General features: G+C 41.5%; 41 protein-coding genes, 5 long non-coding RNA genes, 3 other non-coding genes and 1 pseudogene across 74 annotated transcripts; 34 read left to right on the top strand and 16 right to left on the bottom strand.

The window, feature by feature from the left end:
- The first annotated feature begins 5905 nt into the window (after positions 1-5905).
- Positions 5906-50114, top strand: LOC136349303 (glutamate receptor ionotropic, kainate 2). 3 transcript variants are annotated; one of them, XM_066300763.1, is made up of 18 exons: positions 5906-6027; positions 19668-19829; positions 23360-23446; positions 23500-23664; positions 23730-23905; positions 24043-24096; positions 25864-26028; positions 26084-26239; positions 30028-30231; positions 33328-33531; positions 33581-33685; positions 35472-35745; positions 35800-35939; positions 47425-47622; positions 47675-48065; positions 48640-48787; positions 48835-48940; positions 49173-50114. In XM_066300763.1, exons 1-18 carry the CDS (start codon positions 5931-5933, stop codon positions 49236-49238), a joined length of 2898 nt encoding a protein of 965 aa, XP_066156860.1. In that variant the 5' UTR covers positions 5906-5930; the 3' UTR covers positions 49239-50114. The 3 variants fall into 3 exon arrangements, with proteins under 3 accessions (XP_066156860.1, XP_066156862.1, XP_066156861.1); XM_066300765.1 differs by lacking the exons at positions 35472-35745; positions 35800-35939 and adding an exon at positions 35108-35365; XM_066300764.1 differs by lacking the exons at positions 5906-6027; positions 19668-19829; positions 23360-23446; ... (1 more) ...; positions 23730-23905; positions 24043-24096 and adding an exon at positions 35108-35365 and having other exon boundaries at positions 24148-26028.
- A 5078-nt stretch (positions 50115-55192) lies between these two features.
- On the top strand, positions 55193-58626 carry LOC136349213 (uncharacterized). Its single transcript, XM_066300613.1, has 12 exons — positions 55193-55551; positions 55603-55864; positions 55915-56053; positions 56100-56201; positions 56245-56527; positions 56579-56758; positions 56822-57046; positions 57094-57344; positions 57402-57662; positions 57717-57881; positions 57936-58179; positions 58269-58626. Exons 1-11 carry the CDS (start codon positions 55193-55195, stop codon positions 58049-58051), a joined length of 2343 nt encoding a protein of 780 aa, XP_066156710.1. The 3' UTR covers positions 58052-58179; positions 58269-58626.
- A 164-nt stretch (positions 58627-58790) lies between these two features.
- Positions 58791-60681, top strand: LOC136349307 (uncharacterized; annotated as a pseudogene).
- Positions 60682-60692: 11 nt separating this feature from the next.
- On the bottom strand, positions 60693-61964 carry LOC136349310 (pupal cuticle protein 20-like). The gene is made up of 4 exons (XM_066300773.1): positions 61894-61964; positions 61714-61841; positions 61416-61655; positions 60693-60927 (listed from the first exon to the last, which is right to left on the bottom strand). Exons 1-4 carry the CDS (start codon positions 61900-61902, stop codon positions 60837-60839), a joined length of 468 nt encoding a protein of 155 aa, XP_066156870.1. The 5' UTR covers positions 61903-61964; the 3' UTR covers positions 60693-60836.
- A 5843-nt stretch (positions 61965-67807) lies between these two features.
- Positions 67808-68496, top strand: LOC136349309 (endocuticle structural glycoprotein SgAbd-2-like). Its single transcript, XM_066300772.1, has 2 exons — positions 67808-68070; positions 68124-68496. Exons 1-2 carry the CDS (start codon positions 67854-67856, stop codon positions 68390-68392), a joined length of 486 nt encoding a protein of 161 aa, XP_066156869.1. The 5' UTR covers positions 67808-67853; the 3' UTR covers positions 68393-68496.
- A 3211-nt stretch (positions 68497-71707) lies between these two features.
- LOC136349313 (pupal cuticle protein 20-like) lies at positions 71708-73397 on the top strand. The gene is made up of 4 exons (XM_066300777.1): positions 71708-71843; positions 72130-72499; positions 72555-72935; positions 72991-73397. Exons 1-4 carry the CDS (start codon positions 71835-71837, stop codon positions 73158-73160), a joined length of 930 nt encoding a protein of 309 aa, XP_066156874.1. The 5' UTR covers positions 71708-71834; the 3' UTR covers positions 73161-73397.
- A 1336-nt stretch (positions 73398-74733) lies between these two features.
- Positions 74734-75429, top strand: LOC136349314 (endocuticle structural glycoprotein SgAbd-2-like). Its single transcript, XM_066300778.1, has 2 exons — positions 74734-75022; positions 75078-75429. The coding sequence occupies exons 1-2, from the start codon at positions 74748-74750 to the stop codon at positions 75427-75429; spliced, it is 627 nt and encodes a 208-aa protein (XP_066156875.1). The 5' UTR covers positions 74734-74747.
- Positions 75430-76422: 993 nt separating this feature from the next.
- Positions 76423-78175, top strand: LOC136349215 (pupal cuticle protein 27-like). The gene is made up of 3 exons (XM_066300614.1): positions 76423-76683; positions 77539-77741; positions 77803-78175. Exons 1-3 carry the CDS (start codon positions 76423-76425, stop codon positions 78173-78175), a joined length of 837 nt encoding a protein of 278 aa, XP_066156711.1.
- Positions 78176-81154: 2979 nt separating this feature from the next.
- On the top strand, positions 81155-82602 carry LOC136349219 (endocuticle structural glycoprotein SgAbd-2-like). The gene is made up of 5 exons (XM_066300618.1): positions 81155-81233; positions 81725-81860; positions 81915-82108; positions 82163-82379; positions 82432-82602. Exons 1-5 carry the CDS (start codon positions 81225-81227, stop codon positions 82536-82538), a joined length of 663 nt encoding a protein of 220 aa, XP_066156715.1. The 5' UTR covers positions 81155-81224; the 3' UTR covers positions 82539-82602.
- Positions 82603-83371: 769 nt separating this feature from the next.
- LOC136349210 (pupal cuticle protein 20-like) lies at positions 83372-86694 on the bottom strand. The gene is made up of 4 exons (XM_066300610.1): positions 86566-86694; positions 84478-84613; positions 84265-84427; positions 83372-84215 (listed from the first exon to the last, which is right to left on the bottom strand). The coding sequence occupies exons 1-4, from the start codon at positions 86572-86574 to the stop codon at positions 83774-83776; spliced, it is 750 nt and encodes a 249-aa protein (XP_066156707.1). The 5' UTR covers positions 86575-86694; the 3' UTR covers positions 83372-83773.
- A 1999-nt stretch (positions 86695-88693) lies between these two features.
- On the top strand, positions 88694-91595 carry LOC136349426 (nuclear pore complex protein DDB_G0274915-like). Of its 2 annotated transcripts, XM_066300962.1 has the most exons (3): positions 88694-88952; positions 89097-91107; positions 91138-91595. In XM_066300962.1, the coding sequence occupies exons 1-3, from the start codon at positions 88941-88943 to the stop codon at positions 91488-91490; spliced, it is 2376 nt and encodes a 791-aa protein (XP_066157059.1). In that variant the 5' UTR covers positions 88694-88940; the 3' UTR covers positions 91491-91595. The 2 variants fall into 2 exon arrangements, with proteins under 2 accessions (XP_066157059.1, XP_066157058.1); XM_066300961.1 differs by having other exon boundaries at positions 88695-88952; positions 89097-91595.
- A 1258-nt stretch (positions 91596-92853) lies between these two features.
- Positions 92854-116495, bottom strand: LOC136349428 (uncharacterized). 2 transcript variants are annotated; one of them, XM_066300964.1, is made up of 6 exons: positions 116358-116495; positions 111481-111839; positions 102701-102829; positions 100023-100181; positions 94625-94820; positions 92854-94259 (listed from the first exon to the last, which is right to left on the bottom strand). In XM_066300964.1, exons 2-6 carry the CDS (start codon positions 111789-111791, stop codon positions 94077-94079), a joined length of 978 nt encoding a protein of 325 aa, XP_066157061.1. In that variant the 5' UTR covers positions 111792-111839; positions 116358-116495; the 3' UTR covers positions 92854-94076. The 2 variants fall into 2 exon arrangements, with proteins under 2 accessions (XP_066157061.1, XP_066157062.1); XM_066300965.1 differs by having other exon boundaries at positions 111481-111835; positions 116358-116487.
- Positions 102972-122709, top strand: LOC136349429 (uncharacterized). The gene is made up of 2 exons (XR_010733793.1): positions 102972-103135; positions 113549-122709. It is a non-coding gene; the product is annotated as an uncharacterized lncRNA (long non-coding RNA).
- Ube4A (Ubiquitination factor E4A) lies at positions 118061-122012 on the bottom strand. The gene is made up of 14 exons (XM_066300963.1): positions 121839-122012; positions 121368-121779; positions 121028-121311; positions 120797-120979; positions 120581-120742; positions 120258-120473; positions 120090-120196; positions 119549-120032; positions 119346-119491; positions 119146-119295; positions 118848-119091; positions 118626-118797; positions 118367-118562; positions 118061-118310 (listed from the first exon to the last, which is right to left on the bottom strand). The coding sequence occupies exons 1-14, from the start codon at positions 122010-122012 to the stop codon at positions 118169-118171; spliced, it is 3072 nt and encodes a 1023-aa protein (XP_066157060.1). The 3' UTR covers positions 118061-118168.
- A 901-nt stretch (positions 122710-123610) lies between the features above and the next one.
- Positions 123611-133501, top strand: fw (furrowed). Its single transcript, XM_066300967.1, has 17 exons — positions 123611-123882; positions 126708-126884; positions 127240-127668; positions 128552-128683; positions 128742-128900; positions 129716-129865; positions 130006-130182; positions 130236-130352; positions 130407-130588; positions 130646-130880; positions 131039-131212; positions 131310-131729; positions 131812-131991; positions 132052-132225; positions 132449-132625; positions 132683-132791; positions 132843-133501. Exons 1-17 carry the CDS (start codon positions 123795-123797, stop codon positions 133105-133107), a joined length of 3345 nt encoding a protein of 1114 aa, XP_066157064.1. The 5' UTR covers positions 123611-123794; the 3' UTR covers positions 133108-133501.
- Positions 133502-134113: 612 nt separating this feature from the next.
- On the bottom strand, positions 134114-135129 carry sqh (Myosin regulatory light chain sqh). The gene is made up of 3 exons (XM_066300972.1): positions 134974-135129; positions 134650-134841; positions 134114-134596 (listed from the first exon to the last, which is right to left on the bottom strand). Exons 2-3 carry the CDS (start codon positions 134837-134839, stop codon positions 134262-134264), a joined length of 525 nt encoding a protein of 174 aa, XP_066157069.1. The 5' UTR covers positions 134840-134841; positions 134974-135129; the 3' UTR covers positions 134114-134261.
- A 547-nt stretch (positions 135130-135676) lies between these two features.
- On the top strand, positions 135677-279530 carry LOC136349431 (protein bric-a-brac 1-like). Of its 4 annotated transcripts, none has more exons than XM_066300968.1 (10): positions 135677-136009; positions 139654-139723; positions 139794-139854; positions 150419-150523; positions 158662-159459; positions 258887-258944; positions 274719-274985; positions 275046-275197; positions 275685-276111; positions 276212-279530. In XM_066300968.1, the coding sequence occupies exons 4-10, from the start codon at positions 150521-150523 to the stop codon at positions 276406-276408; spliced, it is 1902 nt and encodes a 633-aa protein (XP_066157065.1). In that variant the 5' UTR covers positions 135677-136009; positions 139654-139723; positions 139794-139854; positions 150419-150520; the 3' UTR covers positions 276409-279530. The 4 variants fall into 4 exon arrangements, with proteins under 4 accessions (XP_066157065.1, XP_066157067.1, XP_066157066.1 ...); XM_066300970.1 differs by having other exon boundaries at positions 274722-274985; XM_066300969.1 differs by having other exon boundaries at positions 135679-136009; positions 275049-275197.
- Positions 149009-149080, top strand: TRNAE-UUC (transfer RNA glutamic acid (anticodon UUC)). The gene has a single exon. It is a non-coding gene; the product is annotated as a tRNA-Glu (tRNA).
- A 1126-nt stretch (positions 279531-280656) lies between the features above and the next one.
- On the top strand, positions 280657-284768 carry mRpS31 (mitochondrial ribosomal protein S31). Its single transcript, XM_066301005.1, has 6 exons — positions 280657-280785; positions 280833-281131; positions 281183-281315; positions 281369-281536; positions 284188-284405; positions 284456-284768. The coding sequence occupies exons 1-6, from the start codon at positions 280766-280768 to the stop codon at positions 284725-284727; spliced, it is 1110 nt and encodes a 369-aa protein (XP_066157102.1). The 5' UTR covers positions 280657-280765; the 3' UTR covers positions 284728-284768.
- hook lies at positions 281553-284158 on the top strand. Its single transcript, XM_066301001.1, has one exon. It carries the CDS (start codon positions 282192-282194, stop codon positions 284028-284030), a length of 1839 nt encoding a protein of 612 aa, XP_066157098.1. The 5' UTR covers positions 281553-282191; the 3' UTR covers positions 284031-284158.
- Positions 284769-284955: 187 nt separating the features above from the next.
- On the top strand, positions 284956-288430 carry LOC136349450 (uncharacterized). Its single transcript, XM_066301003.1, has 4 exons — positions 284956-285681; positions 286180-286330; positions 286383-286705; positions 286755-288430. The coding sequence occupies exons 1-4, from the start codon at positions 285174-285176 to the stop codon at positions 287408-287410; spliced, it is 1638 nt and encodes a 545-aa protein (XP_066157100.1). The 5' UTR covers positions 284956-285173; the 3' UTR covers positions 287411-288430.
- A 239-nt stretch (positions 288431-288669) lies between these two features.
- Mtpbeta (mitochondrial trifunctional protein beta subunit) lies at positions 288670-290877 on the bottom strand. The gene is made up of 2 exons (XM_066301004.1): positions 290393-290877; positions 288670-290013 (listed from the first exon to the last, which is right to left on the bottom strand). The coding sequence occupies exons 1-2, from the start codon at positions 290690-290692 to the stop codon at positions 288901-288903; spliced, it is 1413 nt and encodes a 470-aa protein (XP_066157101.1). The 5' UTR covers positions 290693-290877; the 3' UTR covers positions 288670-288900.
- A 12038-nt stretch (positions 290878-302915) lies between these two features.
- LOC136349224 (protein lin-32-like) lies at positions 302916-304747 on the top strand. Of its 2 annotated transcripts, none has more exons than XM_066300628.1 (3): positions 302916-304151; positions 304205-304367; positions 304419-304747. In XM_066300628.1, the coding sequence occupies exons 1-3, from the start codon at positions 303935-303937 to the stop codon at positions 304552-304554; spliced, it is 516 nt and encodes a 171-aa protein (XP_066156725.1). In that variant the 5' UTR covers positions 302916-303934; the 3' UTR covers positions 304555-304747. The 2 variants fall into 2 exon arrangements, with proteins under 2 accessions (XP_066156725.1, XP_066156724.1); XM_066300627.1 differs by having other exon boundaries at positions 302917-304177; positions 304231-304367.
- An 8331-nt stretch (positions 304748-313078) lies between these two features.
- On the bottom strand, positions 313079-313150 carry TRNAH-GUG (transfer RNA histidin (anticodon GUG)). Its single transcript has one exon. It is a non-coding gene; the product is annotated as a tRNA-His (tRNA).
- A 7501-nt stretch (positions 313151-320651) lies between these two features.
- Positions 320652-322223, top strand: LOC136349217 (basic helix-loop-helix transcription factor amos-like). 2 transcript variants are annotated; one of them, XM_066300616.1, is made up of 2 exons: positions 320652-321009; positions 321200-322223. In XM_066300616.1, exons 1-2 carry the CDS (start codon positions 320963-320965, stop codon positions 321711-321713), a joined length of 561 nt encoding a protein of 186 aa, XP_066156713.1. In that variant the 5' UTR covers positions 320652-320962; the 3' UTR covers positions 321714-322223. The 2 variants fall into 2 exon arrangements, with proteins under 2 accessions (XP_066156713.1, XP_066156714.1); XM_066300617.1 differs by having other exon boundaries at positions 320653-320994.
- Positions 322224-322758: 535 nt separating this feature from the next.
- On the top strand, positions 322759-323603 carry Arf102F (ADP-ribosylation factor 2). Its single transcript, XM_066300761.1, has one exon. It carries the CDS (start codon positions 322961-322963, stop codon positions 323501-323503), a length of 543 nt encoding a protein of 180 aa, XP_066156858.1. The 5' UTR covers positions 322759-322960; the 3' UTR covers positions 323504-323603.
- Positions 323596-325349, bottom strand: Cdk9 (Cyclin-dependent kinase 9). The gene is made up of 3 exons (XM_066300759.1): positions 324450-325349; positions 324253-324391; positions 323596-324203 (listed from the first exon to the last, which is right to left on the bottom strand). Exons 1-3 carry the CDS (start codon positions 325058-325060, stop codon positions 323775-323777), a joined length of 1179 nt encoding a protein of 392 aa, XP_066156856.1. The 5' UTR covers positions 325061-325349; the 3' UTR covers positions 323596-323774.
- Positions 325350-325484: 135 nt separating this feature from the next.
- Positions 325485-327522, top strand: Usp39 (ubiquitin specific protease 39). 4 transcript variants are annotated; one of them, XM_066300753.1, is made up of 7 exons: positions 325485-325676; positions 325738-325843; positions 325903-326154; positions 326205-326380; positions 326436-326948; positions 327002-327192; positions 327248-327522. In XM_066300753.1, exons 2-7 carry the CDS (start codon positions 325750-325752, stop codon positions 327492-327494), a joined length of 1473 nt encoding a protein of 490 aa, XP_066156850.1. In that variant the 5' UTR covers positions 325485-325676; positions 325738-325749; the 3' UTR covers positions 327495-327522. The 4 variants fall into 4 exon arrangements, with proteins under 4 accessions (XP_066156850.1, XP_066156849.1, XP_066156848.1 ...); XM_066300751.1 differs by having other exon boundaries at positions 325487-325676; positions 325897-326154; XM_066300752.1 differs by having other exon boundaries at positions 325486-325843.
- Positions 327496-329083, bottom strand: LOC136349298 (thioredoxin-related transmembrane protein 1). The gene is made up of 6 exons (XM_066300760.1): positions 328713-329083; positions 328495-328656; positions 328264-328438; positions 328106-328207; positions 327951-328049; positions 327496-327899 (listed from the first exon to the last, which is right to left on the bottom strand). The coding sequence occupies exons 1-6, from the start codon at positions 328835-328837 to the stop codon at positions 327753-327755; spliced, it is 810 nt and encodes a 269-aa protein (XP_066156857.1). The 5' UTR covers positions 328838-329083; the 3' UTR covers positions 327496-327752.
- Positions 329084-329205: 122 nt separating this feature from the next.
- Positions 329206-332586, top strand: LeuRS-m (Leucyl-tRNA synthetase, mitochondrial). 2 transcript variants are annotated; one of them, XM_066300740.1, is made up of 12 exons: positions 329206-329430; positions 329483-329698; positions 329745-330064; positions 330111-330293; positions 330348-330577; positions 330642-330976; positions 331027-331213; positions 331266-331439; positions 331498-331689; positions 331741-331973; positions 332021-332251; positions 332305-332586. In XM_066300740.1, exons 1-12 carry the CDS (start codon positions 329338-329340, stop codon positions 332539-332541), a joined length of 2631 nt encoding a protein of 876 aa, XP_066156837.1. In that variant the 5' UTR covers positions 329206-329337; the 3' UTR covers positions 332542-332586. The 2 variants fall into 2 exon arrangements, with proteins under 2 accessions (XP_066156837.1, XP_066156838.1); XM_066300741.1 differs by having other exon boundaries at positions 329283-329430; positions 329476-329690.
- A 343-nt stretch (positions 332587-332929) lies between these two features.
- LOC136349288 (facilitated trehalose transporter Tret1-like) lies at positions 332930-338297 on the top strand. Of its 5 annotated transcripts, none has more exons than XM_066300743.1 (4): positions 332936-333265; positions 333832-334053; positions 336644-336926; positions 336986-338297. In XM_066300743.1, exons 2-4 carry the CDS (start codon positions 333996-333998, stop codon positions 338112-338114), a joined length of 1470 nt encoding a protein of 489 aa, XP_066156840.1. In that variant the 5' UTR covers positions 332936-333265; positions 333832-333995; the 3' UTR covers positions 338115-338297. The 5 variants fall into 5 exon arrangements, with proteins under 5 accessions (XP_066156839.1, XP_066156840.1, XP_066156843.1 ...); XM_066300744.1 differs by having other exon boundaries at positions 333231-333371; XM_066300745.1 differs by lacking the exon at positions 332936-333265 and adding an exon at positions 333468-333774.
- Positions 338298-339456: 1159 nt separating this feature from the next.
- On the top strand, positions 339457-341873 carry LOC136349293 (facilitated trehalose transporter Tret1-like). The gene is made up of 2 exons (XM_066300755.1): positions 339457-339679; positions 340405-341873. The coding sequence occupies exons 1-2, from the start codon at positions 339604-339606 to the stop codon at positions 341742-341744; spliced, it is 1416 nt and encodes a 471-aa protein (XP_066156852.1). The 5' UTR covers positions 339457-339603; the 3' UTR covers positions 341745-341873.
- A 525-nt stretch (positions 341874-342398) lies between these two features.
- LOC136349294 (facilitated trehalose transporter Tret1-like) lies at positions 342399-345329 on the bottom strand. The gene is made up of 3 exons (XM_066300756.1): positions 344957-345329; positions 344134-344897; positions 342399-344084 (listed from the first exon to the last, which is right to left on the bottom strand). Exons 2-3 carry the CDS (start codon positions 344210-344212, stop codon positions 342757-342759), a joined length of 1407 nt encoding a protein of 468 aa, XP_066156853.1. The 5' UTR covers positions 344213-344897; positions 344957-345329; the 3' UTR covers positions 342399-342756.
- Positions 345330-364108: 18779 nt separating this feature from the next.
- On the top strand, positions 364109-379642 carry Ddr (discoidin domain-containing receptor 2). 2 transcript variants are annotated; one of them, XM_066300775.1, is made up of 17 exons: positions 364109-364428; positions 369793-369898; positions 370123-370229; positions 370401-370525; positions 370887-371034; positions 371749-371925; positions 373674-373813; positions 373866-374167; positions 374222-374408; positions 374778-374871; positions 375530-375608; positions 375662-375832; positions 375945-376121; positions 376172-376264; positions 378504-378633; positions 378683-378832; positions 378884-379642. In XM_066300775.1, exons 1-17 carry the CDS (start codon positions 364341-364343, stop codon positions 379040-379042), a joined length of 2433 nt encoding a protein of 810 aa, XP_066156872.1. In that variant the 5' UTR covers positions 364109-364340; the 3' UTR covers positions 379043-379642. The 2 variants fall into 2 exon arrangements, with proteins under 2 accessions (XP_066156872.1, XP_066156871.1); XM_066300774.1 differs by having other exon boundaries at positions 364111-364428; positions 369790-369898.
- Positions 379643-403569: 23927 nt separating this feature from the next.
- LOC136349286 (discoidin domain-containing receptor 2-like) lies at positions 403570-450477 on the top strand. 2 transcript variants are annotated; one of them, XM_066300738.1, is made up of 16 exons: positions 403570-403693; positions 412796-412895; positions 427799-427901; positions 431572-431803; positions 436553-436700; positions 439337-439638; positions 440160-440367; positions 443007-443111; positions 445588-446159; positions 446928-447065; positions 447465-447635; positions 447696-447823; positions 449775-449867; positions 449924-450065; positions 450121-450270; positions 450328-450477. In XM_066300738.1, exons 2-16 carry the CDS (start codon positions 412814-412816, stop codon positions 450475-450477), a joined length of 2724 nt encoding a protein of 907 aa, XP_066156835.1. In that variant the 5' UTR covers positions 403570-403693; positions 412796-412813. The 2 variants fall into 2 exon arrangements, with proteins under 2 accessions (XP_066156835.1, XP_066156834.1); XM_066300737.1 differs by having other exon boundaries at positions 450121-450477.
- Positions 450478-450485: 8 nt separating this feature from the next.
- On the bottom strand, positions 450486-452117 carry LOC136349302 (uncharacterized). Its single transcript, XR_010733783.1, has 4 exons — positions 451808-452117; positions 451429-451593; positions 450904-451346; positions 450486-450629 (listed from the first exon to the last, which is right to left on the bottom strand). It is a non-coding gene; the product is annotated as an uncharacterized lncRNA (long non-coding RNA).
- Positions 452118-452351: 234 nt separating this feature from the next.
- On the top strand, positions 452352-457639 carry LOC136349282 (tonsoku-like protein). 2 transcript variants are annotated; one of them, XM_066300734.1, is made up of 13 exons: positions 452353-452546; positions 452643-452894; positions 452950-453112; positions 453166-453413; positions 453466-453639; positions 453696-453899; positions 454074-454636; positions 454690-454849; positions 454907-455036; positions 455340-456173; positions 456223-456413; positions 456468-457149; positions 457211-457639. In XM_066300734.1, the coding sequence occupies exons 1-13, from the start codon at positions 452534-452536 to the stop codon at positions 457512-457514; spliced, it is 3918 nt and encodes a 1305-aa protein (XP_066156831.1). In that variant the 5' UTR covers positions 452353-452533; the 3' UTR covers positions 457515-457639. The 2 variants fall into 2 exon arrangements, with proteins under 2 accessions (XP_066156830.1, XP_066156831.1); XM_066300733.1 differs by having other exon boundaries at positions 452352-452546; positions 456223-457149.
- Positions 457640-457859: 220 nt separating this feature from the next.
- Positions 457860-466504, bottom strand: Atg13 (Autophagy-related 13). 2 transcript variants are annotated; one of them, XM_066300758.1, is made up of 5 exons: positions 465737-466504; positions 465335-465629; positions 465027-465276; positions 460507-460792; positions 457860-459334 (listed from the first exon to the last, which is right to left on the bottom strand). In XM_066300758.1, the coding sequence occupies exons 1-5, from the start codon at positions 465896-465898 to the stop codon at positions 459122-459124; spliced, it is 1206 nt and encodes a 401-aa protein (XP_066156855.1). In that variant the 5' UTR covers positions 465899-466504; the 3' UTR covers positions 457860-459121. The 2 variants fall into 2 exon arrangements, with proteins under 2 accessions (XP_066156855.1, XP_066156854.1); XM_066300757.1 differs by having other exon boundaries at positions 460498-460792.
- LOC136349300 (uncharacterized) lies at positions 461996-463020 on the bottom strand. The gene is made up of 2 exons (XR_010733780.1): positions 462791-463020; positions 461996-462434 (listed from the first exon to the last, which is right to left on the bottom strand). It is a non-coding gene; the product is annotated as an uncharacterized lncRNA (long non-coding RNA).
- On the top strand, positions 462923-464784 carry LOC136349301 (uncharacterized). Of its 2 annotated transcripts, XR_010733782.1 has the most exons (4): positions 462923-463036; positions 463109-463448; positions 464369-464550; positions 464603-464784. It is a non-coding gene; the product is annotated as an uncharacterized lncRNA (long non-coding RNA). The 2 variants fall into 2 exon arrangements; XR_010733781.1 differs by lacking the exon at positions 462923-463036 and having other exon boundaries at positions 463193-463448; positions 463927-464550.
- A 193-nt stretch (positions 466505-466697) lies between the features above and the next one.
- On the top strand, positions 466698-490996 carry LOC136349285 (RNA-binding protein 12). Its single transcript, XM_066300736.1, has 4 exons — positions 466698-466830; positions 480628-480803; positions 487722-488165; positions 488217-490996. The coding sequence occupies exons 2-4, from the start codon at positions 480661-480663 to the stop codon at positions 490561-490563; spliced, it is 2934 nt and encodes a 977-aa protein (XP_066156833.1). The 5' UTR covers positions 466698-466830; positions 480628-480660; the 3' UTR covers positions 490564-490996.
- On the top strand, positions 471474-475961 carry Sf3b3 (splicing factor 3b subunit 3). Its single transcript, XM_066300735.1, has 2 exons — positions 471474-472084; positions 472175-475961. The coding sequence occupies exon 2, from the start codon at positions 472224-472226 to the stop codon at positions 475872-475874; it is 3651 nt and encodes a 1216-aa protein (XP_066156832.1). The 5' UTR covers positions 471474-472084; positions 472175-472223; the 3' UTR covers positions 475875-475961.
- On the bottom strand, positions 485193-485878 carry LOC136349372 (uncharacterized). The gene is made up of 2 exons (XR_010733791.1): positions 485411-485878; positions 485193-485354 (listed from the first exon to the last, which is right to left on the bottom strand). It is a non-coding gene; the product is annotated as an uncharacterized lncRNA (long non-coding RNA).
- A 57-nt stretch (positions 490997-491053) lies between the features above and the next one.
- On the bottom strand, positions 491054-493259 carry pll (serine/threonine-protein kinase pelle). Its single transcript, XM_066300754.1, has 4 exons — positions 492868-493259; positions 492363-492815; positions 492081-492239; positions 491054-492022 (listed from the first exon to the last, which is right to left on the bottom strand). The coding sequence occupies exons 1-4, from the start codon at positions 493088-493090 to the stop codon at positions 491385-491387; spliced, it is 1473 nt and encodes a 490-aa protein (XP_066156851.1). The 5' UTR covers positions 493091-493259; the 3' UTR covers positions 491054-491384.
- A 108-nt stretch (positions 493260-493367) lies between these two features.
- LOC136349289 (BUD13 homolog) lies at positions 493368-495443 on the top strand. Its single transcript, XM_066300747.1, has 3 exons — positions 493368-493794; positions 493854-495154; positions 495212-495443. The coding sequence occupies exons 1-3, from the start codon at positions 493691-493693 to the stop codon at positions 495382-495384; spliced, it is 1578 nt and encodes a 525-aa protein (XP_066156844.1). The 5' UTR covers positions 493368-493690; the 3' UTR covers positions 495385-495443.
- Positions 495444-495791: 348 nt separating this feature from the next.
- On the top strand, positions 495792-499412 carry LOC136349220 (zinc finger protein ZFP2-like). 4 transcript variants are annotated; one of them, XM_066300621.1, is made up of 12 exons: positions 495792-495992; positions 496045-496332; positions 496386-496721; positions 496789-497121; positions 497178-497389; positions 497443-497643; positions 497694-497823; positions 497965-498119; positions 498182-498242; positions 498296-498656; positions 498709-498887; positions 498939-499412. In XM_066300621.1, the coding sequence occupies exons 2-12, from the start codon at positions 496252-496254 to the stop codon at positions 499110-499112; spliced, it is 2223 nt and encodes a 740-aa protein (XP_066156718.1). In that variant the 5' UTR covers positions 495792-495992; positions 496045-496251; the 3' UTR covers positions 499113-499412. The 4 variants fall into 4 exon arrangements, with proteins under 4 accessions (XP_066156718.1, XP_066156720.1, XP_066156717.1 ...); XM_066300623.1 differs by having other exon boundaries at positions 496050-496332; XM_066300620.1 differs by having other exon boundaries at positions 496067-496332.
- Positions 499413-499505: 93 nt separating this feature from the next.
- On the top strand, positions 499506-500812 carry LOC136349222 (enkurin). Its single transcript, XM_066300625.1, has 3 exons — positions 499506-499906; positions 499957-500147; positions 500206-500812. The coding sequence occupies exons 1-3, from the start codon at positions 499529-499531 to the stop codon at positions 500552-500554; spliced, it is 918 nt and encodes a 305-aa protein (XP_066156722.1). The 5' UTR covers positions 499506-499528; the 3' UTR covers positions 500555-500812.
- Positions 500813-502116: 1304 nt separating this feature from the next.
- On the top strand, positions 502117-502189 carry TRNAA-AGC (transfer RNA alanine (anticodon AGC)). Its single transcript has one exon. It is a non-coding gene; the product is annotated as a tRNA-Ala (tRNA).
- A 158-nt stretch (positions 502190-502347) lies between these two features.
- On the bottom strand, positions 502348-503305 carry LOC136349223 (THUMP domain-containing protein 1 homolog). Its single transcript, XM_066300626.1, has 2 exons — positions 502526-503305; positions 502348-502461 (listed from the first exon to the last, which is right to left on the bottom strand). Exons 1-2 carry the CDS (start codon positions 503144-503146, stop codon positions 502456-502458), a joined length of 627 nt encoding a protein of 208 aa, XP_066156723.1. The 5' UTR covers positions 503147-503305; the 3' UTR covers positions 502348-502455.
- A 10834-nt stretch (positions 503306-514139) lies between these two features.
- Positions 514140-516969, top strand: LOC136349332 (fork head domain-containing protein crocodile-like). The gene has a single exon (XM_066300806.1). It carries the CDS (start codon positions 514946-514948, stop codon positions 516017-516019), a length of 1074 nt encoding a protein of 357 aa, XP_066156903.1. The 5' UTR covers positions 514140-514945; the 3' UTR covers positions 516020-516969.
- Positions 516970-536041: the final 19072 nt, after the last annotated feature.

Below are 536041 nucleotides of genomic sequence, written 5' to 3' on the forward strand. Positions count from 1 at the left end.
CTTGATCCCGTCTGCTAAACGCTGCAATGACAATATTTGCACTAAAAGCACGATGGCACTGGATGATGCAAGGAGTGAATGGTGTGCTCGAGTGGTGAGGCACGAAAACGTGACGTTATTTCTTTTTCGGATCAATATTGGCGCGAAGGATAAATGACCGAAAGTACCAAGTTAAAATTACCACACAAACACTAAATCGCCAACACACCGACTACGTCTCATGTTTATTTAGTCAAAAAGCGGGATAAGAGTCCAATTTATGGTAATTTCGTGCGATAGCTCGAGGAATTTTACGAGGCTTTCGCGACTATTATTACCGTGTAAATCTCATTAAAACTTTATTGTCATGCTTCACTTTATTGTCGCTGGCAAATAGAGGATAACCAGGCCGAAAAGTACGAAGTTTTCTCCGTATTTCCGGAAAATTTCATTGATATAACTTTTCAAATTAGAAATCTATGTGTTTTCAACAAAAAAAGTGCTTATTTTTAGTTCAAGCTTTGTTCTGGGAAAGACGACTTGGCGAGGTGTATAACTTTCGATCGCTACCTTCAAGGCAAACATCGTAATTTTTATGTGAATCTGTCTACTTTTCGCCATATCTCCAGAGAATTTTATTGATATAGCTTGATCGAGTAAAAAACCATAGATTTTCAAGCTGACTCTATACATTTTAGCTTCGATACTCTTTCCGGGAAAGAGGCGTAATTTCTGGCCCTTTCCATTTACGCCAGTGACATTTCTTTAATCAGAAAGTGCACATTTTTTTCTATACTTCCTGACCATCTCGTGCTGAGGATCGAAAGGGGGACTCTGCCATGCCGGCACGATAGTTATTTCGAAAATTTTAGCAGTAATTAAGCTTGTTGCCGCCTCTGCTGCTGATCGCGATACAAAAACCCTCGACAAGGGGCGGAATCCTCAATTGCTCTCTTCTTTCACTTAAGCTTAAGTTTCTATTAAACCGCGTAATCCCTGGATTATGAAGGCTGATCACGTTCTTTGCCCCGAGCGATAGAATTAGCAATGCGTCATGGGCATTTGTTTGCGAACTCCTGCCCTTCATCGATCTGAATTGGTAAAATGTTTGCGGATGTGTATTACATAATTAGGATCATTGTGAGCTTAATTCTATCAACATTGCTGCTTGAGTCAATGGAAAATTATCTGCGAGGACAAGGGTACATACAGAGACTACTTCCGACGTTTAAAGGATCAATACTAATGCGATTGTGCATTATTTAGTTGGTGATTTTGAACACTTTCTGTTACATTCCGATCGCTCTCATTGGAAAACTAACAATGCCCCAGGCTCAACTGATTCAATTTAAAGATAAATCGATTACGTCCATTTTTTCGGACAAAAGCGCAATTTGTCGGAGAGCGAACCTTTACTATATAGTTTTTATGGTGCATTTGCCATGGTCACTTTTAGCTCATTTAACGCATGTTAATGCGCTTTCCGCAAAACTCACGCAATATAACAGGACAAATGTTATATATGATATTAGAAAACTCCCGACCCTGGTCGCTTTATAGATTAATTCAACTTTAGTTCAAAACACTCATTTCCGGCCCATAAAATCGTCTGATATTATCTAAAGGTCTCGATTAGGAACTAAGGAACCCATTACCCTACGTACCCAGTTTCCAGACTCTGCAATCAAAGAATGGGATTCGAAACATGCATTTCCAGGGATTTAATGTTTGTCGCAAGATAGGGAAATCATAGTCGCGCGACATGCAAATTCCTCTCGTAAACACTAATGGACGCGGCACTCCACTTTTATGTTTCCTTTATTTGCTTGATTATAAAGGCGGCATAACAATCCTGCTCTACATGAAACAGAGATCTAATGGGCCCAGGTATAATCAGATGAATTTTTCAGGGCGTCGTGCAATTTTTCTCAAGGGCGATTTTTTTTTCGAAGGGATATTAAAAAATTAAATTGAACATTTGCCCGGAAAGTTATGAACCCAATTTGTTTGTCTGAGAGTTTATGAGGGCACGTTTTTTAATATAAAAGTTAAGGGAGAACTTAATTTGGAGTCCCTTAACTTCAGTTTCTGATTTTTTTATCCTAAGCAAATAATGGATCAGTTCAAGGGAGTAGATTTTCTAAGTGGTGCAATCTAGAGGGATGGTTTTGAGATTTAATAACCAGCAGCCCACAATTTCCATATTCTGATAAGATGCGCAAATTTAATTTTTTTCACGGTTGCTTAGCGAGAGTTTCGGGTAATTACATTAAAACTAAAAGTCTTATTTGTTGAAGTTGCATGGAAGCTATTTAAAAATTGAAGCTTTCGAATAGGTAATCTTGAAGGGCTCCCAGCTTGTCATAATAACCATCTCTGTAACACGTCATCTCTTAAAAATATGAGGTTATTACGGAAGTTCGTTTCGGAGTTCCCTGCCAGAGATGCGCTTGGAGATTCTCAGGTTTTCAGACACATTTTCAGTCGTTTCAGGCCGGTGGCGGAAAATATTCAAAATGTTTCATTTCTCTAATGGGATTTCTCCACCAATTAATTTTGGGCTCAATAATGTCGCATATATTGTGTATAACCGCTGAATTTTCCGGCTTAATTGAGATAGAAGCAGTGACGTAGTGGAGCCTCATATCGTAGCAAGGCGTAGCGTTTTTCGGTATTTAAACAGGAAAAAAATAATGTTTAAAAATTGCAATTTCACAAGTGGATTTTCCGCACCGATGGAATTTGGCGGCTTAAAAGACCTTTTGCATCGATGAATATTGAAATCAATATCAATTTTTTCTCATATGCTGTGTATAAGCAACAAAATTCTGAGATTCGTTCAAGCGCAGACTGTAACGTGCGGGAGCATCGAGTTGGGGTGAAACAAACTTTTTCCACTAAGGTTTACCGTTATAGAGCTTTGATCTGGAAATGGTACGACTCTTCTCGATTTTATCCGACAAAAAATCAGTGAAATCTGCAACTTCAAGTTTACATTTCTAGAGGTCTATTAGTGGAATTCATTTTTTATTTCTCAACTAACGAACCATCAGAACATGAATGGAATAAAACGACAAGAAGATGAGAATCTTAAGAAAGCGTAATTAATTCAGCAGCTTTTCATATTTAAACTAGCCGTGTAGTTCACGTCGGATCTCTAGGATATTCAGCAGCATTTAAATACATTAGCATATTACTTGCAATGCTTCTAAGTTATATTTTATGCGTTTATTCACTCCGGAAGTCGTCTATTGACCCTAGATAAGACAATATTCGTCATAAAGTAAATCGAAATCGCAGGGTGAATTTATTCCGGATCATTTACTGTGCCCGCATATGGGCATGTAAGAGAAACTACGGGCATGTAAACTGGCGTGTAATCCTGGTCGGTGCTTCCGTCTTCTGTAACGACCTCCGAATCAATTTAAATCCGCTCTCAAGGAGATATTGTGTGATTTGTTGCGATTTCCCTGGATTTTCCCGGATGGGGAAGCACATTTAAAGGGAGACTTTCCCATCAATCAACGCAATCGTCTGCGACTAAGCGAGCATTAAAACTTTCGACTTAATTAGCGAAATGAAGAATACCCGTAATCCGTTACCGATCTTTGAAAAATTATTAGAAATCGTCGTTTTAAACGGGTGATTTATTACTCCAATAAACGAGGTCTTGCAAAATTCCAGTAAATTTCCAGTGAAACACATCGGGCGGCTCCCAGTCGCTCTTCGCCTCGAGACGCGGCACTAAAGGAAATGGTGAAGATTTCACTGGCGTCGCCCACTGCCATGCCTCTACTCTCCCGACTTCGATTCTCAGAAGCTACCGTCGCTGCCATTTTCAAACCCTCCAAAGCACGGAAATAACGAGAGTCCCAAAAAATCGAGAGATGCGGCAACTTGCCAGATGACCCGTTGGTTATTGAGCCGGATCCACGAAGAGCTGGAAAACAACCTCATTTGGCGCTGGTCGGAACTGCCCCCAACACATCATTTCCCTCTGCAGAGTATCTACACCAAGTCTATTATCGCGACGGTCACCAAGGGCGGTGCGAAAAAGCTGACTGACTGTAAAAGCTTTCAGGAATTTACAAGTTCTGATAACATCGTCAGTTGTGGAAATTTGCGCCAGTGGCGAACTTGATGAAAAAGTGCATACGACAGAAATCTGCGACTCGAGCTTTGACAAATTTGGGGAATTGGAGAAGGTGTTGAGCCCTATCGGTGCGTTCGAAAAGAGGGTACTTGCAGGTTCTGTTGAAACGCGCTAGAAGAGTGGCCGAATTTCAAAGTTATTTTTGCAAAATTGAGATTTCTCTCTGCGCCACCGCAAACAGAAAATTTTACTCTTTCATTCCATAACTTGGGTGGAAAATTAATTAGCAGTCTCCGGGGAGGGCTCGTAAGTTCGTTACTTTACTTGAAACTTTAAGCAGTTTTCGTGTCATTGCTTTATCGCCATGTCTCACTGCTTGTTGGATTGCAGTTTTAATGACGAAGTTTCCGAGTAAATTTCTATTAAATTGCTTTTATTCCTCCTAAAGGATGATAATCGCGAAATGACATGCGACTCATACCGTCGAGGGTTGTAATCAAAAGGAGCTCGCAATCGTACCCCGAATGATTACATGAAAATAAAATGTCTAAAAATTGACAACACCTGAGGATGTTGAAATTGGGAAATTTTACTGTGGGGGTGAAAGCACGGTTCGGTCTGTGAATAGCAAGCGAAACATTTGCATAGGACGCGAAGTGTGGCTGGAGCTGGGAAGGAATTCCTGAGAATACTGGTAACGCAAGACAGACGTCTGATGCCACAAGTGCATTTGAAAAATTATAAATTCTTACCTAAAACTCACAGCTGAGTAACTACTTCACCGTCGAGTCACCAATTAATCTTGTCATGTCTGGTCGTAAAATTTCTGGAATTAAGTAAGAGGTACGGACGTGGCGTGCAAGGAGTTTTGAATAATGCCGTTGACTCGATGAAGAATTTTGCGGTTGCAATTGCATATGAAAAACTACATGAATCATTTCAATTGTAGTTCATAGGGTACTACATTGGTGCAAGTCCTGACTGCATACATATCTCAATTATGAAAATGTGAGTGTGGAAACGGTCTGGAAACGTTGAATGTTTACGACACTTTCCGGAAGTCTATTCATATGGAGGTGGAAAAATAACGGTAATGGCTGAAATAACAATTGACGGCAGAAGTTACCTCGTTTTCCCGAATCGATTCTTAACAGCTCGAGAGTGCATCGATACCATCCTTGGCCCTACAGTCCAGCCGTTTGTCGACCGAAACTTTCGCCCCGTGCATGGTAATGGTCGGCATTGGGACAGCCTGGTCCACCAAACGAAGGAATTGTCGCCCCGCCGGGGCCAGCGCAATTGCCAGATTTGAATCCAAGCGACCATGTTCGAGACATGTTTCGCACAAAGAGCTTTGCCTTCCGATTCCGGGAACTGTCATCGGAAGAATGGGGAGAATATCACGAGCGGAAATCGACAATACCATTCGGGGCATTGACCAGAGAATTAAGTCTGTAATTAGTGACCCTGCGGGCCACATTTTATGTTATATCAGACTGCTCCTTTCACGGTTCCCGAGGACGTTTGGTTAAGGCAAAAAGAGGTCGCTCCTAGTCATATTTACAACTCGTGAATTAATTACTATGATTCAGGAATCGATCGAGGAAAGCTCCGTTCTATTGCGCGTTAAAAACTTCCCAACACAACAAATGCATAACTTTGCTTTCCAATTGATTTGAGAAGAACTTCAATTTCCTTATAAAAACATGCTTAGATATTTCCGATCTGTGTATTTCAGGGTTAAAGAGCTTACAGTTCGTCCTACATTTGATGGAAAAATTGATCGAATCGGGCAAGACATGTAGCCATGGCGTTCGAGGGATTCTGGATCATATTGTCGATGCACTAAAGAAACCTGATGCCGTACCTGCGCTCGAGAATTCAAAACTCCCACAGGCGATACTCAGCTCAGCAACTGGCTCATGGTCGAAGGCCCCCGTCTGGCTCTGCGTCAGGTAAAAAAACTCGCTCAAGTAATCCAGCTTCAGGGATTTGTCCGGAAAATCCACAATCCTCAAAGATGTGTTTGCCTCGAAGCCTGTTGCTTCTCATCCATACAACACGCCCCATTACAATGCATCTCTTGTGGCCGGACTTTACCACTAAAGGGAGTTATTGAGGGCAAGGCGCTCCGTCGGAGGGTTGTCGCAGGCTCCATGGCACATCCCAATAGGTCCCCATGGAAAGTCGGGCGTTTGTAATGGAGATGCAATTAATGCCGTCATAATGTGTGTATTGTTGCCGTAAATCTCATAACCACTGATGTGAGTTTTAAGCGGAATTAACGTGCTTTTAAAACTGCATAAAACACGCTAATGGCTTTAAAACTTTGGCTCGTAGTCGGCGGAATTAATTCGAAATGGGGGGGACAAAGGAGGCACGTCGAGCTGGACAATTATCCAGGGGGATGTAACGAACCATTCTATAAACTGGCACAAAAGTTTGGAGTTTAGAATTATCTATTATTCGGTGGGGTCAACTCGGGGAGTTTTCACATAATATTTTCTTCAGAATAATGTCACAATTTCGTCATGCCCCATCTCTCCAAGGCATTAAACTTGCCCATTAAACCGGTCCCGAAGGAAGAACTTTAATGGGCAATAAAACAAGGCGATGAGACAAACCACGGACACCAGTTGTCCGCGAAGTTAGCGAATTCGGCCGCAACGGATATGAACACATATATCACAGATTAGTTCTGAACTTCCGGGTTATCTGGATGAATGTCGCGGCTGGAAAGTGGAGGGTTTCCACCGGCAATCGAAGCGCGTGATTAATTTGACCGAAAAAATTCCGGCCTATCCAGGGCCGCGGCCCCGGATTCAAATTTGGGGCGAGCGAAAAAAAATCTTCGTTCTCCCTTATTCTCCATGATTCTCCCTCGATTTTATTAGGGCCCATTAATGCGGGCTTATCTTCTCTTATGTTAAACGTCTGCCATTACCCACGGCAGCGGTAATATCCCGCTTAATCGCTACATTAGATAGAAAGCAGAATTATTTAAGTTGGCTCTTGTATTGATTGCTTCATCGCTCTAATATTCAATCAAACACTATCAAATTAGAATCTCAAATTCGATTGTTCCGAACTATCGAGCATGCACCACGAAATGCGGCATATACAAGACGATGCGTCCCTTGAAGGAAGGATAATGCTCCATTATCGCCTCGTCAGCATTACCAGTAATTGTCCCTGCAGCTCATTAAAATCCTGCGATTATTCAGAGGCATAGACCGAGTGGACACGTGTGTGTTAGCTACCAAGGGGGTTTTTGTCCAAACGGCTATTTGCCTGACCCGCCCAACGAAGCAAACCAAATCGGCCACCGGCGAAATCCGGCTTAAAAGCCATAAAGAAGCTTTTATGTCCTGCGGAATGGCCGGACGAGACGTTTTCAATTCTCACTTCAACTAGGGAATTAACGGTCAAAAGCGGCCGCTACAAGTAATGCTGACCTAACCGTATTTGATTTGCAACGGCCATTTCCTGGACGATTTCCACTGGAGGCTTTGAAATTTTCCCCGAGTTTAATTGTGGATTTCTTAGGCGATGTTTCAAATGTAATCTACACTCAAACAGTGCATTATCGGGAAGCTCCATTAGGCGAAAGCGCCACGTGCAATCTGTATGTCAATATTTAGACCTACCAATCCCGGGAGTTATTGGAAATCGGAAAATGCAAAGCAGCGATGGGGGATTGCGAGTTCTTTAATTTCGGAAAAGTTCCAATTGAAAATGTGGGGATTTTCGCCAGTTCCCTCGTAGCCCCCGCACCCCCACGAAGACCGCCCTTGTGGGAGATGATTTTTTCGATCCGCGTGAGGTACTTCGTATGGTCCACTAGAGGGAAAAGTGACTCCCGGAGAGCCCTCCCGCATCAAAAAGGCCCTAGAGGGAGCACATTTTTCAGCAGAATATCAATCGCAGTTCCTCGTCCCTGCGCAGCCAATTTGGTCCAGATTTTCCGCAAGTTTTGATAGTAAATTCCCGGATATCTCTCCTATCAGGAAGGAATACAAATTTACCCTAAAAGCTGTTTTTCACCTCCCAAAACGTTTCTCTCACTGATTTCGCCTGTATCTGAAATTGATCGAAGGCCGATATCTCTGCATGTAGAACAGATTTGTCTGGTTTCAATGTATGTGAAATACACGCGGGGGTGTCGAAATGGGGCGAATTTCAGAGAAAATCATGCTTGATGCTGTAGCTGATAAATGCAAATGAAAGCTGCACAAGTCAGAGTACACACCATGAGCAAACCGGATCAAAGTCCTACTGTATCCAATATCCATTTCAATATTTGGCCGCAATCAAATCAGGCGGACATGTGCAAATATTCTCCCCTGTAATACTGTACATGCAGGTTGATTAATGCGAAATCCGCGGTATTCCTAAATCGAAAATGTTAGTATGTTTAAAACGGTCGAAGTTGGTAAAAAGATCTTTTCCAGAGGTAATAGAGGATTGTATATTGCGAATATCAACTGCGATTCACTTCGGGGCAAATAGAAATGCAAAGCAGTGTAGGTAAAGCGTGGAAGAGAGGAAACTCAGTTTTTATTATTGCATCGGGTTTTGCTAAACGTGTTTTGAATGTGGTGAGTGTGCTGTTCTGATAAAATTTCATAGAGAGCTCCCCGGGCCTCGTGAAAAAACACAGCAACGATTTTTGCTGCACTTTTTCTCCCATTTCCACGGTTCGACATAATCTTCGATTCTGGCACCACCGGTTGCCAGAGGACTCCTCACTCTTCCCTGCGTCGTCACGAGTCCCTGCAGATTCTCACTCGCGCCCAACGGAATACCAGACCGGGAGAACGGTCCCCGGAGTGCCCTGCCCGACGCTTAGAGAACGAAGATGCGAAATATTACATCAGGTTTCCGTTGAGGTTGACGCACCTGACTCAGCGACTGAACTAACCTGTCTCAGCGAAGTCTTCTGCACCCCGTTCACAGCGGGAAGCATCGAATGTTTCGGAACGGGGACCGACCTCGAGGTCCACCTCAACAGTACTGTCAGATCTCCTTCCATCGAGCCATATCTTCAAGTTCGAAAGTAGAGTGTATGCTGTGCGACGTAGGAATGAGGATGACCCGTAAAAATGGTTTTATTTAAACAATTTTCGGAGGTTCACGTTTCCATGTGAGAACGCAAAAACCGATCAAATTTTCAGCCATATTCATCAGCCTGAGTTATCAGAAATTTGAGATTTTTCTTTTGCTATAAAAATTGCAATGAAATATCAACAATGCGACTGCAAAATATCGTTTATTGGTGTGCGGTGCGCCTGGGAAGAGCTTTTGGATTAATCGAACACGCCCAGACGCAGAATGCAGCGAAATTTCCATCAATTCGGCGACTTCGAGAGGGGCTGCGAACAATGGGTCCATAAGAGCCTGGTCGGTCATCCAGGGAAATCGCCACTAGACTAAAACCGTTGGGTAAACACTTTCTTTGGGCATTTCCAAGAAGAGCAAACAGGCAGAAGGACAGGTACCGGGCGATTACGACGAACTACGAAACGTCAAGATCGTCGCCTTCGAATTATGGCCCTGAGGGATAGGTTCGTCCCGTCGTGGACGCTAGCCCATCGGCGTTTTGCTAAGTAGAGAGAGCCCATTGGGATTCGAACCATTTATCGCTGGATAAGAAGTTTCGGACTAAATTCCTACCGCCCCCATCTTGTGTTACCCCTCACCTGAAATCATCGTCAAAATCGACCGCGCTGGTGCAGAGAACGGATACGTTGGAATCTGGAATGGGGTACCAACGTGTTTAGTGACGGATCTAGATTCTGTTTAGGTGTGCATGATAGTCGGGCAAGAGTAAGAAGAAGACGGCATCCTCAGTTTGCAATACCATGTCCATCGTATCGTTGCGGTAGTGCCTTGGAGGGCTATCGCATATGACAGCAGGTCACCTTTATTTTTCGTTAGAGGCAGTAAAACTGGATATCCAAGAACTCCTGGAACCTCGTCTTACCTGGAAACTCTCATTAATCCAGTTTGCCAGCAAGATTACGCACGAAAACACGTGATTAGGATGACCATGGACTTTTCCCAACAAAATGCAATCGATTCGCTACCTTGACCACCTCGACCTCCAAATCTCTCAACGATTGAACGTGTATGGGATATTGTAGGTAAAGTTTGCATAGTTTATCTTATCCCTTACAAACCCTAACGGCGCTATATCATGCTGTCCAGTTAGCCTGAAATGAGATCCCCCAAGGGGATATCAATCACCTCATTAGATCCATACCGAGACGTGTACAGGAATGCGTAAGACACCGCAAAGGACCCACAAATTATTAACTTCTATTTGATTTTTTACGATTAAAACTGTTCAGTTTTTCAATCGAGTATTTGTTTTAATGTCGGAAACGTGCACACCAAAAACTATTTACTATTTTTACGGGGTGTTCTCTTTTCTATGTCACGTAGTATAATCTGAGGAGGCTAAATCTGGCGAATCGGTCGGACGTGGAGACAGTTCGAAATCTCTTCGGTTTTGACCATGGCGATGACGCAGGTGTGGACTGGTGCGTTGTCTCGATGAAACGAGACTTTCCTTTTCGCCAAACGCAGTGGCTTTTTCCTAATTTTTTCGCTCAAACGCTAAAGCAACTTTCCATGAGATTCTCCGTTTATTGTTTTTCCTTTCGGGAGATAGTCAATGAGAATGTTCCCACGTGAATCCCAGAAAATAGGTGCCGTTACCTCTCGCACAGATGGACCAGTTGTCGCCTTCCCTGGAACCGACCCTCCCCTCTGAGTCCATTGTTTTCCCTGCTGTTTAGCCTTAAGTGCAAAATGATGGGCCAAGTTTCGTCCATAATTATAAATCGACACAAAAACTCGGCTTTATTGTTGCGAAACTTTGCCAAACACTCCCTTGAAACACTCTCTTCTCGCAGTTTTGTTCAAATTGGCGAGTGATCGCACTGTTCATCTTGCACACAGATTCCTTGTGTCCAATTCAGCGGTCAACGCGCGATGTCCAGTACTTTTCGAAAGGCTTATCAGGTCTGCTAACTCGCACAACTTTAGCCGATGATCTTCCAGCTGAGTTTTGTGCATTTTCACAGCAATATCTCGAGTTGTCAGATCTGGAGCGTCATTGGGTCGACCACTGCGAGGTTCGGCTGGGCAGCCGGTACGACCGCGTTTAAACTCCACTATCACCCAATACCTTAGAGTTGTTAAGGAAGGACGCGACTCGTCTGAAGTAGAATTTAACTCCGCTTTGGTGTTAGATGGACTAAGATCTTTTAAATGGAAGTATTGAATCACGTATAGATGACCAATTTTTTCCATTTACTCGGTTCCAAACAAGCGCAAATCAACGTAGCACTCTGGAACTTTATATATACACTTTTTAGGGTGAGGTTTTTGAGATATAGGCAAGTTTCTAACAAAAAGATGGCCATCTATGTGCCAAGTCGTGAATTTTGGAATTCTCTTTGTACATTAAATGCTTACTGAAATTTGCGAAATTTTCCCTCAGAAACTACTCCCGTTCGTGGGGGATCCCCGCCGCGAGCTTCAAATCTTCTCCCCCTCAAACTCATCCAAACTGCCGCCGAAATTCCGTTTCTCAGAATGTCCCAGGGAACATAACGGCACTTTCTAAGGAATAATCTGTTCCTTGAAATGTTCCAATCCGCACTCCTCGGTTTCGGGGTGGTATTTGGTTCTCCGAGGGCGAAGACACCGTCATTTGAGTGTGAAGAGACCGAGATACCTCCACTGAATACTGCTCGCGGGAAAGTCCCGAAGCGTCTTGCCGATCTCCAGGTTCGACAGGGCAGGACCGGAATGGTTGCGGATTCCTGGTCGTTGGAAAGCTCTATGTGGAGAATTGGCGAGGGTGAGGCGTTTCCCATTGCAACCTCTCCCATATTCCGCCCTTAAGGAGCTCATGATTATTATTTACAACTCAGATGTTGCCTTGTCAAGAATGTTGCCGTTTTGAAGTGACGGTGATGGGCGATGGTGGTGCAGGGAAAACGGGAAGTAAATCGACGCCCAGGGGCGGTAATAACACTATGAAATATTTATGCGATTTGCCGGAGCTTCTCGTTTTACCCCGAGTTTGGATTGAATTGAAGAGAGAATAAAGGGACTTTGATGTATTTACATAAAACACCCCTCCAAATTTAAGTGCTTCCAATTAATCGAACATAAGCCGAAGAATGCAGCCGTTGCCCGGAATATTTCAATTTGCTTTCGGTTAGTTCTAGGGCAATTAAAAGTGAGAATTAATTGCTTTTTTCAGTTCACTTGTTTCCGGATTATATCCACTTGCACCGCGATAAATTGGCAACTAGCTGTCGGGACGGCACTTATTTTCACTTTGAATTTATGAGGTCAATTTCAACCTAGAAACTCGGTCAAAGATAAGGGGGGGAGAGGGCCGAACCCTTCTGGTAGTTTGATCGGTAATGCCCGTCCGCAATTGGGCGGGCTGCTTCCTGCCAGAATGAAAACATGTCGACTGAAACCATAATAGGATTTATCCTTCGTGAAAATACACAGGACTGCTCATGCGCTGGGCGGTCGCCCAGTTCAATGGAACATTCCATGTTAAGAATTCAGGAAGGGAGAGGGTCTGTGTGGGACTTAAGACGCCGAAAGACCTGGTTAGCTCGTCTGTAGGGGGATTTTGGACGGGGAGAGATTTGGCATCGATGTTTCTGCGTTTTATTTCAGATTCAATTAACCGTTCCCTTCATTTTCACGACATTTTAATCGAATTTTAAATAATACATCTTGCAAAGCGACGAGGGCGGTGAATTTTCTAATTGCCTCCATTGACGTTCGCGTTTTAATTGAAGGATAAGGATATTTTAAACACCGAATGATTTTTTTCAAAGTCGTAAATAATTCAGTGTGTTTTCAAGGAAGGACTAACGAGCCGTTTAACCAGAGCACCAGCCAAGAAAGTTGAAATCCTGCAAGACAATGCTTTCAACTTCCTCCCGAGGAAAACTGGAAAAACCCCGAAGTTTCCTAGTTAAACTAGCACAAAGATGGCGACATCACGTCCGTCTGGAAACTTTTTATGCCCCAAGAATTGCTTTTAATAAACCACAATTCTTTTCTTTAGTTCTCTATTTTTTCACATCAAAAGCCCCATTGTTCTCCTGTCCCAAACACGTCAAAGGTGAAATCCAATAACACACCACTTCGAATTCAGTGAAGAGTCTTGACCTTCTTCCACCAAAGGTGTCGCCACTAATTTCCAGGTCCAATTTAAGACAATGGCTGCATATCCGGCGATGTAAATCACTACCGAACGGGGAAAAATAATCCCCCGATTCTTTTTCACCACGTCATCCATTTTGCACGTTTGAAATTTATGCGAAGTTTATTTAAAAAGTCTCATTATTCTCGCGCAACGCAGAGGCTACAAATTAATTACTGCAAATGAGCACTCGGGAAAATTTATTAGCCGGAATGCCTAGGGAATAAATTTTTAAATAAATATGTCCGCTTTTGTTGTTGGCGAAAACACGCACGGGGTAAGTGTTTTTATTTACGGGAAAATTAACAATTTTCCATCTCTGTTTCATGTTCATGTCAGCTCCAACGAGCAGAGACTCGCGCTCTGCGTCATGTTCCAGATTTTCATTCGGTTTTGATGAAGAAAGGCGGGAAATTCGTCGGAATATTAATTTTATATTAACTGATATTCTCTGAAAAAGACTTAAATATCTTTTCTAGCGACGAATGTCTGCACTCGATTTGCATTCTTGGTGTTATACGCGGTGGAGTTCGTAATAAATGGGCTGACCGAGTGATGTTCATCAATTATCAGCGCTCAAAGCCTGATATAAGCTGTCTGCGATCTCCAATTTGGAAGATAAAAATTCTTGAGTATGTTCGAGTCCGTTTGACGTACTCTAATCCTGAGGAGTACTCTTACTCCGATCTCTCAGGGTCCCTTCTCCGAGACTCTCAAAATAATAAATATATCTAACTCGCAATTTTAGTACAAGAAAGGCCTTCATAGACCGTTGTCGCCGCTCGGAATGAGTCTGCCAAATCCTCCAATTTGTGAAATAGAAACATACATGTTGAATCGAATTCCAAGGAAGGTTAATAAATTCATTTCAATTTCATCACCGGAAGTTTTATAAGAATCCACGTACTCGGCTCATATTTTTATCCATTGAGAGATAGTTCCAAATGGCCATCGTGGCCTTCAGTTGGCCCCCAATATTTCCACATTTTAGATATAAATTTTTTGCCAATTTTGTTCGAAAACTCCTCGCCTTCATCTCTCTAAAGGTCGACGCGAATTCTACTGTAAAGTTTTGGATGATAGCGAAATCGATTTGAAGCTCGTAATGTGAGGTTACAAGTAGTCTCTGCCATGTAAATTCAGTTCAATTTCTCTGAAAATCACGGGAATCTGAACAAATTTAAATTTTATTTCAAAACTCTTCGCCATCATCGCTCTAGATGAATAAAAATAATTCGTCGCAGTGCGTTGATTTCTAGTGTTTAATCAATAACTGCGCTGCTCAAATTTACAATTAGACGCGATATTAAGGTATTTTTGGGGGGAATTCAACGAATTTTTTCCCATTGAAAAGGGGGAACGTATTAGGTGTATATCAACGCATTTTATGTGAAGTTTCACGTTTCGCCGACAAATTTGATTTCAAATACAGACATAAAAACTTCGGAATTTTAGAATTTTTTCCCTCTGCGCGAATAAAACGAAATTATTGGAGGGAACTTCCCTATTGTTTTTGCGAGTCATATAACCAGCCTTATTTACAAGACTTATCGTGCGCATGCAGGACAATTCAGGATCGCCAACCAAATTGCTTTTTGTTCTCAATTTTCGGATTGAAGCCTAATTTATTCACCACCGTTTTATTTATCCTTGTTTTTTGCCGCGACTGAATGGGAAATTGACATTGGAATCAATTGCCGGATAATTGTGCTTGTTTATGTGTGATCGATGGCCTCCTCGGAATTCGCTATTGTGTCGACTTGAATGCGAAGCAAATCCGCAAAAATGACCGTAAATCATAAACTGCAACCAATAATTAACTTGTCACCGAAATCCGACAAATGAATTACGACCCGCAGGCGGAATAGAGACGCTAGAAGTCGTTTTTACAGATTCACGTATAAAAGGCATTTATCTTAGTCCAGGGCATTTCGGAGCGTCCATTTTTCATTTTTATCTCGTGCTCTGTACAAGCCAATATGGTACATCAGTCAATGGTTAAAGTCGTCAGAGATATAGACAAAATTGGGATTTAATTTTGTCCCTTTGAACCCGTCCTGCGAAGCTCCTCGAACGTTGTATTATCAGGCACATATGTTTTTCTGATACGTCCCTAGATTTCCATCTATATTGCTTCGAAGTTAGATCGAGGGAATAACAGGGCAATTTCGGGGACCCATAACACATAGGAGAATTTATTTGAGTGATGGCGAAGCCCAGAGCTGAAAAACAAAATTTCCCCCGTTAACAACAGGACGAAAAAGCAGTAAAGTAAACGGTGGCTCAATTAACGGTTAAGTAACACCCTTCCCGTGTTTCCCATTTATTATCTATCGCAGAAAGGGCAAAAAGAGAGACTGAGGGAGTAGAATTGCTGGAAAAAAGCTTCAAAGAAATTCGAGACAAATGATGATTCTGTTGCGGGATTTTAAAGAGAACATATTGTGGGACGTCCTTTTCTTATCAAGAAAAGTTTTCTTTCGAAAAGCTTTCGAGAGCTTTGGAAATTAAGTTTCCTACTACGGGAGGTGTCTCTGTGTTACATGACAATGGCCTCCGAGGAATATTCCAAAGCCTCTACTTATGTGGTCGTTTTTTTCCACACCTCAAATAGCACGAATATCTGTGTAATGGTCCCGAACTCGCACGACTGTGACCTGAATCTCGAATGGTCTTAAATGGGACAATTTGCAGCAAATACCCTGGAAACCTGGAATTATCGCCAGTGCTACTCCTGGCTGACTTCCGATCCAACTACGTGCCCTAATGCCATCACTCTTTGCTTGACTCACATCAGTTACTCAATTAAATTAAGTGTTGAACATATTTCCTTTAGAAAAGCAGACTTGTATTGATCCTCTAACAAATTGAGAGACAAGGGAATATTTAGTGAGAATTGACTCTGTCACGCGATACGACAGGAAATTGCGTTTACGTATCTTGATGGCGGAAGGGTCATATATTATAAAGTCCCTTTGAGTTGTTGCGGGAAAATGGCTTTTCCCTAGCGCGTGCGGGGGTGTTTCAAGCAGTGTTCCGATGAGCTTGAGAGTGCCGATAAATAATACGAAAGAATGGGGTTGATTTAAAATTCATTTATGAAACTTTTACAAACGGGCTCATATTGTTATAGGATTCAGTGCTTTTGTGGCTAGTTGCGCTGGTCCGAAATTAACGTTCTGGATTCATCAGTGTTTGTGGGTTTTTCAGCAGACAAAACCACTTTTCTGGCATAGTTGTTGACTAAAACTTTTGAAAAAACCGGCAGATTTTATTTGTATTTTCAGAAGTTAACTGCCTTTGATAACAGGTGATTATGGCTCGAAATGAGCTTTGAAGACTCATCAATTATACGTGAGCGCGAGGCCTCTACTCTCGAATGAGGCTCTATCACAAAAAATTATGTAGTTTTCACATAATAAATAAGGGGTCGTAGAGCATAAAACTCATTGGCGCAGGCGGGTTCTTGCCAAAGTTGCTGCTGCTTAAATATCCTAGGAATGGTTAAGCTTTGGCTCGCTCCCAAGTGAGGCCCTTCGACGTCCTTATTTCTGTGTCATCCATGCTGCAATTTTCTGTATGCGCAGAGTGTTTCTGAATAAGTGCGAAAGACGTTAAGTGGTGATTGTTCAGGTATTTTTGTAAAAAGGTTCACGTAAACGTAGGTCCGAACACGTTTCCTTCCCAAAATACAGGGTGCCCGGGCTTTTCCGCAGCCGGATTTTAACCGTATACTCTATACATAAAAACGATATTAGTTCGCTACATAAAATACATTCGATAAACGTTTTATTAGGGAAATACAGGGCGTTCATGTTTTTTCAATTCATCTTTTGCAGTTCTCAAAATTTTTTAGATGTTCAACTCAAATTTCGGGCACAAGTTAATAACGTGATTAAACGAATGTCCTTTATGCTGTTCCGTGATGGCGAGGAACTGGAGAAACGCAAAGTATCAGCAAGAACGGGCACGTTGTGGAGGACTCATTGCTTGGCCTCCCCGATCACCCGATCTAATACTGCTAGATTTTTATGTTTGGTGGTTTTTGAAGGGAAATGTGCACTCCACTCCTGGAAAGCGTCGAGAAGCACTTCTAAGGCGAATAATAAGAAATTTCGCTTTCAGAAGAACTGCCCAGAATCTGAAATGTTGATGGAAAAATGAATAGGAGATGTAGCAATTGTTCATTGCATTCGATGTGTTGATGGTATTGTTTCTAAGATATAAGATATACACGGGATTATCGATCATTAAACTCATTGGCGCGGAAGGTCTATGTAGGGAGTTACAGTTCAAAAAGTTTACTATTTATAACTTGGAAATGTGAGTTTTGTCCCGCTTTCAGGTGGAGTTCTTGCCCTTCTAAAGCAAGTTTTGCTGAAAATATGGAACTTTATTTTCATCTAAAATTCGAAATACCCCTCTGCACAATGCATTAACTAATTATTTACGTACAAAAGTACACCAGAGTGCACAATTGCATTAATTTCAGGCCTGTCACTGGCAAACTAACGAAAACAGCTGGAATCAAGTTAGAAACTTCGTACAGGAAAACACAGGTGTAACAATAAACGTTTTGATATATCGTGAATTAATTACATCTCGTTGACTGGGGCTTTTTTGCCAGTAGAAGGGCGTAGCTGAAGAGAAACTTATCCCTTGAGCTGTTTTCCTTGTATTTAGTTTTGCAATATTCCAAATGTACATTTAGGGCCGTGCTTCACGCTGTGTTTAGCGTGGTTTTGCTGAAATATTTGGGTGCGGTTTTGTCGGCAAATCGGGCCGCATGTGCGGGTCCACAAACCGTTAATATTTTGCATCAGTTGCTGTCTATGGCCCTAATTAGATTGCATGTTTCGCAAATCTATTACGGTCCATCAAAAATCTTTTAAGTGCAGATTTCCATTTCAATTAAAATTTTCAGTATGCGATAATGCCAAAATACATATTTCAGCAAATTCACAATTGCCTTACCCTGAAATATTTTGCAACCGCATTAAATTGTAAACATTGGACTCGGTCTCATGTTTATTTAGTGAAAGAGGAGGATAAGAATCCAATTTATGGTAATTTCGTGCGATAGAAACAAGTGTTTTATGGAGCTCTTGGGAGTGTAGTTGAGTGCAAATTGGTTTAGTTTTCCTTCCAGAGGAGACTTTCATTTTAATCGACGTGGGATTAGGCTGGAGCCACTTTTTAAGCTGTTTTCAGATCAATTAGGATCCTGCGCCAGCTCTCCATTAGCAAGAAACGACGCCTCTAAGCCGGAGATGATGAAAACAGATCACGTTAAACATTATGGGTTACACAAATTCATCCATGAATACTCATTTCGGCAAAATAAGTTCGCGGTAATCGGACCTTAAAACTAGTTTTATGCACACTCCTTTAGACGTGAAGATCTATTAGCTTGAAAGCTAAAACTTTCCTTTGCAGGGTGCACGCTTTATCCCCTCGTCTAGGAAGTGTTAAGTTCATGATCCGGGGGAATCTGATAAAAGTTCGGCAAATTTCCGCTTGCTTTTAAAAGCACCAGGCTTAGTGGCATAGAAGATTGCGTTAAACTTGCTATTTAGTTAGGTAAAACAGGAAAAAGCCCGGTATTGAAAGGAGTTTGAGGTTCAAGGAGCCCGCGATCTATTCAGAGGAAATGTTGATTTAGAGGATGGCTGAATCTAGGAATTGTCTCAAATATTTTTTAGAAGTCGCCATTCTGTCGGGAACAAGTAAATTTTGCACGTTTCGATTTACATTGTTTACATATAAGTTACCAACAATTCAGTCCGATGTGGGTCAAGAGTCGTCGAATAATCCGAGGGTCTTTGGATTTTTCAGGTTTCACTATGGCCCTGTTTCTTCGCCTATCGAGCTGCGAAGTTTGCCGTTTATGTCCAGTCTAGCCGAGGTTGTGGCGTCTCAATTACGTCTGTGCAGTAGGTCTATGTCAAAAGTTAAAAAATTTTAAAGCTTCCAACGCCTTGCAAACGCCCGTTCTCGAAAAAGAGGCTCCATCACGCCCGTGCGTTTGCGTCAATCAAATGGAAATTTTCATTATTCGTTCCGAACATAGGAGAGACCCTTGAGCCGGAAGTTTATTGGCGCAGACTGTCCATTTGGAAAGTTACAAATTTCTAAAATTACGCATACTAATTACATTTCAGAAAAATGAGTTTTGTCGCGCTGTTAAATGAGGGTCCGCAGCTTCACTGCTTTTAAATTAAATTAACTGCAAATTTTACCATTTGTTCACAATACCCTAGAGACTATTGAGCCTAAAAATCATTAACGCAGAGCGTCTCCTCCAGCTCAATTATAATAATTAACGCCCATCCCTCTCTTTGCTTTCAGGGGCCATTTTCACAGAAGACCAGAAGAACAGCAGCGCAGAACTGGCCTTCAAGTACGCAGTTTACAACATCAACAAAGAAAGGGAAATACTGCCTAATACGACCCTGGTATACGACATTCAGTATGTGCCTAGGGATGACAGTTTCCGGACCTCGAAAAAAGGTAAAGGAGATTTTTCGTTCGTCCACTCGTAGGGCAGAAATCCTTCCATTGGCTTTCACTGCTCGATGACCCTTTCGGCTCCGACTCCATTACTTTCAATTCTGCCTGGCCGATGGGGAAAGTTAGGGTTTACCCACTTGATCAAATCAATTGCAGAATGGTTCATTAAATAACTATAATGCAAAATACAAATTTGGCTCGATCTGCCTCGTTAAGTTATTGCTCGGATGAAATATCAGAGAGGAAAACTTTAATGGATAACCTCCCTCTGCTGGGAAACGCCCACAATATGTTTACATATTCCCCTGTTTGCGAGCGGATAATTTACAGGAGATTCGCATTTACGAGGAAAAACTCATGAAAAAGTCGAAATAGTGTTGGAAAGCTCTATGCTTTTAATTTAAAATTTATTGCCCCCGACGCTGCCGAAATGGTTATGCGCAATCATCGGAACAGGTTTTGGTCGTTTCAAACTTGTAGTTGAATCCCCGCTAATGGCGACCTCAAACAGTCAAACAATGGAAAGGATAAGTCCCTTACAAAGAAGAACATCGATTGGATTTGAGTGCTCGATGACCCTTTAAATCTACCCCCATTATTTCAGGGCCGTTTCGAAGGGCGGAAAGGGAAAGTTTGGGTTTCGCAGCTCCGGCGGATTGAAAATATTGATACGTTTAAATCGAACCGTTTTAGTTTTAAATTCTGAAAGCAGTTAACCGCGTTCCTGGAGGGAGATTTTCGAGGAATCAGTATCCTTTTTCTGGATCTTTCAAGTGGCGAAATTCGATTGCGAGACGATAAATCATCGGATCCCCCTGGATGGCGGAAGTGTCACTAGAAACTTCTCGGATTGAGGCCTGCAATTTGGGTCACTCCTGCTAATTTCGTGTGTCGCATCTTAGACAATGCGACATCAATCATTTTTATTAATATATCCACAAGAAGAAAAAAGGGGACAGAAGGGGATCGTATAAGATTGAGTGCCTGGACGGCTGCAGCGCTCGCAGGGGCTCAGATATAGGAGATAATGGAGATAAGTTTATGGTAAAAGGCCTTGACTCGTTTGCTGTTATTAAAAGATGCTAATGGAAAATGTATGAAATTACGCCCTGTGGCGGTCACGCTTCTCTCTCAAATCAGTCATATTTTCTTTTCATCTCAATGCGCTTCGTTTTATTGAGGGCAACTCGGAAATGGTTAGAGGCGGTAACTTTCAATCGAGAGTTAAAATCGCACATTTTTTACCTAATCAGAACTTCGATTCGGGTCTGAAAGGGAGATTCGTCTCAGTTTGGAATTTTTGCGACAATTAATACAACACTCACTCCGTACCTCAGAAACTATTTGAGGTTTTGTCGTCCGGTTACATGCACGATTGTACAGCTCATTAAGGCAATTAGTTTCACCTGCTTTCCGAGGCAATTGCCTCATGCGTTCCTGAGATAACTGCGCTTAAACTTGTGTTGAATATAAGCTTAAATTCTCCATTTTAACGTGCAACTTAAACAACCGTAAACCGGGAAAAACAAAACAGCAATTCCATCATTCCGGCTTACAAAAGGATTCTTTGCCCATATTTCTAATTTAATATTTAATTTATTTCCGGGGATGAGAAACAAGGCAAATCGGGCCCAAGAGCGCGGCGCACATGAATTTTCTTTTCGTTCGCCTCTTGTTTTATTGCAAATAGAAAAACGAGGTTTTAATGGAAAAAGTCGGAGTTTTACACCCACGGGCCGCATGAGGCTTTACGGCACGGATGTGCAATTAGCAAATAGTGAAAATGACGCGGGAAAACTGAGCGAAAAGGGGGAACGTTCTAGGAGTATACGGGGCGTCCGGGTGTTTTGTGGCAGGGTTTCAGCGACCTGTTCCACGCATAAAAACAACATTAATTTGCTATATTGAATTGTACTCGAGAAACGCTTCGTCGAGGAACAACGCGGCGTTGAAGTTCTGCATATTTTTTTGATTTTTTTAGATGTTCTATTTAGCCCAAATGCTGAGCGTGAGATGTCCTTTAAAGTTCACGTGATTAAGTGATACCAGATGATCGTAAAAATCTACAAGGTGATTTTTTTTGGGGGTAATGAGCCGTTTTATCGCCGGAAACTTTGTTATGGTGCACCTACAGTATTTCGTTTTGCAATTTTAAATTTCCCGCGCAAATCCGAAATTTTCATGTGTTTCGGTCATTTTAGCGTCCTTCACCGTTCTTCAGTTCTTGATAGAATGGCGAAGAAACACGCGCGACTTTTCCCATCAGAGCAAGTTTGGGCGATTTCCGACACTCTACTGACGCTACATTTTCTGATGCACCACTGCGGTACAAAGCGGCCTAAGGACATTTATTGATGATCTACGAGCAAAGCGCTTTTTAACGGAAGAGAAATAAAAAAAAATTAATAGACAAGAGGACAGCAGTAACGTCAAATACAGGACAACTTAAACAGCGATCGTTTATTCGATAACAAAATAATTTGAATTAAAATCGAATAAATGTTATTACAGAAATTATTCGGAACGATCGCTTTTACGTTTTAGACGTGAAATGGAACGTTGCCGCAAAGACCGATAAACATTTTTTAAATCCTGAACAGTTATGCTAAGCGCAGATGTTCTTATTCGCCTTATACGTTCTCCTTGGGAGTTTATAGGAGAGTATATACCGCCCATCTTCCTTCGTAAATCGCCAAACATATAAATCCAGAGGTGTCGGATCGGGCGATCGAGGAGGCCAAGCGATAGGTTCTTCGCGAACTGCCCGTCTAGTTTGCGTTTAGCCAGTTCCTCATCGCCAGGGAATAATTTAAAAGACATCTGCATAATTACGCCATTAATTTGTGGTCGTAGTTTGAGCGAAATACCTAAAAAACACTGTGGGAGCTATAAAAGACAAATTGGAAAAAAAATCAAACTTCGATAACCTGAATTTCCCTAACGAAACATTCCTCGAGTATAGCTTATACCAATATTATTTTTATGCATAGAATACGTGGTTAAAATTGCGCTACGAAAAACCGCACACTCTGTATAGCAAAAGTTCCACATCTTTGGAAAGTCGAATCTGCCCCGACTTGTTGCGAATTATCACCGGTAATTAGCCCCAATCCCCGACATAACCAACAGCAAAAAATTACAAGTTAAAGCCCTTGAAGGGCCGCTAAGCCCAAAAATTTTACGGGCAATTAACTTGACAGGCAAAATAACCCGGATTTGCACTCGAAAAGCCTCCCTAAACCCGAAACCTGCTGATTATTATGGGGGCTCATAATTAGGGCTTAATAAGGGCCTCGATTGAACCTTATCAACATGTAAATAAATCGAACTAGAAAATGGCCTTTTTCCGCTCCTTGATAAATCGAAATGTACTGATGATGTAACCGCAAATGCGTATTTTATGACCCAAAGGCAGTTTAACCATTGCCTGAACGAAATGAGGTATCATTCACCTATTAGCTGTAAGTGCTCTTTTTACTCGCCCTTTTTCTAGCAAATTCCAAGTCATTCCATATAAAATCATGTTTCAGCGTGCAGACAAATGGAGTTTGGGGTGCAGGCCATTTTCGGACCTACAGATCCAGTTCTAGGGGCCCACATTCAGAGCATCTGCGAAGGTATTTTGACTCTTACCGATACTTCCAATGGTCCTGGAAAATTATCATTTCAGCCCTGGAAGTGCCTCATCTGGAGGCTCGGATCGACTTCGAACCCACCTCGAAGAAACTGAGCATCAACCTTCACCCCAGCCAGGAGAACATGAATCGAGCCTTCAAGGACCTCATGTCCTTCCTCAACTGGACCAAAGTCGCCATCATTTACGAAGAAGACTATGGTAATTGAAATCTTTTAATTCCGTGATGTTAGGGCTTTTTTCGTTTTATCTCTCCTTTCGTGTAGGTTTATTTAAGCTCCAGGATCTGGTAAAAGCGCCTGGGGCCGCTAAAACTGAAATGTACATCAGACAGGCAAGCCCTGCCAGCTACAGGCAGGTACTGAGGGAGGTGCGACAAAAGGAGATTTACAAGCTGATTGTGGATACGAATCCCAGGAAAATCCAGCAATTTTTCAGAGCTGTGAGTGGGAATTTCTAACAGTTTACTGGTCATAAAAGTGCTTTTATAGTTGGTTTTATGGTGGTGTTAAAGGAGATAGTAGTTGCCATAACTGAGAGAGTCTGCCAGGGTTGTTAAAGTAGAGCTTTGTGTTGCAGGTGTTGCAGCTGCAGATGAATGATTATAGATACCACTACATGTTCACGACATTCGTAAGTAAAAGACCTCCTCGTGAGCATCGGAGAATGGTCAGAGGCCTGTAGAAACGTGTGGCGAAATTGCGGTCATGCCGATTTGGTCGGAAATAGGGGTTTGCTGAGCTTGGTGCAATGGGCGCGGCTGCAAAGAAGTTCCACGTCAAATTAGTAATATCTTCGCTTACCCCATCACGGAAAAAACCATCGACGCCATTTTTTTTTTTTCAAGCTTTTCAACAACGTTTCTTGCCCTTATGGCAAGGAGAAAATCATCCGAGATGAGGCAAAGATGCAATGACCAAATTTTCCAAAAAAAAAATTATTAGAATGTTATTATTTTAAATCTATCAGAACTTCCGATCTGGTTAAACAGCGGGCAGTGGCGTGCCGCGCCAACATTCTGGCTAACAGGAAAAACATTCAACGCGATATAGGCTGTCCCGGATAAGAATGCACTTTACGGGGATCTCGTAAACCGCAAGAGATAGGGAGGCGGTTAAATTGGAGAAAAGTTGCGCCTTTCCGTGTTCTGCAAAATCGTCTTTTCAAGTTTGAAAACTTCCGAGCGGGTCCGAAGTTATTTCGGAAACGGCGACTTTTTGCGATTCCTTCTTCACCGTTCTCTGATTTCGCGTCCAAAAGACCTGTGAATAAATTTGACATTCTCCATTCCACTTTTTACCTCTACGAGAGGGTATTTCAGATTTTTCGAGCCGACGTTTCGGTTTCTCGAAACCATCATCAACTTTGCTTTTTTTTAAGTAAACGTAAAAAAGGCATTTTGCCCTCAGTAAAATCCACGTTTTTTCCTGAACCGAACGATATATCGCGCTTGCGCCATATGAAACGGTTGAGCCCAAAAAATCTAATTCTCCATTTTACGTGTTAACGCAACTTTTATGCGCTTTCGTGAGCCACTTTGAAGATAATTGGTGTGGGCCTGTCCCTTAGTAGGAAAGGAAATAAACCAAAAAAAATCGCTTAAAATCGCTTTCTACGTTCAAACGTTCCGTCAGATTCGATCCGGAATGAAAAGTCCATCGATGCAATATCGGGAGATCGCGGTGGCGAGTTCATGGGACCCTTAACAGATATAAAATCCTTTTTTGATCTTTTGGACTAAACCATTTGATAAATCGCAGGTGTGATGTATCGTCGGATTCAGGAAAAAAGTGCAATTTACTGAGCGCAAGTTAAAATTTGTAAGAATATTCGGTTCTTCTCGAGTAACTTCAGGTCCATTCGGACTTTTTCAAATTTGAAAACGTGAGTTTGTAGAACGCATAGAGACGTAACATTTCTCTACCATAACCACCGTCTCATCTCTTCTGATTTACGAGATCCTTGTAGAGTACGTTCTCATCCGGACCAGCCTGTATTGGCGTTCATCCGTTCTCTTCCTCGTCCGCACACATTAAAACTTTAAGCAGTGGCGTACTGATCCCCGACTTAAAATTTACTGCAAAATGAAACTTTTTCGTGTTTGCCACAGTTTCCTTGATCCCAACGCTAACTTTGGCAGCATTCTACCTTTGACTGCTGCTTTTGCATGTATAAATAATTCCAAGGCATAAACAGGGCTCCGAAAGAACCAAGTTAAGTCTAATAAAGTTGGAGTAGTTGCGCGAGTGCAGCGGCAACTTTCCTAATGTTATTAAAGCAAATATATTGCTACACGCCTTTCTATTTTGATGTAAAGTATCCGATCCCTGTAGAGTGATACGCAGGCTGCAGAAGTTACAAAAGTTTAAGAATATAATTAAATTAGCCCCAATTTTGCAGGACTTGGAGACCTTCGATTTGGAGGATTTCAAGTACAACTCGGTGAACATCACCGCCTTTCGGTTGGTCGACGTGGACCACGATAAAGTGAGGGACATTCTGGCCACAATGGAAAAATTCCAGACTGTTGGGCATGCGATTTTGAACAGGTCTGGAGTGATACAGGTTGGTTGGCGAGGGAAAATTGATTTGGGGGCTGAGAAATTTTTTCCCCCCGTAGGCGGAGCCGGCCCTTATGTACGACTCGGTTTACGTGTTCGCCAAGGGATTAGCAGCGATGGATTCGGGACGTTCTATTAAACCGACGAATTTATCCTGCGACATCGAAAAACCCTGGGATGACGGGATGTCCCTTTACAACTACTTGGATTCGGTGGTAAGTTTCCCTTGTTTTCTCCTGTCTTTCGGCATTAATTCGATTTAGCTCTGCGACTCGGGGGAAGTTGGATTGAATTAATTATTATTGTTTTGTTTATTTGAGCAGACCAACAAAGTCCACATTAACAAAATTAAATTTCTCTAGTTGCAAGGGAGAAATAAAAATAATCGTAACCTTTTAACTCCTCTCGGATGTACAAGCCCAACAGGGGCGATTACTTTTTGTAGCCCTGCAACGCTCTTGAGGCCAGAAACACGGTCGTAAACGTAAAAAAAATGTTCCATCAGGCGAAATCCCTTATCGAAAAACAATTCTCTATTTTTCTTCTAGACAAGCCTTTATTAAATTTCTCCTTAATGCAGCGACGAAGCATAGCGAATCCTTACACACTAAGCAATTAACGTCCATTTCCCTTTCCGGCCGCTTTCTTCCCTTTAATGGGCCCTTCGATTGGTCCGGGCGGCGGCCCTTGCACCGCATATCTTTAAATTATGAAATAGCGGGTCCTAAATGGGGGATCTTACATTTGCATATCTCTCTTTTTGGTTACTTAACCGAGTTTCTGATCCTGTTTCACTTACGTTCATTAAGTGGATGTGGAGGGAAAAAACGTAATCGAACTGAACTGATTCTGTGGACAAGAACGTGCGAAAACGTGGAAAAACAATTCTCTTTTTGTGTACGTACTTTTCAGGTGGGAAAAATTCAGTTTGATCACGATTTTGCTTTTTCAATACTTAAAAAGTCCCAGCACCCTTTTAAGGCAGAGCTTGGGATATAAAAACCAATATTGCCCTTCGGACAGTTTCACTTGCCCTGGCTTCAGATGTTTGGATAAGACAGGAATTTATATTGGACTCCATTGTTTGCCCTGTAATACTGAGTATGCACTTGGGAATATGTGTACCCCGAAAGGGATAGTGTTTATCTTAATTTTTAAAAAGAGAGTCCGAACACTTCAGAAACTCATTTATCACTCTTCTATGTAAATACATCCGACTCGGACAATTTGGAATTCTGCAACTTCTGAACAGACGAATGTGGAGGGATCGTTTCTGGATAAAAGAAGCTTTATGGCAAGCACTGCAGCGGCGGAAAATTTGGGGATTATATGTGTGTTTACACCGGATTACCAGACTCGAGTGTCCAGTCACAGCTCAAAAGCTGGTAACTGTTCTGAGAGTTCAGCATTATTTAAAATTGTGCAACTTCCAGCCCGAAGCATGTAGAGGGATTCTCTCTTGTCAAAACGAGCTTTGCAGTAAGTACTCTAACAGAAGAAAATTTGAGGATTAAATGCAGGCTTACGCCGTAATACCTGGTCCGAGCATTCGGTCACAACTCTAGAGCTGTCAGCCCATTCGAGAATTAAACACAATTTAAAATTCTGCAGTTTACAAATTGACGAACGTACATGAATAGTTCATCGTTAACATAAGCTCCGCGATCAGTACTTCCCCTACAGAATATTTTAGAGTTACGCGTAGGTTTACGCCGGAGAATCAGACCCGAACATCGGCACGCAGCTCAGAAGCTAAAACCCGCTTGAGAATCGATCACGCTTTAAAATTCCAAACTAAGAACTGTGCAGTGACCGTTTTCAGTTAGAGGAAGCTTCATGGGGGAATCACTTGAATCGCAGAAGATTTTATGGTTGCAGCTAGGTTTACATCGCGGCACCAGACGCGGCAACCCGATCGCGAAACTCGCGTAAGAGTGCCTTAAAAATTTCCCAACTTCAAGACTAATGAATGTAGGGGGATCGTTTCTGGTGAGAGAAAGCCCGCGCCTAAATCGCAGAAAATTTGGGGATTTTCAATAGGTTTACACCGGAGCACCACGCTCCGGGCCACAATTCAAAAGTGACGAGCCGTCTTGAGGGCGAAGGCTCGAGTATTGGATTAACACTCGGGAGGCGAAAAACCGGGCATTATTTTCAAATTTCGTAGCTTCCCAACTGAAGGGCGCGGGGTGCTCGTTGGAGGAGCCGCTCAGCTAAAAAAGAATTAATTTGAACTCGAGGAGGCTCTAGGATTGCTCCGAAGTAGCATGCTCGAGCATTTGGTGTCTGCCCCAAGTTTGCGCACCTGCATGAAATTGGATCAAAACTGATATTTCTGTGCCACCCGGGCGATAGCCAACGGCAAAGAAATTGCATGCGATGCCTAGGTTTACACCAGAATATTAAGCTCGAATAACCAGTACCGCGCAGAGCGAAAAAAATTAATAGTTTTCTCGGTGTTGCGAAGTCTTCAGCTCCCTTCTTCTCCTTGTTCATTCCGCTTCCAATATCGACACAACTCACTCTGACGTTTTCGTCAACGTGTCAGACCGGAAAACGCATTCCGAATGCATTTTCCGGGGGAAACTTGCCGGATTTATTATTTCGTTGGCTGTGAACTTGACAAATCGTTCTGGAAGCGACGCCTCCACGGCAAAACGAACTCCTGGGGATTTTTGCATGGAAATCGGGTCCTTCACGGCGGTGCGCCAGCTTTGGAGAGTGTTTTATGGCCGCAGCCATTTAATTTATCACCCGGATACATTTCGGCCAACGGTACTGGGTAAGTGGGCGTGCGGATTGGATTGAGAGTGGCGGAATTGGATTTAGACAGTGTCTTTCATGGGGTATAAAATCCCTATCACTCAAACCCCCTTCGAAACGAAACAAGAGACTTTTCAATTCCGCTTTAACGGACGACGCTGCCGGTACAAGCAGAACTGACGTTCGCCTTTACGTCCTTAATTGCCGGCGTCGCCGTCAGGTGACTATACAGGGCGTTCCGAAAATATTCGAAAAAATTTCAAGGAGCGGCGGGGGACATCAATGCGAACTGTTTTCTCCGACGAATGTACGTCCGAAGAGGCCGTTGGGGCCGAGGAGCGAATGAGGCACTTTAATTCATGTCAGATAACTAAATCCACTCTAACCTGAACTAACCCGAACTAAATCAATTCTTGATTTAGTTGGGCACCGCTTTCTCCCGTTGAACATTTCGGCTTTCAGAGACGTTCGTTGTTGGGAAACGCCGACATTTCTTTATCACGGTTAGATAGTCCAAACGTGCCGATTTTAGGCCCGCAGCGGGTATCATTCGTACTTTGTGATCGTCCAGCTGGGGTGGTGATACTTGTTTTGTTGATTATCGTGTCGAAATTTGTAACGAAAATGGACGTTAAATTCTCATTCTAGGAATTCGCAGATGTGCACCGGTGGACTGGGAGGGGAACTCCTGAAGCCAGTCCCGCGCGCCCGCCTGATCTCGACACATTGGATTTTTCGTTTGAAGATTATTGCAAATCTCTGGTCGGCGAAACGGCTGGGCGGCTTTTAGGGGGGAAGGTCTCTTCGTAAGAATAACGACCAGCTGAGTCACCTCACACATCGCACATCTAGAAGCTGTGGAATTTTCCATAGGGGCCGCCGGGCGATGAACCTACGAAGCAATTTTTGACCGAAGCGAACGGTCAATATTGTGAACAATCACTCTACGAAATCGTTTATTTGTCGACAACGCGACGTCTAAGACGAAGAAAAAAATGGTTACGATATTCGAAATGAGCAAAACCATCTGGTCGAACGGCTCATTTGCGCGCGTACGTCCGCCCCCACTTAAAGTTTGCGGGTATATTTTTGGGACACCAAGTATTGAGGCTGAAATCTATCGGAAATCGGCCATCGAAAACCTCCACTAGCGTACCGGTAATTTCATAAATTCACAGGGTGCGGCAATAGAGGAACAGGTGCTTTCGGTCCAGTTTTAAGTGATCCATTTGCGTTTCAGTCGAACCTCCACGGCTTGACCGGCAACCTGGAGTTTCAGAAGGGCAAACGATCCAACTTCAAGGTGGACCTGCTGAAGCTGAAGAAGGAGGAGGTGCGCAAGGTGGGCACTTGGACCCCCGCCGAGGGTATCAACATCACCGACCCCAATGCCTTCTACGACCAACACGCCCCCAACATAACTCTCATCGTTATGACCAGAGAGGCGAGTATCTAGGCGAGATCGATAGCGAATACAAAAGTCAAAGCAAAGTTGGATTCGGAAGTTTCAGTAGGTAAAAGAGTTCATATTTCATTGCCAATCGGAGACGCAACAGGGACTATCGCAAGTTCCCTTTAAAGCAAACTTTCCTTTGACTGGCCGGGATTTCTGCCCAACTATGCAAATTCGTCGAGGAATTATTTAGTGATATTTTGCTCTGTCAGAAAAAACTTTGAGTTGCGAATATGGAAATTCAGTTAGCAACTTTGGAAGCGTGAATTTTTGTTTATTTACCCACCCAATTACCCTGGAAACTTCCGAATTAATTGAGTAAAACGGCGGTTAAATGGAATTAAAAAGTTGCGAGCTTCGTTTATCTTTGAACTAAGAATGGCAAAGCTAATGTTTGCAGTCGGAAGTTTCCTGGGAGCGATAGCCCAAATTTCCCAGTCATATTTGGACCGAGTTACTTCAAAAACTAATAAAATCCTCGAGAGCGACGAAAGTAAGTAAGCAAACTTCGGGACGGTGAATTACTCAGATGTCCGTAAATTCAGTTTCCAATATAGCTATAGAACTTTGCGGGGCCGTTAGTTTCTTGATTAAGGAGGATTTCTGCGATTGAGTGCATGTTTTTCCTTTCGTGTTTCGGATTTGCTTGCCCGGTTTTTTAAACGTTAAATTTTGTAAAATTAAATCACTCACGTAGTGCTGACGTGTCCAATCTGGAAGATATATCGAACTGGGGTCATATCGCACGTAGGCTGAAACTTCTCGATAGTCACCAGACGCTCGAGCTTGCCGCCCGGGGGTAAACGTACTCATCAATCTCAAATGTGATACTGAAGGGCGCGCCGAAGCGCGTCGTTTGGCCAAAAATGAGCGATTTCCAATTCGCTAATAAAAAAAAAAAAAAAAAAAAAAAACACACACATCGGCCGATTTGCGATTTTTCAATCAAACTTGCGGGGCAAATAAACTGCTCACGAAAACAGTCGGGACGGTCCAGCCGCGCCATGAGGATGTTGCGATGGGGTGTAGGGCGAAGTTTCGTGGCAATGAGGCCGAGTTTAACCGTGGATGACGCATCGGCCCATCGTTTCGCACTTAAGACGAAAGAGCGGTAAAAATAGCGCACTCAAGAGGAGAGTCGGCCCCAGAGAAGGCGACAACTGTCCCATCTGCGGAAAGGGGATCAATTTTTTGAGATGAACGTGGGATAGTTTTCGTCGACTACTTTCCTAGAGGGAAAAAGAGTAAACGGAGAATATTAGAGAAGTTAATTGCAGCGTTTGAGCGAAGAAATTGGGAAAGCCTTTGTTGAGCGATATGCAGGGGTTCCCTCCTTGGAGGTTGGAGGTACCACCCGCGAATTATTGCACGAGAGCGCTTACACGCGAGCACTACTTGTAGTACCTGTCGGTTCAAGGTACCCACGTTGCACTTCCCGTTACGAGAGTCCAACACGGACTAGATACCTGCTTATCAAGGTAAACACGTGGGATCTCCCGAAAGTCTTGGAGTTAGGACAACTCTTTAAACATTAACACGGTTTATTAACTGACTTGTAACACATAACTACGACTAAGACTTAGTTGCAGAAATTTAGAATTGAATGATCGCGATCCGACGAAGAGTTATGATCGTGAATTGGCGATGTAGCGATCCGCCTTCAACTGATGAGTGACAATCGTGATAGGACAGAAGATAATGATAATGCCCAGCTTCTCTCAGCCCTCAAGTGCTGGATGCTGATGGTCAGCAGACATAGGCGTACTCTTAGTCGGAGCGCATTTCACCCGAGGAATACCCATTCCGCCAGGCCTGACGGCCACTGGGCAGAATATCCCGTGACCCTATTATTGCCGTTGTCCCGAATGGGACGCGATGGCATCCCCGCCGCCAAAGGTAATTGTGGGGAATTCCGGTACCCAAGAGTCACCTCCGATGCGCATTTACAACTCGAGTGCCCCGCAATTTAGTTCTTAGCCAAAGTACAAAAGACGAGGAATTTGAACCATAAATTATTTTTTGGGAAAACCAACGGGTCGCGACATCTGGGAGGCGACAAATGTAAGACGTGCAGGGGCGTAACTTGGGGTTTTAACTTGCTCGATGAAGACGTCAAGAGTTGGTTCACTAAGTCTTAACAGCCTTGTTTCGTCGAGACAACGCACCAGTCCCCGTCCCGACGGCCAAAACTTAAAAATTAAACCTTGCTTCAAAGTCCCCTCCATTCGTCAGATTTGGCCCTCTCGGACTTTTCTGTTTTCAAACTTGGAAAGGAAAACGGTGGAGTCCGAGACGGCATTTTGAAAAATTCTAATAATAAACAGAGCGTATCGCTGGGAGAGGTGTCAATCTCAAAGTTGAGAAATAATGAAACAACTCCCAATTTTTTTTCCTCTAAGTTTTGGGTCGGGACCTTCGGGGACTACCCCAGCACCTATTGCGGTGGGTTGAAAACAAGCAATTTTCCACGGCGTTTTCCTCTTCGCTGTATGACACCGACATTTTAGTCTTTCGCTATGAGCGCTCCCTAATGATTGGAAAAGCCCTTCAAATATTTTTTGACCGAGGTAGTCGGTCGAATGGTTTCCGGGCTCTAAAAAATGATTGAAAATTGTGCTATTTCGGCTATTTTTATGACCCGTCTAGGTTCAAATAAACAACCAATTAAAAAATAAAAATTCCTGTATTCAATATCGTAAACAACCCTGACAAGCGAATATAGAGTAACGCTGTTTCGGCAATAAATTTCAATTAAAATTCTAATAATTGTGTCACAGCTATGACAATAAATAAATGAATTTCCCCGCTCGAATGGCATCAATTTAAGCATTAAGCCAAACTCTATCGTAAACACAAGAAAATGCAGCAGGAGTTGTCGCGGAGGAAGTCAATTTATGCTGAACATAAAGACGTTGCACAGACGTCGCAAAAACCCTAAACAACTGAATCCTGGACAATATTTTTCAAGCGCCCTGCAGGAAATGAAAGTTTCCTGCTGCTGACTGAATTTAAGACTGAAGGAAATCGCTTCTGAATCGCTTTCCTTCGTGTCAAATTTCGACTGAAACGTGGATTTTTCTCTCGCAGGAGCGTCCATATGTGATGGTCAAAGATGACCAGAACCTGACGGGAAATGCCCGGTACGAGGGCTTCTGCATCGACCTGCTGAAATGGATCGCCGGACAGGTGGGGTTCCAGTACACCATCAAGCTGGTCCCCGACCACATGTACGGAGTCTACGACCCGGAAACTAAGCAATGGAACGGGATAGTCCAGCAGCTAATGGAAAAGGTTAATTTCCATTTCTTAGTTCCCGTAGGGGTAACTTCATGCTTTCCAGAAGGCAGACCTGGCCGTTGCATCGATGACCATAAATTACGCCAGGGAGAGCGTAATTGACTTCACCAAACCATTTATGAACTTGGGGATCGGCATTCTGTTTAAGGTAACGGGGGAGAGTGTTTTTTTTTTCCTTCGGGGAATCCGATAAATCTTGGTTTTTTGCCCTCCGCCGCCGACCTCATTTCCCTGGAAATGAAGGCTAATGCACAGAACGGCCAGACACGTGTTTATTGCAATAAATTTGCCCACGATCCAGGACGATATTTGCTCCTATCCAAGAGTAATTAAGTTAGCTTTAAATGGCGGTAATTCTAGCTTTTCGAGGATAATCAGGGACATGTTGATATTAAATAGGCTGATGAATTATTGCGACTAACGCTGGTTTGTGCATCAAATAATGGACCTAATATTCCTGAAAATTACTCAAATTGTTTTGCTTATTATGCAAACATAACCGGTGAATTGCATTAATTAATGACATTGAGATTTTTGTTCAAACGTTTGGTGCATGGGGAAAATTACGCCAATCAGATGGGCGCGTTCGCTTTGCTAACGAAAACAGCCGGAAATGGGCGCCAATGCGGTGGTTTTCGCTCTGAGAGTAAAAATTTTGGCCCGACAGGAGCCTGGAAATTTCTGGATCTGATACGTGCCACGTTAACTCAGTCGCGATCGCAACGCTACGCCCATCGAGCTTACACTCATCCTCGGCTGGTATTTTCCAAAAAGGTCCAACGCAAACGTCAATATTAACGTCTTTATCCTCCATTTGGGGAAAGTTGAAATTTTCGTCGAGTTCGATATTGATTTACCGTCCCAGAACCATTGGACCACCTCAAACTAATAGCTATCGCTAGATGCGCACTTAACTCCATTTTAAACAAACTAATCGATTCTCTGGGGGGGCGGTTTCGGCCCCCAAAAACGATTTCAACGATTTCACAACAGGCGCGAATTAATCCGCATAAAGCGAGAACGTTTAATTTTCAACTAAACCGGTCATAAATTGCGTAATACGCTTTGAGCAGTCTCATAACCCTTGGTCTTTATATTTGGCAGAGTTTTATAATTAATATCGCCCTCGGTGGGTGGCACAATTTAAAGTAGCGAAATTTTCAATTTATAACAGCGGCGGCTGTAATTTCATATTAAAACGTGGACGTCGGTTAAAACAATTATTATAAAATTCATCTCCCACATCACCTTGGAGGGAAATTAAAATTCAAAAACTCTCGACCCGCGTCGCTCTGGAATGTCATCTAATTTCAAAGTTTACGAATTATTACCGACATGCTCAAATATTAATTTAACCTATCAATAGTGCCTCAATTAGCACAAACAACAAACATTCAATAGGTCATTTAACATGGATGGCTCGTTTTAAATTGTTGATTATTACCCTTATTAAACAACCCTTGGCCTATGATTGATTGCAAATCGATGTTTACGCTAACAAACTGTCGCCCGGTAGGGATAGGTTACAATTGCGCTTTACATCTCTTCACGCCTGGAAACCCTCTTTTAGATCCCTACAAGCCAGCCTACCAGGCTTTTCAGCTTCATGAACCCCCTGGCCGTGGAGATCTGGATTTACGTGTTAGCAGCCTACCTTCTGGTGTCCTTCACCCTCTTTGTCATGGCCAGGTTCTCTCCCTATGAGTGGAACAACCCCCATCCGTGTCATCAGGACTCGGACGTGGTAGAGAACCAATTTTCGGTCTCCAACAGCTTCTGGTTCATTACTGGCACCTTCTTGAGACAGGGTTCAGGCTTAAACCCCAAGGTTCGGCTTCGAGACGCTCTGAGAATAAATTCCTGCTGATGTCAACGATTTATTCAAATGTGTAGAATATTCTAGAACATTCTAACATATTAACCTCTTTTTGAAGGTGGTCAAACGTGCTCCAGCCCCTCTATTCGCCTTTCTCAACCCCCTAGCTTTCGAAATCTGGATCTACATCACTTTGGCTTACGCCTTGGTCTCCCTGACAATCTGGATTGTCGCCCGTTTCACTCCTGAGGAATGGAAAGAGGTGGAGCTCTGCGACGATTGCCTTCTCAAAAGAGTTGAGCACGAGGACGGGGAGGGATGCTCTCACTCCATGGTTGCTCCCTGCGGGAGTGAAGCTTCCTCTGGCATTGGTTTAAGCGACTGCGATTTAGGTCTGGATACTCAGTAAGTTCGCCCCTGGTTTGATTTAAGGGAGTTTTGATTAGATGAGGATGAGGAGAGACTGCAGTGCTGCAATGAGGAGGTCACGACGCTGGAAATGCTGGAAAATGGTTTTACTTTGGGGAATAGTTTCTGGTTTGCCATTGGGAGTTTGATGCAGCAAGGGTCCGAGTTGAATCCCAAGGTATTCAATAGAGTAGGAGAAAGCTTGAGGGGCTAGAATTTAACAGTAGACGAGGACAAACTCGGTCAGTCTTTAAGCTAGTTCTGTAAGCTACATGGGCATTCCACAGCATTACGTTGAGAGCATCCCTTCCAATGTCTTTAGAATCGCTTGCGGATAGCTCAAAAATATCCGCAACATCATTTTTCAGTTGAACCAACGACGGGTCACTGTCCGTTTCGTGACCAATGGTCCCAGTGTACTTTGTTCGACATGAAGTATTCCGTTTAAACTCCCAAGTCATTGTTCACTCCATGATGCGTGTGTGAAGCAATTAATCGCACATAGATGCAGATCGCCGAATCTTCGATGTTCCATTAAACAGGAGAATTCGCGTGTATCCCATGGACAATTTTATTGATTTTCAACGAAATACGTGTACAGAGCGTCCTCGAAATGACTGTAAAAAGCTCGACTAAAAATTCCTGAACCAAAAATATGGTGCGCTAGGCAAATTTACTTTTATCCAATGTGGGCTCGCTTCGGCCCTATAGGGTGCAGAGAGAGTTTTCCAAATGTAATTTTTTCGAAATGATTGCTTGACGCCTTTATCAGTTTTCACTAATTTTGGAATTAAGCATGAAGTACTGCATTCGTTTGACTTGAGAGAAATGGTTTTTCGATGTACAGAAATATTGAAAATTGCATGCAGTTCATTAATGAAATTTTGTATTTTTGTTGTTCCTGTATAAATGACTTTAATGATTTCTCTGCCACAAGCCGATTCTATGTGTGAAGTATGTTTGCCTCTTGTGAAATTTTCGCCAGGCATATGGTTTCTCTACATAAGAAATTATTTACGATAGCTTACCATACATCATTACTGTTAAGTCGTAGCAAAAACATGAAAAAAAATTAAATTCTAAATAACCACCAACTTACTTTAATTCTTAGAATAAAGGTTCACAGAGCTGACCGTTTTCCTGAATACACAAATAACTTCGCTTCCAAAAATTAATCTGTACTTTGGGCATCGTGTCGGGCGTACTTTTAAATTAATCTGCAACGTTGAAAATTCGTTGCAGTAACTCACATTCCGTAACGATGGAGGTCGCGGACATTTTTGATTTAGGAGCTTTTCATAGGAAAATGTCTAGAGGTACTAAATCGGGCGATCTACCTGGCCAATTCACGGTTTCAATGTCGCCTCCTCCGACGCATCTGCTGGGATATGATTCATTTCAAAAAAATCTACGAACGATTCCACTAAAGAGCGGTGGCGCCACGTTGGGCATAAACAACGTTTCGTCATGAAGTTGCGACGGAAGATTCTCCAATAAATCGACTCAAGACTTATGAAAGGAGAGTAAATTGTTGTCCCCATTCGACCGATCTGGCATTACAATTGGCCCAAGAAATTAAAAAAAGAAGAGCAGAAGCAATGCAATATCAATTCTGGAAAGAAAATTTTCAAAATCGAGACTGTAACGAATGTCCACATGAAGGGTGGATACTTGAAACGCAGAAAAATTCCACGTTAGTTCGTGGAAAAATCTTCAAAACGGTTAGAGTCGTGAATAAATTTCTATTCGAAGCAGAGGCGGGCGCAGTAGGAACCTGAAACACAGAAAAATTTCATATTAGTTCGTGAAGAAATCATCAAAACGGTTAGAATTGTAAATAAATTTCCACTCAAATCAAAGATGCGCACAATGGAAATCTGAAACACAGGAAAATTCCACATAAGTTTGTGAAAGAAATCTTCAAAACGGTTAGAGTTGTGAATAAATTTCCACTCGAAACGAAGTCGCACCCAGTGAGTACCTGAGACACAGAAAAATTCCACATTAATACGTGAAAAAATCATCAAAACGGTTAGAGTGGTGAATAAATTTCCACTCAAAGCAAAGATGATGCGCACAATGGAAACCTGAAACACAGGAAAATTCCACGTTAGTTCGTGAAAAACATCTTCAAAACGATTAGAGTTGTGAATAAATTTCTACTCGAAGCAGAGGCGGACGCAGTGGAAATCTAAAACACAGAAAAATTCCACATTAGTTCGTGACAAAATCTTCAAAACGGTTAGAGTTGTGAATAAATTTTCACTCGAAGCAAAGATGCGCACAATGGAAACCTGAAACAGAAAAAAAATTAAATATTAATTGCTAAGAAAATTTTTTAAAGCGAATTTCGTTTTAATGTCCAATTGAAACAGAGACGTGGACGGTTGAACCTTAAAACGCCAAAACAATTTCAAAAATCTTCAAAACAGCATCAATTCCGGCATCACTTTTCGGCCACGTATAACGATAGTCCTAAGCACTTTCCAGAGAAACGAACACCACAAACAACTTCGACTTTCAGCTAAAATTCTAATTACGTCGTTTTTATCGTCCTGGCAAATCTGAACCGTAAACCACAACAACGACCAGAACTCACCCCCGACCACCGGAAACATGAGGCAGAATCACGTGAGCGTGATCCTCTTCCACTCCTAAAAGGACAGTCAAAACGTCCCCGACCTCCACTCGCTCACCAACGTATGCACTAGCGGCGCACCTCGCTAGTCTTTAGAACGAGAAAAAAACTTGATTATTCCCATTATCACTACAGTGCCTATTACGACCATCTTGTTCATCTCGGTGCTAACATTCGAGTGAATCATCTACGAAGTGATTTTCGGTTCGAAAACATGGAAAAAATGTTCAACCTGCCCTTTGTTAAGGTACAGCTGGTCGGTCTTGGCAACGATACGCGATAGGAAGTAATATGCGATGTTTCCAGATTTAGTAAAATGGGAAAAAAGTTGCGAACTCTTGGTAGCAGCTTCATTATGCAAACATTCCCCGTCGGAATAAAAACTACATTTCCTATTTCAGAGAGAACTTAATCGAAAAATAAGTCAGGGGCGTTACCGGAAAAATATTAATTAAAATTTTTTTTGCGTAATTAAATACGTCATGTTCATAATTAATATACAGTGACTCGCATTAATGGCCGGACACTATGGCATTTTTGGAAGTGTTCGGTTTTTTGCTAACTTACTCTTAACTGACAACATTTATCGCGCCCAATCTTTGGTTACAACAATGTTTCTGGTATACCGGGTGATTCACGGTCGATGGTAGGCTAGACGTTTCTGGAAGACTGACATCGCCATCTGTCTGAAAATTTGCGTAAGTAGACGAACTTGCCCTATCGACGTAAAATATTTTCAGCGGTGCAGCGTTGCCGCTTCTATTAGAAAGTACTAGCATCTCCGATATTTTAAGCGAAACACCCAGTATATTTTTTCATTTTTGGGTTCCGCATTTCATACCAATAACTTCTGCATTTAACTTCCTATACCTGTCTCTAGCAGTTTTCGGAATATTATTTAATTTTCTTATTTTTTGTTCGAAGTCAGGCCTTTAACAAAACCTCTGTTATAACATGATTTGAATTCACGGAGGGAGAAAATTTGGAACATGATCTGTGAAAGGTTCATCAATTTGTTGCATGCAAATAAGAATGTTCTGTCTTGTACAGGGTGGCTCGAAATTAATGGTCTTGCGGGTAGACAGTAAAAGTGTCTAAAGTGTGTTTTTTCAAATGACACCCTCTGTATGTTACTAGCCATGCTGAAAGACAATTAAGTTTCCTTTAAAATGATGTGGTATATCCCCATGCCTAAACCATCACGTTTCGACAATAAAAGCTGTTTTGTCTTTAAATTGAATTATTTGAAGATACTTGCCAAAGGGGGCTCTGGGGCGCCATATTTGTTCAAACAATTGCATATCCGATATACAGTGGTGGTCATAATTACAGCGACTTTTAAAAATTTTAAATAAAATGCATCTTAGGCTAAACCCAACATACGTTTTTATGTTATTTATCTTCCACAATCGTTGATGTTTAACGTGCATCCAGATAAAATATCAACAATTCCCATAAGGAACTATCAAAACATATTTTTTCCATGCCGGACAAAGATAGAGCTGCTCTAGGAATTTTCAAATTTCACTTGATTAACAGACTTGTGTGTTTAAAGACGTTTTGTATTCTAAATTAAATCGACGATTTGCATTATGGGTCGAGGTAAGACAATCTCATTAGAGATCGGGAAAATTATCATTGAGCGGTATAAAGGGCACAAGTCAATTGCATCTCGAATTACTTACAAATTCAGACAAACAGGAAATGAAACAGCTGTAAAAAATTCAGGACGCACGAAGAAAATACAAAAAGAACTGATGAATGGATAATTCGAATGTGTCGGAAAAATCCATTTCTGTCATCCGCTCACATAAAATCACATTCAGAGGAAACGGGCCTAGCTCGCATCAGTTTCAAGACCATGAGAAGAAGATCAGTGGAAAATGGATTATTTGGTGGGCGACCAGCGAAAAAACCATTGCTGTCTGAGAAGAACGTGGAAGCCCGACTTCGGTTTGCGCAGAATCACCAACACCGGACATCTGAACTGTGGAAACTGGTAGTTTTCAGCGATGGGTCCAAAGTTAACTTATCCAAAAGCGATGGCCCACCATACCTTAGACGACCCAAAGGCTTAAGGTTGCAAAAAAAGTTTGTTTTACCAACCATAAAACGTGGAGGAGGTTCGATTATGGTTTGGGGCTGTTTCTCTGGTTTCGGTCCGCTTCACAAAATAGAAGGTCGCATGGATCGTGTACCGAGATATCCTCAGGAATCATTTGCGACCATATCTTGAAGAAGCCATGCCACTAAGGAGCATTTTCCAACGAGATAACGGCCCCAAACATAAGTCGAAGCTTGTTTCGGAACGGTTTAGAGAGGAAGGGATGGAAGTTCTCGCTTGGCCGTCGCAATCTCCCGATCTCAACCCCATAGAAAATTTGCGGGAATATGTGGATAATGAAATTTGGAAAATTACATATTCCAATTTACGGGATTTATTTCGGACACATCAGGAAGCCTGGAGGAGTATTGACAACAATTACATCGACAATTTTTAATAAATTCAACGCCACGAAGATGCGCAGAAGTTATTCAGCAGCGAGGGAATTATGCAAAATGTTAATTATTGAACAGTTCTTTTGTAATTTGTTAAAGCTTTATTACTCTTCATAATTATTTCAGAAAATTTGCTATATTTTTGTCCAGATCGAAATGAATATATTTTTTTATTTTTGTATGAAAATTATTATTGTTTTATTGTTACGCATGTAGTATCAGTATTCAATAGGACATCAAGTTCCAATACTAGACTAGATATGGGATGGTGGTCATATCTACTAAATAAATCACAGTTCAAGAATAAAAGCTGTAAATGTGCGTTTACAAACTAAAGATAGAAAACATAAGAAAAAAAGAGCAAGCGGACCGAGGCCTGTCCCATCTCAGTTCGTCGTATTCGGGACTGCCCGGATGAGCCTCTTCCTTTTTCCCATTCCCTTAAATGCCACCTGTGCTTCTGGGTTTCTTATCCCCGCTTGGGGCACATCTGGGCACCAGACGCCCAGGGGATCATCACTCTAATTGTCCTATAATAATGTCTTTAAGTATGGGACGCGATATTGTGACATAGAAAGAACGGATACGTAAATTTAAGAAGATGTCGATGGTTAACTGAAATACGGTTTTGTGATCCCACATATACTTCTATCACCATCAGCCATCGTAGAATCATATTTCCAAAACCTATTTTGAATTTAGGCCGTTAAGTCTGAATTATTTTAAATGTTAAAAAGTTGCTATAATTTTGACCACTACTGTATAAATACGTTTATGATCTTTTAAATTTAATTATATACAAATATACCATCGAACAAAGAAAACAAGGAATAATTTTGCTACCGCAAAAATATTCGGACGCATACCAGAAACATAATATTTGTAAACAAAATTTATATAAACAAAAAGACATATAAACAAATTAATACTTCGTAGGATTGCCTTTATACTGTATAACCTGGGGCCGTTTCGGCATGTTTTCAATTAATTTTTTAATGTAATCTTCAGGTATGCGTTGCCATTCTCCAACTAATCGTTGTTTTAACTCGTTTTTGGAGTTGAGTGGCTCATCACGGACTTCACGGTTTGAAAATTCCCATAGATTCTCTATGGGGTTAAGATCAGGTGATTGCGCAGGAGGATTTAATACTTTAGGGCATTTACATGATAGGTACTCTTGGACTAAAGGCGACTTACGTTTTGGATCATTATCCTGGTAAAATTTAAAATTGTCGCGCGTACCTCATTTTTCAGCACTTTTTAGTAAAATTCGTTTTAGAAGATCCAAGTGCATAAATTTATTTAAATTTCCTTCAATAAATACTAATTCGCCCTCTCCTGCAGCTGAGATGCAGCCCCAAACCATTATGCTCCCTCCGCCGTGTTTCACAGTGGGCCGGAAATTATTCATTTTTAGCTCTTCATTCTTATTGCGCCACACCATTTTACGACCATCAGATCCAAAAATATTGCATTTTTTTTGCATCAGCAAATATAACGCTTTCCCAGTATGTTTTCTCTTTCACAACTAATTCATGAGCAAAGGCGAGACGTTTCTTGCGGTTTTTTTTTATATATTTAAACTAAAAAATTTAAATTTTTTTAAAAATTTTTTTAAATAAAAAAAATTTTTTAAATTTTTTTAAATTTTTTTAAAATTTTTTTAAATTTTTTTAAATTTTTTTTTAATTAAAAATTTTTTTTTTTACTATTTACAATTTATCACTAACAGACCATTTAGTAAATTAAGTGTGTGAAGGAGGGCTTTGTCAAAGGCCCGAGTCCGGAACAACATTATGAATCCGGCGTTAAAAAATAGTTTGTGTAGTTTGTCTTGGGTTTTCCTGATTTTTCAGACGAACCTTTCTGGCAGGTCGTGCGGCTTGGTTCTTTCCAGTCTTCGTGTAATTGATTAGGTGTTGAGAAGATTGTTGGCCAGGTAGTTGGGGTGGGCGTCCAGTCGGTCATGGCATATCAGCGAGCACCTACATACCATATTTCCTCGCGGACGCTTGGGACGTTGAGGTCCCTGTGGATCGCGTCGTTGCAGACAAACCATGGACTTCTGCTGAGAGAGCGCAGTGTCTTGAAATGGAATCTTTGCAAGATTCCAATGGTCAATTGACTGGCAGTGCCCCACAGCTGGATTCCATAGTGGTTTTAGTATTGTTTTATAAACCAGAATTCTGTTGGAGAGACTCAGTTGTGACTTATGTCCAATAAGCCATCACATTTTCTCGATCTTTAGGTTGAGCTCCGCTCGGTTTGCTTGTACATGTTTTTTCCATGTCTGTCCAGGTGCATACCAAGGTATTTGGCGGAATCGTCTTGAGGTGTTATAGTTCCGTTGAATGTCATTGGTGGGCATGATCCTTTTCGCATTGTATAGTTAACATTTTTCGACTTGAGCTCGTTCACGGCCATTCGCCATTTCATTAGCCAGCTCTGGATATTGTTAAACTCTTTTCGCATTAGAGTAGCAGCTTGAATAGGGCCTTCGTGTGAAGTTAGAAGACGTGTGTCATCAGCGAAGGTTCTGATAAATTTCCCGTTTTCCTTAGGGATTTCCGCAGTGTCTCTCTTGCGATTGACTTCCGATACGTATGGGGCTTTCTTCGGGCTGCTCATCCGTTGCACCTGTCATCTTTTAATAATCGCCGGACTGTGTCAGAATGTACTTTCTTGCCACTGTATTCTAGTAAATCTACTGTTAATTTAGGAGCACTCAGTCCAGGGTTTATTTTAATTCGTTTAATAATTTTACGCTTCTCACGCTCATCAACAAGTTTCGGGCGTTCATTTTGCGGAACTGATTCAATCCGATCTTCTCCAACAAATCTTCTAATCACACCACTAACTGCACTTTTACTCGTACTTAGCAAATCACCGATTTCTCGATACGCTCTGCCTTTAGCGTGATGAAAAATAATCAATTGTCCTATTGTAGGCTTCTTCTTCTCTATTCGTCTAGGGTTTCATTTCTGAGTTGCTACAATTAGGGGCTTACTTAATAATTTAACTAAGAGGATACTCCAAAGACCTCGGATCAGAAAAAGAGAGTGATCCCAGTTTCTCCAGTACCTTAAATGCTACTTTCCGGAGCAATAAACCAGCGGCGTTCCCTGACCAGAGACCTATTTCCGATCCGCCATGTGACAAGCCTCATCTGGACATCATAAACCATCCGTTGTCAGAACCGTTGTCGCCTGTCCTCCGACCCTCTTTCCTGGTTCTGACAAAGAGAGGCTCGACTTTCTTTTACTTCATGCGGCTCTCAACCAAGGATGGGAAAATTCCAGTAATGCTGCGAACCACACGAACTCAGCGACCGTACACATGGGCGTACCATCAGGGTACCTCACTCTTCATTCCCCTAACCTGGCCTAAATTATAGCTGCTTTACAATTAACATTCTCCTATTTGCAGCTCGATTTGGTCAGACGGCAACAATTATACTTATTAATTTATTTATACAAAATATTGCAGCGATCTGACAAACGGATCCTGCACTATCTCAAAAGAGATATTTTTGCCTTTTCGCTTCATAATGTGAATTTTAGTAATAAGTTCGCCTTCAAATCCCCCTTCATACAACTAACAAGAAAATTGAATCTGACGCATCTCTAATCTTCTACGATCCGAATATTAACGTGAGTCGCTGTACATACGCATGTAATAAAAGTAAAGCTCGTATGAGCTTTATGATGTTTTTCCGGTACGTGAAAAAGTTGACAATTTTGAGGGGTGAATAACATGCGCGAACTTATAAATTAAATTCTCTATATACCTATATTCAATACAGGGCGTTTCCTAAGCACGGTGCATAGCTTCGGGAGCGTGTTCTACAGCTAAAATAAAGGCAATTTCGCTTCATAAACTGTATCCCAAAAATGCTTCGTTGCGGCAATACAGGGTGTGAAAATTTCTTTTAAAAAAATGCAATTTTTTAAATATTTCCGAACCAACTCTAGACATTTTAATGAACTTTTGCGGGGTTTGAGAGTTAGCAACGGCGCGTATTTTGCGCTGAAAACAGTGGCTGTTGTGTGACCAGTGGCGTGCGGGCAAGATAATTGCTAGATATTTTAAAGGGAAATGTGGTACGCCACTGTTCTTTTCTAATATTTTGTTCCTTTTTTAATGGCGTGTTCGATTTGAAAGGAAAAAAACCTCTTGACTTTTTTTCGTGGGACGCAGCGTTTTCGAGTAAATAAATAAAAAACATCGTAGCTAAATTTTTTCATTCTTTTATATTATTCGTAAGAGAAGAAGTATGAAGATATGAATTTTTTTGTTGTGTACTTGCCCGTCTGGTAGCGAAATTGTCGACATTTCACTAGTCACCAACACCGTTTATTTATCGGTGCGTGAGACATCAAATTTCAGACAATCAAATTTTCACACCTTTTATCTCCGCAACGAAGCATTTTTGGCATATAGTTTATGTAACGAAATTACTGTTATTTTAGCTGTAGAATCCGCTCCCGAAGGTATGTACCGCACTTAGGAAACGCCCTGTATAGACCTTCGTCGTAAGCATCGTGCCGCAGCCCTTCGCGGACAAATCTTCGCTACCAAATTGTCGAGAGTTCGTAATTTTTATTCGTATGTGATCTTTATAAATAATGATTAAATTCTAGAAGCAAGACGTTTCTTGTAATGTAGTTTGTACAGGGTTGGGGAGAGCATCGAGACCATAGGCTTGATACGTTTTTGAGGGCAATTGCCTCACGCGTTCCGGAGATATTGACGTTGCAAGTTTGAAAAGTGGCCAAAAAACAGGAAAAAAAATTGTTGCAAATTAAATGTAAATCGTATCATTAATAAATATGAATAATTTTTTTTTAACGTTTTTTGTTTAACAGGATTGTTCGCGAACGGGGTGAATAAAATACACAATTTATTTTAGTTTTTTGTTATTTTAATAAGATACCTTCTCCTTCTAGCATCTTGTGTTTAACATTTGTCAGGCCCTAAAGAGTTGCTTGAGGGTTGTGACCTAACAAGCATCATCTGGCGATCCCCTGGGGAAAAAAGTTCTTTCGCCAAATTGTCAGGAATTTGTCATTTTTATGAATAACACGTTTCCGACTTGCACAAGCAATTATTTTAAAGATTTTTAATAAATACGTAAAGATCATTCAATCCCTTGATGCGCCTCCTGAAGGTTTTCTTAGCATTTACTGTTAGATTGGGAATTATTGGGAACTCCACTAACAAGGGGTTTCTTTGGTACTTATACTTCCTTAAATAATAATACAATAAATATTCTACCAAACCACTGGGACGGCACTGTATTTTGGTTTTTTCAATTTTTAATGCTTTTTGAGATTGGCGTCTTCGATTCACATTATTTAGATTAAAACTAGCCGTTTTCATAAGTTGCTTTTGAATACTCCCAAAAGTCAGATGGTTCGAAATTCTGCATTCTCGATATTTGTTACGATAAACCGGGACACTCAAAAATCCATTCTTCCAACATAATCCGTATACTAGAACCATGTCGACCTTCTCGGCGATAGAATAACATTCCATCTGAAAACGCCGAAAATTTTTTTGTCAAGCGTTGTACAGGGTGTTCCAGAATAAGGGGGTCCATGCTTAGCCACAGGTGGTCTTCGATTTGAATAGGAACAACATATACACGAGATTTTAGCGTGCCCCAAATGGAAAAGTCGCGGGGAGTTAGATCTGGAGATCTAGGTGGTCATTGAAGAGGGGCATTATTTCCTCCATTAATTTTTTTCCGTCGGATGGAGGCTCCAAATCAAAATTCAATAAGAGATAAAAAAAAGTTCCGTAACTGACCGGAAATTTCATTTAAAAAAAAATCAACCGTCTGCATGAACGAATAAAAAATTTCTGGTGTATTTAACATTCCACCTTGTAGCTATTGACCACTACTCCTGGTGGTTTTACCATAATAAGCCTAGTGGAATATGCCCTGAGAAGCACAAAGGTTACACACCAAATTTCGTAGCAATCCATCTAGCCGAGATTTTTAGATTTATTTGCAAAAATTCTAAAAATAGTGAGGCTTTAAGAGCTTTTATCTCCAGAACGAGACAATTTCGTATATAAGTGTATCACCACGAATCGATATATTTTTGGCCAAGGAATATGTGATTAAACGTTGACACCCTTATTCTGGGAGACCCTGTATAGTCATTTCAGGGACGCCCCGTATATTGCTTTTATTTTGAATAAATAATTTGAATTTTATTTTTCTGTGGCTATTTGTAGGTGTTCCGTTCATATTCCTTGTTGCACTACCATTGCCTATTCCATAAGCACTGTTGCCATATATGCATGTATTCCGTAAGTTTGATTCCTTACCATTGAGGTTGGTCGAAATCCTAGCTACTCCATTGCACTCTCCACCTACTCCATCGAACTTTTGTACCATTTCAAGGCGTTTTGTGTAGCTTCAAGTGACGATACGACATGTAAAACCTAGTTGACATCAGCAAGAAGGGTATTCCAGATATTTGCGCCGGAAAATACTGACTTTCGTTTAACCTGTTAGGCCACTTCCACGCGTATCGTGGGAGGAATATGGTGGTTTTTCACCCTCATCATCATCTCCTCTTACACGGCGAACCTGGCCGCTTTTCTCACGGTAGAGCGCATGATCACCCCCATTGAAAGTGCGCAGGACTTGGCGGAACAAACTGACATTTCATATGGTACCTTGAAAGGGGGTAGTACTATGACTTTTTTTCGCGTAAGCATGGAATTTCTACTTAACAAGAGGCAGGTAATCATGAATGTTACAGGATTCGAAGATTGGCATCTATCAGAAGATGTGGCGATTCATGGAGAGTAGGAAACCTCCGGTTTTTGTCAAGTCCTACGAGGAGGGAATTCACAGGGTGTTGCAGGGGAACTATGCATTCTTGATGGAGTCCACAATGCTGGATTATGCAGTTCAGAGGGATTGTAATCTGACTCAAATCGGAGGCCTTCTGGACTCTAAAGGATACGGAATAGCCACCCCCAAAGGAAGCCCCTGGAGGGACAAAATATCTTTGGCAATTTTGGAGTTGCAGGAAAAGGGAGTCATCCAAATTTTGTATGATAAGTGGTGGAAGAACACAGGGGATGTGTGCACTAGGGATGATAAAAGCAAAGAGTCCAAGGCGAACGCCCTAGGGGTGGAAAATATCGGTAAGGGAGAGTTTTAACATTTACTACCTCAGGGCAAAAGTTAAATATTCTAAACTATTCCTTTGCAAGAAGCAAATCGTCTAATGAATTAGATCTTTGAGGGAACTTTACTTGTGGAGTTTCACTTGAGTTATTCCGATTTGACAGGTTTTGTTGAATTTTTAAATTATTATGGCCTCGAATGAGCAGAAGTTTTATTAGGAAGTTTTGACAACGGTTACGATTTCATTCGGTGTGAAAATCAATTTTCCCCTTAGGTTGATATATGTAATAACGGTGTTACGGGGAAGTTCTGGCAAGTTTAATCCGTTTTCCGGATTGTTGGACGGTATAGGGTAAAGCAGGAGTGAAACCAGGTTCGGCATTAGGGAATATTCCACATGTGAAAATTCAAGAACCCTTAAATGTTCATCGAACTCGATTAGACGAATTCTACTGAGCGGATATCTCCTATTGCAAGCGAACGTCGGATATTAATGTTGGACCAGGAAACACCTCTCTGCCTGCTCGACGGAATACCTCTTTGGCTTTAAAGGATGACAAAGGCTTTCAGTAGAATGTTCGTTGATTTTAGGGGGTGTTTTCGTGGTCCTGCTCTGCGGCCTGGCCCTCGCCATCATCGTCGCCATCTTGGAGTTCTGTTGGAATAGCAAAAAGAACGCGCAAACGGACCGGCAGTCCTTATGCTCGGAAATGGCCGAAGAACTGAGGTTCGCCATGAGGTGAGTGTTCCAAAAATATTTTCACACAGTCATGTAGTTCTAAACAGGTGTCACGGGTCTCGACAGCGTCCAGCCCTTCGAAGAAGTTGCACGAGATGCAGCCCTGCAACCACTTACGTGCCTGCAGCCCTTGACCTCCCCCATATCAATGGGGTGAGTTTTCAAACATTTATTTACATTTACGTACCAATAGTTTATTTAATAAATCGCTCGATATCCCTTTGTGAATTCAACACGCTGGTTAATCTATAGATAATTAAACTCGTTCTGGGATATCAATTAATTTTCAAAACGATATGGGTGACAGGCAGATATTTCATGTCGCGAAATTGGAATTTGGCTCGTAATTGATGAGATATTAATGTTTCCATTGAAATATTACCAGGAAGGGGTGATTCTGCCCATGCTGGACTTGAAGAAGTCTCCGCTGACTTACGACGTGGATACTTAGCGACGATTGGCCTCTGGTGGATACTCCACCTTCGCGTGTGCCTCCACCACCATCAGAGACTGCTGCGGAGGACCATCCACCTCGCAGAAATCCGCCACTCTGGATTACAAATCGGGTCACTACGGACCTGATGTTAGCATGAAGTGCGCGACCTTGGGACGCTCGTCTTCGATTCGTCGGTTCGTGTCAGTGGGCGGAGCCTCACAATCGAGTAGTAGTGGAGAGGAGGCGTACCGCCAATCAGACGTGTATGCGCTCCAGCAGTGTGACGTTGTAGTGACGAGAGGGGCGGGCGGGAAGATCTTGGTGACAGGGACGGACGTGCCCGATAAGATTTTGTGGAAATTCGACGATATAGGGAACAGTCCGGATGTCGTGGCGCTGCCTGCGAATCGGACGACCACGTTGTGATATTTGTTAGTTTAAGGGTGTAAATAGGCGAATTTTCTATGGTATTTTGACGATGTTAGATAGGCGAATAATAACTCTTTTCCTTTGTAATGGAAACTTCTTGGCAGGGAAAGTGTGCTAACACTCCTGATTGTTTATTTGCAGGTTGATTTATTAGCCAGGCGCGGTGCCAAAGTGTCCTCGGAATACGGCCCATAAATATCTTGGTTATTAAGGGCTTATGCACCAAACTTGCAAAACTATCGACGTTTTCGAGAGATGTGATTGGTTTCCTGTATTTGACCGCAAAGTGTTCTTTAGTATCAGTTTTGATTCGTCCCTTAAAGTATACTAAATGAAGTTTATTATTGTTGATTTTATTCGAGAAATATTTTATAGCTGTTGCCTTCCAACAACAAGAAAAATCGGTTTTAATCACATTAAATCCCTTATTATGATTATTATCATTATATATTTTCAAAATCCCTTTCATCGTTTTTCTTTAATGCCCCAATATTTGCATGGAATACATTCCACTGGGCGGCTTAGCACTACCCCTCCGTGTTATATTATTAAATTATGTAAATACACCTTAAGGTAAGCTACGCACATGTACATCAGGTGGATTTAAATCTCGTTTTATTGATCCTCTGTTCGGTTCGGAAATTGATGGTTTAGATTGAGCAAGCAACGGTGGATCTGACGGCGTATTTGCCTACGCAAGCTGAAATCATCATCGAAGCGTTGTTACTATTTTCGATTATTTGTAACTTAGAAGTATTCCTGGAGATATTGCGAGTTCACGCTTCTAAAAGTGGGCGGGAACGCCGCATAGAGAACCGTCAAATAAGAGTTAAGCCATACCCAGAAGAGAGGGAGATGCTAGTTGTTTTAGGGGCGTGGCTAAGAGTTTTTGAGGCATAAGATATAGAATTAATTAAGCAATAAGAACAGCTAATGCTCAGTTAGAGGTGTGCGATGTTTTAATTTAAAGAAAATAGTGAAACCACGTCTCGTGGAAGTCAAAAATGAAAATGCAATTACGTCTCCAAGAGACCTCCTTACCAAGGAGGGTACGCCGTTGCGTAGCTATTTGCCAGTTAATAAAGTATGCGAACTTTCTTTCATGAGGTGATAGATCGAGGGGCCGAGCTTTATTTCTAAGGGACACGTCCGTCGCAGCCCACAAGTCGCAATTAAAAAATATCTAACACTCGTGACATTATTTCCCATACCTTGAGCTCATTTAACCGAAAGTTCAAGAAGAAAAATCCCGAACTCTAAATGCTAAATTTCATCCCAAAGACATTTAAAACACTCGTTTCCGATTACCAACCAAAATGAAAACTTTTATAGCAGTTAAAGCTCGTGTAGCGTAACTTGCCACCCTTCCTTTACTTTTCCTCCCCTGGAACTATTTACTATTCAACGGGCATAGTTTCATGGCTCCCCAGTCCAAAATGGATGGCTTATGCAAATGGCTCATTTTTCGAAACTTTTTCGCCTCGCAATAGCCGAAGTTATAATCGACTTTGTTACGTGGAGAATGGGAATTCTTTATTGATTTGAATATCACCGGAATGTCCGGCAAATTTAATTTAATATTTGATTGGCCGCCGGCCAATCACTGGACTAACCGACGAAGCCTCACCCTCAAAATGCGCCAGCCAATCGCTCATCGATTTACATACGTCTATGAATTAATCACGAAAAACACTAGTTTTGCACCCCATTTAACGTCGCATGTAGGTCGGCGTCATGACGGCACGTTCCAAGACTAAATTCCCACCCTTGAATTTATTCAGAGCACGCTTCCCGTATAATCAGACCTCAAATAGTCCCTGCACTGCAACGTATCTTGAAAGGTTGTAATAAACGCTCTTTTTTTGTTAGATTCGAGCCTCATAGAGCAGTGGCGCCACTGAGGACATATCAAGACGACAAAGGGATGTTGCGGAATGCTTTCGATGACGATCGGGGTGTGAAATTTCGGGGAGTGAAGACCATTGATGGAAATGGGGTGGAAGATGGAACTTGATAAATTCCGATGTGGCTCTGGGAAAAATTAATCAATAAGGCCCTTATGAGGGAGAGACACCAAGGAACAATGATTAAGAGGGCAGATACCCTTAAAATCTCAAAGGAAATCCGTAAGGGTTGTTGAACTATCTACTAAGAGATTAAAAGTTTCCCGAATAGTCGACTTCAAGAATCTTCATGGAGCAATCACGTCTATTTGAATTTGTGGTTTTTCATGGAGATGGTTCTATTTATTCTTCTACTCTTCTCTTTGGATTTTCAATGCCTAACGAGCCGTTGCCTAAATTCCTAAGGATAAATAGCAAATTTTCTTACACGAATGTGTGTCAGATTTACATATCTGCGAGCGGTAATTCAGTGTGGGCATAAATCAGGCTTTTCTCCTCACGACGACTCTTATTCATGGAGGCCAAGATATATGTTGAGGAATTTTCTCCGGAACGTCCTGTTTTGCATGACTCGTACGAATTTATGCCCGCCCGGTGCATACCTACTTATTCACTTTAATGTTGCGGATTCCTCCTCCAAAGAGGACCAGAGATGAGGAGGAGAGAGGGCCTTTATCTATCTAATATACGATCTGGGTCCGGCGCGCTAACCAGGAAATTCATTTCGGGCCTTAAAAACTGCCAACAAAAAAGGTCGTCCCGCATGTCACCGCTTAATTTAAAGGCTGTTCCCGGGCCAAAAATCGGGATAAGCCGGGAAGATGTTAAAAAAGTAATTTAGTGCCTATTGGACCGTGTCCAGGAACGCGAAAACTAGAGCGAAAGCAGCGGGTTTAACATTTACAGAAGCCGCGAGGACGGTGATAATTCCCCTAAGAAGTTTCAGGAATCAAGTGCCGGAAAATTAGTTTTCAATTAAGCTGCCAGCCCTCAACTTTATTTCCTAGAGTTAAGGGCGTAATCCTTTTATCTGCTCGGGATTTAACGCTCGCGAGAGCAGGATTAGTTTCAGTTTTTGAAAATAATGCCTCTCTGTATATTAATTAATAGCAATCACGAAAAGCGCGATTCGGCAATAAATTACTTAACTCAAAATTAGCCGCACCCCTAGAAACAGCACACCCTCGCACCGCGCAATGTGCATTGCTCCTATTGTCGGGACACGCCCTCCGCACCTGTTTCTCTCCGCCCGCGATGGGCGTGACTTTATAACACTAAACTAGAGTTTATAAGAAAAAAATCTCAATTACTTTAATACCGCAACATTGCCACCAAAACTACAGCCGGGGTAAAAATTAATTCCCCTAAACACTCCCAAGAGATAGAGGCAATTAAACGTGCAGAGTCCCACTGGCCTCGACGTTTATTCGGCACAAAAGGGAGATAGAGCCGACGCTCCGAAATCCGTCGCGCTAGATTAGAGTTAAATAATTGCGCCGCAAAGTGAAAACTCCGGTTTCGTGTTTATCTGTCTCGAAATTGATAGTTCGGCCTTTGAGCCTGCGAAATTTTTCGAAAACCCCCTCGTTATGCGGGGCTAATGGAGCGCGAGACATGCAGGAACTTTTATAAGCCCAAATGAGGCCACAACGAATCGAAAGTTTTTTTCTATCGAAAGAGCGTTAGTTTTATTGGAATACCGCGTTTCTGACAAGGATAATCTTAAGTCACGCCGCTGGAAATTGCGGTCCAATACGAAAAGAACTTAAGGAATAAGTTCGTCCCGCGGGGCTGACGTGAGCGACTCTGAATGGCACCAGGCGCATCTTGGCTCCGCCCACCAAAGTCACGGAATTCACCCAGGAGGCGTGGCCACTTTCACACGTACGCCTTCTTAGCCAATAAAAACCGAAAGAGGTTCTTGTCGACTAAGTAACTCTCGTCCTAACTTACACTAAGACGAATCGATTGCCACACCTGATTGGAAAAACACGCACTTCAAAAACGCGTACCGACGCATTTCGAAAATATATTCTTGAAGACATATCACGAGGCCCTTCTAAGTCGTTAAGCTTAGAGGGAAGAGGTGTTTTCTTATGTTGAACGATACCTCCAAGTTTGAGGCATTCTTCTAGCCACTAGGAAGGCTTCACGGCATATAGAAAAATTTAATAATCTCCATCCCAATGTCGTTTATTTTCATTTTTACCTAACGAACCGTATAGGCGCAAGTAACACATTTAATTTTTTCATTCGCGAGACCCTTTCGTTCAAACTTTTGGCTTATGTGAGCAAATTAGGGTGTAAATAATGCGAAGGCAAATGTTTTCATAGCAAAACACAGGTAATTTAATATTTCTCGTAAAAAGGAAAATTAGAAATTTGAATAAGCAAGCGTTTCCTACTGCTGCTGCTGCTGCCGAGTGTTTCGCCTAATTGGAGTAATTTCCTCTTTTATATTAATTACTACGTGAACGTTTTGTCAGGAGATTTAATTAGAGGGCTCGTTTTCAATTAAAAACTTTCGGCGATTGCTTCGTATCTAGACACCGTTTGATCTCGACGCAACTCGAGCACAACATCTCTAAGACGCCTCCGAAAATAATTCTGGATAAAACTTTCCCAGTTTCCAATACCACAGAACAGCCGATGTAAATGCTCATTTATATTTGTCGTCGCTGAAAGCCGCTTTTAGCATCCAGATTTTCCGCTGCATCTCGAGATATACTTGCCAGAAACTTTGGAAAAACTCAAGTAACTTTAGGAAGTGAACTTTGCAGTGCATAGAAGTTACTGCGAGACGGTTTTTGCTGCTTGTTTGTGAGGCGAATTGGCAATTTCGTATTGCTAGAAACTCTCTGACAATTTGATGTTAGGAAATTGTGCCGGATTTATCCAGAAATAAAAAATTAGCAAAGATTTTATTCTTTAAGAGGTGCCTGCATCAAGTTTTTGAAAACATGATGGGAGTAATAGAATTTTCTGGAAAGTTCAATTTCCTGCCCTCTCGAGACCTTCCTCCGAAGCTCCCCAACATCTATCGATCTTCCTCCCTTTTGATTACGTTCTCAAGACCGCAATCAATACTCATCCCGTCCGGAAGACTCACAGGGGGAGCCTCGAGCGAATCCCCATTCAGCTTAACAAATCTACTCCTCTACAAGATTTGACATGGACTTGGTACTCATTTATTGCTGACGACACAGGCGAACAAAAAATATGTGCAATTTCACCTTACAACCCTCACATTTCACTTCCATATCGCAGCTTCTCATTAGCTCCAAATCTAGAACTTCCTGTCTCAATTTCTCCTGAATGTGCACTAGAACCAACTACAACATATCCTGGACCCACCAGGGTCCCTCCAAAGCCATTTCATGGTTTCCTGTATTTTTCCGTACCCCGTGTTGATGGTGTGGTACCGCGTTCTAGCCACTTTAATGATTATCCAGATCTCCAGTTGGATGGATTTGCGGATGTCTGTTGCCAGAATTGAGGGGCCCATTGGAAGATCATTCCGGCAGGAATTTTGCCATGACCCAATAGTAATTGGAAAAAGGTGTTTTGACACCCATCACTTTTGAGTATTCAGGAGTTTTCATATCAAAATTTGTAGAAATTTCTGTACCGTAAGCCATGGAGCCTGGACGTTTATGCCTCTGCGGTACCGCAGAGCCGACAGATCCCGCAGAGTATCTGGAAATGCTCAAGAAGAAACACTTAATTCGCACCGCTAAGCTACAGGAGCAAGAGATGCAAATGGAGAGAAAAATGGGCGAAATTGATGCTCTTATTGGTCCCAGAGCACGCTCCCATCAATCTCCATGTAACTGTGATATTGATGGTATTCCAAGAATGACTAATGTCCGGCGGAACCAGGAGCCTGTAACCCAGCAATGCAGCTTTTTCCAGAGGATGACAGAAAATATTCGCAGTATTTTAGCCTCGAAATGCCAACGTCCCAGTACATTTCTTGAGGGTACCAGCACTAGCAGGTAATTTCAGAGTCAGCTAGAATCTTTCAGGTATAATCCAGCATATTTTAGCTTCACTCCAGGTACTGAAACTACCACTTCCACAACAACTTTCAGCGAGACTCTGACCAAGAGCTATAGCGACTTTACTGAGAAGAATATGGTGGATTACGATAGCTCTTTGTCAGACCAAGCATCTAGAAGCAGTATCTCCACGTGCGACTTTACAGACTCCAGCACTCTTCAGAATCTCTCTTGCAGTAACAGGGTCACCCAGGCCAATCTCAGGAAAATTCCCAAAACTCAGCAGGTCTCCATATGCCCCAGGATAAAAGTAATGGCACTGAGAATGTGTTTGGTGATCTAATGAAGTGTTTGATACAGCAAAAAGGGAACAAATCTGAGATGGATATTCAGACAGGGGACCCCGTGCAGATCAAGTCAATTCAGATAGGTCAGGAAATTTCTGGGAAAAGCGTCCTCTGCTGCAGCAATACCACCTGTCTTAACGAGCCTGGAACAGGTGTGTTTAGTTTAGAAATTACGGCAATGTCCAGAGTTTATTCTAGGCAGACACTCCGGAGTGCAAGTGGCCAACCACACCAGGGATCCCCCGGGGTTCATTCAATCTCCCAAGAAAATTATCTGCGACGTACAGCAACAGAATAACGGTAATTTTTTACGGTTAGGATTACTCTGAAGTTTTTCCTATAGCTTTCCAGGAAAACTCCAAATTAGCGTGCCAGGCCAGCTGGACTCTAGGTCGGCCTACCTGCAAAGACCGGCAAAACCAATGTGCACTTATCGGCTTCCCTCTTCTGGAAATCAAAGATCGTTCCCCCCCTGGAAAATCCTTTCCAATCTATGAGTGCAACACTTCCCAAGGAGCTCAAAACATTTCCAACTATACAGTTGAGATGCAAAATAACGCAAACCAGAGCAAAAAGGGAAAGCACAGGAGGATCCAAAGCCAAGAGTCCCGGATGCCAGATAAGCAGTACCAAGTCAGCGGAAATATTGAAGCTTTGGCAAATCAAGCTTGTTGCAGCTGTTCCCGACAAAGCGACGCTAATTCTAGCATGGATTTAGAGAAACTCGGCAGGGAACTGAGAATAGAGAATCAGATGTTGAAGTGTGAGTTTGAAGCCACGAAGCTGGAGTTGAAGCGCTGCCTGGAGAAATTGGAAGTGCTGCTGAACCACTGGCTGCAAGCTGAAAAAAAGTGCGAGTAATTTCAGAAAGACTTGCAATAGGCTTGAAAGGAGTACGGGAAAGGTGTTTTTATTTTCAGAGAGATGACTGAGCTGAAGCTGCAACTGTGCTGCGCTTACTCTAACTTTATCGAACTCAACCGAAAGACCCAGAGACTCAAAGACGACATGGCGCAGCTGGATTACTTGTGCCAGGCACTTAGGCATGATCTAATCCAACAGAATATTGATGAGGCTGAGACCATCAAGCGTTTGACTTCTGGAAAGAATTCGGCTCCGAGTAAAGCGAAATCTGAGGAATTCAAGTAAGTCCAAATTCAAAACTAACTTCCTTTCACATGAAGTCTTTTAGATACCATTCGAACTTAGAAGTTATTGCCAGGAAATTGAGCAAAACCCTAAAAGACGTAGATTCGTGCGAAGAGTGTTCTAACCTCCCTGCGGAACTGGTGGGAACTGCAAGATGCATCAAAGAACTCGCTGATATGGTGAGGAAGATGAGAATTGAAGATCCCATCTCTGATATGTGCAATTGTCAGAAACGTCCTTCAAAAGAACCTTCAAATATTTCTCACGAATCTTTGAAGTTTTCATCTCCAGCTGGTGAATCTACAATAAAACAGAAAGAGAAAACTTTGAGGGTCATCTTAGATGTTTTAGAAAGTTTCATCGAAAAGGGCGGAAGTAGCAATTGTGACGTACCTAGAGCAGAATTCAATTTTCATAATGCTAAAAGGGAACCTCCATGCGCCAAATTCAAAACCTCTTCCCTTCAAAGCAAGGGAGTGGTCGGTGGCATAAGGGACGTCTCATTGATTGAGGACTTGACCTTTGGTCCAGGCCCTGGAGAAGACCTTGTGCCAGATGAATCAGACATAAAAGCTGAATCTTTTTCTGACGTAGAATTTTCTAAAGCGAGAAGTAAGTTAAAAAATGAAGAAACAGAGGTGCAGGAAGAAAACAGTGATATTGTAGAAAAAGGGGTGCCCTTCAAGGAGAGAAGGTGTGAAAGTCAGTTTTCTCACGAGGAAGAGAACAAGATGATCTTGGACGAATCACCAATGGAGATGCATATGACCACCACTATTGCTTTGTCCGGATTATTGGAGGTTCTAACTGAAGGTCCCGAGGGCACTATTGGTGATTTTCCAGGTTTATTAACGTATTTGTAGAAAGATTTTATGAGTATTTTAGGCACCACTTTGACATACACTGAAGAGGGGAATATTGAGGTAATCACGGAAATGACCGACCTGGGAGAGGGAGAAATCTCCACATATGGGGCAAAAAATCGAGAACCTTGCCTCTAAGCCCCCCTGGGCAAATCAACTCTATGGGTGTGATCAGTGATGCTTAGCGTTTGGCTTCTGAGACTATAAAAGTGGTATCAACAAGGTTGCCCTCTGAAGGTGCCTTACGCTCTTCTCTCTAAATTTCAGTAAGTTTCCCTGAAATTCCTACGCTCACCCTCAATCATTCCCTCTAAACTTACCATAGAAGATATAGTTGTTTCATCTGTTATTCCAGTTACCTCAGCGGAGAAAATCGAAGGTATGCTGCGATACACCTTATAGAAGGTCAATGGTACCCGCGATTGCGGTTGTCACTCCGAAGCTCGAACGGATCACGTCAATGTTGCGAGAGTAAAGTAAATTTTCCAACTATCCAAAAGGCCTAAATCCACTGTATGTTTTTCCATTAAATCATCAGAGTATCAACATCCAATAGCAAAGAATCCACCACCGAAAGTAAAATTAAAAAGGGTAAAGAACAATTAGATAGACCTGATCCAGACTCTGAATTTGTCATCATAAGCGAGACTACTGACGATGTCATGTACATTCAGTAATTTTTTGGTTCCAAAACAAGTCCTACACTGCCGTACCAAGGTATGTTTGGTTAAAACGGATGTTCCTCAGGACTCTGACTTGGTTGGTAGGTTGCCAGTACACACAGTGCATCCCCGTCGAACACCTGAAGAATATTCACCACGAAGGCTACCCCTCTAGAGTATTAAGGGATGCAGGTAGTATTAAAGGACAAAGGTGGTATTAAGAACTGTGTATGTCAACAATGCATATGTATTGACTGTAAAGGTAAGGGTCCCCTCCTGTGGGTACTGACTTGAATCATTTTGAGTTTCCTCATGAAGGTATTACAGGGGTTGTAATCTCCCAATTTCCAGTAGACGGGGAAGGTACCACAGGAGGTCATGGAACCACCGGTAAATGTTGGAATTGTCAAAGCAAATCCTGCTACAGTAACTGTCCACAGGAAGAGGAGAGTACGTGCAAAATTTGCATTTGTGTGGTTTGCTCTAACATTCGCAATGAGGGTGCGCTCTCAAGGGCTGCGGAAGCGTTTGAAGACCAGGAAATCCACTCGTCGTTTGATGATACAAGTGCGATGGATGCAGATAGAAAACTTGCAGAAGGAGGAATGTCCCTCACTGATCCCCCTCCATTTGAACCTTTGCAGCGGATTAAGTGCAACTGCGCCAAATGTCAATGCATCATCTGCACAGAAATGGAGATTGGTCAGTCCACATCCGTATGTCACGCCTCTTAAATAAACAAAGATTTTGTGGGTGTAACTATAGGTTCAGGCCTAACAGAACACGCCCCTGACCTCGCTATCCCGCCAATAGAAGTCCCGGCAAGGACAACCTGCATATGTGACAGCTGTAACTACATTTTTTGCCACGAGAATGGTAAATACTTGAAATTTCTGGCCTTGGAAATTTTAGGTATTTATATAGCAATGCACCGATGATTGCAGGAAAGACAGCAACGATGAAAGCGGTCTCCACTCAGTATGGTACAGCTGCCAATGTAACAAATTACACGTTCTCCGAATCTAAACGCGGGCAGGCGATAAGAGCCATTGCATCCAGAGCTGATGGAGCCAGACCTGAAGCATTGCAGAGCACTGACATCATGGCCGAGCATGAATCTGAATACAATGACTCTGAATGTCAATGCCAGTCTTGTCTAGACCACAACGTGAAATCTAGGATTGATATGGCATTGATACAGAATATCCATAAGGTTAATAAGGAAAATCGTGAGTGTAAGGGGCTGATTGAGGAGGTCAAGAGGACTCTTCAGAAGATGATTGAGGTCGTGACAGCACAGTTGGCAAGAAGAAGAACTAAGATCTTCGGCGAAGCCCTGGATGTCTCCGTCAGAATTCCCCACCACGGCGACCAATCGGAAGATGTTACATCTGGGAACAGATTAGTCACGAGCAGTCAAGTCTTATATGCCCCTCCTGAGGCCATAGACGGCGGCACCGTAGCTTACGATTTAAAGCAGGCTGCCTTTAACAGAGGGGTGGGGCCCCGTAAAGAAAATATGAAGAAGAACGAACGCAAAAACTTCGGATGCGAGAAATCTGTAGGTGACTGTGAAGGCCCAAGAGTTCAAACTGTGCAAAAGGAGGAGGAAATTTTGCAAAACTTGGTGGATTTTGAGATGACGAACATCACAAGCATTACAGGTAATAGTTTAATCGTAGAGTGGAGTACTTCCAAGAACCGGCAAGTGCATGGGTATGAAATCTTCGTTAATGGGTCTTTGGCAACGAAAGTGGCGAATGCCAGTAGAACTAGAGCAATGATGCCTTCCCTGGATCTTTCCAGGGGCGCCCACATCGTTATTTATCACTGACCACGGGCGAAAGGATGGAATCTCCCGCTAGAGCAATTTACGAGAGAGACTTAACTGGGACTGATGGTGTACCGCCTTATTGACCTGATCGCACCATATTTTTATAAAAATTGACAAATCTACAAAATTTTACTTTTTTTCTGCTGCAAAAAGAGGGAGAGCGAGCTGGTCGCGTGACGTTCCTCTCTTGAAATCATAGTGAATATTCTCTTCGTGAAGGCTATGGGAATAACAAAGACTTTCTTCTCGCATCTGAACAATTTAATGCGAAATCCATCTCTTGCCTTAGTTTTATTACAGGTACAAGGTGCAGTAACTAAATACAGGTTGCAGTCGCAGATATATCGTAAAAGCATCACATAATATCTGCAAAATTCTTAATACTGGAAGGATGAATATAAAGGACTGGATGATAATACTGGCAAAATCAGTATCTGTAGCCTCCGGAACTCCCCTCATCTGCTCCAGGCCTGTACTGGCCATCTTCGTTGGGATGAGCGCGGTTGTACTCAATTGACCTGAAAATGAAGGCAAAATTCAGGTTGCACGGGACTCGTAAAGCGGTGATCTGCAGAAAAGATCCAATTTACTTAAGGATTAAGCGAAGTTCAAAATATTATATGTTCCAAACGTTATAGACCAAACGATTCATCTCTGGATGTTACCAACGTCGACATGGGCTCGTCAAGTACTCAAGTCGTGAACTTAACGTCCTCACCTTTTCCAAAAAGTGTAAGTGTGTAAAAATGGCAATTTGCAAAAGAGATGTAACCTGCATGTGGCCTGGGTCAAATTTAAAAAATCCTAATCTTAAAGGGAAGAATGCAGAAAGTTCATTTCTGGTCATTCTAGGCACTCATGTATGCTCTATATCACAGTGAATTATCGGCTAGATTCGTTAAGTTTCTTCCAAATGTAACACAAAGGTACGTGGTCCTCCTTAGCCACCTCCAAAAGCTCCAAATCCCTCTCTGCAACACTTGCACCGAAAAAGGATTCTTCTTACCTCAAAATGGCCTCAGGGATTGGTGGAGGGGTGGGGATGTGGCTGCCCACAGGCCTGAACCCGTTTTCGTCTGCAGTATACTGCAAGTTGACTCTTTGTCCTTCGGGGGAAGTATAAGAAAACTGACCATTGGCCTTGGTCCCGTCTCCGCGCGCATCACCAGTCTCGTCGGCGTTGATCCCGTTGCCTGTCTCGTAGAGCCAATTGTAGGTACCGTCACCGGGGTTGTTGTTTACGTATCTGAATAACATTATTAAGGGAAATTATCGTTAATCAAAAAAAAATCTGGCAAAAATACCTGACGATAGGAATGTTCCGCCCACTTCCTCCAGAGTAACCACCCCCCGAATAACCTCCCCCTGACCTGGGGGGCAAATAGTTCACTTCCGCCATGGCCAGCCCTACCAGAATAGTACTCACTATTACCTGGAAACATAATGAAAGGGAATTTGTAGCTAGGAACCACTGGAGCACTTACAAATTTCATCTTCAGTGATGTCTAAGGCTTATCTGGCGATGGTACCGGAATCGTAATTTATTTATACCATATCTATCGGTCAATTAAAACACCCTTGCACTTTGCATCTTCATTTCTCCCCTCTTCCTTTATCGAAGATCGACCCAAATGAAGAATGCGATCCACCCATATTTCGAGTTATTCAGGGCGGGTATACCAGGGCTTCTTCATTAGTTCCTCGTAGTTTAACTAGTGATAAAAAAAAAAAGTCGCCGGTGAAGTTTTAATTTAATTAAACCATCATGGGGCAACGTTTCAATTTATTTACCGACGAACAATGGGCTGTAGCATAAATCATCATCAGTCATAATTTAGCCTCCACTGGGTCCATGCTTCTCGCATATGAAACTTGATTATTATTTGCAAATTTTAACCTTTAGGTCAGTGCGCAATCCGTGCTGCCCTAATTGGTAATAATTCATTTGAATCGCATTAAGGTACAACCCCTGGAACTTAGCGAAGCGACCTGGTTCGGTCGCATAATTCGTGTGGTACCAAGAACGGTCGCTTAATTATACACGCATAATCGTACTATGGTGACGCAATAATTAGTTGCGTCGGCAATTAGCGCACCTACCCGATGCAAAGCAATTAAAGTCGGAATTCCATTGATTTGCCTTAACTGTAGATGGGCGAAATTGGATTGCGGATCGTCTTCTGCCGACCTTGAGCTTCCTTAAGGCGGGATAGGGTACCTGTGCGCGCCGAAAAGTACCTCGATCTGCACATCTAGCAGTTCCACGTCGCTCCTTGGCTGAGTTTTGAGGGCCGAAATGTCGAGGATTGAAATTTTGAAAATGGCAAGTTGTGGCAATCGTGAGCTTCACTCGTACGAAGCGAAATTTGAAAAAGCATAATTCAGAAGAGGAGAAAGCTAGAACGCTTCTTTTAGGCTGATTCAAGTACCTATAGATGATTGATCGTTTGTTAATGTGTGTAAGCGACTCCGTTCATTTCTGTCGAAGCCGCAACGAGTGGATCTCGAAAATTCGAAAACTGCCCTGGAAGGTTGGCCCACATTGAAAAAATCGGAACGACCAACACGGAGAATCTGGGAAGGTTCTTTCCCGTTGGGGTAAGGCCGTGTAAGTGCCGAACCACTTCGTAAAATACGAGCTCACTAGGTCGATTTTACTGGAAGAACTGGAACGGAACAACCAGACAGTTCGAGTAATCGAAAGCGCAACTCGAGGCTCGATCCGAACTCGAAAATTTGCAACTTCGAAGAGGAAGATTCTGGAGAACCTCCTTTCCAGCCGACGTAAGCGTCCGTGAGTGCCTAATCAGTTCTTAAAACATGAGATCAATTGATTGGCTCTTCTGGTAGTACTGGACTGGAAGGAACTAGATGCCTTCAGCAACCAAAATGCAACTCGCTGACCCGAATTTGAAAAATTCTAATTTCCAAAAGGACGAATCTGGGGAGCTGCGTTCCATTCGGAGTAAGCCCCCACAGGTGCTTAACCAATTCTGAAAATGCGAGCTCAATTGGTAGATTTGCGAACGTACTGGGCCGCAACAACAATCATCCCCGAAAATAAAAAACGCGAAGAACCTTGTTAGCTTCGTAGCTGTTCTTGATTGACGCTTACTTGTCCTCAGTTAGCCATCTTCATAATCGAACTTAATTACTTCTAATCCACCATCAATTTAATACCATGATCAGCATGATATTTGGAATCGCGGCGATTCAATTAGCCAAACCATCATCATTTAAGAGCGGTCTTGGTGCTTTATATAGTTCAAGGAGACACGCTCTACCTTAAGTCTAATAGATCTTTAATCTAGATCGAAGATCTACTTGCTGATGATAGTTTGCAAATATTTGAACAACTTTTGACCTTATAAAATGTATTTCCGGTGAATAACACAGTTATAGATCACTTCTTGCTGAGCGTGATTTATCGCCTAAAAGAATCTGATATTTCAGGTGTTGCAAGAGCGGTGTATAGCGCTTTAGCCCTCGGAATAACAATTTATATAGAAAACTCATTTGCTCCCTGAATGTAACCCGGTACCTGCCTATTAGAGCCCAAGGTGAAATTTTCCTCATAATGTCAAGGTGCTCACTAGCAGCCGAAGAAAAAATATAATTTCCTTCTCGTAAAGAAGTAGAGGATTCCTATTTCTTCAGGCTAGGACCTCGTTCATATTTTTAACGAGCGATGCATGACGAAAGTGGAGCCTTATATGGGCGATTTATACGCAAAATTGCAATACATAAATGGTAAAAGTACTAGCATATTGTTAGTTACGCTCATGCTGTGCTGAAAGCCGCAGTCCACCCACAGACGTGCGGTAATCGCTTATTTACTCTTCAGAGTTGCGTAAGTGAGGCCTTATTTCTATGACAGGTAATCTTGGTCTTACCTCAGGTTAAAACAAGTTATTGACGCCTCAATTAATATCATAGAAGGGGATTGATCGGCAGATTCCCCAATCATCAAATTCTTCTCCGGATTTGCGCAGAGGGTGAAAATTACTAAAAATTTAAGGATCTACTTCGTTGGTAGCTTGACAAGAAAATATACAACTGACAATATCAGCAGGAGCTTCGTTCGACAATTCCGCCCTGCCAGGCATTTCTCCCTGTCCGAAGAGAATAATCAAAAGAAGAACTAGATGGATGAAAATATTGAGTCTTGTGCGATGCCACATTGTTGATTTCTGTATTTTCAGATCGCAGTCCTGCATGGAAGCCTGCGACAACGGACTGTCGAACTCAATGTGCTTCTAGTTTTTCCTTCATCTAGATCTTCCTACGCAGGGAATCTAAGGAGGAAATGTTGCTCAGACGAACTGGCTCGCCACGGCGTGTCTCTCTATGGCTTCGAACGTGCTCCAATAGAAAACCCCGCAGAAGCACTCCCCAGGGTCTTTTTCTTCAATCCCGGACAAGCCCAATCCAATTCTTCCGCAACATCATCGACCCGCCATCAAAAATCTAGGGAATAAATCTTTATTGGAGATTTGGCCGATCCTCGCAGGTCTTGATCTATGTCCACGTCTTCAAACCTCAAAATGGACTTCCATATCTTCAGGAGTTTCTTCAGCGGATTGCCTCACAACCGCCCGCCGAGCGTGACTAAAAATTCGCTAATGAGGCCGATCACTATCGCTCATCATAAAAATAAATCGAAGATTCAATTAGCGGCGTTTTCGCGTATGAAGAACGAGATGAAGAACTTGACGATTACAGTTGCGAAATGGTCGCATTTCTACATTTGCGACGGCAAGGACGATAAAAGTATCAGTGCCAGAATGTGTGCTCAGCTGAAGGAATTCCTAAATATTGTCTGCGTGCCTTTTTGGGCTTGAAATGATTAATAATCTTCGACTACACATACACAAAAACCGGATAATTTAATAACCATCTTAAACGCAGCCATGATTGATTCAGCGTTTCGCAGAGTCATCATACGTCTAAAGCGCGTTTCGCAAGAACAATATGCAACTTGGAGCCATCATCAGGGTTATATAACGCAGCATTAAATATTAAGTTCGTTTGATGCGAAAATATTTACTAAGTGTAAATTGGGTTCATGAAAAAGGCCATAATAAAGATCACGTTTCAGCTAATGCAAAAAAATTATTGGGCAATATCGATGGTGCGATACCGAAAGGCCACCCATAAGAGATGTTTCCTTCGTTAGATGCATTTGGGTTTAATGTTACGAAGTGCAGTTTGGAATGCAATTAGTGCAGACTGGACAGAGAGTTCGTAGAGATGGAGATGCCCAGAAGTCAGTCGCCATTGCTCACTTTAAATAGTCGATCATGACCCTTGAGGAATCCTCCTTCCTCACGGCGCAAGCACAAGCGCTCGTTGTGAGGCCCATATAAGTTTTTTAGTCAATTTATGTAACGAAGAACTAGATTTAGATCGTGATAGTGGACGAACTCAACTGACCTTTCGGTACTATTAAGGATGGGTCGATTCAACTTCCATAAACCAGGCAATTTACGACTGCCGTTGGGTAATTGAGTTGCGCAATTTCGGAGGAATTATTAAGATTTTTTCCCCCCAGGAACCTTGATGGTACTAGAGCAAACCTCAACGCAATTAGCTTCGCGACATTTACACAAGATTCGCTTTTTTTACGGATCACCGGGCAGTTGCAGAAGCCTCAATGACGCAACCCGACACGAAGATCGGATTTTTCGCTGGAGATTCTGAATCATAAAAGGAGGAATCAAAGAAGAGGAAAAAGTGACGGTAAAAGTGACTGCGACCTTAAGTCGTTTGGTATTTAATTACGACAAAGACGCTGAATGCACATTGTTCAAAGCGGAAAAAATGCGACACAAATAGCTCTGTTGCACCTTCATTCAGATGACGAAGAAGAATAAAGATCCAGTCCTAAATTCCTCCAATAATAACGAAGTTTTATTGCTTTTTCGCTGGGGAAATCCCCGAAAAGCCGGAATGAATCAGATACTCAAACGTTAAGTAAAAATCTATGAATGAAGACCTACAACTGCTCGCTAAATTTGAATATCTTCATTTGCTTTTGTATTGACTGGAGAACTTACTGTAAAATCATCTTTGCATTCTATTTATGACTGTTTCTCTTCTAAAATGGCCAGTCACCTAATCATTTAGTTCATGAAAATCTCCTTAATGAGTCTATTTCTCTATAGAAGAACTAGATGGGTTGATATTGCTTCGGGTTTTTCTTGTGGAGCAACGTAGAAGCTTTGCTTCTTCACAACAATCACAAAATGTTGCTACATATTCACTCTGAATCATCCTATAGTATTTTTATGAAAAAACTCTATTTTCAGAATCAAGAAGTTTCTCTCAGCTCTGTTTCTTCACATGCGCAACAAGACACAGCCAGATCTTCATTAGAAATGTTCTTCTTTGGTTTCTCCGCTTGCGACCGATTTTTGGGGGCGCTAGAATTCCGGAAATCTAGAAGACGCATCAGCACCATGTCTACGTCTTCATGTGTTCGATAGTGGAAGCTTAATGCATTTTTTTCTTCTTCGTGCTTTAATGCAGAACCCAACGTTTTATAATCTAAGAGGAAGATTATTCTGTGCCTGATAATCCCGTGGGAAACAAACAAACTGAAGATCGAGATGAGAATGTTTGCAAGATCTTCAATAAAGAAATTTTCCTTTCGGCTCATGTAAAAACCTTAAAGGTTCTTCCTGTGGTGAACTTGATAAACGTATACCTAAGAAAGGTCGCGTTGCTTCCTGCGACAGGAGCAATGGGAATGTCCCCGAAAAGCATCTGCCAGGTCTTTAGTGAGAAAATCTTGGCGAGAAAAACAGAAGGGTTTTGTGTCTGATTTTTCGTATTTTCACCAAAGAAGGAAGCTGCGCGAGCAGGTGTATTGAGGAGTGTCACTTGCGTCTTCGGAAGCGGATGAATAAAAAATCTATGTCCCTGTATCTTCGTGTTAGAAGAAGCCCTGCATTCTTCAATATCGTCCCTAGATTCCCTCGATGCTCCAAGACATTTTTGGGAGTTTTAATCTGAAAAAAACCGCATCTTTGGGCCCATCCCTCATCATTTCAATTGCCCGAAGAACTGGCCTATATACCGTGACCTTTACTTAAATCGCCTAACGAAAAACGTTACGTGACAACACAAAAGCACGACGATTGAAAATCGCGCTTGAACTTTCCTCGCAGGCACCTACGCCCCTTTGACTGCATACAGGATGTTCCATGTTGCCTGGGCATTCTCTTCTTTACCTTCTCCTGTGCAATCACAAACCACGCCACAGTGTGATAAACGTGAATCAGCAACTAAATAACAGTGAGGTGTTTTTTTGTCCCACCCAGTGTATGCTGCAATGATTGAAACTGCACTTTTATAATGGGGATTACGCAGGAGGGGCCCTGGTATAAAGGCAATCCTTAAGTACCATCGATCTAGTTTGCATTTGGGTTCTCCGTTTTGAAACATGCATCAAGTAAACTTCTTGGTTTTGGCTATCTGCCTGGCACCCGCATGGGGGTTGCCCCAGAGGGCTGAAAGGGGGTTTGCAAGCTCTGGCGAGTATCACCAACCCCAATCAGTGAGTCAAATCCCTATTCTGCACATGGAGCTCAACAACGATGGGGGAGAAAATTATCAATTCGCCTATGAAACTGGCAATAAGATCCAGCAGCAAGAGGCCGGTAAGTACTTGCATTTAAACTAAGCTCAGAGCAATTTATTTACGGCTCTTCAGGAGACTCCACTAAGAGACAGGGCTCCTACACTTACATTGCCCCAGATGGACAGCAGATTTCCATGACGTACGTGGCCGACTCCGAAGGGTTCCGGCCTCAAGGTTCGCACATGCCGGTACCGCCACCAATCCCAGAGGAAATTCGGAAAGCTGTGGAACAGAACCTTGCAGAAGAGGCTCAGGGAATCGTGGATGACGGGCAGTATCGGGAGGGGAATCACGAGAGCCTGCCCGCCCCAAAGCTCCCTTTGAAATACCGATTAAAATAGGGCATCTTTGTGATCATAGTAGTAGTTAAAACTAGGCCACTCTGTATATATTTATAAAATGTATCTACATTATGCGATTTTTTAAATAAATCACCGGTGCTTGGCTTAAGTGTTTATCTCCGGGAAAATCCACATCCTATTCGCACAAGGGTATGCAAAAATATGGAATTATTAATAAACAATTGCGTACCGCTTATGAGTCGCTTATGTGAGTACCTAACTGAGGAACTAATTGATACATGACACCACTTCGGTGTTTTTCTTGTGACGCAAAATATTAATGCAGTTTAAAAGCGAGTTTTTGCGGATTTTGGTACCAAGGTACCGTTGTGGTACTAGGTTCTAAGTCATTGGAAAGTGCACATCATTCAGAGCTGAAGAAATATATCACTCATGTCCCATGCACCATGACGGAGAAGGAAAGATGACTTCGAAACGTATCACCCCCAACCTCACACTGGGCCAACCCTCGATCCTTCGTCGCCGGTCGCTCATTGCCCCCCAGAATCGGCAATTTTCAACGCAATAATGGCGTATTTGGGTGCCCGCACCGGAGCGCACTCGGTACAGCAATATGGCCGACTTTGGCAACGGTTCTCGTTTCATTAGACGTGTGTTAACACGTCGGACAAGCTGAAATGGCATTCGGCAGCCATATTGGCTCACTGAGTGCGTATTCTTTGTGGACGCCCGAATTTACTATAATTCAACTAGATACCCTTCGCGAACGAAAATACCGGGGTAGCGGAAAAAGTAATCGGGCTGTCCGTCATTCGAATCAAAACACCGACAATTATGACATCTTTTGACGTATTACGTGTCAGTTTTATAGATGTAAATTGTTGCCCTAGAACCGGAAACAATTTTTCCAGTTTGAACCCGTTTAGGCGTGTCAAAACCTCTTCTCATAACCTGTCAAATTTCGTGCGAGTAATTGTTGGTTTCAGGCGCAGTTTACGTCATTTACGCGGCATTCCTCGAAATATCTCGAAAACGATAGGAGAGACCCACTTCTGGTTTGCGCCAGATCGCACATGAGTATTGTTTAAATCTAAATGTACTGGAATTCCAAGGCTTTTTCGGGTTACCGCCGATGGTACCACCATTACATTCACCTGTAACTCACCTTTGAAAAGCCACCTATTCATACGCGTACAATGATTTAATGTATGCGGACGATAAATGCCGAAAACAACTGAGCGTTGCCGTGTTGGCCCGCCCACACGTTGCCAAATCGCCTCTTCATATGGGGCACATGCCCATCAGAATAATTGAATTAAATTGCAACGATGATGAATTTATGAGGTTGTCAGACCTTTTCAATGAACAGTAGCAAGTTTGATTTGCGTGTTGTGCAAAACTATAAAGTTTTTCTCTATTAAGACTAAAAACCAATTAGCAATGAAAAGCCGCTTTAGCTGACTAATATCGGCAGGCGAGGTGTTGCAACTTGCATATCGCACCACTAATAGAAGCTATTTACTTTCAACTTTGATGATGATATACAATATCGTTAAGGTTGCAAAAGAGCGCATTTATGGAAATTTGCTTGGGGAAAAGAGGCATAGAGGAAACTGCCCCACAGGTCCTAAGGTAGATAATTTTGATTTACGAGTAAAGATTATTTATAATCCCGCAATATATCAACCGTTGATGATGACAGCTGCAGTGCATACCCAGAAGAGTTACATCACACCTAAATAAAAGGTGCTATAATTGCAGGTAAATTTAAATGCGTCAATTAACCGATGAATTACGACTCTCTGAAAACTCTAATTTTTATATTGTTAAGGCTAATCGTCATTTTTCCATTGATAAACTCGTGAAAGATACACAATGAAGTCCCCTAATGACTTGTGAATATGGGGTCAAAAATGGTCACATTCGAACCCCAAAGGCTGGTGATGGCATTTGATTCGCATTCATAATCGGGCGGTTATTATGAAGAGTGCACGATTTTATTGCGAGAATTTTAGGCATGAAGATGATGGTTCAAGGATGGTTTTAATGTGTTCAAAACAACGAACGAGGTGAAAGAGAACTATTGCAATGAGATTTTCGATGTAGAAGTAAACCTGCATCATGAAAAGACACGTAATTTATGTTATTTCCTAAGAGATTCTTAAGCATTCGCCGGAGAGCGACGATTCGACCTGCATAAGCCATCTGACCTACCTAAATCGCAAAAAATCAATACGAAAACCTCTGCTCACTACTTATCAGCACCATCAAGAGTGCCGTATGTGTAGTACTATCTTGAAAACATTTCATTAGTGGTACTTTGGATGATGTAAACGCAGGCAAACGTCATCTACGGCTTCTCAGAGGGAACGTTTACGCCGTAAACCGGGAGGTCAGGAAGTGGCGTAGGAACTCTCGGTACAGAGCGGCCTGGCAGACATCTGTTCCGTAGTGAAACGAGGAAACACTCGTAAGGAGGAAATTCGAAAATTTCTGTCAAACTGAACGCAGCAAACGCGGGAAACGCCAGGGTAACTGCATGAGAAACAAGAGCAAATTGTGTTTAAAACAGGCACAAACCTGTTTGGGAATTCGCGCCCTGCGCCCTTGATCTCTTAATGCGAAGAAATTGGCTGAGGATGAACGACTGTTGCGTAATCTTGAAAAAGAGCATATTTAGTCTGACACAATCATATGTCAAATCTGTGGACTGTCAACAGCTGCCACTTCACCAAAATTATGACACCAAAATGCGAAGTTGTCAAATAGGGCCTGGATCAGTTATTATATGAGTAGTTGCCGTCTCTGCGTCCAGAGAACGCTGCTGGTGCAGATACCTGTAAATTTTATAGCTGTCTAGTCGCTAACCGAAACTGACCTGAACATGCTCAGATGCTAAAATTACCTAATAATCTCGGTTTTTAAAACGCCTCTCATGACTGACTCGCCTGTCAGTGAGGTTACTTGACAGCTGAGACGCGGCTAACCCGAACTACCCCGATCTGCCACAAGCTGACGTAAAAACTAGGAATTTGGAGACTACGTTTTCATGGATTTGCAAAGAGGATTGGGAGTGTTATTCGCCGATTTTGTTAAGGAAAAACCGGAACTTTTGCACTTAACCTTCGCAAGTGAAGCAATTAGTCGCTAATAACCGAAAATTATAGATAAAACAATTATAAAATTTAGTTAAAAGAAGACTTATTACCCACTTAGCCAACGAAGATCGAATTCGTTTCAGGCCACGCAAGTTTGGAGGTCACGCGCTTCTTCCCATGGAAGATCATGAAGACCGGCTCAAATGGCTAATAATTAGTGCACCATAATACACATCAGAAATGGCCTCGGGCCGATATGATTGCGAATAATGGACGAATCTTCTTCGTTTAGTGGGGGCGGCCATTTTGGGTTATATAAGAGACAATACTCTACGGATAATGCACATATTCGTGTGGGTGCATCTTCATAGTGCATTGCCAAAATGAAGCACGTAAGTTATGTAGATTTAGTCAGAGTGTTTGTGTTGAAATAGTGGCGTGGACGACGTTTCGGTTGGTGTGAACAGAGCGGGTTTCTTCAGGGAATAGTGGGGAGAGGGAGAAGGACGAAATTTGAACACACATTCAAACTAATACCATTACCTGAATTTTCAGACTAACCAGAAAAACTCTAGAACTAAGCGGATTAACATAACACTCCGATTATCGGCCCTTTTCCTTAGTAGAAATGCTTTAATTACTTATTGAAAATTTACCCAATCTCAAATCTCTGCTCAGTTAACTCTCCTACTCGCCCTCTTTGGCTTCTGCGCTTGCGCCCGTCTCGACAACGTCCAGTATCTGCCACCCTCCCAAAGACCCGCCGGAGGCATCCGACCAGGGTCCGGAGGATTCGGCGCGGGAGGTAGCACTGGATTCGGAGGAGGAGGAGGCACCACTGGTTTCGGAGCAGGAGGTGCCACCGGATTCGGAGGAGGAGCAACTGGGAAATCTGGAGGTTTCGGAGGAGGCCAAGGCTTTGGAGGGGGAGCTCCAAGTAGGCCAGGAGCCGGAGGATTTGGCACCGGAGCTGTTACTGGACCCTCCAGTTTCGGAGGAGGCGCTCAAGGTTATGGAGGTGCAGCTGCTGGTGGCTACAACCAAGGAGGTACCTGCCGATCTTCTTACATACTTCCCAGCAATCTAATAAATTTCGCTCTAAGGAGGAAGACCTGGTGCCGGCTCAGAAATTCCGATCATCCGCTACGAAAATGTGAACAATGGCGATGGCACTTATCAGTACCTTTACGAGACTGGTAATGGGATTAACGCACAAGAACAAGGGGATGCCCGAGGGGATGGAACTCAGGCCCAGGGCTCTTTTTCTTATACCGCCCCCGACGGTCAGCAAATCCAAATTCAATATACCGCTGACGAAAACGGGTTCAACCCTCAAGGACCTCATATCCCCACTCCTCCACCAATCCCTGCCGAGATCCAAAGGTCCATTGAGCAGAACTTGGCCGACGAAGCTAGAGGAATAGTAGATGATGGTGCTTACAGGCCTGGAGCCGATGAAGGAGGTTCTGGAGGTTACAGTGGAGGTACTTGTACTATATCATCTACTAATTTCTCGGTAAAATTTCATTTTTCTTTTAGGCGCTGGAGGATTCAAGCCTTCGGGTGGCGGCGCTGGAGGATTCAAGCCTTCGGGTGGCGGCGGAGGAGCTTTCAGGCCTCAAGGAGGAGCTGGAGGTTTCAGGCCTCAGGGAGGAGTCGGAGGACTTGGTTCCGGACAGTCTCCCGCTGGGAGTGGCTATAGATACTAATCTGGCAAAGTAATAATGATTCAGATCTCACTCGTCAGTCTTGCCACTTACACAGTATAGATCAATGAAGTAAAAACGGAAATATTGCCATAGGTTTAGTGCGTGGAGTTGTACGACATATACGTATGACGTACATGTATGGCGTACAAGTATGACGTACAAGTGTTCATGTATATACTTAGCGATATTGTGTATTGCTCTACTGTGAAGTATTAAACTATGTATATTATTATATAACAGTGTGTTTTATTGCGTTGCATTATTAGATAGTTCAAGCAAATGGTGTAGCTTACAGGATATTGAGGTCCTCGGCGCCTTCTCAAGCACTTGATGATTTTATGAATTTTTTTGTACGTTCACAATATTCAAGGACCACTCCCTACGGAAATGCGGGAGCATAAGATGCTCCCTTGAGGTGCTAGAAATGTAGTGAACTGGATTAGAAATTCTTGGCGCCCTTAAAATCACCTATATGGAGTCTGATATTGCCATCCCGTAAGCCACTATTTTTATTATTGATCGTATTAGTAAGTTTTTTTTTTGTATTGGCAGTACTTAGGGTGAACTTGCTGCAAAAGTACCGAAACGTAAAATTGCTTACCTTCGGGGAACAGGATTAAAAGGTTACATCTGTATTGGCAACGTGCCACCTCTGCACTGCACACCGCTGGTTTCCACTACGTCAAAGAGCTGAGTTTTTCCCTTACAAGCAAAAATCAAAACTGTGTTTTTGCCAAAATACTGTAGAGGGACACGTGTCGTACAGAATTTAGAAATTTCGAGATCTCTTCCTTCTAGAGCTTTCAAGCGGGTTGTCTTCGCATGAACATCCCCGCACGCCCCTATCGTTCACACTATTACATTGTTGATTTTTCCTTCACAAGCAAATGTTTAGATATGCTCCTATCAAGATTCAGCAATTTTACGTGCACCTGGAAACCATCACCAATCTTTAAGTCTTCTCCTCGTAGGAGCTTTAGGGTGCCTGCGTTCATAGGACGCCATCGCACGCTCCTGTCTTTCGCTATATCACCAAACAATTTTTTCCGCTTATAACGAAAAATTGGGACTACGTCCCTGTCAAAGCTGAGCACACCTGCGTATGTCTTTCAAGTTGTAGAGATTTTCGAATCTGCTTTCTCGGCATCTCAAAGTGCCATTCTCCGATATCTCCACCTTATGTCTCTCCAACTTACGCCACAAGCGAACGGTCAATCAAAGAAATAGAGGATGCTCCGTACCGGCCAGACAAGGACACATTTCACCACAAATTATCAAGAACAATACCACCCAAATCACTATCTCGAACCCAACATCCTCATACCTCGATGCGTGGCCCATTACTCTGCAAAAAATGGTTCTTCTGCACCGACAGAACAATGGTACCATTAAAATTCGAGAAGATCAAGATCACTCGCAATGACCCTGATCGTCCGGCGGATCCGAATTTTGACATTTAGGAGCATCATCATAGGAGATTGCATTACGGGTACCTGCAGGTGGGGTGTTTTTAGTATATAAACCTCTTAATTGTAATTTGGAACCATATCACTTCTTGTCGTGTTGCGTCAGTCGAATCTAAGCATCATGACAGTACCCAGTTTAGTTATTTTGAACTTAATATTGGGATATACGGCCTGTGCCCGTTTAGACAATCTATACCTTCCTCCAAGTCAAAGAGGAGCAGCTACTTTTGGTGAAGGAACTAGCAGCAGAAATTTTGAAGCATCTAATGCGGGAGATTTTGGAAGATATTCTGGAGGAATTCAAGAATCTGCAGGAGGATTCGGAACATCTTCGGGCAGGAGACCAACTGCCATTCTCAAGTTCAACGCAGACAATAATGGAGATGGACGCTATAGGTAAATCTGACAACGATCTAATAGGCTTCGCAATTCATTTCTAAATTCCCTGCAGATACAACTACGAGACGGCCAACAGCATCTCTGCGGAGGAGCAGGGCGAAGCCCGAGGTGACGGTAGCAAAGTGTATGGTTCCTACTCCTACATTTCCCCCGAAGGGGAGCGAATTTCCATCACTTACACAGCAGATGAAAATGGTTTTGTGCCCCAGGGCAGCCACATCCCTACTCCTCCACCAATTCCAGAAGCCATCCTGAAATCTCTGCAAGAGAACGCCGCTGCAGAGGCCAGAGGGATCTTTGACGATGGTCAGTACCGCGGAGAGGGGTTGAACGAGGGGCGGCAACAAGGGACTGGCGCCTTTGGCAAGAGCAATAATGGAGGTTTCAGTGGGTACCGCTACTAGTAGGGAAATCTCTGTGTAATAAAAGATTAATTTATTATTTTTAATTATTTTTTGTATATTTCTTGCAATGCCATAATAAAGGCCATAAATGTTAAAAATATTATTTTTTGGTGTTGTGGAGGTTTTTGGGATTCTGGTCGACTTAAAAGAGTGGTATTGAATTGTTAGGTTAGTGACGAAAAAGAGGACTTTTAAATAGGCCAATGATCCCAAAGCCCCTTTGTAAATCACCCAATTTGTATTGAACAGCTAAGGTCGTACCAATAACAGTTTCCAAAGGGTGCAAAGGCGAAAGAAATCTCGCCAAAAAAAAATTTTAATTTTAATAAATTTGACTGCGCCATAAGCTAAAATTTTCTCGGTTAATCCCCAATCTTCCCGGGTTTTATATTAAAAGGCAGTGACCTACCAGCAGTAGATAGCGAAGGAAACAAATAGGTATCTGATAGCCTAATATTTGATCATTCATCATGACCTCAATAAAGGAGCGACGCCACTGGAATTTCAGCAGATATATAGTCTCAACTTATCTCTGTAACTGCCTAAATGCAGGGTTTTGTCCCAAAAAGCAGTAAGATACTTAAGCGAAACACCTAAACATACATATAAGTTAAAAATAGCACTGAGATATAGTCTAATTTCAAAAATCGGTCACACCCAAGTACCAGAGGCGAGTACCAACTACAAGGTAGTTCAGTTTTAACAATGCGCAATCGCCATAAAAATGCTGCTACGCCACTGATTTTTCTGCACATTTGTAATCCAAGTGGCCACCAAAAATTCTTAAATTTTAAAGAATTTACGTTAAACAGCGTCGGAACGCCCTTAATTTCATAAGATCATATTTTGTAGAGAAAAAATGTATTTTTCGAAAGTAGAAATTTATCCCCCTTCAATCCTGTAGTACCCCACATCATTCTTAGCATTTTTCATAACCCTTTGATCGTACCCCAATAATTCCCCCCTATACATCCCCTCCTCTAAGCCCTCATCATGGCATTGCCCATCGTCGAAGATGCCTCTAGCGTCAGCGGCAGCATTCTATGCAACAGCTTGAAGAATGGCTTCAGGAATGGAGTGAGGAGTGGAGATGTGGATGCTCTCTGCTATGAAACCGTTCTCATCTGCGGTATAAGTCCACGAAACATGCTGTCCGCCTGGAAAGGTAAAAGAATAGGAACCACGCGCCCCAGTACCACCTGCTCTGGCGTCACCATGCTCTTCTGCAAAGATACTATTGGCGCCCTCGTAGAGGTAACTGAAATGAAAAAATTGTAGGAGTTGTGAGGAAAATATTAGGGGCTTCACCTGTGGAGTCCACCCTCTTCGTTTTAGAATATTTATTTTACAATGGGGGCGATTTTGTATTGGAGTGAGGTGCTTTCTTCGATCGAGCGCCGCAGGAGAGATTCTGCTGGTGAACCCCCTAATGGGTCCCTCGAGGGATTTGCTAAGGTTGCAGCAATGAAGTAGGCAAAAATTGGTACTTAGAAGGATAAATATCTAAAAATTGTTATTTAAGACTTGCAAAGGAACTAACCAAAAACATAATGAAGCGAGCCGGGTAGTTCTGCGTTTGAGAACCCAAAGAAGCATATGGCGATTCTAGCAGGAGCACCACAATTTTTATACCTAAAAGCACCTCATGTGGGCACCATATAGATGATATCGAAAGGTTTTACATGCGTGGACAAAGCTGTTTGTAATAATCTTCATCTTCAATTCCCCATTGTTCCTGAGTGATGGGCATAAACTACCACTAAGGAGAGATGCGTTAATGAGCACCATTCTTTGGGCCATCAGCTCAATAACCTTGCCGAAACAACGAGCTAATACTCAATAGATGTGCGATATTCATCAACCAGATATAAAAATTCAGGAATTTTGATTAAATCAACAAGGAAGATCACCCAAGACATTCAAACATGTGCATCAGCACTGGCATTTTTTTCTTTCCATGGTACCAAGGCGAGACTCAATCGGAATCTGTATATAAACCTCAGTGGTAAAATTTGTTATCACTTCTTCGGTATTACAGCCCAAAACGACATTAAGATGATGGTTTGTTCCTTAACAAATACCTTTAAAGGGTTCATTTTCGTGTTTTAGGTCACAGTGTTGGTCATTTTAGTGGGAGTGGCTGCTGATGCCCGCTTAGATCATTCTTACCTTCCTTCCACTAATGCAGGGTCCAGGTCTGGATCAAACAATCTAGGCTCTCGGTCTTCAAAAGGATTTGACCCACCTCCCTCCGCAAAGCATATTCCGATATTGAAATTTATTGCAGAGAATGAAGGAGAAGGCACTTACAGGTGAGAAAATTTCTCCAAAAAATTTTCCTTCCAGTAGTCGCCAATTCCTCTCTACCACTACATACCATTATGAATCCGCCAATAGCATCTCAGCAGAAGAACGAGGAGACGCTACAGGCGGCACCACTAGAACCCGTGGCTCTTGTTCCTATACTGGACCAGATGGTCAACAGTTTTCCATCATTTGTACAGCAGACGAAAACGGTTTTGTGCCTCAAGGAACCCACATTCCTACTCCTCCCCCAATTCCTGAAGCTATATTGAAAGCGCTGCAAGACAACGCTGAAGCTGAGGCCGGGGGAATTTTCGACGTTGGGCAGTACCAGCGAGAGGGCCCGGAGGATGGGAGGTACAATGGAGAAGGAGAAAACGCCAAGAGGGGAATTGGGGCTGCTGTGGCGGGCTATGCGACCAATGGAGGTTTTGGATACTGAAATGCGCGGATACTTATTGTTTATCTAGTTGCGAGGAAAATTATATTGTGTTGGAGGACACTTCATTATTTTAGCTGTGAATAATTAGTTATGGGTTAAAATGGTAAAATGGGTAAAAATGGCAAGGAAGACATGAATTCAGTATATGGAAGAAACCTTTTTAGAACCTTGAATACGTGTTCGAACCAGTCAACGGACTCTGCTCAAGTTCTGCATAGATAGCAGATATATAAAGGCATTCATCAGCTGAAATGAGACTCTTAAGTGCTGCCCTGTAAAATTTACAGATTCACCGATTCCCTTCGGACATTCAGAATGCATATCTTCTGCTCGTAAAGGCCTGAAACGTGATCCCAGTATTTTTAAACGAATAAACTTATTCTGCTCGTATCTTACAGAGTTAAAAAATGTACATAGATGAAAATTGTTCCCAAAAATAATAGTTCTGGACTCTGCCATTGAGGAGCTACAAATTTCCATCCTTGAGCATCCTCATGGTCTGCTTATAGAGCTCCTGAAGGTAACCCTGGCATTTCCAAGCGAAGCAGCCTGTTATCTTCTAATTTTACAAGAGTGAAACACATAGATAGATGAAAATTCCTCCCAAAAATAATCCTTCAAAACTCCTCCATTCGGGAGTTGCAAATTTTTAAAGTTTCTTCGCCTCTTGAGTATACTTGTGGTGTGCTTGTAAGGTTCTTAAAGATGACCCTAGAATTTGAAAATAAAGCAGACTCTTGTTCTGACATTTTAGAAGGATTGAATATATACTTGGATAAAAATCCTCCCCAAAGATTATCCTTCTTAACTCTCCCGTTGGAGACCTGCGAATCCCTAATTTTCCTTGAATTCTCGAGTGCAGTTGCAGTAGAGAGCCCTTGAAGATAGCCATAGTATCTCTAAACGAAATGGCTCACTAGCCTCATATCTTATTCAGATGAAGGACAAACATGGATAAAACACTTTCTTAAAAACGGGGCTTCGAAACTCTCCCGTTGGAGAGCTGCAGATTTTCAAACTTCTTTTCATCTTCGGGAGTACATAGAACCTGCTCGTGAAATCTTTAAAGGTGACGTTAACGTTTCCGAACAGAGCGACCAGTTCTACCCATATTCCACACGGACCAAGGGCATACATTCCCGAATATTCTCCCGAAATATGGGCACCCTAGACTTCTCCATTTGAGAGCTACGAATTTCCAAATTGAACTTGAAGCGGAACCAGCCGCATTTGATCACTCCTGGTACAAACCTATTAGTACAATAATGCCAATATGTGAGAAAGTAAAACCAGACCGCACTTAACTAGTTTATTTATGTAGTGAAGATTGCGCGAGAATCCGTAGGCGTTAAACATCGGCCAGATCTTCTTTCTTCCATAGCAGTACATGACCATACAACATCCCAAGATTTAATAGACACATATTAGGCAAGAACCTTTAACTGGCTGGGTGAACTTTCAGCATTTAATCCACTTCTCAGTGCTCCTCCAAAGACCAATAAAAACAATTCCTTCCTGTCAGAGAACCGATCCCTCAAAAAAATTAATTGCTGATACATGAACCACCTTGAAGATGTTGGGGAAGGAAGATGATTGATCTCTTTGGTTTGGTATTTCAGATGGTACGAAGGTTACCGATGTAGTAAATTGGTCTACTTTTACACTTGTCCTGAGCGGGGCTACTAGTACTTGATAACTTCCTTAATTTAATCAGAGGCCGAACCAGCATGGTGTGTGTGCATACACAATCAATAATTAAGTAATCGCAGAATGAATTACCGAAAAATCGCATTATTTCTTCACACTCAGATACATAAAACTGTACATATAGATGAATGGTGATGGTGGCTTTTCTCACGTTAATTATACCTTGTTACTTACCAGCAAAAGAAGATCTTCCGTAACACATACATAATTCGTTTTTTTCTCTGAGTTGGGCAATGGTATTCCTGCAGCTCTAGGTCGCGATATATGGGGCTAATTAAGCGAAACACAAACGTCGGAAATGGCTTTAATAACCAGGAAAAAATCTGTGAGGAATCCTCCGATGACGAGCACGAATAACGATGAAAACGTGCGCAAGAAGTGCCACGTTTCTTTCCCATATTAAACATCAGCAGCATTCTTCGCGCTTACAGCATCAGAAAATCATTTCCGAGCCTCAGAAAAGACCGCGTGTATGTGTCATTTCTCGAAGTTTGAATCGGTCGTTTATTCCTGAGCACGACATAAAGGGACACGTGAAAATCGCAACGGGCATTTCAGGGACGTGGCAACACCGCATTTTTGAGCAGCCGTTAGAACATCGTTTCTGAGCTTCACATGAAGAATCAAATATACTCTCCTTTCCACGTCGGTGGAGGCGACATGTTCGGTTGCTCAGAAGATAATTCCCCGTTATTTTCAGTTGGTAAGCAATGACGAAAGCTATTTCTGAGCCTTAATCGGCCACGAGTAATTTTCTGATCCGGGGAATCGCGCACGCTGATTCTCGAATGTTTGAAATATTGAAAAAACGATATTTCTTTTCTAGGAACGATTAGGGCATCAGAAAACAATTTTCTATCGACCGGACAACCTGCACGCAAATGTAAAACATCAGCAAACACTTTCTGATCCGTTGACCTCAGACGAAAAACATTGAGACGTTGGCCTTTTCAGGAATTAATTTTGAATCCTCCCTTATGATTGTGAAAGCGTCCTTACGTTGTGACCAGTCTCGGTACCATTCAATAAATCGATCCAACGTAATCCCATTAATCTAAATCGCCTCTTGCTCTGCGGTGCCATCTCCGACAGCGGCGCCACAGGGTACCGCCGTCCGCACCGTTACGTGCGCTCAATTCTTGAATGGAACCCAACCGCTTTCCCTCTCTTTTCAACTACACACGCATTAACGGTGTTATGTGTATCTACTTTTGCAACGAGAGATGAAGAACCCGCAGGAGCGTGGGTGGGGGGATGAGGGCAGTTGCTCCCGCTGGTATAAAAAGGAATTGCCAAAATTTACAGCATACACACAGTGCAGTGCCCGAGTACCAGCAGCAACATGAACCGAGTAAGATTTTATCGAGGGGTTGGTTGGTTGGGTGCCTGGGTATCGAGGGTTGCTGTTAAATATTAAGGGGCTCCGTTAACTCTTAATGGGCACCATTAAATTTTGGGGGTGGCATTAAATTTCAAAAGGTTCCGTTAAATTCGAAGGGGGGGCCATTATTTTAAAAAAAGGTACCACCAAATATTAACCCTCAATTAAAATTCTTTGTCTCGCAGTTTCATCCGAAAGTGGTTCCGTAATAAGTTCTCGAGTTTTTGATTTCCCGCTTGTATGTCTACGTCTGTCACATGTTGTACCAGTGGTACTCGACCTCTATTAGTCAATTAAGAAATTTAGCGTGTTTAAGCGTATTTGAGGCAATACGAGGTGTTACATATGCGTATCTCAAATACCAAATAATCCACTTTCGATCCCAATTAACAGAGTACCACTTTCCCTTCTGCATTCTATTGGGCGACAAATCATTGATGCACCTATTCAATGTATTTCAGGTCATACTTGCAGTAGCCTTATTTGGCATCGCTTCTTGCGGGAGGTTAGATGGGAGTCAATACCTCCCTCCAAACTCACAAGGAAATAAATACCAAGGAGGAGGAGGAGGAGGAGGAGGATCCCCTCAGTACCAAGGTGAGTCATAACCTCAATGTTGAGGTGAAAAACTGAAATTTTTGACGATTTCAGCGAATGGCGCTGCAGGACAGTACCAAGGAGGAGCTGACAACTACCAAAGATCCCCCAACGCAGACATCCCGATTTTGAAGCTGGACAATCAAAACGAAGGAGATGGCAACTATTTGTACTCTTTCGAAACTGGCAATGGTATTCAGGCTCAGCAGCAGGGCAGTACTCATGAGGGTGCAGGTACTCAGTCCCAGGTACCACATTTATAATTCCCAAAAGCCCCTTAAGCTTCAGTTAAATTTCTTCAGGGATCATACTCCTATACTTCCCCCGAAGGAGAACAGATCCAAATCAGCTACCAGGCTGACGAAAACGGGTTTCAAGCACAAGGTTCCCACATCCCCACCGCCCCTCCAGTACCCGAAGAAATCCAGAAAGCCATTGAGCAGAATTTGGCTGATGAGGCCAGAGGTATTGTGGATGATGGCCAATACAGACCTGAGCATCAAGGAAACGGAGAACAAGGTACCTTCGAAAGCCAAGTGGTCTTAATGGTTAATGATGATTTTTATTTCAGGGGGATACCAGCAAAGGAACCAATACCAAGGGGGCGTTCAGAGCAATCAGTACATCCCTCCCAACGCAGGGCAGAGGCAAGGTGGTAACGGGGGGTACAAGTACTAAATTAAGGGTTGATTGTATTTAGTTTTAAATTTTTAAAGTTTGAGAATAAAATTTGATGTTGTGATGTTAAGGGAGAATTTTATTGCACTGACTTTCTCGTGGAACCAATTATTTCAGGTATCGAGGTTGAGGTTCGTACTCTCTAACAATTTAAAATCAGATTAGGCCTCTTCAGCATTCATTCATCACGGGTTCGACTATGATTTGCAGCTTCGGAAGGTACCAATTTCAACGTCACATTAGCATCTGCTTTGGTACTTAATTTGGCATATTTATGACTCAACAAAACCAAGAAAAAGTACTTCTTCGCACATCCCTTAATAGCTGTTTTCGCGGGTTTTAAGAGATTGATTCATGAGTGATATGGATCCTCTATCGATCACGGATACCTCAATTGGGGTCCTGAAGCCTTGGATCTCTGTTTTCAGACTTCAATTGTCAGACCTTAACAATTGCAAAAATAGGTACCAGAATGATTTTGCACCTCCGAAATGAAAAGAGATTTTGCAGAGCGGTGAGTTGAAAGTTCTAGAGCGCATCCATAAGATTAGTTTGAGATATTTTTGAAGACAATCGCTCCACACGTTCCCGAGATATCGACGTTCAAAACTTGAAAAATTCTTTAAATTCGGTACCTCCCTTATATTCTTTGTAAGAGTTCATCAATGGTTCGGGTTAGTTTGGATTGGTCAGAGTGGAAGGTTTGAAAAGGCCCAGATGTGAGGGAAAGTTGGACCCTCTTATAGTACCTCTTCTAGTACTTCTTTTGGTGATTCTTCAAACAGTGGGCACCACTGGTACGTACGTACTTAAATTAGTCACATTCTAAACATTAGCATCAGTACTTAGAAATGTGCAATTGGTACCTTTTTATAATAACTTTAGTGGCAGATTTATGCTATTTATCAGAACGGAACGCGTGGGTACTACTCAGAAACAGTGAAAAAGTATTGTAAGTTTTTATTGCTCAATTGTGTTTAACATCAGTTAAGTTTAATTAGGAAGTACCTGAACGACTCAATGCAGACGAATAAAAGGAACCTCTCGACGGTTCTTTAGGTCCCATTCGCAGTTGCAGCTAAAACAGCTTCGTACAGGATTTAACAGCCACCAGAGATTAACAATTAAATAAATGTACAAAAAGCATTAAATAAATAATAAATAAACGTTATTTATTTGCATCTAAAACCCCCAACAAATACATAAATATTTACAAGAAACAACTCTATAGAACCCTAATATCTGTACCCTCCATTGGGTGTGAGGGGCTGCTGCTGCTGCCCCTGATTCTGACTGGAAAACCCTTGGGGGGCAGGTTTAATCCCTTGAGGGCCTTGCGAGTACCCCCCAGAGGACTGCTGGTACTGTCCCTCGTCGTGGCCCTCGTGGTACTGCCCATCATCTCCTTCGGGCTGGTACGCCCCTTCTAGAATTGCCCCCGAAGCTTCGGCTTGCCGGATAACTTCCAGGGATTTCAAAATTTCCTGTGGGATTGGCGGGGGGGTGGGCAGATGGGCACCTTGAGCGACATACCCATTTTCGTCTGCTGTGTAGGTGATTTCGAAGTGCTCCCCTTCGGGAGAGGAGAAGCGATAGGAACCTTGCGCCTTGTTCCAGCCGGATTGGGCGGAGCCCTCCTCTTGGGCTGCGATATCATTGCCAGTTTCGTAGGCGTATCTAAATCATTATTAGGTAAGTTTTTAAAACGTTTTACGGCGGTTCGCACCTGTAGGTACCATCCCCTGGGTTTTCGGTATCTAGCCTCAAAATTGGTACATCAGCTAACGGGGATCTTTGAGTGGGATACTGCTGAGAAGGAAACTGTCCACTTGTTTGACCTTGAGGCTGAAACCCTGAAGGTGCCGGGGCTCCGTACTGGCCTTGAGGTGCTGTGATAGAGGGCTTTACAGAAGAGTTAAACGAAAGTGAGTTAGCGTACCTCCTCCTGCAGATGGTCCGGTCTTGGGTGGTTGAAAGCCTTGAGGTTGCCCTTGGTTGCCTTGGGGAGGGAGGTACTGTAGATTGTCCAACCTCGCGGAAGAAACGTAGCCAACGAGGGCTAGTACGGCCAAAACCTACAAGAATAGAATTTTATTGTTAATTAGCTTTGCAACAATTATTTTCTCATCGTTAGCAGACATCAGCAATCCTTGAGTTAATTACTTGATTATTCCATTTTTCTGCACAATTACATTAATCCAAAATATTAATAAGGTTCTGTTAGGTAATAGATGATATAGAGAGGTTCTTGTTACACTGCAGAAATCGCTCATGTCTAACCTTTGGGCATATTAGAAAGCCCCAAGAAGAAGGTACTCGAACCAAAAGTGGTGGTTCTAGGTCATTTTCAGATCTCGATGAATTCGCACAAAACCGCTTATTGTTAGTCGTGAAAAATAGATTATTACATCGGTAGATTATTGCGATTATACGCGTGGGAACCGTGGTTTTGTGCAATTGCTGCTTCGAGTGTGCGAAGAACCTTGCGAAGTACTGCAATGGTACCATGCAATGCATCAGTCAGTGGCACCGCTTTGAAGTAATTCTACTGAGTGTCTAAGTCTTCCGGAACCGTACATCGGGAGTCTCGTTCTCGTTCTCAATTGTTCCAAAGAAGTCGCCAACCCTTGTTTTTACGCCTTGAAGATCGGCACATTCCGAAGATATAGCCGAATCATTTTGACCCCAAATTAGGCTCTTTCTAAGTATGTCTTCTTGCACAACTCTTCAGTAATTGTTAATGCCTCGAGAGGAGGATCATATTTTTTCGAAAAGAAGATTAATTATTGCAGAATTCTCCATCTTCACTTTTGCTCTTGAAGATCGATAATTCACGAAAAAAACAACATAATCTCTCTCTACATACCTTTAAAGAATATTTTCTCTATTCAGAAAAATTGTCTATTATTCTAGCGATCTTCATCTTCGTTTGCGCTCTTGCGCATTGAAAAAAGTGCAGATATAGCGGAATTTTCATGACGAATAAATAGGTCCCAAGTAACTGACTGATTCAGAAGAATCCTATTCCCGTCATACCATAAATTATTGAAGCTTTCTATGCATATCTTCATTTGCGTCACTGAAGATCGACGATTAAGAAGACTACTAAATTAGGCCCGACTTAGTCTCCTATCGGAAGTTTGTCCTGATCTACATTTTATCCCCGAAGGGCAAGCTGAATGCTCCACTATGTAAATATTGAAGAATTAGACGAATTAAAAATAGATGAAAGAGCTGTAAAAATCCTCAAAATATTTCTATATGAATTTCCCGAGGCTCTCTTCGGGAAATCTTCTAGGTCTTTTTCCTAACATTGAGCGAAATTCTCTGTCTTCATTTTCCCTCGTGAAAATCGGCAACGTTCGAAGACAGAGATGAGTTCCTGCGACTCCTAAATAAATTGTTCTTAAGTCGCCCCCCAGGCTTCAAGGATTGTTAAAGGCCCAAGATTCATATGTTCACGACACACTCTTGGTCTTAATTTTCGAGTGTGAAGAATTGTAAACCCTGCAGAAACAGTGGGTCAATTGGCCCCCTGAATTAAAAAGTCCATATCCTGGCTGGCTATATAGGTTTTAAGCATTCGTCCTTACCTATTACTTACATTCTATGAAGATTTTAGGAAGAATTGTGTAAAGCTATTCTATGAAAATTCGGTGAAGAACGTTTTAACATTTATCAACTGCAGGAGCAAAGTTCGACCAGGAGTTATTCAAAATTGTAGAATTGAAGAAACGAAGACATAGAAGGACCGCTTTAACGATCAGTAAGTTTAGAGGAAAAGCCGGATCAAGAATCCCTCAAAATTGAATAATCGAAGCAGTAGAGCAGATTACTTTATGTACAATGTTTTAATGAAGAAGTGCGCATCATTGCCAAGTTTACTCGCAATTTCTCAGAAATGTGTAGACAATAATTCAAGTGACTGACTTCCTTGGTCGCTTCGGGGTAAACTTGGCAAGACCGCTGCCTCACTACACCACTGTTCCTCACTAAAATGAACAAATGACATAACAAATCCACTCACTTTATGCATCGCGCCGCTGATGAACCACAAAGAAAACTGGTGCAAACTTAATTCGTGGGAACAAAGACTGCTGTGTGGCCAAATTGGGGTACTCTTCTTATACGTACGGGTGCCTCCCACCCGTATGGACCAATTACACCGAGAGGTACACAAGACTAATTGGTGCTGGCTGTTATATGAAGAGATGAACTTGAACTTTTTAACTCTTGTAGATGATTTCCTTAATGGCCTAATGGGTACCTACCTGTTGGATAATGTGAAGAACCTTGGGGTGTCAAATTTACCTGAGAACCTTTCATATTAAGATCTCATGATGGGAGAGAAAGCTAAAGAAGACTCAACAATCAAGTTTCTTTTTCTCAATTTTGATGAAGCTCCCGCGGGATGTTCTAGGAATCACGATGATGCAATTGGCCAATATACACTCGTCATCGCCATCAGCAGCAGAAGATCTTAGGCAATAATGCCGATCTTAAAAGCTTCTTCTGCAATATTGCACATACAACCAAATTAATTACTTAATTTGCCATAAAATTGATCGAGCACTATTTATGATTGACTGGGGCTTTTAAGAAATCATGAAAGTATTTAATTATTTCGCTAATTAAGAAATATGTGCGACTGGGTGAGTGAAGAGTTTTACACCTCTCTGACCATGAGATTATAGAAAATAATTTCAGGTAAATGCACAACAATTTTGCCCTGTTTGAACCTGCTATTGTTCTTTCGTTCAGGGTCGGGCTTAGCAAGTCAGGCGCCCTGAGCGAAATTTTTAGTCTCCGCCCCCCACACCCGAGAAAAACCACCAACTGGGAAAACGCGTCACCACTCCAGGTTTGTCGCCCTCACCCCACCCCCCATCACTCCCTTCCCTAAAGCCGGTACTGCTTACGGTGAACCGATCAGCGCATATTTTTCGGTGCTTCTTTCAGGCTTTGTGCAGAATGGTTGACAGTGTAGATGCCCGAATTTTCCCTTCAAATTGGATCTCTCTGGCTGAGACGCAGCTCCCATACCAACCAAATGTTGTTGGCTTCTTCGTAACGTCCCATTCGATCGTCATATACCCGAGGATTTGGATGCAAGGACCAATTTGTACACACACGTTTCCCTCAAAATAAAAAAAAGATGAGAATTTAAAGCTAATGGTCAACTTGCCCAATGCTGCTGGATCGTAATCCCACGTACCCCTAACGGAAGCTCAAGATGTCAAAAGCTCTCTGCAGACTCTGTGTGTCACATCGCTAGGTGCCGTTTTCATCAAGGAAACCTCCCGTTGTTGAGCTCTGCTAGTGCTGTGGTGTTTCAATGTAGATTTCTTCTAGATGCTCTTCCGCATGGAGCCGGTAATTCATTACCTTAGGACTGATACTGCAGACTATCGCAGCATAACTTCTTTCCTAATGTCTTATTCCTACGGTTTTTGCTTGACTTCTTCATGAGGAAGGTTGAATTTTATAGTTTATTAAAACGTTTACGGCTTCAGTATGATTTTTAATTTACTTTTTGCTCGGATGATGATGATGATGAGGCATTCTTATACTAATTATCTGGCACTGTTGTATTGTCGCAGCTGTTTTGACTGAATAAGATTGATTGGCCTCATGGCATTGAGTTTGGGCGTCAACGTTCAATTACTAGAACCTTCCAAATGATCACCCAAATGAATGTCTTTTCAATCATCCTCAAAAGCTCTTTTATTCTGCAGACGGATGTAATATCGTCGATTATTCAACAACAGCAATTCATTCGTCTTCGGTTATTGTCTACTATCTTTTTCAGGCGGTAATTATTTCATAGATTGGTATTTTTTATGACACCATGTCGCTTAATTCAAACGCAGGGCCGGACTCCAGGAAAAATGAGCATTGCGCTCCTAATGGTCGGTTTCCTCCAAGTTTGGTCCTGTCGCAGAGCGAATGGACGTGTTTGTGTAACATTTAGCCCGATAATTGGTGTCCATTAGATGGCCCGCGTTTCGTGAGCTGAATGCAGGAGCAAGTTGATTCGACAGCCTTGGGGAAGTCCCCTATTGGGGCCCTGCCTACGATGGGTAAAATCTAAAATTACCGGCTTTGAGATCATCAACCATAAACAAAAATCCATAAAGCACGGATCTAGCTAATAAAGGTTACTGGAGAGTCACGATTTTTTCTGCAGCATCTCAATTTTTTAACGTGTCTAGTTAACTTCATTAACACTTAAGAGGCATGTTCAATTAGTGTCTATTTTGTTGTAAATATGAGGTTTTTCGTGGCGCCGTGGGTGGGAGGCACCATCATGGTACCTATATAATCTTTATGGTACTCCGGCTCCAGCAGTAGGGTAGTTTTTGTGCATGGTGGCTGAACAACACCCATTTAACCGGGATTAACATGATGAAGCAGGTAAGAGGTTACATTATTGCTAAAACAATGCCATCTTATGTAAATATTTAATGTAACAGCAAAAAGACCTAGTTCCCATCGAGTAATTAAATAATAATTAATTTTTGCTGAATTATGTGTGCAATCGACCAAACTTTCTTTTAGGTACTCCTGGCCTTGGCCCTTATAGCCTACGTGGAATGTGCGAAATTAGACCATTTGACCTACCTACCCCCCGATAACAGGCCCAAAAACACTGGAAACTACGACCAAGGACTTACAGCTCCCATTGGTCAAGCCTCAAGCCCACAACAGACTTCGTTTGGACCCTTTAGCAGGGCCCCGGAAGAAACTCAACCCGCGTTGAGAAACAACTACATTGAACCTGCCAGTGATAACCACCAAAGACCTGCAGAGTTTCGATACTCCGGTCAAGCACCGCAAGGAGCTCCTGGAGGGCCTTCAACAGGCCCGTCCTATCAATCACCACAAGGTCACGCTGGAACTTCCGGAGGATCGGCACCTTTATCGCGTCCTCAGTATGCCAATCAACCCCAACGAAGCTATTCCCAATCTGGACCTTCCGTCGCAGGACTTCAGCAAGGGCCTTCTGCAAACCAGCAGATCCCTATCCTCAAACTAAATTCTCAAAACGATGGTGCTGGTACGTATCATACTGAATACGAGACTGGAAATGGGATCCAATCAGTTGAAAACGGGGAAGATAAGGGTGAAAGTAAGCTGGTTCAGGGTTCCTTCTCTTACACCTCCCCTGAGGGAGAGAAAATTGGCCTCAGTTATACTGCTGATGAAGAGGGATTCCATCCTCAAGGAGATAACCTGCCAACGCCTCCTCCAGTACCTGAAGCTATTTTGAAGAGTATTGAGTACAATAAAGCTCATCCTGAGGATGAGGGAGATGATGGATTGTATAATGAAGATGAAGAGTCTAAGCAGCATTTAGCACTGAAAAACAATAGTTATTCTAGAGGTCAACCAGGAGGTTTTCCTTCTAATGGAGGTCACGGAACCTTTAGTTCTTCAAGTGGAAGTTGTTCGGGATTGGGTGCAAGTTGTAGTAAAGGCGGAGGCAACCAACCTTTCCAATCTTCTGGACCATCATTCCAAGGAGCAGTTCAACCATCTGGGTCTTATAGGTCGTCGTCTGTTTCTTTTGGACCGTCTTCCCAAGGAACCTCTTCAAACGAAGCTACCAACTTTTACAGACCTCCATCCAATGGTCAAGAAGATGACTCAAGCTATCCTTGTAAGACTGGTGGACCTTCGTGTGGTGCTTTTGGACCATCTTCTCAAGCACCAGGAGCTAACCAACCTTCTCAACTTTCCGGATCATCGTCTCAACGCCCTAATCAACCTGGATCTGGTGCCTTTGGTTCAACTTCCCAAGGAACTGCTTCAAGTCAAGCAACTAATTCGTATAAACCTCCATCAGGCTCCTTCAGCCCATCTTCTCAAAGAGATAGCTCAAGTTATCCTTGTAAAACTGGTGAACCTTCATGTGGAGCATTTGGACCATCTCCCCCAGAACCGGCAGCTAGCCAGTCTTTTCTATCTTATAGACCTTCTTCCAATACATTTGGACCATCATCGAAACCTGGCGCTTTAGGATCATCTACCCAAGGAAATGGATCTAAACAATCTTCTCAACCACACGGTGTTTCAGGATCGACCTCTCGTGGAACTACTTCCAGTCAATCTTTCCAATCTTATGAACCATCAAATGGCTTTGGACCGTCTTCGTACACTCCTGGAGCTAGTCAAAAAAGTCCTGCTTGCGCCGGCTCTGCCTCAGGGTGTCGTCCTTCTTATGGACAATCCAAACCTAATGCTTTCGAACCATCACCCCAAGGAAATCAATTTTACAGACCTTCGTCTGGTCCATCCTCCAGTACCCCAGTGCCATCCCATCCCTCAAGGAGTGAACCTCAACAATCTATACCTAGTGTGTTTGGACCATCGTCTCAAACAACTGGTCCGAACCACCGTGCTCAATCTTTCGGACCAATATCTGACACTTTTGGCTCATTATCGCAAGTGGCTGAACCATCCTCCACTGCTTTTGGTCAATCGTCTCACACTTCCGGAGCTGGTCAACCTTCCCAACGTCCGAATGGTGGATGCGCAGGTTTCTCAGGTTGTGGAAACGGCGCCCAATCTTCACCCTCAAAATCTGGTGCATTTGGACCATCACCTCAAAAAGGTAGTCCTTCCCAATCTTATGGGCCCTCATCAGGTGAATTAGGACCGTCCAGCGGACCCCCTTCTCCCACACAGCGTGGATTGTCGGGACAAGCATTAGAATCATTGGCTTCTCAATTTTCATCCACTATTTACCGTGGAGGTCAGGCTGCCTCAAAAGAATCAGGATACCAGTACAAATCTCCCACTCTCCAATTTGGTGTTTCGTCAAGCCCTCAAGGTCCCTCTAATGCTTCGGGTAAAAAAGAGTTTGGAACAGATTTTGCTGGAAGTTTTGTAAAGCCTTCTAGGGTTCCACCAGTGCAGGCTCAAGACAAAAATGGGGGTTATTTGTATTAAATATGAAGACTTTGGTTTTATTAATGTACTGCCATAATATTATACGATTTTGTGTAAATAAATCGAAACTTATGCTACGAATAATAATGTCCTTCTGAGAAACAATTAGAAGATTATTCAAACACGTCTGTAGTCCATAATGATAGGTCAATTATGGGTCTTCATGCCCATATAGAATATGCTTCTTCGAAGGAATTGGCTTCATTTGAAGCAAAAATGTGGGCCACCAGAGCAATTATTTCGAAAATTGATTCTCTAATAGCAGGCTTAGTATTTGATTTATGGCCCGGGGTCAGGTCAGACTTGCCCAACGATCATGAAAGAAGATCATGTCGGTTTTGCATTGGTCAATCAGTCTCAAATTGGAGGTAAATCTGTCTTAAGTGGTCCATTGCATAAGACATATGGCCTAGTGAAGGTATTCGTTTGTTAACAGATTGTTCAACAATGTCCGTAACTACGAGACGTAAATGTACGTAACTTACGAGAATAGATTTGAGCCCCAAGGGCTTTCCATCTAAGGGCAAAAGGGTTTTCCGTTTGAGGAGCTCCCGGATATTAACGATTAGAATGGCTCTGACTGCATACCTACATATAGGCTGAAGGTTGGGTTTCATCAGCGTAATCTATTGATCATCATTATTGGAATAATGGTAAAAAAAAATTAATAAATTGCCCATGTGCTTGAAGCGGTGGGGAGCCATCGAAGGTTGTCTAAAGTGAGCGAATATTACACGTAATTTTTCCTTGGCGAAAACGTTTTATTATTGAGGGCCTATTTGTATGAAAATGTAAAAAATTTAATATACAGATCTAGTGTATTGTTCGTTATTACAGAAAATTATCGTGTGAAAGCCGCTTTGATTAGGCTCCATAATCGCTCTCTAAAGGGTGCTATTCCAACCTTAAGAAGCCTTTTCAAAAACCACATCATCAAATTACATCTTTATTCTGAAAGTATTCCCTAAATATATCTTTATGAACTGTCCACGTTGGTTCTCGTCACTAAGAGCAAATTAGGGAATGTTTGCAGCATATCTTGATTTAAAGGTGAATAGAAATGTTTTAAGTAGCTTGAAAATTGTCGTGGAAACATGAGGAGTGTCGAAATTTTCGATTGTAGAAGAGCATATTTCAATAGTCAGATGTTCGTGCATGGAAACCTTCGAAGTTCCAGCACTAAACTTTTCACTTTTTAAATTTTTACATGTAAATATCGCCCCTTTTACGAACCAAATATTCAGCTTTCAAGTCTAATTCCGTCATAATTCCGCTATAATCACTCAACTGTAACGTTGACGACTTGAAAATACTCTTTATGAAAAGAATTTTAGTTAGGTCAGAGGAACAAATACTCCCAAAATGTACTTCACAAGTTATTTTAATGCATTTATAATAGCGTTTGGTATACAAATTAAATTTATCTGTATTTTACAATATAATACATAAATCTATCAACTTATATGAAAGAAACTCCACTTTATGCTCCGTATATACTAGAAATTGTTACTTTTTCAAACCTTCTTATACGTACAAAAATGGAAATAAAAGTACTGTTTCTTCTGACACATATACCTAGTGATAATAACTTAAGATCTGTAGATAAATAAATAAATTTTTTGTTTAAGACAAATTGGTGCAGCTGCTTCATAGCCAAATCCGTAAAAATCTAGTAATTACTACGTTCTATAATGTCCAAATTTTGTTAGAGTAAGATAATGTAAGTAAAACTGAAGATGTTTCCCCACCTCTAATAATCCTACGTTTTAAAAAAGCTTTTCAAGCTGCATTTACACAAGGTTCTCTTCTACTTTATTCACAATATTAATTAGGACAGCAATTGTTTCCTCTTTTTCTATGTTTATTTAAAGAATAGAAATGCCAATTTGCCTCGACTTTCACTATCAATAAATAGGAACAAACGCCGCAATTATTGTCCAAAAATATCATATTTCAATATTTAGGCAATTGTTATCTCAGTGTCATTCCTCCTCAGTTGTCGCCTATTTATTGCTGACTAGTTGCCCACTTTGACTATAACAAAACCCCCCTCGAAATTACCTTACACATCCTTCGTAATAATTGCAAAGCTCGAGGCAAAAAAACATAATTTTTTTTAATTTTCTTGTGTTGTGTATTTTATTTTTAGGTCACCCAGTATTAATAATTATACAAATAAAAAAAATAAATAAAACGCGCCTTTTCCAGTAAGGCTATTGTACACTAGGTTTGCAAATTTGTAAGTTCTACTCCAATGCTGTAGAGGTCGACGCTGAGAAAAGATCCCTACTTAATATCATTTCACTACTATTCTTATAGGACTGAGGCTTTTGCGCCTTATATTATATGTATATTCGATACTTTGAGGTAAATCCACCTCTACAGCACATGCGTTATATAAAAAAAGTAATCACATGTTAGCACAATATATCCACCATATTTAATTTCAATTACTAAAAAATTATACCGTTTATTTCTCTCACAATACGCTCGAGGGGCTGCGCAGCAGCAGCAACAGCGCTGTAGCGCTGCGCAGCGCGCTGCTACGCAGCTGAGTTCTAGCACCGCGCGCCACCTGTCGACGGTCTAAGATATCACACAGCAATTGTTGCAGCAGCCCTTCTTCTTCTTTATCGTCACAGTCTCGACTTGGACACCATCCCCCTCCGCTTTTATCGTGCTCCTCTGCACGTCCACTTGACCCGGAGATGGGTTCTTGTCACTAGTTCCGTTGGTTTTTTGGGCGGGGCTGGCACCTAAGGCCGTCGCCTAAGAAGAAAAACAAAAATAGATCCCAAATCCGTACGAAGTTTCAAGGCAAAGATGCTAAAACAAATAAAAAAATTGCCAATTAAATATCAACTCTAGGATGAAACATAATTTTAGCCTTTTGAATGAAAATTTCAAATCTCAAAAGAAAAATGGATAAATACGTCAAATTTTGACGTGAACTATCAAGTTTCAACACGAAAACTTCAAGTCTGACGGTAAAATTCGTGAAATACCTCCCTCAGGCCTATACTGAATTTTTCACTTCTTCGTGCAGTAATGTTTTTGTTTTGACTGGAAATCTTCGAGTTTGAAGTCTGAGAAGGTCAGAAATTTCCAAATTCCGACATGAAATCAACTTTTACCTTTTTCGGACTGGCCGCATCGACGTTGTCCGCATGATTGACGTCCAACGACTCGTTGCCAGAGGGCAGCGGTGGCGCTTGACTTCCGGGCGTCGGCGTAATGGGTTTCCCCCCTTTGATTAGTTCAACTATTTGATCGGCCTCCCTCGAGAGGTCGCCACCTGGCCGGAATGGATTGTCCCAGCCACTCTCCGTGCTGCAAAAACCATCATTCAGACCAACGGATGACATGAATTTGAGTGGTATCATACAGCTAAGAGTCGTTAGTTCAAACTGTAGCTAAATTTAGCCCCTAATCAAACAAATAGACGGCTTTAAACGCAGTTAACATACCGTGAAACCGATCTATGTGTTTTGTATGTAGGAATTAGAAAAATGTTATTTCGGCTACGACAGCGGACGTCTGGCAATAAAAGCCGAGACCGAAATAGAACTTTTTGGGTTGAGTGAATTTAAAATTAAAATTTAGGTCAAAAATTTCGGCTTTGGATAAGGTTTCCAGTTCAAATTACAACGAGCTTTACCTGTCCTCTTCTTTGGGCACTTTGACCACGTAATACAGTACTCCTCCATGGGAGGGGTTGTTGGTGATCACTTCAGGCGCTGCCATGGTGCACTACAACACTATCATAATAGTTCCAAATGCGGCGATGCACTAAACACTTTTACGTGCAATTAGTTCTCATATTGTTATGATGGTTCTTGTTATGATGGTTTACTTTCACCTCATTCCAAAATCAGTGAAGACAAATCAGACTTTCAAATATTTGCAGAAATTATGCCATCGAAAGCTCTACGAAAAGCAAATATTTCAGTTGTGAGGTATTGAGCGAGGAGGATGAAAGAGAAAAATCTAACCAACGGGAGGTACCACATGAAGGTTTATTAAACTTTAGATTAAACCTTATCACAGTGTTAAAAACCGGTCTCAAATTAAAAGCGAAAGTGGCAATTCGCGCAATGTGTCATGGCAGACCACCATGTATGGATGGCCTCGATTACGACCATCTTAAGAATGTTTTGTTTACTAGTCTGGCCAGCCTTACGTAAAGATTACAGCACTAGTGCTGTAAACAACACTTAAATTTGAACAGTGGATTTCGTTGCGCGTTTTGATGTAAGGATATTTGACACTTATGTTTGATGTAAATTACTATGTAAATAAGCAGTTCCTCGGTGAAATACGCCCACAGTAAATTCGAATGTTTACAAGTTTGTCTATCTGCAAAGATTCAATTCAAAATTTAAATATATTAGGAAACCGATCGGAATTAATTGGGAGCCATAAACACTTCTATTTAGATAATAGAGAAAACGCAATAATGCGTTTATGGCCTCTTAACATGAATCACCCGTAAACCGACAATGAAAAGTATAAAGTGATCTGCGAAGCCAACGAAGAAAGCAATGCAGATTAAAATTGGATTATGTAAAAGCATCCCTGGAGCTTACTGGCAAATGAGTACGGAGGCATACCATAGGAGGGAATTTTCTTCAATATCTAATTTTTATAATGAGCAGTCGATTTTTCCTCGAAAAACGTTTCAGTGTTCTGCAAATAATTTATCATTTGTGAACAGTAAACTTACGATTTCTTTTCATAATGTGTGCAGGCACGAAATGGCATTTTCGTTTATAGATAATTTCTATTTTTATATCAAGTTCTTGGTGATAACTCGAAAATCGCTAGAGGTGCATGTAGGTACAATGGCGGAAATTTGCTTCTCTTTGGGAGAGTTCCGAAAAATTCAGTCATCTAGAAGGGGTTCGATTAGGAAAAGCGCAATTGAAAACTATTGAAAGCTGCCAGCAGTAGTCCAAATTTTTTCCCTGCGAGTCATCATTATTCATGTTGATGACACAGCGCTGGTCGCGCACAGAGCGATCTTGATCAGCCACCAAGCGCATCAGCGAAACATCCGGTTTAAAGCTGCGCGGGAGCAATTTTTTTTAATTTAGAAATTAGCTAATAAACCTCTTCGTGTGGGAACGTTTACACGGGACACTTTACCACTCCCCGAAAATTGAACTAATTCCGGCTAATTAAAGCCGATGGTTCGCTCTATTAAGCGGCGTGACACTGACGTTATTTTTAGCCCCGGCAACGTCGCATCTCACTCACTACTGTTAAACAAAAACCGCTTTAGGCCTAACTATGGACGCAGCGTCACGGCGTGACTATATGCGGACTGTTAGAGTCACGACCAGCGACACTTTACTACTTTGCTGCGATGACTAACTCTGCTGAATGCTCCTGCTTCGCAAATCCTGCGAGCTTTGCGCATTCCTACTACGCGCTGCTGCTCTAAAAAAAGACACATACTGTGTGTCACAAAAACAGCTAAAACTCAGAGACTCATAGTTCTAGAAACATAAATTTTAAAGGCTTAACCTATATATTTTTGGGTCACCCAGTATGTAACGCTTGATTGGCATTAAAAATAACATGTGATGTAATGCATTCATGACCTTAGGAGTGAGATTATGTTTGCTAATAACATAATAAATTACGTTGTTTCGGGGTACTGTTATGTGGGTTTGGGCAAAAGTTTCTGACCTCTCCTCAGTCACTGGCAGATGTTCGATAGTGAGGATGAAAATCTGGTTACGTGGTATAACCCCTGGATATACACTTAGCTTAATTTGGGGAGAGCACTCGGTAAGCAATTGTGCTCTACTTTCGGTATTGACCAAACAAATTTAGATCCATAACATTTTAAACTCCAAGGGAAAATTCATCACCCCCCGTCAGGGGGGTGCGATAAGCAAGCGGCTCACACGCAAATTTGTAACGTCGAGACAAAGCGAGACGTTTCCATAAAGGAAAGTCTGGATCGGTTCCGGTTCCGCACTTTCCCTAACCACAGACAATACTGGGCCATCGATCCACGAGTGGAAAAGTGGAAACGAAGCTGACTAGGGTGGGGGTGCGGCGGGGAGGGTGCGCGCTGAACTCAGCTGCTGGTGCATGTATGTGTGTGAATGGGGAACTGGGGATTTCGAGTGAGGGTTGGCAACAACCCCGAATTAATAGTAAAAATTGCAGAATCTCGGGAAAACTTCAGGGCAATAAAACCAATTTCCTAGTAGTCGCAGATTTATCCCGACACGAGATGGGAATTTGAAATTGAATTTACGGGCATGCAGGATCGGTTCTCAACCCCTAGGCATATGGGAAATAAATCTCTCAGTTCGGAATTTCCCTGAATTATTATGGGTTGATGTCGTGGTGGTGGATGGTGGTGCACGTGGAGATGTAAAAATCAGGTCTACAGATATGTACAGCCTTCATAGAAAAATTACATCTGTTCTTGTCTATTAGTTCTTCGTAGGGCTTTCATTGGGTCCGAATTTTCTACATATTAGCCGCATCATGGAGAGAAAATGCTTTGATCTTACATAGTTTTTAGTTAGTTTCACTTGGCCCTGTCCTAATTAATATTACACACGATGGGTACGATTTGATCAAGAATTTTGCTGTTGTGCTGACAAACAAATTTCAACATACGTAGACAAAGAAATCTATCGGTTATTCGCTAGTTTTGAAACTAGTTTCAACAGTGGATTTTTCGCAATCTATTTCTTCGTTCTATTCGGTTTCCTGCCGTACCCCCTAGTTCCCTCACACAGTTGACACCCCTGAATAGTCTTGTTATCGGACAGGACGCGCCGGAAAGTGGGAATTTACCTGACCTTTTGTTCGCAGGAAATGGCTATTTGCCTCGTCAAAACTGGAAAATGTAGGTTAATTTCCTTGGAGTCTTGGCGGAGATGGAAGGTGTACAATAACTCAGGGAAATGGGTTTTAGAGTGGAACGAAACGGACGATAGTCGTTTCTTATTGACGCCGCTTTGAGGGTAAAGTTCCATTGCCGGCAAAAAGTCTTCTTCATACAGTACAGTACTTTGTACCTCGAAGAGATTGCTGCTAGTACTGTTTCATTTATTACAACCATTAAGCCGAGTCTGTGCAACATAAGAAGATCTGATGGGAATTCCTTCTTCACATACCGCAATTACGAGTCATTCACGTCTTTTTGCTCTCGTTGCGTAACATAATCTCGGCCTGAAACCAGATGAAAAACACTCCACTTGCAGGAATGTTTAGACTAACATGAGAACTCGCAGACGCCGAATTCCTGGCGGTTTTCCATGACATTCGATACGATGGTCTCAATTTTAGAACTGAAGAGTGAAAGGCAAGAATGCAACTAGGGAAAATTTTTAATTATGCAGAAGCACCCGCGAACGCCTCAGGCAGATCAAACGGAGAGGGTACCAAAGGAGAAAAGTTTCTTTACGATAAACAAATGTCTCAAATTAACCATGATTAAAGCACTTGACCCGAGGTCAGCTAAGTAGGAGAACCGGCGATTAATCCAATTACCGTCATTACTTCGTGTTATTGGAAGACCGTTAAGGTGATCATGTTTAGATTGCCATTAAAAAGGGTCAGTGTCATTGGGTTTGTGGTTATAAGGGAGGGAATAGTTATTAATACAGAGCGAATCTTAGGTAGGAGTTTTACCTCAACGAGGCAAAATTTTTAAGTAACATTTTTTCCAAATCCCAAAAACAACCGAAATATGGCGCATGAAAGTTTTAATAAGTAACAAAACACCTAATTCCCTTTCACTTCCGACACTGGCTGCAAAAACTGTTGAAAATTGTCGCCATTGATTTCATTTACACAAGTTACCGCCTGCATTATTCACGACCCTGTATATGCTGCCAGAGGAGATCTTTTTCTTAGAATCATTTCTGCAACGTTTTCTATCCGTTCGCGCATCTCCGCCACTGCGTTAATTTCAGTCGTAAACACCAAATTTTTAATATAGTCCCCAAAGGCAAAAATCATATGAGTTTAGGTCTGGTGATCTCGCGGGCCATCTTATATAAATTCTTCATATAAGAGCGTTGAAATTTATTTAGTTATATCTTTGTATCCCTATCCGAAAAATGGCATGTAAACCTAGAGAAACCCAATGGAGAACGAACGCATTGTAGAAACTAATAGTTCGGAATACGCGATCACTAATCCAATTCCAAAGCCCATGCAGGCTCTTGTTCATATCTTGTGGGAGTACACATTTTATTTCAACATCGCAGAGAGTTAGAAAAAATAAATTAAAAAAAAAAAACGTTCTTAAAGTATAATAGCCAAAAAACTAAAAAAAAAATTGAAAAAGCTAGAGAAAAGTGCTGATATCATTTTTTCATGAAAATATTCTTTCAAGCAACTTGGGACGAATCAACTGGTTTTTAAGGTGAAAATCTGATGCTATAGGAATCTAGTGGAGATGCTAATGATCTATAGGTTCATCAAGTTGCAATTTTTGCTCTTAACGCCCCGTTTTTGGCCTGAATTTGGGTCATCTTAGCCTTTAATGTTCCTCACCTTTCGGTTCGATTATAAACCACATGATTGACGTCGTTTTTTAACACCGGCGAAGACATGACGAACTCGTGGTCGCTGAATGAAGGCTCATCCGGTAAGTCGACTTCTTGCGGTTTCGATTGTTGGAAAAACGTAACTCGTACTTTCTCTCTTTCGTCTCTGAAATTTTGAGAAAAAAAACTCCGTTACTTTACATTTCATAACTGTTCAGTATTAGACTTAAATTGACCGTAACAGCACTAAATTCTGCAAGTCATAAAAGGCAGTTGAACGAAAAATTTTACCTTTAAATGGTACTAAACCAAGTTAAAACGCAATTCACTTACATCATCTTAGATACACATGCAGAACGATGTGCCTTTGAAGGTCAATAAAACAACAATAACGACCTCAGGTCGCTTTAAATTTTCACGTAATGTACGTAAATCCCATCTCACATTGGTACTGACTTAGGTACAATGGTGCCATGAGTGGTGCCTCTTCATGGCTCGTTTAACCGCGCACTACTATAGTATTTCGTTCAACAGCTTATTGTTGAAGCCCACAACAACAACTAAAAGATAATTTATTCCGAAATGGTTGTTAAATGGATAAAATGTGTTCTGAAGGCAGTTGCGACTGATCTAGTGGTACCCTTGGTAATGGTACCACGATGGTAAGGTTTGAAACTGGAATTCAGATTTATGAAACTTGTTTTCGGTCCGTTGCGGACATTTTTATGAGCATTTTTGGTGGCAAAAAGGGGGAGTTTTCAAAAGGGTTTTTATTGTTTTTTTGGTACCGTTTTCAAGGGGAAAATATGGAGGTTATAGTTCAATAAAATCTTTATTCCACTGCTTCTCCTTCAGTTCCTTCTTTGAACTTCGAACGAAACGATCTTGTGCCTCGTTTAAGTCCTTCAGATAATTTGAAAGTAAAGTACTGAGAATTGAAATTTCAATGCGTTCAGCGATGTTTCAATTCTTCAACTTTCAAGTTTGAAAATTTGGATTTCTAAAAATGGAAAATCTAAAAGAAATTTAATTCTGGGCATTTTGAGAATCTCTTAATTGGGTCTTAAGGCGTGAAAACGAAAGTCTGAAGTTTGAAACGTTGAAGAAAAGTGCTTTAATTCCACTCAAGTGAGCTCGTTTTCAATTTGGTATTCAAGCTTGAAAACACAAGTTTCAAGGTTGCAGTTTCCATCGCTTAAAAAAGCTTTAGTTCTGCTCAGCTTAATGTTCTTCGAATTGCGTTTTAAGGCTTTTAGATTAAAAGGAGCATGAGAATTGATATTCAATAAGTATTTTTAGGATTTAGTCCTGTTTTCTTACAGCATTAGTCCTAGTATCTAGTGATTATTTGAATGAAGATGAGCAATCAATCGACGAAGCGCAGGGAAATCATTAATACACCTTTAAAATCAAATATTTGCTCAATGATAAAGCCGCCTTTACAATTATTCGCAATTTCGTTGAAATTCCATTATTTGGCATTCCCAAATAACTACCCTTGGGCCACAACAAACGAGTACTTTTTCAAGTTCATATGATCATCAGTCCCATTAAGCCTTCTTTAACGCGTTCTTGACGAAGCTTCAGACCGAAGCTCGAAATGTTAAAGACTTGAAGTGCTGTCATTCCACTCTTAAGGGAGCTTCAGTCTCGCCCAACTTTGTCTTGAACAGGCTTCAAATTGAACGGTTTGCCATTTGATATAGCCCGATCCCCAAAAGAAATCAACAAATGGCACTTAATCGCTCCAGGCCTAACCCATGTTAGGCTGTATTTTTAGAATTGGCAACGTGCCCTATTTGATTCAATAATATTGCCTGTTGATACCCACAAGAAGATGGTTTAAATATAGATACGACCCATGTGGGTGGAACCTGTTTTCAGGTAGAGATTTTCTGTCTTCAAATGCTCAGATTAGTTCGAGTTTGCCCTCAGAGGAGACTCTCGTTCTGCGTCTGCATTTATCTCAGAATTAGAAAGAAGATAAAGCGCTTGATTGATTGGCATGTTGCATTTCAGGGACAAGTGGAAACCGACTGAATATATTGATTAACACCTTGAGACAACACTGGTACTTTTCGCATTTTTTTTTTCGCCCTGGGGGGGGTTGAAATTATGCACAAATCCGAAAGAAAAACCTGCAAAAAGCATTAAAGACGTTTTTCTAGACCGCCTGACATTCATCGAACATCAACAACAATCAATACTCCTTACACAGCCCCACTCACCCTTTTGGCGCCCTTATCCCAAAAACCGCACTCTATGCCCCATCTGCACTTGAACCTCACTAAGGCACCTTCTTAAATCCGAAAAGACGGCTCGAACTACACCTTATTCGGCTATAAACTACGCAAACATGCCTTAAACATTATTGCTAATGATGTTTCAGGGCTGTAATGGCAACCATGTTCCGTGTATGAACAGACCACGCCTCTATGAGATAATCATAGTTTTCAAGGTGACGACAGGTAGCGCTAGCAGCGCTTTGTGCTACCTAAAGCTCTCTTTCGCTCAATTGCGTAAAATGGTGGTTGCGCAAGGCTGCCGTCAGATGGCGCGTGGAGTGCAATTTAAAATGGGGCACCAATAAACAAAACGAGTAATCCTCACGAATGAGGTTATGAGTTGTTCCTAGGATTGTTTACGTCTTACAGCGCGCTCTTAGGAAATTGATTGCCGACTTACTCTTTATCACAGCCATTAGTAATGGATATTCCATTCTCCGGAATTGGACTAGGTTCAGGTTCCTCTTGGACCGTGCTCTCGAAGATCAGGGTCTCCACCATTGAGCCTTTGGAGCTGCCAAACGACACTCTATAAAGAAAGAGAAATTGTCAGAAACCTAAGGTTTGCGATGCGGCGCCAGACCAGCACTTAACTCCCTAAAGAATTTAAATTGAGAGAAGTGCGCAGGCTCGAATAAAAAAAACACATCAGTAACGAATTTAATAACTGACCGAATGTCAGTCGTTTCCAGAGTTTTGGAGGAAAATGGGCAATTTTGATTCAAATTTAAATCAACCCACTTCAAATTCAGGTCGAAAATAGCAAAGTTGAAAAACCGTAAACTACGCAATGGTGAAATTGTCTAAAGATAGAAAGCAACGTATGGAACTTCAGGTAAGAAATCCGCCATTGACATGTGTATAAAAGACATAATTTTATATTATTCTACGTAATTCTTATCGTAACTTCAGGTTAGATTTAAACCAATTGTGAGTTTTCCTTGACAACTTCTGAGCTTAAAGGTTGAAGAAGTTCTTCTCTTCTTCCCCATTCAAAGACTTAACGCTGAATATCCTTGCGCAACTGTAGACGGCCTCAAAAACTAATTTGAACCTCACCTATTTCACCTTGACTCGTTGCAAATTGCGTCGCATCTCCGGTAGTAAAACTTTGGTTAAATATCGGATAACCAGTGAATTGGCAATTTCATAAGGCAAATTGACTTTGCTTCTTGATGGTTATACTTAACATTTGCTCGACAAACCTCCTCATGCGTTATTCGGCTCATGATTGTTTAATTTGCTGCGCTTATTGCACTTCTATCCAATTAAGGGGATTATGTAAATGACCAAAGATCTGGTAGTCATTGCAGTCAATGATCTATAAAAATTCCAAGTTCTTCACGCTTGATTACTATGCCTTGCTCGTAGCTGATGCTGACTGAATTAGGTTAGAATTTTGGTAATAAGGAAATTGGTTTTGTGACGAGAAAGGCTTCACTGGATCGTTAATGTTCCGAGGATTCGTCGCAAGAGTGGCTCAAAGCCAATCAGACAATGATTTTCAACCATTGAACCCATCAGGAATCATCCCTGCTGAAACCCCATTACTAATTAATCTTAGTATGTTTTTTCTTCCCATTCAAATCATTCACGTGTCATCCACGTGCCTCAAATCCCGTTTCAGCTGGCTAAAGGGAGTTTCGCACTAATTTTCCGCGCTTCAGCTGTAGCGCGCCAGTGGCGGGTCGATTTTTCGACCTCCTTGGCGGTTTCCTTTTTTGTTTGCGATTTTATTACAATCTCTAGGAATTTTCAATTTTTTCAGCATAATCATTAAATTCCCGAGAAGACGCACGATGGCGCTAGCTGCATCTGTTATTTACTTTTGACACTTATTCGATTTTGACATCAATAATGGTATTTTTTCTCCGCATCGCCGAGATGTTATTGTGTGCATTTATAGTTGACCCGCATGCATAAATAATTTACTTAAAATGTCAAACACCCACGCCGCCTGATTGTGTACAATTCCGCAGGGAATAATAATTGCATTTGCTGCCCGTCTGGCATTTAGCTTTTAATGCTCAATTATACAGGAAGCTTTCACTATTTGGGCCATATCAGTCATATTCATACCGAGTGTCCCAAATCGGCGATTCCACCGCAAAGCGTTAACGTTGGCGTTGGTTGCGTTTAAACAAATGAACATCAAGGAAAATGGTGGTACTTTTGCTGCCGCCCACGTTCAGCTATGAATATGTGGACCACCTCTGTCGAACCCTCAAGCTAATCGAACTTATCGGTTTAGTTCAGTCATACACCATGAGCGTTTAGTAGAGAATATAACACCTTTTTTTCCTTAGGTGCCATACACTAAAGCTTTATTCATTCTTTATAATGAGTGAAGATTCATTGATAGTGGCCGAAGTATGAGTCATTAGTCCTTCAACCAAGTTCACATAATGGTTACATAAGACTTTAAGACCACTTTCCCATCGAGCCTTGACCAGTCTAGGGGGAACCCATACCTGTAGCCATGCTGTGTTGCCGCTTCTCCAAATTTTCATTGTTCCCATTTACTACCCATTTGCCTTTGATTTCCGCGCTGCTATCAGCAGGTAAATTGAGAATGGTCGTTGCGATGTGGCAACTGTGTTGCAATGGTGCGGTCACTTTGGTTGCATAAACGGGAACGATTTTTTGTTGTCGTTTTACGGTCGCCAACGTCGCGGTTTTCTCAAGACGAGACGAAATGGAGAATATACCTCATGGTATCCAATATGTAATAGTTCCATTAATAATGGTACTTTCATGTCGTTAATGTACTGAGAGATCATAACATACCGAGTCCGACAAATAAAAGGGGAAAACGCTTCATGTTGCTACTCTATGGATCGAAGCGGAAGGAAGCCATTTGGAACTTAAAGAAATCATATTTGGACTTTTGGTGGTGAGCTACAATTCGTCCAAAAAAATGAACAGGTTAACCTGATATTGTAGCGATTTGAAGCGTAAACCTAGGAGCTTTGACACTTTTGTAATGAAGTTTCTAGGTTCGTCTATCTGGAAGAAACAATTTTTTTAAACTTGATTATACTTTCAAGGGAGAGATTCCTCTTTTGGACGTTGCCAATCACACTTGCGTAAACCCCTAAGAAAATCTACAGATTGAGTTTACATTTTATGAGGATGAAGAAGAGGCACGGAAGCTTCCCGAACCTTAAACCAACCTTTAAACCTGTCAATTACATTACATATTACATATTTCGAAATCAACCAAGAATTCAATAAACGTGGGTTCCCAGCACTTGTCGGAGGATTGAATGTTTTTCACGGTAGTCGAAGATGTCATTAGTAGTGCCTAATTGGCAGAAAAATGCGGAACCGACTTAATAAAGAACCGTCATAAGGAAGCCATTGTCGTCGGTGCATCGGTGCATTAACCCGTTCTTTTTGTGCCACATTCATTACCAGGTTCAATTCGACCATAGACTATCCACATATAGATAATCTATTTAATGACTATTTTGGCGTCATCTAGCATTGAAACATACATCAGCGCCAGCCATTATCTCCAACGTGAGCGGTAGATGATCAGTTTCTTCATCTAATATCTCTGTCGCTTCTGTGTCGAGATATTTACAGCGGCTGCCATCGTGGCTTATCTTAATCATATTACAAGGAAATAACACTTATTTCGGGTTCCTGCACTATTTTAACTATTACTGTTAACCGTGACCGCATTCCCGAGGTTATCGGTTCGATTAATCTGCGTTTGGTACCACTGAGACGCTGGTTTCTAATTAAAGTTTCCGCTTAGGTATAGCTCATCTCTAATTAAACATTATGCCGAAAAACATGCAAATCCGTTCAAATACTAATTGATTTTAAATTCAAAAATGTTGCAAGCAAGAAGTCTTAATTATTGAACCTCCCATGAAGTCTCATGCAAATTGCAGTCAAACCCACCATGTGTATACTGAGCATAAATCACTTGCTTTTGATTACAATATTGTGTGGCGTATAAGCAAATTTAATTTCGCGGGCCTTTAATTTCGCCAAAAAACAACAAACATGAGGACGGAATGGGAAAACAAGACGCCTCTGGACCGTTCCGAAAATAGCAGTGATACGCCAATGACGCGGGATTAATCGAAAGTGCGCAGTTTATTTTCGGAATTTCGCGATTTCGACCCTGCACTTAACCTTTTGACTAACTCGACGACCCGGCACTGTTTGTTGATTTTGGCGTGCTTGGTAAGACCTAAATACTTATCTAGAGGTATTCAAAATATATTAACTTAGTAACAGGCCGAGCAAAATGTCACAAATTGTAGAAGCTGTGAGGGGAATTTTAAGGGTGCTAGAGCTCCCATGTCCACCCATTAAGTGCCTAAAATGTGAGCTTCATTAATGCTATTTCCTAGCAATACCGGGCTAAACCAGCTCGCCAGCTTTGAAAGAGCAAAAACCTGCTAAAGAACTAGTTCAGAAAGTTACACCCCAAAAAGGGCATTTTAAGGCTGTTAGAGCTCCTACATCTATTGTTCAAGCACCTGAAGCACGAGCTTCGCTAGTTGATCCCCTTGGAAGTACTGAACCAGAGAATTTAGGCATCTCCAAAAGGCGAGAAACTTGCTGAAAGTCATTTAGAAATTCGTACGTAGCAAATGGAATAATCATGGAGGTTCATCCTACAGTCATTATAGCTCTTATGTCTATCCTTCCACTTTCTAAGATATGGGATCACTTCGTTCGTTTCCCCTGGAAGCATGAAAATGGAAGATGGAGCGCGCTTTCCTTGATCGTTTGGAAATTCGCTCCAGCTCTAAGAGAGACGACATACGCCACTGATTCTCGTATACGTGTATCCTATGGTGGTCGCAAGGAGGGATTCGAAATTTTAATACACATCCACCGACGTTCACGTAAATCGAATTATCAACCCAGATCCCATAACATCACAACCTCTTCGAATCGAGTTAACGACGTAACTCAGTTATTTCATTCCTTCGTAGTAACTTAATTGATTCAAATTGCATTAAGGCCAAGTTTCGAAGCAATCAATTTGTAAGGCTTTTATTGAGCTTAATTACCGAGCTGTTAGCGCAATTGCTGCGGAGAACGTAATACAAACCATAAGTGTTTTTCCTTAAAAACGTTGAAATCAAAGGACGATGTCCATCCCGTTGCTTAACGGCCGGAGGACAGTTGCTCGAAACCCATCCCGAAACATCTCCCCTGTTTATTATTCCAAATAACACGCCTTAATGAGATCCAGAAAAAGACTTTTATTGGACTTGAGAAATCCGGTCGATTGTTTACGTCTTCCGATAAGGCTCGTAAACGACCCAACGATTGATCTATGTATACCTGCCTTTAGGAAGTCTTCAAGAAATGAGGAAATTGGCCTGGATTTATCCAGGGAGGGAGTGAAGCGAACCACAGAAAAAATTGCCAAAGCTGGCGTAAATAGTTGGTCTTGCATCTAAGCCCAAACGGCCACGAAAAATGCTGAATTCCTCCTATAAAAGTTTACTCCAGAATTTTGGACTAGGTCCAATATTTCCTTGTGATGGGCACGCTGACGCTACCAGTCACTATTATTAGCCCACGTTACGTCACGTTCTAACCGAAAATTAATTTGTATTGTTCGGAACCATAACCTTTCCTCTAATCATTAGTTTTACTTAAAATCCTCGCGTGGGAAAAGAATAATCATCACTTGCAGTGGGAAGACCATTTCCATACCACCTTCACTTCCTCACTTCATAACATTCATCACAGAGAATTTCAGCTAACGAGGCAGCCTTTAATGAGGCCGCATTAAATGTCCTAATGGTCCTAATTTATTCCAGTTGGAAGGTGCGAAATGTTCCCGAAATATACATCAGAGGCCTATCCAGGAAGTGTCCATTATCATGCAGAAACGTTCTTGTGAAGACATCGTATTATTTATTTGGTTCTAATAGCCATCAATTATTTCTAGCTTAACACTAGAGGGCACCAGAGCTTTACAGTTAGCAATCGCGAGTGGTACCGTCAAGTCAAGTACCCATGGCTGCAGGTACCGCACTTTTACCCATTAAGCAGTTGATCTGTCTGTCCCAGTTATGGTGGAACTATGGGGTTTTGTCATTGACTAAAAATAACTACGAAGGTTGCATTATATAGAGGTAGAACTAATTCGTTCGCGTTTGATGAATAATCGCATCTGATCAACTTCGAAACTCGACATAACAGATCTGAACGAGAATCGCAATATTTGTGTAAACAATGTGTGAAGCGAACGATTCAGGGGAATACAGCATTAACAGCATAATTGAACCAAGTAAAAACCAGTACGTCTGAAACTCGGGTTAACAAGTATCGACAGCGCAACCGGTTCGAACAGGAGTAACTCACCGTGGTCTTTGATGTTCAAGAGCAACTCCTGATTTCCGTAATTGTCATGTCCCAACTTTTACTTATTTAATCTCAATCAAGAGAGCATTTAATAAAGATTTGCCAAGTGGGAACCAGTTTAAACTTGACTTGGTCAGAAGAACGTAACTGAAGCTCCGTAACTGGTGAAAATAGCGGTTCACTGTTATGTTACTGATGGAACCGAGGAAACCTGGAGGTGTCGGGTATTAAAGCACGAAGTTAACTGAAGAAAAACCAGTGAACACTTGACTGAACTGTTCGTAGGAAACTGGAACTAACCGGGACCGCAACCAGGTTAAACAGAATTCTTTCACTATTATGCCCCTGTTTTACCCAGGTTTGCGTATGCGGTTTACCAACTCGGAGCTGGGGGTTCCCAAATTAGATGAAAACAGCACTGACTTTTCGTAAAATAATCAACCTACATCCTGTCGGCTTTCTGTTGATTTTAGGCACGTTTGGGACTTGCACAAGATTCGAGAAAATACCTCAAATCAACCCAATTGTATCCTACCTCGTGTTCTAATCCCAACCAGTCTCATCCTGCGTGCTGCCTGCTTCTATCGCGTGTGGTCAATAGAATATTGGATTTAGGTCAGTTCCTACTGGGTTTGAGAATGTTCTGTCCAGTACCGCGATTTCACGTTGTTAAAACTCGGGAAAAAATTTATTTCAATCTAACTGAGCGGTTTTCTGGTTCAAATCGCGGTTTTCTCTCTCACACTTCCGTGGCCAAACTTGGCGGTATGGACTGACGAATCCTCTTACCGTCGCCAGTTGTGCTTGCTTAACCCCTATCTGGCTTTCGGATAACGTAATCTAAAGGCTGTTAAATCATCCTAGACAGCCTGACTCAATCCCGAGGCCCAGCTGCTCTGTTGCAATCGATAAACCACCCACCATTTTGCTGCAACCCTCTTTAGCTGGGGTGCAACTTCGCCCTGACCTATCTTTCATGTGCTTTGTTTAATTGTAAACTTTGTTGCAAAGCCTCGCTGCGGCTAATTAATTCTATTGCATAATGAACTTCCTATAGCAATTTCCTAATTTTTAAGCCATGCAGGTAATGGCAGGTGCCTCATTAAAATTGCATGTACTTCCCAAATGGTAAACGGAACTGAGTAACTGTACATTTTGTTTCACTCACAAGAACCCATTTCATTTCTTTTTTGGTTCCAGTGACATATTACGTAGTGGGTACTGCACTGCGCATAAGTTCGATCAGATACCACCCAATTAGTTTGTTTGCGCACCAGTGTGTTCCCATCAGTTTTTCCCAGGAAATTCCAGGAATCCAGGAAGACTGGATCGTAAAGGTGTCAGGCGGTTTTAATTTAAAACAGTTCCCGAGATATCTGAGAGAGAGAGAGTGCACTGATTGGCTTCCACAGTGTCTCCATTGAAGTCATTACATCCAATTACATGCCAATTTACAACCCAAACAGCACGCTCAATGGCATTTCTCAGTACGTTAACTGCAACGTAAATAATTCATTTTTCCTCGATTTTCCAGCAGGAACGTCTCGCAGTATATTCAAACAATCGGCCCTTTTTGCTCTTGCGTTATACTTTGGCTAAAAATACGAGGGCTGCATTTTAGTCATAGGCGTATCAATATCAGCTACCTTTAGTATTCAAGAAATGTCCGGTTACAATAATCGTGCTTGCGTGTATAAAGGAGTATTATTTACAGTTAGAAAGTAATAGGTTTTGGTCGTTGTTTTGCATGTGTTTCTTCTAAATTGAATTTGCCACGCTTGTTAGGGAAAAAGGCTCTTCAGAGATAATTAGATTCGGTGTGGCGTTGTAGTTGATAGACGAGAAGAATGACTTTCAAAGGCTGCTTACTCGTAAGAAGCATACAGAGGCTTAGGAGGTCTGGAAATGGCACTTTTCAGCTCTTGCGTTTGAACAGTCCAATTTTTCTCATTTGCTTTTCCGCTGATTCTGTCTAAATCTTCCCGGAGATCCGACAGATTGAAGCTCTATTTCGCGGGGTCAAAGCGCACCTATTGAAGTGTAGAACGGCCTAAAATCCCTTTCATAACACCCTTCCAGGTACCCCAATTTCCCCAGCATTTTCCGATAAATTCTTCGACGAATTGACATTCTCTGTATCCATCCGATCATCCACCATCCATCGTTTCTTGCGAGCAAAAATCTGAATATTTCATGGGAACTATATCCGACCTGCAAGGGGGCCGTCACCGGATCCTTTGCTCTCCTCGCAAATTAGGCAATTAATTAAACCACAAGAACCATCACTATCGCATAATCACCTCTAGTTTTTTTCGGAGATAACCGCAGTTGGTTTAACAGTAATAGTGATTTCTATGGGAACCAAATCCGGCCTGCAATCGGGCCTTTGCCACGGTTTGTTTTTGATTCAATGCACTCGACTAGTTCACTGCCAAGGAACCATTATTGTCAGAAAATAACAGATCTGCATAGTTATTTTTTCGGCGTAGAAATGCAGGCAGCGGTCTCGTTTCTTTGTCGGAACGTTCACCTCAAAGGTTCCCACAATAAAGTCCAAATTTGAGAGTCTGAGCACGTAAATGTGAGACACGGGGTCAAGCAGAAGTTGCCGCTTATTTATGTCGTTGGAAATTGGTGAAGAGGAACTAAATATGTGTGGCGAAATATAAATATTTATAAAAATTTAATGTAAATTGCGTAAGACAGGTAGCGCGATTCGTTCAGTGTAACAAAACGATTTCTTGATAGCTTTCATTTATCCTATAGCTGGATAAACAAAATCTCAATAAACCATTACTATGGGGGAATTTTCCAGGGTTGCCTGATTCTCACCTTTTCAACGACTGGTGTTTCCCATTGACGTTCAACTTGGGTTTCCCCTTGTCCGTACTGGTACTTGTAGGCGTCATGGAACTATAACTCGCAGTTGCTGTCGTGTCACTCACGAAACTGCTCACACTCGTCTCTTTGCTTATGGGAGTAGAGGGGACGGCCCCTTTCCCATTGGTCACGACCGCACTAGAGTGATTCCCATTAGGCATAGAGTGGTGCCCATTGGGTGCTTGATGAGCCAGAGGGAGCTGCATGGGCTGTTTCGGACCTGGTGGAGGTTTCTCCTCCACTGGCAGCATGTAGGAGAGCATGGCGTGGCTTCAGGGAGAGGGAAGCTGCATCCTGGGCTTGGAGGCTTCCTGGAAGAGAGATAATTAGTTGCCAAGGAACATTTGATACTTCGTCGGAAACCTGAGAGATTGCCTCAACTGTTAAGTAGGAAAAGACATTTTGCGAATGTACTTTCTATTCCTAAAGGAATAAAACGTTCATCTATAGTCGAGCAATCTCGGTCATTATCGAAAGGCGCCTACTCTCGTTCGGATACCGAAAAATGCGTTTACAATGGGCCTTAAATCAGGACGTTTCGACTTATTTCATTCGCCAATAATGTTGCGTTTCCAAAAAAATGGTGCTTAGGTACCTGCAGTAAGTGCAGAGGCGTTCGGGATGCATTTTGAAGAAGGAACGATCGGTGGAGGGACCCGTGCGAGTACCGCTAATCCGAAGAAGGAAAAATTTCCAGGTTTTGATGCGCCGTTAATTCATCAGTGTTTTGAGAAACGTGCACTTCGATCCGGGGAAAGCAGGGGCGCACGTCGACTTTCAACGTTTTTTAACAAACGATTTTTCGACGACGTGAAAAATTTAATTTGCTGGGAAAAGCAGTTTTCCAGGCACGAGTCGAGAGCCGGTCTCAAACTTCCTACTTCGGAAGCATTTTACCTGTAACAACCTTGTCTACATCTACCTTTCCCAAACATCCTGATTGCGCCTCCATGACGATCCACGAACTAGGAACTAAAATCGATTTAATAACATTAAACAAAGCGTTCCCAAATCGCGTTAACTTGGGGCTTTGGCTAACAAGATCCCCCTGGAAGCCTACAGGGCGACGACCTCTTCGTGGACAACTCGTCTTTCTATCATCTACCATCTCCACAGCTCGTAAAACACACGTATTAATGGCAGTTCTGATCTGACAACTCGAATAAATTTTAATACGATTTTTCGGGCTAAAATTAGGAGCTTCCTGGATTGCAACAGCCCCGATAGTGTACAATAACGTCTGACCTATTTGTGGTTTAATGGCGAAAATCGATAAATCCATTAGAGGGATAAATGCCTCATTTGGGGTACGTGAAACTAGAGTAGTTCTCGGGTCTTTGCAGGTAGAAGTCTTTAATTTTGCCAGGAAAGCCCTTGGAGGTAGCAGATTTAGATCCTGCACGAAAATTATTTTCCTGCTGCGCCTATCGTTTCGTGATAAGCCAAACAATTTGAGATTGTAAGGAAGGCTTAAGTACGTCTTCCTGTAGAAATTGACAGTTTTAGTTTATAGTCCTGAGATTCTGCAAATTTCTTGAGCATTCCGGGTGATTAAAACGTTTTTTTCAATAATTCTTGCAGGAATCCCATCCTCCCAGCGGTTGCGCCTGTGGCTTCTTATCAGCATGACATTCCTGAAATCCTGAAATTTCCTGTAGATCACTAATGATTCTCGATTCACAATTATTGGTTTGAACTCAGTGCAGGCCACGTTAATGATCCATGAAAAACCAATTTTCTCTCCGAACAAAGCGACGACAAATCCCCAAAGGAACCGAGACATGGCACAATAGCCGATGTATATTAATGTGTATGACACACCAGGCGATTAAATCATTTCGTACATACATGCTCGTGTATGTACATATAGCAATCTCACAAATTAAGGAACCACTTGGCCAAGGCCAAACTATTAGTTAATAATGGGAGGTGTCGTGGTACCCACTCATTTGCGGTTTCGGCAATGTTTGCACAAGATAAAGCAGTATCCGAAAGTAAAGAAAATAAATCGTTCTTTCAGCGGCAATTTGCCCTTCTCCCTGATGCTGACACCCTCCTTTCATCCCATGTAAAACATATTGGACTGCTCCGTAAGAAGATAAAAGAACGGAGTCCCGAGACAGAGGGCTTTTTTCACCCGGCGAAGATTCCATGTGCGTTATCTCCCGAAGGCTGTTTCCAGATAAACACCACTCAAGCTAATTACGCTCACATGTTTAACTTTCGGCCTAAAAGCTCCAAAAATAGCCCTTCGACGTAAGAAAAAAAAAAAAACCACCAGCTGATCCATGCAATCGCCCTCCGACCATCTGACCCAATTTGAGGCAACAATCGATGCCACCATTAGTTCAATTATTAGCACCGACAAGAGTTGAAATAAGAAGAGGAGTCTCCATCAATTTCCATGGATTGACGGGAAATAATGGGCGACGCTCACGTCATCGCACAAAGGCGGCTTTAAAACTGCGTCATATGCGAAGGGCGCGCCCTTAATGACTGAGGGGAAACGCATTGAAGTGAATTGTCATTTTAACCTTTTGTCAGTTGAGATTGAATACTAAAACGTGTCTGGAGCTAAATAGCAGGGCCGCGCCCTATTTGAAATCGAGCCCAAATGAAAGCTGGTTTGGATTTCGTGGCTAAATTTGTTCGTGGTTTTGTCTGTAGTCGGGCCCGAGCTTCGCAAATGAAGATAACTAAAAAGTTTCGCAGTTTTTCCTCTAAATTAGCAAATTTCCGGTTTGGTCTAGTCATTAACAGGGCCGTACCGGAGCTGGTTTTAAAGTGACTGCCGTCAAAATAGACTTAGTCTGTAGGCCGTACACCGGTCTACAGACTAAGTCTAACGGAAGTCTAAAATTTACTGTACAAAATCCTCGAGTTCTGTTAGGGATCTAATTATCGACGGGGCCGGACTAGAACTCGGTTCAAAATTGTAGATGCACAAACGAGAAATCTTTCAACATCCGTGAGATTCTGAATTTGTTCCCTCACAAACTGCGCAAAATTAATCATCTCCAAAGGCATTAGTCGAAGGCCTGAAGCATTCTCTGCAAATTACTCTATTTTGGTTTTAATTTAAAGAAATTTATTACCTTTATCAGCCTAGTTCCAGTTACTCTTTGCAACAGAGTGAAAATAAATTATCATTTTTCAGGTCAAAAGCCATTAGAATCGCATCACTCTCGTGAATATTAGCCCAAACACCGCAGATCTCCGTATGAAGCACCGCATTTTCGTTTTGATTTCGGCATTAACAGGGCCGTAATGGGGCTCGTACCGAATCTATTACCTTCACACGCAAGCAACTGCCTGAGCGCGATTCCCTATTTTGTGGCTCAGAAAAAATTCAACAGTCTCATAAATATTAGATGAAATCTTGAAATGTTCGCCGCAAATCGCATCATTTTCGTTTCAATTTGAGCACTAAGTGCAGGCCGGTAAAAAGTTATTACGACCATCAAAGCAGACTCTTTGCAAAGCGATCAAATCGGCAATTTTTTTTACTCATAAACCATTAGCAACCCATCTTCTCCATCAACATCGGACGAAAGCCTGAAGATTTCTCCACAAATCACCGGATTTTCGCTTTGATCGAGCATTAACAGGCTCGTACTGAGGCTCATTTGTAAGTTATTAACTTCCCAAGTGCACATATCTCAAAAGAACTGGAGGATTATCAATTTTCTAGCTCAGAAATTATTTGAAACTCATCGCTCATGCAAGTACGGCCAAAACCTCTTTTTTTTTCATCTCTAAATCACCTAATTTTTGTTTTGATTCAAACATTCTCGGAGCCCTACTGGAGCTCGATGTAAAGATATTACGATCCCAATGGAGCAGCCGTTTGGAAATTTCTGAAATTCTCGTTTTTCGAACTCAGAAACCTTTAGAAGGTCACCGGGAGGGTGAGTTTGGCGGGCACTTTTAATCCGAACTACCACATCATCGTTCAGACATAACCTTTAGCAGGACCGTTTTGGAGCCCGATTCTGAGACTTTCACCAGACAAGTTGGTGTTTGAAGAAGGGTGAGATTCTCCAATTTTCTAAATTCTCATCGTCCTCGTGAAAATGACTCGAAACCGTGAAAATTTCTCCACAAATCACCTTAAAGTCGGTCTAAAAAATAACGCTAAAGCTCTGAGCTTTCAACAATTTTGTTTCTGCCTTTTCCATCATCCCCTATTAATCGCCCTCCTCTTGATGTGTACGCTCGATGCCTGCTCCCTCAGAAGCGATGCCCGAAGAGAAAAATTGAGTGTTGACGACAGATTAGATACACTGTTTACAATTCAGTTTAAAACGTTTCAAATCCAATATACCGAGGGAGAAGTCTGGAAATGCGGAAATAGTTATACCTTGATGTAAATTGGAGTGTCAGATTCGCGCAGACTGATTACGTTTGGGCCCTTTTATCAAAGGGCCAACGACACCTACTGGATGACTCTTCGTTTCTCTTTCATACTAACACCGGGGAACTTTTTGAATAAATTATAATTCGTATTTTGAGCGTTTTAAATTCATCGAAACCGCCACAACAACAACCTCGAAAGTTGCTTACTATTGATACAATGCCTTGGAAACAAATTCCTTGCTGCGCCACTGCCCTATAAGCAGGGCTAATCCCCTCGCGATAATAATTCAGACCGAGGGTGGAGTCGTTGAAAAGCCCAAACTACCACTATAACAAACAATGGGAAGGGAAAACTCAAACCCATTGCCCTCAAACTCAAACTACATGGAAATAGGGCAGTGACAAGCTCCCTCAAAGATTGAGGCTCTCCGAAACCATTTGCAAGCCTTCCACGGGTCAACCGGGACACCTACCCGACGTTTCGAGCCTCAGGGTCTCTTCAGGATGGCTGTCACTCAAACTGCACCCGGATTATCCAATGGCGGTTCGATCTTCGGGGAAAAACAAACGGCACCAAACAAAACACGACGCACAAGCCCGGTCGATTATGATTATGATCGCAGTCGGCAGGGACTGAAACACGGAATCGCCCATACGCGATGTCGCCGGCAATATGCGCGATTTGCCGGCCCTCCTGAGCCGGAGAAATGAGGAAGTGAGATGGGACGAGGTTGCCAAGTATGGAAGGTTTTCTAGGAACTCTGGGCGCACCAGCTTTTTTCCATGTCGTGCCGCCTGAAGTTCGAAAAACCTGATAATAATAGGCACTTTCTCTTAGTTTGAAATATCTACCATTAAAAGTGTCAGGAAGGAAGTTATTTGTAGCTCGTGTCGCCATCTGTCCCCCGGCAATCGCAGCCATTAAGTTAGAGAATTGCAAAAACTTTCAAAATTATTGTTTGCTTTTTGGATATTCAAAAGTGAAGAAAAAGCAGTCACTTCTCCCTCATTTTTGTGCGTGGGGAGTTTGCGCACCTGACGAATTGGTTATTTTTTTGGTTACTTGGCTAAATAAAAGTACTGTATGGAGAAGTGTGCCACTAGATAATACCACGTCTGTGGTCTGTGTCATTATAATCAATTACAATTATTACTGTAATGCCAAGAGTGATATTGATAAATGTACTTCGTTAACTGTCTTATGCAAGTAATATTACTTACCTTTAAGGAGTTCTATTGACCTTTCACTTCGCGCCAGTTACCATTTCATTGCGGTTCTTTGAAAGTTATAAACGACCCACTCCACGGTCAAATCTGGACGGCCGGGATGCCCCGATCGAACCTAGACGATTGGACCCCCGGCTAGACGGCCACGGCCCTACGCTCTTTGCCTCGTTAATACTGCATATCCCACAGGTGCTTAGCCCATTAGTCAGACCTAACAGATACCTGTATAAAAATGGCTTTTTCTCTCTTCTTAGAACCTCCATTTTGGAGGAGCTTTGCAAGCTGAGTCATCTCTTATAAACATAAATAACGACTTTATAAACAAATTTAAAAGAAGTTAAATGCTTAGAATTGAGTCTTTCTTCATATGTGATGTTCTGCTCGATTCCATTTATGGATACTCTATGACCTTCTCCACACGTTTATGTTCATCGACACGCAACTTTCCATTCCAATTACTTGCTTTCCCCTTCAAAAAATTTTAGGAAAATGATGACTTGAAGTTCTATTATGGCTTTTGTTTGAGGTTCGGTGTAACACAATGTATTAATTAATTTATTTATTTATAACATAATAATTTATTCAGATATTTAAATAGAGCAACAACGAACAATAACAAAAAAAGATAACACTATAACGTATTGAAATTACAACCCGAAAAAAAGGTTTGAGACGAGTATAAGTAATGTATATAAAAAAAATGTCGCTTAAGAGAATATCATTCAATTACTTAGAATAGAATACGTATCGATCGAATGCATATTACATTCCGAGTTTAATTACTTATGAGAGGTAAACTACGACAGGAATAAAATTATGTACCCACATCAGCAACTAACAATGTGATAATCGAAGCAATATGAGAAGTCTTGACATTCAGTTTTTTACATTTAAGAGTTTGTATTACAAGCAAACATTATGATCCTAGTACTGTTCCCTTTTTTTATTTATATAGATTAGATTTACGTTTCTAGTACAATATCTTGCAGAACCACAATTTTCTTAATTTTCTATAAAGAACTACACACATAGATTCAAACTGCGTAGCATTAATAAACTATTTTCTTTCCTGTTTTATCCGCCTGTACCTCTCACTGACCCAGGCCTCAATTTCCTGCTTTAAAGCAGTGTTCGGAATCACCTGATCCATCGATAAAGGGGCGCGGTTGAAGGGGTCAGTTTGGTCGCTTAATAAATGTCTGCTTAGAAAATAAAGATTTTTTTTGTATGTTTGAAGAGTTAATAATTGTCTTGCCTTGCAATGGTAGTTCTATCCACAGTCTGCTTGGAACTCGGCAAAATTACCGGATCATTCATCAGGGTGGACATAATTGGGTCCAAATAAGCGTCTGGGGCCTCGGCCATGGCCTCCTCATTCGCTTTATACTCCTGCGCTTTGCGCGCTACTTTCTCGGCAACCTCTTTCAATTCACCCAAGAGAGGACCACCACCTAAAGAAATTACATTAAAATACATACTTCCAAATCACCGACATTTTATAGGTCATTTCTTACCAACTTTAATCAAGACCTCCTCGGCCAAGGTGAACAGCGAAGGACTGTAAGACCTTCCATCTTGGGAAACTGCCAAACAAAACTCGTCGCTCTCTTTCAAATTAACGTAGATTTTGATTATTTCCAAAACTGTTCTTTTGGGATCAAAGGCGAATTCTTCCAAGTTTTTAGCCTGGAACCACAATACTTTACACACGGAAGAAAAACAAGAATTAAAGCTACTTTGAAATTCTTTCTGTTTGGGCCAACCAAATTCAACAAGAAATAATTAAGCATGGCAGCCACCCGATCCACCATGGTGGAGTGCGTAAAAACCAGCTTTATCTTGGAGGTGAGTTTCTCTAAGGTGGCAATGGTGTCCCTGCCCAGGACGTTATCGAAACGAGCCATCATCCCTATATGTTGCATATAGCCCATGTTTTGCGCCCTCTCTTGTAACCCCAACGACCTCCACTCCCCATTTTCCCTATGTATAACATTTAATTAAACGTACAACAAAATACTTCATTTATAGAATTACAAGGCAGTTTGCATTTCCTTCAGCTTAGCCATGTTAGAGAGGGACTCGTCTAAGAGGAAAATGGCGTCGTTGATGAGGAGATTGATAAAACGCAAGAATAAAGGAGGACGCACTGCTTCCATGTTAGCTTCAGCATCTTCAGCCAAAGCCCTTAATGAATTTAACCATGAAAAATTGCTCAAGGACAGAAAAAACCTTACCTGAAACGATCACTATGCTCCGATATTTCCCATAAATAATCAAAGACTGCATACATGGGTCTGCGGTACTTGAACTTTTGCTCGAACTCCACGCTTTGACCGGTCATTTCGATGCCCACAAAGACGCTCATTAACATTTTTACTATCTATATAAAGAACCTTTACAATGACGAAAAAAAAACACTAAACGGACACATTCTTGCCTGCGATCTGTGAGGATGCTGCGTGAACACCATTTCTCTTTGATATCCCCCAATATCAAGCATCTGTTCGTCTTTATGATGAGGCAGCAGCGACTCCAGCCCTTCGGCTAACCGCGCCCTCACATGGGGGTTCTTCATGTGTTCAGGAGATCCCATAAAGATTAACAAAAATGTCATAATTGGCTCCATTTTATCGTAGCCGCTTTCCTCAAAAGTTCTCAAGCTGTAACGGCGTAAAAATACCAGATAGGACACAATATTCTCTACTAAAAATTCTGGAATGCATTTAAGTGTAAAAGGTATTTTTTGAGATAAAGGGAAGGAAATTTTTCGGTCTTCGAGAGGGGCAAAAGTGCCGCTTTCATTATCAGTGAAGTCGGGATAGACAGCTACTTGCGACAACCAGTAGCAGGTGGCTGCCAAGAAGTCGAACATATCTTTTTGCAGTTTCGGCTCTGCAAGGACGCATTTGAGGGAGAGAAATCTGTTAAAAATCCAGAATTTCAGTGTTACAGTTTTTAGAGAAGAAACTGTGAGTTACTTGGTGTACTCAGCCATTAGACGCTGATTTAAAGCAACTGCGACGTCAGAATTAGGGCCCACCTGTTCAACAGCATCTTTATACGCCTTTTCTAACCGCCCGATTTCCTACAAACGTCGTAAATTTTGACTTTGTCAAACCTTTAAGCCTTTAAGACAATGACTTTACATGATTTAAATTCATGAGTTGATCCACAACAACCCTCAAAGATAAATCAACAGCTTTATGGGCCATAAAGAAACTTTCAGTGATAAAACTGTACTTTTCCACAGTTTTCCTGGTCTCTTCAAGCCCATCATTAGAATCTAGGGGAATGAAACAAGTCTCTGATGAGAGTCCATACATGTGAATGCCTCGATTAGCTGCATCAGCCCCATCATTTACCTGTATTATAACACAATTTTCATATTCCTGTTTTCACAAGTTAATATTTAGCAATAGAATCACAATAAAATTTTATATGACACAGAAAAACTAAGAAGATAACTTACAGTGGGTACTGCAGGATATGTAGGATCTACCTTCAAAATTTTACCATCTTTGTAATTACTACAAAATGGTCGACACAACCTCAACATTATACTGCAAAAATTAAGCATAAACCCGTCTGAAACTTGGGAATTATTCTCATTGGGAAACAGTTGAGGTGGAGCCTAAAATTTCCCAATAAACGCTTTGTTTGCAATGGAAATAACATTAATTACAACCTGATGCATATTCCACAACTTCCCCCTCTCAACATTGTACTTTAAACAGCCTCCAATCCATGTTAAAACTTTATTTTTAACAATATTATTTCGCTTGAGCATGACCAGCAGAAACTGTTGTACATGATCATTAAGCCTGTCTTGACTGGACCACAATAATCCTTCAATGCGAGCATTTCCAGTCTAAAATTCAAGTTAAAGCATGCTTTGAGTATTTGAAGGGTCTCTCACCTGATCCAAAGGAGTTGTAAAATGCTCATAATCCTGCCCAGACTTTTTGGGCAAAACTGACAAATCAAACAAAGCTCCAATAGGGGTATTTGCATATTCTGAGCCTTTATGTAGCTCAAAGGGCACGCAACAATCCATGAAAATCTCAGCTAAATAGTCATTGGAAGTAAATACATTGAAATAGTTGAAAATGCTGTAATCTAAGTTTACTAAGGAGCTTTTGTGAAGCTCTGCTGTAATTTTCCTGTTCATTTGGTCTATGAAAGAAGTGAGGATTATGTCATCTACAATCAGCATTAACTTATATATGAATTGAGAAAGTTTTTCAAAAACAAATTACCATTGTTTTCTTCATCCAACATCCTTCGGGCTGCCTCAACAAAAAACGTATCATACTGAGCCCCTCCCTCTTTTAACAAATCAATCATTTGCTGCTCCAAATCGAGCTCAGGGAAAATGTCTGGTTGAAATATTGCTGTGGCAACATTCTGTATTATTTTGTCCTTCAATGCAAGCCGATGCTCAGCTTGCAAATGCAGATTGGCATGCAATTTTATGTAGGACTTGTACAAGTATTTAATAGGCAGCACCTCGATTGCATGCTGGTTGCGGAGGCCCAGCCTCTTATTTGTTGTGAGCACAGGGTTCTCTTTGCGGCACATAAAGAGCCGCTCGAAGAGTGCCTGATCAATATTTTCCATGTTCAGTGTAGTGGCGTTCAGGTCCTTTTGGGCATCCTCCAAGTACAAGATCTATCAACAACCAAAAATATACAGTGAAATATAGTTTTTTAAAGGGAGAAATGAGTTACCTCCTTAGTTAAGGTGGCTTTTTCATTTAGAGTGAAACTAAAAATTTCCTCTAGTTGATCATTAAGAGAGGGTTCCAAGGGCTCTGCATGCTCAAATCCATCTTGGCTGGCGCCCCGGAACAGCGAAGCAAACGGATTAGCAGAAGACATTCGGCGCGGAAGCTGCGGATCCATTTCAAGGATTTGGCGTGCTGCAAATCACTGGCAAAACTGGATATTAGCAGGGATCAAATGGAATTTGAATTTTCCATGTTTTTTCTGACGCGCACTTGAAAATTATTCGAAGTCACGTTGCTAGCCAGATGTCAAATGTGAGTAATCAGCTGATCGACCCCAGGATAGAGATGTTGTTTAAAAGTATTTGAGTAAAAGTAACCGGTTAAATGAAGTTGGGTAACAGTTATTGGGCCTATTTGAGCTTCTGAATTCAGAAATATTTCGATTGTGAAGGTTGCTTTCAAGATAGCTTTAAGAACTCTGTGTACAACATTTAAAACTCGGCAAAAGCTGGTAAAGCTTCTAGAGACTGTAGGAGACATAATTCCGAGGAGAAAGACTTTTGAAGTATTTAACAGAACTTATAAATAAAATCATATTTAAAGAATGTGATGGAAGGAGTCTTATATTCATGAGCTTATTGCAAATCTCTAGAGCAAAAAATCTTGTAGGTTCAAGTTTCTAGACTAAGACTTTGTGCGTGTAAAATAAATAAGTATCGTTGAATGCTATTTTTTTAAGCGTTTCACTGTTTTTAAGATATTTTAAAATCCGATTTTCCCATTTTTCTTTTTAACTCAAAATACTTTAAATAAAACTTGTGATATTGAAATGTCAAATTTATGTTCGCTTAATAGAGGATTTCCCTTTCTAATCTTTGGTTGTTTCTTTTTGTTTTACACGGCACCGGTTTTACGTGTCCCGTATTTGTATTCCTGGTTGCATATGCCAAGGATATACGCAATTGACAAACAAAAATTGACTCGAGTTTCTTTGAAAAATGAATGAAACAAATGAACAATTGTAGTTCTACTTAAAGACCAATTGGAATTCAGTATTTTGATCATATATTTATTTTTCCAAGATGGCCGCATCTTGAAAGAGGTCTTGTTAATTTTAGCAAAAATTGCCCAAATTCTTCCTAAAAAAAGAGCGTTTATAGCGATAAAAGCGTAAAAAAAAACTTCAGAACAAAAACCCTGAAGTACCCGACGTTTTATTGCAAAATAACGTAAAGAAAAGCTCCGTAAAAATGCTCAAATCTCCCGCGTAAGTCTCAATTTTTCATTCTCTCAGATAGACCGAGAATAAGAACAATCTAAGTTCTCATTCTTATTTTTTCTTGTAAAATACAGAATGTTTCTTTAGGAAAATGCGAATATAAAGAGTTCTGGTTATCATCCCAGTCTAATGGAAATTACCTTCACCATTTTTGCCAGAACATGAGGGACTTCCATCAATTTTCGGTTATAAATTGTGTGCTTATATTTAACATAAGCAAAGAAACCTGGAATATTGCTGAATGGAAAACATGGATTCGGTTCCCTTTAGGGCCAACTGTTCATATATTCTTTTCCTGTTTCGCCATGTTATGTTTTAGTCGCCCCTAAAATATCTTCCAAACCAACCGTCCTCATTGTCCAAGTCCAATTTCAAACGACCCGTTTAACTAATTATTTTCCCCGCACAACAATACCAATTGCGTCACGGAAGAAATCATTTAACCCTCCTTAAAACGGCAAGAACCAGCCTTCCCTCCCGATGGTCGGACTCGGCAACTTTCAATTCTTGAGCGGTCAGACCATCGCGAACCACCATATAACCCGCGTCGAGGACGCCCGCGTGTACCATGAAGAACCATTCGTTTTAACCAGAAACAAGACAGGTGTATTGGAGTTTAGAAAGAACGACTGTTGAGTGTTAAATGTGCGGTTTGCAAGTGAAAGAACCACCGCAACTATGTGGTTACCTTCTTGGAATAATTTTGAGGGCAACTTTGTACTGATACTACTTTGCGTTGCCGCAGTGGATAGAATTAAATGTCAAGGTAGTTTTCAGATATAAAATGCCAAATTTGGTGCATGTTGCTGATTACATCGAGCAAAACATTGTTGTCTTGATTTTGTTTTCTCTTGACCTCTTGACCTCCTCCACCTAAATTGGCAGTATAACATTAATAATGCACTTTGCAGGACCTTGAAAGACGAGTTTATATGCCATTGTATTAATATGAATCTTGTGGCCGCAATGTAATATTTTTATTAAGCATTGGTAATTGTATCGCGGAGACTTCAACAGTCGCGTAGGAGGGTTCACTCACATCCCGAGTCCGAGTGGCCTCCATTTCAGTAATATTTGTTATTTGGCGCTATGAATATTCAAAAGTGTGGGATGTCGAAACTTGTGGTCATACACTGGCGATTTTAGCGCCTAATTTGTAGTCACTTCCCTTCAGCTTTTGTGAAACATATCTATACGGTGGTCCATGTTAATTCATATCACCACGAGGGAAAATGCATAGACATGCTTGGACCGCATAATTGGAAATGTTTTAAATGGCATGGTTTCGTAACCGAAAGGCGACAATATTGGTCGCTTTCGTTAGATATTTTATTGCTCTTGCGTTTCTGGTTAATATTTTTGGCATTTCCATGGGTTGTAAGCTGATTGTCCCAGAATGGGCGTGGATCAAAAAAGCTCTGTTGATTGGAATGGGTTCCGGATCGAGAAAAGGGTCTAAAAAGCAAAGAAATGCAGGACTGATTTCAAAAATCTGGAAAAATTGAGTATTTTTCAAGATTTTTGCACTATGATCAAGCGTGCCCCTTAAGCCCATTTACAGCTGAAACCATTAAACGCACATGGTTCAGATACATGTACGGTCGGGCTTTGCTTTCATGTTAACAAACCCGGAATACCGAGTAAAGCGACCATTTATGAAACATACCCTCAAAACGCAAACCGACATGGATTTTAAGCTAATAAGTGTCTATATACAACATGAAGAACTTCCTTTTAAGCGACTGAACAGACATTTAGGTTGAACAAATATAGACAGTACGGTATAATGTGTTACGTATGTGGAGGCAATCACATTATTACACGGTGTATTCTGTCTATGCTTGATAATTGATTATTATAGTCCTGTTATTCCCGCTAAAAGTAATCTGAGAGTTCTATCTTATATCGTAATTTTCCCCGGACTTCGTGCCATTGATTAGACTTGTACTACTTTTCAACACAAAGGCACCACATTTTTAGCAGCCGCTTGACCTGGTCGCGCAGTTTGACCCTAAAGTCGCCGCTACCAGGCAATGCCAAGTTTAAACGACTTCTAGACGGTAGTTAATCATTTTAATGGTTGTCATTAATTAATAGATATTCGAATTGTTATTATTATTATGGAATTCTTTGGGGTCTGTCAGCCAAAGAACACACTTTTACGCAATCGTTGTTTTTTGTTGGTGTTCTGGTCACGCAAAGACATAGAACCATTTCTAATGGGTGTCGCAAAGGATCGTTGGGCAATCCTCGATTAATATTTGCCGCCATCCAGTCGTGAAAAAGTGCCTTCAACAATGGAATATTTATGCCATATGAACAAGTCGTTACTTCTCAACAGCTGCTACTTCTTCCTTGATGATCAGCTTTCTTCTCCAAGAAAACTAGACCATATTTTTTTTCAAAACGTGGAGAAATTGCCGCACATGATGCATTTAATAATTACCGATAAACACGAAATGAAACAAAAAAAAACACGAGCCAATAAATAAACTTTCTTTCGATACGGCTAAATGCTCTTATTCTAAGCAGTCTCATGAGGTTAGATCTGGCCATCCTGCCGGCCAACGCAGTTAATATTCGATTATACCGAAGGTAATCGCTACGGCAATACCTGTTGTAATGTTTCCTGAAAGTTTCGGCCTTGAGAAAGACACCAGCCTATATTGTTTGTTACAAATACCACGATATAAGGCAGTAAGTTGAGTAAGTAGGTAATACGAGAGGCCGCTCCCAGACAACCTTCAAGTTCGGTTGGATTTAGATTCAATTACCGTCTATAAAAGTTAATTTTCATAAAAATATCGCTATGGAACTATTAAAGTACTCCACGAGGATTACTTATAAAATGCTAATGTTGCATTAGTTCATAAATATCACAACAATGAATTATGTCGCCACAAAAGCGATATCGTGCGAATTTTCGTCACTTTTGTATTTTCGTCCCCAAAGACAAGAGCAGGAAGTCTCCTCATGTTATTGTAGAAATAATGGTCCGGTCTCAAAGTAGTCCATCTTGGGTGACATTGTAACGGTACCATCGGGTACCTACGCAGGCATTTGTTTCTAGTGCAACGTTAATTTGCTCTTCGCCTAGATTAGATGAAATAGTTTTATTACTGATTCAAATTCGATGCAGTCGACATATACATGTGTTGCTACCACAGCCTAACGGGCAGACCTCTATACGTGACCACACAAAAGGAGCAATTATCGCATTTTTAGGCCCGCGATTTGACTTACAGAAAAAGGCTTTAACCCACTTCTGTGGGCTTCGCCGATGACCACAGTGTTCGTTGTTGCGGATAACCGCTGAGCTTAGTCTAGATCAAATTTACTGATCATCACACTTTCCTAAAAGAGTAGGAAAATGGCTCCATCTTCTCGCGTTAATTAATTATTAATCAAGTTAAAGGAGCTTTCTACCGTTAGTGCTTTGCATACAAGTGGATTTTTCTCTAATAACCGGAGAAAGTTCCATGTGAAATTCGTACACACATATATCGGGAAAAATTTCATTCTACTCATATGGAGCACCACGCCATTGTGCCTATTATTATAATAATGTGAGAGGCTTCTGTGGATTTACAGACGTGAAATGCGGGCATCCCCCGGTGCCCCTCAACGCCCGGCTGAGTCTCAGCTCCCCCAATTTGCTCCCAGGAACGGTGGCCACGTATCGTTGCGATGAGGGGTACGAAACTTTTGGAAACACGCAAATGTCGTGCTCACCTGTGGGACAGTGGGCTGGAGAGATGCCCTTTTGCGGTAAGTCGACAAGATTGGAGTTATTTAGGAAATCATTCATTTGAATCGCCAGAATCTCCCAAGAATTGAAAAAAATATGTCGAAAACTCCTGAAGATTGAAGGTACCTACGTGGGGCTTATTCCAATCTTCGGAGTTCAGAGGGTTCAAACTAATTTCCGAATAGGACGATCAAGTGCGTCACAATCGTGTGCCGATATCCTTAATTAGATTTCGAGATTCTGGCGATCAACAATGCAAGCTCTCACGCAGCCTTTCACAATCACCTAATACGAATTCTTCAAGACTCTTCATTATCGTCAAATTCGACACCTTTGCGTACCGAGACCACACAAAACCGCCTTCCCCATTTCCAGGAGTTAACGTGGCCTACCGGAAGCCTGCAAATCAATCAACAACAGTGCGAGGGGGCAGCGCCCTCAACGCCAATGACGGTCAAACCAGCACCGACCACGAATCGAAAAAGTGCTCGGAAACCCAAAAGGAAGCGAGCCCTTGGTGGCAGGTGGACCTCCTCAGGCCCTACCCCGTTAAGGTGGTCCGGGTCACCACCAGAGGATGCTGTGGCCATCAGCCCTTGCAGGAGCTGGAAATCCGGGTGGGGAATAGCAGCACTGATTTACAGAGGAATAGATTGTGCGCTTGGTTCCCTGGTACCATCGACGAGGGCTCGACTAAGACATTTTCCTGCGCCACCCCTTTGATTGGTCAATACGTTTTTTTGCAGCTGGCGGGGGTGGAAGGGTCTCTGTCCCTCTGCGAGGTGGAAGTCTTCACTCCAGATGGTAAGGAGTCAGTTTACGCAATGGGTCATTATTATCTCATCAATTTTATTGGTCGTTCATAAAAGATTTAAGAGAGCCAATTATAATGCTTCCTTCTCTTTGGTCAGCGGAATTAATTTCGTAGTGCTTAGCACACTTTCACTCACGTAATCCGATTGTTTTTGAGCGTCTTTTTACAGCTCTCTGGGAACAGTTTTGAATCACCGGTTCCGCTTAGAATCGATTATTATTGTCAAGAAAGAGTGATTATTTAATGCCGTTTGCGATCTATTTATTTTGCGGCGGAAAATCGCAATTAATGCTGCGAAAATTAATTGATTTTGAAGTCGACCGAGCGGAGGAGGCTCCGCCGAGGTGCCGAATTTGATGGGGCCACCTCACGAACGACGAACACACTCACGGTTTTGTTGCATCAAGGCCGGAACAATCACGGAATAATTATCCATTTATGGGCGTTTAATTTAATCGTCATATTCATTGTTTTTACGCAAGAATATATTGTAGATATTCAGGGTCATCCCTATTAATTATGGCGGTAATTAGCGCGCTAGTACGGATCAGGGACTTCAACCAGTTCCGGAAGCAGACGCATTTTTGCCCAAACTTACACAACCGTCAATTTCGAACCACTTTTCACCGCTTAGAGAGGTGAAAAATGAATCATTCCACTGAAATTAGCCCAATAAACCCGCATCGATAGCTGCAAACGACCCAAAAGGAGGACATTACGTGGACGACTAATTAAGCAAAAAAAAAAAGATCAGTGTCCACCCCGGCTTTGGTCGCCGAGGGTGACTTTTCAACTTTTAAACGAGCGACAACGATCGCTTTTCCCGATCAGAACAACCGAATTTTTGAGCGCCCTTTGGGATGGCCTTTTCAGAGTTCTCGGTGGACAGATGCGCCCCCAAAGACGCCCCCGAAGAGGCCCAGCTGGCCGCCTTCGCGCGCACCTGCTACGAGTTCGGCGTGAGCAGGGGCGGCTCGTTCCAGGAGGCTCGGGCCTATTGTCAAGGTAACTTTTCGACTTTTCGACAAGCCGCTGCAGTGTCTCATTTAAATACGATACGTAGGGCATAATGGGGATCTGGCGCACGACATGAGCCCCGGTCAAACCTCGTTCTTGTACGCGGAGCTCGAGCGGCGCAAACCCACTCTCAAGACTCAGTTGGTGTGGATTGGGGCCCAGAAGGAGCCGGGGCTGATCTCCAGGACCTGGAAATGGGTGAACGGTAAGAACTCGCGCCTTCGCACTTTCTTTTTTCGCCGAACAATGGCGGATAATGAGGTGATTAATTAGGGGGCGTAAATTAATTACAGCGAATTCGCTCCTGTTTTGCTGTGCGACCCGGTACAATTCAACATTCGCTTTCTTTAGTTTTTTTTTCACTATTTTTGCTATGTGCGAGCTTAAGTGCGCCGTGTCCGCTCGCGGGCGCCGTTTTTTCCAAATTGAAAATGTCAGAATCGGGTTTTGGAAAGTGGGTTACCAATTCTGCAATGAAAGGAATACGGTTGCAGCTCGGTTCGATAATGCATTTTAAAGGTAAATAAACTCGAGATAAATACTCTTTGGTAGGTGCTTATGGCGGCACAATCGACAACTCATCCACATTCTATTGGAGCCACCCTGTATGATCTTCCGTTTGTTATTTTTTTTCCGCAAAAATCGGCAACGGAACTAATTTAATTTGTTATCGAGTCGCTCCAATAAATTGCTCTTTTGCCGTTTAACGAAAAACCATAATTCCAATTGTGAAAACATCCATCAAAGTAACGAGCTTTCGCAACGCCATCATCAGCTTAGACAAAACAGATTCTCACAGTGAGCGCGTGTTATTGTGCAATTCAACGTCCATCCTTAATTATTATTCAAAGCTATTAGGCGAGTCTGCATTCAAAACTCTGAAAATCCTCGAAAGCCAGATAATCAATGCGTTAAAACTTTATCACGGACTCAATTACGGTTTTTCCCCCGCGATGAAATTCGTCGCGCTGTTGCCACCGGCTCAGCTTCTTCTCCGCATTACAGGAAGTAAATTTGCAGGTGATTTGGTGCAACGTCCTGCCTGGGGCAAAGACCAACCAAATAACTACAACGGCGAGCAAAACTGCGTGGTCTTGGATGGTGGGCGTGGGTGGTTGTGGAATGACGTAGGCTGCAATCTAGATTACTTACACTGGATTTGTCAGCATGGTAATGACTATTTTTATTATCTTCAAACCTTGATTTCTGTGTTAATTTAAGGAGCGTTTTAACATCCGAAGGCTTTAAAATTGCATATTCGTTAACCAGTCTAGGTTCTGGGAAGTTAATAATTAAGTGTACTTCCACAGTTCCCTCGTCCTGTGGAAGCCCCGACAAACTCATAAACACCACTTTGACGGGCACCGATTTTAGCTTAGGGGCCAGCATAAAGTACAACTGTCCCGAGGGGCATATGCTGGTGGGGGGTAGCAATAGGACCTGCGGACCAGATGGGTTTTGGACCGGAATGGCTCCTACTTGCAAATGTATGCTCCGCAATTACTGACTGTTAAGCATTGTAAATTGTTTCAATATATAGTTGTGGACTGTGGGGCTTTGCCCAACCTTGACCACGGCACAGTCACCCTCAGAGACCTGCGGACCACCCACGGAGCGAAAGCTGTGTATACTTGCCATGAAAACTACACTCTTATTGGTGAGTCTTGAGTGAGAGATTGTGGCATTTTGGCATAAAAATGATCGATTTTAGGACACGAAGTGCGCCATTGCGGCGACGATGCTAAGTGGACCAATTCAACTCCTCAATGCCTTTTCGACTGGTGTCCCGATCCGCCAGACATTCATGGGGGAGTTGTCCATACATCCGGACATAGAGCTGGCGATACTGCCACTTATTCTTGCCAGGCTGGATATGTCATTGTAGGCGAGGGGGTAAGAATACGTAATTCTTTTTTCCACGTCGAAAACTAAGTATCTAATGATTAACAGGTGCTCTCTTGTGGTCTCGGAGGCGATTGGTCCGGCAAAGCTCCTTCGTGCAAATACGTGGATTGTGGAGCACCTCCGTATATAGACTACGGGCGATATGAGTTGCGCAATGGCACCACCACGGTGGAGAGCATTGTTGAGTACTCTTGTGAAGAAGATTATTGGTTGGACGGTCAGAAGGTGCAGAAATGCACTAAGGAGGGCAAGTGGTCGGCTGACACTCCTGTCTGCGAGCGTAAGTTGTTCCCTTGTTTCCGGGGCAAATTAGAGTTTTATATTATCAAAAATTTTCTTCCAGAATCATAAATTTCCTAATGTTTATTCAATTCTTTTGACAACATTTCTTGCTAGTTTGAAACCATTACAACATTTTTTTGTAATTCAAATTTCTAGTGATCACTTGCTATGAGCCTGAAGTGCCCTCCGGGAGTTATGTGGTAGGGACAGACTTCAATGTCCACTCTAATATAGACTACCGTTGTGAGGTGGGGCATGTTTTGAAAGGAGAGGTTACACGTGTGTGTCAAAGGAATGGAGAATGGTCAGGGACGGTTCCAACATGTGAATGTAAGTCATTTTTGCTTAAAAAATGAAGAAAATTGTTTTTTGTCTGTTCGTCGAGCTGGTTTTTTGTTCGCAGATTTACCAATAATTTTCCTTTCAGATATTGACTGTGGCAAAGTTCCAACAATGCTGTACGGCGAGGTGCACTACGCCAACGGCACCACTTACCTAGGAAGTACGCTGCAGTACTTTTGCGCCAAAAACTACAGATTGGTGGGCCCCACCAAAAGGCAATGCCTAGAAGAGGGACAGTGGAGCGGTGCCACTCCAAAATGCGAGGAAATTCGCTGTCCTGAGCCTGTTCTTGCGGAGCACGGCATCCTCTCTGTGACGGGCAACGATAGGATGTATGGAAGGACCTTAATTAGGACTGCTGAGTCTAGTAATGTGGGGGCCACTTCGTATAAAATTGGGGCTCTAGCCAAGTATCGGTGTGAAAGAGGGTATAAGGTGATAGGGGAGCCATTGAGCACGTGCGAGGACACCGGGCAATGGAGCGGGGAAGTCCCCCTATGTGTCTGTAAGTGTCACCACCGTCTATTATTTCATTTTTTGCTTTACTATTATGTGATATTCTAAATTATTCCGATTCTCCGTTTTAGATGTGGATTGTCGCAATCCGGACAAAGTCCTCAATGGGGCTGTTACGTTGCCCTCCAATGCCACCTACTACGGAGCTTTGGCCCTCTATTCGTGCGATCCTAATTTTGAGTTGGATGGAGTCTCTCGCAGATTATGCCTGGAAAATGGCACTTGGAGCTCCGATACTCCTCTATGTAAAGGTAATAAATAAACGTAATTAACTTATGTTTCTAGTAGATGCTAAAGGGCTTTATTTGCAGAAATTCAGTGCAAGAATCCGGACACTTTTGCAAATGTAAACTTTAGAATTAGCACTCATAGCGTTGGAGGAGTGGCACAGTATTTCTGTCCAAGAGGACACACCATGCAGGGCAATTCTACCAGGATTTGCCTGAAAAAGGGAGTTTGGAGCGGGCAGGCACCGTCGTGTCTTCGTAAGTTCCTTCATTAAAATTTCTGAAATTAAAATATAATTATATGACTTTGTTTATTGCTAAAAAGTGGCATATATCAACGAAATAGCAGAGGTAATAAAAGTTATAAATTGTGAAAAAAGAGGACATTTGAGATTAAATTGGGTAATAAACTTGGCAACAGTTTAAAATCTACTCTCGAAATGACTATGTATTGGAAATCTGAAAAATGCACGCTTTTCAGCTGTGGACTGCGCTCATCCAGGCCTTATCGACAACGGCAGGGTGATCGTCATGAACGGTACCACCTATAATAGCGCAATCGAATACCATTGTGTACCCTCTTACGAGCGAATTGGACCTTATTTGCGCAAATGCCTGGACAATGGCCAGTGGTCCGGCGATCAACCAAGATGTGAAAGTACGGTTCCTTTTTTTACTTTGTTTTTTTTTCTATATAATGACGACAATTTTTTAGTGGCAATTGAGGAACCTCATGAGGACTCAAATCTGGGCACCAGCATTGGAATTGGTGCGGGAGTAGTAGTGTTCCTTTTGGTTCTCTTAGGAATCATCTACTTGAAACTGTAGGTTAATGATTTATTATAAGATTATATGTTTAGATGTTTAATTTTTAGACGTAAGCCCGTGGCAGTTAAAAATAAGGAAAATGTGGAAGGAGCCGAGAGGAAAGAGGAGCGGAGTGCGGCTGTGATGAGCTATGCAACTCTGAGCGATCGTAACGGTTTTGGCAATGGTCCTAACATTTACGAGAACATCCACGAAAACATGTACGATGCCCCCTACGAGGAGGGGCGCAGAGATAGCGGGACATACGAGCCCGAGCCGATGGGGCGTACCAACGGCAATATGGTCACTATAAATGGGGTAGCGGTCCGATGACCGCGGCACACGAAAGATTAAATTTGCTGTGATGACTTTATTGTATAAAAATAGTTACATATGTGTGAGACTAGTGGAAGCGATCATTTAACATGGAAAACGAAGGATGAAAAAAAGACAGCCCAAAAAAGCCCTCATTTGCGTTGTTAGAGTAACGTTATTGTAATGAGAATAAACAATTTTTCGTTGCGTCTCTTTCATTAATAATATCTCCAAGAGGGGCTTTGAGTGGGCCCTTTAAGTCATGAAAATGTAATATGCTTCAGGAACCCGATAAGCGGTAAAAGTGCACTGGGCTAGCAATGTAAATTTGAACATAATAGTAATTTATGTATATAAACAGTCTTTAGTCGTATATAGTGTAAAGAAAATAATAAATAGTACACGAAAACAATAGTCACTTTGTTCACGATGGTGGAGGCACTTAACACGTAGCTCTCTCACTCACGCTGAAACTGATTTTAGATCCAATTTGGCATCCTCTTAAATCTGGAAAATCATTTAAGGGGGTCTTTGCTGCCCTCACAATTCAAGTAAATTCGAAATTGTTAGAGTATAGTTACTTATTTACCAAAAAACTCCTTGAGATGTGGTATTAATTCAGGGTGCAACATTTTTAATAAATCAAAAACCTCATATTTATTAAACAATTGACTTCCATTTAGTAAAAGATTCAGGATTTAAACAGCTCAATCCTCCCTCCTACCTTGTCACTTTTTCTGCAGGTCTTCAAAATGGTTACAATCAGTATAATGAATCAACCTTAAGAACCTCGAAAGACACCGATATTTAACGAGCCTATTAACTGAGAATTTACTTATATTCACGAATAATCACAACTAGAATATATGTATACTCCCAATCTTGAAGTTGATGAGTGAACTTAAAGAAAGGAATTTTCTTTAAAAGTTTTCTTCTCTCATCAGCAACAATAGGACACACTTGTCCAGAAACTGCTTTTTTTGTGTAATATCCTCCAATGCAACTTAACAGAATTAAACTCACCATAGATACATAATTTATATTTAAAACGCGTACAAAAACAAGGTTAATATTTTCTGTTCAATAATATAGTCAACTATTTTAAAGGCATTACAATAATAAAAATTATTCAAGACCAGTAAATGCGCTTACAGCTGCCCTTTCTTAAATTTTCATTGTTCATCCTTATCTTTGGCGCCATGTTTCAAAATGCGAGTAAACTCCACATAATCAAACAGACCATTCTTGATGGGGGCTTCCCTGTACATTTCATCCACCTCATCATCAGTGAATCGATCCCCCATAGAAGTCAGCAGCTCTCGTAGCCTCTCCTCATTAATAACCCCCATATTGTCCTCATCAAAACACCCAAAGGCATTCTTGATGACATCCTCAGGGTCTGTGCCTTGCAAACGCTCTCCGAATAAGGTGAGGAACATCGTGAAGTTAATGGGGCCAGGGGCCTCATTCATCATACCATCCAAGTAGTCATCAGCAGGATTTTTGCCTTGAGGAGTACTTGATTAGGGCCTTTTGGGTTTTGAAGGCAAAGGGACTTACCAAGAGAGGCAAGCATATCGTGTAAATCCTCCTTGTCGACGAAACCGTCGTGATTCTGGTCGATCATGTTGAAGGCTTCTTTGAATTCCGCAATTTGGGCTTGGTCAAACATGGCAAAGACATTGGAGGTGGCTCGTTGGGCCCTCTTTTTGGAGGTACCTCTGCGACTTACGGTTTTACGAGAAGACATAGCTGTGATTGGAAATAAACCAAAAAATTCTATTAAATGGAACCAGGTGGGCTTTGCCCTTGTTGATTGATGATGAGTCACAAAGATATGTGTGGTATTTAGATGGATGGTTTCAATGCCTCAATAATACTCACTTGTTTGGAGGCAATAAAACTTCAAAAATAGTCAAAAACACGGATTTTTCTCTGTTCTTGAAAGAAAAAAAATGATAAAATTTTCTCAAAAGATCTCGCTTTATTTACTTGGATGACAGTTAAGTGATGTTTATGACGTGTATCTGGCAGCGCAAGCGCTCCTAAAAAGCTGTCAACCAATCAGATACGTTCCACGAGGCGGGTATTTTTGAATTTTCCCAAAACTTCGTGATTTTCAGTTTATTTTTATAAGCATTTTCAGGAGTTAAGTTCTCAGGATGTTTATAAGGTCCAAGAAACGTATTTGAATAGAGCAAAATGTCTAAATTTGCAAGCATTTGGGCCATAAATCCCATGTAGGTCAATTACAATTTATGGCCATATTTGGGCAAAAACTTTTGCTTTCACACACACATGGTGTTTTATTTGCACTGTTAGAAGATTATTTATTAAAGAATATATTAAAATTTTGCCTTTACATTTAAAAAATGTCAAGAAAAAATATTATTTAAAAACAAATTTTAATTGTGGCTGGCGCCATCTATGAGCGGTGTCTCCATGTTTCTACAGATTCACGTACAAATTCTTGTGGCGTCCTCTCAATTTCAAGAGCCCAACTTGCCTTTTGGTAATTTTGGCGGTTTGTTTTAATTCAAATCTTTGTTTACACAACAAAGTAACGACGACGTCTCTACACGTGGTCTATTTGTAAACACAGGTTCGACTCACAGTTTTTCCAATTTCCGTAACTGTAAAAGTGGAGATTTTGGACGCTTTTCCGGTAGAGTCGAGTAGGCGTCAGAGCTACCAGAGTGACCGGCATCGCGACGCAAGCGCCGTTATTTTCGACGTTCGCCGCGCCGAGACGCGTCTCTTCGCAGAACCACCTGTTTAGAGTCGCCTACACGACGACTTGTTGAATAAAACGACTTAAATTTCGGCCAGTTTTCCACGTTTCCAGCGAGAGAAATCTTTCAGGAGTTTGTCACAGAAGGTGCTAGGAATTGTGAAGAGTGTGATAACCGGAATTGGTCGAGTAAGTGAAATTTTTCTTTGTTTTTGTTGATGACACTTCGTCCACCATGCCCGTGACAGCGACAGACGCCTTAAGACGCCCATGTTTTTCGTGGTTTTGTCAGTGGGTTTTGCCATTATTTCTAGCGTTCCGTTCCTAAAATTGTCGAGTTTCAATTTAACACATTTTTGATATTTTGAGGTTATGAAGGGAGGAAATTGAATACCACTGAAGATTCACAGACATGGTTCTAATGAAAGTTAGACCCCTTAAGACGCTCATGTTTTTTGTTTTCTTCCTTTTAGTGTAATAATTCAATAAAGCAATTTTATTGCTCTTTTAAGAATAATACTTAATAGAGCTAATTGTCAATAATATTCAGGTTGCATACAGACACATACACATACACATTGGGTATTAGGGTGCTTGGAGCTGATCTCGTGATCTGACAGTTATAGTCAGGCCAAGACCTACAATTCAGACCTTTCTACTTCATTCACTAAAGGTTCAGAATTCGATTGTGGTCGGTGCTTGAAATTTTCCAGTAGTTTCATAACTCTTGTTATGAAACGGACAAATTTTAGCAACAACAACTTAGCTAGATTTCTTCGTTAAAAATCGGAATTTATTTCTAAATTTTACGAACAATTTGTTAAAAACTTGCCCTTTCTATGCGGTTTTCAAGTCCATAATTTTGCACTAATTAAGAATTGATTAAAAGTATTTTTTGCAAGACAATACTTTTTCTGCAAGGAATTTTTTCTTCCAAATGCCCTTATTAGCCCTCACAAAGCTTCTTTAGTTTGATTTTCACGTAGATTTGATTTCGTCAGATACAAAATCATGAAACACTAGACCCTAACAACAAAATTAGTTAGCTTGTGGACAAAATGGTGACTGAAATTTTTTTATAAAGCTTATATGAGAAATTTTAACATGCGTTTGCGTTCGCGAGGATTACACCACTTTAGAGTTAGGCTCTCTACCAAATTGATATTCAATAGTTAATAACAAAATAGTCTCTTGAACTAAAAACAACCGGAGAGTTTATATTTTTGACAAGTAAAGGCAATTTCACTAGTAAATTGAGAATCCTTGCAATGCAAAGCAAATCCCAAATGCAATTTACAGGTTGCAGCGCACTTACACTTCACAAGTTTTAGAGGTATTGAAGTTTAGAGGTAGGAAAATGCGAAAAGTAAATAATTCCTCCCGTTAACTATGTACAGGCTGACGCCTTTTCGATAATTTATGGAGTGTGTGCTAAACGGTAATAGATAGATGACGGCATATTTTCGGGTCCGAATTGCAGTTACAACTTTGTTTCACGACTAAGCCAAGTTAATTTGATTCAACTAGCCAATAATACCGTAAAATTTAACTTGAAAATCGGACCTGAGGGTGTGCGGGCAGATTTCAGGTAACTATTGCCATTTTGCTAAAACCCCACAAATTTCACAGAACGGGGCCATCGTATAGACAGCATTTCGTTATATTTAGTGTGTTTCTGGGGAGCTTATTATTAGAGAGAAACCGACGTGAAAATTTGAAATATAAAGCTGTGAAACTGCTCATAAATTACCAGAAAATGCTATCGTTATTGACACAGGTTCTTCAGAACTTAAATAGTAAATACTCCCACAGAGTTTGCCACTAATATATTCCACATGTCTATGCCATGTGATCCGGGGATCCAAATAGACACCGATGAATGCACCCTCTTTTTCCCCGTACCCTCAGGTTGCAAATCTCTCACATGCGATCTTTTTGTTTACCTACTTCCTTAAAGGAAATGACGACTTTATAGCCCCTTTCGCAACTGATTTGAGAGTGTTGACGCCATCCGAACCAGCAAGAAATAAGAAATCAATATTCTCCACAGCTCGAAGAAAAGGAACGTTCCAAGTCCACATTCTCAGTCAGCGATCGCGTCACACTCTTGAGGACACCTCAAGTGTCCAAAGGACATTCGAAATCTCGAATTAGGCACACCCCCAGAAGATCTGCGATGTTATTCACAAGAATATATTCGCATTCACTTTTTCCCAAGCTCAGAAAAGCCTTTACAAGGCAGTTGCCCCGCCGCGTTCGTTCGCACACTAGAATTTGCATTTCCATTGTGAAATTCCAGTTACAAAACGCCCCGTGTCCCCTTAATGTACTTTTTCGCCGTAACCCGCAGATTTGGATCCGGTATGGCCCCTGGAAACTCCACCTGATGATTTTTTTCTCGAACATAACTAGCGATGTTAGTAGATTTTGAAATGCAAAATTAACACCATATCTTACCATCGCCGACAAACTTACCTCGAGCACGGCTCGAAGAAGCGTAGTTGCAGCCTCTTAACGAACTCAATTAGAAGTTGTCCGGGAAGTTAGTTCCAACTCTCACAGGTCGGATTCGATTAAATTTCGGCAATGTCGCGTCGCGTTAACTGTAAATATCGCCTTGTTTAGATTTATATTAATTTGGAAAAGTAAATGAACTTAATCTAGCCGGAAAATAATAATTTAATTTCGCAGTCGTCTCATTAAATTACTTTGTGAACTCCCGGAGTTGAGCAAACACGCTGACAACTTTCGACGGCGGCGGCGACGGGAGCGTCTTCACCCTCCTCCCTGTTTATTTTAGCACATACTCAAAGGCGATTGCTTTATAATATTTTTGGTGGCGGTGCAGGCCCTCCCCCTGGAACCCTCATTTGTGGTTTCAACGTTTTCCTGCGACTATCAATTTGCCTTCGCTGATTGAATCATTGAGGACGACCTGGGGGCCGCCATTTCCTTATGGCCCAGGGCCCCGAGTCGGGCGGAAAAGGGGGCGCGAAATGGCGTAAATATTTGCGTTCAGCGCCACTGTCTAGTCATTTAAAAATATTGTGCCCTCGTCGTAAATAAGGTAATATTATGAAGATGCGAACGCTGGTTACTACGAGATTGAAACAAGAAATTAAAGGTTACTCCGACTTCCTCCTCTGCGAGCCGCAATAGTAACAATAATCACACAACTTTCGCCGTACCCACTTCCATTTATTTTAATGATAACCCCATTCTCCATTGGCGTGCCCTGAGGGGCATAGTGCCAGATAAAAAGCAGAAATATACATCACGTAAATATAATGAATACAAATTGTCAATTTGCCGCCCCCGGGCAGCCGATTTAAACAGGGGCGGCCCGAGGGTGGCCCATCGTGGGGTGAGAATTAGGGAGGGCGGAGGTCACGTGGTGAACTGGATTAAGTCTTTACTCATAGGCGATGGGGTGGTTGTTTTGCCATATTCGTGTTCAATTATACATCCATATAGGCTTTTCGGGAAGGGGAATGAAAGCACCCGTATTTGGGTTATTATATTATTACGGCCAGCTTTTGAAAAATTTATGTTTATGTATGTATATTGCTGTTTCTCCCCAGCTTTTAATCATCCAGATCGGGCGCAATAAAAATTCTATTTCCCCGCCAACTAAAACCGACTTGGAGAACTTTGTTTAATTTTTAATATGCCATTATTTGCCTGCTGATCCGCTCTCTTCTATTTGTTTTACTCCCGCAATCGCTGAAACCCCACATACATATACAATTGTTAATCTTGCGCTCCACTTTTATTAAATATTCCCATTGAGCTGATGGGGCTGTGGAATTAAACATTTCCTGGCCTCTTTGCAGATTTTACATCGAGGATTCAATTGGGACCAGACGAGGAACCAGAATCCGCTTTTTTTGGAAGAATTGTGTGGTAAGTTTTGGCCTCATTTCGGTACCATTTCCACAGCGTGTTTGATCGGTCGCTTCTGCTCTGTTTCCAGGTTGACGGACGTTGAACTCGTTAGGCCTTCAGGGATTCCCCGTGATAGATAACGCTTTGTGGTAAGTTAATGATAACCTCGGTCTTCTGCGTTTAGGCGGTTTCTGGCAGAAAATTTCCAGACATTGCAAAAATTCACTAGGCCGAAAGGCCTCCTTCTAAGCTAAACTGACAATGTTTTCCTGGATAATTTCATAAAAGGTCCCTAAATTGACAAAACGTCAAGAAATTTCCATCGGGCAAATTGGCCCGAATTCCGCAAGTTAACGAGGGTTTTCCGTACAAATCTCTTTACTATAATTTCCAGAAATCTGTTGAAAACAGGACGATCTGCTGAGGCAACTGAAACAGTCCTTAAATCGGGATTACAAAGCGTCCTGCAGAGCCCGTAATGTCGGGTTACTGACCTTTAGGTAAATTCTCCCGACTCCCCAAGAGGGCGAGAGACTTTTCGAAAGCTTCCTTGCATTTGCAAAATTTCAAAAAATCTCCTGACAATCCGGAAGTTGTCCACAGAAAACCGTTCGCGAGAGATATGAATTTCGCTGAACCGTTCTTCGTGAAGTTTTTAACTTCGCGGAGATCCGGTCCGCGAAACTCGAGGAGTACGAGTCGCATTTGGATTCTCGGTTATCTCGGCTCGCAGCGGGCGAGGCGCGAGGCTCCCGAGAGATGCGAGCTGGCTCGTGCGAGTTCACGTATCGCGAAAAATGCATAATGTGGTCGTTCAAGATTTCGAAACGATCCCACGTCCACATACCCAACCTCCATCCTAGCCGCAAAATCCTACCGGAACCCCCCTGATTTTGGCGAATAAATTTCGCAAGTTTCGGCGTGGGTGCAAAATCTGAGGGCTTCGAACACGGCAATGTAGCGGATTTCGTAGGCTAGAAGGGGAATAAAGTTTTGGAAAACTTGTCCTTGTGACGGCGATTTTTCTTTAATTTTCCTTCGGCACATCCCCGATTGCTTCAAGCAGTTTTTCACAAATTTTCGAATTTTTTCAGTGGCTGCGGAAAACCTCTCGGAGTTTAGTCCGACTTCTCGATTTCCCGTCGTACCCGAACCAATCTTAGGTGCTTTCGTTTCCAATCCTCCTCTCACTCATCCTCCTCATCCTCAACTTCCTCCCCATCTTCCTCCCCCTCATCCTCCTCTCCATCTTTCTCTTCATCTTCCTCCCCCTCATCCTCTCTCTCTCTCTCTCCCCCCCCCCTCGCCGTTGCAAATTTAACGGTGACGATTGAAATTTTTGTTAAAATTCGGCTGCGCCTCTCGCCGGAGACTTGCCTACTCTCTAAAGAACTAAATCGCATAGAGTCAGATTGATGATGTCACTAATCTCGCAGCTCAGGGATTCGAAACCGCCCTTGAAATGGGTATAGAGGAGTGTTAGATTTGACTAATCCAGACGTTTGAGCCGGTTTCTATATCAAAACGAAAACATGCAAAGCCAAACACGAACGCAATTAAACTAATAATGTTTTCCATCGGTTTGTAATAGTAAAACCTAAAACAAGAGTGACAAACGTCGACAGACGACCTTATTATATCTAAACAATACCTCGGAACAATACCTAGGAAATATATATTTCCGACTTTTTATTTTGTTTGTTAAAATGTTCTATTATCGGCGGGAAGTAGCTCGCATAATAACGAGCCTCTTTTTATGTTATAATTTACCAAATTAGTAATCTTGTTACAGTTTTATATCGTAATACGCTTAATTCCCGTCATTATGCTGATTAAGCGCTGTTGGCGGATGTGTACATGTAGTGGATCAAACCATAATAATTATTACCCGGCCAACAAACACAAAAATGGTTATTTTCGTCCGGCGATAGCGCTAACCGGAGGCTGAGAAAGTGACCTTAAGTAGCCTCCACCTCTTGTAAATTCAATAAATAAATAGCACCTGAATACTAACGTTGTGGGTGGCCTTATCCGATGTGAGAAGGCAAATAAGGGCGTGGGACCTGTTCGGTTTGGCCCTTTGAAAATTTCTGCTGAGTTGGCTTTAAGTGAAGATGATAAATTTGTTAAATTGCGAAATCGTTCCTTTAAGCCCGATTTCGCAACGGCGCACAATCCATAGCTCTAATTGCAAACTGCGTCCTACATAAATAATAGAATTAATAATTAAACGTTCCCTTTGTATGATGTCTATTAATTTCATGAATATTTATTAAACTATCGTATTCGGTGGCCGAAACGAGCGTTATTTTGGATGTGCAATTCGCTCTTTGGGGGGCCTTAATCAAGCTTCGGCTCGACTAGAACAGAGACGAATTTAACGTCGATCGCGTTGCGACCGAGAGAGAGAGGAGACGAGCGATATTATTAAAATCATCTATTTCCATTCCAAAGTAATTAGAATAATGGCGGGATATTTTTGAAATATGATAGAATGTCGTGTGGTTCTCCACGATGGGCGCGACTTTGATTTATTAAATCGTATTGATCAGACCTAGAAATGCATATTTACGTTTCCCTGACTGTAAATTTCCTCCTGAATATGTCTAACCCCCGACACAACGAATTTAATTAAAAAAGGATCGATCTGGTGACCGTACGGTGACGTCAAATTGGGGCCAATTAGACCCCGCCCTAAATCTAATATATTCTCTAATTCATATAAAAAGGGCGATTCAGGTACAATTTATTGAACAATAAAGCGATCGATCGGTCCTTAATCAGTATTTATGAGCCAGGTCTAAATAGGGAAATGAGACGGGCAAGGCACAGACGGTTTTTCTCCACGAATCGGTCACACTTTCTGCCCAAGACAAATAGGAAATAGATAAAAATTAACACATAAAAGGTACTTAACCGGGAACATTAGAGCGGCAATAAAGCGATAAAACGAACTACTTATCAGCGGATATTAACATACCTATTCTCTATACACTTGACCGGCAAAGTGTGAAAACTGCCGACAAGATTTAGTACGTTTAGATTCACATCGAAATTTTCGGCTCAAATAAACAAACGAACCAACGAACGAAATACTTCCTCTTCTCTTGTACGGCTCTAATGTTAAAACACCCCTCAAAATTAACAAAAGAGAGGCCTCCGATCGATGGCAATTTATATGTCAGGCCATTAATAAAAATGATGAAGTGCACTATTAAACTTTATAAGAACGGAGGCTCTTAATGTTTTTAGATATTTTTATTGTAAAACTACATTAAACAGACCGAAAAAGAAATTATTGATGAGGGCCGGCTCTAATGTGTTTGCTCGCTCTATTTAGATAGAGCATATCAATAGTATGATTAACGAGTGGAGGCAATTAAAATATAATACGTAAGCGCCGATGGGCGGGGGTCGGTGTTTGTTTGCCTGCTGCTTTTTCCTTCGAACCGGGGGGGTTCATGTGTGAAGGTCAGCAAGCCAAAGGGAATTGCTTATTCCAGTTTATAGACTAATAAATTTGTATCCACATAAAGTGTGGGAAATTCAACTGAAAAACTGTCCAAAGCGGCCTTCGCCTTGTCGCCGACAACGCTCCAACCGATAATGGAAAGCGTTCCGAACGTTGTGCGGCATTTGCGGCGGCACTTGCCCGATTTCATCCCCGATTCTTCAATGAGGTAAGATCGGGCGATCTTGCCGGCCGCCCAATTGGGCCCCTTCTTCCGGCCGACTCGACGAAAAAAAAAAATGGGGTTTTTGCAACTTCCCCAGGTAGTCGAAAAACAAACCCTTGGCAGCATTATACTCCACTAAAAATGGAAACTACCCCGTTTCAGGAGTTTCGCGACAGACCTTGATTTGTTACATTACGGAACTTCTCCGCGTTAAATTTTTCGCCCTGTACGTCTTTCGTTTTTCAGCAAATGCTCCCTTTTTTCGATCCATTTTACTCGGGCCAGCGAAAAAAGCAGAAATTCCTCCCTGTTAAATCGGGCCGTTTCAGGTTACCAGCCGTTCATTTGAGTGATTACGGGGTAGCAATAGAAACAGAACAGAAACCTTTTAAAGCTAACCGGGCCTCTGTCGCCCCCCTTTTCCGAGCTCAGAAGCATGCCACAAAGCTTCTGAGACTTTTAGACCCTCCGTGGGGATGGGAGTTTCGGCTGCACGCCACTGAGCTAAATTAGGGGAAGCCACTGCACTTAACTGGAGAGAACTCTTCAACGATCACGTGAAAGCGACTTGAGAAAATGTCGTGCGAAACTACAATTTTGCTAAAAATAGTTTATTCGTTTTTCTCCTTTTGCGGATCTCGGATTTTCATATCGCACTAATTGTACTCGGGCTAGTACAACTCTCCATCAGCACGAAAACAAGCGAAAAAAATGTACTAAAATAAAACGGAAAATGAAGAGGCGATAAGCCCTATATGGGGTGGTCAAAAGGGTTGCATCATCGATGCTGGGGTCAGGCCACTAGGTCTTTCTGCCCGGAGGGCTGCGGACGATGTGTATTTGTGGGGAACTGGGGCTTGATTGTAGGGCAAAGCCCGATTGTACCACCACAGACCAAAGTTTTAAAACACAATAATTAGGCCCAATCGGTCGGGGATTTATACGTGATAATTACACGCAAGACCGTGTTTCTGCAATTATCAGTGAGAATCCTTGTGAATAAAACCGAGGATTTATGGCCCCGTTATTAACTCACAAGGGAGTAATCCGGATCGGCGCAAGCTGGCGTCTCTCTGGCCCAAATCCGATTCAATTTTTGAAGGTCCGGCCAAACGAAGCTTCGCAAATCGCATTACCAGAAAAAAGGGAAAAGGAAAAATGAGCGCCCCCGTTTTTTTAGTGGCGCATTCGATAACTAATTTATTTAAAAATTCGTCCGAATGCAACATACAAACGAAGCGAGGGTTGTTTGGGTTTTGGACTTTTTTTCCCGCATAACGAGTCATATTTTTTCGGCCCGAAACATGATGATGTCCATATGGAACGTTTTTTGTGCCGATCCAGAATCGATGGATGAATTGTCGTTCGTTAGTTTCGAATCTTAAGACCTCCCAAGGCAAGAATTCAATATACATATAGAGAAACATACAATAAAAATAGTGGGTTGTCGGTAATGGCGAGCGCTCACGTTCGGAATTTTCATTGAAATACGTTCACGAAATTGATGTATATATTTTTCCTTAAGCCCAAACTCGATTGTATTGTTCGGGACGAAGGGGACCTCACGAGTCGACCATTGTTCTTTTGCATAATCTTCAGCGCTACTGAAAAACATGTACACAATCTAGGAGGAAATGCGTGATGCTTAACTATCAGCGAAGCTGATGAGCAAAGCCTTCAGTCCCGTTCTTTAAAATGGCGCTTTAAATACCAATTTATAACCAAAGAGACTGGAGGATGATTATTAATAACGAAATTATGGTGTACGCAGCGAACGTCACGCGATGCTCCGGAATGTTCCGGTATCAGCTGAGGCTCCTAAAACCAACACCAGCATCCCTAATCTTTAAAACAAAGTGGAGGGCACATTCACATATACACGCACGTATTGTATTTTTTGTCGACAATAAATTGGGGTAGCAAAAGTAAATAAAGGGGAGTCCTGGATCAATAATTTAAAAACGCCGCTGGTCTCTCACTCATGTACCAAATGAAATTATTACGGGGACGCCATTTTTTCCAACGCAGCTCCTTGGAGATTTAAATATTGAATGGCTCAATTAGGACCATGTGGTGGTAATGTGAGCAGGCCTGGTGGTGGCGGGCCACGCCCAATGGTAAGGCGTCGTGACTCACAGAAGGTTACTGCACCAGGTTGCTTACCAACCGGCACCGGCTACCAAGAATCACACGAGAAATTCTCGCAACGTATTATTTGCGCCTTTTATTGGATTTCGACCGATATTTAATTGCGGAGGGTCTTCGCTGTTTCGGACAGCTAAAGGAAAATATCTCGCAAACGAGTGATCCTATAAAATCACGTGCGTGTTGAGGAAACCCTTCATAACTCGGCAATTGTCGTGGACCGATGTTCCAAAGAAGCGATTTGAGGCTCAGTCGAGAAGGGGTCAGCGTGGAGAATTTATCCGGATCCCTCCGGACTTCGCTGATGTCCTGGAATCTTCTCCCGAGGGGCCATTCCAGGTGCTCTTGAAGAACCGCGTTGATGTCTCGGGAGACCCCCCTGTAATAAAGAAGCCGAAGTCGAGGTCCTTTAAACGATATGATTGTACATATTCGAATCAACGTTCGGGAAAAGAAAGGAAAAAAGGAATCCCCAGTAAGGTCCGCATGCACTCTATAATCTTCGATTGGTAAAACCTTTACGTATTAGCTGGCAGAATCGCTGAATCAGGACCTAACTATTAAGCCCTGTCAATTTTAACTACAAGCTAACTGCTGCAAAAATGTTGGAAGAGGGAATGGATATTGGTTGGGTTTTTAGGTATATTCACGTCGAATTGTTCGTCATCGAGTTTACGACAATTTTTAGCGCAAATTCGCGAGATAATTTAGAAAAATCTTTGTACGTTCCCTGGCATCGTCGTAGACAACAGCGATCTAGAATAGTGGATTATTGCCCTCGACCAGGCACGAGGATCTGCACAATCAGTTCGTAAGTCTCTGTCGATTCGACTTGCTCTCAATAGCCGACAGGACGAACTGACTTATACTTATTTTTTTGCGTTTATGTCACCTGAGAGCAATCCCATGCTTCTTTTTTGTTTATTATATACGCCGGAGCGTGCGCTCTAGACAATTCTTCAAACGGCTTTTGTTTGCGTACGGCCAGCAGAATGTCCCGATTTGACGCTGCGGCACTGTCCGTGGTCCGAGGAATTTTGAAATGTTCTTCGGGTGGATTTGTTCTTTGGGCGAATTTGCTCTGTGCGTGGCATCGCATTTGTTGCTGTCAGCGAACAGTAGCGGCTTGAAATTAATTATATTGTAATAAAATGTTGAGTGTTCCTGTCGCGATCTCCTGTGGAATTGATTCATTGTTAAGTCCGATATTGCATATAAAGTCCCTGACAGATGGGCCTCACTCGGCCCGCTCAATGCGATCACTTATACGCTTTGATTAATGGCGCCCGCTCGATGGGGTTATTATATTCTATATTTCACACCGGGACATTTTTCCTATTTTAATTGAAAAGTTTACAGCGATTCATTTTCGAGTCACGAGGCGCCGGTTAATGCCAGATCTCCAAAGATGAACCGATCATTACCTCTATGGTAATACGTGTCTTTGTTTCAACTGCGCCGTGCAATTGGCTAAGTTGCCTGCCAATTATTGTCTCCGGTCTTCATTGGACAACTAAGAAAAATCCCCTTTAAGTCATGCAACAGCATTTACCATTTGCCCATTGGTAACCACGATTTACCAGCAGAGGAAAAATTCCATGCAAATGACACTGGTTTCGACCATATATGATGCGAAGAATAAAGAATTTTGTTTCTGATGCGATTATTGCGGGGAAGAATAATGGCCGACGATTCCTCGGGGCTACGTTCCCGTCCCGATCGGTCATTTAATTTAAATAATGACATACGATAACACAAAACGAAGAAGAATAGACAAAGGACTGCAGTTTGATGGTCAATTGCTCATAAATGACTCCGCAGTGATTGCACCGAATTATTGATCCTCTCCACTTTATATACGCTTTCGGAAACTTCGTTCTTCCTCTTGTGTATACTTTTGTTGGCCCCAAGAGTCCTCATTTAATGAATTTGCACTAACGCGACTGAAAATAAAGAATCCGAAGTATAGATTTTCCCCCTAGGCTGACCACCCTGTGTATATGCATCAATAATAATTGGCTCAAAAGCGCGGACCGTTAAAAATTTCGATCTAACGTTGACTGCGTCCATCGAAAATGGTAAATTAGAGCCTCGATTGACTTTTCGATATATCAATCGCCGGAATAATGAATAGATTTCGCAGAAAAAAGCTTTCAAATAGGAATAAAAGATTTTCCGAGATGACGGACATCCATTCTGAATATACGCGGGCCCGATACATCAAAAGCTACTCTGTCGCAATTATGTCGGCCGTGGACCCTTTTTAGCTACAGAAAACTCATAATCGAATATTAAAAAATGGCGATTTTCCCCCAAAAAGTGCTGGTGCACGAAGAGCGAAATTATGAAACAGCGGCCACAAGATGACACTTGTGGCTGTTTTGCCACCCTTGAAGGAGGGGTTTTTAAATTTCAATTTACTCCCCTCAGGTGATCATCGGGGCTCAGCTTGACATCCAATAGGCAAATGGCAATGTAACTTAATAATCGGCCCTAAGGGTGAGGAAAGTTTATTGAGGCAGAGAGTTACATGCGGGCCCCGATTATTAATATTATTATAAAACCGTGTACCGGGAATTCATGGTGGCTGCCCTGTACGGGGAACCACTGTGTTGTACGACCAGCCGAGGGGAAACGCTTTGAATACCGGGTGTCACTTTTGACGGACATATTAGAGCAAAACGCTTTTTTACAGGTAATATATTAGTTACGGTCAGGTGGCCGTCGAGGTTGTATTTACCACGAAGAGGCCATAAATCACCGCGAAATTCAGCCTCAATTGCGCCTATTTCGAAAAAAATTGTGGGCTGCAAACTTTAAGAAATGTGTTCAAGTGAGTTAGTCACGATTAGAGCTGCGTAAAATCTGGCATCAGTGATTCATGAGACTGAACTACCCATCAAAATTTATTAGAGATAGAATATGACGAGAACTGCACATGAAAAATAACTTTTCCCTTTTTAAATTGAGATCCTTCATGACCTTCGCCCTATACATACACGAAATGGAGATTTTGCCAAGTGACAATCTCATCAAGCCGCTCTTTTTATGCGTGATGCGGACACTGGTGTCCGCTGCGACGTATCTCGATGAGCCGGGCTGCACGGATTCGCAATTGTGACCGCAAAAATCTCCGTAAGATCTACTGACGTCAGGTCGTATAGGTCCCTACACATGAGTTAGCCAAAGATTAATCGCAGAGCTTCATTATGGCGACTGCTTTTGTGGCTACACGGCCCTGTAATTAGCTTTGCTTCTCTTATTCACACCACAGAGAGAGAAAGTTACGGAAAGCTCGAAGGTGTTGTTTTCTGGCTCGTTTCCCGCTCGACAGAAAATGTTTGTACGACCATTTTAATTTGTGATTGATGTCTGTCCCTGGCAGATGATGAATATTTTATCATAAGCCCACGGCTAACATTAATATTTGAGATAATCGAGGAGTTCACTTATATCGAACGTTAGCATTTCTTAAGTCAAGTCCGATATGGTCTAGTGGCTAGGATACCTGGCTTTCACCCAGGAGGCTCGGGTTCGATTCCCGGTATCGGAAGTGATTTTTTTTTTGTTTAAATTTTCACTGATTTATTTAAAAATTCAATTAGTTAACTGAAAAATTTAGCAAATTTTATTCCTAAATTTTTCTGAACTTTCAAGTTGAAATTCATACGTATTTGCATTGATACGGGGACAAAGACAACTGCCCAAGGGGTCTCTTTTAAATCTTAGATACGATCGACTTAAGCAATAAAAAAACCTGAGCAATCGACTAAACATTCAAGCCTTAAGGCCTCAATTTGCAACCTAAAGGCTTGTTCACACGCACCCAGAAAAATAACCGCGGCAAATTGCGGCATTATCTTCATTGGAATCATTTTGTGGGGACTATTAATTGCCCCCTTTCCCCTTCGCCGAGAGGGGGGTGGCAGGGTTTTCGAGGGAAAAGAGAAGAGAATTTTGCATACATAAAGAGGCACATACGTTCTGTTTTGCATCCGTTCGGGAAAATAAACAGCCGTATATCAATACCCTCGGTAAATTACGCATTAGCATTGGGCTAACCGAGGGAAAAAGAAGTTGGCATAACGGCTATATACATGCACCGCCAATATATCTGCCCGATTTGAATATCGGACTGAATATTTTGAATTAATTAGCGATTCGAAATTATTAGTTGGCGGCCGCTGTATTCCAATGGGCCCTTATAGATTGATGCATACGCAATGGGGCCGATCGTCAGTTTGGGGGCCGACCGTTTAACGTCCGAAGGGCATTACTCTTTAAGTCCGCGATCTAAAGAAATTCGCCAAATTGTAATCACGCCCCACATGTCCCCGTTTCATTTCATTTGTCCTGTTCTTAGTGATTTAAAGTCCGCGTTAAAATGTTTTGTCGTCTAGAAATGCCTTCCCAAGTATTAAATTCCACGTGTCCGTAGATTATTTCCTTTTTTCTGTTCTAACAGATTTTAGCGTCTCGAAACGACCGTTTAACGTCCGAAGGGAGCGACACTTAAGTGGTCACAACTAAGTAAATAAACAAACTGACTGACCGCACACGACACCACCAGAGCAGGACCGAAAAAAAAAAAAAGGGCCACGTTAATTCGCAATTCCGCCGTCGTCCGGCGTTTTATCCGTTTCGAGGGCGATTTATTCCATTTCTTTGAGTTTGTTGAGTGAATTAAGTCCGAGCGTACGTCCGGCGGTACACACGGAATTACTCCAGATAGAAATATGCAATTCGAGAGGTTCGGCCCTTTGATTGGCGCAATGCAATTTCCGGATATGGAATCAGGTCGCCCATTTTACTCTAAAAGCGGCGGAATAGTTATTTTATTAAATTACGAGGCAGCGTTTGATGCTTATCGAGGACCTTTTTTGGGTTTTAGGGTCCGGCGAGGGCTTAGCGAAGGATTTTTAGACGAGGGGACTAGGTATCTTATTGGCTGGCATGCAGGCTAAGAACCTGAGGAACCACTGGTCTTCTTGACATGGTAAGCATCACTTGAACGTTTGTTCTTTTCCTTTTTTTTTTTTTTTTAATGTTTCCGGTGATTTTATTCTTTTTTTTTGTCCGAAGGCGATTTAGGAACCTCTTAAATCAAAAATTTTATCACGGCAGAGCGAGCGGAAAATTATCTAAATTGACACGTAATTGAATCTTTAATCCCTGAGCCTAAACTGCTACGGCCTTAAACCCGGCAAGAGATCAAAATTTATTTAACAAAATTTAATTCCGAAGTTCATGTCAACGGCTAGGGAAATACAAACTGGTTTACAATTTTATTTGAGAGGGATTTATTTAAAACTGCTTAATTTAATCAAATGGCAAATAAAAAATTTAATGATGTCAGGAGGAGGCGGAAAACAGGGGAAAAAAGCAAAATTTAATCCCGAAATTACAGTCAATCCTAGCGGGTTCAGAATAATCGACCAACCATCAATCAACCACCAACACTAACCATTAAATCTCGTTTAACTGTAAATTTATTTAAGAAATTTTTACCCAAAAGTTAACCTCAATTACTACATAATTACACGTAATGGGTCGGTAAGGCGATTTAGTTAAAACTGTTTAACATTAAATTTAATAAATTCTACAAATTTATATATCGCGATTTAACCTCGCGAAATCAATGGATTAATTACAATATAGAATGGAAGTAACTTGATTTAACGCACTTTCGTCCCGAGCCTCGGCATGGGGCATTAATTTAATATTGAATTACGTTAAGTCTCGTTTGGTGCTTCGCCAATTGTGAATTGGTAGTTTTGTAACATAATGCTGTCTTCGGAATCAAAGTGAAGCTATCTTGGCGGACAAAAGAACAATGGTACCACCACCATATGAATGTAATACGCACGTCGACACCAAACTTTCTATGTACAATGTAGTGTAATCTAAACGACAATAATTTAACGGAAATCTTTAAAAGTCTATTATTTAAAAACTTAATTTTGCATACAATGGCCGGTACGTAAACGGAATTCTTTTGTTATGGCTTTAAACAATTTATAGTAGCAACCGTGATATTCGCTTTTTGTTATTTCCCACTTCTTGTTTATTAGCATATACATAAATGTTATTACGACTGAATAACCATCGAGCTGGGTTAACATCAGCCATGTTTTGTTTTGGCCTGAAGTGCCTGAGCAAGAAGCTTAATATAAAATTAGCGTCTCTGCTCTATAGCAAGAAGCAAAGTACTTTAAACGGAAATGTTAATATTGAACAATACGTTCAAGGCACCATTTCTCGGGCCATTCTGAAACAATTGAATTATTTACCAAACGGATTGGCATAGAAGAGCGAACTCTATTCAAATTGCACCTTAAATATTGCATAAATGAAGCGAAATAATTCATAAGTTTGTAGTCTGCCACGTTTAGGGTTATTTACAATGCACAAGGAAATATTTATGATCCCGTCGTTCTTTACGAAGGATTGCTTGTGTTGTCTTGTTCTAAACTTTGATTCTTCCATTAACTATTCAACGCCCCGGGTGTAAAGTAGATCCTTGCTATGAATCTTTGATGTCTCTGTCCTGGATATATGCGTTTTGCAGCCCTGTCCAGGGTACGTAAGACTGAAACCCCCGAAGGGAAACAAATTAGCCGAGTTGAAAGTTATAAATCTGCACCACTTAAAATCGGTCCCTGCTTTATGTCCGGTCTGCCTCAATGTATTTTTCCATTAGCGAAGTTTTTCGTGCCATTGCCAATAGGCACAGGACCGCATTCCCCTCGCATACGTTCGCAATCGGCCGGTTCGGAGCCCAAGACGATCGCGAGCCGCAGCGCCATCTCTCGCGTTTAGCTTCCAAGTGTGCTCAGGTAATTCCCGGGCATCGCTCCTTGACGGGGCCGATTTACGCACTTCAAAACTTCAAAATACAATCCTGTAGCGGACATTAGGCGTAAAGTGGCTGATGCAAAACTTTTGGTAAACTTGGGCCATAAAGAAGGCCCCGGCCAATCGATAAATTAAAATTTTGTTATTAACGATTATAATATATAACTGCGACTGGGAAAGCGTTTTTCTTTAATGAATTCGGCTTTCTCTTTTTGCCGAGCAAGTCCGGCAGACTGAAATATCTCGGTTTTAATTTAATTAAGAAAAGTTATTTCGCTCGCTTTTTTCCTCCCATCAGCTTTTCCTTTTATAATTTTCCGACGATTGTTTGCGCTTTGGCTTCGGAAATGGTGGGGAACCCCGTCGGTGATTTTTCTTATTTTATTTGAATCACACGAGAAATCGATAGTTTGTTTAATCGAAGCACGTGTGCGGAGATCATGAGGTGATAATGGGAAAGAAAACGTAGGAACCGACACGTCGACGCAAGATTTGTATTACTGGTGCAAATCGGCTAACTTACGTTGTCATGAAATATTGCATGAATTGAGTGAGCACTTGCAAGTGTTGTTTGTCGCTCATGTGCGCTGACTTAATCGACCATGGATTACGCAACTGAATTCCTGGACGGTTGGAAATGCGCCTCTGGGCATGTCCGTTTCGGGGCCTTTTGCGAAAATCTATGTCAAAATGGCTCTGTGTCTTAGAAACTAGCAGGGGCATACCACGTCCTAGCGGGATACCCCTTCTGCCCAGTGTACTATCCTTAGCACACTTTCGGTGTTGTAAATTCGCAGTAGGTGGACTGCCACGTTCTAAAGAGATAACTAGAGGGGGATTCTAAGAGACACGGGTGTTAGTGCATTTTGCCAATTCTTCGAATCGTTTCTTAAGGAGACATCTTGAAATTTCGAACTGCAGGTCGTCGAGCGGTTCCGCTGATACTTTCGGGATATTCGGTTGTTGCAGAAATTGCTGAAGGGAACTTACCAGCTACAAAACTGACAACGTGTGCGTTTTCATACGTTAAATTTCAGACGCTTTTCGAGAAGAGCGAAGTTCGGCATCGAAGCGATCCGAGTTTCAGAAATTGAGAGGGACATTAGACCTCGGTTTGCACAGGCTGATTGATGAGCCGATTATCGGGACGATTAGTCCGATGCATTTTTTATGCTGGTTACCCTGGAAAACTCCAATAACTCAGTTTTTTAAATTACTTTGGAGAACGGCGCAAAGTAGACGTCTCCGGGGCGCACAATGAAAAAAGGGCAACTGAAGAAATTGCTTGCAGGCGCTGAATTGGTGCATTGAGAATTTGAAGATCTGATGAATAGAAGTGGAGGTATGGAGGAGGGAGAGAACGAAAAATTAACCGATAACGGTGGCACACAACTACGGGACAGTTTTCGATATGAAAAACGACTAGGTGGAGGAAGAGGCGTGGCCCGAAATGAATCGGCCAGTTTTCGCTGATGGAAAAAAAATGCGAGGAAGAAAAAGCGCTCTCGCGAAATGTATACGCGACTGCTTTTTTTTTCGAAAACGAATCAAAATAACATTTTTTGCATTCGACACAAAAGTCGTATATATCCCGCGCTTTCCATTGCGCGCCACGGCTATAAATCACCAAACAAACTTATTTGAAAAATAAAAATGAATTTTTAGTTCTCGATTTCCATTTAGAATGTCGGCCCGTACATATTGTAATTAAAAATGGGAAATGTTTTCTGTTTTTTATAACGGTATCGGCTCAAAACGGGGAACAAAGAGACGAAAAAACGAGCCCCAGCACACACACACACGTCCGCACAAAAAAGACGACGCAGAAACCGAACTGTACTGGACCATCGGCATTTTTCAATCGGGCTAACATTCATACATGTATATGTGCAAGTAAATTTACCAATATTGATTTTTAATAACATACATAGTTTTTTTTATTCCTTTTCAGAGAGCGGACGAGGGATATGGATGGATGTTGCACGCCGCGCTCCCTGATGCATTTTACTTTATAAACATTTCTCTGTGCAATGTCCATCTGCCTGTGAAAAAAAACCCTCGTTTGTACCGGACTTTAATTTAGAATCTCTGCAATGACCATCGCGAATATGAATTTGCATTTTTATCGAGTTTTGGCACAATAAACAAATCCCTCAACGGATGATGAAATTTACATTTTGCACCACTAAAAAGCAAGACCTGTTTTCTTGCTGCCGTAAGTTCCAGGTGCGCGTCGACGCGATCTTTCGACGTTTTCACGTGCAGTTTTTCTTTCGATAAAGCACCTATTCGAGAATACACATATTTGATGCGAAATACCCGGAGCTGCTTGAGGCTAAGTGGCCAGAGCCTCTCCTTCCCCGTCTCTCCATTTTAAGATCTTATAAATCCACTCAATAATTCACGGCTCTAAACAATATCCAGTCCAAGGATCCTGCTTTAAGGGTTGAGGAAATTAATTATTAAGGGCCCCACTACTAGATTGGATTTAATATTTGATAGTTGCTATGAACGGACTAGAGTATATTTCATCTATTATGAACGACTCACACATATGTTTTCATTTCCAGCAGAGCATATTAGATGTCGCCCAAAACTGCAGTGTTGCGAAAACAATAGTACCGACTGCGCCCAATATGCCAGATTAATCCAGAAGTTAAACTTCTTGCATCCGCAGACATTTCTATAATGCAGATATATATATTAGATCCGGAACTTAATAGGGAAAGCAAATAAAGCATTAGCTCCGGATCCGTACACGTAAAGCTTCCAGCCGGCTGCGCCATCTACAACTAATCTTGACCTAATTGAATTTGCTAGATTGCTTTTGCGATGCATGTGGTGACATCACTCGAGGACCTGCACGGTGAAAGGTGGTAACTGAATGTCATTCCATTACACAAAAAGACCTTGGCGAATTCACACCTTGAGGGTGCCAATTTAGGACCTTCCGACCCCCTTTTTTTACGGCGAGTTAGGAGGTTTTTGAACTCGAGAAAGACAGATTGTGGCGAGTTTACCAGTTCGCTAAACTTATAAAGAACTTACACCCACAAGGACGATGTAAGACGTTTTTAAACTCGTCGGGAATTCGAGTTTTACACGGTTTTTCAAACTTCTTTGAGGCGAGTTGAGAGGCCTCTAAGCTCGGGAGAGGCGAGTTGCGCGAAGCCTGACGGTTTACTGAACTCGTAAAAACTAAGGCGTGACGCATCTAAACTCGTGCAAGGTCCGAGTGTCACGGGACTTCCCAAACATTTTTTGGGGCGAGTTAAAATGTTTCTAAACTCGGGAGTTGCGCCGAATTTAACTGTTTGTTAAATTAAAAAAAAAAAATAATAATAAGACGCAACTTTTTTAAACTCATGGAGGATTCGAGTTTTACAGAGTTTCTCAAACTTTTTTGGCGGCGAGTTGAAAGTTTCTAAACGCGGGAGAGACGAGTTGCGCCCTGTTTAACAATTTCGCAAATTTATTGAAAAAATAAGGCGCGACATTTCCAAGCTCGTGAGAGATTTGAGCTTTAGGGAGTTTTCCAAATTTCCGATAAGGGTTTCTGCCCTCGGGAGAGGTGAACTGCGCGGAGCCTAATCGTTCGTTATTTATATATATATTATATTTATATAATTTATAAAAAACAAAACAAGCCGCGACGTTTCTAAATTCTTGAAAAATTTGAGTTTTAGCGAGTTTTCCAAACCTTTTTTGAGGCGAGTTAGGAGGTTTCTAAACTTGGAGGAGACGAGTTTAACCGAGGTTAGTAGTTTGCTAAACTTACGCAAAATAAGGTGAGATATTTCTAAAGTCTTGACAGTTACGAATTTTACGTATCCTCAACTCAATGCGCCAGCTCCGAGTCCGTACACGTAAAGCTGCTAACCGGTAACGACAAATCTTTGACTAGTTGAATCGATATCGAACACGCCACACATTTTTGATTTCTTCTCGGTTTCTTCTCATTTGTTGGGGGCTGAATTTGGAAAAAAAGTGGCTTTTTAGAAAAATGTTTAGCACCGAATGTGGAGTGATTCACACCTCTCGCGTTTCCTAATGGTCAAATTTTTATATCGATAACCATAATTCCCAGCAGACGAAAAAATCTGACCTTATGGCCGGTTCGTGCTTCAATGCGAAACTATTGGCAACGAATTAAACCATTATTATATTTTAAATCTTTTGTCGATAATGAGTTACGTTTCCGCCCAGACCCGCACCGACCCTCTTCTCCTTCCCAGATGTGGCGTATGGTGCCAAGTATCCTGCACCGTCCCTGCGCGATCCTATAAAGTACCTTTACGACCTCTGGCCAATATAAATCTATAACTATAACATGACCGGTACTCACACGTGTGCGTACATTTATAAACCAGAACCAATGGGGAAAATGTTGTTTATACTATAATAAATTAAAAGCGGGTTCTTGGCGATCGCCTTTTTTCGTCGATGCGAAGTTTACAGCCCTATAAACCATCACACGTATTATTTTAATAAATTTTTAAATAAACTTTTCTGGTTTTCACGACTGTGGCCTGTTTGGTTTACGCATTAACACGTTTCCGCTCGGCTAGAGATGGGCTGAAGTACGGCAATCTCGTAGATGTGGCGAGGAGGGAGCGGTGTCGATTAGGGGGCACATGAGTACAACATTGCTCCAGGTGGTGCAGACAGTACAATACCAGTTTTATGAACCCTAAAAATAGTAAGAACGTGATAATAAAAACGTTTGTTTTTCTCATACTTAGGCCTTTGTTGGGTGAGGTTTGAATTCATTTAGTGGTGTTGCTTTGGGCTCTTTTGGGTTTGCATGCGAAGAAAATTCGTCTATTTTGCTTATAAATATGTCGGCTTCCTAGTTTTTGGCTTCCTTAATTCTGTTTAAACGGTAGAAAATGAATTTTCCACTTCTGCGTTCTCGTAGGTTGGATTTAGTCACAGTTTCGGACGTGTCCACATATTTTTATGAGAAATTTGCACTTTTAGAATCTTCAGGTCAAAAAATGTATCGAAATAAGGTTTAGCGGAGAAATAAACTACGCCAAAGGGCGATGGGCCCTTTTCCAGCTTCGCCCTGCTTACGAGAAATTTAAAGAGACAAATTCTCAAGAGACGCAGGTCTTCTAATGTGAAAATATCAATCTAGTTCGAAAGTTTTTCCATTTTTTTTATTTCGACTAGTTTTGGATCCCAGGAAGACTCAGTGTGTGTGTGTGTGTAAGACTCAAATTTCCATAGGTGGAAAGAGGGTTAAATTAAAATCAAACTAGAAGAAGAAATTTATATTTTATTTCTGTGCTTGAGGGCAAGCCGCGTCACTAATTTTATTACAATTCGAAAAAGGGATTTTTGGTTAATTTCTAGAAAGTACGCATGTTTAGCAGTGAACGAAGTATACTCGCATATATTGAGTCTCAACCTCCCAGGAGAATTGCCCCATTCGCTTCGCTCGTAATGCAAATTTCTCCATTGGGAATGATGGCCTTCATTATATGCTCGTTCAATAATATGCTATTCTGCATTCGATTGAAGACAAGACATGTCACCGATTTTTTTCGACGTTCCGGAAGCGCCCAGTCTTCTTTGGTATTTATCGAAGAAATTAATTATCAAAACCCAGAGGCACATCAAGCACCGATTTAAAGGAGTTAATTCAATTAATTCGTTATTGCTTTAAAAATGGCTTTTAGAAAATTGAACAAGATATCTATAACGACACCTTCGGTTATACGAGAAGATTATAACGTGACCCGCGAGAAGAGAGGATATCAAACGAGGCAGCGTGTCAACCAGGGAGACGAATCTCGTCTCCGCCACTGCCTTGGCGCTCTCGCCCCCGTCGTCGACGTCGGTCGGCATCGCCGCCGCTTCCGTCCGAAATCTCGGCGGGAATCTCAGAAATCGTCGATGCCTTAATTCGGAGGGTGACTTCTTCGGCCACCTTCTGAGTCTTGTCACCTCTCATTTCTCGCTCAGGTGCATCTCTCGAACCCGATCGCGTAATTAGGGCTGCCGCGCCACGGCCACCACGCGGCCTCGTGGGTGGATGGGTGGGGAGAGGGCGGTCTGGCCGCCTGGAAGGGGCAGGGGCGTGCGCCAGGGCGGCCGGCCCTCCCGCGGTTCATCGCGGGTTACCCAGTCGGTCCGAGAACGCGTCAGTTGACGTTCGCGTTGAGCGCCCGAGCGCCCCCCGTTAAGCTCACGTGCTCTTATTTACACGCTTCACTTTGATGATGATCTCGTTCTAATTGCGCTAAGAGTGAGTTTTTTTTGGACCAATTCTAGGTGAGCAGACTTACGTGCACCGACATGCAGCACGTCACCGGGTCGCCGCAGCAGTTCTGCCTGCGATGGAACAACTACCAAACGAACTTGACGAACGTGTTCGATCAGCTGTTGCAAAGCGAGTCCTTCGTGGACGTGACATTAGCGTGTGATGGACACTCGGTCAAGGCGCACAAGATGGTCCTCTCCGCGTGCAGCCCTTACTTCCAATCCCTATTCTTCGAGAACCCTTGCCAGCACCCCATCGTGATCATGCGGGACATCAAGTGGCCGGAACTGAAAGCGGCCGTTGAGTTCATGTACAAGGGGGAGATCAACGTCTCGCAGGAACAGATAGGGCCCCTGCTCAAGGTGGCCGAGACCCTGAAGATCCGCGGTCTGGCCGACGTTAATGGAGAGCAGGACATTGCGGCCAGTACCGGGGAGGTAATAGCGAGACCGGCTTCGAAGCCTGTGCCCCCGTCCACCCCTACGGGCCCCGAGTGGGGCCGAGATTCCCGGGGGTCGGATCAGACTCAGCAGTCTCAGAACCCTCAAGAAGGGGACGGGCGAAAGAAGAGGCGCAGATCGGGGGACAGGAGCGGCATCAGCAGTCCCGCTGAGAGTGCCAGCACCGAAATTGCGGAACCCCCGGCCTCGGTGGAGATGTCCCCGGCGCCCTCGGGCACCCCCGCTGCCGTAGAACCTTTGCCCTTGCCCTTAACGTTAGCACCGGCCCAGACACATCCTCAGGGTGCTGCTGGGGACGACATGGAGATAAAGCCCGGCATCGCCGAAATGATCCGCGAGGAGGAACGGGTAAGTCATAATAGTTTTATGCACGCCACTCTGGTCTTAACAACGTCGAGTTGACGTTGGCAATAAGGAATTCGACGATATTAAAAAATAAATTATTAATCGGACAATCGTTGCTTCTCGCCTTTGCCTTAAAATTCGATATCGCCCTCGTTTATTATTTATCACAACCGGCTTTCCATTTTCCATCTCACTCTCCATCTTTGTCCTGCAGGAGATTCTCATGTTATTCCACACAGCCTCCAGCTGACTTTACACACGCACGTAACGCTGAGATAAAAAAAAACCATCGTAATCTTAATCCTCCCTTATCAACGATATGTACAAGTAAACATGAGTCTTAAGCTCATTCCGCACCTGTGTGACATAATAATTTAAAAAATAACGTACAATTAGGTTGGTTCTGCGTGCGTATTACCGTGGCAATTATACTCTCGCAGTGGTTCTCAGCTGAGTTGTATGCTCTCATTACGACCGGCCCGAGTACCATTTAGCTCAGTTTTTTAATTGCAGACTTCCATTTTGCGGTTTATTTTATTGCCCGTGGACATCCAACCCACATACGTGACGGTAAATGTCGAGTAAGAGGCACTGCTTTACGAGATATTGACGATTATTGCTTGAGTATCCTCTGGGGATGGGAAATAATTGCCGAAAAATAACTACGTGCCTGTGGTTTGGGTTTTCCACCCGTTCCGAGTGTCGGTAAATTTCGCCCCTTTGTCGATGCTTCATTCCACGTGCCCGTAGTTTTTCAATTTTTAACGATTATCTTCACAGAGGTTCAATGCAAATTATTTTTTTATTCTCTCCACACTTTGCGACCAATTCCCCATCGTCGTCACATTTCATATTTTATTCATCAACTTTGCCAGTATCCCCTCAACACCAACCCTTATCGCCACCCCCTTCCTCTTTCCTTCTCAAACAACGGTGTCATTATGTTGTACGAAGTTTATAATAAAAATATTATATCGATTTTTTTCGTCCCCTTTGTGTAAAACCGATGGCCAGCTGTTTTGCACCACCCTATATAACAAATAATAACCAGAAGTGAGATGGGTTTATTGTTCGGGAACACACTTGTCTGGTTAACCCCAGAGAAGGTTTGGGGCACTCTTGATAATTTGACGGTTTTCACGCCACGCGCGTATATTGTGAGAGGAGCGGGAAATCTTGGAAAAATAACAGAAAAGGCGAAATAAATCATCGAAAAATACAGACGAAGAGGGAGGAAGAGACGTTTAGCGGGAAGAGGTCAGTTCGAGAAAGGACGCTAAAGGGATAACATATCGCTTAAAATGTCCGAGAGAACAGATTATCCCTTCAAAGGGACGGAAAAAGATGAGAGTTCCTCTCGTGGGGGGGGGACCATGTCGTGAGAGGGCAAATTGACAGAAAATCTCGTTTGTACTGAACCAACATTTCGTGAAAATGCAGCATGCGAACCCAGAAAATCGATTCAAATCGATTGAAATGTAAACGTAATCGCGTATGTGCAAAGGGGAGAAGGAGTAAATTCGATTAGGAAGGGGTGGAAAATTCGTTGCAAAAAATATTTATATGAGAAGTGGAAAGGTCGGTGTGACAGAAGTGTTCAGTTGAGGAGAGAGACAAGGCGGACCCGGGCGCAAACGACAATTCCGCCTACAAAATCGGGGACCTGAGAGAAATTCAAGTCTAAAATGGGAGAGAGACGAATTCGAAATTCAAATACGAGACGAAAAAATTTATCGCGGAGATGAAGGAAAAGCCCGAGCCAATTCACCTTCAAGGAGGGAAAGGGTGATCCCAAGTCCTCCACGGGAATTCGGACTGAATTAGAAGTCGAACTCTCCGGTGGCGGCCGCAACCGCCCTCACTCGTCTTCCCTATTTACGTCAATCGAGTCCGGCCCTGCTTCGGGCGGTATGGCGACCTCTTCGGAGAACGACAGATGGGACTATTTGCATTTAAAAAATTATAAATAAACCGGCCGAAAAAGATGCTGTGTTTCGTCGTTGTTCTATATCCGCAGGATTTTATTTTTCTTGTGACCGTGCGGACATTCTCGCTTTTAAGGTCCTTAAGGCCGGCCTCGGCCGGGGGCTCTTAAAGGCAAACGAACGGACGAAGACAGAAAACGCGAGGTTTATTATATTTATGGACAGTGTTGACGTTTCTCATTTGTCTGCGGCCCACACATCGCGCAAAGGTATATTTGAACGCATATTTTTTAATAAATAAAAATCCGAAGAATTCCGGGGAAAACGCAGCGCTAAGGACCCGATTTGTCTTAATACAGCCCGCGAGGTCTCACACACGACCATCTCTCCTCGATAATTATTAATAACAACGCATGGATTAGATGACGTGGATACGTCCCACGACCCTTTGACCGTTCTACGTGCCCGTAGTTTTCATGATTTATCATTTCACGTGCCCGTATTTACGGTCGCTTTTCACGGTTTGTCGTTCCACGTGCCCGTAGTTTTAGATATCGAAACACTTTTTAATGCGTTCCGTACACGAACGTCAGCAGGAAGCTGGGCCAGACCCACATACGTACATTTCTCAATTATTATTAATAACAACAAGATGGAGAGGACGATAGAATTCGCTAATCTAGATTTGCTCCGCGGGCCTGTAATTGAGGCAATAATTTCGCCCACACGTTGATTAATATAAATAAAATATAAATGGTACCATCCTGTGTTGCGCTATGGCCGCCTCAACCTCAAACTTGACTGCCGGAGGACTCGCCCCGTCTTGCGGCATCGATCACGGCAAAATATGAAATTGTTAATTGTGAAACGGTAAAAAAACATGTCCGTCCATGTTGTGTTTCGTGACATCGTTTTATTACACAACTTTCAATGTGTAGCTGCTATGCAATTTCGAGTCTAATTCAGGAGAATTAGAGGTAGCTAGGTTTTCAATATTTTATTCACTATCCCCTCAAATTCTCTTCATCATCGTCGTCGTCGTCGTCGTCGTCATCATCGTCATCGCTCATTGAAATGCAGCTTATACGCACGTCTGAAGCCGGCCAAATCCCTAAATATAATGCCAGATTATTTTAATTCTTAATCGTAAATTGTCCAGTTTCACAATGCATGACTGAAAGTACTGGAAGCCGGCTTATAATGCATTTTATATAAATACTAAATAATAGTGTTGCAGGACTGGATTAGGGGGCCGTGCACTTGTGCGGTGCACACGCGGAGTGCGGCCCTGTCTCGGTATTTACCCATAAGAAACGGGTTTTATCGCTGGTCCCACACAGCCGGAGCGGTTATTTATTTTGAGGAATATTATAAACATAATTATATATAAAGAAATGCGCTTTGTGGGCTGTAAAGTAATTTATACGGCCAGCTCAGAGTCCAGACGATAAATACACATGGGAGACACGAAAATATTCAGACGATCATGTGTCATTAATTTTGTTTATTATTCCGCGAAATCTAAATGGGACAATGCCCTAGTACGCACCTGGAGCGATTGCACCTCTCCCCGATAATTAAAATCTTCGTCGTGATTTCTCTCGAAAGGCATTTTGATATTGATAATCTCACCTGGCACTTATATATAGATCTATTAATCAAACCCAAGATGTCTGCCTGGGGCAAACGCCGCAACTCGAGCGATTATATTTGTCTGTTTCTGACAAAATAATATCTATAACCGCGATTTATAGACAGGGCCGTAATCTGACTGAAACCCCGACGAGGAAAGAATGCGCGCCATTATATTATTATTTCGTCCGATGTATAAATCTGTCCGGGTTTATGTACGACGGGACGGTCATTATCCAATTTATAACCTTTTGGGATGTAGTGTAATTTTTCCCACCGTCCAGGGCTGTATCGGGCCGAGTTCGCCTCTAAAACCGCCTTTGAAGTGAGGGCACGGAGGAGCCCCCCTGCCTGTGTTCGAAACAGGGAATCGAACTATCGTCCGGGTTCCTCGGGATTCCCCAATGTTTTAGGGTTGGGATCCCCGGAACGTTCAGGAGTGCCACGAGCATGTCCCATATTTTGCGATTCGCCCAGTAGGTCTCCAGAATCCTGGAAATATTTAGATTTTTAGCCAATTCCCAAAGAGTTAAATCATCCGGGCTTAAAAGTATTTTCTTTGAACTTTTGAGACGGATACAAATTGGAGAATTTCCCACAAAATTATCAAAGTTTAGGACTTCCTGGACTAGTCCAGAATTTCCAGGTATTTTAGAATCAATTAATCTCCTCGCAAGGGTCGAAAGAGTCTGCTTAGACTCATCTAAGGAACACTTACTTGTCAAGACAAGAACGGTCTATTCAAAGTTTCAGTTCTGTTTTTGCTTTCCACACACGTTTCTCACCATTTTCGTGATTGTTCATTTATCACTTCGTGATACTCACGATGTTGAACCAGAAGGCTACGAAGATATTGCGTTAATGGCCAGTTCTTGTTACGTTGCTCAAATTAAAATGGAAAAGGAGGCAGTTTCGGGGTAGAGTCATGTCGCAAAGACCTGGAAGACGTGTGCTCGTCAAACAAAGATTTTTGTGAGGACCACGTCGGCGCTTTTCGATACTTCAACCGATGGCTTCGCTAGTACTCCAGAGATGTCTAGTTTCCCCCCTTCATCTCGCTAAATCCCTTGGGCTCCTGGCTATCGGATCCAGGTTAAGGAACTGATTCGTCGGTAACCTCCTCGATTTTGAGGACACATTTCCGGTGAAATTTCCACTGAGCACAAGTCTCGTCGTTCCACTTTGACATTAACTTCTTGCTTTTCACTGCAGCATGTCGCCCTCCTTATCTGCCGTTTTGCTGCTGCGTTCGCGTCAAATGGACACACCAGAACCATTCAGTAGGTTTCTTGACCCTCGAAAATTATAGACTGGCCTCGTTAATTAACACCTTAATTAACTTCTCGGAGACTGGGCTCATTAGCTATTGAGACCACGGATGCAGCGTATAGCTTGGAGATCAAAGGAAAAAATGGCTGCGTAACAGCGGCAAGGTCACAACGCGCTCTAACCTAACATGCTGAACATGAAGGCGGCTTAATATGTAGATTGACGGTTGACGTGACAGATGGCACATGACACATGGCCTTAACTTCGTATAGTTGGAAATTGGCGATTGGCCTAGCGGGGTCGGAAAGTGTCTCTACAGCTTCACCTTTTCTCCTTGCTGGTTGTACGCCATCTTCGCTAATTTCGCACCCCCATTAATCCACACTGGGCTGGGAAAAATGGCACTTTGTTATGTCGTCAGCGAGCTTTGATGTTCCGAATACACTGAGAACGTTTCTCAATACCCGTGCCTTAAGCTCGCGTAATACGCAAGCTCAATGCTTCAAGCTTTTTCTATTAGGTCCCAAAACATGATTTATCGCCTCTTGGAAAACTGCAGTTATTGTCAACTCCAAATGGCATTCTAAGATATTTATAATGCCCATCGGGAGTTACGATCTATTGAAATGTTTATCAAGTTTCGGTGATGGATATCTGTCTTTGACAGTTTTGGCATTTAAAGAGCGTTAATCAACGTGCATTCTCCACTGTTTCCTCCATTAAAAGAGTTGGCCTGGAGTGAGGAGATTGCGATTCTCTAATGAGGCCAATCTTTTCCAGATCTTTGACGAGAGTTCGCACTTCCAACGATCGTCGTGCGACCATCCGTATGGTGTGTAGGCAATGGGTCGATTTCACAAGTTTATTTTATCGTTTATTTCATCATTTATTTCACAAGTTGCTCTATAACCACCACTGTTGTCAGATGTCTGCGAACTTTTCGCCTGTCCTAATCGCCCGTAATTGGATCACGCCTTTCGTGGTTTTGAACATTTATCTATTAGATGGCCTGATTCATTGCAGTTAAAATATTTTGATTCGTGAGATGTGATTTCCTTCGAGTATGGCCGGTGCCTTTGTTTAAATGTTCTTTTCGCTGGTGTGTCGCGTCGGTCAAGTCTCTCGATGACCGGTTTATTAAGAGAGACGTCATACTCTAGTAGCCGCCCGCAAATTAACGTATCGAGGTTTCTCATTGGTGGGGGGCGCGCAGGGATTCGGCTTAAATTTAGCAACAAACGAAATTTACTAGTTTTTCTCTAAAATCGAGAGTTTGTTATTTACGGGCGATTTCCTGCAGCTCGATCGTGGGCATTAGAGACTCGCAACGATTTTCACGAATTTGGAAAATTTCGTCAGGAGCTTCCAGGATACTTAGATTTCCACGAAAATTCTTCAGAGTAACTGGATTTCTGGAAATTAACGAGTTTGCGCTTAATTTCTCCGATTTTAAGGATTCAGATTATTTCGCCATCGCAGGGTTTTCTGAATTGAAGGAATTCCTACAGCTTCCGTTCGAAGATTTCGCAAAAAAAGAGTTTCGCTTGGATTTCCGAGGTTGCCGGGGGGTTCCCTTTCGCGCACCCTCGGGCGCATCTCCGATCTCTAGCAATTCGGATCTCGATTAACCCGAACTAACCAATTTGATTTTTTCGACACCGCAGTGTTTTTTTTTGTTTTTAATTGCTTCTCATTCCCGTTATAATTTCCCTTAGTTTTACGACCTATATTAACGAGTAAAACATTAACGTTACCATCGATTTCTCAATAATAAGTTTAAATTATATTTAATGACGGCGCTTTAGTATATTTTTTATGGCGCCCATCATTCATTTACTTTTATAGTTCGATATTATGCCCGTAGAGGCCGGGCCAGGAATTTCAATCATTATTTCGCAGGTTTTTATGTTTATTATTTATTATGCCCGATGGTCGTTTCGAGGAATTTATAACGTTACAAAAAGGAAAATCGAACCGCTTTTCTACGAGGGCGCGTTTTCCATCATCGTCGCCCGGTGTGTAACGAGCGCTTAAATATAAATGAGGGTTAATTTGGCGCGTGAAAGTTAACCCCAAATATTGAGCTTTAAAACATTTGCCCTGAATTTCGTTCAATTATTGCCCGATTGTATAAACATTGTCATGTGCATTTAAGAAGGGAAATGCTACAATTTTGAATTTGTATAATTAAGCTCGATAGGAAAACGTTTTTCCTGATAATAAAGCCCAATTTTTACCAGAGAGAGGGAGAGAGAGAGAGCGCGGAGTTTTCATCAAACAAAAGCCTTTCCGAATAAAATAAACATAAAAAAGTAAAACAAATTATGCGTCCAAGTTTTGTTTTTGCAAAAAAAAAAGAAAAAAGAACGCTGCTATATGTGTGTGTGTGTGTGTGTGTGTGTGTGTGTGTATGTGTGTATGTGTATATGTGTGTGTATGTGTGTGCCGTTATTGAACGGTCCGGCCTCGTCCAATACCGTTCGCGATCGCTTTTTTATCGCTTTTTCTGTTTCTGCCTCATTTTTCCCCTCCTGATATATTCGGATAAAACCCCTCACACCATGGGAGTTATGATGATGACGACGACGACGACACACTTTTTTCCCTCTCTTTTCTGATTCAAACTTAGTTACCTTCCGTAACCCAAACGTGGTTGAACGAGCCTTGATGAAAGGGAAACCCTTCGGAGCTGTCGCGTCACGTTTTCCCGACGCTTTCCCCCATTTCCCGAGATGTGTCCGACATCGTGTAGAAACGATGGCGTCTCGAATTCCCTTTTTAAATCGTTCGCCAGGGTCAGACTCGGATGAGAAGCGAGACCCAGGTCAGTTTTATTACCCCGACGTCTTTCAAATTGGGTCAGGTGAACTTAGATCCGGCGTGCGAGGCGGCCAATCGACACTTGTAATGAGGGGGTGACACGGAGTACGGCCCTGGAGGGAAAAAAGTTTCTAAGGTCAAAGGAATGAATCGATAAGTTTAAGTGCATCAGCATCAGCGCGCGGTTTCCAAGAGCGGAGGAGCAAATTCGAGGCCCGTTTAAAGCACTTTTCCGACCTCTTTCGGATTTATTTTAAAGAGCGGTAAAGAAGTCGGGCCAATTCCGGCAATCGACCGTAAGGGGTGAACTGCCACGGGGGTGCATTGTAACGGGGTGGATTTAAGCGATAGATCGAGGAAAAATTGAGGCTTGGCAAGGTCATGTTTGGGGCTTTAAAAAATGTCGCGTATATAAAGTCTCTCTCGAATAGGGAAAGTCTCTAAATTTTCTTTCTGTCCTTTCCGAGGTGCGATATATTCAACATTTATCATTCCCTGACATGCGACAGTCAGTATGTAGCCTTAAGTGATAGGATGATGATGGTGATAATGACGAGTCACGTATAACGCCAGTTTGAAGGTTTAATTTGTCGAAGGTTGTCCATAGTTTTTAACTTTGGTTACGTGATTAAATAAAAAATTCCTGTCCTAGTTTCGTACACTCCTGGACGTTTCGCCGAACAACGAGCAGCAGAACGAACCGATCGGCAAGTAGAATCGCAAACAACCGAAACGCCTGAACGACAAGCGGAACGTTGTATGGTGTATTTGCAAACGGTTTAGCGCGCAATGCCTTTGATGTTCGGGGAAAAACCTACAAGTGATGGGAAAACCGCAAACCTTTCCCGAGCAGGGACGACGTGTGAACCAATTTGCAAACGCGTTTGTGGCCACGTCCAAACTTGAGCCTCGTTTGTCGTGTGGTTCGTCATATTGTTACGCACGGAGCTTCGAGCTTTAATTTAAATTGCTCGAGAAAGCTTTTTTCTAACCTGAACCAACCTTCCAGGAACGCCTGGGACAGAGTTTTTCATTTCTCCCTCCAAATGGAAATTTATTTCGTCTGGATGCGGTGTCGTCATGGCTGCACCGAATTTATGGTTCCCGTTAATATTGAATTATAAAATGTATTTTATTTATTTCGCCTGTGGATGTGATTCATACCGTATCGGTGCATTTGCGTTGCAGCTCTCGAATAATAAGCAAATACATAAATTCTCCTCGGAGGAATGTTTGAAGTGCAGGGGCGGCTTTGCAGCTGGGGCGTATTCAAATCTCGAAACCTTAAGAATTATTAGCAAGTCAAAGACCTTTCGTCTTTGTATGTTTTTATTTTGTCCTTATAAATGAAAGAAATTTATTACCGGGCTTTATCGGGAGGATGTAAATTTCTACTTTTTGCCATTCCCATTAATACACGCGCCACAAAAATATCTTCGGTATTTTTATGTCTGAAAAAAGGTGTTTTTGGGACGACGCTGTGGGGCAATCACTAAGTATTAAAACGTCAAGGAGAGAGACCCTTTGGGTCTGGTATGGCCCGCATGGAGCTGAATTATTTATATGTAGATTGACCAATTTATGCGTTTACAATAAAAACGGGCGTATAATTTATTTATTACTCCGTATTTATTATTAATATATTAATTGGATATTTTCCTTTTGAGAGGTCGTAAATATGTGCCTTGTGTACATACATATAAGCCAGACGGCAATTTATTACTTGTGAAATATTTAGAACAGTCACGTAGCATCGCTCCATCTCATTCTTCTAATAGGGAATTAGTAACTACCATCGATAATAGTAAGAAAGCTTTTGCTATTGTCGTAAAAATGCAGCAGTCCCATTGTTCAGTGCGATGAATAACATGTTATTCATAATTTTCGAGCATGTATCTTTATAATGGCAATTTTGAGATAAAGCAAGAATGTGACTAGAACAATGGTCCTAGAAATTGCGCAAGCTACACCCCTGCGAGGAATTTTTAAAACTCGAATATTAACTTATTTATAAACCAATATGGTATAAGCGAGTCAGAAATATAATTTGTTAAGGTCGCTGACTCACCGCCGCCTCGGTATAAAAATAAGGGAACGACCTTTCATTATTTTTATATGTCTAAAGCCGCTGCTGTGCATAACAGATGTTATGCTTTTTGTAATTATATCGATCGGACCCCATGAACGGGGAGTTAACTACGTCGCTGTACACGACCCCATTTCAATTTTTTCAACGGGTGGCCGGCAAGATTGCCCGATCTAGCACCCATCGACTTCAAGCCGAAGGTAACAATGAGATGCAAAACAAATGTCGCCATTTAAAATTCGGAGGTAGGGTGGTTACGCCACTGGACTATAGTGAGCAGACGCCAGGCCGTAATTATTTTTATTATTTTAATATCCCGGCGCAAGAAAATCGGGTTCACGGTCGTTATCATTAAATATAGTAACTTTTATGCCCCGACAGACCATTTGCTCTTGATTACAGTGTAATAATACACATTTACTATATGGAAGTCTCCTAAATGAGCATATTACAAGGCGGTTTTTGTCCGTTGTATGAGATATTTATGCTTACGCCACTGCGTGCTAAAAAATATACTTTTACGACCCGGAATAAAAAAAATAATAGAATATTATATTAGTTAATGCTCCCCCTTGTCGCCTCCGGGAGGTATATTTATTCCGAAGTTATAACTTATTCATATCAAATTAGTTTTTCTCTGGTGCGTTCGAAAATAACTCATCCCTCCAAAATGGAATTTGTACCGTAAAGTGTTATTACGTGCGCCGAAGGAATTTAGATTTATTTGACGTGGAGGTACTTTCGTTTTACATTATGTCACGTTGGAGATGCGAGCCAGAAAGCTTTTTATCGACCACCACAATAAAACGTAATCATGCAAAGAGGCAATTAAACTTAGATTGTATATAGACTAAATACAGCATGTTTGTGCGCACATTACCTATATGGGACACGACATTTAATTTTGAGTCCGTATATAATAAAATTATTACGTAGGTACGTCCTTGCCCTCCTGACAAATTAACGTTATTAAGAGGAATCGATAGTTATGTTTTGTTAGAAACAATTTTCACGGAAATTGTCAATTACTCTTATTAGCGCAGTTTTAAGATTATATACTTTTTTAATGTCGTACATCCTTTTGCGCAATCTTACCTGTTAATCACACGAAACTAGTCAAAAGGAATTTTGATCAATTCGCGAATAAATAAATTTTCGTAGTCGAACGATAATATAATAAGGATACTTCAAACTGCGTCATTTTGACGTCATTCGAACACGGAATTGCTCGAATGACACTTTGAAAATAATCCTGGGAAGTAGAAATGTTCTCCGACGAATGACGTCAAACTGCCCCATCCTAGTACTCTCGCACAACGTATAAAGTTAACAACCAACGTCATTTCGACGTTAGCTCCGGAGAGCGTGCTGCTCCCTGGTATGAAGAATCTAAACGTCCGGGAAACTCTCGCACATCTATTTAATATAAGGAATGTGCATCGCATTTTTAAACCTTCGGGAGCGGTAAGGCGGAATTTTCGCAAACATCCAAAAATTCGGAAACAGTTCACAGAGCTCTGAAGGAGTTGAACCAACTCCTTCAATTACCGGAACGTCGAAGATGCGTCCCAGACATCTCGGAAGTTCTGAGGTTGAATTGAGACTCCTTCGAGTCGATCTCTCAACGTCCAGTCAGGTAGCGACGACTATCAGTTAACGACTAACTAGCAGTTGAAGTGCCCTCGAAGCCGACTCAAACCGAGCGTGGAAGGAAAGATATCCACGTGAAACGCCTCTGCAGTAAACGGGGCCGCCCTGGCCGTTTCGCTGTGAGTTACTTCACACGTAACTCGGCGAGCCGCCGAAGGACCGGTCCTCAGAGGGACCAAAAGGTTTTTTTGGAAGCGTCAATAATGGAATCTCGAACGCAGCGCGAATTCGAAAACGTGGCTGGCGCAGCTGTCGGCGACACTAAATCGCGACTAGTCGCGATGTGCGTCCACCTTCAAAGTCTTGAGTCGAGTTTTGAGGGTGTTCGAGGGTACCACGAGAACCGCACGGGACTTTCGGGGGGAGAGAGAACATGGAGCTTTGTGGTGACACTTCTTCTCTCTTGCGTCAGCTGAGGCGCTCCGTCACGCGGGCGGCCGCAACTAGCGACGTCGCGCCAAGTCAAATGCGAAGACGTCGATATCTCGAAAACGAAAGGCGCGGATCGATATTCGAAAACAATAGCTTAATAATTGTAACGTGACGTCACAAAAACAAAAGACGAAATTAATAATTCTATCGGCTAATTAACCCTTCTAGGACATATTATAAAACAAACGCCGTCCGACGTTAATTACACAGGCAACAAAACGGAGAGGAATTAAAAAGGAATTATTTATCCGTGGCCTAATTATAAATCGAAAAGTACAGAAAACTTTAATGTATTTTAGATTATATACATTATTTACCGGCCATGTACATATCTGGGCTGAATTAATACGACGTTTTATTGTTTTTGTTGTGTACGTTTTTATGATGGCGGAGCGGCAATTATTTATTACGCCGATAATGGTATGTATTATTTATGCCACGGTTGTAATTTGTATTATTTCGACTTACGTGGAGTAAGGAGACATTACGGTGGATGAGCACCTACCTGGAAGGAAAAGAGAGAGAGAAAAAAAAGAGTGTTTGGACAACCACCGGGAATGTAGTCAAACGCACGCATTCATCCTGGGATTAGACGCGGTGTCTGAAATCAGGTGGCCATTCGTAAGCCGTTTACGTTAAATTCGCCACAATTCTAAGGTATGGGCCCCATAATGTATGGGATAACAATCAGGACGTAATCTGCTTTCGGGCCGCGAGGCGCAGTTCTTGTGCAAAAACTAGATCCGTTCGCATGACAATAATAACAATAATAATAAAAGTAATAACATAAATCCGCGATACTGTGCAAAGCACAAACACTGCCATTTTCGTAATAATATATTAGCCGAGCAGGAATAACAAAAACGCATCTATTCGCTTTTAACGATAACGGCCGCGATCCATAAAGGAAAAAGGACATAATAAAATGTAATGTCTTTTAATGTTAATAACAATAAAATTACATACTTACGTATCGGGCCAATAATGACGTCACATGTGCATGCGATTTCACTTTATCACTATTGATATTCTTATTTAACAATGGCCCCTTTGTGCGTGCCCTTCAGCGAGGACTGAAGGGCGGCCTTAAACGTGTCATTTCCTACCGTGTTATTATCCAAACAAATTGCTTGAGTGACACAACATCGGAGAACGCTAATAAGTACAAATTAGACGTGTCGCAAACTATTGTGAAAAAATTTGTTTCCACGGCTATATAAATGTAATTGAATTTATACTAATTTGGGCAAATTGATGCAAATAACTTGGGCAAAGTCGCCGGTCTAATTGGACGTTGTTTTAGGCTTATTGAACCCCGTTCCGATGCTCCGGGCCGGGAAAAAGAGCCACCGCGTTGCGGGTTCCCTTAGGTCTCACAGTTTCGGAGCGGGTTCCTGCAACGCACCGCGTCCCCCATGGTTCACTGCGGCGGGGCAAGTTTCGTTGGTCGCAGAGCACCGTCAAACGAACGATACATGAGCTGGACAACCGATCGCAGAAAGGGCATTCCGAATCGGTGTGAAGTACACGTCATTTGGGCCCTAAGTTTGCGACTCCGCATGCGCAATAATCAGTGCCGGAGTAGAAGTTTCCCGCGCACTTTCTCTCTAAGTTTCCTAAATTCTGGAATATCGAAAATTTTACTACCGCCAAGTTGATTTTCTGGAAGCGCCTAGACGAGACATTCGCGAGTGGTTCCAGGTTCCTTGGGACTATTCCTGTGAATCTGCAGGAATCTTGAAAATCTCAGACCTTAAATGCAGGTACCTCATAGAATAGCCAGATTTCTAACGGGTTTTCTGTTATAGAATCGCTCCGAACAAGGGACTCGCGAGACCGGTCTCGGTCTCGGGCGGCTAGTTAGGGGTAGAAATGAAAATTTACTATTTCCACTGCGAGACTCGCCAGGTTTCCTTGGTCTCCTACGCCGACACCGAGGTTAAAAATCGAGTCCTGGAAGCGTCGGTCTGAAATGGACATTTTTTGAGCGAGCAGTTTCCCTGGATTCCACAAATTTAAGTCGGAATGATTTTCCTTTTTTCTCTCGATGTTTTGTGACCCGGTGATAGGCCTTAACGAGCAATTTCGGGAAGGCGCACGAAACCGGTGGCGACCTCGGTCTCAGACCGATCCAGATTGAGGCCAATACCGAGACATAATGGCAAGACCGCAGCCACAGCAGCTCCCGTTTCGCAAAGTCCCAGTGCAAACATCATTTTTTTGTTGTTTAAAGGGTTTCCTACGAGCCATTTTGAATTTCGCTACCAAACCGCGTGGGCCTCCCTCCCACCTATCTTGCCGCTAACTTTGTAACATATATTTTTTTTTTCCTAATCCTAAAGCGGCATTCAATAGGATAGAAAATACTATCTTCTGACGCTTGTTTAATTGTTTAAATCTTGCTTACGTCACTGGTAGCGCAAAATGGCCGATTTGTCAAAATTGAAGCGTCGGTCAAGTGACGCGTCAAATTTAGGGGCTTTCAAAACTACATTCGTTGGCGTGTTGCGATTCAAAATCTGTCGATTCGTGTTTGAGGTAGAGGTATAAATGTAATGAAAAAAATTCAATACAAACTCAGTGAAATTGCGCGCAAATAATCGAAAAATTTGATTTTCGATGAGAAACTGGTGTGTTCCGGATTTTGTGCTTACAAACAGTCTTTGGTTAGAAAAAGGAATAAGAAGAGAAATAAAAATAACCAAACTCTGTTTGTGAGCACAAAATCGAAAAAAAAAAACAATTTTCTATCAGCAAAGGAATTTTTCCATTGTTCACGTACTATTTTACAGAATTTGTATTGTATTTTTTACCAAGTTTATGTCTATTTTAGCCGAAAACTAATCAATAGATTTTGAATTGCAATACACCGCTGAATACATTTTTGAAAGATCCGTAATTTGAGGTGTCGCTTGACCCACGTTCCAATTTTAAAAAATCGGCCATTTTGCGCTACCGGAAACGTATGTAACATTAAAAAAAATAAACAGACGTTAAATGATAGTGTGTTTTGTCCCATTGAATGGTGCTTTTGAATTAAAAATATAATATTTAGTTAGAAAAATAACATGTACAATTAGAGCCGCATGGTGTGAAGGAACATATAAGCTGAGAGTTGCCGCCATTGCGTTCGTACGACTTGATGGCTCAACTTACGTTCTTAAAGTTGGATTTCGTATCGAGAATTAAGCATAGATTTCCGCATTGGTAGGTTATTGGCTCTAGTGCCAATACTATTACCGGCGCCGAAAAGTTTCACTGCTCCTGAAGGGGGTTTGCACGTGTATGAATCATATACGCCAGGTAACTAGTGCCGGTGCTCGTGCGCGCAGAGACGTGAGCCTACGTTTGTTAGTAAACTGACGGCAGTGACTGTCAAAGGCAAACAGCTTTTTTGGCGCCAGTAATTTCAGTCACACCGGCGCCAATGTAATCCCTGCTTTGCCTTAAGCAAAACTTACTCATCCTTGGTTTATTGCCATCAATGTAATTGCTCGCGCCAAAAAGTTCAACTGCTGTTTGTTGCTACGAATTATTGGTGTCCGATTGGTGACACATAAAAATTTACGAGTCCACACACGCCAAAACACTGGCTCTAGTGAACTGATGCCAATGGTTCATGCATATGTAAAACTTGTTTTATTTACATCTTTCTGCCACGATCATGTCATGTTGCGTGTATCTGTGAGCAGACAAAAAGTTCTGAGTTGCAAAAAAAATTATTAAGATCGCTGCTTTCGGTTAAGAATAGGGAATTATCGTTGCTCGGAGAACCTCTCATGTTCTACAGGGTGATGGTACGAAACGGTGTCGCTAAATTTCGTTTTGCTTGTGAAATATTGAGAAATAAATCGACACTTCGTGCTTCCGAAAAGTGCCAAAAACGAATTCAGGTTAGGGTTGAAATTTCTGGAACTGAACTAAAGGCCGGAAATAAGATCATCGGGAGAAGTGATAAAAATTCAATCATTTTTTTTTTTTTTTTTTTTTTTATTTTTTTTTTTAAATCTTTTTTTGCAGAATCGGCAGCTCGCGCGTTTTTCAATGTTTAATAAACTTAATGAGACGCGACACCACCGTTTACGAATCCTGGTGTACCATTCAATTTAGCACCTTTTGGTTTGTTTGGGTGTCCTTATAGCTTCATTAAATTTTCGCGTATTAATTGCGACATCACGAGGGATTGATTCATAGGAAGTATGGAGAACGAGACAAAAAGAAGAGAAAAGTTGTTTGCTCTGCATGCAGAGAACGTCGGCCATTTTCACGCATTAAAATAACGGTAATCGCATTAAAAACAAACGAACGTGCAATCAACTAATTCAACTAACAATAAAAATAAATAGTCGCAAAAAAATGGCGGTGTTTGTGCGCGTCCGTCGAATCTCTCATCCCTGGGAATTTTAAGTTTTTTGTTTTTTATGCGCCCTGCAATGACCGACAGTTTGTCAATTGATTTCCGCGCAGATTGAGGGTTGTTGCGATCCCCGCGAGAGAGGCCTTAATGCTGAAGGATTTATTATCAAAATCATTTCTATATACACTTTTGGGCTAATTGCAAAAAGACCAAAATAAGCCTGTTCGTGCCGGCCCGGTCCTCGTAATTCGTTTCGACGAATGCATCATTTTAATATTGGATGGGGGCGATTTTTTTCCGGGCCGAGCGGTCCTTTTTTGCTTCTTTTTTCGCGCGTGGGGCTGCGCGATATTAATCGATGAAATATGAATGAAATATTTTATTTTTTCCCCGGCTGAAAATTGTCAGCGCACAAAACCGACGAAAAAAATATAAAAAACCATCGTAAAAACCGAATTAATATAAATGGCCATTTTAAAAATTCAAAGCCGGATCTGGTTTTGTTGGACGATCAGGGAGACTTTTTTTTCTTTTTTTTTTTTTTCTTTTTTTTTTTGGCGGCAGGGTTGTACGCACAACAACTCTAAGTCAGCTCGGGCCAGCGTTGCCAAGCGAGCCTGAAAGGCGCCGTCCACACATGGTTTACATGCAGATGTTGCGGCGGTGCAGGAGGAAACCGCAAAAAAAGCGTCTTTATTGTCGTTTGTCACGGCAACCGAAACGCGTATTTGGGGGCGCAATTAAGTCGAAGTTTGCGAGGAGGAGAGGAACCCTCTCCCCGTCCCATTCCCCTCGCAGCAGTCACATCCGAGATTATCACAGTGCACCACCGAACGACCCTATTGATCATCCGGGGCGCGGAATAGTTTGCTACCCCCGTGAATTATGGCCGGCCGCTATCTATTTGTTTAGCTGATTAGCTGTAGCGACGTTATTAGATCAAGCCAATACCTGCTGCTAATCAATTAGTTATTTATGCGTGGTCGATATGGCCGGCAGAGGAAATTCCGATATCGACTGGTGATGTGTTAAAACTATTGCGCCAAGCTTAGACCTCCCCTACTTGAAAATGGATGAAATTGCTCCCCAAAACTTACAGTACTAATAACGAACTACTCAGCGGAGAATGTTTTCATCAGTAACTAGTGCAACTCTCATATTTGCCATTAATTCCACCACATTCCTACATGCAATACGTTTCTATAGGGAACGTGTGTACTATACGCGTATGGGTCTGCTCCACATTCGCATCGGAGCGCCCTCCGACCCTTCGGCGATGGCTACAGATAACTGAGGGCGAGGGACCCCCCGACCCACCCCGGGGGCGCACTTTTCCCCTGTCTTTGCCCGCGTTTGCGGAGGGGCCAACAGCACTTGATGTTGATGCAAGAATTTCATATCGTCGTGTCGAGTGTTGGCGCACTCGTGTATGTTCGGGCTCAATTTTCAGCCGTTGAGGCACGACGTGAAGAGTTCATCGAGGATAGAGCCACATAGAGCTGTGAAGGTGATGATATGAGGGTGCGAGCAAATCAGTGGAGATGCGCGGTTTTCGCGCTCGTCAGCTGAATTGGGAGTGCGTATCAAAATATTTCAACTTTCTGAGGTTCGGGCCTCGAACTGCATTCGCGATCTGCCGAGGTTCTAATGGGGCCAGCTGCGGTTGCAATTTGCAATATGAAAAAAAAAAACAAAAATTGCGCCCACGTGGCTCCGGAATCTCCGGAAATGAGGGAGACTTTATGGAACATCAAAAATAATTTCGGGGATATGTTCGCACCGCGACACTTCGTCCTTTGCGAGATTCTCGCACCGGGTGTCCTCACCTCGGACACACTGTAGATTGTACGTGAATATTATGTCGATTAAGGATCGACCCCCCTCCCCCCCTTAGTTGCTCAATGGTTAAACATACCACGTGACTACTGCCACAGTCACATGACACAGAAATAAAAAGCGAACGACGACAATTCCAATTAATTCGGGATTACAACTTAAAACATAGAAATAATATTGCATTTCATTACTCCGGGATCGCTCCGGCTCGACTCCGGACCGGATTCAATTGGAAAAAGTTGATATCCCGGCTTATAGTATAACATATATCTATTTCCGCAGTCAAAGTTCCAACATGTTCCGAGGAGGGTTATTACGTTGGGAGTTATATTGAGGATTAGTTGCCCGGATGATCTCTTTTTTCGGGCAAGAACAGGGGCGCATTTAGGGCGGCAGCAGTTGCATAGCCACCAGGTACAATAAACACAACGATTTTGCCACAATGTAGAACGCAGAAATATTTTCCGGAAACGTTGAATATATACGGCACCCACTCTTAATATTTTCAATTGTCGCATGCATTATTCATGGCCTGAGTAATGCCATCTTGCTTTGCGAGTGTACATGTTCCTAGATTTCGACTTACTTTAGTATTAGGGGAATTTTCGCGTTGATTGTACGACTAATCAATGTCGGGCCGAAATGACATACACGCGACAGTCTGAGGATCTCACGGCCCGCAAAAGACCATAATCGTAAAACAGACCAGTCCCAGGCCTTGTAGTTGTAGACTATGCAAAACCATAAGGCATTCGCAAGATAGGAAGTGCGGTTTAACTCATTCTTTCCGCGGCGAAGCCCCATTATATGATAATCCGCTTAATTACTAATTAGCGCAAAATATAAACACCATTCGTAATTATTTTATCTTTTAAACAATAATAACGTGTTTACACGTAGCTTCTTTAATAAATTATTGTTGTTATCGTTGCGGTAAATGAGCCTCAGATTTATGGAGATGGCCGCCCGCGAGGCATAACCACCCCATAAATAAAACATCGATCATGTTCGAAACTTGCTAAAATGTGGCAATTTTCCGTCACGGAACGTGCAGGGCCGGATCGGGGTCCGACGAGCCGACGGGCGTCTCGTGTTAACAAAACTATAGAGCGACCGTCCGTCATCAAAACGCGAGCCCGGAAAGGGTGCTAAAGGGGTTGAAGCACCCGACGTTTGTCACTCCGACCACCCCCGGCCCTCGACAAGTTAGAGGTGCAGGGTGGGATTCGCGGTATTTTCGGAACGCGTTTGTTGCGCTTCGGGGGCCGACCTTGAGGTCGGAAAAAAAACTGCGATTCGCGGTGGAGGATTTGTTGGAAAATTTTAAATCGTTCATTGCATAAACCGCTTCGGCGGAAAATACTTTATAGAGTTGTAGCACATGCACAGCGTTTTCGGTCACCGAGGCATACTAAAAAAGGGGGACATCGTCCGGCATCTTATGTCACTTCATGAGGAAGCGTACCCGCGACCTGCGCCCGCATGTGTGCGGACAGCGGTGTTCGCCTTGGAAAGATGGCCGGTATGCGCGAGGGGGTAGCGCTAGGGAAGACTGCAAGAAAATGGAAAGAAAAAACTGCCGTTTGAGGTTCGAAATATTGCAAAAACGTGGAACGTTCGCGGGTGTCTTTGGAAAGAAATTGGGTCGAAAGGAAAACGCTTCGGCGTTGCGCTTGGAAAACAGGAAAAATTTGCAATGTGTGATCGAGGCACCTTTCAAAAACTGCTGTTCGTCTCGAAAAATGTTGGGAACAAATTATGGGAAAAGGGGCGACGGACCGACACCCCCCCAACGTTGGTCGATAGTCCGAAATCTGCTGAGCTTTTGACGATCGGATTTGAAAGTCGCCAACCAACCCGACCTGAACCGAAGCCAATGCTCTAATGTATTCTTCAACACCAGAAGGTCTGAAACATCGCTGAATAATATGCAAAAACGCACGTCGGTACGTGGACCGAACCGCGTGTATTACATTTTATATCCCTGACAAACTAATTTAATAATTACATATAGCCCGAGGCCATTCTAGAGCTGGCCCATTAAAGTGGCTGCAAATTAGATTTTAAAGCGATTGCGAAAATTTCATTTAAGTAGATTTGGCCGCGTTAATCTGTCGCAAATAATGTGTAGAAAAGAGACTTTTATCCGTTTTATCCCGACTACGATCACCACAAAATTCTTCGAAGAACTTCACCGTTTCCAATTAAGATTTATATTGGACTCGAAGTAATACCTTTAGATTTTTAATATATTTCCAATGGAAGTTCTAATTGAATTCTCAGGGATTTTTCTAGAAGTTTCATAACTCGATATTAGCCCTTAATAATGTATTGTCGGACGGCGACGAGGGAGTAAACGCTCTATTTGCCCTTTGTTTCTTAAAAAATGACACCTGCAAAACCGCCCTCGAACAACTCGGACCAAAACGGTCGCCGTGCCTTCAACCCTATAGATTTGGCAGCTACAAGGGCTCAAGAATGGTACCTCAGAAGTTGACGTCAGATAACTGGAACCGTGTAGATGAGCCTTGAACTGCGCGATGCTACTTTCGGCTCTTCAACCCGAGTGTAGCTGCGAAGATATTCCCAGAAGTGCCCGACTTGACGTGCAGATGGCGATTTTTCTGTTAAAAATTTGTCTGTGTTACAAAGACGTAACCGTAAAAAGCTCCTGTTTACAGCCTGACGGGGCTGCGTTGATTTCGTGGCTTTGGTCGGTCGCCCCGAACGTTTTTGGGGAAAATTAGTCGTCGAGTCTTGATCCGATGTTTTAATTTGACATCTGACATCGAAGCCGAGCTACATTCCACTCTGGAGGAATCTCGTTCTTTGTCAACGACCGTAAAATGTGTAGACCCGCGACAAAGCCGAACTCCGGAGCGCCACTGGTTCGGCCCAGTGACGTGACGGCGCCAGTTTTTTGGGACGCACGTGGAGTCGTTTCCATCTGCCCGAAGGAAAACGGCTGACGGGGAATATTGTACAAACTTGGAATTAGAAGAAGTCAGGAAACGGCGACCGCACTTGACGGAACGGAACTTCTTCGGTCTTGTTCCGTCAAGACAACGCACCAGTCCGCACTTCCGTCGTCACGACGACCGAAATCAATCGACTTGGTGTCGAATTTCCTCCGCGCCCACTCTACTTGCCAGATTCGGCCCTCTCAGATTATCTGCTGTTTCCGAACCTGAGAAAGCGACGCGGCAAGAAAGAAATCTGCCAATGACGAAGAGGAGGAATCCGAGGCTGGTGCCTGTTTTGAAGTCTCCCACTGTAAGCAGAGCACGTCGCTGAGGAAGGTGTGCCAACCTCGAAGGAGACAACGTCGAACGACACTGCAGCACACTCCAAATATTTCTTTCTTTAAGTGTTAGATCGGGTCCTTCCGGGCCGTCCCCTCGAAACGCCGGAGTCGTTTCCATCGATTGGATTTAACAGCGAAAGACTCGAATGTAGGGCCGACACTGTCAAAAGTGTCAACAACAGTATAAATCACGCTTTCACTTTTTGTATGGAAATTTGCGTCAATTATAACTAAACAGTGATCCGTGGCCGATGAGAGACAAATTAGCCCCAAATTGCCCCCTATCGAAAAACAATTAGCCGAAAAATGTAAATAGAATCGGTGATGCGCCGGCCGCGTCCGAATTAAACGAAATTTATGAAAATCAGCGACAACACGCGTTGTAAATATGTAGAAAATGGCGAAATGATAATGCCCCCGGAGCCCGAAATTAACTTCGATTTTTGATGAATTAATTTTGCGGAATTTATCGGGGAAAACTGTTAATGTGTCGCTTTTAATCCGCGCCCTCGAAATCCCGGTATTTCATATATATTTTCGTTTGTTGTTTCGGCCCATATTATCGACAATTGAACGCTGATACTTGTAAAATGCGTGTTTTGTTATTTAATTTGCGGTTAATTAGCGGCCAGTGGCGTATCACTTGACCTACACACTGCAAGAATCTTTTCAATGAATAAATAAAAGCGATAATTTTCCCCCCGTGGAATCTATAGAGTGCCGTGTAACTGAAACGTGTAATTAAATATATTTTAATTATTATTCCCCGCGGGGGTCCAATCGTGTATAGAGAGCGTAGATAAAAGGAATATATTCTAATTTGGCTCTACCGTTATTAGTCGAGATATTAAAGTTGTTTTGTTTCCCCTTCGACCGCAACAAAATGACTGCGCACCTGCCCTCTTATTAGCTCCTGCGGAAAAACAGAAAGGCACGGCAATGATTTCGATTCCCCGAGGGGCCACCACACCCACCTAGACAATATCCATAAGAAGTAATAATAAATTAAAATAAGTAGCCCTTCAGTTGGCCTGAAAGTCTGAAACGGCGGCGGTTAATACATATTTATAAGTTTTCATTACAAAGCGACGTCTGACAGTTCAACACATTCCTATTAAACATATTTATTGCCCCCGGGGCACGCCATTAAATATGCTTTATATTGTTGTTGTTGGGTTCTTTTTGCCCCAGACACAAAACTCCTTTTCGTCTAAACTGAAACATACATACATACGTTTAAAATAAATTAATTTTTTTGTTTTTTGTCTTTTATACGAGCTGTCGGGCGTATTAAAATAAATGGAACTCAACGCCTGCGGAGATGGATCGCTGCTGTATAAATGGACTGATAATTGAAATTTCGTTTTGTTTTGTTCGTCTTGATTGCGATTATTTATTAGATTATTTTCGTCTATTGAGTGCCTCGAGAGTCCTAGCGGGTCGCTCGAAGAGTCGGGATACGAAAACGTAACTTTCACAACGTCGCTCCTTCGACGGGGAGTCAAGCCGGGTTTCCACGCCGCACGGGCCGCGACGTAAGAATCGGCCCGTCGGGCGTCGCCGCCGCCCGACCGCTAAAAAAATTTCCTCCCCCCTTCGCGGCCGGCGATTTCTTCAGCTTCGTGACAAATCGTGACGCAAACGATTCTTCGATTCGCCCAGATCTTCGTTTAATGCGCCCGCGGCATCTATCGTTGAAGAATTGACGTCTTCGGTGATATTTCGACTGTGCCGTAGGGGACGTTTCTCCGCGTGTCCTCGGAGCTCGGACAGCTGCAACAATTAGGCGACGTCGCGCCGCGGTTGGGGCCCCTCGCGGGACGGCACGCGGCCCCCTTCGCACCGCATCTTCCCGTGAGAGGGCCCCTTCGCTTTCTTCAAAGGGCCGTCAAACCTTGTCGGGGAGAATTTCGCCATTATCTTCCGACATCTGTGACCGTTCGGGGGTTTTCGGCAGCCCCGCTGCCGTCATTCGCTAATTCCACGTTGACAGGTGACTTTAAAGAGATGCGATTTCTCTCCGGGGGTCATGAGAAAAATTAAATTTCGGTCGTGAACGTAAAGCGGTTTTTTCTTAATGAACCTCGGCCGTCCCACACGTCCCGTAAAATTTCAGTTATTCTATATAGGATTTTTCCGAGGCGAGTTAGCGTCGTGACGCCGCTAATTCAATCCTGCCGCTGCTTGCTGCTGCTGAAAATTTTGTTATTTTTGCAGAAGTTTTATATTTGATAAAAGCCCGGACGATGGGACTTGTTTTTAAGTTTTTTCGCGCTTAATTTCGCCCGCCGTTTACGTTGACGTAATTTTGTTAGTCCCCCTGTATTTAATTGGACGCGAGTTTTACCTTGTAATGTCCCGGGTTTTTTCGTCCTTCTCTCGCAGGGCCTTTGTTTTAAATCATTAGCGAATAATTCGATCGAGGAGCGACAGCCTTCTGTCAAACGGTCCTGACTGTTAATAGTTTATTAAACGGCCTAATTAACTGGCTAATTTAGAGTTATTTAATTACAATATGGCCTGTGATGTGTCCAGACCAAAATCGATACGAATTTCCCAAAGAGTTACAAAGTGGAACACGTCGGTTCGGTTTTACGACCGGAAAGTATATAAAATTGCTTTAATTGAATTTACTTTAGCGCCCTGCGTGTTTTTATAGTTTTTAGGCCCCGTAAACTTGGCCTCAGTGTATAAATTAAAATTAATTGAAAAATAATATTATGACACATTTATAACGCCGGTTTATATTTGGATTAGCCGCAACGCTCATTGCGGGCGATGAAAAATTGACGATCCATCGAAAAGCGCACACATATACACAACATTTTACATATCTCGCGAACCCACGGAGGCGTGCAGGCGTCACACTCGCAGGAATGGAAGTTATACGTATAAGCCAGCGAAGTCTTCTTCCATAGGACGAGTTTTTAATCTTTGTAATTAAAATGAGTTTCCTGAGAACGGGGCATACACACGTATAGTTTAATGTGCGACCGCCCTCTTTTGTATGAAATATTCTTCCGGAAAGAGCGCGTATACAAGTGTCGCCGACCACAAAAGGCCGCCCTCTTGGTTACATATTAATTATCATTATTTGGCGAGGAATTCGAAAAGCCAAGAGGGCGCGCCGCTGCCGGCCGAACGTATCCGAAGTCGCGCTCGAACACTCGAGCTTCTAATCGCGCCGTTGCAGTGGCGCACTCGGCGAAAAAAAAAAAAAAAACAAAAAAAAAAACAAAAAAATATGGAGAAAAAAAATTTTTTCAATATTCACCCTATTTGTAAAAAAGCGGGCGCGCTTCAAAGGGATGAGTTACACCGTTGTAATACACTTTAGCGACAAAAAGAGGACGCAAACGGTCGGCTTATAGGGCCGCTCGTATTTCAAACGGCCATTTTTATTTGTCTGTCAAACTTTTTCCGCATCCCTGAAAAATGTTTAATTATTTTTACGTTTCGGGGCTGGCGTGTATCACGATCGGGAGACGGGGGCCCCATCTATACGGCCCGATATTTCATTTAAAAAATGTGTCCGAACGGAGAGAAACGACCGTCATATATTTATATTCTCCGCGGAACGGCATTGTTTCTGCCGCCCCAGACCAGAAAAAAAATTCGACGCGATTTTTAAATTTAACGAAACAAAACTGGCCCCCATCAAATATGCGAAATATCATATTTTTCCGAGGGGAGAGACTTTTCAAATTGTTGCCAAACGAATGACACGGCCGCGCTTTTATATTAACATTTTAGTGTTACAGTAATTGCGCGCATAAATTTTGAGCTGCATATCCGGCATCAATCAAGAGATCTCTCGTTTGATTTTTTCCCGATGAGGACGGGGATGCACTCAAAGGCGAAATCTCCTCTTCCATTCTTTTTCTATACATTTTTCGTTCCACGATTTTAATGCGTAATCGATAAATAACATATTGTACCGCCGGATCCGCGTTGCCGGCAAGCGATCCGATAAAGTCTCACTGCATATACATACACACACATACGGCTTTTAAAATAAAATTCAATGCCTCTTTTCTCGGCTTTTATTTTTTGACTCTTTTGTTTCCTCTCTGCATGGAACGGGGTACAGTCACACACACACACACACATACACTCACGTAAACCGGGGCGAAATTGTAGTTTCTGAAACCTAAAACGATTTATGCTCGCTGTCTTCGCCTCGGACCAACTATTAGAAGTTTCGATTTAAAAAAAAAAAGAAAAAAAAAAAAAGAAAAAAACTCGCGACAATCGAGCTTTCGAGCCTTGAAAAGGGGGTCCGGTAAAAGTGAAAATGCCGCCCGAACCGTTGCGATAAGCTCAGGGAAAGTCGTACGCTTCCGGGGTGTTCCAGAAAGTTGCCGCGATCCCCGTCGAAGCCCCAAAATCGTAGGAATTTCCGGCACCTCATTAAAGCATTTTATGCAGTCTCAACGTTGCGACTCATCAAGGAGACGGCCCTTCGAACTCGAGATATCGGGGCCGGTCTCGCGACCGAGAGGACCACGATACGCCACTGTTTCGTGCATTTCACAACGCACCGAGCGGGTGTGTTGCGAGCTAAATTTACAACTCGCTACGGAGGGATCCAGAGGGGTACGTGAGGGGGTCCCGCAAGGTGCCGGGGAGGCAGGACCAATGCGTATCTCGACCAGGAAAGCAGCGGTGTAAACTGAAGGATTACGACTGACCACGTAATCTGGACAGAGTGTGACTCGGACGACAATTCTCGACGATTTAAAAAAAACGCCGCCCGAAGCTCCGGAGTGTGTCCGTTAATTAAGTGTGCCGAATCAAGAGGTGGCCACGGATAAAACGAACGGGAAGTTGCCCCAAATCCTCGAGGCGGTTCTGGAACTTGGTCCGCAATTTGATGAATCCGTCCCTTTTTTTTTTTCCTTTTTTTTTTTTTAGACACTCTCATTCCTGCAGTCTCGGGGGGCAAATTGCATTATCAGTTGACATTTTCGCCGAGGAACAATGAGGCCAAGAAAATCGGCATCCGGCGTCGAAATCCAGTTTTGATTTTTCCGCGGCAGAACAACCACATTAAGGCAATTTAACAATAAATTAGTCGTCGGTGGGGGGGGGGGGGGATGGCGGGCGTCGTCGTCGTCGCCGTCGAAAAAGGACGCCGCTATGCACAACAGGATATGGATGCATTTCCGTTCTCAAAGGGTTCGGTAATTACGGCCGTTAATGTGATTACTTCATTTCTGAGCACGGTCCATTAGGCGGGCCCTGTACAATAATTCCATAATGCTGATGACGATGATGCCATGTCTCCTGTCGGGTTATCCCGCACTCGTGCCCGGGTTTCCGATCTAACTCGATAATCTTCGAAACTATTTGCTAATAAATACGTCACGTGACTTCGCTTGCAACTACGTAATATAATAATTTCTTAAGTTGGTGCATGGGCGTGTTGGCAATAAGATACCAAACGTGTTCCATGTATTATTCACCGGTTAATTTATCCTCAGCCTCTTTTGTTTCGCTCCCACGACCCGCCGGCAATGACTCCTATTTCCAAGCATTATATTGTAATAGTGTGTTATTATATTTTCTATTATTGTAATTCCGCCCATGCGTTTTCGCATTTGTTTTTTAGATATTAAATAATGTGACACCGCGACGTTTCCTAACCGAGACGCGAACAATGGAGCGAACTTCGTTAGAATTTAAGTCGGCAGCAAAGTCGTTAATTCCCGCGTAAGATTTCAACAAATGATTTACAAGAGGAGGCGAAGCAACCGAACACCCATCCGGACATTATCGCAAATAATAACTAGTTGGTTAGTTATTATAAGGTTGCTGATAAAAATAACGGACCATTTATTATAGGAAGTGTCGTTCCGGGGGGATAATTAATGCCGGCTCTTATCTCGCCTCGAGTATCTGGTGTCTTGCAATTTACCCAAAAGGATACACATAACTTTTGTTCTTATTTCGCGGCCCTTCGGCGAATTATGAGACGTCCGAAAGGCTTTGACAAATTGATCTAATTTGGAACGGAACGCTCGGGGGCCGCAATCAATATACTTTTTACTCGACGGTGGCCCGAAACATCATCCGTAACGTTTCATATTGCTTTTGCTCCTTAATTACGCCAAGGAATGTCGAAACATTTCTCCACATACTTCCCTGGCCCCACATACTCCGTCCGGCCCGAGCCTCGGATCGTACCACCCCAACGGGCACCTCGGAGAAGTTCGGGCCCGACGAAGTCCGTCGCAGTGGCGCACGTTCGCGCCGAGAGACCGAAATGCACACAAATAGTTTTATGTCAGCCGACCATTGGATAAAGTAGAATTCTACCATCCCATGCCTCCCACCATCAAAGACAAGTTTTAATTACCGGACTAATTACCTCCGCCCGGAGTTTATGCACTTTATGCGACATGCACCTTGAGTCCGAAACACATGTTTGTATTACGTTACATGATTTATTAATAGTTGGTCGCTTGTTGGTCGGTTACGAACCCCCACGTACCGTGGAAAACGATGGAAAAGAGAGCGGGAACAAGTGAATCGAAGACGAAGGTCGAGGCCCGGCTTGGATGTGATTGACGACGACGTTTCGGGTCGAATCTGCCGAATAATCAGGGTCGAGTTGGCCCAGGTCGTTGTTCGAACGCGGCACGCACACTCTTTCCGTACAAAAAGAAGCATTAGAACAGCTGCTAAGGTGGTTCAATGATATCATGGATCATGAACGGTATAATTAGGCCCGTAGCTAGCAGAAACAGTGAACCACCATGTTACAACCCGGTTCGTGCAGGCACTTATTCAGGTATTTAATTTTGACTTTTTTCTTCGAAGGGCAATTGCTCGAACCATTCCCGAGATGTCGGCAATCGAATTTTCGAAGTGCGCCCAAATGAGCCCACCGCAGCGAGGTTGTAGGCAACGAAGTTGGGGCACCTTAAATTGTGAGACGCGTCGGAAGTCGCGAAAATCGGTGGCGAGGTAACCGCGCATCGGCAATTTAGTTTATCAAACAATCGGTGGGTAGCGATCCCACGTGTCGCGCCGCCGTTCGCTCGAAGACTTTGAGGTGCTCGCGATGGGTCGTGATCCCACGTCCTCTAAGTCGTTCGTTTAGACCCGTGCGGCAATTTCAAGTAGTTGCGGTTTGTTGAGAAACGGTCAGTGGCGCATCGCAAGAGATTTGTACGTGACAGAAAAGCAAACTTCGTTATGAAATTTTTCAACGTGCACACGGTTTAGGTACGCGCTGCGTCACTAAACTAGTTAGGTACACCGAGCTGAAGTCGCTCCCCGGGCAAACGAATGTATGAAATATTCGAGTAAAATTTTCCTTAGTTCCCTTTCAGGCGCTCATTCTGAAATTTTTTTACTCCTCTAGAGCAACACTGAGCGACATTCTTTATCTTCATATTCCCTCGTGAATGCTTCAATAGTGAAGATAGATGAGTTACTGTGGCCCCTAAATTAACTCTTCTTAAGTGTCTCCCCAGGCCTGATTCTTCTTCATTGATTGTCAATGACTCGGAAACCTTTTATGGTACGTAAGCAGCAATAATTAATGGCCGTCACTTTTGATTTTCTTTTTCGAACTCGAAGTATTATTGAAAATTCTAAAGACGTGGTGAATTTATGAAATCCTCCGACAAGAACTTCTTTAGTTGTTTTTCAGCCGTTCGTCTCAACTGCTCAACGGCAACGCTTAGCGACATCGTTCCTCATCATTTTCCCTCGTGAAGTTCCACGATGTTTGACAACGTCGAAGTTATACTCCCCTGGTTCCCGAGACATCGACACTCACATTTTTTACTTTTATTTTTTCATCGTTTGCTGCCTCGTTGCCCCTGTGCAATTTTAACCGATGGCGAATGGAAAGTCCGGTCCTGAACCCGGGGCAGTCACCGTTCCTTCCATGCACGTCGGCAAACAATCTGCCCTAAGTTCGGGTCTCTCTCTCTCGTTTCCCGATAATAATCGGAATCAAACCACATCGGGACGCATTTACACATTCACCGAAAACAATAATTCGACCCGGGTTATTGTTATGTAAGTCCTCGGCCGTTCCTATTGGAGGATCTTTATTGGTCGTCGCGATCATGGCCGCCATGGCTCCCAATTAAATCTAATTACGATGCTGTGCGATGCAATACACATTAATTAGTCATTTGACTAATTAGCTGATTAACTTGGCCATGCGCCGCTAGAGTTCGCCTCTGTGCGTCGTGCGGGGTGGGTTTTTTTTTCTTTTTTCTTTTTTTTTTTTGCGGCGTGGTTCCCAGGCGGTCAATGCAAGTCAAATACGTACCAGAGTGGAGAACAAAGAAATTGATGCATAAAACAAAATCGCAAGATGAAAACGTGCTAATAAACTACGTAATTACATTCGCAAGTTTCATTATTCAAGCTAGCATTGTACCCTTCGATGCACCGAGGTGGTCTCCGGGAACATACAAAATGCACCACTGCAATTCCTGCGAGCTTGTACCTGGTGCATTTTAGATGAGCCCGCTTAAGCTTACTTGTTCTCTACTAAATTATTTGCCATTTTGTTTAGGTAACTTGCGGGATGATGATCGGGCGTGCGCGCGACCGATTCAATACCGGCCCAGAAATTATTAGAATGCGATATCGCAATCGCAGATATTTCAATAATACACCGCCGTAATGCCATTAATTTCGGGAGTTATTGGTCTCCCAACCGAACTATGTGCGTTTGGGATGAAATATGCGACGTCCGAGACCATAACTCATCCGAAATCAGTCTGGACCGGCCCTGGCGACGCTTTTTCTTTATCCAATTTGCGCCCATTAAACCCACCACCACCGTTCGAATTAAAGGGCGAGCAAAGGGCGCTCTGTCCCTGTCTTTCGCTCCCGCCGGCCCCAGGTCCTCTTCCGGACTAAATCAGCCGTTTGTAATTAGTACAATGCAACGTTATTGATGTGTCGCAGGAATTTGGTTAGTCGCGATTATTGGTGGATTCGGAACCAGCACTGCAGAACGACTGATACACACACATTCCCTCTCTTGCGAAGAACAATCACCAAATTAATTAATAACATATTGCCTATGAAATACGCAGCGTCCCGATTTCGATAGATGGATTGGGACGTATGTAGATCGGGGGACGGGGATAGACCCGAATTTCATTGTTGTTTATCAGCCGAACGGGCTCTTTGATACCAAAGGGACATACGCAGTTATTGCATTTCGCTTATTGTTGTGAGAATGCCCTCTCGGTATCCGATACAATTAGTACGTTCTTTTCCTCGGTACCACTATCGGACAACTTGGAGTGGGAACGACACATTTCTTCGGCCATCGGTCTACCGCTTCAGCCGATCCTGGGCGGAACTGAACCACTGACCTGAACCGATCTTCTTCCTCCTCCGGCTTGATGGAATTTACGCGACTTGCCTCACTTTTTCAAACTGGGCCTCACTAAGTCTCGTCGCTGCGAAGCACTGGAATTAACTCGCTCGCCGACCATCCCGCTTCAATATTTAATGAAGCCAAGAGTAACTTTTCAACTCACATAATTTCGATGGCGTCACATCACTTTGATATCGCAGATCCCTGGCCTCACAGGTTCATGTAATCCGAAGCGGATTGGGAATTAACGGCTTACGGTTCTCCCGTTAAAAAGTGAGGACATGTGTCAAATTTACCGGATTTTGTGCCGCATAAAACTACCTCGATATAATCCCACATAACACCTTCAGCCTTTAGAATTGTAACTGGCATTCATTTAAACAGACGCTGAATCCAGTTCTAAATTGGCTTGCTCCTTTGAGGCTTAAGGAAACTAGCCCGAACTAGCTTTGAACGAGCGGCATTATGCGAGTAAACCCTTACGTAATGTTCGTATATCGATAAAGACTTATTAAATAAGTTGTAAATGGACCTGTTCCATTGAAACCCGAGTTAACTTTGAAAGAGTCTTGTCATGTGAGGATTCCCGCATAATTTCAGTGGCCCAAAACCTTTTAAACGAAAGTTCGAATTATTCCGAGCTGCGTCCGGGCGCGGTGCTAAGGAAACTTGAATACTCGTGCTTTGGCCTGGCTTAATGCCAACATGATAAAACCTTACTTAAGCCTTACATTATGTGCTTACTTTTTAAACGTGCGATTCGATCCAGTTTCACTCATTTCGGCGGATGATGGTTTCACAATGAATGGTCCGGAATATGGCAGACGCTCGATAATGTATACCGTTCAAACGAAGTGTGGTTCACACTATCGAAATGTTTACGTAACCGAACGTGATTTCAATAATGAACGATTATCAAGGAAAAGTTTCGTACATATACAGGGTGTCTCTTAGTGATTGGTAGGAAACGAAGGGGGGGAATTATGAGCTCATTTTACGATGAACGCTTCATGTATTGCCACATCCACATCGCTTCCATTTTAGTTTGTAGCGCGTTGAAGTTTTATTATTATTATTTATTTTTATTTTCGTTAATTTCTTTGTTATTTGCAAAGATGACCAACTCAAAATTGGTAGTTCGGCATTGCAAACAAACTGAAATAGCAATTACTTCTTCGCGGTAGTAATATACACTCACTTTCACGTGAAATGCACCACCCAGTAATGCTAATATCTAAGTCTTGTAACTTGGGCAAGATACTGCTTCATAATGGAGTGTCAAATGATCAGACTTTCAGTAAAAAGATACGACACTTGTTAATTAAAAAATTAATAATGAGCGACACCGCCTCGTACGGCAATGCGAGCACGTGCTCTTCGCGGCATGCTTTGCAACAAATGATCAACATCCTCCCGGGGTATTTCATTCCATGCTACCTCAGGATGACGTCGTAGGTCGTCCACATTGTTTGGAGGCCTCGGTAAATTTCGAAGACGGCGACTCGTCACGTCCCAAAGATGCGTTCGATGGGCGATAGGTCCGGTGACCGCGCAGGCCAAGGCAGTATTTCCAATTGTGCCTCTTCCAGGTATCGTCGAGCAACGTTCGCACTACGTGGTCTTGCATTATCCTGTTGGAAAATGCCATTTGGTGAAGTGTGCGTGAAGGGTACTAATACTGGCCTCGGAACGTTGTTAATGTAGCGACGTGCGCTTAGGGTGCTTGGAACGAACACAGAAGAAAATCTTCGACCAACACATATCGCACCCCACCAGGTGTTAAAGCTGTGTGGCGCCTTTCACAAAATTGCAAATTCCTTCTTTCACCTCGGCATCGTCCGACTCTTCTGCGACCATCATTGATCCATAAACAAAATCGCGACTCGCCATCGAAGACGGTATTGTTCCACTCACGACTCCAATCAGCTCGTTCTTGGCACCGGGCCCATATGGAAGCTTGGCGTTGGGCGGTTGATGGCAGCCGTAGATTTGGGCGGCGTGAATGCAGGCCAAAAGACGAAATTCTTCTGTTAACTGTTGCCATCGACGCCCGACGATTTGGAGCTCCCATCCGATCTACTGCGACAGACGTTGTTTGTAGTCGATCACCAATGGCCATCCGTCTAGGAAGTCATGTGTTGCCACGGGGAGGACGACGTTGCTGGACCCTTTCTTCAGGCCATGAGGACCATATTCTCGCAATCGTGGTGTGGTTCCGGTTCGTTCTTCGGGCAATTTTACGGAAAGAAAGTCCGCCCTCCTTCATGCCGACAATTCGCCCTCTCAAAATCCGAAACGTGGGAAAAATTTCGACGCTGTCTCGCTGTGGGCATCTTCAGATGTCTCGTTCACAGTTCAACAACAAAATAAACTGATAATTCCATGTAAATATTATTTTATTTATTTATAATGGAATAAAAAATCTAAAAGGTCAGTGACGAAAAAACCACCAGCATTCTTCCTTTTTTACTGAAAGGCTGATCCTTTGATACTCCACTATGAAGCATTATTTTGCCAAAGTTACAAGACTTAATTATTAGCATTACTGGGTGGTGCATTTCATGTGAAAGGGAGCGTAGTAATGGTAAAAACTGACCCATCCTCGCTCCTTCGTTGTTGCCCCGGAAGGTGACTTCGTGCACTATCTAATAGCACTGACGCTTTTACTGAAAGCTCCCGTTTTTTCGGCCAATTCTTTACCTCCAATTCGAATAATCCTCAAATTGTGAATATGTAGGACGTTTGAGATCGAAAATTCATTGTTATACCTCGGGGACAGAGCGCTTGTGGAACCATTTCAGGACTGCACTGCTGGTCGTCCAATAACCAAGAGGAACGTTAAAATTTTTGAAACGAGCTCGGATTTTTGCTTCTCCCATTACCATCGGCTTTACCTTGTGCGTCGCCAAGAACTGCCGCGTCATCGAGCGTACGCACTGTTTCCATTATCGCGTGTTCACGTTGTCGAGCGCCGGCCGCGCTCAGCGTTTGGACCAAGACTTTCTTACGTTACGTATACATCGCGGCTCTTCGCGTGTTTTGCGCAGGAGTGACAGGGCGTAGGAGTGAATGACGCAAGCAGGCGCATTATGCAGCCAACATGCATCATTCAATGCGAGCAATTTGTTAGGAGAGGTAATGGTAATAGGATGCACCACTGATGATGGGTGTTGTCTTGCTGTCTGACGCGTTTTGTCTAAGATATTTCATTTGTCCTCATTAATATTTGTTTTGTTCCTCGATCGCGATTATTGGCTATTGTTCGCGGCCGATGCATGTGCTAATTTCGCCGGAATGGCGATGGCGAATGGCGGCGCGTCTTTCGACGCCCGGCGTCTAATTGAAGAAAAACACAAGTCCACAATAAAATCGAATGAGATATTATCGTCGATTTCTTTGAAGTGCTCGGATTCGCAAGAGAAATAACATATCATCGCCGCGGACGTGAGTTTATCATAAATCTCGGGCGCAACGATTTTTAACACGTTTCGAACGGTAATTTGAATATAACGCCAAAGTAAATAATCTATTTAAATGTTGCTCCGTTGGGTCCGCCATTTTGTATCTGTTTATTTGATCTGGCGTCGCGAAGTAATTAGCGGTCTTATTTAACGTATTTATTAATGGCATGTTTGTTAATTTGTTTTATTCAATCGAGACCGCCGAAGTCTTCGTCGTCTCCCCCCCCCCCTTCTCCCCCCGCGTCTCTCCCTCCCTCCCGCCTCCCGTCGCCGTGAAAAATTCCACTTTAAAACTTACGTTCCCACGGCCAATTAAAAACTATCGAGGAACTCCACTCCAATAAAGCCCTCCGCGATTTATTTAAAATAAATCGCGGCCGTTTGTTAATTCCCAACGAAATTTTAATCAAATATATATGAAATGTTGGCAAATTAAAACGCGCGACGCTGTGAAATTTTCGTATAAATAAATAATTTATCGCCCCGGCATTCGCTTTAATTTCATCGAATTACCGGTCTTTGTAGCAGGATTTCGGCCCATGCCCTTGCAGGAGCGCGAGACATAAATGATAGTAAAAACGTTCAATTACATGCATATATCGAACTGAAATACTGCGCGGTCGGGCCGTATATTACGGGCCTCAGAAAAATAAATCAGCTCAAAGAAACTGGATAGCATATGATAAACCGATATAGATCATCATACACGTATAGGTGTACGGGGCAATAAATAGCTGACGCGGACATAGGAGGGCGCGGTTTTCGACCGAAGAAATCGCGGTGCGAGTCGCTAATTACCCCGCAATATATCACCCGCTTAAACGGCGCTTGGAAGTGTTAAAATAGTTGAAATATATTAGCTAGTTCCTTTGGGAGGGACGGGAATTTCTACGGTTGCACTCGGATTCGTTTCGGTTGTTTATCATCGTATACGACCCATTACGAAGTTTTCCAGAGGCAAAGTTAAGTCTTGGGACTGCTGCGCCTCCTGCCAGCAGCGAGAACCCACCGCAGGTAGTGGAGAGCGGTTAAGTCCCAGTTTTCGGAAGGGGAATACCCGCCGTCTCACGAAAAAAAAAAAAAAAAAAACGGACGAAGCCGTAACTCGGTTATTTACGCTCCGCATTTTGATGAACCGAAAACCAAATGAAATTATATCGTTCAGACTACTAAATAACGTGTCCGCATTTTTCCAAAACATTTTTTCAGTAGGAAGCGTCCTTCCGAAATTGCGTGAAAACGATTTTCGACCGAAAAACGCTGGAAAATTTGAACGGTTCGCCACAATAAGCGCTCGAAGTGGACGTTGTTGTAGGCTGTTACCGTCGATGTGGCCGGTCAGAGGTCTCGCAGTAATGCCTCCGGCCCTCCAAGAGGCCCACGGCGTCGCGAGGTGTCTTCTAAATTACAATTCTTCATTAAAGAAGGAAACACGCCGGAGCGCGTGTTTTTAAGGACATTTTTCCCGGGAATTGCCGCGCCGTCCGCTCTGCAACCGTACGTACCCATTGGGTTGTCCGATAATTAATGTCGTATTTTCTATATTTTTTTCCATATTTTTCAAAGTGAATATACTTACATTAACAATAAATATTAATCAATGACGTGGCGGCCATCTTGGTGGATGACCTTCTGCCATCTTTCGGCAAGTTGGGAAATTCCGCGTTCGAAAAAGCCTGGATTTTTATAAGTAAAAAATCGATTTAACTCATTTTTAACGGCTCGATCAGAATCGGAATTTTTGCCATTCAACTGATTTTGAAGAGAACGAAAGAAATGATAATCTGATGGCGCCAAGTCAGGGCTATGCGGTGGATGAGGTGTCAGTTCCCAATTTAGTTCCAATAATTTTTGACGCGTTGCTGAAGACGTAGGGGGTCTAGCGTTATCGTGATGGAACAGTGCCCCTTTGCGATTGGCAAGTTCAGGACGTTTTCTTTTGATTTCTTCGTTCAATTTCGATAGCTGGCGACAGTAAACGTTCGAACCAGCAGTTTGGTTTCTCAAAAGCAGTTCAAAATAAAAAATACCCTTGTAGTCCCACCACACAGATAGCGAAATCTTCTTTTGATGAATATCGGCTTTGGACGTCGATTGCGCCGCCGGTTTATCTCGTTTGGTCCATGATCGTTTTCGGGCTACGTCATCGTAGACGATCCATTTTTCATCACCCGTTATGGCCCTATAGAAGTGGATCGTTTTGGTTACGATTCAGCAAAGAATCACGTATGTTAATGCGTCGGGTGAGGCGAATTTCCTTCAACTCGTGAGGAACCCAAACATCCAATTTGCTAACGTACCCAAGCTTTTTTAAGTGCTTAATTCGATATGTTCAACTTTTCAGCTAACTCTCGAGTTGTCATGCGCCGATTAGCTTCGATTAAGGCCTTTATTTCGTCGTTATCAATGGTGATTGAGCGTCCAGCGTGTAGTGCATCTTGGACATTAAAATTTCCGGAACGAAAGCGAGAAAACCAACGCTGCCACTGGCGTTCGGTAAGGCGGTTCTCACCATGAACTTCACGCAATTTCTTCTGAGCTCGTACTGCATTTTTGCCCTTTCGAAAGTGAAATAATGAAATGTGTCGGTAATGCTCATTTTAATCGTCCATCTTCAACTTAAATTTAAAACGACTTCTTGTTTACCAATCACGTTCGATTTTCGATCGAAAAAAGCCTAAAACATAACCTTCAAAATGGCATATAATAACATAAGCGACGAGATCACTGTTCCTCGCTATGTATAAATTGAGCCATCTATGAGAGTAAAACGACACTAATTATCGAACAACCCAATAGATATCGTTGGCCATAATAACTACAACGTACTTTTTTTATTATTACTTATTAATGGCGAAGCAATCGTGGCTTAAAGTACACATGTCAAAAGTCTGCGGTACGCTCCGGAGGCCGATGAAACCGTCCGCAACAGAAGTACCAAAAGAACCTTGTTAATCTCTGGAAGCGCGCTGCGCGCGCACCCGGGAAGCTGTAAAAGTTTTAAAAAAAGCTTCGTTTATAAAAAGGTTCATGTGTTCTTTAGAAATTATTTTTGATCGTTTTTCCATAGCGCCAACGAAGTACTCGAGAAGCTGCTGCGAAGGCCAACGAGACAAAGAGCATTCTCTCAAAATTCGAACGAAATCTATTGAGCAGTTTTCGAGTTATGATGTGCCCCGTGCGAAATATCGGACTTTGAAAAAAACGCGTTTAAAGCTTTAAACAAAGAAACGCTGAATGCAAAAGCTCAAACTTTCAAATAGGCGTTCTGCGAACGACCTTCTTAACAGTTTCGCGACCAGATATTCCCTCACATATCGGCGAAATGTTAATTTCCACATCTTGGTGAAGAGGAAGTGGGTGGTTGCATTCTTCCGGTCCGAGCGTCTCCACCACTTGCGCTCTCCGGCCGACCTGACGCCATCGCACTTTTAGCAAGAAACAATACGGAAGGAAACCCGAAACCAATTTCACAGGTTTCCTAGAATAGTTTAGCACGCGATTTTCGTGTTGTCTTAAGGAGAAAAGAACTCAGAATTTTTTTTCTATACTGATTTCCACCTCGAGAAAACGCATGGAACAGAGCCGTACTGCTCTTCCAGAGTCCTCTCACTGCTTTGAACTTGACGCTTGATAATTATCGCTAATGACAACAAGTCGTCGGTACTGTGTCGTAAACCATAAGATCAAAATCCATTATCGTTCAGATCTTATAATTTTCTTCGTCCGAAAACTGTTGCAAAGTCAACTTTGGCACACATCATCAAATTCTAAAAATACTTTCTATCGCTAGACAATATGTGCTAACTACAGAGCAAATCGCACTAAGACTAATTACGAAGATGAGACAGTTAAACAACCCGCTGCACAATCCTTTCAACCAAATGCTTTGCGAACACACAAACACGACAAAGATAACAGAGAGACTGATACAGTTACAGCAAAAATGGCAAAACAGCCCTCACAACTGGATGGTACTGAATCCTCTTTGCATAACCACACATACAAAACATTCCCGTTTCCAATTCCTCAATACAACCCCATTCGAACGTTTCCATCAATCAGCTGCACAGTCCAATTTATTGTATATAAATGTACTTATGAATTACCTCCATGGGCAAAGAGACCCAAAGGTCGACAGGTCGCGTCTACTCGAAGAGGCAAAGATCCAAATGAGTAAATAAATACTTTCCAGCAAAAAATGTTTAACAAAAAGAAACGGAGTTCTGTATAAAATTCTGAAGGTGACACCTGAAGCAGAAGAAATTGAATTTAAAAAATCACCTTTGACGTTATTTAATGTAATTGTATTTGGTTTTTTGTTCATCAAAATTCGTTTATAAATAACTGAGCTGTAGCTTCGCCCGTTTTTCTTTATTAAATTTTTTTTTAATTTTTTTAAATTTTTTTTAATTTTTTTTTTTTTTTTTTTTTTTTTTTTTTATAAGGTAACCGGAATAAGTCCATTCTTCTCTTAATAGAAACTGAGCATTTTCCGTTGAAATCAGGCTTCGTTAAAAAAACAAAAAAAAAAAAAAAATTTGCCGGAAACGTTAATAATCAAAATAATCTCCGTCACGATCCATGACGAATGCTCTCGCGATAAAAGTGGTTTCGAAGTAAAATGATTGTCGACCTACGTTCGAACACCTTCAAGTTTAGATAACCGCTGGCTATCAGGTGGGAATACGTCGGTCTGAATAAGCGGAGGTCGAAAGGTGCCGAGTCTGGAGAACGTGCCGCTTGCTGGAGAATTTTCCAGCCTAGCGAGAGATCCTGATAGGATATTTATGGGCATTAACGAGGCGTACTTTTTTACAAATCATACGAACTTTAAACGCCCAAATCGCCAGAAGCCCATTGAAAAGGAGACGACTAGAAGTAAGACTTGATGACGCACTTCGCTTTTTTTCTTCTGGACAAAGGCTCCTTCAGGGATCTCGGCTCTCACCTTTCTTTCATAATATATACTGCTATGGCACACACGTGTACATCACCATGACTTAAAGGACGAAAATCATGGACAGAACTGCATACATATTGTAATACGCTGACAAACAGTTTTTAGCATATTTTGAGTGAAGAACTCTTTGAAATCTCAATGCTTTAGTTTTCAGGCTCCTTATTGGAGATTCCTTGGACCTTTGCGAAGTTCGGGCTTTAAAAAAAAGCGACATTTGAATGCCTAGAAGCCTGTTATTTGAGTCTTGCAAAAATGACAAAACTCTCTTGACGGCGCCACTGAAAATGATTTTTTTTTAAGCTTGGTGAAGGCAGTCCTGAGCAGATCAAATTCAGATCTGGACGTCTAAGCTTTTCAAATGAAGCTGCGAATCTGGCGTGGCAGCTGCTATTGCTGCTATCATTGTTAATTTTCTTAGATATCCCCGGCCGCGACTTACGCTAGGAGAGCAACGGAAGGAAACTTCCGGAAAAGTAACCTCTCTCCATGCTTCCCCCCTCCTCCTCCCCCTCGTCCTTGTTAAGACTCTCCAGTCCGGGCCAGTGTGTTGTTTCTAATTGTCCGTGTGATAATGTGCATTTTTTAATCGCTAATAAAGTTTCTTTTTTGGTTTCAGGTAAGTTCGAAGGCAGTCGAGGGGGTTTAGTGACAGTTTTGCCGAAAAAGTTGTAAGTTTTCGCTTTGATAGGAGCGGCGGGGGGGGATCAGCGGCCTGAAAGTTTGTTGTTTTGTGTGATTCGCGTCACCAGGATTTACCATTTTAATCCCTGGCATTTGGATCAATTTTTTTATTCCTAATAAGCCGTATAGAGAACGATTTAAAAAAAAAAACTTTATTCCGTGTCATTACCTCAAATGTTTTATTGTCGCTGCATTATTTATCTAATTATACGGCAGCAAGACTTCGGATTTGGTTTAAAAGTAAAATAATAACTAAAAATTATACGTCCTCTGAATAATTGAGAAAAATAACGACAGTTAACTATTCGTATCGTAAAAAAGCGGACTTAATGATACGACAATAACATGCAATATTTTCGTATCGATTTCGATTGGGCTTAGTTGCAGATAATGAATAATTGAGCCCTGAAAAAAAAAAAAAACGTCGAAGTTCATTTTTTTAATTATTAAAGTTGCTTAGGAAATACGAACAATACACGGGGTGGGAACTATGGTTCGGATAATTAACGATTGGGGCTAAATGAAATTTCGCCATTGAATCGCACAGCTCTTTTTATTTTTATCGCTGTATTTAATTTAATATTTTTATCGTCGGCCATAAATCAACTCTAATTAACTTAATTAAAAATAATTTCTGCTCAGCTCCTATCCAGAAGCGAAAAAGGAGTAAAATATACGCAATCAATTTCTGTTTATTAGAATTTCTGCTCGCTAACGCTGCTGCCCGCTTTTCGCGTAATTAGAAAATATTTTCCATAAAAAATACCGTTCAATTATATAGAGGATAAAGCGTAGGAGTGTCAGTTGTAGATACTGTAAAAAATCTTTTTTGTAATTAGCTCGCTTACACCTGCACTTGACGCGCAAAACAAAACCACCCCGCGAGATCGAAATAGCTGCGCGGGGAGTGAATATTGCTCCCCGGTTATTATTTTTTTTTTTTTTTTTTTTTTCTCTAAATCTCGTTTGAAATCGCCTTTGAAACGGGCTTTTGTATCGAACTGACGCGACAAAAAGGGGAGAGAGAAAAATAATTAGCCCCTCGATGGAAAAAGCCCCGTCTAGCCTCGCCGAGTGTCGCTACAAGTGGCTCAGAACACCGCTGCGAACACTACACATGTTCGTAGGCCTACTGCGCCTTGACGGGGGTTTAATGTGAAGAGTCGGTTACTTTGAGGCAACCTCGTGATATGGAGCACTTAGAGAAAATGTTAGTTTAATTCGCGGAGCCGGCTACCCGAGTTAATTTGGCTCCGAAGCGGGCTGGCGGCCCTTCGGGCCCGATCAAAAAAAAAAAAAGAAAAAAGTTAACATTGCAGCTTCTCATCTACTTCAATATTTTGATGGGGGAATTAAGTCCGGAGCACAACACGCATTCTCCGTATAAAATTAGAGATATGCGGAAAAGTTTCGGGAAGTTCGTCGTCTTCGAGCCGCGATGGGAAATGACGATAAGCGCTTAAGGATTTCGGTGGTCCTTCGGACCTGATTTGCAGCCCGAGGCACTTCCAAAGCGCGCCCCAAAGTGACCCGGTATCTCAAAAGTTATGGGGGCTTTGCAACCTGGCTTGTGCGAGCCCACGGAGGTCGTACCTTTCGCGGCGGATCGTCCCGCAGGTGCTCCGGGTGTGGATCTTGGAATTGCGAAGATCGGACAACTCGCCAAACAAAAATTGCAGCAAGTCGGATCAAACGCGTTCTAAAATGATTGGCAGTCCAGAAACAACGACAGTTTAAAGCGGGGAGTAAACTGACGTGTTCGCTGGCGGTCGAATCAATTTCATCATCTCCATTCTGAAACTGAAGGAAATCAAAGCAGCGGCTCGATAAATTCCTTCCTAATGGCATGGGTTTTTTAGCTTCGAAATTGGACTGAAACAATTTTTTCCCCGGAGCACAAGTCAAGTTCTTCGAGTTAGTTCTGAAGACTGGAAGGAGTCGGAACGGAGAGTAAATAAGTCGTGCCGGACAGAAATGGCTACAACTTTCCAGAAACAACGAGCAAATTTTCACTTTAATAAGGGGTCACAGGGACGGTTTCGCCCCTGCACAATCGCCTATCAGAATACATGCCCGAATTCCGTAACTATTTACAACCGATGTATTAACGATGTGTAGCTGAAACTTTGACGTAAAACCATGAAAGTTACAACGATGCACCGATGCAAAAGCACCTAGGGTGCTCCTAAATCGTACCTGTCGTCTTTGAATTTAGCACGATTCAAGGGAATTTGGGAAGCGAAAGTATGAATTTGCCTTGTCGAACCTCGAATGAATCGGAGACTTGACACCACGTGAAAAATCTCATTTACCAACTTAAATGTCAATTTTCGAGTTTAACGCGGCTTAAGGCGACTTAAGGACGTTTCAAAGTTGGAAAAAATGTGAGGCCTAATGGGTAGAAATGCGAACTAAACAACCGAAAAATCTCAATTCGCTCAACCCTTGGACTCAAAACGACTTAAGCTACCTGAAAATTGCGAATTACCGTGTTCTGAGCTGATCCCGAAACTTCTGGCCGGGACAAATCCAATCCTGATTTAACATCGTTTGAAACGGTTTAAATGTGACGGAAAAACATAGATTAAAACTGAATTAAGTTGCGGTTGATAACTGCGGGTTCGAGAGGGGTAAAACCCCGCATATTATTGAAGAGAAAAGGCAAACTTGAATAACCAGAAACTTGCCAGCAGCCGAGCAGTAAATTACAATCCCCGAACTTTCGAAAGTGTAACCGTATCCAGCATCTACATAAATATCCAAATTTCACAAGTAGTTGGAGACTGGGATGGGGGAGTGTGAGGTCAGAGGGCGCCACTTCCGACTGTATATAATATAGGAGTTGCCCTCCAAGATAAATAACTCGGGTTCGGATAGTGTTGCAGGCTCGAGGTGCACATTGTTTATATAACAAACGTTAAAGTTAAGGCAAACTTCGAACTTGCAGTACGTCCGGGGCCGAGTATTGATTCGATAAACTTCGGAACTCTGGAACTTATGAACTAATTAAACTCCGCACTATCCTAGGACAATGGAGATATGTAAATAAGGGCGACGTGAGATTTATCAAGGAACCACCACCTCAAGAATTCAATTAGGGCCGCAGTGTTTGCCTCGAAAATAATAATATTCTAGAGGAATTCTTTTTAAGGGTAAAGACACGACAAGAGGCGCAGTTTTTTCCTATTAAGAACGGGATGAAGCACCATTAAAATTTAAATTTTCATTCCGAGCCATTATAATTTGCATGCCATTATGCCTCGCCTAAAATATCACGTACATTATGAATGTTTATTTATAAATTATGTAAAATATACTTCTTGAGATAGAGAGAGAGAGAGAGAGAGAGAGAGAGAGGGAGAAAGAGAGAGACCTCGGTGTATTGTAATATATCGGCGGAAATTATGGACTTAGTTCAAGGCGTCAGGACGCCGACGACGTCTTTTATTTTCCAATTATACGAATGACGTCTTCGCCCGCCATAATTTCGATATTATTATTATTGATTAATTGACATAATTACCTAATATCCAAAAGTACCCGAATTTGCCTAATTCACCGAACACGAAAACCATTAACGCTTAATTTTTTTTTAAGGTCAAATCGCCATATTTCGGTCAAAAAGTGCATTATTAATTCACTTGTGGCAGGTCATTTCACGTTTTAATTTGACGCCGAGACACTAATAACTGTCGCCATGATGTAATTTATTTAAGAAGACCGGAGTAGGGAAGAACAATACCCAAGGCGAACCCACTCACTCATACGGGTCAGAGCGATTTATGACTATTAAAAAAATGTTTTAAACGACGAAAATTTACATATTTGATGAAGGCTTTGTATTTTAATTACTCTCTGAGTATAATATTTAATTCGAATTTAACAGACAATTAACCAACGTATACACAATAAAGGAGTAAAACCGTTTCCTGAGTCGGTCGCTGCACAATGCTGCTTTGCGGTGCGTTTTTATAAATCACACACGATTTCTAATTAAGTCAAAGCACCAGATGGCCTCCCTCCTCCCCATCCTCCGCGCCGTGGTGTCCCTCGCCCCTCCTCTCCCCACCGCGGCCCGCGGGAGCCCGAATCGCCATCGCGAATTGTATTTTTTAATTCGTTTTTTCGACCGAATACATCAATATCATATTATATCGCGCGAGCCCGTCCCTCCGAAAAAATGTAATTATTTGGCCGATTTTTTTTCGCTTTTTTCCAGTTTTTTTCAAGCGCAGGACTGATCAATACCGATGCGTCAGCCATTTCTAACAATGGGGGATTTCGGCCCCCGCTGTTATTTTTTTCGGCGACATGTTTTAATAAATGTGAAAAAAACAGAGGAATTCATATCTCGGGAACAATGCAGTATTGGTGTAGAAGGGCATAAGGACTGTGTTTTCGACGTAAATTGACGAGAGGAATTGTGAAAAAACCGCGCAACGCAGGTACCAACTAGCGTAAGAACACTTCGAGAAGATTCGCACGAACGTGCCTTATGGTAATGAAGAGTGGTTGCGCGAGCGACTGGAGAGAATATCGCTAGATGGCAACATTGGAACGCGTCACTGGGAAAGGGGACGCTAGATGGTAACACGTAGGTAAAAATTGACGACTTTTGATGAAATCCCACCGCGAAAAGCTCGATTGCACAGGAAACCGTACCAAGTTGGCGTTTCTAGTGAATGCATAAATCCGCTCGCTGCTGCCTCTGCAAATCAATGAAGGAGGCTAATTTTAAAAAATGTATGGCATGTTTCGGACTTCGCAAAATCACCAGACAGTATTATCGGTGGCGACCTCTGTGTGCGGCGGGTAAGACGCGCTAACTGACTTTCACACGACCAGAAGGCAAAATCAGTTTTGACATGGAGACGTAAAATCATTCTCACTTCACTCGACCATCTTACCATTTGAAGGTTGTTAATATTGTATTGCACCGGTGTCTCCGCTGGGAGGTCAGACGCAGCATCTAACGCCCAGCAGAGAGGTGGCACCACCACCTGATGCGTTTTGCAAAATTAATATTTCCAACCCAACTTCTCAATTCCGAAAGGACGGAATTGCCGCACGGGGATTGGTTTCAACGCACAACACTGCCGGACTTTAAATTTTTACACACCTAAGTTGAGAACGTACCCCATTCGACGAATTACATTTGAATCTGTTCCCTTAAACCACCGAACATGTATTTGTCATAGAAAGCCCACTCAACCGTTGCACATTGATCTAGTCAGATCAAAGCAACGCCTATAGAACCCGAAAAAGCCAGGTCCATTCACAATTCAACCGCTTATTTGGGCTCACATTTATCGTCGGGTGGCACACTAAAGTAAATAAAGTTGCTGCTTTTGATCAATTTGGACAACATGGAAACGATACCAACTTTGGTAACTCGCCTACTGCCGCTTCGTTCGTTGGATCTCCGGCGAGGCTGGAACGCGTGCCGAGAAGATGTCGGAGATCGACGTACCAGTCGATCTCGAAAGTTGCGAAATCGAGAAGTTCTTTAACTTTCTTCGCGCACTCGCCGGAAGTAACGAAAGCGGCAACTTTAAGTTTACTTCACTGTATTATCGGGTGATAAAAGAGCGATTGAGGCGAGAGACGGCGTCTTTTTAGGTTCTATCGGCGTCGCTTCGATCGGGCCGCAGTAACGTATCATGCGAAAGTACCTCGGCCGAGTGAACTTTCTGCGATTGCACGTGTTCCGTGGTCGCACACTCAGAACCCACTTCTCTCGAGTGTTTCCTCCGGTCGTTCTTCACATTCTTATCCGTGAAAAACGTGGGCGCCCTCGAAGCCGCAAAATTTGCAAATCGCCGCGTGACGGCGCCGCTGGTTCCACTCGCGTTAAAAAAAAAAAAATAAATAAATTTAAAAAAAACTTCGTAGTCGAATTCCTTTTTCAAAGTGATTAAAACCGGAGGTGATGTATTTAAAATGATTAACGAAAAGATTTGAAACGGGTGTAATAAATATAAACATCGATGCATTTCAATTTAGCGTAATCGGGCCCGCGGCACCGCAAAGAAGTGTTTGCGGCCGCCATCTTGAAACGTCAACCGGAGAGAGAGTTATTATATTATATTTGCGGGACTAAAAGCCGGCTTTTGATTCAATTTAATCCGTCGAGAAATATTGGTCTGGTTGAGTGCGAGGACCTCTAGGCCTCAGATCGCTCTCTTCTTTTTCTGTCAAATTTAAAACAGAGGCAATATTTCTGCCTTTGATTGGCGTACCAATAAAAACGGCTTAACGGTGGTTTCGATGAAAAACTCGATGATAATATTAACGTCAAACATTCGCTTTAATCCGGATTAAATATCACGAGTCGGCGGTAGAGGGCGCGCTTTCACGCCGTAGCTTATTGCCGGACTAATCTAAACTAAATAAAATATTCATCGGACGGTTAATACAAGAGACATAATGCCACGGTATTGGACTGGCTTTTTCTTTACCATTGGTTAATTATTAATTCAGATGGGAATTACTGTCCAAACTATTGCCTTATCGCATGATTGGTCATGCCCGGCTAAATTAAATTTCCTGAAATTTATAGACACAACTATTAATTTTTCAAGACGGTGTTGTACACAGAGCTTAAATGTCGATAATGGGGGTGGGGTTGCCAAATTACCGAATTGTAATTTTGGACGGAAAATGTACGGGCACGTGGGACCGGAAACTCCGCGAAACCATGAGGCGCGGGGAAAGGGGTCTGACGTTCCATCAAAAGAAGAAAATGCAAATTCAATTTAACGTGCCCAAAATGCGTGTTTTAATTGAAATACGGAGATTTTTAAAGAAAATGTGGGGGCACGTGGAGTGGGAGATTTCGCGAAACAATGGGGTAGTGAGAAGAGATGATGTTCCATCAAAAGGAGGAAATGTAAATTCGGTTTAGCATGTCCAGAATGCGTGTTTTAGTTGAAATACGGAGTTTTTCAAAGAAAATGTACGGACACGTGGAGTTGGAAATTTCGCGGAACGATGGGGTAGTAGAGAGGAATGATGTTTCGTGAAAAGAAGAACATGTAAACTCAGTGCAGCATGATTAGAATATGTATTTCAGTTGAAATGCGGAAATTTCGGAAGAAAATCTACGGGCACGTAGCGGTAAAAATTTTGCGACGCGTTGTGGTTCAGAGAGGGAAAATGAGGCTTTATTAAAAGAATGAAACGTAGGTTTAAGGAACATCCCTAAAACACGCTGTTTAGTTGAAATATGGGGACTTTTAGAGAAACTGTGCAGGCACGTAGAACCATGAGATACTGGCATTTTGTCAGAAGAAGAAAACATACATAAGTTCGGCGTAACATGTCTAAAATGTGTTCTTTAGTAAAGACTGAAGCGTAATATATCTTAAGCGCATTGTTTGGTGGAAATGTGGAGGTTTACGACGAAAATGTACGGGCACGTGGAACTGGAGACTCTCTGAAACGAAGACATAATTGATGGATTGACGTTTTACCCAAAGATGAGAACACGCGTTGGAAGCCAAATTCAAAAATTACTTCTTTGCACGGTGATTTAGAAAGAAACGTACGGACACGCTTCACTGAAAATTTTTGAGAAGATAGGCGAAGGCTTTTAGTCAATGTACAGGGCGTTTTTTCTTCTGCTTTCTACTAGAATCACAGATGAGAACCTTCGCAAATGTTAACATGACACCATCACTGAATTTACGCTGAAAAGTCAGTTAATTGACCAGGAGATTTATTTTCTCCGAGAAGTAGTTTAAGCATAGAATTCTTAGCGTTTGCGCAGAAGCAGGCGCATCGCGGTGAAACTGCAAAAAGGAAATTTGCAAGCAAATCTGATTTGCGGCCATTGCGTTGATGGTGGCAAAAGATGGGACAGGACAGAATTTGAGGAGGCACGCAGAAACAACTGCTTTGAGGACTAATACGCCCAGGGACGTTGAGTTACGGTGTTCGCCCCGACGAGGAAAGAATTTCAAAAAGTTCCGGTGAAACACTATCTAGAGATTAATTGAATAGAAGATTTATTTTCTGTGAGAAATAGTGGAAGTAGCTCGCAAATTTTTGCTTTCCGCTCTTGGATTCCCAAGACATCGAAGCTGAAATTTTGAAATTTGGTCGGAATAGGGCGTCCTCCACCCTTTCGGAGATTTTCAGTAAAATTTCGTATGTTTAACGGTGATGTCGTGTGCCCTAGTTGCCGGATACGGTTTTTATGTTGCCTCCACTGATACTCTAAAACATCAAAAATGCGATTTGAAGAACCCTGAAAAGTAACCACGGCGGCAGGTTTCGACACTTGAAATCCGATTCTTTGCATCGCGTCGAGAAAAAGTCACACTGTACGCCACAAAATTGAAGTTGCATCTCCCTGTAGATCATTCAAATAATAGCAATGGTGGTGTGCTAAGATCAAATCGATACCGCGGCAACTAATTTAGAATATAGATTCGAGGGAGCGGCCCTAACCCTTTATTTTCCACCGACCAAGCCCCTATAATTCAGACTGCCCTATATTAATTTCAATTGATTATATTACTTCTCCACCGCGGCATATACCGGGAGCTCGATGAAACGATCGGATCGAGGCGAAAGTATCTGCAGCAGTTCTCTTCTGGCCCCGGTACGTCCATCAGGAGTTTCGCCTCCTGTCTTTGTCTATTAATTACCAGCTAATTAAATATGGACGGGAAGTTTCATAATTTTTATTAAAGATCGGTATCGCGTTAATAATAAGGCCCGAAGAGGATGGGGGGCCCACTGGGAGTGGCTGAGGTGGTATCGGTTTTTCGACGGGCACAGATCCCGATGGCACTTGGACGGTCATTTGCAGTAGCGTGACCGGTGTCCGGTGTACCCCCGAATTAACACCCCGTAATAACGGAATTGAGATGTTACCCCCGTTGACAGGTGATATCCCAGGAGTGGTTAGAGGCCGTTTTTGTGTAATTAGATCGGGTCCGCATGCAGAAAAATTACATTACTGGAATCGCCCGGCAAAACTAACGAGTTAAAAGTCTTTAATGAAGAATGATTCCTGACGGAAATGGGCGCAGTAGCTTAATCCGTGTTCGCTTATTCCGCCCAAAATCAAAACGTCGCGCGATCAGTTATCGCAGATTAACATCCTGCACGTTCATTGTGTTATTGCCGCTGGAAATTGTAGCCCGAGTGCACCGTCAACGTGATAGATAGAGAAAATTTGATTTTAAAACTGTCCCATCTATATTGGATGTTGCTTAATATACGACGCAATCTACTGCTGCACAGTTATTACATCGGATAGCAATAAGAGATGAGGCTGAGGGACCCGGCGCAGCAGGAGGAGGAGGAGGCTGCTGCCTCCCCGTCCGTAAATACCTGTGCAGATATGCGCGTCAGCTCTATTCCGCACATACACACACGTACACATACATATGCATGGAAACATTGATTGCCAATTTACAAGCACTAATATATTAGTCCCTGATTGAGTTTTGCTGTAAAATAGGAATAATGCTGACGTGCCAGAACCCTCTCGCTCTATGTGTACATTATTACGGAGCTTAAACTTTGATTAATACGGAACTAGACCGCCGCCGTCAACTCGGCGCTGCCGTCGCGCCGCACTTCGTCTTCATTTACGAATCACAAACCTCCATTCTGGTCCCGGATATAGGTATTCGGACAAATATATGGGCCTTTATGTGTGTACACTGCCTTAATCAGACCGATTGTTATCGATAGGTGTATCGCTGTTTGAGTTTGCCATCGGCTTCGCCAAAACCCTCCTCAAATGTTGATTGCCTCACATTCATTGCATATGAATATGCAATTTGATGTCGTTACGGTCCGCAGGAATTTTACCCCGGCCACTTGATTCGGCTCACATTATTCTCCTCTATGGCCCTTCGAGCCAATTTCCCCAATAACGGAAAAATAACCCGGGAAACCATCAGGGGAAAATGGAATAACAGGCGACGTTCGAGAAAGTTCTAGAACGCTTGGATGCGCTAGAATCGTCCGGACGCCGGCCGGTGCCCGAAGCATCCCAGAGCGGCGGGACCACGGGCTTCGTGAAAGACCTGGAAATACAGTGGCGGACGAAAGTTTAGAAACTCTTTTATTTTCAATTTTTCGTAAAAACGCGCTTTCTAAGAGGTCCCTCGTACGCATAAAATTCTTGTTCACTTATCGCATCATTCTTAGATAAGCCCGCTTGTTACGTTGGATGTGAATATGTTTATCGTTGAGGCAGGATAAGGTTTTTCGCTGGCAAAAGTTTAGGGGCTTTTCGTTCGTGCCGCTCCTTTCGGCGCATAAAAATATCTTGGGCGAATTTCCAGCATTAACGCTATAAGTCATGGGTTTCCGTGCTAAGTATATTTCAATTGATTGAAAATAAAAGACCGTTGAGTCGCGTGAAAGTGTTCAAAAACAAGTCTCTATTGTAAGTTAAAAAAAACTGAAAATTCGTAAAAGTGTCGCCATGTCGAAGGTTATAGCCGCTTCTCATAGTGGTGACAGAGGTCTTGTGAGGCCGAAAAGTACAGAGGGTCCGCGGAAAACCACCTCCGCAAGCGATGGAGTGACAAAAAGAATTTCACGAAGAGATCCTCGTAAGACGGTTCGGGAAATGAATCGAGAAAGTTCAGAAAAATTTCATCTCCAGTGGAGCGAAAGGACTGTGAGCTGTCGACTACGCAGGACGGGCTCATTTGAGAGTGTTGCTGCCAAGAAACCCTTATTGCCCCCAAAAAAAAAACATTAAGGCCCGTTTACAGTTTGCTCAGAAGCACTTGGACTGAACCGCTGAAAAATGGCGTAATGTTCTTTGGAGTGACTCCAAAGAACTGTACGTGAGGATTTACCGCTGACGCAAAGAATCCAAAAATATTCCGATCGGATGGTGGATACTCTGTAAGACCACCACTAGGTGCAAGATACAACGTCAAGTACCGAATACCAACGGTTAAGCATGGAAACGTCAATGTTACGATCTGGGGTTGCTTTAGCTGCCCGAGTGCTGGTGCCATTGCGGCAGAACAAGGAAAAATGGGCAGATTTCGATACCGGGATATATTAGCGAATAACGTGTTACCATATGCGGAGCGTGAAATGCCTGTTCGTTGGCGATTCTAACAGGATAACGGCCCAAAACACACTTCCAAGTTAATGAAAAATTGGTTTTCTCCTCAAAGGGTGGACGTAATTGAGTGGGCCATCGCAATTCCCTGATTTAAACCCAACTGAACATTTATCAGAAATTCTAGAAAGCCGCATCCGTTTGAGAAACGTTCGTAACAAGGCTGAACTTTTAGAAATAATATTTGGCGAGGGGACAAGATCTCAAAGAAACGCGTGCGAATCTCGTTGATTTAATGCCTAGAAGATGTTAGATCTTGATTAACTGAAAAAGATATAGTACCAAGTGTTAAGCATAAAATATGTTATTTATAACTAATTTTTTTCGATGTTAATTTCGTTAACTATGCGTTTCAATGGCCAGTCTGATGGACGGCCACGATTACGCAACAACCCGTATCTCGATGATCTGCCTTTAATTTCGATTGACTCAAAAATGAAAATTTTTGTTCGGCGCTGTGTATTTTTTCAAAAAACTGGAGGATCGCGGAGTTCCACACGTCTCCGAAGTGTACGGAGGCGCGCCGGACAAACGCCATCTACAGGGCGTCGAATTGGTGGCAAGAGCGACAGCGGAGGTGTGCGGCGTTCGCGCACGGCGGCAGCCGAGAAAGTTCGAGAAACATCCGGATTTCCGCGTTTCACGCGGATCGCCGAAATTGCGTCCGATCGTCCGTTAGAAAGTCCGTCGAGACTGGACAGTCGTCTTTCGGGATCTTGACCCTTCCCCCGATTCGTCTGTCGTTCCGTTCACGAACTGAAAATTAAGTTTTAGGTCGATGGCAATCGACTTTCGGTGTACCAAAAAAAATGCTTTTACCCCACTGGAGTTCTCGATTTTCCAGTTCACGTGCTCGTAAACTATTTTCGACTCCGCAAGTATGAATGGGCTCAACCACGGCCCCGTTTCTTAAAATTAATTCGAATCACTTCATATTGGATCATTCCTCGAGGCAGCCTCTTTCGTACGGTACCGTCCGTAAAATTGCGTAATATAAATTTCGCCAAGACGTATTTACGAGAACGTATCTGCATTATAATGGCCGTTAAACACTGTATATGCAGTATGTAGTTAATTCTTTGAATTAAATTTATGAAAACAGAGCCTCCTTGTCGGGCCATGAATGCTCGTTTTATACACACGCGAGAGACACTCGTACATGTGGGCGCTTTATTTATTATTATGTATTTTATGTTTCTGTAATTATTTAATACATCGAAATCAAAGCTCTCGAGACAAAGGCGAGGATCTTTCCCTTACGGCGTCGGTATGTAAATGGGACGTATTTCTTAATTAAACCGTTTCTTTTGCGGCCCGCTTTAATCTTTATTTTAATTTAAATATAAATTTATGCGTCTCATAATTTCCCTTTTTTTAATGAGAAAAACGTGCATAATCCCGCATTTTTCTAATAGTTTTAGCCGGTACGTTTCAAATTGTTCGGGGCATTTTTATGTCGGTTGCGGCAATAAAAAGTTAAACTATATTATTATTTGAATCGCGAATGCAACTTTGTGCCCTTTTTCGCGCGGATGCGCTCCAAGTTTATTATCTGGCCGGGGTTTTAATTCGTTTCGGCCGCCCCTGCGCCAGTGGCGTCGAAAATGCATCGGAAAGGAGGACAATAAAATCCGGGAATAACGCAATTAGACATGAAAGTTTCAAAGGCATCGCCTTTTTCTCAGCTCTAAGACTATGCAGGATTTAGAGTGTAAATTTGATTAGAGGGGAGGTTTTCGCTTTTTCTTGTAGCTGACAGCTCTTAGCTTGGGCAACCGCGAGGCAAAAAAATTAGCAAAGTTTAAATAGAAAATTTAAATTCGCGCCCTTCGAGCAGAAAAAAACAAATGCAAATTACGTCGTTCTGTGGCCGCGCCGGGCGTAGCATCCCTGAAAGATTCGTTTAGAAGGTAGTAACAAACTTTTTAACTTAAAATTATATATTGCTTTAGTTGGCGAACTTTTCATGAAAAATACCTTCCCGGAACTTTTTCATTTTCGCTGTATCTATAATTCGGTGCCCTCGTTTTATCTCTTCTTTTTGACCGCTCACTCTCGTCCGAGAATCGAGCAAAAAGGGCCCGACAAGGTCGTGACACCGATCAGCCCCTAAAGTCGGGTTTACAGCGCGTACCAACAAGTGTCTGAGGATTTCGGTTCATCCAAAGTGACGGGGTTAGCCGCCCTTTCTCGCTCCCTCTCGAAAATAAAGCCCTGCCGATATGTGCCTGTGGCTTTATTAGCTGATTTTCACGTATTTTCCCTCGTTCCGGGAAACCCCGCTTTTTCGCCCCGGATCTGTGGGGATAGACGTCGTTTTCTGGACGATTGAGCCTCATTTGTATTCGCTTTGTACGTCCGGAAAAGCCAGGAAAACGATATGGTTGTGACAAGTGGCAGTTTGTAATATTTGTAGATTCGAAATTTTTGCCCCGAACCGTCCGGAAAACTTGCGAAATCCTGCTTGGCTGGATGGCGGCACGGTGATAACATCGCGACGGTGGCAAGTTAAAAACCTCGGATCGTTCTTAATTTTGGGGGTAAATTGAGGGAAAGTCGCGGATTCGCCACTGGAAATCTTAAGACGCTTGTGCGCGGCGCGCGCGAACCGCGAGGCGCTCGACGAGCGCCTGCGGACATAAACAAAGTCGAACGGGTCCATGACAAAGTCCATATAAAAATTAAGGAACGTGGACTAACCTGGACGATGGACGCGAGTCGTTTGAGCCACTGAAATTTACGCGACGACATCGGCGAAGCCTGGAAAGTATCGCGTGAAAGGCGCGACACGTCTGAGACCGAAACACCAAGAAAAATCGAAGAAACTTTAAGTAAATTAAGAAATCCGGACGGCGTGGATTGCGGCTTTATGCGAATTTTCGAGAAAATTTTAAATTTAGGCTTTCGCGTTTTGCGGGGCAGTTCTTGTGAGAATTCTCGAGCGCGAGATGCGCCCGCTGCCCGAAAAACGGCGTGGCGGCGGATTAAAACGGTTCTTGCGACCGTTTCATTTGCGTTTAATTAATTTCGGGGTTGTTTTTGGGATTGAAGCGCGAACTGCCAGAGAACACGGAGAACGACGCGGGGGGCGACAATGTCCGCGGTGGTTTAATCCCCATGTCCCCAGGTCGCAGTATCGCAATTTCGAGCCGACAAAACGAAACGGAAAAAAAGAAATCGAAATCAAACAATGTAGTTTGTACATTTTATTACCTTTTCCCAACAAACAGGAGCCATAAAACCGAGTATATACGAGCGGCAGTTCTGATCAACGGCTAATGGAAACCCCTTCCAATAGGCGACCGAAAATAAAAAGTTTCCATCTATGTCGGTTGCGTTATGTATCCGGGGGCTTTTTGTATTAAAACTTTTTAGCCAATTGCTGCGGTTGTTTTTAAAAGTTGTCCATCCAGTGGCATTCAACAACGCATTATGGCAAAGTTAATAACTGCGCCGCGCATAACGAGCCGAGTTTCGCCGGTGCACGCTGTATATTATATTTTCATTGGGTCATAATTAAATTCAGCCCGAGATATAGAGATGTTGAGTCTAATTACATACGTCGTTAATAGTTTAATAACGTATCTAGGCCGTATATTGTCGCTGAAACCCATTGTAATTACCACCGGCGATAAAATCTCTTAAATAAAACCCTTGTACGTATGTGGGGAGATAATTTCGCCGAGGTATAATGTTCGCGCCGGTCGGGTGTATAAGCGCCATATTTAATTTAATAACGTCATAAATATACAATGTATTCGAATTACTACACGATATACGTGTCCAAATTTTAATAGAAAATGCAAATTAGTTTCGGCCCGTTTCTAGCCCAGATTAGGAGGGATTTCCGCGAGTTATGGACGGAACAGGAATATGTTGCAAATTATATCCAGAGCGGCCGCCATATTTCAGGGAACTGCATTTTTCATAAGCCATGTTCCACGCTAACGAGCGAGCACCAGGTGAAATATGCTCTCCTCAAACATACATATCTTAAAATGCGATGGAGTCAATACGTAAGGTAATCCTCTCGGAAATCTTTAAAAACGCTACGAGCATTGCCCATTCCCGCCCGGCAACGTGACACAGACGTTTAAACGTCGCATCAGACGCCGTCGGCCGAACGTCAAGGCGCGACCTTCGGCCGACCGAACGGCTCGCGAACCGCGACGACGTCCTGCGGATGTCATCTCCACGTCACAATATTGTATGAATTGTGTAAATTTTGAAATCCCAAACAGGCGATTCATTAGGGCCATTATCGGCGATCCGTCATCGTAAGTAATTTGTTTTTAATTGACCGCGCAGCCGGTGCGTGCGAAAAGCGAAAGTTTTTAGCGCGCGCGCCCCTTCCCCTGCCCACAAATTATTTACGCTTTTCGTTTGTTCCCGAATTGTTGCCTCTTTAAATTTTTACATATTTGTCGGCCTACGCAATTCACACTAGGACCGTGGATGCATTAAAATCATACCCGAATAGAGTGTGGGGCGAACGCAACAGGTTTTTGCTTTTTTGTAGTTGGAGTGGTGACGTTGTAGTGGGATATATTTGTGTTGTTGGAATATACGCATTTCCACACTCGGTCACGACGAAAATTTGGCAAGTTCGAAAAATGATGCCTGACCCTAGGGCCGACACTTGCGGCGTTTACCTTTCGCAAAGTCAAAGTGTTAGGGACCCGAGGGCAACGTTACCAGATTTAGCAACGAGCGAAGTTGCGGAGATCAGCCGAAAAGTCGAGGCAAGGAGCTTCGACCGACGTGCCCTAAGGACCCGGCTTCGGATCATTCTTGACCTTGTGGCGAAGGCGCCGACAATAATTCGAGAATCGGCGGTTAAAAGCGCGGAGTTGCCGACCGGCTTTTCTAGATCGGCGACGAAATTGTAGAATTCTGGAGGTTTGAGACAGAAAGCGTGGGGCCCAGAAGGGCCAGAATGCGCTTCGGAAAAAAGTCAAAATATCGCGTAGTTCGAGGACAGCATTGCTCGGTACCCGCTGAAAGCCGAGACAAGAAATTTGGCCCTGGTCACACGCACTGGGATAAAATTGATTGAAACTGGAGACCATAAAACTTTCTCCTATTTCGTTTAACATTTACAAAGTTACAGGGATCTACAAGCCTGGCGCATGCAACCTGGCCCTAGGGCAAGGCTTTACATCACTATACCTTGTGATGAAGTTACGAGAACTTTGGAGTTGGAGACTAAAGTTCACGACTCATGACAAAGTAATAGCAACCAGACAGTTTGAGACAAGCAGCTATCTCTAAGGCTTTTTAGCTCGAAACTCCGCAACTCTGGAAAGTCCAGAGAACCTTCTCAAAAGGAAAACTTGAAGTTCCTGGAAAACGGTCTGCAGGAAGTTTCAAAAATGTTTTTGTTCCTGAGAATTTCTCGGCAACTTCGAAGTTCTCGGACGTTGAGAGAACTCTCTCGACAAGCCCTTGCAAAGATCTTGAGGGATGGTAAAAACCTCCCGGTGGGGGCAGCGTTTTTCGGACAAGAACCTGGCGCCAGGTTTCGGACCTGTTGCGGGGACCCTGACTCCTCTTCGCCTGGTGGCGGAGTCGTAAAACCGATAGGGAGTCCGAGGTCAGAATCTCGGCTCCTGGGGGCGATTTCTAAGGCCCGCCGGATTTTTTTAACGTTTTTAGGAAAATATCGGAATTTCGCGCCCGTGCAATCTCCGTCCCCTGCCCATCTGTGACAGTCGTCACTTCGTCCTGCATCGAAGACTTATTCCGCGTCATTTCCCGTTCGATGTGTCATTTTAATGGAAGCTCCGCTTTAATTTCTTGTTTGCGGCATCCAGATTGCTCGTAAAGCCGCCGTTATAGTAAATTTGTAAGTTTTATCTCGCCGGTTGCACACACTGTAAGTTTATTGCTTCTAGACGGGACGAGCAACGATAATAATCCGGGAATATTACACTGTCACCTTTCAGATTTTTCCCGAACTTCTTCTAGTGGCAATTTGCTTCTTTCAAGTCTAAAAGCGCTCCTTTTTGAGGACAATTAACCGCGGCATATTTTATATTGTTACATTTTTAATAGCATATATGATGTGTGCTTCTTGCACGGGAAAGCCCTCTTTGCTGGGACGATTTAAAAGCTTTCTTGCTTTGCGGTTCCACTCACAAAGGCTACATCGAGCGGGAGTAAAGCGCGTATTTCTTATATAGAGGCCCGAAAAGAAGTCCTCGTTTATGTATATCAGGTCTATTGTTGGGAAAAAAATCTTAAAAAAGAAACCGAAAACAATGGCGCAATTTAAATTTTAATTAATTTCGTTCCTAATATTCCTTCTTGGAAATACTTTTGTTCCGACAATATCAAACTTTAATGTTGATTTATATTTTATTCAAGTTCCCTCTTTCTTGCGCAACTTCGCAACTTTTTTGCACATAAATTAAAAAAGTGTTTTGCAATTTACCGCTTCCTGAGGCGGGGAAATTATTCTTTGCGCCCGTTGGTCGACTGGTGATTTTTAAAGAGTCGACGGATGATCTCCGTCGATACTTCGACGTTTGAATTTCTAAGCGAAATCCGGTTCTGGTGTTGAATGTCTGAATGAACTAATTCTTTCTCGTCCCACGTAGTCTCCGATTTTATCGCACCCGACCCGAGGGACGTGACGGCGAAGCGGCCGATTTCCTCTTCGTTGCGGGCCTCTTCAGGCGGTGGTGACGCGTGCCACGTGCCATCCGTCTCTCGTTTAACCGCTCGAAAACCGAATAAAACAGCACGGAGGAATTCCAAGTATCGCCCGGGAATTAGGTCCTTTTTCGGTCTCGTTTCCACGTCGACGTAATTGGGACGTCATCGATTGTTTCTTCAAGAGAAAGACTGGTAATTTCGAGTAACGGGTAATGACCAACAGCGGGCAAATTGATTTTTATGCTTTGCTTCTTTCGGTGATTGATCGGGGTAATAATCGATAAACAATCGTCCGTATTTCACGATCGGCATTTATTTTTAATCATAGAGGAGAACGATCTTGCGATTGTGTATGGGTACGAGTCTCGGGTTCCCGTAATTGTGGAGATTGATTGGCGGTCATTTTCGAGATCTTCGGCTTTTATCTGGTTTCTCGTTTTTCTCTTCCATTGGCCAAGATACCAGATGTTTCCTTAATTATGCCAACGTTCAGCCGAACTCGCGACGGGCTTCGTGCTTGGAAATTCAAAAAAAAAAAATTTTTTTTTTTTAATGCGTCGGTCACTTTTTTACCTGTATCGATCCTGGAACTCTCAGATGTAAACTACCAGGATCCTTGAAATGCGGTTTATAACATCCTCCCTCAAAATAACTTTAAAGTCGGAAATTAAATTAACAAATTATTACTACCTCGGAAGCTTAAGAGGAGGATATTCCCAGCACGCGCCGGCTTGAGGATCTCGTCGACGTGATTAATTTAAGACATTTTTAAGCGCAGAACTCCACAAGTTACCAAAACATCGCGGCTTCAAATTTGAAAAATCACGGGAGTTAGGCCCCTCCGCCAGGCAACTTTCGGGAGAACTTTCAACTTTTGAAGGAGAAAGACCATGGATTTCCCGTAAACCTTGTGGTCCTTCGCCTTGACCGCCGGACGTCGTCGGAAATGTGCGAAGCGTGAACCTTAACGTGGATCGTCTAACGCACAGTCATTTTCTGGTGGCGATAACGCCGTTCCCGTGTTTGACACGGTTTTTGGGACACTGGGGCCCGATCCGGCACCGTTGTCCCTCTCGATTTGGCTGTGTTTAAATTCTCTATAGATGAATAACTCCATGTAGATTTTTTCCCAATTTCCGCAGGGGAGCAATCTTCGCGTAGAAACATTTCCAAGTAGCTGGAATTGAAGTTCCCCGCTAGCAAAATTGCTTCCAAATTCCACAGGAGAGTCTTCCGCCTTTAAAGTTGTTTTCGAAACATCAAAATTTTAAATTTCCCTCTAGAAGGCCTAAAATTTGAATTCCTCCTTAGAAAACTTTCCAAATTCCCTTTGCATTCTCCTCTAGACGACTACTTCTCGGAGTGTTCTCATCCCGCCGATTGTCGCCCAAACAGCCTGAACCCCCCGGAAAAAGCCTTTAAGCGAGAATCGCGTTGGACACGAGCGAGTCAAACGAAGTTTTTTTAGGGAAATTACTCCGCGGGTTTCCGGTGGAAACTAGGAAAAATTAGGCGCCTTAGGAAATTCTAAGGAAAACGCCGGCTTTTTCGAGTGTACGAATTTTGCTTCGCCATTTCCGAACTCGTTCAGTTGACGCAATACGGGAACCGAACGCACAAATATGCGAGTTATAATTTAAAAAGAAAACAATAACAAAATTTAAACTGAGACTCCAGAGGGGACTTTCCAACTCCAGCGTAAAATCGGGATCATTGTGTAACGAACTCTCTAAAATATTTGAGTTAATTAGGAAAAAACCCGATACAAAAGCGGATTGTTCCGCCGCTACATGGATATAAACGAAACCGTATTTTTGTTGTTTGTTGTGTGCTTTTTTCGCAAGTAGCTAGACTTTTTAATTAACACAAAAGCGAAAAAAAAGTTTTAATACCGGAGGTTAACCTTGAAATTTGGCGCGGTTTCGGGGAGAAAGGAAGTCTTTTGGAACGGGAAATCCAGAGCATCAAAGTCGATTTTCCAGACGGAGTAATTTAGTGTGTATAGAGCCGGACGGGTCGAGTTCAAGATTTTCCCGGATCGATACCGAAGTCCTTGCTCCGGGACGACGACGACGACGACGACGACGTCTTTTGCGTGAAACCGCAAGATTGCCCGTTATGTGTGAGGGGCCTCCTCAACTCCACAAGTGACAACTCACCGAGGCCGACCATCTCACAGTTCTCCCTCCCGCAGGGGGTGGGGCGGGGGGGGGCGGAGGTGCAAACTGCGTTCTCTTCTTCTTCGTTGAACGTAATGTAGAATTTCTCGGGGGCCTTATGCAACTTGCGTGACTGCGGCGATTAAATCACGACTTAAAAATCGGATTAAAGTTAAACCCGGACAGGAGAATAGTATAAATTCGCCCGTTAAATATATACAACGTTCGCAGGTTGCGCCCGCTACCAGTGGGGTATATTTCATTTCGCGCATACACACACAGTTTGTTGGCGGTATCATTAAAACTATATACGTCGGCGGCGGTGCACATGCAAAATGGAACAATCGCGTGAAATCCGCCAAAAACATCGGGCATAAACATAATTAAATTTCAGAATTTATTTTACTCTAGGAGGTTATCTGATTCAACGAAAAAACCCTTTTTTGAGCCGCGGGTGCGATGCCTATCTGAAAGAAAAGAACTTGATAAATCGGGCCGTAAAGCGAGCTGTGTATTAAAATTATAAACTACCGAGGAGGGAAAAAAACAACGGCGAAGAGTAAAAATTGAATTTTGTATATATTTTGTTATAAATTACGGCTTTTATTGCCGGGGCATAAAACCCTAATCCAAAATTTATTGCCGAGAATATTAAATTATTTCGTTCGTTTGCAGAGCAGAGGATCGAGAGAGACGGCAACAATAAATATAAGATATTAAAAGCTAAACAGCGAGCCTCGCTCCATCCCTCTCAGATGCTGCTGCTTCGCAGCCCTCAAAAGTTCGGCTATTAAAAATACAAGTTTATAATCTCTCCATTTTAAATTTCGCCCATTTTCTTATATACAAAAGTAATATAAAGTTTTTATTGCTTAGGCAATTTCACTAATGCCCCTAAATTACCATCAGCACTGTTCCTCAGGTAGCGTTTCGTACATTTGAAAACGCAATAATTGTAACAAATAGTGCGGGCCACAGGGCCGGACCTCACCCCGTACGTGCGCCTCGCGTTAAATGGCATGGCATATGGAAGCTAAAACGGTGGCGGAAATCAAACCCCGGCCAATATAGTATTTCATAATCATCATTAGCAAGACCTGATTGCATTTTATCGATTGATCTAACATCCCTCAGGACCTACGAAACGATAGTGGTTTAGCTGATTTTGTAGCACGCGTACAGATAGCATGCGGCAAGCGAAGTTTTTCCTCTGTGTATTAACGTAAATCGGGCTAAATGAAGCTCCTCGAACCAACTGATCGTCCATTGCACACGCATTTTGTGAGCCCGAGCTAACCTAAATGGAAATTCTAATACCCCCCCGAGGAAGTGGAATTGTGCGTTTCTGCGCAGGCCCTCGCGTTAACTTAAATCCAAACTTGAAGGAAAATTTTATTACGTTCCACCTTTGCCGAAATCAATCATGCAAGCAAACTTCCAGAAGGTAGAGTCTCGCGGCAACCAAAAACTCTCTTGGAACGGTGGTTTTTCGCTCTACCCTCAATTAGGTCTAAAAGTTAACTTAAATTAGCACCTCACAAAAGCCTTTAGAAAGTCACATTTCGGCTGCATTGTTTTCCGAAATTAATCGCGGCGTTAGCTTAAATTAATCTTTTAGTAAGGCTCTGCAGGAGTGGAACCTTCAGTTTCTGCGGTAAGTTTTCGTGTTAACCAAAATTTAGCACCTGAAGGCCCGCATGAAAAAGTAGGCGTTTTGTTGCCGTTCCAAGTGAAGGTTAATTAAGGGCCTAGGAAGGTCCTTAAGGCGGCATCATTTTGAAGTTCACTAAATTAAACCGCCAATTGAAATTAATTTTGGCTTCGCCGTTGAGCATCTAATAAAACACCGATAAAGTAGAATTTTTAATTTGTCCAGTGGCCTTGATGTTAACCTAAGTTAATCCCCCAAAAAACTTTGATAGTTGTTTTTTTGTTTTGTTTTGTATTTTTTTTCGTTTTTTTTTTGTTTTTTTTTTATTTTTTGTTTTTTTTTAAATTTTTTTTTGAATTTTTTTTTTGTTTTTTTAAATTCTATCCTAACCCAAATTAACTCTCTGCCGGAACCGCGTTTTCGATAAATTTCCCATTCGCATTTGCTTGCGCTCTCAACGGAACAGGTTCCCGACCCAACCCAATTGAGGTTTTCCCCACGTCTCAACTTTTGACCGCGGGCTGGTTCCGCCACCAGAAAATTTCTGTGGAATGACCCTTGTCTTATACAGAGGCACGAAATTAAGATTCCCGAGTAGGAGGGCACGAAAATGAAGAATGCCACCGGTTTTAATTAATGGAAATCGTTCGCGAGACTGCAGTTGGACCTGTCAATTGTTGGAATTCTTCGGCGTTCTTTTAAATTCGCTTTTGGGTCCGTTGTTGCAGCCGAAGGCGCAAACCGACGATTTACGGCCCTTTTTGGCACTGCGACACCCAAAAGTCGTTCGGGATTTCGTGATAAATGCCCGAAATATGAATCTGCGACGAGGTGGTAAAAAACAGGCGTAACGGTTAAATACTGTAGCGTAAAAGCGTCGCGTATACCCCATAGATAAAAAGAAAAAAAAATGGCGTGTGTGTGCACTTAAAGAAAAAAAAAGGAAAATGGGCGCTTCATTATCAGAGTGTCGAACCGTATTGAACTTGTGTGATTCATGTCGTGTCCGAGGCGAAAATATGCATTCCTGTTCTCATAAACAGGACGTATATTGCCCGAATGCCGGAAAAAAATCGGAGAGCAAAGCGGAGCTTTCTCTCCCTACTTGGAACCGGAGTGATGTAATGCAATATTAAATATTATATTAAATAGAGAAATTTGGGCTGAAGCTCGTTCTCTCTCTCTCTCTCTCTCTCACTCTCTCTCACTCTCTCTCACTCTCTCTCTCTCTCTCGAGAAATTAATTTCTCCGTAATCCAAGAAGGGCAGTAATTAAGTCGAAGACAGGGCTGGATTAATGGTTTCACCGTCAATATTCCGCGTGCGTTCAGAGGGGGATTAATGCGGCATTATACAACCCCTAACTCCGGCCCTTCTGGTCATTTCCTAACTCGCGCAAACAACATTCAATGCCTTATTGAGTTCCTCCTCTCCGAATCGAACAAAGAATTATATTTATTCGAACTCTTATTTCCTATATTTCGAAATATGCGAACTATTTTAGTTTTATTGTCCGTGTACCAGAACCGAGACCAATACTTTTTGTACGTCGCGGCACAGACTCGGAACGTATATAACGTTATAAAAGTTAATATAAGTTAGTTTTCCAATAAAAATTCCCGGGAAATGTAGGAGAGTAGTTGTATCGAATATAACTTTTTATTACTTTCCATTATTTTTATTTGTGGAGTGGCTGAAAGTTTACGTGGGCGCGGCTTCCTCTTTCGTGGAGATTTCCTCCGGCCAAAACTAATATTGCGTCACGATAAAGGCACTCTTTCGGTTGCTCAAATTGATAATTAAATAATAACCGATTCGAGAATCAATTTTTAATTTCCAATACGCCGAACTCTTTCCATCGTTCTCAAGAAATAATCATTTCCGAAGTAATATCAATTATAAAGAGGAATTTATTTTTAAATTTTCTATCTCAAAGAGAGCGCCTGCCAATTAGTTTGGGTGGGAGCGAAATTTTTAAAATAAGTTCCAATTAATTGTGAATTAATTAAAAGGCTATTGCCTACGGCGCTGGGAAGACTCAAAAAAAAACAAAAAAAAAAATTGTTTTTTCCTCAACGTGAAAAAAAAAAACCGACGGAGGATTTCGGGCGGAATTTCGCCCGATCCAAGCGAGTTAGGTCGGGTGAAGATGGGAAAAAAATCGTCAAAACGTCACGGCCGACCGAAGTTGAACCGCGCCCAAACCGCCCCGAGCGGGCCGAATCGCCATTCGCTGCAAATCGCAGACCGAAAATTGCCGCTTTCCTAGGGACCTTTCAGCGTTCTTCAAACGGCCTAATTCGACGCGCACATGGCCCAGACACGCGGTTTGCGCCCTAAAACTCCGTGTTGAACCTGAGTTAGCGCGAAAGTAGAAGAAAACTCCACTTCCCAAAGATCCTCTCACGCACCGACTTGGGTTAATTCGGGTTCGCAGGCCCTCCGGAACTTTCGATTGGCTCAAAATTTCCCGAAGACCTGTGTTCAGGCCAGGGGCTTTTAGTCACTGCCTAACAGAATCGACTGCCTCACAAGGCACCCGAAGAGGTATCTCCTATTTTGCTGGTGTGAGTTGTTGATTCGAAGGACCGGACGCTGATGCGTCAATAGATTGTAAACGGGGTTCAAGGGGTCGGGGAAGACAAACTCTGTAGCACGAATTAAGTAATTTACTGTACACTACAGATATCACTCTAAATTACACTACAGATTTACAACTTTATATACACTTTTCATACATATATTTTACAGAGTCGGTATTGGGTCGCCCGAGATCTGAGAATGATATGTATAAAGGTTGAAGGGTGACTTGTAAAAGAGTTACAGAGCAGAGATTGAGGTAGTGTTGTGAGGGAGGTTTGATAGTGTTCCGCTTCAGGGATCGAGAAGTGTCCGAGAAACGGGAGAGAGAAAGAGAAAGAGAGAGAGAGCGAGAGAGAGTGAGAGAGTTCGCGAGCACTGTTTTAGAGTTAAGTTATGTGAGAGAGATTTTCGATAGAGTCCGCGTTCAAGGATCGAGAATGTCCACAAAACGGGAAGAAGAGCTTTCGCGAGTACTGTCTTTGAGAGAATGTCTCTTGGGAGTCCTAGATTATTTGCGTCCCAGGAATGGTGGGGCTGGAGGGAGATTACCACGAAAAGATCTTGACCAATCCCAACTGACACCTCCCCCTAGTTCTTGTGGAAAGCTCTTTTCCAAGAATCTCCACGGTCAAAGCCCAGATGTGTGGCTCTCTGGTTCCCTTGACAGATTTATCTGGTGCCCCCCATAAATCGGGACGGCGATAATTCAAGGAACCAGTGCCATCACGGTGGCCGGGTTTAAACGCGTGAGGGTAAGTGCTGCATCGCGGGGTGCAGTGCAGCAGATGTATGTTGGGATTGTTCCAACGTCTTTAGGGCCTAATCGGTGCCCAGCGATAACGCTGATTTATGTTGGGTTTTTTCCCAACAACCTGTCTCCCGCTCTTAATCGGGCTCCATTTGGGCCAAACGCGGTCGACCTTCTGGATTCTTCTCTTCGAACAAAACTGATCTGGAGCGATCCGCGTTGGTCGGCGGTGGAGCTAGATCATAATTGAATCCAGATCTGGAGTGATCCGCGTTGGGCGGCGGTGGAGCTAGATCATAATTGAATCCAGATCTGGAGTGATCCGCGTTGGGCGGCGGTGGAGCTAGATCATAATTGAATCCTGATCTGGAGCGATCCGCGTTGGTCGGCGGTGGAGCTAGATCATAATTGAATCCTGATCTGGAGCGATCCGCGTTGGTCGGCGGTGGAGCTAGATCATAATTGAATCCTGATCTGGAGCGATCCGCGTTGGTTGGCGATGGAGCTAGATCATAATTGAATCGCGTTAGTTCCGGCCGGTTGTTGGACAAAACGGTTGGAACTGCCGTGAAATTTATGAAAATCGCTGGCATTTTCTCGGCCTTTTCACACGTGGCGATAGCGTTACGTGCCCGACCGCCGGCGTTCTAGGTGGGCCTCCGCGCGGTCCTCGTATAAGGAACGGAAAGAGAGAAAAAAAAAATGGCGAATTTTTTTCGCGTCTGAACCGTTTCTTGTGGAAATTCCCCGGTGCATTCCAATTAGTTCTCCGAGATTTCAATTAAGAAATTAAGCGGCAGAGAAAGAGGATCAAAATACGCCGATATTGCGGCCGGGGATGGGGGGGGGGGGCGGAGGGGTGGCGCAAAAAATGGCCCTATTAATATCGGTTTTAAATGTAAAGGCCCCTTGAACCGCTCACGGCGTTGTAATTAAACGGTGGTCCCGGCTACCGGTCAGCTCGGCGTGCCTTTATTATATTCCGCTTGACGCGACGCGTTTTGGGTCGCGGTGATCGTTTACCTATTAAACGTGCAATTGTATAATTGAGCCGAGAATACACTCGCGATATCAATCGTTTCGCGCGCGCACGCACACAAAAACAAAATCCTATTAAACCAATTGATAAACAAAATTAACATGTTAAATGGGACGCTTTTAAGCGTGTTTATAGCACGCGGCATGAAAGTTAACAAATTAATACGCGCCCGACGAAAGCGGCTCGTTTTATTTATATTTCAATAAAATTCCATTAGGGCGATTATTTTAAAACAATATATTTTGATTCGCCGCTCGTTCGGATATTAAATACGAGCTCATGAAATTATGATGAGCGCTGCTCAACTACCTGTCGCCGGTAAATAAATAAATAAAGTGCCTCGGTTTCGGTGATTGGCGTCCGACACCGTTAATTTACGGCTCAGCCTATAGGCGGAATGCAACCGACTGCGTCAGAAAAATACCCCCCCGGGGAACCGGATCCATCAGCGACCAAATCGCAAAACTGTCGTTTATTTACCTTGATTTCACCTGTTTAAATCACATTTATATTTATTTATATATTTATTTATTTATTTGCTTTTTTTCGTTCCAGGTGAGTCCATAATCTGGCCATTATCTACCGGTCGAATTACGTAAGTCACTCTCGCCGCATTTGACGGAAGTCGCGGCTCGCGTTTTGGGACTGTACGGGGTTCGGTGTTGCGCTCGTTACCATGTCGGCCCCCGTAGATGGAAATGTCCACACAAGAGGTTTGGGCGCGTTTACCAGGTCTGGAAATACGAAACCGGAATCTTTTAGTAGAAAGTATGACTTAGCTGCGCAATAATCATAAAAAATATTTTATTCGAAGTATTTCCCATCGTTGCACATACAGTGGCGGCCACTTATTTAAAAACGATCCAAAATTGAATTTGCCTGGAAAACTAATTTTACATATGATATTTATTTATAAAGGTTAGATGTATACAACACATTTTACCCCGAAACAAACGTCATTTATGAAAGAATTTAACAAAATTTATTTTGTTTTCAAAAAACCCGTGGACAACAAATTAAAAACGATTTCTATATTTTAATTTTTACAATAAAACAGTTCATATTTGGTAGGATAGCCTCTAGCTTCCATTACTGCTAGGCATCTTCTTTGCACAGACTCAATTAGATTTTGACGACTGCCTGGGATGGAATACCGAGCTTCCTGAATACCCTTCACTAACTCGTCCACGTTTCTAAATTGTTCTGGCCGAATCATTTTTTAAGATCATTCCACGGATTTTCCATAGGGTTAAGGTCTGGACTACATGAGGGCCATTCGATTACATCGACCACGTTTCGCTCAAACCACCTTTTTACTGACCGTGCCGTATGTTTGGGGTCATAGTCTTGCTGATATTTCCAGGTAACGGGCAATTTTTCTTCTGCATATGGCAGCATCACATTTTCTAACATACAGTTCTAAATAAGGGAAAAATATCAAAGTTATGTTTTTTTAAATAGGACACCCCATATTTTATTACTCGAAATAGGAGATAAACATATGACTATTCAAAAATCGTTACACCTTCCTATACCTAAATGTACAGGTTTTAAAACACCTTGTATAAAACGAAAACAATTTTAAATGTACCCATAATCGAGTTCTATATAACGCAAAAAAAGAAATTCAAAATATTAAATTGTTTAGCCGTAATCTTCCGAGACCGCACTAAATGACCACTCTGTATATATATATATATATATATATATATATATATATATAAACACAATCTTTATTTCCTCAGAAATAGGTTATCGACCTGTTAGGCCTTTCTGCCTGTGGTACAATGGTAATCTTTTGATGACTAAATGCTATCACATTACATCTGGAAGTGCTCCCAAAGGGTGCTCGAAGGGAAAAGGAGGCGGGATTGTCTTGTCTGTCTCGTTAAGCAAAGCGGGCTCAGTATAGTTGAGTTGTTGGTGTTCTTTTTCCATCTGTTCTGTAGTTTTCGTAGTCTTTTTGTTATTCTTATCACGTTTGTGCGTTCGTACAGTAATTGGTTGGGTGGGTTGTGTAACGGATTTTCGGGGTGTCTTAGTTTTGTGATTAGTCTTAGTGCAATCTGTTCTGTAGTCTGTATGTGTTTGCTTGTTTTTTCTGCTGCATTTGCCCTCAGTACGTGCCCGTAGTCCAATGCATATGGTCTGCATATGGTTTTGTATATTTTTATGACTTTTTCCATACTAATCCCTTTGTCTTTGTATGTCAGTGTTGCGAAGTGTTTTACTCTCAAATTTAAAATTATTTGCCTTTTTCCAGAATCACAATTTGTCTTTTTTCCCATAACGCATGTTTTCTTTGAACCATGTACTACTAGGCCAAGACACCAACTAAACAATAAATACCTTTTACACATTGCATTCGACAAATATGGCTAAAATACAGGTAAAAACTAAATTGTTTATATATAGGATACAAAACATTTTTCAATTCTACGTCTTTTTACATATGCAGACTTAAAATGAAGTGATAACAACATTTATGTATAAATAGAAAATATACCGCACGTATTATAACATAAAATATTGAAAATTGTATCGTTTTTAAGTTGTTGGACGCCACTGTACATTTTTCCCATCTCTCTGGCAATTTGTGGATGCCACGCCAGAAGAACTGTCGTTCTTTCGAGGCGAACCGTTCATCGAGCAATTTCTGAACTGTTTCGTAAGAGGTGAAGTGCCGTTCTGCAAGAGCGTGTCCCATCGATGCAAATAAGTGATAATCGGATGGGGCTAAGTCGGGTGAATAAGCCGCATGCGATAGTACTTCCCGATGAAACCTCCCAATCGTTTCTTCCTTCACCAGTTTTGCAGTGTGTGATGGTGCATTATCAGGAAGCAATATCACCTTGTGTTGCCGTTCTTGATATTCTCTTCGTCGTTTTTCACGCAAAGCTCGATGCAAGTCCATCATTTGTTGTCGGTAACGTTCAGTATTAACTGTTTCTCCAGGTTTTGGCAGCTCACAATAAATTACGACATTTTGATGCCACCAAACACAGAACATTGTCTTCCGTCCATATCGATTTGGTCTTGCTGACGATGCTGGTGGTTCGCCTGGAGTTACCCGTGATTTTTTACCTTTGGGAGTCTCAAAATAGATCCATTTTTCGTCACCAGTCACAATCCGATGAAGAAATGACTTTCTGTTATACCTGGTAAGCAACAATTGGCAAGCGGTTTTTCGATTTTCTCGCTGTCTTCCATCGAGTTCATGTGGAACCCATTTTCCGATCTTCTGAATTTTTCCCGTAGCTTTCAAACGAATGGAAATGGCTTCTCGCGTCACATTTAATTGTTGTTGCGTTTGAGTATCCTCCTCATCTGACAAAGCTCGCAACTCGCCGTCTTCAAACTTTTTCGGTGGTTTTTCACGCTCTTCGTTGTTGACGTCAAAATTGCCACTTTTGAATTTTTTAAACCGCTCACAGCACTGTGATTTTCCAAGGGCACGTTCACCGCAAGCTTCAACAAGCATGCGATGTGAATCTGCAGCCGTTTTTTTCAAGTGGTAACAGAAAGTAGGCACAAAATTCGACATACTCAAAGCCATTGCAAACTGTCCTGCAGCATTGAACCTGTATTGTTATGATTTGAAAATCATTCTCAGATGCAAATGAGAGGTATAGTACCCTAATAGCCCACCTATACTGATCACTAGGGATATTTGGAGGCAAATTCCGGTTTCATATTTACAAACCTGGTAAAGCTGTGCGAAGCATAATGACTTTGGTACGCGTGGTGCCTTTGAATATTCGCCAACTCCCGCTCCAATTCTAGACCCTTTTCGCGTAAGGTACATGCGGTTCGCAATCAACGGTTCACCAATTTCGACAAATTTCTGGATTTATTCATTCCTCCGCGTCCCGATTCCCTTGGGGAAACAGCATTAACTGGCGCACCTGTCCGCAATTCTAGGGGGCACACGGAATTCTCGGAAGTAAGCCACTAGCGATCACAAGGCTCGTTAAGTGTCCAGCCGAAACTCAGGTCTACCGCCACGTGACTTTTTCTCGTGGGGCTATTCCAAGGACACTTTCCCCTCTTTTCCAACCTCAAAATCTGGAAGGTTTAAAGAGCGGAACAGGAGCGGCTGGTGGACACATCGCCCCTGCCGCGGTCGAAGCCGCTTGCTGAAGGGAATTAATAAGGGAATGGTGCGTAGCGGAGAACACTTCGAGCCGTGTTTGTAAATGGGCGCCCGCTTAACTTAGTTTAATGTTTTTTACAATTAAGTTCGAGACAAATTCGGAAATTTGCTTAAACCTCGTTATAATCGGCGAATCGTCGGTTGTGGGCCGCATGCACCTTAAGTGGAAAGCGTCCAGAACTGAAGCGGACACCGGACAATTGGCAAATATTCAGGGAGTTCCATTCGAAAGGAACAGAAGACGTGCTGGCAGCTTATTTTTGACTCGCGCCATATGCAAAAATCGTTACGCTTCGCCCAACTGTAAATTCAACCTCCACGTCGTGCGTAAACGTTTTCTTTTCATCCGCAGGGTTTGTCAGAATAAGGGCTGTAACACTGAACGTGGGATACCCTGTATAAAAGCTTTTCGAAACAAACGCACATCGCAAGCGCCTGCACACATAGACGTGCGAACGAATCTCTTCCTCGCTTCTTCATCTGGCGTTCGTCGAAATTTTTTCTCGCCCACAGAGAATCTCTCGATTGATACTTTTTCTGTCTTCTGAGCAACGTTGCCTTTCGAAGATTGGCCGTTCTTGAAGTAGTCACATCTTCTCCTCCGTTCTGACGTCTTATCCCCTCAACAGGACCCATCCTCTTGCGGCGGCAGCGCCATCGTTGGGCGACTACCATCCTTTTCGCAGTAAAACTTTTCTGAGCCTCTATCGTTATTAAAAATTTTCGTCATCTTTTCCCACGTATGTAGAGACATTTTCACCACTGGAAACACTCCTTACAAAGAAAGTGTCTCGTTCGCGGAGAGCAACAATGTTGCGGAAGGATTTTCTCCGTTCGTGCATCGCCTGTATTTTTCTGAGCCGCATTATCTTCGGTTTTCCGTGTCTTTTTCCTAATATGGGAAATTCCTTTTTTGCCACTAGAGAGGCTTACAAGGCAGGAGATATTTATCACTCGCTTTATCTTCAGTTTTCTGAGCAGTTTTATCCAGTGTTTTTAGAGCCGTTTCGGAACCTTTTACTTATAATTTTTCAATTTATTATAAAAATGCTAACAGAAGACGTAATAACCGGTTTGCTGCTACATGGGACACAAAATGTAAATGGCCCACTTGAATATTCCATTCGTGACAATCCGTTTTTCCCGAAACTTAAGGGTCACGAAAGTATTATACGACGCTTCAATATTTGTGTATATTAGTCGAGTCTAGAGCGAACTTGTAGCCCCCACTATAAATTGTATAAATTTAAAAGCGATTAAAATAAATTAGGTTTTCCCTTCGTAGGAAGGCACGCGAAAAATCGGGACGGAATCCCGCGTTTTCACTCCCGACCTTGAGCGGAATCATTTATACGACTTTATCCAGGGAAAGTCGGTTTATCCCGAAAGTTGTCGGGAGCCTTTACCTCCACCCGGGGGGGCGTCGCGACGCTCTGGATGCACCGGGCAAAAACCGGCGTTTCACGAGAGATTAAGCCCGACTGCGAGGAGACTGTCAATTCCGCTCTGAAACGCGATACGAGCTCCAAATTATTCGGGACAAATTTACGTCCTTTCCAGATTCTGGATTATGCCATTTTTCCTTCCAAACCTCACCGCTCGGTGTATCAAATTTTAACGTCACTTTAACAGTTAATTTTCGTTGCGAATTCTGACCTGTCGGCCGACGAAACAATTTAATTTAAGTTTAATTTGCTGGCGTTAATGAACATAACGTGCAAATTTATTATTGATCACCCCCTGACCCGGTGCACGCCCAGTACCAATGCGTACCAACTCAGGGTTTTAATTACCATCACCCGATCAGAAACTATACACATATTAGCCCCCGCTCACCGCAGGGACGGACTCTGCCCCGATATCGTGCGAATATTAACGAGAAGGGCTCTAATTAGAACTTTTAATGGGGTTGTCAGATCAGAATTTTTGTTATGCGCACGATAGCGATAATTAAAGTCTCATATAAATACGGCGTTTGTAGACGTGCGGTATTCAGCATTGTACCGGCTTATGCCGTCTTATCCGAGACGGGGACAGAGGCAGAAAAGGGCCCTCCAGCAGTGCCAATAACGCTGATTTGGGCTTGTTTATAACTGGACCGAACCAGATAAGCCGTTCGTATTGTAGAGCGGGCATAATGGTCGGCCCTTTTGTTTCAAATGTACGCCACGGCATATCCAGGCGTATATTACGAACCTACGACCATTTATCCACAGGCACAATATAATGTCGTTCGCCATTATTATATTCTATAATAATAATAATAATAATAATAATAATAATAATGATAATAATAATAACCGTAGTTGTAAACGCGGCAGGAGGGCATAACCGTTACCATAATCATAACCGTTACGTAGGGCCGCTATAGTGCTGCGCGGGGGAGCTGCGATTGTCCGATGCTTGACTCCCGGAATTTTCTTACTATTGTTCTCTATTGTCAGGAATTACCTCCGATTAGCAGACTAAACGGACAGATAAACCTGAACGTTCACTATAAATCAAAACTTATCAGTTGATCGCCGTTCGTCACCGCGGTTACCGTCCGTCGTAGAATTCGGTTTATGGTGATCATTGGTACATGCACTGATTCGCGTGATCACCGGGTCTCCAAGTTAACGGGGTGCAGTCGCGTTCTTGCCCGATTCGCAGTGATGAGACGGCTGCAATCTCTGATCTATGGTGATGCACCAGGCAACTCCTTCCTCCACGGTTTCTTGCCTATTTTTAGAGAATCGCTGATGCCTCCTCTTCCGGTATTTCCTACTATACGCAGTCACGCACTACTTCCAAATCAGTTTTACACTAATTGCCCCTGGCCGATTTAAATGAGGAGGAGTTAGTTTAGATTAGTTCAGATATCCATCTTCCTCTTCACTTCCTCGGCTCGTCCCTCCTTCTCGTTCACGCTAAATGATTCCTGTTATCGCCGGAAGAACTAGACACCGATGCCATCAGGGAATATGTTCATCATCTTCAAATTTCTTTTTCTGTTCCGCGCCGCTGAGCCGTTGTTCTGCCACTTTAACCGACCGATTGTTTTCGTTTTCCTCTTCGAGAATCAGAAAATCCCTCGTAAAAAATTCAGCGAGCTAAATAAGGCAGCAGCACCGGTAATAAATTACGATTTAACAGATAATTTATATTAATAAGGGGAAGATAAGAGATCTTGGGTTGGAACGGGAGATAAAGGCCCCGCGGCTGCGTTGAGGTTATGTAGATTCTGCACCCAATAAGAAGCGTTTATTGTTCTTTGCAGTAATTATTTCTGCATCCATAATAACACGGTCGTGATGTTATTATTAACTTATTATAGATGGGCCTAAATGGGGATTAGGCCAGTGGTGTAGGGAGCTCGTTCGCAGCGAAGGAGATTCGCGACCGGGGGGATGGGGAGGCGCGCCTCTGCGCTGGTCTCGCGGCCACGCCCACTCCGCGAAGATAAAATATGAAAAGGCGTGTGATTCTCGGACGATCAAAATACCCAACATTTATTACAGTTAATTACCGATACAAATTATATGGAACATAATAAATTAGATATTTAAGTATTATTTAATTACACAGCTTGTAGACGATGTTCTTCTTTCGTTTCTGCCTTCGTTTCGGTCTCGGGGGGCGATTTTTTCTGGCTGTTTCCCGAGAAAATTTACCGGTAATTATACTACACTCCTCGTTGGAATTATATCCTATCATTTAGGGCATTTTTTTTTCAACTTTAGACGGATGAAGGATAGGAGTGCAGTGGCGCTGCTCCGGGGGAGTAATAAAATCACGGGCAGGCACAATCGAAATTTGAGGCCGCGCCGGTAATTGTTCGATCGGATTTTAGGAAATAGAAATATTACCTGCCCTTACGAATCGTGAAATTGCGATTTTCTCCCATATACACGAATGAAAAACTAATTGGGGGTGCGTCCGGTCCGAACGTCATTCGGCAATAGGGGAAGTGACAATTAACTTTCTTTTGTTTCAAGAGTATGATTACATATTTACAATGTAAATGCCGCTAATTGACGTCATTTCAAGCACCTCACGTGACGTTTTATTGCCGCTGCCATTATTTATTAAAGCGTTTATCCGGGCAATTTAAATCAAATGATATTCGCTTTAAAATTCGATATTTTAATAATAAAGCGATAAAACGGCCACAATATGATATACGTACTGGCCGGCAGTTGTTTATTTAGCGCAATTATCCAAAAATTATTGTTTTCGCGCCGGATTGCCACTTAGGCAATTATTTTTGTTTGTTTCGTTGTTTATTAGTTGTTAATTTGCGAATTACTATAAATCACGAGGGCAAAAGCGTTTAACTTTTATTAGTGAGCGCCCTCGGGATCCGCCATCCCCTTAATGTCGAAACTTAAAAATTAATTCGACCATTAAAAATGCGAAGTCTCCCTTATAATTCTCTCCCCCGGAGCCAGTGGAGATGTATCGGTATTTTGACCCTCCGCACTCGGCGCCAGTCAGATTTCATAAACAAGTTTATTTTGCGCATAAATATATACGCCTAGCGTAATTACAGTGAAATATTATTTTCGGGGAATAAATGTAAGCGAAGAAGCCATTAAATCAGCCGGATTATAATTCCAGAAACGCCGCCATTTTAAATTATAATATACAATCTCCGAGGAAATTAACGGGTCAAACTCGTAAATATGGCGCTCGCTGGTGCAGAGGATAAATCTGTGGTTTAAGAGAAATTGGTAGCAATGCCAAGTGCACGGTTCCCAATCGAATCAGAGTATTCTCGTCGAGATGTCTCTCACTTCGAAGCACTCTCATGGCCGAATTCTTCTGGCTCTTTACTCCCCGCGTCCGTCACCGTAAATCAATCGGCGACCGCCTCGGACGAGGCCGATTTGGAGCCGTCGCTGCCGCGGATTTCGCCAGATTCTGATGCTCAAAGAGTCGCGCTCAAAGTGACAGTGAGGTGTAAGGTGCAGAGCGCAGAGCGTGTCCAAATCGCTAGTACTCTTAATCGCGATCTAGAGATATCGTTGTCGGGGGCCGGCAGAGGCTCCACTGAATCTCTAAAATAAGCAGACGAATCACTACAGGAAAAAAACGTACCGCGAGTTCGCCACTATGGCTCAACACGCGACGACTGCGCTCTATATTTCGCTTCGTAAACGGCGAACGTCCACTAGTGAAGGTGACGCGACGTCAAATGCTGGATCACTACGAATCTGTCCAAGCACCATTGCGGATTTGGATTCGTTGCCATCACCCGCCCGTTGGCAACGTTGGAAAGGGCACGTCTAGTGACGTTCCAAAAACAAGGGTTGAAATGGGGGGAGAAAATGCATAAAAATTGCTGCCAGGGCTCACCGCTAGAAATTAATCGCAAGTTGATCGAGTTGATTTCAAGTCATTGCTTAAAAGCACGATTTCGCAGCGGCGTGGAGCTTTAAAAGCTGTATCGTCTTCTTATTCGTCGTTTCAATTAGGCCGTATTCACCGTTATTGAAAGATAAATTGTTTGATCGAATAAGAGAAGCCATTTAAAAGTAGAAGATGCTCGAGTCTGGGTCCTGCTCTAAACCGAACTGGTGTTCGAAATCAAAAGAGTTTGGATTGAAAATTCCTATTGAACCGAGTTGAAAAATATGGTGATGCCACGCACGTTTGAGGGCCCCGCTGTAGATACACGAATAGTTCACGTTCAAGACAGTGTTATTTCCTTTCTTTCGCACTGACATGTTCGAAATTGAGCATGTTCGAATCAAGATCGAAAAGCTTTACAATTTTTTTTGTGATGCAGACCTAATATTATCATATAAATCAGATGGATATGTGTATGTAACATATTTGAAATCGAAGCATGGTGGGACGTTCAGGTCAATTTCGCTCTAATCAAAGTATTCAAATGTGTTGTCGCCGTTCTAATATTTATTTAAACATTCCGGAAAATATTTAAACATCCCCCGGCATGTTCTAAATCGCATTAGCAGAGATGATCGATTTTCCTGCCGGAAAAAGTTATCGTTAAAAATGATCTAAGATTTGGTTCGACGATCGATGTTTATTGTCTTAAATCGGGACGATAAAACCATCTACCATTGTCGGTGTCATCGTCGCCTCCCGGCACGTTCTAAATCAGCTCCATCGGAGCTTAATTGAGCAGTTTTTGAAGTTGAGCGAATCGGTCGAAAGCAACTAAAACCTTACTTAATTTAAACTTTGCAAATCGGAAGGATGAACATTGCGTGTTCTAAACCAAAGTTATCTAGAAATGTCCCATGCTCTAAATTATGTAGTTGAAAGTTTTGGTTAGGTCACAGCCGTATGAACAATGATTTATATTCGTTTGATATACGTATGTTTGTTTTGGGTTAATAACGTGTCAGCTAGGGCAGGGACGATCGCGACTGTCGGCTCTCGAGGTTCTTTTGACGTAAGATCTGTTCTAAATCGGATCAATGAGCAGTCGGTGCTCTAAATCACCTGCCGAGCGATGGTCGCGGAGGCGGTACTCCGTTCGTCTCCTACTAAAAACGCAAATTTCCAAAGCAAAAAAGAATGAAACTCGTTAGGCTATTACGCGAGTGACATAATGAGTTTAATTATGTGTCTATCGTTTTAAATTGGGGTAAACTCAATTATGCAATTGTGCCCAAAAGTTGTCATTGGTTTTGCGTTAATCACGCAATTTCAATGACAAAAAGAAAGCACTAAACCAAGTTTCTTCCCGACATTTCCGTCTGAAACATTTCAAGTTTCAACGTCAATCCGGCCCCCGTTCTCTTAGTTCGAGGGCGCGGGCCGTCGACTCCGGGTTCTTCGGGTCGGACCCAAATTTGAATAATTGAATACATGAATGGCTGATAAGCCACGATGCATACTGCATGAAGCAAATTTGATAATAAATAAAACTAAATAACGTCAATGTCGAGCGGATTCCATAAATATTTATGGCCGCCCCGGAGTAATAAACAAGACCGGCCGGAAGGAAAGCACGATGGAATCCGCGGATTGTTCCGATGATGGAGCAAGTGAAGCAACTTTTATCCAGGCAACATTTTGGTTAACTTTTACAGTTGAAAAGCCCTTTTACGATTGGGGTTTAAACGGCATTACGACCGGATATGATTGAGTACTCGCCAATTTCATTATTTTAGATTCAACAATAAGGTTTTATGGGCTTTATATGCAACATGTCGAGGATCAATAAATAAAATATCGGATGCACGGGACTGTGTTATTACGAAGTCGTCGAGGGTCTAAATAATTGAGCATCTCCGCGGTGTTTAAGTAGAAAATTCGCTGGTTTAATCACATGAATCGTCGGCAAATTGGAAATAGTTGAGCTCAAAGGGGGATTGCAATAATCAGACGCAATTTGGAGTTGCTTAAGGATGGGTGGCAAGTGGAGACCGACCCGAAATAACCCTTCTTTAAGCCGACGATGCGGAATATAAATGACCGGCTCAATAGTCGAGCTGGAATAGACGAAAATTTGAATTCAAATTATATACGTCACCAGTATTATTATTAATACCGGCGACGTATCCAATCCAGACGAAATCGTTTGCATGAATTTAAATAGTTTATACATTATTGTATTTGATAAAAAGTAGGGAAAAAAGTCTGGAGGGACTGTCATCGCCTCGAATGGGCCGGAATAAGAATAATTGCAAATGACCGCCTGCTCGGTTCGTTACGGATTCGACATCCATTCAGCCCAACTCGAAATATATAAATAATGAATAAAGTACTATTAAATTTTAAGGCCTTATACATTAAAGATTAAATCGGCCGTAAATATCGGCCCTTAATAGCCGCCGATACAGATCATATCTGGGGAATTTGTGTACCGCGGCCGACCGGCAATGGCATAAAATCAATTTTATGATTGTGTACTGTTTTCTCCGCACACCTGCAACTATACTTTTAATTGCCACTTTAGCAACTAATATGGCCGACGACGACTGGAATTTAATCTTCTGCTTCGCCGTTTTTTCACCCTCCCATGACATACTACACCGTATTCGTGACGGTTTATGTCAACCCGGCCCCCGTCTACTACCGATAATGAATTTACGATATATTCGTGATTTATTGTTATGAGTGTACTAAAGATTAATATCCAATACGATTCGACGGGTATAAATCCCTTTTGGTATTAACTTAAAGCCACTTTAATGTGGCGCGGCTTCTCGCACCCTTTGACTCCCGCACCTGATTCCACGAGGAAACCGTTTTCGCTCCGCAACTCCTTCCATTTGCGTGGGCCTTTTTTCTATTTAAAAAAAAAAAAAAAAAAAAAAAATCGCCAAAACTTGCAGTTTGAGCGACAACTGTGCGATTTAGAATCGCACGAATTTTTATCTCAAATTATACCGACTTTCATGCGAATATTCGTCTCGCGCCTTCCTCGCCTCTCCCCCGCCGTCCGATTGAACTTTTTTGAAACCGCGATTTAGAGCATTCTTTAAATTTCGAACAGTGTTTAAATTCACGTGGGACCCCCGCCGTTAGCAAGTTTGTTCACTCGCGATTTTTTTTTTTTTTATCTTGGAGAGTTAAGCATTTTTGAGACTGCAGTTTGAGCCACTTCGACGCGGAACGGAGCTCGGGTCAGAGCACCCGCTCGCGCTACTGTCCAGAAACCACGTGCCATTTCCGCGTCGTCTTCTAGCTACCTAATTAGGCGCATTCGGGACTGTGCCTCAAAGCGTGTCGACGGACACTTCTGATTTCGAACTGGGTTTAGATAAAAGCAATTTCCTTGATGAGTGAAAGTTATTTTTCGGCTCTGCGTTGTTTTATTCCCTTTCGGGTGCGAATATGTACAAAACAATGCCGCTTTTCGACAGAGCGACGATAAAACAGCGGCCAAATCGGGCTGACCGTATGAAAATCATGTAAACCACTTGTAGACAAACCGGACACCGCATGCCGGCGATTTTTCGCATCGTCCGCTTGACACCTGTTATTTTCAATTTTGCGCGTTGTTCACTTGCACGCGCTGGTTTGCGGACCTCGCCGAAATCGCGCTAATGGTGTGATTAATTGGTTTGTTTATCGCCCACCCCTTTAACAACCCTCCATCTCCCCCCCTCCCTCCCTCCCCCCCTTCGCCACCCCAGCGGCTACCCCCGTGGGGTCAATAAAACTATCAAACAAGCGAGAGCCAAGGCTGAGGGATGAAGTTCGCCCCGCGAGGACGTATAAATAAATTAAGGACGGGGTTTAAATAAATGTGGAGACCTTACTCTTAGAAGTTCTTTTTCTTGCACTTTTCGATCTATTCAGTTGAGCAGCCTTGGGACTACGACTGAGGACATTTTAAGTGGCATTTCTGATTTAGGACGGGGTTTCGGTCGGAGTGCTTCAACTGTTGCTGAGAAATTTCGTCCTGGTGGCGCTTTCGCGATTCCTCAATCGAGCACCCTCGAAATTGCGACTGAGAGCGTTTAAAAAGAAATCCTAAATTCGGAACGGGGGTGAGCTGCCGTCTAAAATGGTGTTCCCGTTGAACCTCTCGGTCGGCTCAGTTGAGCACCGTTAGGGCTGCGGTTTAGGACGCTTCGAGGAAACTTCCTAATTTAGAACGGCGTCTAAACCAGTGCGGCGTTGAGCTGCAGCAGGGCGAGTAGTTTTTTTGAGCGATCGTTTTTACTTCGAATCGAATTTGGGACTGCGTAGATTTCGCGCCCTGGAGAAATTCGGCGTTTGTAGACCTCGTCGAAATTGCGCTAATCGTGCAATTAATTGATTTGTTTATCTCCCCCCTACCCCCTCCCCTCGCCCCTTTGACCCCCCTCTCAGCGACGACGGCCCCCGCGGGGTCAATAAAACTATCAAGCAAGCGAAAGCTAAGGCTGGGGGATGAAGTGCGCCCCGCGAGGACGTATTAAATAAATTTAAAAGCCTTTGGAGGGTTTTGAAAAAGCACGTCTTGTGAACGTGCTCGACCCAATTACGGCTCCAGAGATACGGCATATATGAAATGCCACTTCTGCCTAGATACGAGTGCTTTCGCCTTGGTGGTGGCGGCCCTCTTAGTTCATTTTAAAGCTCGCAATTTTCAATAAAATCCAATCGAACCAAGTTTCGTAACGTTCTACTTATTTCACGCAACGATCGTTGAATAGACGCTCCGCAAATGCGGAAAGCTTCCTCATTATTAGCGAAAACAAATAGGCATTGGCATAATAACTTTTACATAAGTAAAAAGGCCTTGTCATCTTGGGAGCCATTCTGCGGAGAACGCCCCGTAATCCACAAATAATAACTTTATATAAATGGCTTGTCAGTTCTTAAAGCAGCTTTGAATATAAATCTGTCCGGTGCATCGCGAATTTCGTAATTTGGTCGAGGGTAAATGCGAATCGGTTGCGTTATGGAAGGATTTGGTCATCGTTAGGCTACATGCCCTTATTTGGCGCCCGTAATACGCGCATTATTCCATCAAACCGAAGACAACTCACTCGGGCCGAACGAGATGTCTAAATCTGTCCGCGGCTATCATTACGGACAATTTAGACGTAGTACCAGTCGGTACTCGAGTTGATAAATGCCCGTGCCATTGTTGCGGTACGTGCCACCGAAACCGCTCTTCTATACTCGGTGGGTGGCGCATCGGGTTACCTTCTGCGAGGTCGAGAAACGACGGAATTTTCAGGTCGAAATAACCATAAGATCACCCAATAATTACTTCTTCGATGATTAAACTCGGATTAACTATATTTTCCAATTCCGATCAATTTTCGATTGTTACATTCGTAAATTGTTGCCGCATAGTAACATTAAATTTCAAGTGTTCGAAAAAGTACCGTTTAAACGAATTTCTACTTCATTTTTCGTCGCAGTGCGTGCCGTTAATTAAGGGCCCTCACCTCGACCCACCCCTGTAGTTTTTTCCGGACGTTCCGCAGATGTCGCGGACGCGTAATTTTTTTGGTAAGAACACGGCGTTATTATCAATACAAAGAGGGACGGGTATGATCGCGGAAGTCCATAGATCCTGACACCGGATATGTGGACATTGTCCGGCTCTCGTCGATGGCTGTATCCTTTGGCATGGATGAGATGCGAACAGGGGGCAGCGTCGAATTAATCGCATTATTTCGGAAGACCGTGTATTGTGTCCGCTGCACGGGACAGTGACGGATGTACACGAGATGGTCGAAATGTCCTCTGTGCGGAGCCCGGCGTGGTTTACAGCCCTCAGAGCCGATGTAAATGAAGATGGATACCGATTATTCAAATTACCATTGAAGTTGAACAATGCGAGGAAAAACCCCACTCCCGACGACAGAGGGGATTTTCGTAGTGCGACTATCGACGCCGTTATATCATTAATAATTTGTTAAAACAATTGTTTGCCTAGTAGCGGTAATAGATCTGTCCATGGCGGCGAGAGCCACGCCTTTTCTCATTTTCATTACCCGATGTATGCAAAAGATAATATTGACTTAATAATAGCAGTAATAAACTTTTCTGAACATGGCAGACAGAACTATTGATTCGATTAATTAATGAGAGGCCCCTACATGGACTGGCAGAGGCGAATATAATAATTATATAAATACCCCGACACGCTGGGATCCCTAATTAACGTCAATACCGCGTGATTAATGCGTCGACTCCACCACCATATACACATCCAGGGGAAAATCACAAGTGGGATAAAGAAATATTAATCCCAGACAGAGACAATGACGGCGAACAAAAACGAAACATTCTCATTATTTGACGTTTCGGAGCCTCAAACGGAACTGTTTAGGCGTCCGCGAGGTGGCGCGAAAAAAGTAATCACTATTAAAATCGGACGCGTATATGTTTGTCTACGGTTAAAACAATAAATGCGGCGCTCATTCAAACGCCGGGCGTAAAAGGGAACCTTCTTGGCCCGGGACTCTGTTTATGTTGTAACACTGAGATCAAAGGGACTGCGATAAAGGATTGAAAAGTCCTGCTGCTGCGGCCCAGGGGCGTACGCGCAAATTCCTCCGCATTTAAACTGTAAATAATCGGGACGAAGAAGTTTTAGCAGTAGTGTCGAGGTACTAGGTAGGCCCGACGGGTGCCTGGGGAACTTGTGCTACACCCGAAACCGTTGATTGACACGTCTCAAACGCAGCCGTCACCTATCGAGGGAGCAACCGAACTTTGCACCGTTAGATGGGGACGCGTGCAACGAAGGTAAAGAAATTTAAAATTAAGTGCTCTTTCGGCCTTCTCTTGTTAGCGTAGTCGTCCGCGAGTTTCCGATGTCGGCGATGGAGACGATCGGCAAGCGGAATTAGTCAAAGCCTTCTTTAATCCTTTAATTATACTGACAACTAACCGCCAATGACGCTATTCAATTAGGAAATCGCGAATTAGCTTCAATTGTCGTGCATTCGAGTTTCGGGCAAAAATTGCGCTTAGAACGTTAATTGGTCAAGTATCAGTTCTAATACTTGAAAATACGACTTGATACTCTAAGTCTCGAGAACGGTACAAAAGTCCTGAAATTTACCTCGCCAAAAGCTGACAAGGTCGACTGACAGATTGTCAAATTTGACAGGCTTTCGGATTTCGAAACTGAGCTCGCGCTAACCAACAGTTGGATCGGCTGAGGGACGTTGTTTTTTTTGCTTAGTTCGACTGTTCTGTAAATGTGTGTAAAATAAACGTAAAAAACAATAATAAGAACCTAAACCGACCCGAACCAACCGAGAGACATTCGATTCAACGTTCCTTAGTTAGTTCAACTGTCGACAGATGTAGCTAATATTTGATCTTCCAGACAGTTGACAAAATGACTGCACAATTTCGAACTGTAGCGTCTGTGTTAGCGACCTTTTATCTTCAGCAACACAAAAAGGGCGATTAAACCCGCGTTCGCGCGAGTTAAACGCCGCTTTATCTGGCCCGAAACGAAATACTCGAGCACTTCGCCGACAACTTTATACGGAATTAATTTTATACGAGCCGCCGTTATAAAGTTTCTCTCCTCTCTCAGTTGGCGACACTTCTAATAGACAATAACAGAGCCATAACCATCACGGTAATGGGGCAAAGTTGCGCCATCTTGGTGATTGAGTGCCCGAACGACCATCCGAGGCTCTGTTAACGTCTAGACCGTCGTTGTTGAGTTTTGACTAACTTGCATAATAACGTCTTAACACCATCCTCCGCCGTCCTCCCCCTCCCCCCCTCTCGCGCCCGCAGAACAAATGCATCGTACGACGGTTCGAGGTAAAGAAATTTGGAGGAAAATTCGACCTGCGGGGAACCGGAGTGGTGACCAAACGAACCACTGGCGCGTCCCGAAAACTCGGGGCGAGAACTTTGACCGGCGCGCACGGTGGAGTCCCGACGCCCCCCTCCTCACCTTGTCCAAACCGGGGCGCGTACCTAAACTGGTGGAAAATCGAAGGGTACGCGTGAGGAAAAACGCTGGGACAAATGGGAAAAATGCCAATGCCGAACTTGAGGACACGCGAAATGAAAAGAATCGGTTTGGACAGAGAGGCAGAGCGCAATGTTAAGGAACGCAAAACGTTCGGAGCAACATTCGAAACTTGTTAGGACACGATCGAGTCAGCCCATGTATGTAAATCTCGCCCATTCCCGCCGTTGACGAAAAACAGGCTCAGGACCCACATGTTCCGACGTTTTTCAGGGTCGGTTTCCTCCATCTACAGGGCGATCGCTCACATGCATATTAAAGTTGTAAATCAGGTTTCTTCCGGGCGCGGCATAAACAATATGACATTCGGGGCGTTTATTTAAGCGGGCCAACTTTGTGAATTTATGAAGGGCCGGCGTAAAAATCCAATTTAGCCCGCGAACATGGGCAAAAGTGCACACCGACCATAATCGAGCCGGCTAGCGCCGAATCGTATGGCGATCCGCTTTATTTACTATTATTAAAACGATAAATTCGCGGCCATGTCGCATTTTGTATTTTTTATTATTCTTTTTTTGTTCCGACAAGTGATCCGCGTTACGGTCCCGGCCGCGTAATGGATCGTTTTAATTTTTCATATCGCTGGAGCGGGGCGAAAGAGAGAGGGGGGGGGGAGGGGGGAGAGGGACGCTGCGGATTTATATAATATCGCTTGTCATCGGAATGGTAAAAAAGACGTCAGAGAGAGATCTTGACACGCACAGACACACACACACACAGTGCGTCGGATTCTACTGATCCAATTTTCGTTTGTTTTCCAACTTAGCGAGCACCATAGAACATTTGCTGCAAGAAAGCCTAATTCCAAAGTAAATACCGGCACGGTCTAATTTATAAAGCCAACAAAGCTGGAAATCATACGGGGCCCCATCGAAAAGACGGGGCGAGCACCGCAAGATTCTCACTTGCGCTCGGAGGCGGAATCAAAATTCTTAGATGTGCCCCTGTAAAAACCTCCGGCGACAATTTAAAAAGACAACAGAAAGAGAATTTATTTGACGTGTTCAAAACTAATTCCTAAGAAAAATAAACAAGGCTCTATTAGGTTTATGTCTTAGAACCCCCCCCCCCCCCCCCCAGCCGCACAGCTGCTGCCAGAAACAAATATTTGTGCCCCCCGAATAGTGCTCATACACGGTGGCCGAAGCAACTACTCAATTCGGATATATCTCTATAAATAATTATTTTTGTGCCACTTTCTTTAAGTTCGAGCATCCGCGGGTCGGCGCCATATGTTCTCTCCTCTCCCCTTTGTCGGTCGGCGTATGTATAAATTAGATCCGTCCGAGTAAATCAAGATGTTTTCGCCATTAATTTAATACTCGCTCATGTATATAAAATTACATTCTTGCGATGAGTCAGCTTCCTTGGGACCACAGTCGGCGAAGGAACAGTGTTTCTTGCCAATTCGAGCATTAGTTTCAATTAGGCGAAGTGTCAAATTTGACAGTTTGTTTTCGGCAGTTTGTCTCGCTGGACCGCGAACGCATTCTCCTCTGTCGAATCACTGGGGAGACAAAGTAGAAAAAGGTAAAATAAACTCCGGACGCGTCTCGTGCGGCATCGGCGCAAATATCTATGCTCCCATACACGTGAAACTGGAAAATTTGTTAAAAAAAACCTGAATCGGCCAAATCATAGCTCATAAATTATTCAGCGGTTAAACGACGACTGACTGACGTGCCACTCCTCTTAGTAAATACTCAATAGATGGAGCTAATCATTCTGAGATTTGTTCTTTTCGCGGAGCAACCGGGGTTTTCTGCTCTCCGTATATAGGGATGCAATATCGGCATTAGACCATAAATTATGCAACCCCACTACAAACAATAAGACATTAAATCGTTTACCGAGGAGCACAACCACCGGGAGAGGAGTGCTAATGTTTGGTGAATTATGCAAGACGGTGGATTCGCGCGACTTGTGCAAACATACCGAATGCATTCGAGGCCCGAGATGCACTCCGCGAGCACTCACTCTCATATAACGGTTCGATTGATAGATTAATTAAGTTATTTTCGATTTCCAGAGGCGCAGACGTCGGAAACGTTAGTCCGGAGTCAAAAAAGGGGAGCACGCCACTGGATTGGGGTGTCTCGGAATGGGGTATTGATCTCCTTCCCTGGAAGAGATTCAAGAGCTTTCTTTTTTTTGAATATTAAATGCAGATGCGAAAAAGTCAACTTTAAAGAGCGAAAGTATCTCACATTCGCTCTGAATCGAACAAGATGTAGAACATTCTCGAACGTTCTGAACAAAATTAATTGTTGGAAACTTCCGCGATGCAGATAACCGAGTTGTTGCCACACGCCGGCTCTTCTTTAAGCGCGCCTACGCCCTGACCGAGCGAAGACTGGAACGTTCCCGTATGTTCCAGAAAGTGTTTCTAATTTACAAATTAACAGATGACTCGAGCGTTCTCTCGAGGGCCAAGCGGAAAAGTTATCTCTCGCTCATAGACTTCGCACGAGTCTCGCGTTGTAAATCAAACAAAAATTGTACGCGTCGCCGTTCTAGAACGTTCTCGAAAACATTCTCGATTGATTAAACATTTGTAATGTGTGCTGTCGCGATCGGTGAAACTTTCTTTTGACGGCTCCGTAATGGGAATTGCGCCAGCAATTCGGTATCGGAAATTACCGACGTTTCGCTTTTTGTCAAACCGTCCTCAGGGCATTAAATAGAATTAAAAAAAAAGATAAATAAATTACGGGACTGAAAGCGTAAGAAAGGTGATAATTCCAAAATTAGATATATAGGTGTAAACGTGTAAGCTGAGCTAGAATGACTGACGTGTAATTGTAACATTTTAAAGCCGCAAACAAAAGAAAGCTCATAAATAATTCAAACTTTTATTAAATACGAATATGTATATTAAAAATTATTGTCGTTGACGACAGTGCGTGGCTTCCGGGTCGCCGATTGTTATGTTCCCAGTAGACTTTTTAGCATTGAATAAGGCTTTTTTATACTCATATAGTATTCAAATGCGACGATTACTATTAACAAAAATCACTTCGCTAACTGGATACAAACAACTTCCCAGTTGCCTGGTAAATATTTAATTCGTATTTTATGTAAACATCTCGTGCATTAAGCCCTATCTGAAAATTTAATATTTATACGCTCAATAATTCACGGGGACTTATTCGGGCTGCAGTTTGTTAATAATTAAATTATGTTTCGTTCCTACGTCTACGTACATACATACACAACTTTCCGTTAATATTTAACGCAGGGAAAGATTAAAAATCGAACTGTGCACATATACGTATCGAAAAGGCAATATGACGATATCTTTTGACAGCTCGCTTCAAAAGGCTTTTCGGGGAGAGCTTTATCCAACCGGCTGCGCCATCTATCAGACCGCGCCAGCAGCTCAGTTTTTTCATTATTTTCGTTTATTAAACTTTGTTCTCGGCCGGTCGGGGCAAATAAATAAAAAATGCCCGCGTTTTGAGCATTGATTGTTCTTTGCCCGACAACAAATCAGTTTAATTCTTTAATCTTTGTTAATTTTTTTTTGCCGTGTGTGCGACGCGACTCTCTCGCGGCACATCGGCGCAGATAAAAATTTTTAATTTAAAAAACGCCGCACTTTTTTTACGTCTTTTTGGACGAATCGATCGCGGGGGGGGGGGGGGGGATGATGGTGGGGTCTGCCCCATCCTCTCGCGTTTTGTTGGGCTCTGGTGTGTTTGTTTTCAAGGCTCGATAATGGATTTGCATTTTTCTTGTTTTCGATTTTAGATAAATCCACAAAGGAACGCACGATTTCACAACTAAAAAGCCGTGCAGTAGAACGAATCTAGTTTTCGCGAAAATAGATTTTTTTTTTTCTGTTGCTGTCGGATCACTATCGCGCCAAAGTGTTCCGATTTTAATTCGGAGCGGAACAAGGCAACGCCCCATTTTCTTCGATTCGTTGGAAACGAAAAAATGCAACATTTTCTCGGACACGAGCTTACCGGACAGTCGTAGGATGGCGACGACTTTGGGTTTCTGTGAGGATTAGGACGGGAAAAATGTTTTCAACGCAGGCTCCGGGACTCCCCGATTTGGACTTCTCGAGTGCGGTAATACTTTCACTCGATTCTAGATTGTCGAAAAACTTGAGGGCTCGTCTACGATTTTTTTCCCAATTTCGAATTTCCCAAAACGTTCGGATCCGAAGTGCAAATGCTCGGCGAGGAGTTTCTTTTAGTTAGCTTTACATTGATTTATCGAGAAAACGTGTGCCGTTTTACTTGCTCCATCCGCACATGTGCCACGTAGGACGAGAGTCATACCTATGACACCTCCAAAAAAGGCAAATGACTTCAGCGCCATATTAACAACCGGTTTGGTTAAGGTGTACCGGAACTTTGCCGAACCGAGAGAACGCACGAATTGCCCGCGAAATCACGAAAATGCGTCAGTGTGCGGCAGTCGCCGCCTTCCTACCTCGGTACCCACCAAATTAACCAATGGGCAATTAGCACCAAAACAAGTGAGAGCGCTGGGCGAGCCATCGGTATTGACCAATGGAAAAATCGCAGCAGTTCCGCGAAATTCTAGAAATGTAATTGGAGTCGTCTCCGGCTGCAAAGCACAACGTAAAATATTCATCCCTCGAAAAGAAATACCCCGGTTATAAGACTGTCTTATTTAAATATCACTTAGCTCAAAAGACAGTCTCGGCCATTAAATATGGATGTCCCCGTTGCATAAAACAGCCTCGACGTAGGTAAATGTAAAATTACCCGGTATTTCGTGGTTAAAGTTGCATGCACGGAGTTCCAGTTTAAGAACATAATGTATAAATTATCGAAAACAACTGAACATATAGAATATCGATTCGAAGTTGAATAATTGAGGATATTTTTAATTTCGTGTGAGTTTCCGCTGTGTTTAATTACGCTTTCTGATGGCACGATAGAGGGCGGTGATTGCCTCAATAATTTATCAATCGAAAATGACATTATAAGGAGAGACGAGCCGGACCTACCGGCAACAGCGTGCTCAGTTATATAAATTTGAGTGTATCCCGACGAGGAAAGAAAGACAATCGCATCGGACAGGACACGAAGGGCAATAAAGTATTTTTAACAAGCTGACATGTCTCCATTGTGGGCAACGGTTTTCTCTGGGCCATTTTTCTTCGATCCGCTCGCTCCGATCGATGGGCAATTCGAAAAATGTCTGCAAATGCCATTTAGACCATACATAAATGGATGAAGCCTTTTTAATTTTTACTATTGAAAATGAGAACTCGTAATTGAGCGAGGGCGTTCTTCACAAGGACCTGCGGACACTATTTCAGGAGGCATTTGCTTAATTAAGCATGTGCAGAGTTTTTTCCTCGAAATGGCTTCCTCGATCTCCGGATTTAACCTCCATCGACGTTCGGAAGATCGCCGTCGCCGACCGCGATTTTTCGTTTTGACGAAATTCAGTTGTTTTTTTTTTTTTAGAGTCGCTTCTCCCCAGTACGCCCCCTAAATTTTCAGATTTAACACTCCGGGATCCTCCTAAAATTATCGCTCTTTTATTCGACACTAACGACGTGCAGACCAAAAAGCTGTCTGGATCTAAAGTCGGATCCACACGTCAGATAAATGGTCGCCGGCGGCGTAATCGGCGAGCGAGAGCGCATTAGCGCCGGGCTCAAAACTAATTGTTACAAGGTGTTTATACGAGGTTTTAATAGCGATGGACTCACGCGAGGGAGCGTTCGTGTTGCCGCCGAGACGATTTGTTACGTTTTTTATGCGTTTTGACGGCGGCCCATTTATAAAAACGCGTGATTTCACGTCCAGATTGCATCAAGCAGCTACACAGAAAATGTCCCCAATATTATCCCGAAACAAAAGGTTCGGTATTATTGTGAGTGGCACCGGGGCACGTGGTTAACTTTTAATGAAATTATTGTCGGAATTAAAGCACACGAGGTCTTTCTCCCCTGGATAATGCAGTAAATGCATCATGAGCGGGAAGTTGGTAATTGTAATTTGAATAATATAAGGACAATTCTAATGAGAACGTCTCGTTTTATTCTCCCCGAAATCCGTTAATTAAACTTTGCCGTTTAAAATTTAGGCGCGGACAAGGTGACCTGGTCACCTCTCCGGTTGGTGGAGGCGCGCGTGCGCACCCGTCACGTCAAACTTCGGACAGTTGGGGCCGTCGCGTGGACGAGGTACTTTTCCGTCTTTCGCAATGGATCTGCGTGTCCCCCTGCTAAACGTCCGTTCGAACGGAAGAGAACTTCGCCCCCGGAACGTGGCGCACGAACCCCCCTTACGTGCTGCACCGATTGTACTCCCCAAACGGCCGCGGCAACGTGTGTACCCGATTACTAATTCAGACGTTGTTACTGAACAATTTTATAATTCATAAGAACAAATACAATTAAATATTAACATCCATTAAAGTTGGAGGAGGCCCGGGCCTCTCGGGGGGGAGGGGGCGGCGGTGACGTCACTGCGACACGTAAAAAGTGACGGGGGTCGGCGGGACGGCGAAAGGGGTGCGCGCTTCTTTGAAGCCGCTCCGTGGCGGCCGCTGAATTTTTAACCCCGGTGAATTGTTAAAGAAAAGGGGGTTTTCCACTTTTTTCGTGAATGTTTCATCCGCGAGCTCGGCCCTTATTGTCCTCTTTAATATTAAAAAGTGCCAATTGCTTATGAGGTCCGGTCAAGGGTCGATGGAGGAAGGGAGATGGCGGGGGTTAATTTTTCATGGGGCTTCTTTGTGCTTAAATGGCAGCAAAAGCGATGGCCATGCAACAGCATTGTCCAGGCACTATTACATAAATTAACAATAATTAGTACAAATTATTATGCAAATTACCATTTGTAATTATATGTCCATATAGAATACAATTAATCGTAAATTATTGGGCCCACCGTTCTCTATATTATTTTAATTGCGTCAATTTTAATGCATTAACTTTTGCGGTGATAAATATGTATATACGGTAATTATTAATTATTGGACTGTTTCGGTACTCGCATGTGCACGTTCGAACGCTATTGGCCATTATCGCATTCCCTTGGCCGTGCAAAAAGACCACGTCATACTCCACGGTCCTTCTTAATAACAGCGCCGGCAATTCATTTCTATAACAAAGTAATTATAGGCATTGTACGGCGGTAATAATACGGGGGAACCGACACACACAAGTGACACATGCATTATAATGACATAAATATTATTCAAATACAAATAATTCGCCTTCGGAACAATGTGGAGCTCTATTATTATGACTTGGGTTAATGGCCAAAACCCTGGCACAGGGACGTGTCATTGGGTGCCGTTGAACTGTCTCCCTTTTTTCTTTTTTTCTTCTTTTTTTTTCTTTTTTTTTTCTTTTTTCTTTTTTTTTTTTTTTTTTTTTTTTAAATTTCCATGCGCATTGGAAGAAGCGAAATACGCTGAAATTCGCGCGAAGACAGACCGGTTAAAACAAACAAAAGAAAATAACGGTAATAAACAATTGTTAATTTACGCTTATCAAGATGCCTGAAAACGTTAATATCCGGTGAAAATTCTGATCATTCCGGAGGATTTATAATATATGCAGGCAACGTATTGTTTCTCCTTGGTCTTTGTGTTGTTCTAGTACAAAGATAAAAAAGTCCGCATAAAATTAGTCTACTAAATGGCTTAAACGTTTTAGGCGCTTTTTAGACGGCCGCCGCCACCGCTCTCCGTACGAAATGCAAATACGCTTTATATTGTAATATGTCCGCTCTACCATGAACCGAATACTATACGTATATGTACGTGTAATTACGTAAAACCGCGGAAACAAATCTGGTTTCTTCGAATGAGCTCTCCGCCTAGGCCTTTCGATCTCGCAATATGGTGGGAATCAAGTTCGTTTGTTTTTATCGGGATTTTCCTCATCCGCAGCTACGACAAGACCACTGTAATTTCCCCGGTAAGGGGAAAGACCCCGGGGCGATAAGTAGACACTTGCTAGTTTCCCTTCGCCCTCGCGCACCCGTGCGGTGCCGTCAAAGATATTTTTTGGTTGGAGAGTTCTCATATAATTCATCTGAATATTGAGGAAATTAGTTATCGCGACAGGCCACGCGAAGAGTGGGTCGGAGGTGAACAAGCCCGGCGATCGCAGTGGTTCAAAACGTTTCCGAACGGTCAAAGTTAAAGCCGCGTCAACGGCGCACAGTGGCGGCCCCAAGTATGGAACACTTTTTGAAAGTTTGTTTAGCTAAAGTTTGCCTTTTTCTTCCATTCTGGCGTATTTAAACTGGCACAGGCCGATTCTCCATTTTAAACCGTGCGGCATTTATGTCGAAGTTTCACCGATAAACGCATTTTTTTAGGTGGACAAAAGCATGGAACATCATAGATTTGAATTCATTTCGCATTTAGTGTTCAGCATCGAGCGTTGCAGATCGACGAAATTTGAAGCCGAAATGGTTAGAAAAAATGTCTTTCGGAAGATCTTCGATCACGAATAGTGACGTCCAGTGACGGGGCCAATCACGAAGGACATCGCAAAGACGTTTAATGTGAGCCAGGGGTGTGTACCGAAAATTTTGAGGAAGTTTCGGGCTTTCAACGCCGTAAAAAACCGTCCGAAAGCAGGACGTCCCGGAAAAACAACAGCCCATACAGACCAACGTATAATATTAAAATTATATCCTCCAAAGAGCCCGAAAAATCACCAAGAAATTACGACTAATAGCGGTATTGAAATTAGTGATCGTACTGCGAGGCGTCGTCTATGTGATACTGGATGGTTTGGGCGATTGGCAGTGAAGAAACCATTAATTTCCAAAAAAAAACCGGAATTAAGTTCACACGTTCACATCTCTTTTGGACACCCGAAAAATGGAATTCGGTTCAGTGACGAAACCAAAATCAAACTGTTCGATTCCGATGGAGAAACTTGTGTTCGGCCACCAACAGGGGAGAGATTTGATCCCAAGCACCAAAAGCCCACTGTTAAACGTGGCGATCAGAGTTTGATGGTGCGGGGATCTTTTCCGAGATCTGCAGTTGGCCTACTGGTCAAAATTGATGGAATAATGGATCGGTTTTTATACAAAAATGTCCTAGAGCAGCACGTGCTTCCATTTGCCGAGGAAGAAATGCCACTGGTATGGCGGTTTCGAAAGGATAACGATCCTAAACGCTCTTCGCGGTTGATTAAAAATTGGTTTATTGGAAAGCAGATTTATGTTATAGGATGGCCCGCACAATCTCCTGATTTAAATCCCATCGAAGGTCTGTGGGACCATTTGAAACGAAAAATTAGACAGTTAGTGTCAAATGCTGAAGAATTACGGGGGATCACACAAGAAGAATGGAAAAACATTTCTTCCTCAACGTGCCAGAATATAATTGATTCAATGCAGCTTCGATGTCAGAGGCTCCATACCGTGATATAAAAAATATTCCATACTTTTGTCCAAGTGTAATTTTCCATTTCCATTTTTCGAAAAAGTTTTTCAATTAGAAATCTTAATTTTATGTTATAATTATAGGAAATTAAATAAAGTCCTTCAAGCATTTGTGCAATCTTTGTTTAATACTTTTTAATAAATATTTTATCGAATTAAAATAATATTCCATACTTACGGCCACCACTGCACGTGTATTCTATTGGGTTGTTCGATAATTAGTGTCGTTTTACTCTCATAGATGGCTCAATTTACACATAGCGAGTAACAGTGATCTCGTCGCTTATGTCATTATATGCCATTTTGAAGGTTATGTTTTAGGCTTTTTTCGATCGAAAATCGAACGTGATTGGTAAACAAGAAGTCGTTTTAAATTTAAGTTGAAGATGGACGATTAAAATGAGCATTACCGACACATTTCATTATTTCACTTTCGAAAGGGCAAAAATGCAGTACGAGCTCAGAAGAAATTGCGTGAAGTTCATGGTGAGAACCGCCTTACCGAACGCCAGTGGCAGCGTTGGTTTTCTCGCTTTCGTTCCGGAAATTTTAATGTCCAAGATGCACCACACGCTGGACGCCCAATCACCATTGATAACGACGAAATAAAGGCCTTAATCGAAGCTAATCGGCGCATGACAACTCGAGAGTTAGCTGAAAAGTTGAACATATCGAATTAAGCACTTAAAAAAGCTTGGGTACGTTAGCAAATTGGATGTTTGGGTTCCTCACGAGTTGAAGGAAATTCGCCTCACCTCGACGCATTAACATACGCGATTCTTTGCTGAATCGTACCCAAAACGACCCACTTCTAAAAAGAGCCATAACGGGTGATGAAAAATGGATCGTCTACGATGACGTAGCCCGAAAACGATCATGGACCAAACGAGATAAACCGCACCGGTTTATCTCGGATTGCGCCAATCGACGTCCAAAGCCGATATTCATCAAAAGAAGATTTCGCTATCTGTGTGGTGGGACTACATGGGTACTCGTTATTTTGAACTGCTTCCAAGGAACCAAACTGCTGATTCGAACGTTTACTGTCGCCAGCTATCGAAATTGAACGAAGAAATCAAAAGAAAACGTCCTGAACTTGCCAATCGCAAAGGGGCACTGTTCCATCACGATAAAGCTAGACCCCGTACGTCTTTAGCAACGCGTCAGACATTATTGGAACTAAATTGGGAACTGACACCTCATCCACCGCATAGCCCTGACTTGGCGCCATCAGATTATCATTTCTTTCGTTCTCTTCAAAATCAGTTGAATGGCAAAAATTCCGATTCTGATCGAGCCGTTAAAAATGAGTTAAATCGATTTTTTACTTATAAAAATCGAGGCTTTTTCGAACGCGGAATTTCCCAACTTGCCGAAAGATGGCAGAAGGTCATCCACCAAGATGGCCGCCACGTCATTGATTAACATTTATTGTTAATGTAAGCACATTCACTTTGAAAAAACATAAAAAATACGACATTAATTATCGGACAACCCAATAACATATTCATGTACAGGGGGTGATTTTGAGTACGTGGCCAGACTTCGAGGGGCGATTCCTTAGGTGATTCTGAGACGATATAAACAAACGTACCGGTAACGCTTCGTTCTCAGGAAACCGAGCGGCAAACTTTCTTTTTAAAAATCCTGTCTTCTTTCAAGTCTCAATAACCTTTTACTCGTTTTTTATGGAGATTTGTGGTTATTATTGTCATTAATGCGCCACCGACTTGTTTTAAACCTTTTATATATTTGTGGCGTTAAGCACAGTCATGACCGTTCAGATTAACGGATTTGAATCCGTCAGATTTTTTCCTTTGGGGTCGTGCGAAGCCCTTCGTTTATAGCGCTCCGGTCAACGCCGAAGAAGAATTAATCTAACGGATACGGGATTCCTGTAATTAGATAAGATATGCACCGGGAATATTTCAACGTGTTCAACGATCGATATTAAGACCAGCTAATGCTCACATTGGAGCTGAAGGGGGATATTTTCAGCAACTAATGTAAGTTCCGTGTTACTTATTGTTAGATGTTTTTCCACTAAAAAAAAAAAAACTGCATACCATTTGTCTAAGTGTAATTTCAATAAAACGTTTCTCTTGTTTGATTTTTCTTAAATTTCTGGCTTTAACCCATAGTACTACATTAACGCACTGTCACCAAATTTCAACCTCATATTAGTTTTCGTTTGCTTGTTGTTCGGGGCATTTTTTTTTAACGAAAAAAAAAATTTTTACACCCCGTATTTTAAATCCGAAGCCTTACTGGCCCTCTGAACCTTTCGTCTTCGAATCGGGCAGAGAATTACTCTTTGAAGTTTGGCCACGTTCGCAGATAACACTCCGTATATGCATACTACATACATACGGTGTTCGGTGTGCGTACAGATGGGTATGAACTCAGAAGTATCATCGGTGATACTATCATTGCTGGCTTAGATAATGAGCTTTATTATCGTATTAAATAGGTTATCCGTGCTCCGCAGTGGTTCTTCTTCTTTTAACATATGCGTTATTACACTTTGCCAAGGCAGAGACGTAATTTCCTTTAAAGCTCGCTGAAATCTGCGATTAATAAGATATTTTAACATTTTTCCTGCTTTCTTTGCGGTCCTTGGCGATGCTAAATTTTTTTCAATATTTAAATAAATCACAGTAAGAAGTTCGGGTTTTAGTGAGTAGATTCGGAAAGCTGAGAAATTCTGCAAGAGCAGCTCAAATCAATTTGAGAGGGGGGTGTACGGGTGCGCCACTGTTTGTGTTGTAAAATTCTGCAGATGAAACTCGTTTCAAAAAGTCTTCAGTTCACCCCTGAACTTCATTTTTGCTAGGGCCCTCTAGATGCAACCACTTTCCTCATCTTCGCCGTCAAACCATCCCATCGCCCTTCAGTTAGACCTTAAGAAACGTGTTTAATTACTAAATGTATCTGTACATAAATCGATTCAAAATACCAGTTAAAAACGTGATTTATTCGATTCCTTGCATCGGCAAGATTAGTCTGTTAACCCAATCGATTTTGCTGAAATTTAGAGTGCAAAAAGGCAGAAAGTCTCACTTGAACCACCAAGTAATATATGACGATACTTGAAAATTGTGGAGGCGCAATCTGATTGGTAGGAAGTATGACGAGCCGAGATTCCTCGGAAGGACGAGGCCGTGAAAGGGTGATTTTGCGAGCCGTTTTTAAAAAATACGCTTTGTGCGGGGAATTTCTCAACCTAAAATCCGAAATTCGACCATTCGCACCCGGGCAGGAAAGTACGCGAGGAGATGTTTCCGACGAAATGGCGACGGCGCCGGAATAATTTGCGTCGTCAAACGTCCCCTGTGTCGAAGTCCGTGCAGAAACAAACGAAACTGACAATTGGTGCACTTGTCGAGTGGGGGCTTGTGGTGAGCCGCTTTCACCACCCGACTTGAGTTTGCGGAAGTTGTAGATAGACTCAGCACTTGTGTGAATATGTACATATGTATATATTGTAAATATTAGTCTTCTAACATAATTGTAAAAAAGGGCAATATATCTTGCACAAACTTAAAACCTATCTTCCGTCGTTTCGAAAAGCCAGAGAGAGAGTGAATCCCCCGGTCCTTTATTTCGATACTCCGCCCCGGGAACAAAGGACGGACCACCGCGCAGGTGCGGTTTAACCCGGGCTCCTTTTTCCCTTTCCGGCAGAATGTTCTAGAATGACCTGCCGGAAGTGCTAGGGGAAGATTTTTACCGGGTCCTGGAGTACCTAGGGAACCGAAGGGTCACCCTAGAGTACGTCACATTGTCAAGCCTGACAGGTGACAGTTGCTCCGCTACCAGCTCCGCCACACACTGATAAGTGCGCGAGAGTAAAGGAAGTGAGGGCACATGGCGCTCTACGTCACTTGTCAAAATCAATCTTGTCCTGTCGTCTGTCAAGCGGGATTGAAAATGAGCGACGCCAACGAATGTCCGTGTTGGTGCAAGTGGGATATTTAGTGTCAAATAAAAGGTTAGCGACTTTGAGTGATTTATTGCCGCTTAAGCGAGGTTTAAACATACTTAAAGTTGAAGCGCTTAAATGAGAATAAGATATTTTTGATTCAAGGGCCGCTTTGCCTCAAGCACGGTCAAATAACGCCCGCGGCAAATCGCGAGGGCGGTTTAAGGTTTAAGTTTGCAAAATTAATTGTTGCCGTGCCGCTCGTTGGTGGCAAGAAAGTCGGAAAGTGGTCGAAAACATCCATCGACCAATCCGCGAAGCAGAGCCCTTTCCAATTTCGGTAATATGTGTACGTTCCCCGAAAGCATTCCGCTTAATGGCGGTAATTTTAAATTTAATATTCGAAATGGTTTTCTATTTTTGCGCGGCCCACACTACGTGTAAGGCGCTCTCGCACGAGAACACGGAAAAGTTTTTATAGGGAAATAAACGAAAAATTGCGAATTAATGTCTGCACGGAGAGATAGGGGCGTAGACTCTCACTCGCGAATGTAGTAATGCACCTCGCATTTACATAATCGAATACAACATTAGCAAACGGCAGGTCGGGTTCGATAAATTTTATCAGTTTCGCCTCGCACATACCACCCCGCACGGGCCACCCCTGAGAGGAGTCGGTTCTCTTTTATGAGCAACGAAATGACGTCAACCACAAGTAGTGCCCGCCACTGTTTACAGTGCTCGGGGTGTCGTATATCACTGGGGTTGTCAACGTCACCTCAATGTTTTAGGACCCAGCGTCATCCGTAAATTTCTCGAATTTAGTAGAATGTAGTCGATTTTTACGTGAAAAAAAAATTTATTACATTAATTTGTTGTTTACTAAATAAGAATTTACTGGCTGCAGTGGTGTTCAGTGGCGTGCCGCGTCTTCCATAACTGCGAATTTTGCCCGCGAACTATCGGTTTTTCCCTTTTAGCCCCATTTGACGGGATTTTTTACATCACGTTAAGAGGTTTTATCATTAACAGTGTTTATCAGTGGCGGGCTCGCCGCCCTTCTCGGAGGGTGCAGAGGTTCTAAGACTTCAAGCGATGAGCCGCGGCCTGTTTCCTTTTCGATTTTTCGTGTTTTTTCATTTATTTCGGAGCACCCCCGTATCGCCCGAAGTGACCGCATCAGTTGAAGCAAAACAACTTGGAAGACGATTGGGAATTCTTCCGGTTTTCGCCCATCTTCGTCACGCGGCATTTTTCCCTTGGCGCTTTCGTTCTACGGCGACGCCCATGGTTAATTACTTCAAAATAGAATCTCGTTAATTACTTTTTTCAGGGTTAAAACTCTCGATATTCCAAAGCTAAGGGATGTTTATGACTTGTCACACAAAAGACAAGAACAAACATGCGACGGGTTCTCGCCCGTTTGAATGGAAAGAAAATATTTACACAGTGTCCCGGTATTTATTTAAAAATCGTATTTATTAGAAATAAAAGTTTATTTCTGGTTGTTTACGTAGGGGGCGGAAGGATCGAACCGGGGCCCAGCTTTGTACTAAAACTATTTCCTTTTTATATGTTTGTGTAAGTTTATACCTATAAAATAAACAATGAATTAAAACCTCCAGTTTAACGGCGTGTTTTATTTCTCTCTGTAAATTATAAAGTTTTTATTATTTCGTGTTGTTTCGTATTGCCTCCGGAAGCCGTATCGAAGCGAAAGTGCAATAATTGTACACATTATTACCCCGAGCTTTATTTTTAGATTCACTCTGTTTTCTGCACCTTTCTTCTGCACTAATGCGGCGACACCACCGCCTGACAAAGTCGGCGAAATTTATGGTCGGGCAAGATTTCAAATATGCAGAAACAACCGGAAGACAGCGAGATATATGCACCATTAAATATTATTATTATTCTCACTTTACTCACAATCTTATACATCTTCCAGGCTTTAATAAATGTGTTTACGCTGTCTCGCTTAAAATAAACGGCACGCCACTGACGCGTATTAGGCCTTAAAAACTGCCGAGGCATTTACTTACACGTTTCTGGTTTCAAAGGGCCTCCTCCACCTCCTCCGTCTTGTGTGTGTGCGTTGAAAACTCTAATTTTTTAGGCCTTCATCAGGCTAATATTTCCCCATTGTTTCCCCCCAACGATGGGGGGGGGGGGGATAAACGGGAAAAATGGAACGTGTGTATATGTGCGCTCTGTCATAAAGACGAAGATTTATTAGAATTTCTATGTGACGGAAGTCGGAGAGCTTTTAAGCTTTAATTGGCAAATTAGAATTTTTTTCTTAGATTTACGATAAAGTCCCATCGTGATGATCCGAAACGGGGGGGACACGCTCAGCCCGTGGACAGTTAACTGTTTCTTTTGCTGCTTGTTGGAACTGTTGGGTAATGTGTAACACACGCATGAAACTCTTTCGTCTCAAATTCGAAAATAATTTAAATTAAAAAAAACAATAACGGCAGTACTAATTACTATTAACAAAACCATTGACGTGAGAGTCTTATTTACAAAGTTTGTGAATTTATTTAAATGTTTTTTACTGCGACTATTTCTTCTAGACAATTCCACGGTTTTTTTTAACTCATAAACACACCGTAATGTGCTTGGAAATCTCGGATTTCAAAAAACAATTACATTGCGGCTCCTCGTGCGCCTCTTTTACAATACAAGCAACACTGCTTTTAGAGGTAAAACCATTGGCGTACGGGGTCCACTTCGCGATACTCCCAGTTATCGTCGAAAATCAGACACCTCTCCCAAAAATCTTATATGTTTCTCTTTGTTTTCAGGCCAAGCTGTTGGAATCCTCGCACGCTTGGCTCGGAGCCTCCACCTCCTCCATTGCCGGTAAGTGTCACTAAATTAGAGCCACTCTGTATGGCTGAGATAATACTTTATAAATGACGCCATATTTACTTTGGTTTCATCCGGGTTTATCGTCGCTTATGACTCGTTCTGATTAATTTTATAAATGCAGTGAAACAAAGTAATAAAGCGCAGGTAAAACACGTTGGTTTTGGTACTTTTGTGCCAAAAACTCTTTTTAACTTTAAATTTATTGTCAATTTAAAATTTATTAATATTTAAAAAAAAAAACTTGAATTTATGCATTTCGAAACTTCTAGACATCTGAATGCTCAAATTTTTCCACGACATAACTGTAACAAATTTCAAGCTCTGGAGGGTCTGGGTTCAAAACAGGAGCCTCCAGCTCCGAGAAGCAATAGTTTTAAATTTAAACTCACCTGACGTTTCTTTAAATATCTAGACATCGGAGTATTTATGCGCTTCTACCTTGCGGAATAAAGCAGATTTTAGCTTTTTAGCATTCTGAGGGAGATGAAAGACTTCGTCTTCGAAATATATAAATTTTAATTTGAAGCTCCATGGCGTAGCTGTAAATTTCTAGACATTGGGGCATTTACTCTCTCTGAAGTCTTAATTGAAAGCAAATTTTTAGAAAAGAACGCCTGGGCTCCAGGGTGATTATCTGCTTCACTTCCCCTCAAAAAATTTTTTTGATTTTCATCCCCATTAAAAGAGTCCTTTTTTGAAGATATAAATTATAAATTCGACGCTTGTTTTTTTTAAGTGTCTAGACATAAGAGCATTTAAGGTGTCCTACCACCCAAAACATCTAGTTTTTTCGAATACCTAGACATCTAGCATTTACACTGTCGGGTGAAGAGGTTCGAAAGTCAATCAGTGCAATATTTTGAGCCCAAAAAGCGTGCATTAACCAAATGATTTTATTTAAATCATAAATATCGCGGTGTGTTTTTCAATATTTAAACATCGAAATATGCAAACTTTGTTCTGGTCAAATTAATTATTTCTCGCCTGGTGTTTGCCGAATGCCTGCACTCCGACACTTCTTCGGAGCAGCACCAGTAAAGGGGGAACATCGACGTTGTTAGAAAAATAATAGCGTGACCCTCGTATCTCCCTCTCGTCGACTCCCACGAGCTCTCATACCCATACATCTCTCTCCAGCTAAAGCGAAATATATTACGTCAAGTTAAAGTACTTTTTTGCCTCGTAGTCCATAACTTGTTGTGTTCCACATAAGAAATTTATATTCCTATTTGCCAAAAGACATGGTGTTTACGGCGCATGAATAATATAGGGGCTTTGCGTTGACTAAAACTTCTTTTTGATGAAAGATATACGGGTGGCGTTGCACGCGTAATAACTTTCTCCAAGTTTCCCCCCTTGCGTGGGGTGGGGGCAGGCCTCCGGCGCGGCCGGACTTGGCCCCAATTGATTTGTCCCAATTTGCGCATTGCAACATCATAAACTGGTCGGTAAATATGTCGGCACTTTGACGCGAGTTTAGCAATAATTATTATAAACGTTTATACGAGATATAGAATAAACATAATATAAATAACCGTTTATTTAGGATACATAAAATAATTTAAGGAGAAGGGAAATTACGACTTGTACGTGTCAGCAATAAAACCTGTGTAAATAATATAAAATATATTACTATTATGATTATATAGTTATTATTTATGGGTTTGTTGAAATAATAATATAATAATAACACCTTGTTCGTCAGAGGTGATGTTGCGCAACCGGTATAAATATCGCAAAAACTAGGTAGGTTTAGATTGGGTTCGCTCGCGGGCTTTGGTGTTAATAAATGAGCAAAAGTACTTGTCGGAAGGGCCCAATAATGGATCAATTAAAGATTAAACCACCGGGCGACCGGCCATCATATCTCAATATTTCAGCCAATCCCCTGCGCGCTCCCCTCGCGGCACATAAATTATGCATTTAATTAAATTTATTTATAACAGTTACTAATATATTAATGAAACAGTTGCTATTAATGTGAAATTGTTTCATTTCATCCGAGTACGCCTCTATGTATAATTTATGCCAAGTTATCGATTCGGGGGCTACAGACCCGGGGGGGAGGCGAGTCCCGGAAATGCCTGGCTTTCTGCGAGTTTAATCAAATTGGTACTCCACTATTCCCGAATTTAATTTATCATATTTCGGGCATAAGAACTCCCCTCTCACTCGCTCTCTCCCTTTCTCCACGTCTCCCCTTCCGACGGCATTTCTATTAAAATAAATTTTATCCAAAAACGAGTAAATTGCCTTTGAGGGCCGCCGAGCGCGGCAGATCTAGCGCGCAGGGATTAGCAATTCCTAAGCTGAAATCGGCCTTGAGAAACTGTTTGCGACATCGCTTAATGTTAATATGCATTAATAATAAATAAAATACAAATATGGGTCGGTCGTGGTTTGCTTTGGGATTTGGCAATGTTTACAGGTAAATCTCGACGGATTGTTCAAACTATACAGAGTGAAGTAGGGTTATTTCGAAAAAATTGTTATTAACCTTCGGCGGTGAGAGAGAGAGAGAGAGAGAGATTGAGAAGTTATTTCTTATAAAATATTGTGTTTGGGAAGAATTTGGAGAGAGTTTAGGCACCTAGGCAATATGTATAGCTGTGTATATTTAAAATATTTAAAATAACGTCAAGAGGTTCCAAATCGGGAAATTTAAATGCCTTTTAAAATTATCCCGAACCTGGGTTGCTACACGTTTGCAAATTAAGCGATATTTAAATATTTAAAATAATATTGAGAGACTAAAAATAATGCTTTGGAAATTTCAGTCGCATTAATGCAGAAACTGGGACTTACAGCTGTTACAAAGGTTTAAATTGTACGGTTTCGAGAGAATTAAAATAAAAACAGAAAATTTTAAACTACAAAAAAAGTGCACTTTGAATTGACAAGTTCATAGATTTTAATTATCAATTTTAAGATTAAAACATCAACCGTTCACTGCGAGACCTGTGAACCATACGAATTTGAATGCGATACCTAGGGAATTACGATAAGAAAGAATTAAATTGGAGAAAATGATGGAAAACCTGAATTAACGCTCAAGGAAAGACAAATTATTGATTATTAATTGCAATTGCTGGTACTCGGTATCTCAAGACAACGGTAATTGTACCCAGGTACGGACGCGAACCAACCTAAACCCTGTTTTTTGCTACTGTAATTTGCAAGAAACCACAAGCATGAAATTGTTTTCCTCGGAGAAATGCTCAGAAAACGTGAAAGATCCGATGTCTGGAAATTTAAAATTCATCAACAAGCTTCAAATTGAAAATTATAAATCTCGCAGTGGAGCCTTTGAACCTCAAATTTCGACATATAGAGCTGCCTAATGTAAAAGCTGATCTAAATCTTGACGTTGAAGGTCTTTCCCTGCCTCAAGTTTCAGCTGCACTTTGTATATAGATTTTGTGAAAATGCTCCAGAACTTTAACTACTCTGATGTCTAGAAATATCAAATTTAGATTGAGATGAATCGTAACAAAAAAAAAAAAAAAATGTGAAAACCCTTGGTACCTAATTGCTCCAACAAGGATTTTGCGATGTTGCTTGAAGCCTTTGATGTCGAGAAATTTAAAAATTACTCAAGGTAGGTATCTCACATTTAAGAAATGCAAATTTAGAAAATAGGGACAGGCACGGACATCAAAGTTCGGCACTTCGGGCTCTGATGTGTTGCATCAGAACGTCGAGGTCTGAAAATTGAAAAACTGATCAAAATAATTGAAGTTTTGAAACGTCGGAGATAGACGCAATTCTTGGCAAAATTTCGATAATTTAGACATTAAAGTGTGGCGAAATCGTAGAAAAAAAATCAAGAACACGTATCAAACATAAATTCAAATTTCAAGGGAGCTTCGCGTTTTGACCACAAAACTGGAAAAAATCACCATCGCAACGATCCGTTCATTGGAGAATGGTAAAACTCGATATCTCCGATGTTTAAATTTGTAAAAGGGTCACATGATATCTATTTAAAAAAAAAAAAAAAAAAAAAAAAAAAAAAAAAAGATAAAAAAACACCCTAAATCGAGGACACAAAGACCTTAAATCTGGCCCGTCGGGACGTTTGAGAATTTAAAATTCCAGACGATTATAAATTTAAAGAATCGGATGTGTAAACATCGAGACTGCTAATTCGTCTAATAGACTTTAGCTAACACGAAGGTATAATTTGATCAAAATGTATTGAAAATGAAGTAAAGCGATGTTTTTCTAAAGTCTGTTGTTGAGGGGGGATATAAAACCACTCTCTACACTCGAAAATTGCTATTGGTTGTTTCCTCTATTTTCAGCGTCAAAACGGCCAAAGCGAAGCTGCAAACCCGTAAATATCCAGGATTTATTTTCCTGTTATTTCGAAATTTTTCCTACACAATTTATGGGTATATTTTGATCATTTACGTTTGGTCTTAAGACTCTTCTCCCCTTCATTTTACTTAATATTAACGACGCAATTTTTTACCGTCGAAGTCCTAGTGATATACTTAATGACGTGCATTTCGACGCGTCCCTAATATTTAATTTTCCTTAGTCCATATGGGGAAATATTACACTGCCCCAGTGGCGTTACCCACTCGATATTCTTCCTTCGCCTTCGGCCTTCTTCCGAGGGCTGCGCCACTGGCAAATATCCCATTACGAACAGTCAGAGAGGAATAATTACGCCCAGACCAACTGCGGCGCATATCGAGATTCGTAATTATTATAAATATAATGTTGGTTAGCTTTTATTTGTACCACCTCGGAGCTAAATTGAAATTCTTGTGGCGACTCGATAATAACGCAATCCCCTTCATAGAGTATCCCCAACTATTGAAACTGAAAACACCCACCTGGACTCAAGATCAACTTAAAGAGGCCATAGAGGCGGTGGTGCAGCAGAGGATGCGCTTCACTCAGGCCTCCGCGAGATACGGAATCCCTAAAGGCACCCTCTATGACAACATCCTGGGCAAATCCAAGAGGATGGCCGTCCTCGAGGAGGCCGGCCTCAGCCTCGCCGAAGAGGCCGCAGTGTTGGACTTTTGCTGCGATGTTTCCATATCGCCCTACAACAGAAGAACCAAAAAGTCCCTCAGGGAGGTTTTAAACTTTGTAGAGAAGCTCCGGAGGATACGAGACCCGGAATTTATGTTCACAGGGTTGGCGGGGTTTAGGTGGTGGTGGGCGTTTTGTAAGAAGCACAGCATTGTCTCGTTGTATTATGACACTAGCGGCAGTAAAACTAATGGCATGAATGTCATGCATTTTTGAGTGTCATAAGAACGATTTGTAATAATAAGTTTCTAATGCATACATGCATAACGTTCCCACATGGCACGATGATGAGTGTATTTTATGTGTTGTGTAATTTGGATGTCTGGTAATTCGGTTTCATGCTGGTTGTAAATGGACGATCGTATCTAATTTCGACTAATTTTATCAGATGCATACATTTGTACAGGGTCTACGCAATAAGGAGATCGTAGATTTGATATTATTGTAATCAAGAGCAATATTTTTCTAAGATTTACACGATAGTTAAATTCGTAGTTTTAGGTCTTGTTAGAGTTATTCGTTAAAGATTATACCGAAGGATTTTTTGAAGCCGCTAATGGAAGAGTTCGTTCGATTTTGTCCACTGTGTTGGAGACAGCGTACATTGTATTGTCATTAATTTCGTTCGCTGTGTACGAAAACCTCGTAATTCTGCGTCAAAACGCTTTGGGTTCTTCTCGGGAACTTTTCAAATTTTTCCCGTTGCAATTGTAGATTTTACAATGAATCTCAACAAAGAATTCTCGATATCCCATCGTTGGTTAAAGCGAGCGCCTTGTCCTCGGCAAAACCTGGACTCCGGTCCTGACGTCTATAAGTAAAAATTACCCGAAAACGACCCCTGAAACGGCCCTTTGGATAAAAACTAAACCAAAACTTTTCAGGTTCGAGCTCTAGGAGTATCAGCAAACAGGTTAACTTTAGATCGTAAAACAAGAACGGCTCCAGTGCGGAGTCCTGTGGAACGCCCCTGTCGAGGGCCAAACGCAGCTGCAACCCGTCAGGAGTGATCTTCCCTGACAACGTCCCCAATCAATTAAAATTGCTACCTCCGGGTTGTTGCCTCCATGGTTCAGGCATTTAATGAAGTTTTTAGAATGATACTTCGGAAAGTCACAGAAGACCACCACTGTAGACGACCGTTAAGCGTCACACAAGGCGATTCGCAATGACGCTAAACAGGTGCCCGTAGAGTCCCTCGACATGAATCGATTTCTCCTATGGATTTTTTCTCGTCCCTACAGTTGCTGAGATATCGGGCTCATAAGATATTTTCAAAAAATTCTAGCAGCTCTTCAACCTAGAGCAACGAAATTAATTTAAAAAATTTGCTCATTTTATTGCGTTTTCGGTTCGGAGAAACTCGAAGGTGCAGGTCCGGTGCAAGAAGGGGTGGGTCACCCTTAAAATTTTATCTCGTAAGATTATATAAATCGATCACGTCCTGGGCTCAAGTTAGAGCAGCCAAGAACTCCACCCCGGCAGTTGAAAAAACTGCACAACTTCATTTCTTTGATTACCGCATTATCACTTTGGCAGAAACGACCATCGGTTGGTGTTCCACGAGTACTCTGCAATTGAGTTACGTCCCTACGGGCACAAGAAGCTCAGAGAGTAGGTATAGTGATACAAAGATTTGCAGAAAAAATCTTCATTAATCTTGGCTGAAAGTCGGTTCGACGCACTGAGGCCTGTTGCTTACGCTCGAAGGTTCGATCGAGAAACGTCAATAGAGACCCGGCAGATGGCGCTGGTAGTATATTTTCCTGCAAGTACAACAGACTTGACGTTGATATCGCCGATTTTCGCTTGCATTCCTCTGTATTCTTTAGGTTGTTGAAGTTAATAAAGTTAGACACGGGGGGTTTAAGATCGCCGGACACCTAATACCAATAGTTACAGTGGTGAACATAAGTGTGGAAACATTTATAATTTCTATTTCATATCTCATAATGTATTTTTTTTTTATCTTATGGCCACTATGCCAATAGCGCATGTCACAACACACGTTGTTAACACTAAAACGCGTTTACGCAATTCATTGGTAAGTTGTTTTTTTTTAATTGACCAAATGTGGTTCGAACGAAATTAATGGAAACATTTTCGTAATAACATAAAAAATATTAAAGCTTGAAAAAAATAATAAATCCTTAACGTTACATTTAGTATTTTGTAGGATGGCCTCTTGCGTCAATCACTGCTTGACAAAAGTCAGGTGGAATTAGTCCCCGTCCTTCTTCCAATGCGTTCCACAAATCGGCCCTGTTCCTAACATTCCTTCTCCTAATTTGTTTACCCAAATAGTTCCGAAGGTTCTCTATTGGGTTCGAATCAGGTGATTGTGGAGGCCAATTCATCATGCGGATTTTTTCTTCGGAAAACCAATTCTTCACCGAACGAGACGTGTGCTTTGGATCGCTGTCTTGTTGACAAATCCACATCGGTGGCAGTTGATCATGTTCATATGGTGTCAAATTAGTTTCCAATATTTGAACGTACAATTGAGCATCCATTCTGCCGTCAATCTTTGTCGAAGGACCCGTGCCAGACCGTCGAAGACAGCCCCACACCATCACGCAGCCACCTCCATGCTTAACAGTGGGCACGCTAGGTACTTGGGGTCATATCTGTGACCAACAGGTCTTCTTACGTAGCCAGTAGAATCCACGCCAAACAGGTTAAACTTGCTTTCGCCACTAAAGACAATCGTAGACCATTGATTGGTTGTCCAGTCCTTATGTTCCCTAGCAAATTTCAATCTGGCTTCTCTGTGCCGCTTTGTAAAAGGAGGTTTTTGAACCGCACGCCTGCCATGAAGGTTTTCTGATAAAAGACGACGTCTAATAGTCATGTCTGACACCACTACATCCCGATGTTCTTCTTCTAGTTCCTCGTTTACATCAACGGCAGTTTTCATGGGATCACTTCTTGCCTTTGGAATGATGATTTTATCCGGTCTCCTATTTGTTCTCCGTGGTCTCCCTATTTTCAGAGCCGGATCTGCAGTACCTCTTCTTAAAAATGTATTGACAATTCTGCTAACTGTTCCTCGGTGCACGTTAAGTGACTTTGCCATGTCAATTTGTTACTTTAAACTTTGTCGAAAGATGCCTAATAGCTGCTTACTGACTTCAACGCTACACTCTGAAGCCGAATGATAAGATGTTTCCATGCTTATGAAACGGACCAAACGACTCATTAGAAAAATTCTACTGAGGCGAAAGTGGATAAGGGTCCCAATATTTATAAACAAAATTCTTAAGGCATTTGGGAATACACTGCAACTTTGTTTTATCGTTCATATATAGTGTGTTAGTAAATATTTTGGATTAAGGTGATGTTTCCATACTTACAGTGAGCCAAAAAAGTATTTGCACATTATCAAACTATTAGAAAAAAACACGTTAACTTAACAAAAAAATTTCTCTAATATTTAGTGTGCATTCCGTTTGCACCAATAATGGCCTTTAGTCTTCTGGGCATTGAATCAGTGAGAGTTTGAACGTATTCTACAGGGATTTTGGACCACTCTTCGAGCAAAGCTGCCTTCAGGTTTTCTTTGATCGAAATGTGCCGTTTTCGAATTTTCAGATCAAGGGCGTTCCGCAAATTTTCAATGGGGTTCACATCAGGAGACTGTGGTGGAGTGATAAGTCTGTGAGGGACATCGTACAACAACCACTCCTTCGTCAAATTGGCCGAATGCTTCTGGTCATTATCTTGTTGGAAGAAGAAAATATTTTCCAGATTTGATTTAGCTCAAATTATGCTGCAGTATGTCGGTGTAAGTCCCGGCTGTCATTATCCCATTACTAAATGCCAGATTTCCTACCCCATTGTACCCCACACGTCCCCAAATAATGCGCTTCCTTCCCCATGTTTCACCGTGTGTTTCGGATTTTCTGGCTTCAGCTCTGTGTTTGGTTTTCTCCACACGAACCGTTTCCCATCTGAACCGAAACGACAAAACTTACTTTCGTCAGAAAAAATTACGTTTCTCCACCACTCCAAAGGCTCGTCCATGTAATCTTTGGCAAACCGTAAACGTTTCTGACGATCCTTCTTGGAGGTGATCGGTTTTTTCCTTGCTGCTCTTCCAAAAACGTTTGCTCCATGTAGGATGTTTCTCATGGTTTGGGGATGAACGTTTGTTCCTGATGTTGTTGCGGTATCAGTTGCCGATGTTTGAGCACTAGCAAATGGATCTTTTGGAACTTCTCTAATTATGAATCGCTTTTCTCGCGCGTTCAGTCTGTTCGGCCTTCCAGAACGGGGTTTATTTTGTACGTTTCTTCATACCTTTTTATTTCATAACGAACTGCCGAAAATGACACATTAACACCGTTGGCTATTGTTCTATAACTTTTACCACTCTCGTGAAGGCAAATTATTCTTGTACATTTGGACATATCAATTTCACCTTTCTTCAGACTTATCTTTCGACCGATCGCGTTTAAACTAAACAAATTTCTCCAAAATATCAATAACATTGCTACTTTAATAAAAAAACTAAAAATCCAATCCATACAGAAAATAAGTTGATGCGATTTTGCAAATACACATTCGTGTGAAAATGCTTTTTTGGCCCACTGTATGTTCCACCACTGTACTTCAAAGTACGCGTAATTTCTCTCACAAATGTAAATAGGCTAAAGAGCCGATTAACTTGGGTTATTCTCATTTTATTTTTTATTTGTTCCATCAACCAACGGTTGTTTTAAACTACAAGAGAGGTCGCTGCCAAAACTACCTGGAAAGTCGTACTCTGACAAATATATAGGTACGCGTTTCAGGTACTGCTCGGTGGAAGCATGAGAACTGCGACACGACACTGTTGACACGCACAGTTTTTCGAATGTACTCGAACGACTCTCGAGATTTCTTCTTTAACCTTATGGGTCCTCGACTTCGAAAGACATGAGAAAAGATCCGACATCCCTAGAAAAGCGACTGGTCCTCAACCCGAGCTGACGAATAAGCATAATTTTTCTTCAAGCAAAAGATTTATTAGCTTTTTGTGCAAGTTTCCCAGGCGAATTATGTTCCATGCCAGATATTGCATGGAGCAATTGAAAAAGCAAGACTACAGCGTGTTGTAACATAAAAGGTATATGTCAGTTGGTACTGCGGAATGTACCGATTCCTATGGTACTACCGCAACCTTTTAATTACACTCGCCCGCAAAAGTCGTGGTAGAGCACGTCACTGCGTCAAAAATTCCTAATATTTTCCATATGTGAAATCGAAACTTCAATTTGTTTACGTAGAAGTAATGTGTGATGTGTCTACACCAATGGCAATATTATAAATATTTACAAAAACTCGAACTTATTCTGATTTATCAGAATTGATGACATTGAATGTGACATTTGATTTTTAAGTCATGATGACATGAAAATGACATTTGATTTTTAAGTCATGATGACATGAAAATGACATTTGATTTTTAAATCAAATGTCATTTTCTGACAATAAATGGATTCCACAAGAGTCTCGGTACAGGTAAAGCACTCGCTATTATTCGTAAAAAAAAGAAAAAAATTAGTACCGAGTGGAGTACCCTTTTCGTTTAAGGACTTCCATCAAACGATTTGGCATTGGTCGAACCAACTTTCCCGTAACCTCATGGGGTATTTGCGACCATTCTTCCAAGATAACCCTTTTTAAATCTTCTCTATTATGAATCCTACGTTTTCTAATTTGTTTTCCCCAACGGTCCCATAAATGTTCAGTTGGGTTTAGGTCGGGACTTCGTGGAGGTGTTTCTAGTAGATGCGGAGTATTGTGTATCAACCACTGGCGTACCGTATAAGACTTGTGTTTAGGGTCGTTATCTTGCCGGAAGTAAAAATTTTCTGCCAACCCCAATTTTTCCGCACTTCGTTTCAAATTTGCCTTTAATATGTTCAGGTATACTTGTTGGTTCATGGTCTCCTCAATTATTACTAAATTGCCTACACCAAAAGATGACATACAACCCCAGACCATTAGTCCCCCTCCTTCGAGCTTTATGGTTGGAATTGTATTTTTTGGATTGAAAGCTTCCCCTGGTTTTCTCCACAGTTCTCTTCGTCCGTCTGGTTCGAAAAGATTAAATTTACTCTCATCTGACCAAATAACTTTTTTCCAAAATTCACTTTCGGTCGCTCTGTATTTTTCGGAAAATTCAACGCGCTTCTTTCTATTTACGGCATTTACGTAAGGTCTTTCTCGCGCACTGCAGCCTTTATAGCCTCTTTCATGAAGCGTTCGGCAAACTGTTTCTTCATGAACAGCAGTCCCAAAATGTTCCCTGAGTTCAGAAGCCAACATCGACGACCTTTTCTTCGGGTCCTTCTTGATTTCGTCAAGAATGTATCTTGTTTCACGTTCCGTTAATTTTTTCGGGCGCCCAGTTCTGGGTCTGTCACTAATTCCATTGTGATATTTGAAACGATTCACTATTTTTTGAGTAGTAGAGCGACCCCTTTTTACAATTTTTGAAATTTCACCGTAAGATTTTCCTTCTTTATCAAAACGTATAACAATTTCTCTTTCACCCTGACTGAGCTCGGTTTCACCCATATTTTTAACTTTCAACGACTATAACATAAATACACTGCTCCACAAAGAGATAGCCCCACCTATGTTTTTTAGTAATTTACGAAAGTGTTTAGACTTTCCCCAAGTTTTTCTTTAAAATCATGTTTGTTGGCCAAAAACATCACTCCCTGCAAAAAATCATTCACATCCGCTTCCTTACACTGTAGTATAGCATACTGAACCGAAAATCGGCTTCCACCTAATGATAGCTCCACTTCAAAAACAACAATTTATTTACAGCTTACCAAGAAAATAATAGCATTGATGACATTTTAGTAATCAGTGACACCGCCATTCTTCTGAATTAGTTGAAACGAACGTTTATCCATAGATTCTACAAGTCGAACAAGAAGATTATTATCCAGATTTTCCCGTTCAAGAAAAATTGAATTCTTAAGCTCCTGAACGGTACTATATTTTCGATTATTCTCGTAAACACGGTGTACGAGTATCGCCCGAACGTTTTCCATCACGTTTAAATCCAGCGAACGAGAGGGCCAATCGACCAGCGGCAATTGTGCTCCATTAAACCAAGCTTTCGATGATCGCGAGACATGAATTGGTGCATTGTCTCGTTGATATTGGAATGGAACACCATCATTTGCCTCGAGATAAGGCAAAAGACAGGCGTCCAGCAGTTCTTGATATTCTTCCGAATTCATCTTAGTGGATGGAAACGCTAAGCGCACTCTGCCGTGCACGCTGAACGCTGCCCACACCATCAATGTGCCACCACCAAAGTTACTTCGTGAAAAAATTCGAGGTTCTTTCCTCGGATCTTTCCAATACGAGTTGCATCCATCAGGGCCATTCAGATTCCATTTTTTTCTCGTCAGACCATATAAATTACATGGAAGGTGGTGAATAATTACATAACATTGCTGCTAATATTGAAGGCTTACATTTGTGAAATCAGTACGAACGTTAGCACGAGCAAATGCGAGACGTTGAATCTTGTGAACGCAGGTAATTCTGGTGCTTTGAGCATTTTCGAATGTTTAAGAAAACCGTTTCAATTGATACATTAAGGTCCTGGTCTTTTTTGATGGTGCTACATGACGCGGTTGCGTTTGGAGGTGCGTTAATGATGCGTCTTGTCTGACGGGCAGTCGACTTTTTCGGTCGCCCTGGGGATTTTTTCGTACCGTAGGCGGTTGGATCCCTTAAAAAGGAATTAATAACTCGATGATTACGTCCAATTTCACGAGCGATACAACGATTTGAACGTCCATAACGATGACGAGTTGAGATTTCTGTTCTTTCCACCTCAGTTAAAGATCGACCACGCCCCATTGTAAGAAATACTGAACAAAACTGAGCATGATCTTCCAGAGCAACGTTCTTACGCAGCAAAAAATCAATGTGAACAAATACACATTGATAAACGCCTAAAAACCAAAGTGGAGCTATCATTAGGTGGAAGCCGATTTTCGGTTCAGTATGCTATACTACAGTATAAGGAAGCGGATGCGAATGATTTTTGGTAGGGAGTGATGTTTTTGACCGACAAACATGATTTTAAAGAAAAACTCGGGGAAAGTCCAAACACTTTCGTAAATTACCGAAAAACATTGGTGGAGCTGTCTTTTTGTGGAGCAGTGTATGTAAATGACTATTTCTCGTACTTTTGCGAAGAAATAAACAAATGTATTCTTATTTTTTTAATAAAAATTCAAATATTTTACCTGTACCAAGACTTTCGTGAAATCCATTTGTTGTTAGAAAATGACATTTGATTTTTATCAGAATAAGTTTGAGTTTTTGTAAATATTTATAATATTGCCATTGGTGTAGACACATCACACATTACTTCTATGTAAACAAATTGAAGTTTCGATTTCACATATGGAAAATATTAGGAATTTTTAATGCAGTAAAACTGCTGTACCATGACTTTTGTGGGTGAGTGTATTTTTGATTAACTCGAGCGGGTGTAGGTTTGTTGCGCCTATGGGGGTTTAACTCGACTAAGAAAGTACCCCTGGAACACCAGTTGAATTAGCTCGAAACAGCAAGGCGAGTACCGTTTCAGACTTAGCGAATCCAGCGCAAGACGCTGCACGCCAAGCAAAACAGTGAAAAGTGGCGAAACTGAGAATTATTTGAGGGAAAGACTTCATGAATCATCATTGATGATCAAGACGAGTATTACACTTAGATTGTAAATATTAGGTTAATAATTCTACAAACAGCATTGGAATTTTCCAAACTCCAAGAGGGATCCACGCGTGTCGCATTCGACGAGTCCCGAACGATACTGTTCGGCGAACTATTTGCCAAACATTACGTAATGTGGTTGGGAAATTGACAAGCTGAATACGGACATGCGCTTATTTGGCAAAAAAAGAGGTTAATTTAGGAACATCGAGGAAACGTGAGTGGAAGCGGACATGAGCGGTTTCGAGGTATATTATTACATTGGAAATCGTTGAGAAGACTCACGATTCGTTTTTGATAACGTTTCAGTGCCAGGTCAGATAGCAAAATGGCAGTAAAACAGCTACAGGCGGGTTGACTAAATATCTAGCTGAAGTTTAAACCAGCAATTTATTAATGGGTATTAAAGTGACCCTTAGTGCTCGCCGCGAACTCAATTTAAGTAATAAAAATTATTTCTTAAATACAAAGTTTGAAACTGACCATTTTAATGAGAAGCCCCAGTCGAGTCGCATTGAAAATATCATTATCGTTATCGATTTCTTGCGGTGGTTCCATGGGGCCGAAGGGGACTCGTGCGCGACATCGCGGTTAAATCTAGCAGATTTCGCCGCTATTGAGAGCAGAATTCCCCCAAGGCCGGCCGGGGAACTCCCGCAACCGTTGCAAAGATTACATTTAGTTTTCACCCGTTTTGTTAAAAAATAATGCTAAAAGGTCGCCTGGGTTACCCCTCATTAAAATCGTCGATTGGGAAAATATCACGAAAAAAAATGCCATTTTTCAAAAGCCCTATCTCCTGATAAGCAAAAATATCCCAAACTTCACCCTGTGTACGTGCTGACGTACACAGGGTGAGTGAGGGGGCCAGCGCCCAATTCAATCAACATATTTTAAAGACCCAAGCAGGAGGGGCGTGTTAACACCACGAACGTTTGCTCAAGGCGACTCGCGCACGCTACCTGGCGTTTGACGAACATTCGCCGTTCGATATTCGCCGAATCCCGCACATGTGGATCCGGTTGAATGTTGTTTATCGTTCGGACTTATGACTCGTGTATCCATTCCGTCTGACATGTTAAATACTACATATTCGTTACGTTTGCGCGGAATTTCTAATAAACGTTAAGACTTGTATTACCCAACGTTAAATGGCAATAATTTTTCAAATAATTATTGTTAAAAATCAATTTTTTACGTTAAGTGTTACTGCATTAATTACGGCGCTGATAAAGCCTAACTAAATAGGCTTTTGTACCGCTGATATTAGGTTTACGATAATCGCCCTCCCATTGTATTTCGAGCAGTTATTTTTTTACGAAAAGTTATTCCAATAAAGAACTATTAAGTTTAATAAGAGTTTTATTTAATTTAGTTCAATTAGGGTGAGTCACCCGTTAATAAACGAGGAAACGGACTGATTGCTAATAAGGCCCCGTACACACTGATATTAATGCCGTTTTGTTTGAGCAGTTTCAGGTTTTGTTACAAAACTCCTTCAGGTATTTTTTATTTATTTATTTTATTCCTTTTTATGCGCATAAAACATTGCTGCCTCGCCCCGTTAATTATTATTTAACAATTAAACAACTAGGTAATTAAAACAATTGCCGCGAGAATTTTTCGAAAGACTCAATTATTAAATCATAATTATTTATTGCTTCAATTGCCGCTTATTATCTGGCGGATAAGCATCTTACTGGGAATCAGCTCGCACCCTGCACCGGCAAGGTTGTGCAAGTGACCGTCCATTTTTGATTTTGGCACTGGTCAAACCCAAAATTTCGACGCGTTCCGAATTTTTCTTCGTGCACTATTTCAGTTTTGCAATCTTGAAAATGAACAAAAGTTATACCGAATCTTTGCCGGCTCTGTGCATTACCGGCCTCGGTTAAAACCGAACAAATGGGGTGCGGCAACATTGTTTGATTTGTCCCTTTCAACTCAAAAACTAATAAAATCTGGTCTCCCTTCTAGCAGACAGCTACCAGTACCAGCTGCAATCCATGTGGCAGAAGTGCTGGAACACCAACCAGAGCCTCGTGCACAATCTGAGGTTCCGCGAACGAGGACCGTTGAAGTCGTGGAGACCGGAGACTATGGCCGAGGCCATATTCTCTGTTCTCAAAGAAGGCCTGTCGCTGTCTCAAGCGGCCCGAAAGTACGACATTCCTTACCCCACTTTCGTGCTTTACGCCAACAGGGTACACAACATGCTGGGACCTTCGGCCGACGGGGGATCTGGTAAGTTGGCTCGTGAAGGTACAAGAGGCAAAAGGAAAATATGTATTGGGGAATTTTGAGTAGATTTGAGGCCTAAGGGCAGGGGACGACCTCAAAGGATTCTGCTGGGAGTGTGGCCCGATGAGCATATACGGGGCGTTATTAGGGCGGTAGTGTTCAGGGACTCCCATCAAATCAAGGAGGAGCCCCATATTCCGTATCCAAGGCTGCATGTAAGTGAACTGACATTTCTAAACTGTTTTGGCACCAAAAATTTCTCTTAAAGCTTCTGTCAAGTACTGAAAAAAATCCTTGTAAAGCCTCGTTTAATTAAATTTAAGGTTACTTTAGAACTAGAAGTTGATGAAAACGTGCAACCAAGTCTCCCAAAGCTTTTTTGGTTGCTTATAAATCTCAGTTCAAATGTCGAATAACCTGTTTCAATACCAAACCGATATTCAGCTAAAGCTTCTGAGCAACTCTGCGGCCCGATTGTTGATTCTAGAGAATAGAAGATTGCCAGAGAACGACAACGAACTCTCCGAAAGATCTTAGAAGTTGTTGTGGGCAATCAAACAACCTTTAAAGAAGTTTGTAAAATAACTGTATTAAGACTGTTTGTTTTTCAAAGTTACTTTCTCTTCGAGAAGATTTTTGAGAGATTTTTTGATGAAATACCTCCCTTCTTAATTAATTGAATGTTGCATTTCCCCTCTCCAGGACGGTGTGACTGTGCAGAGTTACCCGACCAATCCCTGTAGCAACGGTTCAGATCCGAACGTATCTCCGGGCGCGGCAGCTGCCGCTGCCGTAGCCGCTGTCGCTCAGGGTCTCCGTCAGCAAATGTGCAGCATGGTGGCGGCCGCTCACAACCAAAGTTCCACCCACGACACCAACCCGGTTGCTAGCCTAGTGAATACGTTGGCGCTGGCTGGACATTGCGGCAACGTACCCCTGCCTAGTAACGGGGTACCTCCCATGAGCATGTCTCACATAGCAAGCATGCGCAGCATGGGCAGCCCCGCCGGAAGCATACAAGACCTGCGCATCAGCCCCGCAGAATCGGCCGGCATGGAAAGTCCTATTTCCTCGCCTTTGGGACTGACCGTGTCCAGTTCGATGGAGCCGGCCATTAACATGAATATCGGTAAATATGCGGTTTCTTCAATTTAAAACGTGAACACTCGACTGAGAGTTATTGTCGAGAAAGGTTCTATTATCAAACACTGATCACGTTTCTGATCCAGGCAACAACTTGGACGTGGGCATTGGCGTGTCTGGTATGACGTACAAGCCTGCGCGCTCCTTTACGTCGCCGCGTCCGGAAAATCTCTTCCAGGAGGACATTGACGACCTAGTGAAGCCCATCCATACCACGCCCAGGTCCAAGGACACGATGCCCTCGATCAAAATGGAACCGATGACGGAGTGTCGCGGCGAATGAGAGGGGAGCGCTTTCTACGCGCCCATATTGTGATAAATCTTGGTTTTCGCGGTTAGTTAATGGCGGCAGCAGAATGATGTTCCTCCTTTGTTTTGACGTAATCATGAACACTTTACGTTGTTTCGAGGTGTCGGACACCAAATAAGTGATTTGGCCAGTTTTTCAAGACTGTTCTTGTTGTTTAGTAGACGCTGTATAATGGACAAAATTCAAAATTCCAAGCAGATTTGGGCACTTGTGAACAAACACATTCCCCCTTCCTATTGACAAGTTTTTTTACTAGTTTATCAAGGCGAGCTTACGGACCAAGTGGTGAGAGCAATCGGGTTTTGCTTGGTTCGCGGGAACGTGAAAAGATCTGATACTTATAACCTTAGCAACTGAGTGGTTGGCAAGCCAAAGAACTCCTCCATCTTGGAATTATATAGTGATTCATACCGGGTGGCTCTGGAAACAATCCATAAATGTCAAGAATCTCCAGGAATAGTCCAGAAAGTTCCGAAACATCTTAATCATGTTCTTTTACAATAATTAATTTGAGCCATCCGATATAACCATGAATTAACCAAGGCCAACAAACACTGTAACGTCAGTGCAATAAACAAACAAAAAATAACTTATTTATACAAAAAAATATTCAATTTCTTTTTATATATTTTGTGTAAATTATTAGTTAATTATTTTATCATTTATTAGTCAACTCGGTAGGTTTCGAGGTCAGTTATGTCCAGTATTTATTTATATCTGCAGTGCGAGTGAGAGCGAAATAGTGCTTCTCTGCGTTTTTTCCCGACTTTCTTTAACTTATAGATCATTGTTTGTGGATTTAACTGTTTGTAACTTGACTTATAAAGTAAGCAGCTATACCGGGTGTTTTTGTGGGTGGACATTCTCGACGGTGCTGCCGAAATTTTCGAAGAGAACATATATTTTTGGACTACAATTTGTTACAAAGCGGTAAAATGCAGAAGTCCTACGAAATCAATCAATTACAGGTTGAAAATCAGCACCAAAATGTTTAATGTCGGTAAGCTCACGTCGTCGTGACGTCATCAAATTATTTCTAAACAAATTTGAATTGGAAAGTATTCTCGTGAAATGACGTATCACAAACCAAATAAGAAATGTTATTTTGTTTTGGAAGTTCACAGGATTTTCTCGTAAATAACGCCAGTCTAACGAACCAAAAACCAATGCTATATCCTGTGTGATGAGACGCGTTAAGTTCACTGCTTTGCTAGAGATATTCTGCTTGTGGAAATAACGTCAATGTGACGTAAGCAAAACTGTTATACAATTTGCTACGTCTATGTGTGCATGTCACTATGACGTCATTCTTGAGGAGATTTCTATTGAAAGGTTTTTAAGCTTGCAGCTAATTTGGCGTTTCTTTTCGAAATGCATAAAAATATATAGAGAAGCACCACTATTCTCAAACACCCTGTTTAGTGACCAATAGCAGAAATTCTTATGGCTCCCATGTATTAAGAGATAATCTTCCTAAACATGTTTGCAGAGATCACCGGTTACCCCACACACGATTCGTATTTGTACATAAGAAGAAATAATCAAAATTTTCAGTATGTTTAAAACTACAAAATAACATATTTTGCCTGCAAATTCTTTGAGATTGTGCTGAAGCCTCCGGCTTCAGCTCAGTCGCAAATTTTAATGTAATGCCAAATGTACTATAAAGTGTTAAAAATGTAGCTATTACTAGGTTAGAGTGTCGTGTATGTACAAAACGGTGTGTTAGAGTGCCTGCTACAGGCCTCAGTAGTGCTGCTATATAAAGACTTACCAGTTTATTATAGTAATCATCATCGGGCTTCAAAATCTTGTCGTTTCAGTTCCAGTTCCACCAATGTTGACAGCGACACGCAAATTCTTACGTTTCACCCGCCTTCGAGGTCCTGAATCGATCAGGTCCTTTTAGGCTTCAAAAATCTCACCCCTAGACGAGAACGTGAAAACCTATTTGGCTGTAATCTACAAATTCTAACTAAAAGAAATTCCTGTTTAGGCCTCTTGTAATTATTAACTGTATAGAGTTGTCGCTAAAACATATAGTAAGGGTAACAAAATTCGAGAAGAAACATATTTTTGTGATTTCTTTAGGTATATAGAGTACTTACTACAAAGTTGTACAAAAAGAATTTATAAGGATCTTGTAAATGTAGAGGATATTATATGAACGTTTCAAGAAGAATGCCTTCCTGCCACTCTCAGGGTGCGCCGCGGTGTGTTTTTGGGTTTAACTCCGTGTGTGTGATCGTGATAAATTATAGTTTCTCGAAAAAAGTGGCCTTTGAAATTACGCGTCTTTGTGTACTAGTCTTGGAGTTATCGGTTGACCTTGCATAGGAGATTCGTTCCCTTTTTAAACTACTAGGCTAAATGTGTTCAAAAATACAAGTAGTAAGTGCCTTCGAAAAAATTTGACCACTTTACGTCATATTTTATACAAAAAAAACGGACATTCGGATAAATTAATTATATGCTTAATGAAGCAACTTTGGTTCCTCTTGCGTTGATCGGTGCAACCCTGGGTGGCAAGTTCTTTTCATATCTCCCCTGTATAAAATTATTATTAACAAATCTTCATTATAACTATATTAATTATAATCTATAGTAAAGATGAGGGATGCGGCATTTCTGTAATCGACCCGAAACAAGTCCGGTAAAGCTTTATTTTGCTGTATACTACTTCGTAAAATTAAAGAATCATAAACTACTATAGATTTGATGTTAGTTCAGAACTACTTACTTATAAACATATAGCGATTATCTTTGCATAAAGACTACGGATATAGATCTTATTAGTACGCAATATTACCCCCCAAGAACTTGTGCTACTCTAGAACAATTTTATTGAGGACTCGATATTATTTGGTAATTAAGCAAACGTCCCGATTCTTTTGAAGGAACCATGAGTTTTTCACCTTCAAGGAAATCGGTCTGAATAAGTATAATATTTAATATAATGTTGATACGTTGAGTTTATTATTAATTATTATTATTTATATTAATAGTTTCTGTTGTAGATTGACCTTTCAAATGTGCACATATTCATTTTTTTCTCTGTATGGTATATTGAGGAGTAATTAAAACGTAAAGCTAAACTATGTGTTTCCTTCGTCGTTGGTCCCCCATTTTTGAGCTGAAAATGGCCATTAATATTGTGATTTTTGCATCGTAAAAAGGGCTATGGAGTTCCTTCTACTTATTTTATAACTACAACTTGAAACTTGAAAAACACGCAAACTTCGACTAATTTCTTTTAGAGCGGACGATAAACACTTTTCTCATAAGAGTTAATCACAAAAATCATTTCGAAAAAACCTCACTCAAATCATGCTTCAAAAATGGGACATTGGAGGCCCCCCAGTGATGGGCAAAATAAGCATTATTTGCCTTTTATAGTTAGAGCGCCTCTACAATGCCAAAATTTTGATATGGCTAAAATTTTGTTCAGGTTAGATCCCTAAAAGTTAGTCCCTTTCAATGAGCAAATGACTACCGGCATAGTTATTATTTTACTTCATGCACCCATAATTTCATCATGAAATGCAGAAAGATGTTTAAAGTTCATTTGATTTTTATTAGTTGAGATAAGTGAATCCTGAATCGTGATAAAAACGTCGATGAAAAGGGGAGTTTCAAGTCAAATGGATAAAAAACAATTGAAACCTTTATCTGAAGCCATTATTGCTATCAAAAACATCCCCTTTTATATTAAAATCATGGAAATTGAATACCCCGTATAATTGATCTTAAAATGAGCGTAAATGCTGATAAAACAGAATTCTTACTTTCGATAATGTGTAAAAATATATCGGCAGTTAATTTCTAATGAAAACACCGACAATATCCCGATAAAGTAATAAAAAGTATAATGAAGCCTGTGTCTAAGTTAATGGTAGAAGAGATGTCTCACGTAGGATAAAGAAAAAAATGACTATCGCCAACCACTCGGGGATTCACGGATTAAAAAGCAATAGTCAATAAATGAAATTAACCTTTCTTGACACCTCTAGGAAAAGTGGTAAAAAATGGATGGTTCACATTATTCAATTATTATGGTTGTTTTTCACTTCTGCCTTTTGAAATTCAAATTAAAACTTTGATTTAATTAACAAACAAAACATTTCTAACGCGCCATTTACTTTGAAGCCCGAAAGAGGCCGCACACGCGTGAAATACCATGGTTTTTGCTCTTTACTGTTCCATAGGATAGACAAGGATAAATACACTCTTGGATATGCTGTAATGACCGCCATTCAAACATTTCTAACCTCAATTTTTTAACTAAATTTCTAGGGAAAATAAAGCTCTCAAAAATTTACTTAAAATAAACATGTCTCAGGCAATTTTAAGGTATATTACCCCTAAACACTCCCCAGGCACTAAACTCACCATTGCAGAAAGCTTCCTGCACAGCCTCCTTGGATCTCTCTGCTGATGCAAAGACCAGTGTCCACGTCCCTACTGCGCCAAAAGACCACCAAAGGTCCTATAAATACGAGCAGTAGCAGCAGTTCAGATAGCGATGACAATATCAAAGAAGCTCCCAAAAGCCCCTCTGAGGCAATAACTAGGCTTAATACTTTACTAGAGCATATGACCTCAACTAATTACACTAAGACCATTCAGCTGTCCCAGCCAAAAAATAAGAGAGCCCAAGGGCGAAAAGAGAAAGAATCTGTAAAAACAGAAAGTGTTGGTATAGTACTTAAAAAACTTGAAGATATTTTTTATTAATTGGTATATTTAGAAAAGCAGGTAGTAAATGCCGTCAAAGGAGTAGCAGAGTGTCTTCCGGGGGATAAAAAACAAACTGAATCAGAGCTATTAATGAAGCTGCTTAATCCTGTACAACAGACCTCAGAAAAACAAGCTAGTTTAAGGTAGATAGTTCTTGGTTGTTGAGTTGAAGCTTAGAAATTTTTGAGTGTTTCAGTGAAATTTTGAAGGGAATGAAAATAGAAAGAGAGGAGAAACCTCAACAATCTAAAGCTGAGTATGTTAGAAATGTATTAAAGAGATTTGAAAATCCAGTAACCAATTTGGAAAGACACGATGGTCAGAGGAAACCAAAGCGGCCCAGTGTCATAATGCCAAAGCCAATGTGAGTATTTTTGATAGTTGCAAAAGCAAACAGAACAACAGAAAAGTTCACCTCTGTGGTCAATCTCAAGCAGTAGTTCTTTTTTGGTCCACGCACATCCCATCCTGAACATATAAAAATCTTAATTATAAGCTAGCAATAATGCACATACCTACCCACTAGATTGTTAATGCCATAATTAATTCTCTGCACCTGCATACGGAAAAGTTTATTTACTAGTTGTTCTTTTGGGAATACGTACCCTTTTTAAGCAATTAAGGTGATATCCACCATATTGTCCAGCAATCTGTAACTCTAACTTGAAGCGAAGTGCAGAATATTTTGATAATATTTACAATCTGGCAATGTCGATGAAACGGAAATCTCTTTCCGGTGTTGTTTCACTAATGTTGCTTATTTTGTCGTCTAACGTATTTCGTCCTCTTTTAAAAGCTTATTATAAACAAGGACAAAACTACTATTATGCAAGGTAGTAGTGGCACCATTGTTATTTGCTTTTTGACATTTATTTCTGCTTAACCTAAAATCCAGACGTCAATCAAATGTTTTTATCTTTTTATTATCGCTTTTCTCCTCGCACACAAAAAAAACATTTTACAAAAGCCAAATAATTAAGCATTTCTCCATAAAAAACACACCTAATATTTCACCCCAGATGAATCCCACTGAAGATATGTGTAAAAGCCTGGTCAAATGGCTACAAAAACTGGTTCCAAATCGAAGTAGAAACATATCAGAAATCTGTGATGGTGTGGCAATTCTAGAAGCTCTATTGCAAATTGACGCGGATTATTTCGGGAAATTAGAGCCAAAAATCAAAAAAGATGCTGGAACAAACTGGAGATTAAGAGTGAGCAATTTGAAGAAAATTGTAGAGGCTGTTACTGAGTATTACCAGGACATGCTTACTCTGCAAGTCCTGGAAAGTGGTAAACCTGACGTCACGCGTATTGGTGAGAACAACGATCAAGTACAACTAGCAAAGTTGCTGAGGCTTGTACTAGGGTGTGCAATAAACTGTGAGAAAAAACAGGAATACATAACACTAATGATGGAAATGGAAGAAGCTGTTCAACAGAATATTATGCAGGCAATACAACAGTTAGAAGAAATCACTGGAGGACCAGGCAGAACTGGGTTAAGCCTCCTTATCCTAGACAGTGATGCTAGAATGGCAAAACTAGTCACTGATTTAGAGGCTGCAAATGAATCCCGTGACATCTTAACCTTGCAAAACCAGACCCTGGAACAACAAGTGCAAATCTTGCAAGAGGAAAAACGAACTCTTGAACAACAACTTGAAGACATGCATCACAGAGAAACCAAAGGTCCTGACCAGAGGAAACAAATGGAGCAGCTCAAAGAAGAACTTTTTAAAGCCGAGGTCATGAGAGATGATTTTAAAGCGAAGTTACTTGAACAAGAAAAACAAATGCTGGTATATCAAGACAAAATTGGAGAGTTGCAAATAGCAGCAAGTGATTCAACAAGGCTCAAAGATGAAGTTGATGCTTTGGCGGAATCTGCAGGCAAAGTAAATGACCTGGAACAAACAATAGCAGCATATAAGAAGCGGTTGGAAAATTACCAAGACTTGAAGAAACAGGTCCAGAAGCTTGAAGAGAAAAACATGGAATACCTGCAGAAAAACATGGAAATGGAGGAGGAGTTGAGCAAAAACAGCAGCTGGAGAAACCAATGTGAAACCTATAGACTTCAAATTGCAGAGCTTCAACAAAAGCTTGATGAAGAAGCTCAAAGAGCTGACAAATCGCAATTCACACTGGAAAATTTGGAATCAAAACTGACAGCTTTACAGGCAGAAAGAGATCGATTACTACTGGAGAGAGACACTTTAAGAGAGGAAAATGAGGATCTTAAATTAGGACATGTCAAAGTACCAGAATCAGGAGCTGCAGTCTCCCAAGAGTTAACCCCAGCAGAACTAAAAGAGCGTCTGCGTTTCTTAGAGCGCGAAAACAAGACACTGCACCTAACCCAACAAGAACTAGAATCTAAACAATCAGCTTTAGATCAGACTTTAAGTCGCACTGAGAAACTACAGCAGCAAAATCGCGTATTAAACCAGACAAATCTGAAGCTTGAAGCCCAACTTGAAGAGTTACGCAGTGGAGTTTCTGGGGAATCCTCAGGAGCTACAATAAAAAGACTTCAAGATGCTTTAACTGCAAAAGAGCATGAGTTGCAAGTAGCCCAAACAAAGTACCAAAGGAACCTGGAGAAAGCTAGAGAAGTAGCAGCTCAAATGGAGAATGCTGAGAATGCCAGGGCAAGAGGGGGCAGCATGGGGGCTTTGGAAGAGAGACTAATAACGGCTGCATTTTATAAATTAGGCGGATTGCTGCAGCGTGATGCGGCTGATGAGAGGTTGGCAGTATTGGGGGCGCAGGGGCAGTCATTTTTGGCGCGTCAACGACAGCCTACGCCAAGAAAACCTCAAACTAGGTTTAATCCTCCTCAAAGACCTAAATAATTATTGGAGTTATAAAAATATTTGCCAATATTTGTTTGCCTAGAAGTATTTTGTGTTGTTGGTATATTTTAAACATTTATATTGTTACATGTTTAATTAATATATATTATATTTGTGCACTTAAAGAACCTTGTGTTGGTTATTACTGAATTTGTAGTCAACCTGAGCCTATGGAACTGTTTTGTGGAGAATCTTTAGGAATTTTCACCAATTCTGAAGAACTTAAAGAGAGTCCGCAATTAGCCACTTGGCAAAAGCTTTACGAGAAGGAACTGAAACTGGCAGTGACCCATCCACCTGCGAATTATTTCCAGGAGATGATTCTCTGGACAGAACAGGGGAAATTCTGGCAATTCCCTATCAATAACGAATTTGGTAAACTAATTCTTTTATTATCAAGTGCCAATTTACAAACGAAATTATAGGCCTGGAAGAGGAGAGTAAAGTTTATTTCACTGAGCATGTGTTTCTCGAGGAACATCTGGAACCCTGGTGCCCTCCTAAAGGACCAATAAGGCACTTTATGGAGTTGGTCTGTGTGGGCTTGTCGAAAAATAGCTACTTAACCGTTCAGGCCAAAAAGGAGCATATAGAGTGGTTTAGAAATTATTTTGAGGATAAAAAAGGGCTGTTGCAGGAAGTAGGGGCTTTGATTGATGTTGACGCAAAGGCGCCGAGTGTTGATGTTGAAAAATAAATTATTTATGGTTAATAAAAATAACATATATTGCGTATAAACTGTTTTATTTGTGAATCTTAACGCGAAATAATGGTGTGGAAAATAAATGGAAACCGTTGAATTTGTGCAATGTTTGCCACATCCCAAGATAAGGAAAATTAGATATAAATTTTAGATAATCTTTTTATATTACTCTTTATTTTACTTTGCTCGATTTAGTACTCTTACTTCGTCAGTTTAAAAAAGTTGTCAAACAACGTGGATATAATCGATCACCAATTGAGTTTATTAAAGGTTATGTATCTTGTATTTTTCATGTTGAGCTTTTTTCCGTATTCTGACTGATATTTTTTATTTTTCTTTGTGTAAATTAATGTTTTCTATTAAGTTCCTGAACCGGCGCTTCAGTTATTTCGTAAATCCTTTAGAATCTGCAAAAATCCTAACAATTGCAGTCAAACGCAATGGGTTCAGAACAAAACGAGCTCCACTACCCCTCCGGCATGAAAGAATTTAGTTTTACTGACACAGAGAAATTAGAAAAGGACCTAACTTGTAATGTATGCAGTCGTTACTTGAATGTGGTCCCCATAATATTCAGTGAAAACCTGGGCAGTATTTGTGGACGATGCAACACTGGCGCCACACTCAGAGGTATAGGAGCCACCCAAAGACAACAGTCCTACGAGCAACTGATAAAACATCTCACATTTCCCTGTGCAAATAAAATTTTTGGCTGCCTTGAAGTGGTGAAATTTGACTATGTGTTGACACATGAGAAAAACTGTAGATATCAATGTGTGAGCTGCCCCTTATCTTATAAACATCTATTTCCTGAGAAAAATTGCCACTGGAAAGGGAACTCAAAACTTCTTCTTGAGCACTTGAAGGTGCATCATGAAGAGTTTTTGGATCCACCACAGTTTGAATGGCCCGAAAAGGGAAAGAATAAGATATTTTTTACCTACGTTGGTGAGTTATTTTTGTTATCATTTTTGGCAGTTTGTGTGTACTTGTTTAGTCGACATTGCAGCAACCATTCATGAATTTATTTGAGAAGTGGCTTTATGACTAGTTTCACATATATAGATTTAATTTTATATAAATAATTTTGCTCTGATTAAATTCATGATGAAATTTGCCACATTATTTAAAAATAAGTATATCAAATAAATGTAAGTAAATTAACAGATGTCAGCATATAAAATACCAAGTTTTGGCTTTGGTATTTGTTGTTTTTATCTATTATTTAGATGCAGGAAGTGATTTGAAATTTAATAAAATCATCTCAAATAATATAAGATAATTTGTTTGCATACAGTAGTTGGTAAAACTCACAATAAACCAAAAATTTCACATTCAAAGTTACAAACCTCCAGATCGGCCTAAAACCAACATTTCATGATGAAATCCATGAATTAATTCGCAAACTAATACATGAAAAAATTGTTAGTGTAATACTGGCTTTAGGCAAGCAAGTCATCATCATTGTCATCAAGCACGAGCGAGAAGGTCGTTTTTCAAATCTTCTAATGATAAATGGAACTGATTTGGAAAGTCAATGCTTTAGGTACCAGTTAGAGCTCTCAGATGAGGATAAAAACAATTCAATTTTATTAAGGTGTGTGTGTTTTACAAACCCAAAACAATTTCTTAGTAAAAACATTTTTTAGGCGCGGTCGCCTAGAACCTATTTCGGAGTTTCTGGACTTTCTCAGTCGTCCAGACAAGACGTTAGAAGTGGACATCGATCAAATGAGCGAAATGCTGCAAAATCCCCAAAAGATATTTGCCAAATTTGGCATAGTAAAAAAGCCAAAAAAAGAAATAATTCAAATTATGGGTGTGCAAAATGCAGACAGCTTTGTGGTGGATAATTCAAATATTAAAATTGGCAAAGAAAAAAACACACACCTAGACGAAGAAATGTTGTCTGAGCTGGAATGTCCCATTTGCAGTGAGTTTATGGTGCCTCCCATATATATTTGTCCAACAGGTGTGTCTTAGTTCAAGCATATGACTTAATTTTACAGGGAACGTTTTAGGTCACAGCGTTTGCAGTGTGTGTAAGGTCAAAGTGAACATGTGTCCTTCGTGCCGCTCTCCATTCGGTAATGGTCGGAATTTCACTTTAGAAAAACTGACTCTAAAGGTGAAATATCCTTGTCGTCACAGGGACATTGGCTGTGGTTTCGTTTCTACATCAGAGAATATCAAAAATCACGAAAAAATATGTGATTTAGCTGAGAACCCCTGTATTTTAAGGTGCGGTTGGAAAGGGCTCACTTCAGCTCTATACAACCACTTTCTGGAGCACCACAAAACGCAGATTTTGAAGCACAATGCCCTTTTTCTAAAAGACATGAGACAGGACATAAACACGGGATTTTATTTTCTCTACGTCATGGGCGAGTTGTTTTGTTTGTCACTCAAGATTAACGGCAAAGTTGGAATACGATTCAATATGGAGCAGGTCGGCTACTTGGAGTCGGAGCCTAAACACAAATACACTCTTCAGTTCTTCCTCAGTTCCGAAACGTCTTGTCCCAGTATTAGTCTAACTGGTTTTTGCCAAAATTGGAATGAAAATTTGACAGAGTTGGGGAATAATAGCATCAATGTACCGATGGAATTATTGCTCAAATATTGTATTTTTAAGAATTTCTTCTTTTACATGAAAGTGAACATTATGAAAGTATGACTTGTTTGATGGTATTTGACGCAATAAAGAAAATGAATGAAAGCTGTGAGACAGGAAAATGGGCTGTAATTGTTGGTAGGTACACAGTCTTTTTGACGTTGGTTAAATGTATGTCCTGTCTATTGCCTTTCCTACAAACGTACAGTAAAGTAGCATTGTCGCCTACAATCTCGAGCTAAAGATACATTGCACACGTGTGCGGTAAAAAGTATTTCTCTAATTCGAGTTATGGCTATTTTCGCGCATGGTTGAAGGTTCAATAACGAACTATATTGTCGTACTGCTACAATGTTAAAATTACTAAAAGCGTCAAATTTTATTATTTTTAAATTTGTATTATAATTGTTCCATTCAGATAAAGAAAATAATATAAAATACACGTTGCATAAGACCATTAACGTATCCTTTACCAATTCGTCGCTTCACACTCTTTTTGTAATTTTCAAGTAGCGTACTGGTGTGTTATTTTATGAACCTTTTATCTCAATATTCTAACATCACACGTATGTCATTACCCAGATTTACCATTTCGTTTCGCATGCCGTAAAAATTTTACCGTTCACGTGTGGTAAAGTGTTGCTTTCAGTTCTCAAGCGTACGCAGTGTTCTATTTCCCGTACGGTTGTATGAAGAATGTACTGTTAAGTAAATGACATAATAGTATTTGACACAACAAAAAAAACGCAGAAGGTACGAACTTGGAAAATACACTTTAATTTACCGTTTTATAGCCTTTTTCTAGAAATTTTTTGTTCCTTAAATGTAAATTTTCTTTAACTAGGATTGTAGATTCACGTAACTTATTATCATCTGTTATTGTTATAAACATTCCTATGTTACATGAATGTACGATTATAGTTTTCTTCATGTTCTTTTTAAGTATTTCTGTTACGTCAAAGGACGGTCGATTAAAGTTGGGTGGTTACCATTAACTTTGAAGATGAAACACCCTGTATATGTAGTTAGTAATTGTATTTTCATAAGATAAAATGAACGTAAAATAAATAAAATACAGTGCCAGTGTGAGTATTTTTTTCCTTTTCACAAATTATGTAGGTATTTTTACAGAGATCGTTTCAAAATACTTTTTACGTAATATAGTTTTTTGACGTCAAAGTTGGAGCCAAACATTTAACTCCGAGAGTGATAGAATGAAGTCCTCCGCATATTTTAAAAATATACGAAAATACACTTGCTGAACAGGTATGTTCGAGAGAATCTCGGGTAACATCATAAACTGGAAGAAAAACAATGAATACTACAAATTAATAACAATATATTTCTCAGCACAATCCTATAAAAACTAAAAACGGGGTCAATAAGACACTTCGGCGCTCCCTTATACTTAGTGATACTTATTAAAATTTCTATTTAAAAATACCTTTGCTTAGTACAAACAAAAATAGCTTAACAAAATAACCAATATTTTATCTCCTAAAATAGAATAAAAATAATTATAAAAAATGATCGTAATAATAATCTTGCACTAATTAGTTGGGATGAGCATCTGGATGCCTCTCCAAAATCATGGCCACAGCTTGGCCCCCTGCTGCGCAAGCGGCAACGAGGCCGAACTGACCGTCCTCTCTGACAAGCCTGTTAGCTGTGTGCATGGCCAGCCTCACTCCGGTAGCGGCAAAAGGATGACCAATGGACAAGGACCCTCCCCAGAGATTAAATTTGTTAAGTGGAGGGGCCCCCACTTTCGAGTTCCTATTCATGTACCTTTGCGCGAACCACTCGCTGTCCATCGCTTTAAAATTAGCCAGAATTTGGCCGGCAAAAGCTTCATGGAACTCAAAAACGTCGATGTCTTGCATGGTCAATCCGGCCTTGTCCAGCACTTGCGGAGTGCCATATGCAGGGCCCAGCAACAGCTGGTCAATGGGGTCTTGGGAGACATACAAGAAGTTTCGCAGATAGGCTTTGGGCTTTAGCCCTAAAGCTTTGGCTTTGGCCTCAGTGGTGATGATGCAGGCGGAAGCTCCGTCAGTAATAAAAGAAGCATTGGCAGCTGTTACAGTTCCATGAGGCCTGATGAAGGCAGGTTTAAGTTTAGCCAATTGCTCAGGTGTGGACACTCGAATTCCATTGTCTTTGGTAACCTCCTTGTTACTACCAGGCACTTGCACCGGAATTAAATCGGTGAAATATCCCTTTTCCTGAGCTTGCTTTGCCAATGTATGGGATCTCAAAGCGAATTCATCCTGTTCTGTGCGAGAAGCGCCGAAAGCGGCAGCCAATCGATCAGCTGAATGCCCCATGGTTTCCCCCGAAGAAAATTCGGAAACAGCCGGTAAGTCTGGCACGAAAAAGTTAGGCCGAATACTGGCCAACAAACCGAGCTTTTGCTGCAGTGTTTTGGCCTTGTTAGCTTTTAGCAGTAGGCTGCGCATCTTCCTGCTGTGTCTTATGGGAATATCGGACATAAATTCAACTCCTCCTGCCACAATTATGTCGTACACTCCGCTGTTTATCAGTCCCACACCAGTGCACATCGCCATGTTTGAGGAGATGCAAGCCATGGTCACTGTGTGTGCTGGTGTTTTGTCACTGTATCCCGCGCATAATGCTGCTTCCCTGGCGATGTTGGATGTTTTCACCTTGGAGGGATAAGTGCATTAGCAAAGTTCTTAGAATGCTTTGGTAATGAGGCAAGTGGACACTTATTGAGATAAAAAAGACCATTATTGAGCACAATATTGCATAAATACTTTTTCTATATTTTCTATGATAACCAAAATTCTCCACATTTACAACGAAAACTGGACATGCACCCACACACCTTGCAATAAAAGATTTTGTGTCTCAATATAAAAAAGACTGTACTCCTTTGTCATTATTGTTCACTACAGGGCATTCACCAAATAGATTTCGTAAGAAATCATACTCTAGGGGCAGTACTGACATTGCTCTGTTTCTTAATCAATGTTTTTAGAAGGATTTCTAAGTAACTATGTGTATTGATTATAAAATACTTACCTCTTGAATAACAGTCCCATACACTACATAATCAACCATCTCCTTGGGAATGCCCGTTTTCTGTAAAATCCCCCTCAGTGCCACTTTGGCTAGTTCATGGGGCATTAAATTATTATAGTCGGTACCTGACAGGAGGAAGGGTGTCCTCACTCCATCTACCAAGACAATGTTTTGTCCACTCGTCTTAAGCGTCTTCTTCTCGTTGAGCTGTGTTCCCAACGAAAAAGTCCTCAGAGAATTGAGTTGGAGGAGGTTTTTGGATAGAGTTAGAGCCATTTTTTTGTGGGGCAAGTAAGCCATGATTATAGAGTGAATGGTGGAAACTACACTAAATTGAACTGTGAATGGACTAAAACCGAAAAACACACCGAACGAAAATAAAACCAATGGACCCTGTACTACCGTTGGACCCTGACCCGGTGGACTTTGCCCTTATTGAATTGGAAAATTTAGAAATTAAAAAATTATATTTAATGACCGAAGAACGCCCTGTAGAAACCGGCAGATTTGGACCAATCCGGAACATATTCGTGACGTAAATCAGCTGTTTCGTAGAATGTAGATGTTACAAATTGTGACGCCATCTATGTGTGAGTGTCTGTAATGAGATAATTAAGAAAAGGGAATTGAATCTGCAATGCGACTGTGATAATAGGTTCGGAGCTTTGACGATAGACGGAACTATGTCCAATAAGGAACTTTTTGGACTTATTTTATAAATTCAGGTTAGTTCAGGTTAGTTCGATTTCCGACCGATGATTTTTTTTTTATGAAAATCAATTTCTATATGAAAAAAATTTTTTGTTCAATCATTATATTTTCAAGCATTTCAAAAGAGAAGAACCGACTTTTTTGGTTAGACGTAACAACCGATTAAAACCCATAAACATAATTATCCGACAAAACTTCTAAAAACAACATTTCGGTGTCTCGATTAAATCGTGCAATTAACGGTACATCGCTGGTAAACCACCGCATGGGGATTTAAAAAATCGTTAAATACTCTTGGATGGTTAAAACCCGCACCTGCATCTCTCTTATCCGAATCCCATCGTTAAAACACCAGTATTTTGGCCAAAGCATCTCTCGTAATACGATTAAGTGAAAGGCCCACCAACGGTTTACACTTGAGTTACAAAGTTTCATATGGCCATTAATATATTGAATTATTCCGCGAACGCTTTGAATGGGCGAACACCGAAGTACCCATGACCATGACAAATCACATCCTCTACCATTTATGATTTTCACACCTATATTCAGAAAGAGAAACATTGTGGAGTGGTCTAGAAGAAAAAATATATTTTTCAATGACGCCATTTTGACGACAGTTACTCATCTGATCTCCTCTAATGGTTGCCAGATCATCTTGATACCCGATTCTGCGAAAAAGTCTGTTGGTTTCAAATCTGGAGAGCATGCGCACCGTTAGATTTTTTTTTGTGCCGGAAATGATCGTTTTTTGGTTTTCTGGGTTTGCCTCCAAATGGTCATAAAACAAGGTGTTACATCGTATTAAATGGCGTTATATAAATGTTTGATATTATGGCTGTTTTATGGGACCATAATAAGTGACTCGCTTAGGAAATTGGTTTACGGTAGTGCGAAATGCAGTTTTTCGTTTCCATTGTCACTAGAAGCAAACCTGCGTTTGTGTCCAATAATAAATAACACGGCAATTATTATACAAACACCGCGATTGCTCTCTTTAGTTTCTAATGGTCAGTTAAACGGCAATTAAACGCTATTTATCGTTGACTACGGCCAAGAACTCTCTTTGGATATTATTTATGTTTACAGCAAAACAAATTACATCCAGGTCTTAAAACAAGCAGAGGTGTCGCTGCATCTCTACGCGAGGAGCGATAACTGGGCCCATAAATAAGTTTAAACCCATGTTGGTACCACTCCGGGATCTATAGCAAGAAAGATCTGCAACTTTAGTTTAGGTATGTCGAGTGGCACTCACAGCGGTACCGAAACGGTCATTTTGAAGTAAATCCGCAAACACTACCACCACGTACGGGGTACCAAACCCATTACCTTTCCAAACACTCTCTTAATGAAGTGCAAAACATCTGTGCGCGGATTAGGGACGAGAATAGAGCTGCACAATTTGCTCTCGAAATGGAATCGCATGAATGACACTCGAGGTGGTGTATTGTTAAATTTACGGTACCCTCGCGGTGGTTCTGTGTGTGAGGCACCTGCATGTGCACAGAGCTGACATGTAACTGTGCTTAGGAGAAACGCGCTGAATATATATTATTATCATTGATATGACAGGCGAAAACGCTTAATGACGTACCCGCACCTATATCAACAAGCGCTAAATACCCAAAGGAATTTTTTAGATTTCTATAGATAATCGCGGTACCACTCATAAGACACCAACGCAACTGCGTTTTCGCCGGGGAAAACGAAAACGTTAAAACCTGCACGTGTAATGGTCGTTTTAACGATTGAATCTGAAAGGAGATCAAAAAAACATTCGGGTACCGGTACCCGATTTTTTATTGCTTCTCGCCACATAAATAAAGTGAAATGCGATAGTTTTTAAACCCAGTTTTTAACGACTCAAATAAATTTCCCGCCATGCGTTTGAATAATTGAGACGTCCCCTGTCAAGACATGCCAAGCGCCCTATATACCGGGTGGCTCTTCTTGAGCACTTCAATCCTTTTAGCCGGATACCAACCACCGAATTGACCCCCTGTACAAACAATAAAATCCGAATAACGATGAAGTCATTAAACCAATGACTTAAGAGCATAAAACTTTATGAATCTTATAAATATTTTATTGCCTCCTTTTTTTGGTTTTATCTCTTCATCTTCCATTAGCGCATTGTCATCAATATGACATCTAGTTAAGAGCTGGTGCTTGGGGGGTGGGCACTCGTAAGACATTTCCCTTAATATGAGCGGCATTGCTTTCGTCCGGGTAAACCCACTCATTCCCGAATTAAAACGTAACGGTACCATTTCGAAATTAACGACGACGATAAAAACGGACGATATTTCATTAAAAGAAATTCTCTCCGAGGCCGATTCGAACCATAAAGATCGACCCCGTATGTTGACATTTATGGCCAAATATGGGAATATATAGGTCTATATTTGTCAAAAATTGATATTTCCATGAACAAATAGCCAGCCGGGTGTTAGTACCGAATAACGGATTGAGAATGCATGGTTGGTAATATGATAACGGCGCGTGTTCCTCGGAAAAAGCGCCGATGCAGTAAACACTCGAAGGCTGCAACCCCCCAATTCGGATGGGTAATTATTAGCTGAAAACCACCCTCCTGTGAAGGCCGCCATGGCTAATTTGACTCTTTTGGCGTGCGCCGATATCGTTATATGAACTAGAGCAACATATGGTTCCTATATCTGGAAATGAAGGTCTGGAGGGTTGGAGTTCAAAAAGAAACTGTTGGTCTGTCAACACATATGTCAAGAGCGTCAAAAATTCTTTGACACTCAACATTCCATTTTTTGTACTTTAAGTTAACAGCATTAACACACATCCAGTGTTTAACACCTAGTGTCGAGAAAGTGTCGAAAAACGAGATATTATTCGATGAGAACTTATTTCGATTCCAGAAGCATCTTTCTGACAACAGACTGACAACTTTTGCGACAGAAAGAAAATCGCGTTCTCTGAACATCAAACGTCAATTAACAGAATGTCACTCATTATTAAGAAACGTCTGTCATATTGAAAATGTCAGAATGTCAGACTCCCGAAATGTTGCACACCAAGTCGTGGATAAACTTAAAGGAAAATTTTAATTTCGAATGGAAAAAGTGTAGCTAAAGAACTGTCACAGAAGAGATTATAAATACCCAAAGAAAATAAACGTCTTTTTCGCAAAAGCAACCTCAATTTTTGCGATAAAGTTCCAACTACATCGTCCAACCATCAAACTTCGTTTCAAACCATTAGAAAACTGTTAAACCTACATAAAAAGTCCCTTATTAAAGGGAGTCATCGAAACCATCAATTTGTTAGGGTAGAGGGCGTTTGCGCCTTCACGCCTGATTGGCTCGTTATTGAATTTGTCAAAAATTGCAACGTTGTAATAACGATTTTGCATGGTCGCTTTTCACGGACACGAAGATTCGGCCGTTTTAAGAAAGTACTTCAAGTACCAATTTATTTTGGGTACCTCCATCGTTTACATCGCTCTATTGCAGCGGCTACCAGCGAGCGCAGCTAAGGCACCCATAACCCCAGCCCCATCGTAAAATGGCAATCATCCTTTTGTTTTCTTTTCGGCCGTTTTACGTCATCAATTACCCTGCGTGGTGATGTATTATTACCGAACACAACAAACACCATATGGCGGGGGTATCATCGAGGGTAAGGGGCCGATAAACAAAAGTAACAGTTGTTATTAGTTAGTAACAGCTAATTAATATGGAAAATGGATCCGAAAAGTCAACCGGAGGGCGAAAATTTCGATGAATCTGATGCTGAAATTTTTATAGTTGATCGCGGGATGCGCATCTACATTTTCTAATTGTCAAGTCTGATGTGGCCAAATCGGGTTGATTGGGAGGCCCTTGGACCCGATTATATGGCTTTGATGGGTGTCTCAACCCTGTAAGATTGCTTGGTGGTACCCCGCTGCTCTTGAAATGACCTGCACCATTAGAGAAACCTATAAATATTTTACTGCCAGCACAGAGCGCGCCTCTTTATCTCAAATTAGTTACTAGAGTACTGTACGCTTTGGCATTTTAAAGGGTACTAACGCCGCGAGTCGTTTTCGGTGTTAGCGAGATAAGTTTTAATTGAGATATCCAATTAGGCGATCTTATTATGGTGCCCATTCTAAGCAGGATCATGGCTTTTTTCGCAAATCGAGGGACGTTGATCTCGTCGTTATTTTTGCGCGTGCTCCCTCTTACGGAATGTACTAAAGCAATATGGGATTTGAGTTTGAAATAGCAGCCAATTTGTCGGTATAATTGGCGATTAATTCCAACAAAAATCGCAAGAATTCGGATACATCAAGTTCATAGTACTGATAATGGATTCAAATCAAAATATCTTTAAGAACAGGCTTTCTTAATGAATTCATTAGCATAACACTCGAGTTTCGATGGTCGTTCTCTATCGCCGCAGACACTAAATTTTTAGGGTTCACTAAAAAACAAAACAAAGAATGGAAGGGTAACTAATGGAAAAATCAAAGTAGCGACACGGGAGGCGTTCGAGTCCCCCATTAAAATCACCTGTTAGAGCCCGTTATTATTTTATAATCCATAAATTTTGGCTTCCATGACACGGCGCAATTAGTTACGCGATGGTACCACTTTTTACAGTCAATATAAAATCGATATCTAATGGGTAATAAATGAGCAACTTACTATACACTCGCGTAAAAAAGGCGACTTGTTGACACGCCACCTAGCGGGAGGCGGTACAAGTCGTTTTGTTTTTGTGACAGATGGGAAACCGCTTCTTTTATTTATTATTTATTGATTAAAAATTGTTAATAAGTTTAATCAATATAGACGGACGCGTCTAGCGTGCCATATGACATCGGGTGCATTAAGAATTATCGCTGGTCTCAAGTACCATCGCCAGTAACCATCAGGAAGTGGAACTATCTCAATTATGGTACTCTCCTGGGTACAATATATTAGTTACGGACATGACGAAGTAGAGTCAAAGATGCGCATGGTACCGGTGTCTCGAATTTCTTTCGCCTTGTCGCAAGCCATCAATGCGAACTTCCCCCAATAATTGACATTAACGTCTGCACAAGAAACACCCTGTGTATTAGCGAATTTTCCACGCCATGATTTTTTCCAACGAAATATTCCTCGGATTGAACTATTTTGCATGGGTCAACGAGGGATCTTTTTTGGGGAAGTTGAGATATTTGAAATGGAAAATAAACGAAAAGACTCGAATATTTTCATCTGAGTCCCATGGGACTCAACGAAACCACAGCACGCAACTTGGCCCTGTCGCATCAGTTTTATGGGGGTACGGAGCATCCACATCGGACTCTCCGAGAAGTATCATCAAATCTATTTTTTCGCCCATTGATATAAAATCGCGCACTGCGAACACCGAACAGGCTGTAAAGCGTCACTTTTAGTGCCTTGGCCGTAACGTTACTTTTTACTGCCTAGGCGTTAAAAAGTTTTTCAATTACGGCGGATTTGATAGGTCGCCTGACAAGTGGCAGGACACGTGACAAATTCGATGTGTGAGAAATGGAGAAAAATCGGTTTTACTCGCGAAATCGCAAATCTGAGGTTTTAGCTTTCCTCGAGCTAGTCTTTAGTTCGCCTATAGTCCCGGCAACTAAGTGAAGAGAGGGAGAACGAGTCCATTGAGACTGAAGCGCGAAACAGTAGTGAGAGAACTCATGAAGTGTGGGATGAGGTGGGCGGCGTTCAAACAGAAGACGGAGGATATTATATGAAGAAAGGTTGTAAGGGAAAGAAGGAAAAGATAAGCGTGCGTTTAAGTAACGCTGACAAAGCACTTCCCGGGTCAGGGAGAAGAGGAGGGTGAGGTTATCTCGATCCCCACACTGCCCGGTCGGCACCGCCGGAACATTTACGGGACAACGGACGGCAGGGTGTCTCTTGGAGACTTCCACCTCCTCCGGCAAAAAAGGGTTAGGAAAACTCCATCGGACCCGTTGGGAATGTTACCGTGGCGGCCACGAACTATTGTGAGCACCCATTTCGTCACTGTGCGAAGGAAAACCATATTAGCATTTTTGCTCAATTGATTTGTCTTACATAAAAACATATCCTAGCAGGGAACCGTTACCGGGTACCCACACACATTACCGCCAAGAGGTGCATAAATACAATTAACCAAAGAAGTTCAAAGGAATACTAGAACATACATTATCATTTCCACGTAGATAAAATCAGTTTTTCGTTATGTAAATGAGGAATAGGTATTATTATTATTAAATAGTGGCCGTTTCCAGTTAGGCGGCTTTGTAGGTGTTCGGCACAGGCCATAGAGGTACATTAAGCTGAATAAATCAAAACCGTAATCTTGATATATGCATATCATTTGCAGAAGAGAGCTGTTTTCTCGCGTGATTGGCGTTTGGTACCCATCGCAGAACTGTGGTTGTCGCAGGTAAATTTGCGACCGAATTTCGTTATGAACAATTGATTACCCACACAAATGTAGGTATAGATAATCGATTATACAGGGTGGCCCATTGAAAACGAAACAGAGGCATTTGCGGGTACTTAGAAATGTATATTTGAAAAATGCTCGGACACGTAAACTTCATATTCGAGGGGGACACATTATAAACGTATACTCGCTCCTTTCACTGCAACACCCTAGCCGGGGTGAGTTAAACCCTTAAAATCTTAAATGGAAAGTATGGTCGAGTAGCACCTTGTTTGAAAGGTCTTTCGATTCTCATTATAATGATGCCCAAATTAACTAACTTTTATTCAGTAGTTTTCGAGAAATTTGGAAAAATGTGATTAAATTGCCAACAAGTCGAATGCTCTGTTAAAATCGTAAATTAGGAAAATTAATAGTAAAACATTAACAAAAGTTCTTTTAATTGATAAGATACTCAAACCGTTCACCATTAGCTTCCATACAGTAATACAAGTTCTGGGAAGTCCGGACTTTCAGGGGTTGCAGTTGTCAAGATGGAACTGCTCCAAACTACAATGCGTTAAACCCTTCTCAGTAATACAAGTTCTGTTCAAAACGAGTCCTAACATTTTGAAGCATCTGTGGAGTTATCAGACGGCATTCATTAACAATTCGTCGTCGCAATTCTTCCAGAGACTCCGGTTCTGTTGCGTAGATCTTGCTTTTCAAATGGCTCCATAAGAAGAAGTCTAACGGAGTCAAGTCTGGAGACCTAGCCGGCCACTCTATAGGACCTCTTCGCCCAATCCATTGTTCTGGAAACTCCCTGTTCAAAAACTCCCTAACACGTCGTGCATAATGTGGAGGAGCTCCGTCTTGTTGGAACACTAATTGGTTGTCTTGATAGCGGTCATCATGTTCAACAATGTCAATGAGCAAGGGATAAACAGTATTCCCCAGTAATTCCACATACGTCTCCCCTGTCAGATTGCCATCAAGAAAGATTGGTCCAACCAAACGGTCCCCAAAAATACCTGCCCAAACATTTAATTTTTGGGGAGTTTGAGTGTGGACAGCGTGAAAAATTCTGGAATTATTATCTGCCCAATAGCGACAATTATGACGATTGACAGTAGAGTTTAGAAAAAAAGTACATTCATCCGAAAAGCAGATATTGAATAAAAAATTTCCGTTAGCAGCTATCCTTGCAGTCATACGTTCGCAAAACATTTTTCCAAATTTCTCGAAAACTACTGAATAAAAGTTAGTTAATTTGGGTATCATTATAACGAGAATCGAAAGACCTTTCAAACAAGGTGCTACTCCACCATACTTTCCATTTAAGATTTTAAGGGTTTAACTCACCCCGGCTAGGGTGTTGCAGTGAAAGGAGCGAGTATACGTTTATAATGTGTCCCCCTCGAATATGAAGTTTACGTGTCCGAGCATTTTTCAAATATACATTTCTAAGTACCCGCAAATGCCTCTGTTTCGTTTTCAATGGGCCACCCTGTATATATAAACATAACATAATATAAATAAATAATATATATATACAGGGTTCGCCATTACTCCGGCCTTGGTTCGTGGTGTCTTTGTACGAATATCAATATGAAATTTTCAGTACAGTGCTCATTTATATTGGGAAGCTGCATGATTTAATAATACTTTTGTTTATACAGAGTGTTCCGTTTTCGCTGGGCAGCATAAAGTCATAATTTTTTAGATAGCAACCCACATTTTTTTTAAGCCATTTGATGAAAACTTAATTTGGAAGGAAAATACACTAAACATTTTTTAAATTGGTCGCGGCGTTGCCATATTAGAGAAATTTCTTTAAAAATGCACCATCAGAAAAAAATGATCACAAAACCGATGTTTTTTGAAATTTTGAAACTTGTTTTTGTAAAGTGGTAAGTGAAAGTCAGAGGTACTTAAACACTTTAAAACATTTTTTTAATGCACCATACTTTTTTTGTATAAGAGCGCTAATTTGCAAATTTTACAAATTGCTGAAACTCGTTTTTTTTAAATGGTACCCATGATTTTTTTCAAGTCCTTCTAGTGTAGCTTTTAATTCTCTATTAATTTGCAATAACATCTTTTCATCTAACATATACAGTTATGGAGATATTCGCAAAATTTCAATCAAATTGCAACAGGCATTATCATAATCCAACAGATTTATTCTAGTAGGCTTTGCTTCTATTTAACAAAAGCATAAATTACTTATTTCATTTAGTTGTCATATTACCTGTCACTACCTTCTAATATGGCAACGCCGCAACCAATTAAAAAAATGTTTGATGACCAAATTAAGGTTTCATCAAATGGCATAAAAAAAATTATGGGTTGCTATTTAAAAAATTATAACTTTATGCTGCCCAGCGAAAACGGAACACTCTGTGTAAACAAAAATATTATTAAATCATGCAGCTTTCCAATATAAATGAGTGCTGTACTAAACATTTCATATTGATATTTATACAAAGACACCAGGAACCAAGGCCGGAGTAATGGCGAACCCTGTATATACAGGGTGGGCCACGAGTAACGCCTCGGAATTTCGTGACAAAGCCGAGAGATTTTTTAACTGTTTCTTTTGTGAGGTGTATACAGACTAACTAGAGCTACATTTTAAAATTATTTTCAAAGTATACAGAGTGTCCCAAGCACATGTAATTAATCAAAGTTGCATTTTTTTAAATGGGATACCCTGTATATTATATAATTTTTGAACTCGATCATTAAAATAAAATTAAGTTGTATTGAGGTTTATGGTGTCTAACTCTAGCAGGTTTTGTCAAGACGCAAGATAATTTTCAACATCCAATCTCTCGTCCCATATTTAAGTTTTTCATACAAAATTTTAATAGGAAGCCATCAAGGGACCAAATTTTGTACTGTTAGTTTCAAAAAGGCGGCGAATTGTACAGGGTGTTCTAAAAATAGCGCCAAATTCGTTCATCTTTTAACTGCTAATAATTTTTTTAATTTGAATGGGACACCCGGTATGTTGTGTCACTGTTAGATGCCGAATTTACTTATCTATTGAATATCATTAGGATTCCCTAGCTCTACTCATTTTCGCTAAAAACATACATTTTTATAAAAATATCTAAATCCCAATTTTAATCTTATGCCATATGAAATTGCTAAGATTTCCATGCAATTTAATTATTTATTTACGTATATTTGCATATTACAATTTTAACAATATTAACAAACAGCAGAAAACTAAGTATAATAAAAAAAAATTATATCAGGTGTTCTGCATGAGGACCATTTTGTTCTATGCATATTTTGATTGTTTCTTCAAAAGATTTTCCGACATTTTCTAGCATTTGTGGCGTAAAAGAGGTAAAAACATTTCTAGTTCTTATTTTCATATCACCAGCCGTGGCAGGAGGAATCTTATAAACTTCATTTTTTACATACCCCCATAAAAAATAATCCATGGGGGTAAGGTCAGGTGATCTAGCTTTTTAGATTTTTAGGACACCCTGTACAATTCGCCGCCTTTTTGAAACTTACAGTACAAAATTTGGTCCCTTGATGGCTTCCTGTTAAAATTTTGCTTTAAAAACTTAAATATGGGACGAGAGATTGGGTGTTGACAATTATCTTGCATCTTGACAAAAACCGAATTATTTCAAAAACTGCTAGAGTTAGACACCATAAACCTCAATACAACTTAATTTTATTTTAATGGTCGAGTTCAAAAATTATGTAATATACAGGGGATCCCATTTAAAAAAATGCAACTTTGATCAATTACAATTGTTTGGGACACTCAGTATACTTTGAAAATAATTTTAAAAATGTAGCTCTAGTTGGTCTGTATACACCTCAAAAAAGAGACAGTTAAAAAATCTCTCGGCTTTGTCATGAAATTCCGAGGCGTTACTCGTGGCCCACCCTGTATATATATATACATATTTTTTATTTATTTTTTATTTTTTTATTATTTAACGACCGGCTCTTATAATACTCGAAATTTATGTCAAACATCAACAATTAACATGAGAATGATAATAAGCCGGCTACCATTAGTAAATTCAGGAATGTCACCGTAATTTATAATATTAACTCGCCAGTGGTACTATTTGTAAGGCTGTTATCAAAGTGTTACTGAATGATTATTGCTTATTTATTTTAATATCGACTATCATTTTGAGTTATTGCTCATTATTTATGGAAGGGATCCAGCTGTTTTATGGAGTCCTGCAAAGCCTCGATGTTCATTAAGGATTTAAGGAACACTAACTTCCTTTCAATTAAATAATTATTTATTGAGATATTAAGTTGCGTAAGTTAGGTGACGCCATCGGCCGGCCGACAGCCCTTGTCAAGACCATCCTAACCTAATTTAATACATAGTTGGTTGACCAACGATCTAGGAGGATTCGAAGTAACGTGACTCCTCGCATTTTTCTCTTATGTCTTATATGCGCCAGCGCATGACATCTCTCTGACGGCAAAATGACGGCAATTCCTTCAAAAAATTAGGTCAATTTTATCGGAATTGCTCACTACGCCCCCTTCTCTACGACATTGCGCTTCGCGGCTGGCAAATTTTAAGTGACACGTCATCGAGCATGCTCATGTTTATTTCTTAATTTTTTTTATTATCCAGAGGATCATTAACCACGTACTCTCTGGGATCATAAAATCGATTCTTCTTAGTGGTCGATGGTTCCAACACGGAAGTTCGTTTTACGATTTAATCTTAATTGTTTCAAATTAATAGATCCTCAGAGGTAAAAGTAGAATTATGGCGCATCAAGCTTTAGATGGATTCGTTTTTGATCGGTTTCGAAGTCACAATAGGAAACAGACATACTTGAGAGGTACATAAGACGCAGACGGGCATTCTCGGGTAAATAAAAGAAGCGCAACTATTGTATTTACCCGGCAATTTGCAGGCGGTTAACAGGTAATTCAGCGAGCCTACATGGAGATTTCGAATAGTTTTACCTAAACCTAATGCGGAATCCGGTTTTAGTTGAACGCGCGGAAAAATAAATATTTTAAGTGGAAAATTGAGGCCTTAATGGAGGCGGCATGCGCGGAATTGTACCGCACAAAGCGTGGGAAAATTCGGAAAAAATCGTGACGGCCACCGCGCTCACCCGATTTAAGCTCCGGCGAGCTTCCTCATTATGCCTAATAATTAGATCATTTATCTATCTTTATTTATCATCTCCTTAATGACTCCAATTTGGTTGTTGTCTCCATTATGAGCTTGGAAATTAAGTCGTTCGTAGACTCCAGATTCTGTAAAGTAGGTTCCGCACTTTGGTACTACACAGACAAATTAATTGGTACCATCACGAGCGTCAACACACACTATTAGGCGCTAATTGTAAAAATAAACGTTTGTTCACAGATGCCGCAGAAGTGCTCATTCGTTCGGTAAACAGGCCCGTCCTTTGGCGGTACCCAAGACCGCTCTTTTGTTTTCTCTTTTTTATGACACTTGCCGATTGGTGGCGCGACGTCAGCCTAATTCAACACCGCTCAATCACGTCTATTTTTGATTCCTTTCTGGAATCGTTTCATTGTTTGAATGACGACGCGCGCGCGCGCGCGAAGGCGCCGATGTAGTATCGCGCGAATGGGCCCTGCACCTGTCCACGGGTCTTGTGCCACGGTACGTTGAAAACGGTCGAATCTAATTTCATATGAGAATATAATGACCCTTTAATTATTGTTATATTGGGGCGACAGGTGAAGGTGCGAATGCATTGAAAATCATCAGGACAGTTTTGTCCTAGAAGTAGAATTTGAAAAGGACCATTCAAGTATCCAATTTCGGGTTCGAGAAACTTTTGAGCTTCGCGATGTTTTGGTACCTTCCACGATGTCAGCAGCCACAACTCAACGATTGGCCTAAACTGTCTAAAATATGTCTTCGGTTCAAGTTGCATCATGCGACTTTAGATTTCACAGAAATCATTAATCTGGAGGTAACGCACTCTTCTCGAAAGCGACGTCTCAACGTGTGTTTTTTATGAATTTTTTCCTCATTCTACTGAATATCCTTATGAATTTTTCGAAGGAATTTGCAGAAGGAGCTTTTAGTTCCCGGAAAATCTGAAAACTTTCCTTTCGAATCACGTGAGGAACTTCCTGGCCCATTTGTCGAAGCGAAATGGTACCGTATTGGGGTGTTAAAAAATTATAGCTATCGTGAACGGGCCATACCAGTCACCACTGAGCCTGCCCCAACCACCAACATTTCCCCGAATCCACCCCTGCGGGGTAAAATACCGCATGGCATGCGATGGCACGCGACCCAGAGGCAGGTCAGTCCCATCCCTTCCCATAGTTTTATTTCCGCATGGGTCATCGCGCGATCTACTTGAACTCTTTTTGATTCGTTTCGCCGTGGTAGTGATGTGAGAAGAAAAATGCAAGTGAAGTGAAACCATGGACATTCTGCGCCCCCGCTATCACACCGGATCGACCGGCGAAAATCATCATGAAGAAGCGTTGATCTACTTCAGCGATCAATGCTCTGAAGCCTCGATGTACAACTACCAACACCAGCCAGGATTCATCAAAGTGGACGATGCCATCAGCGAATTCTACGAGAGTAACACTCACGATTCTTTCATGTCTGGGTCTTCATTCAAGTCCAGTTATGGTGAGGGCTGCAGTGGTGATGGTGATGTGAGTAATCCATATCATGTTTCTCAGGGAATATAAACTTTTTCGCCTTGAAGAGAGACGGCGACGAGGAGAAGAGCGACAAGAGGAGGAAGAGGAGGAAAAAGTCTAGTAGAGAGCGTCCGGCCTCGCCGTCCGTCATGAAGAGGAGGAGACTGGCTGCCAATGCGAGGGAAAGGAGGAGGATGAACGGGTAAGTGCACTTTTCGATATTTACTTGACAATAGCGAAAACATTTTTGCAGCCTCAATGAGGCCTTCGATAGACTGCGCAAGGTGATTCCCAGTTTGGATGAGGAGCAGAAATTGAGCAAATTCGAGACTCTGCAAATGGCTCAGTCCTATATTGCGGCCTTGAAAGAACTTTTAAACTTTAGATGATAAGGAAAGTATTTTAAATTTAGATTTCTAGTCCGAATTCCAAATACAAGTAGGTTGTGTGTAAATGAGGCAGGTACAAGTGCTCGTCAGTGGTTTATATCTAACGACAGACATCAAATTGCGGCGTTATTATTTATTTATGTAAAAATGTGATTTATTATTTTTTTTGTAAATAAAACGAGAATTGAAAACATTTTCGTCGTTTATCTGTGAAAGGCGCAGCTGCGCGCATAACGTACTTGCATGATTAACATGAGACTAATCTTGGATCGCAGTTGGTACAAATGCATTATTTATACTGTAAAAATGTAAATGCTGCCCTAATTATGCTAATCGACCCTTAATTATTATGCCCTACGAGGAGGCATCTGCCACTGGTTGATTCTCTTGGTTCCGACGTTTCTTCGGCGCGTGCCGATAAGACATCCGTGTGCAAGAGCCTTTTTCACTTTTAGTATGGTAATTTATCGGGTACCGAAGCAAAACATAACGCAAATGAGTACGTAACAACAAGGAGAAGTAGATATTTCTAAAATTGTCGTGACAAGGTGCAGGAGCGTTAACTCATCCTTAAACAAGATTGAAACTTGCCGTGAAAGATCGAAATTACTATAAATTAAAAAAAAATAAAAAAAAAAAAAATTCTCAATTAAAGAACTCTTTTAGATCACAAAAGTCGTACTGAGGACGAAGCAATCAACGTCATAATTAAGACGAACATGACCAGAAAGTACCTTGTCCCGCTTAATATCCTGCCGGAATAATAACAAGCGCGAGAAATAATAAGACGAAAATGCTAAACATGAATGAACATGCCTCACGCGGAACCCCGCACCGAAAACCTGACTGAATTTGAGCTCGTTTCGGTTCAAGTCGAATCAAAATGCAGGATAGAACATTGCAAGAAATTTAAGAATGCGACGGAGATGTAGGAAAACCCATAAAAAAATGAAAAATTTCTCAATGGCGTCGAAAACTTTTTCGTGGTACCCCTTCGAAGTACCCTGGTCGAGTGGTACATTTTTTATAGCCCTTTGACCGTTGGTAAACGCCAGATGCCCTCATATGGCGATGAAGTCCGCGATTAGATTTTATTTCCCGATATTTTTGTGCTGGGGTGGTACCCGGCAGAGGGGAACCATCGCCTTTTTCCGGGGTGAATACTAATTTCGAATCTGAAGAATGGCATCACTCGAGGCTTATTGAATCGCATAATTACCATGCTAATGAGCGTATTCTTGAGGTTCCTAATATGTAGATGGTGCTTCGGAAAATACTGTTAACTAGACATTGTTAATTGCACGGTGTTATTATATTAGGCGATATATGGGGCGTATTCGCCTAGATCCGAACCTGATTTCACTCCTATCTATAAATTACACTGTTGAAATCTCCGGTACTCGAGTGGTACCCCCACAGAGACAAGTCAATAAGGAACTGAGACAAATTTGACTGAATAGATTAAGATTCAAATCGCCTTTTCAGATAGAGCAAGGCAATAGTACCCCGTGTTCGAACACGTTTAAAAAACCTCTTAATGGTGGTACCAGAAGTAACTTTATATGGCAATTAGACGTCGCTTAAGGTCTTGCCTCTTCATTTTTTATTACGCTTTAATTGTCCTATGTGATTGGAATAAACCATTTCAAGTCGAGATGGCGCGTACGCTAAAGCTTTCGTCGAGTACTATCGGTACCACCGCGCATACTAAGCTCGTTTTTAAGGCTTTTAGGAAATATTTTGATAATTAGCGGAGCAATTTAACCGCTGGGTGAGGCTCTATATGGGGCACATTCCTCCAACAGCTGCCTTCACTGATAAATAATTGTGGTACCATCAAATTTATTGGTATTGGACATTAAATTATTTAAGTACCATAGCAACATAGTGAATGTTCGGGTAGTAAACTCATAAAATTCAATGAAAACCTTTCGGTTGAACAATGTTCTACAATGCAAATAGATTTACGGTAGTACCCATTTTTGCTCGTCGTACCCTTAAAAGAATTCAATCAAGTGCCAGATGTAAATGTATCTCAAACAACTGAGGCTCACTTGTGTGAATACTCGAGAATGCCGGACAGTAAGTGGTTCTAATTTAACGACCAATGGAATTTGTTTAAGTCGTACCGTAGGTACTCTTCGTTTGATGGGAACTGTTCGATTCATTGCGCATATTGTTGGATTTTTGCTATTAAGAGTGGTAAATTAAGATGTCGATTATTTCGACTAAAAGTTTTTAATTTACTGAAAGGGATACCGTTAGGTACCACCGAGATAATTGTCAATTTTTGACAAGTCATTTAGGATGGGGCCAGAGTTTTGATTAATTATCTTCGTAGCTCACGAAGGGGAAATATGGCAGCTATGTAGGTACAACTTTGTATTGACGGTACCACATTGCCTTGATTGAACGAGGATCACATTGTCTGCCTTAGCGGTTTATTAAATCTGGTATCTTTTTGGGCTACTTTTCAAATAAAAACTTGACTGGTACAATCGGCCAAGATAGTGTTATCTCGTTGAAGAGTAGCATCTCGACTAGAAGCTACCGCTTTTGTTTGAAGAAGGGGTGGTACCAGACACTTTGTTAATTAACTACATAACGCACATCTTAAAGGTTCAGAGACATCGTACCGTCTCGTTTTGACGGTAATTTAAACCATAATTTTTAGAGGTGAAATTTGCCGCATTTCTTTTTCTGGATGAGTAGAACATATGCACATATGTAAGTGGTACCAGAACCAAAGTCACGTGACCGCTTGCCTGAATAACTTTAATCTGCAGGTACATACAATCACCTTTTTGACCCAATTATAAAAACATGACACGATCTTGATATGATGACATCACTCACATGTAACTGCACCACCTGTGACTTTATGGTACTGTATGGCATGACAGTGAAATAACATGGTTTTAAGCGATTAGACATTTCAGACGTGGAACTAGAAGCGAGAATAAAAAACCAAATATTTGCCTTAAACTTTAACGAAACTTGAACGTTATTACTTACTTACATATCACTTAAGCGAGAGATACAGCACCACACCGGCTTGGTGGGACAACCGTCGTTTGATATGGTTCCAGTAGACAAGATTTTTATTCTTGTTTGGTTAAATCTAGATATCACGGTGGTACCAGAACCATAGTCACGCAACGAAAACACTATTCGCTATAACGCCTAGATTTGCTTTGATGAAGCCACCATCATAAATGGAACACCAAATTGAAATGGTGGCATTACGTTAACTTGGCACCACCACTTGACTATTCGGTACTGCCAGGAACTAAAATGATTTTAACACTTTTAAGGTAGTACCAGCGCAGTTAAACAACCACCGGACTTACGTTTCGTGGTCCCATCTCTTATTGACGTACGATTGTGTCTTGGTAGCTACACCTTAGTTTAGTAGATCATCTTGGTCACGCGATAAGAACTCTGGTTACGAAGCACCGCCCTGGCCGCTCAAACATGATTATTGGAATTCTATTGCTTAAATTCTCTATGCAATTTGGTTTAATTGGAAGACAAAGACAAGTACCCTACTAAGAGGTGGTGTCGAAAACGTGATTAAAAAACCTCAGTGTTTGCCCTTAAGGTCTAGTAGTTAAAATTATCATTTAGGGGTACTACTGTGACCGACCCAAAGGTAGCAGACCCTTCTTGACAGATATAGACCTTTTCTAAATTTTCAAACGTGATACCATCTTAAGGAATACCCCTTAACAGTCACCTGCTCGCCTGCCAGGTACCATTATTGTATTCTCAAAACAATGTTAAATCCAAGCTAAAACTTATTTACCATTCGCATGCGTATCGAGATTAACGAAAAGTCGCTAATTATGGAGATAGGAGAAAGTTTCTGGCTTTACTTTAGCTAATATGCAGGTACCATCTAGATTTCATAGTACCGGAAATCTGCCATTTAATTTTGAAATTTCGCATGATATAAATAGATAAATTGCAGCGGACCAAAGACCGAATCGTTGGTCGAAGTAGACCTCTGTGACATGCGCGGCACCACCTTTGGCTAATAGTACTTCTTTGAAGTAAATATTTATTAATATGGTAATTTCCTGGATTGGGAGGTGTCACATTCGCCTAATTGTTACGGAGAGTTAAAAAATTAACGATGTCAGCGGCAGTCGGAAGAACTTGCTTGTTAGCTTACGTATTCAGAGTGGTACCACTCGAGCCCGAGGATGTGACCCGATATAAAATATTTCGGTTTTAAATCTTGATAAATAGGTTGCCACCCTGACCTGTAGGTACCACCTTAACAGGTTGGTACCACGCTGACCTGCCGGAACCACCTTGACCTAACGGTATGGCCTTATTATAACCTTGGTTTTTTAGGCATAATTGAGTTTAACTGATTCGAAGATGGTACCATTCTGAACGCTCATTATTCTTGACAAGTGCGAGAAACATATGACCGAATTAGAGTTTTTCCCTCTACTACCGGTGAAAACAAAGTGGTACCGTGTACGTTCATTAGACAGAGATAACTGATAGTTTACGCGGGCACAGCAGCGTCTAACAAATGGGGTTTCGTAAAAATAATAGCGCCGGGGGACGTCCCAAACGACATGATTAATTTCGTACGGGCTTCTGCGCGCTGCCTAACGGTTCCCCTTAAACTCTAATCAACCAATCATTATGCTCGGAACCATAAATTAGTACTCGTTGGGCTTCGGGATTTCTCAAATGCCATTCTTGTTAAAATAGATTTTTCCCCGGTTTGAGCGATTAGATAAGAACGAGGCACTTGAAGCTTTTTTTAGGTTCTCTGGCCGCAGTGCCCAACGGTACCAACGGATTTGATGAGATAACAAATAATAATATTCAACTTAATGTCAATATACAAAAAGGTGCTACTTTTAGCTTTAGGAACGTGCTTCGCACGCCAGTACCCGTCGATGGTACCGTACAATTCGCGAAATATAAACTTGTCATAACCAACAAGAAATCTGCAAGGATTATCGGTGTACTTTTAATGCCGTATCGCTTACATGTGCCACTGGAAATGCATCATGGCGTGCTTCACAGGGTAGGACTAGTCGAAGGGGGATCATTGTGATGTTTCAAGTTTACGGGCGGTGGCCAAGTTGATGGACTTGGTGGACGAGGGGGTGGGAATGTTTTTCGTTCGGAAAAAACAGGTTTAAGTCTCTTTGGTGTTTTCCAAAATGTGCGAGAGATTTACGACGCGTGTAAATAATCAAAATTTGCGAACTGATTTATCAAAGAAAAAAGTTCTTATTCGATGATTTTTGAGAAATTACAAAAAAAGCATGAATTTTCCAGTATATTTTCGGGTTTCCCAATCTCAGCTTCGATTCCTAAATAATACTCATTATTCGCTAACAATTTACGGCGTTTCTGATTGACTTTTAGAATAACGAGTTTAACGGAGACTTACAAAATATCAGTTAAAATCGAAGACAAACTCAAAGAGTTAGCAGGAAGTTTCTTTTACCAGAGCTTTGATGCTAAATCCTCAAAAAGCTCTCCCCTTTCATCTTGCTGCTGAGGGGCGCATGCGACTGGGCCGAATCCGGCTCTGCAGCCAACAGGGGCACCCCCGTGGGGCCTCCGGTTCCAGAAAAACGAGGTGCTCTGCGAAGTGTCATGTCGCCACTTCACTTTTATTGTCTTTACGACTTCTAAACTCGTTTGTACTAATAAAAAATGAGCTTGTTTTTGACGCGATTAATTTCTGTCGGTACCATTTCACGGTTTTTATTAGCGGCTATATCTGAAGATTAGTTATTTCAGTGCCCGAATCGGTCGTTACAACAATAAATATAATTAAAAATTCCCTAGGAAAATCATATTTCACCGGGTCTCAAATAAGATGTTTCAAAAGCTATAACAGTAAAGCAGCATGTTTGGCGGGTAAATAATGATGGGTTCCAGTGGCGTGTTGTTGCTTTTGCGCATCCTCGTGAATGTAGAGTTTGTGCGTGAACGATTTACCTACGCCCCTGAGATCGGTTAGGTCAAATCGAAACTGGGTAGTCATGAATATGAATCAGGTCTCTTGATAACTCAAATAGTCACTTCCAAATGTCTCCTTTTAGTTTAGGAATATTAATATCGGGATCTGGAAAAAAAGATCAGATAACTTGGTAAATAATTATTTTGCTATTCAGTAAATTCTGTCGTTTCCTTTGATTAAAATTAGAATTTATTATTTTTCTCGCCGTGGTACTGGTACACCGAACGGGCCGGCCCCATCAGTTGAAAATTCCGATTTATCTTCTAATCGGAAGCAGGAAGTGGACCCAATTACTAGTATACACATACCCAACTTACGCAGGCATTCCGGGGCGAAAATAACAAGACTTTAATAAATTCCTTTCAAACCACCGGTATATTAATCATGCCCGGATTTTTGTCCAAAACCAGCAACATCCCACTGCGTCCAAGCCTCGTTACTGCGCACATCTTATCTCCAAAACATGACGCGAATTTATTATTATTATTATTAGGGATTGTTATTGTGGGTTTGTGCTTTTTTTCCCCTCTCATCTCCTTTGCCGACCTGTTTACGGGTTCTGAGTGGTTCTTAATTAAAGCTCGAAACGCATAAGCGACTCGGATCGATAATAGTCGCGCTTATTAAATATATGCGATTTTTATTGGTTCGATATGGAATCGGTGGTTCTCGTATTGGTTTAATGGCGCTATAAGTTCGATGGCTAATTGCCGTGACACTCTGTGTGACGTCTTCATCTTTAGTTCTTTGGAAAGGTATTTTTAGCATTAATCCTTCGAGAGAGAGAGAGGCTGCAAAGTGCCGCGGAAAATTCCTCATTTTGATAAAATTCTTTAATCTTCAATAAATGATCGTCGATCATTTAAGATCAAGATATGACGCATGTGGAGTTTTGACAGCTAACAAAATATTGATTTTGACTATTGTTCACATTTGATGTGGACGTGCTTGAACCCTATGGAGATTGGCAAATCTCGCGGGGAGATGAGTCTCTTCTAATCTCACAATCAAACTGGGGATTCCACCACATAAAAATACATAACATGGATTTTCGTATAACTGATCGTATTTTTGTACTGAAAACAACTACGGTATTGAAGGATCTATGGTGAATGACATACGATATATGTATGATTCATGAAAACAAAGAAATTAGAAATTTTCAAATTTCTCCATTTTCTCCTGCCAGGTTGAAGAGACTCGACATTTTACTTAAGCATCGTTCCTTGGAAAAAATGGCTGAATATCAGCGCTGCACGGAAGAGTCACAACGTAAACATACCGGGAAGACTTATGGCGGATCCTAAGGTTCATAGAAATGACAGTCTAACTGTCACTCTAACTGACGCTTGCAGGACAGGGAAATAAAAACAAATTAAACAATAAAAAAATATAATTCCTGTTTTTCGGGTTAAAAAATTACAAACGCTGCACTTCATTCAGGTTCAGGTAATACGAGGCAAAACGTATAAAACGTATGCAATTCGCCTTTCTTTGAGGATTCAAAATCGGAAATTCCAAAATTTACAATTTAAGGTCTGTTTATGAGTTCAGCGAATGATGAATTGAAAAAAACTGTTATTCTTGATGTGTACACACGCAAAAGACGTGAAGATCAACCATGTACTTAGTATACATTGTAATCTAGTAAAAAAAAAACTAGAAATAGAGCTGTTTTTCAGCACGCGCGTCTAAGGGACGCATGACCGATCATCCGAATCGGATCGCGTTCAATGTTGCTCCCAGATGACTCCGATCTGCTCCAATGCCACTCTAATGACCCTATCGGTAACGATACCCTACTCGGGGTTAATTGAATGCTTAATACCATTAGTTTTCCAACTGCACGGCCCACCTGTTGTTCTTTTATCCGGATCAGCATACAGGGTGTTCGCCAGAGAAAGCAACAACTGTGAAAATTGTAAATTGCCTCTGATCCGGTTGAAACGTAAAATTCCGCAGATTTCTTCGCCTTGTTGTTTTACCTATTTAGAGATTATTTTACCGATATAATAATAATTGTTATTCCAGTTGTACATTGAAATATGTCGCGACAGACGCATGTCTGCTGCTGTGCAAGCATTAGCATTATTCGAAAGACTCTCCGAAATAAGTAAGACAATGAGGAAATAGTTGAAATACTTTCGCTTATTAGGAAAGAGACGCGCTTTTGGAATTACTCAGTAAAAGAGCGGATTTAGATGTAATTTGAGGTTTTGGAATGCGCGCAGCTTCTGACTGCGATTGTTACTTGTATGTTACCAAAAAAATAAAGAAATAATTGTAGATTCTACTTTTAATTATTTTACATTTTAATGGTTTTCTTAGCTTTTATTAGTTACGAAACAAAATTTGAAAAGCTCGATTAAAAAAATGTTTTTTTGAATCAAATTTATTTTAGTAATATTAAAGAATTTTCCTGAAAAAAATGTTTAAATACAAAACTTAAAAATAAAGTAAAAACATGTAAAATAGAAAATAAAAATAAAAAAAATCTCTACCGTGACAATGTTTTCACATTGCCGTGACCAGGATTCGAACCTGGGTTACTACGGCCACAACGTAGGGTCCTAACCACTAGACGATCACGGCTATCAGAGACTTGCGTGAGAAGGTATTTAGGATGTACTTTTACTACATTTCGTTTCTAACGAACAAGAAGTTTAAATTTTATGTTAGTTATACCTTACAAACAAATACTTCACCCGATATTTCTGCACTCTTAACCCAAGTTCGAACCCCACAAGCACTATTTTCACATATATTCAACAATACAAACACCGAAATTCTTATATTTTTCTCAAAAAACATTTACTAAACCTAAAGAAACTTACACAACAATAAAAAAAATAGCATGATTTTAGATCAGACAACGTTATCAAACCAATCAACGTCTGACAGGAGCACGTGCGGGCACTATTAACCCGATTTGAATGTTGGAAAGATGGTACTTGTCACATGATTAGGAGGCGGAGTTAGTGCCGTGTTTGTTAGATCGAATAGGTAAGATAAAGATAAACAGATGCTCTGACCGAGTTTGTGGGGTATGTAAGGGATCATGCAGTGTATACCTTATGCCCATTGTGGTGAGAGTAATGGTGCTTGGAAATGAGCAACGGCAACGAGATTGTGCAATTTCATTTTCAACGCGTATGAAGTCGTATTCAACTTTGCCTGAAGTTCTCCGAAATCATTGAATCCTCGTCACCAATATCTATCTTGATTGGCAGATTTCAAGATCGGCTTTAAAATATTAAGCTTTTCTTAACCCCCACGGTAATGGCATTGTACTCGGTTAATGTCTATGTGGATCTGAGCTGTCAAAATCCTGGAATTCTCATCGTCCCAAGAGTTTCCCGTTTCTCTTCGTTAGGGCAACGTTCTTTTCCGACGAGCCAAAAATTGGAAACGTAGTTGTCAAGTTGCAGGCGGCGTTGTCGCATATACAAATTGTCGCAAATTTCGTTAAAACGAAACAAAATTACGAATTATTAAAGTTCGAGTAATGTCAAGCTGTAAATAAACAGTAGCAGCGCACGTTCCTGCCTGAAAAGATCCACTTGGTACAGCGAATAGGAAAATTGCTTCAAGACTTAAGTGGCAATGAAAATTGAAAAACCACCATATAAAACCCGACAAAAAAGTACCATAAATTATTTAAGACTGTGGCGCTCTCGAGCGGAGTAATTATTTAAAGCCACAGGTACCTCACCGTAAAAAGTACTCTCTGCCGACAAAACCAATGATCGCTATATAATTATCATACAACAATCGTCCGGAATAGGCCATTTAAGCAGTGACGTGATGAAATGGAATAAAGATAAGAAGCACAAATTAGTAATAATTATCTGAAACAATTATACGTTCATCATAATGGTCATTACAGTCGATAAAACGAGTATCAGAGCTGTAATATGACATCTAGCCGCCGTAATTGGTGCCAGATTAATTGGTGCCAAATTTGGTGCCGTGATTGAAGCCCCGAATCTCCAATCGATGCAAATTTGTCGAGGTGAAGGGCAAAGTAAAAGTGGCTCACACGCCACTTAAACGGTCATACATCATTTTCAATGGTCAATGGGCAAAAAGTAGTCGGCAACAGTTGGCTTAGTTCACCTAAATGAACTGTAACGCAGAACAAAAACAAAAAAGGAATCGTGGTGTCCTTCTAGTGAATCGACGTCTAATGAGCGTAGTGTGAGAAAAGATCTTCGGGAACGGTTAGAGTCATTATTGAAAACCACTGACGATCGACAATATGAGTGTTCGAGTCTTTCTCGGGGTCATTAGGTTTTTTTGGAATCAAATTAGCATGGGTGAATTATCAAATTTAATAATAATAAATTAGTGGCGTCTGATGAGGCAACTACAAAACAAAACGGTACAGTCCGGCTAATCGATTCGGCATCGCTAGTCGGAACTAGGATCTTCTAGTCTGGCTAGATAAATCTACACAGAAAAGCGGATTATTTAGCTATAATTTTGTTCAAATAAGCATTATAAACTGACACCTGATAAGTGGTAAATTATCAAATTATGGTAATTGAGTATTTGTGCCTTTCCATGGAAGAGGTTTAGGTGAATCTGACAAATCGCCTGTCGTGGACGCGATATTTCCGTATACTCGGAAGCTAATTAAGGGTGATTATTTTCACACCTCAACAATATGAACACATTAGTTAGTTTTAAAAGAGTATTAAGTTGTCCCGTCACTGGATCTAATGGTCAACAGCAAATCGATATAGGCAATGGCGGCACGCACAGGGAGATTTTAAACGCCGACCAAAATGGCGCGCCTCTGATTTTCGGAACATCGACTTTTAATTTAAATTATCTTGAAGGCCTAAACTTTTCTCAGTACCGCAGGCAAATTTGGCGGAATCGATACGTTCGGGTATTAACCCGAATATGCGGCGGACGCCGCTCTGTCTTTAGAAATTGGATTTATGCGCACCAAAGGCGTACAGCACTTACACCACGTACCCCAAATTATTTGTTGAAATTTGTCGAAGCATTAAAAAACTCTTCTCCTCCAAGTGGCGGAAAAGCGGTGCTTTGCAGATCGGGAAGTTTCGGAGACTTTTAAAAATTTTCTTAAAATTTAGTTTCATGTCTGATTAAACGCCAGTGCCATAGCAAATTTATACAGATCAAAAGCTCTCAACCTCTTTTATCCAGGCTAGGGGTAATTACATTGAAAGTAATTGCAGACCCCGTGCGCACCTGAGTTTCTAATATGTAAAACAGACTAGTTGTTTCCTAGAGGCACGGTAACTTTCCGATATAGCAAGCGTCAGTGGCGTACGAAGTGTAAGGGTACACGTATCTAACAATTGTATTGAAAATTACCGACGAATTTTAGGGCAACACACTTAAATGCAGTACTTTTGGGTTGTGTGCGCCTTGTTTGCTTACAGTACTCAAAAATTACGTTATTTTAGGACTAAAAATATATGAAACACGCGCAAAAATAGCGACATTTTTCAGGAATTTTTGGGAAACTCATGAATCGAAAACGTCTTTACCGGTTCTCACAAACAAAAAAAAAATAATTCGCTTATTCTCGAATCAATGACGAGCATTCATCTTGAAAAACTTTCATACAGAGCTGAGAAAAATGCTATCAAAAATCGTTAATAATTTACCTTGATGCTTGGCATCTGTGATCACTTTTTGTTAAGCGACTTTGCAACATATCTGTTTTAGGCACGTTTGGGGGCTTCCGTTCTACCGAAATTTTTCCAGATACCCCCGTCAATCGCATTCGCGAAAATACCCAAAACTTTTTACAAACTGGCACGAATACGCCACGCTACTGAGCTTTGGGTAGATAAGTGCGTTTTCGAAGTTTAAAGTCAGTGGCGTGCACGGGGAATTTCATATTGCATCCCCTTGAATAAACCCTCGATGTCGGGGAAAAAAAATTGTGTAAAGTCTCGCTGAAACTCTGGTGCGCGAAGTAACGCTTTGCCCCACGCTGGCGGCTACCGCAGCCGCTCGGACGAGACGTTCCTGTGCGTGCGGCAAGGTGACTTTATCGCACGCTCTCACTAACTATAATTTATTTGCGGAGCATGAATATTCTACTTTTCCTGATTTAACTCGTAGGTCCACAGCCGCTTCGCAGGAACAAATTAATGGCCAGTCATTCACAATTGACAATCAAAAGGATTTTTCAACCCAATCTTCGAATGAGAACTAACAGTTACCTCTTATAAATGTTATTAAACGACCAATATGTACAGACGTTGCAGAATCATTCTGCCTAAACTCAACTCTGGCCTAATGGCCCAAAAGCAAAGACGCACTTCATGATGTATAGACAAAGCCGATTTTCATGTCTGGATCGATTGCGGTTTTCAGGCAGTTAAACATGAAAATTTTTATCCTGTAAAATGGTATTGACATAGTAATTAATTAGAGGCGATGGCGGAGCACTTAATTAGCTTTTCGGGATCAGTTATACGAAGAAGATAATTAATGCTGTGTCGTGGATCTATGAATGAGAGGTGTGCGCACATGAAACTTTCAGCCGGCTCATGAATATTTCGTCGTGCGTAGCTGAAGAAGCACTGGATGTCCATTGTCATCTTCCCACATTTTCATCCGCCCCGTGGTTTACGCCTTAATAATAAATTTCAGATTTTAGTTCGTTTACCTTCCATCATAATAGCAATTCAGTAGTGGCAATTTTCCTTTGATTCTTCCTCTGATTTCGAAATAATAATTCGTGATTGATGGCCGGGATTAGGTCATTAATACGGTGCGCCACTGTTTGACTCGTTATGGATAGAAATGCTTAATGAGGCAATTTTTGCGGCTACTTGAGGCCAAGTACCAGACCTGGAGTGGCACCTAAAAATCTCGAAAAAGACAGCCGAACGACGTGTCGTTTTGCTTGTCATATGGCACGTATTATGGCACTTGAAGAGTAACGGTTGGTCAACAACCCAAGTGCCCATATTTCGGTGTAATGGCAAATATCCACGAGGAGATTCAGACGAGTGTCAGTGTTTAGCTCGAGCCATTATTTTGAACAATCGTTTCATATCGCTAATGCCAGATGACGGCTAATTAGCCACCAAAACACTTTAGAAACGAACATTTTATCACAGACGCTAAAAAAATCCCATACAACTTAGTATTTGCTCGAATGCCTCCATAGAGGCGACATAAACCGATAGATACAAGTAATAAACGGTTTTAAAAAAGCGTCGGTGATTAATTCTTATAATTGTCTTTATGGCTTAATCCCATATATGAGTGGCTTTTTCCGTTTTATCGAGGTTTTACGAGCGTCCACGTTTCTTCTCCACTGACCAAGGGAAAAATACGGACTGTCCTTGAAGGATGGCTGCCATTAAGTTGATTTAGGGCCGACGTCTTTATCAGAAATCGCGAAACGCGCTTGATTTATCGACAAAACGATGTATGAAGTTCGGTTTTTGCTGTTTCGGTACCGATCGAGGCGTGACCAACCCTTACGCCGGTCCACAGCAAGAACGACGAACTCTTCGGCATCCAGAACGCTCCTGCAGTGCCAACCGAATCGGCCACTCATCGGATGGTCCTTGCGCCGGGTGGTTCGAATTTGAGACTCGCGACTCCGAATTCCGGAAATCCGAACAATCCCGAACTGACTGCTGAGTGATGCGAGCGCGATGTGATGACGTATTCCTAACTTCCCCCACCAAGAGGACATCCGATGCGGCGTCCAAATAAAGTCAAACGCGGTTTCTCCGCTCCCATTCGCGGAGAAACCGCGAATGGGAGCGCTCGTTTTGCGGTGGACGCGTTTGACGTCAGAGGGCTGGTGGATTATTCACTGCCGATGATTTTTGACGACTATGCAGCCCACCATACGACGCTTGGAAAAAGGCGCAAGTTCTTTTAGAAATGAAAGTTGTTGAAATGTTAATAAGTAATGGCGACTGTTCGATTTAACCCACTTTGGTTTTTCACGTAATAGAGAGGCTTTCGAGCTTTCGTCTCTCCTACAAAAGCCCAGGGAGCGCATCGTATAGCCACGCCATAAAACTATATTTTAATTAATCCTTTTATGGCTTTTTAAAAGTTTATTGACAAATTTACAAGTTAATTAGTATTTAAATCTTTGGAACTTTAGCCTCATAAAGATTATCGATTAAATTTATTCATAATAATTATTGGCTTTTTAGGTGTTTTTTATATAGTAATTTTTAATAGTTTTCTAAAATTAACCTTTTTTATTATTATTACTGTTATTAGTCCCCTCTATCAGTGTGGCGTTTGCTTTTCACGTGTTGTCTAGGTATGAATGCAAATGTAACAAGAAAGTCTGGAGGGTCGCAATATAAATTGCAATCAAGCTTAATTTGAATATGCCAGAAAATTTCTCAGTAAGACCTGATACAGGAGTATAAATCAGCTGCTGCAACATAAGGGGGCCCTACCAGGCGCAGGCTCGAACAATGCGATAATTCGGTGGCAATTAAAAATACTGTTATTTGCTCACAAAAGCCCACACTTCGTAGTAAATTTTAATTATTGAAAACAGTTATCATTCGACTTGAGCGAGGCGAGGATTTTTAAGAATTATGGCCACTCTCGGGGAAGCCCTGGGCATTTCAAGCTTCGTACCCGTCCAAGATCTTCGTCCGTTTTGAATGAAATTCCCCTATCTTTTCGAGTGAATCCCGCCACAAATAGAACAATTTTACTTAGCGAATAAAGCCAATAACTCGATAGAGAGGGAGAAAATTTACTTCCTCATCGAATTTTTCCTACTTATTGGTAACTTCGAATCAGGCCTTCGCGCGCCCTTGAATTCTTCAAGCCAAGTTGGTTATTCTGGCGGTCATTCAGAAACATCAGTATTTTGCATTTTTTTTTCATTCGGAAGCTCAATGGCGTAGAAGGCTTTCTTTTGTAACCATCGAATTTTCAAATAGTAAATTTCTCGAGCAGTAAAATCTGCCTTCAGTCCTGTTTTCGTTTTTCCAGGGTCAAGTTGATGATTTTCATCGTTCCCATCGGCAGAAAGAATTTTCTTCTCGAACTGTCGAAAGTTTATATAATTAAAAAATAATTCAGCCAAAAAAGGTCCCAGTGCGTCCCTGATTTCTAGAGGCCAAAATTCTCGTCCGAAATCTCAGCAGCGTAGAACATTTTCCTTGGAAAATAAATAAATTTCTTAACACGAAATTTGGATAGGTTATTCAGGAAGATCAGGATTTTATTTGGAGTCTCAGTGGCGTAGAGAGGTATATTTTTCAAAGCTTAATATTGAAATAATTCGCCACACGATTTCCATGGCTGGATTGTCTTCAGCACAGACTTCCCTGTCCCCTTTTCTCTCTAACTCTTCCCGCATGTTTCTAAAAGACTTAGGCAAAATCCAGCGAGTTTGGCCCCAAAATCCATGGCCTTCGTTTCACACACACACACACACAAGGGGAATTTGAAATTTTCATATCAGAAATTGCTTTAATGTCATCACGTAGCCAGCTCTTCTCATCGGTACCTTTCACCATATCGGCGATATTGAGGCGCATCGCACGTCTTCAATCTCGAAATCGGACAGAAGAATAAGGAAGTTTTTTGATTTATGGCTGCTCACAACTCAATCATCTCGGGAAGAATCCCGCTGAAATTAGTGCCTAGTAACGACACACATATCTTCGCCGCTGGAATGTCCTCGTAGGATTTTGACTTCTTAATGCATTCCCCGCATCCCCAACTAGTACGAAATAAATCACCAATGCCCATGCAGGCCAGTGGTGACTCGTGCAAACACACAAAAAAAGCTAATCGCGCATCAAACGAGGAGATGATGAATACGGCCTTCCGCCTAAGTACCCACTGCTGATAGTGTGCCCAACAGGCACCTGGAGAGATTAATGACGTTTCCCTGGTAATTTATTCAATTGAACTTGAAGCCCGGCTAAAGGGTCACGGCATTTTTCCGTGAAACTGCCTGGATTGAAGGGTCAGGAATTCTATAAACGAAGAAAAGATCATGTCGCCGCCGCATCATCAGCCTCGACACTGACATTAACAACATCGCAGAAACGTCAGCCTTTCTGCCGTTACTCGCTACTTCCACTTCTTTGATTTAACATCCAACCACCTTCGGGTGATCTTCAGTCGTCCGTCCGCAGCTTCGATGCGAAGAACACCGATTCCTGATCGTATCTTCAAGCGAAGATCGCGCCTCCTGGCCCGTCCGCCAACCGGATCTAGTGCGCTTCGCCCATCCACATTAACCCATCTAAGTGTGCGGCTTTAATTGAGTTTTCTTCTTTCTTCCGACGGACGGTGGGCGCGTGCCCGGCATGGGTAACTAGGGCGAGCGAATCTGCAGCGCGGAAAGTGGGCCGATTTTTCGAAGATTTCGCACAGCCAAGAGATGTATGGCCACGCAGGATGTTTAAGGGTGCTTCTTCGTCTTCAGACGGGTCAGTGTCACGAGGGTTCGTATTTATGCATTTAATCGCAAAGTAGGGCGACCTACTACCTACACGTGTGTTTCACTATAACAAGAAGAAATCGTTTTATCGAAGAAAGTGTGAAACAAGATTCGGTCACTAAGAAATGTATTTTCTTCTCCTTCGGGGCGCAATCTACCTCCTTCACTCTGCATCTTCTTCACCAATGTTTCAGATGCCCGTCGCCCCGGATTTCATCCCCTGAAAGCCATTACGCGCTGACCAGCCCCCTATCGACCGCATCGGATCCTGGGATGTCTTCCCAACCCTACACACCCAACTACTACTCCAAAACGCCTCAATCCTGGGGGAGCCACGAGTTCTACGGCGAAAACAACAACATCTACAACAAATACGATTCTTACCAGAAATATAGCTCCTCAGGATCGTCCTACAGGTCCTCGCAAAGCCACCAACATGAGGATTTTTACAAGTCCAATTATAAAAAGGAGGCCAGCGGGGGGAAGAAAGCACCTGCCGCACCTGTGGGGATGGAGGTGATGAAGAAGAGGAGGTTGGCTGCTAACGCGCGAGAGAGGAGGAGGATGAATAGTTTAAATGACGCCTTTGACAGGCTGAGAGATCACGTTCCCAGTTTGGGGAATGACCGAAAATTGAGCAAGTTTGAGACCCTGCAGATGGCGCAGCAGTACATTGCAGCCCTTCATGAGCTGCTTCAGAGGGACTGAACCTTAAAGAACCGAAGTTTTGGCTGTTAGTGTGTTATAAATTTGTATTATTATTGCGAATTACAATTCTTGTAATTGGGTCAGGTTGGGAGAAATAAATGTGCAATATTTAGCTTTAAGGAATATCAAACGAATGTGCAATAGAAATGTTGATATTTTATTTTATAGGTATTTAAGTTTTTTTTTATATATTTATGTTATTTATAGTAAGCCTTCCTTAATCTCAACTCTTGTGGGGCTTGTGCAATAAACAATATATTATAGAATAAGTATTATACCTCGGCCTGTGAGGCCTGACGGTTTGTTATTTATTTCAATATTTTATAATTTATTTGTGCAATATTTTATTTGTTTTATTTGTATATTGTTCCTTTTTTAATCTGTTTTACATTTAATTTTCCCGCATTACTGTGTTTTACTTAGACGAGGTTCCTTTTGTAATATAATTTACCAAAAACATTCCACTCATTATAAGTGCAATATTTTTTAAAATAAAGTTTCCTATACGAGTGTTAATTTCATTATTTAAAGCCCGCAGCGATTACCATCAGTTATTACTCAGCGTGGAGTTAACGAGAGCTGAAAGATCCAATTATAAAAATTAACATCGATCATCTAAATTCACACCAAACTGCTCGATTGCTAGAATTATTAATGGCTATTCTATGGAAATATTTTAATTTTTTACGCTGGAATCATGTAGGCTTCTATGCGAGCTTTGATCGACCTCTGTAGTCAAAAAGTAATTGGATTCTCTTTGGATGGTTGAATTTTTATTCCTAGAAAGGTCAATTACTTGAAAATTTAAAAAACGCGCTTATTTAATTGAGGCATTATAGATCCATCAGTACGCAACCCAACATACACCACTTCAAGCTGCTATTGGTCGGTTTTTGGATTTTCCAGTTTCAGAATCGAAAGGTCTCTTGTTGTAGTTTCTCGCTCATGCTTGCATATTGACGATCCTGCTAAAGAGTGAAACAAAACATGCTTGAGTAACCGGATTATAACCTAAAAAATTTTCATGACGTTTACAGGATGACATCTTATTATTTACATGTCAAAAACCATACAAAATAGATAAAAAAAATTGCCACATTTCCAAGTTTCAACGCCAAAAAGTGCTGTTTTTCGCTATCTTACCCTGATTTAGGGCCCCATTTAGCATTAGCTAAAGTCCCCAGTACAAAACCAGCCCCTGAATTTTGTCTATGGTATTCTAGACAACGCACCCACCCTCAGACATCATGGGTTTAACGATTTCCTCAGTCTTCACCAGGCTCTTCAGCAAAAAGCCTATGAGGATCCTCATGGTGGGATTGGACGCGGCCGGTAAAACTACCATTCTATATAAACTAAAGCTCGGAGAGATTGTCACCACAATACCTACTATTGGATTCAATGTAGAGACTGTGGAGTATAAGAACATTTCCTTTACGGTATGGGATGTGGGTGGCCAGACCAAGATCAGGAAACTTTGGCGGCATTATTTCGCCAATACTGACGGGATTATTTTCGTGGTTGATTCAAATGACCGGGATAGGATAGTAGAGTCTGAACAGGAGCTGCATAACATGCTCAGTGAAGAAGAGCTAAGAAACTCAGTTCTATTGGTGTTTGCTAATAAGCAAGACTTGCCTAATGCAATGTCGACAGCTGAATTGACTGATAAGCTTAAATTGAATGCTATGAAGAATCGTAAATGGTTTATTCAAGCTACTTGTGCCACTCAAGGAACTGGGCTTTATCAGGGACTAGATTGGCTGTCAACTGAACTAGCCACAAGCTAAACTGTATTTTACATGTTTTTTAAAGTTATCTATATTTGTATGGCTTAAGTATTTTTATTTTGTCATTTGTTGTATTTAATAAATAATCTAAGTAGAGTAACTATAAGGTTTTATTTTCATATTATACAATACGAGTTCAACTTAAAAGTAAGCTAAAGGCTTGAAATACCAATAGTAAGTGAGTGAACACAAGAATATAAGGAATTTAACAAAGTTTGTTTGGACTCCAACAAATCAACTAAAATATGTACAGAAATCACAGAATTCACAACTAAAAAACCCTGTCCTGATATCCACTGTCCTGTACAGCGGAAGTGGTTGGTCTAGGCATAGAGTGGTGTCTATTAATCTGAGTGGCTCTGCGGGCTGGAGCCAAAAACTCAAACATACTTTGAGTATGATTGGCGAGCATTTTGCCCAATTCACAGGGCATCGGGTCAGTCCAAAAAAAGTCATGGTTCAAGGCTGCATCTGCATCTGCCCTTTTTGCAGGGTCTAGCACCAGCAATTTATCCAGCAGATCAATGGCATAAGGGTCCTTCAGGTAGGGCTTTAGACGCTCTTTCACCTTTCGTTTCTGCTCCTGTGGCAACTCCATTTTTTTGTAGAGTTCTAGATTCTCCACCCCTGGCCAACTCTGTGGGTTAATAGATCCACAGAGCTGTGAGATCAATGTTAGCTGCTGCTGCTCACTATTGCCCTAAAAATTCTTTTCATGCTTTGTGCTTGTGCAATTTTCAAGGACCTACCTGCATGATTGGGCTGCGAGTCCACATTTCTGCCATAATACAGCCAGCCCCCCATAGATCTACTGGGGGCCCATAGTTGCGTTCTCCAAGCAGCAACTCAGGAGGACGATACCATAACGTTACTACTCGGTTGGTAAATCTAATGACAAAACACAAGCAAATAACACATAGCTCGAGCAACTTTTGTAACTACTTACCGATTGGGCAATCCATTTTTGTTGCTGCTAAAAGCCCTGGCAAGACCAAAATCTGCCAATTTGAGCACTCCATTCTTGGTAATTAAAACATTAGCAGCCTTCATGTCTCTATGCAGGATTTTGTTAAAATGGATATAATACAGTCCGTTCAATAGTTGCTGAAGCACTTTCTTAATTTCCCCTAAACTAAACTTAACATTCACATTTGAAAGCAGTCCTGCTAAGTCATGTTCACAGAAATCAAACACTAGGTAGAAAGTTGACCTGTATCTATTGGCGGCAGTTGCCTTGGTTCTACAAATCTCTATTAAATTCACTACATTGTCATGCTTAAGGAGCTGTAAAATCTTAATTTCTCTTAAGGCTGTAATGGGAAAACCCTCTTTTTCATTGTCCATGAGCACCTTTTTCATGGCAACGAACTTCTTGGGGTTGTTAATGTCTCGAGCCTTGAAAACTTCCCCAAAGGTACCTTGGCCAATTTTAGCGACTTTTTGGTATTTAGAAGCCTCCTCACAAAAGGGAAAGTTGAAGTTCTCGATGTATTTTTCTTTCTCTCGTATATTCATGGCCATAGCGCTGGGGTGACCCGAATGGTGATTGTTCTGCATTTTTGTTAATGAGGTTCAAATACTTTACGGCACTAATTGTTACACATTTAAATCAACGGGTATTTAAGGGAGGATTTAACACCATTTGACGGATTATTTCTATAATTTTTTAGGAGAAATTGACTAATTTTAATTTACATCTAAACTACCAAACAAGTAAACAGTAAGAAAGAACCTAGAAAACACATTTTGATGTTGATTGTCAAGATGATTGGTTTTTTTGAATCACGTTGTCGTAAACCGTGTTATTAAATATTTTATCACGTGTCGACTTCCGCATTTGATCTGAAACTATCACGTTACGAAATAACCTATATTAAGAAAGCCGAGATTCAAGTTCACTTAGTTAAAAACACGTACGAGAGAGGCCGCTACATCCGCTCCTTCAGAGTCAATGTTGCCATCAGATTTTGAATGTTTTAAAACTTTTCTATTTAAAAATGAGTTTTTGAAAATTAAAAAATGTTTTATATAATGACTTTTTGTTCAAAGTATCAAAAAAAGGCTTCAACTATTTCATTATACAGATAAGAAGATTGTTGCGAAATTACAGAATTCCAATACTTGACAACATTGTATTTCTTCAAACAAGTACATTGCTAGGTTATGTTTTTTTGTAATTAAGTTTCAACAAACGCTACTAAGATTGGAAATCTTAATTAAAAAATTCTTTTCAGTAATAACAAACCATGGGCGATTCTTCAGAACCACCCTTCAAAAAACCAAGGTTCCAGTCTGTAGAGCAAACAACTTTTAAACTTGAAGCTGCTCCAACTCCTAATGGTATTCAGAAAACCTTTTTTTTCCGCTCCTCAAAACCAGTAAAAAAATAAAAGTTCCAGAAAGAGCCCCGCGACTCTGCCCCTACTTGGACACTATCAATCGCCAGTACTTAGACTTTGATTTTGAGAAACTGTGCTCAGTTTCTTTGACTAGAATAAATGTCTATGCTTGTCTGGTTTGCGGCAAGTATTTTCAAGGCAGGGGAACCAACACTCATGCCTACACGCATTCAGTGGCAGAGGCCCATCATGTGTACCTCAACCTACACACTCTTAAGTTTTACTGCCTTCCTGACAACTATGAAATCATAGGTATATTTTGTTCTTTTAATAGGATTTTAATTAAACTTTTTAATACCTAGATTCTTCTCTGGATGACATAAAATATGTTTTAAATCCCACATTCACATCGGAACATATTAAAAATCTAGACAGTAGCACTAAGCTTTCCCGAGCTATTGATGGCTCTCTTTACACGCCAGGAATCGTGGGGTTAAATAATATCAAGGCTAATGACTATTGTAATGTTGTCTTACAGGTAGTTAATACAAAATATCACACAATTATTTTATTTAATGTTACAATCAATTTAGGCCTTGTCTCATGTTGCCCCGCTTCGAAATTATTTCTTAAGAGAAGAAAACTATTCAAAAGTAAAGCGCCCTCCTGGAGATTCTTCTTACCTATTAGTGCAGCGATTTGGGGAGTTAATGAGGAAGCTTTGGAATCCTAGAAACTTCAAGGCTCATGTCTCCCCTCATGAAATGCTTCAAGCTGTGGTTTTGTGGAGCAAAAAGACCTTTCAATTCATCCAGCAAGGAGACCCTATTGATTTTCTCTCATGGTTTTTAAATGCCTTGCATAAGGCTTTGAATGGGAGCAAAAAACCTCATAGTTCCATTATATACAAATCTTTTCTTGGGAGCATGAAAATTTTTACCCGTAAGATACCACCAATTGAAATGGATGAAAAGCAGAAGAGATCATTGATGATGACCAGCGAATACCAGGAAGTTCAAACTGAATCTAATTTCTTATATTTAACTTGTGATTTGCCACCTCCTCCTTTGTTTACTGACGAATTTAAGGAGAACATTATCCCTCAAGTATGAGCTCTGTGAAGAGGTTTGAACTGACTGTTTTAAAAGAGTTTTTGCAGGTTAATTTGTATCAGCTTCTGACGAAATTTAACGGGCAATCGGAGAAAGAATATAAGACTTATAAGGAGAACTTTCTGAAGAGATTTGAAATAACTCGTTTACCACCATATTTAATTTTGTATATCAAACGATTTACTAAAAACACGTTTTTCGTAGAGAAAAACCCAACAATTGTAAATTTTCCTGTCAAGTGAGTTACCTTAGTTTGGAAATATCATAAAATGATAATGTTTTTTTAAATTCAGGAATGTCGATTTTGGAGAGTTTCTCAGTGCAGACATAAAAAATCAGCACAAAAATACAATTTATGACCTTATAGCCAATATAGTGCATGATGGAGAACCAAGTAAAGGCACCTATAGAGTGCATATTTTGCAGAAATCCACTGGTCAATGGTATGAGATGCAGGATCTCCATGTGACTGATATTCTACCACAAATGATCACCTTAACAGAGGCTTATATTCAGATTTATGAATTAAGAACTACATGAATTTTGTAATATATTTTATTAAAAGGCAGTTATTCATTATATACAAAACTAAACCTCTCTAGAAGACTTATATACACAATATAAGCAGTCTTAAACCTAAGATCCTTCTCATCTCACAACCTTGCTATAAAAATTGGTTAATAATTTATAATAGTTACTCTCATCTGTGGCATTGAAAAACACTCGTTCCACGTCTTTAAAATCGTGATTTGCTGCTGCTTTATTCTGAGCACAATATGATAAATCAAGCAATAACTATCACATGTCCAACATATTTGCTTTACGCTTTCTGGGGTTATCCTCTTTTTGACTGCCCTCAGACTCTGTGGAGGCATGATCTCCCTCAGAGTCACCCTCTTTGTCCTGTTCCTGATCCACTAAATCATCCTTTATGTCTTCATCATTCTAAAAATATTTCTTAACAAACTTAGCTCTGATAAAAACTGCATTATATACCAGTTCATTGTCACTGTCCTTATCTTTTTGGTCACCAGATCCTTTGGTTGATGCTGGTTGTTTTGGAGGAAAAATGAAGTCAATTAGGCAGACCAGAAACTTTAAAAACATATTTTACAAATGGGGATTTCACTGAAAAAAAAAACAAAACTTACAAGTCCTAAAAAGGCCCCCAAAACTATAGTGCCAAAGGCAAATATTAAGTAGGATACCATGGTGGGTAGACCATATTCATTTGTAAATTTATTGTGAATTTGCTAAAAAAATATAAATAAGAATAAGCCTCATTTTCAAATGAATAAAAAAAAGGTACCCTTAAAGTCTGGGAGAGTTTAAAAAAGGAGCTCAACACCCCCATTTGAATGGAATCTGGGGCTTTCCACCCAGGAACAGGCTCGACTTGCTCCCACTTTCTCTCCTCAATAAAAAGGCTAAAGGAATCAGTGTCTCTGCCTCCCTTATATTGCCTGAATTCGCCGTTTATTACACTGAAAATCACACAACTGTTTCCATAATATTCTTGAGAATAACTGCTCAGTTTTACTGGAATATTGTCGGCAAAGCTGTGACCATGAACCTCCCACTGAGACCTGGTGAAAAAGTGACATCTACAGCCCCAATTTTGATACCTAAAGCCGGCCCTGATCTAGAAAACTCCTTCCAACGGGGCTCTAATGCTTTGCAGGCGGGACACCATGGAGCAAAGCTTAACATAAATAGGTGTCTGAATGAAGAGTTGGAGCAAAAAGATGAAGACCTTACAATTCTACCATCCATTCGCCTTTCAGTATTTGCGTCCAGTTGTCCTCGTCTATTTCGATGACTTTGTGGGCCTGGACACCAATTAAAGCGGCAAAAATTAGAAAAATGGTCAGTCTCAACGCCATTTTTGACGTGTTTTTCAGACTGATTTTGGACCGGTATTTGTTTCCTTGACGACTGTTATTGGAATGGAAATAGGTTCAATTGAAATGTTAGAAGGAAATCATAACGGAATTCTCTATGTGAGAGCACCACGTCAGACGTAAATTAAGAGATGAAATTTGTCAAGAGATTTTGAAAAATTCAGAGGTCAAAAAACTAGAAACATGTAAGCAATATGGCCGACTGACAAGATGCAAGATGGTTAACTGGACTTTTACCTTAGTTCCTAGAATTGCGTCATAGATGGCTCTATTAAGAACATGTATCTGTCCTTACATTTACTAAATAGTAAAAAGAAACAGAGTGTGGTCCCACCGGGAAAAGATTTTCATCCCTTTCCGTCTCGAAGAAACCAACTAAATTGAAGTTCACAAAATTCTTGCAATTTTGTAGGTTATGTGATTTAAAAAAAATATAATTTTAAATGGTTTTTACTTAAAAACCCCAATAAGACAACTCAAAAATGCAACTTTTACCAAACTCCCTTAAGGTGCTGCAAATCTTGCCACTCTCAAAATCAATATTCTTGCGCCCTTTATCTGGCTGCAACTTCTGGGTAAACACCACCTGAGACCCCCTAAAAATACCCTAAAAATTACAGTTTGTAGCAAGAGGAACTCTCTGCGAAGCTAAAGCATCAAATCGAGGACTTCTGGAAAGATAAAATCACGCAAAAACCGTTTGACAACAAAGATAATTTTAAAGAAAAGTATTATGTGCTTTCAATGTTCCCCTACCCTTCAGGACATTTACATATGGGGCACGTGAGAGTTTACACAATCAGCGATACAGTGTCGAGGTACCAGCACATGAATGGCAAGAACGTGAGTGTCCGAACAACCCAAAATATTTTATACAAATCTTAAGTAGGTGATTCATCCCATTGGATGGGATGCTTTTGGTTTGCCTGCGGAAAACGCTGCCATAGACAGGCAGTTATCCCCTAAAGAATGGACTCAAAACAACATAAAACATATGAAAAAACAATTGAAACAATTGGGGTGTAGCTTTGAATGGCATAGAGAGCTGACAACTTGTGATCCGACTTATTATCACTGGACTCAAGACTTATTCCTCAAACTGTATGATTCTGGACTGGCCTATCAGAAAGAGGCTTTAGTAAATTGGGATCCCATAGATCAGACAGTTTTGGCTGATGAGCAGGTTGATGAGAATGGCTGTTCATGGAGGTCAGTTTAAATGAGTGTGATATGCAGAGCTTTCAGGTTGTTACAGGTCAGGCGCTAAGGTAGAGAAAAAGCTACTTCGGCAGTGGTTTATTCGCACTACAAAATTTGCAAAACAACTGTATGATTGCTTAAATGACTCAATTTTGCATGATTGGAGGGATATTATTAAGATGCAAAAACACTGGATTGGGGAGTGTTCAGGGGTTAATTTTGATTTCAAAGTTCTGGGGTAGGTTGTACCTTAAATAGTTAATAACAAAATTAAAAACAATTAACTTTTAAGACATTCATCTATGTTTGTAACTGTGTGGACTGCAAATCCTGCATATATTGAAGAAGCAAAGTTCCTTTTAGTGACTGGGAATCACATTTTAGCTCAGAAAGAGGGAGTTAATGTTAGTGCATGCACCAGGAAGTTAAAAAGCATTATTTTGAATCCTTTCACAAATGAACAAATCCCAGTTTTTGTGACTGATGAGTTTGAGTTTTTGCCCCAAACTGATAGTTTTTTAGGTAATATTTGAATATTGAACTTTAATAATATTAGGTTTACTATTTGTTTATAATTCCTAAAAAGGTATTCCTTCTGTGTGTGAGGCTTCAGCTGAATTTGCTCAAACACACCAAATAGATTTCACTCCTACTACTCTCAAAGAGGGACAAATAAAGGAAAAATCTGACAGAATGTGTGCGCAAGCCTCAAAATTACAAATTGGGGGCTATTGGTCTAGTGCGAAGCTTCGCGATTGGTTAATTTCTCGACAAAGGTACTGGGGCACTCCTATACCTATTATCCATTGTCCCAACTGCGGCATCGTTCCGGTACCGCGAGAGCAACTGCCAGTAAAACTGCCTAAATTGTCTGAAATCTCCAGGAAAGGCCGCTCTCCTTTGGAAGACGTTGCCGACTGGGTATTTTATGTCAAGAATATTTGAAGAACCATTTAAGCATTCACCTTTAGGTCAATACAACTTGCCCAAAATGTGGAGATAGCGCCAAAAGGGAAACAGACACTATGGACACTTTTGTTGATAGTTCTTGGTATTATTTGCGCTATTTAGATCCAAATAACAATAAGGAAATGTTTGATAGAGCGCAGGCCTTTAGAATGACCCCTGTTGATTTATATATTGGGGGCAAAGAACACGGTATTTCTTGTTCTTGTTGTTTTACATGTATCATGTTTAAGACAATTTCCAGCGGTTTTACACTTATATTACGCCAGATTTATTAGTCATTTCTTACACTCATTGGGGCTTCTGCCTGAAAGGGAGCCGTTTAGACGGTTGTTAGTGCAAGGGATGGTTATGGGGCGGAGCTATAGGATAAAAGGAAGTGGGCAGTATTTAAGGGAGGATGAAGTGGAGGTTTTGGGTGCGTTTTGTTGTTAGGTGAGCAGTGGTTTTTTTTTTATTGATGTGGGGCCTTTTAGACTTAAAAAAGGGCAAAGGCATTGTTAAATCAACTAGCCAGCCTGTGGTTATTTCTTGGGAGAAAATGAGCAAGTCCAAACAAAACGGAGTGGATCCTGAGAATATGTTCAATGAGTACGGAATTGACACTACTAGACTGTTGATTTTGGCTGATGTTTCTCCTACTTCTCATAGGAATTGGAACTCTAATAGTATGTTGTACTGGATTTGTTTATTGGCACGAAAACGAGGATGTATTGTAGCTTTTCCGGGCATTATCAATTGGCAAAAGCGTCTCTGGTTGACAATTCAAGACTTCATTAAACATCGCAATGAGCCTCCTCCTATGATAGCGGAGGACAAATTCAAAGCCCAAGAGGATTTCTTATGGGATTCCCGCAATTATTACATTAAAGGGGCCTCATTTAACTATGTAATTTCACAGCAAATGAGCGTGGCTGTGTCGAAGCAGCAAGGATTAACCAATAGCATCAGGGTCGGTTTGTTCACAGAAAGATTCAATGTATTAAATATAGATTCCAGAGGGCTCCGCCTGCAGTAATTTGCCACAGCCTTCAGTTCGAAAGGGCCTTGGCCACTCAATTAATGCTTCTAGCTCCCATGGCTCCCCATTTTGCTTCAGAGCTCTGGAGCGGCTTTGTTTCTGCTCCCAATCGGCTGAATATGTCCAACGAAATCCTTTGGGAAAGGGGAGTTTTGGAACAAAAATGGCCAGAGACTGATATGGATTATCAGCTGGAACTGGGTTGCCAGGTGAGTTTTTGGCTTCATGAGGTCTTGTTGAGGCAACAAGATTTACGTCTTAGATTAATGGTTCTGAGAAGAGCACTGTCAAGCTTAGGAGAAGAGCCTTGGAGGGTTTGAGTCAAGAGAAGGCTGTGGAGTTGGCTTCGAAGCAGCCGGAGATTGAGAAGAGACTAAAAAATAGGAGTGTAGTTTCGGTGGTTTTTCAGGCGCATCCAGGGTTTGATAGCGTCGTCAATTTCATTACGGATAACCCTCAGGCTAAGCTCAAAGAGGCGGAGGCGGTGGCTGAAGTATAGATATAATGATATGAGTGTTATTAATAAATTGTTTAAAAAGTAAAATGTTTTATAGTTTAATTTATCGTACAACTGTTGATTTATGGTCAACAGCAATTTAAAATAAAACTGAAAAGTGTTTATGTCGCTTTGGCAGTACGTTTTCACACGGCGAATATGTTTGGTTGCCTGCATTTAGGGGTATCTATATGGTGTTTGTTCGTTTTTTGGTTCCGAAGTGATTTTGCGGACAATTGATAATTAATATTCTAAAGAAGATTTTTGCTATAGAATATATACGATTTGGCTGGGGGCAAAGAAAAGTCGCAAAAACAACACACGAAATTCGAGTTTATAGCTATATCTGTCTGTTGCAATGTTTTCTTTTCTCGCCAAAATTGGCAGGACTTTGGCCCTAAGAAACTCAATTTTTAATCAGCCTGAACGTCTTTATCGCGCTGCGATCAATGAAGTTGCATCACTAAATTAAAGGATCGTGGAAATGTACTAAGTGTATCGATTATTCCTGGAAATCCTCAGTAGGAAAACAGCTGCTTTGCGCTCATTCTTTTTGTTTTCATACATCTCCACACTCGTAAAACATTGAATCTTTGCCAATGAAACAATACTAATGACGACAGCATTTTCGAATGTATCCAGGCTTTCTTATTTCAGTGTTAGTGGCGTGAACAAACAACTTGAGGTCCCTCAAGATACCTGCTTTAAGTGGCGCAATCTCCTTCAGGTAGGGATTTATTCAATCACTGGTTTATTACTCGGATTTGTGCCTCTTCAATTAGATGTTATCGCACATCAGTACTTTGCATTACATCTTTATCAGCATATAACAGGTAATTGTCTAATCTTAACGACTTTTGATTAGAACCAATAGTTTTCCGATAATCATTCCAAAGGTGCCGAAACTGCTTGGACTGCTATACCAGCGGAAATTATTAATTTTTGGCCCAAGGTTCAATATTTCTGGTATTTCGCTAATGAAAATTTGCATACTACATATTCTACGTACAACTCGATATATCATGAAAATTAATTCTTTTTAAATCATTATCCCGTCCGACTCGGGTTTCTACAGGCTGTCTCGTTGCGTCTACGGTCGAAGTGATGGCCTCAGGTAAACTAGCCCCCAAATAGGGTTTCACAAGCGACCTACCGGGTGATACTGCAGCAGCCTAAACCTCGCGAAATGTGACGATTCATTGAATTTTCTTTATTAGGCTGAAACAAAGACAGGCTGTATATTAATGATATTTCGTGGCGCCCGTCCTTGAGCTTATAGGTGCTTTATTTCAGGCTACAGTACTACCGGGGTCCATCGATATAGTCAGCTGTTGCTGGTACAACATGTAGAGAGTACTGCTCGGGCAGTACCGAAGACAAAAGACTGACAGAGAAGAGTCGATTAAAGTGATTTTTTCGATATAGTGATTTAGTGAGTTTTAAAGCTGAGTGGCGCTATGGAGACTGTCAAAGTGGCAGGTGGTTCCAAGCTGCAGTATTTCGCTGCTGCCTCAGGTAAGGCGCAGAACAATGAGTTCTTGCGAACGTGCTTGACTAAGATTTTCTCATTTTTGCACTTTACAATTTTACGAACGTGGATAGATAAGCAGAGTAATCTTGCGAGTGAGTGCCTGGGTACTGTAAAACGAACACGTATGAACACATAAGAAATATTGCTTCTTATGTAATTTGCGTACCTTATCACTCCACTTTATAGACATTAAAACGTGAAAAAAGCATGCAAGAACGTCATCATCCGACGTTAATTCTACCTATTTCTACTGGCAGTCAAAATTCCAAAAACGGGGTTTTTGCGAACCAAAAGATCCACGTGGAATAGCCCACATTTCACCCGCAATAATTTGAGAGCTTCGGTGATAGGAAAAACTACTTAGGGGACCCCCCGAACAACCCAAATCCAATGCGGCTCAATAAATCGGGACTTTTTCGCACTTTGAAAAATCAATCTTTGCGCCTAACAGCGATTGCGAATAGACCTCGGGTAGATAGACAGTTTTTGAAGTTTGCCTAATGAATTCGTTGAGTTAATTAATTAATTGTGTATTAATAAAGTATAAATTTAATGGGCATAGGTTGAATTTGCATAAAAAGCAAATTGCTTAATTGCAATAGTGAAAATAAGCACAGCCGCAACGCGCATGCCCAGATAAACAGGATAATTACGAAATTATCCGCTATCCGTCCATAAATGCCTGATCCCGTTCTGCTTAACAAGTGCGCCTAAGGGTGGGTCTGCGCACGATCAAAATAAAGATAACCACAACACGATCTTTGAGGTCTCAATCTCAATCCACTCCTCAAGATTGTATAATCGAAACCTGTCTATTAGGTCAATATTAGATTATAAATCTGGCAGGACTCACAAAAATAATATCATTTCTTATGGGCCGAGCAATTTCTCCGCAAGAATTTTTTAGATAAAGTTAGCTGAATCGAGTGGATAACTCGATGGGTGTATTGTCAATTCGAAAAATCACTTTAGGGATCCCCCTGAGCAACTCCCGAAAGGGATAGTTACAGCCACATGCACGCTCTTAAAGGTTTGCGGCGTGTGCATGTTACTGTTCACCGGAAAACTTTAGAGGAGTTCAGTTAAAGAGAAATTGATCGTACATGTGTTGGCAAAGAAAGCTGGTACAGCCCTCATAAGGGGGTCCCTAATGAGCGTCGGTTAAGCCATATGTAAAGCGTTAAGGAGGCTGCGTTGCGGACTGTTAGGCAACTATTGCGAAATGAAATGAGCTACTTAGAGGACTTCTATGGAATATTCGTTAAATTTAACTCTATGCAACACAACAACTGATTAAAAAAACGTTGACTAAGGCGGTCATAATGTCCCCGCAGTTTTTTAAGCTTCTCGGGGTCCGCTCGCTTCGAAGGTCCGCCACTGACCGCGAGATGAGATTATTTGTTATTTTATTACCATTTTTTTTTGCTAAGTTATCGGGAGCCAAAAACCAAAAAATTCTTTGAAAAATCATTAAAGGTGGTGATGTGCTATTCAACTTCGGAGTTTGGTCGCTGAGTGCCGTAGAAGTTTTCTGCAGTGCGCAAACAGGGGCGTGCCCGACGCATTTCAACGTAAAGTAATGGAAGGTTAAGAGAATGAAATAATGTTGGAAAATTGCTGGGTCTGAAAATATTACATGCTAATGGTTTGTTGTGCTTACGTTAAGCGTTAGGAGCGTTTTCTGCAGTTTGAGAAACATGCATTTAAGGCCATTAAGCAGGGGCGCGCCGAATGCAATTTTTAAATAGAAACACAGCAGCCACAAAAAAATCATAATCATAACGAAGGGTGCGAAAAAAACCAATACGTTTAAGTCGAATTTAATTGGAACTTAATTTAATTTAACTGGAATTTAATTTAATTTAACTGGAATTTAATTTAATTTAACTGGAATTTAATTTAATTTAACTGGAATTTAATTTAATTTAACTGGAATTTAATTTACTTTAACTGGAATTTAATTTACTTTAACCGGAATTTAATTAAATTTAACTGGAATTTAATTTAATTTAACTGGAATTTAGTTTAGTACAATTGGGACTTAATTTAATTTAATTTAATCTAGATTCAACTTCATTTAATCGGGAATTTTTTTAAATTGATAGTTGCAGACTTTCTTGTGAATTTTTATTTTGTAGTTTCATTAGGCACTTCATACTACTCTATCTACTTCGGTGTAAAACATGTTGTCTATTCAGTTCAACAAGAACTTGTTGACTCACCAAAATTGTAAAATTCGCAGTGGTTCTAGGACGTGAAGTGCGCCGCTGGTTTTTATAGGTATTGAAAGCTCATAGTGTTCAATAAAGTTTTGTACGAAATTTAGTGTTGTAGCGAGGAAGAGGTAAGAGGCGCAGCAGAAGAAACTGACCGCTTGTCGCTGAAAGAAGTTTTGAAAATCCATCTAATAACCTTTTATTTATATCCACCTATCGTGCAAAGACTTCAACTGAAAGAACCTCGATATGCGCTCGCAAACGATACTTGATACTACCCGCATGTAACACTTATCAAGAACCAGTTTTCTGCCCTCATTCCAAGCCGCAGAATTCCTTTACGTAACTGCAATTTCAGGCAACTTGGCAATCGTCACCGATGGCATGCACTATGGCTGGCCTTCGCCCTCTTTGCCGCAAATCCTTAACAATACCAACTCTTCCCTGAGCATCAGCAGCGATGAGGGCGCACTAATGGCTGTCATGCCCCTCCTGGGGGCCGTGGTGGGCGCCCTCACCGCGGCCAACATAGTGGATTATTTAGGAAGAAAGAAGACCATCTTGCTGACTTCAGTGCCGTTTTTCCTCGCCTGGATTATGGTGGCTTTTGCTCAGACTGCGATGTATCTGTATGTCGCCAGGTAACGGTTCTAGCTGCCTTCAAGTTGATCATTAATTTTTTATTAAATTAATTTTTCAGGTTTATTGCTGGGATTGCCGATGGGGTGACTTTCACGGTGGTGCCAATGTACATTGGGGAAATCGCAGATCCCCGAGTGAGAGGACTGCTAGGCTCCAGTTGCTCCGTGAGCTGGATCTTGGGCTTTCTCCTAATAAACCTCATAGGTTCCTATCTCAGTATTAGCGCGACAGCTCTGCTGTCCTCCTCACTATGCATAGTTGCAGTAGTCACTTTCGTATGGATGCCTGAAAGCCCTTACTATCTCCTCATGAAGGACAAGCCGGACAAAGCCCGAGAGTGTTTGAGGAAGTTTCGCAAAAGCGACGACGTTGAGGAGGATATTAAACGGATGAAATTGTCGATTAAGACCAGTAGCAAAGCTCGGGGGAGCTTTTTGGATTTGTTCAGAGTGCCAAGTAACCGCAAGGCTGTGATTATCGTGGCTGGACTCAGGGGTTTTCAGCAGTTCAGCGGTACTACTGCCATAACCTTCTATGCTCAAGAAATCTTCGCCCAAGCTGGCAGCCATGTGTCTTCCAAAGAAGCCTCCATAATCTACTTTGCAGTGATGTTGGTGATGACGATGATGTCTTCTAGTATAGTAGATAGAGCCGGAAGAAAGCCTTTGCTGCTCATTTCCATGGGCGGTGCCATTGTAGCCTTATTCATTGAAGGAACGTACTTTTATATCGATAAGAAGACCTCCATAGACACATCCAATGTCGAATACATCCCTGTGGCCAGTTTAATTCTGTTCGTCATCTTCTTCAGCATCGGAATGCAGAGCATTCCAATTTGCCTCCTTGGCGAACTGTTCCCTACAAGCGTCAAAGCCTACGCCCTTTGTCTAGCAGACGTGTACTTCAGTTTGGTGGCTACAATATCCTCCAAATTCCTGCAAGTCATGATGGACAATTATGGTATTCACATGGCCTTTTATGGCTTCACAATATGTTCCATCGTTGGGCTGGTTTTCATCATTTTCGTGGTGCCTGAGACCAAGGGAAAAAGCTTGGAGGAGATCCAGTTGTTCCTGAAAGGAGAAAGTGGGCAGAGTCCCGAGGTCGAAATGGAGACAATTAAAGTGAGTCGAGAGAAGACAGGGCTTAATGGTGAAGAACATGATAATTTGCTCGTGAAGGCGTGATTTGTGTGACGTTAACCATTTTTCGAAGAGAGTGCAACGAAGTGCTTTATTTTGCTAAAAGTAGGAAATTTAAATTAATTGATGTTGATGAAGGATGTCCTGTATTTGTAGAAACAATGATCTCTCCAGGATTTCCCACAAAAAGTGTCATATTTTTCCTACAATAAATCTACCGATTTTGTAGTTTTCTTTCATGAATTATAAGGTACAATAAAAAAAACTACTTCTCGAGTTTACAGCTGTTGTTGTACTCGAATTGACGACCTTTTGATTGTGTTATGACAACCTAGCAAACCTTGGAAGAATTAGTTGCTCAGCTGGCTATTGACTGAAAATTGTATTTACCATCGTGTCAAGAAACCGCACGACACGTCAAAAAAATCTTCAAGCATATCTTTCAAAAACCAAAAAAGTTGTCAACTTTCAAAAATGAAAATTTAATATTTTTAATCTACCTAATAATTCCTTAAAAGGATACATTTGTCAAGACGGGGAACATTGATTCATTCGGGCGCGTTCGCCATTGGCTCAAGAAACTTGCCTTACACATTCTTTTGATCAGTTAAGTGTTTCACTGTTATCCACTAAGCAACTAATCATATAAATTTAATTGATAAAGATAGAGGCAAGCTGCGATTGCCTAGTTTACGCGCAAATCTGCATTAAAAAAAAAAAAAAAACAATGACGTTCTCCTGTGTACTACTTACCACAAAGTCGTCAACAAATCATTTGGCGAAGCCAGATTTTTACGTCATCACTTAGTGAGTCAGCTCTGAGATACCTGAATTAAACGCTTTTACGTCTCAGCAAGTTGAATTTTCTAGATGCCTTCGAGTGTCGAGTAAATAAGGCCTGTTTATGAATACAATGCGGGTAGGTATTTGCCCGGCATTTTTTCAAGATCGACTGATGTTTTGTATCGATAAACTCATTTTTTCTCTTCCAACAATAAGTATAGACCGCAGCATTTTCGACTAGGACAAAGTGCGCTATAAATACCTGAACCTGGAAATGGGCCAATGAGTGCTGTTCCAGGTGTATCCTTTTATTTTTGCAACACATGTGTGTGCGTCTAATCCAGGAAAAGCAGCTGAGCAAACAACGAAAGGTACTATGGATTAAGAGACAATCACCACAGGGGGGCGCAAACAATGACTATACAATTTTTAAATCACAAGTTAAACACTTTTCTTGTTGATAAGAAATTGCTGTTTGAGTTTCGCTAAGTCCCAAATAGCCTGCTTATAGAGCATGGACAAACGTACATAGCTCACCCTGTAGTCGAGCATTAGCACTATTAAACTGCTCAGCTGTAGGTACAAACATGTATTTAAGTAACAGCTGATGCGTATTTATACTCATTTAAACCAGTGCTCTTTCAGCGGCCTGATCGAAAATGCCGCCAATGTGAACATTTTAAACAATTCGTTTCTTTTTAAACATTTATTTTGTTAAGTTTAATTTTTCCTTGTTTCTGTTAATGCCAAGATGACGATCATAACGGGGTCCACTCAGAAAATCCAGCAGGGCAGTGCCATGATCCAGTTTCTGGCTGCATTCACAGGTACGAAAAAGAGCCTTGAAGCCGACTTAACTCCCTTAGATTTCCTCGTCTTTTTGCCATGGATCGAACGCATGTTTTGAGGATGAATAAGTATACACAGATTTATGGCAATGGTGGCATTAACGACCTTTGTACACGCTGAACAATTGATACAATTTAAGTCCAATTGAAATCTAATCTGAAACATCTGTTTCGAATTAACCACCGTCGCAGTGGAAACTTTGGTTTCTTATATTCGCAGAATGAGTAAATTTAGATTCGAGTATTTATTTGTGTTTGCTGATTAATTAGGGATCTGGCTTTCCTTCGTGACGTAGCAAATTGCTTTAGGAACTATCCGCAAGCCTGAACTTGATCTTTCGCATTGTGAAAATGATCTAGGGAAAAATTGCTTTATATATAAATAAAAATCGATATCTGGCTCGGGAATTTCCCGTGAGATGACAATTCATATTTCCAAAATTCCATTAACAAAACCTAAAATATCCCAAAAACTAAGAGAGTTAGGCACTTTCAAGAATACATCCATCCAAAATGGATGCAGACAAGTCACGGTCGACAACACACAGAAGGTTTTATTTAAAAAAAGCAAGGTCTGGGACTACAAATGAACCAGAACTAAAGAAAACTCATCAAATAACTCAAAAACTAAGACAGTTCAGCACAAGAGTACCCGCTTGAGGCGTAACAACCTGCAGACCTGAACTATAATACATTTTTTCCAGGGAACCTGAATGCCATAACCAGCGGGATGCATTACGGCTGGCCCTCACCTTCCCTCCCGAAGCTCCTGCATAACACTTCCAGCATCCCCGTGACCAACGACGAGGGTTCCTGGATGGCAGTCATGCCCCTATTGGGAGCCCTCCTGGGTTCGCTCATCGTGGGCACCACAGTGGACATATTCGGCAGGAAAAGAACAATTCTCATCTCCTCAATTCCCTACTTCGCTGCCTGGATGATGGTAGCTTTCGCTCCCTCAGTCACCATCATCTACATTGCCCGATTCATCGCGGGAGTGGCTGATGGCTGGGTGTTCACCGCCCTTCCCATGTACATCGGGGAGATTTCCGACCCAAAAGTACGGGGACTGCTAGGGAGCAGCGTAAGCGTAAACTGGATATTCGGAATCCTTCTGATCAACATCGTGGGATCGTATTTAAGCATCATGGTCACAGCAATTGTGAGCAGTTCTCTGCCTTTGGTGACCATGGTGAGCTTCGCCTTTATGCCGGAGTCTCCGTACTATTTGCTGATGAGGGGTAACACTGAGGAAGCGAAAAGGAGCTTGCAGCGGTTTAGGGGGCTGAATGATGTTGACGGGGAGTTGGGGAGAGTGAGCTTTGCTTTGAAAGCTCAGAATAAGAATGCTGGGAAATTTTTAGATTTGTTCACCGATAAAGTGAGCAGGAAGGCTGTGATAATCATGATGATTTTGAGGGGGGCGCAGCAGCTGAGCGGCACGACTGCAGTAACCTTCTATGCTCAGCCCATCTTCATTGAGGCTGGAGACCATATTTCCTCTCATGTGGCTACCATCATCTACTTTGCAGTCCAACTCACCCTCTCCTGCTTCAGCTCTACTATAGTAGATAAAGCTGGAAGGAGACCTTTGCTGATAACCTCCATAACCGGTTCAGCCCTATTTTTGTTCTTAGAAGGAGCATATTTCTATATTAAATCTTGCACCACTCTAGATACAACGTCCTTTAGCATAGTCCCAGTAGTTGGGCTTATAGGTTTTGTGGTGGTGTTTTCTTTAGGGATGCAAACCATTCCTATTTTAATGCTCGGAGAACTTTTTCCTTCCAACGTCAAGGCATTCGCCCTTTGTTTTGCAGATATCTATTTCTCAATTATAGCAACGATAGTGTCCAAGTTCTTCCAGATCATGAAAGACTCTTTCGGAATGTACACGCCCTTTTTCGCATTCTCTGTCAGTTGTATCGTAGGACTAGTGTTGATTGTGCTGTTCGTCCCCGAGACCAAGGGCAAAACTTTAGAGGATATTCAGGTGAGCCTCAAAGGGGATTCTGAGAGGAGAGGTACAGAGGAAAATGCGTAATAAAAATTTAAGATGTTCTTAATAATAGAAGGCTGATTTTTGTACTTTGGTATCAAGTATTAAAGTATTTTTAGCTTTATTATAATATGTATTTTTTGTATGTTTTGCAGTAATATAGTTTTTTCCATTCTGGATATTTTATTTCCGCAGTAGTCTCAAATCTTGACACTTTGGCGAAATAACTTTTCATTGCAGTTTTTACTACGTTCTGCAAATCTTATTTTTAGTCCATTTTGAAGGTTGCGGTAAATGTTATAGCCAATCAATTCTAGAAAGGCTTCCAATATATCATGAAAATTCCCACGCCGGACGTGTTTTAGGAGGAAAATGTCCGTTCACACGAAAATATCCAGGAATGGCTAAATATAGTTTCCAAAATATTTTGAATTGTATTTATTTTCATCCCGGTTACTGACGGATCATTGGCTTTTTCGAACATAATTAGGCCTTAGGACACCCACTTCTTGTCACTTATAATAACCCAATAATGTCCAGATTGCTGGCACGAAATGCACTTTCTTGTTGACACAATGGCGAAAGACAATTTTTAGGCCAAATTCCGTATAGCTGATGCTCAATGTTGTGGAAAAGACGCTGGAAATGTGGAGGGAAAGGATGGTGAAACTGCCTTATGGTGTAAAAAATATAGGAAGCTTCTTTAAGTCTGAATTTTCTGTAGGAAATAAAAAATAATACATAGCAGTACTGACCTCAATTATTGCTTAAAATAACTACACCACTTTTGAGCTCTTGAGTAACTTTGGGAACAGTTAGTTCCTTAACAAGTGCGAAATATTTTATCGCAAATCAGAGCAGATGCCACTTTTGCTTCGAATTTCCGACGACTACAAAACTGTTATTCTTGGTTTATGTGACTAATGCTTTCAATGATCTTATTGTTCGTCAGGCAACCTTGCAAGTTTCAATATTATTTCCAAATAAAAAAACCGTAAAACCAATAGCGAAGCAAATAAAAAAAAAAAAAATTATTTACAAAACACAAACACGTCACTCAGAATGCGCATTGCAACTTCCCCGTCCTCAGCTCCTTTTGGATATCCTCCAAGGTTTTGCCTTTAGTCTCAGGCACGAAAAGCACAATGAACAGCAAACCGAATACGCAGCACACACCGAAAGCAAAGAAGGACACATACATTCCGAATTCCGCATTACTCCAATGGAAGAGCTTGGAAATAATGGAAACTATGACGCTGTAGTAAATGTCTGCCGCGCAAAGAGCCACAGCTTTCACGTCAGTGGGAAATACCTCGCCCATGATCAGCAAAGGAATGGTTTGCATTCCTATGCTGAACACCACTACGAAGGCTATGAGGGCTACGAGAGGCAGGAAGTTGATGAAGGAAATGTCTATGTCGGTGCAGTCTTTGACGTACAAGTAGCCCCCGTTGAGGAAGAGGGCGAGTGCGGTCCCTGTGATGGAAATAATCAGCAAAGGGCGTCTTCCCGCGAAATCCACTACAATGGAGGCCGCCACGGAGAGGACTAATTGGACACTGAAGTAGATTATAGTAGCAGTGCTCGAAGACATGAAGTTTGAGGACTGCTCGAAGATTTTCTTGCAGTAGAAGATGATTGCTGTCGTGCCGCTCAGCTGTTGAACTCCCCTCAAACCGAAAGCTATAAGTAGGGCCCTTCTGTTGCTTGAGATTGTAAACAAATCTGTCCATTTTCCCTTGTTTTTGTTCTGCTCGGCAACAGCTTCGACTATTCGGTCCATTTCAGAGACCACATCCTCAGAGCCTCTCAACACTTGAAGGCTCTTCTTGGCCTCGGCAACTTTACCATGCATTAAATAGAAATAGGGGCTTTCGGGCATCCACACGAAGGTCAGCAGGAGTAGCAAGGGCACTATGGTGCTTAAATAGGCAGTAGTGTCTATGGGCAAGTATGAGCCTAGAATGTTTATGATGAGGATTCCTAGAATGATGCATACAGGACATATTGAGGCAATTTGTCCCCTGATTTTAGGATCTGCTATTTCCCCTAGATACATGGGAACTGCGGTGAAGGACAGCCCATCGGTCATGCCTGCTATGACCCGGGCGACGAACATTAAAGGGCCCGAAGGAGCCCACGCGATAAATAGCCAGGAAAACACAAAAGGCACAGAAGAGAAAATTATCAGCCGCTTCCTGCCGAATATGTCCACGATGAGGCCTGTGATCAGGGCCCCTACGATTGCTCCAAAGAGAGGGGCCACTACCAGCCAAGATCCCTCGTCACTGCTGATGGTGAAGGAGTAGTTTCCGCTCATTAGAATGGGAAGGGAGGGCGAAGGCCACCCGTAATGCATTTCGCTGCATATTATGCCCAGATTCGCTGAAATTGCAATCCTCATTAAGGTGTCTGAAAGTGAGTATCATCTTACCAGTGATTGCGGCCAGATATTGCACGACATTACTGTTCCTTTGGGTAAACTTGAAGGTGCCACTTGAGAAAATCGTCATTCTCACAACCAGCGAGTTTCGATTTCCCCGACCGCATGCATCAAATTACAGTACCGAATGAAGTCGTACCAGCTAATGAGAGTGTTTTCAATAAATTTGCGTATCAACGGTTCAATCCAATTGCCACCAATTAGGGAATAATTGAGCCTCGCTTGGTCCAGAGACGACTCAATGCAGGCGAGGCCATAAAGATACGGATCCACTGTAGAAGTCAGCCGAGTTGAGATTCTACCGACTCTTCCTTGAATTCTACCGAAAATTTTTGATGCAGGCTAAAGGTTGAGTCTTCGATTCTGGATATCTCCTGGCTGCAGTAGAACCTCTTCAGTCGTGCTGTAGCTAATGTTTTGATGACGCAGCACATCCCAAAGGTTATCAGTCACGTTTTGCTAATTGCTTCGAATCAGCGAAAGAAGAAAGGATGTTTAACATTTTTTCCTGGTGATAGACGCTATACAGACGAGTTCAGAGTTTATCGCCCCACGTGAGCCCGGACATTTACCGAATTCTTTGGCGTATCGATCGCGAAATTCTTTGGCGCAGAGCCAGTTGCCGAGATATTGACACTCGTTTGAAAAATAGTAAAAATTTTGGCGCATTTCCAAATTTTTGCGACGAAAGAGGGAGGGGGGCGGGAGAAGTGCTCACTTACAGCAACTGTCTCAGATAAATGAAGCTCAAACATCTACGAAACCAGAAAGGATTAAATAACAAAGTTACACCTATTGCCTGACGCATTTTCACTTGTTATCCCCGATTGGCGAACGTTGGTCGTCTGGCTCGGGCAGGCAACCCCAGGAGGTTTCGTCTAACCGGGAATCCCCGTGCATCCTGGTCGGACTGGGGAGCCCCAGGCGTTCTCGGCCGGTTTCCTCAGCATGTAATGTAAAAAAATAAGAAGATTTTTTAGTGCAACTGGATGCGTGCGATAAAAACTGATGAAATTGGAGATTTGCCTAAATACAAAGCCCGTTTAGTATCGCGTGGTTTCAGTGACACATACCTATCAGATTACGACAAAACGTTCGCTCCAGTTGCGCGAGTAAGCGCTTTTAAGCATATTAGAATTAGGTATGCTGAGGTTTGTTAATCAATGTAAATTATGAGTTCACCAAATGGGTGGTAAAATTGCTTTTTTTTAATAGAATTTTAAAGGAAAATAATTTTATGAACGTATTAATGAGGGGAGGGGGGGGGGGGTAGCGGCCAAAAACGTAGAAAACACGCAGGCACAAATATCGTTTTATACGGGAACACGTAGAGAAGAGATCGATCTGCTTTACGTAATTGTCCGTACTTCGAGCAAGCAAGAAGCAGACGTATTTACAACACCATTCCGGCTCCTCATTTCCGAGAGCTGCGAAATAAAGTTGGACTTCTGGACATGGAACGTTCCTCTCCCTAACGATCCCTCAAAAACGTTAGAGGTGTTGGCTTGGTGTGGCATAACCCGGGAATTCGATCAACAAAAAGACGAAGTCAGTTTTATTAAATTGCCAAAGTTTCGCAGCTTTATTGCCGTATCCTCAAGATAGTTTTATTTTTAACCCTCCCAGTCCAATAAGGCCCCAAGTACAGTTGCACTGGTGCACAGGGTCTCATGTAGGGACGAGTAACAATCTCAGCTGGGAACACCGCAACGGCCCGTGATTTCATTTTAAAACACCTCCGCATTAGCGACATTGTAGAACGCAGCGATTGCTGATCGTTTACGAAATCTTAATGAATCGATGACCAGTGGACTGACCGCAAAGCGCATTTGCTTTCAAATTTCCGTGATGTAATTTTGTTACTTTACATTCACTTCTGCGTGAGTGTTAAAAATTTCGAGCTTAAACAATAAGTTTTGAATGAGAAAATAATATAAATTTGCAGGGGAAACGTGCTCATCTCTCAACGTGAGAAAGCAGGGGCTAAATCTATTATGGGTTTCATTCGGAGGTAAATTACAAAATATTTGGTTGCGTTGATTATGTTGGAATAGATAACGTGCTCAACGTTCAATATGAGCAAAACAGGGGTTGAATGAATTATAGCCTTCAACGACAGGTCATTTATACCGGGCGTTTCAGGAAGAAAGGGTTGCAAGACGAAGGTGAATGAAACTTGGAAAATGGAAATATCAGAAAACACGGAGTTTCAGATTTTCCTATTCTTTAGGCGGCTACGTTGGGCTCGAATGGGCACATTCGTCAGCAAAAACTGTTCTATCTTATAGGAAATTTAATGTGGATTTTAAAAGTGCAGTCGTATTTGTGTCTTGAGTGGTAGTAAGTGGAGCAACAGCAAACGTAGCTAAAAAAGTGGGATGTTCGACAATATTTACTTAAACGGCCAGGGGAACGGCGGGTAGTACGGGCCTTACTAAAATGGCACGTATTAAAAAATATATTTTGCTCACTTCTTAATTCTGGTATAATCCTGTATTGCATTACAGCTCATTTACCTTATTACCTATTTAGTTTACCTGGATCACAAAAATGAAAAAGTGAGCCGTCAATGTCCGCACAAAGCCCATGTGTCCAGCATTCACGGTTTTTACCTCAGATCCAGTATTCTTCCTAATTGTCCCCATCGACGACGCATTCGTCATGTTTCGCATCATCCTCTCCCCTACCTCACCATCCGGTTCCTCTTCGCATTTTATCATGATATCCTAGAATTGCTCATAAACATACCGACAGACTTTCAGAGGATGTAAAGCTCATAAAAACAAATGTCTTTGGGTCGAACAAAGCTAGGTCGGCAAAAGCTAGACTCGATGTCGACACTTACCGGAGAACCATTGTAGGACAACTTCCCGCCGGCCCATATTACCCATCGGTCCCCTACATCTCGAAGAGGAGTCACGCTAGGGCCTTTGAATCTGGATGCATTTAGCTTCGTTTTAGGCGGTCTATCAACCTCCAACCTGTGGCCCTCTCCTCCAGGAACACCCTGTAGAATATTTAATTGCGTTAATTTCGGCGGAATTGATGCCAGCGACAGCTCAAGTTTAGCGAGAATTATTGCAAAAACGTGCAAGAGAAACGTTCTCATGCCATACGTTTGCGTCCCACGAGAAGTGGTTTGTGCGTTTTATGTGTTTCCCACATTTGCAGATAATTTACAGAATATTTTACTACGTTTGTTCCGTTGGAAGAAGCTCCAGCTACGCCTAAACAATAACTCAAACTATAAGAAAAGTTGTGCAACAATCGCAGGAGAAAGGCCCTTGTGGGGCGCTTTTGTGTTCGGACTGATCTCCCTAACAATGGGCACCTCGGAAATGGCAGGAGATCCCATAATCGCGGTAATACGTACCGAATTACCAATTTTATTAGGATTTTTAAATTGAATTTCGAAATGCCACGCTACTGCTTGTTGCGAGTCTTTTAGGTCTGAGATTTATAGGGGAAAATAGGTCAATTGATATCTCAAAAACTAGAGGCGCATCCGCAGGGCATAAATACATACTCCGATATTGAGTTATCTTCTTGTTCCCCAGGAATTCCTGCTCAGTGACGAATTGAAAAATGTTATCGCTTCCAATATTAGACCTTTTTACCTCTGAGGCTCCGCAGGGATTGTAAGTTCCGAAATGCACGTCGGCTGGCCCTCACCGGCCCTTCGAGTCCTCACCAATGGCTCTTGCTATTTTCAAATGTCCGACGAATTAGCCTCCTGGCTGGCGGCCGTCATTTCTGAGTTACAGGTTTTTGAATCCCACATATTCAGAGATCAATCAATTTCTTCCTGATTTTTCGGGAACTTAAAACGTCCTCTCTTGTCATTTTAATCCTAGGAGTTGTGACGATCTGCCCTCGTGGCTCATTAATGTCGGTCGGTGCACATAAATAACAATCAAACGGAGAAAGCTCTGATGGGCGGTGCGGCCATCGTATGTCTCCATTGTCAGAAATGACTCTAATGGGAAATATTTTATATTTGGGTGATGTGAGTTTCAAACATGCGATATTTATGTCCTTTCAAGATTCGTCCGCACTGTCCGTCGAGAAGCGCCAATTTTGTTCAAGGCGTTCGTTTCGGACACGCGGACGCGGACGCACACGTCGCATTTGCTTGAATGACACGATGTCTGATAATGACAGAGATGCGTTGCCCATTGGGTAGGCGTGGTTGCCGAATTGTGGAAATTGCAAATAAGCGACGTTGCCAAATTAATTAAGAAAAAATTGCTGCTACGAGACATGCACCCCTTTAGCTTAAGTGAGGACTGATACGTTGACACGTCAGCGGTCATGACGTAACCGTTAACAAACAGTGCGTCATACTACAGCGAGTTATGTTAGCGCGCCCCTGGCTCAAGGTCGGTCGAAGCAAAACTGTGTCATTCCATTAACATATCAAACTACCGCAAAAGGAGGAGGTTCAATTAGCTACGAGTGCCCGTCTCAGCATTAAAAGAAAGAGGCATCGTTGTGCAGGTATCACGTCACTCTTTCTAACGAGCTGCACAAGAGATGCTCACTCGCAACTACACAACGCGACAATAGCTCCCTGAATATATAATGAGGGACGTTTTGTCTGCAAATGTGCAGTTTTATGATAGCTCCAGATGCGTATGCATCACTTTTAAAGGGGAGATAAAGGGGGCTCGTTAAGGGTGTTTTTTACGTTTGCCTGTTTCAACGTAAACAGAGGAGACAGAGTCCGCCTGCACGAGAGGAAATCCCGTCCCCGGTCGTTTTCCATTAGGCAAAAGTGGAAATTTTATTATTTCATAAATGAAATTTTGACGAGCGCCAGGGCTCGTTCTCCTCGCGTTCGGGTGAATTTAATTTTGGGGCCAGCGAATTTAAAACAATAAGGCCTTTGTTAAGCTCGCCGGAGCCAATTGTGTATGGCGGGCTGTACCCTGTAACCGGTCTTTATTCTAATTTTATTGCGACAAAATGTTTTCTTAATTTGGCCCATTCATCTTACGCTCTTGCCTGCTGATTTATCACTTTCCTTCAGTACTTCTCATCATTGCCCATGCCGCCCTTTATGGCGGCAATTTTTAGTGAAAGTACTGAAAAAGAAACCTCTTCAATGGTGTTTCTCCCTGCTTGAAGACGCCTCTAATTTATTTCTCCGGTAAGCATTTTATAAACACCTGGTGTCTTTCTTTTCGGATGCTTCGCCCCCGTCGCGGTCCCATTATTGGTGCATTGTCTTGTCTCTGGCTGTTTCCTTTTTTTTTCGCGGGTGAACGAAGGAGCTTCGCTTTCGGTGATGGGGCCCAGCATGACCCATTTCGCATTGATTTTTAAACTCGGACGTAATCAATAAAAAAGCACTTATCAGGTTTACACGGGAGCAAAAGTGCTTTGTGTTGCATGAACGGTGGGTAAAGAAAAGAAACGCTTTGTGCATATTTCACTTTTCGCTGCTGCTGCTGCTGTTACCCAGCATTATTCGAGTTCAGCTGAATATATAACGAGGATATTTGCTGCACAAATAAAAGCCCTCGCACTATTTTCGAATAGATAAACCCGGTTGCCTGGGATTCGCTGATTGTTTATTAAATTTTCGCTTTGAGGGCCGGAAATTTGCTCTTTCACAAATCGCGTTAAATTCGAGTTTGTCGTCTAAAATGAAACGGTCATGGAGGAATACACATATTACTGACTAAACATCTGAATTTGTAATACGTGGATTAGAGTTAATAGATGTGAGAGAAATAGAATTTTGACGAAGCATTACGGTTTTCTACTTTGTGGCCACGAGCCGCAAAGGCCGATAGCTAAAAAACTGCTGAACGCTCTTTCAAAACCCAAATTTTAAGATTTTAAAGCGCTTTCTTGGCATAATGGCGAAGGCGCCTCGTGGAATTATAACGATTGGGGGAGCTGCAGCTCCGTCCAAAGAGCTCGATTGAAGTAAACCTTTCAGAATTCAATGAATCCGGTTTGACGTCGGAGCCACCCAAATTTTACTGGTAGGAAACGGAGCTTAAAGAAGGAACGTTCAAGAGGGACGCGTTTGAGGAGTACGAAGAATTCATAATGAAACGGAATCGAGCCAAATCCTGCGCATATTTCCCCATTAGCTGGATGCAGTTAATATAACACGTACACGTTTTGGATTTAACAGTAAATCGGGCATAATTGGGCTTTCAGCGATTCCGATTTGGTGGACGGGAGGTCCGAAATTTTGAAATTTACGGCAAAATTCGAGACCGAATTCAAATCCAATTTTCGAGCCTGAGATGCGCGTGTGAAATGCCGAAAATTTTTGGGCTCAACTGTCCGGTCTGGAACGCTAAAAATTTCCGGTAAAAACCCGATTTCATGGATTGAATTTGGAGTAACAGATGTTGGTACTTAGTTAAAACTGATAAACTTCGGGACGAATTTCAAAATTTGTGGTTTCACTTCGCGGTTTGGAGAGCCGAGAATCCCAATGGAAAATCAAGGAAGCTCATTCTGGAAGTGAATCGCCGGGTTAAAATTTCTATGTCGAATCAAAATTGAAACCTTCCATGCGGAAATTTCAATTTGGGCTTGAAAACCTCAACAAAACATCTTAAAAAATTTAGAATCTGTGTTTTTACGTCACGGCCTAAGGGAGGAAAAATTTTCAGAATCAAGTCCTGTGATATCGGTGATGGGATTTTTGAAAACGTTAAGATTCGTTGGACATGTCCGAAGGAATAACTGGGATTTGCATCGGGAAAACCATTGTATACTAAAACTCCCAATGCACGTCACAAATTACCCAGAAGGCAGCGCGCAAGGTTGCAAACGTAACAGGATAAAATTTGGGCTGAAAATGTTAATGTTTTGCATGCTGACGAAAATTCCATGAAGTTTTCCATTTTATTTTATCGCTAACACAAATATGGCGAATAAGTATTTCAAAGAAACTTGTAAATATTGGTTCAATTCGAATTTTATTATCGTCAGGTTGGCGACGCCATATCTTAATTTGCGACGTTGCCGTTAAGATTTTATGATTATATCGAATTATTCACGTCACACGGCACGGAATATCGTGGCCAAAATAGAATGCCTCCAAAAAGTTTCCCTTGTGGGCTATATGGGAGTCTATCATGGTCACCTTTTTAACACTATTTCCACATTGCACGGGCCGTCCGAAAGTCCTGAAGTTATGCTCTTTTTCAAGGGCACACCCTGTATAATATTGTACTTTTGGATTCACCGATCGAAGTAACTGTCTGTTTTAATAAGGTTTAGAATGTCTAAAGCTTAATGTATTTAAGTAATTTGAATTTCATTGAAACTTAACGTAATTTTCACGTGTTACATGCTTACGAAGGTTTTAGGCTATAAAACCGCAATTTACAATGAACTGTAACAATAATTTATATTATACATCTAAATTACAATAAACTTTCCGTCTTCTACAGGATGTCCTATATTCGGCTAGCAACGTGGAGGTCTGGGAGACCGCAGGATATACAGGGTGGGCCACGAGTAACGCCTCGGAATTTCATGACAAAGCCGAGAGATTTTTTAACTGTTTCTTTTTTGAGGTGTATACAGACCAACTAGAGCTACATTTTTAAAATTATTTTCAAAGTATACAGAGTGTCCCAAACACATGTAATTGATCAAAGTTGCATTTTTTTAAATGGGATCCCCAGTATATTATATCATTTTTGAACTCGACCATTAAAATAAAATTAAGTTGTATTGAGGTTTATGGTGTCTAACTCTAGCAGTTTTTGAAATAATTCGGTTTTTGTCAAGATGCAAGATAATTGTCAACACCCAATCTCTCGTCCCATATTTAAGTTTTTAAAGCAAAATTTTAACAGGAAGCCATCAAGGGACCAAATTTTGTACTGTAAGTTTCAAAAAGGCGGCGAATTGTACAGGGTGTCCTAAAAATCTAAAAAGCTAGATCACCTGACCTTACCCCCATGGATTATTTTTTATGGGGGTATGTAAAAAATGAAGTTTATAAGATTCCTCCTGCCACGGCTGGTGATATGAAAATAAGAACTAGAAATGTTTTTACCTCTGTTACGCCACAAATGCTAGAAAATGTCGGAAAATCTTTTGAAGAAACAATCAAAATATGCATAGAACAAAATGGTCCTCATGCAGAACACCTGATATAATTTTTTTTTATTATACTTAGTTTTCTGCTGTTTGTTAATATTGTTAAAATTGTAATATACAAATATACGTAAATAAATAATTAAATTGCATGGAAATCTTAGCAATTTCATATGGCATAAGATTAAAATTGGGATTTAGATATTTTTATAAAAATGTATGTTTTTAGCGAAAATGAGTAGAGATAGGGAATCCTAATGATATTCAATAGATAAGTAAATTCGGCATCTAACAGTGACACAACTTACCGGGTGTCCCAATTAAATTAAAAAAGTTATTAACAGTTAAAAGTTGAACGAATTTGGCGCTATTTTTAGAACACCCTATACAATTCGCCATCTTTTTTAAATTTACAGTACAAAATTTGGTCCCTTGATGGCTTCCTATTAAAATTTTGTTTTAAAAACTTAAATATGGGACGAGAGATTGGGTGTTGACAATTATCTTGCATCTTGACAAAAACTGCTAGAGTTAGACACCATAAACTTTAATAAAAATTAATTTTATTTCAATGGTCGAGTTCAAAAATTATATAATATACAGGGGATCCCATTTAAAAAAATGCAACTTTGATCAATTACATGTGTTTGGGACATTCTGTATACTTTGAAAATAATTTTAAAATGTAGATCTAGCTAGTCTGTATACACCTCAGAAAAGAAACAGTTAAAAAATCTCTGGGCTTTGTCATGAAATTCCGAGGCGTTACTTGTGGCCCACCCTGTATACAGTAGTTGCCAAAATTAGAGCGACTTTAAGAATTTTAGTATAAATAAACAATTATATTACTTTATTAAATCTACTGCTTACCGAAAGGCTTCTAGAACGTAAATAAAAAGTTCTCCCAGTGGTCGTCCTACATATTTTTAATATAAGAACGACAAACAATAATTTTCTAAATTTCTTTAAAATCGGCTGGACAAAATTAAAGCGACTCTACGAATAATTCATAATTAGTGGTTGATTTTTCAAAGATATTGGTCCTACTTTATCAGTATTTCGTCCAATAACCCTTATGGGCAATAACTGCCCCACATCTTTCAGGCATTGATCGAATTAAATAATCAATTGTCTCTTGTTTGACATGTTGTCATGTTTGGACGATCTCTCGGTATAATAAGGCCCTGTTCGAAAAATTTTTGGTTCCAATTTGCCTTGCCGCAATATCCCATAAATTCTCTATGGGATTCAAGTCGGGTGATTGTGGTGGCCATTTCAGAGCCACGATTTTTTCGCTCATCAGTCATTGCTTTACCAGTTTGGAGGTGTGTTTGGGGTCGTCGTCATGTTGGAAAAGGAATTTCAGGGGACGTTTCCCTTGCAGCATAGGGTTTTCAAGGATGTTTAAATAGACGAACCGGTCCACGGTTCCCTCGGTTTGTGTAATTGAACTCACTCCATAGAGCGAAAAGCAACCCCAAGCCATGACGCTACCGCCTCCATGTGGTTGAAACATATTTTGGGTCCAGTCTTTTGCCTTTGGGTCTGTGTACGTACTTTGCCCCGTCACTTCCAAATAAATTAAATTTCGATTCGTCACTAAAAAGCACCCGTTTGCAATCATTAAATGTCCAGTCAAGGTGACAACATCCTTGCGTCCCTTTTTTTTTTTTTGAAAAAAAAATGATTTTTTCGCTGGTCTTCTTCCTGGACGTCCAGCTTCGACCAATCTACGTCTTATCGTTCTCGAAGACACTTCTACGTCTCCTAGGTCTGCCAGAATACTAGTTGAGGACTTCTTTGGTTCTTTTTGGATTCGCCTTTTGATGCGCCGTTCCAGTTTTTTATCGGTTTTTCTAGGTCGACCTCCTCGTTTTAAATTAATATTGTAAGTTTTAACGATTCGAAATGCACTCAAGACATTGACACTCTTCAATAACGCATCTGTTGATGAATGAAGGAAGTCGTCCTGATTTTGTCCAGAAAATATTTAAGAAATTTCACAAAAAATTATTCGGTACTCTTGCAATAAACAAATATGGGGACTAATGCTGAAAAACCTTCTTGGTATGTTTCACAGAGACGTATGCTTAAGCACTGAATTTAGTAAACAAGTGTATTTGTTTATTTATTGGGAAATAAAAAAAAGTCGCTCTAATTTTGTCCACTACTGTAGATGAAGATAGGCAGTTAACTCGAGGCAAAGTTGTGTCCTTGTGAAAGAAGTATTTTGGCTTTTAAATTATTTTAAAATCCCGATTACTTCCGGAATTATGCGGAAAAGCTCGATAATTACTGTTTTCTTTTTAGTTTTTCCTGCCTAAAATTACGTTGAAAACGGAGAATCCTTTATTAGAGCATTTTTCCCGCGTTACAACACGAAAATAGTTTTTCACAGACACGCCGTTTCGGTTTTTGCAGTACATCAACATTTTTTTTTCAAATGGGGACCTGACCGTTTTTTTTTTGCGAATTCGGCTAGTCATTGATAATTGAAAAACAACCGTGTGTCACACCTGCCATTTTGCGACGCTCCGATCAAAAATATAATGTGAATTTTCTTTTTTTTTTTTTTTTTTTTTTTTTTTTTTTTTTTTTGTATTCGTTTTACAAATTAAAAAAAAGTTTTTCTTGGAAGTTACGGCATCAGTATTTAATCAGCAGCATTATTAGCATTTATAGAATCGATTTAAAAATGCTCCTTAAATGTACAGTGTCGGACAAAATTAGAGCAACTTCAGAAATTTAATTTTAATTTGACATTGTTTCTTTAAAAATGAGATTTGTTATTATCAGTAATACGTTTACAGCCTATTGTAATTTACGCCTGAGACTCAATGTTTAAAAAGCACATTTTAGAGGAGAAGGAAGAAGAAAACCTTTTACCACCACAATTGGAGCGACAAAATTAAAGCAACTTAAAAATTATTTGAATGAATATTATATTTAAAACAATTTTTTGCGTATTATCGTTAATATTTAGCCCAATACCCCTTGTTTTGAAGAACTAGCTCACGCCTTTTTGGCATTGAAGAAATTAAATTTGAAATGGCGTCAGGATCAATAGACTTCCAGGCGTTCTCTATTTCCTCAAATAAATCATCCTGATTGGTAATATTTTTTCCTCGGATTTTGCCATCTACGATCTCCCGAAGGTTCTCAATGGGATTTAAGTCCGGAGATTGGGCTGGCCACTTCATTGCCTCGACTTTCTTCTCCACGAACCAAGCTTTTACTGTTTTCGCAGGGTGCTTAGGATCGTTATCGTGCTGGTAGACAAACTTAAGGGGCATTTCCCGTTCGGCATATGGATACATAACATCCTCTAGTATATGATGATACTTAAATTTATCCATTTTGTCCTTAATCCTATGAAGTGGACCAGTTCCGTGAGCAGAGAAACAACCCCAAACCGTAACATTTCCTCCTCCGTGTTTAATGGTAGTTTTTACGCAGTTTGGATTAAGTCTTTGGCCATTCGGGCGACGCGCCCATTGAGCTCCATCACTTCCATAGATGCAAAACTTGGATTGTTAAGGTGTTCCTTCGATAAATGAAACACGACAAAGACACTTTGTTTTATGTAAAAAAATGGACCGTATTAACTTTGCACTTATATCAAAGGAATGAAAGAATCTTGGCCTAAGTAAAGAAGAGGGAGAATGCTTATTGGACGGGTTAAACAGTATGATTCGGATCACATCCCGACACCGACGCAGCTCTCACCCGACAGGACAAAACGAAGAGCAGAGAAGAGCGAAAATTGCTCCGATTATCCCTTAAGTATTAACCCCGAAGAATGCCAACCAGGGGCGCACCACCACCAAGAACCATTATAAGCTATGGCTACACCGAATCCCATAACTCGTGGCCATCTGGGGAACATCTCTACTAGTCGCTTTTCTGGGAGTATCGCGGGTCCAACAAATTGACCATCAAAGCAATAGTCCCTATAGAGAAAGCTTCCTTTGACTAGTAGCACATTCCCCAGCCAGAGCGTACCCTTAGCTTTGGCCTGATGGGCCATGTGGTCTGGCACCCAGGTGGTATTCTCCGAATAAGTATCGCAGTACATGGGCGTAACTTAAGGGAATAAATGATAATATACAATACCTAACATTAACAACAATAAAAATAAATAGAAACAAAAGCCAATAACTTAGAGTCCCTAACATGGATTCATCGGAAAATAATACTTTCTTCCACTGTTGAGGAGTCCAACCTCGGTGGTAGATGGCGAACAACATCCTGGTTTCTCTGTTTTTTAGCGAAAGATGTGGTTTTTTGGCAGGTTTCCTTCCGTTTAAACCACGTTCTGTCAATCGACGTTGAACTGTTCTGGAAAGAACACTAACTTCTCCTGCTTGGGCACTAATCTGGCGAGCTGACATTTCAGGATTTTCTTTACTTAGCCTTATAAGACGCCTGTCTAACTTTTCTGTCGTTCTTCCTTTCCGACCGCCTCGTTTTAAATCCGTTACGTCACCACGGTCAGTGGATCTCCTGATAGTTTTTGATACAACATGTTTTTTCATGCCAAAAACTTCCGATGTAAGATTTTGCGATTTCCCACTCTTATCTGCACTAATAATTTTTTGTTTTAGATCAACTGAATAGTGAACACCACGAGGCATAATCGTAGATGTTTGATGTAGGTGAAGGACCACAGGAAAGTCCGAAATACAAAATATTTAAACATTGTTTGCTCTCATTTTGTCGCAAAGAATTTTAGATCAAAACAATTTTTTTATTTTTTAATTCCCGAAAACAATTTAAACTATTTATGGCAAATGTATTTTGCACTAAGCTGAATATTTATGATGAAATATTTCATGGTTTTTTAGAGAACTTAAATTTAGAGGAATATTTCAAAAGTTGCTCTAGCTTTGTCCGATGCTGCACGAACGACCAGACCGTTTAAAATATGCTTTCAAAGCCCTGACAATGAACATATCTGATCCAAATGTAAATCGGCAAGTGCGACACATGGTTTTTTTCAATCATCAACTAGTCTAATTCGCGAAAAAAAGGTCGGAGCCCCATTCGAAAGAGAAAAGCTGATGGTGGTATTGGAAACCTGAACGTAGCATCTTCGAAAAACTATTTCAACGTTGGAGCGCGGGAAAAAGTGCCTCAAGAAAGCGTTATCCATTTCCACGTTTCCACGTAATTTAAGACAGAAAAATAAAAAAATAAATCGACTTTTTTCCGAAAGTTTCGGGAAATCATCGAAATACTAGCTCCTGTAGTATGAAATGAGTAGAATACCAAGAAGTTATCCAAATTTTGAAAGAAGTGGTAATCAGCGGGTGCCAAGTCGGGCGAATACGGTGGATGACCAAGAGTTTCCAATTGCAACTCTTGTAGCTTGGCCGAGGTGACTTGTGCGGTGTGTGGCCGAGCGTTGTCGTGCAACGATAGCGGTGCGCTTCGATTGACTAATCTTGACTGCTTGTTGACTTGCAGTTGTCGGCAGTGGACATCAGTCGTAATCGATTCACCAGATTTCACGAAGCTGTGATGGATGACACCTGCGTTGGACCACCAAACGGACACCATAAGCTTCTTCTGATGAAGATTTTTTTCGCACCATGGTTTGCTGGTTCATCTTGATCCAACCACTGCGACGAACGTCTGGTATTGTCATGTAGGATCCATTTCTCATCGCAAGTGACAATCCGATTCAAAAATGGATCGTTATTATACCGGCACAACAAAGAAACACGAGCTTCGAGGCGTCGTTCTTTCTGTATGTCGCTCAACTCATGCGGTACTCACTTGTCCAGCTCTTTCACCTCACCAATTTCGGCCAAATGAGTCAATATTGTTTTTTTGGTTACATTGAATATTAACGAAAATTCGAACGCACTTTGACGTGGATTCGCTTCCACCACGGCTTTCAGATGATCGTTATGTAGCATCGGGTTTTGATACGACTTTAGATATATGATGTTGGTTATATCTTTGTAATGAAATCACAGGTCAGAGAGAAGGTATACAAGCTTACGTTTATTAATACGGAATATACAGAGAGTGTTAGAGTGAGTAATGAATTTGATGAGCGCGGACACGACGACTGCGTTACAATGACCGACCGTATCCCAAGAAACAAGGGCGAGAAAAGAGAGAGCCCTCCATGCCTTGTCCATCCTTAAGTACCAACACCCATGGTGATGAACCAAGGGCGTACCTTGGCCAGGGTGCCATCTGCACCATTTGCCGTATGAAACCGTGGAGTTTTAACCGGGAATTGGAACAGCAGCTGTGGGACCGACAAGGTCTATTGCGGGCAATTCCAGCGCCGACAAAGTTCACTATATCCAGCTCCAATGCCGACCAGGTTTATTGCGGGGATTTCCAACATCGACAAGACATGGCATGGGAAATTCTCATGCTCTAGCCAATGCCTACCAGTGCCGTGCCTCAGGGGGTATTTCTATCTTAAAAGTAATCCCTACTGTCTAACCCTTATCGAACTTAAACTTAACGTATATTTACAAAATTACTAGGTACGAAACTAAAGCGGAGGGTTAGTTACGTAACCCTATAGTTATCCACTTGAGTTTCAGGTCGTCCACGTGGTTCATTTGTTAGGTCAAAATTGCCAGAACGAAATTTCATGAACCAACGAGGTACTGTTTGCTGTGAAGTGACTTCAGTACCAGACACATCATTAATATTGCGAGCCGTCTGAGCTGTTGTGGTTCCACGGTGGAACTCATATTTCATTAACGCACGAATTTCACTATTTTGCATGGCCGCACAAAAATTTTTATAAAAATAAAAGTTTTCGATAATTTTTAACACTTTAAACTCTGATCGAAAGGGGAAGAATGTGCCTTTTCCACATGAAAAAGTCAAGTCCAAATATACAGTGCCACAGAAAAGTATGCGTACCCCCATCAAAAATGGCTGTTTGGACAGAACGGATCAGAGAAGGAAAAACATCTTTTCGAAAAATTATTTATGCCCAAAAATATATTAAATTTTATTATTAACAAAACATTTATTTAAAAAAATCCTCTTTTAACAAAATTAAAAAAATTCATAATTGCAGGACAAAAAGGTGTGCGTACGGGCAATAGATTTTGCGATATTCCTCTAAGATCCGACATGTTGCTGCAAGTTAACGTCTGGTTTCTGCAATAGTTGTAATCTGACCAGCTTGTGCACAGGTTTCTCACTAGTTAGACAGAATAATTGATCGATATGGCGCCAAAAGGTAAAGAGATTAGCATTGAATTGCGTGAACAAATTATCAGATTGAGGAATGAAGGAAATTCATTAAACAGTATTGCCAAAATTGTTGGACGGGCCAAATCTAGTATTCAAAGAGTTTTAGAAAATTTTTCGACCACCAATTCACTTCATAGCAGACCTCGAAGTGGCCCTCCGCCAAAAAGAACTCCCCGCATTAAGCGCTCCATTGACCGTTTAGTTCCAAAAAACCCCAGAACGACGGCAGTGGAAATTCGAAATACATTGGAAGACGATCATAAAACACATGTCCATTCAGAAACAGTAAGGGCAGTTCTTCGCAACAAGGGTTTTCATAGTAGAGTTCCCAGGAAGAAACCCTTTATAACAGATACTAATGAACAAAAGCGGCTTCACTTTGCTTATCTACACATTGATAAAACCAATGATTTTTGGAGTTCTGCCGTGTTTAGTGATGAGAGCAAATTTAATTTATTTGGTAGTGATGGAAAACAAAGAGTCTGGAGAAAGGCAAATGAAGAGCTAAATCCTAAAAATATCATTCCTACCGTAAAACACGGAGGAGGGTCCGTGATGGTTTGGGGGTGTGTGTCTGCTGGTGGGGTGGGTAATTTGGTGTTTGTAGATACGACAATGGATCGATTTGTTTACTTGAACGTACTCAAAAACAATTTGAAACGGTCTGCGGAAAAACTGGGCCTTTCGAGCGGATGGTGCTTCCAACAGGACAACGACCCGAAGCATACATCTGCCATTGTGAAAGAATGGTTAATTTATAATATCCCAAAACAACTCCATTCACCACCGCAATCTCCGGATTTGAGCCCCATCGAACATTCATGGGACGAACTGGAGAGACGCATAAGAAAGAGGAGAATTCACAACAAACAAGATTTAAGAGATGCTCTATCGCAAGAGTGGAACGATGATTGTGTGTGAATGATGACTAGAAATTTGGTTTTTTCTATGAATGATAGGCTAAAGGCAGTTGTTGAGGCCGAAGGAGGACCAACAAAATATTATGAATGGTTTTTTCATTTGTTATTCGTTGATGAGTTCTCTCGTGCGCATACTTTTTTGAGTTGCAATTATCAGTTTTCTAAATTATGTTAAATTAGGGATTTTTTTGTTGCTTAGTTAAAAACAAATTTACTATACAGGGTGTTTCCTAACTACGTGTAAAAAATTTAAAGGCGTAATCCTCGACTGATTTTGAGTCAAAAATGTCTAATAAACATATGTCCGCAAATGCCTTGTTCCCAAGATATTGACTGAAAGACGTTGTAAAAGGTTTTAAAGGTTCCTAAAGGTTTAGTGGTATTTACTGACTTGTTTATTGTTAGTTTTTTTGCTACTTCCACTACTATAAACCAGATAGTCAGTGTTATTTTGGTGTTTTACTCTCTAAAGTGAAAGAATTTAGTTCTGTATCTCAAAAATCAGATTATACCTCAGTTTTGAAAATTTTTTAAATGCCTGATTACACTAATCAAGAAATGGCCCATATGGTTTTTGTTTACGGCCTTGCTGATGGTAAGTGTTTGGCAGCGAGGCGCATTTACATGGAATGGTTCCCAAGCTCCCAACCACCAAACCTTTAAAAACCTCTTTCAACGTCTTTGTGATACAGGATCTCTTATGAAAACTCCAGGAGGAGGAAAGCCAATAACACGTCGAACACCAGAAGTGGAGGAAGAAATCTTAAGACGTATTGAAGAACCCTGGAACCCCCGGAATTGTCTTTTCTAAAATTCAAACACCCAAATTGAGTCATTTTGGAAATAAAATCTCTTTTTCTTGTCACATTTCAACACCCTGTATCTTGGAAACAAGGCATTTGCGGACATATGTTTATTAGACATTTTTGACTCAAAATCAGTCGAGGATTACGCCTTTAAATTTTTTACACGTAGTTAGGAAACACCCTGTATGTTTAGACATATACAATTTTTCCAAAAGGATTTTCTTTATTATCCAATTCCTTATGTAAAAAAAGCCGTTTTCGACGGGGGTAAGCATACTTTTCTATGGCACTGTAGATTTAGAGTGAAGTTATTGGCAGTTGAATTTGGCATTTCGACAATCTACTCATTTCATACTCCACGACCTTAACATTAAAAAAAATTTAAAGGCAAAGCGCTTCTCTCATGAAGACACAACTTAGCCCTCGTTCAACCGGCCTCGTACCTCTCACGGTTTCCGCGATCCCCACGTTAAGCGTCGAACATGGGGCAGCTCGTACAGGGTGGCAAACGTTAATCAAATAAGAACCGGCCATAACTCGCTTAATTCAAACGCAACTGCGCATTTTTCAACCTACCGAAGAACACGATTTTTAAATACCTGTCGAATGGACTTAGGGCGGTTCGTGGCCAGACCTCCACCTTTTTACTAAACATCCAGGTTGGTCCTTCTTTGCGCCATTCAGCGTTTAGATGTTTCTTCGGCGATTTGAGGGAGGCAGCGATCACGATTATCCCGATAATTGAAAATGGTCAAATTCCGCGCATTCTTGTTCTGAAACTGTCACCTCCAATTCTTAATCCAAAAATGACGATGCGGCAACGTTGCTCCCATCGAAGGCTGCAACGTGTGTGGAGACTTTGATCGCAAACAGTACGCGTAGCCGTCATGGCCCGAATCTGGACCACCTTGTAACGTTCGTCCTCGCCAGGCAGTCCGTGTTTGCGAAGTGTTTAAGGCGTCTGCCTTTATTTACATCCAGTTTATATTTTGGCAAACAGGGGGTCGCGTCCGGATGCAGGGGGGGGGGAGGGGGGAGGGGGGGGGGAATAAAGGAGGGCGACGGTACGTGAAAAAGTTATTCGGAATGGGCGTCCGCGTACGCCACGTCACCCTTTCCCATTGTCACGATACCTATATTAGATTTTGCCGGCACTCAATAAACACGGACGTGGACTGAATGCCAGACGCATTTTTCCCTGGAAATTCCGGTTCCCTGCTTTGCGGGCCGAGTGTCAGGCCTCGCCTCGAAGTATCAATATTTTCCGACATTCTCCAAGACACTTATTAGTCCCTGAACAATGTAACACAAACTAAACACGCTGCGAAACTATTCACTTTGTAATACCTCGTAAATGGTGAGCGCAGGGGTGGAACTATAAGTTATAGCTCCCCGGATTTCGCCGAAAATTTCCTGCTCTCTCTAAATGTTTGAATAGATAATAGGTTGGCCCTCAGTCTGTATTGTCTGAGCGTTATGGAATTTACGTGTAACGGCCTTGTACCACCCGTGTCGGCAGATTTTCAATTTGCGCAAAAAATTGCGAAAAATCTCGGCAACAAAGGGCCCCGATCCCCCTAATAACATAAAGGAAACGACTGCCCTAATAATCCAGTCGTTTTGTGTCCTCGCACCAGGATAACACGAAGGGCGTTTTTCATGATAAGCTCATCGCCGACAAAATGCCCAATTGACTGGGGAAAGTCCAACAGTTTAGAGACTAAAACTGAGTTTTTAGCTTTGAGCAGATGTTATAACTGAAGCGATTGAGGAATTTAATCTCGCCTAAAACTGCTGAAAGGGACTGCAAAATGCTTTATATTTAATATTTCCCTTTGCGTCTGTTTCGAAATCGATACGATTGAATTTCTCGCGTTTATTGCAGCTGGAAAATTATTATATTCCCAACTTTACGGCACCTCTAAATGCTTCTCTAAGTAGACTTCCGTGTAACTTTTACTCGAGCAGTATTTTAAGCAGGTTGGCCCACAAACAGCCCTGCCAATCTGTCGTTTAAAACAGATCCTCGAGAGCCGAATAACGCGGAGACATTTCCGGAAAAAAGTACAATTCGAATGCCGCAAATTACCCCTGGGACTAATCACTAAAAGTAATTTAACTACGAGGTGTGTAAATGACTGTCCGCGGGGGAAGTCCCGTACACAGTGCTCTGCTTGCAATTATACTAAATTAAATTTTGGAGTGGTTTTGAGGCGATGTCGCCTCCAGTGCACACATGCCAAGAAGGCTCGCAATTGAGGTTTTAATTTTACCCGAAGACGTTTTCGGATAATTCTATCATAAACTCTAAAGATCTCTTCAGTTAGCATTATCCTAACCTCTGGAGCATCGTCCGCGCATCGACGTAGGACATCTCATCTAAAACACGTTTACAGAAATTCCTACAGTTGTAACTAGTTAATTTCAGTTCCGACCAATTTTGAAATGAGCAGAGCCCATTTTGCCCACAGCAAGATTTCTGAGATGGCATTAGTGCCCCGGAATCGTGAGGCAACATTCACGCATCAACGCAGCATTTCTTGTATGTGACAGACCGTACTTTTGCCCATATCCTCAAAAATATCCACAGTCCAAACTGCCCAATTCCAGCTTCTGCAAATTTTTAAATGAAGAGTGTTTCTTTTGCCCACATTTAGACGTCTGAGTCGGCATTAGCGCATTTGCGACTTGCGAGGCAATGCCTGCGCATCGACGTATTATTTCTTATCTCAAAGAACGCGCTTTCGTTCACATTTTCCGGAATTCTACTGTCGCTCGGACATTTCTGGATTCACCGTGACTTTCTTCGGCAAACACTTCGTCAGCTATGTCACACGCGGCTTCAGTTGGTCAGGCCCCAACTTAGACCACCCCGCACACCGCTTCATTCCCTGGCCGTAGCACGAAGTATTCCGGAACCAATTCTTGCCCTTCGCGACGATACTCGAAACCCTTAAATTCGCCCTTTTATCCCAATCTTGTTTCGGCAAACAAAACGCAATTTGCCCTAATTTCGCAATTGCCTGTTGCGCACGTACACCCTGTCCACAATCCAGAAGGTCCTTGCGAAGGGAAACGAGTTCAGTGTGACGCGAGCGGCGCGTGAGAGACGTCAACATGAGCGTCACATCGGCGTCCTCGTAACGACGCCATCGTCATGACAACGCGCGGACGCCGTCCGAGTGCCCCTCTCCTACCGGTACTCGTTCTCTGTCTCCTCCACCAGGTACCCGCACTGGAACTTGGTACGTAAACGATGCTGATTAAACGATACTCCAGAGTCTGAATAGTTAACTGGTCGCGGTTATTATAGTCAAACAACCAGTCGGCATTACAAACATCAATAATTAAACTCTGTGCAACGTAATTCGATAACTTGTCTCTAATTAATGCGACTTTGAGTTAGATTGTTTGACATTCTCGGTTTGCAGATCCAATTAACGGCTGCAGCGAATGCATTGCAGTACTGGCCTGCGGTCGCAAAACGAGGAAACCGCCAAAAATGTTAAACCTTCTCTGAAGTAAATTCAAGCAACTAATCTTGCCAAAATGGTGGAGGAAAGGAAAAAAAACGTTTATTTATCGTTAAGAGTAACGTTTGATTGGCTGATGCGTAGATTAATGCACTCCACGTCAATGTTGCGTTTCGTTTGACTTCAGATGACGAGGATGGACGAAAACATTTTCCTCTTTGCAAGACTAAAACTCAGTATTTTGCAATAAAATTCTATGCGTATTTTACATTTTTGCAACGTAGGGGCAGATTTGTTTGTAGCCACTTTTCCATTGTTTATCGACGCTGAATTCTCATTTTCACTGAATATTATTCTTCTTGAGCCACAAAAACTTCGCTTGCTGTGTACTATGCAACCTTAAATTGACCTTTTGACCCCCCCCCTGCCCCTACCCATTTTGACCAATTTAAAAGCGGCACAAAATAGGATAAAAAATACCGTCTTTTGAAGTTCATTTGTTTTTCTTAAAGATTGTGCGCGTCACGGGCAGCTCAAAATGGCCGATTTTTCGAAATTGAAACATACGCCAAGTGGCCCCTCAAATTAGAGATCTTTCAAAGTTACGTTCAATCGTGTATAGCGATTCAACATCTATCTATTCGTTTTTAAGAAAAACAGGCATGAACTTGGTAAAAAGTGCAACACAAACTCAGCTGAATGGCACGTAAACAATGATAAAACTTGTTTGTTGATAGGAAATTGGTTCATTCGATTTTGCGTTCACAAATAGTCTTTAGTTAAAAAAACAGAATTAAAAGATAAATAAAAATAACCAAAGACAATTGTTTGTGAGCACAAAGTCCCAAACGAATCAACTCCCTATCAACAAACGATTTTTTAAAATTGTTTATGTATTATTTAATCAAGTTTTTAATGCACTTTTTCCCGCATTTATATCCCGTTATGCTCAAAGGTTAATGGAGGGATTGTGAATCGCAATATATCATCGAAGGGAATTTTTGAAAGATCTTTAATTTGAGATTTCGCCTGACTCACGTTGAAATTTTTGAAAAATTGCCGTTTTGTGCAAACGGTTACGTAAGCAATATTCAAAAAAATGAACGAATGTTAAAAAGTTAGGGGTGGATTTGGGGGAGGGGGGGTGAAGGGGGGGGGGGATTGGACCCGCACCGTATGAATACGTTTCATAAATCTGGTATTCACTGCAAACGTTTTCTCTTACAAGGTTAAAGATAGGAATGTTCGCCTATAGGAATTTATCGAAAGGCTTCTATAGTTCTTTCAGAAAAGCAATAATAAATTAGCTACAAACCGAAGCGCTGAGCAAATCACTCAGTGTGACACGCGAATGAATATGTAATAAAATCTAATAGATGTAATAGAAAACGCGAGTTAAAAAACGTGAGGGATGCGACGGCGTTTGCGGGGAAAAGCGAGGTTGATGGTGGTCGCTGAAATTCGAAACGTCCGATTTATTTTTTTCGAATACCTCGCACTACTCGAAATTTTGCAAATTCGAAAGCGGCGCATTATTGCACTCACGTCGGGCGAGATTGCTCCAGTTTAACCGACCTAGTGGCTCTTCTCGGACGCCCTCTAGAGAAGGATTTAGTTGCTCCTCCACGTGCATCAATTGTTCTCAGACACTAATCCCGGAAATTCCCGATAAAACACTTCTCTTTTCCAGGCCCTCCAAAGCCACAATCATAAACCAGCATTTACAACACTGCCTCAAATATTGACTCATATTATGTCCGTCTTGTGCAATAATAAAGTACAACTTCAGGCCTATATTCCAGTCTCGCTGCTGCTGCAAAAGGTGCCTTTCCAGGAGTTTGCTGAGCCTTCAATATGCAATAAAGTGGTCGGTTTTATAGGGCCGTCTTTGTACCGCCAGCATAAAAATATTTATTCCCTTCAGGGGTTGTTGACGATGGCGGCAGAGGGTTGATTTCGATTCCAAGTTGCGTTTGTTTGCTCTATAAAATATGAGTTCGTCCAGAGGCGGTGGAAAGGTGAGAATTTACCTAGGTAGGTAACCGAAACCGAGCCTGAATAAAACAGCATTCCTGGAAATTGCCTGCGAGACGTACAGGAATTTCCAGGGAGCTGATCGTTGTTTTCGCGCTGAATTATTTAACTCCGGTTTTCGATGGTTTTCGAATTGATAGAATATCTCAGGGCGAAATGGCGTTAGACCGAAATTGAATGCAGACTATCCGAGGGCAGGCAAAGATTTCTCTCCTGCCAAAAAGAGACTATAACACTATTTCACCCTGGCATTTCAATAAGGCCCTCGGCACTAAAGCAAACGAACTACATCAGAGTCTGTCATAATACGAACAAATTGGCCATAATACACCTTCGACTAATAATTCCTTTGTGCCAAGACGAAAGCCAACTAACAATTCGGCATTATTGCGAAACCCTGTCTGCGAATAGAGCCCTGCTGTCACTTCGGGATTAGAGTTCTGTTGCAGCTTCTAAATGCCATAATACAACAACATCCCGAGATTCGGGAGAGACGTTATTAAATTAATTTCGGGCATTCCTTCAGGAGACGCGGTGCAGCGATGCTGCGCAATTAGTATCCGGGAATTAGAGCGGGATTGAGGAGAGATGAATGTGTGACTTATCGGGGCCCTTTGTTCCGGCTCTATTGCCAATTCCTGCATATTGAAAATGTGTTTGCTGAAGTCGCAGTACCTTCATTTGTCGATATACAGGGGCGTTTATTGGGAAAGCCGAGTCTCGGTGTCTCCTTTCAACTCACCTTTCCATCGCCCGGACTTGGGTCAATCCGAGATAAATTGTTGGACAGAACGCCTCCTATTGCTATAGGGGAATCGGCGTGAAATCAGTCAGCGCCAGACTCGAAATGCCATCAAAGGCGCCGAGGCGGACTACTGTGAGGTGTGTTCACCATTTTGTCAAAATTTCTTTCTAAGACTGATATTTTTATACTTTCGGTCTCAAAAAAAAAAAAAAAAAACAAGCGAAGCTGTAACTCAATTGTTCACCAATGTGTCTTGATGAACTGATAAACAAATAAACTGATACATTTAACGCTATCGAGGAACATCACGGTTAATTTTTTAAACTCAAACTCTTCTGCCTCGGGTGTCAACTTCAACTCCACATTTCTTTTAACATTTTTCGATAAAAAATGTTTTTCTGAATCTAATGGTGTGTGGCAACCATTTTTAACTGGAAAAAAATGAAACATTTCAAAAATGCAAGATCTGTAGCCGTTTACGTCTTCGCTTTGGATATTACGGGTTACGTAACCGTTTGCATCCTCATGGTGCCGTATGGGTGATTCTGTGGTTATTCGCATCTAAGTCCAGTTCATCTTATTGCACTATCTCGCACAAAGACGCCTGGAGGTATGGACGAGTGACGCCGATATCTTACCTAACGAGAATGGGCAAGGTAAAACCGCCCTTAACCATCGGAACCACTTCATTTTTCCTCTTAATTTTCTGCGAGCAGCCATGCTGCAAGTGTGGTTATTGTAAATTCATTTTTTAGTGCAATAAAATCAGTTATTAGTGTTCTTATGGGCGACAATTATCAAGTGTCAATTTAGGCTGAATTTTTTTTTAATGTATAGTGAATTCACAGTTATGCTTGAAGCATGTTTTCAAAGCAGTAGGAACTCCGGTGAAGCAGCACTTTTTTATTCTATCCGTTTTCCTAATAGAGAAACATCTAATCGTAATAAATTTATATTATGTTATACGCATTGGAACGGTTTGGCCCTGTCCCTTTTCGCTGGGCATCGTATGGGCTCCACTTCCCTACGGCGCCAGGCGTCTTTGTACAGCACAATGCAGTGGGATGAGATGGAATTAAATACACGGGATAAACACAAATGGCCCCACGATGACACAAATAGTTACGTGGCTCACAGTGTTCGAATTTTTCAATTTTTTTCGGTGGAAAATTGTTTTAAAATTAGCGTGTCGTAAACCGTCAAATTAAAAAAAATACTTCCAGTCAAAGAAACATTAAAAAAAAAACGGAGTTCTATCGAAAATTCTGAAATCGAAAATGACGACGAATTGGAAAAAAATCTCTGACACTATTCAATAGTCAGAAAAGCATAATTTCATTTGGTTTTTACTTCATCAAAATCCGTCCACGAATGGCTGAATTTTAGCTTCGCCCGTTTTATTGAGAGACCCTGTATTTGACGTTCCTTCTTCGACAGCGAAAATTGTAACTAAAAAACTTGAAATACAGGGTCGCTTTTATGGGGATTTTTTCTCATAATATCAGCCCTCAAAAACCTCAAAACACGCGCTAAAAACAGACTCAAGTTACTTTTGTGACCGGATCATACAAGGAAGGTCGAGTAGTTAGGGATAATGATGTCAGCGGAGCCAAGTAACCCCATAAGAGGGGCTTTTGTCCTTTAGATTGGCCCCCGGTTGGTGTAAATTACGTTTCGAGCTCAAAGGCTGCTCCTTTTTTGCCCCTGAATTAGACGGAAAGTGGATGTGTGGGTCGTTATTTCTGTGTACGCTTTGAAAACAAACTGAGGGGGGGGGGATAAAGTATACAGTGTGTATTCAAAGACATATTATTATGTCTCCCCTAAAATCCCCCACTCGTTACGTCTGTGCGTGCCTCCTACACTTCGCGTGCTCCCTTAATGCACCCGCCAAAGAAAAGGGCCAAGGGAAATGCTGCCTTATAAGCTCACAGACAAATTTTCCCACCTGAAAAACGGCACTTGAAAGCAACGGCAATATGGAGAACTTTATGAAAACATTTCCATAGTTTTAAAGTCCCCATTACGCCCCTAAATTTTAGTTGAAAGCATTGAGCAGAGCTCCTTTTTCAGCATGATCCATAGGGAACTAGGTTGTTTGCTCTATTTAGTTGCTCTGATGGCTCTATCGATATTGCGCTCAAATTTTTTATTGATCCTCATTCGGATGCTTATTAGCCTCAAACACGCCATTCGAAAATTTGCCAAGTACAACTCTAACAACCCTCCAGGCAGTATCGATCATCTCAATAGGTAAACATTCTTTAGCCCTTAAGACGGGCCTCGAGGGGACGTTGTCTTCTGTTTCAAACTGATTGCAGTCGCGCCAGGCTTGACATTTTAATTTTTTCCAGAAGAAGCCTGTTTCGGGCCCTTGGGCCTCGAATCCGGCAAGATCCAGGACTCGGCCCTTTCCGCCAGCACCAGTTATGACTCCGGCAGCGTCGGTCCTCATCACGGCAGGTAAACTTTTTCTTTAATTTTTCTTATGGAGGGAAAGTCTCTCCCTTGGGATCCGGGGAGCCGGGGAGACAGAGGAGGAAAACACACGCTCCAATAGCGATTCCCAATCCGGAATTTTCTTTCAATTTTCCTTGGCGTCGCGACGAATTAAGAAAACAGCGATTGTTTGCTTTTTCGCTTCAATTCGGTTTGCATAGACTGATTGAAAATATTTCTATATGTAGATTGAGGAACAACAAACAAGGCGGCGCTTGGTGTCCGCGCCACATGGTCTCCAGGAATTCCAGGGAGTTTCTGGAAATCGACATGGGACAGCTGCACGTACTGACAGGTTAGTTCTGGGCAATCGATTTTCCTTTGTCTCTCAACAGTTTGGAAAATGAATTTCTCTACGCCTCTGTCTTTTTGTAAACCACTTTCTTGTCATGACTCATTGGTGTGCCAAAGTTTCGGTAACTCCGCAGACATTTATCGGCAATGCGAGACAATTATCTTCTTGCAGGGGTCAGAACCCAGGGCCGCTACGGAAACGGACAAGGGCAGGAGTATGCCGAACAATACATGATCGAGTACTGGAGGTCCAGCATCGGGAAGTGGGTCAGATGGAAGGACCGCACTGGCAAAGAGGTGAGTGACCAGCCAAATCAGTTCATCCAAACTTAATTATCGAGCCCTCAGTTCTAATAAACTCCCAATCACCGAAAAACCACCCCTGCCCAGAAATGCATATTTAATGGAGCGGCGGCCGAAAAAGGGCGCAAATCCAGCCTGGCACAGCTGACGAATATCCGTCCCATTTCCACTTTTATTGCGGATACTGACCTACATACAGCGTTCCGGAAAGATAGCTGTGATGGATGGCCCCACGACGAACGCGTTATATGCCACAGATCTCCGATGACACAAGATAAAAATGCCAGTTTCGAAATATCCCTTACAATGATGCATTTCGAAGCTGCAGCGAAACTTAGAATTTGAATTGTTTCAGCTGCTGTCCGGTAACGCGGACACCTCCACCATTGTGGAACAGACCCTGGACCCACCTCCCATTTGCTCTAAAGTTAGGATCCTGCCCTACAGCGACCACGTGCGCACCGTCTGCATGAGAGTGGAGCTGACCGGATGCTCTTGGAAAGGTCAAGATTGAGCTAATTATTACTTGAAAAGTGCTTTTAAGCGAGCCCTTAAATAAGGCCGATTTCATTACACAAACAAGTGTTAAAACGGCGGTTAATTGATCTCGATTTCAGGCAGCAAATTAATTTGAGCCCTATTGATTTAAAGTCCGTTTACACATTATGCCCTTTGGTCGTCCATAAATCTCTCTGCACCGTATCGCCCTTGGCCCTGTCTGCGTTTATTACCATAATATTATGTGTTATCTCTTCATTCGTATATGTAAATAGAAGGGTTGATGCTGAAGGGCTTCTAATTTATATCATAAGGGCCGCGCTTATGACTTATGTCTTTGCTGTAGTTCTGGGCCCTCGAAATCTTAAGCAATTTCGGTATGGGTTTGGTGAATGCGGGAGAAATGAGGCCCGTATGCGTTTGAGTTTGGAAGAAAATGGGAAATTTGTTACTGTTTGTTGTAGGGGGGATTCAAGGTTGGCCCTTTGTCGATTTAACTAGCAGAGTTCCGTTGAGGGTTAAGGAAAAGTGAGTCGGTAGAGCTCCACGGACTCGTAGTAGTTAGGGCAATCCTCATTCTTAGAAAATTTTTGTTGGAATTTTCCGACTTTTAGACGTTGTCACATACGTTCTTGGAGGGTCCTACCGTGGCCCTAAAGGCCCGATATGTTGATCCCATCCGACACAGAATTTTCGGCAAAAATCCCATATTTTTCTAGATGGCTTGCAGGCTTACAGCATGCCTCAAGGGGTGAAAAGAGGAGATCTGGACCTTAGCGACAAATCTTACGATGGCTCCGAGGAGAACGGCTACCTTTCGCAGGGCTTAGGGCAGCTAACCGACGGGACGCTCGGAAATGACAATTTCAAGCTGGACCTAAAGGGCTTAGGCAAAGGTCTGTAAAGGCGAATAGGGTTTTTTATTATACAGGGTGTTCATTTGACAGACCTTATGTGTTTATTTTTGATATCAGAAAAAAATCAACAACGAGGACGTATATGGAGCTGATGAAAGTAAATTTTAAAATTATTGACAATCCTACAGGGTGTTCCAAAAAAAGTGGCGCGTCAAAAAACCATCAACATTTAAGATAAATATAACATTAGTTCACGCCAAAATAATACGATGATAAATTGAGCTTTTTCACATCTCATTTGAAAGAATCAAGGAAATTTAAGTCGAAAAGGTGATCATTCGAGTTGTTACCGTGAGCACCCTGTATGTATTTGTGGCCAAATAAGTATTCGTGCCTCTTAAAGGTGACTCTATACAGGGTGATTACGACTAAACGGCGGATATTTCATAGAGTGATTTTTCAAGTAGTTTTAAGATCGAAAGTTCTTATAAACTTCTGTCCTAACTCGTTTAGTTTTCAAGGTATAAGGTATCAGAATTGAAAATAAATCACATATTATTTGATATCGTTCGATCTCTTCCAGCTAATTTTACGAAGTTTCGCACCCGGGGGTTTTTCGGGATGACAAATTCCAATTTATCAACGAGTTAATTGTATCTTCTAGAAGGCGCCACAAGCGACCGTTAGGGCACGTTCAAACGGCGGCGACTTTTTCGTGCCGCACTGTATGCTACTTTCAAGTAGAAAAATATTTTTTTCTCTATCTTTTCCGTGTAAAAAAGTATGCTCAATGCCGTCGTTAGAAACGAAGGTTTCCGAGAAACACGCGTCTAAAACTGATCATGCGCGCTAATTATCCAGCTAATTATTGCAGCTGCTTAAAAGTGTCCCAATGGTCTTTTGCGACGCCCTCTAGCAGATGCAAGTGAATCGCTGTTAAATTTGACCTTCCCATCCCAGAAAATGCCGGAATATTAAATTTCGAAAAATTAGCTGGAAGAGATCGTGAGATATAAAAAAATACGCGATTTATGTTTTCACCTATGATATCGCGTTTTTTTGAAAATGAAACGAGTTAGGACACATGAGAAGCTTCTGTCTTATAACAACTTGAAAAATCACACTGTGAAATATTGCACGCTTATTCGATAACACCCTGTATGAGAGTTCATCTTAAAACTTTCAAGATCCAACTCAACCTAACTGGGATACTAATGACGCGCTGCAAATGTCCAAAATTTCTTTTGAAACGTCATAGCTTTGCATCACCGCACCCCAGGATAAAAAAAAAATTGGGAACTAACATAGGATCAACAGAAGATTCCATCACGTGAAACAATGCAGGCGGTGCCATTAAACAAATGACGCTTTACGACTCCTCACTTTTTTTGGGAGACCCTGTAGGGTTGTCGCTAATTTGAAAATTTACCCTTATTGGCTCTTGGCACATCCACATAAATGATTTTCTTATGAGGCTACAAGTACACTCATAAAAGTTCAAGGTGGGGGGGTGGGGAGTGAAACGAACATCCTGTATTATGACATTGCGCTCGTACTACAAATTTCTTAGTCCGAGGGTATGGATTTTTTACGACTTTCCGCAGCATTCAAATGTGAGATTAGATTTTATTTTCCTGCTCTTCGGTCGGTCAAGCGCGCCCCGGAAGACTTGAGGCGGAACACTCCACTTTTCTGAAAAGCAATATATATGCAAATCGTGAAAATTGCAACCGGTGTTTCGCCCCATATCCAGATGTTTATATTAATCCGGTTATGTAACGGAACAGGTTACGAGTGGATCGGCTGGCGGAACGATTCGGTGGGATGGGCGGGAATGCCCCTCGAACTGCTCTTCCAGTTCGATGTGGTGCGCAACTTCTCTGCCGCTCATTTGTACACCAACAACATGTTCACCAAAGACGTGCAGGTATCTCCCATCTCCCAGAAAATCTGCAAAAGCCACAAAAAGAAACTTACAGGTGTTCTCCCACGCCAGAGCTTTCTTCAGTTTGAACGCTCTCAAGTTCAGCCCCGAGCCTGTGCACTTTTCCTACATGCCAGACTTGGTGATGGAGCATTCCAGAAATGTCACCATCAAGCTGCACCAGAGAATTGGGAAATTCCTGAAGCTGCAGCTTTATTTCGCTAGTAAATGGATTTTACTTAGCGAAGTTTCCTTTGACTCGTCGTTGGTCAAGAAGAACTTCAGTGAGGAGCTGGATTTGGAGGCCTCTCCAGAGTTCCCTTTGCAGAGAGACGAGGACAAAAGGGAACCTGCCAGGTATGCGACTCTTCATCGTCTCATTTACCTTTGCTGAGTTGAAGACCGATTAAGGAACTTGATCTACATCGAAGAGTCCTCTTCCTCCACCTCTCATCAGCAAGATCAGCCTCCTCACCCTAACGGCTACATAGGAATCGTCATCGGCATCCTCGCAATGGTGATACTGGTTCTGGTGGCCGCGATCACCCTCATAATCTTCAAATCCCGCAGAAACAAGATTCTTGTAGGAAGCGAGAAGGTGAGTTCAGGTCTTGAAATATGCCCTTTTTAAATACAACAATACACGTATTTCGACCTTATCGCCTCCCCGGAGCTGAACGTGTTAATTTCCGGCTCCGGAAGTGTAGTCACAGGTCCCCGGGACTATTTAGATAGCGAAATGGCCAGGTTAAATCGTCTATTGCCTTAATAGCCGTATCTTTGGATGCGTTAAGAAGCCCTTACCGCGAAAATTTGCGTTTTGCGGTCAATTTCTGTACAGCTAAGTGTCGAGGTTTAAAATAGGGGAGATTAGCTAAACCTCCCTTATGTTCCCCGGCAAAAATGAACGTATTTAAACGGGCTAATGTTTGCCTTTGTGCGCTTAGGGGTTGTGTTTTCTTTGCAGGAGACCATCGGGGATGAAAGAAAGGCCGTTTGCGAGAAGGGCGATGTCTTGATGTACAGCCAACACAGCTCTTCCATATTTTCTAATTATGAGGGTAAGTTCCCTTTCAACCTGCAGACTTGGAGATAAATCACTTTGAAGGACGATGAGGTTTCAAAACCGTCGCTTAGTTCGGGTTATTCGATCGGTAGTTTGCACTAACCAGCAGATGGGTTTTTTCCAGGCCGCATGTTTTAGTGCCGAAGAGAAATTTTACCTGGAGAAATTTCACTTCGAGAAACTGCATGTTTCTTCGCAGGTTTTTTTCTAAATTTAAGGAATCCTCGGTATTTCCTCACGACGCTGCCACCGGTCAAATCTCAGAGCTCTCCTTCTCAGATCAAACATCTCAGATTTCTCTGGCTAAATTAAAATTTACCGAGGGCCCTCATAAACAACTTGTAGGGTAATAACTCTCTTTCCCCACAAGAGCACGCCAACCCCTGAGCATTTTGGCGTCCCGAGGCTGCCGCCATTCCAAACGTTAACAAAGCAATTAAACAGTTTTATAAACCAGGCCAAATCCGCCACATAAAGCGGAATAAAGCGGGACGCATAATTTTAATCTTTAAATTAACTAACAGCTAAGTTAACCGGATGATATATGCACCCGGGGAATAATTAATTTCTTGTTTGCGCGGACCTAATGCCCTCTTTCGTGGCGCAGGCTAATCTGAATTTAAGACCCCCGATTAGTTACTTTTTCGCTGCAGATTTGGTGTCCGAGAGCTACCTGCCCGAACCGCCCCCGGTGCCGCCACCCCCGAGAAACTATCTCTCTCCCTCGTTCAGGTAACTCGTCCTCGAAGATAATCAACACGTTCGGGGTTAATTTTTCCCTCAAGTCCGCAGGAGGACAAGTGTCCGATTAAGGAAGTCTCGAGTGAAAAATTGCGGGTGATCGAAAAAATCGGAAAAGGGCAGTTTGGGGAGCTGCATTTGTGCCACTTGAGCGATTTGGGGCTCTGCGTGCTCTATAGCCTGGAGGATCAGGAGCGCTTGAACGAATTTAGGGGGTAAGCTCTATAAGCCAAAAGAGACTCTAGTCGATATAGGGACATTACCCTAAAATTTCACTCCTGCATGATAAAATTTAACTGCTTATGGCCGCTTTCCAACTGTGCACAGAGAAATTGGCTCAATATCCCGTCTGCAACACCCCAACGTGGCTCTCCTGCTCGGGGCCTCCCTGCAACAGCCCCCTTTCTTCGCTCTGAGGGAGTACGCACAATACGGGGACTTGTGCCAGTTTTTGCAGGATCACGTAGCGGAATCCGCAACTGCCATTAACGCCAGCGTATTGAGGTAAATTCCTCCATTTCGTCCGCTTAAATAAGGACTGTGCAATGTTACAGCTATGGATGCCTGATTTACATGGCCACCCAAATCGCTTCTGGCATGGAGCACTTGGAACTCCGCGGATTCGTGCACAAAGATCTGGCAGCCAGGTGAGCAGAAACTTTCTTAAATTGAGTTATCCAGCTGCGTAAACGAGTGTATATTACACCTAAATGAAAAGGGGTAATTATTTCCGGGGAAACGTACGTTGGACGTCGAGACGTCTAGAGAATTGAGGCCTCGATAAGTGCCAGAAGGAGCGCGGGGCTCAATTAGAACTCCATGTAATTCAATCTACGTACGTCAGCCCATTATTTCCATGAACTTTAATTAGTTTGCTGAGATTTTCCGGGGCAAATCACTCGATTTAATAGCCCGTTGTTAGTAATCTAATTAAATTTTGAAACTGAGTTGTAAAATTGGGGAGTTCCTAATTTGCTGGCCCATAAGGCTGAGGCAGAGTTGTCTTAAATTGCCGAAAATCTAGTGTAAATCTAGCTCGGTTATTGAAAATATGACGTCGCAAATTGCGCCCTAAGGGCCCCTAAATCAAGTTAAAAACTGGCCGCAACGGTTCTGTTACGCCGAGAGAATCGGAGGCCGAAATGTGGAATGCACGGGAGTAGTCTCGATATCGAGACGATTAATTTCAGATATTTTTTTAAGGCAATTACCCCACATGTTTCCGAGATATCGACGTTCGACGGTCGCAGGGCGGGAAAAAGTATACACGTGCCGCCGGATTTTCCTCCATAAGCGCGCAGCCAACGAACCCAAAATCTATTTTCTACAGGGTGGGTCGTGACGTACTTCTACGATGGAACAGGATTGTTAAGGGGAACGTCGCATGAGTATTAACAATGTGCTCGCGTCTTTTGTTGTTATTGCGCGCACAGAGAGTTTCACAGATTTCGTCGGGAAACGGTTATGCCTATAACTTTGCAATGCCGGTTTGCTTATTTTTCATTTTCCGGTGAAAAACCACACTGCCGCGTGTCAGCAATATCATGTACTCGGAGTTAAAACAATCCAGGACCTCCGTCAAAAAATTTAATAGGTTTTTCCCAGATTAAAAAAAATTACCTCGTGTGCGAATTTTCGAAAAATCGACGTGCACATTTACCAAACGTTGGGTGAATTAATCGTAGCATCCAGTCACCAAATGCGTCACACTCTCCATTGCTTCGGAAAAACGGCAGTTTACGAAAACGGTGGAATTTCGAATATTTAGATATAACCTCCATAGGCCTCAGAGAGTTCCATTTTGGAAATATCATTAATCAATAATGGACAATAGTAAATTGCGAACTTTCCAATTCTTGTTTGAGCATTTCGAGTCGCTTTCCGACAACGGTAAAAATAAGTTTTCTTTTCTCCCGTCATTTAAATTCGAAAATGTGATGTATATCTTAAATAATTTTATCCATTATGATTCCATTAAACATTGCAGGGTCTTGGGTTTTATTTATTAAGTGCAGTATCTGATATCGAAATTCAGTGTGTTCAAGATAAGGAAGGTAGATACGCCCTAATATCCAAAACCGTGGCATGTGGCTTAACTTCGCTTTTTAACAAAGCAACAAAGAAAGCGACAAATTTGTCGACTGGTTATAACTGTTAGTTTGTCTAACCTTCGGCAAATGTCCATAGCGCTTTTCCAAAAATTCGGACGCGGGGCGATTTTTTGGTCCGGAAAAGACCTATGAAATTTTCTGAAGACGGCCCTGGATGCTTAAAATTACGAATGCACGCCCTTACTCACACCCAACAATGTACTCTTTCACAGGTTAATAGAAGAAAAACAACTTGGCATTACAAAGTTATAGGTAAAACCGTTTTTAGACAACAGGTGCAAAGCTGTATAACAAAATATAAAATAATATAAAATATAAAAAGTGCTAGTAACTTTTTAATGGTCCTCCGATGTTACCCTTAGTAATCCTGTTCCATGGTAGGGCCATGTACCGTTCCTCATGGCTCATCCGTTACGAGAAACCAGGGGCGCAATCAGGAAAATTTGAAAGTCGTAAATCAAATAATTAGGTTTTCGGTTCGTTTTTTTTTTGCAAAAATACAAATTGAGCCTTTCGAGGAGCAAATTAAGCCCTTCAGCTGTCAAATTTCGCAACTTTGAAGCAAAACCCGGCCATATTTCACGGTTAACGCCACTCCGCATGGCGCATTGTTGTGCTTTGGCAACAATGACGCATCTAATCAAACAACAGCGGCAAAGGGCAATCGACTGGCCACATCTGAGATTAACTGACACGTCGATGCCCTAACTCCCTGCGAAGTTTATTAATGAACTTCGACGGCCATTTGCATAATAAAGCCGTGGGATTTTCGCAGGAACTGCCTAGTCGGAAAGAACTACGAAGTGAAAATATCGGATTTGGGCCGACACAGAGAGGTGTACTCGCAAGACTACTGCCCAGAGGGGGTGCCCCTGAGGTGGATGGCATGGGAGAGCGCCCTTTTGGTACGTTCCGATAGCCCTCACGGTCCGGTGCTTTAAGTACGCGTTTCAGGGCAATTTCACTAGTAAAAGCGACGTGTGGGCCTTCGCCGTGCTGATGTGGGAGATTCTCACCTTTGCCAGAGAGCAGCCCTTTGAGTGCTTGTCCGATGATAAAGTGTTGGAGAACCTGGCCCATTTCTATCAGAACGATGGAGAGTATGTAAGTGTCTTTCGTCTCGATGTGAATTCCCACTCAAAAGTTCAAAACAAGGAGTTCTTGAATGTGCCCCACAACTGCCCCAAAGAGATCTACGACCTGATGGTGGAGTGTTGGAACCGAAACGAGTCGGACAGGCCCGCATTCAGGGAAATTCATTTGTTTTTGCAGCGCAAGAACTTGGGCTTCGAGCCCACCGAGGAGGCGCACTGACAGAGGCTTCAACTGAGGCTTCTGAACTGCTACGACAATAATTATAAGCTCGTCAGTGATATGTTGAGGATGCTCGAAGGGGCGAAGTGAAGGACTTGGTGCCTTTTTGTTCGGAGATACTCCATTAGTGTGTTCGAAAAGAAAGAACAATAATAGAGTTATGAGCTAGTTATAGAGGGAGCCATTTTGTTGGAGAGCCGCGAGGCTTGTAATGATTATTTAATGTTGCGTTTTATCCGCTCTCCATGCAAAAGTTTCCATTGTGGCACGGTTATATCGATTACGTAAATTTGATTTCAGCTAACGGGGAGTTTTAGCCCTTTTACTGTACATACTTTTTATACGCTTGAATTGTATGAGAATCGTTTGTTTTACAGTAGTGAACAATTCAGAAAAGGAATTCATTCATATCATAGTGCCGTAGAGTGAAAGCCATAATATTTGTATAGAAATCTTGCCCTTCTCTCCTTAAAATGAGAGGCGTTTCTACCATTAAAATGGGCTTCGATGCAATCGTTAACGTTAACCATCCGCGCTATTGTAGTTGAATAGTGATCTTTAGACCATTCGGACCAATGCAAATAAACATTCAATAAGTGATTACTGGTTTTATTCTTTTCCTTTAACCATTTAACCACAAAACTCCCAGATGCCGATGGGGCCCCATGCAGCAGACAGCATATGAGCGATTGAAGACTCTGTCGGTAACGACCCCCCACACCTTAAGTTCCCCCATCTGATGCGTCTTAACGCAGATGGTTACCTTGTTGGAAAATGTTTGCTCCAGGGGCCGAAAGACCCGTGGAACGTGCATCCAGATTGTCAACTCTGGTCACCGCCCTCGCAGTGCTCCCTGCTTGGGCTTAAAGACCGTGACTGGAAGTCTTGCAAGGTGGGCACTTTTGAGGCTCTAAAGGCGGATGAAAGCTTTAAATTAATTTAAAAAATAATTTTTAACTGAAATTATTCATTTCGCACAACTGAAAGTTGGAATGCAGATCGCTAACAAATTATCAAAATTTTCAATCAGACCCGGGTCCTAATTAAATTCGAAATCCTCAGATTTTCAGAAAGGTTATAATTGCGCTCGCAGGCTCTATATCCCCCCAACTGTTCTTCCCCTGAAGTTTGCAGAAAATTCTCAAACGAACAAAATCAATTATGTTTCAATAACCAAGTTTTAAAATTTTTTTGCTACCTTTAGAGGCTCTATCCGCATGTAAATGTTCCATGTTTTAGAAGTTTGAAATTCTCTTTGCGGAACTTCGAGTTTAGATGGAAATTACTGGTAAATAAATGATCAAAATCTTCAATCAGACCCGGACCGCAATTAGATTCGAAATGTTAAGGCATTTAGAAAGTTTTTAACTGTCCTTGGAGACTGTAATGCACCTAAATGCTTAATGTTCTATTCTTCTGAAATTAGCATTGTAGAGTCTGGTATTGAGGGATTTATGTTGAGATTACTAGAAAACAAATTGTTGAAGTTTTTAAACGGGCATTTCCGTACGAAACGAGATGTTACCTAAGCTGTTCGAGAGCATTAATCAGGTTCAATGTGCACATCGCCATTAGAAGATTTTCTAGGGGTGGAATGAGCAGAACTGCAAAATGTGCTTGGATATAGGGTATAAAACCTTCATAAAATTGTTCATCTGCTGAACTAAGCTTGACCGTATTTAAGTAACAAATCTTTACAAAATGGCGAACTTCGGATCTTTTGCGATTTTAAGTCCCGCGGACTATGAGAATCGTTCCAGAACGGATATTTAAGGTGCGAGGGCCTCTGAAAGTCCAGAAAATCGTCGAGGTCGGCTTCGCCAGTGCACCTGGGTCGGGTTCCGTTTTGACTCGATTAAAAATACGAAGCTCAATATGGAGACAATTTATGTTCGAAAACATTCAAGAACATTCCGGGAGGTTCACGTTCTTAATCCGTCTGCGACAGCCCTCCATAAATACACCAACTTTTTAATATTCGCTCCGTCGTTGTAACATTTTAAAACGGCGGTAATATTTTAATATGTCCTTAATAATAAGGGGGGGATAATTCGGCAAATCCCCGGAGGATTTGGCCGTCGAAGTAAATTCGCCCAAATTTAAAATATGAATACGGCGGGATTTGGCAAACATAATGATATAATCCCGCACGGTAAGCAGCCTTAATGCCTCAGAATTAAGGCCGAATATAAAACGGTCTAGCGTTTCCCGGATTACTGTCGTCTAACTTGCCCGGAAGTTGGTTTGTTTTTGCCTTTATTCGTCTGAAGCCCAAGGAAAATGGAAGGCGGATATCGCCGCTAAATATAACGGGTGATCGTTAAAAAACCTTCCAAGTAGGTGGCGAAGCGTAACTGCCGGACGTTGATTGAGCAATTTACCATTTACCGTCAATTACCGAAAGACGAACCGATCTCCGACGTAACTCCGATACTCCAACGTCCGCTCGCGGTCCTCTTTGACGGGCGCTCTTCGTCGTTCGCACAAGCTCGTACGATGGTCCGGATGTACCAATATTTGAATAAATATAACAATAATCGACGCTGTGACCTATTTTCCATCGAAGAAGCAGCAAATGCCCATTTTAAGTATAGCGCGACTCAAATTTAATACAACAGACAAGCGAATATGGTCTCGTTAATATGCAAATATCTTCTACCGATACGTGTTACATTCCTGTTTGAAATGCTGCTGCGATATTCACACCGACAGAATTTCCAGGTAAATGGTAATGAGCTTTACCTGATAGTAACGTGTGTATGTGGAGAAACAACAATAATCTTAGTCATAAGTAATTGTTTCCAGAAAAATTGAATATTGAAAAACTCGCGACCCTCATCGCCCAATAGAGTGCAGCGATATTGTATTTCAAGCTATAAATATTTCGCAATCTGAAAGAGGCGAGATCTATTGGGGAAGAAAACCTTTTGCAATAACATGATAAGACATTTTATGTCTTTTGGATAAAGAGTTTTATTTAAGAAGGCAGCATGTTTGTGAATATCTCAAAAGAATTTATTTGCTGTAGAATCATACCCACTTGCGCCGACAAATAAGATACCGGGTGATTCATCGGAGATCGGACGTGGCAAAACCCGAGATAGGGGACGACGAGATGCGACGGTTCGACCCAATATACTTTAAACCAATGCTGCGTGTTTCAGAATTACAGAGCGTTAGGGGTTGAACTTTTACCTTAAAATTCCTTAAGGACTCCCTGCGTGCTCGTAGCATCGACTAATTGGTGTATTTCTGCTTTGTCAGATGCCAGGTAAGAATTTTGATCTTACTTCTACGTAGCTGCCAGAGGGCGCTGGTCGCAGCTTACCGCTTCGAAAACAGGCCTCCTCGTCTAATCCCGACATCTCTGTTCGTTCACGAAAAATTCGCCGATGAGTTAACTCCTGACGTGCGATTTCATATCTTCAAAAGCGACGGAGGCATGCGACACTGTAAAAGATGGTAAATACCGCTTTCCAGTGGTGTTTTTCTCAGAAATTGAGGCACCTTTTCGAACCAATCAATCAATTCGATTGACGATCAAAGTTTGAAAGTGGCAAAAAACAGCTATTTCCCCACTTTGACATTTTCGAAAAAAATCAAAACTCGAGATGGGCCGTTCATCGGTCCGTTGGACTCGTATGGGTGCCGCATTGACCGTGGACACCTCATTGGCGCATTGGAAAGGTACTTGGTTCGAGCGGTTCGCAGCGTTTGATAGAGAGCTTAGGGGCAATTGATTTGAGATATTTTGAAGGCGCTGACCCCCCGTATCCCCGACACATTACCAGGTATACCGGTGTGGAGTGAGCGTCAGGATATTAATGTCTCGATATAGGGCATTTGTTGTAAACAAACCTCTTTTTTTGTTTGCTTGGTTGGTGTGCAAACTGACAAACATATTTAGCACAAATCAAGTCCTCGAGCAAACAACAATATATTATTTCGTTGTGCCAAAAATGTCGAATTTTGTACCACGAAATGATGATTTGCGGAAAGCATTAATTTTTTCTCTTTCATTTGAAGAAGAGTGCTGCAGAGGCGCATCGCATGTTTGTCGAGGCATATGGTGATTATGCTTTATCAGAAGCAACATGCTTCTAGACGGTTTCATCGATTCAGAAATAGCAATTTTGATGTGCAAAATGAAGAACGTGGCAGACCACCAAAAAAGTTCGAAGACGCCGAACTGCAATCGATATTGGATGAAGATGACACTTTAAGTCGAAAGCAAATGGCAGAAACGTTAAATGTTGCACAACGAACAATTTCTGATCGTTTAAAAGCTATGGGAACCACCCACGAGCGTGGAAAATGGGTGCAGCGTGAATTGAATGAAAGACAGATGGAGAACCAAAAAATCACCTGTGAAATTTTGCTTCAAACGCACGAGAGAAAATGAGTTTTGCATCGAATTGTTGCTGAAGATGAAAAACGGATTTATTTTCGAAATCCTAAACGGGAAAAATCATGGGTCGATTCGGAACAACCATCGACATCGACCGCAAAACCTGATCGATTCGGCAAGAGGGCAACACTGCGTGTTTGGTGGGATCAGAAAGGTGCGATGCACCACGAGCTTTTAAGACCTGGTGAAACCGTTAATACTGTTCGCAACCGACAACAATTGATTAATTTAAACAAAGCATTGATCGAAAAACGATCAGAACGGGCAACAAGACGCGGGAAGGTAATTTTGCTCCACGACAACGCACCTGCGCACAAAGCAACACCGGTTCGGGATACCATCAGAACGCTTGGCTGGGAGTTGTTATCCCGTCCGCCGTATTCGCCAGACTTGGCTCCTTCGGACTATCATTTGTTCTCATCGATGGGACGCGCATTGGCTGAGCAGCACTTCGATTCCTACGAAGAAGTAGAAAATTGGGTGTCTGATTGGTTTGATGCAAAAGAGGCACATTTCTATTGGCGTGGCATCCATAAATTGCCAGAAAGGTGGTCAAAGTGTGTAGAAAGCAATGGTCAATATTTTGAATAATTTTTTTTTCTTTCTTTGTTTAAAATGGCGTTTTATTTTTGACAAAATAGCGCTCATTTCATACCGGTAGACCTGGTACGTCTTAATAGCCGACATCTCGGTGACGCACGGAACAATTTCCCTAAAAAATGGCTCAAATAATTAATCTTCTTGGTGCGCTCTGTGACCCTGCGTCAATTCGCAAAATCTCCTTTGGGCTCTGAGATGCGAATGGATATGAAATAGTATTTGATTTTCTTGTCATACAGATTTTCGATAATATTCCTGCTTCGATCAAACGTAACCTTATCAAAGCGGAAGGACGCGGATTTCAATCTGCGAACGGCGCTAAGAAGAACGTCGATCAGATTCACGGCAGTGGGCTGAATGATCTCGGTTACGCTCTTAGGGAAAAGTAAGTGTATCGGTACAGATGATCACTAATCGGAATTACCGTCCGTAAAGTAAATTTAGAACTTTTAACAGCCCGTACACCAGAAACTAATGGTTTTAGGACTGAGGTTAACACGAGTCAATCGAGTTAAAAGAGGCTCTCCACCAAATGGTAGAGTCCCGTCACTCCGACCTGGCTCGCACTGCACGCATTTAGGAGGGCGGAGGTTTGTTGTAGAATTCCCGGCCCTCATCGCCCCGTAATAATAAGAAATTTTTATTAAGTTTTTCTAAATCTCGAGTCATTAGGAGGTAATAAAACATCGGGAAAACTTTATGGTGGAACGTGCTGTAGCTGCATTACGTTCCATAAAAATAGTCTCAAGATTATATGTTGAGTAAAGTTTGGTATTATAAAACTCGCACCTTCATCATCCTGCCGAAACCTAACTTTTATAGAAAACCATGAGGAATTTCGTGAGTTAATGTACCACATTAAAGGTTTTTGGGCAAATGCATGCCTGCTCATAAACAAGCAATAATTTGCCAGTAAAGTGCATTGTACCCCGACACGAAGAGACATTAGCCCTATCGGCATGATGGATTCCGTCAGCATATTTTGGCGCGCGACGATATGCTAAAAGGAAATTAAAGATCCGGCGATAAACTGTAACGGCCCTGAGGCTGCAACTTAAGATATCGGGCACGTAGTGTGAGATTAATAAGGGGAACTTTTCTTTTTTGCCCGACTATCGATCCCCCGTTGGAAAAATATGAACGCGCCTTTGCCATCAAAATTAATTAATTCGTCCCCCCTCGGCCCACGCACCCCGCACATTTTTGGCCTCGCGATGGTGAAGAAATCCGGGGCTAATTTTCACCCTCTATTTAACTATTCGGCAGACAAAGGGGCTGCGACCCATAGATAAGCGGCGCCACTTTGAACAACAAACTCCGAGAAAAATGCCCCGAATTCCTCGCGCAACTCGCACGAAATAATTTATAACCGTGTAAGCATAAATAAAATTCCTCGGAGAGTTGAAGTTATCTGGAAAGGGGAAATAACGACAAGTAGATAGGGCAGCGTGTGAAAATTCCTGCGGTAAGTTAAAATGCCGCCAACCTTTGTCCTTTGATGCTAGAGGGAGATTAACTAATTTCTACACAGAGGCGGAGCGAAAATTGGTCAAGGCTTCTTCTTGTTCAAATGGCGAACGCGAACGTGACGTCCCTTTTGCACTCGGATATTTATCGTAATTATGAAAACATGCAAAACTAAGACGTCGGCTCCGCCACTGGCAAATTTAGAATTCCACCGACTATCGTCGATCTTTTGTGTCGTATCCTGACCGATTTACCGGATCATTAACTATTGGACCCCTCAGCGGTTTCGGAAAGCTTTCGCCAGAATCGCTAATAATATTTCGGGATCGATAGCGGTCAAGGCATCAGTATGTCCATTATAAGCCAACTGACCGGAGAGGCAGTCAATGCATGTCCGGGCCGGGCGTTTCGGTCCATTATGCCAAGATGACGCCTTTAATAGATATTTATTCGTGGCAATTTGTCCCTTCGTTAAGTCTTTTATATTCCTATCGTTTTATGTTCTAAGCCGTTTAATACCGGGGGATGCAACTCCGCTCCGTCTAATCCCCCGCTCTGAGCTCGGATTAAAGTATCGGTCAGTCGAGTCTTAATCCGTTTGACGTCTCAGCTTGGACGGTCACTTTTTGGCCCGGTTCCTATGCAAAATGTCGCAAACGAGTACTTCGGAAAAATTCTCGACAATTCTAAACGCGATTTTGTTATCCGAAGGGTTAAAATTCCGGGCCGAAATCTGGGGAGTCGAACGTGGCTAACTCATAAGTCCGACATTAGTGAGGCTTTAGGTGAAATTTTGTTAAAATTGTTGGTTGAATGTTTACGGAACTGCAAGCTGAAAATTCATGACGGTCTGGAATTTCTGAGAATTTTAAACACGGAGTTGTAGCCCATGAGTAATTTAGTTGCGCCGCTACTTATTTATTTACTTTTTTTGTTAAACGAACTCCCAGTTGATATTTGCGGATTTGCAAACGAGTTCGGAGCCCGGTCCGCGCTACGGAACGGGGGCACAAAATTTCACTTATATCAAATCCCACAAAAGCCACCTTCCGCGAAAAAAATCCACTCGACCTCGTGTGCGTCCTAATTACCAAACCTTGCCGGACATCGGGCCGGACTTGAGGAAAAAAGGGCCACTCGAATCCGTCCGATGGTGGCGCGTTAAAAATAAAAACTTTCCCCCTTTTTAAAAAAGCAGAGCACAAAGAAATAACGCCCGCGCTGACAGCCCTAAAGGGTTTTCCTTGAGAGGGTTTCAATATTTGTCATTCGTCGTTTGACGAACTCGACTCGAATACTAAGGAGACCTTTTTATTTTATTTTATTTATGTCGATTCCACATTTGGCACCGGGGAATATTTTTTATCCCTTTTGAAGTATTGCCTCGAGTTTGCCCTGTCGGCGAAAGTTTATTGCGATATTGACTTTAAAGGGTAAAACCGCACTTCTATAGGTGCAACGTCTCCATTGCCTTCACCCCCTTCATCCTCTACAAACCTTACTGCTCGTTCGATTGAAATAACATGTGTTTTAAATAGCCTCTTTTATATTGGAGAAACTACCCTCTGCGATCGCACGAGGAAACGTATATTTGCCAGGCTGCATCGGGGATAAAGCTATACAGGGGGGTTTCGAGACTTCACGTCGTGGAGAGCCGATAAATCATGACAGCCTTAAGGTTTAGGCTGAAGTCCCTAAAACAGCCATAACATCAATAAACAAATTGGGGCTTCGCCTAGTCAGGCTGGAGCTATGCTTACTCACTTGAAACTGAACAGACTTACGAGTCGCCTGGGTACATAGCGGAAGCCCTAGGTACACATTTGATTGCATAGAGCAGAGTCAATATAGAGCAGCCGTATACCTGAAATTGGAAAACGGAAATTCCGAATTGATTGTCCGAAAACTATATTTTCTTTCCTGTTATACGACAATATCGAACCGCAGGCTGAGGATGCTGTAGGTAAATTCGAGCTCTCCAGTTAATTGAATGAGTTGGCCTACGTCTGTGTGGGTCAAATGAGGAGAATTTGGTATATTTATGGAGAAAGGTGCGCCTCATCCATATAAGAAATCCCTATGAAGGTCCCCGAGGCAGCTCGTGACGAGAATTCCCGAATGTGTCGTAAGTGTGCAAGTCACCCCTCATGATAAATGTCAGTAATGGAAAAATAATAACTGAATGCGTATGGGGAACGCCCCCGTAACTCCATGGATAAACATCGCTGTTGTCGAGCACTCACACACACGATTTTTCGGTTTCCGTCGTAAATCTTAATCGTACTTACGGGGCTATAAATTCCCTCCCTGTCACAGCTATTAGCTGTTTACAAGATGGCATTTTTAATTCAGTTTCAGGCCCAATTTATAAACTGCGAACGCAGACTTTAGCCCCCCTTCCTAATAAATAATCAGCGAGGTCAGATTTAACAAAGCGGCTCTAAATTTAATTTTTACCCCGCGCTTATTGGCCTCAAATTTCACGCCTGTTTGATCCTCCTACCGGGATTAATTGCTAATGGCGCTAAAATTAGCTTAGGGAACGAAAAAAAAAACTCCTCGGAAGAGCAATAAGCACATGCTTTATTGACTTGTTAAGGGTTAGTTCGAAATTTCTATTATCTAAGATAAAATGGTCACGGCGCTAAATCATAAAAAGCCCTAGCATTTTGGGCAACACGCTCCATCTATCGAAATGTAAAATGGTGGCTGGGTCTATAAATAATCGATACACATGAGGAATTCGTAGATATATTATTCGGTTCGATCTGGCCGAAATGGCGAAGGTGCCGCATAATAATACGCCATAAGTTTTTCGGCAGAACGTGTACGTATAAATGTGAATAACAATTAGAGACAACAATTCAACCGCCGTCGACCGAGATTCCCAAACTTCGGTACAATTTCTGCGTGATTATTTACTGCTCCTCGTGGAGCGTTTTCGCAGTCGAAACACACGTTTCGTCTGCCATTTTGTCAAGATATTTTTAATTCGGCGTCAGCTGTGTAAGTGGTCATTTGAGGCCTCTAATGGACTATTTTCGCCGCTAAAACTCTCATAAACAATGCCGATCGTGTAACATTATGCAAACGGTCAAATTTCCGATTTACGAGACAGATTTCGAACATGCACAACCGGCGATATTGCAGGGTGCGTGCGGCGACCTCGATTGAAATTTAATTTAGTAGAAATTACACAAATCAGGCCTCATAGTGCAAAGCACAATTTGAGGCTAGCGAACATCCATTTTTCGACACGACAGATTGAAAAATTAAAAAAAAGCTTTTTTTTTTTTAATTTTCATTTATACACCGACGCTCTTGCCAGTACTTTAATCATTTTTTTTTTATGGTACGTAAGTAATAACAAACTGGGAACGCACGCAAGCCTGTAATAGCATAACTAAATTTATACGATTTCCTTCAATTGATATCAGGTCCTTGGTTTTATTTGCTACAAAACGTGCCAGGCAAAACGACATTGTTTTACCGGTGGTTATCACGATTATTAATATTTCTTTGCCACCTTCCCGCGTTGCATGCACGAGAGATATTAGTTTTTACACAGAATTCGTGCCTTATGCCTTCATTTCCCCTTAAAGTACCGCTTTTTATCGCCAGAGACACGGTCGAAGAGAATTCAAGCACTGATTTGTCATAATAACTGGAATATGCGCTCTCGGTGCTTGATGCGGTTTCAACATAAAGTGGCACCTTTGTCGCCCTAAAAGATCCATTTGTCCGGTTAACTCGGTTTTACAAATTCCATTAGGGCGGTGATCGATAAATCAAGATCTCCGATCTTTTATTTATTTTCGCTCCATTTTAATTCGAATTTAATTGTTTTCCGAACGTGCGGACGTCTGCCATTAGCAGCCTCTCCGACCTGAATTATTAGTTTTCATCGCCGGTTTTAATTGAGGTTTTTAAGTACTTTTTAAATTATTACTCCCGATGGAGGCGCGAATTGAACACAACCAATTAAAGCGCTGTGACAGTGACGCTTTGAGCCTCAGCACCATAAGTAATCGAGCCTCAAACCAAACAAAGCTGTGGATTTTCGCGCGCTAAAAGCCCACAAATAAGCTTTATGTGCTGATTTCCAATTAGTGATGAAAAGTGCTGCTGGTAGATTTCATTCGATGCAGTGAACAATGACCCGGCTAATTGAAATTGCACCAATCACTATCGCCTTTTTTCGAAATAGTAAAATCCCATTACGGCATCAGGGGCGCCAGCCCCCGCAATTTTTCTTGCACTTCATAACAGTCCTAACGAGCTAATAATTGGCCCACTGATTGTATGATGTAAGTTGTAATTGAAAGATCTTATCGGAATTACGGTCCCAATGCGGTAATATAATATTCTCGATGATACCTCTAATAGAAAAGGGTCGATAATTAGAAAAGGGACAAAAAGTAGGAACGTTTCCTCCACCCTTTCTATATAATTAATTTATTCGGATTATGTATGAGGCCTGGGTGTCTAATTTGGAGCACAAGACTATCCTACAAAGCTTCTTTGTTCGGCTGTATTTTGAATACAAAACGAAAGCAATAATTACTCGCAAAAATTGATTCAGTTCCCTTGGATTACAAACCGAAAATCTGACGAACATTCAAAATTCACGATGGCAGAGGGAGCACAGGCAGTATTGCAAAAAAGATTCATTGTGCAATATGGTCTTAAATGTAAAAAGGGGGACCTATTTCATTTACTTTGGATGACATGGGAGAAATTTATAGGTATCCTTTCCCCCCAGTGCAGTATAATTGGGCCACAGAAATGTTTCCCTATTATAACATATTGCGTGGGACCGAAAAAACCATTCATATCAATTTAACTTCTGCCGGATATAGAAAAGGGAACCTGGGGAGCAGTGAGGCATTTAGAAACTTTTTTACCAAATCGGAGGATTTAAATGATCCGACGATTCGCCGTCAAAATTACCCCTCGATCTATAAATCACCCGAGGAAATAGGTAAAAATTGAAGTTCACTAAGGTATTTGGGGGTTTTCGGATATTTTGTGGCTAATCCGAACCTGTCTCTTGGGCCCTCTATCATACATTCACCAAAACGAAAAGGTAGCAAACGGGACATTACCGAAACGGACATCCGCTCGTTCCGCAAGACACTGTAAGAAACAAATGAATCAAGAGCCAAAGGGCGTCATTTCTCATATATGCGATCCCCTAATGGAATGCCACAGTTGTGCGATTGAGATGGGTTAGGGATAAAATTAAATTTGAATGGCCGTAGACCCTAAGGAGGACGCGACTTGCATTACGCCACGTACAGAAATTTATTCAGTTTTCGAATAATTTAAGAGGACGAGCGGATGCTCCGAGAAGTTGTCAACAACGGCCGGCGGAGCCCTTAATTTGATTTAAAAAAGTAATAAGGAAACTTTTATCGTCTTTGTAAACTTCAATTTTTGTTTAATTGGGCAGTTTGCTAGTAAAAATTTATGACGTTTTTCAACAAAGAAGCGCATAGAAAGGAAGTTTATTGATTGCATGCCTCCAGTTGTTTTTGGAAGGATTTGGCGAAGTCCGAAGCGTATAGAAATCAAAAATGGTGAAGTTAAAAAAATGTTTCGAGGACGTGAGAAGTTTTATTTTCCTCTCAATGGAGGGTTTCTTCGATATTAACAGACCTATAAAAGTAGATTTGCAGTGGGTTTTCCATCGCCACCCCCTGATCCCTAATTCAATTTGCTTTAACCTTCAGATCATTGAAAATTGAATGCTTCTTTTGAAATCACCTTATGTGTGACGTATTTTAGACAGGTGAATCATTCATTGTGAAATTTTGCAACAAGCACCGTTTCTTTTTTTTTTTGTGCTCCATTCTCATCGATGTCTCGAAATAGAGACATTACAATATCAGACAAAAGACCATCGCATGATTATTAGCATTATCGGGCCCGCCGAAACGGAACAACCTGTCTACCCTCTGACAGTTGACGATCGATATCTAGTTGTAAATTTAATCCTGGCGTGCCGTGAAACGACATAATTGTTTCCCTCTCTGCATTTTGTATTGTTAAAGGTATCTATTGCATAAGCGATTTTTGAACGCCGCTTCATACACGGATAAGAACAATGGAAAAGGAGACGTCATAATGTAAAATCCATAACCAAATGAATGAATCATAAGGGCGAATTGCCGATACGGGTCGCATCAAAATATATTAAAAATGCATCAGAGAGCGACTCCCAAGAACCATTAGCTTAATCCCGAAGTCCGTCATTACGGTTTAAATGAGCGCCTTTCGTGACTATTCGGAAAAAATTATACCATTAAGTATCTTCCTCGGTTTAAACGCTCTCATTATTTAAATAATTATTCGTCATAGGCAAGCAGTCGTTGAATAGTCTTTAGGTTGCCCACGTCAAACGTACTGATAAATAAAACAACGCGAAGAAAAAACGATGAAAATGACATTGAGAATTGGACATTAAAAAGAGCGCCTATAAAATCGGAAAAAATAATAATAAAAAATATATATATATATATACAATTTTACCGTTTCTTTATGAAAAAAAAGCTTCAGGACTTATCTGATTTTACTCTGCGAGAAGCTAGTTCCTTCTTCGAAAGATTCCTCAACGCGCCCTTGTCTTGAGAAATATTGCAACGTTGAAGATGCATCAACAGATTCACCAATAGAAACGTTGGCATCACCGCCGCAGACTGGCACCACAACACCTCAACCTATAAACTCTGCTACCATTTCACATGAGCAATGTTATTGCGTTTCCCTCGCGTTACGCATCCGGACAGAACGCACTAATTGTTTCCCCACACTTTTCTACCGTATTTCCTTTTCCGGAAAAGGTTTTCGCGGGGGATCACGAAAATTCCGCGAAGAATACGCGAACAAATTCTTTCGTTTGACAATCAGCGCAAAATGGCGCTGATTGTCAAACGCTGTATGCCATGTCACGATGCTCGAATTTTTCGCCAAGCAGCGTGCGACGTATTTTGCCCAATGTAAACAAAAGAGAGAGAGAGAGAGAGACAGTGCGCCCAGTTTGTGCAACCTGACGGAGTTCATTGGGATTGCTAGATTTCTTCAATTATATTCTTTCTTATGAGGTTCATTCTCGGTTAATCCTGACAGAGTTAGGGCTCAGGAACCTATCCGCACCTCCGTGTGGAGACTCGTAGATGCCTCCTTCCCCGAGTTCGGGTAACCTACCCCGGAAGACGGAAAGTGAGATGGCAGACGAAGAAGGGAGAAGGGTATGTCAATGAGTAAAATGGGGACGCGGGTCTGCAGGAGCAATCTATTACATGAGCAGAAACGGGCCTTTGGGGCCAACACGACAGGAAAGGCCATAGAAGGTTGAAAAACCAACGGACGGTGAAGTAGCAAAGAATGGATCTCATGTCGCATAGAGAAATATCTTCGGAGGTAACCTAAACATGCAGGAACCATTTCCATTGCCGAAGAAAAAACTAAAAATTTCTGTAAGATGTGTATAACAGAGTTGGTAACAACACGATTGGGAACCGGAAGGATGTGGACGAAGTGATCGAAAGGAGGAAGAGTGACGTTGTTCCGCTACTTGAAAGGACATGGGAGGCGCGAGGACATCACGAACTTTGACGGGACACGGAGGACTAAAGGAAGTACAATAGGACCGAAATGACCGAAATAGATAGTAGATATTCTAAAAACACAACACATGAGGAGAGCGCAGAATGAATTAGCAGAAGGCGAGTGGAGTAGATAATAGCTCCTCGCAGTTCTCTCCGACCCTGGCGATAAATCCTTTAAATCCTTGGTCAGAGAAGATTTTTTTATCCGACGTTTTTCGTTAATTTTTTTTTATATTTTAAACCCTGTATCTCAAGAAGCCAGCCGATACTAACCCACGTTCACATGAATTTTTTATTTTAAAATTGGTCAAAGATCCATAATTCAAACGTTGTGCAAGTACTTAACGAACACCCTGTATAAAATTGGAGAATTTTGGATATCGGAGCTTATAAAGCCCTACAGAGTGCTTGAGCTTGGACTAGCTACGTAATGTTAATTCAAGCAGTTCTACAAAATAAATCGGGAAGCGCCCTTAATGTAAACTGCACTCTATCCATTTTTCTCCGTTAGCAGAAATAATGTATTGCGTAGGGTTTTTTTTGCTCTCTGATTCTGCTGCCTTAATTAATTTAGATTGCACTGTTTCATTAGGGATGAGCCGACCTGCAAGGTCAAGCCCTTATAAATAGAGCCGTCATCCGCCCTCCGAATAATACGCGAACATCTGTCTTTATTAAGTGAACCATTTACCTTTTAAGTAATAACCCCCGTTTAGTTCCTTATTTCCCAAACGTCAGCGGCAAAATTCAGGGTGGATAAATTGCGCTTGTAATTAATTATTTCCCAAAGTGCACCAGTTGGGAGTAAATTTCGCAATTATGTAAAGTCTTTAGGGTTGTTTTGTTGTGCGGTTTTCGAGATATCGGCCCTGATGGCGGCAGCAACAGGGGCACCGGGGGAGGCCTGAGTAGTCGCGTTTGTAAGGCGAAATTGTGTTCTCCAATTCAAACATCAACTGTTGCCAAAAATGGGAAACTTTTCATTAAAATATAGAAACTAAAGCTCCGTTCTGTCGGATGAAATATCACAGAGTTGTTTGGATTTTCCAGTAAAGTCAAATATGCAAATTTAACTTGTATAGTTGGTGTGCTGGGAATGAGCTCATGAATAATGCAGCGCCGTACTTTAAATTACTTGCTCTCTCTCTCTTTCCCTCTCAAAAAAATTACGAATTAAAACCTTTACTTAATAACCTTCTGAATATTTATTTAAAGGTAAATTATTCCCCTTAAGGGCCTGCTACAGGGATCTTACTTAAGCTTACTTAATAAGGTCATCGACAATCGAGAGAAGAAGAAGGAGAGCGAAATAAGGCAAAAAGGGCTATAGTTTTTGCCAGAAAGAGGCCCATTTAGAAAGCTGTTACACATAGTTGTTGGCAAGTCAGCATATCTGCACTTGACACCGGACAATTTATATTTTCCCTCGGTGGCGGTTTCTTTGCCCCCAGTCAGTGGGCACTCTTATTTGACCCAGAAAAACACCCTTTAAAGTCGTTATAAAATCATTATCGAACATCGAAGGACTTTGATTTAACTGCTTTCCTCTATTAGTTCGCATCGCGTAATAAAAACTTTTAATTTCAGGCTTAAAAGTAACGGCCGATATGTCGGCTAAGGAAATTGGCTATATTGTGTACCCCAGGCGATTAACGCCAAAGAAACTGCCGCATAAAACCATAATAACGGTCCCTATGTGTGGATATGTAAAATCGTTAAGTGTCCCCATTGTTAACGTGACATATTATTACGTATTATAGTGAAGTAATAATTTGTGCTAAAGCAACTGATTAATGGTGCATCGTATACAAAATAAGCAACAGCGTTTGTTTACGTACGGCCTTGCTCATAAAAGTGAATTGAGCGTCAATTTGTTGTGGGCCGAAGCTGCAAAAATTGAGCCAAAACTTGGGCGCGTTACTTAAATGAGGGTAGTTTTGAGGGCCACTAAATTCTACAATTTAAAAACGGCATAAGGGAGCGACAGCGCCGACTTTAGAAAGTTCGTCGCTCGACCTCCCCTTACCGTGAGGCCGGTGCCGAGGAGGGGCACCCAACGTTGGAACCTTCCACCTTTACTATCCTCCCAAACTCAAGCACTTAAATTAGGACATTCCCGATTCATTAAATTTCATTTGGGGAGGTGGGAACCCCCGCAACATATTGATCCTCTAGCCCGACCAGCCTTCGCCCCTGTCTACTGTTATAAAATTCAAAAAGAGACATTTGCCATAATGCGACCGTACATATAGGGACATTTATCCCCGTGCTAGCATTACCTGTTAACATAGGTTCCAAACTAAGAGGCCGACGTTTTTTCAAAGAAGCCCTCAAATATTCATCATCACATCCGAACACCCGGTAAATAAATAAATAAAAAAAACTACCCCTTCTCCCCCCTTGACAATACAGGTCGCCCTTAATCGGTCGCCATTGCTGTGCCGAAGGCCGATCCGAACATTATTTATGAATTCCATGTCTGGAGCAATTTTTATTATTTATTTTAATTTAACGTTTCAATTTGGCGCACTTCCCGTTTCCACACGCCAAACGTAAATTGGGCAAATAATAATTTTTTCTTTCGGTTCATGCAGGTGCATTCACCATTTTAGCCAGACTAACGAGAAATACCGACACCAAAGCTGCAGCCGAGCAAACCGCAATGAAACATTAAATTGGCTTAGTTAAGGGCTTTGCCACATGTGCATCCCTTTGCATCTTGCACGCCCCATTATTTTTAGCCGCGAAATATTTTATTTATCCGGACTTTCTCGCTTGTCTATTGTGTGCCAGATTAATGTCCGTTTTCGGCTTTATTTCATCTGTTAAAGGGAGGATTTAGCTCGCTAAAACCTTAATTTAGGTTATTCATAATATGTTTTCTCTACACTAAAAAAAGCAACTTAAACCCTCCCTCTATACCTAAGTAAACAAAACACTAATGACACGCTAAACTGGGACCTGTTATCAAAGAAAACAAACGGAGCGCACGAGGGAAAAATACGAAATGAGATTTTTTTTTTCGGTAACCGAATATTACTTTAATCTCCAGACCGGAATGGGTGATGTAAACTCAATTTAACGAGATATGAAAAAGTGTGTTTTTCCTTTGAACTTCCTCGCGACATTCCTCGTTAGCGCCCTCCTAAATTCCGATGCCAAATGGAGTAATTGGGCATTGTTTCATGGAAAGAAGTATCTTGACAAAAAGCTGGAAGTAGATATTTCCCTGACGAAATGGTGGACGTGCAAATTATTTTTTTTATGGCCTAGTGTAATTTACACCAAAACCAGACGGTTGTTAAGCAAACATAAAACGAGATAAACAGTTTGCTGTTCTTCTCGAATTCTTTATGTAAACTGGAGCTGTCTGGATACGATCTGCGCTCGGTTACTTTAGGCACATTCAACAGGAAATTTCATTTGAGGAATAAATTAAATAGTCCAATTCGTTTTGACAAGTAGATAGTGGTCGAAATTCGGGGGAATCCGGCTCGGTTTTAATTAAAAATTTCGCAGTATTGTTCGCCTCAAATTACAGTTTTTTCTTCTGGAAATTAGACTGTTGTCTTATTATTCGACTTGAAATGAACAAGACAAATTAGTTTTAAATGGGGCCCTTTGATAAGAAAACCGAATTATTTTGATCACTTTGAAATGGAACAAGAATTGGGGGGAAATCAAAGTTGAGTTTCCATTTGGATGGTCAAGAAATGGCCTCTTTGAGTCCGGTAATTAACTAAATGGTTTCTGTTTTGAAGCAGAAATTATTTGCCTACATTTAGAGGGCAACAAGTTTCATACACGTTAACTGGCACTAATCCAGTGCCATGTGAATATAGCACTGGGTTTATTATCCTGATTACTCTGGGTTACTAAAAAATTCATTCAAGTCAGTCCGGATTACTCCGGTTACCTCAATTCACTAAAACATTTAAACAATGCAGTTACCAAGTTTCGTTAGTTATCCGCAATACTTTTGAAATTATTCAGATAGGAATACAGTAGCGTAGATGGTCCATTTGCGTAGTTACAATATTTTTCCGCAACTGTTCGTTTCTCCGCTATTTTCCTTTTGCCACTTTATTATTATTAAAAAGCGATTTCGATTTTATCAAATGACACTTCGCCAGGCCACTGATTCTCGAAGAATCACCTTGGAAATTGAGAGTCAAACGGAATAATATTCATTTTTACAGTGCAACTCGGTTAAAACCGATTCGTTTTCAATCGAAGGAGTTTCTTAACAACGCGCCACCATTTTTTCAAGAAAACTGGAGTCAGCAGTTTGACTCGATTGAAACGACCACTGCAGTTTTTTTAACGTCAAAGTAACACTCAAGAGTTAGTAATTTTGTCATTTTTCAAACTGAATCCCATAGTTTCTGGCGAACGTCGACTGAGAAATTGCGTCACTATTTTGTTTAAAAATCTCACCTCAACTCACTTAAGTTCCACACAGACCACTGACAAGCAATTCAAACATTCCTTTATAAACGAACGAGCGGTAGAATTGTTCTTTATGCTAATGAGTCCCCATTGTCCCCCGATTAATTCCGACGCCATTTTCGCGTGTCGGCATGTGGGGAATTATTCATTTTTTTTTTATTTACCAAAATAATTGTTTATTTTGTCACCGGAAGCGGGAATGATTGATTTATAGTCCGATGTTGGGAAGAAACAAAAATTTCGTCTTTTTACCGGAGATTTCCGGCCGGCGCGTTTTTTGCCCACTTACGTTAAAAGTCAAGCTGTGAAACACTCCCCAAATGAAGAAACATTTGCATGATTGCCGAAATGGTGTTGATGAATGGAAAAAACACCAGGAACCAGACGATTTTCGACGAGCTCTCCCGAATCGAAAATGGCTTGCGAGACTTGAACTTGAGAAAAGATCTAAATCCGCGGAAACTTGGTTATAATGAAGGGCGAAACAGGGGCGTGCTGCGTCCAGAAACCTGGAGTGCTGTCCTACCAAGCGACTAAACGCGCGTTCGGACCTTCCGAAATTCATTTAAAGCGCAAATTACCTATTAAAACTCACGCCGCGGACACATGCTCCATTTTGTCAAGAAATTATTAGTATACTTTTATTGCGAGAGAAAGGCCTTGTTATTAATGAATCCAATTTAAACGTTTGAGCAGGCAAAAATCACCAACGTTTTAAACGATGTATTCAATGCATTTACCCCTTTAATAATTTATTTAATATTTTAATTAAATTCGCGACATGCGAAAGCGGCATTTGTTATCCTTGACACGAGTCGTCGTAAGAAGTTCGCGTTTGCCACCCCTCTCCTCTCACCCCTTCAACCGGGTTGTGAAGTCATTTTTCAATATAAACGCACTTCTTGCTGTAGTGTAGTTGTTTCCCCTTTTATTAAACGAGTGTCGGTAAATTTTAGTAAATGCTTCGGGCTTTAAGGGGAAAAATGCATTTTCTTCAATTTCTCCCATATACTGAAACCGCCGAATTCGGTTGTAAATTATTTACGATGTAATTCTGAAGTTGAACGAAACGCCTCAGGTGTCATAAATACCGTTGTTTTTATACATTTTAAAACAGGCATTTCTCCAATTCCACCCTCCTTGCCGTGTCTTGCATTATTTATCGCATTGTAATAGGACTGGGAGTTTTTGGGCCTCCGATAATAGTCGGGGGGGTGTGTAATATTAATTTCTAAATCGGAGGCAGAAATTAATATTTACCGACGAGGTCGAAATATGGCTTACGGTTTCGCTATTTATCACCCCGGGGAAGGGATAAAATTAAAATATATTATAACCGGAGCAACCCTCATCAATTACCGAATATTAGCTGCCGAAGTAACCGATAAGGCTCTAATTTCTCCGACTATTCGGACGCAAGAACTAATCCAATCTACGGGAGAAAATAAAGGTTCAAGCGAGACAAGTCTATCTGTTCCAGAATTAGCTGGAAAACGTAAAAGAACCGAGGTATTAACCGGCACTTTTCCAAATTACATTGAATTTTCATGTTTCTGACCCTGGTCCCCATCTAAAATTTATAAAATTAACCTCGAGGACATTAGTAGCACTTTTATTACGTTTAAAACGAAAGGGAGGACTGGCTTTATCGTGCAGAAGGCTGTTTTCCATTTGGACATAAACGTCAGTTTCGTGGCCGCAAAATTGACCATCGTCCATCGGACGAAATGCATGTGAACAGGCACAAATTCCACTCCGAGCAATTATTTTATATATATTTTTTAATTTTGCACAATTCGCTCCGATCGCACCATCGTCGCCTTTGGTGCATCTACGACACTGATTGAGGGAGGCGCAGTTTCCACGAACCGATCGTGAGATTTGCCGTTGGGAACGGTACCGAGTGTTTTCGAAAATTTGTCGATTGTTAAGGAGTTTTTCGATGTGAATTTCTGATTTCGCGAAATGGCGTTCGATATTCAAGTCCTGATCGAATTCAGCGGTAGACTTCATCGGAAAATCGAGCGGGCACGACGCTGCCTGTGTCGCACTCGCCCCCCCGTACTCCTTACTACAATCAAGCCTGTGCTTTGTGCGAATTAATGGAGAACAAATGTAGTTCTTTGGAGAAATATTTCCGCAAAATAAAACGAAAGCCAGTGGCTCGTTAGCCGGCGCCTTTGGCTGATATTTAACGGCTTCGATCTGATCCAACCGACTTCTTTGTGAGCGGCGTAGGCCCAGTGGTAGTTGGCAGGGAAGCTTTCCTTCGGCAGCACCCAATTTTCAAACGGGCGAAGCCCATTTTTGAATATATCTGAAATTAAATATTCCGGTCCTGGTATCTGCTGTTTTGACCGAGGCAGGACGGTATTCACAATTTTTGCGAACGGTACGAACCTAGTGCTTGTCGATAAGAAATTTTTAATTTTCTGAGACGGTTCTTTCGACGGTTCACGTACATTTCTAAAGAGCAAAACTAGTTCGTCGCACTTTTGGAGCTGAATAACTATGATTTTTGGTAATAGATCGGAACTACGGCCTCGCATCGAATCTCTTGTTGGTGAATATCGACGTTCCTCAATTCAATTAATGTTCTACTCTATGCTTTTTGAGCATCTCTATTCGGTTCGCTCATCTCAGTCGATTCCACGATTCGCCACAATCATTGTCCCTTGTTTATTCGACCCGAAAACGTTCACTTCTCATCAGACCCGAAAGCAATCCGAAGATATTATTTGTGCAATATCGAGGCCTGCCACCAGGGACTCTTTTAAAGTTGACGGTCATCTATAGATTCTCTAAAGTTCTTCTATAAGTGGACACGTGAGGGAAAGTTTCGGGGCAACGAAGTTACGTTTCTCATTTCGGCAGAAGCTCCGCAATAAACCGCTTAATTTTTATCACAATTTCCCATTCAGCAAATATAGCAAAACATTAAAATATGCATAGACTTCCGGAAGCGCTAATTCAATAATTTCGTCGCTCCTCCGGTTCTGAATGGCGCCGTTCTAGATTTAAATAAGTCGAATGTGGCGACATATCTCTATTACGTTTACGACTTTGGAAATTCAGTTCTGGAATAAATCCAGCGATGGGTTTCGCATTAAAACTGCCACCGAAGCGAGCTGCAGTTTGCCAGTTTATTTACGCCTCTCCTTACTCCCCGCGGAAAGCTCTTCTTCTCGTCTGATTACCGGCACCCTTAAAAACTGCGGCGTTAGAAAAACCTCCTTTAGGGGTGTTTTCCGCTTGTCTGGGCCTCGTTTCCCGGACTTTTGGCCTTTGACAACTCCTTGAATTATTTATGAACTTTCAGACTTGGTCGTCTACCAAAGATATCAGTGCTTTATTAGGATTTCCCTATTTTTGTCCATTAACCCCATAAATCTCCGCGCGTCAGCTTCTCAAGCTTTATTGGCTTCTGGGTGGCTGTTCAATATGTTTCAATTTAGCGATTTGATTTAAGGCTGATTATTAGCCCTAAGACGCCACCTTCCAAAACTATTCTTCGCGTGTTGCCGAGGTATCTGGAGGAATGCAGGATGTCGTCACTCTATTGCGGTCATCATTGCGGAGAAACACGCAAGTCCGACGGTCAGCGGATCATTTATCAACGTTCTATTTTCGATCTGCAATGTTTAAGACGTATTCACCGTATCCAGAAGTGGATAAATCCTTCTTTCGGCTCCGCGCTTTAATAGCGTTTTTGGCGATTTTGGAAGTGTCTTTAAAATGGAGATGCCCCAAAATGCCTTCCCAAAGCTTCAGTGCCTCGGCTCCATTATCCAGGTTTTGTGGAATAAATGAGAAACCCATGGGCGTAGCAAGCAGGAAGATCCGCGATCCTACGGCTGACGAAACGTTTCTAGATGTTATTCAGTGGCGCACGTCAATGCATTGGAAGAAACGCTTAAAATTATTTTAATTGTCATAAATCGAAAAAAAAGGAATTTATTTCCGAGAGATATCAGAAAAAGTCTGGAGCAGAAAATGGAAAGAGCGGTTCGCCATATGTGTACAGAGATAATAATTTTTCCATCAAAAAATGTTTTAAGTAAAAGTTACAAGGTTAATTCGTTATTACTTTCTGAACACCCTGAACTTTTTCCAACTTGCTTTTTAAACGTGGCCTCTACCTCTGACTTGCTTTGTGGAGTTGGCACTTACTTGCGCACACAGACACATAATATTTTTTTGGAGATTAGCGAAGAAAAATTTCGAGAAAAACACGATTTTCCACATTTGATTAAAAAATACAATTCAGTCAGAAAATCCAAACAACAAAAAAGCTTTATAATGCTCCAAACGCGAAGTAAAAGCTTTCCGGAAGTTCCAGTTTTTAGTTTGAAGAAAGGCAGTACCATTTGTTTGCTCGAGGAAATAGAGTGGCCAGCCCGGCCACCCGATTTAGATCCCTGCGACTTTTTCGTTTGCGGCCGTTTAAAAGATCAAATTTACAAGGATCGGCCGAATAACGTGGACGGGCTGAGAGCTCGTATCGTCAGTGTAATGTAATCGATCAGACAAGACATGTATGTTCGGGTGAGATCATTATTCATGCAAAGAATAGCACTGTGTTTGGATAGCGACGGAAGACGTTTTAGGCAAATGCTCCGAATATTAAATAACAATTAATTCTTATAAGCGGTCATTTGTTATTTTGCTTTTCTGATTAAATTTGATTTTTTTTTTTTTTTTTTTTAATAAAATACGGAAAATAAATTCTTTCTCGAAACGTTTCTTATCTAACCCCGACAAAATTTGATACGCTTGTATGCGTAAACAAGTGTAGATTCCATAAAAACGAGTCAGAAACAGAAGGTCGCATTTAAAAAACAAAAGTTAGACGTCGTTGGACTGTTATGGAAAAGGAAAAAAAAGTTCGGACTCATCAAAAAGTGGCAACAAATCGGTCTTTCCATTTTTACTTGAAATATATTTTTGTTATTTAAAATTTTACATTTAAAATGAAAGATTTAAAAAGTTATTGCCATCGTTCCATATATATATGACGGACCCTGTATAAGAAATTCAGGTTGTTTGCAGTCGAACTATCGTACGGGAATGAATCGAGCGACTGAAGCGTGCAGGAAGTTTTACAAACATTGATGATGTAGAAGGGGAAAACTAGAGGTGTATTGAACAGAATTTTTCCTTGAGACGATTTTTTTGTATTTCCAAAGGGGTCATGTCTGCAGAGTTTACGGGCGAACTATTGCCTTCGGGGCATCTCGGTTGTGAGGCAAACGCGATTTTATTTTCGCTGTTACGCATTTCCAGCGATGCGACGTATCAGATCCTGCAGTTCCATAACTCACACTGATCTACTCCGTTGCATGTCGTTTTCAATGGAAATTTGTTAACACAGTTAACCTTAATCGGGCTCTCTCTAAACATCGTCCCTCTAATTTTTCAATCGAAAACCAGATAATCAGCACATTTGTCGGCGGTTAGTAACATATCGCCGCTAAATTTGGGCAATTTATTCGGGCCCCTTTCTAAATACGTTCGCTTAGAGCGAACGGGTAATGTTTAGCCCCTTGTTAAGCGGTTTTGTGTATTGGCACGCTGACAAATGGACTTTGGGAACCGATACAGGGGAGGTTAGACAAACAAACGGGCTCAAATGCACCCCAGACCGTGAAGCTTATTATTTCCGAAACTTTCGCTTTTTGTCAATTTGAACCGAGGCATTTTCCCTTTTAATTTATCAGAGCCCTTTCGAGATACAGAGGCGCACAAAACCCAAATGCGAAAGCCATTCAGGTGCCCGCGAGGCAAATAATATATTATTTTCCGAGCAATCAATTACTCAAACAGGTAAATTTGGCCCGAAAAACTTCCCTTTCTACCTCCAAACAGATGGGTTAGAAGATAATAAATCATTTTTGGGCAAAAAAGGCAAAAACGGGATAGAGCAACAGTGTATACAGGGCGCAAGTCGCGGCTCGTTCAAATTTTGCCGCTCTGATCAATGGAGAGCCGAACCACGAACGGCTTAGTCTCATTCCGGACGTTCTTCTGCGTTAACGCGTCGCTGTGTTTCGGCCTTTAGATCGACGTTTTACGACCGACTGTGGGAACTTTCACGTCTCCCATCTCCGAGTTTTTCCGGTAAGTTTTTCTCCCATCCGAACTATCCTTTAGGCAACAAACCTTAATATTCCAACTAAATGGAGATATGAGAGTCATGGGCGCAGGAATTATGATCCTAATATCAATAAAGACAAATATTTGCTCAACCCAGAAGTAATTTCCTCCTAATTGCCCCTCATATTTCACTGAAACAAAAAATGTCTAGCGCAAACTCGTAATGACTCCTTTTGTTTGAAGTTTGTTTCCAGAAGCCAAGATTTAATTGGTTTTCAAATCCAGTCTGGTCAAAATGGCGAATGTATACAAAACAATTTCGTACTTTAATAGTAGTAATGTGGTCGTCACCGCAGATTCCCGCGGTCTAATGTGTTTGAAGCAGTATAATTGAAGTCCCGATAAACTAAACAACAGAATAGCAGTAATTAACGCATACCGGACACTCAATTAAATTAGAGGATTACAGATGCCATTTGGGTGTTTGTCAAATTGCGCATTGTGTGCATACTGTTGGGGTTCGTTGCTCAGACCCCTCGCCATTGTTAAAATCCAGAAAAAAACATTATTTTGATAGATTCCAATGGTTTTCGCAAATGTTTAAGTGTGAGATCTCTAAGGAACTAGTGGAGTGAATTTGACAATGTTTCTGGATTTGTTGAGGAACGTCAACGCCACCCTCAGCTTAAGCGTCGCCAATCATACTGACTTAACTTTTTCTTGAGTCAAAACCTCAAACTGACGTCATATTGATTACCGATATTATTAATATTGCAATAATATTTATCAAGATCAGTAACGTACTGAGGGCGATTTTGTATGGTATTTCAGGTTTTTGACGCTAAAAATTGCTTAAGACCTATGGGGGACATGCAGAAGTTGCTTCTCTAACCACTAAAAGATTTTTGAACATTTCGAAGACGTAAAATTCCAAAAATGGTGTTTAGCCTTGGAAGTTGCCACGCCACTGATTTTTACAAGCTCGAAACGCCAAAGGACCTCCTCAGATTTTTCAGTTTCGCACCTTTAAAAGTCAGAGACGCGCTGAAGAAGAGATTTCTCGACAAACTAGATAATTCGTGGGAATTTCATTAAATTTTATTGAAAAAATTAGCTGCAGCGCGCAACGGCACTGGTTTTTACATAAAGCAAAACCGAAACTTCTCTACGGATTTGTCCGAACGCCCTGTTGCTCAAATATCAGGGACGTATTGAAAACGTTTTTCAAGAACTAGAGGTTTCCAAAGATTAATAAGTTAATGAGACAGTGCTACGCCAATGGTTTACAGCTTGAAATCCTTCTACAGATATTGACAAAATTGTTCAAAAAATCGAACACACTGACTTATTCTGAACACAAATTTACATGTTTTTCCAACTACGTACTAAGGGTTCATGGGTTGTCCAACTTCAGACGCGAACGATGACTGCAACAGGACCCGGTGACCCTTATAGGGCCGCAGCAGACGGTTGTTTTCACTTAGAGAAAATAGGGCCTCCCTATAACATCCTTGAGGGGTGAATAAAACATCATTACTGCAGCATTGCGGGGGTCGAAACGAGTTTGCCTGAGTGCTGCCCTATCGTAAATTTGTTCGGGGGTCAAGTTTTTGACACCGCGATCGCGATTCTCCCCCGAAAACGACCCCTTCAGGTGATAAATAAATAGTTTCTTCGCACGCTCCGCTACCGGGGTGCATTTCTCGTGATGGCACACGCATTGGGGGTGTGAAAAGTGCCGAGGGCGACACGGATACGGCTGATTTTATTTCCGCCCTTTCGGGGGTCAGAGGGATGAAAAATTAAATTTCCCTCGGCTTTATTAAGTCGAAACTGAGAGAGTGAATTAAACTTTGCCTCGCAGTTTTTCTTTATTAACTTGCGTTAGGAGTGTTTACAGGGATAAACATGCGTCTCAGTCTAAATCCGGAGGGACGCTAATTATGTAAATGTCGTCCGCCGCTGCTTTCAGTTTCAGGTGGCACTTCTTTCACCCAAAAAGGCTCCGATCATCGCCTCTCAAATATTAATGAGGAAACATTTACGGAATAAGCTCTTCCACACTATTACGAAATCTGTAATTAAACATTGTAATTAAACGCTGCGCCCAAAAACTCCATGGGCTAATGTGTCACGTGGCACTTTCTGTGCAGGTATGTACCTCTTGTATGTGCCATGATCAATCTTCGTGTTAAATCGACATGAAGAACCCTCAGTATTTGTTTAGGGCGGCCGTCGTTATCGCGCAACTGCACAACGCCTGACGCCTAAGCAAATTTTCATTTAAGAACAAATATCGATAAAGGGGCCCATATCTAGCGACCAGAAAATCCGGTGACTTAAAGTCTTCAAATTTATCAAAATCAATGAAATTGAAACAATGGCCCTAACTGCTCTGGTTTGTTCGCGCCTGTAGGGCTGTGCCTGCGATCGACCCCTAGATTCAGCCCATGTTTGATGGGGCACATCCCTAGCAAACATGCCGGTAAACTTCGCTTGAATACAGGTTTGAATGGAACAGAATTACATATCAATGGTGCATTTGAAATACGGTTTGAACAATTACCACGGGCGCTTGGAAAATTTAGATCAAGTCTTTGTCGCCTGGCGACGATTTACATATAAGGCCGCGAGGGTTGGTCCCCAGGGATGAAATCAATTTCACCTTTGAATATATTCGTTCCGTAAATGTTATCTTAGTAACCGACGGATAGCGTTAACCGCCGGACAATTAAACGGCGCCAAACAAACTTCCAGGCGAACGCACTTGTTAATTAATTTCGAATCGCAGGTGTGTGTTCATTAACGTTGTCCGCCATGATTGCCAGGGACAGTCAATTATTTCGGACAATCGTGGTGACGTCATGCGTAATTGCGGCGGTGGTAGTTGATGGATTAACTACCCCCTTTTTGTCAGCTTCGGCCCTAACGAACTCGCAGAAACGATTGCAAGTGAGGGCCTTTTCGGGGTCAACGCGCACCTTAGCAGAATCCCAAAAAGGCATTAATCAAAACTTGGCCTATTCAAAAATTAATTAGGATAAGTGAGCAAAAACCTGAAACTTGGAAGTTTCGAGCGGCAAAAGGTATTCAGCACTCGTTTGGCCGTAGGCAAGAAGTTCCTTCGCTTTCAGAAACAAATCGTTGCTTAAGTTCGATAAACTGTCAAACAGCGGTGCAGAAAGGAGGCCCTTTTAGCATAATTTGAGGCAAATCCACATCTCCATTTTCCTCGTCTTAAAAGGCGAGTAGTAATCTTCTAATTACTGGCTAAAATGGTGGATGCGTCGGTGAAAAATGCCGTCAAAGATATGTTGCGCAGAAACGTAGGTAAATTGTTGCAAAATAGCACACATTTTAATGGCGCCGATGTTTTTTTGGGTTTCGCATCAAAACAGTAAAATGCAAATTCGCGTTAGTTCGAACGTTTACGCCATGTTGAAGGTATTTTTGCATTTGAAATATTCACTTTTATTGGCCAGTTTTGGTCATTTAAATTAGAAAAAACTTTTTAAACGCAAAAACCAATAATTTTTGGACGTAGTCGAAATTGCTTTTTCCATAGAATAATAGCGGGTGAAAGTTCGAAGAATTATGCAAAACCTCATCAAAGCTTGATATCCAAAGGTTGAGAAGGAGGGATGCTGAAGATCATTAAGACGATCTCTAAATTCACCCAGCGTACCTACTGGACTACCGCGGACACCATCACGGCAGACCCAGGCGATTTGTAGTCGTGGTGCCGTTTCGTCTTTGACTGGGGCTTTCTCGGTCAGAAAGCTCCGGAGCGGGTCTTAGAGCCCTAATAGCGTCGGTTTTCAGGGGGCGCGGACCACACACCGCCTTGGCCCTTTCGCCTCGTTAAGATCGGCGAAAATTGCCTTTGCGTTTCAAATGGAATTATGAGGGGTGTTTTGTGACTTCGCCTCCGAATATTTCGTAATGCCACGGGAAATTTCGACGGCCATTTATCTAAATTACCGCTGGCGGGGCGTAAATTACTCGGTGATGAATTTATGGGTCCGGGCCTGTTTCACTTAAGCAAACATGTACGAAAATATTAAGATATATTCGAGTTTTCTTGGGGAAATGCACGAATGGCGGGTGGCTCCTAGGGCAATCATTTCTAAATGCTGGTTCACCATTTTGTAAAAATGTCTTGCGAAAAAAGATGAGATGAGGGACGATTCTTCGGACTACCTGAGAAAACGCCTCAAGGGAGATTTATTTGATACGGTCCTGGCTTCGATCTATGATGAAACTGTTTCTTTCTGTCATTCGCGATCAAAATTTCGAAGCCTTGGACAGTCGCTCGAACGCGAAAAAAAACTAATCCTGTAAGTGACTCACTCGGTGTTTCGGCTAGAGGTCGCAGGGCGGAAACTGCTCGGTGATGAATTTATTAGTCCGGCCCTGTTCCACTCGAACAAACATGTAGGAAAATAAATATTAAGATGTATTCGAGTTTTCTTCGGAAAATGCACGAATGCTATCGATTCTCGGGCTATTCGGCTGAAATTACCATAAAAACAAAATTTAAATTTATTCATACTTAGATGGGCCCCTAAAAACAAGCTGCCGCCGCTGACTTGTTCCATATTCTTGACATTTTTTCCCCAAACATCCATTAGGCCCAAGGAGAGCGTATTTATAAATAATGTTTTACCTTTCGTCGCAAAACTCCGATTCTTTAATAAAGTCTAAAAGGGACTTTCTTAATAACACAAGTTTCTCGGTATTAAGTAGAATAATTATTCAAAACTAATTAAAGCAAACGCCGTTCTGTGGGGCAAAATTGTCGCAAAAATGGCCAAAAAGTTGACAAAATCCCTGTGACACGAAAACCTAATTGAAAGCCGGCGTTGATTAAACACAAGTTTTGCCAACTTTTAATTATACGACCCTGTGTTTGGTGCACACACACATACACACACACACACACACACACACACACCGGGGCGAGAACACGTATTGTTAGGGTGGATGTATTATAAATTAGGGTGGCAACTTTGGTCGTTATCCTACTAAATTTAAATACACAAACATCAGAGAAAAACTTCATAACTCGCTGTCTCAGAGCCGAAGCCTCTACCAGCCTCTGCGGCTGCTCTATGCACTTTAGCAACAATTTTCCACCAATTAAAAACCTCCCACGCTGCGCACTTATTAATATTTTAAAGTAAGCAACACCGAAACTTCTTAATGACTTACCGATGAAGGTGCGCCTCTCTTCGCTGCACTAATCTGCCTGCATTTTAATTGATAATTTCGATTAAGGCTTAATACATATCGACAGCCTTCCGAAGGCGCCTCAAAAGACCTCTTGGGATGGAAATTTAATTTCGGCATTAGAAAATTATCGACTAAAGGGTGGAAAACTGTGAAATTATTCAGATAAAAATAAAAAAATAAAAAAAAACAAAAAAGGCGAAATGTCTATTCGCCATTTCGTCGGAAACACGTCTACACAATGCAGTGACGGGTCCCTGGCGGGGCGGCCGGGGCGTCGCAATAACCAGTAGCGCGGCAAGTTTCTAAACTTCTTAACGAGGTTATAGTTTGTGGCTTCGAATTTTCCGATTTCTCGGTCATCCATATAAATAAATAATTCAAACTCCCGGCGACCTTAGAACTGGAAATAAGGGTGAAATCCATGGCAATTAAGTCCCACACTTAATTCCCGGCCTCCGTTACCCACTCGGGGTACAGTCTCGAACTTTTAAGTATCTTCAACACGGAAAACCGGTTACAAATGAACTAATTACCGTTACAAATGGGCAGGGCTGTTCCAGTTTCAGCCACGCGAATCTGGAACTTTTCGCGATTGAAGCATCATCATTTCCCCCAAAGCGAAGAGGTGAGAGGCGGGAGGGAGGGGGGTTGCGGAATGTGGATGATAAGTCAGGGATGCTTTTTAATGTATCGGCGGTAAAAAGAGGATGAAAAGTAACCCGACGTCATGCACTCTCACTCCCAAACCTCGCAACTTGGCTTTTATCCGAAAATGTGGAAGCAAAAATGGATAAAAGCGGAGCGGGGTGACAGCGAAGGTACGGGATTATATAATTCATGGTGCCAGGCCAGGTGGCCGGATTCCCGGAATATTTCAAGAAGTGTTATTCGCGACTTCCCCCTCGTTTCTTTGACTGCATTATGAAATAACCATTTTTTACGCTTTGTCCAATATCTTTTATCGACTGAGGGTTTCACATGAAACTCATATTAGTTTGCTTTGGAAAGGGAAAAACCTCAGAAATGAATTCCCCCCTTTGGGAAAAATTGAGTTGCGTGAGAGCCGAGATTTCAGCCCGGGGGTAGACTTTACATATCGGCCCTAAATTGCGCGGGAAAGGGGCCCTCGCAGTCCAAACTAGGATTTCTATATGCAAATGACGAACATGGGAATTCCCCTCTATAACACGAAATTTTTCCATCTTCATTGAGGGAGATAATTAATTCTAAAAATACATAAATTAAGAGGGTGGGCGCACCTCTCGACCATGGAGAATGTAATTGCCGATGGAGAAGCGTGTCAGTCTCGCGTCATGTTACCTCCGTATTTTATTAAGCCCAAATGGAGAGATTTCCACCAAGTTTGCGGCTTTCATTTCCACGCAATGAAATGTTTATTGTCCGCCTTTGGAACGTTTCCATTTTAATTTAAAATGTACGTACGGGAGGGGGCGATTTTAGGCTCACTCGGTATGAAATGCGGTGTGCGATATTGTTTGTTTTAAATGTATAAATTTTATATTCTGACACCAGAAACGGTGGGATGTCAATTAAAATACGCGTGTGTGTGAATTTATGTATGCATATGCGGATATTTTCATTTATATAATAGAAAGTATCAGTATTGAGGGATGATTTATGGGGAAAAAATTGCTTTTTGAGGTTCCGCACCAACTTTAACGCCCATCGGGCCTGTAATTTTAAGTCCGGCCCAGTAACTGGTACGGACGTGGCTCCGGGGCCACGCAACTTTCACACACGACCAAGAATTTCCAACTCCGTTTTCCAAGCGCCGGTACTGCATCGAATCCGTTTCAAAAATGTATTTGGTCCTATTTGACCTCGTCCATATACAGAGCGTAACGTGGTGGTGGTGACGTCTCAGAGCGATCGCACTCTACGGAGTAATTCGAAAAAATGCTAAGAGACGCATGGATGCGCACGCATCATTCTCAATACACAGGGCGGCAAGGTTCGCACTTTTCGTTACGAACTATTTTTGATTTTGATTTATTTTTCTTTTAAGAAATTTGACTGAATACTGAGGACTGCGCCGGATAATCGATAGTTGAGATGATTATTTTCCTTTTGATTTGCATCGATGGACGTTTGCGCAGGTCCCACGGCGACGGGGAGCAATACGAAAATACCGCAAAAATCCAAAGAATTTGTAGAAGAAATCTAAATCGCGTGTCAGAATTCATACGGGACGTCCCACAAAAAAGACGCAAAGCATGAAATAGTTTATTGGCCGATCAAACGTAACACCCTGTGTACGAATACCACCGATGAGCATTTTGCAGTGGGGAGTTTTAGAGGGAGCGAATGGGTGTACGCAACTGTGAAAATTCAACTCAAGACGCGTGTGGGCCAAACGCAGAAGATGACTCTGTATATCCAAAAGTGGTGCGCTTTTGAATGATTTTGTAGAGCATTGTTCCAAAGCATTGTTCCAAAGCATCTCCGTGATGATATGCCACACCCCGCATAAATTTAACGCTAGTTCTATGCCACCGATATGACTTTCTCACGCCTCTCAAAGCACGTAAATTGACCTGCCAAAGGAAGATCTGGCAACCCCGTAGCCTGGGTATCAGGGCCGTAATCGACTAAATTCTCGATGCGTACTGAAACCTGTGGTACTCAACTAGTTCGAACATGGTTTCGAAGCTCCTCAGGTGCATGAGAACGTCCGCAGAGAGTTTCTGTCACGGTCAGTAGCGTACTATTTTCCTTCAAAATGTTGCTAAAAGCTCAACTGCGCCACGTCGCGACACTGCTACGGCTGCAGTTCTAAAGCCCAAACGTTTCGCTGGTGAACCGTCAATTGACGACTCTGAGGTCCGACATCAGGCACGTATTAAATTAATTTGAATAATTTCAGTAAAAATTTCGACAGTTTGGTTTCTTGCAGATTTCGCTGGGCGCGAGTGAGTGGCGTTTTCGAAGCTCAAAGTTTCCTTTATAAGAGCAATAATTGCCAGCGCTGCCTTCCTGGAATCAGGATAGCGAGGGGAGACCGCAGGGACCTACTGGTTATAACTGCTGGAAATGTCCCCATTTGCTCCCCTGATATTGCTCCAGTTGGGAAAGGGGTACCCTTTCATATCGCCTCGTGAATTCCGGGTTGCAGCAATCACGTGCTAGCACCGTACTTAACAATTTTTCCGATTTCTCGAGGAACTACTTTAAACTCTGTTATTTAATGCACAAATCTCTCCGCTACCCAGAGAGATAGTTTTGCATTGAAACGGCTCTATCCGATGCTCAAATTTTAGAGCTAATCCCCAGCGCTTCGAATGGAGGTATTTGGCTGCTTCTCGACGGAGTCGAGCTGGGTGTTAATTTTTAAAGAACTAAATATAGGGAACGTATGTAACATTCGAGCTCGGGACTTACTCTACTTTATTTGTTATTCATTAAAGTAATTGCCGATTTAGGAGCGTAGCTGGAAAACGCTCTTCTAATTACGTGCTCTAAGAAAATGTCAGGAACTAGGCGTGAGCAAACACCCATAGAGCGGTAATTTGCACGTTTATACTTTATTAGAGTAATTACTCGAGGGTTGTTTCTTGGATTGCTTTATTTACGCATGTTGCAGGATAAAAACAAACGAGCCGTAAAATAATCTCTCTCTATACGAGAATATTCGCCAGCACCTGCGGGGGGCTCCGATCATCACGAGAAATGATAAATTTCTGAACTTAATCAGGTGGAAGTTGCCGCTCTCCGAAAGCTTTCCCTTGTACATTATTAAAACTTCCGAGCTCGAAGTGAGTTTTGTTTTTTACTTTTAAATGGGGATTAATGCCGGAAATCGGAAGTTTAAACCTCCTTAAATTCTTGCAATTTCTTGCAATAAATCTCTATAATATAGGTCTGTTTCGTTTGCAGGTCAATGTGTGGCTCAACATGCGGATTCTCGGATTACATCTGATAAAGGCCATTCTTAGCTGGAGCTTGTGGATCGACGCGGCCAGGGGATTCGATATAAGTAAGTAGTGCCCTTTTGTCACTTCTGTGAGAGGAAGGACTACAACAATTCCTCGAATAAAGACAGATTTCCCTAGGCGGATTACCCCATTTAGGATTCCCGCGAGCACGACCCTGTGGCGCGTCCAAAGTCAGCGGCGTATCAAAGGGCCGCAAAGGTTCTCGATGGAAGAAGGTTGCCCATTTATTTAGCTCTGTAAAAAAAAGACCTAAACCCTTTTAGAAGTTCTTCGAGCGTAATTTCTTAAAAACTACTTACTTTGCAGAGGATTCTTTAAGGTTTTAATATACCGGGCGGCTCTAAATCGGGCTCCCCCTGTTAACTCTTTAACCAAATTATTGTATTTTAAAAATTCAAAAGCAGCACTGAACAGGGCAAAAAATATTGTCTTTTCATGTTTGTTTATTTTTTAAAATATTGTTTTCGTCACCGGTTTATTTTTATTTATATATTTTTTGTTTAACCGAAAGCTTGTTTGTGAGCACAAAATCGAAAACACACTAATTTCCTACCAGCAAGCTTTTACATTGTTTGCGAACCATTTAACTAAGTTTGTATTGGATTTTTTACAGCATTCATACCAGTTTTCCTCACAAATTTACCGACAGACGTTGAATCGCGACACACCATTGAATGTAGTGTCGAAAGACCTTTAATTTGAGGTGTCACTTGGTCCGTATTTGAATTTTCAAAAAAACGACGATTTTACGCTCCCGGTGTCGTAAGCGACGTTACAAAAGGGCCCAACAGTCAAAAAATCGCATTAGTTGTCCTATTTAGTGTCACTTTAAAATTTTTTAGAAGCTGAAATTTGTAAGAAAGCGCGCCACTGAGCACGGGAGGTTGCAATTCAGCGCCGCTCGGCACGCCAATATCAGTGGCGTAGCCTCGATCGGAGGACTGCAATAAATTCATGAACGAAAGAGATTTGCATCTTAGTGATTTTACACTTCAGACACCTCTCGAGGGTATGCAATTAGGCGTTTGACAACGCGTTTTATCGCGGCTGAAGGCCCACGGAAATCAGTGACGTAGCGATAAATTTTGGTCCCTCCAAAATTCCCTCGAACATTATAAAACACACCCGACAAATAAACAATGTCAATGAATGTTAGCAAAATTAGTCGGGAGCGGAAGGCCACAAAGGTAAATAAACTTCAGTTACCCAGTATTCCCCCTCATTAGCTTGCGAGTTATTTTCAAGAGTGCTCCCAAGTAATTTATTTTTTTTACCTCATTAGGTGCTTTCATGGGAAAGTTTTTGATGTTGATTTACTATTAAGTTTGTGTGGGATTGAGCCGCCTCTGAAGAGAGCTCCAGGGGCGGCTCTTTTTTGCCTCTCGTGCAGCTTGGAAATTTATAATGCACTCAGCCCCGGTTTTCGCATATCTTTATTCACGTTTTTGTTCTCTTTTTAGTCAGCGACGCTATTTGTTGGCGATACGTCCTACAACGAGATAAATTTAACAGGGCCGGTTACTTTATATCTGCTGGGAACTTCTTGGATGAAATACGAGCGCGGGAATATACGTGTGAAAAATGGATTTCATTTTCGATGGGAACACACAACTCGCCATTTTTTCCAATTGCACCGACGACTAATTTGCATCCGCCAAAGCAAGACGATGGTCCCAAGCTCTATCGATGTTGGATCTCGTGAATAGCAATATTTAATTTCGGATCGAGTCACATTGCATGCCCCGAAACGACCTTTAGGGCGGGCAGATTACGATAAGGGCGACAATGACCCATCATTAGCAAAGCGAAGGAAACGACAGTCATTTTTAACGTCGGATAAATACATGCAGAGGCCGATAAGGCACGGTTTTATGGTGTTGATGTAATAATGGGATATTTGGAGCCAGCCATCAGCGATTGTGCTGAGCCTAGGGGATGTGTAATTATTCAGTATATCACGATTCCCTTTTAAAGTTTCCAGCAGATTCCACGTTGGGCTATTCGTCTTTTGAAAGTGACACGCAATTTACCTCGGGTTTCCATGGTGGATTCGGTCCGATGTGCTCTGGGAGCTGAAAACTCACCTTAAGGGAGGCTCGCGGGGGCACAGGGGACGCCGTCAGAATTGCATTTCCCCGATGCACGGCCAATTAAAAACTCATTTCGCGCAGATTGAGAAAAAAAACCGAAATTGGCAATTTTTCTGCAGAGGCTCTATTGACCCAGTGACAAAATTAAAGCCTCCTCGATTTCTAATATCCTGCTTGATGGACCTGCGACACCGGGAAAAATCCTGCAAATTCGAAGCGAAGTCGCGAATAAAATTAGCTAAACAAATACATTCTTTAGCTTTCAGGAATGATAACGATTTTAAAGATGGAGAACGGGAATTTTCGTGCAATACAAAGAATGCCGCTCGCTTAAGTCTAATACACGTTGGAAGGCAATATTTCCCTGAATGCCATTTCAGTATAAAGTGAAAGGCATTATCTGCATTTCGACTACGGTATTAGTTTTTGCTTTGTTGTGCTGTTTGCCCCTTTTAACCACACACGACTTTCAATTCATTCGAATCTCCATTAAAATGTCCAGTTTCGATTTGCTGACAACTCACGCAGGAGACAAGCGTGAGAAGTAGTGAGCATCTTGAAAAACGACGGAGGCACCTCAGCCGCGTTCACCTCTCGAGCCGCCCCGGCATTATCAGGTCCGGTCAGCGGTCCTTTCCAAGGAAGAAGTATTCTGCCTTCGTCGTTCGCAAAATTTTCATACCTTGCTGCCCTACGTTGTACGCCCCTGTGTTAGTTGTAATTTTGAAAAATTCAAAAGCGGCATTAAATAGGACAAAATACGCTATCTTCCGACATTTGTTTATCGTTTTAAATGTTGCTTACGTCGCTGGTTTAATTTTTTTTTGTTTAACCAGAGGCTTGTTTGTGAACATAAAATCGAAAACCAACCAATTTTTTGTCAACAAACAAGTTTTTTTCATTATTTACGTACTATTTAGCTGAGTTTGCGTTGCATTTTTTACTAAATGCATACCTATTTTTCCCAAAAACTAATCGATAGATGTTGAATCGCAATGCATTATTGAGCGTAGCTGTGAAAGACCTTTAATTTGAGGTGTCACTTGACCCCTGTCTCATTTTAAAAAAATCGACCATTTCGCGCTACTAGTGAGGTAAACAACATTAAAAACATAAAAACAGCTCAAAAGATAGTATGTTTCCTACGTAATGCTGCATTAATTTTTTTTTTTAATAATACTTTATTAACGAGTTAACAGAGGGAGGTGAGGGACGCAATTTGCAGCAGCACTGTACTCTCCGTGTAGTGTCGACGCCGCTGACATTTATTCAACCTCAATTCTAAATTTTCATCAAACCTCGGGAAAGGTCCGCCACTGACTTCACCCAGCACCTCGTGGATTCCCCTTGCATAGCAGCAGTATTCCCAGGTGGTTTTGCTGAAATCGGTGGCGTTTTTAGGAGGCTCCGACAACTAAAGAAATGGAAGAGAGACCTGAAGCTCTGAACCTTCATTTTTTCCAAAATTTTTGAAATCTCGACAACGAGGCACGCCGCTGACCCGAATGGGAATTTTAATACTTCACACAAAACCTTGAGCTTATCATTTTATTTTGCTGAAATCAGTGGAGCTCCTGGGAGCGCTTGAAAGTTGAGAAAAACGAGCACTCTGCCGGTAAGCTGTTCGTCTACAAGAACAGCTCCTTTCCAGATTAAGACACTCTGTAGAGCCCGTTAAGTGTTTTCTTCGATCACAAGCCTTAGCTGACCATGCACACGAAACTTTGGAACATTTAACCGGAAACTTCCCCCTAATTACCACCCTCTTGTGACACAAAATCTAAACTTGCCCCCGCCCTAATTCCTAGAGCCTCCGAAAGTGACGCCTTTCCAGTTAGCTAAACTTCGCACGAAGTGCAAATACGGCAAAGATAGACTTCTAATCTTTTGAGTGAAGCTCCGAAACTTGAATTGATTAGGGGATCCTAGGGGGAGGAAGTCGGAGGAATCTATTCATATACACGAAATTTATCGGGACTAATAGTAATTAATGGGCGATTGTTAGGTGATGGAGAAGTAGCTACGCCGCTGACTAAATACTCGTTCAGATTTCGCGTGTCGCCCTAGTCACGCCAAAACTTCTACCCCCACCTTCAAACAGCCCTCGGAGCGAACTTTATAAAGTGTAAATACGTTTACGTAAACGTCTAATCTTTTAAGTGAAACTGCAAAGTGATTACACGAAGTCTTAGGATTAGTTGCTCTCTGGTCCCAATGGCGGATGCGCGGAATTTTTTTTTTTTTAAATTAATTAATCTAAGGGTAGTTTCAAGCATCATTAACCCGAGGGAATGTGTCGTGACTGGCTAATCGCCACGTAAATGCATGTAACGGTTTTAATTCCGACACTACAGCGATAGCCCTATGATCGATAGTTTTGGCATTGTTTAGGGCGCGAACAACCCCTTCTCGCGGGCATCGAAAGTGGCGTCGTGCACCCCGCTCGTATCCAAATAACTTATCGACCTTTTATAATAAAAACCTTTGACGGATATTAATGGTCTGAGTGCACGCCACCAGACGACAAAAGCCCCGGGGGGGTGAGTTTTTTGCATGCCCTTTTTTTTTTAGTTTTTGGCCAATTGATTCGCTCCGAACTATACACTAATTAATATTGGGGATTAATTAAGCCCGATAAAGACTGTATTAGCAAATTAAGTGTCTCTCGTGGGGGCTCAATTTTCATCCCTTAAATTTGAATTGAGAATGGAATCATAGTAAATTCATATAGGCTCGGAATTTCTCGTCGGACCGTAAATAATGCATAAGCTGCCAACTCCAAGTGTGAGTGAGGTATAAATTTTAAGTATTATAACTGCGTGGGTTTTAAGAAGTTGGTTGTTTAAAGGGGGAGGGAATCTTGCCTGAAATTCGAAGCGGGGAAAATTATTGGTAAACTGAAGCCGCCAATTTCCATATTAAACAGAACGAGAATGTAACATCCTTATCTAATCTTCCGGCTCCGCGAAACTCAAACAAAGCCCCGATGCCACTTCAGATTTAAACAGTTCCACTCCAAGTTTGAAGTGCGGATTTTCACTTCGATTAGTATGCTTTCCAGAGGATTGATGTTAAGGCTCTTGCCTGATTACCTACGTACGGAAAATAACGTTGAAAGTTCTAATGCCCTGAGACATATTAAGGCTTTGCACACTGCGACTCCTCCAAATATCATAACAACCACATTAGTTTCGCTCGAGCCGCCAATAACGAGAAACAACCGTGAGAAGTACTGTATTACTTCTCACGGTTCTCACTAAGAATACTGTTTAGTTAAGTTAGATATTTGAGGTAATCCTGGTTAGAATTATGAAATTTAAATTGCGGAGGAGGAAGAAGCGCATCCGCCATTTATTCCAGAAAGCGGTGCCCCTTTCGAAGCATTCGTGGGCCATATACGTCGTCTTCGGCCCTTTCATCTTCCAGGCGATCCGAATGAACACCACGTAACCGCTCGACTAATAAAGGTTTAATGAGGCCCTTGACTCGAGACGATCCTCCGACACCAGAAAACGATATTATCTCGCAAAATTAATCATTCCGGCACGGTTTCAATTATAAACGTTATAGTACGGTTTCCGGGCCGTCAAGAACTCCCGGTCCGGACAAGACTGCGTTTCAGACGTTGGTTTTGTCCTAATTTAGTGGATCTGTCACTTAGCCGGCCTCGACCTGCCTGCCGAGTTAATCTATTATGGTTTCAGGTCCTTAAACTAAGGCATGCACGAGGCACGACTTTGTGCATCCATTTTTCGGATTTATCGACGCACCCCCAGGTTAAGGGTTGCAGATTTTGCGGAAAGCGCTGCGTGTACCAAAGTCCCGAATTAATATGCCCCGCTAGGTATATTATACGCGATGAGAACGGGCGCACGTGAGGAACATCCGGATACTTACTGCAGTGGAACACGTTTCGGCCAAGGTTGCTGCCAAAACGGACCTTATTATTCCATAACATTGGAAGAAAAGAGCAAACAAAGGTGTGCGAAAGCCGTCCATAAGGGCACTGGCAAGAGAGTGTATTTAAGAAAATAAATATGATAGATCTACCCGAGGCGGCTTTTCATCCCCCGCATCCATTATAAAAGGGCATTTACAGACGGTCCCCGGTCTTTAGTAAGCTTTGTTTGGAAATTGCGTTCGATTAAATAAAAAATTTTAACTCGGATCATTTCTCCATTAATGAGACAATGGAGGGTTGTTTTAGAGCTTGAAAAAAGAAGGCATTTAAGAGGCTTAAGTAGCATGTCTTTGCGATGATTAATGGACACCATTAAAAACGATGAATTTCCTGCAAGTTTGTAGTATAACAAGATTTATATTAATGGAGAAATAAGTATCGAAATGTAACCAATTGAACTGAAAATATGGCGATAATTGAAAAACTGTGTAATGGGGGCGCTACTGATTATACGGAACGCTCAAGACCATTATGCTGATAGCAAAAAATGCGCCCCTAATTCATATAAAAGAGTAGGTATTACATTTATAAAAATACAGGTCTTTCCAAGGCTATCCTAATGGGCGTCAAACACCCTAAAATCCGATAAACAGTGTTGGTTATTACAAACTAGATCCAGCACTGTTTATCTTGTGAAAACCTGACGTGCGATGTCGCGAGACGAGCTATTTTTAAGTAGAAACGCAAGCTTTCAGTCGCGCCTTCACCATATTGTCTAGAGTCCCCATGCTATTTATTATACAACATATTTCGCCACACGAGTTCGTACTATGGCCACTGCCAAACCAGACCGTAAAATGAGCACCTAGAAATTGTCTTTCACACTCCAAGCAGCGCATATCCGGCAATATACAGGCGCTTTCAGGTATATGCATAATACAAAATACACGGTACAGTGCATGTACCGTGTATTCATAAACCACAATCTCCTCTAAAGTGGAAGATATTTATAACGCGAGAGGTAATAAACGGTGTCGGTACACGACCATGTCGGTAAACGCCTGGAGATGGATTCGAAGAATATTTGAGTGCTCCATTATGTTTTTTTTTTTTTTCTTTTAGGGTCGAAGCTGATGAGCGAAGCTGTGTACAGCTGCACACAGAGCCGTGGCAAAGGTTAATTAGCTCATTGAATAGAAACGCTTCCACGTACTCAGAGCTTAATTGAAAATGCACATTGTCTAATGGGTTGAGAAGGCACATACAGAGTCACACTACAATCGAGGGCTTTGTCTATTGTTACCCCTTGCAGAAGCACACAATAAATGTGTTAAATTGCACGTTATGGATTCCAGCTAAGTGACGTGTTTTTAATAATCTTCCATGGAGAAGTCATAAGGGTTGAAACGGCAAAAATCCAATTTCCTAGGAAATTACATCGTTCCATTTAGCAGCCGGTTTTCCATGAGTTAAAGGTGCCACCCGAAGGGCCATTTAAGCGTTACAACTGTAACTGGAACATTTTCTACTATCCCCACTCCTGTTTTCTTTGTTTTTGAGTCAATTATTACGTAATATATTAGCTCACCCTCAATAAAAATCGATTATGTACGTTTTTATTAGGGCGAGAGCCCCCTTTTATTTTTATTCGAAGCCAATCTTCGTGACCGTTCTCCAACTTTATAAAAGCCATTTTCCTTCGATTGTGACATGGAAATTCGGGTTTTCTTAACTAGAAGTGGACGAACAAGCAGTAAAACGTTTTTACTTGCCGTCTGCTGGGGTTTGACTAAAGTCTCGATTAAATCAGTGCCTCGGTTGGGAAAAGTCCCAGAAAGAAAGCAGGAAAACTGCAAAGCTTGTCGACACGAAGCACTATTATTGTGAAGGCCGAATTTGCTGGGGATTTGGCTGAAGACGAAGGCATTCCCAGTTAAATGGCAGAAAATGCGGGGAGAACTGCAAAATTCTGGTAAGAAAAAATATGCAATTTGAGAATTCGCAGCCTACATCGGTCTAAACAATTGAGTTATTTTGCATATGTTAATGTTGCTAAATTAATATCGAAAATTTCCGAGTCTTTGACCCAAACTTGACACGCCGCTGTCTTTCAATTTCAATGTTATTACTTAAGCCGATTACACGATTTTTCCTCTTATTGCGAAATTTTACACTGCATTTGCATATGATCGATTATCCTGCAGCGGAATGTTGCACAAATGTTGTAAAGTTGCGAAGATCAGATATTCGGAGGAGCTGTTTTAGCCTCCCACAAATTTTGGCTCGAAAAGCACGAATTTTTATGGAAAACTCAAAAAAAATTATTGCTCAGATCGCTTCGAAATTCCTCTTGCAGGTCACTGAATTGCCATAAGTATCTAGGATTTGTTTGCGACAAATTGCCAAATTTGCGAATTAAAGCACTGACTTACCTTGAGAGGCCCCACTGCACGCCACTGAATTTAAAGGTTAAAGTGCAATTTTAACAATTAACTCTAGGGCCCTTAGAGAAAAATATCGGATACTGTAGAAACCCCTTTAGAGTGGTATATGTCGCGATGCACAGGGGCGTATCTTTTTTTTTTTTTTCATCTGCAAAAATTGTGTTCTAGACTGCGAAGCTGCACCTGCAGTTTTGCGGGGCCACATTAGCGTATCATGGATTTGGTAACCTCACACAATAAGGGCGAGCAATTAATGGAGTTTCGGAATGTAAAAATAGAAGAATGTTTTTAAGCATTCATGTGAAAACTTGACAAAATTAGAGGTGTTGTATGGTTAGTGCCGAGAAACGATACAATGCGAAAGCTCTTGTCCCACATCATTCTGAGCACAAAAGTGTAGTCGGCAGAGAGTGTGCAAACCACAATATTTGCTTTTTTAGCTGTCGTTGCTCCATATTCCCCCATTTTCCTATCCGAACACCGGGGCTAAGTGGCCACAAATCTTAATAACATGTCTAAACATGCACTTGTTCCATCGTGATTAACGATCGAAACCTGGAAATTTCGTCTAGACCGGCACCGTCCTAAAGCAGCCCCAGGTGGCTGACGATTAAACCATATCAGAGCCTGAAACAATGATTACAGGGGGGGATTATGTGGCGTCGATGTAGCCAGATGTTGCACCTGAATATGTTCAGTGGCGGACGCGATCGCCCTCCCCCCGAGAAAGCTGCATCTGCGCAGCAATGCACGCCTCTGACTGTTATCTACGCGGCTCTCTATCAGTTTAAAGAATATTCTGAAAGGGTCTGCACTTATATCAATCACAACCCCCGGCAGGAGGGGGGGAGGGGGTGAGATGTGTTTTGACAAGCATAGATTGATTATAATGCTGGCGCGCATATTTATTAGATGTAAGCAAGGCATTAGACGCTCTTGTTCTCTTAAATATCCCCAATTGAGCAGGGGGGGAGGTTGATTGATGGGATAGTTTAATGCTAAGAAAGCAGCTAAAATTCACGCTCAAACCTGAATCAATCTCTCAACATTCGTGAATACAGGAAAGATCGGGAACGTAAAGTAAGTTTGGACGCTTTGAAAGACTGTAATGCGGGAATTGAACTGCGTTGACGTCCCGAGTAATGCTGCCAGAAACACTTGAGAAATTCTCTGATCGATGTTACATCTGAGGTGAGATTTAAATTTAAGTCTGGCAACGTGGATAAACATTTGACAGCTGTCCAATTTCACGTCGTGTCACAAGCGAGAAAAAAAGCGAAACGCGAGATTGCCAAATCTGGCCCCAGTAGTTTGCACGTTCCCTTAAAATGCCCCTCCTGTAAGATATATCTTTCTAAAACTACGTGAGATGTTGCCGTGAATATACCGCGTCGTTTTACTGGGCAATATTGCCGCACGTTTTAAAAAATCTGGAGTTCTAAGATGAGACACTTAAGTGAATGAAATCACTGTTGTTCCTCGAGTGCCCCGTCCTCCGCTAGGGCTGCGATTAGGGATTTTTGGCGACTTTTCTGGAAATAAACCAAAAGGATTCGCTTTGCTGTTCATTACGCGACGCGTTTCTCGTAGCTCGGCATGCGGTTCAAAAGCGGGCGCTAAAAAGCTCTACATTAAAATAGCAACTACATCCGCCACACGCAGCCCAATTTATTATTAAAATAACATCACGTTCAAGTACCTTCAACAGAATACAAATAGTGAAATATTAATTTTGAAATAAAGCGGCCTTTCCTTTACATTCCAGCCTTTCAATAGGCCCATGGCTAAAATTGTGTAAATATTTTAGCCGAAATTAATTCCCAAACATTGGACTGCACGTCCTGGGGCTGAACAAGTATTAATATTGTATAATTTTTAAAGTTCTATAACAGAACGGAATATTATATGGGATTGGCATACGTAGAGTCGCGCCCCATCATGGCCTGATAAATTTTTGAATATTGGTTTCGCCCAAACGACGCTCCAGCGCCCTCTTTACCCTCAAATGCCATTATCCAATAACGTCATGTTTGTTTTTATCAAATATTAGTGTTTGGATTTAATAGGGTTAAGCGCCCTCGAGGCTCGTGCCATCAAGATTACATTAAGCGATATCTGCAGAGGAGCGTTTTTTGGCCCATCATAATCCGGTTCTGGAATCCACCGAGATGGATCGTAAACTGGGGAATTTGTTTCACCTAAATGTACCATCAGAGAAACTGCTCGGAATAATAAATTACTCCCTCCAAGTGTAATCCGAGTTTCAGTTAAAAGTTTTGCGAAATGCATAATTAGAAATACTTGGAAGTTCTTTCGGTCTCAATGAGGACGAATTCTCGCTGCAAAAATCCCACGAAATTGAAAATAGTTTGGACATTTGGCAATGTGGCGTCGCGCAATTGTTTTGCCCGACAAAGCGTGGTGACCGTCCGGGGTTGCCGGATGGAATCGAAATCGCCGAAATTTGGGACGCCCCTGCAAATTCGGGTATTTTCGTAATTCGTAGGCAAAGGCATAAATCAAACGAGATTTCCCTCGGCGAAATGGCAAAAGTGGCACATGTTAGAGCCGATATTGGCCGGAGAAACGTCACGAGACGATATATAAAGTTTCAGGAAGGTAGTTTTATATTTACGAGCATATCTTTATTCCGATTTGTTTTGGATCTGCCGACGGTCGTAAACCGAAGGCTCAGCCCACCATCCAAATCTCGGATAAAACGACGTCAGTGATTTTTTATTTGCTACCCCGGGGAATGTCGTCAGCAACTATACGGAAATGCAAACGTCGTTATTGATAAGCCACAACTATGGACACTTTACGAGCGGTCGTAGAATTATTGATAATCGGTTTCGCGACATAATGGTGAAGGTACACTTGATAAACGCGAAACATTTTGGTTATCAAAGTTCGGATGTCGCAATATGCGTGACAAACGCCCCATTAAAATACATTGGGTCGAACCGCAGTGCGTTTGTGGGATTTTTAACTTTATTTAACCAAAACGTTGTTTCAATCGTTCCAAAAAAATATTGAATTTTTGAACCGCCGTTTTGAACACAAATATCAGCCGTACTGCAGGCATCGAGTGTACAAGGAAATCTTCGTCGAATAGTAGTGGACCGAAACGGTGGATTGCGAAAAATTCAAAATGGTAGCACTTAAATAAATCAGTATATGTAACGTAAACAAGTAAAAATTGACATTATTTCTTCAAAATAGAACAACACTTGTTCTGTAAAGTACGGCGCATTTTGATTTTTCGTGCCATTTTGATTTTTCGCGCCATTTTGATTTTTCGCGCCATTTTGGATTTGGTTCTAAAATCCTACTTATAAAGGTTGCAGTGTTTCGACGGACAAAAATAGCCCACATGGACCAAACAAGAAAAAATCTTTCAATCCTGGAAGCGAGGTGCGTCTTACGTGAATATTCATCGAATTAGCGGTATAATTTTTTTGAAAAATGCGTCGCCATTTTGATTTTTAACAGCCGCTGTGAACGAGAATTTTAGCCTGTACTGGCTACGTCATTTCAAAGGACCTTTTGACCGTAATATTAGGCATTTTTCATTGATATATTCAACAGGCAACAGGTTTGGCTTTGTCGTTCATTTTGGCCTTTAGGGCTGTTTTCTCGAATCAATAGGCGTTTGCTGAGGTATCACGTCACCTCAAATCGATTAGACTAAGGTTAAAAACAATTTCTCTGAAAAATTGAAAGGAAAATGTTTATCGGCCCTATGCCTGGCACCTTTTCACCCGCGTGTGCCCTTCCCTCAACAAACTAACTCTATGAACGTTGTTCTGTGCCAGGGCGCGGCGCTAAAATTTGATTTACTCGAACCTCTGAAAACTCAATTTAACTGGGACTTAAATCGATTCTATAAGTGTCTTTTAGACATTCTTTCGGGGCAAAACGCGAAAGAATTAGGGCGAAACAGCACTTCAAGCATTGTAAAATTTAAGTCTAGTTCTTGGTCTGGAAAACACTTCACACATTATGTATTTCTTTCCAAAGCGAATTGGCTCTACATCCCAATTTGATTTTTCTGAACGATATAAAATATGACCCAGAAAAGCATTCGAGGCCTAAACAACTTTAACTCTTCGAATTTAGTCCTATTTGCCTCAATACCATATACACCAGTGGCGGCCCCGTTTGAAATTATTTCAAATAATTTAAACCTCACTTTTGGAAAACGTCCGAAATTAGCAGTTTTTAGAGCTTTCCTTCTGACTAAGTCAACTTACTTAGGTCGTTGCAATTTTTCGCATTGGCAGGCGTACAAATATCATTTTACTTTTCTGCACAGTTCATCTGCCCCTTCATGCGGGACCACCGGGTATTGAAATTGCTAAAAAAACCGAAATACCACTATTGGAAATATGGAAAAACCCGAATTAAGATAGGTTGAAATTTGTCCCTTTGCATGACTTAGACGTAGTTGCACCTTTACCTCTCATTTGCAACCCATCAGATTTTATTTTATTTTTTCACAAATTCCCATATTTCACGTCCCCTTGTTTTTACCCCATCGGTGACGCTCGATGTAAAAAGTTAACACACGCTAAGCATGAACTTTTCATTTATTACCCTCAACAAATTCGTAAAACGCAGTGGCGTTTCACCAAATCTTACTGCTTCACTGAATGTCGGACGTTAAAAAAAAATCGCTCCTAAATAAATTCACCCACGCCACTGCAGATCCCTTTTTGTATTATGAGTGTAGTCAAGAAGGTTTCAGATCGCCTGAAATGCAGGGGCGGACGGTCATTGAGGATTGCAATTTCTAGATAATTCTACCTCAAAAGATGCAAATTACGGTTTGTTTATGTAAAAACTTGAAACACCGGTGGCGTCCCACGCGTAATGTATGCAGCTATCACCAGTTTAACTCGGAACGCAGCAATTCTACAAGTGGGAGAAGGACCACGTAAGGGGTCATGTGCCTCCGACAGAGATCAACATTGAAGTGGGCGGAGTCAGTCCGACCGGCGTCCACTTCGATGTTTGGATTAGTATCGATTCCGCTACCTTCGTAGCGGTGAAAATGTTCAAAAATATCAGAGCAAAAAACAACAATGTAAATAAATAAAAAAACGAAAACATAATTAATTTGCGCGTTAAAATAGAAATTCCATAACTGCACCCAGTCAATTTGTTCAGTTTCCGATAACATTTTATTTCATATCGATACTACAGGCAGTAGTGCTGGCTCAGTGTTGAACCCATCAACAAATTATAAACAAATATTATCGAATTCAGATCATCATTTTCATTAATGACGTAACTAAGTTATGTCATAATAGGGAAATGTACAATAATTTACACGTAAGTGAAAATTCGAAACTAATTTAATCCATCAGTTGAATTTGTATCAGTCAAAATTCTGAAACGGTGACAAATTGGCAACTGGACCCGGACTGGCTCCGCCCACTTCGGCCGCCGGTCTCGACCCACTACGTCGATCTTTGTCGGATACGTGTTATAATCTTATGCGATCCTCGTTCCACTTGCGCAATTGCAATGTTCCAACTTGAACTGAAAATCGCTGTATACGCTGTTGCACTTTTGATTTCGCTCGCTCACTTAAAAAAAAAATTCACTTAATTGAGCTTCTTTGCAATAAAGTTTTGTAGGCCAGTGGCGTCCCCAAGACGAACGCGAAAGCTTTGATGCAGCACGTTCATTTACAGATCGGCTGCCGATGCCCCTTCGGCTTTAAAAAAACGTATTCGGAATTTTCCGGTTAAATCTGGAAAATGGGGTTGCCTGTCAATAATGCCCCCAAATAAACGGTGTTGCTTAAAACAAACTAGTCGCTGCCCTTTCCTGACAGTCACCGGCACACATTTATAGAGCCCCAATGAGAGTTTTACTATTTAATGAGGTGGAAATTGAGCCCATGTATTTTTAAGGCCGGTATTAGCCATCCAATGTTGGCCTACCGGTAATTGTAAGCCTTCAATTATAAATGAAGGTATAATATAACGGTCTGCTGCCAGTCCGCAGTGAATAATCTATAATTCTCGTGTTCCTTTATAAAGTTAAGACCCTTTATTGAACATTTGATAATAATTATTATTAGTTCAATTGCAGCCGCATTAATCCGATTCGATCGATAATCGGACAGTGTTAAATTTCCATTAATTACTAATTAGGGTTCTGTTTTAGACCGAACGTTAAGCTCTAAAAATAGCGCAAAATTCGTCATAATATCGAAATTAAATTTTGCATTTTCTAGTGGCGGTATTAAATATTGCCCGGTTTTATAAACAATTCCCGGTTTCGAATACAATAAAATCGAACCGTAATTGAAAATATCGGACATGTTAATACGGGCGAAATTGTACATAAGCCTGTTTATTTCCCTCTCGGAATAAGCTTTAAATGATGCATTTTGAATTAAATGCAGGCGAAAGATTAATTTATATCAGTCAGAAAAAAAAAAGCAATAACGTGTACTTTGCGCAAGTATCGCTTAGTAATTTGCCGATTTGTTGCAGGACATTGCAATGTGCCTCTGGGCATGGAGTCGGGAACCATTCCCGACGACTCCATAACTGCCAGCTCTTCCTACGTCTCCAACGTTGGCCCGAAAAACGGAAGGTAAGTGATCAAAGCTACTTCTCAGACGGATCCTCACCTGCAATTCCTACCCTGCCTCGTTATTATTCCGTTTCCTCAGCTCTAAATAAATAAAACTTCTCTCCTCCATCCCTAGCAAATGGAGTTTCAGTGTATACGTCCACATATACAATAAGATAAGGCAGGTCTCACGTGCGCAAATCAACCGAGTGTCCTTTTTTCCTTTTCTTGAAAGCTTCGCGTTTCATGGTACACTTCCAAGCTAATCTGAATAATACTTTATACATCTGGAGTCGAAAGTTCATTTGCAAAGCTCTCTCGCAGTCCAGAAGGGGGGACAAAGCTAATTTAAATCCCCAAAACGTGACTGGAGCTCTAAGTGCCTGAATTTTTGCCCAAGTCTAGACTGTTTGTAGCGGATGTTAAGGAGGATTGTTAATGACGATTATGATAAAGACGTAATGTCCATTTCGTTCGGAAGTTATTTTGGACGGATCGTCCATGCCAGAAACACAAGTTCGGGACTATAATTATTTTTTACCGATAAAACGAACACGCTGAGGGCTGTTGAAACTTAACTCCTTGAATACAGAGTTGTCGTCACCTTCAAGGAAGTGATTCGGGGAAAAATTATAGGGGATTACGAAAATCTTCAAGATCATGAAATTTCTTACTCGACAAAAAGGGTCAGAAAAGAGGATGAAACTTCGAAAAACCCCATTGTTAAATCCCAGTAATTGTGGATTTGTTTATGGAGCGAAGAAAACTTCTCACCATTTTGTCAAGAAAAACAAAGAATGTTCCAGATAAATTACCTTCGACAATTTGCTATTCCACCAAACAAATCTGTGTGTGCCTACGATTTTGCTCTTAAAATTATGAAGATGTGGCCCTTCGGCAGCTACTCAGTTTCAAATTAGACGAGTCAACAAATGTAAGTACTAATAAAATTTAAAAAATCCTCATAGTGCGAGCATAAAAGAAATTGACAATAATTCAAATGCTTAAAATTGTAGGCGAATACGAACGATGGAGAGGGGCCTGGAAGCCTTTCTGGACGTAGAGGGAGCATTTGATAACACTTCCTTTGAGATCGTCTGTGGGATCCTGGCGGGGCGGGATATAGAGCACAACTGATTCTTTTTAGCAATAAAAGAAAAGAGATGTCACGACCGGAGATCACTCTTGATAAAGAAAAGTGTCGTCTTTAAATTTTAGGAAATCACGAATGTCAATAGGTCGATAAAATTTTATAGAGTTTCTTCAAGCAGAGAAAAAGCGCTAAAGCACTGTAAATCATATAAGACTGAACAAGAAAACTATAGAAAGCTTCTTCTACAAACTGGTCTTTAAACTCCGGAAAGCTAAGATGGTGCACTGTTTCTTCTAAAGTCCAAATAGTTTTGCGATTTACAACTAAGGTTCTTTGAGGTACTGTCCGAAAGCTGTCGTGCAAGTACGCCACTCTGTTAGTGAGCCACCTTTGCCTACTTCTAGGAATAACACCATTGGCGCACGTCCCTTTCTCCACTGGAATAAAAATGCCACGTAACCAATTGAAGTTACAAACACTTAACTTACTTCTTGACAAAGTGGCGCAAAAATCTCTAAACCCACCACACACATCCTCCGGCTTTTTAATTACGTTCGAATTGAAAAACGCTCTTTTTCAGTGTTAATAGCTGCCCTTTCAAGGCACAGATCTACCTCAAAAACGGGGAATTTAATATCAATTCCTGTAAAACGAAACGGAATGGGACTAGGCAAAAGCGCGGGGAGCGACATCAAACGGGAAAAACGCGGAATTGGGTTCGCGTATCTCCCCTTTTCATTGTTATTAAAAAACAGTAAATATTTCATAAAAGGCCGTTTTTGCAGGAGCGCGTAGCCGCACAAAAACAAAGGGAATTACATTCTGTCAGAACTGACAGGAAAATTAGGCCTCCGAAAAGATTACCCGACGCCCAAATTTGACATGCCTAATTCGCCTGACATGGGAGGGCAGGTTGTTTCGTTTTAGGGGAGAAATGACAATAGTGTCCCAGCTTTATTTACGAGAGGGAACGGCCCGACATTAACTTCTCGATAAGCCAAAAATCGAGAAGTTCTTGCTAAAAGAAAAATCAAACAAAGCGGTAATTAAAGGAAAGCTAACACTTGTCGGACTAAATTTTTCTTGTCCTAATTGGTCTGTGGACCAATCTCCTTCACTGTAGACATTCAAAAACGGACGTCTTTGTTTTTTTTTTTTCTTTTTTTTTTAAACAAACGGCAAACAGAGAGACTCAATTAAATTAAAAAGTAACTTTAAGGCTCGCTCTATTGCAGCGGAAAGGGCCCAAATTGGAAATTCGAGCGCAGAGAATAAGACTGCTTTACTTTATCCTCCAGTTGATTTAAATAAAACCAACAAGTGCAGCAACAACGTTCCCGTCGGCAAATTTACGGGAACTTCTCGCATTTCGATTGGGAAACGTTGGAAAACGAGTATTACGTAACTTAACTTCATTGCATGTGTAAACAGACCACCAGAGGATTTTGGACAACAGGGTAGGGGGGGGGGGTACCGTTTGGACGGAACGATGAATGCATCGCGACTTGTTTCTTCTTGACAGAATGGTGACGCCGCGAGGCAGTAGTGTCCTACAGCTGAGCATTAATGATTTATGTAACCTGATCAGCCAAAGGGGTCCCCTCTAGACTCCCCTCCAACTTCCAATCAGAATTTTTTTAACAATATGTTGGTTATCAGGCAGCACTTTTCTAATCAAAAGCGCTTTCATTACACCGTCGAATCTGACATTGAATGGTCAAAGTACGTTGTTTCAATGTAATATGTTAGTTTGGAGAATTCATGACGGAAATGAAGACCTTTCAGCCGTGGTTCGATTTCACACTAAACGAGTAAAAAAATTTCAAAAACGGTGGCAAAGTTAACGTTAGAGTCGGTACCAGCGTCAACACCTCTTCAATTTGGTCAAGAAAGTCCGATCGTTTTCGAAGACAAACTTGCTTGTCTCAATGAAGCACGGGGCACCATCACCTTTTTGCAAGAGTGTCTCAAGGAAGGTTAGCGCCCTAATATGCAGGTTTATTAACGCAATTCGAGGAAAAGTTCCCTTTCAATCCAAACCCAATCTCAAAGTCAGTGCTGATTTATTTCCCCGAGGGTTTATCGGATTAAGCGTAGTGTAAATGAGTGTGGGAAAGCCGGTAGAAGTTTGCCAGAAATAAGTAAAACTCGGAGATAATAAGATTCTCCGTGAGTGCGAGAGCCAGTAATTCCGTTTGGACGCACCCCGATATGAGCACTAACGTGCCAGATTATCCAGCTTTTAATAAAGTATTCACCTATTTCCCAGAGAAAAAAAGATCAAAAAAAGCGAGACACAAATTAGAGCCCTAAACTTTCATTTAGCCTCAAATTCGACGACAGCGCGTGTTCGGGAAAGAATTCCAAGATTCCTTTCCAGAAACTGGACTTCATCAATTTAAAAAAGCCGTCCACTCACCGGCCGGCCATAAATCTGGATCTTCTAGGCGAAATAAAACGCCCACTGTCCGAAACACGTTGGAGAGCCATTTTTAAAATCGCGAAGTTAACAGGGGGGTAATGAATATTTATTCACTGCGGCCAATCACCCAAAAGCCCCCGGAAACGAAACAAACAATGTGGATTTATCTGTTTCAGGTTAAGGGTGGAGAGGGCAGGAGGGGGCTGGTGCCCCAAGCAGCAGATCGAAAAGGGGGTCCGCGAGTACATCGAAATTGACTTGGGAGAGGTGCACGTCATCACCGGGGTGCAAACGCAAGGGCGGTACGACCGAGGCAGAGGTCAGGAGTACGTGGAGGAGTACCTGTTGGAGTATTGGCGCCCCGGCCTAGAAGAGTGGAAGGAGTATAAGCGATGGGACGGAAAACACGTAAGTGCAATATTAAATAAGTTTACGTGCAATATAACGTGCGGAAACTGGAAACTTCCAGAGAATGTAAATTAATATTTTGCCTGCAAAGTGGAAACAATCCTTGAGTCGAGGACGTCGTGAAGGTAACCCCCCAGGGGAGAGGAAACGGAGGATCGCTGTCGAAAGGCATGAAGAGCACGCCAATGAGTTTTCGTCTCAAGGATTCCTTGGTGACTTTGGGGGCGGCTTTTCTGGGAAAGTTAATGTTCAGTTATTTCATGTAGAAGTTTGTTCTAGGAAAATATTTCTCCTCTGACTGTTTCTCGAGTCTAATGATTGGGCGGATGGGCAACGATAGATTTTAATGGAAGATTTTTCAGCGTAAAAATTCTTAATATAAAAGAAAAATCCATGGTAATTTCTACGGAAATTTTCATTAGCGTGCGCTATTCATTATAGCAGCAACTTCATTAAAAAAATGATCCTGGAGATGCACTTCTGTACTTGTAAATCGCCCTTCTATGCTTGTGATTTTTACTTCACTCTCATACAAAAGAATTCCGAGAAGTTCCCGTATTGCGAGGGCAATTTGAAACAACTTTTGAGTAACAATTCATTGGCGGATTCCTTTAGTTGTTACAGCGAATCCGCTAGAAGCATGTTTAAAAGAATGCTCTGGTAAAATCGTCATATGTACTTTCCTGACTTTTAGACAACTTTATCGAGAAGAATTATGTGGAATCCAAGAGAAAACAATTTTTATGTCAAAATTTAGTGACGTACATAGGTGATTTCACGGAAACTTCATCTGCAATCCGACTCGTTCTACGCCACTGAGTTTTCCCCAACTTCGATTAAAAAAATTTGAGGAGAACTCTACTGGTCTTCAACATAAATAAATTCTGTCCCGTTGCTTACTTTGCTTTTTACGCTAAAGGCAATCAACATATGCTTTCGCCATTTTGGCCAGATTTACATTTTGAATAATACAAACCTGCAGCTAAGGCACTACTAAATAGGTCAAAATTGCGGACCTCTTGAAAGCATTAAAAGGATCGTAACTTCCATAAAAATATCCAAACCGAATTTTTGTCTACAAAATTCCTCGTGCTTCTTATATAAACCCAATTACGGTCCATAGAGTCTCTTAAAATCAATGTAAAACCATAGAATGAAGTTTATATCCTTCAATCCTTTTATGTGTTTTCATAATTTTCCAGGAAGAAAATATCTATAAAAGTTTCCTAAAAACTCAATTTTAAAGCTTTTAAAACTTTAGATACTAGATGACGCATCTGGCAAACGACCTTGGGATATTTATCCACCAATGGAGCAAAATGTAAACAAATGGTAAACAAACCGGAAAGAGCGAGTAAATCCTTCTTTATAGATTCGCGTAAAGCATCGTTAATGTAGTATTAAGAAATTAAACCCATTTTACGTTCGTTTCAATTTAAAAATTACTTATTTCCTCATGGTTGCATTTTAACCGCCAGGTGTCGCTTTCGTTTCCGAAATTCCCATTGGTTGCTGATAGTGAAAAACTGGAGCTCAACTGAACAACAGACCAATTTTACGTTTAACTTGTGCAGAATTATCACGGCTAATGTTGGTTTGCGCTATCATCAGTTAACGGAGTAACGTCGTTTAAAAAAGACTCGTATCGCACTCGTTAAAGTAGGCGCATCCACCGTTTTATCCAGATTATCGCGACACCTCAAACGATCTAGCGTCTCCGGTGCAGCAGGCTCCTTCGCCACCTCAGCCAGATTTCATTTTTTTCACTTCATAACTGCATTTTCTCTTATTGAGCAATAAAAAGTTTTCAAACGTCGAAAACTCCCCATTGCGGTATAGTAAAAAGACGCTTTAGAATCGAGCAGAGGTCTGTTTTCGACCGGACGTGATTGGAACTGGGCGAGCCACGTAAGAACACGGCTTCATTAAAGTCGGAAAATTAGAAATAAAGAAAATGCGCGCTAAAAATAAAGTGGCCGCAATGATAAAAATTCCGGGCGTGAATCTCCGGTTTGCCTTTTCAGTTTTGTCCTGGGAAAATCGGGTTATCTCTGCGAGCTTAATTAGACCGTTAGGGAATACGCGAAACCGACTCAAAAACGGCCAAGCAGCTGTCTCTTAGAGCTAGAGCGACTCCTTATGAATAGAGCTGGTGCTCGGGCACGCGAATGTTGCCCTTAACGATATCGATTCGAGCAGGAAAAGATTGCGGAAGATTTATAACATTGCCGGTGGAATTAACCGAGGGCTGATGAAGACGTATGGGCTTTGAAATATCCATACCTTGTCACAATAAGCTGGGCAAAGCTAATTCCACCTACTGTTTACTTTATCTCCCCCTGTAAAAGACATCAATTAGCTGGTGTGTTCTGTAATTTCAGCCCCAACAAAGGACTTTAATTGGAGTAAGAGTATGTGTTTCTGACTGGCGCAAATTTAAACATTAACCCGCTCGTGTGGATTAAATATCTCCGTCCGTTAAGCGAATATACGTTTGTTTGTAATTTTCATTAGCTTTACCCCGAAAACTGAAAAATTTCGTATAGCATTTACTTATTCCTATTTGAGGGTATCAATTACGTCACGGGTTACGATTTTGGGCCTGCTTCAAAGGAATTTAATTGCCTCGTGGATTCCGTGTTCAAGGGCCGGAATAAACAAATTCCTTGTTTGCCCCCCCCCATCTCCACATATCTGACGCTAATTAGGCCGCTTAGTGGTGCCCTGTAAACACGTCAAAAACACGGAAGACAAATACCAGAGGGAATTTATCAGCAACGTTGCATAGATGTCTCGAAACGTGAGTGGTATTAGTCACAGGTAAAATAGAAGTAGGAAATGGCAAATTTCAACCGGCATGTCACGTTTCGCCTTTAAGAGATGCAAAGTGAATACGTGGACTATCTTCGGGGCAATAATGCCCGGATTTTGCAGTTTTACTGCCTAGCCGTGCGAAATTTGCAGGGATGCAGATCTCACATATCATCTCAAGGACGTCTCCCTCTGCCAAAAACGGCGAAAACTCTTTTTTCGCTAAAAGACAATGGCGTTTCAGCAAATTTTCCGGGCAAAATTTGCAGTTCGTTTTAATTGCCCGTAACTGGGGAAATTAAAGTAAACGGAACTCTTTCTAAACCGGGAATACTGTTACTGTTATTGCGGAGGGCCGGCTGGCTTACACCGAGATTAGGCCCCGATTTATGTCACTCGCGATTCGATTAGAGCCACAGAATGGGCCCCGTTTGCTCGATTTTTTGTCTCCTGTTGATCGGGCAAACTCACCCGGCAAAAGTGGAGTTTTAAGTCTGATTTACTCACTTATTTCTCCACTCGGCCGATCGATGCGAGGCGCGAGGGTCAAAGTAGTTTAAAAAGTGCAGATGGTGCCTCAAACTTTCCCGAGTTGTCGTCTGTTTCCTTTTTATGGAGCCACCGCCTTATTAGTGTCGAAAGGACCGCCCCGATTGCCATCGGAGCTTCTTACCGCTGGGTTTAATGTTTTTCGAGCCCTTGAACGCGATTTGCGAAAGGACTCTTTGCACGGAGGTTTGGTTAATTAATGAGACGAATTTGGGCGACGTTAAGTATGGTGTTAATTAAGAATTTTTGAATTTTACACAAGGGCGCCAAGAGCGAATAGCTTGACGAACATGCCCGACTTGATTTAAAACATCATTCGCAGAGCTCGGAGAACGTACAACCTAATCCCGATCTTCTTAAACGGATCCCGCATGGGGAAATTGCCCTAAAAACTTACCTTTCAGCTGTACGCTGCAACATTGGGAAGTTACCACAGTAAATCGCGGCCTACGAACGATAAGCAAAAAGTGACATTCGCCATTACGCGCAGAAAAATTTTCCATTGTAGGCAATTTTAATTCGATAAATCGTATAAAACCGAACGAGCCCGAATCAATGAACGACACACACACACACACACACATATATATATATATATATATATATAGCAGCGGAGAGCATAGGTAGCAGCGGAGAATTACCTTAAAAAAAACTTTGAATGATGTATTAAAAACCTCTTTTACCGCCACCCCACCACCCGACGCATTGGAGCGCGCTCGCAATTTGTCATCCGCCATTGTGTCCAGAATTATCCATCACGACCGAAATTTATTTGCCATTTTCGTATCGGAAAGCCCGATAAAGTTCAAGACGAGCCAGAACAATGCCGAAACTAATTTCCCAGTAAATAAACGGGCGCTTTTATTAAAAATTATCCTGTAAATGACGTTTCTCATACACGAAGAAATCCGCACAAAGCGGGGCAAGTTCTTTCTTGTTCATGTTTGAGAAACTACACAAAAGATGCATAAAGATATCTTATCTGGGGCTCTCAAGCAAAACAATGCATTAAAATAGAACAAGAGTTGTCGTATTCCTCTGCGGGGACTTTCTCTTGGTATTTTTAATAAAAACAATGGGGGATTTGAGCGGGTATCATAACTCCGTTCTGTATGGGCCGAAAATTTAAATTAAATTTCCCCATTTTGTTCTTAGGAGGAGCCTTTTGTGGGTCGCCCCTCGCCCCTTTTGCGGAGCTTTTAGTGGTTAAAAATTCAAGACAATTGCCCCGCTGATTCGGACGTTTTAATTAGGACAGAAACCGCAATTAAGCTCCGCTAACTTACCTAAATAATATTTTTCTTTGAAATTGCAGTTCTTCCAACTCTCAAGAGAAATTAACTTAAAATCATATATTTATTAGTATTAGAGAAACTTTTCTTTTTGCAGATTTTGCGCGGGAATACGGACACGGCCTCAGTAGAGAGCCATAGATTAATGCCCACCATATTTGCCAGCAAAATTCGTCTTTTACCGTATAGCATCCATCGTAGGACTGTATGTCTGCGGATGGAACTGCTGGGGTGTCCCTACACAGGTAAGCTGTCATTTTTCTTGAATCTAATGCAAATCCATATATTATCTCACAGCATCTTGCCGGGAGGAAAATGAACTTTCAGCCGCGAAGTTAGTTTTATAATTTAGCAGAAAATTAACCTTCTCTTTGAGTTACAGAGATAAATCCCGAGTAAGTTTTAGTTTGCTTTCGCATGATGCGATGTTCTTCGCCAGAATTCTAATGATTAAACGAAAAGTGAGTGCCATGCAGGGAACTCGTCAGAGAGGGGAAATTCACCTCCCCCCCCCCCTACTCTTTAAAACCTCTGACTCTTTGCAAATCCGAAATTAATAGCTGCGAACTGAGCTAACAAACTCACCCCTAATTCGTGCTGAGAGAATATTGTCGATTTGATTATCCTCCTTCCTCAGAAGGGCCGTTTTCGATTAATCCGTAACTTCTACCAGATGTTTCTAAATATTCATTTCGGTTTGTACGAGTTATGAACAGAATTTACGGCCTCGCTCAGAAATTTCACGTATGACCGGTCAGGGATATTTTTCTTTATTAACCCCGTAAATTCTTCCGATCTACTAAACAAAATAAAAACCGTGGGCCAATTTTGAATCACTCGGATCACGTCCTGGTAAGATTTAAGCCCTCGGTCCGGGGAGTTTTGCCCTGAAAAGGTCAGCTGATGCGAGGGGTCCGTGAAAGGGGCGCAATAAGAGGCGAAAACTCCCTCGGTAATAATACAGGCATTTTCTCCTGGATTTTCCGTGTTCAGGAAGCATTTCGGGCGAGATTGCACTGCGGCTTGTATTGATAAATCATCGCTGGCAGCGGTCAATTGTTGCAGCCTGGCCTGGTCCATACGGCCAGACGTGACATGAAACATTGGTGCGTGCCTCCCTATACAGGGTGTTAAACCAGAAATTCGCCTTCAGACAAAACTCTCTGAGGACAACAACTTCGCTCTATTTGGCGACAAGTCCCTGCGACATTTTTCTAACGCCCTGAGAGATTTTCGAGGGCTTAAGTGCCTTTGATGTCCACCCCTTGGCTGAATCTGTTCAGATCGATGTAGTACAGAGATTTCAAAATTTAATCTTTTTCGATTTCGAACACCTCCTAATTTTGGCGCGCTTTCTGACAATTTTAAAGCCTCAAAGGCAGCCAATTTTGCGCACTCCTCACTGCCGACATTTTATTAACTTCGCTTATTTTTTCCTTGAATACTATCACAACCAAACTAATGGAGGATCTGGGTTTTTTTTTATATATATACGTCATCAAGCAAATATCGAGCGTAGAAGGAGGGGAGGGGGCAAATTTAAAATAATGCTGAATAGGCATTGTCAGTCCAAATGCTTAAAAATTCATCAGACGTAACACCAAGCAAAACCTATTGACGTTATCTAAGCCCTGAGTAACGTTCTGAAGGTGCCGCTACTAGACTTGAAGCACACCATGTGTCCTCTGAAGCTCCTTACGCGCGAAGCAACGAATTTAATCAATGGCATGATCTGGTCCTCTAAAAATTTTCAAAAAATTTATTTAAACAGCTTACGTTTGCTTACGGTAATTACACGTTACGCCACTGTGCTTTACAAAATTTAGCAGATACTCTAAAAGTATCTCTATAATACGAGAGATTTCCACTTTTTATGAGCTCAGAAGCGTGGAGGGCGGAGTAAAGTAAATCGAATCAAATATAAAAAAACCTTTTCCGCTGTAAATAATTGAGAATTTGCCTGTCTATGCGAAGGAGCATTGTGAAAGATAATAGTCTTAAGATGTCTTTACGACATTCAAAATATCCACTTTGTGTTGTAAGAGCCTAAGATATATCTTTTCAATATCCATAATTTTCAATTTTTTTATAAGAACGCAGAGGCGTAGACATCGATGTTAAAATCATAGAATCGAATAACGCCAATGACGTAGCAGCAAAAAAATTGCATTTTTGTACCCCAAATCCTAAACGTAAAAGTTCAGGGACGTGCTGGGGGTAAGCGCAAGTACCCGTAGATCCCAAAATTTCTGAGAATGAAGACGATCTAAAAATCCACATTTGACGTGGCGCCGCATGTGTTTAAATAAAAGAGGTACGCCAATGACTTCTCCGGGTTTTAAGTTTGTAAAAGTGTCACTGCTAAGAAAAAATCTAGCTGCAAGCCAAAGATGTTGATACTTTTAAAGAGTGTCCGCCTACGACACACACGAATAGCGAAGAGTTAAATTCTGGAAAATCGTCGCAACAAAAACATTCTAAGTACGCCAGTGTAGTGCAGGCATCTGGGCACCCGTGGAAATTTCATTTTCGAATCCTGAAAAATTCTAATTTTGCCTTGCAGTCCGATTTCAGAGGCGTCGATGTAAGATTTTGAATAAACCAAAGAGCAGACGAGGATGTTTGGCTCAAAATCCTTGCTCGCCTATTGAGTTATTAAATTTCGATTCCGAAAACAAGACGGCGGTCGCGTAGCTCAGACAGTGGCTCGAAGCAGTTTCCCGGAATTCCACCTCTCCAATTTCTCCCTAATGAGAAAGAAACGTCCCCTCGAAAATCACCCCATGACACGTTACACTTGCAACCCTAAAGATCTCGTACTTTCCTTCCTTCTACGAGATGCAACCGAATTTTAGCCCTCACTCAAAGTGACTCTTTCCAGATGGATTACTGAGCTACAGCTCCCCAGTAAGCGACGACAGTCAAGGACTCTACGATAGCAGCTACGACGGTCATCGTTCTCAAGGGATGCTCTCCAACGGCCTGGGGCGTCTAGTCGACGGCGAGGTGGGTCTGGACAACTTTAGGATGGACATCAGCTACGGAAAGGGTAACGGCTGGGTCGCCTGGAAAAACGACTCATTCGAAGCGGGTTTCCTGGAACTGGTGTTTGAATTCGACCAGCTGCGCAACTTCTCCGCGATGCAGTTGCACACCAACAACTTCTTCTCCAGGAACGTGCAGGTGAGCAGGGTCTTCCCCGCAATTTACACGTTTAAAATTCCTCAAGTTCTAATTATCCATTATAATTAGCTGTTGCGAATTAAAACGAGATTTTGTGTGCTGATTAAAAGAGGGGGGAAGTTTCGTCGCGTTCTTAAATCGGAAAGTTAAATATTTATGAAGGCGTCCTTTACAATGTCAGCTTTGTGGCTCTGGATGAATCTTTAATTGGTGCGCAGCACTGCACCGGAGCCTTTTAAAGTTGCCTTAATTGAATACTTCCTTGCATCAAACATCTTCGGCCTTAAGATGTAAAGTGTTGTCGAAGGACATAAGAAATTCCATTAAGGGAGCGGGTAATTAAGTGACTTTATATGGCATTGGAAACGCTCCCCGTCGGCTGAATAATCTGGCAACTTAAAGCGCTTCCAGTGAGCGAACTTTCCGTGCCTCTTATCGCCATAAATTATCCCTAAGTAAAACGAATAGTTCTTATAATCCGGTCCTGGATACCTCCATTACACTAGTGTTTGATCTCGCAGGTGTTTTCGCGAGCCAAAGTGCTCTTCAGCATCGGAGGGCGCTTCTACAACGGCCCCACGCTCTCTTTCACCTGCATGCCGGATCGCGCCTTGGAAAATGCCAGGAACGTATCCATAAATCTTCACCATCGCATCGCCAGGTTCGTCAAAGTGCGTCTCTTCTTCGCCGATCAAATGATCATGCTCAGCGAGGTCGGTTTCGAGTCAGGTAAGCACTACGTGTCGTATCTACGATCTAGTCCGTAATGGGGTAAAAACCGGGCGGGTAAACATCATAAGGGTTAAAAACGGTGCGTTGTAAGCGCCGCCTGTGTGAGGGCTCTATGAATAGTATGAACGAGGCTAAAGGGATCCGGGCCATTACTCTGAACGCTCCTCATTGTTGAGGCGATGCAATATCAAAGCGGAGAACGTTAGTTCTATTTAAAAACGTCGGCGTTCGCCGGTTTGGTAACAGGGAATTGGGTTTACATTGTTTCATTACAGCAGCTGAAATGCAAATTTAGATATTTTCTCCTTAAAGCCTTTCGATATTGTCTCACAACGTCAAGCAGCGGGGTAAATTAGAGGCGAACGCGTTAGACGCAGACATGTTGACACACAAACAGTCGTTAAGCCTAATTCGCTATTTAGTAAGGAACTTCCTTACTAAATCGCGAAGTCACTAAATCCGAAACAAAACGCAGAAGGCTTCGCAGTTTAGTGACGAGTAAGCCTCCGAAGTTGGTGCAAATTCTTTCGATAAAATTTCGTTAAATTCTAAGGCGAAATCCTGATTTAGAAAGGAGGCATGTCGGGGAGCTACACGCGTGAAGTCATAATTTAGTCAGGTAATACCGCACTTTCGCAAGGCAATTCTCCCGGATAGGACTACGGTGGTAAGAAAAGGTAAGGTGAATTCATTCATAAAAAGGAAAAATATTTATTCTTTCAAATAAATTTCATCACCTTCAAAGTACTCCCCGTCCAGACGCGACGCACCCATGCCATGGTACTCAAAGGAAATGAACTCTACACTTTGCTACCCTCGTCTTGAGATGTTGCCCCGCTGGACGCGACCGAGTCGCGCATTCGCCATTTGGTCTAGATCACTGTCTCTGGTCTCGAACCCACGATTTATTGTAGTCTCAAACAGATACAGACATTTTTTTCCATTACGGTCTTTAATACTTTTTTCGAGTCGTAATGGCGTCCCCGCAGCGGTCTGTTGAGCTTGTTGAACGGCAAAAAGTCCAACGGTGTTAAGTCAGGCGAATGCGGTGGTTGTGCAACGATATGGGTCGAGTTTTTGGCAAAATGTTCTCTGCAGTGTGGGACGGGACGTTATCGTGGTGCAAAAACCAATAATTGTCTGCCGAGGCAAATAGCTCCACGCAAACGACGCGTGACGCTGAAATAATATTCCTTGTTAACAGTTCGGGCACGTGGAAGAAATTCATAATGTACAAAACCGCGATGATTGAATAAAATTTTCAACATGATCTCTATTTTTGAGCGATTTTGGCGCGATTTTTCGGTCTTTTTAGCATTTTTTGCACGACGCTAGCTCGACTGATTAGTGGTTTCCGAGTGGTATGCACGAATTCCAGTCTCATCTACGCAGAATGAAGTCCTATTAGGCGGAAATCGATGTTTTGGCAGACTTTAAACGCAGTGCTTTTCATTCAAAATTTTGAGTGTTTTCGGGATCAATCCAGATTTGAGGCACAAAGCATAATTTAAAATGCAGGTTGACGCAAATAAGACGCCGGTACCATCCACAAGGTCTCTGATTATCAATTGACGATTTGGGAGTACCAAATCTTTGATTTTCCCAGGTAGGTAGGTAGGTAGATGTTGACGGTCGTCCGGGGCGCCGTTGTACCACTGGTAGGCATTTTTTTGCGACGTAGTCGCACCGCCAGCGGTCTTCCGTAACATCCTCAACTTTTCTGTGGCAGAATATTCACCCCGCAAACGAAATTTGTGGCAAATTCTTTACCCAACAAAATCTGGTGCACTAAAATTTAAAAAACTCATTTTTTTTGTATTTTTACCAAAAACACGTGTAGCTTTGCAGCAATTGAACATATTGACATGCAATTTTGCACAGATGTCACAGTGCTATCGACGTCCAAAAAAAAAAAAATAATGATTTTATAGATCCCGCAACATTTAAATTAGCCATTAACCTTTTGCTTTGATTAGAGGGGCATACACTTAAACTAATTCTACGCACTCCCCGCCAAATACTGGATATTCAAAGTAAATGAACTCTACACTTTGCTACCCTCGTCTTGAGATGCTGCCCCACTGGACGCGACCGAGTTGCGCATTCGCCATTTGGTCTAGATCACTGTCTCTGGTCTCGAACCCACGATTTATTATAGTTTAGACCAACTTTTGGCCACAAATAATGTAATCCGACAAGTGGAGTGCTCGTCTTTTGAATGAAATTCCGAAACTTGTAGAAACTTTGTAGCACTGCAGACGGTTTTTACATGCCGGTTAAACAAGCGGGCAAACTAGTTTTAAAGACAATTCTCGAAAGGGCCGGATTTGCATATTTCCGCTTTAAATTCAAAAACTCTTGCTGCGACCGGGAAAATATCATTTTCCACTATAGCTCTTAATCGACCAACCTGCGATTCTCTTGTTGGCCGCTTTATGACTGCCGGATAAGATCTAGATTGTAACGGGGAAAAACACACACTTCCTCTACATGCGAAAATCAAATTTGCGCGGTTTTATGCGATTAAACTCGTACCATTACGTCGGATCGTAAATCGGTTATTATGTCGCCACGACATTTGCTTATGTTCTGCGTTACTGAGTCAGCCTGATGGAGATTTTTTCTTCGGATTTCAGTGCCGATATTTTGGAACGTAACGGAGGAAGACACCCTGGATTTGCAGGAAAACGAGGTTATCATCACGTCGAACGGCGATAAAATGCTTCAGGCCTTTGAAACAAGTGAGTATCCCCGGGAATTCCGACGATTCCGGTGAAATATTACTGCGGATCATATGCAAAATCACAGCTTTGTGCCGAATACAAAACGTTTATTAACTGATAATACTCGGGAGTTTTAAAAAATACAAATTTATAAAGCGATTTGCGTGTAATCCCGGAATTTGTTCGGCGGGGGGGCAAACTTATCGGCCGCCGAATCGAATAATTTCCCCAAATAAAATACCCTCGGATACACACAAACTTTTCCCATTAAACTTATCGGCCAATAAATGAGGATTTTTGTTTGTGAAAATCCTTTGTTGTAATATTGATTTGCCTATTTTGCAACTTATTATTACCGAATTCCCTCCGCTGTCGATGTGTCAAATAAAAAGTGCCCTTATTAGCATCCCCCTCACTCGGGGCAGGGGTGGAGGGGGAGGGGGAGGGGGGGAGGGGAAGAGGAGGGGGAGGGCGAGAATAAAAAGCGAGATTTGTTCTGTGACAAAGGGAAGTTAATGGCGCCGATCGGAATAATGTTTGAAATTAAAAACCAGAAAGGCAGAAAGTTTTTCCATTAAAATTTTGTTAGTGAAAAACGATTGGCCCGGTGGTTTTTGTCCTCCTTTTCGATCCCCATTTCGGTCCGAAACGTTTTGACCTGAAGCGGCTTTATCCAATTTATCCTGAATTCGCCCGAAATTGTTGTAATTACTGTTTTATCATAACTAACTGTGGATTTAACTAAAACGACCAGGAGTAACGCCAGCCTCGAGGGGGGTTACACAGTGACAGGAAATCTTGATCGTAAAACTCTTTCGCCCTTCGAATTCCAGACATTGCAGCCTGTTACGTTATAATTTTTGAAAATTTATTAGTTAAAAAAAAAACGAAAAAATCTTATTAAATTCTAAATGATTTGCAAAAACCCACGCGCAGACTAAAACTTCAGGGAATCGAATTTTTGAGAATGCACAAAATTGACATTTTGAAAAAAGTTCTCAAAGTTCTGCTTAAATCAAAGCCAAATCAAAGCAAAAGTGCGCCTTTGCCAGTTCGTCCGAAATTTGTTAAATTTCCTTATTTCCGCAAAATACTTTTGCAGTAACATACAGGGCGTCACTTATTGCTCAATATTAAATTTTACTGGGGCACTTCAGGTTCCAGTTTTTGTTCCTTTTAGGTCACAAAATGACAAATTTCGACAATTCGGCTCGAGTTTTTGTCGGTTTTGTCGCGATTCGAAAAGATGATTTATGGCAACATAGTAATAGTGCTGCAATACGCGATTTTAAACTGGTCTGGAACAAATTGTCTATCTCGGGATTTAACGCGTTTTCTATCGATCGGGCTGGACAATAAATAAACGGTTTATGTTGAACGGTTTTAGGTAAAATCTAATGGATGTTTGCTGTTTTTAAACGTTTCGTTGAATTACCTCGTTTCGGTGCTGTTTTTCCGCGTCGAACGTAAATGGCGAGCCACTCGATTATTTTTCGGCCAATATTTCGACCGGATTTTTAATGGACTTTTTAATCGAAACCACGAGGCCCGTGTATGTTATCCGACCAAAATGAATCAGCCGGAAAAAACGCACAATAGATAAACATTTAAGTGTACTAATGCATATGCAGCGCTTTCACCATATTGTCCAAAACATGAATAAGCGAGTTCCATTTTAGCGCATTCGCCATATTATTCAGAAAAAAAACAAACATCACCTAACTTTTTCGGAGCCAATACATGGTTAAGGACCGCGTGAAACCATATGCTACCCCGTTCTTCGTATTGCCCAAAGCAATGTAGATTACCATCGCTGACCGCTTCGTAGCGCCTTCGCTATATTGTCGAAACAGTTCCTTGTTCAAACTTCTTATATTAAACAGTATCCCATGGCAGGTTCCAAAACTGCGAATGCATTACCTTAATTGTCAGTGATGAACGAGGAAACGGCGAATTAGATTAAGGACTTAAAAGTTTTTAACTGGACAGCGGTGTCACGGATGAGAGACTCGACTAATTCGATCAAAAAAAAATATATGAAAAACTTTAAATTAGTGGTTGTCAGAGACACCCATTTAATTCGTGTTACGCGTTTTACCTCTGACTAAGAATGGGGTAGAAAAAACAAAAGCGCTGAAAGGAAAATAAGCTTTGTTGCCTTTACCAAAACCGTAGTTACCCCCTGAATATTCCACATAATCAACTCTATAACAATTAAGTCCGCGAAAGCAAAAACAAACAATAAAAGCCGTGTAAACAATAACACAGCGGATTTAATTTGCCGTAGAAGGAGTGAGAGGCGGGGGGTGAAAAAAGATCGGTCTTTTATAATGCCAAAAAAGGGCCCCCACCATTGTTTCCGCTAAATGACGCGTTCTTTGTTGCCGCGTCTAAATCAAAATTATAATGGTTTCGTACTTCCCCGAGCATCATCAATCTTTATTCAAACACAAAGAAAACCACAGCCGAAGTTTTCTATATTATTCAATTTAAGTCGCGCCGGCGGAAAGAAGCGGGGACGCCTATGTGGAGATCGTCATTGGCGTGCTGACCGCTGTCATGCTGTTGCTGTTCGTCATCTTTTTGGTGGTGCTCATCATCAACAAGCGGCACAAGTTGCAGGGCTCCCCCACTCTGTTCCGCAACCCATTCGGAGTAAAAATGAACATGAAAGATCTGCTGATGAACTTTTCGTCGGGCCAGGCCAACACAGCCAATCAGAGTGTGCCCATAACGCCGGTCAGCCAATTGGAGACTGTCACGCCTATGACGTACGAACAATATCGCACGTCCCTGTCCGGAAACTATTACACACTGAGATGTGCCGCAAACCCGGAACCGCCGCCTCTGGATTCTCCAGAGTCCAGTGGCGAGTGCAGCCCTCCGGAAGTGCCGCCTCTGCCCGATTCTCCAGAGGTCAGTCCAGTGGTTAGCTACAATAGGACTTTCCAGAATTGTTCCACGTTAAGTCCCAAGTCCAAGGGGACAAATTTGGGGAGCTATTTGCCCAGAGACTCTGGCGAGAGGGGGAAAAAGTACTATACCGCTCCTAGGGAAAAACACAGGGTGAGTGGACGACTGATATTACTCTAGTTTTTAGTGGTTTTGAATGAACGTGTGAAGTTATCACTCCAGAAATGCATTTTTTCCCCACACGTACGCCCATTAGGATACGAGCCATTTCCAGTTCACTTTTCTCGCATGCTCCATTAGTGAATTTAAATTTTATCTATCTCATATAGGTTAAATTATGATTTTTTTTTTAAATATTGGTCATGATCCCAAATATGAACCTTAAACCTTGCAAAAATTTCTTGGAATATTTTTCCTGTAATATGTAATGCTTCAATCAAATTTTATGGGCCATCGCCCATATGGAAGGAATCATAAAACTCTCTCACTTACCAATGGAAATGCATCGAGTCACGACACGTTTCCAGCTCATTTTTTCTGAAGATTTCATTAACGACATTCAACTTCATGTTCGTATACCCCACATGGGCGTGACTCTGGTTTGCTTCGTCGTTAAGTCGAAAACCCCGCTCGTATTCAACCATACGCTCTCTTATAAAGGGTTAACTAATCACCTCAAAATCATCGGCCAAATATAAAAGAAATGAAAATTCATCTCGTTTTAAACGTCCCCCCAATTCTTGGGGGGAAAATAAATCATGAAAGCGACCAATAAATTAACGGGCATTAGCGCGCGAAGGGATGAGAAACGAAGATTCGACTCTTGGAGATGTTAAGTAATGAAAAATGGGGCTAATAATAAATCCCCCCTGGATGCTTTGTCACTCTGTTAATGACTAATGGCACTCCTCTTCCGTTCAGGTGTGCCCTCCAGTGGTGTGCTGGAACATCGTCCCGAGCATGGGACAGCCGTACTCCTGTAAGGAGGCCGAGCTCCTGTCCATCCCCCGGTACTCGCTCAGACCCGTGGAGAAGCTGGGCTCTTGTTCCGCAGGCGAAGTAAGTGAAAACGGGAGGACGAATTTGTTCCTATTTTTCCGCTGTCCAGTCTTATCTGCGTACACTTTACATGACAAAGAATCCGCTCAGGCGGCGACATAAATCAATAGGCAATTTAACTTGCAAGAAAGGACCATTGTGCTGACTTTCGACAAAGTTAACTTATAGGGTCCAGTGACTTTGTGAACTTTGCAATTCATGTATTTTGAGGGGATTATATTCGACACTATGGAAATTTGTAGCCGGGCCAGAGAAGGACTCACGCCCCCAAATAAAATCCTCCCTTAACCATAATCACCGGAAGAAAACTTATTCCGAAAAGTTGCCCAATATTTCCTCATTTCAAAGCTAGATAAGATCGGGAAACTTCCTTGGTACGTAACACCTTAAATCTTGCAGCTCTCCCTTTACGAAACGGAGAACCTTGAGGACCTTATACCGGGTGTGTGCAGACTGGTAGTGGTGCGAACCTCCAATTTGGAGAGGCACAAAGGAGACCCTATGGAGAGTCTCAGGGAGGTGCGCTTTTTGGGCAGTCTCAACGACCCCAATGTTTGCCGCATTCTTGGGGTATAAATCGATGGTTTTCTGAGAGAATAATCGAGAGTTGCGGGTAAAATTTTTTTGCAGGCTTGTCCCTCCGAACAGCCCCCCTGGACGGTGATCGAGTACGGGGAGATGGGGGACTTGTGCCAGTATTTGCAGTTCCTGGTTAATCGGAACGGCAGCATCAGGCCCTCGGAGGATCAGCCAATAAGGTAAGTTTGTTTATTAAAGAAAAAAGAAATAGTTTCCGCGGTTGCTCTCGCGAAAGTAAGTTTAATATCCGTTCTGTTCGCTCGGCTTATCGGGCTTGTCTGGTTTTCTTTTCATGTTTAAAGTTTCCGAGCTTTTCTTAAGGGGAAGCGAACGCGGGTTTGATTTCTGCGGTTGAGGAGGACAAGTCGCGAATAAAACGCACTCTAATGTCGTGTTTTTTGGGATAAACCGTTCAGGCACAGGCGTCTAAACCACCAAAAGCTTCAAAACAGAAAACTCCTCAAAGGTTCAAAGAGCTTTAACATCCCTCAGGCTTTGGTGATGTGACAGTAGTTGTTCGTTCACCTACGGAAAAACTTAAATTAAATGCCCAATAATCACATGTGTTTCCGCCAACGACTTATTTTTCCGATTCCCAACATTAACATCAAACGTCTATGCTGCAAATGGGACCACGCCACTGTTTACTATGCTGCGGGGATCTCGTCGAAAATTGCACTATTTTCAAATCGCTCTTCCCCCATATCGGTGATGCGGCGATGAGGATTCGGATAAGAAAAGCTTATTTGAGTTTGATACATGCTGCGTCACTGTTCTTATGAATATAATAAATTCAAACGAAATCAAAAAAACTTCCTGGAACCACTTAAATGACAACTCTGATTGGAAACGATTTCAATTCGAACTGACATTACTATGCGTCAGTGGCGTGCCAAGAGAAATTTAAATAAGATTAAAACCAAGGAGGGTTGGCTCGAACCCGTAATTCCGCCATAGACGTAGAGAGAATCTTAATGAAATACCCTCTTTCTCTAATTTTTAATTGGCCGGGATTAACCGGGCGCATTGTTTTAAAATCGGACCATGTGCGGGGAAATCCAATTAAAATCCTTTCAAAACCCTGCCGAGATAGTTCGGCTCATTTACCCCCTGCCATTGACTCTGTTATTTCGTTTGGGCTTTGTTGTGCACGTTCCCCCGATAAAATACCCCCCTTTTTTGTCTTTTCTTCCGCCCCTGAAGGAAATCACTTTTTTGACGTCACTGGTCACTATTTTTAGTAAGAAAATTTGTTTTAACGTTGACACCTTTGCGACGGTGACTTTGCATCAGCGGGAAATTCAAATTCTAAATGATGACAGTTTTAATGCCAAAAGAGTCTTTACTGGTAATGTGGAGTCAAGGGCCCTAAATTCATAATCTAAGGCAATGTCGTTACCAGAGCCGCAATAAAACAGGCCCCAAGACCGCGCGCTCTGTGTGTGTATACTCTAGAAATTGGGTTCGCTCGTGAATCTGGTTTCTTTAGAGACGTGCAGAATAACCCAATTAGGGTGATTGTAATTAGGGTCGGATCGATTTGCGCCCGAGACTGGGGCAAGAACAAAGCAGGAATTCGAATCGATGCACACGTCGTTATTGCCTATCAGAATGCATAATCATCAAAGTATTAGTTAGTAATTAGAATAATAATCATATTAACCAGGTTAACCGCTAGTTAAGCCTGCCTATAGATAGGTAAACACCACTTAAGTGCCAAATAATGAATGTAACTTTAACTTTAACATCTAACTAGTTTAAACGGAAACAAGGAATCCGACGAATGCTGAAGCACTCTTTCAACGTTTAAATCGAAAGTAGCTTGAAGCGCAGCAAGTTAAAAATTTGTTTCTAAAAATCCCCTTATCAAGTTCCCTAAAGATTTGTTTCAATTTTAATGCAACCAACTTAACTAAATCTAAACTACTGTTGTTATATAATTGCTCTTCAGTACGCCCCTGTTTCTCTTGAGGAACAAAAATTACGAATATTCTTGACAATTGGTGAACAGCTTAGTCATTTTGGCGTAATTGAAGTACCTACATGTAGATGACGGAGGATTGTCATTTAAAGTACCCCCCGTTCCCAATATCGGCCCCAATTCTCTTATGGATATTCCCTGCGTTCCAGCACTGGCAGCCTAATCTACATGGCCACCCAAATCGCCTCCGGCATGAGATACCTGGAGGCCAAGCACGTGGTTCACAAGGATCTGGCTGCAAGGTGCCTCTACTCCTTTTTCCTTTCGCTTATTCCCTTTTAAACAAATGCCTATCTAGGAATTGCTTGGTAGGAAGGGGGTACATCGTCAAGATCACTGACATTGCAATGGCGAAGCCCCAGTATCGGAAAGAATACGCTGAAATCGGGGGACGGCCTCCAGCCCCGATACGGTGGCTCCCTTGGGAGAGCATCCTGCTGGTAGTTTTAATGTCCAAAAAGAAGTGTTTATACTATTTATTTTCACCGAATTTAGGACCGATATTCCTGCTCCAGTACCGTATGGGCCTTTGCAGTCACCCTATGGGAGATTATGAATTTTTGTTGTGAGAAACCCTTTGCCAATCTCTCCAACGAGAAGGTGATCCAGAATGCCGAACACATGTATTACGGGGGAGAGCTGCAGGTGAGTGATAGCTCTAAGATCTCCTCCATCCGTTGCTTAACGGGAGTTATTTCCAAGGTCTTGCTCAATAAACCTCCCAACTGCTCCACTGATGTCTACGATTTGATGTGCAGCTGCTGGTGCAGGGACGACACTGATCGGCCCTCTTTCAAATTCATTCACTCCTTCCTTAAGAGAGTGAACAAGGACTATGTTCCCATGGAATAAGGAATTTTGTTTCAGCCGTAGGTTAGGCCCTTTGTACCCTAAGGCTCATGAAGGTATAGATGTGATCCCGCGGTGGTTTCTCTTTAAGGAACATTTCTACTTATGTCACTATAGTGCTTCCATTACTCATCATCATCGTTCCCCCATCTGACCTATTTTCGACAATCATTATCACGCTGTTTATTGATGATATAGAGCTATATTATTAGAAAAAGACGAAGGTTTATTTATTGCTGTGAGAGCGACTGAGAGGGAGAAACTGAGAAATATACTATGTATAGGTAGTTATATAAAAGTGTAGGTATATTATACATAATCAACTGCTCATTGACGTCACTATGTGAATATTCGGAGCTCAATGCCTGCGCAGGGGGTTTGAAAGTTTTGAAGATTTTTAAATTTCAAAGGAAATTAGCGTATACTTACTATTTTTAGATGGACCAACGAAGTACATATTACTGTAACGATTAACTTTTGCTATTAAATTGAATATCGGTTTAGTTTTTAGAAGGTAATTTAGGGCTGTAAGGAACTATTGGACTGCATATCTTAAGGATAGCACACTGTTTTCCCCTTCTCCTCTCCCCAGTTTCCTGTGTCTCACTATATACTCTTATCCCTGAGATGTCTGTTATTAATGCTGTTAGTTGTTTGATTTGTTGTTGCTCCAGTTTCTGGAATTGAGTGGAAGTTTTAGCCGAAATCTCATTAGAGCTGGAGAGTACAAACGTGGAGGAATAAATGTCTCGAATATTTGCGAAATCTACGCCACGCCACTGGCTGTGATATATGGCTCGACCTTACTTTTAGTATATTTCGAAGTTAAAGAAGAGACAAAATCAGCGTTTACAAGCCTTTGCGAGAAAAGTCTACAAAATCCAATATTAAGCTTACTAGTATCAATTTCATTACAACCCCTTAAAAGAAGCTGCGCTACTGAAATTTGCTTACCGGTTTCTCGAAAATCAGAGGTGTGCGTACGAACTTTAATACTTCTAAAACCGCAATTCGATGTGACCAAACTTATCCAAAAAGTTATTATCTCCACTTCTCCATGATCCGGGATTCCGGCTAAACTCACAATACCACATCCCTAGAGGAAGCTTGTAAATTACACTGTAAAATTAATAATACTACTAGGACAATTAAAAACATTAGTTTTCTACCCTACATTATTACATGTTATAAGTTGGCGCTAAAGTATTTGTAAAGATAAACGTACAGACCTATCTTGAGGCAACTAAGAAACCGCTTGTATCTTTTAAAAGTACATTTATAGTGCGAAAACTGTTCATAAATCAATAAATAAAGAAGATTTTAAAACACTTACTTGAAAGTATTCTAGACACCCCGAACTGAATCACGAGATCACGTTTCGGAACATATTTCTAAGAGTTTTGGGATGCACTTATATGATAGCGTCATCTATCGAAGGCAATGCCAAGTATTTAAAAATGACAGTTGTTGAATTACGAATTTACTTCCGCGGCATACTGATAATTGCCAAATGGTCTACCTTGGTTATTGTAAACTCCAAAGCCGGGAGATGAGACCATCGATATAGATGTTGCTCAGATTTAGCAAATTCTATGCATGACAAGAATTGGACGCACCTTCAAAATTGTACAGCTACGTTGGACAGTTGGGCTCGGGCAGACTCGGGCACCCGCACCACACCACGTGGACACGCGCCAGCCAATGTTGCCAATGCTATGACAAGTAGCCAGACACGAATGTCCCTAGTACTAGTATCAAAATGACATGTTCGACGAATTACTGAATATTTCCACGATTTGGCAATAACGTACGCACATGTACGTGGTAAATCCAGTAGAAGTAATAGCATTTATTCCCACTTTTTTATACCAGTGTTGACAAAGAACACCTGGTATATTGTGGAAACATAAAAAGTTACTAATCGCATTTTTTCGGTGTGTTTGTGATATTACTATTGTTTGAGCACATGTCGATTTTGTTTACTTGGACTGTTTATAACATAATTGGTTTAAAATCTTCATATATCCGTGTCCAAATGGTTTTTTTATAGGTTTTTATCATGGAGGAGCAAAGTAAGTACTCACAAGCCCATTTAAAATATTCAGAAACTTTAAGTTTTGTAATAAATAAATTTTAAGCGCGAAAATTAATCGATTTAAAACCCCTAGAACTTCTCAAAAGAAAACAGAAAGCTGCAAGCAACACTGCAGCCCTTCTCTCTGCCTGCACTGATCTTGCCTCGTACTACTCTTCAGTTGGTCAGTTCTTGAATGCTACCAAAGAGTATGAGGTGCTTTGCCGCATCTACAAAGAACAGAAGGAGATGCTGCTCTACGCGCAAGCCCAGCGCGGGCTTGGGGAGGCCTACATGGGGCTTCAGAATTTTACGAAGACATTGCAGCACTTTAAAATCTATCATGGTAATTTTCCGAGGGAGTCACAATGATTGAAAGCAAGATCCCTTGTTTATTATAGAGGTGGCAGTACAAGAGCAGAATACTTTGGAGCAACAAAGAGCACTGGCTCAACTGGGACATTTATATTTAACTTGGTTTTTGGAAACTTTAAGTGAAGATAATACAAAGCTTCTCAATGAGGCTTACGGGTATTTTGTGAGGAGCATGAAGAAATGCGAGAGGTTCATCACAATTTCTAAATGTTGAACATTGTGGTTAATCTGTTCTTTTTTAGCCTCTCTGATGGGCTAGAAAAACAAGATATGATTGCTCGTCTATTTTCCAATTTGGGTCTTGTCAAGGAGTACTTGGGTGATTATGACACATCATTTCAACTGTATGAAAAGAGCATTAAAATCTGCCTGAAGCACGACTTTTTTGAGCAGCTCTACCGTGGTTACCTCTCTTTAGCATCATTATTTGAGAAGCAGGGGAACTTCCAGGACACCATAAAAAATTACAATTTAGCAGTAGAAGTTGCAAGTAAGCATTTTAAATTAGGTGTTTTCATTGGATAAAGAGCAATATGTTTTAGAGAAATTGAGTCACAAGAGAGTTGAATTGATTTGTGCAGCCCTACTAGCTAAATCAGAAACATTAATAAAACTTGCTGACTTCCAAGGGGCTAAGCAGGTACTTCGAAAAGCCTATAAGTTTAAAACTCCTAATAAAAGTGAGAAGACAGTCATTGAGAAGCATTTGAAAGTTGGTGAGAGCCCTCTTTTAACCCTCATAAAATAGGTGTAATTTTGGAATAATTTCTAGTGGCTGCAATGTGTAAAATTGAAGATGAAATTATAATATGCAATGATCAAAAACAATTGAAAGTGTTGTACGAGAAAATGGGCGATGGAGCATGTGGTCTAAAGAACTTTTCAAAGGCCATTGAGTATTACAAGAAGATGCTAGAGGCGGCCGAGCGGACCGGTGTAAGCGACAAGGAATTGGGGGAATGTTACTACAGTTTGGGCAAGTTGATTCATGTTTCCTTTGCTGGCAAAAATCTAAGTCCATTCAGAAGTTAAGAAAAATAATTTTCTTCCTTTAGGGACAGTGTGACGCCACTGACTTTAGTACAACTTTGTACCCATTATTTTCCAACAAAAGACTAGATATTCAACAAAATATCTTTTTTCACTCCAGGTGAAACATACAAAGACAATGGTGATTACAAAGAGGCTGAACTCTACTTCGAAAAAGAGTATGACCTATGCAAAAACAACCTAAAAGAAAGTCTAAACACCATGTACAAAATTGCTGATTTGAAAGAAATGGCCAAAGACGGGGCCGAGCAAATTAAAGCCATATATGAAAGGTGCTTAAATAACTGCAGAAAAGGACAAAACCTCAAAGAGGAAAAACACGTTGCCAAACGTTATGTGGAATTTTTGAGAAGGTCCTTTGAACATAAAGAAGCTTTCAAAATCGAGAGACGTTTGCAGAGTCTAAATGAACAGTTGGGAGAAGAGGAGGAGGCGGAGAGTTCCTCCTCAGAGTGTGAGAGTGAAGACTCGACCAAAGTCCCTCTCGGTGAGAATATAGTTCTTAGTGAGGTTACGGATATATCTGAAGAATCGGACAATGAAGTGCCGGAGAAAACGGTGCAAGTTGCTAGGCGTCGCAAGCAGAACAACATCAAATTCAAGAAGAATTTGAACGGGGAGTGGCCTTTACATGTGGCCTGTATTAAAGGGAATTCGAAAATGGTTTGCTATCCTAAAAATCGTTTGTCGATTGAACACTCATTGAGACTTTCTAGGTGAAATATTGGTTAGATGTGGACCATCCAGTCAACGTCAGAGACAACGCAGGATGGCTGCCCTTGCACGAGGCGGCAGTGCACGGACATCTGGATATTGTGCGACTGTTGCTAGACCAGAAAGCTTCCATCAATGATCGCGGTGGTTCCGAATGCAATGGTACTTATATTTTGCCGCTCGGAGATGAGTTAATCAACAAATAATTTGAACTGAAAGGGATAACGCCACTGCATGATGCGGCTAGCAACGGCCACTTAGAAGTCGTGGAGCTGCTACTGGATCGGGGAGCTTGCGCCGTTGCTAAAACCGACGACGGAAACACTCCCCTTTTTGAATTAAAACGATGGTAAGTTGAGTTCATAATGTAAACTTCATATGGTGGAATAGGAAGACTGTACTGCCTTCACTATATACAACTTTGACAATACGACGAAGGTTTAATTTTTAAATAGTGGTTAATTCTGAGTTAAATGGTGCCTTTACCATTTTCAATTTTTTCTTTACTTATGGTACTTCTACATAATACATATAGGAAAGGTTTATGCAATTTTCTTCCCTTAACACCGTATTGCAATCTTCCAAGATGCGATCTTTGCTTCAAATTGAAACTTACTAAGTTATGCCTTCTAATTTTTTATTGAAAAATTAGGTATGATCGAGTTGAGGATGATTTACCCAAAGAACAATTAACCTTGTATCAAAGCCTAGTTAAGCGATTTCAAAAGGCACTAGACAAGGCCGGGCAAAAGGATACAATGAAGAGTGCTTCTGATAAAGAGATCGACTACAATCCAAACGTGAATGTGGGTTTTTTAAGGCGTAATATCCAAGAGGTAGATAGTTCGGAAGACGAAGCTTCGCATGTGACCGACAAGAGCATATCAGAAGAATATCAGAGAGTGATGCAAAATCTACGCCATAAACCTCAAAAACGGTCACCTTCGACTTGTCCCAAAAGAGCCGCTTTAATTGATGAAGCCGAGTTTGTTGAGGCTGAGGATTGGCTGGAAGAAGACGTAAAACAGACCAAAAATAAGAAAAGAAAAACTGGGGACTTTATTTCTGGGCATAATTCTCCAGCTAAAATCGCGAACAAATCACCAGCAAAAATTTTGCGTTGCTCAAATTTAACTCCAGATACATCCCTTCAAGATCCAATTCCCAATCAAAGACGTTATTCCAACGCCAGCAACCACTCAACCAAAAAAAAACAGGTGACTTTATTGCATTCCGGCTTCAGCACAGGTGCAGTGAGCCAAAATATCTACTCGACTACCAGCAATGTTCACGCCGAAGCAGACTCCACCTCTACGATTGCTTCTCGTGTTATTTCCTCACAAAATATGGCGACTCAATCGAATCCCATGCTCTTTGTCGATGTAGAAATCAACAATAAACTATTCCGAGTACCTCTCTTGCTGTCACAACTACAAGACAGAAACATTAAGTGGCTCGCGCAAGAAGCTGCTCTCAGATACGAAAGGTGAGTAGTAATTTCTTCCAAAGACAATTTGAAGTAATGGAGTTTATAGTAAAGAGTTCATGATGCCTGTGTTGGAATTGGAGACTGTAAACGGAGCGATTTTGAACGAAAATGACTCTTTAAATTTGCTCTTTCCGATGGGGAGTCTGCAGGCCGAGAAAGTGATAGGGACGGTAACGCAGTGGACACTGTCCTCGGTGTTGGAGAAATACAAGGAAATATGCGCCAACTTGGGAGTCAGTAAGTTTCCAATAAAAATTAAAAAAAGTAAGTCATATCTTCGTATCTCGTTAGATCCGTCCCCAACCATCAGTTCCTTTGTTGAGAACCTCTCAGTGAGTCTAGATCTCTCCTCTCGCGGCTTCTTATTCGACGATATTAATCCGCTTCTGAAATCTGTAATTAACCAAAAATCTTTAACAGAGATTAACTTAAGCGGGAATTTTCTCAATTCCCAATCGATAACCTTGCTCGGCTCTACTATGGGGACTTTGCCCAATTTGGAAGTTCTCAATCTCAGTTGTACTGGACTCCAAAGGAACCACTTGGCGATCTTGGCCAATAGCGTAGTCGTTCATGGCTCTTCTCTGGAACGACTCTGGCATCTGGACATTAGCGACAACATTAACCTGCAAAATTATTTTTTAAAAGATTTAAATATCATCGCTAAACATCTTAATTTGAAGCGGTTGTGCATACGCAACGTGGGCCTCTTCGAGCCATTAAATTTTAAGGTGTGTCTGAAAACTGTTGAGGAATTTGATGTCAGCTATAACCAGTTGACAAATACGGGAATTAAGAACACAATGCAGTGGCTAGACGGCGGTGTACTGAGGTATTTGAACGTGTCCAGGAATAAAGCTGAAAGGGCTTTGAGGCAAATTTTGGACATTTTCGGCATCGGCCTTATGACTATGCAGAAGATTTACTTAGAAGAATGTGGAGTATGCGATTCCGATCTTTTTGAGTTGCTGCGGTGAGTTTTTGCTTCGATCTTCAATCTAAATATTGTTTCTTTCCTATTTAATTATTTACAGCTCGGCCCCTAATATCGAATCGATAAAGGCTTCTTACAACCCGGATCTCACCTCCATTAGTTTAAGAAGGCTCTTGGAACACGGCAATATTGACTACATAAATCTATGCTATTGCGACAATATTTGGACCTACTTTAATAGGGAAGACAGTGACTGGAGCATCGCCCTGAAAAGTAAGGCCAAACTCAAAATTTGTGCCTCCGAATACTGTGGTTCTTTAGAAGATATGTTTAGACAGCGCTGTGGAGAGGAATTGAAGATAGTTGTGAAGCGAGGAATTTTTACTGTGATGTTGAATTCTTGATATTGATATTTCTTAACTTGTTTAATTCCCTAGTTAAGTGAAAAAAAAACGCTTTATAGTTTTAAGAGTTATTAATTACCATGTAAAATTATGTTTATAGCAAATAAAGTATTCTTTGAAACTAATTATGGTTGGCTGTGGCGCCATCTATGACGCACTAGCCGAGATGCCGTAGTAATGGTGGTGAAAAATGTTTTTTTGAACATTCGCCATTTCATTTTTTGAATACAAAAACTAATGGATTATTAAACGAAGTGATAGTTTAAGAAGATATGTCGGAATATCCTTAATAGTACTTTGGCAAATTCATAGTTTACTTAACATAACTACAATGAAACACGTATGTCTTAAGATAAACATACTTTTATTTAAATAAAAATACAATTGAATTAAAACTTCTCCAAATTGTTTACAAAGAAAATGCGCCTCACACTCAAGCTTTAATATAACATTTCATTAACGAAAAGAAACTGTCCAGTAGGGCATCAATGTAAAATATATTTTCCTACATTGGTATCACTAAAACCGTAGTCAAAATGCGACACGAGTCGCACCCAACGGTTAGGGGACACCACGAATATTCTATATGGCGCATTTGCCTTTTCCTGGAAAATTGAACATTAACTGAAAATTGATACAGATATTGGGAAATCGTAAAAACATACTGATAAGCACATACATACACAGTTTCCCTCGCTAAAAAAGGATAAAAAACTACAGTAAATAAAGCTATAATGTTACAAAATGGTTGCACATTGAGCAAAACTGTTTTAGAAGCAAAAACTGTTCTGAATATCTTTTGAATGACTGTAAAGAATGCGAAAATACATTCATAATATTCCTGCCTTCAAAACAATAACTTACATAAGCATTTGAATAGGCAATGAAGTCACATAAGCGGTCTTCAAGGTTAAACTTGGACTTGTTCGGAAATTCCTGGAAGACCGCTTGACTGCATAACACACATCATGGCGATTCCTAGATCCAGGTTTTAAGTAAACAAATGACTTAGCCTTACATAGTCCAAGCACTCGTACGGCTTAATAAATTAACTACATTAATTAAACATCAGCTCTCTCGAAAACACTCTCGATAAACTTTGAATAAATTCAATAGTAATTGCTTCAATTGACCGTAAACTATATTCCCTAAAGTGGCCGAAAAACCATTAGTTCCCACCCATACTGTAACAACACAAAGCATCACAATTTCCGATTAATTACATACTAATAAGCGCGTTCAGTCGATAAAACTATTCATTCACACTTAAGTGAGGCCACTGCCGTCCTCTGCTCAGTCTTCAGGTTAAGGTGTTTCCGGTTCCCGATACTAAATGATATGCGCAGACGCCTAAAGCAGTCCCAGACATTCTCGTATTTAAACCGGATACAATCGAATACTCTCCTTTTCCAAGTTGCCATGACATGTCACAGCGTCCTCGGAAACGGAGCGATTATGGCCGATCTAAAACGTCGCATACAAAAACCAATCACATGGGGATTATATTCGCGGTACGTAAACCTACAATTTTGGGCACATTTTTAAAATGCATATACAAAAGAAGGGGAAAATAAATAAATAATATCTCCGGCACGGAAGTCTTTGTCTCAGTTGTTGTTTGGCGAGCTCTGACAAAGTGTCTGCACGATGCTATCGAACTCGTTTAGGTCACTCTCAAAGGTTTCCAGCTGTTTCTGGAGCTCAGTCACCTCTACAGGGTGCACCTCCTTAAAGGCCTCAAGGGGCGGAGCCTGCTGCCACTCCCTGAAGAACTGTGTGAGCTCGAATTTCTCAGAGGGTGGTTTTGCGAATGGTGTTTTCTGCGAAAAAAAGTTAGGGTTAGGTCTTCCCGTTTTGGGGTCCCAATAAGAGGGAAACAAGATTTGTTTCAAGGGTTAGTGACGTTCATTATATATATATATATATATATATATAAAAAGAACGTTAAAGTTAGAAATCAACAACTAATCTTAGTTGCCAATGATTGGTGAAGGCACTTAATGGCAAATTACTAACAATTTCTTTAAAGTTTTTTATGGTAACATGTTTCAGTACACTATGCGAATTTCAGTTTAAAGCACTCCGAACCCCTCGTATTACTGGTTCTCTAAAACACGTAGTTTTCTGAATTGTTTACAAAATTTTACCCAAGAAACTTTTACTCGGTGTTTAAAATTTTCGTAAGTTTTCCTACATGACCTTGTAGAAGCAAGCTTTTTTCAAATTCGAAACCAGCGACTACAGGACATGACAGAGATTCGAAACAAACAAAATATGTGAGAATATGCATATTTGGGACGTAAATTACAAATTTTAAACTTTTCTTAAAATCTAGAAAATTGATCATTCCGGCAAATAATTTATCTTATCTGAGGCATTTTAGAAGCACTTTGTCACAAAGCTGAAATCTCTCGCAACGAAAAAACACGTGCAATTATTCAACACGGCGCCGCAAATATTATCAAAAACCCCACTAAATTTGCAATTACGAATTACCGCAAAAAGCAATATTTCCCTGCGCTGCATCCTTGAAACTCTAAACAATAAATTAGTAGCATCATATAATAATACTTCTCAGAGAATACATCGTTAGATAAAATATTTTTTAAAGAAAAATCGTAAATAATTACTGACAAATGCAATTAAATTGCTGATAAAATTTTACCACTCATCCTAGCCTCCACAGAGGTCAAGTAAAGCCCTTTAAAATCAAAACAATAACTAATATAATATTGTGTCCACCATTCTAAATTTTCCTTTCGATAATATTGGGTCAATCAATAAGGTCAAAAAACAAGTCTTCTAAAGCAGGAATAGACCAACGTAAAATGTCTGATCATTCCAAATAGCAGGCTAAAAATACCTGACCCTGAACTTGTTTACAACAAATTTGGGTACATATTCGTTACGTAAATATTTCAGCAATGAGTGAGGCGTTAGTGGCATGCAAAGGAAAGCAAAATCAGCCAAAAAGGAAAATTACCAAGTCTACCATGATAAAATCATCGCCAGTGGACACCATGGACACCTCTGGCTGCGTGGTAAGGTTTCCGTTCTTCTCGTTTTTTTCAGATTCAGTCTTCTGTTGTGGACCATCCTCCCCGCTTAATCTATCATTCCCGGGAGACGCCGACTCTTCAGTCTTGTTCAGGGCGAGAGTGTCTGCGAAAAAAGTACAAAGGGGCAGGTCCAACAGCGGCTCTTCAAAATGTTTCATTTTTTTCTCAGCAAATGCCCCGACTTTCATCGTCTCGGATAAGGACGAGGTGCGATCGTCGCTGAAAAGAAAAACAGTCATCAGTATCGACATTCCTTCACGGATTGAAACAAAGCTTCCTATGAACGATGAAATTCCACTGATAGTGGTCAAAACTTTTTGCTGACCGAGGCCAAAAATAACCGCGAAATCCCAATTAGTCAAAGTCTGGCGGGTCCCCGGTACGCGGCCTTGGCTAATAATGGAAAGGAAAAGGCAGACGTACGGCACTCGATCGGAATTTTATTCAATAGATCATTACAATTGAAATGCATACCTCATCGGGTTCTAAACCTCAAAGTAGAACGTGCTATTTAGGCAAAAAAAATTCATTTTAAAAGTTTGTTGACTCGATGGTGACTGAACAACAGCGAATAGAAAATAAATCAAATGCATAAGGAAATTTAATTCAAAAGTCACTCGAATAAAATGGTGAATGCTCCAAGTGTACCTGTATAACTATATGAGTTCGACTCAAATTGAGATCAACAACACTATTTTTTATTTAAGTTGTCCTGAAAAATAGAAAATGTGCAAAATGGTATTAAATACCGTCTGACAGTTCAGATTGAAACCAACACCGTAAACCTTCGTCCTGACAGGATGGTGAAAAGTTAACTGACTGCAGAAAATTATGTAAGTCCACCACTGGAACTCTTAGCTGAAGCAGGTTTTTAGCGTGTAAGGTCCCCCTAAAGACACTACTTTTTGCAATATAAATTCAATTGACGCAGAGTAAACAATTAAATTTGTCATTACATATTGAAGACGTAGGGGAAAATATTTTAAGGCCGTCACTGAAACTCTGAATTGGACTTATTTGAGCAACAAAATTCCTTCTATTTACGTAATCGTTTATTGGCATAAATTCAAGTAGAGTAGGTACTTTCAAACCACTAAAAATCTCTAATTGAAGAGAAATTTGATTAATAAAACTTGAGACTTTCTTGCTGTCTAATGTCTAAAAAATACCCATTCAGGACTTCCCCTTTTAGACTGTGAGTAGAATAATAATGAAGCTTGAACATGGGAGAGTGGTATTATTCATTCATCAACATCCGGTATAGTTTGAGAAAATGGCTGTGGGTAGTAAAGGTCGTTGCGTTTCTAACTAACGTCCTTGGTGAAACGTGTTTGACTGTCACGAGCCCCGAGAGTAAAAGTCGACCGATTATGCAAAAAAGCCACGATTACTTAGATTTTATTGCAATCATAAGAAAACTGGTTACTAAGGGTGACACCATACAAATAGCTGCCCAGAAATTTATTAATGCAACTCTAACAAATTTACATTATGTACTATTCCTAATTGCCAAGTCATCGGTCCCATCGTCACAGAGCAAACTATTTTTTTCCTAAATATTCAAAGCAAATTTACACACAATATAGTCCCAGCTAAACCTCAAAGGAGGTCAATGACCCCGCTTCTTCGATTAGATTAATTACTTTCGATATTTATTTATCTAACAACAATGACAATACAAAATTATCATTCGTTAACGACCGCAAAATTCGGCTAAATTAATTACAAAGCCTATTGATGAAATCACATTCTTGGGCTCTTTGTAACGTCATTTCTAGTACATCTAGAGAAGGCTGAAACTGCGGTGACAGCTGCCCTGCTGCTGACCAATCAGAGAAACACACGCCTGACTCGCCTCGACCTACGTCCGCGTTATCAGAGTGGGCATTTAAACAATGCCAAACGGCGGCGAATGTTTTTTCCATATGCAACTAATGGAGCCTTGGATAGGGGAGATTTACATTAGGACCGGTCATTTAACATACCCAGGTGGGTCTGTTCCAATTTATTTAATTTTTGTTACTAACATTATTATTAATATCGTTAACTACACAACTATTTGCGTTATTTATTCTGGTGGGCATTTGCGTCAACAGGGGCATATCGACCAACTTCCCTCCACTCTCGATAACGTCCCTTAATCTTGGTATCGAGAAATGTTTCGATCTCCCCCATTGAAAGGAAATTGTAACATCTTAGTCTAAGACCCATACTAACCGGAATAAATATCTTATGGTGGTCCCAACCATATTCACAAATTTGTTCGATTTTTACAGACCCAAAACCGTATTTTCGAAGCCGCGAATTGCGCTAAAAGTAACCGCCGACTGCACGCCGCGACAGTACTGCAAGAAGGAATGGCTGAGACCTCACTGCCTCCCCGATCTAAACCGTATTGAAAAGCGCATACCGTGGACTTTGAACCGCGCCGCTATTCAAAGGGAAAAACATCGGACTTGAATGGTTTGTGAGAGGATATCTCGGAGGAGTTTTCGTTTACAGGCAGCCGCACGTTAAACCTTTTTAATTTTTTAGATTTATGCTCTTGTGCGGCAACGTCGCATCTATGACAACTATCGGGAAAATTGTTAAAACAAACGCCCAATGACGTGTTGCCATTTTCCTGCGTTGACTTAGAGCTGCGCTAATAAACAATGGCATACTCACGGGTGCAGAATGTTGTTCCAGGACTGATTACATTAAATAATAACACCGTAACACGATTGAGGCATCAACTATTATTCGCGCGCGATGTAGTAAACATAAACAAACAAAAATGTAGTTTTGCAGGATTTACCTCCAGCAGCAGGAAGTCGTTGCGCAAGTCTCTAACACAGCCGATGGGTGAACAAATACATATAATTGCAACAGACAAGTAAGCATTACTTAAGAGAAATTTCGCTTTTTTAATTAGCATCCCAAAAGAGCCAAATGCAATTGCTTTATAAGGTAACCTTGTGGATCAAAAATAGCATCGAAAATCGTTCAAAACTCGATGAAACCGGTTTTGTATTGTTTCAAAATTATTGCAAGTAAGGTGGAATCATTTATCTGAAAAACGGGTAATTCTCTCAAAACATAAACCTCAAAAAAGCAAAATTTGTCGGAATCTCCTCGTAATACCTATCTGGCGCCAGTTGGCCGACAATATAAGTATAAATTACATCAAAAACATACGTTTATAATAGCAATTGATTGACGAACAATATTATTGGAAAGTCGTCGTATACGTGCACCATAACAGTCGGACTTTGTCCTTGTGAAAGGTCGAATTTCAACTACCAGAATGCCGCAATAAAAAAGCTATATATTCAGTGCTGCCATTGAATAACTCAAATTGGGGTTGTTTTTAGGGGTTAACGCTCGCTGCAAACGGTCCTTTCCAGCGTGCAAGTGTCAGTGAAGTCGAGTATCTTCAAATCTAATTTTACAAAGTTTGATTTAATTTAATGAAAAATTTTAGCATTCAGAAAATTATGGAAAATAATTCAAGTCCACCACTGAAACTCCCAAAATCAAGTTTTCTTAAACACTAAATTCCCACAATAAAATTAAAGCCCTTCCAATGGCGCTCGCATTTTTAAAAATACACAGAAGTTAATGGGAACCAGAAATAAATAAAAGCAAGCCAATGTTAGGCAACAAATGCCCCGGATATCACGGCGCATAGTTGCGAGGTACCCAACCGAGAAGAGTCCATTGCAGAACCACTCCGGCAGGCTAAAAATAACTCCAGCTATTTCACAACTCGGAGCAAAGTTCAGGGCTGTAAACTGCAAATTTTCGCATTTTCAGAGCTACAGCCGCGTTTCCTTGTAGTAAAGAGCAGCGGCAGAAACGTCATTTTCCACATTCCTAACGATGGAATTCCGATGCAAAGCCATGTAAGAAGGCAACGACCTTTGGGGAAATTAATGACCGAAGCCCGAGATTATGATTTATCCGTAAAGGAATTTCTTTCTCGTGCACTTTAAAAGGTATCAATAACTAGGTCGAACATCTGACATGAGACAATAGATACAATTTTAGACTTTAAGGAAGACAACAATATTTTGATCTAGGATGATTCTACGTGACTCAGACCACAGCGTCCCCGCAAACGGCCTTGCGTAACGTAAACAAGATACTGAGGACCGCCTTGACACGAACACGGAAAAGAAAACATATTTTGAACGTTTGAAAACATTTCAAATAAAATTCTGCACGATTGACATTGTTCTACTATGATTCATATAACTGCAGTGGCACCCTTTTCTGTGGCGTGGGCTTCTACCAATTACGTAGGCGACAGTGTCTCTGAACCCAAATAAAGACACACTCAAACCATTCAACTCAACCCAAGGCAGCAAATTTATACATTAGAAAGTACCCAATCAAGTTACATACATAATACAAATGTAGGTGTGAAATCACCAAGGAAATAATATTCTCTACATGCAAAAACACTACTTACCTCTGGCTGTATCTTCGGTTCTTGGGACTCAAATTGGTGTTGAAATGGTCACTTTTCAACATAAGGGAATTGTCTCTGCTGGTTTGGGTGGGTGAAATGGTCATTTTGGTGCGATAGGCACAACTGAGCTGTAAAGTCCCCATAGAAGTGCATATCTGCCCCACTCGAGCTGTTTTAAAACCCTCCCCTAAGCAGTGGTTTCGAGGCTCATCCATGTACATTCTGTAGCACATCACATAGGAGTCTGGACCTTTAATAGAAACATATGGTAAATTCTTGTTTTGAAAACCTCAGGGGCAAGCATTCACCTTGCCTGCGAGATAGTTTATATGCTGGGGTCACCCTAGTTACTGAAACTAGAGACTTCAAAATAATACCCATTCGGTTGTATATGGTCTGGCTATTGGTGGTGCTGTGGTCACATTGCTCATTAAGATACCTGGTACACCATGTCTCTAAAACCATGCTATCACCTTCAGCAGTACGTAATGATATTTCCACACAAAAAGGAAACTTCCTAGAGAGCAATAAATCGCCACTGTCATTGAGCACCCTTTTGGCCTCAATAACCACCTCTGGGACTTCAGTTATGTTTAGGTTAAACTGCAACATTCATTCATCTTTTGTAGAATTCTGTGTCTATTTAAGTTTCACAGTAAATTTGCACGCAATAACCGTCTGCAACGATAAATACAGATAAAGCAGCTTACCCAATCTGGCCCACTTGCATGCAGCTTGCAGGGTGTGGAGACTTTCTCGCCTAAACGGCTCTGGACGATCACTTCAGTAGCTTTCAGCGTCAGAAATTTGGTGAACTTGTCTAGCTCTTTTTTGTCGGTTCTGGATATCTTCATTTTGAGGTCCCTTTTCATTTGGAGCTGTTTGGAGCAATTTACCCGTCCGAAAACTGGCACTGTAACTGGCCGAGTAAACGACGCGGATTTACTAATTTTTTTCACTTTGTTAGTAAGCACTATAATTCTGGCACTTTTTGGAATATTTGGCGATAAGGATAACTAAAGGGAATCTGGATTTGTAGCAGTTTTCTTGGGAAAAACGTGCAGAACCCACTCAAAACCCATAACTCAACAGTAGTTTATTTTGACGTTGACTGAAGGAGCCTCTACTGCCAGATATGCCAACTAATCTTTACGTTATAGATACGTGTCGTGCCTAGCATTGGTCAAAATATTTGTTAACTGCTCCAATCAAGCATCTCCAGTAAACCTTGAGATGGTATTTAACTCCACGAGCTCGAAGCCATCCTTTTATCTCTCTTTTTGCCATTATTTTAGACCAGTTAGAGTGAAATAGATACGTGTCCGGAGCATTCGAGAATCAAATATCAAACTTCGAGATCATTTGAAATCTACACAGTCAAGACTACCGGTTGATAGATGGTGCTAGAAAGGTTTCCCAAGAAAACTGAAATAACTCTTAGTTAACAATAACTCCAATACTACTTTAATTATTAGTTATCATTACAATGAGATTTTCATAACCACTAATATATTTTTTCTATTATTAATTAAGCATTTTTTCATTAATTCAAGGTTTTTTCGAATATTTATTTTTAAATCAGCCATCAACGACGCCAGCCATGCTGATTTTTGCGTCAATCAAACGTCAAGTACTTCACTTCATTGTGAACCATTATTAACGAGAGCCCCACGCCAAGAATTTCCCCAAGAAATTGTGAATTTTTATCCATTATTGCTTTCCCAACGACTTATGTAGACAATTTCCCACAAGTTCTACTAAAAATTGAGCATTTACGGTGAAAATTCAATACGTGTTTGGCGAGGTAAGTTGTGAAAACTTCAATCAAATCGGAGCCTTATGAGGCGTCGAAAATCGAAACAACAACATGGCCTCCGGCCACCCCGTTTGCAAACCTGACTAGTACTAGTACACCTAAAACTGCATTGTTTTCGGGATTGTGAATGGTTTTTGGCAGAATTACTTTAGATCTTCTATATTTAACCCACAATTTTGGAAAAACGTTTAAGAATCGGGTCTTGTCGATTTTAGTACCTACGCAATAGAAAGTTAATTTTATTTTTAACACACAAATGCCCTCATCCTTAGAAACGATCGATTTCCAGCCAGTTATCAGTGTCCTCAATGATCTTAATTGTCGTCAAATATTACATCTTGTCAACAAAGAATCAGTTGCATATTAATAGCAAATCTCGCAAGATTCACGTGTGCAGCCAAGAGATTACACTTTCTGGTTCTTTCTGACTGGCAAAAGGATTGTGGCAACAGTAAGTATGTTTAAAGGTGTAATTATGCTCATGCCAAGGTGATAAAAATGTTTTTTTGAGTATTTGCTCTGCCAGATATAATTTGACCTTCAGTTTTATCTGATAAATTTTGTGTATTCATGTAATCATTGTCTCCTTTTTACATTTAAACCCATATTAAATCTCTACAAGGTTTCACAATGATTGCTGACATAAAATTTAGGATGCCCAGTATATATTTAAACATATTGGTTAAATTGAGGGGTTTCTCTCTGGCCCCATAACTTATTATTTCATAAGAAATACATATGTACATACTAATAACTATATGGTGGCTTCGATGCTCTTCATACATTCATTTATGTTTTATCAAAGTGCCTTTGTAAATGTCTATAGGTTTGGTTTGATATATGTTGCTGAAAATGTGTTTCTTTTAATTTTATTATTTAATGTCAAGCTTTCACATAGAGAAAAATGGCAAGATCCAATACATAAAATTTACTAAAAAATCTTAGAAAAATGTATACAAATGTACAAATAAATGATCTATTAATCAATATCAAGTTATAGAACTAGGCCATACCTAGCCCATTTCTTGTAAACAGTTGCTTTTGGAGCATTAGCTCAACTTTCTAAGACCACAATTCAAGCCTAGAATTGAAAAAATGAATAAAAGAATTTTACTGATGAGCTTGATAATACCTATTGCTAAAAAAATTGTTCATCTAAGGGAAAACCTTGACTGCAAACCTTAATTCATCAATTTCTGAATGTTACAGTCAAAAGTTCACGTTAAGCTCCTCAGTTCTCAGACCTCTTTTAACAAATAACAATTTTTGCCAATAGAGCCCAATAACGGGTACCATGTAAAGGTAAAAGAGACAACACCAACGGCCATCCGCTCACAAGTGATTTTACGGGAACTTCTGAAGTTGAAACGAGTCCCTCCGCTGAAAAAATGGACTGCATGGGCTTAAGAGAGCGATTATTGATTACGCACACAATGTTAGATAAATAAGACCTATAAACGTCCTGTATTTCCCCACAAATTCCTTATGTTTGGCGATTTGAATATTGATGGTTTGACTAATGACGAATCTGCCTTCTGTCCGTTGCAACTCACAAATTTATACAACTTGAGGACGGATGTGGCGGGGCCAACGGAAGATTGTCCTCAGCTCTGCAACTCAAATTGACATTTGACAACGTATCTTGCGACGATCTGCCTTTTTTATTTCTGATCGCTAAGACCAACTTTTGAAGTTTGACTGCGTTCGACGTTTAACTCATTAAAGTTTGACTAATCGTCTTTTTCGCAAATGCGTCCTTCTGGCCCTGCGGTCACTGTTGTGTTCTAGACTACATACTAAGTGAGACTTGGAAAGACGCGAGTTTTACAATGTCTGTGGATACGAAATGTGACACCTTTTGTAAGACTTACTGGTTTCGTAGATTCTGTGCAAAGTCTTAGGGATGGGCTGAAACTCGAGGCTGAGTGAACAAGATTAAGCAACTCTGTCAACATATAAAGGATCTATACGTGCGGTATCAACAGACATAGAAGCTGTTAAGCTCATTTTTGCTGTAAACCAGCGAGAAAAAAACTGAAAAATATTTCGAATTTAGAGAGGCCCCTGACCACAACCAAATTGTGAATTCAAGAAACGGACTAAAATTAGCTTGGAACATTTTCAATGGTGCGACCAATAAACTTAGATCCCAACCCGAAATGATTATTAAAAAGAACGAAACCTTCATACATAATTTGGGAAATATTTATTGCTTGTTTAAAAAGAGATTTATATTTACTATGAATGCAAAATTTGTGCCTGTAAATAATGCTTTTCAGTACCCAACAATTTTCTGTTCCTACTATGAAAATTTAAATCTTACACGTTACCTGCCGAATAAATATTCATTGAGCTTCGATTAATTTCCTTTCGCTAACACTTTTCAAGCGTGTTGCCTGACTTATTTCTAAACCGTTGACTTCCGTAAAACTTTAATATTCCGAGGGTTCCGCCCCTGTATTTTCTATAGTTTGGAACGTACGTTAAGAAGCACCGTAAATATTTTCACCGTGTATTACTTACGTGCTGCAGAAGGTCTCCGTTCCGCCTCTGAACTTTTTTTTTTTTTAACGGGGTCCCTTGTGTGCGGTTTCTAAAAATTTACGATTCACAAGAGGTAACAAGTGTTCCAGGCTTCCTCAAAGAGACAATATCTTTTTCGACCGATAGATTTTCGTGTTATGTGTCAGTGTTGTCAAACTGTTGGCTTCAATCCATATTTATAGTATTTTTATTATCAGTTGAAACTGCTAAAAAAAAACTTAACTCCGGCACACATTAAAGGAATTCAGGACATAGGCGTAACATTTTTTTTTTTTTTTTTTTTTTTTTAATTACTGTTATGTGCAGGTTTAATTATTCTCATCGTTAGTGGAGTCACAATCGATGCAAATTGTTTCGGCTGGATTAAAAATGCAATAATAGAGCGAGAACCGCAAAATTGTACGTCCGTGATCGCGTCACAATTTGTTAGTTCCATACTACTTTTCGAAATTTAAAGACTTTATTAAGTCGAATAATTTTTCCTAAAATACATATAATTTTTATCCCTCACGAAGTTGATTATATCTTGTTTTTCTTTTTGCACTTTTATCAGAGGTTTTGGTTAGTAGCCGGGAATGATACGAGGTGTTCTCCACTACATGACCGAGTTGGAGGGATGTTTCGTAGTAATTGTTCGGTGATCCATTTTTCGGATAGTTGGCAGAAGATTGGCTTACATGTCTCGTGGACAACAACAGGCCGTCCGGCACAAATCCACTTTCACTGCCAGCGTGCAGAATATCGATTCGTTCGCCTCTGGACCATGGAGTACCTAAACTGCATTTTTTTAAGTTACTCATCCAACCATGTTTAATTACGTCGTGAGTGTGGAGCCACGTGATACGCAATTATAATTATAACGTGAGTAGTCTTTTTAGCCTTTATCGAGTCGTTTTTAGTGTAGGTGCCGTATTTTCTCTATAAAAATGGTAGACGATTCTTCAAATAGCATCTCGATCACCATCGTCGATTTGTTGAAATTTTCGAGAGAAGTTTCTTTCACAGTTATGGTTTATAACGTTTGCTTCCTTAATAACCCGATAAATCGTCGATAATAAAAATTTCGTCATTTTGCTTATTCCCGTTACAATACTTGTAACTAAATTATGCATGTTTTCCTTGCTTAAATAGTCGTAAATACTCAAAATGAGACGTTTACACTGCACGTGTAAGTCTTTGTTTTTCAAGTCACTACTAGTTCCTGCGGAGTTCACATTTAATTCGTTTTCCAAATGGTTTTCAAATGGCCTCCAACAAGCCATACCTAACTGATACACCTACCAAATCAATACGCTCGTAATAATACAATTAGTCCTATGAAAAGTACACTTATACTACGAATTACTCAATTTAACTACGTAACACTACAATTTGACAAGAAAAATGCCATTTGAAATGCCCTTGGTGGACATCGCTGTTTCCAGTTCATTTACACCTACCAGTACTAGTCTCGATAGAGAGTACCGGTGCACCGCAAACGTTCATGGTTTCCCAACGCAGACCGAGGTACTATTCACTTTGATCGGCTGGCTTAAGTACCCCAAATGTTTCAGGGTACCGCCACCAAATGGTACCGTGGAGGTTGACGGTTATAATTTCATTTTGCATCGTGATATTTTTTTATCATCTCTTCGAAATCGAGGTTTTCAACTGATATTAAAAATACTATACTTGCATACATTTATTATTTGTTTTCGATCCCTGGATTACCTCATTGTAGTGCGAGGTCTCAGACATTATTTTGTGACGTTGCTTGGTGAAGAAATGGACTATTTGGCTTCTAATAATGGACATTGTTCTTCGGTCGGGGTAGATTCGATAGTTCACAGCTGGAAGGTCCTGCTCGTAATTCCGTCCAATAAACAGCACAGAGCTGGCCTTATCAGAAAACTAGGCCCACTGAGGCTCAAACAGATTCAGGTCATCATCGAGAAGAATAACTTGAATGATTGTTGATGTGATTAATAAACCACGCGGCCTTTGTTGTTTCAGGGGAACCTCCTTATTAAATCAAGATTTCGTCTAAAAATGCTTCGGTAATCAGCCTATTGAAGATGAAATGTTTATACATTTTTGGGGTTTTCAGAAGGAACTTTTGTTCCAATTTCAATGAAATCTCCTTACTAAATTAAGACTTCACTTCCAACTTTGACCAGATGATAAACTAATTATTGTAGAAAAAATTAGCATGAATTTCAAGATTGTTAGATGGGAGAACTTCGTGATTCAATCACACAAGAGCCTCCATACTAAATCAGTGAGATTTCGCTTAAAGAAAATTTAACAAAATTCAGACGACTTATTGAAAGGAAAATTAGAAATGTTTATTGTTATTGGTTGTTATACCAAGAACACGAATGTTACGAACGAAGAATGTCTTTAGTAAACTATCGGGCGTAAGACTCAATTTCCAGTACCATCACTGGAAGTAAATTTATTTCATACCTTCTGAACTGAATCATTGTGCAGTCTCATATGACTCGGTTTAACATTGGACAGTCCATATTCACACGTTCTTTCGAAATTTCTAAATTCTCAAGTGTTCTCTAAGTGAAAAGGAGGGCTCCTTTGCGTATGCCAATTAGCTCAATGCGTGTTTGTGGGTCTAACTATCAAAGGATTTTTCGCCACTTCGCACACATTACCAGATGTTTTGTGAAGGATTTCCGCGACGTGCCAATCTCAACCAAAAAAAGGGGTAAGTGACATGTTTTTACTTGATTTTCTTCGAAAGAACGTGTACGGGACTCGGAACTTTGACACTAAACAATTTCTGTCTTGTTTTCAGATCACGGTGATGACTTCGCAGCAAATCCACTAAAGGAAATTGAACTAAAATGTATCTCTACAATTTAACGTTACAACGGGCCACGGCCATAACTCACGCCATCCATGGCAACTTTTCCGGGCAAAAAATCCAGGAAATCGTCATCTCCCGGGGGAAAAACCTAGAGCTTCTTCGCCCCGATCCGAATACCGGCAAAATGCATACTCTGCTGGCTCTAGAAATATTCGGGATTGTTCGATCGATCATGGCCTTTAGGCTCACTGGAGGAACTAAAGATTATGTGGTGGTGGGTTCGGATAGTGGCCGAATAATTATCCTTGAGTACCATCCTCAGAAGAATATGTTCGAGAAGATCCATCAGGAGACCTTCGGGAAAAGTGGCTGCAGGAGAATCGTTCCAGGACAGTATTTGGCCACAGACCCCCGAGGTAGGGCTGTAATGATCGGCGCTATTGAGAAACAGAAGTTGGCATATATTCTGAACAGAGATGATCAAGCGCGTTTGACAATTTCATCCCCCTTGGAGGCGCACAAGAGCAACACTTTGGTGTACCACATGGTGGGGGTGGACGTAGGCTACGACAACCCCATCTTCGCCTGTTTGGAAATCGATTATGAGGAATCCGATATTGACCCCACTGGAGAGGCTGCTCAGAAAACCCAGCAGACTCTAACATTCTATGAGCTGGATTTGGGGGTCAATCACGTAGTGCGCAAGTACTCCGAGCCATTGGAAGAGCACGCGAATTTCCTGGTTACTGTGCCTGGTTGGGAGGACGGTCCCTCAGGAGTGTTAATTTGCTCAGAAAATTATTTGACGTACAAGAACCTCGGAGATCAGCACGATATTCGTTGCCCAATTCCGCGAAGACGCAATGATTTGGACGACCCAGAGAGGGGAATGATTTTTGTTTGTTCAGCAACTCATAAAACCAAATCAATGTTCTTTTTCCTGGCCCAAACTGAGCAGGGAGACATATTTAAAATCACCCTCGAAGTGGATGGAGGGATGGTCACTGAAATTAAGCTGAAATACTTCGACACAGTCCCAGTGGCTACGTCAATGTCGGTTCTAAAAACCGGGTTTCTCTTTGTCGCCTCAGAATTTGGTAATCACTACTTATACCAAATTGCTCATTTAGGGGATGACGATGATGAGTTGGAGTTTAGCTCTGCCATGCCACTAGAGGAGGGCGACACTTTCTTCTTCGCGCCACGGCTGCTGCGCAATTTAGTACTAGTAGATGAAATTGAGAGCCTCTCCCCTATCCTTTCGTCGAGAGTAGCGGACTTAGCCGGCGAAGATACTCCTCAGCTCTACATGCTCTGTGGCAGGGGTCCTAGATCTTCATTAAGAGTCCTCAGACACGGATTGGAGGTCTCAGAAATGGCAGTTTCGGGACTGCCCGGGAACCCTATAGCTGTATGGACAGTTAAAAAAAAAAGTGATGACGAGTTTGATGCTTTCATCATAGTCTCGTTTATCAATGCCACTTTGGTGCTCTCAATCGGTGAAACTGTCGAAGAAGTGCACGACAGTGGTTTCCAAGGCATAACCCCTACATTGGCCTGTGCAGCTCTTGCTGACGATGCGCTGGTGCAGGTCTATCCAGACGGAATCAGACACATCTGCGCAGACAAGCGCGTTAACGAATGGAAGGCCGGCAAGAAGGCCATAGTTAAATGTGCGGTGAATCAAAGACAAGTGGTGATAGCTCTTGCGGGGGGCGAGTTGGTTTACTTCGAAATGGATCCTTCAGGAACATTGCACGAGTACAAGGAGCGCAAGCGCATGAACAGCGACGTTTTATGCATGGCTTTAGGCAGTGTGGCTCCAGGAGAACAACGATCTTGGTTCTTAGCTGTAGGCCTTGCAGACAGCACCGTCAGAATCATATCTTTAGACCCAGCGGATTGTCTAGCTCCACGTGCCATGCAGCCTCTACCGAATTGCGCAGAATCTCTTTGTGTGGTTGAAATGGGGGGAGGCAGGGAAGCTGAGGGAGGCAACAGCCAGATAGGCAGTACCTTATATTTATACATCGGTCTGCAAAATGGAGCCCTGCTGAGGACGGTGTTAGACCCGGTGACTGGGGATTTAACCGACACCAGAACGAGATATTTAGGTTCCAGGCCAGTCAAATTATTCAAAATACGCGTTCAAAACTCCGAGGCAGTTTTGGCGATGAGCAGCCGCTCATGGCTGAGTTACTACTATCAAAATCGGTTCTATCTCACTCCCCTGTCCTACGAAAGTCTAGAATACGCCTCTGGCTTTAGCTCTGAGCAGTGCCCTGAGGGCATCGTTGCCATTTCCACCAATAAACTGAGGATTTTGGCTTTGGAGAAACTTGGGGCGGTGTTCAATCAAATTTCTTTTCCTTTAGAGTACACCCCCAGGAAGTTTATCATACACCCAGAGACTAATAATTTAATTATCTTGGAGACTGAGCATAACGCTTACACAGAGGAGACTAAAAAGCAAAGGCGATTACAGATGGCGGAGGAGATGAAAGAAGCGGCTGGAGAGGAGGAACAGGAGCTGGCAAGGGAGATGGCGGAAGCCTTTTTAAATGAGGATTTACCGGAGAATGTTTTTTCAGCCCCTAAAGCTGGTCACGGCATGTGGGCCTCACAGCTTAAAATCATGGACCCCATTAGCGGGAACTTATACAAAATCCTGAAATTCGAGCAAAATGAAGCGGCAATGTCTTTGACTTTGGTGAAATTCCATGGACAACCTGAACATCAATGGTTTCTGGTCATTGGGGTGGCAAAAGATTTCCAGTTAAACCCGCGCATTTGCACTCAAGGCTTTCTGGACACTTATAGAGTAGATGTGATGTGTCGGGAATTAGAATTTATCCACAGAACCCTTGTGGATGAAGTACCAATGGCGCTGTGCGCTTACAACGGTAGACTTTTAGCGGGGGTTGGAAAGATGCTGAGACTGTACGATTTAGGCAAGAAGAAATTGTTGAGAAAATGCGAAAACAAGCACATTCCTAACGGGATAATAAATATCCAGGCGATTGGCAAGAGAATTTACGTCTCGGATATTCAAGAATCGGTCTTTATGGTTCGCTACAAGAGGGCCGAGAACCAGCTTATTATCTTCGCCGATGACACGCACCCCCGCTGGATCACTTCCACTTGTATCCTGGATTACGACTCTGTGGCCACCGCTGATAAATTCGGCAACGTTTCTATTCTGAGACTGCCCCCCAATGTGACCGATGACGTGGAGGAGGACCCCACCGGTAACAAGGCATTGTGGGATAGAGGATTGTTGAACGGGGCTTCTCAGAAGGCCAACACGATCGCCACATTTCACATAGGAGAAACCGTGACGTGGCTCCAGAAAACCACACTTATTCCTGGAGGCAGCGAATCATTGATATATACCACTTTATCTGGGACCGTGGGGGTGTTAGTACCCTTTACTTCCCACGACGACCACGATTTTTTCCAGCATTTGGAGATGCACATGCGCAGCGAGAACTCGCCCCTTTGCGGCAGGGATCATTTGTCCTTCAGGAGCTACTATTTCCCGGTGAAAAATGTCATCGATGGGGACATGTGTGAGCAGTACAACTCTCTGGATCCAGCCAAGCAGAAAAGTATCGCCAACGACCTCGATAAAACCTCCGCAGAGGTCTCCAAAAAACTGGAAGATATTAGGACGCGGTATGCGTTTTAAGTGTCTCAGTACCATAAGTTTAGAGTTAAGACTCGTTTTTGTACTTCGTTCTAAGTTCCTTTGAGAATAAATTCGGTTGGAAATTCAGTTTTGATTTATTTGGGAGGTGGGGGCTGCCGAAGAGAAACTCTCTTCCAGATAAAGTTGTCAATTCTCAGATTTGCCTGAACCAACAACGCAATAATGGAATGAAGGCTCTGCGGATGGTATTTTGTGTTAAAAAGTGAACGAATATGAGACTTTAACAAATTAGTGTCTATGCGAAGAAAGAAGAACGTTTCTGCGCATGGGTGGAACATCTGTAAGACGAGTCCTCGATCATCAGGCAGCTGATTGCGTGTACATTTACGTCATATGTGGAAGGTATTTATGCAGATAATCCCTTAAGGGTCTGTCCACATTAGCGGCATCAGTTTTAGTCCTCTAAGAGAAGCTAGTGATTCCATGTCAAGTCACCATATGGGCTCGCAAGTGTGAACGCACCTTTAAGGTTTAGTATACTTATAAGCGTTTTTGGGTGGCACTGTTTTAAACTCGTTTGTTGTGTGGATTATCTTAGACTACTTATTTCCATGCGAGGACACTACCAGATAAAAGTTAACCCCACAATTTATACAATTATACATCACTGTTTGGTAAATGATTTAGTACTAGTACTTTCATGGCTGGTTATAAATATACAAGGGCATTTAAGACTTCAGTATATTTACCACTTCGGTCACCTCTTACCGTCGTGTGTCTTGATACGTCGTGGAAGACGTGAAATCAATGAGTTGGAGTCCCAAGTAGCAGCCTCATGGTTAAATTTGGTCATTTACGGTCCTGGCGTGATTTTACCCGAAAACGACATCATATTTCGACACAGTTACTACGTAAACTTCGATTTCAAGCTGAAAAATAGAAATGTTGCCTCAGCTTTGTTGTAAATAAAAATCAAAGGCGTATGAAAAAAAACTACAACAATGGCGAATTTAATCCTATTTAAACGTTTCAGGTTGTCATAAAATTCTTGGCTTGATTCGACGTCAGTAGTGACCTTTATTTCAAGAGAAAAGTATTTCCAAGCATTGCGATTACTTGCCAAAAAACGCTGTTTTGAGGTTTTAAAAAAAAGGTTTTTGACCCGCCACTGCAGTACTTGATTGACTGTTGAAAAGTAATTGTCATTGGAAGTTGCAGGTAGAGGTTATTACGTCGAAAATCAGGGGCGGTCCTTGAAGGAGAAGGGGGGTTCGTAACTGAAATGACACGATTTCGCGCGTTGCTCAAAGTTTTATTGCTTCAGAAATTCTGAGTGGAGCGGCTCTGAGAGGATCGACAAATTGGAAAAGAGCTTGATATCGGTTGTAGTAGATTGTACGTCATTGTAGATGTCAAATTTATCCTACTATTTGATGCTGCCATTGCCAAATGTCAGAAATTAAATACATCAAGAATCGAGGGCGCAAAACTACTCGCAATCGTCTCAATGACGCAATTTTTTGCGCAGTTCGGAATTTCCCAACGCGTCACTGAAAACCTTGGCACGACCTTGAATCGTACTATATCGATTAATGCGAAAATATTTCACCAATGCAAATAAGTCATGTTGAAATTGTCTGGAGATTTTTCTATTTGGCCGTCGATTTCAATAGTGACAGAATAATTGACACGAGCGATTTAAATTACAGTAACAGTTGACTCTTTGGCATATAGGTGGCAGGCGAAACGCCATTTTGCGTTGCAAGCCCAATAGAAGTCATTTTGATTTGGGCATCAAAGTACAAGAATGCACGTCTAAAAATAATCTAAAGCAATGCAATTTGATGTCTGAGATTTTCTATTTTATTTTAAGCTTGCTGCTTTGCCGGGAAATATTCTTAACACCTCGATTGTTTTTTCAATGTGGTTTAAACTTGAAAACGCAAGGGCGTGCACTTCTCAAGGAGTCGTTTTTGGATTTCTTTTTTTTTATCTTGGTATGCTACTGGCGACTTCAATTTCATAATGAAATGTCACTTATATGATCGATATCTGAGTGGTAAATCACCGCAGAAACATTTGGCCGTCAATTTCAATAAGGGGATGACTGACAGGTGACGGGAATGACCCTGACAGTTAACACTTCTAGCACATAAGATAAAATTTTCCGTTAATTCGCCTGGCAAGTTTTTGAGCCAGAAAAATATATTTTCATAACCGAAGTTAATTATTGATGACTTGATCGACATAAGAAAAAAACGTGAGCCTCTTTAGAAGAGTCTACATTTGCAACGGCGCCGCTTTCGCGAAACCTTTCCTCGTTAGGATCTCTAGCTAAAGAAAGTCGTGACTGATGACCCATACAAATGATATGCAACAGAAGGCATAAAGTTTACGCGGATAGATTTCAAAATGGCAAATACTTAATTTGACGTCAATATAAAATCCGACAGGCGTCTGCAACATGGTTTAGCTACATTACCGCGCTGGAGCGGATGTCCGAATCCGCCATCTGTCGACCAGAATTACAGGCCAAGGGAAAACGCTTTAAGCGTCTAAAAACGCTATTTTATCAGTCTCAAAGCACAGGGATGTGGATCTGAAAACCTCACAACGCAATTCGGTCATGATATTGTCCAATTTTATTTTAAACTTCCTACCGTTCTGGGACAGGAGTTATCACCGTGCGCTACTGGACACCTAGATGTTGAATTTATTTTATTTTATTTTATTTTTTTTACGAAATTGGAAATTTGATTTCATTGCGACAGCGCAGGTGCGCGCGTGTCTCGCAAAGTTCATGCAAGGCAGTTTGATTCTGTTTTCCCGTTTTATTTTATTATTTTTTAATACTTGAAACGCCACTGGACACCTAAATTTGAAGGCAAAAAACTGCATAAAATTACGAATAAAAAAAAATCCCGAGCTCCTGCGAATGTCTGCGCGTTTAAAGCAGATAGTAATGGTGTTTTTCGCAGGTAAAAATCCCCTTGAAATCGTAAAATTTGATAATGTGGCAACGATGGTTGCTTAAAAGCGACCTGCGATGTTTAAAAACGAAGGAAAAGTAAGACATTTTCTTTGTGTTGGACAAAATAGCAGATATTTTCTGAAAAACGACAAATTCTGCCTTTGTCTGGCAATATTATCAGGAGTGTTTTTGTGTCTAAAACGTGGCGTTGCTAATCCTACGTGGGCCAAGGAAAATTTTTGCTGGATATAAATCTTGAGGGACGAGTGTGAGTGTCTTTTGACCCTATAGGGACTGCGCTGCGTCGAAACCAGAAGGGATGCCATTTTATCGATGTCACCAAAAACTTCCCTGGATAATCTGGATCTGGTAGGTAAGGTCGGCATTGGTATGTGGAAATTGATTTTTCCTGTCCACTGTCGATTTTGCTCCACCTGGCACTGTTGCCATATAGATCTTTTTTCCGAGAATCTCATTTGGGGATCTGGAGCAAACAGAAGCGCTGAGCAAAGTTAGCTTTATGGCCTGGACATTTCGAATAACTGGACTTATAATGGATCGGGGCTAATAACGTCAAGTCCAATATAATAAGTTTATCTGGAGGATAGTTTCTATGTCTGCAGCTTCCAGTTCAAAGTTTTTATGGATTTTTTTGGCAAGCATCGGGGTTTAAATAGGTCGGAACGGAAGGGATTTTTAACCGTTAATATCCCGTGTAAGAAATTGAAAATTTAAACATCTTGGTCAACTTTACCAGGAGGACGTTATCCATGGAAATCGCCCTCTGGGTAAAGTTGATAGTGCGTCGATCTGCTGGCCTTTGGGCCAGGCTTTTCAAATGCCTGGGAACTTCCAAGATTATTTCCATGAGAATTATCACAGTTAATTACTCCATGCGATTGATTCCAAAAATACCTAAAAAAAACTTGCCCTTTTACCCCCAGAATAATATACTTCAGGTAAAGTTGGAGGGAAGTCAATAAACACAGGCTAATGATATTTGTCTAGTTTTGGAGACGCTGAAGCTACCAGGAATTCATTTATCGCAGGAAAAAGCTTTTTTTAGCTGGATTTTAGTCAAGCAAGGTGTTAATTCAAGAAGATGCCGATCCTATGACTACAATCTGTTTTAAATGAAGTTCTTTTAAATTTTAATTTGGTGCCAGATAAAGTTAACAAGTACTTCTAATTTCCCCTTTAAGCTCTGTCGGCTTTCGTTTGGTTTATTATTTCTCTCACCGTAAAATGTTGCGCTAACTGTGGATTTCTAAAAAGTTGGTAATTATGAAGCAAACCGACGAAATCACAAAATTAACTGATGGTTTTAGTGCCAGACAAAGTTGACCAACACCTCGAAATGCCGCTTTAAACTATTTCTCGTTCCGCACTTGTATTCAGAGGATAATCACATAGACCAATTCGATTTGTACCGGATATGTCATTCAATCCATCCTCACATTTTATGCCGGATAAAGTTATCAGGAAGATGCTAATCCCGTGAGCAAAAAGAAAGTCCTCGTAAATTTGGGCTAGTTCTGGTTCTAATTGTGCCAGGTAAAGTTAACCAATCAGATTCATCCCTTCGATTGAAAATGCACTCCCATAAACTTAATGTCTGCCAGATAAAGTTATCACTACATGCATAAACCCGCCTTAATTCAGCAAAATTTCCCAATCAATGAAACTACTAATAAATACGGTTCATTTCCGCTGGCAACATATGCAGAATGGTTAAAGACTCTCTGGGGCTCTAAGCCAGGGCTGTACTAGTCTCGTCAGCACATAAACCCAATACACGATGGAAGTATTCTCTCTTTCTAGGTCTGCGTCAAACACGCCTAATTAACGATCAAAATGAGCATTATAATACGGTTGCAAAATCTTCCTTGGTCAGCGAATGCCTTGGACATCCGGCAGTTCTTCGGCGGCCTTCAGATACCCGAGGGAGGAGTTCATATTGTCGGAGGAGAGTTAGGGGATGCGTTCATTGCCTTCAGGTAGCTACAAATCACCACTTTTTACGTATTATAATTAGTTTAGTCTTGTATGTTCACGTATAGAGGGGTGAGTCGCATCTAGAAAGTAATCAGGATTGAGCCTACAAGTCTCTCTCCTCTGTTAAATCGAAAACCATTTCTTGCTTACTACTTTAACCGTGAGTGGCCAGTCACCCTGGGGCGAAGTATCTTGGGTGGGAGTATTCGATGTTTTATCTGTGGCTCCGATTTCTGAGCCACTCGGCATGTTAACTTGGGAATTCGTAAACAATTCCAAAGAACTATCGAGGAAGTGCCTCAATGCCTTTTTGAACGTAAACAACGGAATTTGGGTATGTTAACTGGAAAGTTAATCGTTCCCCTTGGGGTAAGTGGCAAGGAAGTAGAAGTCTTCTGTGCGCGTGTGCAGGGTGTAATGTAATATCATGGAGATATTTCGAGGGGCAATGGTGCTCTGCAGAACGATAGAAAAAGCTGCTAATTGACCCGTGGTCGAAAACGCACCATTTTTTATATATATATATATACAGAGTGGGAAATTTTTAAGTTTTTTCTTAGATTTTACTTGCGTATTTTCTTGCTTTTGCTTTGAGTCAAATTTTTGGAATTTCATGCACCAATTATCTTCAAATCCCTCTACAACAAAGTATCAAAGTCGCCGATAGCCGTGTAGAGGGTGTTTTGCTTTTTCGGTATGTACCACGTTGTGCTTTCTATCATTTTTCGAAAAAACTCGTGCGAAATGTAATACCAAATTAAAATCCCTCTTTCATTTCTTTCGATTTTGGCATGTTACAGCATTTTCGCATTTTCGACAGTTTCTGTAGAATTGGCAAAAACATCTACCAGTGCATCTTAGGAGTATGAAGGATATAAGGAAAATCATCCGGCTCAGTTGTCGACTATCTACAACAACCTGACTACAACTAACCTGAACTAACAACTCGGGACACTTGATCAAACTTTTTCAGAAATTATAAATCTACTTGAAAGGAAAATTTTTAAAAAAATGTGAAAAGTTGCCACCCAGTATATCGAAAATTGTGCCTTTTTGACTATGCGTCTTTAAGCATTTTTTTCATCATTTTGCAGGGTTCTATCGCTGCCTAAAATATCCCCATGATAATATGTTACACCTTAAATAAGAAAAATTGATCCGATAACGGGAAAATGCGATTGGCTATGAATCAATAACAGTTTGAATGCTTCATAGAAGAGAAAAACACATTTTTTCTCCCTTAAAATATCCTCTATACCAGATTGCAATCCTTATGCTGGAAAGTTGCAATGGGGAAATGGATCGTTCACAAATGCGGGATGTTGCAGGTCGCCAAAAAATATATACAGGGTGTCCGGCAAGTCGATACAATAATTTTAGGGGGTGATAGATTACGTGATTCTGAATCGATTTAACCAAACATACCTGTATACCAAGCGTTACAGTTTTCCTGATAGTTCAGTTTTTAATATTTTTTAATTTAACTGTGCTCTTTCACAATTGTTGGAGGGTAGAAGAACACCGAGCCTTTTGATCACAAAAAAGTACTAAACTTTTTTATTGCCTATAGATAATTGTTTAAATTATTTAAAGGGTAAAATCTAAAATGGCTTCGTTACCTACTTAGAACTACATAAACGTGTCTTCCGAGCTTGTAATAAAGCGAAGAGTCGAATTCAAACATGGATTTATCATAATTTAAACGTTTAGGTGTAGGTTTATTCAAATTTCTTAAAAACTTCCTTAGGCAATAGTCTTTCACTCATGCTGAAAAGATTCTTAAGAAACGTTTTAAAAATGAGAAAAATGAGCGTTTTACGTACCCGAGCAGCGCATCCACCAAAACGTTATCTACTAAAAATGATATTAAAAATGAAGATATTTGCTAAAAACGCAAATGTGCTGGGATAGCCATCGTTTTGGAAGAATATGTATTCGATGACATCATCAAGTATTCAGGTAAAACAATTCTCACCGAATAAAAAAACATCAGAATTCGAAATATATCTAGAAGAACTCAAGAGGAAGGTGAAAGAAAACAAAAAGAAAGTGGTAGTTGCGGGAGACTTCAATGCTAAAAATTTAATGTGGAACTCAGTTAAAACAGGGGAAAGAGGGAGAATGATGGAAGAATTTATGGAGGAGACGGATGTGGTAGTATGCAACGAAGGAAACAAACCGACATTTGAAACAGCTAGAGCAAGATCAATAATAGATATAACTATGCAACCAAATAGTGGAAAATGTAAAGTGAAAGACTGGAGGGTGGGGGAGGATGAAAATCTGAGCGACCGCAATAATATACAGGGTGTCCGGCAAGTCGATACAATGATTTTAGGGGGTGATAAAAACAATTGTTTTACCTGAATACTTGATGATGTCATCAAATGCAAATTCTTCCAAAATGATGGCTATCCGGCACATTTGCATTTTTAGCAAATATCTTCATTTTTAATATCATTTTTAGTAGATAACGTTTTGGTGAATGCGCTGCAGCGGGTACGTAAAAAGTTCATTTCTCTAATTTTTAAAACGTTTCTTAAGAATCTTTTCAGCATGAGTGAAAGACTATTGCCTAAGGAAGTTTTTAAGAAATTTGAATAAACCTACACCTAAGCGTTTAAATTATTAGGTGTTTACATATGACTCCTCGTTTTTATTTCTAGTTCTATTTTCTTTGAAAAAATATTTTTTTATTTAAGGAATTTTATTTAATTTTTTGCTCCGTATTACCAGCTTTCTATTTATATACGATAATTGCTATATGACCTTTTAAAACTTTTCAATTAAGGTTTAAATATGTCCAATTTCGTGCCGAACAAACATCATTTGCGGGAAGCTTTGCTCTTCCTTTTCCGTCTTAAGAAAAACGCCACTGCCGCTCATCAAATGCTCGTTGAGGCTTATGGCAATGATGCTGCATCTATAAGAACTTGCCAACAATGGTTTCAGCGCTTCAAATCAGGTGATTTCGACCTCAACGACAAGGAGCATGGTAAGCCATCGGAAAAATTTGAAGACGAAGAACTGCAGGCTTTGTTGGACGAAGACGCCGCACAAACGCAAGAACAACTCGCATCTTCCCTTGACGTCACGCAGAAAACGCTTTCGGTTCGTCTTCACGCTATGGGAAAAATTCAAAAGGAAGGAAAATGGATGCCTTATGAATTGACGAAAAGAGCAACGAAAAACGACGTGTGAGATCTTGTTTGAACGTTTTCAAAGAAAGTCTTTTCTACATCGTATCGTGACCGGAGATGAAAAATGGCTTTACTTCGACAATCCAAAGAGGAAAAAATCACGGGTGAGCCCGGGTGAGCCAACCACTTCGACCGCAAAGCCAAATATCCACGGGAAGAAGGTATTGCTCTGCATTTGGTGGGACCAGCTCAGCATACTGTATTACGAGCTTCTCCAACCTGGCGAAACAGTCACTGCCAATCGTCACGTCCAACAACTAGTGCAGTTGCGTAATCAACTCGCAGTAAAGAGGCCAGAATGGGCGGATCGACACGACAAAGTCATACTGCTTCATGACAACGCAAGGCGTCATGTCGCTCAACCAGTCAAGAACACCTTGAAGAATTTCAAATGGGAAGTCTTACCGCACCCGCCATACTCGCCAGATATCGCCCCGTCGGATTATCACCTTTTCCGTTCGATGGCTCACGGTTTGGCAGAGCAGCGCTTCCAGAATCGCCAAGAAGTCCAAGAATGGCTTGATGAATGGATCGCTTCAAAACCGACGAATCTTTTTTACGATGGAATCCATAAACTGCCTGATCTCTGGGAAAATGTTGTCGTTAACGATGGAAATTATTTTTAATAAAAATTGTTAATAAATTTATACGGTTTCAAGCAGTTTTGAAAATGCGTAAAAAAACGCGGAGTCATAGGTATACACTTAAGAAAAAATATTAAAAACCGAATTATCAGGAAAACTGTAACACTTGGTATACAGGTATGTTTGGTTAAATCAATTCAGAATCACGTAATCTATCACCCCTTAAAATTATTGTATCGACTTGCCGGACACCCTGTATGTTTAATTAATTTTAAATGCCCTTTATTTTACCAATAATTTCGGTTATACAAAAATAATGAAACACGAAATTTTAGTCATTTTTGATCATCGACATTTCGTCTGGTTTTTCTCGAAATATCTACATTTGCCGGTGCTTGTGGTGCAGAGGAGTTTCAGTAGCTAAAAGCTCGCAAAAATGTCCTCAATCAAAATCGCGTAATTAGATGAAATCGGTCTTCCAGCACACAACACGGCACCAAACCAATTATTCTTCATTTTATTTTCTTCGGGAACAACGGCCGAGTCCACGCAATAAGGAATTGTTGGAGTGGTGGCAATGCACCCTCTTCTCGATTAAAACTGAGTATAACAATCACCCTTTATTGAGAGCTCGGACTAAAGCGTTTGTTAGGCAGAACTTAACTCGAAGTCTTAACTCAAGGTCGATGAGACTTTCAGTTATTCCTCACTCAGAATATTGAGCTAGTACAACACTCCAACAACCCCTACTTGGAAATGGGGGTTTATCCTAAAAAAAAAAAAATGATCTTTTTCGGCATCGGGCTCCGGGGACCTATTCCTTACCATTTGCCCACCCCAACCCTCACCGAATAGTCCTACTGCGAAAACTCCACTTTAGTTACTTCAAATAACTTTGTTCCAGCAGGATGAACAACCGATTAAGGGTCGTCAAATGTAGTAACGAATTGCGCAAAAAGTCCACCGGTGCACTGCGCATATTCCTAACTGGGTCTGACGATTCGAAGTCGAATTAATGGAAAAGACCTCGTGTTCCATTTAACGTTACATTGGACGAACCGTTACGTGCAATATCGGTCGTCCTAGAATGGTACGCAGTCAGCCTCAGGCCTCCGCACTAATCGAACATTTATATTAAGACGCAGGAACCTAAAGCTCCCTGACATTCTCAGTAATTTTTTGGTGAGAAAAAGTCACCTTGGTTTCTGATGGTATTCAAGCACATCCGATTGACACCAATCCAGGGACACACTGCAACAATTGAATCGACTGGCTATTGATCATTATCAGGCACCATAATAGTCATCAGCGCACGTCATAGCTGACGTAACGGGGGTCAAATAGGAGGAGTCGTTCAGTTTTAGCACGCACAGTGCTAGGCTCTCTTAAACGTTAAGATGACCGTCCTAGTTTAGGTTAGTTTGAGTTACTGGTGGATTGCCCAGATCAAAAGCATTTGTTTGCGGTTGTGCAAGGGAGGCGTGAAAGGGACTTTACCAAAAAATAATACTGCAACCTTATGTCTGGAATCGGTGGTAATATAAGCGACACAGACAAATGCAAATAAGGCGAGTCTGGCTGCTGCTAAAATCGAAAATATTTCATTTTAATAAGAAAAACGGTCAGATACTTCACTTTTTCAACGTGTTATTAAGAGGGCTCCCTTTAGCCCTATCGAACCACACATGCATTGTTCCTCATGCATGCCCACGCAAAAACACCGGTGCTGATCAATAGGTGTAAACTCTCCCGTAGATAGGTATACCTTAAATAAATAACAAATAAGGATGACGCGGAACCGGTCATTAAATTGGCGATAAGAAGTGATTCCAAAATGCGATAACAAAATATCGGATGGTTAAAAAAAATTGGGTGGGAGGGGGATGAGAATATCTCGGAAACTAAACTCTAGAAAGCGTGTCAAAACCGGTGTATCCGCCTCAAAAAACTAGTAATTTTTTAAAAGGGACATTTGCTTGTGAAACCGCCAGTTTTGGACTTATTTTGAACAAATTTGGAAAAATTTCGTTTTTCCCCATATTTTGTAAACTAATTAAGATTCGGCAGCACCGTTTTCATATAATATTTCACTATTAAATTTGACAAATTTTATTTCATTAAGGTCAAGTTGTATGAAAGGCGGTTTAACGATGGCCGGTCGGTCGACGGAACCAGCGCTGGTACTTGCACCGTCTTGGGTCGATAGCGTTGCTATTCGAAAAATCTGAGAGTTAACAAATCCAAGTTTTAAAAAACTGCATTTTCTAGGCTTAGGCCCTGTGTGGCCATCCGCTGGGGCTGTGTAAATAATCTGAAAAGACGTATGAAGGAAATCGATACTTCTAGCTGTGTGCTACACAACAAAATTGGCCTAAAAGATCTGACCGTTTGCAAATCTATGGAGTTAGTCGTGGTGTTTTTGCTTGGGGCTTTTTGATCGACCTGTTCACTGAGGCCAAAAATTGACATCAATCGTCAACGTTACAGGCATCGAAGGTTCCGAGCAAAAAAGATGTTTTCAAAATTTGGTATTTATTAACTTAAAAAAGTGACCGTTTACACATCACGGAGGTTCGAGTTTCCCAAGCAAAGAAAAACGATTATTATTCCTCTGACAGCTGGTATATGGGTAGTAGGTGTACCAAGTGACAATGGAACGCTGGTACACCCTGTAGCCTTTTTGGTATTTCATGCACAAATGTTAAATTTGAACAACTCGTACAAGACAGCAGTACGATGTTTCTAGATAATTTTGAAAGCCGTGTTACTGATGGTTTAACAGGAATTGGCCCTAATTTGGGTTTTAAAGGGGGTACTCCGTACTTTTTTCACATATTTAAGCTGCGAAATTTATTCCATCCTGCACGCAAACGGCAAATATTGATCGTTTATTGGCCAATTTAACAATTATTAAAGCACAAAAAGTTAGTTTCTGGATGCCAACGATATTTGCAAGTTTAAGCCACCCCGTATAATAAGTACGTAGTAGGTTTACCCTTGCAGCGTTTGAAGAATCGCCTCCAAGAAAGCGTGATGACGATCTTTAATTAGAGGAAAGAGCTCTGCCTTTTCCATCTACACTATATATTGACAAAATACACCACCATGGCATTGAAAAGAATCTTTACCGTTATAGTACCGACGAAGACGCCCGCCAAGCGTTCCTACGCAACGATGGCACCATCAAAGGCATCCAGATCAAGCTCATGCTCAGTTCGAGGACCGAAATGCAGCGCGTCATTGAGCAGGCGCGCACACAGAGCATGTCCGCTTTCATGCTCCCCAGCAGTACTAACGCGTCCGTAGCCCCCACCCCTGTGCCGGCGGCCGTACCGCAGATGCTGCCGGCGGCAGTGCCGGAAATCCAGAAGGAATCTTTAAAAAATCGGAATAACGATGATATTTCCGAGAAGAAGCGTGATAAACGTCGTTCCAGCCGCAGCAAGTCGCGCGAACGCAGGGATAGATCGCGCGAGAGGAGGCGGAGAGACCGGCGCAGCAGGTCCAAAAGTCGCGACAGGAGGAGGCGCGGAAGAAGCAGGAGTAGGGGCAGGAGCAGAGACCGTTCCAGAAAAGAGCGGTAAGTCTTGTACTTGAACATTTGAAATGTTTATTAATTGAAGTTCATTAGGACCAAGAGCAACGAAAGGAAAATAGATAAACCCAGGAACTCTCCACCCAATCAAAGAGATCCCAAAAATGCAAATCTAACAGATATATGGAACAAACCAGTGCAACCTATGATAGCCTCTCCCAGCAACCATTTCCCCGTAGAGGCCCCATCAATTTTAGGATCCGCCCCCTGGGGTCTGGACCAACCGGTCAAACCCAATGTAGCGACAAGCCTGGCGACCAATCTACAGGCGCGGAAAATGAACGGATTCCAGTCTCTAGCCAATCCGCAGCAGGCACGCGATCTTTTGAACTCGCCAATGGGAAACAGCTGGCCTGCGGCCAATCCACCGTCGGTGAGGGAGAACTTTGGGAGAATGGATTTCTCAGCTCCCGATAGAAATCGAAGGAATTTTTTGGGAGATGATGGAATGATGAGACCAGCTTTTCAAACTGATCAACGCGCCAGAAGGGATTTCAATGATTTCCCCCCAAGACCACAGAGGGAGGAGGGGGAACTGCGTTTAGGACTCAACCCCCGGAGGTCGAGATTTGACGAGAATAGTGGCCTCAACAAAGGTCGCTTTGACAATACGGAGTGTCCTCCAAATGCCTGTGTGTCTTTAAAACCTTTCAATGACTCATATGGAGATTTAAGACGCTTTTTTGGGGGACTAGGCATTAACTACAAAGGGATCAAGATTATAAATGATGAATTTGGAATTCGCACTGGAGTCTGTTTTATCCAGTTTCGAGATGAACAGACCAAATTAAAAGCCTTGGAGATGGATGGTGCAAGTTGTAGTGGTCAACCTGTAACAATAAAATCAATCAGTGATGAGGTATTCGATGAAGCCATCGATCGGTACAATCCGAAAATGGGAAATTTTCATTTTCAAGCAGAAAATTTGGAACGCGTTCGGAACACCAAAAAATTCTTGTCAAATGAAACGGAGATTTCTGACTTTGTTTGCCTAAAAGTGGAGGGTTTGCCCAGTGTCGTGAAAGAGCAGGATATCTTGCACATATTCTCGCAACATCCTCTCATATCCCTTCATTTGGATATTAGGCCCAAAGGCGGCACTGTGGCATTCGTCAAGTTTAGCAGCAAAGAAGTGGCCAAGATGGCGCTGAAGGACCAATCTCATCACGTGATTAACGGCAAGACCCTTCAAGTGAAACCCTGCTCCGATGAAGAGTTCAAGAAATTTGAGGAGGTGACATCTGTGAAGCAAGATGAAGATATGCAGGAAAATCACTCTCTTTCAGGAGAATTAATCACTGATTGCCTCAGTCTTGCTCACCTGCCTGTTAAGAGCAACGACCGGGACATTTCCGACTTTTTTTCGGATATTGGTCTGATCCCGGCCAAGATCCACTTGATCAGCGACAGTGCGGGATTTACTGGACAGGCGTACTGCGAATTTTATACTCCAGAAGAGGCGGCAAAAGCCGTTAGCAAAGACAACACGATGCTGGGACACAACACCGTTCAAGTCCAGCTAATATCGAGAACAGATATGGATGGAATCCTTAACAATTCACTGCCACATCCCGGACTAACCCCTGGAGAGACTTTGGCACTGAGCACTCCCTTGCCTTTGATACAACCAAGCAATACAGCTGAATCACCTAGTCCCAGACCTGTTGATGATGTAGTGCTGGAGACCGAAGAGAACGATCACCAAGAGGAGACAACTGAACCCGATGACGACGTTCAGTTAGTCGAAGATGAACCCGTAAAGGAAGGTGAACCAGTTCGATTGAATTTTGAAGCACCCAAAGGACTGCAAGATATGCCGATGAGGTCGCGATTCAACGGCCCGCGCAAGAGTCGCTTCAATAACATTAATAACTTCAACGACAATAGAGGCCTCAACATCAATAGCGACTTTAATGATAATGACGGTTTCAACGATAATGATGACTTCAATAATTGTGGCTTCAACGGACCTCAAATACGTGGCCCATTCGGGCAGAGAGATCAACAGGGAAGGTTTAATCACCTAAGGAACAACGTTAACCCAGAAAATGGCAGGCCATGTTTCAATATCCGAGAGGGTCCTCCGTTTCCTCGCAGAGGCCTCCGCTTGGATATGGCAGAGGAGGAAGGCGATCAGGACTCAATGCCTGGCTGCACCGTTTACATGGACAACGTCCCGTACAAGGCGGGAACCAACGAGATCCTAGACTTTTTCGACGGATACGGTTGCACAAACAACGTGAGCAGACGGTACAACTCGAACAATACTCCCAGTGGAGAGGCCAAAGTGACATTTTATAACCCCAAGGACGCGTTTAAGGCTGTACGAGAGCTGCATGGCCAGAAAATTTGGAATCGGACGATATTTTTGAGACAAGAGTGAATTTTCAGTGCGATTTTCCCTCACTGAGGGAATGGATGTATTCCAAGATGCCGTCAGAATGATTCCGCTACTGGAACATGAAAGGCGACACCCGGAGGACTAAGAACATAAGAAAATTAGTAATTCGGGTATAAATGCCATCTGAGCGTCAGTATTGCTATGTCAGTACGCTCATTGGTAGCCAACTCATGTTACCAACGGGTTCTCTGGATTTATCATTTTGACGCCATCTTTGGATCTTGTAATGAAGGAACCGACCTTTCGATTCTCGGTTTAGTTTGGGTGTTAACAATATAATGGACATTGAGGAATTGTTTTGTATATAATTTCAAGTAGCGGGCACATTTGTATTATAGGTATTTATAGTGTAATTTATTGCTGTTGTCTTCCTTTGTAACAGACATACTTCAGAATGTAAAGTTTTTCTTATATAGCGAAGTTGTTTTATTTAGCAAGGAGGTGAACAGGAATATGAGAATATTATACATACTTGTATATCACAGTATTCTTTAATACACATCACATACACAAGTCAAGAGTATGAGCACGTGCAAGTATAAAATAATGTATTGTATACCAAAGCTGTCAAATATGACGCATTATTATTACACGGACTACGTTCGTGTCATGATAATGTTCTACTAGATTCCAATAGATTTTATAAAAGTACAATAAACTAAATTATAATTATACTATGCGCTTATTAAGTCCAGGTTGAAGTATGAATCGCTATTATAATGTCCCACCTATGATCTGAAGACTTCCGAGACCAGTCCTTTGCGTTGGAATAAGATTATTGTTTCTGGAAATTATCCATTTCATCATGTAACATTGACATTTCCTACACCCTCCAATAAAAGCAATACGTTCATCATATCCGGTCGCTCTCTGGCCCGTTTCTGAACGCACATTTTCCCAATCGCGATGAACTCACTGAAAATCCCCTGACCCCCTTCAACCTTCGGGTCTTTCAATTGCAGCAGATTCTCTTGTGGGAAATTCAGCACGAAATCCTTCAAAAACACCCTATTATCCCCAGTGGGCGGACGAGCCGTTGCTAGCTCGAACAACACCACCCCAAAACTATATGTGTCAATTTTGGTGCTAAACTGCCTGGATCTCAAAAATTCTTCGGGTAAATACGGTCGTGTGCCGTGAATTTTGGTTACTTGAATGTGGGTGTAGTGTCTTTCCGGTCCTTCCCGAGCCAGTCCAAAATCTCCAATTCGAGGCTCATCGTTAGGGTCTAGCAAAATATTGGCACTCTTTATATCGCCGTGAATTAAAGGTTTGTTGTTATGAAAAGTGGTGTGCAGGAACTGCAGGCCTCTAGCGGCACCCACGGCTATCTTGAGACGCACTGGCCAATTTAGTATTCTCGATGTATCGCGAGGCCTGATTCTACTATCGAGAGATCCGCCGGACATGTATTGATAGACCAGGCAGGGATGTTGGCCCCCTATTGTTGTTCATGATGGGAAATATTTGACTTGTCAATTCTACACTGAAAAACGTACCAAAACTGTAACCATAGAGAGGTAAAATATTGTCATGTCTGTAGGCATTTAAACAATGCATTTCTGTGATGGATTGCCTAATTGGCTCATTAGAGTCTTTCCTGCTGGTTTCCCTGATTTCGAGACGTTTAATGGCCACTTGGGTCAACTTCCAACTCCCTAATTCAAAATATTTATTACAAGTAGATAACAGCTAATGCTATGAAAAATTACTATTCATTTGTATGACACATTTTGACAATACTTTAAATATACATATATTAACTACCATAATAAACATACCTTTATAAACAGTGCCAAACCCTCCCTGTCCTAATATTCTCAGCTTATTCCACCCGTCAGTTGCAAGTTCCAGTTCCTGATAAGGGATATGAGGCACTCCACCAGCACAGGCAGACATAATATTAGAGGATTCTTTCTGAGATGGAGTTTGAGGTTGGACTGCAGGATTCAAATTGTTAAGTGCCATATTTGGTTTTATGTTATCTTTGACTGGGTTTGCTAAAGTGATATTATCGTCTCTGGTTTGCTCCACATTGACCATCTTGTTAATCCTCTTCATTTCAGGTTTATTAAAATTATCACTAGCAATTTTACTATCAGCTAATGCTAGCCTGTGAACTTGATTAACTATATTGTCTTCCTTAATCAAAATGCGAAGTCTCTCAATAATGAATGGTTTTAGTATTGACAGTTCATTTTTTAGCCCCATTTGATACATAAGTATGAATAGTTCTATAAAAGAAAATAATAAGATTTTGGTATGGGTGATAAGTTTGATGCATACCATTAATTGTGTGGTTGAAATTTTCCCATATTGTTAAGAGCTCGCCAGAGGGAGATACCCCCTTTAAGACCTTTTTTCTAATAGTGCTTAAGGTAATTTCATTGAACTTCATTCTTTGTCCTAGGAGTTCCCACTTGTTGTCCTCATCAAGCAAAAGACACAGTTGGGTTTTTTCGTCATAAGGCAGCTCGTGTATGTACATTTCACCGTTCAAATTAGGCATTTTTTAGGTCTTCGTAGTTGGAAGAAATTGAGGAACCATACACTTGAATAACATTGGGTTTTGGTTTGGGATTTCCAAGTCTATTTCGTATCATTTGAGTTAAAAAAATTGTAGTTTTCTTTCTATATCGAAATAAACAAAACTGGGCACGTGATTTACCCATTTAACGATATATAAAAATATCACGTGATGACTGTTAGATACAGCTGACTTGTCATTGGCAAAAAACCACGAAAACCACGAGACAATGCTAAGTTGCCAGATCCACATTACTAATTTACGAAAATTTATATTTGTGAGGAATAAATCAATAAACAGCGTTAAATATACCACAAAAATATATTAATGGTTGTATACGAAATGGTTTTTGCCCCTAGAATCACATAATTATCATGTTAATAAATTAAAATTCTCCCCCTAGATGCAACTTGGCAAAGGTACCAGCGGAGAGAAGAAACGTCAATTATGACCTATTCTCAAAATTTGTTTACGTTCAGTTCAATTTAACTTTCAGGTGTTCATTAAGATTATTTAAATAATCTATTTGTTTATTACCAAATCACATTATTAATAAACCCAACAAAGACTTATCTACTCAATATGAGCATTATCGACCAAAAGGAATACCTAAAAAAATATCTAGGATTTGGCGGTGATGGCAAGAAGAAAAAAAAGAAGAAATCCAAGAAAACGGCTCCAAATAGGTCAGTTATTTACTATTTACCTCTCTCGTCACCTGCCTAAAAAGCACATTACATTACAGATTGATGATCATCGACCATGACACAGATGCAATCCTCACAGAACAGATAAAAGCGGACCTGGAAGGCGACAACGAAGACGCCCCCCAAATTGTTTCAGTAATAGATGAGAGACCTCCTTCATTACGCATTGATGAAGTCTCAAAAGATAAGTTGTGGACTCCTGTAGGTTTCCCAAATCCTATTAATGAAAAGTCAGAAAATGTCTTGAAATTTGAAATTGAGAACAAACCGAAACTTGAAACAAAGGTAAAAAAGAGTAAAAGTTCTTCAAAACGTTCTGAGAGTACTGATATTGACATAAATGTTAACATAAAGAAGGAGAAAAGTGAAGATATTTCCCCACCAAGGAGGGGAAAGAACAGTGAAGATATTTCCCCACCAAGGAGAGGAAAGAACAGTGAAGATATTTCTCCACCAAGGAGGGGAAAGAACAGTGAAGATATTTCTCCACCAAGGAGGGGAAAGAACAGTGAAGATGTAGTACCATTGCGGAAGATTAAAAGAGAGCCAAGTGAGGACAATTCTCCTCCTAGACAAAGAAGCAATAGATTTCTCTCTAAACATGATAAGACTTTCCAACATAGTCACTCATCTCCATCAAAAAGAAAAAAAAGGGAAAAAAGTGAAGATTCTTCACCACAGATACAATCAATTAAAAAAGAGAAAAGTATTGATTTGTCTCCACAGAGAAGAAACATAGACAGTGATTCTTCACCTCCAAGAAGAAAAAGAAAAAATTCTCCTTCTCCACTTAGAAAAAAAAATATTTCTCCAAGAAGGGAAAGAAAAGAAAACAATCGTAAAGATAAAACTAAAAAAAAATCAAGATGGGAGGTTCATAAGCAAGACCCTGAGGAGGATAAGCTAAAGAAGACTTTAGATGGTAAAAAGGCGGGGCTTCAGAATGCTAAAGACCTGATTAAAGAGACTAGTGAATTGAGAAAGAGGGAAGATGAATTATTTAAAAAAATGAGTGCTGAAGTGTCAGGGGCAAATGCAGCTACAGTAGTTAGAGGCAAGAAAAAGGATATTGACTGGGAGGAAGAGGAGCGGAAAAGAAAAAAAGAAGAAGAAAACAAAGAAAAATATCACAAATGGGGCAAAGGTTTAAAGCAAGTGGAAGATGCAAATGAAAAGATAAAAAATGACATTTATGAGATGAGCAAGCCCTTGGCTCGATATGCAGATGATGAGGACCTGGAAAAATACCTTAAAGAACAGGAAAGGGAGGGTGATCCAATGTTGAAGTACATCAGGCAAAAGAAGAAAAAGAAAAATGTTATAAAGGAAGGCAAACCTCGTACGTCCTCAATGTAAAATAGCTGTACAAATTATAATTTTGCTATTTTTTTTTCAGTTACTCAGCAATATGAAGGCGACGCCCCAGCTAATAGATTCGCAATACGGCCTGGATACAGATGGGATGGAGTCGACAGGTCCAATGGCTATGAGAAGAAGTGGTTTGAGGTGCAAAATTCTCAACAAGCCAGTGTTGAAGAGAGTTACAAGTGGAGCATTGAAGATATGTAATTATCAAGCATAAAGTTAATTGTGGATTATAAAAGAAATTAAAAGTGAATTGCTTTTTACCTCTTGAGTATTATTTTGATTTCCTCACACATAAGCAGGGATTATTGCAGCAGTGAACCTCATATTGGCCTAAAAAGGATTGAAATGGCTTTGAAACTAAATTTTAAGTTTTTATCATGCCATGCTCCTGATATTTCATTATTTTCTAGAGGTTTATAACAATAATTTCATAATTGCCGCCATTATTTTCAGAAGCTATAATTCACCTGGCTGATATTAGATGGCGACGCATTAAACATCACCAAGATTGGTGAAAAATTCATGTGACTCGTTTCGTCCAATAACAGGACGTAAAGCAAATCCAGACGACCTTGGCGCCCTCCAACTGACACTGACAACAAACGTCATCTTCTTTCTTATTATTGTTCGAGGCGTGTTGTTGGAAGCCCTGATTGTAATTTTCAAAATGAAATATTCCCAAGAAAATTGCCACTAATTTGAAAAGGTAATTTGTTCTTCTTTGATTTTATGATTTAACCGCCCATCGCTTCTTCTGGAGTTCAAGCCACAGAAGTCTCTACGAAACTATGCAGTTTATGTAATGATTTGTAAGTGAAGGTTGCTTGAGGTTTTCTCTTAAAATAGTAAAAAAATTCTCAGTATAGTTTTATGATTTGCATAGGAATCAGTTGAACATATTCTCAAAAAGGACTTGAAATTATCCAGCAATTTGGCAGTTTTATGAGGATGTCTTCCGAATATACTGACGAACCCTAAAGAAGCTTCTCTGAATCTAAAACTTCCCACATTGATCCTAAAAAAAATATGCCCTCCCTAATATATTCCCTAGTATAAGCCTCCTTTAAAATGGCTGGATCGACCAACTTTTGCCTCATCTGTAATGCAAGTTGTGTTTCCATTAGGAATTCCTTCCAAATCTTTACTACTGTAAGTATCCTTTAAATCACAAAAAACATGATTAACCAAGGAAATGTTTCCAGAATGGTTCTCCAACAGAATTAAATTTGCCTCAAGCTTTATGCGAACTTCTCAACAAAGAAATAAGTGAACCCACAATCCATTCAAAGGTGGTTTGCAAAAAATGCTATAAGCTTATTAATGAGTTTGAAGAGATGCAAAACCGAGTAACAGAGATTAAGACTGAAATTAGTGAGAATTACCACAACACTGTTAAAGCTCAGGAATGTGCTGAGAATGTAGTGATTATTAGTAGTGAAGATCCATTGTTACATTCAGGAAAAATTGCGGAAAGCTCAGGTGAGCTTCCCAAGAAAATTCTTGACATACCCTCCAGCGATGATGATGAGTCATCTCAGGTAACTAAGCATTTCTAATATTGAGTAATCTATTGATTTTATGCCTGTTTTATTTAATCCCAATTAGGCTATTGAGGACATGGAAATGGCTTTGGTAAGAATTCATTCCAGTCAAGACAATGTTTTGGAGAGTGAAAATAGTTTGTTCATTACCCCCCTGGAGGATGTAAAAGTACCCGAAATTAAAAGACCAATGAAACAAGCATCAATTCTGACCACTTCTGACAAACCCAACTTGCTAAAGCGTAAGCCCCAACCAGGTGTCAGGTACACTGACAATATAATTATTCAAGAACCTGTGGACAAGCTCAAAAAGATGTTTGAGGAGAATCCTAACACTCCCATAGTGTCAAGAAACGATAACATTTATACCTGTCTCCTGTGCACTGGAGAGGAAACTGTAGGTAGTTTTCAATGAGGTGTTAAAGCAGGTTTGTGGAAGTACCTACACTGCAGGTTTCTGGAGAACCCAAGGCAATAATTGCTCATGTCAAGGAAGTTCATGATACTCGGTTGTACATCTGTGACATTTGTGGTCTAGACTTCCGAAAACGCAACTTATTATCTGCCCATGTGGATGAACATGTAGCCAATGAAGATGGAGATTTTCAGTGTGAGGTGTGCAACAGGATCTTCAACAATCTACGCCTATTTCGAATTCATAGAAGGTTTTTCATTATGGTTAGAGTTACAAATTTAATATGACTAATGAAATTTTTAGAATACATCAACCCAATGCTAAGGCCTGGGAATGTTGCACATGTAACAAGAAATATAGCAGCAAAAACTTGCTCAATGAGCATATAAACACACACCTGGGGGTGCGTCCTTATGTGTGCCCCACGTGCGGCAAAGATTTTGCCAGCAAGTACACGTTTAAGTCGCACGAGAAGACGCATTTAAGCCGCCCTAGACCGTTCACGTAAGGAGCCGCTATTTGATTTTTAATTGATGTATAAAATGAGGTTTTAGGTGCGACAAATGCGACAAGGCTTTTTTGTCGCAACAGCACTTGGTACAACATGAGAAGACTCATTTAGCAGTTAAGGATTATCAGTGTGTCTTATGCAATAAACGGTTTGCTACTGTGCACAATTTGGAGGTAAATAAAAGTAAAAAAACTTAATTTTAGTTTATAATATTGGTTCAGCCATTTTTTATGTATACTGGGTGGTAATAAAAATTCAGTGTGTAATAAAACAACTAAAAATTTCAGAAATAACACGATAAAACGATTTTTTAGGTGCATTCGGTGGTTCACACCGGCTATAAGCCCTATATATGCGGTCTTTGCGGCAAAGCCTTCGCCCGTAAAGCTGAAATTCGTGACCACGAAAGAACGCACACTGGCGAAAGGCCATTTCAGTGTGAATTTTGCGGCGCTACTTTCAGCCAAAGGTAAATCCCGCGTCCCTTCAAATGAAGTCGTAATAACCTGTAACAACTTCTATCTGTAACAGATCCAACTTGCAGTCCCATAAAAGAGTCACGCACTATGATGACAAAAGATACAAATGCGAGGTAATTTCAGTCTTCTCTATCCATCGGGGAAATACATTTCTTACATATTATAGGATTGCGGGAAATGCTTTAAACGCCGAAGACTGCTGGATTACCACATTAAAGCAGCCCACACTGGAGAAAGGCCTTATAAGTGTGAGATTTGCGAAGCCACCTTTGTGTATCCCGAGCATTTCAAGAAACATCGCAGAATTCACACGGGGGAGAAGCCGTTTATTTGCGAAATATGCGGCAAGGCCTTTAATTCTCGTGATAACAGAAACGCGCACAGATTCATTCATTCCGACAAGAAGCCGTATGAATGTTTATTGTGCGGGGCAGGTTTCATGAGAAAGCCATTCCTGTACCAACACATGCAAAGTTCGGGACATTTGAATGATACTATTGTGATCAACCAACCAAAGCTCACTTTGGGTAGGTATGCTGGGCACATAAATAAACGAAATAATAATAACGTTTATGACAGATGAAAAGGTGACCATGGACGCTGAGGGTCATTTGGTAACCATAGAGGAAGAACCCGACTCAAAGATCTTCATTGAAGGTGAAGATGAGGAAGATTCGATAATTATTGATGATGGGAAGCTAACCTTTGCGGACAGCTCTGATAATGAGGAACCCGAGATTGTGGATGAAATTGAGCAGGTAATTGTTCCTCAAAAACGTCTATTTGCAAGCTAAAATATGGATTTTCAGGTGATGGCAACTGAGGATGGGGAGTATGAAGAAATCTTGTCAACTGAGCCAATAGCAGCCAGCGACACTCAGATAATCGAAACAGAAGAGGGACCTGTTCAGCTGGTCAAAGTCAAAATCACGGAGAACGGACGGGAAGAGGAAGCCTGGATCAAAATAGTGCCAGCAGAATAGTGAAACTTTACAAATGAAATAATTGGGTAGGCTAATGCAATCGGAATAACTTGGTTTGGAATTTTTAGCATGGAAGTAATTACTTGATCATCGTCCCTGCTTTTACGTTATCGTTAAGAATTTTAAACTTAACGTGTTTTTCGCCGAGAATAAATCTATTCAATGGCATAGCTTTTGTTACGTTATAGGTGATTATTTATATTTTAATTGTATAAGAATTTTGATTGATAGTGTAGGTATCCAATTTCGCATTTTGTATTAAACATGATTTGTAATTATTAAACCCATCATTGATTGAAAGTAAGTACCTCTATAAGCGTTGCCAAAACAAACCTCAACCTTTGTTAAATCAATACGCTCACTATCTTTACACCAACCAGCATTTATTCCCGATATTTAACAAAGCTTACGTCAAAATGTCTCTAATTTTCATCACCAAGCATGATGAGAATATTTATAACCTTGCGAGAACCCAAAAGGTAGATCTCCAAAAGAAACCTCCTATTAAACACCCAAGAAAGTCTGGCAGTACAGAGAAAATTACCCCATCGAGTCCCCGTAAGCATCATGAACAAGATAAGGGTTCCTCTCAGAAGCAAAAGGGTAATCATTCAACTATGGGTTTGTCTGAAAAGGACCCTCCAGATCCTCGGAATTACCTAAAAAAACATACAGGGAGGCCCAGCTATACGGATAAAATTTACGTGAAACAGGGCAGAATTTGCAAAAAGTTGAATTTACCCAATAAGGGAGAGACACCGCCGGTTAGGGACTTAATAAATGTTGCTAAAAACGTGAGTGTTGTTTTAATTAAAACAATTTTTTCTAAGGGTTTATTTTGAAGCATGAAGATAAGTCGAACAGAGACTTTATTAAAGACAACGTCAAAGCCGCAAGGCACATGAAACCAAAGGATCCAGACCGTAGGGTGGTTGTTGATAGGATGGGCAATAGAATATATCCGGAAGCCCAAGGCCTAGAACCGGTTCACATTAAAAGGCAAATATTTGGATGTACCCCTAAGTACCTTGTTAGGTTCGATTTCAAATGCAGGTGTTTAATTATTTGCACATAAATTGTGATGTTTGTTTAGGTTTAATAAGATTAAAGAAAAAGAGTATCAAATGAAAAAGGACATGTCCGGAAAACAGCAGCCAAACTGTCATAACATCACAAGTAGTGAAAGAGAGCAGATTCTTGATGCAAGTACTTGTAAACAGGGAAATTCAAATAATAACATTTATGGGTTTCAGGGTTTGAAAAAAAACTGGGAAGAACTGCAAAAGCAATATCAACGGCTGCCCATTTTAACCGACACTATTCCCAAAAAGATTAAAAAGTCGAAATTAGAGGCAGAGTTAAAACAGATAGAGAAGGATGTGGCCTTGATTGAAAAACATCCATGCATTTATGTATACGACGACCTCGAACTTATGCCGTAATATGAGGTATCAATGCATATGAACTATTCTTTTCTAATAATATCTGGGAATCAATCATGAATTTGTATTCACGACAAAATTAAATCTTCCGATGAAGTACACTGCCTCAGCGGACATGATGGAATTTATTATATAATGCCTGTGCATCGATTCGTCTGTGGCGCCATCTATCACTGGTTATTAGAATATAGGCCGTCGAGTATAAAAACCAATTACGTTATAAAACACGCGATTTCACTGCCAACACTTACCTTTAAAATACGATAAGTTTTCAACGAGGAATTCGTATCTAAATAAAGAACAATTATGTAGATGAACAGCAGCTATATGGTACTTGAACCCAAGGGTGATCTATCCGTTAATGTTTAGAGAAATACATAAACTTAACATGAACGTAAATAATGGAAATGTTTTCAACAATGGCGGCAACAGGGAGTGGTGCCGCCAAATTTGTCGTATGTTTATCCGTTTGTAGATTACATCTTTCCCATTTCGTTCTGACGATTATGTTCAGTTAATTACTATATAATTTTTCGACGTATTTTTTTTTAAGTTTCTATGTTGCTGATGATTTCTGTGCCGTAAACTGTTCTTTTAAGGACCCAGACTAGGGTGAATATATTCCATGATTACTATGAGCAGTTTGAGATGTGCCGAAATAGTTAAATAGCCGGTGTCAGAAGCTTGTTGCTCTCTTAATAAAGCATTTGGGACGGGAAAGGAACAATCACGGTCCTGTGTTGTCACTGAATGGTGTCAAAGACGTATTTTTATGAAATTTCGCAGATTGTATTTATACCCAATTTTTTATGTGTAGTGAGTTACTGCAGCATAAAAAATACGGAATTAATCATACAACCGGCAACATTATTAAATTTCAGTGTTATGACGTGCATCGATTTTTGTTCAGGAGGACCTATAAAAGATATATGTTTTACGAAAAATACTTTAAGATTGCAATTTTTATAGTTTACGCAGAAATAGGTTCAACATATAAGAAATTTTTAATAAAATTGCTAAACGGAACTTTGCTAGCTAATTTGTTTTGTGATTATTCCGTTGATTGAAGCTTCTAATGAATGAAACTGAGCATAAATTTCCATAAAATAGAAATCCACACAAATTTCTATTTGGTAATTTTGACATTTAATTCATATTTATACGTTACACAAGTCTCACACATTGTTCACCATTTAGAAATAGCCATTTAGTCATAAGTCCGCCCTTAAAAATTGACGCTACTTGAGTAATTTTCTCTTAATAAGCGTTTTTTATGTGTTTATACAGTGCATAGAAAGGTGCCCATTAAGCCTGACATGGTAAGAAATAGTTTTTGTGTAATTTCAGGTAGTTTGTTGAGAAAAAATTCGTCAAGTATTTTAGTGAGAACAGTCGATATACTTATGATATTGTTGAATTGAATTTCAATTGCAGCATAAATTGTGACATGGTTTCAAGATTTTCAAGAAAAATATTAACAAAATAAATATAAATTTTTAAAATGTCGACATTAATGCACATTCTAATTTCCTTTCTGCAACCAAAGCAGAATGATAACTATAGGGGGCGTAGCTCAGATGGTAGAGCGCTCGCTTAGCATGCGAGAGGTACCGGGATCGATACCCGGCGCCTCCACTTTTTTTTTTATTTCCAATAAAAAATTATAAATGGGAAATTAAAATAACTAATTAATATTTTTATAGATATGACTGTTTGAATATATAAATATATACCTTTAAAAGTCACCAAGACTTATGCTATAAATAGGTGGATTTTCAAATAAAAAACAAATGTTTAATTGTCATTATTTAATGGATTTACACTTGTTGATGCAGGGTTTGTTTCTTCCTGAGGGAGGAAGGCTAGTAAATTGTATTTCTTATAATCGATAAAATTGGGGACTACTCCTAAAAAGGCAAAGCCTCTAATAACTTCGATTATTATGGACACTTTGGCACTCTTCAAATTTACCTGATGTTGAAGGTTTTTCTCCTCTCCTGTTTTTGTTACACATTCAGCAATTGTCTTTATCACCTCGTCCTTTGACACACTATTGTTATTCCTGTGATTGAACACTATTGAGTAACTCACACTCTCACTACCAAAATGTTTCTCACATAAAGGCTCAAAAGCTTTCTCTATATCTTTAACAAAAGCTTTGCAAGTTGTCTCGACTGGCACTAATCTCAATAAAAATCTAGTTTCCTGAGTCTTTTTCAAAGAGATATCCTGCAGAATGCTCTCAGCCAACTTCACAGGTTCTTCCAAAGTAGTTTTGATGAACAGAAAATTCTTGGCGCCCGAATCCATCACTTGAAACCTCCTCTCTTCAGCTTTTATTTCACGCAGCTGCTTCAATTCCCCTTCCAGATCCTCTTCAATTTCGCCAGGAACAATTCCCGGTTCGAGGGGTTGCGGTGGCCACAAAATATCCGCATATTTGTTGAGGATGTTGTAAGTCTCGCGGATGCAATCTTTTTCCCTGTTGTTGCAGCTACACAAAAATCCTTTGAGATTCACATCGATGGTGTTACGTTTTGCGGTTTTTTTATAATGCTGACGCTTGTTATAGGTCTTTTGTACTTTACTCATTATCGCAATCTGGTAGTAAAATTTCCTAATACTCCAAAAAGATGGTCGTTTATTAGATGCTTTTTGATGCGACTACGAAATAAAAAACGTTGTTAGGTTAGGTCGAAACGTTGTCAAGCTAGCAGTGTTTAGTGTTTCTGATAGAAAATGAACGTCTTTGTCTAATATATAAGTAATTGATGAAGAGAGATAATATGTGTCTATATGTGGAAGTATTGCTAGCTAATGCCATCTACTGCTGATGATTTGCTGATACTCTGACGTGCGGATTCCACCTCATTCTAGCTGACGGTTACAGCTGATTTTTGGTAGATGGCGTTTCTAGTGGCTTCAATTGTTTTGAAATGTTTGCAGTGTCCGTTCGCTGAACTTTTTTTAATGAATTCTTCAGAATATTTGTATTTTTCGGTTAATTTCGGTTAAACAATGTGCCCAGTTCAGTATTCAAGAGCCCAGCAGCGATAGATCATCAAGTTTCGTCAAAAATGGGGAGAAATACTGTTTCCTTTAACCCACCACCGAATGTAACGCTGAAGGAAAATGGCGGGGTAAAGTTTGTATTTTTAATAAGGTGTTTGTTCCCTAGATGTATAGCTTTATAAATTACTGACTTTGTAAAACCCGCTAATACCACGTATAAGCACATTTCTCATTTGATATCAATCATCCCTGGTTTTCTATCACATGAAATTTTCCAGAATTTCAATTCATGGTAACGTAGAATTTGGAAATTCGGAGAGAGCGTACCGACTGTGGCAATATGGCCAACAAATTCTTTCTACATCTGTTTAACTTGTTTCTACACGGCATAATCAAACAAAGAATAAATAAATTGGTCATTTTGCCGCACTGAGTGAGCATTGGTTTGGTTGCCTGAGTAAACCATAAGTTACAAACACCAACAGAACGAAAAAGGCCGTAGTTTTCTCTGATGCAAGTAATGTCAATATTTGATGGCATAGGTCAATAATGCCGTTTTAGATGGTGCACAATAGGTAGGTCAGTTCCAGTTTTGAGTTTATAGGTAGGTTAGTAAAAGAGGGACGAGGGGTAAAAATAGCAGTAACCTGTCCTCTTTCTTTAATGCAAAATTACTTGTATGTACTACGACTACGCCATTGACTTTCGAGTATCTGCCCTCTTCAAAATAATTTTTGGACATTATTTCAACTGTCAAATGAAATTTGATCCCTAAAGGTCGAAGGTGAATCACATTTTGAACGCGCAAAGTGAATTAGTCCCGATTTTTCAGTTTACGTTTTTTTGTTTAAAGCAGTATTTTGCTATCTAAACTAACCCTTTCTTGGTCAAAGAATTCCTCCCCCTTCGTTAGCGGTGCGTGAAAAGCCACCCCTCAACCTTCAAACCCTATTCACAAGCGAAACTGGCAGACTTTCAATAATACATGCGAAATTATTACTGTGTATTTGTTCGGATCCACTTCACGTCCGTCCTTGGTGAGCTCTCCGATTGACATCATCGTCATGAGTGCCCAACAAAAGACTTATCCAACATGGCGGCCGTCCAATGGGAGCGCGGCTCGGGGGAGAACAATGGGGCACCACAGCCAAGCGTTCCCATTGTCCGGCTATCTGTGCGCTTAAAATAACAAACGCGAATCGACGGTTGATGATGAAGGGGCGAACCGCAACGCAGTGTACCGGGGAGGGGTGAGAACGAGCCTGACAGCTAAATCCAGCGGTTTAAAATTACCACCGAAGAGGGTTCTATTTTCGTTGACAAGACTCCGCTGCCTGATGAAGTTTCGCAAATGTGCCGAAAAATCCTGCCTCAAAAATTAATCGCCGAGCATATCAGTCACGTGTCGCCCCCTTCTAATCTCTGTTTACGTTGCTGATTAGCCGCAAATTACGACGGTTGTTCGATGTTGGCTCAGTAGATGGGCCATAAATTTTAATTTGATGGGGGTTTCGCTGAAAAGCAGCGTCCTCAGCCCGTAAACTGTGGAGAAGTTCAATGATAATATATCGGTTAGCCTAACCGGCACTTCAATTTCCGCTTTTGGGACGTGATTGAAATTTCTTTAGTTGGGAAGATACTTACGGCTATAAAAGGCGATATAAGCTCTTAAACGGTCTTCAGGTTCCTTCACAGGTACCTGCCTTATTAAAGCGGAAGTGTTGACAGGTGACTTTTAAAGGATTTTAACGGTTAAATAAGTTCCAAGGGGGTCCTGCTCTTGGAATAACAGAGTCGACCTGTTTATGACACAATATGAAAATATTTTCGTGTTTTTTCTCGCATTAAAAATATATAGAAATTAATTATCAAAATGATAACAGTTGATGCCTGGGTTTTTTAGCGTCACCATGAGACTTTGTGGTATTTCAAACAGCCCTGCCACAAATGATGTCCATGTTCACATTATTTATCTTAATTAAAAAAATTTTTTATTCGAAGTTAAAAATATTTTAATTTATAAAGAAAATATAAAAATTTTGGTTTTAAAAGGGGTTTTAAGGACGCAACTATTATACGGTTATAATATACTAGAAAATCTCGGGAAAAACCGTCACTTAACGTTAGGTTAAATGAAAAAAACGATATTTAAACGTGACCTTTTGAGGGGAGCCTGAAATGGCCATTGAATTAGAATTATAATCCGATCTCGAAGAATACTAGTTTGAAGTGACTATAATAGGTTTCCAGTACTTTCCAAAATTAGTAGCCGTCACAGCTGCTGATTTAGTTACTTGAATCGACATTGATACATTTATTGGTGTACACTGAAGACATATTAAAATATTTAATTTCATTCCCCACCGTGCAACCTGGATCCCTCCGTTGATCGTATGACCGACTTCAATTAGAGTTGATGAGGCGAGTTCAGTACTCACGTTGATATTTGAAATTACTCGGCTAGTGACAGATTGAGGTCGTATTTCATCGGAATCGTTAATCACGTCCTTATTGTACTAATATCGGAACGACAAGGGAGAAAATATAAGCGTGTCACATTGTTGTTTTAAGCCGAACAGTGTGTCAGGCGGTAAAAATAAATTACTCCGTAAGAAAAACATGTCGGAAGCCCCCGTAACGAAATTCGGGGGGCTTTGCCACTTTCGGCCGATTTAATGTCCCCGCACCGCCCCCGTCCCCCAGAGAGGGCTTTGTTGGAGTGCCGTAACCGAAGGGGAAATCCTTAAAACAACACTTGCGGTACGTCAGCCACGACTCGGCGATCTAAATTTAATTCCTCGAAAAGTCCGTGAGAATCTCTCAATGTATTTTTGCCTCAATTTTCGTTTCGAATTCGCCATTGGCACCTACACTCGGATGATTAACGTGAAGGCGCGTGTCCACGAATGTTTATTTTGCTTGAGGCGATTGTATCACGTTGTTTTAAACAATAGCTCGGTATTCGGTTGAAAAAACAAGCGGCGAAATGAGCGAGCAACGATGAATAAAAGGGAGGAGTACGTAAAATAACAAATAAAATAATAGGAGAGTTTTCAGCAAGTTTTGACACTTCTCCGATTTCTTGTCCATTCATCTTTCGTAACTGTGATTGATAGGTGAAAAGAAATTGTAAACCGACACTCGTTACCTAATAACGCGAGATTAACCAAGTTTAGTAATGGGTGTAGCGTTGTTTTTAATGCGACATTTGGCAACAACGCGAATTCAAATTGACAGCCAGCGTCACGCTATTTCTTGTCAGACGCGTCTAGCCCTTAATATTGACGTAGGCAGTTTGGCAAAAGAGCAACACTCCATTGTCAATTACCTAAGATTGAAATAGTCGTGTCCCAAGTTGAAGTTCGGGGTGCGTAAACCGCTTTAAATGACGTTGAAAATGTAGTTTGAAAGTACTATATATACCGGGTGGTCCATTTAACCTGACAAATCGGAATATCTCGAAAATTATGCATCAGATTGAAAAAAGTTTCAAATGAAAGTATTTCGTCTCGAATGGATCCATGATATAACACCAACCATGACTTCCCAACTCTTTCACTTGGGGTTGGGGCGGGGGTAACTTTGAAATCTCAAATGACAACCCTCATTTTTTATTGCAGATTTGAATTTTATGATAAAAATTACTTGGAGTTTGTCTGAAACTTTTTTTTCGATTCGCCACAGATGGCGCTGTAATCGGAAAAATTTGTTTTATTCTGATTCTGAATGAAAGCATCGTGTCTTTCATATTTTTAATAGAAACTTGTTGGTTTTTTTGGGTACCTCCGATAGTTTAAAGGAATAAAACCGTCTGTGACAAAAAAAACTTTATTTATTATTAAATTTCTAAATAAACTTAGATCCACATTGAATTTTCATTCCATTAAACACAACTGTTCGAACATTAAATTAATGGCGAAGCAAATGTTCAAAATGTCCACCACCTTCATCAATACATTTTCTTGAGCGCACCTGTAATGCTTATTGAGGAGACACTAACACTTCGGGAACGACAGAAACACAAGCATCTCTAATTCTTTCCATCATGTTTTCGGGCATTGTGGGTACTCTTGAATACGTTTTTTCTTTGAGACAACCCCATAAAAAAAAAGTCGAGTGGAGTAAGATCAGGCGATCGTGCTGGCCAATGAATAGGTCCACCTCGTCCAATCCATCGATTGCGATATTTATGATGTAAAATTTCTCGGGATATTAAAGCCCAATGAGCTGGGCAACCATCATGCTGAAACCACGGTTTTATTTCTTTAAACTATCGGAGGTACCCAAAAAAAACCAACAAGTTTCTATTAAAAATATGAAAGAAACGATGCTTTCATTCAGAATCAGAATAAAACAAATTTTCCCGATTACAGCGCCATCTGTGGCGAATCGAAAAAAAAGTTTCAGTCAAACTCCAAGTAATTTTTATCGTAAAATTCAAATCTGCAATAAAAAATGAGGGTTGCCATTTGAGATTTCAAAGTTATCCCCGCCCCAACCCCAAGTGAAAGAGCTGGGAAGTCATGGTTGGTGTTATATCGTGGATCCATTCGAGAGAATACTTCGAGAAATTCGAGAAAATACTTTAATTTGAAACTTTTTTCAATCTGATGCGTAATTTTCGAGATATTCCGATTTGTCAGGTTAAATGGACCACCCGGTATATATATATATATATACAGGGTGTCCCACAAGTGTTTCATTATATTTCAGTGGGTAATAGTACATTGAAAAATAATATGACTCCCTATATAAACCATATTCCAATAATGCTTCATTAAGAAGACACAGGGTGTTAAACTTAAAACATACCTGGAATATTTCAACGTATCAGAGTATCAATGAACAGGCGAGCTCGATTATGTATTGAACAAAATGGCCACCAATATGAACAATTTCTATAATGTTATAGCAAATAAATAATATTTAAAACAAACTTAATATTATTAAAACCATTTAGAGAATATCGTGCATATAGACGGTATTCAATTTTTTACTGGCAAACGATACGTCGGACGAAAAAGAGTCGAGTGAGCATTTTTCTTCTAAATGAAATTAAACTTCTAAAAATAATTTTTATTTTGATAAAAAGCAGTGGCGCACCATGTTTTTCTTTAAAAATGTGCTGAGAGGTGTCCGTACGCACGTCACTGGTGAAACGAAAAATAGCCCTTTTGCATAAATAAATGCGTCTACATTAACTCTCAAAACATGCCAAATTTCACTTACATATCTCAAACGGTTTTGAATATATCAATAAAAGTTAGATTTTTTAAGTAAAGTTTAACACCCTGTATCTTCTTAATGAAGCATTATTGGAATATGGTTTATATAGGGAGTCATATTATTTTTCAATGTACTATTACCCACTGAAATATAATGAAACACTTGTGGGACACCCTGTATATATATACAGTAAAATCTCCCTTGACGGACACCTCCGATAAGCGGACCTCTCTAATAACCGGACAGTTTTCTGGGGACCAACTCTTTCCCATAAGATATTCTAATAAATATTTTCATTTTCTAATAAGCGGACACCTCCTATAAGCGGACAAATAGAAGACGACCACCGGTGTCCGCTTATGGGAGATTTCACTGTATATATTTGCCCAGTTTCTCGTGATTTTTGTTGTTTCCAGAAAAAATGAGTAGATCGAAAATATACCACCTACCCAGACGTAGAGTTTACATCAGAAACTGGGCAATTAAACTAGTTTTATGTATCTGCTGGGTCTCGCATTGTTTTCCCTGCTTTGTGATAGTAATAAATAAATAGCTGTGTAAATTTCAAGGTTTTTTGCCTCCTCGTAATGTGTCGTGATGAACTTAAGCTCGGAACTGCTTAGACGTCCCGCGGTGAACTTCTCAGATATCCGCAGATGTTAAACGTCAACGTCAACCAGTTGACGGGCAAGTATGCACTGTCCGGACCTCCCGTCGCCGAATATTCCCCATCGTCAGTAACTTAATATAATCTATCTTCTGGCATAATCCCAGTGGAGTGTTTTCGATCGATTTTCGTCACCTTAAATCCGTCGAAATTCCGCGGACCTGCACGCCACTGTAAATTTCTGTCACACAACAAACCGATCTTATCGTCAACAAAGTAAGTCGTAAACGTTTGGCAACACAGTCAAATTCGCTTAACAAGCTTCGTTGTTCCGTCACACACGTACAGGTATCGAATAGGATTAATTGCTTTTGACAAAAGAGCGACGCCGTGTTGCCACAACAGCAGCAAATCGGATGCGGATCATGTTTCGATCAGTTGATGATGGAAGATTTAAAATTTTGAATAATATGACAGAATCTTATGGGCTAGAGCGCATTCTTTTCCGGTTAATATTGCTAATCAATTCGGAACATCCAAGAATCAGGAGTCACAAAAGCCCTCGATAGTTGATCGGGGGACTTATTCATCCATCGAAACTCGAAAAATAGCCCCCTTTGGGCAGCTAATAAAACACACGTCTCGCATAATGCCCCCGTCTTCTGTTTACTTAAGTGCTGGATTTACTTCGGGTCATTGAAAAATTGGATCGGCCCGTCCGCAGTTCGGTTCCGGCGTTGTTTTCTTTTCGTTTCGTCTGATGTGCGGGGCCTCCTCGAGCCAATTTTAATTACGGGAAGAAAATCGCCTGAAATAATATTTGGACAGGCCTCCTCCTCCGTAAAGGAAGTGCGAAAGGATATTGGATAAATGCGGGGACCGTTTTGTTATTCGTTGACGAGCCTGACGGATTAACTGTCACAGACACAGTGAAAGGGGCAAGGATGCACCAAAAGTGCCACTTTTCGGGTCACTCTCATTTTTCAGGTCGTGGCTTTGGAGACTATCATCTCCCTCTCAGCGTACTGCCTTTGCCGCTCTCATCGGTTTGTCAAATATAGCAACCGCGTGGGGCTAACAAAAAGGGGTATCCTCTTGACCAGCGCGAGGCTTCCCCTCCAATAGTGGAACTTAGACATTTCGGACGCTCCTGAACGCTTCTACTGAGAAACGAAGAATGTTCCCTCGATTGCGAAGATCGAGAGTGACGCGTCATCATAGATTATATTTGAATAAAACTGTCAACTTTGCATTTGATGAATGACATGACACAGATCGTGCGACTGTCGACATCGAGGATAGCCCCCGTTAATGGCTAATAGGTAATTTCCATTGTAAGTGTAAAAGGCTTAAGTGAGACACCCAAGGGAACATCTGCTCGACAAATATCGGCCATATTGGTTTGGCGAAGAAGCGTCGCAGCGTCGCTGTTTGCCTTCGATCAATTTAGTTTTTGGATAATGAAGTTTTCCGTGCGGTATAAATGACTAGTTATTGATGACTGATTATATTCCCCCTTTGGTTGAGCAAAAACCCGTGACGTAATTTAATGCATGCAAAGAAGCAGTCGAGGTAAAACAAAACAATAGACGGGCGGCCCCGAGGGGGCGCTCGCGCTGCCGTTCGCGAAATTGCTTTTCGAAATGGATATGTCTTATCAAAGCGAACAGCAAACGGCTTATCCCATTGTTATTCAATATCGTATCGAATATGGAATAAGCGGGCGGTATAAATTCCCGCAATTTCCATCCAGATGGGGCTTTTGTCGTATATTCGGAAAGGATTAGGCACCGTCGATTCCCTCTTGCGCCCGGCCGTTTTAATTTGTTTGCGTAATGGATTGCGCTCTTGTCGGATGTCAGGAGTTAATTGTATTGATACTGTTTTAATTTTGTTTGTTGACTGAGCTGGGATTAGAGGCCTTTTTGCGGGCTCTTTAAGGCCCTCCTTATTGTTTCGTCTGCGGTAGACTTCCTGGCGACGAAACACGAAAATCTCTAAGCTGGACACAGGTGTGCGTCGCTGCCACACCCGATAACCGAACCATGACCGAAGTCACTTTTTGAGAAGTCCAAATAAGCTTCTGAAGCACCGTCAAGGGCTTTGCCGGACTTCACTTAAAATTCCAGGCGGCGAGTGTTATTGTTATTTGCTCTTCTAAAACCGGCCGTGATTGGGCAAACCTTCCAAATCCGGCCTAAGAAAACCGTCTCTCTATTAGTCCAGGGACACCTGTTACTATAAATTAAACCGACAAGGAGCAAAAAAGTGCTCGAAGACAGTGCCGTGCAGTTGCGTCTTGTTAAGTCGCCCGCCACCCAACTGTCAAAGAGAGCTCTTGTGACGACGCATACGGGAGTATTTTTACTTGGGACCGCGACGACGAGTTACTTATCAAAATAGGAGAACGCCCTGTGTAAATAGATCGGATCCGATTTTTATTTGTTTTCCGAGCCCTGTCAAAACAAATGCAGCGCGATTGTTGTTTCAAACAACAGGCGGACCTGTTTAAAAAACAGTTAAGTCTAGTAGGCTTCGTATACGTACCTGTACATTATCGGAGTATAATTAGTTTTTATTGGTTGCGACGGCTTCTTGGTGGGTCCAGCCACCACTTCAAGGGTCCTCGAGCTACTGTTTCCATGATGACATGTTGAAATGAAACGAGTTGCGATGCAAAAACAGCGGCTTCTTGCGAGTTTCCAAACCTCACAAGCGCCCTAGACATTCTTCAACAACTTCTTTGCGTCGTTTTAAGATCTGCGGTTTTTTTTTTTTTTTTATTCGATTGCATCTTAAACTTACCCCGAATGTCCCGTTTGATGTCCATACTCCTGGAACTTTATTTACATCATGCACTTTTAAAACTACGAAAATAAGTCAAAACGTTTCTTTATATTGGAATTTCAGAGAAATATTATAATCCCGTTTGGAGACTTCAAAGTTCAGAGGATTTTCTATTTACTTATTAAATGGATCGTTACGGTTCGAAATGTTACGTTTTGAGCATATCTCTTTGACATGTGCAAAACGGAGATGATAAAAATGGGGGTTTCAAGGCAGCTCACAAGGATTTTAAAAATCCTGTGAGTTCAGGTTAGTGCGATGTTCGGGTTTTCCTTAAGACTGACAACGCTTCCTGCTCGAGTTTAACAGGTAAAACGATTGAAACGCATTATTTTTAAATATGTATGTACATTCTATTAGCCTGTTAGGTCGATTTTCAGAGCAAAAAACAGACGTCAGTGAAGGAGACAGAAAAAAAATCTGATTTCTCCTGTCTTAGAGCTACGGAAATGCCGCTTCTTGCATATGAGAGCCGAATGAGCCAGAGTGAACAGAGGCAACGTTGCCATTTCCTTAGTATTTTCAAAAATGCTACACTTTCCTGATTTTCGTTCCTACTTTTTTTACATACGTGAGCTGGTGAAAAATGCATTTTTGTCCATCCGGAACCCTTTAGATGTAATCAGAGTATTTCATTTACTTATATAGCCTGACGGGAAGACCCTGTCCCCCGGTTGGCTCCTGATGAACCTAGGTTTAATTTAAGATTTAAATTACATCGGGTTTTTCCATTAAACCACGGAGTCCCATTGCCCCAATTTGGCTGCATTGGTTCTCTTACCATTTACAAAACATGCGGAAGACAAAAGAAAAGTGGCTATAGACGGAAAACTAATTAAAAGCGTAAGATTTATTAGTTTTTTAGGTACAATAACCAGAGAATGATTTCGGGTTATATACAACGCCCCATAACAACGGGATCCCATTCACGTTTCTTTTAAACTTCCTTAAATTAATTTTTTTTTTCATTCATAAGAGTCCTAGCAAATTATATTAAAAAAGATAATTCTATATTACTAAATGTTATCAGGACTTGACCAAACGTCAGGAAACTCCAAGTATTTCCCATATGACAATGCGACGAAACATAAATGTACAATGTCGAAAGGTAAAAATGAAATATTTTCAACTTTGTTTATTCGAAGTCGAAAGTGCGTTTTTTAGGTTTTTAATTAATATTTTCAATAATTTCTATTTTACTAGATCCTCTTAGGGTACTTTTCAAAAATTCTGAGTTTTTTTGGAAAAAAAACGAAATTGAAACGTTTCGAATTTCAATAGATATAATTTTTCAAATGCAATAGTATTCAAGAAGTAACGTATTCTATACTTTCGAGAATCGTATCTTACAAACAGCTTAAATTACACCGAAATGACTGACATTTCGATCTTCACTTGTCAAAACTAATAACAGTGCAAAATTTGAAGTCTGTCAAAAAAGTTGACATGTGTCAAACTAGAATTGTAGTAGGAACCATTTCGGTACAACTGTCCAAAAGACACGATTTTTGCAAGTGCCAAAAGTGCCAAAGGGTATTTTGTTCAAATTAAAAGTGATTGAGACAGGTGTCTCATTAAATTCTCCTAAATTTTGTAACGAGCTGAGTACGTGAATTACCCAAGATGGATCATAACGTGACGGAAATATGAAATAGAGCCTTAAGCCTCTGTGCCATATACGCTTTTTCTGACGCTACGACGGTGCTAGACTAGAACTAAGAAACATATAGGAATCCGACATCGGATAAAAGTTCAAATTATTTTAACTTTGTCCCACATCGGCCGGCCTACTTGTGGCCAATCAGAGGGCTCGTCGCATCATCGGCTCGTCGGATGACGGATGCATGGAACAGACGCTTTAAGGGCAAGGAGTGGAGAAAAAAAACTAGAGCTCAGTGGCACAATCCCGACTTGAAGTTTAAGCTTCCTTTTGGGTTTTAGAGATTTAATTCCAAAATTAAGTTTAACTTGAAATGATGTTCACACAACTGAGATGAAATTGAAGTTGTATTTATACCTACGTGGACATATAGGTACCTATATACAGTCCGACGGGATCAGGCACGTAATAGAGTAAATCCGATGGGTCGATGGTCGTCAATAAGGGCGCCACTGTCCTCACTTCTTCATCCGCTAAACCAACCTCTTCGACTCACTTTTTGTATCTTAAACGTCTGATGGAAACCATAATAAGAAAACGACACGAGCCACTCTAAAGTCGCGTCTCGTGGTGGTTAAGTGCAAGAATCTGAAGACATTGTGTATATGATGATGTCAAGAAGAGATTCGCGGATTTTTAAAAAAGGGGGCCCCCTTTAAAGTCGCTGGGAAAAAAGTCGGCGATAAGTGTTCCAGGGGCGTGTTCGGCAAACACTCGTCCATGAGCCGGGTATCGATTGAGGCGGACCCCAGGCCCGGATTGGAGCCGGGCGGAAAGCTGGGCCGGGCCCCGGCGAGCACGCAGGCCCCGCGTCTGGCCCCCTAGTTCGCCTGAATGTTTTCACTAGTAACATTGCGTCTACCCGCGAAGCAACATACGGTGTTTTTACTTATACCCTGTGTAAACTACGGTGTTGTGTTTAATAATAGTCGTCGGGCCGCCCGGGTGTTTTTACAAGACTGGATCCGGCGAAAACATCGTGCCGGAATAACATTGTTTGTTGTTCTTTTGGCGGCGTTCGCCCCCTTGACCCGAAAAAATGCACACATTCCTCACGGAGCACCCAAGCATGTACAATAGATACAACACCGGATACGCTTCCTCCACTGTCGCCTCTAATCCATATTACGACCAGTACCGCTACGGATATGCTGCGGCCGCTTGGCACCACCAGCAGCATCCCCTGGCCACCGCCAAGGACATGGTCAAACCACCTTACTCTTACATAGCTCTGATTGCCATGGCCATCCAAAACGCACCCGAGAAGAAAATCACTCTTAACGGTATCTACCAGTTCATCATGGAACGGTTCCCGTATTACCGCGAGAACAAACAGGGGTGGCAGAACTCGATCAGACACAATTTGAGCCTCAACGAGTGTTTCGTTAAAGTTCCCAGGGATGATAAAAAGCCGGGCAAGGGCAGTTATTGGACCCTGGACCCGGATTCTTATAACATGTTCGATAACGGATCGTATTTGAGGCGCCGACGGCGCTTCAAAAAGAAGGACGCCATGCGAGAAAAGGAAGAGGCGATGAAGCGACAGCAATTGCCTGAATCCCCCAAACGGGAGGATTGCAAACCGCTGGATGAGGCTAAGTTGAAGCTGCTTGGGGAGTGCAAACCCAAGAGAGAACCCTCCGCGGAGCTCAGCCAATGCATGAACCCGAAAAGCGTGATAGTGCACCAAGAGCATGTGCTCAATGATGTCAGTGCGTCCCTGCAGGGTATGGACAGCTCAGCTGCCTTCACTGTAGATTCCTTGATGACCGCGTCCAGGGACCAGAGCCTCTCTTATGGTAATTCCACAAGACTTCACTCTTCGGGGGGAATGTATTCATATTGCGCGGGCGCTACTCCCCAGCACCAGTACAACCTGGGGGAGGAGACTGCCCCCCGCTACAGTCCGTGGTACAGCCCGGAGACTTCGCCCGAATCGGCCAGCGCCGCCACCAGCTACAGGGACATCATATTTGATGGCACCACTGCCGCCCCCAGCTGTCAATTGGCTAATTTCAGGCACAGCGCCGTTTCCTCCAGCCCCCCTCACAACTACAGAAGCGCCACCTCCACCCCGTACTATCAGACTGATTGTGTGACGCAAAAGTACTGAGGGTACGCCAATTTCTTCGATCATCCCCATGTAAATATCAAGACTGATCCGTTTTAATAGTGCCGGTATAGTGCTTTGGCGTGACATTAGTGACACTATTTGATTTAATGTACTCTAAGGGTGAATTCTCACGAGCGTAAAAGTGACGATTGAAAATGTCTATTGGATTTGAAACGAAAAATATTTAATCATTTTTACGTTCACGAGGATCCGGCATGATGATGACTGTCGGTTCTCATTGGTATTTCAGAAACGTCACATATATTAAATCGGCATTTTCCACCAATGGAATTACTTATTTGCCATGATATGCGGATCCGACCATTACGGTGGAGCCTCACGAGCATAAAAATAACAGCCGATATTCTATCGATGGAAACTGTCAATTTGACAGTTGTGCTATTTTCGATAACCAATGGAGGGGCCCGACTTCGGTTAAGAGCGATAGAATATTTGTACATCAGTATCCATCATCTAATGTTTTCTTTACCTATATACATGTGATTCGGCCATATGAACGGAGCTTTCTACCCTATACCTAATTAGTTAATTCGAAATGAAAATGTGATAATAAATAAGCGATTTGTTGTGTAGCTGACATAGGCGGAAATTAACTTTCCTTATTGCAATTTTTCCTAGGTTTTAAGTATGTAGCAGTTGTTCCTAATATGACGTCAAGGAGCGTCGGCATCGAGACGCTTCTCGGTGCGGACGCCGCCTTAGTTTTCGCCATTCCTGTAGACTGTTCCATTAATCAAGCATTTTTGTGTCCCCTGTATACGGGCCAATGTAATTTTTTGCTGGAATTCTAAGAAAATCATCAGCCATACTCAGGGGGCTTTTGTACATTTTTGTAGATAGTAACCAGTTCAGTGGATGTGTTAATGAAATGACGTATGTATATTATTTATTATTAATGATATCACAACTATTATATTATCGAGAATATATGCGACATTTGTGAAATTTTATTTCGTGTTTTAATCAGGTGAACCTAAGCAAATAAGAAGCAAAATCGAGTGGCATTCCTCGGATTTCATATACCGACGATATTGACGATTTACATGGTTCGTCATCGGAACCTCGGTTTATTTAAAATTTTGCGCTCGTTTCAGGTTCAGTTGTTGTCATTTTCAACAAATATCGCATTAATGTTAAAACTGTCAACACGCCACTGCGATACCGTTCCAAAAAATAATTTTTCAGCGTAAAAGGGCTTTCGTTGTAATGATACGCCCATGTTTCATCGAACATTATACTTTCGTCACTGTAACGAGGTAACATTTTGTTCTTACATTCTCTCCACATCCCGGGAGCTGTCGCTGTTTTATCGTAGTTGCGATAGCAAATTATTTGACAATTGACACTGTCAAAATCAGTCTATATATCTGTCAAACACAAGCTATTAATGCTTTTATTTCAAAAGATGACTTGTGATTCCTTTGTTGCCTAAACTCTGAAACAAGTGACAATCGACGGATCAGTGACGTTTCAAAATCGGTTTTAAAACGAAAAGCCATTATTTTTATGGCGTTTTACCTAATATCGCTATTATCTGTGGGTTTAAATTTGGATGGCGGATATACTTAACCTCGTCTTCCCGTTTCTTATTTTTCGCCACACTGAGCACCGGATTTTCCAAGACAACGTAAGTTTCCATTCTCCCCCAGTTTCTCTGCATCAAGAAATTTGAATTTTAAATTTTGGGGGTGGTTTCTGTCTCAAAGCGAGGCCATCAGTGGCGGAACTAAAAATAGGTTTACAGCGCTGATTTTTTTCTCAATCGGTGCAGTAATAATTTATTGTGAAATAGCAGAGGATGGGTAGAAATTTTCCTAAATTGACAGTTTTGTTTCTTTAATTAACATTAGCTGCAACATTCTCGCGATGTTAGGGTAACTTAGAGTAAGGTGCGAGTTGATTGAAAAGGGCCGCAATATGTTTTTCATGCGCCAAAAAACCGAACACCGCCATGGTGCATTACATTTCTCTTCACCCTGTACATTATTAAAAATTATCTTTTATTCGAGACTAATCTCGATCCTGAATTTAGGAGAAACGACCTTTGTTCCGACGAAAATCCCCTTAATTTATGAATTTCGGCTAAGGCGTTTCAGCGAAACGGGCCCTAAAAATGATACAAAAATTTGCTGTATCGCTCACGCTCGCGAGCAGTTTAGTTAACAAACAAATAATAAACAAAATGGCTGTGAATCTATCTCGTATAGCGCAAGGGAAAACAAATAATTAAAGCCGGCTTTATAGCAAATATTGCTGTCCAATTAAAATACATTAAATAAGATATTTATTTTCCGAAGGCGTACATATAATAATCAAACACCAGTAGTAGCTATTTTGTCTTTTTCGCCGGGATTATTTTGATTGGACTCCATTTATATAAAATCCTTGGCCACCGGGGGTCTATTTATTTGTAAACCGCTGTTCATTTGTTTTCGCGTTACGCCTCTGGAAAACAACCGCCGCCGCCCTCGGGCTGCTCGAATTGGGAAAACAACGGGCATTTGTTTGTTGTTGGTTACGCCACTGTTTTCTTATCGGCTATTTGTTCGAAACGTCATTATCCCACGATGAAATTTATTAAATGGCAGACTAATAACTGAATAAAACCCGCGAATAATCTGGACAATTTCAATATTTTTTTAACGCGCATCGATGGCCACTCAAGCGCAGCTTTTTGTATTAGTCCGCTAAATTTATATCCACGTTTAAAAGCAAACACATAAACAATATTATTATTATTACTATTATTTGCAGTGAATATATTTAGTGTTATTATTGGAAACGCGCGATAATGGAACGCATTAAAGGCCGTTGTTTAGATACGGAGCTTGCGTAAACTGTCACAATTCAATCTCTCTCTCTCTCTCTCTCTCGAAAAAAAAAAAAAAAAAGATTTAATTCGACTCTCAGATATATGACGACGCCCTGGCTCTATTTTGTTTTTTCGATTTTGGCAGTGACACACAGCGCTACTGTCAACGTCATACTTCGACTTCCTATAAAAAGCCAATAACTTTAATCTTCGTTCGTGGTTTTCAACATCGGCCGTCGTAAATACGGCAATCTTAAAGCGTTAAAGGCTATTCCAGAAGCGATTTTCCTTTGATGTGGCAAAGTCTACATGCACTTTGTAAATAAAAAAAATGGCTGTTCAACATCAAGCGGCCCGTTGATGTGCACAAAGAAAAAATTTACTGTGTTTACGTCACTCTCGGTGCCTGCCACAGGTTGACGCTAGCCAGGAGAAATCGGTGTCTTCTGACAATATACGTTTCAAAATGGGGAAATATCGCCGATATGTGACTACTTGCGCTGCCATTTCGGCTCTATAGGCTGTATTAGAATTTGACACCTCAGGGTAAACAAAAGTGGGGCGCAATGTTGCCGTTTCTTTTATAAGACGGTATAGCAAGGTACATGGGTTGGAAATTTCGGCAACCCACAAATTACACCAGCTGTAATAATCCTGTCTGAGCATATTGCATTGCTAACTTTTTCGTTAGAAGCCACACACAGCCGCGTTGTTCTTGAAAATATTTCAGTACAAGGACAAATTGTCACATACCACATGTTCACATCCCCCTCTGGATTGAAATAATTGCAAATCGGTACATTTCAGTCCCTCTTTCTTCTACATCATCATAATGACAATAAAAGGAAACGAGAGCATTTTTAACCATCGATATCGCTATTGACATACTTAAAGTGCCTGCCAGCTTTGGCAATTTAGCCCGTTTGTTTTGATTTTTGACAGGTGTTATTAGAAGGAAAATATGTGCAATGTTGCCATCTCCTCGACTTCATACCTGTTTTGGAAGGAATTTACGGAGCGTCCCCCCCCCCCCCCCCCCCAGCCCTATTTAGTCCGCCATGCTGCATAAGCCAACCGATATAGGCGCGGTTTACATTGCACAAGTTAATGCGGAATGCATATATTTGCGGAACACTTGCGGGGTCGCACCCTAACATCAACACTGACGCCTGATGACGCTGGGAAAACCCCCGGGGGCCGCCTTGGGGTGGAGTGCCAACCGGGGTAAATTAGACATAGACGTGCGGGGATAAGCTTTCGCTATACAAGAGATGTGGTTGGAGTGGTTTTAATTAAGGACTGCGCCACTGGGCAAGTGAGGGAGAACAGCCCTCCCTCTAATATAATGGTTCGGTGCGAGGTGACAAAGGGAGGCAATTTAATTATAATTTGTGATGACAGAGCCCCTTTTAGCAGATGCGCCTCGAAACAGGGAGTTAGTGGGTGCTTTTCTGCGTTTGAATTGCGTTTTTCCCGGCCCCTGGTCGGCGCCTCTGTCCGCTTTTCACTGGTATTTTCAGAGATAACACTGAGCGCCGTTAATTAAGGGCTCCGTCCCAGGCTTTGTCCTTCCGAAAACAGCTTTAAGTCCGATCTAAGAGTTTTGTTCCGCTATTTTTTTTCGTTACAGCGCAGTGCAGTTGGGGATTTGACCTGCTCCTCAGTCTATTCCTCTAAGGTAAGATCGAGTTAACACAAAAATCGGGAAATTCCTTTAAGATTACGATTTAACTGGTAACACCGAGGTTTAAGTGGAAATCGTCAAATTAACCAATCAATCAAACCAAAACAAAAAAAAAACATTCATTTTACCGTTTCGGCTTTTTCAATATTATCCTCTTGGCGAAGTTGCCAGGGCTTTGATCTATTTCCGCTTAAGGTTTCTCGGTCCAGTCCAAGTTTCTGGACACTTCTGATGTTCCTGGTTGTTTAATATGCGCACAAACCCACCTTATTCGGCTCCTCATGACCTTCGGCGTTATTAAAGTTTGATGACGTGAGTTTATCGTTTGACAACCTTTAAACTTAACGCCCTCACAATTTCCCATTCGAAATCGACGAACGAGAAAAAGAATATGGCGTCACGAGTAGGCCGTCATGAAAAAAATCACGACAGATAATATGTGTCACTGACTGGCAAGATGGCGACATAGATAGGCAAGGCTTTAGAAAATAGGGAATATGTTTCTGTTTTTCGTTTGCAGTGCAGTGGCGTTGGGGATTTAAATCGCGGGCACGTGTCATCGTGCGAGCGATTAATCAATTTGAGCGGTCGTTTGAAGTTTTGAGTGAGTGCAACGGATAAACAGCGAGACCAAAGGAATTCGCATGAACCTCGGGAAAAAATATCGGTGTACAGTGGCGGCAACAACCGCCGTCGAAGATCCTAACCAGATCATCTAAAGGCTTGTTTACATCCCAAGCGGTCACATCTTTTCGCACTTAGTTTACAAGAGCGCTTCGTTCGAGGAAAGCGCCCGTACACTGATGCACATCACAGGGTCTATATTTAACTTATTTTCATAACAATGTCGACATAAAAAATTTACACGCGGATACAAATTTATGTATCACTTGTTTATAATCGGCGAAATGTGTCGTATATACTACATAGAACAATGTCGGTCGATGCGGTGGGAAAGCCCTGAACGCAGAAAGAAAGAGTGAGAGCATATGTGCAGGGCATTTTATTAATAATTTTTGAATGAGCGGGACCCCCAAAGGCGTTTCCATCATCCCGGGGCCCTATAAAACGCGACAAACATAAACAACAACAAACAGAAGGGGTTTAAGTCACACTTGCCGGGGTGGTCTGTATACACACTACTTGAATCACTTAGGTAACGCGTCATCCTTATTAATATTACACTAACTCGAGCCGAAATCAATTTTGGAGCGGATTTAATGTAAGATATTTTCACGTAGCCACACAGTCGAATCAGAGGAAATTATTTTTTTTTATCAAGAATAGTGAAATTAACGAAGTGGCAACGCCGCGTTGGTTTTTAGTTTCAAGCTGTCGCCAATATGGCGAATGCGTCAAGTTTGAAAGCTGTTAAACGGTAATGCTAGAAAATTATAGCGCCATGTTGTCAAATTTCGATAGTAATCTTAGGACCTCCAAAATTAAACAAAAACCGAACACAACTGAGTGAAATCGAAAACAGCAACAGAGTGTTATCGTTTATTTCAAAATGTGACGGAGATGTCGGACTAAAGGCTGTCAAACTCTGCTTAAGCCCGCGTTGCCAAATTTTATCTCTACCCGTGACACATTCAGTGAGTCTGGTAATGCTCGTTCAGTGACAAGGGACGAAGCCTTCAACCTGCGTCTATTTCGGGGTCCAATTCCCAAACAAAACGCGGTCGAAAGTTTACAATATAACCGGGGAAAAAGCCCCTCGCAGCGGTTACGCTTAATTTTATGTTCGCGCCGACAGCGTTATGTCCCGTTGGCGACACCAAACTAGAAATTTCAATTTTCCTCACGAGACATCTTAATCGTCTAAATTTGTCCGAGAGACCCGATTCCAGAAGTTACCGAACCATTCGTTTATTTGCACCTCACAAATCTCCGTTGTTCCCATTGACATGGAACAATGGGATGCTTTTTTCCGGGGAATTACGCCCATTGAAGAGTTGCACAATGCCTCCGAGGAATTCGCTAGATCCCCTAACTATTGCGGTCAAAATACAGACCACCCAGGTGGACCTTTTCTTACCCCTGGGGGTTAGTCATTTTGGGACGTCGTCCGATCATAGATTGCGGTCAAAGGGCTTCGACAAATATTTGTCCATTGATAAAGTGTGCCTAATGAAGGAAACATGTGGTCGCCGGATGTGCACGGCATCATAACATCTCGACAACAACAGCGTAGAAGAAAATTTCAATTAAACCTCAAAAAGTTGGATTTGTTTGCCTTACCGGCCAGATTTATGCCCGAGTGATGACAGGTTTAACCGGGCCGGCAGATTTGCGAGGTGCAAATGACAGCAAATGAGAATCGTTCGGTAAATGATAACACCGGACCGGCGCCAAGAAACACACAATTTCGGCTTTGAGATCCCGAGTTTATCGGTCAATTTTTGGTGCAGTAAGTATCAACAAATGGCGAGGACCAAGCTGCAAGTTGCTGCAGCAACGTCGTGTGAGGTTCCCCATACTTACCGATCTAAAACAAATCATAAAATTCCATAAACAAGCCAAGATACACCATTCTTTTAGTGATGTTTATTAAATCCCGCGGGATATGTAACCCCGATTTACGATCCGCGATGTTACTGTTACGACTGCCTTGCGGTGAAATTAAATTTTTATGTCAATTTCTTGGTCTTGTTCTACAAACAACAATGGCCGGCCCAAGCAATATGTTTTCAAATGGACATTGCTGGCTCGGCTGCATCACGATGACGTGCATCGTTTTGACAGGAACTAAACCTAATATGTTACGAACTAAAAAAATTATTTGTAAGGTCAGTTCGTGTTTGACACAAATTTTTAACAATATTCTTCTCGAGAGCCAGGTTGTGTTACACACCAATCCCCGAAATGTCTTCACAGGGCTCAGACGTTTCGTGCAAATATGCATATTTCCATCAAGACGTATTCTCCACGGTCCATTTGTAAGCTGCTCGAAAAACAACAAATTTGTCAAAAGAGCTGAGGTAGAGTGACATTGAACAACGTCAACCCCGTGTCCTTTTATTTTGACGCGTGAGAAAGATTGACGTCTCGAAAACGCGGGATATCTGTCAAACTATACTTAAGTTTATACTGTCAAATTTTATTTCTAGTCTGACATGTCAAAAAGATTGAACATTTTCCTGTGCCCCTGCGCCTGTGACTCATCGAGTTTATCATGAATTCTTGAAAACAGATAATTATGTAATAATTAGGAATAAATGCACTATTTCATTGATCATAAACCAACGGCCGAGGGGGACTTCGCTTTACTTTAAACAACTTCAATTTGGAAAATTGACTTTCGACGCCGATGAAACGGCACGCAAGCGTTTCACTAATAGTTACAAAAAAAACATTAAAATTCTCAATTTTATCGCATAGTAGCCTAGACTCCATTTCGTGCAACATAGGCAAACTGGATATCTCATTAACGTGTTTTAGCTACGCAAATAATTATATCTCCATATAATATATCTCTAATAATTTTGAACAAATGCTGAATTTGCAACTTCATCACATATGACCCAGTGGCGTATAGAGAATCGATTTCCTCCACGCCACTGCTATACTCGCAATTATAGAAACGTTGTCCATTAACTGTCATTTCTGTCTATGTGTATTTCGATAATTCGAACTTGCGGTAAATTGTGGCGTTCAAAGTGTGCGCATTCGCTCCGTCAAATTGTCAAGAACGTTCGATGAGAGTGAACATGGCGGCGTAGGTAGGCAAGGAAAATCGTATTTTTTTCTTTTAATTTTGCCCTTGTTTTATTTGTATATTGTTGCACAGATATGAAATGACTATAATTAGAAGAGTTTTTATCATGCCGGCCCGCTCCGCCGTACTCGTTTAAAGACTTGCGATGGAAATTGTGCGTGGTATTCATAGAGTTAAAGCCAATAGTCAACTCGACAGTTTTTCCGGGTTACCGTCAGGTGCCGCACCACATGGAGGCGCAGGGCCCTTTAAGTGAGTATTTGCTTTAGGTTTTTGGTGATTATTACTACCTACGCCGAGCGTTTCCGGCTTGTTTGAACAGAAAACAAACACAAATTTTGGTCTATTTATTTGCGTAAATCCCAATATTTTGAGCATTAGGGTATTGTATCGTGCCCGAATGTAAATAGACGCCCCGTCGCGTCTTGTTAAGACTGATACTGAAAAAATAATCTATTTGGAACTTATCGATATTCGCGGACGAAAAATTGATGCCCCCGAACGCGGGATTTCGACCATTTTTCTTAATATTTATCAACCTGCCATCGGGACCATTGTTCGCTAATAAAAAAATAACAAGACCACACCAAAGGGCGACGAAATCTGCAGATCCCACACGCAGTCTCCGCTGATTGACACCCATTTTACGCCCTGACACCACCATAAAGAGATTATATTCGAAAATACCTGTTAAACTGTCTCATTGTTCCCTGTGGTTTTTGGACCTACTTTGCTGGGTTATTACTCGACCAGGGGCGACTCGGCGAGACCAAGTCTCTCACTTTTTGCAGCTTATATGGCAATCGCATCGACGATTCGCATGCGCCGACTTCGTCGTTGTCAGTTAAGATCTCAGTCAAATTCCGGAGACTCTCGCTGTCAACGCTAAATAAGTCGATTCTAAGGTTGTTTGGATACGCCGCTGATCCTTATTGTGGTGACTTATTTAGTCGAGCGTGACTGGACAAAACGACTTTTAAGAGTGATTAAGAAGGACACTTGTGCCTGTGAGTGATTAAGGCCGTTTGTTCGAATGATTGATAGGAGTTCCCGGAGGAGCAGCAATATTTAAAAATATGCTTAATGGGCGATAGATCGCGGTAACGTTACGACACCGATAAATCAGCTTAACGGCCCTTTTAATTATAGATAAATTTGTATGAAACGTAAACACCCTGTGATGTGTTTAAGAGGTCAAAGAGATTCGGAAATTTTAAGTGCGGCAGGCACACAAAAATCCCCAATCGACGGGATCGCCTCAAATCAACTTAACGAGCGACAAGCGGGACGTAAATCTACCTTAAGTATTATCAAATAAATTTTAGTTATTGCCGTAACGCAAACAACGCGTCAGGGATGGCGTAAACCGGGCCTTAAAGCGCGTAAATCGAACGGATTTAATTGTCGCGCCAATGGACGAGGCCCTTAAGAATGTAGGTGAGAGGACTGATTGAATGATCAAGTCATGAAGTGAGTAAAGAGTGAACCATTATGCTCTGAACGAGCCTTTCAACCGACATTGGGCCCCTTGAACCTAAATGATCGCATTATGCTTTTACGTGCGTGGGCCCTGTCCATTATTCTGTCTTCATCAGCGACGTATTGATTAATGGATGCATTTGCGCATTTTTTTCCGCCAGAGAATGAAAAGTCGCTTTTTGTGTTGTTTTACCGCACGCAGCGATTAATTATTGTTTTTAGCAAACGTCAAACGTATATAGAATCCAAATATTGCACTCCATTCGGGGGAAAACACAGGGGGTGGAACAATATTTTGCGCCATTGGCTCGGCGTAGGGAAAAAATACAGCCGCTAAATGGAAATTTAATTGCAGTTTTTACGTCAACACATGAAGCAATTTGCGGGTCAAAATAGCGAGTATTGATGTTTAGATGCAGGAATCATATTTCCCTTTACAATTAATTTTGTGAACCTTTCAAATTCTGTGTTTCTATTTTTACTAAATGGCGTATGGATTGACAGAAACGATCTCAATATCGTCTTCCATCGCTCAAAACTGCCGGTCATACAATTAATGGCCATAAAATAAGAAAATAGGGATTTAACTTATTTCCCAATTTTACGATTATTTTATGACGCCAGAAGGCTCTGCGCGTCCCGTATAGGTTTAAAAATTGGCGTTGTCATCGGAGTCAAACCAGAAATGCACGTGGCACAGATCTTGCAATGCTGGCAATCGTTTCCATTGTCGCCTTCGGTTAGATTTTTAACGATACACAATGACATTGACAATCGACATTTCCTCATATGACGGACAGCTGTCACATTTTTGTCATTTTCTTTGGGCCGTCATTAGCACAGTGGCCAACATAGTCGGACAATTGGTTTAGAAAAAGCAAAACCATTCGATCCTCTATCCTGACGTTACTTGACGGTTTGAGGAAAAATATTTTAAAGCAACTAAGAGATCCATCATCTGCACAAAGGATCGCACGAAATTGGACCTCGAGGCCCGTAAACTACCGTTTAATTGAGCCGAATAAAAGATACAGTGCATCTTATTCAGAATCAATTTCACAGGCGTCGGCCCCACAAAAGGGCGCTTTTCTGCGAGGGGCCCGATAAGCCTCCGATTGCATTTCGGCGTAATTCTTATCCCTTAAGGGCGGTTATTTCGAGCGCACGATAATGCCCGCAGACAGATTGTTGCGCGCCACGGTGCGGTAAACCCGCACAAAAGACCATCTTCTTGGGGGTATTATTTGCATATTATCGTTTGACGGCACGGTTGCCGGGGGATTAAAGGGTTTGCGGTTATTTCAATTGTTGAAACTCGCTTTATCTGTCCGTGCAGTGTCAGGAATTTATCGAATCGATAAAGGAGCGAAATTGATATGTCCGCTTTTTGAAGATTTCGTCGTCTTTGATCTGCGCCGGAATGGGTCGAAGTTGCGATTGTATCGGTTGCGCAATATCAAAAAACAAAAAAAAAAAAACAAAAAAACAAAAAAAGAAAATAGCATGCAAAGCAAATGAGACGGCCCCCCCTCCGTCCGGAAATCAAAGGGGCCGCGTTTGTTTTGATAAGGGGGCCGCCTTTGATGTGGCGCGAAACAGTTGAACGCAGCCGAGGTGCTAAAATCGCGTCAAAGCGAAGGCGGATATGTCGCGGTATCGCCGCGCCATCTGGCCACTTCCTCTGTTTCACATATTGCTGCCGTAATCAGCAAAATAAGCTAATTGGCCGTTTGTTTGCGCAGCAAAGGCAGGTGACGACGCCGAAGACAATTGATGGTACACCGTGACGGCCTTGGCCATTATCGGGGTAGGTCACGGCGACGGCCGATGATGTTTGCTTGTTTAACAAAATGCTCTTGCCGTTGCAACGATACACGGCTGTATTATGCTCGGCCACGTTCCGCAAGCATCGTCTCGGAGGTGACTGTTTGTGGTCCGGTCTGGTGCCTGTTGTTGTACCAGAACAAAGTAGTCATCACCAGGTCCACCCGGGATCCCGGACAATCGCCTGTTTGATTTGCAGCAGCAGTTCTCAGCCGATCTCGCCACAAAAGGTTCGAGAAATGATGAGATGATGATGGGCAGGTACCTGTCACCTTGGGGCCAACAACGGACGTTCCTACGTGATAATGAATGAAGGCTGGGAATTAAAACGGAAAGTCATCGAAGGACCCATTGTCACCCGATGACTCTAAGAGTACCATCATTCGGCCAGGGATGGACTTGCGAAATCGCCGATGTGACGCCTTTTTAAGTGTGCCGTGAGGACTATTGTACTAGGTCGGATGGCGGCCATTTTTAACTTGTGACGTAATAGGAGTACCGAAGCGTTAGACATTTGTCGGCCGAATTGAAACCGTGAATCGAACATCTTTTATTATGTCGATTCGATTTTAAAACCGCACAAAATCGGGGGTAATAGTAGGGACACACAGGGTTGATGGATTTATAGGGTGATGAAATGGTGATTGTGTATCATCGCCATCGGCGAAATCCTTGATTAACATAATTAACGTTTAAGGTGACGTTATGAAGGGTAGGAAGTCCATAAGTTCACGTTAGTTACTTCAAAAATTTATTTTTTTGTAGTAATCTAGACTACTGCACAACTACCCACACGGAACAAAATCCGATGGTTTACTTATTGTTGCAACGGTCATATAGCGATGACGTTTTAGAATACCAAAAATTTACCATTTGTCCGGTGTATTTCCAACCAACGCCGCAACGTTGCCAGATGGTGGCAGAAATTGTGATTTTCTCTTAATTATATTTGTGATTTCGTTTGTGACGCAGAAAAATTGCAGCACTCGACTGTTGGCTTCGATATACTGAGATTTCTTTTTGAATTTACATGAGCCATATGGTTCCCAAAAATCCGAGAATTTGTTTTTCGCCGAGAATTCCGCAATTTCCAGAACTTTGAAAATTGTCTCGAGGCAGTTTATTACCCCTAATCTTTTGAGAAATTCCTATTTTATTTCTATATCAAATGAAATTGCGTTTCGACACCTCCAAGGAGTTCCTCGGCATAAAACTGAGAATCCCAATGGGGCGTCAAGAATTCCTCCAAGTCATGACACCTGGAACAAAGTAAAAATGGCCACGAACGCATGAACTCTTCTACGTACCCTTGACCTTTGATATTTATGCTGTTTTTCCGGTATTTACCAATACCACTAAGTCGTTTTCAGCATGACGTTCGGCTCTACAGTGTGATATCAAGAAGATGAAAATCGATCACGATCGAGATTTTTCCAAACAATCGCAGTGTTTCCAATTTACGAAGTCTTTCAGAAGCGCTCCCGAGTTGCGCCATTTTGAATAAATCTGAGGGTGGATGTTTTCAGGCAATTTTTCTGCACAAAAAAGAGCCCCCAGTCGTGTACCAATCCGATCAACCCAAAAAATTACGTCATTCCAATTGGATCGCAGGAATCCTTCTGGGTCTAATTACGTGATTAACGTCGACAAAACCCTTTGCCCTAAGGGCGCCTGCGCTTTTGGACATATCTTTCGTTCCCGACGTACTCAACGTATGATGCGTCGGAAGTGGTCACGTTCTGGGTTTTTCCATCGTTTCGCCGATGGAAAATTATTTCGACCAAATACGGACTTGAGGAGAGTACGTACAGTGATTAACTACGGTTTGCCGTTGTTGGCCCATCTGAGGCTTCACATTAATCCAACACTGGCATCCTCGTGAAAAAGGCAGAGTTTATCACATGTTTGGGTTCCCGACGATAGTTTTACGTCTTGTTTAGATAAGTCAATGCCGAGTTTTCTCGTTGTGTGGCCCACAACCGATGTCTTCTTGGGGCTTCCACCATGACAATTTATATACAAAATTCATAAACAAAATATTCGGCTTTAGCCCAGCAAGTGCAAGCTCGCCAGGTGTGGCATATAAGCCACGAAATGGGTCCCGTGTAGAGTCCGCATCACGTGGAAAAACAGAGCGTGCTTGGGCCCCCATTATCCGCTAGATTTAAGTCTCCTGATCGACGTTTTTATTTTTTATATTTTTTTTTCTCAGGAACAGTAGCTCTTTTCTTCGCCATTGTCGAGGTCTTTAATCGCTTTTATTGTGTTTTCTAACCCGGAGGAATAACATCGCATGACGGTGAATTAGGCCGTTGAAAAGGGCCAAATGTATTTTTCCATCACTCGGGTAAACACCACATTTAAGTTATGGACAGCTAATAAATCCCAGCGGGACGTCGAAGAATAGACTGGAGATTCGCGGGGATATTAAAAATATTTAGATTATCATTTACATGATTTACGACTCACATGTGCGGGCACATTTTCGTCGCCAAACAATCACGCTGAGAATCGGGAAAGTTTTAATTACCCAGAATCGGGATGCATCGGGAATATAAAGTCGAGACGTTTGAGTAAAGCTCGACAAGAAGAAAAAAAATCTGGGAGGTCATCGCACTTGAAATTCATTAACACCGTTCAGGCTTCAAGCCAAACTGTCTGCCGCTCCTCTTGGGGAAGCTGCAGCCGTGCAGAAGGTGCTCGAAATAATAAAAACGCGTCCCCGATACGTGATTGATGCCCCTAATGAGCTGAACTCGGTCTTGGTTCGCTCTTTTGCGCCCTGTCGCAAGACAGGAACAAGACGTGCATCCGCGTCCAGGGGCGGACCTGTTCGGGCCAATTATCACACCCCTTATTCGGATTTCCGCACGCGATTCGGGACTACGATGGTGGCCATCTTGTGACGTTTATCCGCCATTTTTGAGGAGACACTTGTTATACGCAGATGGCGCTAGCGAGAATGTAACCGTTACGCGCACTTTAGTTGACGTTCGCGCATCGAGGGTGCAGTTCGTGATTGTCCGTGTCTGCTCTTCCAGATCGAAATACGTCCCTGATGCTTTAGGTATACCGCTTAAGCCCAGTCAATCAGACGATCTATTTCCAGCCGCTGCAACATTTTTTTCCCGTGTTGAACACAAATAGGCATCGCTGTTCCGAATTATTAGCCGCATTCCTGTGGGATGTTTTGAGCGGCTTTATTTTTAAAATTTTGATGAATCTCCTCTCAACTTTGACCCTATTCCGTGCGTGTCACACCGCCCTGATCGCACCGCGACGCCTTCGATTTTGGCTTCTGGTTTTTCTCGCGAGATTTTTCCAAGGAATTTTTCGACGATCCCCCGTATACGCCGGAGAAGCGTAACACGATCCCTCCGGGCTTTAGATGGTACCTGCCAAAGAAGCGTCAGACGGGCACACTAAAATGTGCCTAATTACCGAAGCCAAACGAAAGATTTAATGGATGGCTATTTTTGTTTTATGTCGTCGGGCAAACGAGGGTTGACGGGGGGCGGAACACCCGGGGCGAGTCACTTCCTGTTCCTGAACGGTGCCAAGCTGTCTGCCAGTACCTCCAGCGTTGGTCTTCGCTCTCAGTGTTCTCAGAGCCGTCCTAAATTGAAATTCTTAGCATTCATTAATTTATGATATACACTGACTTTCAAAAAAACCGCATCACCAAGAAGAACACATCGTACACGTTTGAAATTCTGGAATTACGTTGGGTCCGGTAATAGATAAAAACGATTAAAATATCAAAAGAAAATTATCGTGAATAAGTGAAAAAATTTAATAATAATTTAATAATGGGTGGTATCTCCTCTCAAATTAATACATTCCTGCAAGCGACGTGACATGCTTAAAATTAAATTGTCAACATCTTCCTGTGGTATTGTATCCCAGACAATCTGCACCTGCCCGCGGAGTTCATCTATGGTCTCTAGAGGGCGAGCTAAACGTTGAAGTCTCCGACCCATTATATCCCATACATGCTCTATTGGAAACAAATCTGGAGGGCGAGCTGGCCAAGGCAAAGTATCCAAATTATCAGCTTCCAAATACCTCAAAGTATCGTTGGCTACATGTGGTCGCGCATTATCCTGTTGAAACGTGCTTCCAGGATGGTCGTGCATGTATGGTACGAGAACCGGTTCTAAGACACTATTAATGTACCTCTGAGCATTTAATCTATCATAAATGAAAACAAGAGGAGACCGACTACCATACGAGATGGCGTCCCAAACCATGACACCTTGTATTAAACCAGAATGACGCCTTTCCAAAAAGTCCAAATTTAATCGCTCTCCTCTGCGCCTTCTAACACGTAACTGTCCATGAGATCGCCATAAACAAAATTGGCTCTCATCACTGAACACGATTCTTCTCCATTCATCCACCCACTGCACTCTCAGACGACACCACTCCAGTCGGGCCACCCTGTGGTTTCGTGATGATGGAAGCCGACGCATAGGACGATATGAATTTAGTCCAAAACTTCAAATTCTGCGATGTATCGTACTAAGGGAGGCCCTTCGATTTAGGGTGGCTACCCAGTTAGCACCAAGAGACGGAATTGTTTCAAACGGGGCGCCTGTCGCTGAACGACGAAGTCGCCGGACTTCGCGTCGGTTCGTCATTCTTGGACGGCCACTACTACGATGACGATTTACTGACCCTTCATTAGACCAATCTCTCCAAGTTCTTAGCAATGTTGATGCGTTTCGATCCAATCTACGTGCAATTTCGCGGAATGGTAAACCTGCCTCGTGCATACCAACAATTCTTCCCCTTTCAAAGGGAGTTAACTGCATTTTGGCGTATACGAGGCATTTTGCACTACCACACATTCAATATGGTACTAACAGTGGTACCTTTATCGCTATCCGCCTGTAAAAAAAATTGCAAAAAGAACGATCGTCACAGATAAAAGAGTAAAGAAAAACTTCATTTCGCATTAAAATACGAACTTGAAATTTTTATCATTTTTTTCTCTTTACAAGTCTAAAACCATACTAAAATTTCAAATACATACAGTGCGTTCTTCTTAGTGTTGCGGTTTTTTCGAAAGTCAGTGTATTAAGTACGACATACAGTCATACAGAAGGACCACTTCGAAAATTTCAATTTTTTATTTTTACCAGTGAAGAGATAAAAAATTTGAACAAAAAAAACTAGAATACATTTAATAATAAAGAAAACAACATACAAAAATATGATTTAACGAAAAATAAATAAAAGTCTTCAATAAAATAAATATATGGCCGTAAAAAGAGGACCGATCAAAACACTATAAAAAAAAAGGAAAAAAAAACGAAATTAGCTATTAAATATGGCCCAACGTTTAATATTTCGTTGCTTCTCCCTTCTGGGCAATCGCTGCCTTTAATCTTTTAGGCATTGATCTTATTAAACGCTGGCAGAGCTCAACAGGAATAGCTTCCCATTCCCGTTGGACTACGGACCACAGTTCTTCTTTATTTTTGACCTGATGACTCCTCACAGCAGCCTTAAGGTGCACCCAAAGATTTTCGATGGGACTCAGATCCGGCGATTGTGAAGGCCGTGGCAGAACAGAAATTGCTTCATTTTGAAAAAATTGTTTCACTCGCCTAGCCGTATGTTTCGGATCATTATCTTGTTGGTATTTCCAAATTAATGGCATTTCTTCCGAAGCATATGATAGCATACCATTTTTCATTATTTTAAGGTATTCCTCTTGGTTCAGGATTCCTTTTATCCAATAAATAGGACCAACACCGAACCAAGAGAAGCAACTCCACGATTTTACATTATCACCTCCGTGTTTAAGGGTTTTTTGAGTATTTTTTGGAAGCAATTCCTGTTTTGGTGGCCGCCTCACGTACCGTCGACCATCCGAACCGAACAAATTCATTTTTGTTTCATCCGAAAAAAGAACATTTTTCCATAATTTTATGTTATCATCTTCTTTTTCAAAACGAAGATGATTTTTCGCACATTTTATTCTTTTTAATTTGTTTGTTTTTGATAACGACGGTACCTTTCGAGCCACTCGGCCATGCAAATGGACTTCCTGCAGTCGTCTTCGGATAGTTCTGGAACCAATTTCCAATTTTAGGTCCTTTTGAAGTTCTCTCGAACTTAAAAAAGGTTTTTTTTGGGATTCTCGCTTTATTCGGTCAAAATGGTCGTTTTCCTCTTACGACCGCGATTTTCTTGTTGTTCTTCGCGTTTGAGGGCATTTATTATCAACGTTTTCGATCTTCCTAGTTTTTGAGAAATTTGACGAAGGGAATCGCCCTCATCTCTAAGTGTGTTCTAATTCTTTCAGTTAAAGAACAGTGGTTTTTACGCGCCATCTGTTGGTATATTCATTATTAAAACGCATCAAAAAGCTTCGAAATAATTAATTAGACTTACTTTTCAATTGCTATTCTAATGAATGAGGAATTATGAAAGTTATTAAAAAAATAACGAGCTTTCGATACACTGGTTCTATTATTATGGCCACCTAGTTTTGACTGTCTAAACGAAACAGGGGAAGTACAATTCTAGTATAAGATAGTTCCCCTGGTTTCTACTGACACACATAATTACCAACCTAGTAGAAATTTAGGGCCCCATTTCGAACGAGATAGAATAACTTTCAATAAACTTTTTTTCCATATTTAAAATCGAACCAGTAGTAGTCCTATTTCTGTGGCCACCCCTGTATACTGCGTGACATAGGAAAGGGAACACCCCGTAAAAATCGTTTTATTTAAATCGTTTTTGGTGCGCATGTTTCTTGCGCTAAAACAAATCGTCAAAAAACTGAATAAATTTCATTTTTAAAAACAAAAAAAAAGAGATATTTTGCCCTCCCCCCGCGGGGTCTTCTTGTACACGTCTAAACAATGGACATAGCGAGGTGATTGATGTCCTCTTGGGGGGGAACCTCATTTCAGGCTAACCGGACAACACGATACGGCGGTGCCAGGGTTCGGGGGGGATGAGGAAAATTACGCAAACTTCTACTTGCAGTGTCCCATTTGTGTTCAATCGTTGAAAGATCTGGAGATCGGGGTGGTCAAGGTGGAAAATCGATTGCATTTCGTTGAAAGAAGTCCGTGGTCGCTTCGGCACGTGTTCGCGCATTGTCTCGCTGGAAACTTGGATTAATAAGAGTTTCCAGATGAGGTTCCAGGACGTATGTCGGAGGTATCGTTGGGCCGTCTTATTGCCTCGACGAGCAGTTAAGGCGACCTGCCATCATGTGCAATAGCACCCCGAACGACTACCCCAACAGTCTTACGGACGTGCCTCTGTATTGCAAACCGTCTTTCACCCCGTCGTCTTCTTACTCTTGCCCGACTGACATGCATATCCAAACGGAAACTGGATTCGTCACTACACACGACATTATCCCAATCCAGATTCCAATGCGTCCGTCCTCTGCACCAGTGCAATTGATTTGACGATGATTTAAGGTGAGAGGTAACACAAGGTGGGGACGGAACGAAATCTGGCCAAAACTTCTCAATCGGCGATAAATGGTCCGAGTTCCGTCCATATACTCAGGAGACCGCTGACCCGGTCAGCGTTCTTGACGGAAGGGAACTATCTCGTAGGGCCGTAACTCGACGGTTCTGTAGTTCTTCGGGATCGTCCACTACCTCCTCGCCACATCCACTTGTTTGTTCTTCTGAGAACTATACCTGATCTCACGAGAGGGTTTAGCCTACGGTTCAATCTACTGGCGATTTCCCCAAATGGCCGTCCGGCCTCTCATGGTTCCATCACTTGGTCTCGCTGAATTGATGAAAATTTCGCTGCATTCTGCGTCTGGGCATGTTCGATTAATCCAAATGCTCTTCCCAGGCGCACCGCACAACAATAAATGATATTTTGCAGTCGTATTGTTGATATTTTGTTGCAATTTTTATAGCAAAAAAAACCTAAAATTCCTGATAACTCGTAAATACATCGATAAATATTGCTGAAAATTTAATCGTTTTTTGTGCTCCCGTACACAAACACCGAAAACGATTCGAATAAAAACATTTTTACGGGGCGGCCCTTTTCTGTGTCGCTCAGTATATTTGTTCCAAAAATCGGCGAGAAGCTTGCATAGTGCCGCATTGGGTCGAGATTGCGTTGTGGTCCCGTAAGGTCACGCCGGCGTCAAGTTGGGTTCTTCGGTTCGTCGCGGAGCACCCTCACCAGCGTCTGAAGGAAGCCGATGGTGAACGACGCTATCGACGTGAATCGATACGTCCACCCCATGTCTACGAGCCAAATCAATTATGTAAAGGTTTCGGTTTCAGACTCGCATAAATCTGCTCGTTCGTATCTTATTAAATCCGAAAAAATTACAATTTTTATTTTTTATGCTAATGGTTCGCTTAGGAGGATGTCTGAAGGACCTTGAGAGGTAATCTGAATTACCCAGTTTGTTGTTGCCTAAATCGTTATTGATTAAAAATTCCGATTATGCAAAAATCTTATTTTAAGATCGGTAAT

The sequence above is a fragment of the Euwallacea fornicatus genome, chromosome 37 (assembly GCF_040115645.1).
Source record: "Euwallacea fornicatus isolate EFF26 chromosome 37, ASM4011564v1, whole genome shotgun sequence".
NCBI classification, from domain to species: domain Eukaryota; kingdom Metazoa; phylum Arthropoda; class Insecta; order Coleoptera; family Curculionidae; genus Euwallacea; species Euwallacea fornicatus.

Excerpts from the sequence above, each read along its gene's own strand:
- LOC136349282 (XM_066300733.1), top strand. Across the intron at positions 453,414-453,465 it reads TTTAGCAGTAGAAGTTGCAA|AGAAATTGAGTCACAAGAGA; the intron begins GTAAGCATTTTA and ends AATATGTTTTAG. Across the intron at positions 454,850-454,906 it reads CGGTGGTTCCGAATGCAATG|GGATAACGCCACTGCATGAT; the intron begins GTACTTATATTT and ends TTGAACTGAAAG.
- LOC136349309 (XM_066300772.1), top strand. The coding sequence starts at position 67,854 with ATGCATCAAGTAAACTTCTTGGTTTTGGCTATCTGCCTGGCACCCGCA. Across the intron at positions 68,071-68,123 it reads GATCCAGCAGCAAGAGGCCG|GAGACTCCACTAAGAGACAG; the intron begins GTAAGTACTTGC and ends ACGGCTCTTCAG.
- Sf3b3 (XM_066300735.1), top strand. The coding sequence starts at position 472,224 with ATGTATCTCTACAATTTAACGTTACAACGGGCCACGGCCATAACTCAC.
- LOC136349285 (XM_066300736.1), top strand. The coding sequence starts at position 480,661 with ATGAGCATTATAATACGGTTGCAAAATCTTCCTTGGTCAGCGAATGCC. Across the intron at positions 480,804-487,721 it reads GATGCGTTCATTGCCTTCAG|TACCGACGAAGACGCCCGCC; the intron begins GTAGCTACAAAT and ends TTACCGTTATAG. Across the intron at positions 488,166-488,216 it reads GACCGTTCCAGAAAAGAGCG|GACCAAGAGCAACGAAAGGA; the intron begins GTAAGTCTTGTA and ends GAAGTTCATTAG.
- LOC136349428 (XM_066300964.1), bottom strand. The coding sequence starts at position 111,791 with ATGCTCTCCTACATGCTGCCAGTGGAGGAGAAACCTCCACCAGGTCCG. Across the intron at positions 100,182-102,700 it reads ACTAATGGCTGTGATAAAGA|AGACGAAAGAGAGAAAGTAC; the intron begins GTAAGTCGGCAA and ends TCAAAATTTCAG. Across the intron at positions 94,260-94,624 it reads ATGCGGCCAGTCCGAAAAAG|GCGACGGCCTTAGGTGCCAG; the intron begins GTAAAAGTTGAT and ends TTTTCTTCTTAG.
- Atg13 (XM_066300757.1), bottom strand. The coding sequence starts at position 465,898 with ATGAAAAGGGACCTCAAAATGAAGATATCCAGAACCGACAAAAAAGAG. Across the intron at positions 465,277-465,334 it reads TAAACTATCTCGCAGGCAAG|GTCCAGACTCCTATGTGATG; the intron begins GTGAATGCTTGC and ends TTTCTATTAAAG. Across the intron at positions 459,335-460,497 it reads ATTTTATCATGGTAGACTTG|AAAACACCATTCGCAAAACC; the intron begins GTAATTTTCCTT and ends TTTTTTTCGCAG.
- LOC136349450 (XM_066301003.1), top strand. The coding sequence starts at position 285,174 with ATGGGTTCAGAACAAAACGAGCTCCACTACCCCTCCGGCATGAAAGAA. Across the intron at positions 285,682-286,179 it reads GATATTTTTTACCTACGTTG|GCAAGCAAGTCATCATCATT; the intron begins GTGAGTTATTTT and ends TACTGGCTTTAG. Across the intron at positions 286,706-286,754 it reads CATATATATTTGTCCAACAG|GTCACAGCGTTTGCAGTGTG; the intron begins GTGTGTCTTAGT and ends GGAACGTTTTAG.
- LOC136349313 (XM_066300777.1), top strand. Across the intron at positions 72,500-72,554 it reads TGGTGGCTACAACCAAGGAG|GAGGAAGACCTGGTGCCGGC; the intron begins GTACCTGCCGAT and ends TTTCGCTCTAAG. Across the intron at positions 72,936-72,990 it reads TTCTGGAGGTTACAGTGGAG|GCGCTGGAGGATTCAAGCCT; the intron begins GTACTTGTACTA and ends TTTTTCTTTTAG.
- fw (XM_066300967.1), top strand. The coding sequence starts at position 123,795 with ATGTGGTTACCTTCTTGGAATAATTTTGAGGGCAACTTTGTACTGATA. Across the intron at positions 132,626-132,682 it reads CGATCAACCAAGATGTGAAA|TGGCAATTGAGGAACCTCAT; the intron begins GTACGGTTCCTT and ends ACAATTTTTTAG. Across the intron at positions 132,792-132,842 it reads GGAATCATCTACTTGAAACT|ACGTAAGCCCGTGGCAGTTA; the intron begins GTAGGTTAATGA and ends TTTAATTTTTAG.
- LOC136349210 (XM_066300610.1), bottom strand. Across the intron at positions 84,428-84,477 it reads CGGACCATCTGCAGGAGGAG|CACCTCAAGGCCAGTACGGA; the intron begins GTACGCTAACTC and ends CCTCTATCACAG. Across the intron at positions 84,216-84,264 it reads CCAGGGGATGGTACCTACAG|ATACGCCTACGAAACTGGCA; the intron begins GTGCGAACCGCC and ends ATAATGATTTAG.
- LOC136349288 (XM_066300742.1), top strand. The coding sequence starts at position 333,152 with ATGACGACAGCATTTTCGAATGTATCCAGGCTTTCTTATTTCAGTGTT. Across the intron at positions 333,372-336,643 it reads TCTTTATCAGCATATAACAG|GCAACTTGGCAATCGTCACC; the intron begins GTAATTGTCTAA and ends CTGCAATTTCAG. Across the intron at positions 336,927-336,985 it reads ATGTATCTGTATGTCGCCAG|GTTTATTGCTGGGATTGCCG; the intron begins GTAACGGTTCTA and ends TTAATTTTTCAG.
- LOC136349217 (XM_066300616.1), top strand. The coding sequence starts at position 320,963 with ATGTTTAAGGGTGCTTCTTCGTCTTCAGACGGGTCAGTGTCACGAGG. Across the intron at positions 321,010-321,199 it reads GACGGGTCAGTGTCACGAGG|ATGCCCGTCGCCCCGGATTT; the intron begins GTTCGTATTTAT and ends CCAATGTTTCAG.
- mRpS31 (XM_066301005.1), top strand. The coding sequence starts at position 280,766 with ATGTCTCAGGCAATTTTAAG. Across the intron at positions 281,316-281,368 it reads GAAAAACAAGCTAGTTTAAG|TGAAATTTTGAAGGGAATGA; the intron begins GTAGATAGTTCT and ends TGAGTGTTTCAG. Across the intron at positions 281,537-284,187 it reads GTCATAATGCCAAAGCCAAT|TCAACCTGAGCCTATGGAAC; the intron begins GTGAGTATTTTT and ends CTGAATTTGTAG.
- LOC136349223 (XM_066300626.1), bottom strand. The coding sequence starts at position 503,146 with ATGAGTAAAGTACAAAAGACCTATAACAAGCGTCAGCATTATAAAAAA.
- LOC136349332 (XM_066300806.1), top strand. The coding sequence starts at position 514,946 with ATGCACACATTCCTCACGGAGCACCCAAGCATGTACAATAGATACAAC.
- LOC136349286 (XM_066300737.1), top strand. The coding sequence starts at position 412,814 with ATGCGGATTCTCGGATTACATCTGATAAAGGCCATTCTTAGCTGGAGC. Across the intron at positions 436,701-439,336 it reads GCTGGGGTGTCCCTACACAG|ATGGATTACTGAGCTACAGC; the intron begins GTAAGCTGTCAT and ends GACTCTTTCCAG. Across the intron at positions 449,868-449,923 it reads CACAAGGATCTGGCTGCAAG|GAATTGCTTGGTAGGAAGGG; the intron begins GTGCCTCTACTC and ends ATGCCTATCTAG.
- LOC136349215 (XM_066300614.1), top strand. The coding sequence starts at position 76,423 with ATGGCATTGCCCATCGTCGAAGATGCCTCTAGCGTCAGCGGCAGCATT. Across the intron at positions 76,684-77,538 it reads CTATTGGCGCCCTCGTAGAG|GTCACAGTGTTGGTCATTTT; the intron begins GTAACTGAAATG and ends TTCGTGTTTTAG. Across the intron at positions 77,742-77,802 it reads GAAGGAGAAGGCACTTACAG|ATACCATTATGAATCCGCCA; the intron begins GTGAGAAAATTT and ends CTCTACCACTAC.
- Ddr (XM_066300774.1), top strand. The coding sequence starts at position 364,341 with ATGACAACGCGCGGACGCCGTCCGAGTGCCCCTCTCCTACCGGTACTC. Across the intron at positions 370,526-370,886 it reads AGGACCGCACTGGCAAAGAG|CTGCTGTCCGGTAACGCGGA; the intron begins GTGAGTGACCAG and ends GAATTGTTTCAG. Across the intron at positions 374,872-375,529 it reads CATATTTTCTAATTATGAGG|ATTTGGTGTCCGAGAGCTAC; the intron begins GTAAGTTCCCTT and ends TTTTCGCTGCAG.
- LOC136349224 (XM_066300628.1), top strand. The coding sequence starts at position 303,935 with ATGGACATTCTGCGCCCCCGCTATCACACCGGATCGACCGGCGAAAAT. Across the intron at positions 304,152-304,204 it reads TTCATTCAAGTCCAGTTATG|GGAATATAAACTTTTTCGCC; the intron begins GTGAGGGCTGCA and ends CATGTTTCTCAG. Across the intron at positions 304,368-304,418 it reads GAAAGGAGGAGGATGAACGG|CCTCAATGAGGCCTTCGATA; the intron begins GTAAGTGCACTT and ends ACATTTTTGCAG.
- LOC136349294 (XM_066300756.1), bottom strand. The coding sequence starts at position 344,212 with ATGACGATTTTCTCAAGTGGCACCTTCAAGTTTACCCAAAGGAACAGT. Across the intron at positions 344,085-344,133 it reads ATATCTGGCCGCAATCACTG|CGAATCTGGGCATAATATGC; the intron begins GTAAGATGATAC and ends TTGCAATTTCAG.
- Ube4A (XM_066300963.1), bottom strand. The coding sequence starts at position 122,012 with ATGGATCCGCAGCTTCCGCGCCGAATGTCTTCTGCTAATCCGTTTGCT. Across the intron at positions 121,312-121,367 it reads GTTGGATGAAGAAAACAATG|ATGACATAATCCTCACTTCT; the intron begins GTAATTTGTTTT and ends TGCTGATTGTAG. Across the intron at positions 118,798-118,847 it reads CAAACAGAAAGAATTTCAAA|GCTAAAAACTTGGAAGAATT; the intron begins GTAGCTTTAATT and ends TTGTGGTTCCAG.
- LOC136349220 (XM_066300619.1), top strand. The coding sequence starts at position 496,252 with ATGGCTGGATCGACCAACTTTTGCCTCATCTGTAATGCAAGTTGTGTT. Across the intron at positions 498,243-498,295 it reads ACAAAAGATACAAATGCGAG|GATTGCGGGAAATGCTTTAA; the intron begins GTAATTTCAGTC and ends TACATATTATAG. Across the intron at positions 498,657-498,708 it reads CCAACCAAAGCTCACTTTGG|ATGAAAAGGTGACCATGGAC; the intron begins GTAGGTATGCTG and ends CGTTTATGACAG.
- LOC136349222 (XM_066300625.1), top strand. The coding sequence starts at position 499,529 with ATGTCTCTAATTTTCATCACCAAGCATGATGAGAATATTTATAACCTT. Across the intron at positions 499,907-499,956 it reads TAATAAATGTTGCTAAAAAC|CATGAAGATAAGTCGAACAG; the intron begins GTGAGTGTTGTT and ends TTTATTTTGAAG. Across the intron at positions 500,148-500,205 it reads ACCCCTAAGTACCTTGTTAG|GTTTAATAAGATTAAAGAAA; the intron begins GTTCGATTTCAA and ends ATGTTTGTTTAG.
- LOC136349431 (XM_066300968.1), top strand. Across the intron at positions 258,945-274,718 it reads CTCCACCTCCTCCATTGCCG|CAGACAGCTACCAGTACCAG; the intron begins GTAAGTGTCACT and ends TCTCCCTTCTAG. Across the intron at positions 274,986-275,045 it reads TTCGGCCGACGGGGGATCTG|TAGATTTGAGGCCTAAGGGC; the intron begins GTAAGTTGGCTC and ends GGGAATTTTGAG.
- LOC136349293 (XM_066300755.1), top strand. The coding sequence starts at position 339,604 with ATGACGATCATAACGGGGTCCACTCAGAAAATCCAGCAGGGCAGTGCC. Across the intron at positions 339,680-340,404 it reads GTTTCTGGCTGCATTCACAG|GGAACCTGAATGCCATAACC; the intron begins GTACGAAAAAGA and ends CATTTTTTCCAG.
- Usp39 (XM_066300748.1), top strand. The coding sequence starts at position 325,750 with ATGGGCGATTCTTCAGAACCACCCTTCAAAAAACCAAGGTTCCAGTCT. Across the intron at positions 326,155-326,204 it reads TGACAACTATGAAATCATAG|ATTCTTCTCTGGATGACATA; the intron begins GTATATTTTGTT and ends TTTAATACCTAG. Across the intron at positions 326,381-326,435 it reads ATTGTAATGTTGTCTTACAG|GCCTTGTCTCATGTTGCCCC; the intron begins GTAGTTAATACA and ends CAATCAATTTAG.
- LOC136349298 (XM_066300760.1), bottom strand. The coding sequence starts at position 328,837 with ATGGCGTTGAGACTGACCATTTTTCTAATTTTTGCCGCTTTAATTGGT. Across the intron at positions 328,657-328,712 it reads GGCGAATGGATGGTAGAATT|CTTTGCTCCATGGTGTCCCG; the intron begins GTAAGGTCTTCA and ends ATTTATGTTAAG. Across the intron at positions 328,208-328,263 it reads AACTCTCCCAGACTTTAAGG|CAAATTCACAATAAATTTAC; the intron begins GTACCTTTTTTT and ends ATATTTTTTTAG.
- LOC136349289 (XM_066300747.1), top strand. The coding sequence starts at position 493,691 with ATGAGCATTATCGACCAAAAGGAATACCTAAAAAAATATCTAGGATTT. Across the intron at positions 493,795-493,853 it reads AAGAAAACGGCTCCAAATAG|ATTGATGATCATCGACCATG; the intron begins GTCAGTTATTTA and ends ATTACATTACAG. Across the intron at positions 495,155-495,211 it reads TATAAAGGAAGGCAAACCTC|TTACTCAGCAATATGAAGGC; the intron begins GTACGTCCTCAA and ends TTTTTTTTTCAG.
- LeuRS-m (XM_066300740.1), top strand. The coding sequence starts at position 329,338 with ATGCAACTTTTACCAAACTCCCTTAAGGTGCTGCAAATCTTGCCACTC. Across the intron at positions 330,578-330,641 it reads CCAAACTGATAGTTTTTTAG|GTATTCCTTCTGTGTGTGAG; the intron begins GTAATATTTGAA and ends ATTCCTAAAAAG. Across the intron at positions 331,440-331,497 it reads GGATGAAGTGGAGGTTTTGG|ACTTAAAAAAGGGCAAAGGC; the intron begins GTGCGTTTTGTT and ends GGGGCCTTTTAG.
- LOC136349213 (XM_066300613.1), top strand. The coding sequence starts at position 55,193 with ATGGAGCCTGGACGTTTATGCCTCTGCGGTACCGCAGAGCCGACAGAT. Across the intron at positions 55,865-55,914 it reads CCATATGCCCCAGGATAAAA|CAAAAAGGGAACAAATCTGA; the intron begins GTAATGGCACTG and ends TGTTTGATACAG. Across the intron at positions 57,663-57,716 it reads AGAATTTTCTAAAGCGAGAA|AAAAAGGGGTGCCCTTCAAG; the intron begins GTAAGTTAAAAA and ends GTGATATTGTAG.
- Arf102F (XM_066300761.1), top strand. The coding sequence starts at position 322,961 with ATGGGTTTAACGATTTCCTCAGTCTTCACCAGGCTCTTCAGCAAAAAG.
- LOC136349314 (XM_066300778.1), top strand. The coding sequence starts at position 74,748 with ATGACAGTACCCAGTTTAGTTATTTTGAACTTAATATTGGGATATACG. Across the intron at positions 75,023-75,077 it reads AATGGAGATGGACGCTATAG|ATACAACTACGAGACGGCCA; the intron begins GTAAATCTGACA and ends AATTCCCTGCAG.
- sqh (XM_066300972.1), bottom strand. The coding sequence starts at position 134,839 with ATGTCTTCTCGTAAAACCGTAAGTCGCAGAGGTACCTCCAAAAAGAGG. Across the intron at positions 134,597-134,649 it reads CGATATGCTTGCCTCTCTTG|GCAAAAATCCTGCTGATGAC; the intron begins GTAAGTCCCTTT and ends GTACTCCTCAAG.
- LOC136349303 (XM_066300763.1), top strand. The coding sequence starts at position 5,931 with ATGCCGTACCTGCGCTCGAGAATTCAAAACTCCCACAGGCGATACTCA. Across the intron at positions 6,028-19,667 it reads CCCGTCTGGCTCTGCGTCAG|GGGCCATTTTCACAGAAGAC; the intron begins GTAAAAAAACTC and ends CTTTGCTTTCAG. Across the intron at positions 48,066-48,639 it reads CCTAGGGGTGGAAAATATCG|GGGGTGTTTTCGTGGTCCTG; the intron begins GTAAGGGAGAGT and ends CGTTGATTTTAG.
- Cdk9 (XM_066300759.1), bottom strand. The coding sequence starts at position 325,060 with ATGCAGAACAATCACCATTCGGGTCACCCCAGCGCTATGGCCATGAAT. Across the intron at positions 324,392-324,449 it reads AAAAATGGATTGCCCAATCG|ATTTACCAACCGAGTAGTAA; the intron begins GTAAGTAGTTAC and ends TTTTGTCATTAG. Across the intron at positions 324,204-324,252 it reads CTCGCAGCCCAATCATGCAG|GGCAATAGTGAGCAGCAGCA; the intron begins GTAGGTCCTTGA and ends AAGAATTTTTAG.
- pll (XM_066300754.1), bottom strand. The coding sequence starts at position 493,090 with ATGCCTAATTTGAACGGTGAAATGTACATACACGAGCTGCCTTATGAC. Across the intron at positions 492,816-492,867 it reads TTTCAACCACACAATTAATG|AACTATTCATACTTATGTAT; the intron begins GTATGCATCAAA and ends TTTCTTTTATAG. Across the intron at positions 492,240-492,362 it reads GTTTGGCACTGTTTATAAAG|GGAGTTGGAAGTTGACCCAA; the intron begins GTATGTTTATTA and ends ATTTTGAATTAG.
- hook (XM_066301001.1), top strand. The coding sequence starts at position 282,192 with ATGAATCCCACTGAAGATATGTGTAAAAGCCTGGTCAAATGGCTACAA.
- Mtpbeta (XM_066301004.1), bottom strand. The coding sequence starts at position 290,692 with ATGGCTTACTTGCCCCACAAAAAAATGGCTCTAACTCTATCCAAAAAC. Across the intron at positions 290,014-290,392 it reads ATGGGACTGTTATTCAAGAG|GTGAAAACATCCAACATCGC; the intron begins GTAAGTATTTTA and ends TATCCCTCCAAG.
- LOC136349219 (XM_066300618.1), top strand. Across the intron at positions 81,861-81,914 it reads AGGATCCCCTCAGTACCAAG|CGAATGGCGCTGCAGGACAG; the intron begins GTGAGTCATAAC and ends TGACGATTTCAG. Across the intron at positions 82,380-82,431 it reads TCAAGGAAACGGAGAACAAG|GGGGATACCAGCAAAGGAAC; the intron begins GTACCTTCGAAA and ends TTTTTATTTCAG.
- LOC136349310 (XM_066300773.1), bottom strand. Across the intron at positions 61,656-61,713 it reads CGGAACATTCCTATCGTCAG|ATACGTAAACAACAACCCCG; the intron begins GTATTTTTGCCA and ends AATGTTATTCAG. Across the intron at positions 60,928-61,415 it reads ATCCCTGAGGCCATTTTGAG|GTCAATTGAGTACAACCGCG; the intron begins GTAAGAAGAATC and ends CTTCATTTTCAG.